The sequence below is a fragment of the Nuphar pumila genome, chromosome 1, assembly GCF_984573655.1.
Source record: "Nuphar pumila chromosome 1, dmNupPumi1.hap1.1, whole genome shotgun sequence".
Classification (NCBI taxonomy): Eukaryota; Viridiplantae; Streptophyta; class Magnoliopsida; order Nymphaeales; family Nymphaeaceae; genus Nuphar; species Nuphar pumila.
Genome location: NC_143249.1, coordinates 87,438,401 through 88,015,116, shown reverse-complemented (window position 1 = coordinate 88,015,116; position 576,716 = coordinate 87,438,401). Strand labels below are relative to the sequence as shown.

The 576,716-nt window shown below is 38.8% G+C and overlaps 1 protein-coding gene across 2 annotated transcripts; it reads right to left on the bottom strand.

Annotated features, from left to right (window-relative positions):
* Positions 1–302,877: 302,877 nt before the first annotated feature.
* LOC149849055 (uncharacterized) lies at positions 302,878–316,531 on the bottom strand. 2 transcript variants are annotated; one of them, XM_090013275.1, is made up of 4 exons: positions 316,235–316,531; positions 305,971–306,159; positions 303,126–303,208; positions 302,878–303,093 (listed from the first exon to the last, which is right to left on the bottom strand). In XM_090013275.1, the coding sequence occupies exons 1-4, from the start codon at positions 316,478–316,480 to the stop codon at positions 303,087–303,089; spliced, it is 525 nt and encodes a 174-aa protein (XP_089869401.1). In that variant the 5' UTR covers positions 316,481–316,531; the 3' UTR covers positions 302,878–303,086. The 2 variants fall into 2 exon arrangements, with proteins under 2 accessions (XP_089869401.1, XP_089869396.1); XM_090013270.1 differs by having other exon boundaries at positions 302,878–303,208.
* Positions 316,532–576,716: the final 260,185 nt, after the last annotated feature.

Here is a 576,716-nt window from a genome sequence, read left to right as displayed (position 1 = left end):
GGTAATTTACCATTTTCAATGGCAGGCTATGTAATTTATTGAACTACAGAAGGACACTCAAGTAATTCTAAATCTCCTATGGCATTTCTGAAAGATGGAATTGAGCCAAGGTTAACTTGGGTATTAAAAAGTAGCAAATTGAATAAAATATATTAATTTATAATATTTTAATCTTAGACCATGGTTTTAGAAAAACCACTGGCCCAAAACCATGGACAGGCCATGGTTTTCCAAAACCATGGGAGGACAAGTGTCACTCCTCAGTGAGGAGGTGACACTAAGCCTCTCTCTCTCTTTGACACTTGTCAGAAGAATGACAAGTGTCATTCAAAAAAATTAATTTTTTATTTACTTTGGTGACAAATGTCACCAAAGTGGGCCCCACAAGGGGGGGCGACCTCCCTTCTCTCTCCTATAAATACCCCTCACCCCTCTCTCTCTACTCAAGTTCAAAATCCTCCCTTCTCTCTCTAAGCTCTCTCTCTCCTACTTTCTCTCTCTACCTTTGATTTTCTCTCTCTAACTTTTAAACCAAAACCTCCGTAGAATCTCAGATTTTTTCTGAGAAACCTCTTCTAGCCCTTTTCCTCTTTCTTTTAGCAAAGTCCGTTCTTCTGCAAGAAGCTCCGTCAGATCAGAAACAGCCTCAGAAGCACTACCTGCAGGAGTTCTGCTAAACTTAGCAGAAAAGTCAGATTTGGATAGCGGAAGCGCTGCTCAAATCAACTAAACAAGGTTAGTATTCAAGAACCATCTTCTGAATTCAAATTCTCCTTCTAAACCCCAATTCTACTTTGTGTGGATTTAAATTTTGACAATTTTGTCAAAATTTAATCCAACCCAGCCTCTACGCAAGGGAAGTTCTGTTCAAATTTTTCTAAATATTTTTAAGTATTCCAAACTACTTTAGCAGTAGTTCTGGCAAAATTTTATAAAAGACTTTTGAAAAAATTAAGTTTTTATAGCAGGAGTTCTGTCAAAATAATTTAAAGATTTTTTGAAAAAAAGTAGAATTAGTATAGCAGTAATTCTGACCAAATTTTTAAATAATTTCTAAAGATTAATTATTTTAATCAGAATTTTGGCAAAAGCTTTTCAGATAGTTTAGAAATTTTTAGTAGAAGATATATCAAAATTTTTATAATTATTTCAGAAAAAAAATTGATTTTTATAAAAGAAATTTTGTTAAAATTTTTCAAAAATCCTTTTAAATATTTAAATCAAAATTTTTGAAAAACCTTTATAAAAATATTTGTGACGCAAAGTCATGTTCGAATTCTTACAACTCGAATTCAAGTTCAAACTTTTTTTCGAACATTTGAGTTATTACAGAGGAAACTCTGTGAAAATTCTTATAAAAGTTTTAAAGTCAATTACAAATAATTTTTTTTAGATTTTCTTTAAATCATAGGGCAAATACTACTCAAAATTTGATATAAAAATATTAACTAATATAATGAATTCTATCAGATTAAATCAAAGCACGAGCGCTTTATCCTATCGAAATCCAAGTAAGTTATTCTATCAAAATCTTATAATTTTATTTTAGACATGCTTTTGATTCATGTTTTTGATTCATGCATGATTATCTAAATTTGATTTATGATCAAATGCATATTTCAATATCTGCATATTTCAATTTCAAATCTTATGATTTTAAATCGAATACTATGGTTAAGACATTGATGATATTGATAAATAGAAGAATTTTGTATAGCATGTTGAATTTTGAAAGATTTTATTGCTGCATGAGTCATGTCTATACAAACTTAATTCTCGCCTTCATAGGCGAATGCTCGTTGTGATAGAGCAAAATTCTGGATGGGCTGGATACATATGAACTGTGTTTATTTGAAAGGAATGATTTGGCTATTGAACCTAGTTTTTGAAAAGATGAAAAGTCCTATAAAAGAATCCTTCAAGCCCATCTAGGTTTAGCCTACCCTGGAAGGGGTAGTGGTACAACCAGGAGTGACATTGTGAAGATGATAATTGTTGGGAGCGATAGATTCCCTGGACCTCCTGTCACTCGGGTTGAGGAGGTCGAGACATCGGGTCTCAAGGCTGCCGCATGCCAGTGGATGCATCCAACTCTCCTTGTTTGCTCGCCATTGCTGAGAATCTTCCCGGTCGTTGACCGCTCGCATGGGAGCCCGTTTCACTCAGGTATCCGGGTAATCCACAATAGAATAATATACCCCCGGAATACTTAGTTTGAGATCGGAGTACTCTCCACCGTACCAGGAGGGCGTTAATATCGAAACAATGACCTCTTTCTTTCACAGAATTTGATCTGAGATTATGCATTATTTTAAATTGTTTTTAATTGCCTTATTTTGCATAATTGTTCTTGAATAAATGCATTTTGATTTGTAAATTATTGAAATCATGCTTAATATTTGAATTGTATGGTTTTGATTAATGACTTACTTGGCTATCATAAGTCTAACCCTGTTTTATGGGGATTTCAGGTTCAAATATGGAATAGGAAATCTTACAATGGATGTTGGACAAGTGTGGCATCGAAGAATCCAGATTCCCAAGATCCTGAGATTAATTTAGGATTTATTTTAAATTTAATCCTAAATGTTTTCATTTTTGAACCTTGTGAAAAGACTATGTATATAATGTTGATATAAATTATTGTTGTTTTTGTTGTTAATTGGAATGTGACGTGCCTGAGGTTTAGGAAACCGAAAATAAAAAAATTATTTCCGCTGTTTAAAAAAAAAAAAAAAAAAATCTGCATTTTAAAGGTTTTAAAACCCCGGGGCGTTACACTAAGCCCGGCATATCTTCATATGTCCATGCGAACACTTCCTCATATTGCTTGAGAAAATTTGTAAGTCTTTCCTTCTCTTCCGGACTCAGACTGGTTCCGATCTGGAGAATTTTGGGATTTTCCTCTGAACCGATATTGACATCTTCAGTCGGATCTTGTACTAGAGGAGATGGTTCATCCTGTTTCTGAACTGCGGCGAACTCTGGTAATTCCTGAAGAGACTGATCATATTCTGCACAATCATCTGACTGCTTTGCACTCTTGCCCTCTTTGGTGCTTGCCTTGACTCTGTGAATTGCTGCCGACTTTTGAAAAGCCTTGGGATTGAGAACGAGCTTCTGATTGTCCAAGAAGTCATTCTGAAATTTTGGGTAGGAAATTTGGTTCAGATAAATCGGCCTATCGTAAGACAAGCAATCATTTGAAGAGAACTTATGCATAAAATGGCATTAAAATTATAAAATAAAGAGATAGACGGAAAGGAGATAGATGGCATCCAGATAGACAAAGAAACTTGGAATTTTATTGATTTTGAATTGATCAAAGACATTGATAAAATGAGACATTTATTTTGAAAAGAATAGAAAGAAAGTAACAAATGTTCTTCAATGTGCCCCTTTGACAAAAACAGTCTTCTTTGACGAGCTTCCTCCGGAGAACCCTAGTCCTGCTCTGTGGGGATGATGCTTCTGGATCACTGGCTCGATGCGGCCATCTTCATTTTTACCCAGTCCCTTGAAGGGTTGATAACCATGCTTCAGGAGTAACTCAAATCCCTTTCTTGCCTTCATGAATTGAGGAAACAACGGGTGATCCTTAATGGTACTGTAGTTGATCCGGCCTCCAACCTTGAAGAATTGAGGGCCTCTCCATCGGGTCATGGCTACCGTGTGCAGGGATAGTTCTGATGATGCCTGGAGTATTTCTCGATTCTCTCCGTGACTAATCTCTTCACTTTCCCTGATGCTGGGAATATCCGCAGTGAATGATGGCCGGGGAATCATGGGTTGTGGGAGCCTTTCTTCTGGGTCTTCTCCCAGTATTGTGGTAATCATTCCACCTTTTGACCACTTCACGCATTGATGGAGGGTGGAAGGCACTGCAATTGCATTATGAATCCACGTCCTTTCGAGCAGCAAGTTGTAGGTGGGTGGCACATTAACCACATGGAAAAGTACTGAATGCACCGAATAGTTGATGAACACTTGCAGAAATATTTTGCCTTTGGCCGTTTGACCATGGTTGTCAAACCCATAGATAGTGATGGGATTTGGAATATATTCTTCATCTTTGATCCCTAATGCCTTCGCTGTCATCTCGGGACAAATATTGAGGCTACTGCCTCTATCGACCAGCACATGCGGTACTGTCATTCCCTTGACTCGAACGACGATGTACAAAGCATTATTATGAAAGGAATGAGGCTTTGGGAGGTCCTCATCCGAGAAAGTGATCGGTGCATTGGTCATGGTGGAGTTCACAATCTGTGTCATGTCTTCAGGAGTGGTACTGGGCTTAACTTTGATTTTCCTGAGTAAATCATCCAGGACTCGCTGGTGCTTGCTAGAATTCTTGGCCAAGTCAAAAATGGAAACATTAGATAGAGCGGTCAGAGGCTTTTGACTTGAATTCTCCAGCCTGGGTTTGATGATTTGCTTGAGGAAGTCAGGAGTTCCCTTTGACTTGGGGTCTGACTTTACAGGCGCTTCCGAAACTTTCATCTTGTCGAATGCTGAGATTAGATCCATCTTCTTAGAATCAAGAGCTGCTTGTCGTAGCACTGACACCTGATGTTGAACTTGTAGATCTTGTGCGGAACACGGCTTGATGTGTTCGTGAGGCAGGAATGGTTGTGCGAACACCACTGCCGTGGTGTGCGAAGGGAACGGGTGATTGAGAATGTCCATTTTCTCTTCTTCTTCTCCTTCCACTAGAAGATTTTTTTCAATAAGATCTTGTATAATGTTTTTTAGAACAAAGCAGTTCTCAGTGTTGTGTCCCACTATCCTGTGGAACTTGCAAAATTGATCTTTCCACTTCCCCATGGGCACGGGGGGATCAGCCAATCTTGGCAACTTAACCATCTCTTTTGACAGCATATACTCGAGCACATCCTCGAGTGTTTGGTCAAGAGGAGTAAATTTTCTGTCGTAACTCCATCCTTCATGTTTAGTCTTCTCACGCAGTTTCGGCCCTTGATCCTGCTGAGGAGGCTTGCTGTATTGAGGAGCAGGCTTTGCTTTCTGATCTCCTTTGTGGTTCGAACTTCCTACGCCATAGCAGTAATCCCTCTTCTGCCCTTTATACTGATTTCTGTTGTTTTTGTTGTTGTTGTTGTTGGCAGAATAGGTGAAGTGAGTTTTCTTCTTCTGCTCACCTTGGGGGTTGTTCTTGGAAAAGGTAAAGCCCTCGTAGACTCCATTTTCCACACTTAGCTCGAGCCATTCGGCTCGTTCAGTCAACTCAATGAAGGTACGGGAGGGTGCGGTGGAGATCAATCCTCTTAAAGGCTGCGAAAAGTTGTTGAGGATTAGGGACAGTGCATGCCTTTCCGAGATAGGATCTCTCATTTTGTTGCAGGCCGATCTCCATCTGTGGATAAAGTCCCGTGCTTTTTCATTCTCATTCTGCCTGAGATTGCAGAGATGACTCAATGTAGGAAGCACTTCTGTGTTGAACAAGAAGCGTTCGATGAATAGGTTTACTACTTTGTCGAACTCCTTGAGTTCGATTGGGTTGATATGCTCAGCATACCACTTGGCTGCAACTCCTTCTAAGCTGCGGGGGAAGCATAGAAGCTGTGCTCAGTTGTCCCTCTTGAACCTCGAGCATTTAGCAAAGAAAGTGGCGAGATGAGCTTTTGGGTCGCCAGAACCGTTGAACTTAATGAATTTTCGGGGGAGATTCTCCAGATCATCATCCCCTTCTAGGCCGTCATAGAAGTCCTCACTGGTGAAGACTTTCTTGCCCTTGTCACGGGCTTGCAGATCTTTGACAACTCGGGCCATTTCCTTGAATTGTGCTTGCAAAGGCTCTTCTGCATCTCGGCTCTTTGATCTGCGGCTTTTTCTCTGTTCTCGACCCCGCTTCTGAAATACCGGAGGCACTTCATATTCTTCATCTGTGTTTTCGGTTGAGTCTGTTCCATCTGAGATTTCTTCCGGTTGGACCTGCTTTCTGGAAGTCCTCTTGTGCCTTGGGCCATGGAACTTTTCTCTGAATGGGTTTCTTTTCAAGCTGGTCCCGGGCTGCTCATTCATCATTTTGTTCATCATCTTTCGAAACATGGCATACATTTGAGGGTCTATGCCATCATCTTCTTGTTGCTGCTCTTGACTCCTCTCGGATCGGGGGGAACCCATCTCTTCTTCCGAGGCTGACGAGTACTGCGGTGCTGTTGTCCTTTTGCCTGATCTTGTTTGAACCATCAAATGTTGTGGATGCTCTCTGCAGGGCAAAGACTTGATTAGATTCTGTAGGAATTGGTTTTTTGGAAGAAATATTTGCTGAAAATATGGTAGACAATTTGGAAAAGATGTCCCATTACTAGGGACTGAGTCGTCGCGAGAATCACGACAATTGTGTTGTCATTCTTTTTGCAAAAGAAATAAACAACGAAAATATGCCTTGTTACCTAGGCGAGGTAGTCAAACCATAATGAAAAGAGAGAAAATTTTATAGAAATGAGAAAATATGATTTTATTGATCTTGACAAAGAGGTGGAGGACAGACAATTTGCCACCATTCATGATAGTCGGCAGATACTCTAGGACCTGGAAAGATTTTAACAGAGACAAAGGAATCTCAGCCGTAGCGGGCAGAATGATATGCCCCGGACCATTGTGCGGAAGTGAGATCGAACTCTGCCATGAGTCCTGATAACAGTCGGGCTTCGACGTACTGCTGCCTTTGGGAGAATTGTCGAACACATCTCTCTGGTTGGTAGTAAGTGCAGAAGAAAGGTCCCAGCAACTTGAACCGCTTGCCATAAGCGTATGTATATCTGGGAGGGGATAATTGCCGATCAAAATAGTCCCAAACTACGTCATCTTCTTGAATGTCGTTGATCATGGATCGATACTGCGCTACTGGAAGGAGTTCTTGACCATTGTATCTAAAAGAGCTTGCTCGGGCTGGAACATGTTGGAAGAACCAGGATTGGAGCGCGTAAATGCAACCTTCAACTAAAATGGATTTTCCAAGTGAGAATCGAGTTAGACCACGATATAGGAAAGCAAGCGCTGTCATGGATATGGAGAGACGATTGGTCTATCGACTTCCCCATCTTCTCATAAGCTGGATTATTCTGATGTCCATGTAGTTTTGTCCATATGGAAAGAGGGATAATCCTACCGTGCACAAAACCATTGCATTCTGAATCCTTTCTTTAGCTGTCCTGGATAGCGAACTGACTTCAACGAAGGTCCCGTACTGGCGGTACAACTCGAGCAGGTCAACATATTCATTTCCGTCCAACTGGATTAGGGGCCAGGATCGGCGGCCTGTCATACGAGCTAATGAATCTCGGGGGTCCAAACCCTTGACATTGATCAAGAATTGATGCTCTAACGGATCTCCTGGTTGACCGGCTGGTTCTGGTAACCCCATGATTTCTGAAAATTCATCCATTAAAACGGTCATCTCTCCCCACGGGAACCATAAGGTACACGCTCGTGGATTCCATCGCTCTACCATCGCGTGGATCAGGTTGTTGTTGATGGTCTGCTTTCCGACTGCTGATGCCAGCTCTAATCCACACTCGCTCAAATGGTCCGGGAACATTCGGGAAAAGCTTTTTAGCCAGGAATAGTACCACCAGGGAATGAAAGTTCTGGTGCTGAGGGCTCGATGTTCGGGACAACCTTGTCGCACCTCATAGGAGATGTGACCCTTAGGAAAGAGATGATCGACTTGACTGGATGCCATCAAACTGAAAATAGAGAAAGACTCAGAATGAGACTTAGGAAAATGTGGAAATTTTGAAAAACTTTGCAGGCAGGATAAAATGCAGCTGAAAATTCGAGATCCAGTAGAAAGGTAGAATGGAAAAACCACCTGGAGTTTTAAAAGAAATGGTATATTTGAGAAAATCATTCAGGGTTTGAGAAAAAGACCTTGTGGAAAATAAGGATATTTTGAAAAAGGCCTAATAAATTGGAAAACATTGGGAAATATAAAGAATTGAGGAGATAACATACAATCACATCCTGCACAAACATTTATGCACATTCAGCATTCCCTAAAAGGCTGACTCTAAATGCATCATTTTGAAAACAGCTGTAGGACCCTAATCCTAACTCTAGGTTCAGATCATCTTTGTCCAATCCGGTTATGCCGATATACCCAAACCGAAATCCGAGGTACGTGGCATAGAATTTCAACTCCGGTTCTAAGGTAAGGTTTTCCAACATCCTTGAGCGCCTACCGATATACTTCGGACTGTGGCCCGCGGTACGTGGTAGGGGGGTGTTAACCCAAATAGTTGGCCCAGTTGTGAGGCTCTGTCCCGAACTAGGGTTCTGGAAGAGAGCCCAGCAACGTGAAGACCGGGTAATGATAGGTAATGGAGATTTTGAAAAATGATCACATGCAAGAAATAGAGGGCTCTAAATCCTAGAGAGATAGATTTTGAAAACTTTGAAGAAGCATACATTGTTTGCATTCAGATCCTAAATTGAGGAGAGTTGTGTTTAGACCTAAGTCTATGTGAACATGAAAATATCTTCTCAATCTGGTCCTACCAATCCATGCCTAGTCTATATGCAATCAATGTCAGCTAGGTCAGAATCTAGGCTCCTAGGTTCGCATGATATCAAAAGTAAAGAGCTGACATTTTGTGAACATAATTTCAACAATTGAACTAAGTCAAGCATAATTCTAATCAGACAAGGACAGGTCCCATCACGGTCGCCAAACCTGTTATCGTCGCAAAATTTTTCCCGTCTTCCCTTCCTTGCGGAAGAGAGAGGGAAACACTTTCGCGCTTCAAACTTGACCGGATTTTGGAAATTGTTTTGAAATACTCGCCTCCGTTTTGAAAATTGCAGGAAAATCCATAGGATGGGGCTCGACCTGTCGGTACGAGGTTCGACCGTTCCTGCCGCCTTTAACAGGGGTAATCAAACCAAGGACCAAAATTGTGCTTGACTTAGTTAAATCATCAAAATCGTGTTTTATCCTATATGCACAGAGAATTCAGGCATGTGCTATGAGATTTTGGAAAATGTAAGTTGGAAAACATGATGTATGCTCAGAAAACCTTTGGAGTGGAAAAACATTTGTCAGGAAAAAGGTCAATTTCTCAGGAAACTCAGATGAAAAAGGGTTTTTGAAATCACGAGAAAGTTCATAAAGGTGTGGGAAAATCATGAATAGTTGAAAATCCTGGGAAAATAGAAGTGATTCTTGAGAAAAAGGTGAACATTTGAAAAGGGAAACACTTCTCAGGAAAACTCGGACTTTGAGAATTTTCTTACGAAAATGATGGAAAATTTATGGGAAAACTCATTGGAGAAGAAAAACTGAACTTGGGAAATTGAAATCCTGGGAATCTTACCCTTGAAATACTTGGAAATCGATTTTGATCTTTGAGAAAGGTGAGAGACTTCTTTTGAAAATCTTGAGAAAATAACCTTTTCCATGGAAAACTATGGAAAAACTTGACTTGGGAAAACCGATTTTGGAAAATCCTCAGAGTTTCTTGAGAAATCGATTTCTTGAGAATGAAATTTTCTTAAGAAAATCACGAGAAAACCAATGATTTCATGATGCAAATGAATGAATGAATGCACTTTGAAAGATTTTCTAAGAAATTTGTTGGAAAAATGTGTATTAAGTCAAGATAAATCCTTCACATATTCTGACTGTGGCCATGAATATGTTCAGAGTTTAATTGATTTAATGCACAATACTTTGAAAATATTAGAAATATGATGTGCATTTTAAGATAGCCTAAGAGTGTAGGCTCAATGTGACTAGTAGAAAGATGATGGATCTGGGTCTCGTCCATATTTCGACTAGGGCCGTAAATATGGATTCCACCGAGTTCATCAACTCCCTAAGAGTTGGTGCACGTGCCATTCGTGTACATCCATAGTGCTTTTGAAATAATATGCATGAATCACATAAACAGGATATTGCAGGAATTCAAACTATATGATATGCATCCTAGTCTAAGCGGGAAATTAAATCTCTTATTCCAAAATTTACATTATTACATCACTAAATAAATGAAATAAAAGGAAATTGCAGACTTCAACTCCTTATTTTGAATGTCCCTGCCAAGCTTGAAATAAGGTTAGCTCAAATATGTGGGTTTTTCCAAGATTTTCCAATAATATTATGAAATTATTGGATTTAATTGGATATAAACCCTATTCTCATGCTTCCTTGATATTTGAAATGATGTAAATGCAGGAAATTTAGTAGAAAATAGTTTGAAATTCGAAATTGTGGTCAAAATGACCAAAATACCCCTAATTATAAAGTTATACCTTTAAAATCAGGATTTTTTTTTAAGGAAAACTTGGTAAAATTGAGATTTCGAAATCCAAATTGAATCAAATGATGATGAAATGCAGTATGAGGCATGATGACATGATGCTAAACACATTAGGACTGTAAAATCAGAATTTGACATTTTGCAATTTATCCAAAATAACGAATTTCGCTTGTTTTTCGCTTGGATCCGGGTTCCGCGGGGCCCTATTTTGATGATATGGCTAAACCGAGCCTCAAATGAATTCCAAATTATACCAAATTCGGTATGAAGCATCTTCCTACTCTGATAAACAGCCTAGAATGCTGAAAATCATGAAATGATATAATTTAAATGCTAAAATTTAAAGAAAGGCCTAAAAAGGGTGGATTTCGCCCATGGACCCGAACCAAATGCAATGCTTAATACAATAATGCAAACTTTACACCATAAAAACTTTTGATATTTTTCAGACTGCTAAAGGACTCGAAATGGAACATTTTTGGTTTTTACAGTTTCGGGATTTGAGCCATGGTGAGTTCGGTAACAGGGATTTGGTTCTGATGGAGGTAAAATCAATCTAATCTAATATAAAATGCTAACAAAATATAAAACAGCCATGGAAATTTCTGATATTTAACAGAGCTACTCATGACATCTACATGGACAACTTTCATGTTCATGACTTTGGCATTTGATCAACAGAAACATGGATAAAAATATAACTTTTCCTTCCTAAATCGACAGAACAGACAAATGTGACCAAACAGGTGACTGACAAGAAAAATCCAAAACGGATATCACAACTGTTTTAAAAATCACAGGCTTTTAGATGCAAACAGAGGCCATCCCGAAAATGACATTCACTTTTTACAGATTCGGATTTGGAGCTATACCCAAGGATAACCCATAGACTTAAGTCGATCCAAAGTCTGAGAGGCCCAAATCAGGCTCTGACACGTGTCCCTCACTCTCAGATTTTTGTCAAATATTAAAAAAAATCATAAAAATCTGAGAAACTCAGGTTAAAACCTAGACATCTCCCCAAGTTCATAACATCTTTTGGATCGAAAATCGGATCTCCCATGAGGGATATCTCGATTTTACAAGTCCAAAAAGACATTTTAAAATGTATCCCGGGTAATAAAACCCGACTCACCCTTTTGAACGTTTACCGCAGTAAACGAATTCAAATCTCTCCGAATTTTTGGCACGTTTCTAGAGACACCTAAGGGCACACTCCATGATTTGTTTGGAATTTTTAATGAAAAATAAATGCATGAAATGACGTGTGGACTGACTGACAAAAACAGAGAGCTACTGAAATTGAGCAGAATTGAAATAAATGCTTAATTAAACCTAATTAACTTATAAAACATGCTAAATTCATGAAATAAAATACAAATTAAATCTAGCTAAATGCATGAATGCTAAAAATCATCAAGGAAGCATAATTATGTATTTTTATATATGTCGTTTTATGAGAATAGCTCAATCCATCCCTCGGATGAGCTCTTTCTTCAAACGACACCTGAATCAAATCATGATATGAAATCAAGAGGAAAAGAGGTGCACCTTGCTTCGTTACGCAGCTTTGAAACTCTTGAAAGGGACTGCTACCAAGGGCTTCGTTCGTCCTTTGATCGGGGCTTCGGATGATTCACCAAGATCGACCCACTCTTGAATCTAATTGGCCACAGCACGGGCAATGTAGGTACTTCACTGCACCTTCTCCACTGAGCCCAAGGGGGCGTGAATTCCAAAGTTCAGAATCGTGTTCTGAAGAAAATCTAGGTTGAATTTCAAAGTCCCAAAAAAAGCTCTCTTAGGCTGGGCGTGGAGCCTTGTTTTTATAGAATTTTTCTGAAAATTTTGAATTTCAAACAGGCTCAATCTGAGCCCTCCATGTGGCGCCATCTAAGGGGGTGCTATTTTGATTTTTTTGAGAAAATAAAATGCGAAAATTTGTGGGTGAGACACCTCAGCAGAATTTGAAAATTTTCAAAATTGGGTTTGCTTGATTTTCTCTGCAGGAGGCTCCCAAATTGCGCCACCTCAGAGGGTGTCATCTGGGAGTTTGAAATTGAAATTTGGCTTTTCTGAAGGCTTCTCAAATGGCGCCACCTCAGGGGGCTAATTTTATAAAAAAAATAAAATAAATAAAAGAAGTGAAGCCAAGTGGGGCTCTGGAATGGCGCCACCTCAAAAGGAGGTTTGAGGTGTAAATTTGGAAACAGTAGGAGCATGCCATGTGGCGCTACCTCTGGAAGCTCTTGACACATGTCAGAAGGACAAGAGTGGAAGAAGCAGACTGTGCCACCTCAGAGGAATTCAAATTCTACTTTTTCTGCAGGAAAGGAGAGGCTGACATGTGGCTTCACCTTAGGGTGGTTCCACACTGCCATGTGGCAGAAGAACAGGACTGGAAGAAGTAGAATGCGCCACCTCCGAGGGGGGGGCTTTTATACTTTTTCTGATGCAGGGAGGTCTGAACATGTGGCAGACAAGTGTCAGCTGTCTGGAGGAGTTTTCTCAAATGGCGCCACCTCAGAAGGAGATTTGAATTTCAAATGGGGGTTGGCTCTGGAGGAATGGAGGATGGACATGTGGCAGTTCCTCAGAGTGTCTCCTACAATGCCATGTGGCAGGAGGGAGGAGCAATTAACATGTGGCGCCCTCATATTCAAAGTAGAAAAAGCAGAATCCAGGATTTGCGCCACCTAGGTCTTGTCTGAAAATTTTTGAATGGTTGCTTTTTCTGAAGAAAGCCAAGAGTGACACGTGTCCTCTACTTTTTCTGAAGGAAGCTAGAAATGACACGTGTCATCTACTTTTCTGAGAAAAAGTAGGGGAAGACATGTGTCATCCTGCTTTTTCTGAAAGAAGCAGAGATTGACACGTGGCAGAGGGAAGAGAAGGAGGTCCAAGCCATGTGGCGCCATCTCAGACAAAATAAAAAAGGTGAAATTCAGGATTTGCGCCACCTCTGGAGGGATTTGAATGTTTGAATTCTAGCTTTTCCTGAAGAGAGCAGGAAATGACATGTGTCATTTGCTTTTTCTGAGAAGAGCAGAGAATGACATGTGTCACCTGCTGCAGGAGAGAATACTTCAGATGGCGCCACCTCAGAAGGAGACAACTCTACTTTTTCTGGAGGAAGCTAGGAGTGACACGTGTCTCCTACTTTTCTGAGAAAAGTAGGGAGAGACATGTGTCAGACTACTTTTCTGAAGGAGGGAGAGGTTGACATGTGTCCTCTGCAGGAAACACACTTCAAATGGCACCACCTCAGAGGAGACAAGTTTTACTTTTTTTGGACAGGACAACATATGACACTTGGCATCTCATGGTGACTTTGAATGACACATGACGCAGGGTGGATACTGGTACATGGCATGGAATGACATGTGGCGGCTTCTTAAGGTAGCCCCACACTGACACTTGGAAGATAAATGGGAGGAGAGAGAAAAGACAAGTGGCGCCAATCCAGGGGACAAGGCTCCTATATTTTTGGGTTTTTCAAAGTTCAGATTTTTCAAAAGAAAAGCCTGTGTGACACCAACTCAGTGTGGATCCCACATTGCTTCTTTATTGAAATAAGGACAAGACAACAACCTTTTTTTTTTTGGAATTTTCATAAAATCTGGACTAATTGGTAAAACAGAAATTTTTGGAAAGAGTTGGCCCCTGTAGGGCGATTTTGTAAAAGAAGGATAGTTGAAATAGCTAACAAAAGGGAAAAATCTGAGGTGAAGTGGCTGAAATCCATATTGAAAACTATCCAGATCGTTTTCTTGAGGAAATATTTTGAAATTCAGAGCCCTGGGGGTAAAATGGGAAGAATTGATAATTTTGAAGACCCAGGGTTTTGAAATTGATTTTAAAAAGAGTTGAAATTCAAATCTGGATTGAAAATTTTGAAATCAAGAGTTCTGGACCTCGAAATGACATGCTGTGCAGTGCAGTGATATGAAATGCTATGCAATGCTATGCAATGACATGTCTTATAAAATGTACTCCTGAACAGGGCTTGGAGATTCCTGTCTCCTGTCAGGGGTAGAATTTTGAACATCTGAGCTAAAAATAGAGAAATTTTGAGAGTTGCAGATGAAGTTTAGACTTTTGCAAGGTCCGGGCTCAGAAAATGACCATTTTGCCCTCCGACGATTTCAGAGGCTGGATGCTGATGCTTGGTGGAAATGTTGGAGAGGTGAATGAAAATTTGGGGTGTTTACAGTCTCATCACTCCTTTCGCTTCCAATGGTCATAAATATTTTCTTGCCGCAACAGAATATTTCACCAAGTGGGTTGAAGCCGTCACTTTGCGTACAGTGGAAGGTCGACACGTGGTCTCGTTCATTCATAAGAATATTCTTTGTCGTTTCGATATACCGCACGACATTGTATCAGATAATGGTACTCATTTCAAGAATGAGAGAATAAAGATCTTTTGTTCGAAATTCAAAATTCATCATCATTTTTTAGCTCCTTATTATCCCCAAGGGAACGGCCAAGCAGAAGCGACGAATAAAAGTTTGATCCGCATCTTGGAAAGAACCGTCGAGATGGGTCATGATTGGCACGAGAAAATCCATGATGCACTCTGGGCATATCGAACCACCATTCGAACCCCGACCAATGCAACCCCTTCAGAACTTGTTTATGGGACCGAGGTGGTGCTAACTCTTCATGTTCAAAAACCCGCTCTTAAATTTGCATCTCTTCTAGAATTACCGCTCGATTAATATCAGCAATAGAGATTAGTACAGCTAGATCTACTCGATGAGAAAAGACTTAACGTCGCAGAACATGCCCAGTCTTATCGTCAGAGGATAGCAAGGAAATATGCCAAGTCAGTCATCGAAAGAAGATTCAAGTTAATGACCTGGTCCTTAGATCAACGGCTCATCTCAAGCACCATCCACGTGGCAAATGGTCACCAAACTAGGAAGGACCCTACGTGGTGAAAGAAGCACTACCACGTAATTCATATCGTCTGATTAATGCAGACAGGGTAGAATTACCCGATCCTATCAATGCCCGACATTTGAAAAAATTCTACACTTAGAAAACTTCTGTTCTATCCTCTGTATTCTTCAATAAATTTTCTCCAATAAATGACCGATTATGTTTTCATCTAAATATTCTTTTTCCCCCCACAATATACTGAGGCATTTTTATTATAAACTCGTCTTCCATTCAAAATACCCTGTATGCGGGCAGGATCAAATAAAATCTTTCATCATTTACTTATTCGCATTCATTCGCATGTATTCACATAATATTTGCATCTATTCATTTTGTGTGCATCTGCATGCATCCATTTTGCATCTGCATCAAATTCCCATTCAGGATAAGGGGTAAATCCTGAGACCCGTGGCATCTGTTTAAGTCATTGTGAGGGCAAAGATTGAAAATCCCCTATTACAATCAACCAGCAATCTTTTAAAACCCAGTGTTCGTACTGGCGAATCTTTTGAAATCCAGCGCTCGTACTGGTACTCTTCCAAAATCTGATGTCTATACTAGTTGAACTAGTCCCAAATGTCTTATCGACTCTTCTTTTTTTCGAATGTCTTGAAATGGTCTAGAAGATCCGAGTTCCGACTCGAATTTTCTTTCAAATTCAATTCAAAATTGGTCTAGAAAATCTGAGTTCCGACTTGAATTTTCTTCTAAATCCAGTTCATTTAATTTTCTTTCCTCCAGATTCTAGAATTGCTTTAGAAGATTTGAGTTCCGACTCGAATTTCCTTTCCTTTTAACCGGTGTAGTTTCCCTTTGGGATTCGAGATCTGACTCGAATTTTCTTTCCTTCTAATTAATCTAGTTTTCCTTCAGGATTCGAGTTCCGACTCGAATTTCCTTTCCTTCCAAATTCATCTACTTTTCCTTCAGGATTCGAGTTCCGACTCGAATTTCTTTTCCTTCCAAAATGATCTATTTTTTTTTCCAGAATTCGAGTTCCGACTCGGGTTTCTTTTCCTTCCAAATTCATCTACTTTTCCTTCAGGATTCAAGTTCCGACTCGAATTTCTTTTCCTTTCACAATGGATCTAGTTTTCCTTCGAAGATTCGAGTTCCGACCCGAGTTTTCTTTTCCTTCTGAATTGGTCTAGAAAATTAGAGTTCCGACTCAAATTTTCTTCCAAATCCAATTCAAATGTCTAGAATCGGTCCAGAAGATTAGAGTTTCGACTTGAGTTTTCTCTCAAATCCGATTTGTTTAGCTTTCCTTTAAAGGTTTGAACTTCTACTCAAACTATCCTGTAAATTGGTCTAGAAAATCCGAGTTCCGACCCGAATTCTCTTTCAAAATCCAATTCATCTAGTTTTTCCTTGAAGATTTGAATTCCGATTCAAAGCTTCCGACCGAACCCAGTCTTACACCGGTCCGGTTAAATCCAATTTTCAAATTGATCCTCTTATGAAATCCAACCTCGCCTAGATTGCTCTACCAAATCTTGTATTTATACTGATAGTCTTTCAAAAATCCAGTGCTCGTACTGATAATCTTTTAAAATCCAGTGCTGGTACTGGTAATCTTTTAAAAACCAGTGCTCGTACTGGTAACCCTTTAAAATTCAGTGCTCGTACTGGTAATCTTTCCAAAAACCAGTGATCGTACTGGTAATCTTTCCAAATCCAGTGCTCGTACTGGTTATCTTTCAAAATTCAGTGCTCGTACTGGTATCCTTTAAAAATCCAGTGCTCGTACTGGTAATTTTTTAAAATCCAGTGCTCGTACTGGTAATTTTTTAAAAAAATCCAGTGCTCGTACTGGTACTTTGTCAAAGTTCGGTCTTCATACTGGTCGCAACATAAATCTCACATTGAGGTTCAAACTCAATCTTCAGATCTGCGAACTAAACAATCTTTATCAGACCTTTGGGTCACTCCATTCTGTTGATCTGACCTTCGGGTCACTCCATTCTGTTGATCTGACCTTCGGGTCACCAGTTTTGTCAGACCTCTGGTCATCCATTTTACCAAGCAAACCTTTGGGTTATCAAATCCTATCAATGTCGATCATATTTGTCTGACCTTTGAGTCGTATCCTGCAATCAGTCTTTCAAGATTCGACCTTTATGTCGAATTCGTCCGCCAATTAGTTCAGAACCAATTATCAATCATTTCTCTTGCAAGGGACCCTTTTTCCAGGGAGAGTTCGAGGGAGCTCGTTCTTTTTGCATGTCTTTATTGTTCGTTCGTTGAACCCCTTTTTCTAGGGAGAGTTTGAAGAGACTCGTGCTTCACGAATAGTTTGCAAAACAATCTTTATTGTCATACAAGGAACCCTTTTTCCAGGGAGAGTTTCGATGGAAGCTCATCCTCCTTGTAATCCTGACTGTCTTTTGTTAGGCCACCCCCGTCGTCGAGGACCCTTTTTCCAGTGAGAGTGTGATGGACTCGTTCCTCTACGATATCCTTCCAACCTTTGTTAGCGGCCCCCTTTCCATAAGAGAAGCCTAGAAGTAGGGAGTTTTGACAAAAACTTTATTTCTCTTTGAAAGTTCGTTTTGCAAACACCTCCTCTTTAGGGAAGAGAGGAGTATCTTTTGTTACTCGTTCAGGTAAGGGTCAAGCCTGAGTCTCTCCTTTGGGGAAAGGAGAGGAGAATTTAGCCACAGATGCGTCATTTAGATCTCAAGCAATTTCTTTCACCAAGGATTTCAAGAATATTTTTCCAACTTGCTATAAAAAATAGTTGTTGATCTAAAAAATCTTTTATTACATAAAAAGAACTACCTCAAGTTACCTTCAGTATTACTTCCAAGAGAGTGAAGCTTTTGCGAAGAAGGATTCAAAATTTAAATTCTTTTTATTGACCAACCAAAGGGATGAAGAATAAATCCTCGATATGGCCAGCAAAGAAAATTCAATGTTGTTGCAAAGCCATAAGTGATTGATATTGATCGAAGCTATGGCACATTTTTAAACATTATTCTTGTAAAGATGAGGCAGTGGAAATATCCTGAGCGATAAAAAAGAGAGTTCATTCAATTCCTATATCTCCTCAGCCACCCAAGCTGCAATTAAATATCTGCAAAAGGGATCGCTCAATTGTCGTCAAGATGAAGACGAATTATGCGAGTTAGACCCCCGGGGCCAAATAAGATTTGGATCATCTCTAAGATGAAAGAGTTTGTGATGGATTCTTCCAGGGAAAGTTCAGAGCACCGTCAAGATGAAGGCGACTGCAATGAGCCTCTCGATAAACCCTAAAAGATATTTAATTTCAGCTATCATCAAGAGATCACCAGCCAATGAACCATTATCGTCAATATAATCCCTGAGGCAAAGGAGGATCCGAACATCTCCAAGATGAAGGAGTTTGTGACGTACCCTTCTAAAAAGAGAGAAAAAGCTAGGACATCTCCAAAATAAAGGATGATGTAATGAATTCCCCAAAAAACCAAGAGAGCTCCAATTCTGTCGGAAAAAAAAAGAGTACATGCAGAAAGACCATTCTGAGAAAAGAATCCCAGGATATCAAACTGCCAAATCTGCCAAGAATCTTCTTTAATTTTGTGAAATTCTTTTATCAATATAATTTCACCAATTGCTTTCACAATGAGAATTCTTTCTTTTCCGTTCATATCAAGGAAATTGATAGCCTCCTTGAAAGAAAGTCAATGGCAAGCAATTTAAATCTGAATCTTGATTCTACAAAGTTAAGTCCAGTTGGAGGTAATACTTCAGGTAGAAAAGAGGGAATATTTTTCATATAATTATACTTACATTTCAATCATTTTTCAATCAACTACACTTTTTATCTTATTGGCAATCTTTTCAAGTTATCCTAACATAAAGTGAGAGCTTGATGTCTATTTTGATGTATTCAGGCGTTGTTGTTATCCCTTTTAGGATCGGATGATGGGAGTTGTTCAAGATCCTTCCCTTCTTGTTTTGATTTGAGTGCCTGGGCTTTCAGATTCGCACACTTCTTTGTGCTCCCCACTATCCCACCATAGACAGTTCCTGTTTAGGTTAAGGGTTAAACCTGAATTTTTCGACAAAAGGTCATTTGTCTTAAAATCCATTCAGTCTCAACGATGAGACGCCCAAGATCAATCCCTTTTCAAGCTTTAGGGAACCCCCTTTCTTCCTTTTGCAAACCCCTCTAGGATTTATTATGCAAAATTCGAAGGTCCCATCATGGTTTCTTCATTTGAGGATTCTGTTTATTGTCCCCTTTCAGGTTAAGGGTTAAGCCTGAACCTCATTTTTCCATGAGGTATTGTCCCCTTTCAGGTTAAGGGTTAAGCCTGAGCCTCGTTTTTCCACGAGGTATCGTCCTCTTTGAGGTTAAGGGTTAAGCCTGAGCCTCGTTTTTCCACGAGGTATCATCCCCTTTCAGGTTAAGGGTTAAGCCTGAACCTCGTTTTTCCATGAGGTATCGTCCCCTTTCAGGTTAAAGGTTAAGCCTGAACCTCATTTTTCCACGAGGTATCGTCCCCTTTCAGGTTAAGGGTTAAGCCTGAACCTCATTTTTCCATGAGGTATCGTCCCCTTTCAGGTTAAGGGTTAAGCCTGAACCTCATTTTTCCATGAGGTATCGTCCCCTTTCAGGTTAAGGGTTAAGCCTGAACCTCGTTTTTCCATGAGGTATCGTCTCCTTTTAGGTTAAGGGTTAAGCCTGAACCTCATTTTTTCATGAGGTATCGCCCCTTTAGGTTAAGGGTTAAGCCTGAGCCTCATTTTTCCACGAGGTATTGTCCCCTTTCAGGTTAAGGGTTAAGCCTGAGCCTTGTTTTTCCATGAGGTATCGTCCCCTTTCAGGTTAAGGGTTAAGCCTGAGCCTCATTTTTTCATGAGGTATCGTCCACATTCAGGTTAAGGGTTAAGCCTGAACCTCATTTTTCCATGAGGTATCGTCCCCGATCAGGTCAAGGGGTTAAACCTGAGCCTCATTCTTATGAGGTATTTTGTTTCCCGTCCCATCCAGGTTAAGGGCTAAGCCTGAGCCTTATTTCGATGAGGTGAATCTTTCTCTTTGTTCTCTATTCCATATCTATCATTATCATCCGAATTAATTCTTTCACACCCAGTCAGATTTTTCTAACTGGGGCATTTTTATAGTCCAAATTTGGTGTGTTTTTCTTTGCCACTAAGCTCGGCTTACAACCGGCTTAGTAGCAAAGAGGGGCATCTGTAAACACCCCAAATTTTCACCCTCATCTAGTGTTTATATATTTCATGTGTCATTGCATATCATTGCATGCATTCGGCATACCATTTCATTGCATTGCATGTCATTACATCTAATTTTCGAGATCCAACCCTCCTGTTTTCAAAATATTTAATCTAGATTTGGGTTTTAAAACTTTTCTTTCAAAAACAATTTTAAAACCTGGGTTTTTAATCAACATTCTGTCATTTGCCAACCCCCAGGACCTTATATTTTGAATTGTTTTTCTCAGAAAATAATCTAGATTCGTTTTAAACCCAATTTTCAACTGATTTCAATTCTCAGATGAGACCCATTTAGGTGGTGTCGCTTCTGGATTATTTCATTTATCAAATTTCTCAAAAATTTCAGAGTCCTAGTTGGATCAGGACTCTATCTTTTTATCTTTTTAAAACATTTTCAAAACTCCATTTTGATTTTAAACCAGTTAAGGTCATATCTCTTGTCCATTTCCTCCGTTCTGGCCAAAATCTTAGAGTCCTAGTTGGATCAGGACTCTTTTTCCAGAGTCCCAGTCGGGTCAGAACTCTACTTTTTAGTACCTTTTCTACCTGTTTTGGAGAAAACCTTTCAAAATCTTCCATTTTGGCTAAAATCCCAGAGTCCTAGTTGGATTAGGACTCTTCTTCAAGAATCCTAGTCAGATTAAGACTCTTCTTCAGAGTTTCAGTCGGACTAGGACTCTGTCTTTTGTCACTATTTTTACCTGTTTTTAACCAAATCTTTCAAAATGAGTCAAAACTCAGAGTTTCAGTCAAAACAAGACTCTGTTCAGAGAGTCCTAGTTGGATCAGGACTCTGATCCATATCTCAATTTTGAGATAATCTTTCAAAAATCTTTCCATCTATCAAAACTGTTACACTTGTATCAAAGAATTTCAAAATTCTGGGATTTTATCCTAGAGTCCTGATAGAATCAGGACTCTGCCCCAGAGTCCTGATCGAATCAGGACTCTATCCAAAATTGGCTTTCATACTTCATTTTCACTGGTTTTCAAAAGCTTTGCCCAAATTTCATCATTTGCTTACCAGAAAAACTAAAAATGCTTAGAGTTCTGATCAAATCAGGACTCTTTTTCAGAGTCCTAATCAGATCAGGACTTTGAACCAAAACTTCAATTTCATCCTGTTTTTAATTGTTTTTCAAAGTTCTCTCATTTGTTTTCTCAGAAAATCCAAAAATCTGAGAGTCCTAGTTCAATTAGGACTCTGTCCCCAGAGTCTCAGCTGAATCAGAACTCTGTTTTATTTCAATATTTGTTATTTTTTTCACTATTTTCACAAGTTTTTTTATCTATTTTTTAGAAAAATACCAAAAAAATCTAGAGTTTTAGTCTGATCAGGACTCTGTCCCGGAGTCCTAATCCAGTCAAGAGTCTGTTTTAAAGTTCATTTTTACTTCCATTTTCATTTATTTTCATTTGTTTTAAAGAATTAGGTCATTTTGTAGAGTCCAGTTAATCCAGGACTCTATTTCAGAGTTCTGATTGAGTAAGGAGTCTAACCCTGACTGTATTTTCCGACTCGTTTCACCATTTTTAATAAAATCTTTTCAAAAACTCCTTCATTTGGCTTTTAAAATCCAAAAGCTCAGAGTCCTAAAATTTCAAGACTCTAACACGGAGTTCCAGTTCGCTTGAGACTCTATTTTTAAAAATTCTGAATTTCAACTATCGATTCTAACCCCTTTTCAAAGTTATTTTCAGTGTTTATTTCAAATTTTTCAAAACCTGATGTGGGCCCACTCAGTTGGCGCCATATCCTGAGGAGTTCTGACCCAGTTAGAACTCTATGCCATTTCAAAACTTTTAATTTCAAGTTTACTTTTGAAGATCTTTTGAAAATTATCTCAATTTCAAGCTTTAAAATCGTTTTTGAAAATTCAAGTGGGGCCCACTCAAGGTGGCACCACATTTGTAAAAGTCAGGGTTAGACTAGGATTAGTCAATGTCCTACCTAGGTTAGATGTCTAGGTGAGTCAAAATTTAATTTTAAAAAACCCCTATCTTCACTCTAGTTTCTAACTTTGATTTTAAAGTTTTAAAAAATTAGGGTTTTGAAAAACCCAAATGGTGCCACATTTGGGGTCTTTAGGTCAATTAGAGGTCTAATTAGCAGTCTTAGGTTAGTTAGAGGCTTAATTAGGAAGGTCAAGAGTCAAATTCAATTAGGAAAAATCACCCCCCACTAATTGTTTGAGATAGGTTTTTAAAAGGGACAAAATTGGAATTAATTAGCCTTTTTTTTAACCTAATTTTTTTTCTATTTAAAGAGACTAGAGGGGAGGTCGACCCCTAAGGCTTTCTCAATAGTTTCTTGGACCTTCTCTATCCTCCCAGCTGCTCCCTCAATTGCTGCACCATCCAAGGTAGGATTCCCTAGTATTTTTTGATAGTTTTTATTATTTTTTTATGATTTTTCAATGGATTTAACCATTGGCACCTACCTTTTCATGGTTTAAACCATGGAATCTCCATCAAGAACCTCAAGTTCAATCCAAGAAGATTATCTAAACCTATTCCATGATGTTTTTCAGGATTCTAATCCGTTAGAATTGATGAAAGGTATGTTTTCTACGTTCTTAACCAAAGAAACGTGAGATTTACCCGTTAAATGGGTTAAATCCATGATTTCAAAGGTGAAAGCAATTTCATCCATGGATTCTCTATGTTTTATTTATTTTTTTACTTATTCATGTTTATTACATGTGTTCCAGCATAGAAATTAATTTTGTTTTACTGTTTGGGTATTATTTTATTTGTTTTCATTGATTAATGCATGCTTTATTAAGTTTTATTAAATTTCTGTGTGTTTTAAGCTTAGATCAATAAAGATCATGTTAGTTTGTATTGAAATACTCACTGTAAATTTTTTATTTTTTTATATGTGATACACGGATATGTCAGTGAACTACTGTAAAAAAATCAGATGTTTTGGGATTCGGAAACCCTGTCAAAAAAATAAAATATTAAACCATAATTTTAAATCATTTAGAATCATTATTGAAATTCATAGGCAACTTGCAGTTGTGTTATTTTTCTCATGTGATATCCGATTTGCGATCCGTAATATGAAGTGGATTCATGTTGATGTGAACTATTTACTATGAAATTTTGATAATTTTTTGCCTCTGTTAAATATTTTTCCTCTGTCAGAAAGTCAGATTTTAAATTTAAAACTCATTAGAGTTTACCAAAACCCTAATCAGACTTGTGATGATCATAAATCTCAAACCGTAGATTCGAATCATGATCTGTAAAAAAGGAAGTTTATTATTTTTGTGTCTAATGTTCACTGATGACATTTAAGCAATTTTTGATAAAGGTTGCTATTTGTTTTTGTATTTTCAACTAGAAGTACCTGTTTTAACCAATGTTAGATTCGTTATATTTTAGTCCAAATTGCCGGAAGGGTTTCTCCCTTATCAAAGATGGTTTTTCTGATCTGTAAAAAAGGAAATTTTTGTTTGTCTGTCTAGTTTACCTCTGTAAAATTTCAAGAATTTTCATGGTGATTTGACCCCTAATTTGGGTCTAACACTGAAACTGGTATGTGACCATGGATAAAAATATCATATTTTAGGGTTTTAATGGAATTTTCGAATAGGAATAATGTCAAAAATATATTTTTATTATTATAATCTGATTTTAGGGTGATAACAAGTGCAGGTATAGATTTTTATCAATTTTGAAATCCATTTGATGCTTGAATGGATCAAATAGCAAAACAGGGTACCTGTAGGATCCTGAAACACTGCCAAAATCATGATATTTGTGATATGTCTTGATTTTCATGTATAAGTTCATATTTTTAGGGTTTGTTCATGTTTAGAATCATATTAGGATGTTTCATGTTTGATTTTATGTTTATTTCAATCATAAATCCCAAGTTTTTACCAAAATCTATTTCAGAAAACCCTGATTTCAAGGCCATAGTCTTGCTATCAGAGGCATTTTGGTCATTTGACCTCAATTTCGAAATTCTAAACCCTAATTTTCTCATTTTATATCATATAACATCATATTTGGTTTGATTTATCTTCATTTGAATTTCAAAAGTTGTATTTTACAAAATATCTTTCTGAAAACCCTGATTTGAAGGCCATAGTCTTGCTATCATGGGTATTTTGGTCATTTTGACCCCAATTTTGAAATTTTTAGATTCCATTTTCATATTTCTTCAATTTTTTTTATATTTAATTAAGTTTATATCAAGGAATCATGGGAAAAGGCTTATATTTAGCAAAATCCAGCAATTTCCATATATTGCTGGATAAACCTAGAAAAGCCAACATATCTTCACTAATCTATTTTTCTAGTTTTGCAGGGACATTGAAGACTTTACTTTTCTGTATTTAAATTCAAATAGTTATGTAAATTGTAATTAAATTTGGAATAAGAATTTCAATTCCTGCATAGAATAGGATTTGCATTGCATATAGTTTTAAACTTTGATATATAAGTGTAATGTATGCCAATTCATGCACATTCTTTGCAAATCCACTGTGGTTTACACGAATGGCATGTGCACTAGCTCTTAGGGAGTTGACAAACTCGGTGGAATTCGTATTTATGACCATAGTCAAAATACGAATGAGACCCAGATTTGTGATCTTCATATTAGCCACATTCAGCCTACACTCTTAGGCTAACTTTAAAATGCACTGCATTTCTCAAAAATACCAAAGGATTTTCTCAATTCCTAAAAATCAAGTCTTTCAAATTCATATTCATTCATTTTATTCATTTGCAAATTCTGATTCCAATTCAGAGAAATCAATTTTCTCAAAATTTCTTAAGTCTTTCTCAGAAATTGATTTTCTCAAAACTCTGAGCTTTCAAATGGTATTTCAAGTATTTATCAAGTTTAAATCATGATTTTCCAAGTTATATATTCAATTTCAAAGTTTAAATTTAGAAAAATCAAGTTTTTCAAAGTTACTTAAAATTCCTCATAAATCCATTTTCACAAAACACTTGGATTCTTCAGAAATCAATTTTCATTTTCCTTAGAAATATTCTCTCAACAAGGCTCACAATTTTCCAAATGATATCTTTTCCAAGAATTTTTCAATTATTTCAAATCTCAGAAGCAAACATCATGTTTTCAAACCTGCATTTTCATAAAATCATAGCACTTGCCTGATTCTTTGTGCATTTAGGAAATAGAACACGATTTAGACAAGTTGAGCAAAGCTAAGCACACTCTTGATCCTTGGTTCAATTACCCCTGGTAAAGGCGCCAGGAACGGTTGAACCTCGTACCGACAGGCGAGTCCCATTCTTCGAAATTATCCCTCATTTTAAAACGGAGATAAGTTATTTTTAAAATCTTTTTCAAAGGTCAGTTTGATTTGTAAAAGTAAAAAATTTTGCGATGGTAACAACTAACCAAGATAGTCAAGGATCTGCAAATCCGAGACAAAGGAAAGAAATCATACACCCGGCAGGATTTTTACCTCGGATTGGAAGGGGATAACAATCTGGAGAACCTCCCTAGGAAGTTCATTAAGTTTGACGGAACTGGCGATCCCAAGGCCCATCTGACAATGTTCTTCGCAGAATGCGCCAGGTTCAACGAGGATAACCGTGCCCTCTTCCTCTGTTTCCCCCGCAGTTTGGAGGGGATAGCTGCCAAATGGTATGCCGAGCATGTCAATCTCATTGAATTGAGGGATTTTGACAAGGTTGTTAATATGTTCATTGAGCGCTTTTTGTTCAATACAGAAGCTCTGCCTACGCTCAATCACCTATATAACCTCAAGCAGGAGCCCAATGAGAGGTCCAGAGATTTCATCTACAAATGGAGAAGTATTTGTAACAAGATGAGAAATCCCATTTCTGAGGAGCATGCCCTCCAAATTATCCTCAATAACTTCTCACAGCCTTTGAAAAGCCTCATTTTTTCATACCCATCCAAATCATTTATTGAGCTGACAGAACGAGCAGAATGGCTCAAAATGGGAGTAGAGAATGGAATATATGAAGGCATCACTCTGGCCAAGAATGCCCAGGATCAGAAGAAGAAGGCACATTTTACTTACTCAGCCGACACTCCCAGGGATAATCAGGGCAGTAGCAACAAGAACGGCAACACCAGTGGCACGAAGCCTGAGCAGAACAGAGGGAGAAAAGGAAAGTTCTTTAAGAACAATGATAAACCTCTTTTAAGCGGTCCTCAACAAAAAGGGGATCTTCAGGAAAAGCCTAAACATATCAATTGGAGTAAGGATCGAAAATTTACTCCTTTGGACCAGCCTCTGGAAAAAGTTCTGGAATATCTATTGTCCTATGGAATGGTTAAACTTCCCAAAGTTGCAGATCCGCCAGTGATCATGGGAAGATTCAAAGAGCAGCATTGTAAATTCCACAGGGCGATGGGGCATGATACAGAGTACTGCTTCGTCCTGAAGCACTTGCTTCAAGACTGCATTGACAAAAGCATCCTCATAGAAGACGAAGAGGAAGGAAAAATGAAAATTCTAGCAGCTCCATTCTCAAATCATTCCGCATCAACCATTTCAGAACACTCATTTCTTCCACAAAGCCATATACATCCATGCTCCGAGAAGGATATAAGTCTCCAGCATCAGGTAATGGTTCTGCATCAGGACCAGCCTACATCCCAGAAAACGAACATCATCTCAGTTTTAAACCAAATGAATTCATCAGTTGAGAGCAGAAGAACTCAAGTTTTCCCAAAAAGATTCATTAAAAAGGAAGTCTTTAAAGAGGAAGCAGAAACCTCTAAGGCGGCCGAAGAGTGGACCAATAGTCTCTAGAAGCCGATCACGGCGCTCTCCAACATTTTCATCCTTGAATGAACTCATGATTCCCCCAAGCATCAAGAAATGCTAGATGATTTGTTAAGGAAAATTAAGGTGAAGCCAGGCACTACGCCAGAAGATATGGCACAGATCGTAAACCAGGCAATGACCAATGCGCCTATCACCTTTTCAGATGAGGACTTGCCAAAGCCTCATTCCTTCCATAACAATGCATTGTACATCATGGTAAGGACCAGGGGCATGACTGTTCTGCATGTACTTGTTGATGGAGGCAGCAGCCTCAACATTTGCTCAGAGATGACAATGAAGGCCTTGGGATTAAAAGAAGAAGAATATATGCCTGATCCTATTACATTCTATGGCTTCGACAATCACCGGCAGACTGCAAAGGGCAAGATCTTTCTGGAAATCTTCATTAATTACTCAGTACATACAGTTCTGTTCCATGTCATCAATGTGCCGCCAACTTACAATCTTTTGTTGGGACGAACATGGATTCACAACTCTAATGTCATTCCGTCAACCCTCCATCAGTGCATAAAATGGTCCAAGGGAGGAATGATTACCACCATTCTGAGAGAAGATCTCGAAGAAAGGCTGCCACAGCCTATGATTCCCCGTCCAACATTTATGACAGACATCCCCAGCATCCAAGAAAGTGATGAAATCAATCTCAGAGAGAGCCTAGAGATGCTGAAGCTGAAGGATGTCCTGGAAGAAGAAAATGTTGTTGCCACGGTCCAATGGCAAGGACCCTGTTTCTTCAAATTGGGAGGATGTATCAACTACACCTCCTTCAAAGATCATCCTTTATTTCCTCAATTTTCCAAAGCCAGAAAGGGATTTGATCTACTGATAAAATATGGATACCAACCATTCTGGGGCATGGGAAGAAATGAAGATGGTATAGTGGAGCCAATCATTCCCATTCAGCAGTCAGACAGTTCAGGGTTGGGGTTCACCGGCTAAACTTCTAGCAAGAAAACAATATTTGTCAGAGGAAACAAATGAGAAGATAATGCCTTAGTTTTCCTGCCTTCTGTCTTTTTTTTTTTCTGTTAATCTTGTAGGGACGACACAGTCCCATCTTTTTATCAATCTTGTAAATATCTCATTTTCAATCAATGAAAGATCAATCTTCTCTTCATATTTTGGGCATCTATCATTCTTTCTTATATTTTGTCTGTGCCATTTGTTCTTTGCTTTGTACAAAAAACTTGTTGTTGGCTTATACTTTCTCTTAAAAACCTTTCTTGACGTTTTCAAGATCATAACTCCTGAATCAATGAAGAAATTCATTATCAATCCCAAATATTCAAAATTGGCAAGGATTCCTAAGATAAAAGTCAGAGCAGAGGTCAGCCAGGTATCAAAGCAGACTGAAGAGCTAGCAGAATTTGATTCAACTATTCAAGAATTGCCAGAATTTGTTAACATTCAGAAGCAGAATGAACCATCATCTTTGGTTCAAGATCCAACTGAGGATATCAACATTGGTTCGGAAGATGATCCGAAAATCCTTAAAATCGGTTCGAGTCTAAATGCAGAAGAAAAGGCAAGACTCATTCAATTTCATAAGCAACATCAAGAAGTATTTGCCTGAACTTATGAAGATATGCCAGGATTAGATCCCAAACTGGTTGAGCATCGACTCAAATTGAAACCAGATTCCAGACCAATCAAGCAGAAACTGAGGAAGTTAGACCCTCGAGTTGAGCAGCAAGTCAAGGAAGGACTTGAAGATTTGTTAAAAGCAGGCTTCATCCGAGCCATCGATTACCCAGACTGGTTGGCTAACATCGTGGCAGTTCCTAAAAAGAACGAAAAAGTTTGGATCTGCATTGATTTCTTGGATCTCAACAAAGCTACCCCAAAAGATGATTATCCACTTCCCAATATTGATCTTCTGATCGATAGCACGATAGGCCATGCCATGTTTTCTTTTATAGATGAATATTCAGGCTATAATCAGATCAAGTTGGCTGTTCGCGATCAGTCAAAGACTTCATTTACTACACCATGGGGAACCTTCTGTTATACAGTCATGCCATTTGGGCTCAAAAATGCTGGGGCAACTTACCAAAGGGCGATGGCCGTTATTTTTCACGATCAGATGCATAAGAATATGGATGCATATGTGGATGACATTTTGGTCAAATCTAAAAAAGAAGAGGATCACCTCGATGCTCTTGGTCCAGTCTTTGAAAGACTCATTCTTTATAAGTTGAGACTTAATCCTCAAAAATGTGTTTTTTTAGTAGAGTCCAGCAAATTGCTTGGTTTCATTATCAGCAAAAAAGGAATAGAGGTGGATCCGGCTAAAGCAAAAGTAATTATCGATATGCCACCTCCAACTAATCTCAGAGAACTGCGAAGCCTTCAAGGGCATATTCAGTCTATTCGCAGATTTATCTCCAATTTGGCTATGAGATATGAACCTTTCAATCATTTGCTTAGAAAAGGAGTAAAATTTGAATGGGGATCGGAATGCCAACTCTCGTTTGAGCGCATCAAGCAGTATCTTCTTAATCCAGCAGTTTTGAAGCTGCCAAAATTGGAAAAGCCTCTCTTACTATATATTTTCGTCAATCAGAATGCATGTGGTGGATTCCTCGCACAGTACGAAGAAGGCAGTTTGATAGAGCACGCCATCTACTATGTGAGCAAGACTTTCATTGATTATGAAAAGAAGTATTCTCAGATGGAGAAGACTTGTCTAACTCTAGTTTGGATGTGCCAGAAATTAAGACATTACTTGTTGGCATATGAAATCAAATTTCTATCAAAGCTTAACCCTCTCAAATATATTCTTGAGCAACCATTTCTCACTAGACGGATTACGAAGTGACAGGTCCTTCTAATGCAATATGACTTAGAGTATGTTTCTCAAAAGTCAATTAAAGGCCAAGCGATCGCCGATCAGTTGGCAAACTTCCCTTTGACAGAAGAAATTAAAGCAGAGGATGATTTTCCTGATGAGCACATCTGTAATGTCCAACAGCCCCCAGTTTGGAACCTTTTCTTCGATGGTTCTAAAAATATGTCTGGCATAGGGATTGGAGTTTTATTAATCACTCCAGAAAAAGAAATGGTCCCTTATTCTCTCAAGTTTGGTTTCCAATGCACTCACAACATGGCCGAGTATGAAGCTCTAATACAAGGCATCAAAATTCTACAAAGTTTCAATGTCAAGAGAGTTGCATGCCTTTGGCGATTCATTACTTGTTGTCAGTCAAGTTAACACTGAATGGCAGGTGAAAGATTCAAAATTGATCCCGTATCAGAAGAGCGTCCTAGCCCTTGTGGACAGCTTCAAAGAATTTCAGCTCAATCACATCAGAAAAGCACAATCAGATAGCCGATGGCTTAGCCAGCCTGGGCTCCATTTTATCTTTCAAGGGTAGTGAATCATGTTGTTCTTTCGAAGTAGGTAGGCTTGAGCAACCTGCTTTTATTTCAACCATGCAAATAAACTAGGTCAATCAAAAGGAAAAGCCTTGGTACCAAAATATCAAAAATTTCATTGAGACTGGTGAATTTCCACCAGAAATGCCAAAAAGGGAGCAACGTGCAATTCAGCGTATGTCTACCCGTTATTTCATTCTTGTCAATGTCCTTTATCGCCATGGTTTCAGTTCTGAATATGCCAGTTGTTTAGACAAAGAAGTTATGAAAATTATCCAAGAGGCACATGAAGGGATTTGTGGTGGCCATGTTGGCTATCAAACTCTTGTCAAGCAGATCATCCGAGCAGGGTACTACTGGAATATCATGCAACAGAATTGTCATCGATTTGTGAAGAAGTGTGTCAAGTGCCAAATGCATGCACCTTCCATTCATGCATCAGTTGCATATCTACAATTAGTTGTTTCTCCTTGGTCGTTTTCTATGTGGGCTTTCGACGTCGTAGGCCTAATTACCCCTTATGCTTCCAACGGACACAAATACTTTCTGGCTGCGACAGAGTATTTCACAAAATGGTTGAAGTTGTTACTCTACGCACAGTAGAAGGTCGTCATGTGGTTTCTTTCATTCACAAGAACATTCTTTGCCGCTTTGGCATACCACATGATATTGTTTCAGACAATGGAAGCCACTTCAAAAATGAGAGAATGAAAACCTTCTATTCTAAATTCAAAATTTGCCATCATTTCTCAGCTCCCTACTATTTTCAAGGGAATGGCCAAGCAGAGGCTACCAATAAAATTCTGATCCGTATTTTGGAAAGGATCGTGAGAACAGGTTGAGATTGGCATGAGAAAATTCATAATGCACTCTGGGCATACCGAACCACCATTCGGACTCCGACCAATGCCACTCCTTCAGAACTTGTTTACAGAACTGAAGTAGTGTTACATGTCCATGTTCAGAAGCCTGCTTTCAAATTTGCCTCCCTTATAGAATTGCCTCTTGATCAATATCAGCAACAGAGATTGGTGCAGCTTGATCTACTGGATGAAAAGAGGCTCAAAGCAACAGAGCATGCTCAAGCTTATCATCAGAGGATAGCTCGACACTATGCCAAGTCCGTCATTGAGAGAAAATTTTGAGTGAACGATTTGGTGCTCAGATCGACAGCTCATATCAAGCATCGACCACGAGGCAAGTGGTCACCCAATTGGGAAGGCCCTTATGTGGTTAAAGGAGCATTACCTCACAATTCATATCGTCTAATCAACACAGATAGACTGGAAATGCCAGATTCTATCAATGCTCTACATTTGAAGAAGTTTTATACCTGAAATGTTTATTCTAAACCTTTTGTACTCTTTAAAAGAAGTCGTTGCAATAAAACAATGATCTTCTATCAATTCTCGCATTCTTCTCCATAATACTGGGGCATTTTGTTTTGATCTATAATTGTCTTCCTTCATCATATGCAAGCAGGATTAGACAAAATTCTTTTCTCAAATTCTACTAATTTTCAATTGATCTGGTGATCTTTATTAATCTCATTCATTGGGTTCATTTCTCAAATTTAATCAAATTTTTATTAAACTATTGGCAATCTTTGTCAAGTTTGAGCAAATTTTTCATCTTACCAATCTTTATTTCAAAAATACCCTTTCAGGATAAGGGATAAACCGATGCCTCCTTTCAATGAGATATTCTTTTTATTATTTTCCCCGTTCAGGATAAGAGGATAAATCTTGAAAGCAGACCACATACAGTTAAAACTATGATGGTCCATTAATTTTCACCAAGGATCTTTGATTTCTAAATCTAGCTCATTTGTAAAACCCGGTCCTCGCACTGGTTATTTCTCAAACTTTTCAATCGTATATTGAGCTCATTGGGAAAATCCGATCCTCGCACTGATAAATTTCTAAATTCAGTCTTCTGGTCAAAGTCTTCCCTTCTACAAAATTCAAGTTCTGACTTAAATTTCCCAAAATTTGATGTATTTTCAAAAGGATCCAGCAACTCGTTGGTCATGTATTTCCAAAAGATCCAACACTCGTTGGTTATGTATTTCAAAAAGATCCAGCAACTCGCTAGTCATGTATTTCGAAAAGGATCCAGCAACTCGTTGGTCATGTATTTTCAAAAGATCCAACACTCGTTGGTTATGTATTTCAAAAGGATCCAGCAACTCGTTGGTCATGTATTTCCAAAAGATCCAACACTCGTTGGTCATGTATTTCAAAAGGATCCAACAACTCGCTGGTCATGTATTTCCAAAAGGATCCAGCAACCCGTTGGTCATGTATTTCCAAATGATCCAACACTCGTTGGTCATGTATTTCAAAAAAGATCCAGCAACTCGCTGGTCATGTATTTCCAAAAAAGATCCAACGCTCGCTGGTCATGTATTTCCAAAAGATCCAACACTCGTTGGTCATGTATTCCAAAAGATCCAGCTCTCACTGGTCGTGTATTCCAAAAAGACCCAGCTCTCGCTGGTCATGTGTTTCAAAGACTCTAGCTCATGCTAGTTGAGCTCTCAAATCAATTTACTTCACAATCAAACCTTCGGATTTCAATTTCCCCATTCTATCATTTTCGAACCTTCGGGTTTCAATTTCTCAAATCTATCATTTTCTCAAACCTCGGGTTATAATCTCCCAAATTCAATCACTTTCAAACCATCAGATTAAATCTTTCATCTAAAATTCAGTATTTCCACTGGTCGGGATTTTCAAAATCTAGTTTCTCATAACTGGTCAGGATTTAAAATCCAGTGTTTAAACTGGTCGGGATTTTCAAAATCCAGTTTCTCATAATTGGTCAGGATTTAAAATCCAGTGTTTAAACTGGTCGGGATTTTCAAAATCTAGTTTTTCATAACTGGTCTGTATTAAATTTCAGTGTTTAAACTGGTCGGGATTTTCAAAATCCAGTTTTTCATAACTGGTCGGGATTTAAAATCCAGTGTTTAAACTGGTCGAGATTTTCAAAATCCAGTTTCTCATAACTGGTCGGGATTTAAAATCCAGTGTTTTCACTGGTCGAGATTTTCAAAATCCAATATTTTCATTGATTGGGATTTCAAAATCCAGTTTCTCATAACCGGTCGGGATTATCAAAATCCAGTTTCTCATAACTGGTCGGGATTTCCAAAATTTAATATCTCTCATCAGTCGAGTTTTCCAAAGTCTGATCTTTACATCATTTCCCTAAAATTACAACTAAAGGTCTCATCAAAATCTATGTTGAGTGATTATTTCACAAAAGAATTTTGGAACATTATGGCAATTTGCTAAAAACATTTGTTGATTCCAATATCCTTACTACACAAAAGAATTACCTCAGATTACCTCTAGTATTCTTTCCAGAAAAGGTGAAACTTTTTGTGAAAAAGGGATAAAATTCAAATCTTTTCCCTGTTGATCAACTAGATTACCTCAGATTACCTCTAGAGGACATTATGGGGATCAATTCCTATTTTGATAGATAGAGCATTCGACTTACAGGTCGGAAAGCCACAGTCAATTTAGGTCGATCTATAACTCCGACGACTTGTAACATAATTGATACATTGTTCTGTAAAACCCGATTTTTAAAGGATAGTAATTTTTATCAGAAAACTCCAGTAAAATACTAGATTTCTCCATGAATCCACTTTTTTTTTACAGATTGTGATTTGGATCTCCCATGAGGGAAATCTCGAATAAACAATCCTGCCTCTAGGGAATCTAGCATTTTCACAGAGTTGAAAGATAGGTCCGGTATTGGGTTTTTAAAATGGGGATACAAACATCAAATGGCTTTGGGTTTTTTGTAGGATTTCACAGACAAATAAACGCATTCACCCTAAAAATATCCAGATTTATTGACAAAAATTTATACATGAAATGACAGTTGGCCTGTACGCCTTAATCAAAACCTATAAACTAATAAGCAAACATTAATGAAACTAAGCAAAATACCTATAAAGCAGTAAAATAAATTAAATGTAATACCTATAACATGAAATCTACATGAAACCAAGAATAAAATCAGCAATGATCAGGGAGATATGATCTTATGCTTAATGTTGGCCATTGAAGTGAGGGATCTGATCCACTAATTGGATAGATCACCTCCTCTATGATGCCTTGATTATGATAAGTCAATGTTGCAAAGTCATATGAAATAGCCCTTTCGGTCATATGAATCCAGTTTCAAAACTAGATTCACAATAGAATCCTAAAGAGATTATGGGAGCAAGAGTTTTTTTTTACCTTGGGAAGGGAGCTTGGATCGGCTGAAGGAGGGCGGCTTCAAGGCTGAAGGAGAGAGCTGCAATGGAGGCTTGTACCCTGCTACTATAGCTTCCACCAAGGAAAGGATGCGCCGGCTGAAGGGGCTGAAGTGTGTGGCTGCAACAACTAGAGGGCCAAATCACCCTGCTGAAGACGACTATGGTGGTTGTCACCAATGGCCGGCTGAAGGAAGGAGGTTACGTGAGAATGAGAGTTGAAGATGGCTGGAAGCTGGAGGTAGTAGGGGAACCAAGAGAGGGAAAGAGGGTGATACGTGAGGGAGAGTTGGAGAGAGCTAGAGGGAAAGTTAAACAAGAGAGGGAGATGGGAGTGCGTCAATGAGAGAGGAGATGTTGCTAGGCGTGAATGAGAGAGAGCTCCAGACGTGTAGGTGCTTGTGTGATTTAGCAAGAGGAAAAGACTTTAAGGAGAAAGGAAGAAAGAAAGAAAGAAAGGGAGGAAGGGAAAGAAGAAGGAAAGAAAAAAGGAAAGAAGAAAAGGTAAGAGGAAAAGGAAAGAGGAAGGGAAGAAAAGAAGGAGAAGGGGCTGGCGACAAGGAGGAAGGAAGAAAGGGAGAAGGAAGAAAAGAATGAAATGAGGAGAAGAAGGAAAGGAAAAAGGTAGGGAAATGGAGAAGAAAGGAAAGAAAGAAAAGGGGAGAAAAGGAAAGTGGAGAGAGAGAGGGGGTCGACCCCCTTGTAGGACCCACTCCCTTCTCTAGGTGGAAATAAGAAATAAAAATAAATAAAAAGAAAAGTAAATAAACAAAGAAAAAGAAAAGACTTATATATATATATATATATATATATATATATATATATATATATATATTTTGAAAACTCAAAATATGGCGCCACCTTGGAAGTGGATCCACACATAATTTTCGATATTCATTTTGAAAACCAAAGGGGTAGAAAGATTTTATAAAAAAAATTCAAAAGAATTTTGGATTAAATGAAAGATTTTTGTATTTTTGAATTGAAATTAAAGATTTGAAGTTTCATCCCCTTTGTGAAGCAGATCCAGTTTAAAATTTTGAGAATCAAGTTTGAAAGAAATACAGATTATTTTCTCAGAAAAATATTTGGAAATTTAGAATCTCGAGGGTAAAAATGTTAATTTTGAAAACCTGGGGTTTGAAATTGAACTTTAAAAAACTTTAAAATTCGAATCTGGATTGAAATTTTTAAAATTGGAGTTCTGGATCTCAAAAATGAAATGAAATGTAATGAAATGATATGAAATGATGAGAAATGATATAGAATGTCATGTGAAATGCAAACCCTGGATGAAGAATTTTAGGTATTGGACCCCGAATGACAATTGTACCAGTTTAAAAAATGATAAATTTGATAAAAATGAACAAAATGGTTCAAGAAATGGTTTTTGTCCCTACAGGGCCAAGAATGACACTGAAAACTAAGGTTTTAACTGGTTTGAACTAGAATAAACTGAGTTCTAGGGTTTCAAAATTTAAATGAACTGACAAGACACTGGCTCAACTAAACTCCTAGACTGAATGGTCGAGAAATGGTGTCATTTTCAGAGAAATGGTCACTGGAGTGAAGTGAGTTACGAACAAGAACTAGGTTTGAGCTGGAACAAAGATCAGTAATACTGAGATGAATTAAAACTGAAGCTCAAACACTAGCTCAACTGACTGGACTTAGCTCAATTTCAGCTAAAATGAGCTGAAATGGGCTAAAATGAACTCCTAGACAATGGGAAATGGATTTGAACTGAAACTGGAGCACTTGAACTCATGGTGAGCTCAAGCTAGACTCAGAGAAATATGATTGACTTGGAATGACTGACTCAGAAACAATTGGCTTGGATTCAAGTTATAAATGAGCTCATTTCTGAGGAAATGAACCTATTTTGGCAGGTAAGATCAGAAATGAACATGATCTGCTCATCGTGAGCTCAGATGAGCTAGAAATGACTGACATTCTAACTGTTCTGAGCTTAAGAATGAGCTTGATTGACTCTGATTGACAGGGATCTAGGATAACCTAGGGGTAACATGTTATTTTTTTTGGTGAAAGGGGGTAAAATGGCTCCTAAACTGAGACAAACTTGGGGTTGGACTTCTATATTGACCTACTAGGGTTGGCATCTGTAAGAGGGGATGTCCGAGAATGGATAATGAAAAAAATTGGGGTGTTTACAAATGCTCCTCTTTGCTACTAAGCCGGTTTAGGGCCGAGCTTAGTGGAAAAGACAAACACACCAAATTTGGGCTATATATAAAAAAAATGTCTTAGTTAGAAGGATCTGACTGGTTATGAAGAAATTAGCCCTGATGAGAATGGTAGGTATGAAATGGAGAATTACGAAGAAAGATTCACTCCATAGAAGTAAAGTTCAGGTTTTGCTCTTAACCTGGATGGGACGAGAAATACCCTGTATAGAAACGAGGCCACAAAGAAGGTGATGAAAATGGTTTTCCCTAAAGCTTTGGAAAAGAGAGTGATTTGGGCGTCCTATGACCGAGACTGAATAGCTTTTGAAAAATGGCCTTTTGCGAAAAATGGTTCACGTTTAACCCTTATCCTGAAAGGAAGGTGAAATACCTCATCAGAATGAGGCTCAGGTTTAACCCTTAACCTGGTCGGGAAATGAAATACCTCATCAGAATGAGGCTCAGGTTTAACCCTTAACCTGATTGGAAAATGAAAAATGATGGAATTCTCAAAAGAGGAACCATGATGGAACCTTTGAATTTCGCATAGTAAATTCGATAGGGGTTTTGCAAAAGGATGAAAATGGGGGTCCCTAAAGCTTTGAAAAGGGATTGATCTTGGGTGCCTCATTGCTGAGACTAAATAGCTTTTGAAATTGATGACCTTTTGCGAGAAAAAGATTGGTGGTTCGACCTCAAACCGAAATTGAACTGGACAGTGGGGAACATAGAGAAGTGTGCGAATCTGAGAGCCCAGGAGCTCAGATTATAAAAAAAAAGGGAAGGAATCTCGAAAACTCTCGTTTATCAAGTCCTAAAAAGGGATGACAAATGACGCCAGGATGTATCAAAGCGGACACCAAGCTCTCACTTCACGCCAGGATAGCTAGAAAATGTTGTCAAAATGTTGAAAATTATTGTTGATTCAAAGTAATTGAAAATAATGCACAGTGGTGTAAAAATATTCTTCTTTTCTACCTAAAATATTACCTCTAATTAGACTTAACTCGGTAGAATCAAGATTCAAATTCAAATTCAAATTGCTTGCAATTGGCTTTCTTCAAAGAAGCTATCAATTTCCTTGATATAAACAGAAAGGAAAGCATTAATAATATGAAAGCAATTGGGGAAAGGATATTGATAAAAGAATTTTACAAAATTAAAGAAGATTCTTGACAGATTTGGCAGTTTGATATCCTGGGACTTTCCCATGATGATCTTTTTGGACTCATTTTGAGACAGAATTTGAGCTCTCTTGGGGTTTGGCGAGAATTTCATCGCATCAACCTTTAACTTGGAGATGCTTTGATTTTCTCTAGAAGGACACGTCACAAACTCTTTCAGATTGAAGATGATCTAAGTCTTCATTGGTCCCAAGGATTATATTGATAAACTAGTCTCTTTCGATTGAAATCTCTTTTGATGATAGCATTGATCGAATATCTGTTAGGAATTGGAGGGAGGTTCATCGCATCAACCTTCAACTTGATGATGATTTGAACTTTCCCTGGAAGGACTCGTCTCAAACTCCTTCAACTCAGAGATGATCTGAGTCTTCTTTGGCCTCGGGGGTCTGACTCGTCCACCGTCTTTAACTTGACGATACTTGAGAGATCCATTTTGCAGATATATAATTGCAGCTTGATACTTATTGAAGAGATGTTAAAATTGAGTGGTTTTCTTTATCGACCAGGATATTTCCACTGCCTTATTACCACAAGAATGGTCTTTTAAAATGTGCCATTGACTGCGATCAATATCAATCACTTATGGCTTTACGACAACATTGAATTTTCTTTGCTGGCCATATTGAGGATTTATTCTTCATCCTTTTGGGTTGGCCAAGGGAAAGATTTTGAATTTTAAATCTCTCTAAGCAAAAGCTTTGCTCTTTCGGAAGGAATGTTGAAGGTATTCTGAGGCAAAGATTTGTGCAATAAAGTTTTTGAAATCAATAATTATTTGACGACAAATTGACAAAATGTTCTTGAAATCCTTGGTAAAAGAAATTGCTTGAGGTCCAATTGACATATCCATGGCTAAATTGATCCCTGAAAAGACTCAGTATTTGATAAAAAATTAACTCGAAAGTTGAGTTTTGAAAAGAAAGTCTGAGTCAGAACTCGGATCTTCGAAGGAGAACTGGAAAGTTCGAGTCAGAACTCGAATTGGTTCAACTAAGAATATCATTGGTTCACTTAAGAACAACATAGGTTCACTTAAAAACAATCATAGGTTTGTTGAAGAACAACATAGGTTCACTTGGAACAACATTGGTTTGACTAAGAACAACATAGGTTCACTTGGAACAACATTGGTTCAATTAAGAACAATATTGGTTCACTAGGAACAACATTGGTTCAATAGGGATTCAACCTAAGAACATCGGTTCAATTAGGAACATCGGTTCATTGGGAACAATATAGTTCAATTAAGAACGACCATCGGTTCACTGAGAACAATATCAGTTCAATTAAGAACGACCATCGGTTCACTGGGAACAATATCAGTTCAATTAAGAACGACCATCGGTTCACTGGGAACAATATCAGTTCAATTACGAAGGACCATCAGTTCACTGAAAACAATATCAGTTCAATTAAGAAAAACCATCGATTCACTGAGAACAATATCAGTTCAATTAAGAACGACGATTGGTTCACTGGGAACAATATCAGTTCAATTAAGAACGACGATCGGTTCACTAGGAACAATATCAGTTTAATTAAGAACGACCATCGGTTCACCAATATTAGTTCAATTAAGAACGACCATTGGTTCACTGGAAACAATATTAGTTCAATTAAGAACGACGATCGGTTCACTAGGAACAATATCAGTTTAATTAAGAACGACCATCGGTTCACCAATATTAGTTCAATTAAGAACGACCATTGGTTCACTGGAAACAATATTAGTTCAATTAAGAACAACCATCAGTTCACTGGGAACAATATCAGTTCAATTAAGAACAGCCATCGGTTCACTGGAAACAATATCAGTTCAATTAAGAATGACTATCGATTCACTGAAAAGAATATCAGTTCAATTAAGAACAGTCATCGGTTCACTGAGAACAATATCAGTTGAATTAAGAACAACCATCGGTTCACTGGGAACAATATCAGTTTAATTAAGAACGACCATCGATTTAGTGGGAACAATATCAGTTCAATTAAGAACGACCATCGGTTCATTGGAAACAACATCGGTTCAATTAAGAACGACCATTGGTTAATTGGGAACAATATCAGTTCAATTAAGAACGACCATCGGATCACTGGGAACAATATCAGTTCAATTAAGAATGACCATCGGTTCACTGAGAATAATATCAGTTCAATTAAGAACAACTATTTTGAAGAAAATAGATCAGTACGAGGACTGACCTCGTGAACTAGGCTTGATCTAAGATTTTTGAGAAATAACCAGTGCGAGGATTGTGTTTTGCAAATGTTTCAACTTGCATGCTGAATAAAAATTCTTGATGAAGATTTTGAATTTCAATAGACTATCATAGCTAACTGTATGTGGCCTGCTTTAAGAATTATCCCCTTATCCTTAATGGGAAATTGATAACCCGGAGGTTGAAATTGGATGACCTTAGGTCAAAATTGCCTGACCCGAAGGTCGAAATTGAGTGACCCGAAGGTTGACATTGAGAAATTGAGTTACCCGAAGGTTGAAATCAAAAATTGAATGACCCGAAGGTCGAAATCAGAAATTGAATGACCCGAAGGTCAAAATTGGAAGATTGAATGACTCGAAGGTCAAAATTGGAAATTGAATGACCCAAAGGTCTATATTGAGAAATTGAGTGACCCGAAGGTCGAAATTGGCTGACCCGAAGGTCGAAATTGGCTGACCCGAAGGTCGACATTGAGAAATTGAGTGACCCGAAGGTCGAAATCAGAAATTGAATGACCCGAAAGTCAAAATTGGAAGATTGAATGACCCAAAGGTCGAAATTCAAAATTGAATGACCCGAAGGTCAATATCAGAAATTGGAAGATTGAATGACCCGAAGGTCAAAATTGGAAGATTGAATGACCTGAAGGTCGATATCAGAAATTGAATGACCCGAAGGTCGAAATTGAGAAATTGAGTGACCTGAAGGTCAAAATTGGTTGCCCCGAAGGTCGATATTGAGAAATTGAGTGACCTGAAGGTCAAAATTGGTTGCCCCGAAGGTCGATATTGAGAAATTGAGTGACCCGAAGGTCGAAATTGGTATTGGGTGATCAGAAGGTCAAAATTGAAAATTGGGTGACCCGAAGGTCAAAATTGAAAATTGGGTGACCCAAAGGTCAAAATTGGTATAGAGCTTGAATTTTGATAAAAGGTCAACACAAAGACTGAACCTAAGAGATCGACTATCGCGACCAATGGGCAAGATACTAACACGAATGCTAGATTTTGAAAGAGTACCAGTACGAGTATCGGATTTTGAAAATGTATCAATATAAACATTGGATTTAGAAAGTATACCAGTTCGAGCATTGGATTATGGAAATATACCAGTACGAGCACTGGATTTTTTGAAATGAACCAGTGTAAAAACTGGATTTTGAAAATGAACCAGTATAAGTACTGGATTTTGAAAAACAGATCAGCATGAGCACTAGATTTTGAAAATGAACCAGTGTAAGAATTGTTGTTTTTTAAAATAAACCAATACGATCATTAGATTTTGAAAAAAAAACCAGCACGAGCACTGGATTTTGAAAATGAACTAGTGTAAGAACTGGTTTTTGAAAATGAACTATCACGAGCACTGGGTTTTAGAAAATGAACCAGTGCATGCACTGGATTTTAAAAATGAACAGTGTAAGAACTGGTTTTTGAAAATGGACTAGTGTAAGAACTGGTTTCTGAAAAATAAACCAGTACGAGCACTAGATTTTAAAAATGTACAAGTACAAGTACTGGATTTTACTTGAGACTCGAATTTCGGAAGGAGACCAGCATTTCAAAGATATTTGGGAATTATGACAGGAATGATTGTCGGGGTCTCAGGATTTGTCCCTTATCCTGAATGGGGTAATGAATTTGATGCAACTGAATGCAAATGAATGTGAATGTAAATATATCCAAATGAATGCGAAATTAAGGTAGATGGGTGCATATGCATGCAAAGTGAGAGATTTGTTTGATCCTGCCTGCATACAGGATGTTTTAAAAACATTTTTTTTTTTAAAATGCCCTAGTATAATGGGAGAAGAAGATTTTGAACAAAAGGATAAATGATTGGCATTTGAAGAACGCTCTCTGAAGGTAAGAAAGCAACTGACTTTTGATTGATTCAGAAGGAACTCTAAAGAGGGTCATTCCTCATGAAAGGATAATTTACAGAGAAGGAGAATAAAAGGTGGCATCAAGTTTATGAGGAAAATTGATAATTTTATTGATGCATTAAAGAAAAAATGATAAATCAAGGAAAGATAAACGGGATCACATCATCCCTTTAAAATAATAAAAGCAAGATGAGAAATGGGAAAGCGTTGGCATTGTCAGCTTCTTGGGAAAACTCGATTAGGACAGTTGGCTGGTGTTTTCCTCATCTTCAACAAGGAGATTTTTGTCGATGCAATCTTGGATGATGTTCTTTAAGACAAAACAATGCTCGGTGTCATGCCCTACTGCTCGATGAAATTTGCAGAACTGCTTTTTGAATCTGCCCATGATTGTTGGGGGATCAGCGGCTTTAGGCAAATGGATCATATCTCTTGCGAGCATGTATTCCAGAACACTCTCGAGTGTCTGGTCCAGAGGGGTGAACTTTCGATCAGTGCTCTAATCCTTGCGCTTTGGTTTTTCCTGATCTTTCTCTTTATGTTGTGGACTAGACTGAAGAGGCTTATCATTGTTGAAGAACTTTCCTTTTTAGACTTTGAATCCCTCCAAATTGTTATCATGATTTTTCTTGTTGCCTTTGTTATCATTGACAGAAAGAGTGAAATGAGCCTTCTTCTTGGCATCTTGGCTGCTTCTTTCGATGGTAATGCCCTCATAGACCCCATTTTTCATCCCCATCTCGAGTCATTCGGCTTGTTCTATTAATTCGACAAAGGATCGTGTCGGGGAGGTAGAGATCAAGCCCCTTAGAGGTTGGGAGAAATTGTTTAGGATTATGTGATCATCGCAAAAAAAATTCTCTCGTAATATTCTCTCTCTTCCTTCTCTTTTCCTTTCCAACCTCTTATTTTCCTCCTTTTTGAAGGAAGAAAAGATAAAAGAACGGAAAGAAAGAGAGAAGAGAAAAGAAGGAAGAGAAGAGAAGAGGAACTCTTTTGCGGGTCTCACTTGACCTTAATTTTGAAAATATTTGAAATAACTCGCCTCCGTTTTTGAAATATTTGCGGAAAAACTGGGAGACGGGATCCGCTCGTCGGTACGAGGTTCGATCGTTCCTGGCGCCTTTACCAGGGGTAATCGAACCAAGGGTCGAATTAATGCCTTTTGCTTTGCTAAGAAATTATCTAAGTTTTTATCCTAAGTCTAAATGCACAATGAATCATGCTTGTGCAAATGCAAAGATGTATGCTCTTTTTGAAAATATTTTGAAGAATTTCCAAGTGAATCTGATAAAGTGAGGAAAATGATTCCTAACTTAGAACCTAAGATTTAAAGTTCTAAGTTTTTTAGAATAATCAAGAGCTTGAAAAAAATAATTCTGGAATTTGGAAATTGATTTTGAAGTTTCAAAGTCACAAATGGATTTTAAATTTAGAATTTTGAACTTGGATGAATATTTGGAATGGAATTGAATTCCAATTTTGAAGTTTTGAATTTAGAAGGAAATGTGGGAAATTTAAGGGAATTGAGGATGGGATTTGTAAAAGTTGGAATTTCAAGATGAAATCTGAATCTAAGATCTGGACTCTGAATAGAGTTCAAAGCTGAATTTCGAACTTAGGATCTGAAACGGAAGCTTAATTTGAAATCTGGAATGAAATGGAATTGGTTTGAGAAGTTGAGAATGGAAGTTGGTTTGAAATCTGGAATTCAGAATGGAATTTAAATTCAAAGTATGGATTTTAAATTAGAGTTGAGTTTTAAAATCGAATTCTGGATTTAGAATCCGAAGTGGGAATTGGATCTGAATTCTGGGATGAAATTGGATTCTGATCTTAAATGGAATTGGATCTGAAGTCTGAGATCCAAAGTAGAATTGGGCTCTGGATCATAAAATGGAATTGGATCTGAAGTCTGAGATCCAAAGTAGAATTGGGTTCTGGATCCTAAGAAGGATTTGGATCTGAAGTCAGAGATCCAAAGTAGAATTGTGTTCTGGATCCTAGAATGGAATTTGGATCTGGATCTGAGATCCAATAGTAGATTGGATTCTGGATCCTAGAAATGGAATTTGGATCTGAATCTGAGATCCAATAGTAGATTGGATTCTGGATCCTAGAAATGGAATTTGGATCTGTAATCTGAGATCCAAAGTGGAATGATGATCTGGATCCTAAATGGAATTTGGATCTGTAATCTGAGATCCAAAGTGGAATGGAGTTTATACTTGGAAATCTGGATCCAAATTGAGACTAGGATTTGTCTTTGAATTTGGGTTTTGAAAAGTCCAAATAGGATTTTTAAAGATGGATCCGGGTTTTGAAAACCCAGATTGAATTTAAAATTTAAGAAGAGTCAAGATTCAAAATCAATCTCAAACTTTGAATTTGAAGATAAGAAGATAAACTTGATTTGAATTTGAAGATGAATCAGAAATTTCAAAGTTAATTTGAACTTTGAAATTGAATTGGAAATTTGAGTTGAAAATTTGAAGTTTGAAAAATGATTTTTGAATTTCAAAGTCAGATTGGACTTTGAAATTGAATTTTTGAATCTTAAAATGAGATAGAATTGGATTTGAATAAGATTTAATCTGAGAAATGAAGAAGAAGAATAACTTGGAATTTTTGAAAAGGAAATTTCAAAAATATGATGCAATTCTATCCTATATGATGAATGAATTTGAATAAGTTTGAAATTGGATTTGAAAATTATATTTCATTCTTCAAATGAATTTAAATAAGATTAATGATATAATACACTCCTGACTATGGTCATTGAATGTATTATATAATAGTCATATCTAGATTCAAATGAAGGATGAAATACCTTTTTGGTGCTTTTATAGAATTCAAAATGAAATTATCCCTCAATATACCCTGACTATGGCCATTGGTATATATTTTGAGTTAATTTTAGGTTAAATTCTGATAAAAGAAGAAAATATTTTAGGAAAATATGATGAATTTTGAAAAATGGATCCAGTGTGGATCCAGTGTTATTTTATAAAAGATAAAAATTCTAAGTTTTGTTTACACCCCGACTATGGCCGTTGATGCAAATCGTCAACTTAGAATTAACTTACCTCTTACGAAATGGTGCACGTGCCATTCGTGTTTCACCATTGTGGGAATTTTGAGAAATAAAGAAAAAAATGCATGAAATAGGCAATTCATGGCATTTTATAATGCTCATTCATTCTACCTAAAGCAGGAAATGTAAATTCTCATTCAAATCTAGCTATTACAAGATGTGATTTTAATTTTGCAACTTCAAATGATAACTTTATCCACATATTTCCTGCAAAAACGGAATTAGCACAAAGCAAACTGTAAAATAGAGAAAACACATAGAAGATGTCGTGCTGGACCCAATATACATATGATTAGGTTTCCACTAATGAAGAGATATACATATAATCATGGAAACTGTCATATACATACCCAAAAAGGCGATGCTTAAGCCTAATGAGAAACATGCTTACATTGATAGATGGGATATGGATAAGATGGAACATTTTTTTTTTGTTTTTTTTTTATATTTGGACATGCACAAATATAGACCAGAATGGATGTATATGGAGATGCTAAAATATATATACAGCAAAGAAGTGCAACAACAGTTGTGAAACAGTGGGCAGCTACCAAAATAGAGTGGATGCTGGTAGTGGGTTGCAAAATTAATGCAACCTTTGGAGTGGATGCTGCAGGGGAAATAACAGGGTGTGCATGTGGTATACATATAGGGAGGGAAAAATGACTGTCAAACACCAATGATGATGAGTCTGTGCATAGTGGGTGTAGGCGTTTAAATAAGCGAAGCATGCAGGGGCTGTATAGCCGTGCGGTTACAGGAGGCATAACCAGCATGAGCCATGGTGATTGAGCGTGAAGATGCTTGCGTGGTGTTTTACCACATTCTCTGTTATTAGCTAAACCTGGACAACTTAGGAAGGTAAGAAGGCCTTATATCAGACCCATGTGGTCACAGGGTTTTTCCACACCACCCCATCAAGGGGAATGCATACTATACAACATGTAGTGTTGTGAACGCCATACTAAGATCAACTGTAACATGATCAAAATAAGACAGGGGGTGATGCCCCACTTGAGGCTGAGTTTCAAAGGACCTGGAATCTTGACCCACCTAATCATCATTTAAGCCGAATCCAGAAACATATGGGAAGATATCCTTTTGACTTGGCGGGAAACATCCTCTGATTCTACTGCTTTGATCATATCAAAGTGCTCATAGCAGGTGCTTTTCAGTGCATAAATGGTTGTATAGGTGAATGTGGATCTATCAGTGTTGTATGGTGGAGACATACAGGAGGTGTAAGTAGCGTGATTCACAGTAGGTAGATGTCACAGGTGATGGAGTAGAAGATATCAACAATAATTTGACATGTATAATAAATAAATAAAAAATGCTACTAGATGAAGGGTACTCACAGGCATATGAAGCAAAAAGGATAATAAGCAAGGTGCCGCTGTATATGAGGGTGGCAAAGGGGTTGAGGCAGCATGTACACAGTGCTTAATACAGGAAATGAAGTGCGTGTGGGCAGATATTAGCAAATGTGATAAGTAGAAGATGGTACAGGTAACAGAAGATATGAATAGGTAATGGCAAAGTGAATGTAATGGGCACAGCAATAATGTATAATGGTGAACATATCAAGTGAAAACGATTACAAAGCAAATTAGCAAAGGATAGATCCTACAGTAAACCGAGGCCTATTCTTGAACTAATGCCTCAATGCATCCTGCTATAAAACCAAAAACCGGATTGGAACCAATGGGCCACACAACAAATGAGGGGCCATCTGGTAAAAAAAAAGAAAGAAATGCAATACAACCCCTATTCTATTGGATTTAGGCATGGTGTTTCATCGGTGGATGGAACCTGGATACATAATTTCTGGATGCCTATTGCCTATATGCCTACAGTAAAATGCATACCTTACAGATGATATATAATGTGAACCATCAGTCTTGTTCCTTGAATTCTAACAGGACAAAGGTGCTAAACATACCTATGCATGAATTTCATATGAAAAATTAATGACTTTTGTTCTTGAAATAACAAAAATGACCATTAATGAGAAGAAAGTTTACAAGGCAGAGCTAAAAAAAAAGAAATCAAGTTTATGTTATGACAAATATTCATGCTTAGTGTCAAAGATGTCAAAAACGTGAAGCTCAAATTCAGCAAACAAAGGGGAACTGCAAATGATGCCTATCCGCTTATCAAACATCATAATTTATCCTTCCTGGATCTTATTCATGAAATCTTTTAAGGAAAATATCCCTTATCATATTTTGCATGCCGGATTTCATCATTCAAGACTTCAAGAAAATACTAAGCAGATATGAAAACATTCCTGAGTCTCAACCACAGATGTAAAAAAAAAATCTTCATCAGAAATTTCCCGGAGACCTATGGGCATCTCTTACTTTCAAATGGATGATTATAAAACCTGACAAAGATACCAGATCTGAATCATGACTTCCAAAAGAACCCCTTCTTTTTCGATGATCACCCTTTCCTTGGATAAAGTGAATGCTAGCCTTTATGCAGAGAGATCGAGCCTACCAAAATATATTACATGATAAGGCTTCCAGTGCTGGTGGCTCACAAGGAATCCAATGGGATCATCAAAAGCATCTTCCTCTTCATAGAGATGAGAAGTTAGTATCTGGAAAATTTTAAAGAGATTGCCAGCAATGGTGTATATTCAGATCTACATCGGGATTCAAACTGTTGCAGGTGTCGGCATGTCCCAAGTGAACACAGAGCCGTAAGATCGTCACCTGTTTTGGAGATATTGTGCCTTGGAGCCCAGTTACAGCTCAAAGTCGCTGGACATTAAGATAGGTGATTTGTGGAATGGCAAAAAAAAAAAAAAAAGAACATCAAACAGGTAGCTGACTTGGTTTCACCAAGTTTGAAAGCCTAAATAAACCCTGTTGTGGATCGATCATGTAGCAACGCAACTATATATTCACAGCAAATGGGAAAGACAGTATACAGGATGACCAAATTCACTCAGAAGGCGCCGTAAAAGTAAATCTGATATTTAAAATAGGGCATCCAGAGCTAAGAATTAACCATGGCAGCCGATCGTGATCATCAAAGAGGAAAGAAAATCAGAGAACCAAATGGCAGCCAAAAGTAAAAAAAAAATAAAAATATAGGAATTGAATACACAATACATTGCAGGGATAAAAAAATGAAGATCAAACAGATCGCATAAGGGTATCAAATCTAAATCGTAAACAGGAGGAAACAGGTAAATTATAAAACGAACAGAAGGGACAAACAAAAAAAAAAAGAGGAAGAAAAAAAAAACTGTTGGAATTTATAAAATTCCTTTGCTGTTGCACAGAGATGGGTTGAGGTTGCTATTGGCAACTTTAACACCATCGATGGTGTGCTAAAGGGTCCGAAACACAAAGAAAAAGAAAATCAAAGGGAAATCAAAAGCTACAGGGGAAAGAGGGGGGTTCTTACCTGTTTTGGAAGAATGACTCAGGATTCCTTTGATCTCTTGCAGAGGAAATACTCTCGGAGAGGAATTGTTCTACAGTGCTCAGCTGAAGAAGAATCTAAGGCAGAGAAGAAAATGAAGCGGTCATGGAAAACTTGATGCCTTCGAAGGGAAACCGTTGGTTGTTAGTCGAAAGATGAATGGCGATCGTGGATGATGTTGGGGAACAATGAATTTTTCAGGAAACTTCGATAATGGGATGGAAAAATGCTGGGAATGAATGAAATTGATCGATATCCCCTTCAGAGGAAATGTCGATCAACAGAAGTTCACAGATTGTAAGCGATGAGATTGATGGATGCGTGAACGCAGATAAAAAAAATGGATGCCCTCCAGAAGCTTGGAGGGCTCTTTTTTAAAGGGGAAATGGAGAATTCCAGAATGGAGGTCGTTTCAGATTGAAGGTTGAGGAGGGAGGAGGCTGTTGGAAGATCAACGGTGGTAAATTAGGAGAGAGCATGCGCGGGAGGATTCCGTTGTAGATTTTCTCATTTTCCAATAAGAGGACTCCTTTTAAAAAATTTTGTAAAAATGGTTTTGAAAATGAGTTTTTCGGCAAAATGGCTTCAGAAGGCTTAAAATCCTTTGTTTTCTTGTAATTTTTCTCATTTTTTTGGTTTTTGTGTTGTTTTTTCATTTTTTTTGTATTTTTAGAATAAAATCCTAAAGCTTTACGAGAAACCAAATATTTAAAACTAATTTTTTTGTGTTTTTGTAAAATATTTACAAAAGGGAATTTTTCAGAGCTATTTTGAGAAAATTTCTTCAGAAAATAGATTTGTGTCCGAATTTTTGAGAAATATTCGAGGTTTACAACCTCGAACTGAGAAATATAGGGCCGAGGATCCAACAGAGTGTCAGATGAGCCGCCCGAGCCTTTCAAAATTATTTTTTTGGTATTTTTGTGATTTTATTTTGGAGATCGGACAACGGGGCTCAGATTTGGATTTAAAATACTGAGTTCAGACCCGGAGCTGAATTTGAATATATCAATGTGGAATTTAATCTAGAAATATGAAGAAAGACTGAGTTTTAGTTTGAAATCACTTTGATTTTCTAAGAAAATAGAGTCAGGGGCAAAAAGGGTCATTTTTACAAAACTTTGAAAAAAATTTGGGGTGTTCACAGATGCCCCTCTTTGCTACTAAGCCGGTTGAGAGCCGAGCTTAGTGGCAAAGACAACACTCCAAATTTTGAAAATGCCCCAGTCAGCAGGTCTGAACTGGGTGTGGAAGAATTATTTTGAAAATATGGTTTTTCAGGCTTTGAAACCTTATCCTGAATGGTTTTGGGGAGACGAAATCCTCGAAGATGATATGATTGAGTAGAAAATGAGAAAATCGTGATGGGACTTTAGATGGAAATTCTGAAATGGTGGGAAATGAAAATTTTGATCAGGTCTCATGGGTGAGACAAGATACTCTTTTCGGAATGATTCAGGTTTAGCCCTTAACCTGGATGGGACGAAGATATATCAAAAATGAATTTGGAAATGAGGAAAGGAATACATGAGTACCTTGATGGGAAGAACCATGGTGGGACTGGAAGAAAACATCTCGTCAAAAACGAGGAATCTCATTGGAATGTGACTCAGGTTTAACCCAAACCTGCAAGGAAGATACCTCGCAAAGCGAGGTTCCGGGTTAACTCTTAATCTGGATAGGAAATCTACCATATGGGTTTCTCAAAAATGGAGAAAGCACGATGGGACCTTCGGAATTTGGACGAACAAATCCGAGAGGGGTTTTTGCGAAAGGAGAAAATATAGAGTCCCTAAAGCTTTGAAAAAAGGGGAAGAAATTGGGCGTCTCATTGCTGAGACTGAAATAGCTTTTGAAATCAAAGAATCTTTCGCAAATGGTTCAGGTTTAACCCTTATCCTGAGTGGGGGAAATCTACCATACAGGTTTCTCAAAAATGAAGAAAGCACTATGGGACCTTCGGAATTTGGACGAACAAATCCGAGAGGGATTTTTGCGAAAGGAGAAAATATAGAGTCCCTAAAGCTTTGAAAAGGGGAAGAAATTGGGCGTCTCATTGTTGAGACTGAAATAGCTTTTGAAATCAAAGAATCTTTCGCAAATGGTTCAGGTTTAACCCTTATCCTGAGTGGGGGAAATCTACCATACAGGTTTCTCAAAAATGGAGAAAGCACGATGGGACCTTCGGAATTTGGACGAACAAATCCGAGAGGGATTTTTTTTTGCGAAAGGAGGAAATATAGAGTCCCTAAAGCTTTGAAAAAAAGGGGAAGAAATTGGGCATCTCATTGCTGAGACTGAAATAGCTTTTGAAATCAAAGAATCTTTCGCAAATGGTTCAGGTTTTACCCTTATCCTAAGTGGGGGAAATCTACCATACAGGTTTCTCAAAAATGGAGAAAGCACGATGGGACCTTCGGAATTTGGACAAACAAATCCGAGAGGGATTTTTTTTGCGAAAGGAGGAAATATAGAGTCCCTAAAGCTTTGAAAAAAAAGGGAAAGAAATTGGGCGTCTCATTGCTGAGACTGAAATAGCTTTTGAAATCAAAGAATCATTCACAAATGGTTCAGGTTTTACCCTTATCCTGAGTGGGGCGTCCATACGGAATTCTCAAATGAGAAAACCGTGGTGGGACAGGAAGAGATACTTCGTTCGGAGGCAACTCTTTTAGAAAATATAAACAACGCTAGGTTGCATCAAAATGGATATTGAATATTTACTTTATTCTTGGAACAACTAGAAAATTTTGCCAATAAGATAAAATCATAGTAGATTCAGATGCTTGAAAATGTGCATGTATGTGCGAAAGATATTCTCTCTTTTACCTAGAGTATTTCCTCCAATGAGGTTAACTCCTCGGTTTTAAGAGTCAAATTCAAAAGATTAGTGCTGATGATTTTCTTCAAGGAAGCTATCCATTTCCCTGATATGAGAATAGAAGAAATATTCTTAATTTCATAAAAGCAGGAAATGAAGAGATATTGATAAAAGAATTTTGCATGAGAAAAATGATTCCTGGCAACTTTGGCAGTTTGATATCTGGGTGTTTTCCCACGATGATCTTTTTGCACTCTTTTTGAGTCATTGGGCTTTCTCGGTTTTTCACATCATCCTTTATTTGGATGTTCTGACTTTTCTCTCTTTTTCAGGGAAGGGTACATCACAAACTCCTTCATCTTGGAGATGCTCCGATCCTTCTTTTTCTCAGGGATTATATATGATGACATTGGCTCAAAAGGTCTTTTTGATGATAGCAGAAATCAAATATCTTTTAGGGTTTGTCGGTAGGTTCATCGCATCTGCCTTCATCTCGACAGTGATCCGAACTTTCCCTGGAAGGATCTGTCACAAACTCCGTCATCTTGGAGATGTTTCAAATCTTCTTTGGCCCTGGGGATCCACTCGCTTAATTCGCCTTCATCTTGACGACAATTGAGAGATCCCTTTTGCAGATATTTGATTGCAACTTTTAAATGAATGTGAAGACATAGATTGAGTGGATTCTTTTTATAGCTCAAGATATTTCCACTGCCTGATTGCCAGAAAGTCATTTTAAAGCATGCGCCATAGCCAAGATCAATATCATTTCGCTTATGGCTTTTCAACGTCATTGAAGATTTCTTTTATTGATCATATCGAGGATATTTCTTACATCCTTTTAGTTGATCAACAGGAAAAGATTTGAATTTTACCTCTTTTTCGCAAAAAGTTTCACCTTTTGGAAGGAAATAGTAGAGGTAATCTGATGAAATTCTTTTTGTGTAGTCAGACTTTTAGAATCAACTAATGCTTTTAGCAAACTGGCAAAGTTTTCACGAATTTCTTGTGAAATAATCACTCAATATAGATTTTGATGAGACATTTAGCTGTAATTTAGAGAAATGGTGCAAGAAATCAGACTTTAGAAAACTGAACTAATGAAATACATTAGGTTTTTGGAAATCCCGACCAGTTTATGAGAATCTGGATTTTTTTTTTTTTTTATAATCCCGACCAGTGAAAACACTGGATTTCAAATCCCGACCAGTGAAAAATACTGGATTTCAAAACCCGACCAGTTATGACAACTGGATTTCAAATCTCGACCAGTTATAAAAACTGGATTTCAAATCCCGACCAGTGAAAACACTGGATTTCAAATCCCGACCAGTTATGAAAACTGGATTTCAAATCCCGACCAGTTATAAAAACTGGATTTTAAATCCCGACCAGTTATGAAAACTGGATTTCAAAAATGAAGTATTTAATCTGATGAGTTGAAAGTGATTGAATTTGGGAGATTATGACCCGAGGGTTGAGAAAATGATAAGATTTTGAGGATATTACAACCAAAGGTTGGGAAACTGATAGAATTGTGAGATTGGAGAACTTGAAGGTTTGGAAATGATAGAGCTGAGGAGTCTCACCCTAAGGTTTTGATATTTTGGAATACACGACCAACGGAAGCTGGATCTTTTGGAAATACATGACCAACGAGTGTTGGATCTTTTTGGAAATACATGACCAGCGAGATGCTGGATCCTTTGGAAATACATGACCAATGGGATGTTGGATCTTTTGGAAATACATGACCAACTGGTGTTGGATCTTTTGGAAATGCATGACCAGCGAGATGCTGAATCTTTTGAAAATACATGAAGTTTTAGGAGATTTAAGTCAGAACTTGAATTTAGAAGGAGAAAGGTCTTTGGTCAGAAGACTGTTTTTAGAAGGTTACCGGTGTGAGAACCGGATTTTCCAAATGAACTCAATATATGACTGAAAAGTTCGAGAAATAACAGTGCGAAAACTGGGTTTTGAAGATGAGCTAGATTTTCAAAATGAGTTTTTTTTTAGAAGATAATTCAGGATTTATCCCCTTATCCTGAACGGGGGAAATAATAAAAAAAGAATACCTCATTGAAAGGAGGCATCAGGTTTATCCCTTAACCTGAAAAGGGTATATTTTAAAGGTAAAGGTAGATAAAAATTTTAATAAGATTGACGGAAATTTGTTTAAAACTTGACATAAATGAGCAATAGCTTAAAGAAGATCTGCTCAAACCAAAAAGTAAATCAAATGTAATGAAAATAAAGATCATAAGATGAGAATTAACAAAATTCGAGGAAAAGAGCTTTTGTCTAATCCTGCCTGCATATGATGAAAGAAGATGATTATAGATCAAAAATAAAAATGCTCCAGTATCATGGAGGAGAATGTAAGAATTGATAGAAGATCCTTATTTTATTGAAATGGCTCTTTGAAGAGTACAAAGGCTTTAGAATGAACATTCTAAGTATAAAATTTCTTCAGATGCAGAGCGTTGATGGGGTCTGGCATTTCTACTCCATCTGCGTTGATTAGACGATATGAATTGCGAGGTAATGCTTCCTTAACCACATAAGGGCCTTCCCTATTGGGTGACCACTTACCCCATGGTCGATGCTTGAGATGAGCTGTCGATCTGAGCACCAAATCGTTAACTCGAAATTTTCTCTCAATGACAGACTTGGCATAGTGTCGAGCTATCCTTTGCCGATAAGCTTGAGCGTGCTCTGCTGCTTTGAGCCTCTTTTCATCTAGCAGATCCAGCTGCACCAGTCTCTGCCGTTGATACTGATTGAGTGGCAATTCTGTGAGAGAAGCGAATTTGAGAGCGGGCTTCTCGATATGGAGAGGTAACACCACTTCAGTTCCGTAAACAAGTTCTGAAGGAGTGGCATTAGTCGGAGTCCGATTGGTGGTCCGATATGCCCAAAGTGCGTCATGAATTTTCTCATGTCAATCTCGACCTGTCTTCACAGTCCTTTCCAGAATACGGATCAAGATTTTATTGGTAGCCTCTGCTTGGCCGTTCCCTTGAGGATAATAAGGTGCTGAGAAGTGATGGGAAATTCTGAATTTAGAACAAAATATTTTCATCCTCTCATTTTTGAAATAGGTTCCATTGTTTGAAACAATGTCATGTGGTATGCCAAAGCGGCAAAGAATGCTCTTGTGAATAAAAGAAACCACATGGCGGCCTTCTACTGTGCGTAGAGTAACAGCTTCAACCCATTTCGTGAAATACTCTGTCGCAGCCAGAAAGTATTTGTGGCCGTTGGAAGCAGATGGAGTGATTGGGCCGACGACGTCGAATGCCCACATAGAAAATGGCCAAGGAGAAACGATTGATTGCAGATACGTGGCCGGAGCATGAATGTAAGGCGCGTGCAGTTGGCATTTGACGCACTTCTTTACAAATCTATGACAGTCCTGCTGCATGGTATTCCAGTAGTACCCTGCTCGAATGATCTGTTTGACGAGAGTTTGATAGCCGACATGACCACCGCAATTCCCTTCATGTGCCTCTTGGATAACTTCCATAGCTTCTTCTTTGTCTAAGCACCTTGAATACTCAGAACTGAACCCACGGCGGTAGAGGACATCGGCAAGAATGAAATAACGGGTAGACATGCGTTGAATTGCACGTTGCTCTCTTTTAGGCATTTCTGGTGGAAATTTGCCAGTTTTGATGAAATTTTTGATATTTTGGTACCAAGGCTTCTCCTTCTGATCGACCTGGTTTACTTGCATAATTGATGCGAAAGCAGGTTGCTCAAGTCTGCCAACTTCAAAAGAACGACATGATTCACCACCTTTAAAGGATAGAATGGAGCCCAGACTGGCTAAACCATCAGCTATCTGATTGTGCTCTCTTCTTATGTGATTGAGCTGAAATTCCTCGAAGCTGTCCACAAGAGCTAGGATGATCTTCTGATATGGAATTAACTTGGAATCTTTCACTTGCCATTCAGTGTTAACTTGACTGACAACAAGTAGTGAATCGCCAAAGACATGTACTCTCTTGATATTGAAACTTTGCAGAATTTTGAGGCCTTGTATTAAAGCTTCATACTCGGCCATATTATGAGTGCATTGGAAATTAAGTTTGAGAGAATAAGGGATCATTTCTTTTTCTGGAGTGATTAACAAGACTCCAATCCCTATGCCAGACATGTTTTTAGAGCCATCGAAGAACATGTTCCAAACTGGGGGCTGTTGGATATTACAGATGTGCTCGTCAGGAAAATCATCCTCTGCTTTAATTTCTTCCATCAAAGGGAAATCTGCCAACTGATCTGCGATCGCTTGACCTTTAATTGACTTTTGAAAAACATACTCTAAGTCATATTGCATCAGAAGGACTTTCCACTTCGCAATCCGTCCAGTGAGAAACGGTTGCTCAAGAATATATCTGAGCGGATTAAGTTTTGACAGAAATTTGATTTCAGAAGCCAATAGGTAATGTCTCAATTTCTGGCACATCCAGACCAGAGCTAGACAAGTTTTCTCCATCTGAGAATACTTCTTTTCATAATCAATGAATGTTTTGCTAACATAGTAGATGGCGTGCTCTATCAGGCTGCCTTCTTCATATTGAGCGAGGAATCCACCACAGGCATTCTGATTGACTGAAATATATAGCAAGAGAGGTTTCCCCAGCTTTGGCGGCTTCAACACTGGTGGATTGAGGAGATACTGCTTGATGCGCTCAAACGAGAGTTGGCATTCTGATCCCCATTCGAATTTAACTCCTTTTCTTAGCAAATGGTTAAAAGGCTCACATCTCATAGCCAAATTGGAGATGAACCTGCGAATAGACTGAATACGCCCTTGAAGGCTTCGCAGTTCCCTGAGATTAGTTGGAGGCGGCATGTCAATAATGGCTTTTGCCTTGGCCGGATCCACCTCGATTCCTTTCTTGCTGATAATAAAACCGAGTAATTTGCCGGACTCCACTCCAAAAACACATTTCTGAGGGTTAAGTCTTAATTTGTAAAGAATGAGTCTTTCAAAAACTTGACTAAGAGCATCAAGGTGATCCTCTTCTTCTTTAGACTTAACCAAAATGTCATCCACATATGCATCCATATTCTTGTGCATTTGATCGTGGAAAATGACGGCCATTGCCCTCTGATAAGTTGCCCCGGCATTTTTTAGCCCAAATGGCATGACTGTATAGCAGAAGGTTTCCCATGGTGTAGTAAATGAAGTCTTGGACTGATCACGAACGGCCAGCTTGATCTGATTATAACCTGAATACCCATCCATGAAAGAAAACATGGCATGACCTGCTGTGCTATCGATCAACAGGTCAATATTAGGAAGTGGATAATCATCTTTCGGGGTAGCCTTATTGAGATCCCTGAAATCGATGCAGATCCGAACTTTTCCGTTCTTTTTAGGGACCGCTACGATATTTGCCAACCAATCTGGATAATCAATGGCCCGGATGAAGCCTGCTTTTAATAAATCTTCAAGTCCTTCCTTGACTTGCTGCTCAATTCGAGGGTCTAACTTCCTCAATTTCTTTTTGATTGGTCTGGCCTCTGGTTTCAATTTGAGTCGATGCTCAACCAGCTTGATATCCAATCCTGGCATATCTTCGTAAGTCCAAGCAAATACTTCCTGATGCTGCTTAAGGAATTGGACGAGTCTTGCTTTCTCTTCTATTTTTAGACTCGAGCCGATTTGGAGAATTTTAGGATCATCTTCCGATCCAATGTTGATATCCTCAGTTGGATCTTGAACTAAAGATGATGGTTCATCCTGCTTCTGAATGTGAGCAAATTCTGGCAATTCCTGAATGGTGGAATCAAATTCGGTCGGCTCTTCGGTCTGCTCCGCTGCCTGACTGACCTCTGCTTTGTCTTTCATCTCAGGAAACCTTGCCAATTTTAGATACTTGGGATTGATAACAAATTTTGCCATTGATTCAGGAGTTAATGGTCCTGAAAATGTAAGAAAGGTTTCATTTAAGAGGAAGTATGAGCCAAATCAAATTTTTGTATAAAGTAAAGAATAATGACATAGACAAAATATAAGAAGGAATGATAGATGCCCGAATATGAGGAAAAGATTGATCTTTCATTGATTGAAGCAAAGTATTTACAAGACACTGACAAAAGATGGGACTGTATTGTCCCTACAAGATTTAAACAAAGAAATGAGAACAGAAAAGCAGGAAAACTGAGGCATCATCTCTTCATTGGCTTTCTCTGACAAAAACTGTCTTGTTGCTGGAATCCTGGCCGGTGAATCCTAACCCTGAACTGTCTGCATGCTGAACTGGAATGATGGGCTCTATCATGCCGTCTTCATCTTTCCCCATGCCTCGGAATGGCTGATATCCATGTTTGATCAGAAGATCAAATCCCTTTTTTGCTTTGGAAAACTGAGGAAATAAGGGATGATCTTTGAAGTAGGTGTAATTAATGCGTCCTCCTAGCTTGAAGAAACAAGGTCCCTGCCATTGGACCGTAGCTGCAACATTTTCCTCTTCCATGACATCTTTCAGTTTCAGCATCTCTAGACTGTCACTGAGATTGATCTCATCCGCTTCTCGGATGCTTGGAATATCAGGTGTGAATGTTGGACGAGGAATCATAGGCTGTGGCAGCCTTTCTTCAGGATCTTCGCCCAAAATGGTAGTGATCATTCCACCCTTGGACCACTTAATGCACTGGTGGAGAGTCGATGGAACGGCATTGGCATTGTGGATCCATGTTCGTCCCAACAACAGATTGTAAGTCGGTGGCACATTGACGACATGGAATAGCACCGTATGCACTGAGTAGTTGATGAAAATCTCTAAAAAGATTTTGCCTTTTGCAGTCTGCCCATGATTATCAAAGCCGTAGATAGTGATGGGATCAGGCACATATTCTTCTTCTTTCAATCCCAACGCTTTCGCTGTCATTTCTGAGCAAATATTCAGGCTGCTGCCCCCATCAACAAGTACATGTGGGACAGTCATGCCCCTGGTCCTGACCACAATATACAGTGCGTTATTGTGGAATGAGTGAGGCTTTGGCAGGTCTTCATCTGAAAAGGTAATGGGCGCATTTGTCATTGCTTGATTTACTATTTGCGCCATATCTTCGGGCGTGGTGCCCGGTTTCACCTTGATCTTCCTCAATAGATCATCTAGTTTTTCCTTGTGCTGGGGAGAGTCGTGAGTCAACTCAAAAATGGAGATGTTGGAGAGCGCTGTGATAGGCTTCTGAAGGCTTTTGGCCCGCTCTTCTGCTGCTTCTGAGGTTTCTGCTTCCTCTGTGCAGGCTTCCTTTCTCAGAAATCTTCTTGGAAAAACTTGTGTTTTCCCACTTTCAACTGACATGTTTCTTAGATTCAAAAATGAGAGGATATCCCCTCTCTAGAATGCAGGTTGGTCCTGACGTAGAACCATTACCTGATGCTGCAAACTTATCTCCTTGCTAGAACAAGGACGTATGTGACTTTGTGGGAGAAAAGAAACTTCCAAAATAGTTGATGCTGAATGCTTTGGGAATGGGGCGGACAGGATGTCCATTTTGCCCTCTTCTTCATCCTCGATGAGGATGCTTTTATCAATGCAGTCCTGGATCAGATGTTTCAGGATGAAGCAGTATTCAGTATCGTGTCCCATAGCCCTGTGGAACTTGCAATACTGTTCCTTAAATCTACCCATGAGCACTGGCGGATCTGCAACCTTGGGAAGTTTCACCATCCCGTGAGACAGCAAGTATTCCAGAATTTTCTTTAGTGGCTGGTCGAGGGGAGTGAATTTTTGATCCCTGCTCCAGTTTATGTGCTTATGTTTTTCTTGAAGGTCCCCCTTTTGTTGAGGACCGGTCGGGAGAGGTTTATCATTGTTCTTGAAGAATTTGCCCTTTCTGCCTCTATTCTGCTCGGGCTTCGTGCCACTGCCCTGCTTGCTGCTACTGCCCTGATCATCCCCGGGAACCTCGGCTGAGTAAGTGAAGTGTGCCTTCTTCTTTGGATCCTGCACATTTTTGGCTAAAGCAACACCCTCATACATCCCGTTTTCCACCCCCATCTCGAGCCATTCCGCTCGCTCTGTTAGTTCGATAAAGGATTTGGAGGGGTAAGGAAAAAGGAGGCTTTTCAGGGGCTGAAAAAAGTTATTGAGAATGACTTGGAGGGCATGCTCCTCGGAAATAGGGTTTCTCATTTTGTTGCAAAGGCTCCTCCACTTGTGAATGAAATCCCTGGCCTTTTTATTAGGCTCTTGCTTTAGGTTGCACAAGTGGTTCAGAGTGGGTAGGGCCTCCGTGTTGAACAGAAAGCGTTCAACAAACATATTGACGACTTTGTCAAAATCCCTTAGCTCAATGGGATTGACGTGCTCGGCGTACCATTTGGCAGCTATCCCCTCCAGACTGCGGGGAAAACAGAGAAATAGGGCACGGTTGTCTTCGCTGAATCGGGCGCATTCCGCAAAGAACATGGCAAGATGGGCCTTGGGATCTCCGGATCCATCGAATTTAATGAATTTCCGGGGGAGGTTCTCCAGATTTATGTCCCCTTCCAAGCCGAGGTAAAAATCTTGTCTGGTGTATGACCTTTTTCCTTTATCCCGGACTTGCAGGTCTTTGACTATCTTGGTCAGTGCCTCGATCGAGTCCTCTGCAGGGACCCCATATTTGGGCTTGTTCACTGACACTGGCTCTTCCACCGGCTTCTTGGATTGTCGCAGATGTTTCGGGATGTAGATCAGCTGCTCTTCTTCCTCGGAGATCTCTTCTGCTGACTCGGAGTCTTCAGAAGTACTGTCACGCTGTACTTTCTGCTTGCTAATCTTGATTGGCTTTTTTATGGGCTTCTTCTTAGCTTTGGTCTTGGAAGCTGCCTTCTTGGGAACCGCCTTAGCCTGCTCGGCCATCATTTTAGTCATTATTTTCTGAAAAACCCGGTACATGGCCGGATCAACATCACTCTCATCTTCGGAGTCATGCTTTTTGGATAATCGGGGAGAATTCATCTCCTCCGGCTCGCTGTCACTGTGTTGTTGAGCAGCCCTCTTATCAGCCCTTGTCTGAACCATTTTCGGATGCCAAAGCTTTCCTGTAGAATATGGGAATGGTTAGAGTATGGAGAAGCTTTTGAAAATCACAATTTCTTTGGGAAAAAGCAAGAAATGAAGGGATTTGGTAGACAATTTCAAGAGATTATCCCATTACCCGGGATTGGGTCATCACATGATTTGTGATAATTGTGTTACCATTTTGATGATAACCGAGGAATATGCCTTATTACCTAGGCGAGGTCGTCAACCATGATAAGATATATTGAAGAAATGCGGAAAGAATATCCCTTTTACCCGGGATTTAGGTCGTCATCCAAAATTTGTGACTATAAACAAAAAATACAGAAAACAACATTTTTTGGCCAAAAAGTAAAATTTTTATTGATATTTTTATCATTCAAAGACAGAGAGAAGGTGGGCAGACAGTTTGCCACCACTCTTGATATTCAGATGATACATTTGGTCCAGGAAATATAGACAGAGAAATAAAGGAGTTCCAAGTATATTTAGCGACATGATATGCCCCAGACCACTGATCCGACTGCAGGTTGAATTCTGGCACATTGCCTGTCGGGAAACGGGTGTTGGCACGAACCTGCCGCTGCGAAAACTGCCTCAGACATCGTTCCGGCTGATAATCAACACAAAAGAAAGGTCCCATCAACTTGTAGCGCTTGTCTCGAGCATAGGTATATCGAGGAACAGTCTCTTTTCTGTCAAAGAAATCCCAGGTAATCTCCTCCTGATGCAGCTTCTCGATCAGAGCTCGGCATTGGATGACTGTCTTTGGCTGCTTACTGTTGAACCTGAAAGAACTGGCCTTCGAGGGAACGTGTCGCAAAAACCATGACTGCAGGGCGTAAGTGCATCCTTCTACCAGAATGGTCTCTTCGAGGGCAAATCGAGCCAAGCCTCTGTAAAGGAAGGCTAATGCGGCCATGGAGACTGAAAGTTGGCGGGTCTGCTTGCTTCCCCATCTCCGAAAGAGCTGAGCAACTCTGATATCTATGAAATTCTGACCGTCTTGGAAGAAAGCTAACCCCACTGTGCACAGGATCATGGCATGCTGAATTCTGTCTTTTGCTGCTCAGGACAAAGTGTCAACCTCCTCGTAGGCCCCATATTTGCGATAGAGTCCGAACAGGTTGATGAATTGATCCCCACTGATCTCAATAAGAGGCCAAGATCTGCTCCTGGTTGCTCTGGCCAAGGCTTCTCGAACATCTACCCCTTTGATGTTGATCAAAAACTGCTGCTCGACAGGATCATCTGGCTGACCAGTTGGTTCGGGCAATCCCATAATATCTATGAACTCGTCCATCAGAAGAGTCATCTCTCCCCAAGGAAACCAAAATGTGCAAGTACGTGGGTTCCACCGTTCTGCCATAGCCTGAATCAGAGCTCCATTGATGGTTCGCTTGCCTGCTGCCGATGCCATCTCCAACCCACAATCATCCAAGTGGTCTGGGAACATATGCGAGAAGGTGGCGAACCAAGAATAATACCACCGAGGGAAGAAAGTACGAGACTGGATGACCCGTTGATCCGGAGATCCATCCTGAATCTGATAGAAGACATGATCTCGGGGAAAGACAGCATCAAGAGAATTGGATGTCATCGAAATGATACTGGGGTAAAGAAGATAAGGAGAATTAGATAAAATGCAGGACTTACGGATAGACTCTTCGAAGAATCAAACCTGAAATATTTTGAAAATGTTGAGGAAATTTTAAAGGAATTTTCCAGGGTTTTGAAGGAAATTTAATCTAAAAGAGAAAAGAAATGTAGGTAGAGAAGAATATACACCTGGGGTTTTCGAAAATAAGGAGAAGTTTTAAATAATACACCCAGGGTTTTAAAAAGGGTTTGCTACATATATATGAAAGAATAAGAAAAATTATCATCCAACTAAAGCTGCACAAACAAAGATGTGCATACAGCACTCCCTAAAGGTTGACTCTAAATGCAATATTTGAAATGGCTTGTAGGACCTTAATCCTAACTCTAGGGTTCAGATCATCTGATTCCAATCAAGATACGCCGATATACCCAAGCCGAAGCTCGAAGTACGTGGCATAGAAATATTTCTCCGGTTCTAAGGTAATGGCTTCCCAGCATCCTTGAGCACCTACCGATATACCTCGGACTATGGCCCTTAGGTACGTGGTAGGGGGGCGCGAACCCAAATAAGTGGTCCAGTTGTGAGGCTCTCTCCCGAACTATGGTTCAGTGAGACAGCCCAGCAACGTGAAGACCGGGACAATATAGGTAGGGGATATTTTTGAAAACATGTTCAACATGCAAAATAAATCAGATGGCTCTAATGCAAGTCCTAAAGAGATAGATTAAAAATGAAGAGAAGCATACACTTGCATACATTGTTTTGCATTCAATCCCTAAAAATTGAGGAGAGTTGTATTTCAGACCTAAGTCTAATGTGAACATGGATATAATCTCCTCAATATGGTCCTACCAAACCATGCTTAAATCCTATATGCAAAGATGTCAGCTTTAGGACAGAGTCTAGGCTCCTAAGGTTTGCATGGAAATGAAGCTGACATTTGAAGAAATAAAGACTTAGATAATATCAAAGCAAAGAAGAAAAGGCATTAAATTCGACCGGACGAAGACGAGTCCCATCTCGGTCGCCAAACCTGTGATCATCGCAAAAATTTTTCTCGCGTAATATTCTCTCTCTTCCTTCTCTTTTCCTTTCCAACCTCTTATTTTCCTCCTTTTTGAAGGGAGAAAAGATAAAAGAACGGAAAGAAAGAGAGAAGAGAAAAGAAGGAAGAGAAGAGAAGAGGAACTCTTTTGCGGGTCTCACTTGACCTTAATTTTGAAAATATTTGAAATAACTCGCCTCCGTTTTTTAAATATTTGCGGAAAAACTGGGAGACGGGATCCGCTCGTCGGTACGAGGTTCGACCGTTCCTGGAGCCTTTACCAGGGGTAATCGAACCAAGGGTCGAATTAATGCCTTTTGCTTTGCTAAGAAATTATCTAAGTTTTTATCCTAAGTCTAAATGCACAATGAATCATGCTTGTGCAAATGCAAAGATGTATGCTCTTTTTGAAAATATTTTGAAGAATTTCCAAGTGAATCTGATAAAGTGAGGAAAATGATTCCTAACTTAGAACCTAAGATTTAAAGTTCTAAGTTTTTTAGAATAATCAAGAGCTTGAAAAAAAGAATTCTGGAATTTGGAAATTGATTTTGAAGTTTCAAAGTCACAAATGGATTTTAAATTTAGAATTTTGAACTTGGATGAATATTTGGAATGGAATTGAATTCCAATTTTGAAGTTTTGAATTTAGAAGGAAATGTGGGAAATCTAAGGGAATTGAGGAATGGGATTTGTAAAAGTTGGAATTTCAAGATGAAATCTGAATCTAAGATCTGGACTCTGAATAGAGTTCAAAGCTGAATTTCGAACTTAGGATCTGAAACGGAAGCTTAATTTGAAATCTGGAATGAAATGGAATTGGTTTGAGAAGTTGAGAATGGAAGTTGGTTTGAAATCTGGAATTCAGAATGGAATTTAAATTCAAAGTATGGATTCTAAATTAGAGTTGAGTTTTAAAATCGAATTCTGGATTTAGAATCCGAAGTGGGAATTGGATCTGAATTCTGGGATGAAATTGGATTCTGATCTTAAATGGAATTGGATCTGAAGTCTGAGATCCAAAGTAGAATTGGGCTCTGGATCATAAAATGGAATTGGATCTGAAGTCTGAGATCCAAAGTAGAATTGGGTTCTGAATCCTAAGAAGGATTTGGATCTGAAGTCAGAGATCCAAAGTAGAATTGTGTTCTGGATCCTAGAATGGAATTTGGATCTGGATCTGAGATCCAATAGTAGATTGGATTCTGGATCCTAGAAATGGAATTTGGATCTGAATCTGATATCCAATAGTAGATTGGATTCTGGATCCTAGAAATGGAATTTGGATCTGTAATCTGAGATCCAAAGTGGAATGATGATCTGGATCCTAAATGGAATTTGGATCTGTAATCTGAGATCCAAAGTGGAATGGAGTTTATACTTGGAAATCTGGATCCAAATTGAGACTAGGATTTGTCTTTGAATTTGGGTTTTGAAAAGTCCAAATAGGATTTTTAAAAATGGATCCGGGTTTTGAAAACCCAGATTGAATTTAAAATTTAAGAAGAGTCAAGATTCAAAATCAATCTCAAACTTTGAATTTGAAGATAAGAAGATAAACTTGATTTGAATTTGAAGATGAATCAGAAATTTCAAAGTTAATTTGAACTTTGAAATTGAATTGGAAATTTGAGTTGAAAATTTGAAGTTTGAAAAATGATTTTTGAATTTCAAAGTCAGATTGGACTTTGAAATTGAATTTTTGAATCTTAAAATGAGATAGAATTGGATTTGAATAAAATTTAATCTGAGAAATGAAGAAGAAGAATAACTTGGAATTTTTGAAAAGGAAATTTTAAAAATATGATGCAATTCTATCCTATATGATGAATGAATTTGAATAAGTTTGAAATTGGATTTGAAAATTATATTTCATTCTTCAAATGAATTTAAATAAGATTAATGATATAATACACTCCTGACTATGGTCATTGAATGTATTATATAATAGTCATATCTAGATTCAAATGAAGGATGAAATACCTTTTTGGTGCTTTTATAGAATTTAAAATGAAATTATCCCTCAATATACCCTGACTATGGCCATTGGTATATATTTTGAGTTAATTTTAGGTTAAATTCTGATAAAAGAAGAAAATATTTTAGTAAAATATGATGAATTTTGAAAAATGGATCCAGTGTTATTTTGTAAAAGATAAAAATTCTAAGTTTTGTTTACACCCCGACTATGGCCGTTGATGCAAATCGTCAACTTAGAATTAACTTACCTCTTACGAAATGGTGCACGTGCCATTCGTGTTTCACCATTGTGGGAATTTTGAGAAATAAAGAAAAAAATGCATGAAATAGGCAATTCATGGCATTTTATAATGCTCATTCATTCTACCTAAAGCAGGAAATGTAAATTCTCATTCAAATCTAGCTATTACAAGATGTGATTTTAATTTTGCAACTTCAAATGATAACTTTATCCACATATTTTCTGCAAAAACGGAATTAGCACAAAGCAAACTGTAAAATAGAGAAAACACATAGAAGATGTCGTGCTGGACCCAATATACATATGATTAGGTTTCCACTAATGAAGAGATATACATATAATCATGGAAACTGTCATATACATACCCAAAAAGGCGATGCTTAAGCCTAATGAGAAACATGCTTACATTGATAGATGGGATATGGATAAGATGGAACATTTTTTTTTTGTTTTTTTTTATATTTGGACATGCACAAATATAGACCAGAATGGATGTATATGGAGAGGCTAAAATATATATACAGCAAAGAAGTGCAACAACAGTTGTGAAACAGTGGGCAGCTACCAAAATAGAGTGGATGCTGGTAGTGGGTTGCAAAATTAATGCAACCTTTGGAGTGGATGCTGCAGGGGAAATAACAGGGTGTGCATGTGGTATACATATAGGGAGGGAAAAATGACTGTCAAACACCAATGATGATGAGTCTGTGCATAGTGGGTGTAGGCGTTTAAATAAGCGAAGCATGCAGGGGCTGTATAGCCGTGCGGTTACAGGAGGCATAACCAGCATGAGACATGGTGATTGAGCGTGAAGATGCTTGCGTGGTGTTTTACCACATTCTCTGTTATTAGCTAAACCTGGACACCTTAGGAAGGTAAGAAGGCCTTATATCAGACCCATGTGGTCACAGGGTTTTTCCACACCACCCCATCAAGGGGAATGCATACTATACAACATGTAGTGTTGTGAACGCCATACTAAGATCAATTGTAACATGATTAAAATAAGACAGGGGGTGATGCCCCACTTGAGGCTGAGTTTCAAAGGACCTGGAATCTTGACCCACCTAATCATCATTTAAGACGAATCCAGAAACATATGGGAAGATATCCTTTTGACTTGTCGGGAAACATCCTCTGATCCTACTGCTTTGATCATATCAAAGTGCTCATAGCAGGTGCTTTTCAGTGCATAAATAGTTGTATAGGTGAATGTGGATCTATCAGTGTTGTATGGTGGAGACATACAGGAGGTGTAAGTAGCGTGATTCACAGTAGGTAGATGTCACAGGTGATGGAGTAGAAGATATCAACAATAATTTGACATGTATAATAAATAAATAAAAAATGCTACTAGATGAAGGGTACTCACAGGCATATGAAGCAAAAAGGATAATAAGCAAGGTGCCGCTGTATATGAGGGTGGCAAAGGGGTTGAGGCAGCATGTACACAGTGCTTAATACAGGAAATGAAGTGCGTGTGGGCAGATATTAGCAAATGTGATAAGTAGAAGATGGTACAGGTAACAGAAGATATGAACAGGTAATGGCAAAGTGAATGTAATGGGCACAGCAATAATGTATAATGGTGAACATATCAAGTGAAAACGATTACAAAGCAAATTAGCAAAGGATAGATCCTACAGTAAACCGAGGCCTATTCTTGAACTAATGCCTCAATGCATCCTGCTATAAAACCAAAAACCGGATTGGAACCAATGGGCCACACAATAAATGAGGGGCCATCTGGTAAAAAAAAAAAAAGAAATGCAATACAACCCCTATTCTATTGGATTTAGGCATGGTGTTTCATCGATGGATGGAACCTGGATACATAATTTCTGGATGCCTATTGCCTATATGCCTACAGTAAAATGCATACCTTACAGATGATATATAATGTGAACCATCAGTCTTGTTCCTTGAATTCTAACAGGACAAAGGTGCTAAACATACCTATGCATGAATTTCATATGAAAAATTAATGACTTTTGTTCTTGAAATAACAAAAATGACCATTAATGAGAAGAAAGTTTACAAGGCAGAGCTAAAAAAAAAGAAATCAAGTTTATGTTATGACAAATATTCATGCTTAGTGTCAAAGATGTCAAAAACGTGAAGCTCAAATTCAGCAAACAAAGGGGAACTGCAAATGATGCCTATCCGCTTATCAAACATCATAATTTATCCTTCCTGGATCTTATTCATGAAATCTTTTAAGGAAAATATCCCTTATCATATTTTGCATGCCGGATTTCATCATTCAAGACTTCAAGAAAATACTAAGCAGATATGAAAACATTCCTGAGTCTCAACCACAGATGTAAAAAAAAAAATCTTCATCAGAAATTTCCCGGAGACCTATGGGCATCTCTTACTTTCAAATGGATGATTATAAAACCTGACAAAGATACCAGATCTGAATCATGACTTCCAAAAGAACCCCTTCTTTTTCGATGATCACCCTTTCCTTGGATAAAGTGAACGCTAGCCTTTATGCAGAGAGATCGAGCCTACCAAAATATATTACATGATAAGGCTTCCAGTGCTGGTGGCTCACAAGGAATCCAATGGGATCATCAAAAGCATCTTCCTCTTCATAGAGATGAGAAGTTAGTATCTGGAAAATTTTAAAGAGATTGCCAGCAATGGTGTATATTCAGATCTACATCGAGATTCAAACTGTTGCAGGTGTCGGCATGTCCCAAGTGAACACAGAGCCGTAAGATCGTCACCTGTTTTGGAGATATTGTGCCTTGGAGCCCAGTTACAGCTCAAAGTCGCTGGACATTAAGATAGGTGATTTGTGGAATGGCAAAAAAAAAAAAAAAAGAACATCAAACAGGTAGCTGACTTGGTTTCACCAAGTTTGAAAGCCTAAATAAACCCTGTTGTGGATCGATCATGAAGCAACGCAACTATATATTCACAGCAAATGGGAAAGACAGTATACAGGATGACCAAATTCACTCAAAAGGCGCCGTAAAAGTAAATCTGATATTTAAAATAGGGCATCCAGAGCTAAGAATTAACCATGGCAGCCGATCGTGATCATCAAAGAGGAAAGAAAATCAGAGAACCAAATGGCAGCCAAAAGTAAAAAATAAATAAAAATATAGGAATTGAATACACAATACATTGCAGGGATAAAAAAATGAAGATCAAACAGATCGCATAAGGGTATCAAATCTAAATCGTAAACAGGAGGAAACAGGTAAATTATAAAACGAACAGAAGGGACAAACAAAAAAAAAAAGAGGAAGAAAAAAAAAAACTGTTGGAATTTATAAAATTCCTTTGCTGTTGCACAGAGATGGGTTGAGGTTGCTATTGGCAACTTTAACACCATCGATGGTGTGCTAAAGGGGCCGAAACACAAAGAAAAAGAAAATCAAAGGGAAATCAAAAGCTACAGGGGAAAGAGGGGGGTTCTTACCTGTTTTGGAAGAATGACTCAGGATTCCTTTGATCTCTTGCAGAGGAAATACTCTCGGAGAGGAATTGTTCTACAGTGCTCAGTTGAAGAAGAATCTAAGGCAGAGAAGAGAATGAAGCGGTCATGGAAAACTTGATGCCTCCGAAGGGAAACCGTTGGTTGTTAGTCGAAAGATGAATGGCGATCGTGGATGATGTTGGGGAACAATGAATTTTTCAGGAAACTTCGATAATGGGATGGAAAAATGCTGGGAATGAATGAAATTGATTGATATCCCCTTCAGAGGAAATGTCGATCAACAGAAGTTCACAGATTGTAAGCGATGAGATTGATGGATGCGTGAACGCAGATAAAAAAAATGGATGCCCTCCAGAAGCTTGGAGGGCTCTTTTTTAACGGGGAAATGGAGAATTCCAGAATGGAGGTCGTTTCGGATTGAAGGTTGAGGAGGGAGGAGGCTGTTGGAAGATCAACGGTGGTAAATTAGGAGAGAGCATGCGTGGGAGGATTCCGTTGTAGATTTCCTCATTTTCCAATAAGAGGACACCTTTTAAAAAAATTTGTAAAAATGGTTTTGAAAATGAGTTTTTCGGCAAAATGGCTTCAGAAGGCTTAAAATCCTTTGTTTTTCTTGTAATTTTTCTCATTTTTTTGGTTTTTGTGTTGTTTTTTCATTTTTTTTGTATTTTTAGAATAAAATCCTAAAGCTTTACGAGAAACCAAATATTTAAAACTAATTTTTTTGTGTTTTTGTAAAATATTTACAAAAGGGAAATTTTCAGAGCTATTTTGAGAAAATTTCTTCAGAAAATAGATTTGTGTCCGAATTTTTGAGAAATATTCGAGGTTTACAACCTCGAACTGAGAAATATAGGGCCGAGGATCCAACAGAGTGTCAGATGAGCCGCCCGAGCCTTTCAAAATTATTTTTTTGGTATTTTTGTGATTTTATTTTGGAGATCGGACAACGGGGCTCAGATTTGGATTTAAAATACTGAGTTCAGACCCGGAGCTGAATTTGAATATATCAATGTGGAATTTAATCCAGAAATCTGAAGAAAGACTGAGTTTTAGCTTTGAAATCACTTTGATTTTCTAAGAAAATAGAGTCAGGGGCAAAAAGGGTCATTTTTACAAAACTTTGAAAAAAATTTAGGGTGTTCACAGATTACTAACAATGCATGCCCTTCTGATATTAGATCTCCCATTCGATTACAAGTGGATCTCCATCTGTGAATGAAGTCTCTAGAATTTTTGTCCTCTTTCTGCTTCAGATTGTAGAGATGATTGAGGGTTGGTAGTGCCTCTGTGTTGAACAAAAATTGCTTAATAAAAAGATTAACCACCTTGTTGAATTCCTTCAACTCAATGGGATTGATGTTCTCTGAATACCATTTGGCCGCCATTCCCTCCAGACTGCGAGGGAAGCAAAGGAATAAGGCTCGATTGTCCCGCTTGAACTTGGCATATTCAGCGAAAAACATGGAGAGATGGTTTTGGGGTCGCCAGAACCATCAAACTTGATAAACTTCCTGAGGAGATTGTCGAGACTGTCATCCCTGTCTAGTTTGTCATAAAAGTCTTCACTCGTGAAGACCTTCTTGCCTTTATCACGAACCTGCAGATGTTTGACTATCTTGGCCACTTCCTTCAGTTGTGATTGAATGGGGTCATCCACAGACTGGCCTTTTAGCTTATTGGCTGACCTCTGCCCCTGAGTCAACTTCTAAAAAGCTTGTTGAGCCTCACACTCTTCATCGGTGTCGCCCCCTGACTTGGCTTCTTCTGAAATATCCTTATGCTGAACTCGTTTCTTTGAAATTTTTACGTGCTTTTTCAAAAATATGGCCCCTAGTCTTCTTGCCGAAACTGGCCCCTGCTTGCTCTGCCACCATCTTACTCATCATTTTCTAAAATAATGAGTACATTTGTGGATCCACATCATCATTGGCTTGTTGGTTCTGGTTCTTGGTAGATCACGGAGAATCCATTTCTTGCTCGCTGCTACTGCTAGGGTATTGAGGCGACGCTGTTTTCTTTCCAGATCTGGTCTGAACCATTCCACAACGCCAAAATTCTCTGTAGGACAAAGGGATGATCAGAGTGATGAAAAAATTCTTGAAGGCAATGACTTTGAGAATAGAAGGAAAACAATGGATGAAGATTTGAAGTTAGGTTGACAATTTGAAGGTTATCTTTTTATCAGGGATTGGGTCATCGCTGGGATCGCGACAATTACATTGTTATTCCGTGAGAGGAAATAAACAACCGAGATATGACTTATTACCTAGGTGAGGTTATCATCCATGAAAAAAAGGCATTTTTTGAAGGAAAGAGATGTCTCTTAACGAAAATAATCTATAAAAGGATTTGGAATGAAAAGAAGCCAAAAAGGAAGATGGATATACAATTTCCACCGTAATAATCAAGGAATGTACAAGGAAAGATAAGGTGAAGAATTTTGCGAATAGACAAAAGGATTGGAAATCCAAAGAAAATAGGAGAAAAATATATGATTTTTTAAAAAAATTACAGGCAGGATCAAAATAAGGCTGGAAATTCGAGATCCAGAGGAAAGGTAGGAAAAGGGAAATCGCTTGGACCTTTTGAGGAAAAATATGAGGTTTTTAAAAATTGTCTAGGGTTTTGATAAAAACTCCTGGAAAAATAGATAAGATTTGGAAAATGATGTAAAAGGCAAATAAAAGGGAAATGAGAAATAAAAGAGAAGCCATTCAATCACATCCTACACAAACAATTATGCACATACAACATTTTCTAAGAAGCTGACTCTAAATGCATCAATTTTGAAATAGTTGTAGGACCCTAATCTTGACTCTAGGCTTAGATCATCTGTGTCCAATCATGCTATACCGATATACTCGAGTCGAAACCTGAAGTACGTGGCATAAAAATTCATCTCTGGTTCTAGGCTTGTGTTTTCCCAACATCCTTGAGCGTCTGCCGATATACTTTGGACTATGGCCCTTGATCAGGCGATGACAGGTCCCATCACGGTCGCCACACCTGTGATCATCACAAAATTTTTCCCTCCCTCTACAAGAGAGAGGAACGATTCTACGAGTCAAACTCAACCAAAGTTTTGAAAATGATTTTTTGAAAATTACTCACCTCCGTTTTTTTTTTTTTGAAATTTGTGGGAAAAATCCGTAGAATGGGACTCGCCTGTCGGTATGAGGTTTGACCATTCTTGGTGCCTTTACTAGGGGTAATTGAACCAAAGATCAAAAGTCTGCTCAGCTAGGCTCAAATATTTAAATCATGCTCTATTTCCTAAATGCATAGAGAATCAGACATGTGCTATGAAGTTTTTGAAGAATGCAAATTTGAAAAGATGATGTTTGCTTCTGATATTTAGAAAATACTTAGAAAATGATGATTCTGGGAAAATCGTGAATTGCATTGAGAAAACATTTCTGAAGAAAAGAAAGGTTGATTTCTGAAGAAATCATGAGATTTTGAAAAATTGATTTCTGATAAAATCCCAATGACTTTGAGAAAATCGATTTCTTGGAGCTTTGAACCTAGAAAATGAGGATGTTAGAACATTGAAAAATCATGATTTAAACTAGGGAAATATTTGAAACATCATTGAAAACTCAGTTTTGATAAAATCAATTTCTGAGAAAGACTTAGAAAATTTTGAGAAAATTGATTTCTCTAAAAGGGAATTGGAAAGTAAGTCAGAAAAAGGGGCATGTGGCCCTGTGAAATGCTTTCATGATGCAAATTAGCCAATATGAATGAATGAATATAAGTTTAAAGAATATTTTCTAATGATTTTGAGAAAATCAATTGAGAAATGCAGTGGATTTCAAAATAGCCTAAGAGTGTAGGTTGTATGTGGCTTATACGAAGATGACAAATTTGGGTCTCATTCGTATTCTGACTATGGCCATAAATACGAATTCTACCAAGTTTGTTAACTCCCTAAAAGCTTGTGCACATGCCATTCGTGTCAACCATAGTGGATTTGGAAAGTTTGCAATGAATTGTCATACATCAGATATCAGAATTTATGAAAGCAAACTATATGCAATGCATCCTATTCTATGCATGAATGTAACTCTTATTCCAATATTACGTCAATGAAATAAAAGAAAAATAAATAAAATCTTCCTTTTGAATATCTCTGTAAAACTAGAAAATGAGTTAGCACAAATATGTAGGTTTTTCTTGATTTATCCGACAATATCGAGAAATTATAAGATTTTATTCAGATATACACCCTGATTCATACCTTCCTGATATAAATATAAGAAATAAATGATGCTAATACATAAAAATTTGAAAATAAAGTTTTGAAAATTCGAAATTGAGATGAAAATGACCAAAATGCCGCTGATAACAAGACTATGGCCTTGAAATTAGGGTTTTTAGAAAGAAAATTTATAAATATGAGAATTTTAAAATTCAAATGAATGCAAATGAAAATAAAATCAAACATAAGATGATATGATATGATTATATGCATGCTAAAACCCTAAAAATGCAAAAATATCACCAAACTATCGAATTTCGCTTGTATTTTGCGTGAATTAAACCTTTCTTTTGATAGTTTGGCTAACACACATGGCAACTGAACTCAAATTCACACCAACTTTGGCATGGACGATTGTATTGACCGTAAAAATGGAATAGAATAATAAAATCAATTTTTTGACATTATTTCAATATGGAAATTAATAAAAAAAACCTTAAATGCATGAATTTGCCTACAAACCTGTACCTACCCTAATGACAGCATGACTTTGGGTACTACCTTACCATAGAAATTCACCACATTTCATAGGGTGATACCAGACAGTTAGGCAATGATTTTTGCCTTTTACATATTTAGGATTCGACCTACGGCTGAAGAATTACAACTCTGGCAATATTGATCGAAATCCGGTGAGTTTAGAATTGATGGCAAACTGACAGGCTTTCATAAAAATTAGGGAAAAAGTAGTAAACAGTAACCAAAATTCTTAAAATTTTAAAGGGGAATTGCAGACAAACAGAGGAGTATATCCTCTTTTTACAGTTTTGCATTTTGATCTACGGTTGCAGAGGACACACTAGATTATCAAGGATCTAAATCCAATAAAATTGCGATAACCGGAAATCAGCAGAAAAACTTTTAAATCTATGAAAAATAGAAACCTAAATACTAAAATTTTGAAATTCTGAGAAATGATAGAGAACATTATGAGGATCAATTCCTATTTTGACAGACAGAGCATTCAACTTACAAGTCAGAAAGCCACAGTCGATTTAGGTCGATCTAGGACTCCGGCGACTTGTAACAGGCTTGATACAATGGTTTGTAAATCCTGATTTTTGAAGGATAGCAATTTTTGTCAGAAAAATCTAGTAAAATCTAGTAAAATACTAGATTTATCCATGAATCCACTGTATTTTACAGATTGTGATTCGGATCTCCCATAAGAGAGATCTCGAATAAACAATCCTGCCTCTAGGGAATCGAGCATTTTCACAGAGTTGAAAGCCTGGTCCGCTATTGGGTTTTTAAAATGGGGATACAGACATCAAATGGCTTTGGGTTTTTTGTAGAATTTCACAGACAAATAGACACATTCACCCTAAAAATATCCAGATCTATTGACAAAAATTTATACATGAAATCACGACTGGACTGTACACTTAAATCAAAACCTATAAACTAATAAGCAAACATTAATGAAACTAAGCAAAATACCTATAAAGCAATAAAATAAATTAAATGTAATGCCTATAACATGAAATCTACATGAAACCAAGGATAAAATCAACAATGATCGGAGAGATTTGATCTTATGCTTAATGTTGGCCATTGAAGTGAGGGATCTGATCCACTCATCGAATAGATCACCTCCTCTATGATGCCTTGATTATGATAAGTCAATGTTGCAAAGTCATATGAAATAGCCCTTTTGGTCATATGAATCCAGTTTGAAAACTGGATTCACAATAGAATCCTAAAGAGATTATGGAAGCAAGAGTTTTTTTTTACCTTGGGAAGGGAGCTTGGATCGGCTGAAGGAGGGCAACTTCAAGGCTGAAGGAGAGAGCTGCAATGGAGGCTTGTACCCTACTACTGTAGCTGCCACCAAGGAGAGGATATGTCGGCTGAAGGGGCTGAAGTGTGTGGCTGCAACAACTGGAGGGCCAAATCACCCTGCTGAAGACGACTATGGTGGTTGTCACCAATGGCCGGCTGAAGGAAGGAGGTTGTGTGAGAATGAGAGTTGAAGATGGCCGAAGGCTGGAGGTAGTAGGGGAATCAAGAGAGGGAAAGAGGGTGATACGTGAGGGAGAGAAAGAGAGAGCTGGAGGGAAAGTTAGCTAAGAGAGGGAGATGGGAGTGTGTCAATGAGAGAGGAGATGTTGCTAGGCATGAATGAGAGAGAGCTCCAGCCGTGTAGGTGCTTGTGTGATTTAGCAAAGGGAAAAGACTTAAAGGAGAAAGGAAGAAAGGAGTGAAAGAAACAAGGAAAGAAAGGAGGGAAGGGAAAGAAGAAGAAGGAAAGAAAAAAGGAAAGAAGAAAAGGAAAGAGGAAAAGGAAAGAGGAAGGGAAGAAAAGAAGGAGAAGGGGCTGGCGACAAGGAGGAAGGAAGAAAGGGAGAAGGAAGAAAAGAAAGAAATGAGGAGAAGAAGGAAAGGAAAAAGAGAGGGAAAAGGAGAAGAAAGGAAGGAAAGAAAAGGAAAGTGGAGAGAGAGAGGGGGTCGACCCCCATGTGGGGCCCACTCCCTTCTCTAGGTGGAAATAAGAAATAAAAAAAACAAAAATAAAAGTAAATAAACAAAGAAAAAGAAAAGACCTTTTTTTTTATTTATATATTTTTTTGAAAACTCAAAATGTGGTGCCACCTTTGAAGTGGGTCCACACATAATTTTCGAAATTCATTTTGAAAACCAAAGGGGTAGAATGATTTTATAAAAAATTTCAAAAGAATTTTGGATTAAATGAAATATTTTTGTATTTTTGAATTGAAATTCAAGATTTAAAGTTTCATCCCCTTTGCAGAGCATATCCAGTTTAAAAATTTGAAAATCAAGTTTAAAAGGAATCTAGATTGTTTTCTCAAGAAAATATTTGGAAATTTAGAGATCCGAGGGTAAAAATGTTAATTTTGAAAACCCGGGGTTTGAAATTGAACTTTGAAAAACTTTAAAATTCGAATCTGGATTGGAATTTTCAAAATTGGAGTTCTGGATCTCGAAATGAAATGAAATGTAATGAAATGATATGAAATGATATGAAATGATAAGAAATGATATAGAATGTCATGTGAAATGCAAACCCTGGATAAAGAATTTTAGGTATTGGACCCTGATTGACAGTTGTACCAGTTTAAAAAATGATAAATTTGATAAAAATGAACAAAATGGTTCAAAAAATGGTTTTTGTCCCTACAGGGCCAGGAATGACATTGAAAACTGAGGTTTTAACTAGTTTGAACTAGAATGAACTGAGTTCTAGGGTTTCAGAATTTAAATGAACTGACAAGACACTCACTCAACTAAACTCCTAGATTGAATGGCTGAGAAATAATGTCATTTTCAGAGAAATGGTCACTGGAGTGAAGTAAGTTACGAACAATAACTGGGTTTGAGCTGGAACAAAGATCAGTAATACTGAGATGAACTAAAACTGAAGCTCAAACACTAGCTCAACTGACTGGACTTAGCTCAATTTCAGCTAAAATGAGCTGAAATGAGCTAAAATGAACTCCTAGACAATGGAAAAAAGATTTAAACTGAAACCGGAGCACTTGAACTCATGGTGAGCTCAAGCTAGACTCAGAGAAATAGGATTGACTGACTCAGAGACAATTGGCTTGGATTCGAGTTAGAAATGAGCTCATTTCTGAGAAAATGAACCCATTTTAGCAAAAAAGATCAGAAATGAACATGATATGCTCATCTTGAGCTCAAGTGAGCTAGAAATGATAGACATTCTAACTGTTCTGAGCTTAAGAATGAGCTCATTCAACTCTGACTGATAGGGATCTAGGATAACCTAGGGGTAAAATGGTAATTTTCCTAGTGAAAGGGAGGTAAAATGGCATCTAAACTGAGACAAACTAGGGGTTGGACTTCTATGATGACCTACCAAGGTTGGCATCTGTAAGAGGGGGATGTCCGAGCATGGATGATGAAAATTTGGGGTGTTTACACATGGCTTCTTCAGGGTCGTGTGGACACCCAACTTGTAACGCCCCAAATATTTAACTTGAAAATTTTGGAATAATTTTTTTTTTTTAAACAGCAGCAGAAAAGTTTTATTAAATCCTTTGTCAAATTATTTGGGCAGGTTACAAGCGATAGCACAGACTCATGGTATTAAGTAAAACAAACTCTTGCATTGAATTACTATAAGTTTTAAATTACAACTTAATGATTTATTACAAGTCATATTCGTCAGGACATCTGAAGAAGATATGGTCACATGGCACTGTCGCAGCGATGACCGCAATTGCTCGTCATTCAGTTTCCTGAAAAATATTAATTCTGAAAAGGTCAGACTACCACGTCTGAGTAAGAAGCTTAATATCCATATGAATGTGCACAATGTCACGTGTACAAGTATATGTGCAACATGTTTAGATAGAACTAATAACCATTTAATAAGTGATAAATGTACAGGTCACTAAAGTCAATCATTTCATGATATATTCCATCAACATCAAAGCATGATCCATCATATGCATAAACCATATTCATATAAGTAATAACAACTTTAAAACTAATGTGGATGTACACCTGACTTAACTAAAGCATTTCATGTAAAGTGTGCATAAAGCACAAACATCAATGTTCAACACATCATTCATAAGTTATCACAATCTCTCTATAAAGGAAAACCAATTTGAATCATGCTCTACAGGAGTCATAGCTTACTCCAACAATTTCAACATCGAGCAGTATGCAACTACTTGAAGATCTTTCTTAATGCACTAACTTTATGTTTCATCTTGTTAATTACCCTGTGGGTACGCACAGGCATTCAACATCGTAGCAGACCAAGACCACTCGGGGGTCTATTATTTTATAACCCGTGTGAATAGCCGTACGGATATCCAAAGGAGACGGTTCACGACCGAGAGAGTACTCCTCAACGGCTAGAACAAGAATTAGGATGCACCTTGTACTTCTGTAGAAGACTTGGATCTACCACTTAGGACGCATTGGTAGTCCTGGCCCCCTAACTCCGTGGACTGAGGACCGGGTGAGACGCCTAGCTCTCACAAAAATAAGAATATCTTTGAAGCTTGTACCACCTACCCTCTCCAATGTAGACCATGGGTCCGGTAACATACATCATTTTTTTTTAGGTGTACCCAGAGCCCTGGGAAACCAGTAACATATACCATTGTCAAGTATACCCAGTATCCCGGGAAATCAGTAACATATACCGTCTTTGAGGTATACCCAGAATCCCGCATTTTATTTTATATGTGTATATTTTTCATTCTTGTTTATTTTAGATCCAGTAACATACACCATCTTTCAGGTGTACCCAGAATCCCTCAGTTAGGTTATATGTGCATATATTACATTTTGTTTATTTCTTTTGTGCGAGTCATTGCACCACAATGGATTTCTAAAATCCCAAACCCACACTTAGGGTGATCAAGTGCATGCACATTACCAAAATAGTGCATATTAGGCACCAACAAAAATTCTCAAAATCATAAGCTCATATATGAGCTGAGCACCTGTGCATGAAACATTCAATTTTATAAATCTGGGTGTACGTATCATACCCCATTGGTCTTTTCGACCGCATGCTCAGTCATGGGTAAAACACACAGGTATATGTATCACATTATAACACATGCATAGCATACCACATATAGAAATCTCATAAGTGCTCAGGTGACACTACAAAGGTTCTGTGAAACCACATGCTTAATTTTGACCTTTAGTATACTCATGACCCTGAATTTTTTTTTTTTTAATACTATGCAAATATCAATTACATGCATTTGACAATGGGCATATACCCTACACATGGTCATGACATTCATATGTGAATCACATACCAAATTTATATGTGAAATAAATAGCATTATCATATCTTCTTTTGCAAGATCTAGTAAATAACATAACATTTTGTTCATGTGCATGCGATAAAATTTGCATTTTCAAAAACATATACCGGCACAACCATTCCAGTTGGGTAAGCAAGACCCTCTATTAAGAAACCAATCCTATAACCCATTTTTTTTTATGCTTAATGAACGGTTTATATCTAGAACCATGGTCATGCCCATCATATGTGGAAGATTCATACTTTCATGCATTCAATGGATCAGAGTCCGTGAGACTCGATCCTGCTTGATAAATTTCTCAAGTAAATGCATTTGAACTAATCTTCAAAATCTTTTTATTTTCATTCAAGAAATTGATTCATTCTCTTGAGCGTAAATTAGTAGATGAAACCAATGTTTGCGAAACTACCCTAATATTTATTATTTAGCATGAAATGATGGCTAAACTATCACTTTTCCACCTTTCTTTATGTCCCTGTCAAGCACAAGCATATCTAATATGTATTTAGTCGAATCTATACTTATTATATCATTAAGCATTTATATTCGACAAACTAACATCATTTTTTTTGTTAATTTGGAACTTGTCGTTTGAGACCTATATATATATATATATATAATTCATTTTAAATATCTATATAAACATCCTATATTCTGTATTTAATTTTCATATCTAGACATATATGTATATATATTTACATGCAAGCCGAGTTTAGGCAGACGCTTACCAGTTATATGTTTATATCGTCATAATTGGAACTTAGGTGGTGTACTAACTGCTGCTACAGACAACCATGCTTGGCACAACCAGTCATAATGACCCTGCTCAGCAGGGTGCCGCACCTGCCTAGCAACAAGGGGAGTGCAACCCGCTGGGATGACTCGCGGCAGCAAAGCCACAGTACCTAACCATAGGTACAGACATCCGACCAGTCACGCTAGACTTGATCCCAAAGTTATTAAGTTGGCTATGTAATGGTTCAATGTCGGCTGTGATGTGCGACTGCTGAGTACGCAGTGATCGGTATACAGGGTCAACCGACCCACATCTCCAGTTGAGCCCAAGCTGCCACGACGATAGATGACATTGGCTGGGATCTAGTCACCCAAAACCTATCCCTAATTTCCCCTACACGTGTATGAACCCAGGGAAAATTCTCATAATAATATGATGATGTCTATACTAAAACACTACCAAAAAAATCTAATCAGGCATTTTTGTTTCAGATTCATAGATCTAAACTTATTCACGTCTTAATAATATGACACCGCCCATATTATAACTCGATGAGATAGGACCATGCATTTCTATATTAACCCATTTCAGAAATTGATTATGCTAGAACACTTAATCGTGTGTTTACATTTTGTTTTTGTATGGCTTCAAGTATAGTGCGCAAGAGAAGCCTCAGCATGGGCTTTAGGTCAACACATACGGTTGTGCAAGAACATTACAACATTGGCTGAAAACCAACTTTTGTTGTTGTGCAAAAGCATCACCGCACTGGTTGTAGACCGAGTAGGATATGCGGGCAGGTCGATAGGCTTGACCACTGTCTTCCGAGGTCAGCGAACAGCCTCGACCCTAACCTATATGCAAACCAGAAATCAAGATGGTGGTTACTGAAGGATACCACCATCATGATTTTGATTCATGCTCAGATTACTGTCTGAAATCTTTTATATCCTACTAACAAGAACTGAAAATCTTTGCAACTTACCACATGAGAAAATCGGCAAACACCGAGTAAATATTTTCTATCAAAAAATGACATGATAGTCCAAAATAAAAATTCCAGAGTTTCACAATAGAGGAAAAATCAACAAACATAAATTTTCACTTTTTTTTTGTATAGGCACATTTCAGAAGGAAAGGAAAAACGCAAAAACGCAAAAAATTCACATGGATACATGAATTTAGAATTACATCTATAGAAATATACATATTCCTTTATTTTTATGGCTACTTACTGGATTATATGTATCACCGTACATATAATCGCATGTCCAAATGCATACATGATAGTCATGACGCTGTGCATACACATAGAGAAGTTATGCTCTTACCTCGTTGAAGATACGAATCCGAAGGTGAACTTGCTTCTCCTTCTTGCGTGCGTCTAATGGCCTCGTATAAGCTCTTTGCCGGAGGTAATGGAGGTGGAGAAAAATGTGAAGGAGAAGGCTGCAACTCGGTTGACAAGGGAACCTTCGCAGAGAAAGCAAAAGAGCCTCTTTTTTTTAGACTCGTTTTTTTGTAAACCCCTTTATGGGTTTCCATTTTTTTTATTTACTTCCTTAAAAAAAAAATCGTCCAGCCTCCCCAATTGAATTCCAAGAGCCCTATTCAATGCTCTTGGTTGGGCTTCCCCTTTGGGAAAAACGCCCAGCCCATCTTACCTTGAAAACGTGTTTTCCTATTAAAGTTACTTTAATGAGGAGTTACTAAAAAAAATCCGTTGGTTATAAAGTATTTCCGGAAAAAATATCCTTGGTGCACCAGGGGATTTGAACTGGGGTCCTCTTCTGCAAGGGGTAACGAGCCCCACCAGTGCACCATATTCAATTTCGTTGAATATCTTTGCAACGAAATTGTATTTGACCTCTCGTAGACGTTTTGGTGGGTCTTTCCCAAAATGACATTTTATGTGTAACCGACCTCCTTAATTGAGGTTTTGAAACTCCCAATACTTCAGAAACGTGGGAGGCATTAATATCTCTTTGAAACCTCCTCCTTCCCATTTCGAAAATCGTGGGAAGGACCCCTTTTCCAAAGACTTGGGTTTTTCTTCTTTTTTTTTAAGAACCTCCTAAATGAGGACTTATGAGCCCTCATAATTTTTCTTGAATCACCACCTTTCTATTTCGAAAATGTGGAAGGGAGTGTTCTTTCCAAAGTGGATGGTTGGGCTTCCATTATGGCCCAACCGTTCAGCCTCCTTCCTATAAAAAAAATTTCGCCCACTCCCCCATTAATGTTTACATTAACTTACATTTCGAATTTCGAATTTCGAATTTCAAATAGAAATTCCCAAAAATGAATTAACTTGTTTTTTTTTTCAAAAAGAATCCGGCGCACAGAGGGATTTGAACATGGGTTCTCTTCCCTAAGGGGTAACGAGCCCCACCAGTGCGCTATTGTTTGTTTCGTTGCAAATCCTTGCAGCCAAATTGTATTTAACCTCGTTATGGCGGAATGACTTTTATTAATAAAACGTTTTCTTTAGCAAAAACGTTCTGGCACTCAAGGGATTTGAACCTAAGTTCTCCTCCCTGCGAGTCAACCATTCAAACCACTGCACCAACTCCTCTTTAGTTGCCTCTTCTTGCAACTAAAATTCTTTTATCCTATTATGACAATCCGTCTAAATCCCTAAAATTGACGTTTTCACTTTTTTTTTTCCGCAAACGGGGGTTTCGAATCTGAGACGTCTCTTCTTGTCTTGCCTCTTGACTTATTATCCTTTGGGCATGGGTTGTGTCTCAGTGGATGGAATTTCTCGTATGGTTACGAGGATTTTTTTTTTTTAAATATATATATATATATATATGTATATATATCTTATTGATGAGCGAGGTCCAAACTCGCGTAAGTAAGATGTACGAAGTGGCAAGAGTACTATTTATGAGAAATCAATTTCCGAGAATCATAAGTCAAATTTACAAAATCTAAGACTAGTTAATCCCCAAATTTGGGACCCAGACGAGGAAAAAAACTCGTTATTTCATGTGAATTATTGGAAAGCGCACCTTCAGCATGCTCACAGCACAGCCGTGTGTTGCTTCATATCTCCACTTATATCAGTCATTTATCTACTGCAAACACCATAGCTACTTCACCCTCATTCACAATATCATCACAAACCCTAGCACCATCATTCACCTGTATGTATTTCCTGCAAATCACACTATTCTTCCTAACAACCTACTTGTCACCATTGTTCCCACTAACTAGCAACAACCACTATTGCATTCATTGTTTAAAGCATTTTCTATTACTGTTGCCATTTTTTTTTTTTTGCACCAACAAGCATCCAAGGAAATTTGCAGGTTTGTTTTGGGGAATTTCATCTTCGCATAATGCTGATATGGTTCAGGCATTAGAGACAATTTGCAGTAGTTGGCATTTAATTTGACTCTACATGAGCTCATTCTTTTTTTCAAGTTGGCAATATTAAATTTTGTATATAAAAATTGGTTTTCTGAATTTAAGTTCGTTGTTTTAAATTTTCTCTTCTTTCTGGTTATGCGGATCGGTGAGTCCCCTTCTTCATCTAACTGTGACCCCTTTATATCATTAGTCATATCATCCACAACACCTACAACCCCCATTTTCACAGCTACTGTTCTTTCTCCCACTTTCTTCACTTTATATATCCACTATATGCACCATGTATTAAATTGTGTTCCACTATCACTATTACCACCATTATGCAATTACCCATTGCTTTACTATGGTTCCATCCCTTGTGCATATACTCCAACAGCTGCATATCTTCAATTGCACCATCTTTCACAGCAACCCATTTGCTACAGGCCCATCTCCTGTCACATTTCTTCATATCCACCTCCACTACCATTGCAACTCCCTCTATCGCTTGTATACTGGTCCCTCATCACCCATCCACCTCACTAAATACGCTAGTTGACATACCTGTAACACCCATAGCCACAGCCTCTATATCATTACTACTGCACTGGCAGTAGTATACATGCATTCCATTTACCTACAAGCATACCCGCATGCTCTCAGCCACCTGCACATTGTCGGTACAGTGTAATGAATTAGGCAGGTTACCTAATTATTACATGCTTATGCACATAAAACCACCTGTATGTCCTTTTATTTTTTTTATTTTGGCACATTCATCAATATATCTTCTATACATTTCCTGCTCTTGTAATGCAAACTCAAGGAAATGGTTCCTTTCAGGTATCTAAGTACCATGTCCAATGCCTTCCAATGAGTGCGATTTGGACAACTTGTGTATCTACTTAATTTTGTCATGAAGAACGCAATATCCGGTCTCGTGCAATTTGCAAGATACATCAAACTTCCAATAATCTGGGAATACCTCAATTGAGACACAGGAACACCAGTCGTATTCTTATAAAGAAGAATAAAAGGGTCATATGGAGTTGCTACAGAGTTTTTCATTGGGTGGCAGCCGGCTAGGAGGGGTGGAGGCCACGCCTCCTCTCTTCTCCCTTTTTTCCTTCCACCACGGTTGCATTCCTATTTTTGGGCTGACAGAGAGGTTCAGACCAAGGTCTGAACCACTTAGTTCAGACCTGGTCTGTCTGCCAAAAAAACTAATTCTTTCAGAATCTAATCAGGTCTTTGCCCTGCAGAGAGTGTCCACAACATTTGATGGTTCGAACAAAATCAGGCAAAAGAACAACAACGTCTCAGTACTCATCAGCTTCAGAAGCAGAAATGGATTCCCTCATATCCGTCAGAAGTCAAGATCAACAACAAGAGGATGATGGCATAGATCCACAAATGTATGCTATGTTCCGGAAGATGATGAACAAGATGATGAATAAGCAGCCCGGAACCAGTTCAGAAAAGAATCCATTTAGACAGAAGTTCCACGGTCACAAGGATAAGAAGACTTCCAAGAAGCAGATTCAATCAGAAGAAATCTCAGATGGAACAGAATCAGCGGAAGACACCGATGAAGAGTATGAGGTGCCTTCGACATTTCAGAAACATGGCCAAGAACAAAGGAGGAGCCGCAAACCAAAGAGTCAGGTCACAGAAGACCCGCTGCAAGCACAGTTCAGGGAAATGGCCAGAGTTGTTAAAGATCTGCAAGCCCGCGACAAGGGCAAGAAAGTCTTCACCAGCAAGGACTTCTATGACGGCCTAGAAGGGGACGAAGATCTGGAGAATCTACCCCACAAGTTCATCAAATTCGACGATTCTGGTGACCCGAAAGCTCATCTCGCCACGTTCTTTGCTGAGTGCTCGAGGTTCAAGAGAGATAACAGAGCACTATTTCTATGTTTCCTCCGTAGCTTAGAAGGAGTTGCAGCCAAATGGTATGCGGAGCATATCAATCCCATCGAGCTCAAGGAGTTCGATAAGGTTGTAAATTTGTTTATCGAACGCTTCTTGTTCAACACGGAGGCACTCCCGACATTAAGCCATCTCTGCAATCTAAGGCAAAATGAAAATGAAAAAGCACGAGACTTTATTCATAGATGGAGATCAGTCTGTAATAAAATGAGGGATCCTATATCAGAAAGACATGCTTTATCGTTGATCCTCAATAATTTTTTGCAACCTCTGAGAGGATTAATCTCCACTACATCATCTCGTACTTTCATTGAACTGACTGAATGAGCCGAATGGCTCAAACTGAGTGTAGAGAATGGAGTCTACGAAGGCTTCACATTTCCCAAAAATAACCCCCAAGGTGAACAGAAGAAGAAAACTCACTTCACCTATTCTGCCAACAACAACAGCAACAACAGTCATTATAAAGGGCAGAAGAAAGACTACTGTTACGGCGCAGGAAATTCAAACAGTAAAAGTGACCAGAAAATGAAGCCCGCTCCTCAATATAACAAGCCTCCTCAGCAAGATCAAAAGCCGAAACTGTGTGAGAAGACCAAACATGAAGGATGGAGCTACGACACGAAATTCACGCCCCTCGATCAATCACTTGAAGATGTGCTCGAGTACATGTTGTCAAAGGAAATGATCAAGTTGCCAAGACTGGTCGATCCCCCTGTGCCTATGGGGAAATGGAAAGACCAATTCTGCAAGTTCCACAGGACAGTGGGACACAACACTGAGAACTGCTTCGTTCTCAAGAATATTGTACATGATCTTATTGACAAGAATCTGTTGGTGGAAGGAGAAGAAGAAGAGAAAATGGATATTCTCAACCAGCCATTTCCTCCACATACTACGGCAGTAATCACTGAACAATCATTCCAACCTCAGGAACACATCGAACCATGTTTCGTTCAAGATCTCTAAGCTCATCATCAGGTATTAGTACTGCGAAAAGCAACACCAACCTCTAAGAAGATGGACATAATTTCAGCATTTGACAAGCTGAAAGTGTCTGAAGAACCCACAAAATCATCCCCCAAGAAATTAAGAGGAATTCCTGATTTCCTTAATCAGTTCATCAAGCCTATGCCGGAAAAGGGGACGCAAAAGCCACTGACTGCTCTGTCCAATGTTTCAATTTTGGACTTAGCCAAGAGTTCTTGCAAGCACCAACAAGTACTGGACGATTTGCTTAGGAAGATTAAAGTTAAGCCCAGTACCACACCTGAAGACATGGTACAAATCGTGAATGCAGCCATGACAAATCCGCCAATCACCTTCTCGGATGAGGACCTTCCAAAGCCTCACTCATTTCATAACAATGCCTTGTACATCGTTGTTCGAGTGAGAGGAATGACAGTACCCCATGTGCTGGTTGATGAAGGCAGCAACCTCAACATATGTCCTGAAATGACAGCGAAGGCATTAGGCATCAAGGAAGAAAAGTATATTCCATATCCTATCACCATATATGGATTTGACAATCATGGTCAAACAGCTAAGGGCAAGATATTTCTGGAAGTGTTCATCAACTATTCAGTACATTCAGTGCTTTTTCATGTGGTCAATATGCCACCCACCTACAATCTGCTGCTCGGAAGGACATGGATCCATAATGCAAATGCAGTACCTTCCACCCTTCATCAATGTGTAAAATGGTCCAAAGGTGGAATGATTACAACAATATTGGGAGAAAACCCAAAAGAAAGGCTCCCGCAGCCCATGATCCCTCGATCGTCATTCACGGCAGATATCCCTAGCATCAGGGAAAGTGAAGAAATCAGTCGCGGAGAAAATCTAGAAATACTCTAGACAACCTCAAAATTATCTCTGCACACTGTAGCCATGACCGATGGAGAGGTCCCAAATTCTTTAAGATTGGAGGTCGGATCAACTACAACACTCTCAAAGATCATCCGTTGTTTTCGCAGTTCATGAGAGCAAGAAAGAGATTTGATTTACTTCTGAAGCATGGTTATCAACCCTTCAAGGGACTGGGCAAAAATGAAGATGGTCGCATCGAGCCAGTGATCCAAAAGCATCGTCCCCACAGAGCAGGATTAGGGTTTTCCGGCGAAGGCTCGCAAAAGAAGACTGTTTTTGTTAAAGGGGCACATTGAGAACCATTTGTTATTTTCTTTCTATTTTTTTCAAAATAAATGTCTCATTTTATCAATGTCTTTGATCAATTCAAAATCAATAAAATTCCAAGTTTCTTTGTCTATCTAGATGCCATCTCTTTTCCCTCTATCTCCTCATTTTATAATTCTAATGTCATTTTATGTATGGTCCTTTGATTGTTTGTCTTATGATGGGCAATTTTCCCTAAATCAAGTTTCTTCTCCAAAATTTTCAGAATGCATTCTCGAGCAATCAAGAAACTCGTTCTCAATCCAAAGGCTTTCCAAAAGTCAACAACAATTCACTGAGTCAAAGCAAGCACAGAAGATGGCAAGATTGCAAAGCAGTCAGATGATTATGCAGAATTTGATTAGTCTCTTCAGAAATTAACAGAGTTTACCTCAGTTCAGAAGCAGGACGAACCATCTACTCTAGTCCAAGATCCGACTGAAGATGTCAATATAGGTTCGGAAGGCAATCCCAAGATTCTAAAGATCGGTACCCGTCTAAGCCCGGAAGAGAAGGAAAGGCTCACTAATTTTCTTAAGTAACATGAAAGAAGTGTTTGCATGGACATATGAAGATATGCCAGGCTTGGACCCTAAATTAGTCGAACACCGTCTCATCTTAAAGCCAGATGCTAAGCCAGTCAAGCAGAAGCTGAGGAAAATGGATCCCAGAATAGAACAACAAGTCAAAGAAGGACTTGAAGATTTGCTCAAAGCAGGATTCATTCGAACTATTGACTACCCAGATTGGTTAGCCAATATTTTTGTTGTTCCAAAAAAAAGTGGCAAAGTGAGGATTTGCATAGACTTCAGCGACCTCAATAAAGCGACTCTGAAAGATGATTATCCACTTCCAAGGATTGATCTCCTAATTGACAGCACAACAGGACATGCCATGTTCTCTTTTATGGATGGATATTCCAGCTATAATCAGATTAAGTTGGTCGCCCGCGACCAATCAAAAACTTTCTTCACTACGCCTTGGGGCACTTTTTGTTATACTGTCATGTCATTTGGGCTCAAGAATGCTGAAGCAACGTATCAACGAGCAATGGCCATTATCTTTCACGATCAGATGCGCAAAATCATGGATGCGTATGTTGATTATATCCTCGTGAAATCCAAAAGGGGAGGAGGAAGCCTCAAAGCCCTTGATCAAGTGTTTAAACGGCTCATTCTTTATAAGTTAAGGCTTAACCATCAAAAGTGTGTTTTTGGAGTCGAATCAGGCAAACTGTTGGGTTTTCTGGTCAGCAAAAAGGGAATTGAAGTTGACCCAACCAAAGCAAAGGCTATCATTGATATGCCACCCCTGACAAATCTCAAAGAATTGCATAGCCTTCAAGGACACATGCAATCAATTCAACGATTTATTTCCAACTTGGTGATGAGATGCGAGCCTTTCAACCACTTACTTAGAAAAGGAGTGAAGTTTGAATGGGGACCAGAATGTCAGCAATCATTTGATCGTATCAAGAAATACCTTCTCAATCCTCCTATCTTAAAGCCGCTAGAACTAAGAAAACCCCTTTTGCTATATATCTTAGTCAATCAAGTCGCATGCGGCGGATTCTTGGTGCAGTATAAAGAAGGCAGCTTGATAGAACATGCCATTTATTATGTGAGTAAGTCTTTCATAGACTACGAAAAGAAATACTCCCAAATAGAGAAAACTTGCCTTGCCCTAGTATGGATGTGTCAGAAGCTAAGACACTACCTGCTGGAATCTGAAGTCAAAATCTTGTCTAAACTTAATCCTCTCAAGTACATCCTAGAGCAACCTTTCCTCAGCGGACGAGTCGCCAAATGACAAGTCTTACTGATGCAGTATGACTTAGAATATGTCTCGCAGCAATCAATCAAAGGTCAAGCAATTGCAGATCAATTGGCAGATTTTTTTCTGGCAGAAGAGGTGAAAGCCGAAGATGATTTCCCGGACGAGCAAATATGCAATATCCAGCAATTTCCAGTCTGGAATTTATTTTTCGATGGTTCCAAGAATATGGCTGGAATAGGCATTGGGATCTTATTAATCACTCCTGAAAAGGAAATTATTCCCTTTTCCCTTAAGTTAAATTTCCCATGCACCCACAATATGGCTGAGTACGAAGCTCTAATTCAAGGTCTAAAGATTCTACTAGACTTCAATGTCAAGAGAGTGCATGCTTACGGCGACTCATTACTCGTTGTCAATCAAGTTCGAGCCGAATGGCAAGTCAAAGATCAAAAGCTATTTCCCTATCAGAAAATCGTTTCAGCTCTTGTCAGCAAGTTTGAAGAATTTCAGCTCTTCCATATCAAGAGAGATTTTAATCAAGTGGCTGATAGCCTAGCCAGCCTAGGCTCCATTATGGCATTCAAGAATAGAGAATCTTGTCGTTCCTTCGAAATTGGCAGACTTGACCAACTTGCCTTCCTTCCAACAGAACAAGTAAACCAAGTTGAGCAAAAGAAGAAACCTTGGTATTACAATATCAAAACTTTTATAGAAACCAGTGGATTTCCTCCAGAACTCTCAAAGAAAGAGCAGCGAGCAATTTAGCGCATGTCTACTCGATATTTCATTCTAGCCAATGTCCTTTATCGTCATGGATTCAGTTCAGAATATTTCAGATGCTTAGACGAAGACGAAGCCAAAGAAGTCGTGCGAGAAGAACACAAAGGCATTTATGGTGGTCACGTCGGCTACCAAACCCTTATCAAACAGATCATCAGAGCAGGTTACTATTGGAAAACTATACAGCAAGATTGTTATCATTTTGTGAAGAAGTGTGTGCAATGCTAGATACATGCACCTTCTATTCATGCTCCAACAACATATTTGTAGTCTGTTGTCTCTCCATGGTCGTTCTCTATGTGGGCCTTTGATGTCGTAGGTCCCATCACTCCTTCTGCTTCAAATGGCCACAAATACTTTCTTGCTGCAACAAAATATTTCACCAAGTGGGTAGAAGCTATCACCCTCTGCACAGTAGAAGGCCGACACGTGGTCTCTTTTATTCACAAGAGCATCCTTTACCGTTTCGGCATCCCACATGACATCGTATCAGATAATGGCAGCCACTTCAAAAATGAAAGAATGAAGACTTTCTGCTCAAAGTTCAAAATCTATCATCATTTTTTTGCTCCCTATTATCCTCAAGGGAATGGTCAGGCAGAAGCTACCAACAAGATTTTAATTCGTATCTTGGAGCGAACTGTAGAAACAGGCCGTGACTGGCATGAGAAGATCCACGATGCACTATGGGCCTACCGGACCACCATTCGCACTCCAACAAATGCTACTCCATCAGAATTGGTCTATGGAACAAAAGTAGTATTACCTCTACATGTTCAGAAGCCCGCTTTGAAATTTGCATCACTCCTACAATTACCTCTCGATAAATACCAGCAACAGCGACTGGTACAGCTAGACTTGCTCGACGAGAGAAGGCTAAAAGCAGCAGAGCATGCTCAATCCTATCGCCAGAGAATAGCCAGACAATATGCGAAGTCAGTCATCGAAAGGAGATTCAAAGTCAATGATTTAGTACTTCGCTCCACAGCTTATCTCAAGCATCACCCCGACGGGAAATGGTCGCCAAATTGGGAAGGTCCCTATGTCATCAAAGAAGCATTACCCCGCAACTCATATCGGCTCATCAATGCCGATGGGGTAGAATTACCAGATCCCATTAATGCTTGACACTTGAAAAAGTTCTATACTTGAAGCATCTATTCTTTCCTTGTAATCCGCTTATTTCCTTCAATAAGGATCAAACTTTCTTTTCCCAGTTACACTGGGGCATTTTAAAAATTTTGTTCTGTATGCAGGCAGGATAAACAAATCTCTCATTTTACACACTCGTGAATCCATGTGCATCAATTTGCATTCATTTGCATCCAACTGCATCAACATCAATATGGTCAGTATCGGGATTTCAACAAACAGTCCCATCACAATTCCTAATTATTGTTCAAAATTGAAAGACGATCACCAGTACTGAACCAAAATCCAGTGCTCGAACTGGTATTATTTTAAAACCCAGTGCTCGAGCTGGTATATTTTCAAAAAAATCCAGTGCTCAAACTGGTATTATTTTAAAACCCAGTGCTCGAGCTGATATATTTTCAAAAAAATCCAGTGCTCGAACTGATACATTTTCAAAATCCAACTTTCAAGTTGGTCTATATTTTCCTTTGAAAAATCGAGTTTCGACTCGGGTTTTCTCTCAAAATTATTTTCCTTTGAAAAACCGAGTTCTGACTCGGGTTTTCCTTTAAATTATTTTTCCTTTGAAAAGCCGAGTTTCGACTCGGGTTCTTCGTTAAAATTATTTTTCCTTTGAAGATCCGAGTTCCGACTCGGGTCTTCCTTTAAATTATTTTTCCTTTGAAGATCCGAGTTTCGACTCGGGTTTTCCTTTAAAGATCCGAGTTCCGACTCGGGTTTTCCTTCAAATCATTTTCCTTTGATGATCCGAGTTCCGACTCATGATCTCTTTACTTTATTCGAGCTCTTCATTTTCCTTTGTTGATCCGAGTTCTGACTCGTGATCTCTCTACCTTATTCGAGCTCTGATTCGAGCTCTTCATTTTCCTTTGTTGATCTGAGTTCCAACTCGTGATCTCTTTACCTTATTCGAGCTCTTCATTATCTTTTGTTGATTCGAGTTCCAACTCGTGATCTATTTACCTTATTCGAGCTCTGATTCGAGCTCTTCATTTTCCTTTGTTGATCCGAGTTCCGACTTGTGATCTCTTTACCTTATTCGAGCTCTTCATTTTCCTTTGTTGATCTGAGTCCTGACTCGTGATCTTTTTACCTTATTCGAGCTCTTCATTCTACTTTGTTGATCCGGGTTCCGACTCGTGATCTCTTTACCTTATTCAAGCTCTGCCCAGAGCCGTTTATTCTCCTATGTTGATCCAAGTCACTTCGATCTTCAGGGTCAGTCAAATTCTCAAATTTGACCTTTTGTCCACCAATTTCCAATTTAAATCTTTGGATCATTCAATTCTCCAATTTCGACCCTCGGGTCATTCAATTCTCCAATTTCGACCTCCAGGTCACCCAATTTCTAATTTTTTAAATTCAATTTTCAATTTTGACCTTCGAGTCACTCAATTCTCAATTTCGACCTCCTGATCACCCAATTTTCATACTCTCAATTTTCAATTCTCAATTTTGACCTCTGGGTCACACAATTTTGACCTTTTGGTCAACCAATTCTCAATTTTGACCGTTAGGTCATCCAATTTCGACCTCCGGGTCACCCAATTTCCAATTTTGACCTTTGGGTCAATCAATCCCAATATCCAATTTCAATCATTTTCTCTTGCGAGAGACCCCTTTTTTAGGGAGAGTTCGAGGGAGCTCGTTCTTTTCGCATGCTATCCAATTCGTTCACTTAGCCCCGTTTCAGGGAGAGTTTGAAGGGACTCGTGTCTTCGTGAACCGTTTGCAAAACAATTTCCAATTTCTCGCGAGGAACCCTTTTATAGGGAGAGGCTCAACGGAGACTCGCTTTTCTTGTGGCCCCCCAATTTTCCTACTAGGCCATTTTCGTCATGGAGGACCCTTTGTTTAGGGAGAGTGTGATGGAATCGTTCCTTCATGACCCAATTTTCCGACCTCACTATTATCGGCCCCCTTTCCATAAGAGAAGCCTAATATTAGGGAGCTTTGACGAAAGCTTAATTTCTCTTCGAAAGTTCGTTTTGCAAACACCTCATCTTCAGGGAAGAGAGGAGTAATTTCCATTTCCCATTCAGGTAAAGGCTAAGCCTGAGCCTCTATTTTTGGGGAAAAAGAGAGGAGAATTTTCGTCACGGATGTGTTGAGCCGGCCATCAAATACTCTCTTTCACCAAGGATTTCAAAAACATGTTGTCAATTTGTCAATCAAATTATTTGTTGATTTTAGGATCTTTATTGCATAAATCTTTACCGCAATTTACCTTCAGCATTACTTTCAAAAGAGTGAAGCTTTTGCGAAGAGAGATTCAAAATTCAAATTCTTCCCATTGGCAAACCAAAAGGATGAAGTAAATCCTCGATATGGCCAGAAAAGAAGATTCAATGTTATTGTAAAGCCACAAATGATTGATATTGATCGCAGTTATGGCACATCTTTAAAGATTATTGTTGTAAAGATGAGGCAGTGGAAATATCCTGAGCGCTAGAAAAAAAGAGAGTTCACCCAAGCCCTGTCTCCTCAAAATCACCTAAGCTGCAATTAAATATCCGCAAAAGGGATCTCTCAATTATCTTCAAGATGAAAGCGAATTAAGCGAGTAGACCCCCTGGGCTAAAGAAGATTTGAAACATCTCCAAGATGACGGAGTTTCTGACGGATTCTTTCAGGGAAAGTCCAAAGCACTGTCAAGATGAAGGCAGATGCGATGAACCTCCCGACAATCCCTAAAAGATATTTAATTTCAGCTATCATCCAAAGATCTCCAACCAATGAGCCAATTTCATCAAGATAACCCTGCAACAAAGAAGGATCGAAACATCTCCAAGTTGAAGGAGTTTGTGATGTACCCTTTCAAAAAAAAAGAGAGAGAGAGAGAGGAAAAAGAAAGAAAAGTCAAGACATCTCCAAAATGAAGGAGAATGTAACCAAAACCCAAGAAAGCAAAAAGAGTGCAGAAAGATTATCATGAGAGAAGCTCCCAGGATATCAAACTACCAAATTTTCCAAGAATCTTCTTTAAATTTGTGAAATCCTATTATCAATATTCTTTCATAATATCAAATTCTCTTTTGTGTTCATATCAAGGAAATTGATAGCTTCCTTGAAGAAGGTCAATCACAAGTGATTTGGATTCCCAATCTTGATTCCACGAAGTGAATCTCGTTTGGAGGTTATGCTTCAGGTAGAAAAGGAGGGATAATTTTGCAACAATGTGCATCAATTTCAAATACTTTGAATCAATAACAGAATTCTTAATATTTTGGCAATATTTTCTAGCTATCCTGACGTGAAGTGAGAGCTGGATGTCCATTTTTAATACATCCTGACACCATTTTCAATCCCTCTTAAGGACTTGATTCCTTCCCTTCTTTGAGAGTGTGAGCCCTCAGATTCACACACTTCCCTGTGTCCCAACTGTCCCACCATAGACAGTCCCATTTCGGTTCGAGGTCGAACCACCAATCATTTCATCGCAAAAGGCAATTTCAAAAGCTATTTAGTCTCAGCAATAAGACGCCCAAAATCAATCCCTTTTCAAGCTTTAGGGACCCCATTTTCCTTCCTTTTGCAAAACCCCTGTCAAATTTATTGTGCAAAATCTGAAGGTTTCATCATGGTCTCTTCCTTCGAGGATTCCATTCATTTTTCGCTCAATCAGGATAAGGGTACAAACCTGAGCCTCATTCAAAGAGGTATTTCATTTTTCTGCCCGATCAGGATAAGGGTACAAACCTGAGCCTCATTCAAAGAGGTATTTCATTTTCCACCCGATCAGGATAAGGGTACAAACCTGAGCCTCATTTTGATGAGGTATTTCATTTTCCGCCCGATCAGGATAAGGGTACAAACCTGAGCCTCATTTGATGAGGTATTTCATTTTTCACCCGATCAGGATAAGGGTATAAACCTGAGCCTCATTTTGATGAGATATTTCATTCCCCAATCAGATTAAGGGTCAAATATGAGCTCTTTCCCGTGTGAAGTATTTTCTGTCCCATCTAGGTTAAGGGCAAAAACCTGAACTTCACTCTCACAGAGTGAATCTTCCTCCTCGTTCTCCATTTTCATATCTACCATCTTCGTCGGGCTAATTTTCTCATACCCAGTCAGATTCTTCTAACTGGGGCATTTTATATATAGCCCAAATTTGGTGTGTTTTTCTTTGTCACTAAGCTCGATCACAAGCCGACTAAGTAGCAAAGAGGGGCATCTGTTAACACCCCAAATTTTCACTCACCTCCCTGACATCTCCACCAATCAGTACATTTTGGTTCTCCGAGATCATTGAAGGGCAAAATGGTCATTTTCTGAGATTGAACCTTGCAGAAAGTCCTAAATTTCATGCCCGAGTCTCAAAATTTCTCTATTCAGACTCAGAAATATCTTCAAACTGTAAATTTTCAAAATCCTATTCTTGACAAAAAGCTAGAATTTCCAATTCCTGATTCAGAGTAGTATTTTCTGAAACATGTCTTTGCATATCATTGCATGAGCATTTCATATCACTACACTGCACAGCATGTCATTTCGAGGTCCAGAACTCTCGATTTCAAAATCCTCAATCTAGATTTGAGTTTTAACCCTTTTCAAAATTGATTTCAAAACCCTGGGTATTCAAAATTGCCAATTCTTCTCATTTTACCCCCAGGACTTCGAATTACAAAAGTTTTCTCAGAAAAACAATCTGGGTAGTTTTGATATTGATTTTCAAATTTCGCCAGTTGGAAAAAGGGGGACGCAACTTCAAATTTAGAAGACTTTATTTCAAGTTTTTGCAAAAGGGCTCTGAACTTCTTTATAAAACCTCTGCATCTTTTATTTTGCCCTAAAAGACCATTTTTTTTTTAAGTTTTTGAAACCAAGCCCACTTTTACTTTATATTTTTTTAACTAGCCTACTATTATAAAATCCCAAAAAGAATTTATTTCTGCTTTTATTTCAAATAAATGATGTGGGACCTGCCTCGAGGTGGCATCACGCTAAAACTCTCAAAGCATTTCTCTTATTTTCAAGCGGGGCCCACACATAGGTGGCGCCTCATTGAAATTCTCTGCAGAGAAAAAGCAAATCTTATTTCAAAGAGTCTTTCTTTATTTTTTTTTATTTTTTTATTTTTATTTATTCAAATCCTGATGAGGTGGCACCACCTTAAAAAAACAAAAGAAAAGGGAAAACAAAATCCGTTTTCAATCATTTTTTTTATTACTTTTCAGCCCCAAATGGAGCCATTGTGAAACCCTACCCAAAACTTTATTTCACCTAAGTTTTTTTTTTTTTTAATTCTTTTGGAGAAAAGGAGTCGTCCCCTCTCAAAATGGCAAACATTTCAAAATTTTGTTTTAAAAGATTATCAAAACCGGTTGAAAAGGGGGAAAAAGATCAGATTTTGTGGAGAAAGGGTAGGCCGTTCATTAAAAGGCCCCAATCTGCGATTTTTTTAAAGGGGGGGAGGCCAGTCTACAATTTCTCTTGAAACTAGCTCTCAATTCCCTTTATCATTTTCCCCCTCTTCTAGCAGGATCGGAAACCCCATCAGCCATTGCCCCTTAATCGCCTCTCTGCCGCTCGGCTAGCAAGAGGCCGACCCCCAACTGCCTTTCCCCCCTCTTATCGCTGGAACCCCTTTTGATCACTCTTCTTCCCTCCTTCCAGCAGGGGAAAACCCATGACTCTCTTTTCCCCCTCATGGCTGTCACCCCATCAACCTAATGACCTAGGAGGGTCTATCGAACTAGAAGCACTTGCTGGAGGTTTACTGCCTTTCTTGAAATCCATCAAGTCTGCTCATCATCAAGCAAGACATCGTCAGGGACCCGTAGTCGGAGAGCATTCGGTCTGGGTGAATAGGTGAGAAACCTCTCCCATATTTGTGTTTCTGTTAATTAGTCATTCTATTCATTTTATGCATACGGTAAATCCATCGTGTTAGAGGATGATATTTACTTTCTGGGTTGTTGCATACGTTAAAGATCGATGATGCTCCCACCATAGCATCACCGATCTCTCTGAAGAATAGATTTTTCTCATATCATCTCTTTTTTTATGAACTGTTTCAGTGTCACTGACCCCGTTTCGGAGGTAATTTTTTTTATTATTCAAGGTTTTTCCTGCTCCCCTATGGGTCATCTTATACTGCATGTTAAATTTCAGGAAGGTTACAAAATCTTTTCTTAAAGGTGTCGTTTTAGTCCGTCCCTGTATGTGCAGGGAATAAAAAAAATTTAAGTGGCACTGTCCTCTGGTCCCAGCATCTTCCAATATTTCTCTGTTTTATTCTTTGGATTTTACCATTAACAAAGACATTTTCTAACTTTATTGCATTTACAGAATTCTCAGATGTAGTAGTTTGACCAGTCTGTTGTAAAATTGCATAATCGATATCCAAGAGGATTTATCATATAGTAAATGATGCCATTAACCAAGGCATAACATCTAAATTCAATGTGAATCTCAATTTTGGTTTCTTATAATATCTTATTCCATATTGCAGCAATAATCGTTAGTGTCTGTGTACTTTAGTATTTCATGGTCTCACATATTTCTCTGTTTTCCAAAAGTTCATATCTGGTGCTCATAAGTTTCACATTTTTTTTATTAATTGTCAAGGATTTGATCATATTATGATCTCGTTTGGCATCATTGATTGTTCCCATCTGTGATATATACTTGAAATACTATAATGACAAATCCGAAATTTCTGATGTTAATGAATAGTAGTGTGAATCTGTTCAAATATCCTTATTCATACTTGATCCCAGTAATACACGTTATCATGCTCCTTGCGTCTTACTGCATCTAGTTGGCTAATGCCATTTAGTTGCACGTTGGCTAGCCTCTTGGTATAATATCATAGATTCATCCCTTTCATTTACTGTATATTCATTGCCTTTGGAAATAACAATATTTCTTTGTCCTGTAATACAATCTATATTTCACCTGTTAACCCTCTGTACACTCATACAATACCCACCTGCTATCCCCAAAGACATCTCTTGTATCATTGCTATACCTATCAAGGTTAATTTTCTGCATCATTACTGCATCTATCCATGCACAACACTTTATTTACTCCATATATTCCCTGATTTTCTGTGTTATATCCAAATTTCTGTAGGCGTTTGCATGCTGACCAAGTTCACATTTTCATCTAATAGTATTCAATCTGATTCTATTCAGCTCTGTAATTCTAAATATTCGGCACCTGTAATCTAGTTTCATCCAGCATGTATGTGCCACCAGCTTGGGTATAATTTCTGCACATTTGGAAGTTCATTTTTCTTTCATTCAGCATATGCTCTGCATTTATTGGCCTGTCACCATTTCATTTTATTTTTTATATTTCATTCATTAGTTCTATTATATAACCTATAAGTTATTACTCATTTATATTCATTCCACTAGTCCCATTGTATATTTTTATTCTCCAATGTCGTCACCCCTTTGCATTTAGGCCTATACACCTATATTTTCTCATATTAGATTAGATATGGCATCTAGGCATTCTCATAGGCATCCCATTCATATTCTAGACATTATATTTTCATTAAACTATACATTTCCATTGTAGTACATGCATAATCATTTGTGTATTGTCATCAACATGTGATTTTCAATCTCACTTTTGTATGTCGTATTTCTTGTGCCAACTCTCATTTGCAAAAAAGATCGGAAGATGTGGTTTCTATTAGCTATATTTTATTTATTTATTTATTTATTTATTTTATTTTGCTTTATGTCAGAAATGTAACAATCAAATGTAAATTTGGAATAATATTTATTTTACTGCTTAGATTAGGATGCATATCATGTAGTTTGATTTTTGCAATATCCTGATTATGCAATTCATGCATTTTATTTCAAAATCATCGTGGATGTACACGAATGGCACATGCACCAACTCTTAGGGAGTTGATGAACTCGATGGAGTCCATATTTACGGCCCTAGTCGGAATATGGACGAGACCCAGATTCAGCATCTTCCTACTAGTCACACTGAGCCTACACTCTTAGGCTAACTTCCAAAATTGCACTGCATACCTTCAATTTTACCAAATATTTTAGATTAGCTAAATAAATTACTTGCATATCCACGACCATAGTCGGAATATGTGGTAATATTACCTTAGTTTAATTCTAAAATTACATATTTTCCTAAAAAGATGTTTTCTCAAAGGACATTCATCCATTCAAATCATCTGCATCAGGGCATCATCTGCTTTTCTCATGATTTTCTCAAGAAAATTTCATTCCATGGAAATCGACTCCTCAAGAAACTCTGAAAATTTTCAAAGTTCGATTTTCCCAATCAAGTTTCCCATGATTTTCCCTGGAAAATATTCTTTTCTTCAGATTCATTTTCAAAAGGAGTTTCTCATCATTCTCAAGTACCAAAATTGATTTTCAAACAATTTCAAGGCTAAAATTCTCAGAATCTCAATTTCCTGAGTTTTGATTTTACTTCTCCAAAGAGTTTTCCAATAAATTTCAATCCTTTTCCAAAGAAAATTCTCAAAGACAGAGTTCCCTGACAAGTATTTTCTTTTTTCAATGCTCATCTTTTCTCAAGAATTCTTTTCATTTTCCCAGGATTCTCATTCCTTCATGATTTTCCCAAATCTTTATAAACTTTCTTGAGATTTCAAATCTTTTCATCAGAGTTTTCTGAGAGACTGATTCCCATCTTTTTCTTGAGGAACATTTTCCAAATTCAAAAGCAATTTTCTGAACTTGCATCATATTTCAAATTGCATTTTACAAAATTACATAGCACATGCCTGAATTCTCTGTGCATTTTGGATAGAACACGATTTTGATAATTTAACTAAGTCAAGCGCATTTTTGGTCCTTGGTTTGATTACCCCTGTTAAAGGCGGCAGGAATGGTCGAACCTCGTACCGACAGGTCGAGCCCCATCCCATGGATTTTCCTGCTATTTTCAAAAATGGAGGCGAATATTTCAAAAACCATTTTCAAAACTCTGGTCAAGTTTGACTCGCGAAAGTATTTTCCTCTCTCTCCTGCAGGGAAGGGAAGATGAAAATTTTTGCGACGATAACACGGGGCCAAAGAATATTTGGATCATCTCCGAGATAAAAGAGTTTGTGATGGATCCTTCCAGGGAACTTTCAGATCACCGCCAAGATGAAGGTGACTGCAATGAATCTCCCGACAAACCCTAAAAGATATTTGATTTCTGCTATCATCTAGAGAGATTTTGACCAATGCACCAATATCATCAAGCATAATTCCTGAGAAAGAAAGGAGGATCGAAGTATCTCCAAGATGAAGGAGTTTGTGATGTACCCTTCCTCGAAAAAGAGAGAAAATCAGGACATCTCCAAAATGAAGGATGATGTAAAAGCCCAAGAAAGCTCCATGATTCAAAAAGAGTGCAAAAGGATCATCATGGGAAAACCCCCAGGATATCAAACTGCCAGGAATCATCTTTATCTATGTGAAATTCTTTTATCAATATCTTTTTACTCAATTGCTTTTATGAAGCTAAGAATATTTCCTCTCTTTTCATATCAAGAAAATTGATGTCTTCCTTGAAGAAGCTCAACAACAACAAATTTGAATTTGACTCTTGATTCTACAGAGTTAGCTCAATTGGAGTTAATACTCTAGGTAGAAAGAGGTGATATTTTCACACATATATGCTGTGATCATCGCAAAATTTTTCCTCTCTTGTGGTTTTCTCTCTCTTTCCTCCTCTTTTCCTTTCCAACCTCTATTTCCTTCTTTTTGAAGGGAGAATATAAAAGACAAAAAAGAAGAGAAAAGAGAAAAGAAAAGAAAAGAAGAGGAACTCTTTTGCGGGGTCTCACTTGACCTTGATTTGAAAATATTTAGAAAATTACTCGCCTCCGTTTTTGAAATATTTGCGAGAAAAATTGGGAGACGGGATTCGCTCGTCGGTACGAGGTTCGACCGTTCCTGACGCCTTTACCAGAGGTAATCGAACCAAGGGTCGAATTCATGCCTTTTTGCTTTGCTAAAAGATTATCTAAGAATTTATTCTAAGTCTAAATGCACAAAGAGTCATGCTTGTGCAATGCAAGGATGTATGCTCTTTTTAGAAATGATTTGGAAATCTCCAAGTGTTTCTGATGAATAGAGTGAAGAAATGGCTTAGAACTTAAGATTTAAAGTTCTAAGTTTTTGGAATAACTAGAGCTTGGGAAAATAAATCTGGACTTCGAAAGGAATGATTTTGAAGTTGAAATAAAATAAGAAGAAAGGAATTTTCAAAGTCATAAAATGGACTCTGAATTAGAGTTTTGAATCAGGATAGAGATGAAATTTGGAAGGAGGTAGTCTCAACATAATTTGGCACAAAATATAACATCTCAGGGAACAAGTGGCTTTATTGGATGTTCTAATTTCTCCTAGGACCACAAATATTAAACCCTCCAGAAGTAGCTTCAAAACACTAACCAAACAGTATAATGGTAAGAATTTGGATCATACCGTTAAGTCCATTTCAAGCCCTGATTTCATTCACAAGATCAACAGGGACAACGTTAACACTTGTCTATGATATTTCAGACAACGACTATCAAGGAATTGGTCAATAGCCACCTGAGCACCCAAGCGAACCTCCTATGGATCGTACAACTTCTTCCTCTTTAAGAACCTGACAAGCTCATAGACACTCATCTTGAAAAGGTCGATGATCAGAAGATGCATATTTTCCATTCCTTCTTACGCTGTGACCAACACCTCTGTTCATCCTCATTCAATCAGAGGGCCGTAGGCAACATAGCTATACCGAAAACAATCAGCAGTGTTCATTTACAAATGCAGAATTACCCAGATGATAAATATACCCATCAACATGAGCGAGATGATAAGGGCCTATAACATTGAGAACGCCAGCCTCACTATTATTTCCACAACATTTTTTTTTTAAAACAAGACTTTCTAACCCATCATCTATGCAGAGATACAAGATGGCATGAAACAATTGGAAGTAAGCACAACTAAGAGCAACACAGATCACATACCTGAATCTGTTTCCATGATAGACCTGTCAATTAGCATACTAAATGATGGAAAAACATATGAGAAAAGCGAGAAAGGGGAAAAACAGAAAAAGAAAAAAAAGAAACACAATGCATTAATTTAAGCAAAATTCTAGGAAAAGAAACTAGCCATTCTTAATTTCCTTATTAGAGATTGTATCTATCAGTGAAACAAATGCAGATTCAGTCAAAGACTCCCTGCACAACCTTTCTGCTCCGAAGTTTCAACTTTGTGTAATGTTTGACTTGATAGGAAACATCTGTGGTGAGATACTAATGCCATGGAGGATGGACACCAATGCTGAATCAGGAGGTGATGACGCAAAACATGATTATTAACTGAAATATACAGAGAAGTTGGACCGATCTAACACAGGGCAAACACGACATTAAGGAGCAAAGCAATAATATGATGATTAAATATGCTCATGCAATGTAATATGCGATCAAAACGAGACCAAAAGTTAGGCATAAACAGGAGAATAGAATAAAAAGCCATGATGAAAACATGATACAGATCAAAATTACAATGCACAGTATGATGATAAACCGAATGAGTATGCAGATGCTGATGATATGGATATCATGCAGTTCGAAATACTAAGATGTAAATGGGAAATCCCTGCTGAATGAAATATAAGGACATACAGAAATCAGATAGAACAAAGACCACAGAAGTGTAACCGAGAAGACGGAATGGAATCTAGTAGATTCAACTCCCTTGATGTATAAATGAAAATTAGTGAGATCTACATATATAATGGGAATAAAAAAAAAAAATCAAAATCAAAATGAAAATGCTTATCGTGACATCAAAATGAAGTTGCAGCATTAAAGAAATAAGAAACAGGGGTAAAAAAAAAAAAACTAGAAGCAAAATTCAAGACAAATTAATATCGGAATGGGAATCAAAGCTAATTGAGAATATAAAACAACTATGAATCAAAGATTAACGTTGATCGAGATCAGAATGAAACAGTAAATAAAAAGGGGTTGCGATATCTATAAGATAATAGAGATATTATAAGAACAAAAAAAAAATGTAACCCGGTGGAGGGTCGAGTTTCTATTGCAGAGATGCAAAACGGGACTGCTATAGGCAGATCGATATTGCAATGCTGCTTTAACAACAAAGAAATGGAAAATCAAAAGGAGATCCTGAAAGACAGAAGGAGGGGAAAAGAAAATTTACAAAAGGAATGAAGGAGAAAAGGCGACTCTTACTGCATAGAGGTTGGGACGGACCTTCCTTCTTGGCGGAACTTCGTAGAGGGATTCTGAAGGAAGAAATTCTCCTTTTCTTCTCTTGTGGAGGTCCCTTCTTGGACCAGAGGGAAGGAGAGTAAGGGTCGAGAATGGAGAGCTCGATCAGGAAAAAGCCAAAGGGGAGAGGGCCGATCAAAGAAGTTGAAAAGGGGGAAAAAGAAAAACCATCGTGAAGGTGGGGTGCAGGGGTGAGAGGCGATCCTTGAACCCTTCTCCTTCGTGCTTCTTTTAAAGAGGAAGAAGAAGCTTCGGCAGGATTTGGAAATCGAAGGTGGAGAGGAAGGGAGGTCCATCGGTGGGCGATGGAGGAGAGAGAGGCAGTGGAAGCTTCGTGAAGAGGCAGTGAGAGGGCGGTCTTCGCCCTTTCCTTTCTTACGTAGGGTTTTCAAACCCTAATTTTTTTTTTGCAGAGGGCCCTTTGATTTTCAAGTTTTACAAAAAGGGGGCTCCCTTAAAACGGTTTTCCTAAAAGTGGTTCTTATATATAAAAAAAATGATTTTCAAAAAGGGTTTTTTTAGAAAAAGGATATTTTTAAGAGGCTTTGAGCTCCACATTTTCTGATTTTTTTTTGGTTTTTGTGTTATTTTTCATTTTTTTTGCATTTTTAGAATAAAATCCTAGGTTTTACTAGAAAATAAAGTTTTAAGACTAATATTTCTGTATTTTTGCAAAATATTTACAAAAGAGAGTTTTTCTGAGAATTCAAGGCTATTTTGGGAAAATTTCTTCAGAAAATGGGTTTATATCTGAATTTTTAGGAAATATTTGAGGTTTAAAACCTCGAATTGAGAAATACAGGGTTGTGGATCCAACAGAATACCAGATGGACTGTCTGAGCTTTTCAAAAATTATTTTTGATATTTTGAAACTTTAATTTGAAAATTTGAATAATGAGGCTCAGATTTGGATTTTAAACACTGGGTCCAGATCCAGAATCGAGTTTAAATATATCAACATGGAATTCAATCCAGAAAATCTGAAGAATAATTGAATTTTAGCTTTAAAATTGCTTTGATTTTCTCATAAAATGGGGTCAGGGGCAAAAAGGACATTTTTACGAAACTTTGAAAAATTTGGGGTGTTCACATATGCACAATTCAATCATTCTGAATCAACTACAAATTTTGGCATCTTATTGCCAATATTTTCTCATTATCCCAACATGAAGTAAGAACTTGATGTTCGTTTTGACGTATCCTGACGTCATCCCTCCTTAGGACTGAAAAGTCCTTTCCTTCCGTCTAATCAGAGCGCTCTCAGATTTCACACGCTTCTCTATGTTCCTCACTGTCCCACCATAGACAGTCGCCGCTCAGGATAAGAGTTAAACCTGAACTTTCTGCAAAAGACCTGTTATTGTCAAAAGTTGTTTTCAGTCTCAGCAATGAGGCGCCCAAGATCAACCCCTTTTCAAGCTTTAGGGACCCTCATTTTCATCCTTTTGCAAACCCCTCTCAGACTTGTTATGCAAAGTCTAGAGGTCCCATCATAGTTTCCTCACTCCTCGAGGATTCTGTTTCCATTCAGACTAAGGATTAAACCTGTTACCTCGCTCCTCGAAGTATCACCCAAACCTTCTGCGAGAGCTCGTCTGTTTTTCAAAAGTTGATTTAGTCTCAGCAATGAGGCACCCAAGATCATCCCTTTTCTAAGCTTTAGGGAACCCCTTGTTTTTCTCTTCTCGCAAACCCCTTCCAGATTTGTTTGTCCAAATTCTGAAGGTCCCATCATGGACTCTTCACCCGAAGATTCCGTATGGTTGCCCCCTTTCAGGTCAAGAGTTAAGCCTGAACCTCGCTCCACGAGGTACTTTCCATTCAGGTTAGGGTTAAACCTGAATCTCGTTTCGAATAGATATCCTTTCTAGTCCCATCACAGCGTCTTCATCCGAGGATCCCGTACGGTCCCCCCACTCAGGTCAAGGGTTAAAACTGAATCTCGTTTCGGCGATGCATTTCTTCCTGTCCCATCACGGTTTCCTTGTTCGAGGATTCCGTATAGTCATCCCTTTCAAAATAAGGGTTAAGCCTGAACCTCGCTTCTCGAGGTATTTTTCCTTTTTCAGGTTTGGGTTAAAACCTGAGCCTCGTTTGACGAGGCAATCCTCCCGGTCCCATCATGGTTTTTCCCCACAAAGAAATCCATGCTCTATATATATCCATCCAGGAAAGGATCATACTTGAGTTCGTCTCACGAGGCATTTCTCTCAAAAATGTCCCATCAAGGTCCACTTATATTCCTTTCCCCATCCAAATTATCTTGATCTATCTTCGTCCCATCCAGGTTAAGGGCTAAACCTGAGTCATTCCAAAAGTTGATTTTGTCTCACCCATGAGACTTGATCAAAATTCTGATTTTCCACCATTTTGAGACCTTTACCCAAAATCCCATCGCGATTTCCTCATTTCTATTATTCAGTCATATCATTTTCGAGGATTTCGTCCCCCCCCCAGAACCATTCAGGATAAGGTTTTAAGCCTGAGAAGCCATATTTTCAAAATAATTCTTCCACACCCAGTTCAGGTTTGCTAACTGGGCATTTTTCAAAATTTGGAGTGTTTTCTTTGCCACTAAGCCCGGCTTTCAAACCGGCTTAGTAGCAAAGAGGGGCATCTGTGAACACCCCAAATTTTTCAAAATGTGGTAAATATTCCCCTTTTGCCCCTGATCCCATTTTTCTGAGAAAACTGAGTCAATTTCAATATAGATTTCAGTTATTCTTTGAATTTCCTGGAATAAGCTTCATCTTTATCCGTCTGATTCAATTTTGGGTCCAGATCGAGTTAAAATCAAAATCTGAGCCTCATTATCCAAGTGTTGATCAAAATTTATAAAAATCCAAAAATAAATTTTTGAAAGGCTCAGACATTTCATCCAGCATTTGTTTGGGTCCAGTGTCTTATATTCCTCGATTCAAAAAACAAAACTCAAATACTTTCTCCAAACCTTGGATCCGAACACGTTGTCAGAGGAAAATTTCAAAAGTTTCTCTCAGAAAGCTCCTCTTCTTGTAAATATTTTTCAAAAAAAAAAATATACAAAAATACTTTTGTTTTGCCTCGATCTTTAGAATTTATTCAAAAATACCAAAAAAAATGGAAAATACAAAGAAAAGGAAAAAATAGTTTTGAAGAACTCCTTTTGAAAAATATCTTTCAAACTAAAACCATTTTTTTGAAAATACTTTTGAAAAGTACCGCCCTTTGGAAAATCTTAAAAAAAAAGAGTCGTCCTTTGATAAAAAGGGTTTTAATGATTTTTTTTAGGGCTTTTTCGGACTCTCTCTCTTTTCTCTCCATGGCATTCTCCCCCTATCGCAGGACCTCTCCTTCTCGAAGCATCTGGAGGTCGTCTCCCTCGCCTCAACCTTCCATCACCAACGACCTCTACCTCTCAAAATCAATCTCCATCGCCTGCCTGACGCCCCTCTTCCGCTCATCGCTAGCCGTCGATCCTCAACAAACTCTCCCCCTTCTCGAGTCTTCCTCTGACTCTACATAAGCAAGGCAACAACAAAGGGATGGAGCATCGACTGTTCTGGCATCGCCTCTCATCTCTCCTTTATCACTGAGCTCAATCCGACCCCCCTCCCCTCGGGATTCCTCTCCTGACATCCGGGTTGCTGAAGGAATCCATCATCCATCATCCGCAAAAGATCGATCTCCTCCCATCTCATTACTCCTTGAGGTCTCCTCTCTAAGGGGCTGAAGGTCGACCCTCTTACAATCCGTTCTGAAGCTTCACTTGGTAGCAATAGCATTCAACAGGGGTACTCTCTTCCTCTCAATCAAAGCAAGGCTGCGGCTCGATCTACCATCCAAGGAAACACCCCTCTCAGAATCTTTGCAATACGTCTAAAAGAAATTTTAGACAAGAAAAGAAGGGAAAGTTCCTTCTGAATCCCTGCAGTAACGAGGTAAGAAGCTCACCTCCCTTCTCTCTTTCATCCTCTGATTTCCTCTTTAATTTTTTTTTTTCTTTTGCCCCATTTGAAGCACCATGGCAGCATTGATTTGCCTATAGCAAAACCAATCTGCCTTTCGTGCAATAGCAACGGGACAATAACATCCCAACATCCCTGATACATTTTTGTTTTGTTCATGTTGCAATCTTACTCTTGTTGGGCTCAGATCATCGGATCCAATAATCCGATGGGATTCATCCAGATCTCAGTCCAGATTTATTTTCTTGTTGTGAATTCTTAAGCTTTGCTTTCACGATGGTTTCCTTGTAAACCTTGGATCTCCTATTCCCACTACGCACCTCTATTGATCATGGTATTTCAATTATTGTTGTTTGGGGTTATGAAGATCTGCTAATCGTTCCAATTTGTTTTAGCACTCTGCATAATTTTTCACGCTTGGGCTCTAAGCCGTGATATACTAATGTTTCAATTCCATCTATGTAACCATACCTGTCTATTTCGTTCTTTTTTTTATGACATCCGATCTGATCCAGTATCAGATCGGGTTCCTTAGACAAAAAAATTCATCAATTTCGTGCTTCTTGTTTATTTCTTGGATTTGGCTCCCTGCCCTGCTTGCGAGCCCTCTTGATGCAGTGTACTCGGCATCGCCAAAGCATTTCCCCATTAAAATTCTACTGCCCTCCTTTTTTTTTTTCTTCCTGTTTGTGCTGAATACCGTGATGTGTAAATGTCAGATGCTATTTTCCCATCGTATGATGCAATCGTTTTGACCTCTTGTTGATACCATGTGTTGCAAAACCTATTGCTAGCAGGAATTATGTATATTGCAGGATTATCTGTCAAAGTATTATGCATCCATGGACACCGAAATCTTGGGACCCAGCCTCATTTTTCTTTTAACTAATATTCAGCATATTATATACGTACTTTTTTTTTCCCTTCTTTCGCCATTTTCGTTAGCATTTGCAACTGGTATATATTTGTGTTTAGTTTCCTGCAGTTATGGTGACTTTCAGTAGTTTCTGCATGTCATTTTATAGTTGAATTCTATCGATCCTTTCTGTGTAATCAGGCTTGCTTATGCCATTTGGATTTAGTCTTAATGTTTATACCTCTGCGCTTGTAGCTATCCCCATAAATATGGTCGATTTCTCCTGTTTATAATCTCAATTGTTTCTGTTGCTTTATTTTCTTGTCTTCTTTATCTTGAACCCTCTGTTTATATTCTCGACCTCTCGCCAGCCGTCCACATTTTAATCCCCAGATTATGTGTCGCATATCCCAAAAAAAAAAAGATAGTTGCATATTGATGTCGGAGAATTCTGGTTTTTGTATTCTACATTGGGTAAAAACATCAGATATGTCTGAGAGAGAATGATATTCTTAGTCTCAAGACTTGGAGATTCGGTACCAACCTTTCTGAATATATCAAGAGATTACTGAAAGTGGTTGAACTTAGATTTTCAAGGCTCAACCCACAGCAGTCCTGTACATCTCAACCCATCCCCTTGGAGGTAGCGTGAGCAAAAGAAGCACCAGCAGCGAGGTCTACTTTTGATTTGTTGATCTACTGTATCACAGTAGAAAGTGAATGGCTATTTGTTGTATGTTATTGGTTTACACCAGTCTACATTATATTTTGACATTTTCTTCCCAGAATTCATTTTTGTTATGGCTCAACATTTGAAATTGCTGTAAAACTTTATTCATCCTGATTTGCTGGAGAGGATGTTGGAATCTGCCGGAGCTACTCTCAACCAAGAAGGTCTGACATTAGCCGCCACAATTTCCCAGGCCTGCACAGCCTGTCCGCTCACTACCAGATTTCCTTTTGGTGCCGCATGTAATCCTCAACAGGCGAATCTGTATAAAGCTCCCTGGCAAAAACCTCTATGGCCTTAGCCAGTTCTCTTCGATCTCTGCTGCACTATTTTTTTTCCCTCTTGTTTCCTGTATGATTGCCACTTCTGATGATACCATCCTTGCTTTTCAGATGAAAGAGCATTTTATTAAGAAATTGCTTACAGATAAGCAGTCTGATGCCCCTGCATCAAACTGAATTGAATCCAATTCCAGAGGGCGTGATCCATCTGCAGAATTGTTGAAGAGTTCCTCTGATATATATGAATCTGAGGAGTCATTCAGAAAGTTCATGAAATAAATGGTTCAGTGCTGGCACATCAGCCTTCTCCACTAGATAAAGAAAAACCTCTTGTTTGCTCCAGTGATTTGGCATCTTCATGTTCTTCTCCACTAAAAAAAAAAAAAATCTCCACTATTGCACACCCATCTTTGCTATCTGATGCATTTTCTGAACATTTCTTAGTTTTGTAGCAATATATTTGCATTTGCTAACCACTAAGTATCTCCCAGTTCGTGTGTTAGCAGTCTTTTTTTTCCTTTTAGTATCTTTAATGTGTATATTAGCAATGTATTTATCTTTACTAACTGAATGTTTTCCAGTTTATATATTTATATTCACTAGTCATTATGCACCCCATGTCCTGCATAGTCACAGTCCCCATCATACCCGTTTCGCCTGTTGCACCCCTGCTACATGCCTGTTTTCACTCATTCCCAGCTGTCCACCTTATAGCCTCTACACTCCATAGCACATATTGCTCATTGTCTGCATATTATCACATCCTGCATTTACCTCATTTTAGTAAGCACCTGGTGTACACTATCACCTTTCACTTGCTGCACTTGTAATCTACAAATACACACCAACATTCAACACCTTCATTTATGCATAGTGTATAGGTGCCATGTGTACATCTTCTCATTGACTTACATAGGTGTCATATTTGCATCCTCCTATCAATTCATGCATAATACTTAGAATATCACATGTACGTTTTCTTAATTAGTTCATGAATGGCATTCCAATACTATATATACATTCTCTATTTAGAGTAGGCATGATCATGTATATCGCTAACCTGTTTTGCAGGTATGCATGGCAAATAATGCTTCCTTTCCAAGTTTAGGAATTTTTAGATTTCAATTCAAACTCCAAGTTGTAATAGCTAGATATAATGAGAATTTATATTTCCTGCCTTAGATTAGAATGTATGAGCATGCATATACCTTGAAAATTGTTTGTTTTCATATCATTTTCTCTTTCATTCCAAAATTCACAATGGGAACACGAATGACACATGCACCATTCTAATAAGAGGTGATTAAACCCTAAGTTGATGATTTGCATCAATGGCCATAGTCAGGATGTGAACAAAACTTACGGTTTTCATCTTTTATGGAATAACATTGGATCCACACTGGATCCCTTTTCAAAAATCATCATATTTTCAAATATTTTTCTTTTCTCAGAGTTTAACTTTAAATTAGTTCAAAATATATATCAATGGCCATAGTCAGGATATATTGAGAGATAATTTCATTTTAAACTCTATAAAAGCACCAGAATATATTTTATTCTTCACATGAATTCAAACATGATTACTATATAATAAATTCAATGACCATAGTCAGAGATGTATTATATTTTCAGTCTTATTTCAATTTATTTAAAGAATGAAATATGCTTTTCAAATCCATTTACAAAATTCTTCAATTCATTCATCATATAGGATAGAATTGCAGCATATTTTCAAAATTCTTTTTCAAAAATCCAAGTAATTTTGAGTATCTTCTTTATTTCTCAAATCCATCCTCAGATTCAAAATCAAACTCTATCTCATTTTTAAGACTCAAAATTCGATTTCCAAGTTCAAATTAACCTTGAAATTTCAAAACCATTTTTTTTTATTCAAAGCTTCAATTTCCAATTCAAATCAAATTTCAAAGATCAAATCAACTTTGAAATTCCAAATTCATTTTCAAGATTCAAATTCATATTCAAATCAATATCTCAAAATCAAATTCAAAGTTCAATCTAGCTTTGAAGTTTCTGATTCATCTTTTGATTTCAAATTCAAAATCAAGTTTATTTCTTTATCTTCAAATTCAAAATCAAAATTTGAGATTGATTCTGAATCTCAAAAATTTGATCCTTTTCTAAAGTTTTAAATTCAATCTAGGGTTTTTCAAAACCCAGACTCATCTTCAAAAGTCCCATTTGGATCCAAAGAACCCAATCCTATCTTGGATCCAGATTTCCAAATGCAATCTCCACTTTTGGATCTTAGACTTCAAATCCAAAATTCCATTTAGGATTCTAGATTTTGAATCCAACTCCATCCTAGATCTCAGACTTTAGATCCGAATTCCATTTTAGGTTCCAGATTTCTAACCTAATCCAATCTTGGATCTCAGACTTCGGATCCAAATCCCATTAGGATTCCAGATTCCAGATTCCAGATCCAACTCCATTCGGGATCTCAGACATCAGATCCAATTCCATATAGGGTCCATAATTCAACTTTATCTTGGATCTTAGACTTTAGATCCAATTCCATTTAGGATCTAGAATTCAACTTTATTCTGGATCTTAGACTTTGGATCCAATTCCCTTTAGGATTCCAGATTTCGGATGCAACTTCATCTTGGATCTCAGACTTCAGATCCAAATTCCATTCCAGATCTCAGATCCAGTTCCATCTTGGATATTAGAATTCAGATCAAAATTTCATTCTCAAATCCAATTTCAGTACTAATTTTCAAAGCCAATTTCAATTTTATTTCTCAAAGTCTAGATTCCAATTCAAGTTCTTATCTAGACATTGAATTTAAAATCAATTCTTGAAAATTCATCCCAATTCAAAGTCCATTATGACTTTGAAAACTCATTCTTATTTAAAAAATGCCAATTCTCTTCATCCACAGACTTATCTCTCCAAATCCTGGTCATTCCAAGACTTGAAAATTCCAGTCTCTTCTTCCAGATCTATTTCAAATCCTGAGTTGGATTCAAAATCTAAAATCAAAATTCAATCCTTTGAATCATTTCTTTATTATCAAGTCCATCTCAGAAACACTTGGAAATTTCCAAATCATTTTTCAAAAAGAGCATACATCTTTGCATTCACACAAGCAGGATTCTTTATGCATCTAGACTTAGGATAAATTCTTAGATGATATTTTAGCAAAGCAAAAAGGTATAAATTTGATCCTTGGTTCGATTACCCTTGGTAAAGACGCCAAGAATGGTCAAACCTCGTATCGACGACCGAATCCCGTCTCTCCATTTTTCCCACAGATTTTCAAAATGGAGGCAAGTAATTTTAAAACATTTTTTCAAAATTTTGGTTAGATGAGACCTTGCAAAAGAGTTCCTCTCTCTTCTCTCTTTTTCTCATTCTCTCTTCTTTTCTATCTTTTATTCCCCTTCAAAAAGGGAATAGAGGCTAGAAAGGCGAAGAGAAGAAAAAGAGAAACGGGAGGAAAAATTTTGCATGATCACAGCGATCCTTTCAAAAATAAGTAGGGTGATCTTTTGACAATGCGAAAGACAAATAAGGCAATCATTTCAAAAAGGAGAAGGCGATTCTCTCGACAATACGAAAGACGAATAAGGCAATCCTTTCAAAAAGGAGAAGGCAATTCTCTCGACAATGTGAAAGACAAATAAGATGATCCTTTCGAAAAGGAGCAAGCGATTCTCTCAACAATGCGAAAGATGAATAAGGCGATCTTTTCAAAAAAAAGAAGGCGATTCTCTTAACAATGCGAAAGACGAATAAGGTGATCCTTTTGAAAAGAAGCAGATGATTCTCTCGACAATGCGAAAGATGAATAAGGCGATCCTTTATAAAAGGAGTAGGGTGATTCTTTCGACAACGCGAAAGACGAACAAGGTGATCCTTTCGAAAAGGAGCAGGTGATTCTTTCGACAATACGAAAGACGAGTAAGGTTATCCTTTCAAAAAGGAGTTGGCGATTCTTTCAACAATGCGAAAGACAAATAAGGCGACTCTATGAAAAAGGGAAAGGCAACTCTTTCGACTCTGCGAAAGAATGAAAAAGGCAACACCAGGATGTATCAAAATGGACATCAAGTTTTTATTTCATATAAGGAAAGCCAGGAAAATTTTGTCAATAAAAAATATAGCTGATTCAAATGTTGAAAATGTGCACGTATGTGCAGAAGATATTCCTTCTTTTTCCTAGAGTATTTCTTCCAATGAGGTTAACTCCATTGATTCAAGGGTCAAATTCAAATTTTGTTGCTATTGGGCTTCTTCAAGGACATTATCCATTTCCTTGATATGAAAAGAGAGGAATTATTCTCAATTTCGTAAAAGCAAATGATGAAAATATATTGATGAAAAAATTTTGCATAAGAAAAGATGACTTATGGCAATTTTGGCAGTTCGATATCTGGGGTTTCCCATGATAATCTTTTTGCACTCTTTTTGAGACATTGAGTTTTTTCGGGGTTTGGTGAAAAGTTCATCACATCATCCTTCATCTCAGAGATGTTTTGATTTTCTCTAGAAGGGTACATCACATGCTCCTTCAACTTGGAGGTGATCTGATTTTTTTTTTGGAAGGGCACGTCACACGCTCCTTCAACTTGGAGGTGTTCTGAGTCTTCTTTGTCTTAATAATTATATTGATGATATTGTCTCTTAGATTGAGATCTCTTGATGATAATCAAATATCTTTTAGGGTTTGTCGAGAGGTTCATCACATCAGTCTTCAACTTAGCGATGATCAGAACTTTTCCTGGAAGGATCCGTCGCACACTCCTTCAACTCGGAGGTGATCCGAATCTTCTTTATCCAGGGGTCTAACTCGCATATTAGTCTTCAACTTGACGATAATTGAGAGATTTCTTTTGCAGATAATCAATTATACTTGCTTTATTAGGAAATTTGAGTGGATTCTTAATTGCTCAGAATATTTTCACTGCCTTATTGCGAGAAGAATTGTCTTTAAATATGCGCCATAGCTATGATCAATATCAATTCACTTTCAGCTTTTCAAAATCTTTGAATGTTCCTTTGCAGTCATATCAAGGATTTTTCCTTCATCCTTTTGATTGACCAACAGGAAAATAATTGAATTTTGCTCTTTTTCTCAACAAGTTTCACTTTTTTTAAAGGAATACTAGAGGTAATTTGAGGCGATCTTTTTATGCAAATGAAATTTTGAAATCAACAAATAGCTTTGGTAGCGAATTGGCAAAATTTCCTAAAATTCTTGGTGGAAGAATTACTTGACATCAAATTGATGGAATCTTTAGCGGGAATTTTGAAGAAAGGTCCAGCATAAAGCTGGAATTGAAAGGAGAGCCCAGCCTAAAGCTGGAATTGGAAAGAAATTCTAGTACAAAGTTGGATTTGGAAGGGAAGTCCAGCACAAAGCCGAATCTAGAAGAAAAGTTTAGCACAAAACTGTTATTGGAAGGGAATTTTAGCACAAAGCTGGATTTGGAAGGAGAGTCCAGCACAAAGCTAGATCTGAAAGGAAAGTCCAACACAAAGCTGGAATTGGAGGGAAAGTCTAAGTCGAAACTCATTTTTTTTAAGGAAATTTGGATAAACTTGAAAGAAGGTCCGAGTCAGATCTTCAAAGGAAAATTAAATTTAACTTGAAAGAAAGTCCGAGTCGAAACTTGGATCTTCAAAGGAGAATTTGATCTTGAAAAAAGGTCTGAGTCAGAACTCAGATTTTCAAAGGAAAATTAGATTTAACTTGAAAGAAAGTTCGAGTTGGAACTCATATCTTTAAAGGAGAAGTAGATTAACTTGGAAGAAGGTCCGAGTCAGAACTTAGATTTTCAAAGGAAAATTAGATTTAACTTGAAAGAAAGTCTGAATCAAAACTCAGATCTTTAAAGGAGAATTTGATCTTGAAAGAAGGCCCGAGTCAGAACTAGGGTCTTCAAAGGAGAGTTAGTCCAACTCAAAAGTTGAAAGAAAATCTGAGTCAAAACGCGGATCTTCAAAGGCAAACTTTTTCAACTTGGAAGTTGGATAACTTGAAAATCAGATTTGAGAATGACTCGTTCAAGGACTGGGTTTAGAAAAATGATTCGATCTATGATCAAAATTTTTTAGAAATAATCAGTGCAATGATTGAGTTTTGCAAAGGATTCAACTTGCAAACTGGATTTGGAAAAATGAAGATTCTTGATGAAATTTTTTTAATTCATGATTTGAATAGACCATCATAGTTAGTTGTATCTGGCCTACTTTCAGGATTACCCCATATCCTGAATGGGTAGAAAGAAGCTGATTAAGTTATAACAAAAATTGATGGTGAAATACCCTCTCAATCTTGTATGTCCACAGGATGTTATGGGCAAAAATAATATTTCAAGATTATACCTTATTCTGAATGAGAAGAAAAGAGGTTGATAAAAATTGGTGGTGAAAAGATCCTCTCAAACTTGTATGTCCACAGGATGTTATATACAAAATTAATGTTTTAGGATTACCCCTTACCCTGAATGGGGAGAAAAGAGGTTGATGAAAATTTGTTGGAAATTGATGAGAAATTGTTGACAAAAGATTTTGCTTGATCCTGACTGCATATGAAAATTTTGAAGTAAGATGAGAATGTTTAGTTTAAAAAGAATTCATTTTTGAGAAGAGGATCAATCAAAAGGTTGATTTGAGAGGATGATCAACACGAGGGTTGATTTTGAAAAATGATCAACACGAGGGTTGATTTTGAAAAATGATCAACACAAGGGCTGATTTTGAAAAATGATCAATACAAGGATTGGTTTTTGAAAAATGATCAACACGAGGGTTGATTTTGAAAAATGATCAACACGAGGGTTAATTTTGAAAAATGATCAACACGGGGGTTGATTTTGAAAAATGATCAAGACGAGGGTTGATTTTGAAAAATGATTAACACGGGGGTTGATTTTGAAAAATGATCGGTTCGAAACCAGTTTTGAAGAAAGAAGATCAACACGAGGGTTGATTTAAAAACGACCAGTTCGAAACCAGTTTTTGAAGAAAGACTCAACCCAGAGATTGATCTCGAAAAAAGATTGGTAAAAATTATCTTTGATGAAAATATTGAACTCAGGATTTTGAAAAAGACCGTTGCTTTGGAAAGCTCTCGGTGATCATGATGGAGATTTTGCAAAAATTTTCAAAATTTTATGATTTTGGACAAATCCCTATGGGTAATCTTATCGCTCTCATGAATGATGTCAGGATTATCCCTTATCCTGAATGAGAAGAAAATAAGAAATTGATGATGAAAAGATTTTGTCTGGTCTTGTGTGTATACAAGACATTGAAAGTGAAAATAGAATTTTAAAATAAAAGATGCCCCAGTATATCAAAGGAAAGAAATATCTAATAGAGATGCAAAGAAACTTAATGCTTTATTACTGAAAATTTAACAAGTAATTGGGGACTGACATGAAATCCTAAAGAGGAAAAAATGAAAGAAAGGTGATGAAGGAGATATTTGAGAATCAGGTTGACAATTTGGAAAAGATATCCCATTACCAAGGATTGGGTCATCACGAAAGTCATGACAATTGCATTATTACTCCTATAAAGGAAAAAAACAACTAAAATATACCTTGTTATCCAGGTAGGGTCGCCAACCGTGATGAAAGAAAAATAGAAGATTTTGGGCTGACAATTTCCCATTGAAATGATCAGGGGATTTATTGGAAAATATAAAGAAAATAAGGTGAAGAGATTTAAAAATAAATAATAGGATTGAAATATAGAGATCAAAAAATCCAGGAGAAAAGGAATATGAAAATAGCAGGCAAGATCAAAATAAGATTGGGAATTCGAGATCCAGAAGAAAAGAAAGAAAATCACTTGGAGTTTTGGAAAAACGAAAGAGAATTTTTAGAAAAGGATTTTCAAGGTTTTTAAGAAAATTGATATGAGGAAAGAAGGAAATATACACCTAGATTTTGAAAATAGAGAGGAAATTTTGAAAGAAATATCTAGGGTTTTGAAAATGTAAAAAAATACCAGAAATAAATGCGAGTTACAAGATAACATCCACCTTAACAAGCAAAATTATATAAGAAATGATGCGCAAAACAACATTCCCTAGAAGCTGACTCTAATATGCAAATTTTGAAAGAGCTTGTAAGACCTTAATCCTAACTCTAAGGTTTAAATCATCTGATTCCAAGATATGTCGATATACTCAAGCCAAAACTCGAAGTAAGTGGCATAGAAATTTCTCCAGTTCTAGGATAATGGTTTTCCAACATCCTTGAGCACCTGCTGATATACTTCGGACTATGGCCCTTAGTACGTGGCAGGGGGGGGGGTATTAGCCCAAATAAGTGGCCCAGTTGTGAGGCTTTTTCTCGAACTATAGTTCAATGAGAAAGCCTAGCAACGTGAAGACCGGGATAATATAGGTGGGGATGTTTTGAAAATATGATTCAAGCATGCAGAAAATCAAATGAAACTAATGCAAAGTCCTAAAGAAATAGAATTTTGAAAATCATAAAGAAGCACAGACTTGCATACATTGTTTGCATTCAATCCTTAGATTAAGGAGAGTTGTATTTTAGACCTAAGTCTAAGTGAGCATGCATAAATCTCCTTAATTTGGTCCTACCAAACCATACTTAATCCTATATGCATTAATGTCAGATGGGTTTGATTCTTGGTTTCTAAGGCTGCATGAAAATGAAGCTCACATTTGAAGAATAATAACTCAGTCAAATTTAGACAAGGCAAAGGCATTAATTCGATCAAATAAAAGATGAGTCCCATCACGGTCGCCAAATCTGTTATCCATGGAAAATTTTTCCTTCAGCAGGATCCTTTCTCATTCCAAACATTTCTCTTTTTTTTTAAAATGAAAATTAACTTGCCTCCATTTTGAAAAAGATGGGAAATAGAGACTCGCTCGTTGGTACGAGGTTCGACCATTCCTGGTGCCTTTACCAGGAGTAATCGAACCAAGGATCGAATCAATGTCTTTTGCTTTGTCTTAATTTGACTAAGAAATTATTTTAAAATCATAAATGCACATTGAATCATGCTTATATCATGAACTTTGAAAAATGATGGTTTAAAATATGATGCATGCTTTAAAATCATTTTGATTTTGAAAATGTTTAGAAAATACATGAAAATTACAATTCCAAATGAATTTCGAAATTGCATTTGAAAATACACTTTGAAAAGTGTTATGAAGTGGCTTTAGGAAATTATTTGAAATAAATTTCGAAGTGAAAATTGAGATTTGAAATTTGAAATGGAAAATGAAAATGGAATTTGAAATAAGAATTGACTTTGGATTTGAAATTAAAATTGATATTGAAATTAAGATTAGAACTTTGAAATGGGAATTGATTTTTGAAAATAAACTAAATTTATTTTGAAAAGTAATTTTGAAAATGAATTTCAAAAATCACTTGGAATATTTTGACATTTTAAATAATTAGAAAATGAAAATGATGAAATGATGTCATTTTATGATGAATGCATTTAATAAAGGAATTCAAAAGATTTTATTTTAAGAGGTGATTTTTATATTTTTATAGAATTTAAAACAAAAATTATTTTTTAATACATTCATGACTATGGCCATAAATGTATCTCAAATTAATTTATTTTAAATTCTGATAAAAGAAAAAAGAAACTAATTTTCAAAAATATTGATATTTTTCAAAAAGGACCCAAAGTGTAGGTCAAATTTTATTCCATAAAAAATAAAAATCCTAAGTATTGTTCGCTTCTGCCTATGGCCATTAATGTGAATCATCTACTTAGGGTTATTTACCGCTTATTAGAATGGTGCACGTGTCATTCGTGCTACACCATAGTGCCCTTTGAAAAATAAAATAAAAATGAAATGCCACAATCAATTACGAGAATTTAAAATGCAACTACATGCTCATTCATTCTAATCTAGACAGAAAATAAAAATTCTCATTAAATGAGATTATTACAATTTTTAAATTTAAAATGAATAATGAAATCTTCTAATCCAAAAGTGAAGCCAATCTTCCGCGTATCCCTATATAACAAGAAACAATACAAAGCAGCAATAATACGAAATACAAGAAATGAAAGATTGTAGTGGAACAGGTAATGTAAGAATGCAATGAATGAAGATATGTAGTGAATGACAATGCAATGAGATGCATATTAATATATGAAAAACAGAGAAGTAGAGATTGAAGAATAAATGGAAATGAGAATGAAATATAATGAAAGTGATGAATGTAAAAGCTAATAAACGACTGATACAAGTATGAGCCTAAGAATAGAGAAGACAATGATATAGAAAAATGAATTATAGTCTGGATCTTATGCAGATGCTACTTACCCTGCTTAATCTTGCATATCTATAGCTTGTTAAAAAAAAGAAATTAGGTGATGTAGATATATGAACATATAGCTATCGAATCTTTAGAAACTGTATCTTGTGATGCCATGAAATCAGTTTATTAATGTATTCTTGCATGCAAATAGGTACATTCTTCATAAGATATGCAGAAAAGGCCAGCACTAAGCCATCAATTTCTGCTCTCATTTGCTCATCCACATAAAAAGCAGTAAATGTGAGCAACAAACCCACTCCATGACCTTCATAAAAGTAGTCCAGCCATTTCCCTGGGCCATGTAACATAACAAATGGATTCCTCTATTCCAAAGAAAACTTGAAATGATATAAAAGCTAATAATTTCAAATATAAAAGAAAAAGACAAAATATACAATCGTCTATCTTGAATTGACAAATTGAGAAAACAAATACTATTTTATATATAAAACTACTTATTATTTAAACGACAATTAAGTTTTGAAAAGACCTTTTATGTATTTAATATACACTCAAGAATGTCGAGTTACTTAAAGTCAACATTCTTTCTGTAAACATTAAATGCCATCTCAAAAAGCATTTGAGAAATGACTATTTATTTAATAATAAAAATTCACACTCAAGAATGTCGACTTACTTAAAGCCCTCATTCTTTTTGTAAACATTAAATGTCATCTCAAAAAGCAATTAAGAAATGACCATTTATAAATAAAGTACTTAACAAAGCATTTATTGTACTTACATGTATTTAACTAAAGAAGTGACGATTTGTAAGAAAAATATTAATATACTACATATCATTAAATTGAGTAAAGACAAAACTAAATGATAGCTTACACTCCAACGTTCAATGTATTATAAATCATTTATTATGAGAAAAGACCTATTACAAATTATATCTTATTTAAAAAGCAACAACGAATAGTGTACCCCAAATGCTACACTTATGAAAAGAAGACTTTTTGAAAAAGCAATATAGTACACTTATCATTTCACACAAAGTTGTTTTTGAAATGACCTGACACCTCATATCCCAAAAGGACAATCATTTCAAAAAGGTAACGACTATTTTCTCAAGACTATATATATACAAACAAAATAGTCTTTCAAAGTGACGTGAGCTTACAAAGAGAAAAACTCCTATTCAATATTTGAAAAAGCGAGCCTTGAAAAAGAAAGAGAAGAAAGAGAAAAAGTCAAGAAAAGCTCTTTGACAAAAGAATCATCTGTGTGAAAAGAAAAGAACATTCTGAGAATCTTCATTCGAGCATTCATATCATTCTCAAGGTTCTTTAGGAAGTATTGTAACTTTCAGTTATTCACTGTATTCCTTCTCTGTTGAGAGAAGTAGGCCTCTGTGAAAGAGGGTGTTCCCTTCTCTGTTGAGAGAAGTAGACCTCTGTGAAAGAGGGTGTTCCCTTCTCTGTTGAGAAAAGTAGACCTCTGTGAAAGAAGGTGTTTCCCTTCTCTGTTGAGAGAAGTAGACCTCTAGGAAAGAGGGTGATTGTACTATTTATCCCGTAACACGGATGTTATAGTGAAAAGCTCAAGTGTTTTACTTGGGGACTGGATGTAGGTCAGTAACTCGACCAAACCAGTATAAATTCTGTATTTTCTGTGTTGTGTCTTACAACAACAACAACAACAACAACTACGCCTTCATCCCAAAACAATTGGGGTCAGCGATATGAACCAAAAAAGAAATTCATTTTGGGTGTTCCACATGAATCCTTTTTCTCCAATCATTTCTATCCAATGTCATGTCCTCGGTGAGGTTCAAAGCATTCATAACCTTTCCTATCATCTCCATCCAAGTCTTCCTAGGCCTACCCTGACCTCTTTTAACTAATATATTTTCCCATTTCTCCAACCTTCTAACTGGAGCATCATTAGGCCTTCGCCGAATATGTCCAAACCACCGTAAACGATTTTCTCGCATCTTATTTTCAATGGGTGCAACACCTACCTTCTTACGTATCTCCTCGTTCCGAATCTTATCTTTTATTGTATTTCCACACATCCATCTAAGCATTCGCATCTCAGCTACACTCATTTTTTGAATATGATGTCTCTTGGCAGCCCAACATTCTGTACCATATAGTAAAGCGGGTCTAATAGTCGTCCTATAAAACTTTCCCTTCAACCGCAATGGCATTCTACGATCGCACAGCACTCCAGTTGCACTTTTCCATTTCATCCACCCAACCTTTATCCTATGATTTACATCTCCATCAATTTCTCCATACTTTGAATAATGGATCCCAAATATTTGAAATAATCATTCACCGGTATTTCTTACTCACCAAGCTTCACTACACTCCCATCACTACTTCGTTGCTTACTAAACCGACATTCCATATATTCAGTCTTACTCTTACTCAACTTAAAACCTCTAGCTTCCAATGTTTGTCTCCATAATTCTAACTTAGCATTAACCCCAGCTCTAGACTCATCAATCAAAACAATATCATCAGCAAACAACATACACCACGGTACATTTTCTTGAATTGATCTCGTAAGCTCATCCATCACTATCGCAAATAGGAAAGGGCTTAAAGCAGATCCTTGATGTAACCCAACCGTTATCGGAAAATTGGTTGTCACCCCTCCACAAGTGCGGACATTGGTTACTACTCCTTCATACATATCTTTAATTATACTAATGTACTTGAGAGAAACACCTTTCTTCATCATTGTCCACCAGAGAACGTCCCTAGGTACTCTATCGTATGCCTTCTCTAAATCAATAAAAACCATATGCAAATCTTTGTTCCTCTCTCTATATCTTTCAATAAGTTGTCTAAGAAGATGTATAGCTTCCATAGTTGATCTTCCAGGCATAAAACAAATTGATTCTCCGATATCATGACAACCTTCCTCAACCTAGACTCAATCACCCTCTCCCAAAGTTTCATAGTATGACTCATGAGTTTTATACCACGATAGTTTGTGCAATCTTGTATATCACCCTTATTCTTATATAAAGGCACCAAAGTACTCTTCCTCCACTCATTAGGCATCTTATTTGTTCGCCAAATCAAGTTAAAAAGATTTGTCAACCATTCTAAACCTTTCTCGCCCAAGCATTTTCAAGCCTCGATAGGTATACCATCTGGGCCAACTGCCCTTCTTGATTTCATTTTCTTCAAAGCCTCTGCAATTTCTTTCTTTTGAATCTTGCACATGAAGTCACGATTTATCTCATGAAAATGAATGAAGAAGTCTCCAAGATCTTGAGCATGACTATCATTAAATAGCTTATCAAAATAATCTTTCCATCTCTCCTTAATCTCCTCATCTTTGACTAAAACCCTTTGCGTTTCATCTTTGATACATCTAACCATACCCAAATCCCTCGATTTCCTATCTCTCATCTTTGCAAGCCTATAAATATCCTTCTCACCTTCTTTGGTATCCAACTTGTCATAAACCTCCTTATATACCTTAGCCCTTGCGTTTCGAACTACTTTTTTAGCTTCCTTCTTTGCTATCATATACTTCTCCAAATTCTCATTATCACGACTCTTACTTAGATTTCTATAACACTCTCTTTTAACCTTAATAGCTAATTTGACATCCTCGTTCCACCATGATGTATCCTTACCTAGTGGTGCACCGCCTTTAGACTCACCCAATACCTCCTTAGCCACTTTTCTCATGCCACCCGCTATCTTATTCCACATCGATTCTGAATCCTCCTCGAGACACCAATCAACTTCCTTAACTACCTGCTCTACAAACATTCCTTGTTTAGCTCCTTTCAGTGTCCACCACTTAATTCTAGGATCTATCCTATGTCTATCCCTTTTGCGGCATTGTCTAATTCTAAGATCTAAAATTAAGACTCTATGTTGTGTAGCTACACTTTCTCCAGGTATAACCTTACAATCGATGCAACAACCCCTATCTCTCTTTCTAAGTAGGAAAAAATCTATCTGACTCGTATTAACCCCACTTTTAAATGTTACTAGGTGAGACTCCCTCTTCCTAAACCAATTGTTTGCTAAGATCATATCATAGGACAAACAAAAATCTAAAATCCTTTCTCCACTTTCATTTCTTTCTCCTATACCATAGCCTCCATGGATACTCTCAAATTCATCCCTACTAATGCCTACATGTAACGCCCCGGATTTTCAAAACAAAGCTAAGTTAAAATTTTCATGGATTTCTTTTTTTTCTTTGCAGCGGAACTTAGAAAAGCTTTTAGCAGCGGAATAAGACGATAATGAGTCGTCGGTTTTAGAAAACTCCGAGCACGTTGCAGGTATGTGGCCAAGCAACTCATTGACCACCAAAGTGTTCCATTTTATCGAAAGCACATGTTTATTACAACACTACTGCTTAGAAAAGCAGTGAAGGTTCAATAAAAAGGAAGCAGTACAACTCTGTCTAGAGAAACCCTGGAACTTGATGCCGCCTTGCTCCGCATATCGCCACGCAGGTTCAACACCTGAAATCCCCATTAAACGGGGTCAGAACCACTGATGGTCTGGTAAGTAGGCAAACACCTATCTATTCAACTCAAGTAAATGCATAGACCACTCAGGGTCGCAGTTCGTAATACGACGCTCAAGCCTCCATGACTTAGCGTATATCGCACAAGCCTCATCAGGGCTATGAGTTGAACATCCACGCAAGTCGTCATGACTTCGCATAAGCCTCTTCAGGGCTGTGAGTTAGAATAACCTCTCAAGTCTCAACGACTTAGCCTTGACTTCCTCAGAGTCACGAATGGATGTCTAGCTCAAGCCTTTATGCTTGGCACATCCGTATCCTACGAATCTAAGGACAGCTCTCTGAGCTTCACTTAGTCGTACGAATATCAATGGGGTTCTTTCCCAATCGGTCCAGTAGTATACCGACTATGACACCTTCACAAAGGTTATGCAGGACTGACTCAACAACGTCATCCACTCATACATTCAAAATAGCATTGTACCTAAGCTAATGCTTTGTTTCGATAATTGCACCTCCCCCTGGGCTTAGGGGACTCATATCTGGGCGACAACGCGACGATCTGGGGGTTGATTATTCTATGTATTTTAGATACCCCAGAGGCCTGTTGACCCCATCCCCCTAGTAGGACGGTACAGCATACCGGAAGAGATCCTTACTAGGTATCCGAATGCATTCTGCTACTGCAGTAGTTGGGTTCAATCCTTAGATATTTAAGGATAACCACGACCTCCATACCTCTGAGTGACGAAGGCCATCAATGAACTCTATCAGGTTCGGGTGAAATATATGTCACTCAAGGCTGCGCCATCACCGTCTTCCTCGGTGAGAAATTCTAAAAGGGGCCTGCCGGTCTTACAATTACTTGACGAACATTGCATGCCTATATGGCAGCCTTTGAGAAGTATGTACCCGACCCCAATCAACCACACGACTTTCACCGTGGAACAAAGGTTTTTATTCATATGCATGCTTAACTCTGCTCTCGGCACTTCGGCCTTGACGAGCACTTCACCTCTTTCGGTGGAAACAGCACACTCCGACTCAGCGGCCCTTACGAGTCTGGCTGTCTGATAATTCTTAATGAGCATGCACATGACTCGATCTCTACGGATCGGCTACTCGGCGTATTTTTACGCAACAAGCTGAGGACCTTGTCAAGGCGCTACCACTACTTTGGCGCAACGGCTCTTACAAGTATGATGCCCTTGCAGGTGTCAGGGAGACGAGTCATTCTGACATCGTTCTCACAAAGGACATCATTGTGCCACTTAACTGGTTTTGGCAGCTCTTCTGCCAACCATTCTGTCAACACCTTCTCTGCTCTACCGGCAGTGGTGCGACGAACCCTTCTACATCGTAGAAGGCGTTCCATAACTGGGTAGCACTTCTGCTACGTTCTTTCTGAGCCATTCTTAGCTCCTTCAGGAATTTCAGCAGCACTTCCTCTCTTTTACGGAGAAAGCGTGCGTTTCTTTTATCTGTTTCAGCGGCATCTCCCCTCTTTGGTGGGAAGTCGCTACGCTTAACTCGGGAAATGGGTGCGCACCGTTGTGCGTACTTTGCATCCATCAAGGTTGCAGGAACCTTGGGCCATAGCCAGGCCATACGTAATTGATTTAGTCTTTACGTAAAGAGCATTTTGCCAAAAGGCGAAGCCTTTCCAATAGGGGCTTCATTCTTCAAGCAGAATCTTGTACGAGGAGCGGTAAGGGAATCGCATGGGCGATTTTGGAGTTGATCTCCGTTTGAACGCTCATTTACGCGCCATATATGTAATATAAGCAGAAGCCTGTGCTTTATACAGCGGCGGCGTAAAGGAAATGCATATACTATTGTTCAGGGTGTGTAACTGAACGAAATATTCTACATATATAACAAAGCAGAAGCCTTGGCATCGTTCGACGCGACGGCGTAAGTAAATACATTGCAGAAAGCAGGAGCCTTGGCATCGTTCGACGCTACGGTGTAAGTAAATGCATAATCGGAAGTGCAGTAATCGGAAGTAGAGAAAGCAGGGAGCCTTGGCATCATACGACGCGACGGCAAAGGTAAATTACATGGCCTGTGCGATATAAGACGCGTCGGCAGTATCAGCAGATATACACCTAGATCTGTATCCAACGATAGTTACGAGGCGAGCGAGTGAACACCGAAGTGTCCTAGAGGGCTCAACCAAGAACTAGGGTGAGATACTATTTTGAAGAACGCATATACTGCGTATTCGAACATATATATTCGACGATAGTTACGAGGCGAGCGCGTGAACACCAAAGTGTCCTAGAGGGCTCAACCAAGAACTAAAGCAAGATACTACTTCAGAAAGTATATGCTATATACAAACAATCAAATACTTGAGAGAGATGGTTTAATGAAGCGAACTTACTTCAATTTGAGGAAGAAACAACTCCGATTGCTTCAAACGCTTCGAACGAGGCTCGACTTCGAAAAAGGATCAACTTCGAACTTCGGACGAAAAAGGACTTGGACTTTGACTTTGAACCAAACCAGGTTCAAGTCAAGTCAACTGGGTTCAGACTTAGGTCAAGTAGGTTCAAACCTAGGTCAGGTGGGTTAGGACCAGGTCAGGCAGGCTCAGACCAGGTCAAGCAGGCTCAGGCTAAGTCAGGCAGGCTCAGACCAGGTCAGGTGGGCTCAGGTGGGCTAGGCTAGGTAGGGGAGGTTTGGAAAAGGAGGAGAGAGAGAGGGGTTGGCGATTTTCTAAAGGAGGGGGGGGGTCCTCTATTTATAGGTTCTGAAACTTGGGCCCCAAGTTTCAGAATCCCCTCTTTACCCTTGGGCTTTTCTGAGAATCCCTTCCATGGAAGGTGCTGGAAGGAGCTGGAAGGCTCTGGAAGGTGCTGGAAGGTGCTGGAATATTCTAGAATCTTCTAGAATATTTTCTGAGAAATATTTCTGTGGGTCCCACCCATATTTCTGTGGGTCCCGCAAGAATTTCGGGTTTTCGGCGATTTTTTTACGAAAAATTCTGAGTACGCCATTATCTTCGTATTGATGCCACTAAGAAAGTTGGCTCACAGGAATCCTTTGATTTTGTTCAGATAGGAAGTTATGGCTTCCAGAGTGTTTGAGCATATATTCGCGATTCGACGAATATCCTAAGTGTAACTGGCTCGCAGGAATTGATTCGTTTCGCATTCTGAGAAAAATGCCGTTTTTACCGGTAAATGCCTCATGAATTTTATTCAGATATTTTCTGAAAAATTGCGGGTCTTACATCATTACCCCCTTAAAGGAATTTCGTCCGCGAAATTCAGCTAAGAGTACAAGGTGAAGAGTTCAGGATATTTATCCCGCATATCCGATTCGGGCTCCCAAGTGCAATCATCGACTCCGTGATGTTGCCATCTTACTTTGACAAGTGGAATGACCTTTGTCCTTAGCACTTGCTCCCGTCGGTCCATGATCTCTACTGGCCTTTCTTCCACCGTCATATCCTCCTGGATGTCAATATCTTCATGTTGGATGACGTGGGAAGGGTCATGAACGTATTTTCTAAGCATTGACACATGAAATACATTGTGTATCTGTGTATACTGCGGTGGCAATGCTACTCTGTAGGCGGTCTCTCCTATCCGGCTCAAAACCTCGAAGGGACCAACGAATCTGGGGCTGAGCTTCCCCTTCTTTCCGAAACGAAACACACTCTTGGTTGGGGAGACCTTGATAAAAACCTTATCTCCAACCGCAAAAGTGAGTTCCCTACGCCGCTGATCAACGTAGCTCTTCTGTCGACTCTTAGCAGTCAGTAGCTTCTTCCTGATCATGTGGACCTGCTCAGTATAATGCTGCAACACTATGGGCGAGTCCAAGGTTCGCTCACCCACTTCACCCCAATGGATTGGTGATCTACAGGGTCGCCCGTACAAGGCTTCATACGGTGCCATCCCAATGCTAGCGTGGTGGCTATTATTATAAGCAAATTCAGCCAACGCTAGGTGGGAATCCCAATCACCTTTCCATTCTAGCATACAGGCTCTTAGCATATCTTCGAGAGTCTGTATGGTTCGTTCTGATTGCCCATCTGTTTGGGGATGGAATGCTGTACTGAACTTGAGTCTCGTCCCCAGGGCTCTTTGAAGCTGCTCCCAAAAGTGAGAGGTAAATTTTGGGTCACGAACGGATATGATCGAAATCGTCACTCCATGGAGTCTAACGATTTCCCGAATGTAGATCTCCGCCAATCGTTCAGTTGAGTATCGAGTGTTGATTGGCAGGAAGTGAGCAGACTTGGTGAGTCTGTCTACGATCACCCATATTGAGTCGTGTTGTCTCTTGGACCGAGGCAATCCAATGATGAAATCCATCGTAATGCCCACCCATTTCCATTCTGGAATCTCGATCCGTTGCATTTTTCCACCAGGTCGTTGATGCTCAATTTTTACTTGCTGGCAGATTAAACACCTTGAGACAAATGTAGCCACATCCCGTTTCATACCCCTACACCAGTACTTTCTCTGTAAGTCCCGAAACATTTTCGTACCTCCAGGGTGAATGGTGTATTTGCTGTTATGAGCCTCCTAGAGTACTTCCTGTCTTAGCTCAGGGTTATTTGGAACCCAAATTCTTTCTTCCATCCATATTCCTCCATCCTCTTTTAAATGGAAGAAAGTGTCATCTTTTGCAGCACGAGCTTTTAATTCCAAGTACTGGGGGTCCTTGAACTGTTCGGCTATAATGCGATCGAGGATCTCGATATGGATTGTCAGGCATGACAATCGAATCTTTCCTGGGTCAGCCAGGAATGGCTTCCAACTGACAAAATCCTCCATCAGCTTCCATTGTCCGGTGAGGCTGGCCAGAGTGCCAACAGTCTTGCGACTAAGGGCATCTGCTACAACATTCGCTTTTCCAGGGTGATAGGAAAACGTGAATTCATAGTCTTTGAGGAATTCCAGCCATCGTCGTTGCCGCATATTGAGTTCTTTTTGAGAAAAGAGGTATTTTAGGCTTTTATGGTCCGACATGACCTCGAATTTCTCTCCATATAGGTAGTGTCGCCAGATTTTAAGCGCGAACACTACCGCGGCAAGCTCAAGATCGTGGGTTGGATAGTTTTTCTCATGAATTCTTAACTGACGGGATGCATAGGCGATTACTTTGCCATGCTGCATCAATACACAACCCAGACCTGTTCCCGAGGCATCGGTATAAGCAATGAAGCCTCCCTGACCAGAAGGTAAGGTAAGGACAGGGGCAGTGGTAAGCCTCTGTTTGAGAACCTCAAAGCATTCCTTACACTGGTCAGTCCATTCAAACTTGACTCCCTTTTTCAGTAATTTCGTCATTGGTACGGCGATTCGGGAGAAGTCCTGTATGAACTTCCGATAATATCCGGCAAGTCCAAGGAAGCTGCGGACCTCAGTGATATTTTCTGGTTGCTTCCAGTCTATCACAGCTTCGACCTTCGCAGGATCTACTGCGATTCCATCTTTTGAGATCACATGGCCAAGGAACATTACTTTGTCTAGCCAGAATTCACATTTTGAAAACTTGGCATATAACTGATTATCTTGAAGGGTTTTCAAGACGATTCTCAAGTGCTCCTTGTGTTGTTCCTCATTCTCTGAATACACGAGAATGTCATCAATGAAGACGATGACAAAAGTGTCTAAGTATGGTTTGAACACTCGGTTCATCAGGTTCATAAAGACAGCAGGCGCATTTGTAAGTCCGAAGGGCATTACTACGAACTCATAATGGCCATATCTCGTTCTGAAGGCAGTCTTAGGTATATCCTCCTCCTTAACTCTGAGCTGATGGTATCCAGACCTGAGGTCGATCTTGGAGAACACTCTCGCTGTTCTGAGCTGATCGAATAAGTCCTCAATCCGAGGCAACGGGTACTTATTTTTAAGGGTTGCCTGGTTAAGCATCCAATAATCGATGCATAACCGAAGGGATCCATCCTTCTTCTTTACAAATAGTACCGGGGCTCCTCATGGTGACATACTTGGTCGGATGAACCCTTGTTCCATCAGTTCTTCCAACTGACACTTCAACTCACTGAGTTCAGCTGGTGCCATACGATAAGGGGCTTTGGATATTGGCGTTGTTCCAGGTAAGGATTGAATTCCAAATTCAACCTCACGAAGTGGCGGAAGTCCTGACAATTCCTCAGGAAACAGATCGGGAAACTCCCGCACTACTTCCAAACTCTCAAGGGGTTGGTCGTTGGATTTTTCCGCCGAGAGACTCAACAGGAAGGCCACACAACCCTTCCTAAGGTATTTTTGTACCTTAAGTGCTGATATGAGCCTTTTTTGTGGAACTGGTTTGGATAACCGGTATTCCATCTTAGGTAATCCGGGTCGAGATAGAATCACTCTGCCCTCGCGGCACAGAATCTTGGCATTATTCTGAGCCAACCAATTCATTCCCAGAATGACATCGTACTGTATCATATCGATCAGGATGGCGTCAGTAGGCAAGTGTTGCCCTGCTATCTCAATATCCAAATTTTTCACACACCGGATACATTTGGTGCGTGAACCCAACGGGTTATATACTTCGATCATTTTATCAATCGGTTGCACCGAGGCGTGGAGTTGTTCGGTGAAATCGTCGGAGATAAACGTATGAGTAGCACCACAATCAAACAAGACGTAAGCTGCATGTCCATTAACAGGTACGGTGCCTTCAATGAGGTCACCGGTTTCGACTTGTTCAGTCGTTATAGCGTATACACGACCTGCAGCAGGCCTTTGTTCTACTCTAGGTGGGGGTCGTTGGACTAGTGTTCGTTGTGGTACTTGTTGAGAGGGTCCAGCAGATCCGGTATTCCTCCTCTGCTCATCAATAAGCTTCTTCCTGCATTGTCTTGCAATGTGGCCCACTTTGCCACAGTAGAAGCATCCACCTGTGTCACGTGGACATGGTCCTCTTGCGTGATTAACATGGCATTTTGGGCAGTTTGGGTTGGACTGCAAGTTGTTTGGAGCCATGTTCTGCCTTGGCCTTACAACTTGTTGAGTGTTGTTCCCACCTTGGAACCTTTTCTTCTGAAAGGGTTGTCGTGAACCCTGGCCACTTGGAAACATTCTCTTCTTGTTCCCACCATCAACTATGGGCCTTTTTGCTATGATCACTTTTGATCGCTCCCAATCCACTTGTATTTTTGAAGCTGCTGCCACAGCCGTTTGAAACGTTTGGGGCATGTTGGTGATAACCCGTGACCTTAGCCCTTCTCGCAATCCATTGATGTACTTGTCGGCCCTTTCTTGGTCGGTCTCAAATAACCGGGAGCAGTACCGTTCAAGATTTTGAAATTTGGTGGTATAGTCAATCAGATTTGTGTCACCCTGCTCCAATTCCAGAAACTCCATCTTCTTCTTGTTTCTGGAGTGTAATGGAAAGTAATTATCCATGAAAGCTCTCCGGAAGTCAGTCCAAGGAATGACTTCAACTTCCGAGAACTGGATAATCTTAGTGGTATCCCACCACTTCCGTGCGTTGTCTTTCAGCCTGTACGTGCCAAAGTTGGTCTTCTTTTCTTCTGGTACTCCCAGCACCAGGAAGGCGCGTTCGGTCTCTTCGACCCAACTTTCTGCCAGTTCAGGATCGGCTCTACCGGCGAAGACTGGTGGATCAAGCTTAAGGAATTTTTCATAGGTTATTCCACCAAGGTTTTCGCTTCGAGGTGCGACTGGTTCTGGCCTTGTTTCTCGAATGGCAGTAACCAAATTGTTGAGTGTTTCCAGCAGAAATCCTTGAGTATGGGACTCCTCGCTTGGTATGGTTCTCCTCGTCGTAGGAGCCATTTATCTACCACATACAAACAACGTGTTTTAGTTTCACAATGTATATATCGAAGCAAAGTTTTATTTACTTAATATACATCACATTTACACAAGCATCGCCTTAAACAAAACGTCATGCTGCACTGGCAGACTTTTAGGCGTTGAGAAACTAGGTACATGAGTCTATTGACTCCAAAACACTACCAGTCTCTTCTAGGAACTGGATTTCTTTCTTGACCCAAAGAACCCGAAGTATCGTTTACTTCCACATTGCCTTGGTGCAGGCACAACTAGCTTTGGCTTGGGCGGCACTTCCGCACTCTCAAGCGACTCTTGTGGATAGATCAGTGATGCCGGTCCACTTGCCCATTCAGTGGCATCATGGCTCGGAGAATCCGAGACCATAACGGGATGATATAGGTTGTATCCCTCTTCCTGGCCATTCAGACTCGGCGTTGGTGTAGCCGCTCTGTTCCCCCATATAATAGTACTTTGATTCGAGGAATCTGAAATCATAATGGGATTATAGAAGGAGTTGTTGCATCCCTCCTCCCAACTGTGCAAGCTAGGCGTACATGATGTCTGTTGATAGCCTTGCGATTGACCAAATCCCTCAAGGAAGTTCAAGTCAAATCCTACCAGAGACGGTAGTTCATCAGAAGTTGCTGGAGTACGGCTACTCCTTCTACTGGAGTAATGTGGCCCACTAACATGCGAGGTCTCATCCCTAAGACCAAGCGATCCCCGCCGACCCATATCGGCGGTATGCTTCATTTGGCATTCGTTGGCGGAATGCCCTTCTTCGCCACAATACTGGCAGTCTTGGACTTCATATGGGCATACCCACTCATCGTGCATGATTCCGCAACGATAGCAGTATCCTTGGGAGTCGTGAGTTGCCATCTATACAAAGATGCACCCAGATCAGAACAAGAAGTACAAAATATACTTACAGTGCGATATGGTGGACAAGACGGATCTCGAACCAGGTTTCTCAGACTCTTGCTCTGATACCAATTCTGTAACGCCCCGGATTTTCAAAACAAAGCTAAGTTAAAATTTTCATGGATTTCTTTTTTTTTTTTTTCTTTGTAGCGGAACTTAGAAAAGCTTTTAGCAGCGGAATAAGACGATAATGAGTCGTCGGTTTTAGAAAACTCCGAGCACGTTGCAGGTATGTGGCCAAGCAACTCATTGACCACCAAAGTGTTCCATTTTATCGAAAGCACATGTTTATTACAACACTACTGCTTAGAAAAGCAGTGAAGGTTCAATAAAAAGGAAGCAGTACAACTCTGTCTAGAGAAACCCTGAAACTTGATGCCGCCTTACTCCGCATATCGCCACGCAGGTTCAACACCTGAAATCCCCATTAAACGGGGTCAGAACCACTAATGGTCTGGTAAGTAGGCAAACACCTATCTATTCAACTCAAGTAAATGCATAGACCACTCAGGGTCGCAGTTCGTAATACGACGCTCAAGCCTCCATGACTTAGCGTATATCGCACAAGCCTCATCAGGGCTATGAGTTGAACATCCACGCAAGTCGTCATGACTTTGCATAAGCCTCTTCAAGGCTGTGAGTTAGAATAACCTCTCAAGTCTCTACGACTTAGCCTTGACTTCCTCAGAGTCACGAATGAATGTCTAGCTCAAGCCTTTATGCTTGGCACATCCGTATCCTACGAATCTAAGGACAGTTCTCCGAGCTTCACTTAGTCGTACGGATATCAATGGGGTTCTTTCCCAATCGGTCCAGTAGTATACCGACTATGACACCTTCACAAAGGTTATGCAGGACTGACTCAACAACATCATCCACTCATACATTCAAAATAGCGTTGTACCTAAGCTAATGCTTTGTTTCGATAATTGCACCTCCCCCTGGGCTTAGGGGACTCATATCTGGGCGACAACGCGACGATCTGGGGGTTGATTATTCTATGTATTTTAGATACCCCAGAGGCCTGTTGACCCCATCCCCCTAGTAGGACGGTACAGCATACCGGAAGAGATCCTTACTAGGTATCCGAATGCATTCTGCTACTGCAGTAGTTGGGTTCAATCCTTAGATATTTAAGGATAACCACGACCTCCATACCTCTGAGTGACGAAGGCCATCAATGAACTCTATCAGGTTCGGGTGAAATATATGTCACTCAAGGCTGCGCCATCACCGTCTTCCTCGGTGAGAAATTCTAAAAGGGGCCTGTCGGTCTTACAATTACTTGACGAACATTGCATGCCTATAGGGCAGCCTTTGAGAAGTATGTACCCGACCCCAATCAACCACACGACTTTCACCGTGGAACAAAGGTTTTTATTCATATGCATGCTTAACTCTGCTCTCGGCACTTCGGCCTTGACGAGCACTTCACCTCTTTCGGTGGAAACAACACACTCCGGCTCAGCGGCCCTTACGAGTCTGGCTGTCTGATAATTCTTAATGAGCATGCACATGACTCGATCTCTACGGATCGGCTACTCGGCGTATTTTTACGCAACAAGCTGAGGACCTTGTCAAGGCGCTACCACTACTTTGGCGCAACGGCTCTTACAAGTATGATGCCCTTGCAGGTGTCAGGGAGACGAGTCATTCTGACATCGTTCCCACAAAGGACATCATTGTGCCACTTAACTGGTTTTGGCAGCTCTTCTGCCAACCATTCTGTCAACACCTTCTCTGCTCTACCGGCAGTGGTGCGACGAACCCTTCTACATCGTAGAAGGCGTTCCATAACTGGGTAGCACTTCTGCTACGTTTTTTCTGAGCCATTCTTAGCTCCTTCAGGAATTTCAGCAGCACTTCCTCTCTTTTACGGAAAAAGCGTGCGTTTCTTTTATCTGTTTCAGCGGCATCTCCCCTCTTTGGTGGGAAGTCGCTACGCTTAACTCGGGAAATGGGTGCGCACCGTTGTGCGTACTTTGCATCCATCAAGGTTGCAGGAACCTTGGGCCATAGCCAGGCCATACGTAATTGATTTAGTCTTTACGTAAAGAGCATTTTGCCAAAAGGCGAAGCCTTTCCAATAGGGGCTTTATTCGTCAAGCAGAATCTTCTACGAGGAGCGGTAAGGGAATCGCATGGGCGATTTTGGAGTTGATCTCCGTTTGAACGCTCATTTACGCGCCATATATGTAATATAAGCAGAAGCCTGTGCTTTATACAGCGGCGGCGTAAAGGAAATGCATATACTATTGTTCAGGGTGTGTAACTGAACGAAATATTCTACATATATAACAAAGCAGAAGCCTTGGCATCGTTCGACGCGACGGCGTAAGTAAATACATTGCAGAAAGCAGGAGCCTTGGCATCGTTCGACGCGACGGCGTAAGTAAATGCATAATCGGAAGTGCAGTAATCGGAAGTACAGAAAGCAGGGAGCCTTGGCATCATACGACGCGACGGCAAAGGTAAATTACATGGCCTGTGCGATATAAGACGCGTCGGCAGTATCAGCAGATATACACCTAGATCTGTATCCAACGATAGTTACGAGGCGAGCGAGTGAACACCGAAGTGTCCTAGAGGGCTCAACCAAGAACTAGGGTGAGATACTATTTTGAAGAACGCATATACTGCGTATTCGAACATATATATCCGACGATAGTTACGAGGCGAGCGCGTGAACACCAAAGTGTCCTAGAGGGCTCAACCAAGAACTAAAGCAAGATACTACTTCAGAAAGTATATGCTATATACAAACAATCAAATACTTGAGAGAGATGGTTTAATGAAGCGAACTTACTTCAATTTGAGGAAGAAACAACTCCGATTGCTTCAAACGCTTCGAACGAGGCTCGACTTCGAAAAAGGATCAACTTCGAACTTCGGACGAAAAAGGACTTGGACTTTGACTTTGAACCAAACCAGGTTCAAGTCAAGTCAACTGGGTTCAGACTTAGGTCAAGTAGGTTCAAACCTAGGTCAGGTGGGTTAGGACCAGGTCAGGCAGGCTCAGACCAGGTCAAGCAGGCTCAGGCTAAGTCAGGCAGGCTCAGACCAGGTCAGGTGGGCTCAGGTGGGCTAGGCTAGGTAGGGGAGGTTTGGAAAAGGAGGAGAGAGAGAGGGGTTGGCGATTTTCTAAAGGAGGGGGGGGGTCCTCTATTTATAGGTTCTGAAACTTGGGCCCCAAGTTTCAGAATCCCCTCTTTACCCTTGGGCTTTTCTGAGAATCCCTTCCATGGAAGGTGCTGGAAGGAGCTGGAAGGCTCTGGAAGGTGCTGGAAGGTGCTGGAATATTCTAGAATCTTCTAGAATATTTTCTGAGAAATATTTCTGTGGGTCCCACCCATATTTCTGTGGGTCCCGCAAGAATTTCGGGTTTTCGGCGATTTTTTTACGAAAAATTCTGAGTACGCCATTATCTTCGTATTGATGCCACTAAGAAAGTTGGCTCACAGGAATCCTTTGATTTTGTTCAGATAGGAAGTTATGGCTTCCAGAGTGTTTGAGCATATATTCGCGATTCGACGAATATCCTAAGTGTAACTGGCTCGCAGGAATTGATTCGTTTCGCATTCTGAGAAAAATGCCATTTTTACCGGTAAATGCCTCATGAATTTTATTCAGATATTTTCTGAAAAATTGCGGGTCTTACATCATTACCCCCTTAAAGGAATTTCGTCCGCGAAATTCAGCTAAGAGTACAAGGTGAAGAGTTCAGGATATTTATCCCGCATATCCGATTCGGGCTCCCAAGTGCAATCATTGACTCCGTGATGTTGCCATCTTACTTTGACAAGTGGAATGACCTTTGTCCTTAGCACTTGCTCCCGTCGGTCCATGATCTCTACTGGCCTTTCTTCCACCGTCATATCCTCCTGGATGTCAATATCTTCATGTTGGATGACGTGGGAAGGGTCATGAACGTATTTTCTAAGCATTGACACATGAAATACATTGTGTATCTGTGTATACTGCGGTGGCAATGCTACTCTGTAGGCGGTCTCTCCTATCCGGCTCAAAACCTCGAAGGGACCAACGAATCTGGGGCTGAGCTTCCCCTTCTTTCCGAAACGAAACACACTCTTGGTTGGGGAGACCTTGATAAAAACCTTATCTCCAACCGCAAAAGTGAGTTCCCTACGCCGCTGATCAACGTAGCTCTTCTGTCGACTCTGAGCAGTCAGTAGCTTCTTCCTGATCATGTGGACCTGCTCAGTATAATGCTGCAACACTATGGGCGAGTCCAAGGTTCGCTCACCCACTTCACCCCAATGGATTGGTGATCTACAGGGTCGCCCGTACAAGGCTTCATACGGTGCCATCCCAATGCTAGCGTGGTGGCTATTATTATAAGCAAATTCAGCCAACGCTAGGTGGGAATCCCAATCACCTTTCCATTCTAGCATACAGGCTCTTAGCATATCTTCGAGAGTCTGTATGGTTCGTTCTGATTGCCCATCTGTTTGGGGATGGAATGCTGTACTGAACTTGAGTCTCGTCCCCAGGGCTCTTTGAAGCTGCTCGGGCTCTTTGAAGCTGCTCCCAAAAGTGAGAGGTAAATTTCGGGTCACGATCGGATATGATCGAAATCGTCACTCCATGGAGTCTAACGATTTCCCGAATGTAGATCTCCGCCAATCGTTCAGTTGAGTATCGAGTGTTGATTGGCAGGAAGTGAGCAGACTTGGTGAGTCTGTCTACGATCACCCATATTGAGTCGTGTTGTCTCTTGGACCGAGGCAATCCAATGATGAAATCCATCGTAATGCCCACCCATTTCCATTCTGGAATCTCGATCCGTTGCATTTTTCCACCAGGTCGTTGATGCTCAATTTTTACTTGCTGGCAGATTAAACACCTTGAGACAAATGTAGCCACATCCCGTTTCATACCCCTACACCAGTACTTTCTCTGTAAGTCCCGAAACATTTTCGTACCTCCAGGGTGAATGGTGTATTTGCTGTTATGAGCCTCCTAGAGTACTTCCTGTCTTAGCTCAGGGTTATTTGGAACCCAAATTCTTTCTTCCATCCATATTCCTCCATCCTCTTTTAAATGGAAGAAAGTGTCATCTTTTGCAGCACGAGCTTTTAATTCCAAGTACTGGGGGTCCTTGAACTGTTCGGCTATAATGCGATCGAGGATCTCGATATGGATTGTCAGGCATGACAATCGAATCTTTCCTGGGTCAGCCAGGAATGGCTTCCAACTGACAAAATCCTCCATCAGCTTCCATTGTCCGGTGAGGCTGGCCAGAGTGCCAACAGTCTTGCGACTAAGGGCATCTGCTACAACATTCGCTTTTCCAGGGTGATAGGAAAACGTGAATTCATAGTCTTTGAGGAATTCCAGCCATCGTCGTTGCCGCATATTGAGTTCTTTTTGAGAAAAGAGGTATTTTAGGCTTTTATGGTCCGACATGACCTCGAATTTCTCTCCATATAGGTAGTGTCGCCAGATTTTAAGCGCGAACACTACCGCGGCAAGCTCAAGATCGTGGGTTGGATAGTTTTTCTCATGAATTCTTAACTGACGGGATGCATAGGCGATTACTTTGCCATGCTGCATCAATACACAACCCAGACCTGTTCCCGAGGCATCGGTATAAGCAATGAAGCCTCCCTGACCAGAAGGTAAGGTAAGGACAGGGGCAGTGGTAAGCCTCTGTTTGAGAACCTCAAAGCATTCCTTACACTGGTCAGTCCATTCAAACTTGACTCCCTTTTTCAGTAATTTCGTCATTGGTACGGCGATTCGGGAGAAGTCCTGTATGAACTTCCGATAATATCCGGCAAGTCCAAGGAAGCTGCGGACCTCAGTGATATTTTCTGGTTGCTTCCAGTCTATCACAGCTTCGACCTTCGCAGGATCTACTGCGATTCCATCTTTTGAGATCACATGGCCAAGGAACATTACTTTGTCTAGCCAGAATTCACATTTTGAAAACTTGGCATATAACTGATTATCTTGAAGGGTTTTCAAGACGATTCTCAAGTGCTCCTTGTGTTGTTCCTCATTCTCTGAATACACGAGAATGTCATCAATGAAGACGATGACAAAAGTGTCTAAGTATGGTTTGAACACTCGGTTCATCAGGTTCATAAAGACAGCAGGCGCATTTGTAAGTCCGAAGGGCATTACTACGAACTCATAATGGCCATATCTCGTTCTGAAGGCAGTCTTAGGTATATCCTCCTCCTTAACTCTGAGCTGATGGTATCCAGACCTGAGGTCGATCTTGGAGAACACTCTCGCTGTTCTGAGCTGATCGAATAAGTCCTCAATCCGAGGCAACGGGTACTTATTTTTAATGGTTGCCTGGTTAAGCATCCAATAATCGATGCATAACCGAAGGGATCCATCCTTCTTCTTTACAAATAGTACCGGGGCTCCCCATGGTGACATACTTGGTCGGATGAACCCTTGTTCCATCAGTTCTTCCAACTGACACTTCAACTCACTGAGTTCAGCTGGTGCCATACGATAAGGGGCTTGGATATTGGCGTTGTTCCAGGTAAGGATTGAATTCCAAATTCAACCTCACGAAGTGGCGGAAGTCCTGACAATTCCTCAGGAAACAGATCGGGAAACTCCCGCACTACTTCCAAACTCTCAAGGGGTTGGTCGTTGGATTTTTCCGCCGAGAGACTCAACAGGAAGGCCACACAACCCTTCCTAAGGTATTTTTGTACCTTAAGTGCTGATATGAGCCTTTTTTGTGGAACTGGTTTGGATAACCGGTATTCCATCTTAGGTAATCCGGGTCGAGATAGAATCACTCTGCCCTCGCGGCACAGAATCTTGGCATTATTCTGAGCCAACCAATTCATTCCCAGAATGACATCGTACTGTATCATATCGATCAGGATGGCGTCAGTAGGCAAGTGTTGCCCTGCTATCTCAATATCCAAATTTTTCACACACCGGATACATTTGGTGCGTGAACCCAACGGGTTATATACTTCGATCATTTTATCAATCGGTTGCACCGAGGCGTGGAGTTGTTCGGTGAAATCGTCGGAGATAAACGTATGAGTAGCACCACAATCAAACAAGACGTAAGCTGCATGTCCATTAACAGGTACGGTGCCTTCAATGAGGTCACTGGTTTCGACTTGTTCAGTCGTTATAGCGTATACACGACCTGCAGCAGGCCTTTGTTCTACTCTAGGTGGGGGTCGTTGGACTAGTGTTCGTTGTGGTACTTGTTGAGAGGGTCCAGCAGATCCGGCATTCCTCCTCTGCTCATCAATAAGCTTCTTCCTGCATTGTCTTGCAATGTGGCCCACTTTGCCACAGTAGAAGCATCCACCTGTGTCACGTGGACATGGTCCTCTTGCGTGATTAACATGGCATTTTGGGCAGTTTGGGTTGGACTGCAAGTTGTTTGGAGCCATGTTCTGCCTTGGCCTTACAACTTGTTGAGTGTTGTTTCCACCTTGGAACCTTTTCTTCTGAAAGGGTTGTCGTGAACCCTGGCCACTTGGAAACATTCTCTTCTTGTTCCCACCATCAACTATGGGCCTTTTTGCTATGATCACTTTTGATCGCTCCCAATCCACTTGTATTTTTGAAGCTGCTGCCACAGCCGTTTGAAACGTTTGGGGCATGCTGGTGATAACCCGTGACCTTAGCCCTTCTCGCAGTCCATTGATGTACTTGTCGGCCCTTTCTTGGTCGGTCTCAAATAACCGGGAGCAGTACCGTTCAAGATTTTGAAATTTGGTGGTATAGTCAATCAGATTCGTGCCACCCTGCTCCAATTCCAGAAACTCCATCTTCTTCTTGTTTTTGGAGTGTAATGGAAAGTAATTATCCATGAAAGCTCTCCGGAAGTCAGTCCAAGGAATGACTTCAACTTCCGAGAACTGGATAATCTTAGTGGTATCCCACCACTTCCGTGCGTTGTCTTTCAGCCTGTACGTGCCAAAGTTGGTCTTCTTTTCTTCTGGTACTCCCAGCACCAGGAAGGCGCGTTCGGTCTCTTCGACCCAACTTTCTGCCAGTTCAGGATCGGCTCTACCGGCGAAGACTGGTGGATCAAGCTTAAGGAATTTTTCATAGGTTATTCCACCAAGGTTTTCGCTTCGAGGTGCGACTGGTTCTGGCCTTGTTTCTCGAATGGCAGTAACCAAATTGTTGAGTGTTTCCAGCAGAAATCCTTGAGTATGGGACTCCTCGCTTGGTATGGTTCTCCTCGTCGTAGGAGCCATTTATCTACCACATACAAACAACGTGTTTTAGTTTCACAATGTATATATCGAAGCAAAGTTTTATTTACTTAATATACATCACATTTACACAAGCATCGCCTTAAACAAAACGTCATGCCGCACTGGCAGACTTTTAGGCGTTGAGAAACTAGGTACATGAGTCTATTGACTCCAAAACACTACCAGTCTCTTCTAGGAACTGGATTTCTTTCTTGACCCAAAGAACCCGAAGTATCGTTTACTTCCACATTGCCTTGGTGCAGGCACAACTAGCTTTGGCTTGGGCGGCACTTCCGCACTCTCAAGCGACTCTTGTGGATAGATCAGTGATGCCGGTCCACTTGCCCATTCAGTGGCATCATGGCTCGGAGAATCCGAGACCATAACGGGATGATATAGGTTGTATCCCTCTTCCTGGCCATTCAGACTCGGCGTTGGTGTAGCCGCTCTGTTCCCCCATATAATAGTACTTTGATTCGAGGAATCTGAAATCATAATGGGATTATAGAAGGAGTTGTTGCATCCCTCCTCCCAACTGTGCAAGCTAGGCGTACATGATGTCTGTTGATAGCCTTGCGATTGACCAAATCCCTCAAGGAAGTTCAAGTCAAATCCTACCAGAGACGGTAGTTCATCAGAAGTTGCTGGAGTACGGCTACTCCTTCTACTGGAGTAATGTGGCCCACTAACATGCGAGGTCTCATCCCTAAGACCAAGCGATCCCCGCCGACCCATATCGGCGGTATGCTTCATTTGGCATTCGTTGGCGGAATGCCCTTCTTCGCCACAATACTGGCAGTCTTGGACTTCATATGGGCATACCCACTCATCGTGCATGATTCCGCAACGATAGCAGTATCCTTGGGAGTCGTGAGTTGCCATCTATACAAAGATGCACCCAGATCAGAACAAGAAGTACAAAATATACTTACAGTGCGATATGGTGGACAAGACGGATCTCGAACCAGGTTTCTCAGACTCTTGCTCTGATACCAATTCTGTAACGCCCCGGATTTTCAAAACAAAGCTAAGTTAAAATTTTCATGGATTTCTTTTTTTTTTTTTTCTTTGCAGCGGAACTTAGAAAAGCTTTTAGCAGCGGAATAAGACGATAATGAGTCGTCGGTTTTAGAAAACTCCGAGCACGTTGCAGGTATGTGGCCAAGCAACTCATTGACCACCAAAGTGTTCCATTTTATCGAAAGCACATGTTTATTACAACACTACTGCTTAGAAAAGCAGTGAAGGTTCAATAAAAAGGAAGCAGTACAACTCTGTCTAGAGAAACCCTGAAACTTGATGCCGCCTTGCTCCGCATATCGCCACGCAGGTTCAACACCTGAAATCCCCATTAAACGGGGTCAGAACCACTGATGGTCTGGTAAGTAGGCAAACACCTATCTATTCAACTCAAGTAAATGCATAGACCACTCAGGGTCGCAGTTCGTAATACGACGCTCAAGCCTCCATGACTTAGCGTATATCGCACAAGCCTCATCAGGGCTATGAGTTGAACATCCATGCAAGTCGTCATGACTTTGCATAAGCCTCTTCAGGGCTGTGAGTTAGAATAACCTCTCAAGTCTCTACGACTTAGCCTTGACTTCCTCAGAGTCACGAATGAATGTCTAGCTCAAGCCTTTATGCTTGGCACATCCGTATCCTACGAATCTAAGGACAGCTCTCCGAGCTTCACTTAGTCGTACGGATATCAATGGGGTTCTTTCCCAATCGGTCCAGTAGTATACCGACTATGACACCTTCACAAAGGTTATGCAGGACTGACTCAACAACATCATCCACTCATACATTCAAAATAGCGCTATACCTAAACTAATGCTTTGTTTCGATAATTGCACCTCCCCCTGGGCTTAGGGGACTCATATCTGGGCGACAACGCGACGATCTGGGGGTTGATTATTCTATGTATTTTAGATACCCCAGAGGCCTGTTGACCCCATCCCCCTAGTAGGACGGTACAGCATACCGGAAGAGATCCTTACTCGGTATCCGAATGCATTCTGCTACTGCAGTAGTTGGGTTCAATCCTTAGATATTTAAGGATAACCACGACCTCCATACCTCTGAGTGACGAAGGCCATCAATGAACTCTATCAGGTTCGGGTGAAATATATGTCACTCAAGGCTGCGCCATCACCGTCTTCCTCGGTGAGAAATTCTGAAAGGGGCCTGCCGGTCTTACAATTACTTGAGGAACATTGCATGCCTATAGGGCAGCCTTTGAGAAGTATGTACCCGACCCCAATCAACCACATGGCTTTCACCGTGGAACAAAGGTTTTTATTCATATGCATGCTTAACTCTGCTCTCGGCACTTCGGCCTTGACGAGCACTTCACCTCTTTCGGTGGAAACAACACACTCCGGCTCAGCGGCCCTTACGAGTCTGGCTGTCTGATAATTCTTAATGAGCATGCACATGACTCGATCTCTACGGATCGGCTACTCGGCGTATTTTTACGCAACAAGCTGAGGACCTTGTCAAGGCGCTACCACTACTTTGGCGCAACGGCTCTTACAAGTATGATGCCCTTGCAGGTGTCAGGGAGACGAGTCATTCTGACATCGTTCTCACAAAGGACATCATTGTGCCACTTAACTGGTTTTGGCAGCTCTTCTGCCAACCATTCTGTCAACACCTTCTCTGCTCTACCGGCAGTGGTGCGACGAACCCTTCTACATCGTAGAAGGCGTTCCATAACTGGGTAGCACTTCTGCTACGTTCTTTCTGAGCCATTCTTAGCTCCTTCAGGAATTTCAGCAGCACTTCCTCTCTTTTACGGAGAAAGCGTGCGTTTCTTTTATCCGTTTCAGCGGCATCTCCCCTCTTTGGTGGGAAGTCGCTATGCTTAACTCGGGAAATGGGTGCGCACCGTTGTGCGTACTTTGCATCCATCAAGGTTGCAGGAACCTTGGGCCATAGCCAGGCCATACGTAATTGATTTAGTCTTTACGTAAAGAGCATTTTGCCAAAAGGCGAAGCCTTTCCAATAGGGGCTTCATTCGTCAAGCAGAATCTTATACGAGGAGCGGTAAGGGAATCGCATGGGCGATTTTGGAGTTGATCTCCGTTTGAATGCTCACTTACGCGCCATATATGTAATATAAGCAGAAGCCTGTGCTTTATACAGCGGCGGCGTAAAGGAAATGCATATACTATTGTTCAGGATGTGTAACTGAACGAAATATTCTACATATATAACAAAGCAGAAGCCTTGGCATCGTTCGACGCGACGGCGTAAGTAAATACATTGCAGAAAGCAGGAGCCTTGGCATCGTTCGACGCGACGGCGTAAGTAAATGCATAATCGGAAGTGCAGTAATCGGAAGTACAGAAAGCAGGGAGCCTTGGCATCATACGACGCGACGGCAAAGGTAAATTACATGGCCTGTGCGATATAAGTCGCGTCGGCAGTATCAGCAGATATACACCTAGATCTGTATCCAACGATAGTTACGAGGCGAGCGAGTGAACACCGAAGTGTCCTAGAGGGCTCAACCAAGAACTAGGGTGAGATACTATTTTGAAGAACGCATATACTGCGTATTCGAACATATATATCTGACGATAGTTACGAGGCGAGCGCGTGAACACCGAAGTGTCCTAGAGGGCTCAACCAAGAACTAAAGCAAGATACTACTTCAGAAAGTATATGCTATATACAAACAATCAAATACTTGAGAGAGATGGTTTAATGAAGCGAACTTACTTCAATTTGAGGAAGAAACAACTCCGATTGCTTCAAACGCTTCGAACGAGGCTCGACTTCGAAAAAGGATCAACTTCGAACTTCGGACGAAAAAGGACTTGGACTTTGACTTTGAACCAAACCAGGTTCAAGTCAAGTCAACTAGGTTCAGACTTAGGTCAAGTAGGTTCAGACCTAGGTCAGGTGGGTTAGGACCAGGTCAGGCAGGCTCAGACCAGGTCAAGCAGGCTCAGGCTAAGTCAGGCAGGCTCAGACCAGGTCAGGTGGGCTCAAGTGGGCTAGGCTAGGTAGGGGAGGTTTGGAAAAGGAGGAGTGAGAGAGGGGTTGGCGATTTTCTAAAGGAGGGGGGGGTCCTCTATTTATAGGTTCTGAAACTTGGGCCCCAAGTTTCAGAATCCCCTCTTTACCCTTGGGCTTTTCTGAGAATCCCTTCCATGGAAGGTGCTGGAAGGTGCTGGAAGGCTCTGGAAGGTGCTGGAAGGTGCTGGAATATTCTAGAATCTTCTAGAATATTTTCTGAGAAATATTTCTGTGGGTCCCACCCATATTTCTGTGGGTCCCGCAAGAATTTCGGGTTTTCGGCGATTTTTTTACGAAAAATTCTGAGTACGCCATTATCTTCGTATTGATGCCACTAAGAAAGTTGGCTCGCAGGAATCCTTTGATTTTGTTCAGATAGGAAGTTATGGCTTCCAGAGTGTTTGAGCATATATTCGCGATTCGACGAATATCCTAAGTGTAACTGGCTCGCAGGAATTGATTGGTTTCGCATTCTGAGAAAAATGCCATTTTTACCGGTAAATGCCTCATGAATTTTATTCAGATATTTTCTGAAAAATTGCGGGTCTTACACTACATGTCCATTAAGGTCACCGCCAATAAAAAGCTTTTCTCCATAAGATATCCCTTGTACTACTCCATCTAAATCTTCCCAAAATTGATGCTTAATGGACTCATCTAAACCTACTTGAGGTGCATAAACACTAATAATATTAATAATATCCGTACCTAATACTAATTTAATAAGTAAAATTCTATCACCCTTCCTACGGACCTCAACTACATTATCTATAAACTGACGACTCATAACAATCCCTACTCCATTCCTATTCCTATTTATTCCTGTATACCAAATCTAATATCCCCAAGGTTCTATCACTTTTGCTTTCTCACCTACCCATTTGGTCTCTTGTAGACATAAAATATCAATCTTTCTCCTACACATAACATCTACTAACTCTACCAACTTACCAGTTAAAGACCCTATGTTCCAAGTGGCTAACCTAATTTTATGGTCTTGGACTAACTTCTTTACCCCCACCCGTCCAACAAAGTGAGGGAACCCTTGCCTATTTGACACCACACCCGGGCGCCGGTGTGACGCGTCGTTTCTGTGTTGTGTCTTATTGCCTTTAATTTTTATTTTATCGATTTTTATCAAATTTCACTATTCACCCCCCCTCTAGTGGAATTTCATTTGGTATCAGAGTAGGTTTGGTTGGTTTCGACCTAACAAGTCTTCCAGCACTAATGGCATCAACTTCTTATGCATGTGACATCGAAGGACAACACGCATCTCGCCCTCCTTTCTTCAACGGCTCCAACTATGGATATTGGAAATGCAGGATGACCATATTTCTCAAATCTATAGACTTTGTTGTATGAAAAATTGTTGAAAGTCCATACACATCTCCATCTTCAGACTATAGCTTATGGTTTGATGAATAAAAGAAGATGGCTAATCTTAATGCAAAGGCCATGAATGCTTTGTACTGTGCCATTGATCAAAATGAATTCAACAGAATATCAATCTACGAATCTGCATATGATATTTGGCACTCTCTGGAGGTTATCCATGAAGGAACCAACAAAGTAAAGGAAGCTAAGATCTCATCTCTGGTTCGAAAATATGAGCTATTCAAAATAAATAAAGATGAACCCATCACAGAGATGTTTACAAGATTCACCAACATCACCAACGATCTTAAATCTCTGGGAGAAACCTATTCCCAGACCGATAAGGTAAAAAAAATCTTGAGATCAATCACAATTGATTGGGAGAAAAAGATAAGAGCTATTGAAGAAGCTCAAGATTTATCCAAGCTTACTCTGAATGACTTAATAGGCAATCTTATAGCCTATGAAGTTCATATGAAGGAAAGAAGGGAAGAGGAACAATAGACGAAGAAAAATCAAGCCTTCCCAGCCATTTCTGAGAATGAGGACTCAGAAAAGGAATCTGAAATTGCGCTGCTTACTCGAAAATTTCAGCGCTTCATGAGAAAGAACAGACTATCAAATAAGCACAAGGAAAAGAAAGATTCTAAGGAAGATACCATGTGCTATCAATGTAATAAGCCAGGTCACATGAGACGTGACTGTCCTCTTCTAAAAAGAAAATCAAAAACCGAGGAACCAAAGAAAAGGTTCTTCAAGAAAAAGGCTCTGCATGCTCAATGAGATGATTCAGAACCATCCACAAGTTTAGAGTCAAGTGATGATGAAGCCGAAACAACTAACATGTGCTTCATGGCAGAAGAAAGCTCTGTAAGTGAATCTTTTGATTTTTCTCTTGAAGAACTTCAAAATGCTTTTTAAGAACTTTTTGAAGAATCGAGAAAAACAATTCTCAAAAACAAAATTTTAAAATCTAAAAATCTAGAGCTTCTCCAGAAAAACGAAGAACTCAGTACTGAAATTTCTGAGTTGAAACAGAAAAATTTTATTCTAACTTATGAAATCAATTCTACTAATTCCAAGACAAAAAATCTTTAGGTAGAAATTTCAGAATTAAAAAGCAAAACTGAAAACCTTATGAAAACAATTTTCAAGTTTACCAAAAGGAAAGAGAACCTGGATAAACTCCTATCCTCTCAAAAATTCTCTTTTTACAAGAATGGTATTGGTTACTCTCATATAAATAAACCTTCTTGTATGAATCAAAGGACTACATTTGTCAAAGGTTCTGCTGAGCCTAAACAGGAGTATTACAACTTCAATGTTAATACCATGTACTCCTCTAAATATGTAGACAAACCCAAATCTAAATGGATATGGGTTCCAAAGTCTAACAAAAAGGGACCCGATCGGGTACCAAAAAGAAGTTTTACTTGATGTTTTGCAGGCTCTAAAGAAGAAGAACAGATGGATACTAGACAGTGGATGTTCAAAACATAAGACAGGACACTTTGAAAAGTGTTATAAAGTGGCTTTAAAATCATTTTGATTTTGAAAATGTTTAGAAAATACATGAAAATTACAATTCCAAATGAATTTCGAAATTGCATTTGAAAATACACTTTGAAAAGTGTTATGAAGTGGCTTTAGGAAATTATTTGAAATAAATTTCGAAGTGAAAATTGAGATTTGAAATTTGAAATGGAAAATGAAAATGGAATTTGAAATAAGAATTGACTTTGGATTTGAAATTAAAATTGATATTGAAATTAAGATTAGAACTTTGAAATGGGAATTGATTTTTGAAAATAAACTAAATTTATTTTGAAAAGTAATTTTGAAAATGAATTTCAAAAATCACTTGGAATATTTTGACATTTTAAATAATTAGAAAATGAAAATGATGAAATGATGTCATTTTATGATGAATGCATTTAATAAAGGAATTCAAAAGATTTTATTTTAAGAGGTGATTTTTATATTTTTACATAATTTAAAACAAAAAATATTTTTTAATACATTCATGACTATGGCCATAAATGTATCTCAAATTAATTTATTTTAAATTCTGATAAAAGAAAAAAGAAACTAATTTTCAAAAATATTGATATTTTTCAAAAAGGACCCAAAGTGTAGGTCAAATTTTATTCCATAAAAAATAAAAATCCTAAGTATTGTTCGCTTCTGCCTATGGCCATTAATGTGAATCATCTACTTAGGGTTATTTACCGCTTATTAGAATGGTGCACGTGTCATTCGTGCTACACCATAGTGCCCTTTGAAAAATAAAATAAAAATGAAATGCCACAATCAATTACGAGAATTTAAAATGCAACTACATGCTCATTCATTCTAATCTAGACAGAAAATAAAAATTCTCATTAAATGAGATTATTACAATTTTTAAATTTAAAATGAATAATGAAATCTTCTAATCCAAAAGTGAAGCCAATCTTCCGCATATCCCTATATAACAAGAAACAATACAAAGCAGCAATAATACGAAATACAAGAAATGAAAGATTGTAGTGGAACAGGTAATGTAAGAATGCAATGAATGAACATATGTAGTGAATGACAATGCAATGAGATGCATATTAATATATGAAAAACAGAGAGGTAGAGATTGAAGAATAAATGGAAATGAGAATGAAATATAATGAAAGTGATGAATGTAAAAGCTAATAAACAACTGATGCAAGTATGAGCCTAAGAATAGAGAAGACAATGACATAGAAAAATAAATTATAGTCTGGATCTTATGCAGATGCTACTTACCCTGCTTAATCTTGCATATCTATAGCTTGTTAAAAAAAAGAAATTAGGTGATGTAGATATATGAACATATAGCTATCGAATCTTTAGAAACTGTATCTTGTGATGCCATGAAATCAGTTTATTAATGTATTCTTGCATGCAAATAGGTACATTCTTCATAAGATATGCAGAAAAGGCCAGCACTAAGCCATCAATTTCTGCTCTCATTTGCTCATCCACATAAAAAACAGTAAATGTGAGCAACAGACCCACTCCATGACCTTCATAAAAGTAGTCCATCCATTTCCCTGGGCCATGTAACATAACAAATGGATTCCTCTATTCCAAAGAAAACTTGAAATGATATAAAAGCTAATAATTTCAAATATGAAAGAAAAAGACAAAATATACAATCGTCTATCTTGAATTGACAAATTGAGAAAACAAATACTATTTTATATATAAAACTACTTATTGTTTAAAAGACAATTAAGTTTTGAAAAGACCTTTTATGTATTTAATATACACTCAAGAATGTCGACTTACTTAAAGTCAACATTCTTTCTGTAAACATTAAATGCCATCTCAAAAAGCATTTGAGAAATGACTATTTATTTAATAATAAAAATTCACACTAAAGAATGTTGACTTACTTAAAGCCCTCATTCTTTTTGTAAACATTAAATGCCATCTCAAAAAGCAATTAAGAAATGACCATTTATAAATAAAGTACTTAACAAAGCATTTGTTGTACTTGCATGTATTTAACTAAAGAAGTGACGATTTGTAAGAAAAATATTAATATACTACATATCATTAAATTGAGTAAAGACAAAACTAAATGATAGCTTACACTCCAACGTTCAATGTACTATAAATCATTTATTATGAGAAAAGACCTATCACAAATTATATCTTATTTAAAAAGCAACAACGAATAGTGTACACCAAATGCTACACTTATGGAAAGAAGACTTTTTGAAAAAGCAATATAGTACACTTATAATTTCACACAAAGTTGTTTTTGAAATGACCTGACACCTCATATCCCAAAAGGACAATCATTTCAAAAAGGCAACGACTATTTTCTCAAGACTATATATATACAAACAAAATAGTCTTTCAAAGTGACGTGAGCTTACAAAGAGAAAAACTCCTATTCAATATTTGAAAAAGAGAGTCTAGAAAAAGAAAGAGAAGAAAGAGAAAAAGTCAAGAAAAGCTCTTTGACAAAAGAATCATCTGTGTGAAAAGAAAAGAACATTCTGAGAATCTTCATTCGAGCATTCATATCATTCTCAAGGTTCTTTAGGAAGTATTGTAACTTTCTGTTATTCACTGTATTCCTTCTCTGTTGAGAGAAGTAGGCCTCTGGGAAAGAGGGTGATTGTACTATTTATCCCGTAACACGGATGTTATAGTGAAAAGCTCATGTGTTTTACTTGGGGACTGGATGTAGGTCAGTAACTCGACCAAACCAGTATAAATTTTGTGTTTTCTGTGTTGTGTCTTATTGCCTTTAATTTTTATTTTATCGATCTTTATCAAATTTCACTATTCACCCCCCCTCTAGTGGAATTTCATTTGGTATCAGAGCAGGTTTTGTTGGTTTTGACCTAACAAGTCTTCCAGCACTAATGGCATCAACTTCTTATGCACGTGACATCGAAGGACAACACGCATCTCGCCCTTTTTTCTTCAACGGCTCCAACTATGGATATTGGAAATGCAGGATGGCCATATTTCTCAAATCTATAGACTTTGCTGTATGGAAAATTATTGAAAGTCCATACACATCTCCATCTTCAGACTATAGCTTATGGTTTGATGAAGAAAAGAAGATGGCTAATCTTAATGCAAAGGCCATGAATGCTTTGTACTGTTCCATTGATCAAAATGAATTCAACAGAATATCAATCTGCGAATCTGCATATGATATTTGGCACTCTCTGGAGGTTATCCATGAAGGAACCAACAAAGTAAATGAAGCTAAGATCTCATCTCTGGTTCAAAAATATGAGCTATTCAAAATAAATAAAGATGAACCCATCACAAAGATGTTTACAAGATTCACCAACATCACCAACGATCTTAAATCTCTGGGAGAAACCTATTCTCAGACCGATAAGGTAAAAAAAATCTTGAGATCTCTCACAATTGATTGGGAGAAAAAGATAATAGCTATTGAAGACGCTCAAGATTTATCCAAGCTTACTCTGAATGACTTAATAGGCAATCTTATGGCCTATGAAGTTCATATAAAGAAAAGAAGAGAAGAGGAACAACATACGAAGAAAAATCTTGCCTTCCCAGCCATTTCTGAGAATGAGGACTCAGAAAAAGAATCTAAAATTGCGCTGCTTACTCGAAAATTTCAGCGCTTCATGAGAAAGAACAGACTATCAAATAAGCACAAGGAAAAGAAAGATTCTAAGGAAGATACCATGTGCTATCAATGTAATAAGCCAGGTCACATGAGACGTGACTGTCCTCTTCTAAAAATTAAATCCAAAACCGAGGAACCAAAGAAAAGGTTCTTCAAGAAAAAGGCTCTGCATGCTCAATGAGATGATTCAGAACCATCCACAAGTGAAGAGTCAAGTGATGATGAAGCCGAAACAACTAACATGTGCTTCATGGCAGAAGAAAGCTCTGTAAGTGAATCTTTTGATTTTTCTCTTGAAGAACTTCAAAATGCTTTTCAAGAACTTTTTGAAGAATCAAGAAAAACAATTCTCAAAAACAAAATTTTAAAATCTGAAAATCTAGAGCTTCTCTAGAAAAATGAAAAACTCAGTATTGAAATTTCTGAGTTGAAAAAGAAAATTTTTATTCTTACTTATGAAATCAGTTCTACTAATTCCAAGACAAAAAATCTTCAGGTAGAAATTTTAGAATTAAAAAGCAAAACTGAAAACCTTATGAAAACGATTTTCAAGTTTACCAAAAGGAAAGAGAACCTGGATAAACTCCTATCCTCTCAAAATTTCTCTTTTTACAAGAATGGTATTGGTTACTCTCATATAAATAAACCTTCTTGTATGAATCAAAGGACTACATTTGTCAAAGGTTCTGCTGAGCCTAAACAGGAGTATTACAACTTCAATTTTAATACCATGTACTCCTCTAAATATGTAGACAAACCCAAATCTAAATGGATATGGGCTCCAAAGTCTAACAAATAGGGACCCAATCGGGTACCAAAAAGAAGTTTTACTTGATGTTTTGCAGGCTCTAAAGAAGAAGAATAGATGGATACTAGACAGTGGATGTTCAAAACATATGACAGGACATCTAGATCTTTTTGCTGTTCTTCATCACAAAGAAGGAGGAACCGTCACCTTTGGAGATAACAACAAAGGGTTGATAATTGGTATTGCCAATATTGGTAATATCGACAAACCTCTTATCAAAGATGTTCTCCTTGTTAAAGGTTTAAAACATAACCTCTTAAGTATAAGTCAAATGTGTGACACAGGTTATAACGTTAGCTTCAAACATGATGCATGCCTCATAGCAGACACCAACGAAAATATTATTTTAAAAGGTATAAGAAAAAATAATATATATGAATTGTACCTAGAGAATATTACTGAACACTGTCTTATAGCTAGTAATGACTCTCAAAATTTATGGCATATGAGAATGGGACATGTTAACTCTAAAAATATGTCTAAATTAGCTAAAAACATATTGGTACGTGGATTGCCTAAAATAGCATTTAAAAAGGACTATTTTTGTGATGCTTGTCAATTAGGAAAATTGTCAAAATCATCTTTCAAATCAAAAAATATTGTTTCAAGTAAAAGACCTTTAGAGCTTCTCCACCTGGATCTTTTTGGTCCTTCTAGGGTAGCTAGTCTTAATCATAATAAATATGATTTTGTCATTGTAGATGATTACTCAAGATTTACTTGGGTAATATTTTTGAAAAACAAAAGTGATACGTTTTATGAATTTGAAATTTTATGTAAAAAGTTACAAAATGAAAAATCTTCTACAATTATCAAAATCCGTAGTGACCATGGAGGAGAATTTGATAATGACCTTTTTGTAAATTTCTGTAACTTGCATGGTATCTCTCATAACTTTGCCTTTCCTAGAGCTGCACCTCAAAATGGTGTAGTAGAAAGAAAGAATAGAACCCTTCAAGAATCTGCTAGAACTATGCTTCAACATAATAATCTTGCTAAATATTTTTGGGTAGAAGCTGTTAATACTGCAAGCTATATATCAAATAGAGTTCTTATCAGGCCCTTATTGAACAAAACTCCCTATGAACTATTCTATGACAGAACTCCAAGAATAGACTACTTCAAAGTCTTTGAGTGTAAATGTTTTATCCTTAACACAAAAGATAGCCTTGATAAATTTGATGCTAAATCTGTTGAAGGCATATTCTTAGGATACTCAAGTCATAGTAAAGCATACAGAGTTTTTAATAAGAGTTCCAATACTATTGAAGAATCGATGCATGTCAGTTTTTATGAATCTATTGATCAATCTGTTCATAAGCAGACTAACGATGATGATCTGGAAAGTACAGATCTTTTCTTAGATAACACAGCTAAACCAAATGAAGATGATCTTCAAAGAACATTTGCTGAAATCAGAGATCATCCTCAACAGCAGATTTTAGGAGACCTGACTAAGGGGGTTCAAACTAGAGCTCAGCTGAAACGGATTGCAAATATGGCATTCATTTCTCAACTTGAACCAAAGAAGATTGATGAAGCCATCATTGACGAGTTCTGGATGCTAGCCATGACTGAAGAACTGAATCAGTTCCAAAGAAATGATGTATGGGATCTTGTACCAAGACCAAAAGATCATCAAATCATTGGGACAAGATGGATCTTCAGAAACAAGCTAGATGAAATAGGTAATGTTATAAGAAACAAGGCAAGGCTAGTGGCTCAAGGATACAATCAAGAGGAAGGTATTGATTTTGATGAAACATTTGCTTCTGTTGCTAGACTTGAATCTATAAGAATGTTTTTAGCATATGCAAGCTATATGGATTTCAAACTATACCAAATGGATGTTAAAAGTACTTTTCTAAATGATTTTATAAATGAAGAAGTTTATGTAAAACAACCTCCAGGTTTTGAAAATAAACAATTTTCGGATCATGTCTTCAAACTAAAATGTGCTTTTTATGGTTTAAAACAAGCACCTCGTGCTTGGTATGACAGGCTTAAAACTTTTTTATTAAAAACCGGATTTTCTGTAGGCAAAGCAGATTCAACCTTATTTATAAAACTAGTGAATGATCATACCTTAATCGTTCAAATATATGTGGACGATATCATCTTTGGATCTACTAACAACAGTCTTTGTGAAGATTTTTCTAAGTCCATGCAGAAAGAATTCGAAATGAGTATGATTGGAGAACTCACCTACTTTCTTGGACTGCATATTAAGCAAACCAAGGATGAAGTCTTCATCAATCAGTCTAAATATGCTCATGAACTTCTGAAGAGGTTCAACATGAACTCAATTGCTTCAAAGAATACTCCTATGAGCACAACTACTGTATTGGACATAGATGAAGATGGTAAGACTGTGGATACAAAGTTATTCAGAGGTATGATAGGATCACTACTTTATTTAACTGCTAGCCGTCCAGATATCATGTTCAGTGTTTGCTTGTGTGCTAGATATCAATCAAATCCAAAGGAATCACATCTTAAAGCTGTAAAAAGAATAATGAGATATCTAAAAGGAACAGTTGATTTTGGGTTATTTTATTCAAAGTCATCTACATTTGATTTAATCTCATACAGTGATACTGACTTCGCTGGAAGTAAATCTGATATAAAAAGCACAAGTGGAACATGTCATATGCTAGGGCACTCACTAGTTTCATGGTTCAGTAAGAAACAAAACTGTGTATCATTGTCAACTATTGAAGCTGAATACATAGCTGCAAGCCTAGCATGTACAAAATTTTAAAAGATTTTGGTTTAAAATTTGAAAATACAACTATTTTATGTGATAATACAAGTGCTATAAATTTGTCTAAAAATCCTATTTTACACTCACGAACTAAACACATTCAAATTAGACACCACTTTTTAAGAGAACAAGTCTTAAACAACATAATTAAACTGGAATTTATACCCACTAATAAACAATTAGCAGATATTTTCACTAAACCTTTAAAAAATGAAGACTTTATAAGAATTAGAAGAGAATTAGGAATCTGTAAATTAAATGATTTATAAATTTAATTCATATGACTAATTGGGATACAGTAAAATCATTCTACACGAGTTCACCTTTTCAAATAATAAAATATAATTTAACTTCAAACTTTACTTGACAAAATTTATCTTTACTAAAGCTTAACATATAAGTATGTTAAAAACTCTTTATGTCAAATCATCTTTTGTCTTCTCACACTTATTTACGAATTACATTTTAGACTATCATTATAATTTATACTCGAGTGTTTATATTTTTTTTTATTTCTTCTCATGTTTTGTTTTCTTTCTCTTCTATCACCTTTTTCCTTTTTCAAAGCCAAAAAGAGTCTTTCATGTATTCATGTACACCACAAGCTTTTTAACTCAAAAACAAATGCTTTATGTCACTCTTCCTTTTAAATATATCATATCTTTTAAAGTAGATTCAACTTTATGTCCAATCACCTCTTTAACACATCTCTGTAAGAATCCATACAAAAACTCATTCTCGACAAACATGTTTCTCCTCTTATATTTTTTTAAGTATTAATTATCCTTTTCATTGGTCCCATCTCTCTCTCTCTTCTACGTAATTTGAATCCACCTTTTTGTCATCTCAAAACCGTGGTTTTGGCCCCTATGACAAGATTTGACAACCTCATTTTTTTTATTTTCCAAAACAATGAACTCTCTCATGTCGAGTTTCTTTAAAAATGACCTTCAACACTCTATGAGCTATAAACATTAATTCAAGACAATCATGACACTTCTTTATGTCTTTCATCTCATGTCAATCATCAATTATTTTTGTCCTCTTCTCCATACATGTCTCATTCGAAAATCCATGTATGTCATCTTTGACTACTCTTGCTCCCTTCTCTCATAAGTCTCTTTTGTCTCTTTCTAAATGCATCCCTTACGAATATAGAATCTATCCTCTTTAAGTAAAATTGTTTTTCAACTTGTTGTTTGTCTTATTAGGCCATTATTCATCTTCCATCTCACATCATATTGCTTTATACAATTCTTACAAAATTTCTTGTCACGATTTTTTTCAAGGCTCTTCACATCTCATCACCTCTTTAATTGATATTTTTTAAAAATCTATGGATCATTATTTACATCGTGTAACCCACCTCTTTGGCTCCATTCATTTCTTCCTTCTTTGGCAATCACACACTATACTTCCAAAGAGCACTCCATACTCAAACCATGACAAATTTCACAATACGATGGACTCTCCTGTATTAAAATTTTCCTTATATAGAAAAATAATTTTTGAAACTATGTTCTTATTGTCATCTATCATAATATAATATGCTCTCATCAACACACTCTTCCAAAGAGTGATTTGATCTATCATTTACAAGTGCCTTAAGTTACAATTCATGAGTTCTCAACTCAACTAAAATCCAAACTTCCTTCACTTCAATTGTCATTCACTTATTATTATAATAAATTTCATCCTCTATTTAATGAAATGACTCACTCCTCACGAATTCATTCGAAAAATTCTATCAACCTACAAGCTCTTATTCTCTCCAAGTTCTCATTCTCTCCAAGCTTTTATTCTTTCAAGTTACTTGCAATGGCATATTCTTCAAGATCTTCTGATGTCAACATGATTGAGGCTACTGATTTGAGATATCTTGATCTCATTCACCATTTCCACTCCATTAACTCTCTGCCGATCCAAACTGGTAAACTAGTCCACTTTGAAGCATTCACCTCCTTAGACCTAGAAACTTCCCTTCAAGACTTTGTTTATATCTTAGGATCGTCCAACTCTATGTTCTATTATCCTCATCTAATCAAAATTTTCTACACCAACCTCTTTGTCAACCATGACCAATCAACTATCACATCCATGGTCCATGGTAAAATGATTTCATTTGACATTCCCTTGTTAGGCTGTATTCTTAACATTTCTTCCTATGGAATCGAACTACCAAACATAGTACCTATAGATCATACTGTGTTTCAAAAGGTCCTCCACTCCACTCGATCCACCCACTTCCCGTGGCATACGAGCAATCTGAAACCTCATGCTCTGCTGTTGTTACAAATTCTCTCCTCCAATGTCTTCCCCAAACAACCATCCAAGAGATTCGTGGCAAACGAAATCTCCCTTCTTATCTATGCGATCTTCTGTAACTTCCCCATAAACTGGTTCAACATCATTTTCAATAACATGATTAATTTTCGTACCTTCCGTTCTCTCCCATTCGGTTATTTTATCACCCACATTCTTAAGTATTTCCTAATGCCACTTCAAAATGATGTCGTCTCTTATTCCATTCATGCATTTGATGACTCCTACTTCCCTGAGGAAGGGTCACCTCAACACCACTCTGACGACGAAGGCCATGGTGAGACAGATCCGGCAACAACTTCTGAACTAGACATATTCTTCGCCCTTGTCGACATCCAGAACTCTTAGGATCTCCTACTGAGGAACCAAGCTTCTCTGCACCAAGCCTTTCAATCATTAAAGATCGGCCAAGATGCTCTACTCTAAAAGTTTAATCACACATCCGATTCTGAATGAACTTTTTTATTGGTCTGTAATAATACTTTTTACACTCTGATCCCATCCTTTTTGTCTATGACAAAGGGGGAGAAAAACTTGTCTCTCCTATGTTGGAGAAATTCTCATTTTCTTAAACTCAAACTTTTACTCTATTTTTACTTTTTATGCATTTTTTATGATATCATTATTATTATGCATATGGCTTTTTGACAGGGGGAGCATATATTGTCATCATAAAAAAGGGGGAGAATGTTGATAAACTATGTTTTGATGATACATAATATGATATGCTGTCATACATGCCTTAATATGATATGATGATATGCCTTCATGAAAATGTTATATTATGACTGGATATGATTTGTCATGCATTTAACGAGTATTTGATGCAAGGTTATTTCCCCTGAGAAGAATGGAGACAACCTGATCAAGTACAACTAGTTGATGGAATCATACTCTCTGAAGAAAAAGGTTGATGGGCCATACATTCATAAAGTCTATCCAAGAAGTTTGGCTACTTCAAGATGAAGACTTTTTTCTTTAGAGTCATATGTAACAGAACCTTCAGAAGCATGCATATTGCATATTTCATATTACATGCTTTAAATATCAAACAAGACATCTAGTTACAAAAAGCAAAGCTTTCATAACAAGAATACGATATTTCAAAAACATCTTTTTGAAACAAATCATTATACTTTCTTACATGCTTTAAATATCAAACAAGACATCTAGTTACAAAAAGCAAAGCTTTCATAAAAAGAATACGATATTTCAAAAACATCTTTTTAAAACAAATCATTGTACTTTCTTACATGCATTTATGAAAAAGAAAACTTGAAATGATATAAAAGCTAATAATTTCAAATATGAAAGAAAAAGACAAAATATACAATCGTCTATCTTGAATTGACAAATTGAGAAAACAAATACTATTTTATATATAAAACTACTTATTGTTTAAAAGACAATTAAGTTTTGAAAAGACCTTTTATATATTTAATATACACTCAAGAATGTCGACTTACTTAAATTCATCATTCTTTCTGTAAACATTAAATGCCATCTCAAAAAGCATTTGAGAAATGACTATTTATTTAATAATAAAAATTCACACTCAAGAATGTCGACTTACTTAAAGCCATCATTCTTTCTGTAAACATTAAATGTCATCTCAAAAAGCAATTAAGAAATGACCATTTATAAATAAAGTACTTAACAAAGTATTTATTGTACTTACATGTATTTAACTAAAGAAGTGACGATTTGTAAGAAAAATATTAATATACTACTTATCATTAAATTGAGTAAAGACAAAACTACATGATAGCTTACACTCCAACGTTCAATGTACTATAAATCATTTATTATGAGAAAAGACCTATTACAAATTATATCTTATTTAAAAAGCAACAACGAATAGTGTACCCCAAATGCTACACTTATAGAAAGAAGACTTTTTGAAAAAGCAATATATTACACTTATCATTTCACACAAAGTTGTTTTTGAAATGACCTGACACCTCATATCCCAAAAGAACAATCATTTCAAAAAGGCAACGACTATTTTCTCAAGACTATATATATACAAACAAATAGTCTTTCAAAGTGACATGAGCTTACAAAGAGAAAAACTTCTATTCAATATTTGAAAGAGAGAGCCTAGAAAAAGAAAGAGAAGAAAGAGAAAAAGTCAAAAAAAGCTTTTTGACAAAAGAATCATCTGTGTGAAAAGAAAAGAACATTCTGAGAATCTTCATTCGAGCATTCATATCATTCTGAAGGTTCTTTAGGAAGTATTGTAACTTTCTGTTATTCACTGTATTCCTTCTCTATTGAGAGAAGTAGACCTCTGTGAAAGAGGGTGTTCCCTTCTCTGTTGAGAGAAGTAGACCTCTGTGAAAGAGGGTGATTGTACTATTTATCCCGTAACATGGATGTTATAGTGAAAAGCTCAAGTATTTTACTTGGGGACTGGATGTAGGTCAGTAACTCGACCGAACCAGTATAAATTATGTGTTTTCTATGTTGTGCCTTATTGTCTTTAATTTTTATTTTATCGATCTTTATCAAATTTCACTATTCACCCCCCCTCTAGTGGAATTTCATGCTTCTCATATCTGAGTTCAAATTATGCTACATCAATGACAGCTTTGTTAAATCTATGTTCTTTCAACTGGCTATCACTCATAGTCATTCAGTGTAACTATTTCATATACCCAGATCATTCTCACAAGGATTAACCATCTTAAAACAAGTTCCCTGTCAGATTACTTGGTCATGGAAACGTAGTTCTTCACAGGTTTGCATTCGTCAGACTTACCTGATATTGGATCAGTACACCCTAATAGAATCATACTAGCCAAGCTACTGGTTTTGGAATATGTATACTCATGCAGAGTTGTTCATCCTCACAGGCTCTCCTTGGCTAGACTATTAAATCTGGAATATATAAAACCTTACATGACTCTTTTCTTGAGAATAGTTCCTTAATGGTTTATTTTATTATGCGAATTTTAGCATTCTAATTACGCAAACTTAATTTTTCACTCATAGGATCGATAGCCACCAATTTTGAGCATAAGCACTTAAAATTCAATTTGACAAGTCTAAGATTACTTTAGAGAATGAAATACATATCGGTTTTGATGATTGTATACAAGGTCATAAGCTACTTGGCTCGAACATTTATTGGATCTTATCTTTCAATTTGCTTTTTACCCAACACAACTCTATCTATCAAGGTATTCAGATTTCTTGATACGGTCATTATCCGTGAGTTGTTCAGTTGACACCGCATAGACATGACCTGCCACAAGTTTTTGCTCTGCCTTAGGTAGTGGCAACCGTTAGGATGGGGGGCATTGTTGTATATGTTGAGAGGGTCATGTAGGTCCCATATTTTTCTGTTGAAGATCTGAGACCTTTTTGCGACAGTCTCTTATATGATACCCTAGTTTTCTGCAATATAGGCAACCTCCCATATCGCGAGGACAAACCCCTCAGGGGTGATCTGAGCTATACCTCAGGCAACAAAAATTGGATTGTTGATAGGGCTGATTGGCTTCTACCATCTGTGATCACCGCTCAGCCGGTGGAGTGAAGTTCTTTACTTGGAAATACCTCTTATGGGAAGGTGGTCATGATTCCTGGCCACCTGGGAACGTCCTCTTGTTATTCTCATTACTTGTTACTGGTCTTTTTCCTATGACCCCTTTGGATTGCTCCCAGTCTGCGTTAATCTTTAAAGTTGCTGCCACAATAGCTTAGAATGTCTGGGGTATACTGGTAATCATACGAGACTGTAGTCCTTCCTGCAATCCATTTATGTATTTATCAGTACTCTCCTGGTTAGTGTCGAATAACTTGGAGCAATATTGCTCAAGGTTTTAAAACTTGGTAGTATAGTCGATGAGACTCATACCACTCTGCTCTAGTTCAAAAAACTCCATCTTTTTCTTACTTCGGGAGTATATCGGGAAGTAGTTATCCAAAAATGCTCTATGAAAATTAATCCAAGGGATGACTTTATCTTGTGATAACTCGATGATCTTTGTGGTATCCCATCACTTCCGTGCATTATCCTTCAACCCATACGTGCCAAAGTTAGCCTTTTTGTCTTTTGGTACTCCCAATACCAGGAATGCATGTTTTGTTTCCTTGATTCAGCTTTCTGTAATCTCTAGATTGGCTCTGCCGGTGAAGACCGATGGGTCAAGTTTGAGAATTTTTTCATAAGTTATTCCTTCTGAACTCTCGTTGCGAGATGGGGCCGGTTTCTGTCTCATTTCACAAATGGCAGACACAAGGTTGTTGAGAGTCTCTAGTAGGAATCTTTGTGTATGGGTGTGATCATTGCAAAATTTTCCCTCTCATTCTCTTTTTCCTCTTTTACTCTCGAGCCTCTATTCACTTTTTGAAGGGAAAATAACAGATAGAAAAGAAGAGAGAATGAGAAAAGGAAAGAAAGAGAGGAACTCTTTTGCAAAGGTCTCACTTGACCTTAATTTTGAAAATATTTTGAAATTACTCACCTTTGTTTTTTGAAATTTGTAGAAAAATAGAGAGACGGGATTCGCTTGTCGGTACGAGGTTCGACCGTTCATGACGCCTTTACTAGGGGTAATTGAACCAAGGATCAAACCTATGCCTTTTGCTTTGCCTAAATATTGTCTAAGAATTTATTCTAAGTCTAAGAATGAACAAAAAATCATGCTTGTGCAATGCAAATGCAGAGATGTATGCTTTTGAGAATAATAATTCTAGAACTTTTGGGATTATCCAAGTGATTTTGAAATAAGTTTGAAAATATTTTGAAGAAAGGGTTTTGAAAATTAATTTGGAAAAGTTAGATTTTGACTCTAACTTAGAACTTGGAATAGATCTGGAATAAGAGACTTGAAATTCTAAGTCTTGGAATAATCAGAGATTAGAAAAGTAGATCTTTGAATTGAAGAAAGGAAAAGAAAAGGAGAATTGAAACTAAGATAGAATTTGAAGTAAAAATGAAACTTCAAAGTCAAAATGAACTTTGAATTTTGATTCTCAAAAGTTGATTTTGAAAAGGAATCTTTGATCTTGAGTTTTAAATACAGAACCTAAAACAAGAATTGAATTTGGAAGTTGAATTTAGACTTGGGGAATAGATTTGAAAAGTGGATTTCAAAAATAGAGTTGGGATTTGAATTTGGAATTGAATACCAAGGTGAGATTTGGAGATGAAATTAGATTTGAGAAATCCAAATGGAATTAGAAAATAGAATTGAATTTGAAAAATCCAGATGAAATTTAGAAATGGAATTGGATCCAAATAGAACTTTGAAAATGGATTTGAGAAATCCAGATTAAATTTGAAAGTGGGATTGGATTTGAGAAATCCAAATGGGATTCGAAAATAGAATTAGATTTGAGAAATCCAGATTGAATTCGAAAGATGGAATTGAGTCTGGAATTGGAATCAAATTGAAAAATGGAATTGGATTCGCAAATCTGGAATCCAAGATGGAATTAGATTTGAGAAATCCAAATAGAATTTGAAGATGTAGTTGGATTTGAGAAATCCAGATGAAAACAAAGGAGTTGGTTTTGGGAACCCAGATCGAATTTGATTTTGGAAGTGGATTTGAGAAATCTTAAATCTATTTTGATTTTGGAAAGGAGGATGGAATTTGGGAAAAATCGATTTTCAGAGAAAATGCCAAGTTTTGATCTTTAAAATCTGATTTAGGTTTTAAGAGATAAGACTTTGGAATTTTGGAATTTTGAGAAAAGAACAAACTTGAATTCTGAAATCAGAAAATGATTTGGAAGATTTTGGAATTTGAAGTGAAGAATAAAGAATAAAACTTGATTTTCAAAATCAGGAGATAAACTTGGAATTCCAAAGTTGAATTGAACTTTGAAATTTGATCTCAAATATTGAATTGAATTTGAAATTTAATCCTGATCATGGAAATGAATTTGGAATTTCAAAGTTTGAATTGAACTTTGAAATTTGATTTGAGTTGGAAATTGAATTTTGAATATAGAAATGAATTTGAAATTTCAAAGTTGAATTGAACTTTGAAACTGAAGTCTGAACTTTGAAAATAAGATAGAATTGGAAATAAAAAGATGGATTTGAATTTACGGATAAGAGTTGAAGATTGATTTGAGAAATGAGGAAAATATTTGAAGATATATCTCAAAATCACTTGGACTTTGAAGATAACTTGAAATAATTTGAAGAATGATGAACTTCTATCCTAAATGATGAATGAATTAAAAAAAAATTGAAATTGAATTTGAAAAAGCATATTTCATTCTTTAGGAGAATTAAAATAAGATTAAAGATATAATACATTCCTGACTATGGTCATAGATGTATTATAAAAATAGTCTGTATTTAAATTCTGATAAAGAATAAAATACATTTTGGTGCCTTTATAGAGTTTGAAATGAAATTAACTTTCAATATATCTTGACTATGGCCATTGATGTATATTTTAAGTTAATTTACAAGTTAAACTCTGATAATGGAAGAAAATTTCAGAAAATATGATGATTTTTGAAGGACACCCAGTGTGGATCCACTGTTATTCCATAAAAGATAAAAATCCTAAGTATTGTTCACATTTTGACTATTGCCATAAATGCAAATCAACTACTTAGGATTAATTACCTCTTATTAGAATGGTGCACGTGCCATTCGTATTTCACCATTGTGGATTTTTGAGAAATAAGATAAAAATGAGATGAAACACATGATTTCTGGGATTTACATGCTCATACATTCTATTCTAGTACTGAAAAGTAGAGAATTCTCATTATCATTTAGCTATTACAAGTTTTGTCTTGAATTGAAATTCAAATTCTTAAATTAAGAAGAAAAATAGTCTTCTCTACCTAATTCCTGTAAAATTCAAGTTAGCACAGAGTAAAAGATGCATATAGAAGGAAATTTACAAAATATAACTTTGAATCTAAAAGATTCATACATATGTTTTGCATTAAAATGAAAATTTCAATGCATCATGTTGATGAGGAAATATACATATTGGATTGATGAAATGCTCATGCAAGAATGATAGTGGATATGTATGCAAAATAGTGAAATGAAATCACTGCTAAAGAATACCATATAGGTGCTATGTAATTTAAATCATCATTCACTGAAATTAAAGTAAATATATACAGGAAATTTAAACATATCAACGAAATGCAAATACTGAGAATCAATGAATCTATGCCAACTGAAATGCACATGTATATCTTGCAGAGAATGCTCAAATACATAAGTAAAGAAAGTAGAAGCTTTGCTAAAGATGCACATTGAAGTGTGCAGGGGCAAAATGGGATGTGAATCCTTGACAATGTATAACATGCTGTAGGGAAAAACTCAGGTACATAGGCAGGGCAATGGAAATTAGAATGTTTGACGCAAAGGTATAGTGATGGAAATGATGCATATACGGTGAATGAATATGTGAATTAAAGTGCTGACATTCCAAAAAAGGTATGACAGCAGTGGGTGTATAGTGTTGGTAAGGTACTTGGTAGGAGAAGATGAGCCGATCATGAAGTGAATGTGGCTAAGAGAAGTGTGCTACTGTAGATTACAACAGAGGTTACAATAAGTGAGGTATGGTGGTGAAGCAATATGGGTAATGCAGGTAATGGTAAAGGGGTAGGGAATTAAATAGGTATGTGAGGATGGATAATGAAATGAGTGATGTGCATATGTTGAAACTATATGTAGGTGTTGAAGGTGAGGAACAGGGCATACTCAGGTTGCTGCAAATGACACTGTAGCAGCAGAATGGAGCAGGCTCATGCCATGGAGTGAAGGAGAGCAGGACCACGACTGTTTGAGCTGGACTACTGTAAGAAAAGGGCCACAAAAGTTAAAAGGGACTGCTATGAAGGGCCCAAAACCGCAGCAATTTGGACATAGAGTGTTGTAAGGGCGAGAATCACGGTGACTCAGGCTGAACCACTATGAAGAGAAGGGTGTTGTATCACTTGCCAAAGAAACCCATCTCCTGGCAAAATCAAGAATTTCAGGAAGGGCTTCGAATGTCAGCATAACAGCTTCATGATATGAGACCTTGCTAACAGGGTAGTCTATTACAGAAATTGGCAACACAATATCGGCTGTCCTAAATGGGGGAGGCGGGGGATCCCTTTGGAGGGTCATCTATAGCTTGGAAATGCTTCACAAGCATACATAATGTAACATTTTTATTAACAAAACTTGGTGACTCATAAGCAAAATTTCAGGATGATTTCGACTCCCAAGGTGCAAATGGGATCTTCCAAGGATTCCATAGGTATAAAAGCAGTGATTGATCTTGCTTTCTACAATATAAACTTCACAAAACTGTAGGACATACTGGTGGGGCTAGAGGTATGAGGTGGGGAGTCATGTGCACAGGTGAACCATCAAAGGTAGCAATGAATATGCTATGAAGTGGAGATGGTGATATAGCAGGGGGTGTGCTGCTGTTAGCAGGTTGCAGGAAGTGAAGGTTGGATGTGAATGCAAGTGTGAATTGCAAAGGGTGCTGTTATGATGAACAATGCCATTTGCAGAAAATGCAGGTAGAATGGTGGTGACAGGTGCTAACAGGTGGTTGCCCATGTGCTGGTGGGGGATTACAGTTGTGTGTTGAAATGAAAAATGTGTGATGCAGTGAAGCTTAGGTGACAATGTGAGGGATATATAAATAGTATACCGATCCAGCCAACGAAAATGAATGTGCAGCTGGGTGACAACACACTCAGATATATATATATATATATATATATATATATATATATATATATATATATATATATATATATATATATATATATATTTTTAACAACTTCCTCCACTATCTTGGAAACTATCAAATATTCAATAGCCTTTGAAGATTAAGCTAAGCTATACTACCTGATAATATATCAGCCAAATCTGATCAATCTTTAAGATTATGTAAAATTTAAATGAACAGATTTGTACCAAGCTAATCCTGTAAAGAAATAGAATAAAAGAAATAAATACCACAACCAGTGCTCTTATAAACTCACCTGCTCTACAGAAGCATCAAGACCTAATACAATGAAATTCATCCTTCTAACTACTTTGGAAGCATTTAGGATTATGGAGATGATCTACAAATACCGAAAGAATCAATAGAGTCTTATTTTGATCACGACAGGGACCATCTACTATCAGCTTCTAATTTATGCTCAACATCAAGAAGCACATGAACATGGCTTAGGCCTCTCAGATTTTAAACCAAAACTGATATTTCGGCCCCCATCAATTATCATGAATCTAGTGACACATATCAATATACGAGCTTCTCTTCTAGCAAAAAAAAATGTATTCTCGGGATCATTAAATGAAATCTTAAGAGCCAAGTTGTATTTGCCCACATCCATACTGTTGGAGATAAAATCGAGGGGATGAAGAGAGCTCTCAGAGTTGATCTTGCTTACAGTTGCTGATGCATCTTTTACAACTAGAATTTTGTGCTCATAGAAAGATTACTGATAGAGGAGGTGCTTCTTACTCAAGCACTCCTCATTATCTTCACCTGGAGTGGGTCATTTGACGTTGATGCAAGCACAATAATTTAAAAGCACAACATCAATGGAACTAACTCACAATGGTCGGGTTGATTTAGATTTGCAGGTACTGAAGTCATGTGAGATTATGATCTACAAAGAAACAAGAGGGCTCCCAAAAGGGTCTAGAGCTTCTAATATTGTAAATGGGTCAAGCTTGATCCAGAAAGTAAATAAAGTGGAAGAACAATTATAAATTAAGATACAGAGCCATGAAAATATACAAGATGTTGCATGGATGAGAAATCTGATATACATGAAATATAGAGGAAATGAGCATGGATTATAGATGATGCCCTGTTGAATTAAAACACAAAGACTAAAACGTATCTACACAATGTAAAGGTGAGTGCAATGGCACAAACATTGATGCTAGATTATAGCAATTCCAACAAACCAGATGCACAAAAATGACATAATATAATTGGAAGTTTACTGAATGGAGATAAAAAAATGAACGTATACACAGAATCAAACAGGGTCTATGGATGAAGTGGAATGCATCAACAAACGACCAATGCACTTGAATATGCTGCAGATGAAAATTTTGAAATGTAATGAGGACAATGGACATGAAGCCTAATGAACGAACAATGCAATAGCTGCTATGAGGGTGCCAATGGAATGAGATGAATGATAGTCGAGAACCAATATAACCATACACTGATGTAAGGCATATAAGACGCTAGTTGATCTCTGCTATTCAAACGAGCAACAAAGCAACCCCTGCTCAATGCTTAGCAGATTGGATCTGCTGAACCCTGAATTTCAGGGAGAAGGGGGGGGGGATTTCAGATCGATGTAGAGAGGGATATGATGCTCTACAAATTTGAATGCAAAACATGTTGGTGAAATACGGATGCTAACACAAAAACAATTGAGGATATGATAAATGAGGTGCCGTGAATGCCATGACTTAGGCAGTAATAATATGAGCTGGAGATCGATATCAAGAGGCAATCACGCACAAGCGGGGAAATCGATAATCGCCAAGGAAATCAGAACGAAAAAGGGAAATCGAAATCAAATAGGAGATAGATTGGAATGTAAAATGAAACAGCAAAATATAAAGAAAAGCAGAGAAAACAAAATATTGGAACGGGATCGTTCCTTTGCTATTGCATGAGAGAGGGGTTGATGTTGCTATAAGCAACCCAACACACTCGATAGTGCGTTAATGGGGCAAAACCAGAAAATCAGAAACAAATTAAAGAAAGTAAATGAGAGAGGCTCTTTGTAAGGTCCATGATTTATTTTGTGGTAATATTATGCAAATTGTGTTGAGATCGAGAGTTTTTTCTGAATTGGCAACTTTCGTGTTTAAGCCTACATAGAGATACGAGTCAAATCGCGTAATTTTACATAAAAAGGCAATTGAGGAAAATCTATAGCGAATTAACCTCCAAAATTTTTAGGGCAAGTTTATAATATGTATATTGTGATTGACCATAAATTTGAGGTCCGAACGATGAAAAACCCCCGTTAGTGCATGTGATTTACGGGAGATCCCTTAGAAACTTAGTGAGGGCCTAAAGGAGACCCATTTCGTTCGTAACAGAGATTTCTTCGCTTGGGTGGATTTGAAATGTTAATTACATTGATAATATAAAATAAAATAATTATACATGATGGAAAAATATTTGAAATCCAATTAAAAATAAAATCAGTATAAATAATAATAGTTCTTTCGTTGGTCAAGGTCGACCAAGGCCATGATCGTCCATTCAGGATGGCCTTGGGACAACCATGGCCATGAAACCAGCTGGTCACGTTGACCAGCTGGATGAGTGGCAGTCTCGTAAGAGACTCAAAAGAAAAACCTAAGGGAGGGCCACGATTGGCCCTACCCAAATCAAAAAAAAAAAAAAAGAGAAGAGAAATGATGAAGTGTAATAATAAGATTAATAAAGTAAAAAAAAGAAAAGGAGAAGATGGCATGGATAGAGGGGTCAACCACTTGAGCTTGCTCTTGGATGGTGGTGGCCATTAGGACCAGCTGGTCAAGGGCTCACCAGGTCTTGACGGTGGCATAGTGGTAATAGCCTCACTTAGGTTGAGGTGCCAGCCATGGGTTGGCCAAGTGGGCGGCAGCCCATGGCACCTTGGTAAATCCTCTTTTGTAGCCTAAAGACTACTCAATGTTTGGCTGGAGTGGGCGGCAGCCTAAGGGCTCCCCACGTAATTCTATTACACTTTGATGGCTAATGTGAAGGCCCTTGAAGGGCGTTTTTGAAAAAAATGATAGAACTTTTGAAAGTAGAACATGCATTGGCCGAATGGGGTGGCCACTCATTAGATTTTCAGAACATGGAGGGGCGTGTTTGACCCCAACCACTCATCTTTGGCAGTCTCAATCCTAGCCATTGGCTTTCAAACATGGTAATATAAAAACTTTTAGTAGAGAGAGAGAGAGCATTCCTTAGGAGTGACGCCTAGGAGCTCCCTCTCTTCCCTCTCATCTCTCTCTCCCATACTCTCTTCTCTTCCTCCTTCTTCCCCAGTCGTGGAGTGCATCTCCACCATTTACGTTGGAGTAGCCTTGCAGCCATGACTTCCACCTCCATTTCCAAACCTCCAAGGTGAAGATTCAACACGTTTTACACATCGTTTTAGTACATCATGAAACCGAGGATCCAATGCATCCATGCATGCATGCTCCATTGGTGGATTTAGTTGGAATATGCTCTTCTTTTGCTTTGTTTTGGCACTGATTCAAGCTTGTTCGCATTGTGGGTTGCAGCATTCATATACATTTTGGTTTCTTTTTTTTCTCATCTTTTCTTTTTCCTTCCAATAGCATTCTTTTTTTTTTTTGGCTCCGTTCTTGTTGTTTCCCTTCCTCCCTTGTTGCTGGGCATGATAGCCTTGCTGGGGTGCACTGGACCAAGCTGGGCTCGTCCAGAATGCACCTAGCCCTCGTCGGCACCTCCTTGGGGTGGAGGCGTGCTACAGGTGGTAAACTGCAACCGCCATATCCTCCCTTGGTGCGTCTGGGTGCTGGGTTCAACCCAGTCTCGATGGCCTGGGTCACGGTGTGACCATGATCCACCTGGGAAAGTGGGGCCTAGGCCCTTTGGTTTTTCTTTTTTTTTTCTTTTGTTGTTTGTTTGTTTCATTCGAACTTTTGGCGTTTTGAGACACTCGGGGCCCTGGGACCCGGATGGTTTAGCAGGTTAGGGCAAGCCTATAACAGGCGCCCAACCCCTTTAGCTCGTCTGTTCGAGCCCATGGGCTCGGGCTCGTGGGTGTGGGAAGTCACAAGGTCTGGTCCAGCAGACCAGACCCTTCTGCTAACCCACGTTTACCCAAGGTTTGGAGATGGGCACCATGCGGGTTGTCCACATGCTCAGCATTGGACGCCCAAATTTTTTTTTTAGCAGGTGTTTTGGGCTGGAGTACTGGTCTGAATCGTGCGTTCAGACCAGTGCTACAGCCGGTTGGACTGACTGGTTCATGGGCCAGGCCCCAGCCAGGCCGTGGCCAGTCCGGTTTCCTTTATTTGGAGTCGGGTGTGAGCCATGAGGTGCTAGGCACCCGGGCCATCCTCCGGCTGAACCCCTTTGGTTCAGGTCTGAACCCCTTTGGTTCAGGTCTGAACCATGGGTTCAGACTTAGGTAAGCCATGTCAGCAAGGTCTGGTCCCATGGACCAGACCCCTGTCCAAACCCCTTTGGTACCCAGAAGTGCGAGGTTACCCACGGTTGCCATTTTGGCAGCCCATTTCGAACCCAACCGAGCTACCTCGGCAGTCTGGTCTGAACTGTGAGTCGGACCAAGACCTTTAGGGGGACTTAGCAGTCTGGTCCGGAGGACCAGACCTACATATCCGTAGGGACCCAATTTTGACAGCAGGCCCGCAACTTCCCTTGCCCCGGATCGCCTGTAGCCTTGGTACCCCTCTAGTCGGCTGTCTCCAGTGATGACCCCCTTTTTGTCCAGCCCGTAACCCTTCTCATAGTTGAACTTTGGTTGGTCCAAACCTGTATTTATTTTGCCCAGTACCATATCGCAAACCAGTTAGGGTGTAGGACAGTGCGGATCGCGGTTGCCACGATTTGGTTGGCGAGCATTTCGGTGCATGTGTACATGTACGAGTGTAGATTGTAAATATATATATATATATATATATATATATATATATATATATATATATATATATATATATATATATATATATATATATATATATATATATATATATATATATATATGTGTGTGTGTGTGTGTGTGTGTGTAGAAAAAAATATGTATAAATATATATATATATATATATATATATATATATATATATATATATATATATATATATATACATATAGTAGAGTTGGGTGTTCAGTGCGACCGAATGGACACGTGGCACTCTTGTGTTTTGTCCAAGTGTTTTCGCAGATATTTTACACTCTGAAATGAGTACGAGTTGCATAGTGTTAAATTTCACGACAGTCCCGTCGGATGTCCCAAAATTCTTGTCGATAGGTCCGTAGTGGGACCTCACACTATCCTTGGTTTCTGCTTTGGGTGACCAGTCGTGTACGATGGGAAGCACTGTTGCTAACCCCATATGTTTGGAGCCTAAGTGGTTTTGAGTCTGAGACATTGTCCAATGTATCATTTCGGGTCTGCGGGTGCGGCACCTCAAACCGTGGAAATTCTAATGTTATTTCCATAAGTTGGGAATATCCTGGATTCCCTCAGTAACACGTAAGTGTGTTGAATCAAGTATGATGGTCTTTCGTGTCGCAATTGCATCTTTTCTCCCGCAAGAGCGACGACCCACCTTGGAATGCGAATGTAATTCCCATACGTATGGGAATATCGTTAAATTCACTTGCAACACATAAGTATGCCAAATCATGAGTCTTCCCTACGAGAACGATCTCATGTTACGTAAAGTTCCAATCTTGATGAGTTAGTTCCAACTACTTGACTGATGAAATTGATGAAATTTCATATGCATGAAACTGTACACTCACATGCACATTATCTTATCTCTCAGAAATGAAATTGTATAATGCCTCTGTTCCTTATGTTTGTGCAAATGATAGAAAGCATGTGATATTTAATTACACTTTGCACGTAGCACATCCTGACACTCGTACTGAGTAGTGCGTACCTCGACTGGTACATTGCTTGAGGCATTGGTGAGTGCACAAGGTGCACTTACTTCATGAAATGAAAAGGCTAAAACTTAAATTTAAACACCATAGGGTATGAATGAATATGATTTATATTTAGACTCGGTTGGAGTCTCTAGGCAAAGGCCCTTCTGTCGTGAATGAACTCACATGTGACTATACTCTAAATTAGAAAAGTAATAATATGGTATTATGATTGTTTCATGAGCGATGTGCTCTTGTTGGCCGCGTGAGGCTGAGCACGTGGATGGGCAAGCTAAGACCTCATTTTGCGTACCCCACAGGAACCACGAGGCATAAAATCCTCGTTAAGAGGAATGACTGAATAATGAGCCTAAGAAAGATAAACCCGCTTTGCCCCATTTACAAAACGGTTCACCTTGGAGAGGGTAGATGGTACAACCCTGAGTGACTTGTCGTTACTACGACACGTGTTTTGACAGGAGCTATAGCGCCCTTTGGCCTCTAGTCACTCAGAGTCAGGGAGGTAGAGGTTGCCTTTTTAGGACCTCACTACTACAGTAGTATGGATTGCAATCCTTGCCTATGCGAGAGTTTCTCTCAGTTGTGTGCTGCTCACATGAGGTTTACTCAATCTGTAGCATCTCCGGTTACCACACTAGAATATGAATAACAGACGTCGGGTGCATGTCTCACAGAATGCGAGGTTCCTTTGTGTACCCGAAGGAGTAACAAGAAGAACTTAAAAACTAACCAATCACAGTTGACATACTATAGATGTTACTTTACTTGTTCAGCAGTTGTTTCAGTTACTTTACTTGTTCAGCAGTTGTTTCAGTTACCTTACTTGTTCAGTAGTGTTTTAGTTTTGTTACTGCTCTTAGTTACTTATCTTACAGTTACTTCAGTTCTGTTACATGTTTCACTTGACTAGCACTTGTCACATACGCACTTACCTGACACATACACATATACTTGTTAGTTCTTGTTTCTGTTTCCTGTTTTTCCTCTTAGAAATGATATATGTCATGGTTGTTTCTTCACCACCTCACAAAAGGACTGACCTCGTTTTATGGGGATGCAGGTGACGAACAGGTACAATGTTGATGCGATGACACACGGTGGAGGCTTGGGGACCCACACTTAGCTGCAGATCCTGTCCCAGTTGGCTTTTGGGTTTTGGTTGGGATACATTCCCTATTTTTGAGATTTTTGTATTATCACATTTTGTAACTTTTAAACTGTCGGGTTATATGCCCCCTTGATACTTGTGGTTGTACCTTTATTTTAAGTTGTTAGTTACTTTTGTTATACTTACTTGTGGCCGTCCAGACTTGCGGCCTTGCCACCTTCTTTACACCTTGTTTCCATTGTTTTCAGTAAAACCTTTCAAAAAAAAATCATAGAAAATCTAAGGTTTTTCCAAGGTCGGGGTTTGGGGCGCCACAGAGCTTGGTATCAGAGCAGCGTTTAAGTGTGGTCCAAGGCTTCATTGTGCATCGTCCATTGCACTGTAAGTTTGATTAAACTTTATTTATTTCTTTGTTTCTTACTTCTTAGTTAGCATTGTGTGCTTGGTTCTGTGTGTGGGTTAGATGGCGACAAACCCAAGTTACGAGAAGATTTTGGAAGCTTTCCAGAATTTGGTCTGATGCTAGGAGTCCTTGGGTGGAGCTGTGCAACACTTAGCTCGTAGTGTGCATATGTTGGCACCTCCTTGTGCCAGGTGTTTAGTGGATCACGCGGGACAAATTGGTCCCCGTGAATTGTCTGATTGCCCTTATTGTAGTCTTCAGGGGCATATCGAGGAAGAATGCCAGACGAAGCAGCGAGATGAGCTCTGGAAGAGCAATGCGGATGATATTGATGATGTGTCTTCGGTCACTGAACCCATGATGGTTGAAGTGGAAAGCCAGGATGGAGACAGGCGTGGAGTGCCGGACTCTCCCCAGTATTCTCCTGAATCATATCCTTATGCGGTTTTATTGAAATACGTGTCGGCACCTCTTGTACCGCCAGTACTGATGGAAGTCCAGGAGATATCTGATATGCCATTAAGAACTTCTGTTTCTCCTCCCCGTATCAGGCCGCGACGCTGTGAAAGTCAGAAGGACTACCGAGATTTTTACACTAGCAAGTCATGAGAATATTGTGTTATGTTGTTAGAAACACTGAGTCAGTGTTTTGTTTTTGAATTTTGCTTAAGTTGTTAGCAGTGCTTGATTAACCCTGTCTGGATGAAGGGTGTTTCTTGTAATGCATGCAATTTTCCTATTAATGCAATGAATTTCCTACATTCGAGTACTTGCCCAGTTGCTTATGTATAATTTTTGCTTATTTAGATGGCGTGGCATACACGATGTGACGATTTTATGGAGACGCTCAACAACCTTACTGAGGTGGTTGGACGCCAGGCCGAGACGATGAGGAACATGGGCGAACACTTACAGCAGACAGCCTAGGGTCAGGGAACTCCTGCCCAAGTTCCTGCCGCAGTAGTTTCGTATAAGCAGTTTATGAGCATGAATCCTCCTTTATTTGACGGAAAGGCGACACTAGAGGCAGCAGAAGATTGGGTACGAGAGATAGAGCTGATCTTTCGTGTCCTACAGGTGGGCGACGATCGTAAGGTTGACTTCGGGATGTATCGTCTCTGAAAGGATGCTGAAAGGTGGTGGGCTACCATATGGGAGATCAAGTTCGACAACCAGCCGATCTAGTGGGAGCAATTTGTAGAGGCTTTCTATGCTGCATATTTCCCGACCCATGAGAGGAGTAGGAAGATGCAGAAATTTCTTGATCTACAGCAAGGAAGTTCGATACTAGCAGAGTACGTCACTCGTTTCCGCAGTCTGGAAAGATACTGCCCTAACTTGTATGCAACCGAAAAGGAGCGAGCACTGAAGTTTGCTCGAGGTCTAAAGCCAGTTTTGCAAACAAAGGTGTATACGCGTGCACCTATGACAGTGGACGAGGCTCTGGAGACAGCCTCCCTTCTAGAGCACGATTGGACAGAATCCCAGAAGGCACCGGCATCCCGAGGACAGCAACAACAAGGCCAAAAGAGTTGGCCTAGAAAGCGTCAGTTTTAGATAAATCAGGGTGGAAAGAAGTTTCATCCCCCTTCAAATAAGAATAGAAGTAACAACAGCAACAACAACAACCAACAACAATACCAAAACCGATGACCCCAGAATCAGCATCAGCAGCGCCAGTACCAGCAACCCCAGAGGCAGATCACCGCGGCGGGTTGTCCGAAGTGCACCGTCGATCATCCAGAACGACCCTGCCCACGTGATACGGGCGGATGTCTTTACTGTGGCAAGATGGGCCACTATATCAAGGACTGCCGGAAGAAGCAAGCAGATGATCAACGAAGAAACACGCCAGGGACATCTCAGCAGGCGCAGCCGAGGCAGCCTCAGCTGTATCAACAGCAACAACAGCATCAGCCAAAGCAGGGCAACCAGAAGGCCATTGCCGGACGTGCTTACGCGACAACTGTGGAGCAAGTGACCAAGGGTGAATTGGTCCAAGGTACTATTTTAGTCATAGGACATGCAACTTTTACGTTATTTGATTATGGTGCTTCGCATTCTTTTATAGCTACTAGATTTGCTAGCACTTTACCTTTGACCGTAGAGTCTTGAATTACCCGTTGGAGGTCCGTACTCCGACAGGTGATCAGTCCTTTTGTGATTCATACATTCCGAGCATCGAGGTGTCAGTGGCAGGGCAAAACCTGCCAGCCGATGTGATCCTGCTAGACATGACTGAGTTTGACATCATTCTAGGCATGGATTGGCTTTTTGAGTATCACGCTCAAGTTTTATGTCGAGAAGGCAAGGTTGTTCTTTTTCAGCCTGATCGTCCTGTCTTGGAGATCAAGCTTCCTCGACCCTTGCATGATAGTCGTATGATTTCTTCTTTTAAGGCCCAGAAGTATCTGCGGAACGGGGGTACTGCGTTTTTGGTCAGTATTACCCCAGTCAAACATGAGATGGTTTTGATCAATGACTTAGACGTGGTTTGAGAATTTTTCGATGTGTTTCCAGAGAAATTGCCTGGTTTACCTCCTAAGCGAGAAATCAAATTTTGCATCGAGTTGTTGTCTGGAACTACTCCTATTTCCAAGGCACCTTACCGTATGGCTCCGACAGAGCTTGAGGAATTGAAGCGGCAGTTGGAAGAATTTTTAGATCAGGGTTCCATTCAACCTAATGCTTCTCTGTGGGGAGCACCAGTGTTGTTCGTGAAGAAGAAGGATGGATCCTTGAGGTTGTTGTGATCATCGCAAATTTTTTTCTCTCTTGTGGTTTCTCTCTCTTCCTTTCTATTTTTCTTTTCTAACCTCTATTTTTCTCCTTTTTGAAAGGAGTAAAATAAAAGACAGAAAAAGAAAAGAGAAGAGAAGAGAAAAGAAAAGAAGAGAGAGGAACTCTTTTGTAGGGTCTCACTTGACCTAATTTGAAAATATTTAGGAAAATAACTCGCCTCCATTTTTGAAATATTTGCGGGAAAAATTGGGAGATGGGGCTCGCTCGTCGGTACGAGGTTCGACTGTTCCTGGCGCCTTTACCAGGGGTAATCGAACCAAGGATCGAATTTATGCCTTTTTGCTTTGCCTAAATATTATCTAAGAATTTATTCTAAGTCTAAAATACACAAAGAGTCATGCTTGTGCAATGCAAGGATGTATGCTCTTTTGAGAAAATGTTTTGAAAATTTCCAAGTTTTTTGAGATGAATTTGATAATGGAGTGAAGAAATGGTTGAATCTAGCTTTAGAACTTGAGATGGATCAGGAAAGATATTTTGAAGTTCTAAGTCTTTGAAATGATCAGAGTTGGGAAAATAAATCTTTGGATTTGAAAAGATTGATTTAAAGAAAAAAGAAATGAAACTTCAAAGTCAGAAATGGACTTTGAATTTGAATTTTAAACTTAGATTTAGGAGAATAAATGAATATTTGAAGTGGAATTGAATTTAGATTTAAGGTTTGAAATCAGGATGGAATTTGGACTTGAGAAATCCAAATGGATTTTTTAAGAATAGAAATGGATTTAAGAAGTTTAGATGGAATTTGAAAGTGGAATTGGATTTGAAATCCGGAAATCAGGATAGAATTTGAATCCACAGTCTGAATCCTAAAATGGAATTTGAATCTGAAATTTGAGATCCAAGATGGAACTGGATTCTGGATCCTAAAATGGAATTGGATCTGAAGTCTGAGATCCGAGATGAAATTGGTTTCTGGATCCTAAAATGGATTTGGATTCTAATTTTAGAATTGGATTTCTAAAGTTTTTTAAATTTAGAAGATGAATCAAAGATTTCAAAGTTTAGATTGAACTTTGAAAGCATTTTCATCATTTCAAATATCAAGGAAGCATGAGAATAAGGTTTATATCCAATTAAATCTAATAATTTCATAATATTATTGGAAAATCTTGGAAAAACCCACATATTTGAGCTAACCTTATTTCAAGTTTGGCAGGGATATTCAAAAGAAGGAGCTGAAGTCTGCAATTTCCATTTCTTTCATTTATTTAGTGATGTAATAATATAAATTTTGGAATAAGATTTTAATTTCCTGCTTAGACTAGGATGCATATCATATAGTTTGTATTTATGCAATATCCTGCTTATATGATTCATGCATTTTATTTCAAAAGCACTATGGATGTACACAAATGGCACGTGCACCAACTCTTAGGGAGTTGATGAACTCGGTGGAATCCATATTTACGGCCCTAGTCGGAATATGGACGAGACCCAGATCCATCATCTTTCTACTAGTCACATTGAGCCTACACTCTTAGGCCATCTTAAAATGCACATCATATTTTCAATGTTTTCAAAGCATTGTGCATTAAATCAATTAAACTCTGAACATATTCATGGCCACAGTCAGGATATGCGAAGGATTTATTTTGACTTAATACACATTTTTCAAACAAATTTCTTAGAAAAGCTTTCAAAGTGCATTCATTCACTCATATCATTTGCATCATGAAATCATTGGTTTTCTCGTGATTTTCCCAAGAAAGTTTCATTCTCAAGAAAATCGATTTCTCAAGAAACTCTGAGTATTTTCCAAAATTGGTTTTCCCAAAGTCAAGTTTTCACAGTTTTCCATGAAAACCAGTCTCTCAAGAAACTTCTAAGTTGGATTTCCAAAATCAAAGCTTTCCCTCGATTTTCCCTGGAAAATGTTATTCTCTTAAGATTTTCAAAAAGAGTTTTCCAATCCTTCTCAAAGATCAAAATCGATTTCCAAGTATTTCAAATTTCTCAAGATTTCAATTTCCCAAGCTTCAACTTTCTTTTTCTAAAGAGTTGTTCAATGAATTTTGCCCATTTTCCTGAGAAACTTTCAAAACTTGAAGCTTTTCCTGACAAGCATTTTCCCTTCTCAAATGTTCACCTTTTTCTCAAGAATCACTTCTATTTTCCCAGGATTTTCAACTATTCATGATTTTCCCACAACTTTATGAACTTTCTCGTGATTTCAAAAACCCTTTTTCATCTGAGTTTCTTGAGAAATTGACTTTCATGTTTTTCCTGAGAGATTCTTTTCAACTCCAAATATTTTCCAAGCATACATCATGTTTTTCCAAGTTGCATTTTACAAAATTCTCATAGCACATGCCTGAATTCTTTGTGCATTTAGGATAGAACATAATTTCGATGATTTAACTAAGTCAAGCACAATTTTGGTCCTTGGTTCGATTACCCCTGTTAAAGGCAGCAGGAACGGTCGAACATCGTACCGACAGGTCGAGCCCCATCCCATGGATTTTCCCGCAATTTTCAAAACGGAGGCGAGTATTTCAAAACATTTTCCAAAATCCGGTCAAGTTTGAAGCGCGAAAGCGTTTCCCCTCTCTCTCTTCCGCAAGGAAGGGAAGACGGGGAAAAATTTTGCGACGATAACAGACGCGCGTGCACACTTCGCACATGTTGAAACTAGTCAACAATACTAAAACGAACATTGGGATATTGGATCCCATGCTGCGAACACACATGCAACCCCATGGGATGCAACCCGGGGGTCTGCTAACTATGCGTAAATGCTGCTAAAAAAAAATCTGGGACCAAGGCATCTAAAAGGCTGGACATGGGTCGGCCAGCTCACTAGCCACCTAGCGCCATGGGGCGCCATGACCCTCACAACGCAAGCCCCGCTTTGGACAACGCTGCAAACTCGACAAGAGGACAACAATTATGCTGTCATACAGCGCCAATGGCCCTGCTGCAATCAAACAACGGGGGTGCAGGCCCACGGCCCGCACCCAGCTACGTCCACTCACTGCAGCCAAGCTGCAGCAACCCCAAACAATTAGCCTTTAGCTGGTCACAACGATGAGCCCTTAACCGAAACTGGGTTCGGTTAGGGGCCTCTAACAGGTCTGGACCCATTCGGTCCAAACCATGTTAGACCAATGCAAATGCACCAGCCACCCGAGTTGGGTGCTGGCATAAAGGCACCAAAACATAAAAGAGAGGAGCGGTGGACGCTCCAACCGAACTCGTTTCGGAACAAACCATGGACAGGTTTGGACCATATTCGGTCCAGACCGTGTCAAGCCAGAGACGAGCCTGACCCACCCCAGCCCAAGCTGGTGGGCTCGACAAGGATCACGCCATCCGGAAAAAAAAAATGGAAAGAGAAGGGCGCCCAGGCTGACCCGTTTATGGTCGGCCTGGGGGTCACCCGAAATGCAAACAGGCGTCCAGAAATTTTCTGGACGCCCAACCAGAATTTAAATGGAAGAAGAAGAAAAGGGCTCAGCCTGCCTTCCCCAATCCAGCAACATCCGAACCCCTAAAGGGTCGTCCCAATTGGGTATGGCTGCTGAGCATGGGGGTCGGCCTAAGGCTTCCTTGCCAACCGGAACTCTGTTTGGAAGAAAGACTTGGCGTACACGAAACAACAATATAACAAGATGCATATCCACAAACGAAAACGCACAATATGGCTTCCAACCATTGTGCAACCAAAACTACCTGCACAACGCATGTTAGTATATACATTAAGATGATAAATCTGAACCTATCTACTAGTAGCTTAGGTAAATGGTGCAACAACTCAAGACAAAACTCAAGAATTATAAGAAAACCCTCAACCGTTGCTGCCACTTGCTTAACAAAGGAAATATAGCTTCGTAAGAGCAATGTTCAATCTCGCAAATCTGAAATAAATGTAAAGGCAGCTCACAAAAAGGAGATGCATGAACATGTTAAGTTTTGTTCAAAACGAAACCCACAAATGGGCGCATGCAAAGAAAGCTCATGAAGATACAAAACGCCTAGGAGTTGCCCAACCGAAAACCACATTTTGGACATGTGTAGGAGTGTCTCACCTCCGAGGCTTTACAATGGAGGAGAAGGAGATGGTGCTGCTCACGATTGGGGCTGGAACTAGGTTCTCTCTCTCACACACTCTCAACTCTCTATCTCACGGTTTTGAGAAGGGAAGGAAGGGGAGAGAGTCTCCATCAAGAAACGCCCAAGACAAAAATGAGCTCATTCTCTCTCTCTCTTGAAATCTTATATAGTTAGGGTTTAAAAATTGAATGGATGAGATTTAATGGGGAGTGATGGACGGCTGGGGTGCTCCCCCCCCCCCCCCCATAGCCAGCCCACACCCAATGCATGTTGAGTTTTTGAAACTTTTAAAAAGGTTTGCAAATATGCCATTAAAAGGAGTTTCAAAAAGCCTTTATAACTTGAAGGAATTACATGGGCTGCCATCCAACCCAACCAATCGGCTTTTGGCATTTGAATTAGTTCAAAAAGCTTGCAAAAATGCCATGGGGCGCCAGCCCCATGCTCCTTTATTGGAAAAACTCACCCTCATAATGCTTCATCATGTGTTTTTGAAAAGAGCCATGGCCAATAGTGGCCTTCTTTTCAAACACCATGCAAAAACTTGCAAAAATGCCACCCAGCTGGTGAAACCTTGACCAGCTGGTCAAACATTGACCAGCTTGTCAACCAAGCTCAAAAATTTCCACTAGAGAGGATGCCCAATGGATTTGGGTCCTCTACTAGTGATCCGGATCCAAAACCAAAAATCGCCTAAAAGCAATACTTCAAGAAAATGCTTATTTAATGCCTTAAAATACTAAATAAATTCCAACAACTCATTTAGTTCTCTTCAACACCTCTATTAACACAGAATGCTTGAAGCCTCTTAAGAAAAGTCTCATCCGTTTGCGAGAATTAAGCGTATTACGATTCGGGTCTAATCGTAGATCAAAACTCATAATTCACATGCACTGACGAGGTCTTTACGTCATATAGGTCCCAAATTTGGGGACAAACTACAAGAGTATATTATAAATTAACCCTTAAAATTTCAAAGATTAATTCATCCAGAATTAAGCACTTCTTACTTACACAGTGTATCTACACGATTTTCGGGTCACGCGTACAAGGCCAAAATACAAAGCATCATCAAATTACATCAAATTACGTGCTAACACCCAAGAGCATACATTTTAATATTAGGTAAGCAATAAATTCTTCAGAAAATTTGTGGGTGTTAGATCGGCGGATTTGATAATGCATCTACATTCTTAGCATTTGGAAATGCCTTCTTATGATTGAGTCGAGTTTTGAATGGCTATTGCATGATTCCTCTTTTTAAATGATGTGTTTGGGGCTGCATGTGTTCGTTTCCCCTATTTGAGATGTTCGACTCCTTCATGAAAACCGAACCACCTTGCATCAAGGGCATGCAAGTGGTATTCAGTGGATTAGATGGTTTTTACTTGAATGCATGGTTGTTTTTCTCGTCTCAACTCATTTTATGCAAGTTATACGCTGGGTTTTCTTGATATTTTTGTTTTTCGTTGGGGTGACTGGTCTGCTTGTTGCAGCCACCAAACGTTGTGGTGGATGGGCAACTATGCTGCCATCTCTCGTGGTGAGGCTAAGGAGCTGGTTCGGGATCGCCCTAGCCGAACCCACCTTTTCCCCCTCCTCCTCTCCTTCTCGGGTTTCAACCTGAACCGAGTTCGGTTCAGGCTGGACGCTGGTTTCCCTAGGTCTGAGCACAAGCCCAGACCAACGAGGAAAGCCACAGGTTGAGCCCATGGCATGCCGAGTGCTGGACAGCACTCGGGTGGCCTGGGTGCGCTGGCGCCATTAGGTGTTGGCCCCTTCTTGGCTGGTGCGGGCTGTAGCGCCCTACAACACCTCTGTTGGTGCATCCTGCACCCCTGGCAGGTCTGGACACCTCTGTCCAGACCATGCCTTTGATCTGCCACGTTGGACTCGGGCCTACGGCAGACCCTAGACATGCCCACTGCACATGAACCGAATTCGGTTTAGGTGTTTTGCTTGTTTTGCGTGAAGCAAGTCTGGACCAGACTTGCTGTCAGCAGTCTTGGACCCCATGGTCCAGCTGTCTGGGGTCTGGACCCTTGTCCAGACCGGTAGGCTGCGTGGCCTGCAGGGCAGCAGCACCTAGTAAGGTGGCTTTGCGGTGACTGTGTTTCGGTTGTTGGAGTAGCCGAACTTGGGCAAGTCTGGAATAAATTTTGAGACTTGCTGCCAAGCGTTTCGGACCCCATGGTCCGGCTGTATGGGTCTGGATTGTTGTCCAGACCAGCGAGCCACGTGGACTCGCATGGCAGCAGCAGCAATATGGTGATGACAGGTAGCTTCGATCCCAAAGTATGTGGCTGCTGTAGTTGACAACAGCATATGTTGTTTTTGAGAGTGTAGCCTGACTGATGATGCATAAATTATATTTTTTCTTAACACATTTTCAATGTATAAATACATCATCTATAGGTTAAAGGCATACACTTAGGTGCATAATGATGTTATAGAGCTATGGTTCGAATTTCATCGAAATCGGACTTAAAATGAAGGAATTATGGCATTTACAGTGTAGCGGGTCAAACTTCGGAGCAGAATTGAAAGATTTGGATCCAAACGCCCATTTGGGTCTTGGATCTGGATCAAAACTGATGTAGATCAATCCCAGCCAACCCAATTCACGTTTTTTATAAATACTTTTCTAAAAAAACCCTCCTACAAGAGGCGCCCAATAAATATTTTCTTTTTAAGCCTGTTTTTGGAAAATGCCTGAAATAGCCAAAATCATGAAAAGGGAGAGGGACGCCCAGCCCATCTTGTCTTTGCTTTGATTTTCATGCCCTAGGGGCACGATTCTTCTCAACTCCACCTTCTACCCAGCCGTCCCTCCCATTCATGTTCTTCCTCATCCACGGTTAGCCATGGAAGTCATGCCAACACCAATGGAGATGCCATCTTCTTCTCCCATTCTTTTCTTTTCAGATCTTGTCCTTCTTATCCCTCTGCTGGAACTAACTTTTGATTTGTTTCTTTGCAGCTGCAGCTGGAGTGTATCCATCATGGTGGAGGTCTCGCTCCTCCATGGTCGGCCGGCCCTGAACCCTGGAGCACCACCACTTGCGAACCCCTACAAAGAAGACAATACAAAGATGATAGACAGCATCACCGAGGTTCCTCGTGGCGCGAATTCAAGCAAAGTCCGCTCTCTTCTTCCCCTCAGTCGTCGGATCGCCCTGGAGGTGGGTCTTCTCATCCCTTTCTTCAAGTTAGAACCTAATCTGTGCGTGAGTTTTGTGTGATGTGTTTTCTATAATTTGTCAGCCTTAGTGTAGAGATTGTTCGTTCATAAACCAACACATAGGTGGGTTTAGGTATTTGTTTTAGTTAAATATTATTTGTCAGTCCAACGTTGGATGTTTTTGGATCTTGTTTGGTGTGTGCGTGTGCTTAAAATGATATTTCTGTGTGACTGCATATTCCTCGTGTTTTCCCAGTATTAGTTAAGTCTGAAGGGGTTGTTATGAGTAGTAGATTATGTAAATCTTATCATAGTTGTTGACGTTTTTTATTTCTAGATCATTTGATTGAGTTTTGTAAATAGCGAGTTATGTAGTTAGATTAATTGAGTAGTTTTCACATAGTTGTAGCGTTTTATGTATAACAGATTAGTTAGATTCATTTTCGTGTTTCTTATATTTTTTTAAGTTCATTCATAAACATGTTAGTGTAATGTAAGTTAGATAATTGGGTAGATTTCGGTTGTTAGTTGTTTCTAGTTTACTTGATAATTTCATATAGATTCCATGTAATATTTTGCTTAATTATGTTTGATTAAAATTCTGTATGTTAGGATATGAAGTTAATGTTAGACGTATTTGATGTTAAATTAGTCATAGGCTAATTAGATTAGTTATAATTCCCAATTTTTGTTTTAGTTAATTTAGCATTGATTTAGTGATTTAATGTTGGATGTAGTATTTAATTTGATAGATTCGTTTTTACTCTTTATGTCCTTGAGCTGGTTATGTTTATATTAGTTTAGTTAGACTAATGTTAGAATAATTTAGTTAGTTGTTTAATGATATACTTTAGATAGAAGGGCACTATGGTCTTTATGGTTGAATAGGCATTTTTGGTATGATGCTAGCCTCTCCAAAATCGTGGATTGCAATTAAGGAAAAACAGCTTTTTCGGATTTTAAAATTTCGGGTCCTGCGATTTCCAAGATTATCCTGATTTTGAAACACTTATATCTGGAGATCCATAATGTATTTTTCAAATTTGTAAAATGTGTCAGATTCTTGAATCTGTCAGTTACAGAACAGAAGTAATTTCGGAAAAATTGGATTTCGTTTGACCCCTCAAAACAGTGATTTGCGAAAAGTTGTCAGAGTCCACTTTTACATTCTTTAGGGACAAAACAGTCATTTAGTGAATTGTTTGTTTTAATGTAGTTTTCGTGTTTTCTAGTGTTGGAGTTAGTGAATTAGAGTTAGTTAGACTAATTAGAGTTGTTTTTCTTAGTTAGTTTAGTTAGAAGTTATAATTTTAGTTTTCTTTAGTTATTTAACTGTAGTTTAATTTCAGAAATAGTTTAGAATTAGTTGTAGTTTGTAATTTAGATTTAAATATTATTTGTGTACTAACTTTGTGCTTTCATTGTGTAGGTTGATAAGTTAGAACAGGTTCACAGGTGTAATTCAATTATGACGTGCAACTGCACTTGTGGTGTAAAGACAATTTTACCCCTGGAGATCTGCAGAAGACTTAGCCTCCTACTTTAGTTTATTTTCATAGTTAGATTGTTATTTAATTTAGATTGTAATATTGACATAGATTGTAAACTTTGTTATATTAATAAAGTATTATTTTAGATTTAATTCAGAAGTATCTTGTTCCCTGTGGATTCGACCCGTACTCGCCACTTTTGTAGAAAATCGGTTTTTATATCTTTGGTTGACAATTTTCCCTTGTTTTCATTGAAAAATATCTTTTAAAAATATGCATTCCAAAAGTATCAACCAAATTTTGGCACCGTTGCCGGAGAACGGTGATATATTTTGATTACTTCTAAGATTTCATTTTATTAATATGTGTTTAGTTTAGTTTAGTTATTTGTTTTAGTTTGTAGGATTAACTTAGTTGAAAATATAGGTTCACTTGTTGTTTTTCCTAAGATTCACTTAATTCCATGCTTCAATAGATCAATTAGATAGGTGAGTCTTAGATAAAATAGTGGTGTTTTTCTGTATTTACTGATTTAGATTAGAATAGTCTTTTTATTTGATAGATTAATTAGATTGTTTTAACATAGTTTAAAATAGTTTAGTTGTTTAACTTTCTGATTTAGAGTAGAATTGTTTTTTTATTTCGTAAAGTAATTAGATTATTCTGACATAGAGTAAAGTAGAGTAGATGTTAAACTTACTGATTTAGAATAGAATAATTCTAACATAGTGTAGTTGCTTTAGGTGTCAGTGTTTTTATTTTTATTAATTGTAAGTTAGGATGTATCATATGTATATTAGAATAAAGTAGTAGTTGTTTATGTGTTTTGTTTTGTTCTGAATTGTGTTTTGATTTCATTTTTTTCATTTTGGATTTCATTGTTGACATGTATGAACATCTGATCCATCAATGTATGAGTTCAAGTTACAAGACATGAAGAAGTCGTCAAAAGTAGAACATTGACCCGATTAGCAGAAAACTATGCATTTGTACATGCACAGTGGTGGTGCAGAAATCCAGTCAATCGACAGCTTCAGAGGCTCGAGCATGCCAGGTTGTATCAATCCTTTCTCCTTATTTATTTTATTGTTCTGTAGTGTGCATCTGCAATGCATGTTTACACATTCTGTATGCCACTAGGGACAGTGTCATTCAAGCATGGGGGGATGGTTTAGATGCACAAATTTTAAATTTTTTCTTTATGTCTGATAGCTTAAAACTCATAAAAGTAGGTCTTTAAGAATAAATTATAGCATTTATGATTGTTTTTCTACATGATCTAACAATTTAGATTGTTTGTAAGCCCCATGTGATTTTTTTTTTCTGATCTGATTTAAATAGTGTAGTTGTTTATGAAATAGTTTAAAGAAAAGATAGTATTTTATTGTTAGAAAGTTTTGAATCACTTTAGTATAAGTATGCACAGTGTGTTTGTTGGAAAAATGAGCAATTGAATGATGTTTTGAAAAATGAGCTTAATAGAATAGAGCTACGCTTAGTTGTTGATGTCTTCGTGAATCCTAGTAGTGGAACTCAGACATAAGATGAAATGTTTGAGTCTCTTACGAAAAGGATAACGAAGGCGATCATCTTCTTGTCTAGTCGATATCTATGGCCTTTGTAGTTTGAGTAAGTAGAGTCTGCAGGGTGTTTTACACCTGGTTCCCTAAAACCATCTGGTTTGGGAGCCACCAATTCGAAAACTTGTTACATGGACTGCATAGAAAGCCTAAGAGATAGAGACATTGCACATGATGAGAGGAAGACTATACGTAAACTATTAGAATAAAAGGTTGAGTGACTCGAGAAATTAAGTCTGAGGAATACTCTTTATCTGGTGCCCTAAGGTTGTCTGACCTGGGAGTCACTGACCCAAAGCTCGCTACAAGGGTCACAAGACTAGATATTCGAAATAGTGCTCAAAGTTAGAAGAATGAAAAAGAGTGAAAAATTGAAAATCAAAAGAAAAAGAATGAGCTGAATGAGAATATTTCATTGCTTAGGAATAATTGTGAATTACTGTGCAAAAAATATACAGGTGAGGATAAATGAGTACTAACATGATAATACTTGACTTTCTGAGAAAATTCATAGATAATTACAAGTTTAGAGAAGTGAAGAAAAAAGATTTTTACTGTGGTGGCATGAAATTTCTGAATTTGCTTTGAGAATGTAGATTACATGAAATATATGTTTACAATGAGTTCTTAATTGCCTAATATTTCAAAAAAATTATTCATGCATGATATTGATGTTTGTGGGTAGCATCTCTGCAAACCCTCACGAGACCTTACTCGTCCACTCGGGTAACCCAGGGGTTTAAAGGGCTTGTTGCATGTGCTAAATGCAACCGTGATTCCTACGAAAGTGAGTTAGTTTTTTTATTTATTTAATAAGAGCTTTCATGTTATTGGGTAGTCCATATCTTCATTGCATGGTAGAGTGTATTGCTAGGGACTAGCAATTATTCTAGCATGGGGGTATTCGATGATACATAAATTATACGTTTTCTTAATACATTTTCAATGCATAAATGCATCATCTATAGGTTAAGGGCATACACTTAGGTGCATAATGATGTTATAGATCTATGGTTTGAATTTCATCGAAATCGGACTTAAAATGAAAGAATTATGGCATTTACAGTGTAGCAGGTCAAACTTCGGAGCAGAATTGAAAGATTTGGATCCAAATGCCCATCTGGGTCTTGGATCCGGATCAAAACTGATGTAGATCAATCCCAGCCAACCCAATTCACGTTTTTCATAAATACTTTTCTAAAAAACCCCTTCTACAAGAGGCGCCCAATAAATATTTTCTTTTTAAGCCTTTTTTTGGAAAATGCCTGAAATAGCCAAAATCGTGAAAAGGGAGAGGGATGCTCAGACCATCTTGTCTTTGCTTTGATTTTCATGCCCTAGGGGCACGATTCTTCTCAACTCCACCTTCTACCCAGCCGCCCGTCCCATTCATGTTCTTCCTCATCCATGGTTGGCCATGGAAGTCATGCCAACACCAATGGAGATGCCATCTTCTTCTCCCATTCTTTTCTTTTCAGATCTTGTCCTTCTTATCCCTCTGCTGGAACTAACTTTTGATTTGTTTCTTTGCAGCTGCAGCTGGAGTGTATCCATCATGGTGGAGGTCTCGCTCCTCCATGGTCGGCCGGCCCTGAACCCTGGAGCACCACCACTTGCGAACCCCTACAAAGAAGACAATACAAAGATGATAGACAGCATTACCGAGGTTCCTCGTGGCGCGAATTCAAGCAAAGTCCGCTCTCTTCTTCCCCTCAGTCGTCGGATCGCCCTGGAGGTGGGTCTTCTCATCCCTTTCTTCGAGTTAGAACCTAATCTGTGCGTGAGTTTTGTGTGATGTGTTTTCTATAATTTGTCAGCCTTAGTGTAGAGATTGTTCGTGCATAAACCAACACATAGGTGGGTTTAGGTATTTGTTTTAGTTAAATATTATTTGTCAGTCCAACGTTGGATGTTTTTGGATCTTGTTTGGTGTGTGCGTGTGCTTAAAATGATATTTCTGTGTGACTGCATATTCCTCGTGTTTTTCCAGTATTAGTTAGGTCTGAAGGGGTTGTTATGAGTAGTAGATTATGTAAATCTTATCATAGTTGTTGACGTTTTTGATTTCTAGATCGTTTGATTGAGTTTTGTAAATAGCGAGTTATGTAGTTAGATTAATTGAGTAGTTTTCACATAGTTGTAGCGTTTTATGTATAACAGATTAGTTAGATTCATTTTCGTGTTTCTTATATTTTTTTAAGTTCATTCATAAACATGTTAGTGTAATGTAAGTTAGATAATTGGGTAGATTTCGGTTGTTAGTTGTTTCTAGTTTACTTGATAATTTCATATAGATTCCATGTAATATTTTGCTTAATTATGTTTGATTAAAATTCTGTATGTTAGGATATGAAGTTAATGTTAGACGTATTTGATGTTAAATTAGTCATAGGCTAATTAGATTAGTTATAATTCCCAATTTTTGTTTTAGTTAATTTAGCATTGATTTAGTGATTTAATGTTGGATGTAGTATTTAATTTGATAGATTCGTTTTTACTCTTTATGTCCTTGAGCTGGTTATGTTTATATTAGTTTAGTTAGACTAATGTTAGAATAATTTAGTTAGTTGTTTAATGATATACTTTAGATAGAAGGGCACTATGGTCTTTATGGTTGAATAGGCATTTTTGGTATGATGCTAGCCTCTCCAAAATCGTGGATTGCAATTAAGGAAGGTGTAATAGATCTTGTCTAGCTAATTTTCCATGAGTTACATTTTCAAAGGTAGACACCTATTTGAATTTCAAAAGAATTTCTCAAAAAGTTGTTCACACGATTTTGGCAAGAGTTGACATTTTGAATTTACTTTTAAGACTAGCCAAAATCGTGTATTATGCTTTGAGAAAGGTTTTCAAGAGGATTTAGTGCTTTGAATTTCAAAAGTCTTTCTAAAATGGTCTACACGAATTGGGAAGGAGATTAATTATGCCATTTATTGTATTCAACCCAAAATCGTGTAAGATACTAGTTGGACGGTTTTTGAAATTGAAAACCTTCCAAATGTGTTAAAAAGGTAAGAAATAATGGAGAGGAAGGCTCTTACCAAATTCGTGATTCTCACCTTTATAGCCCTAATTACTAATTGAGTTATTTGCCTTAGCATTAATTATAGAGTAGCTAACTTAGTAAGTTTTGCAATAGGATTAGGTTTTAGAAATTTGTGTAGGCCCATTTAGGTAGGTAGTGATCTTAGTTAAATTTCATTTATGAGTTAGATTATGTGTACATTATTGTTTAGTAAGGTTTAATTAATCATTAGAATAGATAATTTAGAGGGTGGCATGGACCCACTTGAATTCCATATCATAAAACCGCCACCTAGATAAACCCTAACTCTAGTTAATATTAATTAGCTCCTAACTCTAGGTAACTAATCCTAATTAGTTATTAGTTCTACTTAGCTAACCATCATAACTAACTCTAGTTAGTGTTTAACCATAGGGTCTAACCGTAGTTAGTAGTTCCCCTTAGTTATCCTTATTACCCCAACCGACTTTAGTTAGTTAAAACCTATTAACTCTAGTAAACCTAACCCTGGCTAACCCTTGTTCATCCTAACCGACCCTTGTCAACCATAGTGAACCCTAGTAACCTTAGTTAGTCGACTAACCCTAGGCAATTAGCTAACCCTAGTTAGTTATTAGTTATAGTTAACTCTAGCCTAACTCTATGTACTAACCGTAGGTAGTTAGTTACCATAACTAACCATAGTTAGTAGCTAGTCTAGTTAGTTACCCTAACCATACCCTAGATAGTAAACCTTAGTGAATTAGTAACCATCGTAGGTAATTAAACCCTAGTTACTAGTTAGATCCTAACCCTAGTTAATCTAACCGTAGGTTATTAGTGGTTTTAATTAAGTTTTAGAATTAATACTAGATTAGTTAGTTAGTTGGTTACTTATATTAGTTAGAGTATATTAGATTTAAGTAGATTTAATTCAGTTATTTAGATAGTGTAAGTAGATTAATAACTTAGCTTAGAGTAACTTAGCCTTAGTGTTCATCTAGATTATGTTTACTATTCGTTGTTTAGTTTATTAATTCTATTAATTAGCTTAAGTGTTGTCTTTGATGTAATTTAGAAGTAGATTAGATTAGGTTAGGACTGTTTTTGTTCATGGTTTATTGTTTTAATGTTAATAGTGGGTTTAAATACATGAATAGTGCACTGAAATTCCAAACTGGTTTTTATCGTATTTGGCACTCGTTATCTTATGTGGATTTTCTCGAGTTTTCTGAAAATTATTTTGCTGTTCTCCACATCTGCGTGTTAACTGTCTGCATACCAAATTTCAGCTCGATCCGAGTTGATTTGGTCTGGTTTTTAAGCGTTTTGGAAAAACAACTTTTTCGGATTTTAAAATTTCGGGTCCTGCAATTTCCAAGATTATCCTGATTTTGAAACGCTTATATCTGAAGATCCAAAATGTATTTTTCAAATTTGTAAAATGTGTCAGATTCTTGAATTTGTCAATTACAGAACAGAAGTAATTTCGGAAAAATTGGATTTCGTTTGACCCTCAAAACAGTGATTTGCAAAAAGCTGTCATAGTCCACTTTTACATTCTTTAGGGACAAAACAGTCATTTAGTGAATTTTTTGTTTTAATGTAGTTTTCGTGTTTTACAGTGTTGGAGTTAGTGAATTAGAGTTAGTTAGACTAATTAGAGTTGTTTTTCTTAGTTAGTTTAGTTAGAAGTTATAATTTTAGTTTTCTTTAGTTATTTAACTGTAGTTTAATTTCAGAAATAGTTTAGAATTAGTTGTAGTTTGTAATTTAAATTTAAATATTATTTGTGTACTAACTTTGTGCTTTCATTGTGTAGGTTGATAAGTTAGAACAGGTTCACAGGTGTAATTCAATTATGACGTGCAACTGCACTTGTGGTGAAAAGACAATTTTACCCCTGGAGATCTGCAGAAGACTTAGCCTCCTACTTTAGTTTATGTGATCATCGCAAAATTTTTCCTCTCTTGTGGTTTTCTCTCTCTTCCTTCTCTTTTCCTTTTCTAACCTCTATTTTCCTCCTTTTTTGAAGAGAAAAAAATAAAAGAAAGAAAAGAAAGAGAGAAGAGAAAAGAAAAGAAAGAAAAAAAAGAGAAGAGAAACTCTTTTGCGCGGTCTCACTTGACCTTAATTGGAAAATATTTAGCAAATAACTCGCCTCCGTTTTGAAAATATTTGTTGGAAAATGGAGAGACGGGATTCGCTCGTCGGTACGAGGTTCGACCATTCCTGGCGCCTTTACTAGGGGTAATCGAACCAAGGATTGAATCTATGCCTTTTGCTTTGCCTAAATATTATCTAAGAATTTATCCTAAAGATCTAAATGCACAAAGAATCATACTTGTGCAGTGCAAGGATGTATGCTCTTTTGAAAAAGGTTTTGAAAATTTCCAAGTATTCTGAGATGAACTTGGTAAGGGAGTGAAGAAAATGATTGAATCTAACTTTAGAACTTGAGATAGATCAGGGAAGTTCTAAGTCTTTGAAGTAAACCAGAGTTGGCAGAATAAATCTTGATTGAAAGAATGATTTGAAGCTTTGAAATGAAAGGAAATGAAGTTTCAAAGTCAGAAATGGACTTTGAATTTAATCATGGATTTAGGAAGGAAATGAGTATTTGAAATGGAATTTGAATTTGAATTTTGAAATCAGAATGGTCTTGAGAAATCCAAATGATATTAGAAATAGAAATGACTTTAAGAAGTTCAGATGAGATCTGAAAATGGAATTTGGATCTGAAATCTGAGATCGAAGGTAGAACTGGACTCTAGACCCTAAGATGGATTTTGGATTTGAAGTCTGAGATCCAAAATAGAGTTGAACTCTGGACCCTAAGATGGATTTTGGATCTGAAGTCTGAGATCCAGAAGTGAAATTGGATTCTGGATCCTAAAATGGAATTGGATCTGAAGTCTAAGATCCAAGATGGAAGTTGAGTTCTGGATCCTAAAATGGAATTGGATCTGAAGCCTGAGATCTAAAATAGAATTGGATTCTGGATCCTAAAGGGAAATTGGATCTGAAGTCTGAGATCCGATATGAATGTTGAATCCTGGATCCTAAAATGGATTTGGAGTTGTTAAATTCAGAAGATGAATTAAGAACTTCCAAGTTTGAATTGAACTTGGAAAATGAAATTTAGAATTTGAATCTTGAATATACAAATGAATTTTAAAGTCAAATTGGACTTGAATTTGGAGCCTGAATTTAGAAGATGAAAAGAATCTCAAAGTTAAATTGAACTTTGAATTTGATTGGAGTTTTGAATATAAATTGAATTTGGAATTTCAAGGTCAGATTGAACTTTGAAATCTGATTGGAATTTTTAAATATAAAATGAATTTTTAAATCTCAAAGTTAAATTGGACTTTGAGATTGAAAATGAAAAGATGAATTGGATTATATAAGAATTGAAGATTGATTGAAGAAGATATTTACATCACTTGGAGTTTTGAAAAAAATGAATTTTTGAAAATATGATGCACTTCTACCCTAAGTGATGAATGAATTTAAAGAATTTAAAAGTGGATTTTGAAAAGCTATTTCATTCTTTAAATGAATTAAAATACGATTGAAAATATAATACATCCTTGACTATGGTCATTGAATGTATTATATAATAATCTATATTTAAATTCAAAAGAAGAATAAAATACATTTTTGGTGCTTTTATAGAGTTTAAAATGAAATTAACTCTCAATATACCCTGACTATGGCCATTGGTATATATTTTGAGCCAATTTTAAGTTAAACTCTAATAAAAGAAGGAAATTTTTGAAAATATGATGATTTTTGAAGAGGATCCAGTGTTATTTTATAAAAGATAAAAATCTTAAGTTTTGTTTACATCCTGACTATGGCCATTGATGTAAATCATCAACTTAGGATTAATTTACCTCTTACGAAATGGTGCACGTGCCATTCGTGTGCCCATTTGTGAATTTCTGAAAGTAAAAGAAGCAAATGATATGGAAACAGGTAATTTATGATATTTACAATGCTCATACATTCTAATCTAGTGCTTGAGATGGAGAATTCTCATTATAGCCTAGTTATTACATCATGAAATTGAAATTAAAGCATTCAAGTTCTGATCTAAAAGAGGGAACCAACATCTCAGGTATCCCTGCAAAACAAGGTTAGCCTAAAGTAAAAGTGCGAAATATAGGAGGATACGAAAATTCCATACTTAAGGACCCTATACATATATAATCATGCCTAGGCTAATGAGAAGTCTCTACATGAGGATATCTAGATAATGCATCATGTTGCTAAGACAATGGATGTAAAGATATACATAGGATATATTACGCTAATGAGAAAGAATATATATACAAGGTGTGGAGAATGAAGGGTGAGTTTTGTGATTATCTATGACTTGAGCCATTGCAAATGAAACATGGATAGCTGAAGTGAGTTAATATGATACAACCTATATACCAAAAAAAAAAAATGTACAGATGGACCTCGTAGAAGTGATAAAAAAAATGAAATGTGGATATTAACCTATCTTAGGACACAAGTATTTAACCTAATAAAATGCACATGGGTGAATGTTATTTTGAGGTGGACCGAAGCCAAATGATGAAACTGGAGCAGTAGTGAACGTGTGTGCTATTTTGGAAGTGCATTGATTTGCTGCAACCTAGCAATGAATTCAAAAAAAAATTTGCTGGTATTCAATGTGCAATGGTAACTGACGCTGGGACTGGAGAATATAACAATGGGACATGGCAGTGAATGGGTAGTGATTGAGTGAAGGTCATGAGGTGAAGGCACAGTTTACGTGAAGACAATGGATACAGCAGCTAACGGGTGATAATGGGAGTTAGATGGAGGAAGGAATGTGAACAGATGATGACTGTTATGAAAGATGCAGGCATTTGATGATGAAGGAACAATGGTATTGACAGGTGACTGCTGTGATGGGGTATAGGTACCGGAGGTAATTAGCACCTCTGCAGGTACCAAGATGGAATCACAACAGTGCTTAAGTACTGCTGTGAATGTTAATAGGAGAAAACACAGCGATGCACGGGCACTGTGGTAAGTATGCAAGAGGCTACAGCAGTGCCAAGCACTACTGTAGGGACTGGTGAGGTGTGCTGAATATAGCAGGTGGTTGTAAGAGTGATAAGGTTGATTAGCTGTAGGTGGATGAGGGTGGCGTGTGCACATAGGTGTAAATGGTAGATGATACATTATACGAAACTACAACAAGTTGTCGAAGATGAAGATGCATTAATAAGTGAAATGAAGACAATATGTGTGGTAATGTACTGTAGTGTATTGTAAAAAAAAAAAAAAATGGGGTTAGTGGTATATGATTGTAGCAGGGGCTATGGAAAAATACAGAGGATTGGGTGGACAGTGATATCATTTGTAATATTAACATACAGTTGTGATGCCCTTTTGCTAAACTGTGCTATGTGGTGGCATGCCATATCATGATTGATGCAAAAACCTTACTTTACACAGACTTTTTGTATATATCAGCTATCTTTGAAAACTAGAGTGATACCCATCTATTCAGATACTTGTACAAGTAAGATCAATTTGGCTCGCATCTTAGGCCGACATTTATGGATAATCTTGTCGACTGTACCTGAATTTCCAATTGTTTTGATGGCTATCTCTGAAACTGACATTGAACCACACATTAGATATGAGTAAAAGTGATCAGCAGGAGGCATGGCACAGGTATTCCTTACTAGCTAAATGATAAGGCAATCTCAGCAAATGATATATATATATAGAATCTGGATTGGGGCCTAGTTAGGAGAAGGTTACTCAGACAGTCCATAGAACATCATGTCATATAGCTTGAAGGGATTTTTTTTTTAGTGTAGTTAGTATGACGTGATAATATGGGAAAGCTATGTACTCATACAACGATGAAACAATTTTTCAAAATGTTAATGACCTGCAAAATAAACATAAATAATGTCATGAAAAATGAATTGCCTAGAAAGGATAAAACTCAAATTACAGTAATAAATGCAGAGTGAACTAAACACAGAGAACTTAATCCTAAGAAAAAAAATGATGGGATCAAGCTGGACTAGCATGCCGATTTTTATGGAGTTACAATGAACAGGGCGGGTGGAACTCAGGTCTGATGATCAATAGCACTAATTAACAGAGTATTAAAAAAAAAGCATGATGTGGCAAGTCTACACGCAGATGAGAGGCTGCCGAGATGTTTAAGAAGATGACAGGGTATCTATTCTGCAGGAAATAAGAAACAAGATGGGTGAATAGAACATAGTTGAGAAGTCGATCAAATATAGTTCAAAGCAGAAAATTAAAGATACAAACAAGGAATTGGAGTATAATGGATAACCCACACCATCATACGCAAATATAAAGGATGGGTATAATGCGATGCTCAACTGCTATAAGGCATTATGGCCTAAAATCCTAATAAAACAGGGAAAAATGAATGAAACTTGATGACAGTGCAAACCCTATTACAAGAATCTGAAAAGGAATCAACAGGTAGCTGAATCTCAATGTATACAGAAAAAGGAAACTTAACAACGCCAATCAATTATTCACAAAATAAAACAATACATAGATCAAATATTAACTCAGAAATTACAAACAACGAAAATGGAGAAGGAGCAACATAAGTCATGGACAGAAATATAAAATAGCAAAACATGAAGGAAAATGGAAAGAGAGAAATTGATGTGATGTTGCAACATACAGATCGATGATGCAATAGGCATATCGATATTGTATAACATGCAGTAGCCTGGAGCACAGCGGTTGTAGTTCCTATAATGGACATCAATTTTTGCACAACATTATGACAAGGGTCGCAAATCCACTTTGTTTCCTCAAATTTTTACTGCAACCATTGACAGACATATCCATGACCGAGGAAGCATATCCTCAAGAGGTGTGATGACGCTGGATGTGCTTATAGTAAAATGCAAATGGCAACAGGCCTAATCCTACTGTAATGGGTCACGAGGGATGGCGTTGCAGGGGTATAACAGAAGGTGCTAGGTAATTAGTGACACCATATGGGTATTGAGCAAATAAACACATGCTGGTGAAAATATATATTGATCTCTGCTACCCACTCACGGTCGATCAGCCTTTTTGCTCCATGCATAGACGATTTGATTCAATCGAGCCATGGATTCAGAGGAGGATTTTAGGTCATTGCAGAGAGGGAGACGCCATTACGATGCAGAATTCTATTATGCAGGGTGCGTATGGTATGTATGAGGGGCCAATGACAAACCACGAGGGAGGATTACAACATAATGCCTACTTAAACTCATCTAAACTGAGAAAAATCGAAACGAATTATAGGAAACACAAAGAGAAAACATTATAATCTAAGGATTATAACACAAACAAGAAATCAAAACCTAGGAAAATCAGATCGAAATTCAAAAAGAACTATATAACTTTACTAAATCTGATGGTACGAATAGAATAAAAGCAAAATGAATTACAAAACAAAAGAGAATGTCGGATTCGGTATACTTCCTTTTATTTTTGCACAGGTGTAGTTGATGTTGCACAGGCAACTCAACGTTATCCATAGTGCTTTAATGGGGGCCAAATGAAAAGAAAATGAAAGAAATTACAAGAAAATCCGGAGAAACTGAAAGAGAAAGAGGGGTAGCTACTTACCTGTGGCTACGTAGGAGAAAGGGGGAGTCCTCCTTTACTCTCTCTGGTCGAGCTCCCTGTAGCTGTAGGGATTCTGAAGTAGGAAGGAGAAGAACGGTGCTTTCTTGTGGGTTTTCCTTCAGGATATCAAATGCAGGGAAAAAGGGGAAACTTTATGAGAAAGAAAGAAAAGGCGAAGGAAGGGTGAAGGCCGATGTTCTTAAGATTAAGTGGATGGGAATGGGTGCCTGATGGAAACTCGATCGATGCTCTCCCCGCCCTGAGAAAAACCTTCTGCCTTCTTCTTAAAGAGAGGAGGGAAGCTTCCTGAAGGGGAATTAGTTAAGGATCTGTGGAGGAAAACGAAGGTGGCTGTTTGAAGATGCACGATGGTGGGGAAAGAGGAGAACGCGCGGGAATGATCCGTTGTGGATTTTTCCTTTTTCCAAAAAGAGGTTTCCTTTTTAGGAAAATTTTGAAAAATGGTTAAGAAATGAGGTTTTTGGCAAAATGGTTTTCAAAAAGCTTAAAAATCCTTCATTTTTCTTCATAGTCTTTCCGATTTTTTTTGGTTTTTATGTTTTTTTTTTTGTATTTTTTAAGTAGAAATCTAAGATTTTACAAAAAAAAACTAAGACTAAACATTAATTTTCTTGTAGTTTTCTGAGAAATATTTACAAAAGTGTTTTTCCGAGAATTTCAGGCCATTTTGGGGAAATTTCTTCAGAAGATGGGTTTGGACCCAAGTTTTGAGAAAATATTCGAGTTTTAAACCTTGAATCGAGAAATACAATTTGATGGATCCAAACGGATACCGGACGAAGTGTCTGAGCCTTTTAAAAGGTTATTCTGGAAAAATTGACTTTAAACATTGGACAACGAAGCTCAGATTTGGATCTTTTATCTGGATCCGGATCCAAAATTGAGTCAGATCTATGAAATGAATTTAATTTCAATAAATTTTGAGAAATAAAATGGAATTTAGATTTAAAAACTGACTCAATTACCCAGAAAATGAAGATAAAGGGCAAAAAGGGGGATATTTACAAACTTTTGAAAAATTTGGGGTGTTCACAGATGCCCCTCTTTGCTACTAAGCCGGTTGAAAGCCGAGCTTAGTGGCAAAGAAAACACTCCAAATTTTGAAAAATGCCCTAGTTAGCAGATCTGAACTGGGTGTGGAAGAATTTATTTGAAAGACATGGTTTTCTAGGTTTAAAACTTTATCCTTGAATGGCTTGGGGGAGATGAAATCCTCGGAAATGATATGACTGAATAATAGAGATGAGGAAATCGTAATGGGACTTTGAGCAAAGATCTTGAAATGATGAAAGGTAAGAAGTTTGATCGAGTCTTATGGGTGAGATAAGATCAGCCTTGTGGAATGACTCAGGTTTAGCCCTTAACCTGGATGGGACGAAGATATCTCAAGATAACCTGAATGGGGAAAAGAATATGTGAGGACCTTGATGGGAAATTTTGGAAAATGCCTCGTGAGATGAAGCTCAGGTAGGATCCTATCCTGGATGAATATACAAAGCACAGATTCCTCGATGGGAAGAACCATGACGGGACTGGAGGAAAACACCTCGTCGAAACGAGACTCAGGTTTAACTCAAACCTGAAAAAGGAAGATACCTCAAATGGGCAAGGTTCAGGCTTAACCCTTAACCTGAAGGGGACGGCCAAATGGAATCCTTGAATGAAGAGACCATGATGGGACTTTCGGAGTTGGACGAACAAATCCGAAAGGGGTTCGTGAGGAGGAAATGAGGTTTCCCTAAAGCGTCGAAAAAGGGGTGAACTTGGGAGTCTCATTGCTAAGACTGAATCAACTTTTAAAATTGACGACCTCTCGCAGAAAATACAGGTTTTGACCCTTAACCTGAGTGGGTACAACCATATGGATTTCTCGAAACCGTGATGGGACAGGAGAGATACTTCAGCTGAATGAGGCAACTCTTCTGAGAATGTGAGAGATGGAAAAATGAGGAGATGTGAGACAAAAATGAACGATGAATAAGGTAACAGGAGGCGAATCTTTCGATGGGGTGAAAGATGAATAAGGCGAACCTTTTATCAAGGAGACGAATCTCTTGACAAGGCGAAAGATGGAAGAGGGCAAATCCTTTGGACAAGAGAAGGTGAAAGCGAAATGTGAAGATGGCGATGAAGATGGCAATCCTGTTAGCAAGGAGAAGGTAAAATATGAAGATATGAAGATGGCAATCCTTTTAGCAAGGAGAAGGCAAAAGTGAAATATGAAGAAGGCAATCCTTTTAAAGGAGAAGGCAAAATGTAAAATATGAAGAAGGCAATCCTTTTAACAAGGAGAAGGCAAGTATCTTGACAAAGCGAAAGACGAGGAAGGCAATCCTTTAATCAAGGAGAAAGGCAAATCTATTGACAATGCAAAAGATGGAGAAGGCGATCCTTTAATCAAGGAGAAAGGCAAATCTTTTGACGACGCAAAAGACTGAGAAGGCGATCCTTTTATCAAAGAGAAGGTGAATCTTTCGATCAAAGCGAAAGACGGAGAAGGCGATCCTTTTATCAAGGAGAAGGCGAGTCTCTCGACAAAGCGAAAGACGGGGAAGGCGATCCTTTTAGAAAGGAGAAGGCGAGTCTCTCGACGAAGCGAAAGACGGAGAAGGCAATCCTTTAATCAAGGAGAAGGCGAATCTTTCGACAAAGCGAAAGATGGAGAAGGCAACACCAAGATGTATCAAAACAGATGTCAAGTTCTTATTACTTTATCAGGAAAGTTGGAAAATTTTGCCAAAAATGATAAAATTTATAGTTGATTCAAGGTAATTTTAAGCACTTTCGGAAGATGTTCCCTCTTCCACCTAGAGTATTACCCCCAACTAGGTTAACTCTATAGAATCCAGGATCAAAGTCAAATTTTGTTGTTGGTTTTCTTCAAGGATGCTATCAATTTCCTTGATATGAAAGGAGAGGAAATATTCTTAGTTTCATAAAAGTAATTAAATGAGAAGATATTGATAGAAGAATTTTACATAGATAAAGCAGATTCTTTGCAGTTTGGGCCGTTTGATATCCTGGGCATTTTCCCATGATGATCTTTTTACACTCTTTTGAGTCATGGGGCTTTCTTGGGCTTTTACATCATCCTTCATTTTGGAGATGTCCTGACTTTTCTCTCTTTTTCAGAGAAGGGTACGTCACAAACTCCTTCATCTTGGAGATGCTCCGATCCTCCTTTTTCTTTCTCAAGGATTAGGCTTGATGTTAAAAGGTCTTTAGATGATAGCAGAAATCAAATATCTTTTAGGGTTTGTCGGTAGGCTCGTCACATCCGCCTTCATCTCGACGGTGATCCGAACTTTCCCTGGAAGGATTCGTCGCAAACTTTGTCATCTTGGAGATGTTTCAAATCTTCTTTGGCCCTGGGGGTCTACTCGCTTAATTCGCCTTCATCTTGACGACAATTGAGAGATCCCTTTTGCGGATATTTGATTTGCAGCTTAGCTGACTTGAGGAGACATGAATTGGGTAGGTTCTTTTCTGACTGCCCAGGATATTTCCACTGTCTTACTGCCAAAGAATAATCTTTAAGAATGTGCCATAGCTATGATCAATATCAGCTCATTTATGGCTTTTCAGCATCATTGAATATTTCTTTCGCCGGTCATGTCGAAGATTTTTCTTCATCCTCTTGGTTGACCAACAGAAAATTTGACGTTTGAGCCTTTCTTTACAGAAGTTTCACCCTTTTGGAAGGAATACTAAGGAGTTTTGAGGAAATTCTTTATGTAATAAAAGTTTGAGATCATGTAAACACCCCAAATTTTTCAAAATCTTTTAAATATTCCCTTCTTGCCCCCAAATTCATTTTTTTGAGCAAATGAGTCATTTAAATCTAAATTCTAGTTCATTTCTCAAATTTTACTGAAATTAAATTCATTTTATATGATTAAATAGATTTCGGATCTGGATCCATTGTCCAGATCCAAATCTGAGTCTCATTGTCCAAATTTTAAAATAAAATTATAGAAAATACCAAAAATAGTTTTAAATAGCTCGAACAGTCCATCCGACATCCGTTTGGATCCATCACGTTGTATTTCTCGATTCGAGTTTCAAAAACTCGAACATTTTCTCAAAACTTGGGTCCAAACCCATTCTTCTGAAGAAATTTCCCCAAAATAAACCTGACTTTTCAGAAAAGCTCTGCTTTTGTAAATATTTTTGAAATTTTGTAAAAAAGTAGTCAAAAATCCTTAGTTTCTAGAATTTTGTCTTCAAAAAGTACAAAAAAATATATATTTAAGAAAAGAACAAAAAAAAATAAGAAAATCAAAAATCCAAAAATTTCAGAAACTATGTAATCTACCCTCCTTTTTAAACTTTTTGTTAAAACCCTCTTTTAAAACCTCCTTTTGAAAATAAAAACCATTCTTTAGAAAAATTCTGAAAAGGAGACCCCTCTGTGGAATTTAAAAGAAATTACAACGGCCATCGCCTTCATCACCCTCTCCTCCCGTCCATCTTCAACAAACTCTTCCCTTCCAGAGTTATCTTTTCCATCTTTAAAAAGGGACGAAGACTCTCTTCCTTCCCATCCGTCTTCTGCCTCCCCATGTGCTCTTCTCATTGCCCTCTTCACACGATCGCCTTCTCCCTTCCCCTCCTCCTGGCTTCCTCCCTCTGGCGCCTCCTCTATGCTATTAAAGATCAACCTCCCTCCTTCAGGAATCCATCGATCAAGTAAGTACCCCTCCTCCTTTCATTTTGATTTTTTTTTTTTTTTGCTTTTATACCCTTAAAGCACACTTGATAGCGTCGGATTGCCTATGGCAATATCGATCTATCTCCGTGCTATATCGAGGGAGTCTTAGAACTCCAATATTTTCTACCATTTTTATTTATTACATGATTTTTGGGCTTCCCTTCTCTATTTTGCATTCTTACTTCCTTCCTGTCACTTGCTGATCATTGAATTTTCATTTTAATCGAATGACCAATCAATATGGATGGTCACAGGGATTTTGATTTCTTGCTTTAACCTTTAAGCTCTGGTTTAGTGTTTGGTTTCTGTTTTTCTTTTCTTCTTTTGCACTTTCAATTATCCCCCTACATCTCGTTAGCTCCTTTGATTTTTCTGTTTAACATATTTAGCTCATATTCCAGGCCCCAATTCATATTTGATGCCCATTTTGATAGCAATCTCGTTTCCTCATTTTGAGGATGATTCTGCATATTATTCATAGGTGTCTGAGTGTTGTGTTGTATGTTGTGTATTTTATCCACCCATAAATTCGTCTGCAATTTTCGATGATCGTTCAATATTGTCCTGTGAGTTGGGGATTGATATGCGATCATTGATTTGGCTACTTGAGGTTTCCCCTCAGTACAATCCTTGGTTTCATTGATGGCCAATATGCAACTGGTATTATTTTCTGTATATCTGCAATTTCACATTCTCTGTTTTGCAAGACTTAATGCATTGCCCATCTTCCTTTTGTTTTCCTTATTTCTGCGATTTTGCTATCTAATGTACCTCTGTCATTAGTATTAAAGTAATACACCGTAGTCACCAAAACCACCAGCCATCAGTGATTGATCAATCACCGAGTCTGCAAGCTCTCTAGCTTCAGTTTGGGATTAATCGTTCACCCCCATCCCTTTCGTGCCGCCCGATTCCATTCTCATTCAAGAAAAGTCGGTTGCAACAACACCATTTGCATTCCACGTCATATTCTTCTTCTTCTTCTTCTTTTTTTACTTATACATAATAACAGTTCATGGACACTCAGTAGTACTGGTCCGATTCAGTAATACAGGTTCAAGTTAGCACTGTTCTTTTGTTGTTTGTGTGCTTTCTCCTACATTGGGAAAATATACCAGTGATTCATCATGTGATAAATTGCTGAACAGAGATTAAATGAGGTCCTTCAGCATGCTCTGTTGATACCTTATGCTAACACCGGAGTCTCTGGGGGATATGCGTATAGATGTTGCCTTTATTTTAGAAAATTCCTTACACTGTTGTTGTGAATCTCAGCTGTCATTGAATGCCCCTAACATCGTGATCAATCATTTAGGTTGATGGGTTGGTGGCCACTGTTCACCAAATTTTTTTATTCAAATCTTGCATTTTGAGCCCTGCTGAGTTCTCATAATTAGGCTTCATTATGTCCTTCTGACAGAAATTCACCATGTTTTCTCCCATCACACTACTAAAAATTGTTTTTCATCTGCATCTGTGTGCTGCCTACATATTATTCAACATCAAAGGCGTTCATCTGTATGTAAGTAGGATCCACATTGATCATTTAGTCATTGTCATGTCTGGAGAAGCCAAAAATCACCATGGTAATTTTAAAAGTATCTGGAACAAAAGATGTGGTGAAGAATTTGCCAATGTTTAGATAAGCAATACAATGTGTATGCGTCCCTTGACAGTGAGACCTACCTTACAACAACATTGTTCCAATATATATATATATATATATATATATATATATATATATATATATATATATATATATATATATATATATATATATATATATATATATATATATATATATATGCCCATGTCTAACACTGATATGCATATCTGTGTCCCGGAATGCGAATCCATTCATTTCCATGTATCATATCTTATTTACATTTTTTTTTGAAGCACTATGTTGTTGGCAAGTGTAGTTTCTTTAATCTCGATGATCAGAGCTAATTGGGCATAAGTTGGAGGAGTTGGGAGCAGGTGAGTGATGTATCCCTTAGGGCATTATTACTAATCAAGCTTTGGTGAATCAGTTCTTTACTGTATTTTATCAGTTACATTGCCTCAGAACATTTTTTTTTTACAGTATGAGAGACTATCTTGTGATGAAAATTACTTTTCCTTTCAGTCCTGCCTTGTTCAGAACTCTTGTATTGTTCAAGACTGTCATAACATATAGCTATTGAATCTTACTTAAAAGGTTGATCAACGATTTCATCATTATGAAGTTTTGCTTTGACTAAGCTATTTCTGGTTTTAAATATTAACAGTGTGCATAGTCTACATTGCGTTGGGTTTTAGGTAAGGTTCAGGTTGCTTCGGTATGGAATTCAAGAAGAAAGGCAGATACTTTGTTGGGTATAAGCCCATTGGCTAAAATCTTCCCAGGTTCTGTATAGTTAATACATCTTAGATATTGAAAAGACTTGCAATTTTGTTGTTTATTATGATCTCCTGTGTGTTTAAGCATATTCCATTACCCACTCTAATACACTTCACTTGTGCATTTTCTTTTATTTCTACATATATCCTACGTAGCAACCCACCTGGGCATCCATCTGCATTTTATAGCCATCACCCAGGTACACTTTACCACAACACCATGCTACATCCATATATATTTCAGCATGTTTCCTACATTTACTCTCTAAGTCTGTTTGTTAGCCCATTTATCAAAGTATTTTTTTTTTACCCACTATGTTTGCCCTTATCACCTGCATTTTACTTCATTTTCCTGCATGTCAACATCCACTTTCACTACCATTGCCTTTACTTCTACCCCACGCCACACCAACAACATTCATATAATATAATTCTATGCTACCACATGTTGTATACCAGTAGCTACACTCATCTCACCTTCTCTATTCTACTGCACCTGTCTTCTGAAATTAATTTGCAGGAACCCATCAGCAAGCCAATTTGTCGTACTGCTCCATGGATCCATTATCACATTGACCTATTGAAATCGATATGTTGGCTAAAAGTAAATCACTATTAACCGATGCATCTGCTAAAGGGTTCATAAGTCTGCTCCTGCTGAGAGGAAGAAATTCCCTGGTTTGTCAAAGCAATCTTGATTTGCTATAAAAGTATAAGTTGGGTCATTGATTCAGTCATTGAATTCTCTAGTGCAAGATTGCATGTTTAGCCCTGTAGCCAGATTCATCCACAGTCCACTTCATTACTCTTTTACAATAACACCATCATAGTTACATTGCCTTTTTCACTAACACTTCATCACTTCCAGCCATCGTGTTTTCACAACACTGCCACTGCATGTTTCCCCAGCTACATACTCCCTGCAACTATCACCACACGTTCACTTAGGCATTATTACCATCTTCATTACATTTACAACATCACTTCAACCTTCAGCACCTTCCCTATTCATTACCCATTTAGGTCCTACTCTATGACATCCATGGCCATGCGCATTCTACCATATGCATTATAATATGTGTATCTTCATTAAGGTAGTACGTCATATAGACATTTTAGAATTCATTTCATTATTAGTTATGGATTTAACATCTGCATTCAATATCTACTGTCACCTTTAGCTTAGAATATCATATATATATATGTATTAGCATTCATTCTTCTCAATAGTTTAGTATATTACACATAGTTCAATACATATTTTCTTGTCATCATAATGTATTGTATATATGTTTTTATGTATGTTTTCTCATTTAACATTCAGATATCATCATGAATATTCTAGTTTCAATCTAACCTCTGAATTTCTTTTTATATCTTGTATTTTGTTTTACAGGAAATACGCAGGAATTATTGAATTCCTCTTTTGATTTAGAATTCTATCATTTTGACTTCAATTTCAAACTTGTAATAGCTAGATATAATGAGAATCATTTACATTTCCTGTCTTAGATTAGAATGTATGAGCATGCATATATCTTAGAAATTGCTTATTTTTACATCATTTTCTCCTTTATTGCAAAAATTTCACGAATGGGAACAGAAATGGCACGTGTACCATTCTGATAAGAGGTGATTAAATCCTAAGTTGATGATTTACATCAATGGCCATAGTCAGGATGTAAACAAAACTTAGGATTTTTATCTTTTACAAAATAAACACTGGATCCTTTTCAAAATTCATCATATTTTCTTTAAATATTTTCTTCTATTATCAGAATTTAACTTAAAATTAACTCAAAATATATACCAATGGCCATAGTCAAGGTATATTGAGAATTAATTTCATTTTAAATTCTATAAAAGCACCAAATGTATTTTATTCTTCTCTTGAATTTAAATATAGATTACTATATAATACATTCAATGACCATAGTCAAGGATGTATTATATCTTCAATCTTGTTTTAATTCATTTAAAGAATGGAATAGCTTTTCAAAAACCCAAATTTTAAATTCTTTAAATTCATTCATCATTTAGGATAGAACTGCATCATATTTCCAAAATTTCCTTTTCAAAAACTCCAAGTAATGTAAATATTTTCCTCAATCTATCTTCAATCCTTATCAAATCCAATTCATCCTTTCAATTTTCAAATTCTATTTCATTTTCAAAATCTCAAAGTTTAATTTAACCTTGAGATTTCAAATTCATTTTATATTCAAATTCAAATCAGATTTCAAAGTTCAATTTGACTTTGAAATTCCAAATTCATTTTATATTCAAAACTCCAATCAAATTTCAAAGTTCAATCTAACTTTAAGAGTCTTGATTCATTTTCTAAATTCCAAAATCAAAGCTCCAAAATCAAAGTCCAATTTGACTTTGAAATTCATTTATTCTCAAATCAAGTCTGGAATTCCAACTCCAAAGTTAGATCCAAATTACATCTCGGATTCCAGATCTTGGGATCCAATTTCCATTAAGGATTCTAGAATCCATAATCCAATTTCACATTGGATCTCAGACTTCAGATCCAAATCCATTTTAGGATCTAGAACCCAACTTCCATCTTGGATCTCAGACTTCAGGTCCAAATCAATTTTAGGATCCAGAATCCAATTCTACATTGGGTCTTAGACTTCAGATCCACTCCATTCTAGGATCCAGAATCCAATTACACTTTGGATCTCAAACTTCAGATCCAAAATCCATTTTAGGATCCAGAACCCAACGTCCATCTTGGATCTCAGACTTCAGATCCAAAAATCATCTTAGGATCCAGAATTCAATTCCATTTCCAATTTTAGATTTCAAATCCAATTCCATCTACAGATCACATCTAAATTTCTTAAATTCATCTCTATTTTTAAAATACCATCTGGATTTCTCAGATCCATTCTAAATTTCCAACTTCAAAATCTAAATTCAATTCCATCTCCAGTATTCATTTCCTTTCCTAAATTCAAGTTCAAATTCAAAGTCCATTTCTGACTTTGAAACTTCATTTCCTTTCATTTCAAAGCTTCAAGTCATTCTTTCTCATTTATTTTCCCAACTCTGATTTACTTCGAAGACTTAGAACTTCTCTGATCTATCTCAAATTCTAAAGTCAGATTCAATCATTTCTTCACTCCCTTACCAAGTTCATCTCAGAATACTTGGGGATTTTTCAAAATATCTTTTAAAAAGAGCATACATCCTTGCATTGCACAAGCATGATTCTTTGTGCATTTAGAGTTAGAATGAATTCTTAGATTATATTTAGGCAAAGCAAAAGGCATAGATTCGATCCTTGGTTCGATTACCCCTGGTAAAGGCGCCAGGAACGGTCGAACCTCGTACCGACGAGCGAATCCCGTCTCTCCATTTTTCCCGCAAATTTTCAAAACGGAGGCGAGTTAAATTTCTAAACATTTTCAAATTAAGGTCAAGTGAGACCCCGCAAAAGGGTTCCTCTTCTCTTTTTCTTTCTTTCTTTTCTCTTCTCTCTTTCTTTTCTTTCTTTTATTCTTCTCCCTTCAAAAGGAGGAAAATAGAGGTTGGAAAAGGGAAAGAGAAGGAAGAGAGAGAAAACCATAAAGAGAGGAAATTTTTTTTTGCGATGATCACAGGTTTGGCGACCGAGATGGGACTCGTCTTCGTTCGGTCGAATCTATGCCTTTGCTTTGCTTTAATATCATCTAAGTCTTTATTCTGTAAATGTCAGCTTCATTTTCCATGCAAAACCTTAGGGGCCTAGACTCTGTCCTAAGCTGACATTATTTGCATATAGGATTTAAGTATGGTTTGGTAGGACCATATTGAGGAGATTATTCCATGTTCACATTAGACTTAGGTCTTAAATACAACTCTCCTCAATTTTAGGGATTGAATGCAAAATAATGTATGCAAGTGTATGCTTCTCTTTATTTAAATCTATCTCTTTAGGACTTGCATTAGAGCCTTTTGATTTTATTGCATGTTGATCATATTTTGAAAATATCCCTACCTATATTGTCCCGGTCTTCACGTTGCTGGGCTGTCTCACTGAACCATAGTTCGGGAGCGAGCCTCACAACTGGACCACTTATTTGGGTTCGCGCCCCCCTACCACGTACCTAAGGGCCATAGTCCGAGGTATATCGGTAGGTGCTCAAGGATGTTGGGAAGCCATTACCTTAGAACCAGAGAGATATCTTATATGCCACGTACTTCGGGCTTTGGCTTGAGTATATCGACATACCTTGATTGGAATCAGATGATATAAATCTTAGAGTTAGGATTAAGGTCCTATCAGTCATTTCAAATATTGTATATAGAGTCAGCTTTAGGGAGTGTTGTTTGTGCATCCTTGCTTGTATGTCTGTGATTGAATGATATTATATATATATATATCTTCCTTATATTTTCCAAAACCCTGGGTATATATTTCAAAATTTCCTCTTTGTTTTTAAAACCCAGGTGTATTTTTCTTTCTCTTCTTCTTCTCCTTCTAAAATTTCTTCAAAATTTCTTCTGATCCTGCCTGCAAGTTCTTCAAAATTTAAATCTTTACCATTTATCCTCAAAATTCATTTATTCTCTTATTTTCTTCTGATTTTTCTTGTTTATATTTTCATAAAAATCTCTTTTCGTCAAGAGATATCCTTTTCAAAAAGGTATTTTTCATATATTTAGTTGGTTACTCTCCCTCGTAGAGTAAACAACACAATTGTCACAAATTTTGTGGTGACTCAATCCCTAGTAATGGGATACAATTTTTTAGATTTCAACCTAAATCTTTCCTCTTGTCAAAACTTCTCTAGAAAGTTTCTTTGGTCTAAAAACCTCCTCTTTCCTCTACAGAGAGCACTGATATTCAAAAATGGTTCAGACAAGAGCGGGAAAAGAAACAGTTCCTCAACTCAGCGACAGTGAGGCAGAAGGGATGAGCTCTCCTAAATCAGTCAGGGGATAGGGTCAGAACAAGAAAGATGACATCGACCCTGCTATGTATGATATGTTCCAAAAGATGATGGCGAGGATGATGTCGGAACAAGTCGAGGCCAAGCTGAAAAAGGCAGTTCCTAAAAGCAAGTTGAGGAAGAAGCCTGTAAAAAAGCAAATCAGAATTATCAGGAAGAAGGTACAGCCAGACACTACTTCTGAGGAATCAGAGTCAGTCGAGGAAGAATCAGAAGAAGAAGAGCAAATTGTCTACAAACAGAATCCTCCAAGACAGTTCGTAAAGATAGCTGCGAAAGAGCCTGAATCCGTCAACAAGCCCAAGTCTGGGGCTCCAGTAGAGGACCTAATGAGCAAGCAGATGAAGGAGATGAATCGAGCAATCAAGGACATTCAAGCCAATGGTAAGGGCAAGCAGACCTACACCGGCGAAGATTTTTACGATGGTCTAGATGGGGACGATAACTTGGAGAACCTTCCTCGTAAATTTCTCAAGTTTGATGGAACTGGCAACCCTTAAGCCCACTTAGCCACATTTTATGCAGAGTGCATCCGTTTCAGGAAAGATAACAAGGGCTCTGTTCATCTGTTTTCCTCGCAGTCTGGAGAGCATAGCAGCCAGGTGGTATGCCGACCACGTCAATCCTATCGAACTACGAGAGTTCGATAAGGTAGTAAATCTGTTCATCGAGCGCTTCTTATTCAACACTGAAGCCTCACCTACATTAAATCATCTTTACAACCTGAAGCAAGGAGAGACTGAAAGAGCAGGTGATTTCATTCACAGGTGGAGAAGCACCTGTAATAAGATGAAGGTACCCATTCCAGAGGAGCACGCATTGCAGGTAATCCTCAACAATTTCTCTCAGCCCATAAGGAGCCTCATCGCCACTTCCCCGGTGAAATCCTTCATCAAATTGATTGAGTGAGCCGAATGGCTCAAGGCAGGAATAGAAAGCGGGCTTTACGAGGGCATGCCTCTGGCCAAAAGCATCCAAGACCAGAAGAAGAAAGCGCAGTTCACTCATGCAGCTGATACCTCTAGCAATGATCTTGATAGCAGCAGAAGAAACAGAAATGACAGCAAGAATGGCCAGAACCACGACGCAACTCAAAGGGAGAAGTCTTCCAAGCAGAATAACAAGCCGTCTCAGTCTAACTTTCCGCAGAAAGAAAAGATAAAGCGCGAAGGTTGGAGTAATGATCGTGAGTTCACTCCTCTGAAGCAAACGCTCGAAGAAGCCCTTGAATTCATGCTGGCCAAAGGATTGGTTAAACTCCCAAAAGTTGCGGATCCTCCTACAGTCATGGGAAGGTTCACAAATCAGTTCTGCAAGTTCCATCGAGCAGTGGGGCATGACACCGATCACTGTTTCGTCTTCAAAAATATTGTTCAGGATTGCATCGACAAGAGTCTCTTTGTTGAAGATGAAGAGGAAGATGACCTAGCCGTCATGACCAAGTCTCTCCCCTGCTACTTAGAAGACTGAAGATGTCAGAATTCTCCTACTTTTCTCCCCTTTTACCAGTCACCTTGTAGGGGGCCAGTCAGCCCAGTCCTTTTGTGACCTTTTTGTCAAAATACTTATAAATATTTCAGTTCCTTGTTATCAGTTTTGCCCATCAATGAAATGTCAATTTTCCTTTATATCTCTAATATCACAATACTTTCTTCCTCTGCCACATAGGGGCATTTGCTTTTGAAAATCTATATTTCAAAAATCTCTTCATCAGCTTCTATTAAAATCACATTTAAATTCCTATGCGGGACCAATCCTGACATCACTCATGAGAGAAATGATATTACCTATGAGGGCTTTTTCAAAAACCATGAAATTTTAAAAGGTCTTTGTTATGACCAAAGAGTTCGAATATTCTTTTGTCCAACCTTTGTCAAAAATCAACCCTCGTGTTGATCATGTTTTCAAAAATAGGTTTTCGAACCATTGCATTGAAAAATCAACCCTCGTGTTGATCATGTTTTCCAAAATAGGTTTTTGAACCATTGCATTGAAGGATCAACCCTTGTGTTGGTTTTATCTTCCAAAATAGGTCTCAAATCTTGTGTTGATCATATTTTCCAAAAGTGGTTTTTCAAAATGTTATATTCAGAGATCAATCCTAGCATTGGTCTCATCTTCCAAAAATTGATTTTAAATCATTATAGTCAAAGATCAACCCCTGTGTTGGTCTTGTCTTCCAAGATTGGTTTTTCAAACCGTCATATTCAAAGATCAATCCTTGCATTGGTCTTATCTTCCAAAAATGGGTTTTAAATCATTATATTCAAAGATCAACCCCTGTGTTGGTCTTATCTTCCAAGATTGATTTTTAAACATTATATTCAAAGATCAACCCCTGTGTTGGTCTTATCTTCCAAGATTGGTTTTTAAACATTATCTTCAAAGATCAACCCTTGTATTGATCTTATTATCAATTTTGAACTGTTATTTTTAGAAATCAGATCTATTGTTGATCTTCTTCTTCAAAAATAGGATTTCAAAACCATTGCCTTCAAAAAATTAACCCTCATGATGATCTCTCATGTTTGATTTAAAGGACCAGATCTCGCACTGATCATTCTTCTTACGGTAGATTTTCTTCCCAAAAATAAATTTTCACTTATCTTTTAAATAAACATTTTTCTTTCAAGATCCCATATGCAGGCAGGATCAGAAAAACTTCTTTTCTCAAATCTTATAAATCTTCAGTGAATTTTGATATCTTTATCAGTTTCATTCATTTTTTATCAGGTTTACGTCAATTTTATCAAGTTTTATCAAGATTTATCAAGTTTTATCAAATTTTCCTCAATTCTATTAAATTTTATCAAATCTCTTACCCTTTCAGGTTAAGGGATAAACCTGATGCCTCTTTCCCATGAGGTATTTCCTTTATTCTTGTACCCTTTCAGGTTAAGGGATAAACCTGATGCCTCTTTCCCATGAGGTATTTCCTTTATTCTTTTTCCCCCTCAGGTTAAGGGATAAACCTGACCCTCGTTGTCTGAGGTTTTCCCATTCAGGATAAGGGAAAATTCTGAGACCCCTCATAGGAGCAACAGTGCTACCTGTGAGAATTCTTTTCCAAAATAAATTCTCAAATAAATTTCTTTTCTTCTTCTCCATTTTTATAAATTTTATTCTTTTTTCCCTTTCAGGTTAAGGGGTAAACCTGAATCATTCTTTCTAAATTCTCATCAAATGTATATTCCATTTCCCCTTCAAGATAAGGGAAAATCCTGAAAATGCCGACAATCATTCTTGCTCAAATCTCAAGTATCTTAAAGAATGTCGGTGTCCCTTTTTTCTTCAAATCTCCATCAGAAAACCCAGTACCCACACTGGGGCATTTTTTTGAAAAATCCAGTACTCATATAGGTAAACCTAGAACTCGTGCTAGTGTCGGGCTGACCGATCAGTTAGCCCTCAGGTCACAATCTTTCCTCAATTTTCCTCAAATGCTGTCAATCTTCCATCAATTTCTATCCCTTCTTATCAATTCTCCTTTGAGATTCGAGTTTCGACTTGAACTTCCAACTCTTTCCCTGAGATTCGAGCTTTGACTCGAATTTTTCAGCTTTCCTTGAAGATTTGGGTCTTAACTCAAGTATTCTTTCCTTCAAAAAAACTGAACTTCCAAGTTTTCCTTCCAAATTCGAGCCCTGACTCGAATTTTCCTACTTTTCCTTCGAAAATTTGGGTTTTATCTCAAGTTTTCTTGCCTTCAGTAAACCAACCTTCAAAATTTTGATTCGAGCCCTGACTCAAACTTTCCTGCTTTCCTTCGAAGATTTGAGTTTTATCTCGAGTTTTCTTGCCTTCAATAAATGAATTTTCAAGTTTTCCTTTGAGATTCGAGCCCTGACTCGAACTTTCTTGCTTTTCTTCGAAGATTTGAGTTTTATCTCGAGTTTTTTTGCCATCAATAAATGAATTTTCAAGTTTTCCTTTAAGATTCGAGCCCTGACTCGAACCTTCATGCTGTCCTTCGAAAATTTGAGTTTTATCTCAAATTTTCTTGCCTTCAATAAATGAATTTTCAAGTTTTCCCTTGAGATTCGAGCCCCGACTCGAACCTTCCAGTTTTCCTTTGAAAACTCAAGTTTTAAAATTTTCCTGTTTTCCTTGTAAAAACCTGAGTCCTAATTCGGTTGGTTTTTCAAAACCAACTTCCGAGTTAGGCTTACCTTCAAAATCCAGTTTTATGTCAAGCTTACCTTCAGAACTTTAAATTCACATTTACCTTCAGAACTTTAAATTTACATTTACCTTCAGAATTCAGCCTCATGTTGGATTCTTACCTAGAATCCCACTGATATGTCAAAATTCGATGTTAAGCAAAGGTTTCGTCATCAAGGATTTCAGGAAAATCTTGCCAAATTGCCATAAAATAGTTGTTGATCTCAAACTTTTATTACATAAAGAATTTCCTCAAAATCTCCTTAGTATTCCTTCCAAAAGGGTGAAGCTTCTGTGAAGAAGGGCTCAAACTCCAAGTTTTCTGTTGGTCAACCAAGAGGATGAAGAAAAAATCTTCGACATGACCGGTAAAGGAAATATTCAATGATGCTGAAGAGCCATAAATGAGCTGATATTGATCATAGTTATGGCACATTCTTAAAGATTATTCTTTGGCAGTAAGACAGTGGAAATATCCTGAAAAGAACCTACCCAATTCATGTCTCCTCAAGTCAGCTAAGCTGCAAATCAAATATCCGCAAAAGGGATCTCTCAATTGTCGTCAAGATGAAGGCGAATTAAGCGAGTAGACCCCCGGGGCCAAAGAAGATTTGAAACATCTCCAAGATGACGGAGTTTGTGACGGATCCTTCCAGGGAAAGTTCGGATCACCGTCGAGATGAAGGCGGATGTGATGGACCAACCGAAAAACCCTAAAAGATATTTGATTCCAGCTATCATCTAAATACCTTTGAGCCAATACCATCATATATAATCCCTTAGATAAAAGAAGGATCGAAACATCTTCAAGATGAAGGAGTTTGTGACGTACCCTTCCCTGAAAAGAGAGAAAAGTCAGGACATCTCCAAAATGAAGGATGATGTAAAAGCCCAAGAAAGCCCCATGACTCAAAAGAGTGCAAAAAGATCCTCATGGGAAAAATGCCTAGGATATCAAACTGCCCAAACTGCCGAGAATCTTCTTTATCTATGTGAAATTCTGCTATCAACATCTTCCCATTCAATTGCTTTTATGAAGCTAAGAAAATTTCCTCTCCTTTCATATCAAGGAAATTGATAGCATCCTTGAAGAAAACCAACAACAAAATTTGACTTTGATTCTGGATTCTATAGAGTTAACCTAGTTGGGGGTAATACTCTAGGTGGAAGAGGGAACATCTTCCGAAAGTGCTTACCTTGAAATTACCTTGAAACAACTATAAATTTTATCATTTTGACGAAATCTTCCTGCTTTTCTGATAAGAAATAATAACTTAACATCTGTTTTGATGCATCTTGGTGTTGCCTTTCCTTCTTTCGCATAGTCGAAAGAGTTGCCTTCCCCTCTTTTATAAGAGTTTGCCTTCTTCGTCTTTCACTTTGTCGAGAGACTCGCCTTCTCCTTGATAAAAGGATTGCCTTCTCCGTCTTTCGCTTTGATCGAGAGACTCGCCTTCTCCTTGATTAAAGGATTGCCTTCTCCGTCTTTTGCGTTATCAAAAGATTTGCCTTTCTCCTTGATAAAAGGATTGCCTTCCTCGTCTTTCGCTTTGTCGAGAGACTCGCCTTCTCCTTGATAAAAGGATCGCCTTCCTCGTCTTTCGCTTTGTCGAGAGACTCGCCTTCTCCTTGATAAAAGGATCGCCTTCCTCGTCTTTCGCTTTGTCGAGAGACTCACCTCCTCCTTGATAAAAGGATCGCTTTCCTCGTCTTTCGCTTTGTCGAGAGACTCGCCTTCTCCTTGATAAGAGGATTGCCTTCCTCATCTTTCGCTTTGTCGAGAGACTCGCCTTCTCCTTGATAAAAGGATTGCCGTCCTCGTCTTTCGCTTTGTCGAGAGACTCGCCTTCTCCTTGATAATAGGATCGCCTTCCTCGTCTTTCGCTTTGTCGAGAGACTCGCCTTCTCCTTGATAAAAGGATTGCCTTCCTCGTCTTTCGCTTTGTCGAGAGACTCGCCTCCTCCTTGATAAAAGGATCGCCTTCCTTGTCTTTCGGTTTGTTGAGAGACTCACCTTCTCCTTGATAAAAGGATTGCCTTCCTCGTCTTTCGCTTTGTCGAGAGACTCGCCTTCTCCTTGATAAAAGGATTGCCTTCCTCGTCTTTCGCTTTGTCGAAAGACTCGCCTTCTCCTTGATAAAAGGATTGCCTTCCTCGTCTTTCGCTTCGTCGAGAGACTCGCCTTCTCCTTGATAAAAGGATTGCCTTCCTCGTCTTTCGCTTTGATCGAAAGACTCGCCTTCTCCTTAATAAAAGGTTTTATTCATCTTTTGCCTTGATCAAAAAATTTGCCTTCTCCTTGCCAAAAGGATCGCCTTCTTCATATTTCATATATTGCCTTCCCCTTACCAAAAGGATTGCCTTCTTCATATTTTACACTTCTGCCTTCTCCTTGCTAAAAGGATTGCCATCTTCATATTTACATTTTGCCGTCTCCCTGTTTAAAGAATCACCATTCTTCATATTTCACATCTTGCCTCCTCCTTGCTAAAAAGATTGCCATCTTCATCGCCATCTTCATATTTCGCTTTCACCTTCTCCTGTTGCCTTGTTCCATCTTTCGCCTTGTCAAGAGATTCGTCTCCTTGATAAAGGTTTGCCTTATTCATCTTTCACTCCATCGAAAGATTCGCCTCCTGTTACCTTATTCATCGTTCATTTTGTCTCACATCTCCTCATTTTTCCATTTCTCACATTCCAGAAGCGTTACCCCATTCAGTTGAAGTATCTCTCCTGTCCCATCACGGTTTCGAGAAATCCGTATGGTTGTACCCACTCAGGTTAAGGGTCAAACCTGTATTTTCTGCGAGAGGTCATTAAATTCAAAAGCTGATTTCAGTCTCAGCAATGAGACGCCCAGGTTCATCCCTTTTTCAAGCTTTAGGGAACCCCATTTCCTTCCTCCTTTCGCAAACCCCTTTCGAATTTGTTCGTCCAAAACTCTGAAGGTCCCATCATGGTCTCTTCACTCGAGGATTCCATATGGTCGTCCCCTTCAGGTTAAGGGTTAAGCCTGAACCTTGTGCCTCGAGGTATCTTCCTTTTTCAAGTTTTGGTTAAACCTGAATCTCGTACCAACGAGTTTCCCTCGTTTCGACGAGGTGTTTTCCTCCAGTCCCATCATGGTTCTTCCCATCAAGGAATTCGTGCTTTGTATATCCATCTAGGACAGGATCCTACTTGAGCTTCATCTCGCAAGGCGTTTTCTCAGAAATATCCCACCAAGGTCCTCACCTATTCCTTTCCCCATTCAGATTATCTTGATATATCTCCGTCCCATCCAGGTTAAGGGCTAAACCTGAGTTATTCTGAAAAGCTGATCTTATCTCACCCATGAGACTTGATCAAAACTCTTATCTTTCACCATTGCTGGGATCTTTACCCAAACTCCCATCACAATTTCCTCATCTCTATCATTCAGTCATATCATTGTCGAGGATTTCGTCCCCCCAAGCCATTCCAGACAAGGCTTTAAGCCTGAAAAGCCATAATTCTTCCACACCTAGTTCAGATCTGCTGACTGGGGCATTTTTCAAAATTTGGAGTGTTTTCTTTGCCACTAAGCTCGGCTTTCAACCGGCTTAGTAGCAAAGAGGGGCATCTGTAAACACCCCAAATTTTTCAAAATCTTTTAAATATTCCCTTCTTGCCCCCAAATTCATTTTTTTGACCAAATGAGTCATTTAAATCTAAATTCTAGTTCATTTCTCAAATTTTACTGAAATTAAATTCATTTTATATGATTAAATAGATTTCGGATCTGGATCCATTGTCCAGATCCAAATCTGAGTCTTATTGTCCAAATTTTAAAATAAACTTACAGAAAATATCAAAAATAGTTTTAAATAGCTCGGACAGTCCATCCGACATCCGTTTGGATCCATGACGTTGTATTTGTCGATTTGAGTTTCAAAAACTCGAACATTTTCTCAAAACTTGGGTCCAAACCCATTCTTCTGAAGAAATTTCCCCAAAATAAACCTGACTTTTCAGAAAAGCTCTGCTTTTGTAAATATTTTTGAAATTTTGTAAAAAAGTAGTCAAAAATCCTTAGTTTCTAGAATTTTGTCTTCAAAAAGTACAAAAAAAAATATATATTTAAGAAAAGAACAAAAAAAAATAAGAAAATAAAAAATCCAAAAAATTCAGAAACTATGTAATCTACCCTCCTTTTTAAACTTTTTGTTAAAACCCTCTCTTAAAACCTCCTTTTGAAAATAAAAACCATTCTTTAGAAAAATTCTGAAAAGGAGACCCCTCTGTGGAATTTAAAAGAAATTACAACGGCCATCGCCTTCATCACCCTCTCCTCCCGTCCATCTTCAACAAACTCTTCCCTTCCAGAGTTCTCTTTTCCATCTTTAAAAAGGGACGAAGACTCTCTTCCTTCCCATCTGTCTTCTGCCTCCCCATGTGCTCTTCTCATTTACCTCCTCACACGATCGCCTTCTCCCTTCCCCTCCTCCTGGCTTCCTCCCTCTAGCGCCTCCTCTATGCTATTGAAGATCAACCTCCCTCCTTCAGGAATCCATCGATCAAGTAAGTACCCCTCCTACTTTCATTTTGCTTTTTTTTTTTTTTTTGCTTTTATACCCTTAAAGCACACTTGATAGCGTCGGATTGCCTATGGCAATATCGATCTATCTCCATGCTATATCGAGGGAGTCTTAGAACTCCAATATTTTCTGCCATTTTTATTTATTACATGATTTTTGGGCTTCCCTTTTCTATTTTGCATTCTTACTTCCTTCCTGTCACTTGCTGATCATTGAATTTTCATTTTAATCGAATGACCAATCAATATGGATGGTCACAGGGATTTTGATTTCTTGCTTTAACCTTTAAGCTCTGGTTTAGTGTTTGGTTTCTGTTTTTCTTTTCTTCTTTTGCACTTTTAATTATCCCCCTACATCTCGTTAGCTCCTTTGATTTTTCTGTTTAACATATTTAGCTCATATTCCAGGCCCCAATTCATATTTGATGCCCATTTTAATAGCAATCTCGTTTCCTCATTTTGAGGATGATTCTGCATATTATTCATAGGTGTCTTAGTGTTGTGTTTGTATGTTGTGTATTTTATCCACCCATAAATTCGTCTGCAATTTTCGATGATCGTCCAATATTGTCCTGTGAGTTGGGGATTGATATGCGATCATTGATTTGGCTACTTGAGGTTTCCCCTCAGTACAATCCTTGGTTTCATTGATGGCCAATATGCAACTGGTATTATTTTCTGTATATCTGCAATTTCACATTCTCTGTTTTGCAAGACTTAATGCATTGCCCATCTTCCTTTTGTTTTCCTTATTTCTGCGATTTTGCTATCTGATGTACCTCTGTCATTAGTATTAAAGTAATACACCGTAGTCACCAAAACCACCAGCCATCAGTGATTGATCAATCACCGAGTCTGCAAGCTCTCTAGCTTCAGTTCGGGATTAATCGTTCACCCCCATCCCTTTCGTGCCGCCCGATTCCATTCTCATTCAAGAAAAGTCGGTTGCAACAACACCATTTGCATTCCACGTCATATTCTTCTTCTTCTTCTTCTTCTTCTTCTTCTTCTTCTTTTTTACTTATACATAATAACAGTTCATGGACACTCAGTAGTACTGGTCCGATTCAGTAATACAGGTTCAAGTTAGCACTGTTCTTTTGTTGTTTGTGTGCTTTCTCCTACATTGGGAAAATATACCAGTGATAGATCGTGTGATAAAATGCTGAACAGAGATTAAATGAGGTCCTTCAGCATGCTCTGTTGATACCTTATGCTAACACCGGAGTCTCTGGGGGATATGTGTATAGATGTTGCCTTTATTTCAGAAAATTCCTTACACTGTTGTTGTGAATCTCAGCTGTCACTGAATGCCCCTAACATCGTGATCAATCATTTAGGTTGATGGGTTGGTGGCCACTGTTCACCAAATTTTTTTATTCAAATCTTGCATTTTGAGCCCTGCTGAGTTATCATAATTAAGCTTCATTATGTCCTTCTGACTGAAATTCACCATGTTTTCTCCCATCACATTACTAAAAATTGTTTTTCATCTGCATATGTGTGCTGCCTACATATTATTCAACATCAAAGGCATTCATCTGTATGTAAGTAGGATCCACATTGATCATTTAGTCATTGTCATGTCTGGAGAAGCCAAAAATCACCATGGTAATTTTAAAAGTATCTGGAACAAAAGATGTGGTGAAGAATTTGCCAATGTTTAGATAAGCAATACAATGTGTATGCGTCCCTTGTCAGTGAGACCTACCTTACAACAACATTGTTCCAATATATATATATATATATATATATATATATATATATGCCCATGTCTAACACTGATATGCATATCTGTGTCCCGGAATGCGAATCCATTCATTTCCATGTATCATATCTTATTTACATTTTTTTTTTGAAGCACTACGTTGTTGGCAAGTGTAGTTTCTTTAATCTCGATGATCAGAGCTAATTGGGCATAAGTTGGAGGAGTTGGGAGCAGGTGAGTGATGTATCCCTTAGGGCATTATTACTAATCAAGCTTTGGTGAATCAGTTCTTTACTGTATTTTATCAGTTACATTGCCTCAGAACATTTTTTTTTTACAGTATGAGAGACTATCTTGTGATGAAAATTACTTTTGCTTTCAGTCCTGCCTTTGTTCAGAACTCTTGTATTGTTCAAGACTGTCATAACATATAGCTATTGAATCTTACTTAAAAGGTTGATCAACGATTTCATCATTATGAAGTTTTGCTTTGACTAAGCTATTTCTGGTTTTAAATATTAACAGTGTGCATAGTCTACATTGCGTTGGGTTTTAGGTAAGGTTCAGGTTGCTTCGGTATGGAATTCAAGAAGAAAGGCAGATACTTTGTTGGGTATAAGCCCATTGGCTAAAATCTTCCCAGGTTCTGTATAGTTAATACATCTTAGATATTGAAAAGACTTGCAATTTTGTTGTTTATTATGATCTCCTGTGTGTTTAAGCATATTCCATTACCCACTCTAATACACTTCACTTGTGCATTTTCTTTTATTTCTACATATATCCTACGTAGCAACCCACCTGGGCATCCATCTGCATTTTATAGCCATCACCCAGGTACACTTTACCACAACACCATGCTACATCCATATATATTTCAGCATGTTTCCTACATTTACTCTCTAAGTCTGTTTGTTAGCCCATTTATCAAAGTATTTTTTTTTTACCCACTGTGTTTGCCCTTATCACCTGCATTTTACTTCATTTTCCTGCATGTCAACATCCACTTTCACTACCATTGCCTTTACTTCTACCCCACGCCACACCAACAACATTCATATAATATAATTCTATGCTACCACATGTTGTATACCAGTAGCTACACTCATCTCACCTTCTCTATTCTACTGCACCTGTCTTCTGAAATTAATTTGCAGGAACCCATCAGCAAGCCAATTTGTCGTACTGCTCCATGGATCCATTATCACATTGACCTATTGAAATCGATATGTTGGCTAAAAGTAAATCACTGTTAACCGATGCATCTGCTAAAGGGTTCATAAGTCTGCTCCTGCTGAGAGGAAGAAATTCCCTGGTTTGTCAAAGCAATCTTGATTTGCTATAAAAGTATAAGCTGGGTCATTGATTCAGTCATTGAATTCTCTAGTGCAAGATTGCATGTTTACCCCTGTAGCCAGATTCATCCACAGTCCACTTCGTTACTCTTTTACAATAACACCATCATAGTTACATTGCCTTTTTCACAAACACTTCATCACTTCCAGCCATCGTGTTTTCACAACACTGCCACTGCATGTTTCCCCAGCTACATACTCCCTGCAACTATCACCACACGTTCACTTAGGCATTATTACCATCTTCATTACATTTACAACATCACTTCAACCTTCAGCACCTTCCCTATTCATTACCCATTTAGGTCCTACTCTATGACATCCATGGCCATGCGCATTCTACCATATGCATTATAATATGTGTATCTTCATTAAGGTAGTACGTCATATAGACATTTTAGAATTCATTTTATTATTAGTTATGGATTTAACATCTGCATTCAATATCTACTATCACCTTTAGCTTAGAATATCATATATATATATGTATTAGCATTCATTCTTCTCAATAGTTTAGTATATTACACATAGTTCAATACATATTTTCTTGTCATCATAATGTATTGTATATATGTTTTTATGTGTGTTTTCTCATTTAACATTCAGATATCATCATGAATATTCTAGTTTCAATCTAACCTCTGAATTTCTTTTTATATCTTGTATTTTGTTTTACAGGAAATACGCAGGAATTATTGAATTCCTCTTTTGATTTAGAATTCTATCATTTTGACTTCAATTTCAAACTTGTAATAGCTAGATATAATGAGAATCATTTACATTTCCTGTCTTAGATTAGAATGTATGAGCATGCATATATCTTAGAAATTGCTTATTTTTACATCATTTTCTCCTTTATTGCAAAAATTTTACGAATGGGAACACAAATGGCACGTGCACCATTCTGATAAGAGGTGATTAAATCCTAAGTTGATGATTTACATCAATGGCCATAGTCAGGATGTAAACAAAACTTAGGATTTTTATCTTTTACAAAATAAACACTGGATCCTTTTCAAAATTCATCATATTTTCTTCAAATATTTTCTTCTTTTATCAGAATTTAACTTAAAATTAACTCAAAATATATACCAATGGACATAGTCAGGGTATATTGAGAATTAATTTCATTTTAAATTTTATAAAAGCACCAAATGTATTTTATTCTTCACTTGAATTTAAATATAGATTACTATATAATACATTCAATGACCATAGTCAAGGATGTATTATATCTTCAATCTTATTTTAATTCATTTAAAGAATGGAATAGCTTTTCAAAAACCCAAATTTTAAATTCTTTAAATTCATTCATCATTTAGGATAGAACTGCATCATATTTCCAAAATTTCCTTTTCAAAAACTCCAAGTAATGTAAATATTTTCCTCAATCTATCTTCAATCCTTATCAAATCCAATTCATCCTTTCAATTTTCAAATTCTATTTCATTTTCAAAATCTCAAAGTTCAATTTAACCTTGAGATTTCAAATTCATTTTATATTCAAATTCAAATCAGATTTCAAAGTTCAATTTGACTTTGAAATTCCAAATTCATTTTATATTCAAAACTCCAATCAAATTTCAAAGTTCAATCTAACTTTAAGAGTCTTGATTCATTTTCTAAATTCCAAAATCAAAGCTCCAAAATCAAAGTCCAATTTGACTTTGAAATTCATTTATTCTCAAATCAAGTCTGGAATTCCAACTCCAAAGTTAGATCCGAATTACATCTCGGATTCCAGATCTTGGGATCCAATTTCCATTTAGGATTCTAGAATCCATAATCCAATTTCACATTAGATCTCAGACTTCAGATCCAAACCATTTTAGGATCTAGAACCCAACTTCCATCTTGGATCTCAGACTTCAGATCCAAATCAATTTTAGGATCCAGAATCCAATTCTACATTGGGTCTCAGACTTCAGATCCACTCCATTCTAGGATATCCAGTAGAACGGTAGAATGGAAAATCACCTGGAGTTTTGAAAGAAATTGGATATTTGGGAAAATCATCCAGGGTTTGAGAAAATAAAAGAAAAAGATAAGCATATGGATATTAAAAAATATATATATATTTTGGGGAAAATATGAGAGGAATAAAAGTAACATACAAACAATCACATCCTGCACAAACATTTATGCACATACATCACTCCCTAAAAGGCTGACTCTAAATGCATCATTTTGAAAAACAGCTGTAGGACCTTAATACTAACTCTAGGTTCATATCATCTTTGTCCAATCCAGTTATGCCAATATACCCGAACCGAAATCCGAGGTACGTGGCATATAATTTCAACTTTGGTTCTAAAGTAAGGTTTTCCAACATCCTTGAGCGCCTACCGATATACTTCGGACTGTGGTCCGTGGTACGTGGTAGGGGGGCGTTAACCCAAATAAGTGGCCCAGTTGTGAGGCTCTGTCCCGAACTAGGGTTCTGGAAGAGAGCCTAGCAACATGAAGACCGGGTAAAGATAGGTAAGGGGTGTTTGGAAAAATGATCACATGCAGGAAATAGAGGGCTCTAAGTCCTAGAGAGATAGATTTTGAAAATCTTTGAAGAAGCATACATTGTTTGCATTCATATCCTAAATTGAGGAGAGTTGTATTTAGACCTAAGTCTATGTGAATATGAAAATATCTCCTCAATATAGTCCTTTCCACCTTTTGCAAACCTCTCTTGGATTTGTTGTGCAGAGTCCAGAGGTCCATCACAGTTTTTTCGCTCTTCGAGGATTCTGTACTCGCTTAGGTTAAGGGTCAAACATGTACTTCTTGCGAAAGTCATTTCAAAAGTTGATTTAGTCTCAGCAATGAGGCGCCCAAGATCACCCCTTTTCTCAGCTATAGGGAACCTCATTTTTTTCTCCTTTCGCAAAACCCTTTCGGATTTGTTCATCCAACTTCGAAGGTCTCGTCATGGTTTCTTCATCCGAGGATTCTGTATGGTCGTCCCTTTGAGGTTAAGGGTTAAGCCTAAACCTCGCTCTATGAGGTATTTCTCCATTCAGGTTAGGGTTAAACCTGAATCTCGTTTCGACTAGATATCATTTCTAGTCCCACCAGGGTTTTTCTCATTCGAGAAGAGAAAATATTTCCAAATTTAGAATCCCAGGGGTAAAAATGTCAATTTTGAAAACCCTGGGGTTTAAAATTGATTTCTGAAAGCTTTTAAAACTTGATCTGGATTGAAATTTATAAAACTGGAGTTTTGGACTTCGAAAATGAAATGAAATGTGATGAAATGTTATGAAATGTTATGAAATGCTGAGAAATGATATGAAATGATGAGAAATGACATGCGAAATACAGACCCTGAATGAAGAATTTTGGGATTTTAAACCCTGATTGATAGTTGTACCAGTTTCAAAAGCATTAAAATTGATAAAATTTGCAAAATAGCTCATGAAATGGTTTTCGGGCTCTATCGAGCCAGAGTGACACTTAAAATTAGGGTTTGAGCTGAATGAAACTGAAATGAGCGGAATTGAGCTGAGTTTTAGAGTTTCCGAACTCAAGTGAACTGACCAGACGCTGACTCAATTGACCTTTCCGACTAAATTTTCAAAAAGAAGCTGCCATTTTTAGAGAAATGGTGCGGAATGGTCACTGGATTGAAGTGAATTACGGACCAGAGTTGGGTTTGAGCTAGAACAAAAGTCAGTAATACTGACATGAACTAAAATCAAAGCTTGAACACTAGCTCAATTGACTGAACTCAGCTCAATTTCAGCTGAGAGAGCTGAAATGAGCTAAAATGGGCTCCTAGACACTTGGAAATGGTTTTGAACTGAAACTGGAGCGCTTGAACTCCTGGTGAGCTCAGGCTAGACTCTGGGGAATATGATTGACTGTGAATGACTGACTCGGAGACAATTGGCTTGGATTTGAGTGAGAAATGAGCTCATTTCTGAAGAAATGATCCCATTTTGGCACGAATAATCAGAAATGAAAATGGTTTATTCATTGTGAGCTCAAATGAGCTTGAAATGACTGATATTCTAACTATTCTGAACTGACCAATGAGCTTGGTTGACTCTGACTGACTGGGGTCTGGGATGACCTAGGGGTAAAATGGTAATTTTCTTAATAAAAATGGGTAAAATGGTGATTTTCTGAAACAGACTCGAGGTTTGACTCCTACACTGACCTAACAGGGTTGGCACTGCACGAGGAGGGTTGTTTGAGAATGGATGAGGAAAATTTGGGGTGTTTACAGTTTTATGGAGTTATAAATACTGGCCAGCATGAGTATAGAGTTGATCTACCCCCAAATGGATTAAATCCATTTGTATATAGACCGAGTCTAACATTTCTTACTTCCATTGTGATGTTGTGATGAGTACAATCAAAGTGCTTCCAAGCTTCTGCATCAACAGGATGCGTGATCTTGTCTTCATCATGTCAAACTTTATTTGCATGTCATCTCATGTGTTTAGTTGTCGTTAAAGACATATACAATCGTTACAATCTAGGAGTGATAGGAAAGTAGCAGAGCGACTTGTATGAAACTTCTTTTGATCTCATGCTACCATTGCCTCTTGTCTTTGGCTTGAACCGAGGATGCCCACATGACGGGCATGATATGTTGTTTTCCTGATCCTTGAAATACAACATGTAGTAATTTGGACAAGCATCTATCTTTTTATACCTCATATCTAGAGCGTTGACTATAACCTTCGCACGATAGAAATTTTATAGCAATTTCTCATCTTTGGGCAACATACTCTTCACAATCATGCACAAACGGTCAAAACATGATTGACTCAAATTATACTCGGACTTCAAATTCATTAATTGAAGAACTGCAGACAAGATAGTGTGACTCTCGTAACCATTCCAAAGTGGCTCATCAGCATCTCTAAGTAAATCATAAAATCTACTAGCTGCATCATTTGGTGATTCTTCATCTACTACAGTTATATCATTAGGACCCATAGCAGAACCCAGTTCTGTTTCTATGGCATCAAATATTAAATTTATATATGGATTATCGTGCACCACATTCACCCGTGCATCAAAATCGTTTCTAAATTCTTCACCATGAAACGCTCAATTCTGATAATCGCTCACAAAACCCTTCCTGTATAGGTGATGTCTAACGCCATGAGGTTCTACAAATCGATTGTTCTTACAAATCTTGCAGGGACACCTAATTCGACCTGTAGGATCCACTATACTGACACTTGCCATTGCAAATTCAATAAAACTTTTAACACCATCCATATATTCATGCGATAACTCATTGTCAACTATCCTATGGTACATCTATTCACGGTTTGCAATCATTTTGTTGTATGTTGTTACGAATAGTATCCTAACCAGTGAAAAGAGAATCATCAGTATAATAAAAAATATATCAAATTTATCATGCAATATATAATGTCATACAATCACAAGAATTATGATGCATGCATTGATAACTTAATATTTTCATGTTTAAATTATTCATAATACGATACATTCATTTGAAACATGCTTTCATTATACAATTTCACATGTAAGTCATAATCAAATTGAAAGTAACTACATGCAAGCATGAATACAATCACATCAAACATTGCAATACATTGAAAACATTTATATCAAAAAAATGTCAAACATGTACCTGCAGCAAACACACTCAAATATTCTTCTAACTACTACCATGCCTAGCATGAAATCCGTACTCCAAAAATAAGAACACTTCTATTCTCATAAATTAAAATCATGCTCAGCATGATCTTCAAACTCTAACAAAGCAGTCCTAGATATCAACAACTAAGTGAGTGTGTGAATAGTAATGTGTTGTATCCAATAAATAAAATAACATGTGATGCGCTTGTATCACTTACTCACCACAGGTATTTACCTGATTTGCATTATTTTTGTCACTTACTTACCATAGGTGGCGGGGCACAAGCGGGATCTGTTGAGAAATCTGCAAAAGACACTGTGTTAAAATGAAGTCACCCTCTGTCGAAAGGAAAAAAAATAGAATAAATATCGAAGTCGGATGGGATTCTGGCGAGGCGGAACGCCTCCCGAGCGTTAACCACCTCTCCGTTCGGCCCGACCGCCCTCGAGTTCGGCCAGCCAGTCAGTAGGCCTGTGATATACGACATCAGCACGAGGTCTCCAGAGGCAGTGATCATCCCCCGAAGCGGCAGGCATGGGGTGATGCCGTGGTTCAAGAATTCGGTGATCGTCGGGCGCCACCCGACCTGTCGCACCCCTACTAGAAAAAAAAATGAGGCAGGAGGGGTGACCCCCTGCCAAGAAAAAAATGAGGCAGGGTCGCCCCCCTCCCCCTGCCAAAAAAGCAGGGGGGGCAACCCCCTACCCGAATAAAAAAACGAGGCAAGGGGGCGACCCCCTGCCGAAAAAAACAAATGAGGCAGGGGTCGCCCCCCTTGCTAGAAAAAAAAAAGAGGCACGGGGGCGACCCCTACCCGAATAAAAAAATGAGGCAAGGGGCGACCCCCTGCCGAAAAAAAAATGCGGCAAGGGGTAACCCCCCCCCCCTATCAGAAAAAAAAAGTGGCAGGGGGGCGACCCCTTGCCGGAAAAGCAAGAGGGCGAACCCCTGCCCGAATAAAACAACAAGGCAAGGGGGTCGCTTCCCTGCCGGAAAAAACAACACACGGCAAAGGGTCGCCCCATTGCCGGAAAAAACAAATGAGGCAGGGGGGCGACCCCCTGCCCGAATCAAACAATGAGGCAGGGGGGGTCGCCCCTTGCCGGAAAACACAAAACGTGGCAAGGGGGCGACCCCCTGCCAGAAAAGCAGAGGGCGACCCTTGCCCGAATAAAACAAAGAGGCAGGGGGTCACCCCCTTGCCGGAAAACACAAAATGCGGCAGGGGGTCGCCCCCCCTGCCGAAAAAAACAAACGAGGCAGGGGGGTGACCCCTGCCAGAAAAGCAGAGGGGTGACCCCCTGCCCGAATCAAACAACGAGGCAAGGGGGTCGCCCCCCTGTCGGAAAACACAAAACACGACAGGGGGGCGACCCCTTGCCCGAATAAAACAACAAGGGAGGGGGTCGCCCCCCTACCGGAAAACACAAAACGCGGCAGGGGTCGCCCCCCTGTCGAAAAATACAAACGAGGCAGGGGGCTGACCCCCTGCCAAAAAAATAAAAGGGGCAGGCGCCCCTTTTATCGAAAAAAAACTAAATAGGGATTTACTTGGGAGACGTCGGGTGGTGGGTGGGGGGCGACGGACCGGGGGGCGTCGGACCGGGGAGCGACATGCGGCGGACCGGGGGGCGGCGGGCGGCAGGCGGCGAACCGGGGAGTGCGTCGGGCGGCGGAGGAGTGCGTCGGGCAGGCGGGAGAGACGAAACAAGAAAGAGGAAAAGGGCTCTGATTAGGGATTTACACGAAAATTAGTAACGGATTTGGCGACGAAATATTTCCAGTTAGCGACGAAATATTTCCGTCGCTACGTAGCAACGAAAAAACGTCCGTTGCCAAAATCTGTCGCTACCCATCGCATGTGTTGTGACAAAAATCTTTCGTCGCTAACTAGCAATGGAGGTATCAACGAAAGTATTTCCGTCGCTAGTTTCGTAAATATTACAAATCTTAGCGATGGATTAGTTTCTCTCGTTAATCTGCCGCAACTAGGCGACGGAAAAAATCCATCGCAAATATCCGTCGCTAATTGGCAATTTTCTTGTAGTGTTTCTCTTTTTCTCTTTTCTTCAATTCTTTTGATCCTGCCTGCAATTATTTTAAAATATTCAAGTCTTGTCATCCATCTTCAAATATGTCTTCAAATTCTATTTTCTCATCTAAGATCTCTTTTATCAAGAGATCTATTCTCAAATCTTTTAAATATCTCCTTCATCGTCTCTCTTTTTCCCAAAAACTCCTCAAATCTAAACCCTTCCTTTATTCTACAGAAAACATCAGGCTTTCCATCATGGTTCAAACGAGAGCAGGAAGGAGGGCAGTTCAGCAGCATGATGACAATGAAGTGGAGGAAGTGAACTCTCCCAGATTGTCCCGAAGACATGATTCAAGGGAAGATGATGTTGACCCAGAAATGTACAAGATGTTTAAAAAAATGATGGCAAAAATGATGTCCGAACAAGCTGGGGCAGGTTCAATGAAAACATCCTCTAAAAACAAGATCAAGAGAAAGCCAGTGAAAAAGCATGTCAGGATCAGCAAGAGGAAAATCCAGCAGCACAGCACCTTTCAGAGTACAGAATCGGCAGGAGAGGATTCCGAGGAAGAGCAGTTTTTGTTCATCCCAAGACATCTGCCACAGTCCAAGAAGGGGACAGAAAAGCCCGAATCAGTGAACAAACCTAGAGATGGGGTCCCGATAGAAGATTCAATCCAAACACTGACTAAGATAGTCAAGGATCTACAAATCCGAGATAAGGGGAAGAAAGCATACAACAGGCAAGACTTCTATCTAGGGTTGGATGGGGACAGTAGCTTGGAAGACCTCCTTAGAAAATTCATTAAATTTGATAGATCTCGCAACCCAAAGGCTAATCTTGTGATGTTTTTCGAAGAGTGTGCCAGATTCAGTGAAGACAACCATTCTCTTTTTTTGTACTTTTTGCGCAGTCTCGAAGGCGTAGCAGCAAAGTGGTATGCATAGCACATCAACCCCATTAAGCTGCAAGATTTTGACAAAGTTATTAATTTGTTGGTGGAGCGATTCATATTCAACACTGAGGCACTGCCAACCCTCAATCACTTATATAATATGAAGCAAGAGGACAAAGAAAAGGCCATATATTTCATTCGGAGGTGGAGAGATACATGCAACAAAATGAGAACTTCCATCTCAGAAGAGCATGCACTCCAGGTTATCTTGAACAATTTCTCTCAACCTCTCAGGAGCCTTATTTCTACCTACCTGTCAAAATCATTCATCGAACTCATTGAACGAGTAGAATGGCTTGAGATGGGAATGGACAATGGAATGTATGAGGGCATCACCCTCATCAAGAGCAATCAAGACTCCAAAAAGAAGGTGAACTTTACCTTCTCAGCTAACTCTGGCGGCAGTAGCAGTAAAGATAGCAAGAACAAATAGGCAGGTCAGCGAGAGGAACCCTTCAAGCAGAATGACAAGCCGGTTCTGGCCAAACAAAAGGAAAAGATAAAACGTGACGGTTGGGGTTATGACCACCAATTCACTGCTCTGGAACAATCTCTCGAACAGGACCTCAAATACATGTTGAGCAAAGTGATGGTCAAACTTTCGAGAGTTGTTGATCCCCCGGTCTCCCTGGGAAAATGGAAGGACAAATTCTGCAAGTTCCACCGACCAGTGGGGCACGATATCGAACACTACTTCATACTCAAGAACATCATCCAGGACTGCATCGATAAAAATCTTTTAATAAAGGACGAAGACGAAGAGCAACCCGCTGTCTTGACCAAGTCTTTCCCGGACCACTCAAAGAACTAATGATGCCAAAGTTTCTCTGCTTTTCTCCTTTTCTTTTAGCATTCATCTTGTAGGGGCAAGTCAGCCCCAATCTTTTGTGATCTTTTTATCGCATACTTGTAAATATTCAAGTTTTGTTTTCAGTCTTTACTTATCAATGAAATGTCAATTTTTTTCATATCTTTGGTATTCAATTCTTATTTCTTTCGCCATATTGGGGCATCTTTTATTGTTAAAATTACATTTACACTTCAAAAATCTTCTTTGCCATCAAATTTCTATTCTTTTCAGGATGAGGGACAATCCCGACATCATCCACGAGAGAAATGAAATTACCTCTGAGGGTTTTGCAAAATCATGAAATTTTCTGCAAAATCTTCGTTATGATCACCAAAAGTTCAATATTTTGGTCCAAATCTTTTTCAAGATCAACCATTGCAGTGATCTTCTTTCCCTAAATTGGTTTCAAACCACTGTTTTCAAAAATCAACTCTAGTGTTGATCTTCCTTTCAAAAATAGGTTTCAAACCATTTGTCTTCAAAAATCAACCCTCATGTTGATCTCTCTTCAAAACCAACCCTCGTGTTGATTCTTCTTCAAAGATTAGCTCTCGCGCTGATTATTCTTCAAAATCAACCTTGCGGTTGATCATCTTCCCAAAAATATTTTTTTTCATGAACATTCTTATCTCACTTTAAAGATCTTGTATGTAGGCAGGATCAGACAAACTCTTTTTCCTCAGATTTTATCAATTTTTCATCAATCTTTTGTCCATTTGTATCAGTTTTATCAATCTTTTATCCATCTTTATCAAATTTTATCAATTTTTACTGGTTTCTCATTAATTCTATCAAAGTTTATTAATCTTTATTGATTCTTTATTATCAATTTTCATTAATTTTCATTAATCTTTTGTCAATCGTTGTTAATTTTATCAATTTTTATCTATCTTTATCCATTTTTATCAAATTTTATCAATTTTTTGTCAATCTTTATTATTTCTCACTCAGGTTAAGGGATAAACATAAACCTTATCCCGCGAGGTCCTTATTCCTTCAGGATAAGGGATAATCATGAAGTCTTTCATCATCCTTCAAGTGTCATCAATTTTCTGGCAATTTTTACCAATTTTCATCAGATCTTTGTTAATTCTTTATCAAAATTATATTCTTTATTAATTTTTAACAATTTTATTAATTCTTCATTAATTTTTATCAATTCTTTTGATTTTTCATCAACCTTTTATCAATTTTATTCTTTTCCCTTTCAGGTTAAGAGATAAACCTGAATCATTTTCCATAATTTCCTCAATTCTTATCAATTCTATTCGATTTTTCTTTTTTATCTTTTATTTTAAAAATCCGAGTTTCGACTCAGGTTTTCCCCTTTTATCTTTTGTTTGAAGTTCTGAGTTCTGACTCAGACTTCCTTTTGGATCCGATGCTCGTGTTGGAACCAATCATTGCTTCAAAAATTTGAGTTTTCAAAACTCAGGGTTTTCCTTTTATCTTTTATTTTGAAGATTCGAGTTCCGACTCGGGCTTTCTTCTTTTATCTTTAGTTTGAAGTTCCGAGTTCTGACTCGAACTTTCTTTTGGATCCAATGCTCGTGTTGGAACCAATCATTGCTTCAAAAATTTGAGTTTTCAAAACTTGGGTTTTTCTTTTATCTTTTATTTTGAAGATCCGAGTTTCGACTCGGGTTTTCCTCTTTTATCTTTAGTTTGAAGTTCTGAGTTCTGACTCGAACTTCCTTTTGGATCCAATGTTCATGTTGGACCAATCGTTTCTTTGAAAGTTCGAGTTCCAAACTCGGGTTTTCCTTTTTTTTATCTTTTTCTTTTTAAAGTCCCGGGTTCCGACTTGGAATCCCCTTTTAGATCCAATGCTCGAGTTGGACTATTTTTCTTCCAAAAATCCGGGTTCTGACTCGAGTTTTCATTCTCATTCAGGATAAGGGATAATCCTGAGATCACTCATAGGAGCAGCAATGCTACCTGTGAGAATTCTTTTACAAGACAATTTTCATCAATTTCCTCAATTTTCCCCATTTTTATTAATCTTCCATCAATTTCTATCTCTTTTCATTAGTTCTCAATTTTATTCATCCTCGTTCAGGATAAGGGGTTAATCTTGAAAATCAGACCACATACAATTAACTATGATGGTCTTCTTCATTGCAAGTCAAATAATTCAGTCCTCGAACTGGTCATTCTCAAAACTCCTGATCCTAGATTCGGTCCTCGCGCTGGCAAATTTTCAAAATTCAATCTTCTGATTAAAGCTTCCTTTTAAAAACTCGAGTTCTGACTCTAATTTCCTTCTCTCTTTTTCAAAAACCCAACTCTCAGGTTGGTCCATCTTTCCTTTTAAAATCCAAGTTCCGACTCAGACTCTCTCTTTTTTTTCAAAAACCCAACTCTCAGGTTGGTCCATCTTTCTTTTTAAAATCCGAGTTTCGACTCGGACTCTTTTCTTTTTTAAAAAAAAACAACTCTCAGGTTGGTCCTTCTTTCTTTTTAAAGTATCCGAATTTTGACTCGGACTCTTTTCTTTTTCAAAAACCCAACTGCCAGGTGGGACCTTATTCCAAAATCCAGCCTTCCGGCTGATCCCTTCCAAATTTCAAAGCTTCAGGTTTATTCTCTTCAAAAATTCCTTCTGTTCCCCTTCAGGTTAAGGGATAAACCTGAGTTTCCCGTTCAGGATAAGGGATAATCCTGAAACCATTTATAGAAGCAATGCAGTCTTCTATAATGGTCCTTCCAAATCCAGTTTAACACTGGTCCTTCATCAAATCCAATTCTCATGTTGGTTCTTCCAAATCTAGTCTAACACTGGTCCTTCATCAAATCCAATCCTCACATTGGTCCTTCCAAATCCAGTTTAACATTGGTCCTTCACCAAATCCAATTCTCACATTGGTCCTTCCAAATCCAGTTTAACATTGGTCCTTCTTTAAATCCAATCCTCACATTGGTCCTTCCAAATCCAGTTTAACACTGGTCCTTCATCAAATCCAATTCTCACATTGGTCCTTCATCAAATCCAATTCTCACATTGGTCCTTCCAAATCCAGTCTAACGGATGTCTTCTTTTGAATCGTTGTAATTTTGAAAAGATTTTTATATGTAAACCATGTGAAAACCAGACATCAAATAATAAAAACCGATTCTCACTAGTGAATGAGACCGGGTCGAACTCAGGGAACGGGAATATTTCGTATTCAAGTACTCAAATCTAAACTATTCTTTATTGTCGTATTATGAAATGTAAAATGTACGAGAAAAGTAAAAACAACTAACTATTACAACAAATGAATACCCTTCGCAGAGGGCATAAAAACGATCTTTACAAACCCAATTAAATGCCTAAATTCTAAAATAAAAGAAAAACATCTTCTATTTTCGCACTTCCGTGTCACATATGCGCTTCAGCTCCACTCCTGTGCTATCCCTGCATAAATCAAAAGAACACGAGCAATACACAATAAAAGAATAAAACTGTACTAAAAAAAATTTATAAAATCTAAATGAAACTTCTAATTAAAAATGATTACTAACTACTAATTGACATGAAATAAAATGCTAACCATTATAAAGATGCTAATCAAATCTACTACTAACTAATTGATTAATCTAATTACTAACTATTAATGAACTAACAATTAACTATTGGTATATTAAACTAAACAACTACAATCTAATGAATTAATACTCTTTAAAACGAAACATCAACAATCAATTCTCAGTGAAACTCAAATTTGCTCCAGCTAACACTTAATGAACACATGCAATGAAGCTCATTGAAAATCAACAGTGGAATTGAGTAAAAATCAGTAAGTAACAATCAGTGAAAATATAAAAATCAACAATCAGTGCTGACATTAATCCAATCAGCTGGAAATCACACCAGGAATCCAATTGATTCCGGAAAGTATTAACAACAATAGAGATAGTAGCTTAAGCACTTAAACTGGATCCAGATATCCAGTTATACTGATCAACAACACATTAACCCATAACCGAACTTCTGTTGATTATGTGGTTAACTTTGATCAAGAGACAGGAAAAAAACTTTAGTTAACTCAGTTCTATTAACCAGAAATCAGGTACACGCACTGCCAAAACTCAGCATTCACCGGAATAAGTTGTGATTCCGATTAACATTAATCGGATTCAAACACAAATCGTGACAGAAGATTCACAAAATAAAATCACGATTATACTGAAATAAGAGACCCCAGCTGAAGACATTTTTGCAGAGGAGCTGATCTATCCTCACGGTAAAGAAAGAGGGATTTCATCGTTTCAAATACATGCTGGAGTTCAAACAGATATGCTGGAGCTTTTGTTGCCAGAATTCAGACAGATGCTCAAACATCAGACGATTGAGCAATATCACGGCATTGCTCAGATGCTTCCAGACGCAGCAGTAATGTTAATCAAAGGTGAATCATGACAGAGTTTCACGATCCAGCATAGAGAATTCCGGCAACTAGATGTCTTGACCAGATTTCACGATCTGGAATAGGAAATTTCGGCAACTAGGTGTCGAATCAAATTTTTGCTGCAGCTGATGATCAGAAGTTGAACTCCACTGAATCAAACACGGAGGGGTTAGAAGAGAGGTTGGAATCCTCTCTCTTGCTTCAGCCATTGTAGGAATTTGTCACCGGAAAGAGGATGAAAAAAAGAGGGGAAATAGGGAGAAGGAGAAGAAGAGGTAAGAATAGGTGGAGAAGAAGGGGAAGAAGAGAGGGCTTAGTCAAGAAAGAGAAGACAATTTGAAATTCTCCCTACATATCATATTTATAATTTTGAAGTTTTGTCCATAAGTCCATCTTCTTTTTAAAATTGCATTTCAACTCTCTTCAAAAAGTTATTTGCAAAACAACTCAAAATGACTATGTTTTAGAAATTGTAAAACTAAGTCTATTTTAAATCTAATTTTTTTATGATTTTCAAAAACTAAACTACTACAATTATGTCAAACACTAAAATATGCATTAAAATGTAAAATAATACTATTTTTCATGCATTTTCTATTCTTATATTATTTTAGCACATTTACTCGAAACTAACATAAAAATGGGTTTTTAAATCATTTTCTCATGAAATCATGCATATTTTTATATGAAATATCCCTAAAATATATGCATGATCAAATACCCCCATGCTTATGTTTTGCTAGTCTTCGAGCAAACTAGAAAAATGCACGAAATCAAAAACTATCAACTAACTCACTTTCGTAGGAATCAAGGTTGCATTTAGCTCATGCAACAAGTTCTTTCAACCCCTGGGTTACCCCAGTGGACGAGTAAGGTCTCGTGAGGGTTTGCAGTGATGCTACCCACAAACATCGTTGTCATGTATGAAAATATTACACATCCTCATATGTAGTAGTTAATTAAAGACTTTATTTTCACAAATATTTCATGTTATTTCAAAATCAAAACATAATTAGAGTCCTTTATATACCACCACAGAAAAAGAATTTCTTTCACTTTTCTAAATATCACAATTATTTATGTTTTATTCTTAGAAAAATCCAATAAAAATAAGTTATTATTTATTTATCCTCACTGATATGTTTTCTGCATAGGTTTTCTCAATCACACTTCTAAGCACTAAACTTTTCTTTCTTTTTAAGCTCTTTTCTAGATTTTTTTTTCATTTTTCACGCTTTTTCTTTTTAAGCATTCATTCTTCTCTTATAGCTTGCGTGTGGTCTGCTTTTATGCCTTGTGCAATGTCAATATCTTCTATACTTTTTCAATACATACCAAAAGATATCAACTAATACATAAAAGTGACTTCCTTCATTCACCTTTGCAACGTGAGAGTCAAACATTTCAACTTGTATTTGTTCTCAGCTACTTAGGATCACAAAGTTTTCCACTCTCCTTTTCAAAATGGAATCCAAAAGTTTCAACTTACATCTAAGTCCCATCTACTAAGGATTGTGGAATTATCCAAACAACCTAACGCATGCTCTCTTTTCTCTTTTGAGCTCTTTTTTTTTATGCTTTTGTTCATTTGCTTAGTTTTTCAAAAATACAACTGTGCATATTCATATTTGTGATTCAAAATAAATTCTAACATGTATCTATCATCATTTCTTCAAAATCCGCATAAACAACCATAATTTTTAGATCTATGTCAGAAAACATCTCAGACAACATGGAAAAGGTAGGAGTTCAGGATCTGCGCCACCTATGAGGAGATTTGAATATTTGAATTCTAGCTTTTCTGAAGAGAGCAGGAAATGACACATGGGGCTTAAAAATCCTCTAAAAACATCAGATTTGAAATAACATTCATATAAGTTCAAACTCTTTCTTTAAAAACCTACTTTTCATGAGAGATGTGTAAACATGTGCAAGAACGTGAACAAAAATATCAAGGTGTGCAAACTACACCCTCCCCCATGCTTGAATGACACTGTCCCAGTGACACTCCCCCATGCTTATATGAAACTAAGTGAATGCACATGAGAGGAAATAAATGAGGGAAAAGAGTAGAAACAACTTGACATGAATTAAAAATACACGTTCTATGAATATAATGAATGCAATGTATACATGACATAACATGAAAACCATGAATGAAACAAAAAGAACATGAAAAACTCACGAAAAAGTAAAAACAAAATAAAATCTATAAATTCTAAGCAAATCTAATAATATACAAGATATGGGTTGTCTCCCATAAAGCGCTAAGTTTCATGTCCCCAGCCAGACGGATCCCTGGAAAAACCTTCATCGTCCATGAGATCAATGGATATGAAGTCAGGCTCAATCAGGCTCTCTATGAAAAATAGTGTCATCTGTGACACTACACACTGTGTTCCCATCCTGTCTACCTCTAAATGGCTCAAAGTGCCCGATCCAACTCAAATCACCTATCTGATTTTCAAGTAATCCTCGGTGATCCTCTTCGAGTGATTCATTATCCTCCTTCTGAGGTGGATCACTCAATAACCAAGCATATTCTGCTTCTACGAGGTCTTGAATGACATCAACCTCGAAAGAAGCCTCCTCAACAGCAGGCCCCATAGCAGCACGAAAAATGTTTAGCCGCATCTTCCTATTTCTGAATGACACAACCATCGCACCAGTGCGGCAATTAATGCACACGTTGGCGGTAGCTAGGAATGGGCGACCAAGAATAATAGGGGTCTGTTGTGGGCTATCAACTCCCTCCATATCTAATATCACGAAGTCGACAGGAAAATAACAATCCTCCACCTTGACTAAAACATCTTCAAGTATCCCTCTTGGGACCTTGATCGATCTATCTGCAAGCTGAAGAGTCATAGGTGTAGGTTTCATCTCTTTTAATCCAAATTGGTCATAAAAGAAACCCGGCAAAATGTTAACACTTGCCCCAAGGTCGAGCAATGCACGCCCAATAGTGATGTTTCCTATGACACATGAGATGATAGGAGTCCCTGGGTCTTTGAGCTTAGGTGGGATTTGATGTTGCAATACTGCGCTCACCTGCACAGTCAAATAAATCTTTTTCTGCACATGGGACCTTGACTTCCTTTTCTGCATACAAAGCTCTTTGAGGAACTTTGCATATGCAAGGACTTGCTGGATAGCATCTAGTAAGGGGAGGTTTATCTGAACGTGCTTGAATATCTCAAGCATCTCTTGCATGTTCACTCCAGACTTACCTAATGCTCTCGGCCTCTCTAACGCCTCAGGAAAGGGGGCTTTGGGAGTGTAGGATGGTGAATGCTCAGATGGGAGAACCTTCTTGCTTTCTTGAGGTAAAACATTAGGGACAGACTGCTTCTCACTTATCTTCTCTCTTTCTTCTGCAGCCTCCCTCGCTTGGTACTGCTTCCCACTCCTAAGGGTTACTACTTGAGCTTGCTCTTGATGTGCATCGGTCATATGCAAGCTACGCATGGGTTCCTTTCCCCTAGGGTTGACAATAGGCTGGCTAGGCAGTGTCCCCTCACTTCGCCTGCTAAGCGCTTCAGCGAGCTGCCCCATTTGGGTCTCTAATTTTGCAATAGACTGAGTATGCGAGCTCAAATTCGCCTTAATATCAAAAAATGCTTGTAGCATCTTGTCCTCGAAGGACTGACTAGGCGAAGGCTCATGAGACTGGGGATGAGTATAAATAGGTTGGGCTGGGGGATAACTAGATCTTTGAAATCCAGGCATATAACCGCCTTGACTGGGTTGACTCTGGGAAGGGTTAGGGGGTTGGATCTGTGAGTTGCGCCATGAGAAATTGGGATGGTTTCGCCAGCCCGGGTTATAAGTGTTGGAAAATGGATTGGGTGCAGACCTAGCAAAGTTTTGAGCCATCTGAGCTTGCTCTTGGACAAACTCAGGATACTGTGGCACAACTGGGCACTCGAAGACATGGTGTGCAGGACTCGCACACAACGCGCACACCTGCATGGCAGGAGAGGGACCCAACAACAACTGATCTAATTTCTGGGATAGTTGGTCTACCTTGTTGCTAAACTCATGGTTCATCCCTAACTCGAAAATACCTGCCTTCTTAATGCTATCCTGTATAGGTGCAGCCCTATCGAACCGTGAGGCTGTCGCATGGTGCATCGAATTCTCGCTCAATGTCTCAAAAAGCGACCACGCTTCATCCTCACTTTTGAGCATAAATGTGCCCCCACACGCGACATCGACCATCTGACGGTTCTTCTCAGTAAGATCATCATAGAAATATTGCACCAGTTGCCAGCGAGGCACCTGGTGGTGGGGACACTTGCGGAGAAGATATTTCAATCTCTCCCAAGACTCATGAAACTGTTCTCCCTCAATTTGGGAAAAACTAGTTATCGCTTTACGAAACTGGTTTGTCTTACCAATTGGGAAATATTTCTTTAAGAATTCTCTTTGCATATGTTCCCAAGTGGTAATTCGAACTGTATCTAATGATTTTAACCAACTCTTCGCTTTGTCCTTCAGAGAGAAGGGGAACAGGGTCAACCTCATCGCGTCATCTCCAAAGTTGTTGATTCGCACTATCGAGCAAATCTCTAGAAATTCATCGAGATGACGATATGGGTCTTCATTGCTAAGGCCATAAAATGAAGGTAGCATCTGGATCACACTGGCCTTTATCTCAAAATGGTTTGCTCCTACATCAGGTCTTGTGATGCAGGAGGCGGGAGTGTAAGTGTTGGGCATGAAATACTCCCTAAGAGGACGATTAATCTGCTGATTCTCAGCCATGGTTGCAGATCTCTAGGCTCTCCTAATAAGGGACCCGAGGTCCTCAATCGGCTCTACCAGCTCGGGGTCAAGCGAGCGTCCCCCTTGCATACACCTTAAAGTAGACCGGTGTAGCTCACGTCCTAATTTTGGGTTTTCTACCTAACTAACGCACTAAGCGGCCAAACCACACAAACCACAAAGCGAGTAAAAAAATAACAAAACTAAACAAACACCACGCAGTTGCACACAGCAAAGATTATGCAAAAGAAATATGAAATCTAAGTGTACGGTACCAATCGTACACAGTCACCTCTAAGGGGATTCTAGTAGGTAGGCTGTGCAGAAAAGTAAGCTCATCTCTACGATATGCACATACGTGGTTCTAAACCTAAATGCAAACAAACACTAGGCAATAAAGTGAATACTAATATTACGCCGTTCCCCGGCAACGGCGCCAAAAATTTGATGTCTTCTTTTGAATCGTTGTAATTTTGAAAAGATTTTTATATATAAACCATGTGAAAACCAGACATCAAATAATAAAAACCGGTTCTCACTAGTGGATGAGACCGGGTCGAACTCAGGGAACGGGAATATTTCATATTCAAGCACTCAAATCTAAACTATTCTTTACTGTCGTATTATGAAATGTAAAATGTACGAGAAAAGTAAAAACAACTAACTATTACAACAAATGAATACCCTTCGCAGATGGCGTAAAAACGATCTTTACAAACCCAATTAAATGCCTAAATTCTAAAATAAAAGAAAAACATCTTCTATTCTTGCACTTCCGTGTCACGTATGCGCTTCAGCTCCACTCCTGTGCTATCCTGCACAAATCAAAAGAACACAAGCAATACACAATAAAAGAATAAAACTATACTAAAAAAAATTTATAAAATCTAAATGACACTTCTAATTAAAAATGATTACTAACTACTAATTGACATGGAATAAAATGCTAACTATTATAAAGATGCTAATCAAATCTACTACTAACTAATTGATTAATCTAATTACTAACTATTAATGAACTAACAATTAACTATTGGTATATTAAACTAAACAACTACAAGCTAATGAATTAATACTCTTTAAAACGAAACATCAACAATCAATTCTCAGTGAAACTCAAATTTGCTCCAGCTAACACTTAATGAACACATGCAATGAAGCTCATTGAAAATCAACAGTGGAATTGAGTAAAAATCAGTAAGTAACAATCAGTGAAAATATAAAAATCAACAATCAGTGCTGACATTAATCCAATCAGCTGGAAATCACACCAGGAATTCAATTGATTCCGGAAAGTATTAACAGCAATAGAGATAGTAGGTTAAGCACTTAAACTGGATCCAGATATCTAGTTATACCGATCCACAACACATTAACCCATAACTGAACTTCTGTTGCCAGATTGCAATTTCACGGCAAATATGAGGTGCCGACTAACTTTGATTAACTTTGATCGGATACCTACTGATTATGTGGTTAACTTTGATCAAGAGACAGGAAAAAAACTTTAGTTAACTCAGTTCTATTAACCAGAAATCAGGTACACGCATTGCCAAAACTCAGCATTCACCGGAATAAGTTGTGATTCCGATTAACATTAATCGGATTCAAACACAAATCGTGACAGAAGATTCACAAAATAAAATCACGATTATACTGAAATAAGAGACCCCAGCTGGAGACATTTCTGCAGAGGAGCTGATCTATCCTCACAGTAAAGAAAGAGGGATTTCAGCATTTCAAATACATGCCGGAGTTCAAACAGATACGCTGGAGCTTTTGTTGCCAGAATTTAGACAGATGCTCAAACATCAGACGATTGAGCAATATCACGGCATTGCTCAGATGCTTCCAAACACAGCAGTAATGTTAATCAAAGGTGAATCGTGACAGAGTTTCATGATCCAGCACAAAGAATTCCAGCAACTAGATGTCTTGACCAGATTTCACGATCTGGAATAGGAAATTCCGGCAACTAGGTGTCGAATCAAATTTTTGTTGTAGCCGATGATCAGAAGTTGAACTCCACCGAATCAAACACGGAGGGGTTAGAAGAGAGGTTGGAATCCTCTCTCTTGCTTCAGCCGTTGTAGGAATTCTCCACTGAAAAGAGGATGAGAAAAAGAGGGGAAAATAGGGAGAAGGAGAAGAAGAGGTAAGAATAGGTGGAGAAGAAGGGGGAGAAGAGAGGGCTTAGTCAAGAAAGAAAAGACAATTTGAAATTCCCCCTACGTATCATATTTATAATTTTGAAGTTTTGTCCATAAGTCCATCTTCTTTTTAAAATTGCATTTCAACTCTCTTCAAAAAGTTATTTGCAAAACAACTCAAAATGACTATGTTTTAGAAATTGTAAAACTAAGTCTATTTTAAATCTAATTTTTTTATGATTTTCAAAAACTAAACTACTACAATTATGTCAAACACTAAAATATGCATTAAAATGTAAAATAACACTATTTTTCATGCATTTTCTATTCTTATATTATTTTAGCACATTTACTCGAAACTAACATAAAAATGGGTTTTTAAATCATTTTCTCATGAAATCATGCATATTTTTATATGAAATATCCCTAAAATATATGCATGATTACTAACACTGGTCCTTCACCAAATTCAATTCTCACATTGGTCCTTCCAAATCCAGTTTAACATTGGTCCTTCATCAAATCCAATTCCCACATTGGTCCTTCATCAAATCCAATTCTCGCATTGGTCCTTCCAAATTCAGTCTAACACTGGTCCTTCACCAAATCCAATTCTCACGTTGGTTCTTTCAAATCCCAGTTTTTATAATGGTCTTTCAAAATCCCAGTTTTTACACTGGTCTTTCAAAATCTCAATTTTTACACGTCTTTCAAATCCCAATTTTTACACTGGTCCTTCAAAATTCCAATGTTTACATTGGTCCTTCAAAAATTCCAATTTTCTCAAATTGGTCCTTCAAAATTCCAACATTTACATTGGTCCTTCAAAATTCCAGTTTTCTCAAATTGGTCCTTCGAAATTTCAGTTTTACACTGGTCCTTCAAATTCCAATTGGTCCTTCAAAATTTCAATGTTTATGTTGGTCCTTCAAAATTCCAATTTTCACAAATTGGTCTTTCAAATTCCAGTTTTTACACTGGTCCTTCAAAATTCCGATGTTTACATTGGTCCTTCAAAATTCCAATTTTCACAAATTGGTCCTTTAAATTCCAGATTTTACACTGGTTCTTCAAAATTTCAATGTTTACATTGGTCTTTCAAAATTCCAATTTTCTTAAATTGGTCCTTCAAATTCTAGTTTTTACACTGGTCCTTCAAAATTCCAATGTTTTACATTGGTCCTTGAAAATTCCAATTGTCTTAAATTGGTCCTTCAAAATTCCAATGTTTACATTGGTCCTTCAAAATTCCAATTTTTCAAATTAGTCTTTCAAATTCCAGTTTTACACTGGTCCTTCAAAATTCCAATTCCTAAATTTCTCCTTCAAACTCCAGTTTAACATTGGTCCTCTAACCAAAATCTTTTACCAAAAATCCTTTACCAAAACCCTTTTTACCCAAATCCATTTAGTTGGTCCTGCCAAATCCAGTTTTACTGGTTGAGTGTTTCAAAGTCTAAAAGTCTTACATTATTTTTCGAGTTTTAACCCAAGGTCCTATCAAAATCTATATTGAGTGATTATTTCACAAAGGATTCTCAAAAACTTTGTCAATCTGCTAAAAATGTGTTGATTCCAATATTTTACTGCACAAAAGAATCACCTCAAATTACCTCTAGTATTCCTTTCAAAAGGGTGAAGCTTTTTGCGAAAAAGGATAAAATTTAAATCTTTTCTCTGTTGATCAACCAAAAGGATGTAAGAAATATCCTTGGTATGATTAGCAAAAGAAATATTCAATGATATTGAAAAGCCAGAAGTGAATCGATATTGATCATAGCTATGGCGCATGTTTAAAGGTGACTTTTTGGCAATCAGGCAGTGGAAATATCCTGAGCTATAAAAAGAATCCACTCAATCCATATCTCCTCATTCATTTAAGCTGCAATCAAATATCTGCAAAAGGGATCTCTCAATTGTCGTCAAGTTGAAGACGAATATGCGAGTTCGACCCCCAGGGCCAAAGAAGATTTGGATCATCTTCGAGATGGAGTTTGTGACGAATCCTTCCAGGGAAAGTTCAGATCACCGTCAAGATGAAGGCAACTGCGATGAACCTCCCGACATACTCTAAAAGATATTTGATTTCTGCTATCATCTAAAGATTTTGACCAATGAGCCAATATCATCAGTATAATCCCTGAGAAAAAGAAGGATCGGAGCATCTCCAAGATGAAGGAGTTTGTGACATACCCTTCCCAAAAAAAAAGAAAAGAAAAGTCAGGACATCTCCAAAATGAAGGATGATGTAATAAACTTCTCCTCGAAACCCAAGAAAGCTTAATATATCAAAAAAAGTGCCAGAAAGATCATTATGGAAAAAGCATTAGGATATCAAACTGTCAAAATTGTCAGAAATCATCTTTTCTTATGTGAAATTCTTTCATCAATATCTTTTCACTACTTGCTTTTATGAAATTAAGAGTATTTTTGCTCTATTCATATCAAGGAAATGAATAACTTCCTTAAAGAAACTCAACAGCATAAAAGTTTGAATCTGACTCTGGAATCTGAGAAGTTAACCTCATTTTTGAGGAAATACTCTAGGTAAAAAGAGGGAACATCTTTTGTACATACATGCACACTTTCAAGCATTTGAATCAACTATAATTTCATCTTATTGGCAAAATTTTTTGGTTATCCAAGAATGAAATAAATGCTCAATATCTATTTTATTGCAACCTAGCGTTGTTTATATTTTTTAAAGAAAGTTACCTCATTCTGGTGAAGTATTTCTCCCAATCCCATCATGGCCTTCCCCATCAAGGAATCCATGCTTTGTTTATCCATTCAAATAAGGATTATACCTGAACCTCGTCTCACGAGGTATTTTTCAAAAATATCCTATCGTGGTTTTTCAAATATCTTCGTCTCATCCAGGTTAAGGGCTAAACCTTAATCTTTTAAAAAATTATTATTTTTGTCTCAGCCATGAGACTTCTTCAAAATCTCTCCTTTTTACCATTTCGGGATATTCATCCCAAAGTCCCATCCCAATTTCCTCATTTTTTTCTATCCAAATTATTTTCACTCTTGAGGATTTCGTTTCTTCCCAAAACCTTTCAAGACAAGGTATCAAACCTGAGAAAGATGTTTTACAAAACAAATTCTTCCACACCCAGTTCAGACCTTCTAACTGGGGCATTTTTAGAAAATTTGGGTGTCTTCTTTGCCGCTAAGCTCGGCTTAGCAGCAAAGAGGGGCATCTGTGAACTCCCCAAATTTTTTAAAAAATCTAAAAAATTCTCTTTTTGCCCCTGGGGCCGTTCTCTAAATAAATTGGGTCAATTTTTTATCAAATCTCCATTCATTTCTCGGATTCACTGGAATCCAAATTCAATTTTCATTTTATGACCCAATTTCTAATCCAAATCGAATATCCAGATTCAATTCTGATCCCAGATCTCTTATTCTTCAAAAAATTAAAAAAATCAATTCTTTGAATTTTATCGAATGTTTTATCTGGATCCAATCATAATTTGAGACCCAAACCCAATATTTTCTAAAAATCTTGGATCCAACTCCATTTCGGGGGTCATTTTCAAAAATAAATCATGTATTTTATAAAAAACCCTATTTCAGAAAAACTTATAATTTCAAAGCGAATATTTTATAAAAATCTTTCAAAAAAAAAAACTCATTTGGGTCTCTCTTACTAAAGTCCTCATATTTTCCTTATACTTTCAGATTTTTCTTCCAAAATTCAAAAAAAAGAGTAGTTCATCTACTTTATGAAAATCCGCTTTTTGCTAAAAACCCATTTTCTTGAAAAATCCCTTTTCTAAAAAAAAATCTTATAAATAAACCTTCTTCCAAAAATTTCTTAAAACTAAAAGGACCCGTTTAGAAAAAATTCTAACGGCCTTCTCCTATAAAGCCAACCCGCAGGGGATCGACCTTCTTCATCCACTATTCACCCCTCCACGCTTCTGGAACTTATTCTCCTTTTCCCACTTCTCTTTCTTTCCCTGGTCTTCTTCCCCATCGACTAAAGGAAATCCAACTACAGGTAAGCAAATCATCTTCCTCTTCTTTCCTTTTATTTTCTGTAAACATTATCCTTGTTTTATTTACAGCATTTCTCTGTTACGATTACATTCTTCCTCATTCTTTTTTCTTTTATTTTCATTATAAGGCATAAAGGGTGGAATCGACCTGCATATAGCAAGATCGACCCACCCTATGCAACATCAACGGAACGTTCATGTTCCTACAATTCTTTTTTTATTTCATTATTTTCTTCAACATTTTGCAATTCCTTATTGTTTTGTTTTAATTTAATCATCAATCTGTATATTCCAACTTATATATAACTTCATTTTGATTTCCCTTTTCATTTCTTTTTTCTCTTTCGTATCTTTAATTTTCTATTTGCATTCTTCATTTTTATTGTCTTTCTTTCTTTTACCTATTTGTGTTGTCGATTTTTTGTTTCCATTCCCTCATCTTACGTTACAATCGATCCCCTGTAACATTATCATAGCAGATGTCAACCTCTGATTCATATTTATTTTTTTAATTTTTTTTACCAAATTAATTTTGCTTGCTTCCCTTTTCTACCGTTGTTTTTGGTTGTATTCTCTCTTTTCATTGCTTTGTCTGTTTTAAGAAATAATCGCTACAGTATGAGTCCCTTATTCTAATAGGACATCCTCTTGTGACTGGCCTGTTATCATTTTATCGCATTACAGTATCATATAGCATTAGTTCTTATGTCTTGAATATCGTATCACCCAAATCCCCAAAAAATATCGCCAATTGCTCGGCATCAACGTCCAACACCTGCACCTATAACTGGTTTCATTAACGTCATTGATGTGGTGATTGTAATGGATGTTCATTTTTTGCATTCTCTTTTTGACTTATGTTATTCGTTGCCTTCTTTATCTCTTTTCTAGGCATTTGTATCATATATTTTCCTAGTATTTTGTTCACTAATTAGGTAATCTGATCCATTCGTTGCTTGTTCAATTTAGTCAATTCATCTATTATTGAAATAATGGATCAATAAAATGTACTAAAAGGCATTCTGCTATACTATGGTTTCGATCTTCATGAATGACTGTCTAGGCACAATAGGACACTTTTGTGAAAATCTGTTGTGTATCTCCCTTGAAAGATAAAGTAACAAGTTCAGTACCCTCCTTAGACCCTGGGTTAATCCCCTGTTGTGATACAGTGATCGTAGCTCCTGTTGATTTTCTTAGGGCATTAGTTTTGCAACCTGATTGTAGGTCTGTATTCTCTGCAATTTTTGGAAGGAGGTCTTTATCAAGAAGATTGTTGCTTGCTTTGATGTCACAGTGTACAATACGTGGCTCAAGTTCCTCATGGAGAAAAGTAAGTCCATGGGCAGTGCTAATGCAAATTGCAGCTCTCTTAGACCAGTCAAGTTCAATCTTTTTGTTGTTTGGACCTAGTAAGGCATTTGAGAGGTTGTTGTTATCCAGATATTCATAAACTAGCATCCGGCTACCTCCATGGATATAACATTCAATTAATTAGACAAGGTTCGGTTGTCTAACTTTTGATATCATGTGAATCTCTGTCAAAAACTCATGGTCTCCTTGCTTTGATTCTGTCGAAACTGTTTTGATTGTAACTTGTGTGTCATCCTTTAGGATTCCCTTGTAGAATCTGCCTCCACCTATTCTGTTTGATGGATGGAAGTTATCTGTAGCATGCTCCATTTCAATTTCAGAGTACAGCTGGATAAACTCGTCATCAGAGAATTCATTCGTTTGTTTATCCGCAGTAGGAACTTGAAACAACAAACTCTCATAGTTGTTGTTGAGTCATCTGGAAACCCTTTGAAAGCTCTGTAAACTTTATAAGAAAGAGGTTGTGATCTGTGGAAGATGACCTCAATGATGCAGCCAAACAAGTTGTTGAGAAAATGAACGAGGAAAAACCAGGATTATATGTTGAATCCTGTTATACTAAAACATTATTATGGATCGAGATAATGAGATTCAGGAGGCAACTCTTGGGGAAACGCTTGCATCAAGAGCTATCAGATCTTGTAAACACCCCAAATTTTCACCCGCATCCAGTACTTACATTTCATGTGTCATTGCATATCATTGCATGCATTCGGCATACCATTTCATTGCATTGCATAGCATTGCATGTCATTACATCTCATTTTCGAGATCCAGCACTCCTGTTTTCAAAATATTTAATCCAGATTCGGGTTTTAAAACTTTTCTTTCAAAATCAATTTTTAAAACCTGGGTTTTTAATCAGCATTCTGTCATTTGCCAACCCCCGGGACCTTATATTTTGAAATGTTTTCTCAGAAAACAATCTGGATTTGTTTTAAACTCAATTTTCAACCAATTTCAATTCTCAGATGAGACCCATTTAGGTGGTGTCGCTTCTGGATTCCTTTACTTGTCAAAAATCTCCAAAAATTTCAGAGCCCTGGTTGGATCAGGACTCTTTTTCTAGAGTCCAGTCGGATCAGAACTCTACTTTTCACTACCTTTTTACCTGTTTTTGGAGAAAACCTTTTAAAATCTTCTGTTTTGGCCAAAATCTTAGAGTCCTAGTTGGATCAGGAATCTTCTTCAAGAGTCCAGTTGGATCAGGACTCTTCTTCAGAGTTTTAATTAGATTAGGACTCTAATCTTTTACAGCTATTTTATCTATTTTCAATCAAATCTTTCAAAATCTTTCAAAATGAGTCAGAAACTCAGAGTTTTAGTCAAAACAGGACTCTGTTCAGAGAGTCCTAGTTGGATCAGGACTCTGATCTTGATTTCAATTTTGAAAGAATCTTTCAAAAATCTTTCCATCTATCAAAATTGTTACACTTTTATCAAAGAATTTCAAAATTCTGAGGTTTTATCCCAGAGTCCTGATCAAATCAGGATTCTACCCCAGAGTCCTGATCGAATCAGGACTCTATCCAAAATTGGTTTTCATACTTCATTTTCACTGGTTTTCAAAAGCTTTGCTTAAATTTCATCATTTACTTATCAGAAAACCAAAATTTCTTAGAGTTCTGATCGAATCAGGACTCTTTCTCAGAGTCCTAATCTGATCAGGACTCTGAACCAAAACTTCAATTTTATCCTGTTTTTAACTGTTTTTCAAAATTCTCTCATTTGTTTTCTCAAAAAATCCAAAAAATTGAGAGTCCTAGTTTAATTAGGACTCTGTCCCCAGAGTCTCAGTTGAATCAGAACTCTGTTTTATTTCAATATTTATTATTGTTTTTAACTGTTTTCACAAGTTCTTTCATCTGTTTTTCAGAAAATACCAAAAAATCTATAGTTTTAGTCCGATCAGGACTCTGTCCTGGAGTCCTAGTCCAGTCAGGAGTCTGTTTTGAAGTCTGTTGTTACTTCCATTTTCATTTATTTCATTTGTTTTCAAAAATTAGGTCATTTTGTAGAGTCCAGTTAATTCAGGACTCTATTTCAGAGTTCCGATCGAGTTAGAAGTCTAACCCTGACTGTATTTTCTGAATTGTTTCACTATTTTCGATGAAATCTTTTCAAAAATTCCTTCATTTGGCTTTTAAAACCCAAAATCTCAGAGTCCTAAAAATCCAGGACTCTAACCCAGAGTTCCAGTTCGCCTGAGACTCTATTTTCAAAGATCTTGAATTTCAATTATTGATTTTAACCTCTTTTCAAAGTTATTTTCAGTGTTTATTTCAAATTTCTCAAAACCTGAGGTAGGCCCACTCAGTTGGCGCCATATCCAGAGAAGTTCTGACCCAGTTGGAACTCTATGTCATTTCAAAACTTTGAATTTCAAGTTTACTTTTGAAAATCTTTTGAAAATTCTCTTAATTTCAAGCTTTAAAATCGTTTTTTTTTTTAATTCAAGTGGGGTCCACTCGAGGTGGAGCCACATTTGAGAAAGTCAGGGCTAGACTAGGGTTAGTCAGTGTCTTGGTTAGTTTTAGAAGTTTTAAAAAAAAAAGTCAAAATCCATTTTGAAAAACCCATTTGAAAATTTAGTTTTAAATTGTTGTTTTTAAAAGTTTTAGTTAAAACTTTAAAAACCCAATGTGGGAAAACGCCAAGTGGCGCCACATTTGGGGATTTTTGAGGTTTAGCTAGGGGCTAATTAGGACTTAATTAGGATAATTAGGCTAGGGGTAGATAGGTAACTCCACCCCAAAATCGCCCCCCCCCCCCCCCCCTTTTTAGAAGTCCAAAATTTTTAAAACTCTTAATTTTTAACCTAATTTTTTATTATAAAAAGGAGCATAAGGGGGGTCAATTTTTCCAGATCTTATCTTGAGGATTCTTGGAGCTTCTCCAAGGTAATTATTTCTTTTAATTTCTTTAGTTTATTTAATGCTTTTATTGATTTAAACATCAATTTAGCCATTGGCACCTACCCTTGCATGGATTAAACCATGGATTCAAGTTCAAGAACCTCAAGAACGGTCCAAGAAAGTGATCTAACTTTGTTTCATTGTGTTTACAGGGATTCTAATCCGTTAGAATCGAGTATTGTATCGATTTTCATGTTATTAACCAATAAATCATGAGATTTATCCTTTTAATGGGTTAAATCCATGGTTTTAAAGGTAAAATCGAATTTCAGCCAATGATTCTCTGTGTTTATTTTCTTTGCTTATTTATGTTTATTACACGTTTTACAGCATAGAAATCAATTTTATTTTATTGTTTTGGTATTTTCCTTATTGTTTTCATTAATTAATGCATGGTTTATTAGGTTTCATTAGATTTCTGTGTGTTTTTAAGCATGGATCAGCAAAGAATATGTTATTTTGTATTGAAGCATTCACTGTAAATTTCTGATTTTTTAATATGTGATACATGGATATGTCAGTGAACTACTGTAAAAAATTCGGATGTTTTGGGATTCGGGAACTCTGTCAGAAAAATCAGACATTAAATCATAATTTTCAGTCTTTAAAATCATTGTTAAAATTCAAGAAGTAACTTGCAGTTGTGATATTTCTCTCATCTGATATCCGATTTGAGATCCGTAAAGTGCAGTGGATTCCTATTGATGTGAACTATTTACTGTAAAATTTGGATGATTTTTATTTTCTGTTTATTATTTTTCCTCTGTCAGAGACTCAGATTTAAAATTTAAAACTCGTTAGGGTTTACCAAAACCCTAATCTGACTTGTAATGATCATAGATCTCAAACCACAGATCTGATTCATGATCTGTAAAAAAGGAGTTTTACTATTTTTTTGTCTAATGTTCATTGCTAAAATTTAAGAATTTTTTTATTAAGTTTGCTATTTATTTATGTATTTTCAATCCGAAGTAGCTGTTTTAACCCCTGTTAGATTCGTTATATTTTAGTTCAGATTGTCGGAAGGGTTTCTCCCTAACCAGAGATGGTTTTTATGATCTGTAAAAAAGAAAACCTCTGTTTTTATGTCTAGTTTTCCTCTGTAAAAATTCAGAAATTTTCATGGAGAATTGATTCCTGATTCAGGTCTAACTCGGAAACTAGTTTGTGACCTAGGTTAAAAATAGCATATTTTAGGGTTTTAATGTAATTTTTGGATTAAAATAATGTCAAAAAATTTATTTTTATGATTCCAATATGATTTTAGGGTCATAAAAAGTGCATATACCAATTGTTATGAATTTTGGAATCTATTTGATGTCTGAATTAATCAAATTGCAAAACAGGGCACCCGCAGGATCCCGAAACACTGCCAAAATCACAATTTTTGTGATATTTCTTGATTTTCGTGCATAAGTGTATGCTTTTAGGGTTTATTCATGTCTAGAATCATATTAGGGTGTTTCATGTTTGATTTTATGTTTATTTCAATCATAAATCTCAAGTTTTTATCAAAATCTATTTCAGAAAACCCTGATTTCAAGGCCATAGTCTTGCTATCATGGGTAATTTGGTCATTTGACCTCAATTTCAAAATTCTAAACCCTAATTTTCATGTTTTTAATCATGTCATATCATACTTAGTTCAATTTATCCTTATTTGGATTTTAAAAATTGTATTTTACAAAATATCTTTCTAAAAACCCTGATTTTAAGGCCATAGTCTTGCTATCAGGGGTATTTTCATCATTTTGACCCCAATTTCGAAATTTTAAATTCCATTTTCATATTTATTCCATCCTATTTTATATTTTATTAAGTTTATATAAGGGAATCATATGGAAAATGGCTTATATCTAGCAAAATCTAGTAATTTCTAAATATTACTGGATAAATTTAGAAAAGCCAACATATCTAACAAGTTTTCTAGTTTTTCAGAGACATTGAAGACTTTATTTTCAGTCATTTAAATTCAATTAGTGATGTAAATTGTAATTAAATTTGGAATAAGAATTTCAATTTCTGCTTAGATTAGGATTTGCATTGCATATAGTTTTAAACTTTGATATATAACTGCTATGTATGCCAATTCATGCACATTTTTATAAATTCACCATGGTCTACACGAATGACATGTGCACTAGCTCTTATGGAGTTGACAAACTCGGTGGAATTCGTATTTATGGCCATAGTCAGAATACAAATAAGACCCAGATTTGTGATCTTCGTATTAGCCACATTCAGCCTACACTCTTAGGCTAACTTCAAAAATGCATTGCATTTCTCAAAAATACAAAAAAGGATTTCCTCAATTCCTCAAAATCAAGTCTTTCAAATCCATATTCATTTAATTCATTCATTTGCAAATTCCAATTTCAATTCAGAGAAATCAATTTTCTTAAAATTTCTAAGTCTTATTCTAAAATCGATTTTCTCAAAACTCTAAGTTTTTCAAATGATATTTCAAGTATTTTTCAAAGTTCAAAATTTGATTTTCCAAGTTATAGCTTCAATTTCCAAGTTCTGATTCAAAGAAATCAAGTTTTTCAAAGTTATTTGAAATTCCTCAGAATCGATTTTCACAAAACTTCAAGATTTCTTCAAAAATCGATTTTCACTTTTCTCAGAAATATTCTCTCACTAAGCTCATGATTTTCCAAGTGTTATCTTTTCCAAGAATCTCCAAATATTTTCCAATATTCAAATCAAACATCATGTTTTTAAATATGCATTTTCAGAAATTCATAGCACATGCCTGATTCTTTGTGCATTTAGGAAATAGAACATGATTTAGACAAGTTGAGCAAAGTTAAGCACACAATTGATCCTTGGTTCAATTACCCCTAGTAAAGGCACCAAGAACGGTTGAACCTCGTACCGACAGGCGAGTCCCATTCTTCGGAATTATCCCGCATTTTAAAACGGAGGCAAGTTATTTTCAAAATCTTTTTCAAATGTTAGTTTGACTCGCAAAAGTAAAAATTTTGCGATGATAATAGAGTTGCTCACTGTTACATCCCTCACAAGCCTCCATTACATTTTCACTCTCAGTATTTCTGCACACATTGCCACCATACCCCCTGTAAAACGCACTATTCACTTACCTCATTCACCTGTATTTTCAGCGTCGCAATTCATTCCATTTTGCTATCACTCCTGTATTCATATTCAACACTCTTCATTCTTAGTTCAACACATACACATAACACTCACATACCCCCCCCCTCCTTGTGCTTTTGCACGTTTCACCTTCATAGCTATCTGTTGGAACTATGCACACGCGGTGCTGCCACCACTCCACGAGCACTCCCAGCTCATTCCCCTGTTACATTGCTGCCACGGTCTCATATTGCACATCTCAGCTACATCCTTACTTCCTTGTATATCACAACTGCATATTCACCTACTTGCTACACAGTACCATTACACACACCTTCAACCATTTTCATTCCCTACTACAGTCCCAGCATACCTGCCATACCATCAGAACCTCATTCACTTGCTGTTGTCACTAGTTGCAAAAGTACCTCCACAACACCATTAAAAACCACCCTTGCTGTCAGTCCCTTCCCAATGCTTACACACTCTTTACAACACAACTAATATCTTCACCTGCTGCCTTTTACAACATCATATCCCATGCATTTCCCTGTATATACACAACATCACCCTTGCTGCTAAACTTACAATACACCTGAAACTGTGGCTCTCCGGTTTCCTATTCATTTCCCTTGCATCTCCTAATGTATATCTTCAGTGGATTCTTTGTACTCCTTTACTTGCATATTCAAGCATCTTCTAATATACATATACATTTCAGTTGTTGTATAAAATCATCGATTTTCAGCACTTGCATTTCGTTGTTATGTTTAAATTCCTGGATACATTTTCTTTTGATTAGTTTATACTTGAGTAAATGATGATTTAGTTCAATAACATTTACATAAGTGTTATGTTTTAGTAATGTTTCATTTCACCATCCATTCCCTCATTTGCATACAACATGATGTCTCTTTATATATATATATATATATATATATATATATATATATATATATATATATATATATATATATATATATATATATCTTTCATCTTGAGCTAACTTGGATTTTGCAGGAATTAGGTAAAAAACATTATTTTCCCCTCTTAGTCTAGGAATTTGAATTTGAATTCAATCCAAGTTTATAATAGTTAGATATTAATGAGAACTTTACATTTCCAGCATTAGAATAGAATATATGAACATCATGAATTGTCTGTTTCATATCAATTTGCTTTATTTCAAAAATCCACAAATGGTGAAACACGAATGGCATGTGCACCATTCTAATAAGAGGTAATTAATCTTAAGCAAATGACTCACATTGATGGTCATAGTCAAAATGTGGATAATGCATAGGATTTTTATCTTTTATGGAATAACATTGGATCCACACTGAATCTCTTTCAAAAATCATCATATTTTCTAAATTTTTCTTCCTTTATCAGAGTTTAACTTGAAATTAACTCAAAATATATATCAATGTCCATAGTCAGGATATATTGAGAGTTAATTTCACTTCAAACTCTATAAAGGCACCAAAATGTGTTTTATTCTTCATCAGAATTTAAATATAGATTATTATATAATACATTTTATGACCATAGTCAGGAATGTATTATATCTTCAATCTTATTTCAATTCACTTAAAGAATGAAATATGCTTTTTCAATATCTAATTTTCAAAAAAAAATTAATTCATTCATCATTTAGGATAGAATTACATCATATTTTTCAAACTTTCTTCAAAAATTCAAGTGATTTTGAGATGATTCTTCAAATATCTTCTTCATTTCTCAAATCAATCTTCAATTCTTATTTATAAATGCAAATTCATCTTTTTATTCTCAATTCTATCTTATTTCAAAACTCAAAATTCAATTTCAAAGTCCAATTTGACTTTGAAATTTCGAATTCCCTTCTATATTCAAAATTCAATTTCCAATTCAAATCCAATTTCAAAGTTCAATTAAACTTTGAAAATTCAAATTCAAATTCGTTTTCAGGATTTGAATCAAAATTCAATTCAATATTCCAGATTGAATTTCAAAGTTCAATTTAAACTTTGGAATTTCCAGATTCATCTTCTGATTTCAAAATTCAAGTTTAAAATCAAGTTTATTCTTTATTTTTCAAAATCTCCAAAGTTCTATCTGAAGATTGAGTCTTGATTCTCAATTCAAAATCAAGGTTTTGAGATTGATTCTGAATCTCAAAGTTTTATTTTTCTCTAAAGTCTAAAGCCTAGTTTTAAATTCAAATCTGGATTTCCAAAAATCCAAATCCATCCTCAAAGTCCCATTTGGATTTTTCAAAATCCAATTCCATCTTGGATTCAAGATTTAGAACCCAATTCCACCTTGGATTCAGATTTTCAAGTTCAATCCCACTTAGGATTCCAAATTTTTTGGATTCTATTCCATTTAGGATTCCAAATTTTGGATTCAAATTCCATCTTGGATTCTAGACTTCGGATCCAATTCCATTTAGGATTCCAGATTTTGGATTCAATTCCATCTTGGATTCCAGACTTTGGATCAAATTTCATCTAGGATTCTAGATTTCAAATACAGTTTCAATTTCAAATTCCATTTCCAAATTCACCTCTTAATTCTATTTTTTTAAGTTTAAATCCAATTTCAAAATTCATATTCAATCTCAATTTCAAGTCTCATTCTTATCTTTAAGTTCTATTTAAATTCTTATCTTCAATCTTGAACCTTCCTTCCTCAAGAATAAGCTTAAAGCTATTTTCAAGTCTTTTTTATCTCAGATATGATTCCAACTTCAGGATTTTGAGTTGTCTTTCTCAAAACTCAGGTTTATTTTAAACTTTAAGTTTATATCCAAAATCTCCTCTTCTTTTATTTCTTCAAATTCAAAGTCCATTTTTCAAACTCTGATTATTCCAAGACTTTGAATTTCAAGTCTCTTCTTTCAGATCTATTTCAAATTCTGAGTTAGATTCAAAATCTAACTTTTTCAAATCAATTTCAACCCCTTAAATCATTTCTTTACTCCATTATCAAATTTTTTTCAGAATCACTTGGAAAATCCCAAGATTTCTAAATTATTTTCTTAAAAGCATACATCTTTGCGTTTGCATTTGCACAAGCATGATTCTTTATGCATTTTTAGAATAAATTCTTAGACAATATTTAGGCAAAGCAAAAGGCATAAGTTTGATCCTTTGTTCGATTACCTCTGGTAAAGGCGTCAGAAACGGTCGAACCTCGTACCGACGAGCGAATCCCATCTCTCCATTTTCCTGTAAATTTTCAAAAAATTGGAGGCGAGTAATTTTAAAACATTTTCAAAATTAAGGTCAAGTGAGACATTTGCAAAAGAGTTCATCTTTCTTTCTTTCTTTTTCTCCTCTCTCTGATTTTCTATCTTTTATTCTTCTTCAAAAAGGGAATAGAAGCTAGAAAGGAAAAGAGAGAGAACAAAGAGAAAATTTTTTGCAATGATCACAGCTATCCATTTCCTTGATATGAAAAGAGAGGAAATATTCTTAGTTTCATGAAAGCAATTGGATGAACAGACATTGATAAAAGAATTTTATATAGCTAAAGATGATTCTTGGCAGTTTTGGCAGTTTGACATCTGGGTTTACCCATGATGATCTTTTTGCACTCATTGAGATATAAAATTGAATTTTCTTGGGGTTTGGCAGGAAGTTCATTATATTAGCCTTCAACTTGGAGATGTTTTGATTTTTCCTAGAAGAATCCATCACATACTCCTTCAACTTGTAGATGATTTGAGTCTTCTTTGGCCCCGGAGATTATATTGATAATATTGTCTCTTTGATTGAAATCTCTTGATGATAACAAAAATTAAATATCTTTGAGGGTTTGTCAGGAGTTTCATCGCATCGACCTTCAACTTGGCGATGATTTGAACTTTCCCTGGAAGGACATGTCACAAACTCCTTCAACTTGGAGATGATCTGAGTCTCCTTTAGCCCCGGGGATCTAACTCATCCATTAGTCTTCAACTTGACGATAGTTAAGAGATCCCTTTTGCAGATAGTTAATTGGAGTTTACATGATTGAGGAGATCGAGTGGATTCTTTTATTGCTCAGGATATTTCCACTGCCTTATTACCAGGAGAATGATCTTTAAAATTGTGCCATAGCTATGATCAATATCAATTCACTTATGGCTTTTCAACATCATTGAATTTTTCCTTCATCGGTCATATCGAAGATTTTCTCTTCATTCTCTTGGTTGACCAACAGAAAAAGCTTGAATTTTGTTTTTTCCTCGCAAAAGCTTGGCTCTTTTAGAGGGAATATTGAAGGCAGTTTTTGGTAAAATTTTATGCAATAAAATTTTGAGATCGACAACTGCTTTTGTGACAAATTGGCAAAATACTTTAGAAATATTTGATGAAAAGAATTGCTTGACATCAAATTGACACATCCGCGACTAAATTCTCCTCTCTTTTTCCCCAAAAGAGAGACTCAGGCTTGACCCTTAACCTGAACGGGTATGAAAATAATGTTCTCTTCCCTGAAGAGGTGGTGTTTGCAAAACAGAACTTTCGAAGAGAAATTAAGTTTTCGTCAAAACTCCCTAATCTTAAACTTCTCTTATGGAAAGGCGGCCGGTGGGTAAGATTGATGAATATCACAAAGGAGCGAGTCCATCACACTCTCCCAAAAAAAGGGGTCCTCTGCGACGGGGAGGCCAAAATGAGAAATTGGGAACCATAAAAGAAATGAACTTCCGTCAAAACTCTCCCTGGAAAAAGGGTTCTTTGTGTAAAAAATTGGGTGGTTGTTTTGCAAACAGTTCACGAAGAAACGAGTTCCTTCAAACTCTCCCTGGAAAAGGGGTTCTTGCGAACAAAAATTGATTGTATGCGAAAGGAACGAGCTCCCTCGAACTCTCCTTAGAAAAAGGGTCCTTCACAAGAGAAAATAATTGATTTTAGAAATGTTTGGTATTTGACAAATTGAATTTGGTGACAGAAAGATTGGATCAGAAGGAATTCAACCTACAGACCGTATCTCAAAAGGAAATTGGTTTAAAAGGGACTCAACCTAAGAACCGTGGAGAGGGTGAGACCAGTGCGAAGACAGACTTTTTGATAAAAGAGATCCTTCCTAAAGTTGGGATCTAAAAGAAAATAAGTCTGAGTTGAAACTTGAATCTGAAAAAAAGACTGAGTCAGAACTCAGTTTTGAAAGAAAATCCGAGTCGGAACCCGGTTTTGAAGGAAAATTTAATTAAATTGAGGGAAAACTTGAGTCGGAACTCGGATATTTCAAGGATAAACTTGTCCAACTTGAGCGTTCAGATTTTAAAAGGAAGTCTGAGTCAGAACTCGAATCTTAAAAGAAAATTAATTTGAAGGAAAACTCGAGTCGGAACTCGGATCTTCAAAAGAAAAAATAATTTGAAGAAAAACCCAAGTCGGAACCCGGATCTTAAAAGAAAATTGATCTGGAGGAAAACCTAAGTCGAAACTCGGATTTTCAAAAGGAAAAATAATTTGAAGAAAAACCTGAGTCGGAACCCAGATCTTAAAAGAAAATTAATTTGAAGGAAAACCCGAGTCGGAACTCAGATCTTCAAAAGGAAAAATAATTTGAAGAAAAACCCGAGTCGGAACCCGGATCTTAAAAGAAAATTAATTTAAAGGAAAACTTGAGTCAGAACTCGGATCTTCAAAAGGAAAAATATTTTAAAGAAAAACCCAAGTCGGAACCCGGATCTTAAAAGAAAATTAATTTGAAGGAAAACCCGAGTCGAAACTCGGATCTTCAAAAGGAAAAATAATTTGAAGAAAAACCCGAGTCGGAACTCGGTTCTTTAAAAGAAAATTAATTTGAAGGAAAACCCGAGTCGAAACTCGGATCTTCAAAAAGGGAAAATTTTCCAACCTGGAAGTCAGATTTTGAGAGGGTTCGACAAAAGTTATGAATTGAATTTGAAGATTATGAATCTTCCAAAGATGAGAGATTTATTCAAAAATTTTGATCCAAGATGGTTTATAATTAGAATTGTTCATGATGGTTTCAGGATTATCCCTTATCCTGAAGGGGAAGAAGGAAATACCTCGAAGGATGAGGTGTAGGTTTATCCCTTAACCTAAAAGGAAAACTGATAAAAGGAATTTGAAGAGAGTCAACCTGAGGTTTGAATTTGGAAGAGACCAACCGGAAAGCTGAATTTTGAAGGAAGGCTCAACTCAGAAGTTGGATTTATGAAAGAAAGTTTTGAGTCTGAACTCAATACTTTAAAGAGAAATCAAACCAACTCAAAAGTTGGATTTTTGGAAAGAAAGCTTCAGTCGAAACTCGAAACTTTCAACGAAAATCAGACCAACTTAAGAGTTGGATTTTGGGGATAGAAAGCCCAAGTCAGAACTTGAAACTTTCAAATGAGAATCAGACCAACTTAAAAGTTGGATTTTTGGGATAGAAAGCCCGAGTCGGAACTCAAAACTTTCAATGAGAATTAGACCAACTTAAAAGTTGGATTTTAGGAGATATTTGACAAGATTGTAACTTGAAGGTTAGATTGCAAAAATTGGTTGATCTGAAAGGTCTGTTTGAAAAACTGAGTGACCCGAAGATCTAAAAATGATTGATTGAGCTAGGATCCTTAATGAAAGACTGGATCAAAAGGAATTCAATCCTAAGAACCACAATTTTGAGAGAGACATTGGTTCGAAAAGGGACTCAGCCTAAGGACCACAATTTAAGAAGGAAAAGGGTTCAACTTGTGGGTTGAATTTGGAGAATGGAAATTCTTGCTGAAAGATTCTTAATTCATGATTTGAATGGACCATCATAGTCAGTTGTATGTGGTCTGCTTTCAGGATTATCCCCTTATCCTGAATGGGGAATTGAAGGCATGATGAGAATTTATTGGAAATTAATGAAGAATTGTTGGAAATTGATTATAAATTGTTGACGAAAGATTGATAAAGGTTGATGAAAATTTGGTGAAGATTGATAAAATTGGTGAAAATTGATAATGTTTGAAAGATGATGAAAGATTTCAAGATTATCCTTTATTCTGAATGGGAAGAAGGAATAATGAGAGATTTTATTTGATCCTGCCTGCATATAGGTTTTTTAAAAAATGAATTTTCATAAAATAATAAAAAAAAATGCCCCAGTATAACGAAGAAGGAAGAATAATATTTGAAGAAAGCTCTTTGAGAAGAAACATAACGACAAAAATAAGAAAATTAGAATTGGTAATGAGCATCCCTGTGAATTCAGGAAAATATAAAAAGAATTTTGCAAAAGAAAAAAGGCAAGAAAAAACTTTTAAGGAAAAATTATTCATTACAAGATATATATCGCATGAGAATTTAAAGAGATCATAGAGAAAGTAAAACCTAGAGATAAGAAAAAGTTGATGATTTCATTGATGCATTAAAAGAAATGACAACTTGAAAAGGAAACAACTAGGACTATATCGTCCTGACAAAAAGTAAAAACGACAGAAACGAGAGGGCATTGGCATTTGTCATTCATCTGAGTGATCCGGGAAAGGCTTGGTCAGGACTGTAAGCTGCTCATCTCCTTCTTGTGGGACCAAAAGCTCTTTGTCAATGTAGTCCTATACAATATTCTTGAGGACGAAGCATCGTTTGGTATCGTGCCCCATTGCTTGATGGAACTTGCAGAAATAATCTTTCCATTTCTCCATGGTGACGGGAGGGTCAACAATCCTTGGAAGTTTGATCATATCCTTCGTGAGCAGGTATCCAAGAATTTCCTCAATTGGCTGACCTAAAGGAGTAAACTCGCGATCATAGCCCTAACCATCACGCTTTATCTTCTCTTGATTACTTGATTTCTGTTGAGTACTGACCCTTTTCTGGGAGCTGGACTGATCATGCTTGGTTAGGGCTACCGGATGTTCTTTTTCTTTGTCTTCAACAGAGAGATTCTTATCAATGCAGTTTTGAACAATATTTTTGAAGACAAAACAACGATCAGTGTCATGCCCTACTGCCCAATGGAATCTGCAGAACTGGTTCATGAATCTTCCCATGATGGTGGGAGAATCTGTGGCTTTTGGGAGCCTGACTAATCCTTTGGTCAGCATGTATTCAAGGACTTTGTCGAGAGGCTCATCTAAAAGAGTGAAATCTTGATCATTGCTCCAGTTTTTGTGTTTTGGCTTCCCTTGATTTTTTTCCTTTTACTGAGGGCTGGATTGAAAAGGTCTATCATGGATTTTATAAAACTTTCTCTTCTGGCCCCTAGACTCCTCTAAATTGTTGCTTTGATTACTTTTGTTGTTGTTGTTGCTGTTGCTGGGTTTAGAACTTTCTGCGCTGCTATTGTTGTGGTTGTCAATGATGCTCATAGGGAAGGTGATATGTGCCTCTTCTTCAACAGGAACTTTTCTGAAACTGGCTTCAGCTTGTTCGGATAATATCTCAACCATCATTTTTTTGAACAACTGATATATAGCGGGATCGATCTCATCCTTGCTGGTATGAACCCCCTCTCTGGCAGACTTTAGAGAATCCATTTCTTACTCACTGTTTGTAACTAATGTGTTAGAGTGGCGCGGTCTTTGATCTCGTCTAAACCACACAACAATGCCAATGCTCTCTGTAGGACAAAATGGGTTGTTTAGAAAAACTTTGGAGGAAATTTTGACAAAAGAAAGAATCAAATTGGCAATTTTGAAAAAAATGATATCCCATTACCAGGGATTAAGTCATCAAAAAAATAGTGTTGTTACTCTGTGAGAGGAAACAACTAGAATATGAAGAAAAATGTTACTTTGAAAAGGACATCTCTTGATGAAAGAGACTTTATTGTGAAAAAGGTAAACAAGAATCTTTGAAATAGAATCAAAATATACACTGAAAGAAAGAAAGGTTTGAAAATAGATGTCAGAGATTTAAAATTTAAAAAATTGCAGGCAGGATCAGAAAATTGAAGAAAGAAAAAGAAAATACACCTGGAGTTTTGAAAATCTAAGGAGAGTTTTTTTTTCTTAAAAAAGGATTTCCAAGGTTTTCTGAAATTTATGATAAAGAAATAAAAGAGATATCAAAAGAAGGAAAATATACGCCTGGACTTTGAAAAATAGAAGAAGATTTCAAAACAAATATCTAGGGTTTTTTAGAAAATAATTTTGAAGAAATATGGAGAGAGAAATATATACCTAGACTTTGAGAAATATAGGGAAATCTTAAAAGGAATATCTAGGGTTTAAAAATTATTCTGAAGAAATAAAGGAAATATATATATATATATATATATATAACTAGATTTTGATAAATATAGGGAAATCTTAAAGAAATATCTAGGGTTTTTAGAAAATTATTATGAAGAAATAAAGAAAGAGAAATATACAACCTGGATCTTGAGAAATAAAGAAAATTTAGAAATAAAATATCCAAAGTTTTGAAAAGGTGAATTAAATGAGGATTTACAAGATAATATCCACAAAAGAGGCAAAGCTATACAAGTAATGATGCACAGAACAACATTCTTTAAGAGCTGACTCTAAATGCAATATTTGAAAAGGATTGTAGGACCTTAATCCTAACTCTAGGGTTTAGATCATCTGATTCCGATCAAGATACGCTGATATACTCAAGCCGAAGCTCGAAGTATGTGGCATAAGAATAATTCTTCGGTTCTAGGGTAATGGTTTCCCAATATCCTTTAGAGCCTACCGATATACCTCAGACTATTGCCCTTAGTACATGGCAGGGGGTGTTAACCCAAATAAGTGGTCCAGTTGTGAGGCTCTTTTCTAAACTATGGTTCAGTGAGACAGCCCAACAACATGAAGTCCGGGACAATATAGGTGGGGATGTTTTGAAAATATGATCAACATGCAATAAACCAGATGGCTCTAATGCAAAGTCCTAAAGAGATAGAATTTTGAAAAATCATAAGAAGCACAGACTTGCATACATTGTTTGCATTCAATCCCTAGATTGAGGAGAGTTGTATTTTAGACCTAAGTCTAAGTGAGCATGGAATAAATCTCCTCAACATGGTCCTACCAAACCATACTTAATCCTATATGCATTATGTCAGCTGAGACAGAGTCTAGGCTCCTAAGGTTTGCATGAAAATAAAGCTGACATTTGTAGAATAATGATTTAGACAATTTTAAGAAAGGCAAAGGCATTTAATTCAATCAGACGAAGACGGGTCCCATCACGGTCGCCACTTTTGTGATCGTTGCAAAAAAAATTCCTTTTCCTCTTTTCCTTCTTCATTTTTTTTCAGCCTTCTTCCCTTTTTGAAGTGGAAAAAAAAGAAAGAAAGAAAGAAGGAAACTCTTTGCAAGGTCTCACTTGACCTTTAGTTAATTAGTTTCATAACTTAGTTCATGTTAGTTATAAAATTAGTTATACTATTTTGTCTTGTAGTATAGTGTTATTTCATAGTTTGTTTAGTATTTTTGTGATTTTTCTCAAAACTAACCTGTGATTTTTTCGTAGTCTTCTTTCTCTGTTTTGTGTTTCATCTTTTTATTCTTGCAGGGAAGCAGTTGATTATGTGGTAAGCCCTCAAAAGTACCCTAAAAGTGTCCTTTGAGGTTCCCAAAAGGTCTCCTCAAAAGACCCTTTGAGCTCCTCAAAAAGCTCTTCAAGAAACCAAGCAATCGTCTAAAGAAAAGAAAGATTATAGTAACAACAAGAAGCAAGCAGGAGATGATAAAAAGAGACAAGAAGCTCAAGCATTGAAGACTTTTTCTCTTATTTTTAAATTAGAAATTTATTTATTTATTTGGGTTTGTAATAAGCCACTTTATTTATTTGTTTAAGCCCTCTGCAGAGGCAACACTCTCTTAGTTATTTATTTAATTAATTCTTTTTTGCTTTTTATAATAAATAGTAGTTAAGTGTTTGCTTGAATACAAAGTATTTTTCTGTTCCCTGAGATCGACCCGGACTTCACTACTAGTGTGAACCGGTTTTTATTATTTGATGCACGGTTTGCACAAATGTTTTTATTGAAAATACCTTTTTAAAATGCTCTATTAAAAAAGTCGCATCACATACTTGTGAGCCATTGTTGGTTTATCTTCCCTTAGATTGGATGATTCATACTCGCTTGTATATGGCTTGAGTTTGAAAGTCTATATTGAGAATATTCTAGATCTTATCCTTTGTTTTGATATTTGTTAAATCTGGGGTTGATAGAAATGTATGTGTAATGCCCAAAATTTCACACTTGCGAACCTTTTCAGAAAAACAGGCAAGAGACTAGAAATATCTCTTTCCTTCAGAGTTTGTTTATGAAATCAGTGGAAGATTTTTCTTTTGAATAAGGCAAGCTGAACACTTTGGGCACGTTAGCTAAAAGAACCAAAATTCACAAGATTCAGATATCCTAAGGGAAATTCGATACAAACCCAAGCGTCCAGGACGCGAGCTAAGAGCAGGAAGAAGAAGTCTTGAAGTCATCTTGCAATCGCGCCATCGCTCGTAGTGTACCTAATCATCACCTGTACCCATAGAATGGGTTAGTTTCGCGAAAAACTAGTAGGTGCACAAGAGAGACCACAAGAAACTGAATTAAGTACATTTAATTAAGTAGGTTACGCAGTTTAAAGCAGATATGTAGTTAAACAGGTAAGCAATGCAAGCAGGTAAATAGTGAAAACGCGTAAGTAGTACAAGCAAATAAGTAGTGCGAGCGAGTAAGTAGTGCAAGCGAGTCAGCAGTGCAAATGCGTAAGTAGTGCAAATAGTAAGCAGTTCAAAGCAAGTAAGCAATTCAAAGCAAGTAGGCAGTGCAACTGACAAACATAGCATATGATTCAATTGATCGTAGGATGCGAACCACCACGCAACAAGCTTGTTCTCGTTCCTAGAACAAGGTCTCTGCATCTAATCACCATCAGGACATCGTTTGTCACTCACTACTTCTAATAAACGCTTTGTCCTGAACAACCTTAATATATTCTCATCTCTCAAAACCTTACGCGGCCAACTGCCACCTGTTATGACTCACTAAGGCGTCATACTTTCTCAAAAAAATCTCACCCTTCCATAGAAGGTCCAAAACATAATCACTAACTCAAATCGCTAACGATCTGATTCTCCCACTTGAGTCATGCATGTAATCATGCTAAAACAGAAAGCCGAAACTATGAATTCATAGTTGGCTATCACAAACAAACTCAGAAGATCATCACAGCTCACCATAACTTTTTATGGTAAGCAAAAACACAAGATCCACGTCGGATCGCTCGGTCCGGAAGATATACGACCTGACAAGGAATTACCGCCCTAGAGGGTATACCTGATCTTGGACCATACACTTCCTCACAGGAGTTCACCATCTTTGCGGCTACCCGTTCGTGGACAGTGTACGTCCTCGCAGAGAATCTCCCACTCTAGCCGGGTCACCTGATCTTGATGATACATACCCCCACAGCGAAACCATTGGGAAGCCGATCCCCAACAAATGCCATATCCAATTAAAATCATTGTGATGCATGCATCAACACAAATGACCACTCTCAGGGTCGATAACCACTATTACAATCAACAAGATCAACGTCGGATCACCTGGTCTGGGAAATGTATAACCTTACAAGGAATTCCGCCCTTGATGGTATACCTTGTCTTGGACCATACACTTCCTCACAGGAGTTCACCGTCTTTGCGGCTACCCCTTCATGGACAATGTACATCCTCACAAAGAATCTACCACTCTAGTCAGGTACATAGTCTTGATCATACACGCCTTCGCAGATAATCCTTTGGAGATCAGGCCCTCGACAGACACCCCACTCAGTGACACATGCATCAATAATTGACTGCTCTGAACCATTGACCGCCTCGGGGTCAGTAGCCACAATATGGGCACAAGCATGCATATCAGCAATATGCATCGTATCACTTCACATAGAAGCATATAGCCCTACGCATTGTGTTATTGCCACAAGGAATATTGCAATCCTCAAATAGGACATCAAAGCATGCGTAAACGACACATGAGAACACGCAGATATGGCAATCCAGTTGATTCTATGGGCGAAGAGTAACTAACTCTACCCGTCAGCAAAACAAAACAACTGAATAAGACGAGCACTCATAACAATGCTCGTAAAACATAAAATTACCATCAAATGGTTCAGTCCATCAACAAGTAATTAAATTAATCGTAAGGCATAAACCATTGCATCACAAGTCATTCATAAGGAATCATACGACAACAGTTTTATCACAATATGTAAGCAGCTTATAAGGCAAGCGGCCACAACAATCCTAGTTGCCACCAGTTCGTAGAGTACGAGCTGTATACAATTACATCAATCATAAGAGATGCAAGCCAACAGGTGCTACGCTACAATAAGCACCAAACAGTTCGACCAAGGGATAAAGCAAGTCACATGCTAATATGTAGCAACTGGCATAATGCTATTATTATAAGCATTTAACTAGTATGAGAAGCTCCTCATTACTCCGCAAAAAACTGCGTAAGGAGTTTAACCAACTAGAGTAATGCCTCAACAGGCGTGCACAGCTCAACGAGTAGCATACTGAACTACCGAGCAAGCAAGCGATCGACCAGTGTGAACAGACTTTATGTTTCGATAATTACTGGTCAGCGGGTACGCGCAGGCAAAACGTAGAAACAACTGAGACTAGTTCAGGCATCTGCTATTCTATGTATTTTCAATAACCCGAATAGCTAGTTGAGTCCGCTCCAAAGAGGACGGCTTTAGCCAAGAGAGGATTCCCCAGAGGCTGAAAAGCAGTGCCACGGATGCATCCAACTTCTGCAAAAGTCTTGAGCTAACAATTGTAGCCCCTTTCCCATTAACTCCAATGACTGTGGAGGCTGAATCATTGCCCGTGAGGTGGTTGTTAACAACCTGTCCATTGGAGTTTTGTACTGATATGTCCTCTCCCTTGACAGACAACCAGAAGTGAATGGGTGCGTTAGGGGTTGCTTAACTAACGACCCATTCAATGTTGCGGTCTTTAAACCACTCGAGCATCTTGCCTGTGAAGGCGAATGTGAGGTCATTTATGTGATTACAGCATTTTGCAATTTGCGTTTTTTAAGGTCGCACGACCATCTCATCCGATCATCGCAGTACTAGACGTGTCCTGCACGACTACAAGTACTCTAGGATGAAGGGGGTATAGCTCCTCAATAGAAGCCTCAACAGGAGTGTTTCACAAAGATGTAAAGTTTATCAACTTTACTCTGTCTTTTGAAACAACAGTACCTTGTGGCAACATTATGCATGTGATTATCTCGAATCACATCCGCTATCGGGGTATCTACATGTCTCGCATGACTCGATACCAGCCTCGATAGAAGAGATACGGGTTTCTCAACAGAACACCCGCTAAGAAGTTCGCTTGAACCCACAATTCGAGATCACCCGAGATATGCCAAAAAGGCGAGCAGAACCAGCCAGTCACATCCTTCCAAATGCTTCGATTTGGAGCAGTCTTTGATGTTTTTGCATAGCTCCCTAAAATCTCAAGTCGACTCTGCAGGACTGCGCACACGAAGAGCCAGGATCCTTGCGAGGCATCCCTTTCCTTAGATGAGGATGTGTTGCTCGCTCCCGACTGAACTCTTGTCGCAAGAGGGAGAGTTGTAAATGCCCCTTGCATCCTCCACGTGGATGCCTTTAAGGCATACGCAAAGAGCAAGAACTTGCACGTCATCTGCAATAGCAAGGCAATACCAACACATATGTAAAAGCAAGAGCCTAAGCGCAAAGCGCGACGGCAAAGTAAAGGCTGTGAGTAGAAGTGCAACGCAAACCCTCGAAACAACGTGCAACGGTAGGTAAAGACTGTAAGCAAGAGTGCAACACAGAACCTTTGTGCGATGCGCGACGACAAAGTAAAGGTTGTAAGCAAGAGTGCAGCGCAGAACCTTTATGTGATGCACGATAGCAAAGTGAAGGAACTATAAGCAGGAGTGCAACGCAGAACCTTTGCGTGATGCACGACGGCACAGTAAAGGACAAGGATCGCGAAACCGCGTCCTTGAGTTAAATGCATACTCGTAAAAATATATAAATGATATATATATATATATATATATATATATATATATATATATATTTAATTGTCGTTTTTAGTTAATTGAACTCAATTCAATTGTCCAAGTCCTCTGTGCAATTTTCCCCTACCTTTGAGAGTTGCAAGCTTGCTGGCGTCTGCGAGTGTAAGCAATGGACGGCTCGGGTCGCGGAGCGCGAGTAGGATCCATCGCACGAGCTGCAAAAGTAACAATCTTAGTAAGCTAATACCAAAAATAGAAGGTCAGGGGCACTGTCATCGTCCTCACGTAAAGGAAGCAGAGGCAGGGGCATCGTTCACATGCGCACCTGCTATAGGCGCAAGAAGCAGAGGCATGGCCACGAGTCCCTACTGACATGTTATCACCAAGCAACAGGGAGGCCGAGGCGTTGCCCTGCTTGCCAGATGAGCAAAGAGACAGGGGGTCAAGCCCCCACCCGTTAGCACAAAGGAGGAGGCAGGAGGCTTTGCCCCTAACTGCCGAATACACAAAGAGGCAAAGGCTTGGCCTCTGCCGGTCGAACACGCAAACAAGCAGGGGGCGAAGCCTCTGCCTGACGCCTGAGAAGAGGGAGCAGGGAGGGGCTCAGCCCCCTCCCCTGCCGTAACAAGTAGCAAGGAGGGGCTCGGCCCCCTCCCCTACCGTAACAGTAAGCAGGGAGGGGCTTGGCCCCTCCTGCATGGTACGAAGGCAGGGAGGGTCGAGCCCTCTTCTGCGAAGATCGAAGGCAGGGAGGATTCGAGCCCCTCCCTACGATAGACAGAGGCAGGGAGGGTCGAACCCTCCCCTGCGCACCTAATTAGGGGAACCGAAAAAGGGGCAGGGGCCTTCAGCCCCTGCTGGAACAATAAAAAGGGAGGGGTCGATGGCCCCTGCTAGGAAAATTAGCAGAGAGAAAGAGAGACGCAGGAGCCCCCCTGCAACTTTTGGAAGAGGAGGCAGGGGCCAAAGGCCCATGTCGGCCTGCTTAACAACGAAACAAGACAAGGGCCAAAGGCCCCTGTCGTTTTTTAGAGGAAAAGAAGATGGGGAGAGAGGGACAGGGGTTGGAAACCCCTGTTGACTAGGCAAAAACAGGCGGCAGGGGGGGCGTCGCCCCCTGCCGGCTCTTCAAAAGGCGAGAGGCAGAGGCTTTTGCCCATGCCAACCAGTCGAACACAGGCGACAGGGGGCGTCGCCCTTGCCGACGTGCCGACTAAAAAGGAGAAGAAAATAGGAGGAGAGGAGCGGCATATACCTGAAGGGGGTCGCCTGAGGAAAGGTCGTCGGCGTGCGAGTGTCGCCAGCAAGGTCGCAGAGGGGAGACTCGAGCAGGCTCTCGGCATAATGGTCTTTCGATGAGTCGAGAGATCGTAGCAAGGAGAGGGAAGGGGAGAAAGTGTGGCAAACGAAAGAGGAGAAGAAGAGGGAGAGACGCATACCTGGTGGTCACCGACGGAGGTAGCGTCGGCGTCGGAGGGAGGTCGCAGGTGGCGGCGGGTCGATAGGGGTCTCCAGCAAGAGAGAGTGCAGAACCGAGTCGGGGAGATAGAACGAGAGAGGAAGAAAGGGGGGCGGGGGTTCTCTTTGAAACCCCTGCCTCTCTGTCGTCAAAAGACACGGGAGGCGGTGCCTCCCTTTCGGGTCTGGGTCCGGATCCGACCCGAGTCCAAGCTTAAAATTTTTTTTTCCAGTTTATTACATCCTACCCTCCTTAAAAGAATTTCGTCCGCGAAATTACCTTGGCCTACATTAGTAAAAATACAAGTCAGGGTAATTTTTCCTAATATTTGACCATTCGTCAGCCGAATCTTTGTTCGAGTTCTTTACCATCCTTGATGTAAACAAGGGATACCAAAGATCAAAATCTGAGGAAACTCGAAAAAGAAGCCAAAAACATTTGTACTATTCATGCGTAACATGAGTAGTTTACAAAAAACCCAACAATGCTGGTACATAAGCATAACATGTCAAGCCACTTAGCTTAACAACGCTAAAAACATCTATAAAGCAAGAGGAAAGGTATACTCACAGCGCGATGCGGATGCTCAATGGTCAAGAATCCTTGCTTTCTTAGCTCTGATACCAAGTTGTAACGCCCCAAATTTCAAACTTGCGAACCTTTTCAGAAAAACAGGCAAGAGACTAGAAATATCTCTTTCCTTTAGAGTTTGTTTATGAAATCAGCGGAAGATTTTTCTTTTGAATAAGGCAAGCTGAACACTTTGGGCACGTTAGCTAAAAGAACCAAAATTCACAAGATTCGGATATCCTAAAGGAAATCTGATACAAACCCAAGCATCCAGGACGCGAGCTAAGAGCAGGAAGAAGAAGTCTTGAAGTCATCTTGCAATCGCGCCATCGCCCGTAGTGTAACTAATCATCACCTGTACCCATAGAATGGGTTAGTTTCACGAAAAACTAGTAGGTGCACAAGAGAGACCACAAGAAACTGAATTAAGTACATTCAATTCAGTAGGTTATGCAGTTTAAAGCAGATATGTAGTTAAACAGGTAAGCAATGCAAGCAGGTGAATAGTGCAAACGCGTAAGTAGTACAAGCAAATAAGTAGTGCGAGCGAGTAAGTAGTGCAAGCGAGTAAGTAGTGCAAGCGAGTCAGCAGTGCAAATGCATAAGTAGTGCAAACAGTAAGCAGTTCAAAGCAAGTAAGCAATTCAAAGCAAGTAAGCAGTGCAACTGACAAACGCAGCATACGATTCAATTGATCGTAGGCTGCGAACCACCATGCAACAAGCTTGTTCTCGTTCCTAGAACAAGGTCTCTGCATCTAATCACCATCAGGACATCGTTTGTCACTCACTACTTCTAACAAACGCTTTGTCCTGAACAACCTTAATCTATTATCATCTCTCAAAACTTTACGCGGCCAACTGCCACCTGTTATGACTCACTAAGGCGTCATACTTTCTCAAAAAAAGCTCACCCTTCCGTAGAAGGTCCAAAACATAATCACTAACTCAAATCGCTAACGATCTGATTCTCACACCTGAGTCATGCATGTAATCATGCTAAAACAGAAAGCCAAAACTATGAATTCATAGTTGGCTATCACAAACAATCTCAGAAGATCATCACAGCTCACCATAACTTTTTATGGTAAGCAAAAACACAAGATCCACGTCGGATCGCTCGGTCCGGGAGATATACGACCTGACAAGGATTTACCTCCCTAGAGGGTATACCTGATCTTGGACCATACACTTCCTCACAGGAGTTCACCGTCTTTGCAGCTACTCGTTCATGGACAGTGTACGTCCTCGCAGAGAATCTCCCACACTAGCCGGGTCACCTGATCTTGATAATACATACCCCCACTGCAAAACCTTTGGGAAGCCGGTCCCCAACAAATGCCATATCCAATGAAAATCATTGTGATACACGCATCAACACAAATGACCACTCTCAGGGTCGATAGCCACTATTACAAACAACAAGATCAACGTCGGATCACCTGGTCTGGGAAATGTATAACCTCACAAGGAATTCCACCCTAGATGGTATATCTGGTGTTGGACCATACACTTCCTCACAGGACTTCACCGTCTTTGCGGCTACCCGTTCGTGGACAATGTACATCCTCACAAAGAATCTACCACTCTAGCCGGGTACCTAGTCTTGATCATACACGCCCTCGCAGATAATCCTTTGGAGATCAGGCCCTCGACAGACACCCCACTCAGTGATACATGCATCAATAATCGACTGCTCTAAACCATTGACCGTCTCGGGGTCAGTAGCCACAATATGGGCACAAGCATGCATATCAGCAATATGCATCGTATCATTTCACATATAAGCATATAGTCCTACGCATCATGTTATTGCCATAAGGAATATTGTAATCCTCAAATAGGACCTCAAAGCATGCATAAATGACACATGAGAATAGGCAGATATGGCAATCCAGTTGATTCTATGGGCGAAGAGTAACTAACTCTACCCGTCAGCCAAACAAAACAACTGAATAAGACGAGCACTCATAACAATGCTCATAAAACATACAATTACCTTCAAATGGTTCAGTCCATCAACAAATAATTAAATTAATCGTAAGGCATAAACCATTGCATCGCAAGTCATTCATAAGCAGTCATACGACAACAGTTTTATCACAATATGTAAGCAGCTTATAAGACAAGCGGCCACAACAATCCTAGTTGCCACCAGTTCGTAGAGTACGAGTTGTATACAATCACATCAATCATAAGAGATGCAAGCCAACAGGTGCTACGCTACAATAAGCACCAAACAGTTCGACCAAGGGATAAAGCAAGTCACATGCTAATATGTAGCAACTGACATAATGCTATTATTATAAGCATTTAACTAGTATGAGAAGCTCCTCATTACTCCGCAAAAAACTGCGTAAGGAGTTTAACCAACTAGAGTAATGCCTCAACAGGCGTGCACAGCTCAACGAGTAGCATACTGAACTACCGAGCAAGCAAGCGATCGACCAGTGTGAACAGACTTTATGTTTCGATAATTACTGGTCAGCGGGTACGCGCAGGCAAAACGTAGAAACAACTGAGACTAGTTCAGGCATCTGCTATTCTATGTATTTTCAATAACCCGAATAGCTAGTTGAGTCCGCTCCAAAGAGGACGGCTTTAGCCAAGAGAGGATTCCCCAGAGGCTGAAAAGCAGTGCCACGGATGCATCCAACTTCTGCAAAAGTCTTGAGCTAACTATTGTAGCCCCTTTCCCCTTAACTCCAATGACTGTGGAGGCCTAATCATTGCCCGTGAGGTGGTTGTTAACAACCTATCCATTGGAGTTTTGTATTGATATGTCCTCTCCCTTGACAGACAACCAAAAGTGAATGGGTGCGTTAGGGGTTGCTTAACTAACGACCCATTCTATGTTGCAGTCTTTAAACCACTCGAGCATCTTGCCTGTGAAGGCGAATGTGAGGTCATTTATGTGATTACAGCATTTTGCATTTTGCGTTTTTTGAGGTCGCACGACCATCTCATCCGATCATCGCAGTACTAGACGTGTCTTGCACGACTACAAGTACTCTAGGATGAAGGGGGTATAGCTCCTCAATAGAAGCCTCAACAAGAGTGTTTCACAAAGATGTAAAGTTTATCAACTTTACTCTATCTTTTGAAACAGCAGTACCTTGTGCCAACATTATGCATGTGATTATCTCGAATCACATCCGCTATCGGGGTATCTACATGTCTCGCATGACTCGATACCGGCCTCGATAGACGGGATACGGGTTTCTCAACAGAACACCCGCTAAGAAGTTCGCTTGAACCCCCAATTCGGGATCACCCGAGATATGCCAAAAAGGCGAGCAGAACCAGCCAGTCACATCCTTCCAAATGCTTCGATTTGGAGCAGTCTTTGATGTTTTTGCGTAGCTCCCTAAAATCTCAAGTCGACTCTACAGGACTGCGCACATGAAGAGCCAGGATCCTTGCGAGGTATCCCTTTCCTTAGATAAGGATGTGTTGCTCGCTCCCGACTGAACTCTTGTCGCAAGAGGGAGAGTGGTAAATGCCCCTTGCATCGTCCACGAGGATGCCTTTAAGGCATACGCAAAGAGCAAGAACCTCCACATCATCTGCAATAGCAAGGCAATACCAACACATATGCAAAAGCAAGAGCCTAAGCGCAAAGCGCGACGGCAAAGTAAAGGCGGTAAGTAGAAGTGCAACGCAAACCCTCGGCACAACGCGCAACGGCAGGTAAAAACTGTAAGCAAGAATGCAACACATAACCTTTGTGCGATACGCGATGACAAAGTAATGGCTGTAAGAAAGAGTGCAGCGCAGAACCTTTATGCGATGCACGACAGCAAAGTGAAGGAACTATAAGCAGGAGTGCAACGCAGAACCTTTGCGTGATGCACAACGGCATAGTAAAGGACAAGGATCGCGAAACCACGTCCTTGAGTTAAATGCATACTCGTAAAAATATATATATGATATATATATATATATATATATATATATATATATATATATATATATATTTAATTGTCCTTTTTAGTTAATTGAACTCAATTCAATTGTCCAAGTCCTCTGTGCAATTTTCCCCTACCTTTGAGAGTTGCAAGCTTGCTGGCGTCTGCGAGTGTAAGCGATGGACGGTGTTGAGAAACTATATTTTGATGACACATAATATGATACACTGTCATATTTGATTTTATATGATATGATAATATGTCTTCTTGAAAAATGTTATATTATGACTGGATATGTTTTGTCATAAATCTAACGAGTATTTGATGCAAGGATATCTCACCCAAAAAGGATGGAGACCCCCTGTTCAAGTACAACCGTGGTGCAATTTTACTCCTTGAAGAAAAAGCTTGATGAGCCATGCATTCCTAAAGATCATCTAAAGAGATCGGCTTCCTCAAGATGAAGATTTTTTTTCTTTAGAGTCATATGTAACAGAACCTTCAGAAGCTTGCATATTGCATATTACATAAAAGTCACTCATTCCCAAAAGCTATATTTCATAAAAGTATACGATCGTTTCAAAAAGCTCCTTTTTGAAAACCAATAATTGTACCTTCTTACAACCCTTTATGAAAAAGGTATTTTGACATGATTTCAAAAAGTAATAATTGTACCTTCTATCATGTACAAGACAACTTGAAAAGTAATGATTTTAAATAAGTAAGAAAAAGACAAAACATAGAAATCGGCTAGACAAAGAAAAACAAATATAATATGTTTTGAAAAGACTTTAGTTACCTTTTTACAACTCAAAGATGTCGACTTACTTGAAGTCATCATTATCTTTGTAAAACATTAAATACCTCCTCTAAAGATCTTTTTAAATAACTAGTTTAATCCTACTCAAGAATGTCGACTTGCTTAGAGTCTTCATTCTCTCTGTAGACATTGAAAAACACATCATAAAGAAAACTCTTGATATGACTATGTACAAATAAAGATCTCAAAGCATTTATTGTACTTACACTCATTTAAGTAAAGAAGTGACAATTTCTAAATAAAATACTTTAGTACTACAAATCATTAATTAGTATAAAGACAAAACAACATGATGGCCTACAAATCCAACGTTCAATGTACTATTGTAAGAAATAGACTTTTTACATAAAATATATCATACCTAAAAGGTTACAACGACTAGTGTACCCCAAATATTACTTTTATGGAAAGAAGACTTTTTCGAAAATCCATAAAGATGTTTTTTGAAATGACTTGACATCTCACATCTCAAAAAGACTATCATTTCAAAAAGGGAACGACTATTTTTCTAAAGGCTATATAAACACAAATCAAATAACTTATTCGACATGGACATGTGAGCTTACAACGAGAAAAATTCCTATTCGATATTTGAAAAAGAGCCTAGAAAAAGAAAGAGAAAAGAAAGAGAAAAAGTCAAGAATAGCTCTTTGACAAAGAGTATCTTCTGAGTGAAAAGAACAGAACATTCTGAGAATCCTTCATTCGTGCATTCATATCATTCTGAAGGTTCTATAGGAAGTATTGTAACTTTCTGTTATTCACTGTATTCCTTTTTTGTTGAAAGAAGTAGACCTCTGAGAAAGAGGGTGCTGTCCTTCTCTGTTGAGAGAAGAAGATCTCTGTGAAAGAGGGTGTTCCCCTTCTCTGTTGAGAGAAAAAGACCTCTGTGGAAGATGGTGTGCCCCTTCTCTGTTGAGAGAAGAAGACCTCTGATGAAGAGGGTGTTGTACTATTTATCCGGTAACTCGGATGTTATAGTGGAAAGCCTAAGTGGTTTGCTTGGGGACTGGATGTAGGTCAGGGTTTTGACCGAACCAGTATATATTCTGTGTTTATGTGTTGTGCCTTTATCGCATTATATTTTTAATTTATCGATCTATTTAGTATTTCACTATTCACCCCCCTCTAGTGGAATTTCATTTGGTATCAGAGCAGGTTTGCTGGTTTCGACATAACAAGTCTTTCAACACAAATGGCATCTACCTCTTATGCTCGTGATATTGAAGGTCAACACGCATCTCGTCCTCCTTTCTTCAATGGCTCCAACTATGGATACTGGAAATGCAGAATGACTATATTTCTCAAGTCCATAGATTTTGCTGTATGGAAAATTGTTGAGCATCCATACACATCTCCATCCGCAGACTATAGCTTATGGTCTGATGAAGAAAAGAAAAAGGCAAATCTAAATGCAAAGGCTATGAATGCCTTATATTGTGACATTGATCAGAATGAATTCAATAGAATATCTATATGTGAATCTGCATATGATATTTGGCATTCTCTAGAGGTTATTCATGAAGGAACCAACAAAGTGAAAGAAGCCAAAATCTCATCTCTTGTCAGAAAATATGAGTTGTTCAAAATGAACAAAGATGAACCCATCACAGAGATGTTCACCAGATTCACCAACATCACCAACGATCTGAAATCTCTGGGTGTAACTCATGCCCAGACAGATAAGGTGAAGAAAATCTTGAGATCTCTCACAACTGATTGGGAGAAAAAGACTACTGCTATTGAAGAAGCTCAAGATTTATCCAAGCTGACCCTGGATGACTTAATAGGCAATCTTATGGCCTATGAAGTCCATATGAAGGAAAGAAGGGAAGAGAAACAACCTTTAAAGAAAACTCTAGCCTTTTCAGCTCTTTCTGAGAATGAGGACTCAGAAAAAGAAACTGAAATTGCGCTACTCGCCAGAAAATTCCAGCGCTTCATGAGAAGGAACCGGCTTCTAAATAAGCACAAGGAAAGAAAAGACCCTAAGGAAGATTCCATGTGCTATCAGTGTAATAAGCCAGGTCACTTGAGACGTGACTGTCCTCTTCTCAAAAGAAAATCCAAGACTAAGGAACCAAAGAATAAGTTCTTCAAGAAAAAGGCTCTGCATGCTCAATGGGATGATTCAGAACCATCCACAAGTGAAGAGTCAAGCGATGATGAAGCAGAAATCGCCAACATGTGCTTCATGGCAGAAAGCTTTGTAAGTGAATCCCTTGATTTCTCCTTTGAAGAACTTCAAAATGCTTTTCAGGAATTTTTTGAAGAATCAAGGAAAACGATTCTCAAAAATAGACATTTGAAATCTAAAAATCTAGAGCTTATCCTAAAAAATGAAAAACTCAGTATTGAAAATTTTGAGTTACAAAAGAAAAAATTTCTGATTACTTCTGAAATCTCCTCTACTAGCTCCAAGACTAAAAATCTGCAAGTAGAAATTTCAGAATTGAAAAGTAAAACTGAGAACCTTATGAAAACGGTTTTCAAGTTTACTAAAGGAAAAGAGAACTTGGATAAACTCCTATACTCTCAAAAAGTCTCTTTCTACAAGAATGGTATTGGCTACTCTCATATCAACAAACCTTCTTGTATGAATCAAAAGACCACTTTTGTCAAAGGTTCTTCTGAACCTAAAAAGGAGTATTATATTTTTAATTCCTTGAACTCCTCTAAAGTTATAGACAAACCCAAATCCAAATGGACATGGGTTCCAAAGTCTAACAAAAAGGGACCCGACTGGGTACCAAAAAGAAGTTTTACTTAATGTTTTGCAGGCTCCAAAAAGGAAGAACAGATGGATACTAGACAGTGGATGTTCAAAACACATGACAGGACATCTAGACCTTTTTGTTGTTCTTCATCATAAAGAAGGAGGAACTGTCACCTTTGGAGATAACAACAAAGGTTTGATAATTGGTATTGGTAATATTGGCAACATTGATAAACCTCTTATCAAAGACGTTCTCCTTGTTAAAGGCTTAAAACATAACCTCCTAAGTATTAGTCAAATGTGTGACACAGGTTATAATGTTAGCTTTAATCATGATGCATGCCTCATAGCAGACACCAACTAAAACATCATCTTAAAAGGTATAAGAAGAAATAATATATATGAATTATACCTAGAAAACATTACTGAACATTGCCTTATAGCTAATAATGACACTCAACATTTATGGCACATGAGAATGGGTCATGTCAACTCCAAATACATGTCTAAATTAGCTAAAAACAAGTTAGTACATGGGTTACCCAAAATATCTTTTAAAAAGGATTATTTTTGTGATGCATGTCAACTAGGAAAACTGTCTAAATCATCTTTCAAATCAAAAAATATCATTTCAAGTAAAAGACCTTTAGAGCTTCTCCACCTGGATCTTTTTGGTCCTTCTAGAGTAGCAAGTCTTAATCATAATAAATATGCTTTTGTCATTGTAGATGATTACTCAAGATTTACTTGGGTAATATTTTTGAAAAACAAAAGTGACACGTTTTATCAATTTGAAATTTTATGTAAAAAATTACAAAATGAAAAATCTTGTTCTATTGTGAAAATCCGTAGTGACCATAGAGGAGAATTTGATAATGAACTTTTTGTAAATTTTTGTAACTTGCATGGCATTTCTCATAACTTTGCCTTTCCTAGAGCTGCACCTCAAAATGGTGTAGTGGAAAGAAAGAATAGAACCCTACAGGAATCTGCTAGAACTATGCTCCAACATAATAATCTTGCTAAATCTTTTTTGGCAGAAGCTGTTAATATTGCATGCTATATAACAAATAGAGTTCTTATTAGACCCTTATTAAATAAAACTCCCTATGAATTATTCTATGACAGGACTCCAAGAATAGACTATTTTAAAGTCTTTGGATGTAAATGCTTTATCCTTAACACAAAAGATAGCCTGGATAAATTTGATGCTAAATCTATTGAAGGCATATTCTTAGGATATTCAAGTCATAGTAAAGCATACAGAGTTTTTAATAAGAGTTCATATACTATTGAAGAATCTATGCATGTCAGTTTTTGTGAATCTATTGATCAATCTGTTCTTAAGCAGACTAACGATGATGATGTTGAAAGTACAGATTTATTCCTAGATAACACAGCTAAATCTAATGAAGATGATCATCAAAGAACATTTGTTGAAATCAGAAATCATCCTCAAAAGCAGATTTTGGGAGACCTGACCAAGGGGGTTCAGACTAGAGCTCAGCTAGAACGGATTGCAAATATGGCATTCATTTCTCAACTTGAACCAAAGAAGATTAATGAAGCCATCATCGATGAGTTCTGGATGCTAGCCATGACTGAAGAACTGAATCAATTCCAAAGAAATGATGTTTGGGATCTTGTACCAAGACCAAAGGATCATCAGATCATTGGGATAAGATGGATCTTCAGAAACAAGCTAGATGAAACAGGTAATGTTATAAGAAACAAGGCAAGACTAGTAGCTCAAGGATACAACTAGGAGGAAGGTATTGATTTTGATGAAACATTTGCTCCTGTTGCTAGACTTGAATCTATTAGGGTGTTTTTAGCATATGCTAGCTATATGGATTTTAAACTATATCAAATGGATGTTAAAAGTGTCTTTCTAAATGGTTTTATAAATGAAGAAGTTTATGTAAAACAACCTCCAGGCTTTGAAAATGAACAATATCCAGATCATGTTTTCAAACTAAAACGTGCCTTATATGGATTAAAACAAGCACCTTGTGCTTGGTATGATAGACTCAAAACCTTTTTATTAAAAACGAGTTTTTCTGTAGGCAAAGCAGACTCTACTCTATTTGTGAAAATAGTGAATAATCATACCTTAATTGTTCAAATTTATGTGGACGATATCATCTTTGGATCTACTAACAGCACTCTCTGTGAAGAATTTTCTAAGTCCATGTAGAAATAATTTGAAATGAGTATGATGGGAGAACTCACCTACTTTCTTGGACTGCATATTAAGCAAACCAAGGATGGAGTTTTCATCAATCAATCCAAGTATGCTCATGAACTTCTAAAGAGGTTCAACATGAACTCAACTGCTTCAAAAACCACTCCTATGAGCACAACCACTGTTTTGGACAAAGATGAAGATGGTAAGTCTGTTGATACAAAGATATACCGAGGTATGATAGGATCACTACTCTATTTAACTGCTAGTCGTCCAGATATCATGTTCAGTGTTTGCTTGTGTGCTAGATTTCAGTCAAATCCAAAAGAATCACATCTTAAAGCTGTAAAAAGAATAATGAGATATCTAAAAGACAGTTGATTTTGGATTATTTTATTCAAAATCATCTACATTTGATTTAATCTCATACAGTGATGCTGATTTTGCTGGAAGTAAATCTGACAGAAAAAGCACAAGTGGAACATGTCATATGCTAGGGCACTCACTAGTTTCATGGTTCAGTAAGAAACAAAACTGTGTATCATTGTCAACTACTGAAGCTGAATACATAGCTGCTAGCCTAGCCTGTACACAAGTCATCTGGATGAAACAAACTTTGAAAGATTTTGGTTTAAATTTTGAAAATACAACTATTTTCTGTGATAATACTAGTGCTATAAACCTATCTAAAAATCCTATTTTACACTCACGAACTAAGCATATTCAAATAAGACACCACTTCTTAAGAGAACAAGTCTTAAACAACATAATTAAACTCAAATTCATACCCACTAATCAACAGTTAGCAGACATCTTCACTAAACCATTTAAACATGAAGACTTTACACGAATTAGAAGAGAATTAGGAATATGCAAACTAAGTGACTTATAAATTAATCACACTTATTAAGATTAAAACATCTTATAAGTTATGTTTTAAAAGGTTTCCTTCTTATCGATTTTTTTGTATACATTCTTTGTTTTTGTTCCCACTATTCAAAGTCAAACTATGTTTCAATATTCACGTATACTCTAAACACTTATAAAAACACATTCATCATAACACATTCTTTATGTCTTTCAACTTGTCATCTTTCAAGTACACATTAATAATGATTCCTTGTCCTATTTCCTTTCACTCATATCCATAAGAACTATTTATATTAAGTAAAAGCTATCATGACATTGTTCACATCACTCATCTCATAACACCTTTTATCACTTTTGTCCTCTTGTGAAAATCTCTCTTACAATAAGCTAGCCGAACTTCAACATGATATTGTGTTCGTCACTTATTTTATCATACCTTTAATCATTGTTCTTATTTTCTTATATTCAAGTGATATATCCCTTTTTCAGGACTTCCTTTCCTCAAGACACCTCATTAAACCTTATGTAAATTCAATCTCTCAACTTGCCTATACGTAACTTAAACAAAGAATAGTATGTAATAATGACAAAACCACACTTAACCACTTTATGAGAAATCTTGCTTTTCAAATTTGAGTCATAATCGAGTGTTTATCCTTCTTAGTTTTTCACTACCTTCTTCAAAAGTTAAGTTGTTGTATTTCACGTATAGTTTTACTATATCATCTGTTATATCATATCTTAAGTGCAATCTATTTTTATCTTGCCATCCTTCACACCTTTTTATGAAAAATTATTATAAAAACTCATTTTCAAAAACTTGTCCTTCATTCTTTACTCTCATAAGTACTATTAAGTACCACCCTTTCTTTTTCTCTCTCTCCATCTAATACGAAGTGAGCCTCCATCCGTGACCATTACATATTTTAAGCTTATCTTTTTCAAAAACCATGTACTCCCTCCATTAAAACCATGTCCTCTAAACAAAACATCAATTCATATCAATCATAACTTTACTTTATGTCATACATCAAGTGATTGTTGTCCTTTATGACCTCTATGATCTCTCTCTACAAATTCGTATATTGAATCACCCTTCTTTATGACTATTCACACGCCTTCCACGCATACCTATAAAAATACTTCTTAAATAATAAATTATTGCATCTCACTCATATATCTCTGTTTGTCTTATTCCAAACTCATTCTTCACGAATTTAGAATGCTTCCACATAAAGTAAAATTGTGTAGAAAAAGTTGTTTGTTTTATTAGGCCATTATTTCCTTCACTCCATAACTATTCTTACATCTCTTCACTTCACGAAAATCTTTAGAGTATTCACCTTCTTGACTTTATTCATTCATCACACGTGAAGTCCAATAGGACACTCCATACTCAATACATGACACATCTCACAATTCGATAACTTCTCCCATAGAAAAGTTTTTCTCTTTATAGAAAAGTTATTCAAAACTATGTCCTTCTTGTCATTTACACTAATATAATACACTATCTTCCAAAATTTGATTTGATTTATCATTCACAAGCTTCTCAATCCACAACTCACGAATTTCTTCATTCAACTACAATCTAAAAATCATTCACTTCAAATGTCATTCATTTCTTATCACAATTATTTTCTTCCTTCTATTTAATAGATTGGTTCATCCCTCACCAAATTCCCCACGAATTTCTCTATCTTCTTACAAAATACTACTCCTTCCAAGCTCTTCTTTCTTAGTCTTTTTTTCCTAAAGCTCTTGTAATGGCTTCTTCCTCAAACAATGTGATCACTGCCGCCGATCTAAGGTTTCCAGATCTATTTCATCACTACAACTCACTTTGCTCACGTCCAATTCATGAAGGTGAATTGGTTCACTACGAAGACTTTGCATCATTTGACCTCGAAAGATCTCTCCCCGAATTTAAACACTTACTAGGATCTTCATCCCAAGCTGCCTACTATCCCGAACTTGTCCGACTCTTCTACACAAATCTTTCCACCAATCATAACCAAACTACCATCACCACCAAGGTCCGAGGACGCATGATTTTCTTCAATGCTTCCTCACTAGGCAACATTCTCAACCTTCCTTCCACCGGCACAGATCTAACTAACATAGTACCACTCGACCACTCGGTACTTCAAAAAATTCTTCTTTGTAACCACTTCACACACCTTCCCTGGCACATGAGCAATCTCCAACCTCATGCTCAACTGCTTGCCCAAATTCTTCTCCACAATCTCTATCCCAAGCCTCCTTGCAAGGGATTAGTGCCAAGAAAAATCTCTCTCCTCCTTTATGCAATTTTCTGCTCCACTCCGATAAATTGGTCCAACATCATCTTCGCCCACTTTATTCGCTATCAAAAATTCCAGCATCTTCTTTTCGGGTGTTTTATAACTCCCATTTTAAAATTCTTCAAGGTCCCCCTTCAAAATGAAGTTATCCTCTATCCCAAGCAGATCCTCAATGCTACTTCCTTTAATCCAAGGCCCCTGCACACTGCCAACCACGGCTCTGATGAAGTTGATCCCTCATCCGAATTTGATTACCTTTCTGCAATCATGGATGTACAGCAAACTCAGGACCTTATACTTCGGAATCAAGCCTCGATGCAGCAGACCCTACAAACCCTCGAGCAGGATCATGACGCCCGAACACCTCAATCATCTCCACCTTCGGAGTAAACTTATTATTTTGGAATGAAATAACTTTATATTATTTTGTCCTGTAATAACTCTGCTTACTCTGATCCCCTCCTTTTTGTCCATGACAAAGGGGGAGAAAAATTTGTCTCCATTATTGGAGAAAAATACCCTCTTTGACATTTTTCAATAATTTTATGATATTATGCATAATGTCTTTTTGACAGGGGGAGCATATTTTGTCATCATCAAAAAGAAGGAGAATGTTGAGAAACTATATTTTGATGACACATAATATGATATACTGTCATATTTGATTTTATATGATATGATAATATGTCTTCTTGAAAAATGTTATATTATGACTGGATATGTTTTGCCATAAATCTAACGAGTATTTGTTGCAAGGATATCTCACCCAAAAAGGATGGCGACCCCCTGTTCAAGTACAACCGTGGTGCAATCATACTCCTTGAAGAAAAAGCTTGATGAGCCATGCATTCCTAAAGATCATCTAAAGAGATCGGCTTCCTCAAGATGAAGATTTTTTTTCTTTAGAGTCATATGTAACAGAACCTTCAGAAGCCTGCATATTGCATATTACATAAAAGTCACTCATTCCCAAAAGCTATATTTCATAAAAGTATACGATAGTTTCAAAAAGCTCCTTTTTGAAAACCAATAATTGTACCTTCTTACAACCCTTTATGAAAAAGGTATTTTGACATGATTTCAAAAAGTAATAATTGTACCTTCTATCATGTACAAGACAACTTGAAAAGTAATGATTTTAAATAAGTAAGAAAAAGACAAAACATAGAAATCGGCTAGACAAAGAAAAACAAATATAATATGTTTTGAAAAGACTTTAGTTACCTTTTTACAACTCAAAGATGTCGGCTTACTTGAAGTCATTATTCTCTTTGTAAAACATTAAATACCTCCTTTAAAGATCTTTTTAAATAACTAGTTTAATCCTACTCAAGAATGTCGACTTGCTTAGAGTCTTCATTCTCTCTGTAGACATTGAAAAACACATCATAAAGAAAACTCTTGATATGACTATGTACAAATAAAGATCTCAAAGCGTTTATTGTACTTACACTCATTTAAGTAAAGAAGTGACAATTTCTAAATAAAATACTTTAGTACTACAAATCATTAATTAGTATAAAGACAAAACAACATGATGGCCTACAAATCCAACGTTCAATGTACTATTGTAAGAAATAGACTTTTTACATAAAATATATCATACCTAAAAGGTTACAACAACTAGTGTACCCCAAATATTACTTTTATGGAAAGAAGACTTTTTCGAAAATCCATAAAGATGTTTTTTGAAATGACTTGACATCTCACATCCCAAAATGACTATCATTTCAAAAAGGCAACGACTATTTTTCTAAAGGCTATATAAACACAAATAAATAACTTATTTGACATGGACATGTGAGCTTACAACGAGAAAAATTCCTATTCGATATTTGAAAAAGAGCCTAGAAAAAGAAAGAGAAAAGAAAGAGAAAAAGTCAAGAATAGCTCTTTGACAAAGAGTACCTTCTGAGTGAAAAGAACAGAACATTCTGAGAATCCTTCATTCGTGCATTCATATCATTCTGAAGGTTCTATAGGAAGTATTGTAACTTTCTGTTATTCACTGTATTCCTTTTTTGTTGAAAGAAGTAGACCTCTGAGAAAGAGGGTGTTGTCCTTCTCTGTTGAGAGAAGAAGATCTCTGTGAAAGAGGGTGTTCCCCTTCTCTGTTGAGAGAAGAAGACCTCTGTGGAAGAGGGTGTGCCCCTTCTCTGTTGAGAGAAGAAGACCTCTGATGAAGAGGGTGTTGTACTATTTATCCGGTAACTCGGATGTTATAGTGGAAAGCCTAAGTGGTTTGCTTGGGGACTGGATGTAGGTCAGGGTTTTGACTGAACCAGTATATATTCTGTGTTTATGTGTTGTGCCTTTATCGCATTATATTTTTAATTTATCGATCTATTTAGTATTTCACAATTCACCCCCCCTCTAGTGGAATTTCAGAGGGCTCGGGTCACGGAGCGCGAGTAGGATCCATCGCACGAGCTGCAAAAGTAACAATCTTAGCAAGCTAATACCAAAAATAGAAGGTCAGGGGCATTGTCGTCGTCCTGACGTAAAGGAAGCAGAGGCAGGGGCATCGTGCACATGCGCACCTGCTATAAGCGCAAGAAGCAAAGGCAAGGCCACGAGTCCCTACTGACATATTGTCAGCAAGCAACGGGGAGGCTGAGGCGTTGCCCTGCTTGCCAGATAAGCAAAGAGACAAGGGGTCAAGCCCCCACCCGTTAGCACAAAGGAGGAGGCAGGAGGCTTTGCCTTTGCCTTTGCCTTTGCCTGTCGAATACACAAAGAGGCAAAGGCTTGGCCCCTGCCGGTCGAACATGCAAACAAGCAGGGGGTGAAGCCTCTGCCTGACGCCTGAGAAGAGGGAGCAGGGAGGGGCTCAACCCCCTCCCCTGCCGTAACAAGTAGCAGGGAGGGGCTCGGCCCCCTCCCCTACCGTAACAGTAAGCAGGGAGGGGCTCGGCCCCTCCTGCATGGTACGAAGGCAGGGAGGGTCGAGCCCTCTTCTGCGAAGATCGAAGGCAGGGAGGATTCGAGCCCCTCCCTACGATAGACAGAGGCAGGGAGGGTCGAACCCTCCCCTGCGCACCTAATTAGGGGAACCGGAAAAGGGGCAGGGAACTTCAGCCTCTGCTGGAACAATAAAAAGGGCAGGGGCCGATGGCCCCTGCTAGGAAAATTAACAGAGAGAAAGAGAGACGCAGGAGCCCCCCTGCGACTTTTGGAAGAGGAGGCAGGGGCCAAAAGCCCCTGTCGGCCTGCTTAACAACGAAACAAAACAAGGGCCAAAGGCCCCTGTCGTTTCTGAGAGAAAAAGAAGACGGAGAGAGAGGGACAGGGGTTGGAAACCCCTGTTGACCAGGAAAAAACAAGCGGCAGGAGGGGCGTCGCCCCCTACCGGCTCTTCGAAAGGCGAGAGGCAGAGGCTTTTGCCCCTGCCAACCAGTCGAACACAGGCGGCAGGGGGCGTCGCCCTTGCCGACTTTCCGACTAAAAAGAAGGAGAAGAAAATAGGAGGAGAGGAGCGGCACATACCTAGAGGGGGTCGCCTGAGGAAAGGTCATCGGCGTGCGAGCGTCGCCAGCGAGGTCGCAGAGGGGAGACTCGAGCAGGCTGTCGGCACCATGGTCTTTCGATGAGTCGAGAGATCGTAGCAGGGAGAGGGAAGGAGAGAAAGTGTGGCGAACGAAAGAGGAGAAGAAGAGGGAGAGACGCGTACCTGGTGGTGGCCGACGGCGGCAGCGTCGGCGTCGGAGGGAGGTCGCAGGTGGCGGCGGGTCGATAGGGGTCTCTAGCAAGAGAGAGTGCAGAGCCGAGTCGGGGAGAGAGAATGAAAGAGGAAGAATGGGGGGCAGGGGTTCTCTTCGAAACCCATGCCTCTCTGTCTTCAAAAGACACGGGAGGCGGTGCCTCCCTTTCGGGTCTGGGTCCGGATCCGACCCAAGTCCAAGCTTAAATTTTTTTTTTCAGTTTATTACATCCTACCTTCCTTAAAAGAATTTCGTCCGCGAAATTACCTTGGCCTACATTAGTAAAAATATAAGTCAGGGTAATTTTTCCTAATATTTGACCATTCGTCAGCCGAATCTTTGTTCGAGTTCTTTACCATCCTTGATGTAAACAAGGGATGCCAAAGATCAAAATCTGAGGAAACTCGAAAAAGAAGCCAAAAACATTTGTACTATTCATGCGTAACATGAGTAGTTTACAAAAAACCCAGCAATGTTGGTACATAAGCATAACATGTCAAGTCACTTAGCTTAACAATGCTAAAAACACCTATAAAGCAAGAGGAAAGGTATACTCACAGCGCGATGCGGATGCTCAATGGTCAAGAATCTTTGCTTCCCTTAGCTCTGATACCAAGTTGTAACGCCCCAAATTTCAAACTTGCGAACCTTTTCAGAAAAACAGGCAAGAGACTAGAAATATCTCTTTCCTTCAGAGTTTGTTTATGAAATCAGCAGAAGATTTTTCTTTTGATAAATCATAAGGCAAGCTGAACACTTTTGGAACGTTAGCTAAAAGAACCAAAATTCACAAGATTCGGATATCCTAAAGGAAATTCGATACAAACCCAAGCGTCCAGGACGCGAGCTAAGAGCAGGAAGAAGAAGTCTTGAAGCCATCTTGCAATCGCGCCATCGCCCGTAGTGTACCTAATCATCACCTGTACCCATAGAATGGGTTAGTTTCGCGAAAAACTAGTAGGTGCACAAGTGAGACCACAAGAAACTGAATTAAGTACATTTAATTCAGTAGGTTACGGCAGTTTAAAGCAGATATGCACATAAACAGGTAAGCAATGCAAGCAGGTGAATAGTGCAAATGCGTAAGTAGTACAAGAAAATAAGTAGTGCGAGCGAGTAAGTAGTGCAAGCGAGTCAGCAGTGCAAATGCATAAGTAGTGCAAACAGTAAGCAGTTCAAAGCAAGTAAGCAGTGCAACTGACAAATGCAGCATACGATTGAATTGATCGTAGGCTACGAACCACCATGCAACAAGCTTGTTCTCGTTCCTAGAACAAGGTCTCTGCATCTAATCACCAACAGGACATCATTTGTCACTCACTACTTCTAACAAACGCTTTGTCCTGAACAATCTTAATCTATTATCATCTCTCAAAACCTTACGCAGCCAACTGCCACCTGTTATGACTCACTAAGGCGTCATACTTTCTCAAAAAAAGCTCACCCTTCCGTAGAAGGTCCAAAACATAATCATTAACTCAAATCGCTAACGATCTGATTCTCACACCTGAGTCATGCATGTAATCATGCTAAAACAGAAAGCCAAAACTATGAATTCATAGTTGGCTATCACAAACAATCTCAGAGGATCATCACAACTCACCATAACTTTTTATGGTAAGCAAAAACACAAGATCCACGTTGGATCGCTCGGTTCGGGAGATATACGACCTGACAATGAATTACCTCCCTAGAGGGTATACCTGATCTTGGACCATACACTTCCTCACAGGAGTTCACCGTCTTTGCGGCTACCCGTTCATGGACAGTGTACGTCCTCGCAGAGAATCTCCCACACTAGCCGGGTCACCTGATCTTGATGATACATACCCCCACAGCGAAACCTTTGGAAAGCCGGTCCCCAACAAATGTCATATCCAATGAAAATCATTGTGATACACGCATCAACACAAATGACCACTCTCAGGGTCGATAGCCACTATTACAATCAACAAGATCAACGTCGGATCACCTGGTCTGGGAAATGTATAACCTCACAAGGAATTTCGCCCTAGATGGTATACCTGGTCTTGGACCAAACACTTCCTCACAGGAGTTCACCGTCTTTGCGGCTACCCGTTTGTGGACAGTGTACATCCTCACAAAGAATCTACCACTCTAGTCGGGTACCTAGTCTTGATCATACACACCCTCGTAGATAATCCTTTGGATATCAGGCCCTCGACAGACACCCCACTCAGTGATACATGCATCAATAATCGACTGCTCTGAACCATTGACCGCCTCGGGGTCAGTAGCCACAATATGGGCACAAGCATGCATATCAGCAATATGCATTGTATCACTTCACATATAAGCATATAGTCCTACGCATCATGTTATTGCCACAAGGAATATTGCAATCCTCAAATAGGACCTCAAAGCATGCGTAAACGACACATGAGAACACGCAGATATGGCAATCCAGTTGATTCTATGGGCGAAGAGTAACTAACTTTATCCGTTAGCCAAACAAAACAACTGAATAAGACAAGCACTCATAACAATGCTCGTAAAACATAAAATTACCATCAAATGGTTCAGTCCATCAACAAGTAATTAAATTAATCGTAAGGCATAAACCATTGCATCACAAGTCATTCATAAGCAATCATACGACAGCAGTTTTATCACAATATGTACGCAACTTATAAGACAAGCGGCCACATCACGCCTAGTTGCCACCAGTTCGTAGAGTACGAGTTGTATGCAATCACATCAATCATAAGAGATGCAAGCCAACAAGTGCTACGCTACAATAAGCACCAAACAGTTCGACCAAGGGATAAAGCAAGCCACATGCTAATATGTAGCAACTGGCATAATGTTATTATTATAAGTATTTAACTAGTATGAGAAGCTCCTTATTACTCCGTAAAGAACTGCGTAAGCAGTTTAACCAACTAGAGTAACGCCTCAACAGGCGTGCACAACTCAACGAGTATCATACTGGACTACCGAGCAAGCAAGCAATCGACCAGTGTGAACAGACTTTATGTTTCGATAATTACTGGTCAGCGGGTACGCGCAGGCAAAACGTAGAAACAACTGAGACTAGTTCAGGCATCTGCTATTCTATGTATTTTCAATAACCCGAATAGCTAGTTGAGTCCGCTTCAAAGAGGACGGCTTTAGCCAAGAGAGGATTCCCCGGAGGCTGAAAAGCAGTGCCACGGATGCATCCAACTTCTGCAAAAGTCTTGAGCTAACTATTGTAGCCCCTTTCCCCTTAACTCCAATGACTGTGGAGGCCTAATCATTGCCCGTGAGGTGGTTGTTAACAACCTATCCATTGGAGTTTTATACTGATATGTCCTTTCCCTTGACAGACAACCAAAAGTGAATGGGTGTGTTAGGGGTTGCTTAACTAACGACCCATTCTATGTTGTGGTCTTTAAACCACTCGAGCATCTTGCCTGTAAAGGCGAATGTGAGGCCATTTATGTGATTACAGCATTTTGCATTTTGCGTTTTTCGAGGTCGCACGACCATCTCATCCGATCATCGCAGTACTAGACGTGTCGTGCACGACTACAAATACTCTAGGATGAAGGGGGTATAGCTCCTCAATAGAAGCCTCAATAAGAGTGTTTCACAAAGATGTAAAGTTTATCAACTTTACTTTATCTTTTGAAATAGCAGTATCTTGTGCCAACATTATGCATGTGATTATCTCGAATCACATCCGCTATCGAGGTATCTACATGTCTCGCATGACTTGATACCAGCCTCGATAGACGGGATACAGATTTCTCAACATAACACCTGCTAAAAAGTTCGCTTGAACCCCCAATTCGAGATCACCCAAGATATGCCAAAAAGGCGAGTAGAACCAGCCAGTCACATCCTTCCAAATGCTTCGATTTGGAGCAGTCTTTGATGCTTTTGCGTAGCTCCCTAAAATCTCAAGTCGACTCTGCAGGACTGCGCACACGAAGAGCCAGAATCCTTGCGAGGTATCTTTCTCCTTAGACGAGGATGTGTCGCTCGCTCCCGACTGAACTCTTGTCACAAGAGGGAGAGTGGTAAATGCCCCTTGGATCCTCCACGAGGATGCCTTTAAGGCATACGTAAAGTGCAAGAACCTGCACGTCATCTGCAATAGCAAAGCAATACCAACACATATGCAAAAGCAAGAGCCTAAGCACAAAGCGCGACGACAAAGTAAAGGTGGTAAGTAGAAGTTCAACGCAAACCCTCGGCACAACGCGCAACGGCAAGTAAAAACTGTAAGCAAGAGTGCAACACAGAACCTTTGCGCGATGCGCGACGACAAAGTAAAGGCTATAAGCAAGAGTGCAGCGCAGAACCTTTATGCGATGCACGACAACAAATTGAAGCAACTATAAGCAGCAGTGCAACGCAGAACCTTTGCGTGATGCACGACGGCACAGTAAAGGACAAGGATTGCGAAACCGCGTCCTTGAGTTAAATGCATATATATATATATATATATATATATATATATATATATATATATATATATATATATATATATATATATATATATATATATATATATATATATATATATATATATATATATATATTTATTTATTTATTTATTTATTTATTTATTTATTTAGTTAGTTAATTGTCATTTTTAGTTAATTGAACTCAATTCAATTGTCCAAGTCCTTTGTGCAATTTTCCCCTACCTTTGAGAGTTGTAAGCTTACTAGCGTCTGCGAGTGTAAGCGATGGACGGTTCGGGTCGCAGAGCGCGAGCAGGATCCGTCGCACGAGTTGCAAAAGTAACAATCTTAGCAAGCTAATACCAAAAATAGAAGGTCAGGGGCACTGTCGTCGTCGTGACGTAAAGGAAGCAGAGGCAGGGGCATCGTGCACATGCACACCTACTATAAGCGCAAGAAGTAGGGGCAAGGCCACGAGCCCCTGCTGACATGCTGTCAGCAAGCAACGGGGAGGCCGAGGCATCGCCCTGCTTGCCAGATGAGCAAAGAGACAGGGGGTCAAGCCCCCACCCGTTAGCACAAAGGAGGAGGCAGGAGGCTTTGCCCCTGCCTGCCGAATACACAAAGAGGCAGGGGCTTGGCCCCTGCCGGTCGAACACGCAAACAAGCAGGGGGCGAAGCCCCTGCCTGACACCCGAGAAGAGGGAGCAAGGAAGGGCTCAGCCCCCTCCTCTGCCGTAACAAGTAGCAGGGAGGGGCTCGGCCCCCTCCTTTACCGTAACAGTAAGCAGGGAGGGGCTCGGCCCCTTCTGCATGGTATGAAGGCAGGAAGGGTCGATCCCTCCCCTGCGAAGATCGAAGGCAGGGAGGGTTCGAGCCCGTCCCTACGATAGACAAGGCAGGAAGGGTCGAACCCTCCCCTGCGCACCTAATTAGGGGAACCGAAAAAAAGGCAGGGGCCGATGGCCCCTGCTAGGAAAATTAACAGAGAGAAAGAGAGACGCAGGAGCCCCCCTGCGGCTTTTGGAAGAGGAGGCAGGGGCCAAAGGCCCCTGTCGGCCTGCTTAACAACGAAACAAGACAGGGGCCAAAGGCCCCTGTCGTTTTTGAGAGGAAAAGAAGATGGGGAGGGAGGGACAGGGGTTGGAAACCCCTATTGACCGTGCAAAAACATGCGGCAGGGGGGGCATCGCCCCCTGTCGGCTCTTCGAAAGGCGACAGGCAAGGGCTTTTGCCCCTGCCAACCAATCAAACACAGGCGGCAAGGGGCGTCGCCCTTTTCAACCTGCCGACTGAAAAGAAGGAGAAGAAAATAGGAGGAGAGGAGCGACGCATACCTGGAGGGGGTCGCTTGAGGAAAGGTCATCGGCGTGCGAGCGTCGCCAGCAAGGTCGCAGAGGGGAGACTCGAGCAGGCTGTCGGCACCATAGTCTTTCGATGAGTCGAGAGATCGCAGCAGGGAGAGAGTAGGGGAGAAAGTGTGGCGAACGAAAGAGGAGAAGAAGAGGGAGAGACGCGTACCTGGTGGTCGCCGACAGCGGCAACGGCGGCGTCGGAGGGAGGTCGCAGGTGGCGGTGGGTCGATAGGGGTCTCCAGCGAGAGAGAGAGTAGAGCCGAGTCGGGGAGAGAGAACGAGAGAGGAAGAAAGGGGGGTAGGGGTTCTCTTTGAAACCCCTGCCTCGCTATCTTCAAAAGACACGGGAGGCGGTGCCTCCCTTTCGGGTCCGGGTCGGGTCCGATTCCGGATCCGACCCGAGTCCAAGCTTAAATTTTTTTTTTTTCAGTTTATTACAGTATGAGAGTTGACTCCCAACTTGTGTTGTATAGCCTGTGGGTCAACCCCTGTGTTGGGAGGGTTGACTCCTTTATGTTAGAGTTTGTGGTTTAGAATTGAAGGTCAACTCCTTGGAGTGAAAGGGTCAACTCTTCCAGTGTTAGGATTTGGATTTTGGCCATGATATGATTTTTAATACTAGATGCATGTTATGCTAGTCTTATGATTCGTGTTGAGTGTTGGATCATACTGAGACATGTTGTAGTCTCATCCCACTTTATTTTGATGTTTTCAGGTGCTGTAGTTGGCGAGCAGATGGTATACAACACAATGGACTTGATGGCTTCTACGGCACTAGACCTAGGAGTTAGTTTTGTTTTTTTGTACTATATAGTGTACAAATGTGGTTTGTAAACTCATACATTATAAAAATGAATGAAAAGTATTTTTATATTAAAACCTTGTGTATGAGATTTGAAATGTTTTGGGTGTTTGCCTGGTGACAGAATTGTATGTTTGGTTTGGCTTAAGTTCGGTGTCGAAATGGTACATGTAAACATAGTTATGTTGGCCTATAGCCAGTTCTGTAATAGCATGTAGATAAAATGATGATTTTGTAAAGATGTTCAAAGTGTTTAAATATTTGAAGTTCTGGTTTGGAACCTGTGTTTTAAAAAAAAGGTTTTATAAAAAGAAAAGCCTTCCACTGAGCTTTTGTTTGAAAAAAGAAAATTTAAAATAAGTATTTGAAAAATAAAAAAATTTAGGCATAAATATTTGAAGTCCTGGTTTGGAACCTGTGTTTTAAAAAAAAGGTTTTATAAAAAGAAAAGCCTTCCACTGAGCTTTCTTTTGAAAAAAGAAAATTTAAAATAAGTATTTGAAAAATAAAAAAATTTAGGCATCACATAAACTTAGGGGAAGGCTAATGGTAATCATAATCTATCTATATAACCGTTTTAAGCATTTCGGGCACCCGATGGAGTGCGATTTTGAGTTTTAAAGAAGTCTTGGATGTCCAACCTTCATAAGTCTGATATTATAGAGGGGTCTAGGAGGACCAGAGCTCGTGAGAAAGGAGAGAGAGGATGATTGGAGAGACAGGTGTGAGAAACTTCAATCAATTCATAATGTTGATTGAGCTCCCCTAGACCTCCTTATATAGAGGGGGGTGTGATTGAGTCCTAATGAAACTACACTTCGTCTAATTAAGAAAAGTCAAAATCATACCTAATTAGGACTCCTATTTAATTAAGAATTCTACTTAATTAACTAACCACGAAAAGACACTTAATTAAATTTATCCAATCCATCTTCTAGAAGGGGGGACATCCATGGAGCTTTCTGGATTCATGCCTCCCACTGTGAGCCCTCTTCAGCTAATTGACTTGCTCTCTAATGGTGCCATGCGTCTGGCTTCAACTCTTCTGACTAGAGTTCTAAATCAATTTGTCTTCCTTTAATTAGAGAAGCCTCTTGAATTGCCATATCACTATCTTGGGTCCCACATACTGTTGGTCGACCCCCATGGGTCTCTATAGGAGACGTCTGGATCCTAGGCATTGGATCTTAATTTTCTGTCATACTTTAGACCATAACGGTGATGACCTTCTATTGGTTAGCATGTCGACATTCCATTTGGGTAACTATGAATTAAGCAAGTACCACTTTTTTTGCAAATGTGACCCTTTAACTAAATACTCTCACATTTGTCAATGTCTTCATATATTTGTGAACATCCTCTTAAAAAAATGGTACACGCGGGAGAACATTTACAAATACAATATGATATTTGCAACTCATAGTTGTGAAGATCATACTATATTTGTGAAAGTTCTCATATCTGTGCTATTTTTTTTAATGGATATTTACACATTTGGGGGACATTCGCAAGTAAGAGTTGCAAAGGTCGTACTGTATTTGTGGAGGGGTAAAAATATCTGAAAAAATAGAGCATCAAAATTTTGGATATGCTAGCGATTTTATCAATTTGCTAAGTATTTCGAGAAACATGCCATCTTGCAAGGACGATACAATTATTTTTTATTCTTTTTTTTTAAACCAGCCCTTAACAGTTCATAGCAAAGTTCATTATAATTTAATATAGGCCAAGGAGCATGATTATGATTGAGTCCAAAAGTGTGCATCTAGTAAGCCAAATATGTCCTATGATATATGATACTATTATTAAACAGTTTACAAAGGTTAATATCTGGTCAGGTTGTTGTGACGTCTGAATGAGTCTTTTTCTATTTTTCTTTAATTTTTTCATGAAACTTTTACAAATGTAATGTACATGGTTTGGTTAGCGTAATGGCTCTTACATCCTCTGACTATGGCATATAGATACAGTTTTATGAGACTCAAAAGTCAATGGTTTACCATGCTTCTCTTTGTTTTTTGTCTACATTTAGTTTTGCTCACGTAACCAGCGGGGTGGTTGTGAGGGTACTGCTGAGATCAAAGCACCATATCGAACCCCACTGGTGCATGGGTGTGTCTCTAGCTTTTAGAGGTGGGCCACGTAAGGGTGATTGTGGTGCCCCACCCAGGGTTTTTCTTGCTTCGACAAGGATTTCTTATCATTAAGAAAAAAAAGTCAACATCTTACAATATGTGGCATTTTAGTTTTGCCCGCGTAGCCAGTGGGGTGGTTGTGAGGGTGTTGAGATGGAGGCACCATATCAAACACCATTGGTGCATGGGTGTGTCTGTAACTTTCAGATGATGTGAAGAAGACTCAATTGGAATGCACAATAACAACCAAAAAGGCAGAATTTGATGATAGATGGTGTTCACATTCCTTGCATTCACTACTTTGACTATATACATGCGAGAGATTACATGATAATCAATACTAAAATTACCATGAAAGATAAAAATACAACAACTGAAATAAGATACGAATAGGACATTTGGTTGAGGTTGTTAAGGCCTTTCGGAAGCAACTATGATCCTGAGATCACTATAACGCTGTTATCCACGTGGTTATTCAACCTCTGTTATCCACGCTGTTATTCAACCTTATCACAATGGGTTTGGTTCTTGTGGATCTTTACACTCCCCCTCAATCTGGAGCATGAAGATCACGAAGGCCCAGATTGGAAATTAACTTCACGAAGAGATCATGTCCAAGAGGCTTAGTAAACAAATCAGCTAGCTGATTTGAAGTGTGGACATAGGTAGTGCGAATGAGTCCTTGACACATTTTTTCATGAATGATATGACAATCAATGTCAATATGCTTTATACGTTCATGATAAACGGGTTTGGCAACAATATGAAATTCAGCTTGATTGTTGCAATATAGCATTGTTGGTGGCACATGAGATACCTCTAAGGACAAGAGAAGAAGACGTATCCAGGTAACTTCACAAACCACATTAGCCATGGCTCGATATTCTGCCTCTGTAGAGGATCTAGACACAGTAAGCTGCTTCTTGGTCTTCCATGACACTGGTGTAGATCCCAATAAAATACAATAGCCAATCACTGAACGTCTTGTTTCCGGACAAGCATCCCAATCAGAGTCATAATAGGCATGAATCTGAAGAGTAGAGGAAGAAGACAAGAACAATCCTTGACCTAGGTGACACTTCAAGTATCTGACAACACGAAGTGCCGCATCCATGTGTGGTTGCCATGGAGCATACATGAGCTGACTTAAGATATATACTGAGAACAAAATATCTGGTCAAGTTATAGTCAAATAGATGAGACGCCCAACAGGACGTCGATAGATGGTTGGATCATGCAACAATTTTCCCTCAGTACTTGTGAAATGTTGTTGTTGCTCTATAGGAAAATTAACAGGTTTAGCTCCTAATAAACCAGTTTCATCAAGTAATTCCAAGGCATATTTTCTTTGAAAAAGAAATATACCCTTTTTTGAGAGAGCCACCTCGATGCCCAAAAAATAATTCAAATTACCCAGATCCTTCATATGAAACTGACTATGAAGATATTTCTTGACAGTCTAAATGATAGATGCCTTGTTCCCAGCAAGAATGAGATCATCGACATATACAAGTAATGCAATGAAAGTGTCATCCTATTGAAAAGTAAATAGAGAATAGTCCGCTTGAGATTGACGAAAACCAAAGTTGAGAAGGACAGAGGAGAATTTGGCAAACCAATTTCGAGGTGCTTGTTTAAGTCCATACAAGGACTTGTGAAGTTTGCATACTCGATGCTCCCCTTGTCGTGCAAATCCAGGAGGTATAGACATAAACATCTTCTTCCAGATCACCATGGAGGAAAGCATTATGAACATCCATTTGTTGTAAAATCTAACTTTTGTATGGCTGCCACAGTGAGAAGGCATCGAACGGTAGTCATCTTTGCCACAGGGGCAAATGTTTCATGATAATCTAGACCCTCCTGTTGAGAATACCCTTTAGTGACCAATCGAGCTTTAAAGTGCTCAATAGATCCATCGGATTTATACTTAATCTTGTAGATCCACTTGATCCCAATAGGTTTGACTCTTGGTGGTAATTCAGTAATAGTTCAAGTACGATTTGCTTCCAGATCCCGAATTTCAGCAGTCATTGCCTCTCTCCAACAAGAATGCTTCATAGCTTGGGTGAAGGTTGTGGGTTCAACTTCATTGGATATGTTAGTAAGAAAGGATTTATGAGAGGAAGAAAATTTATCAAAGGAAACAAAATTGGACAAAGGGAAACGTGTACCTCCAACCGATTTTGACGAAGGTTGAGGCAAGGAATGAATCGATGCACAGTAAAAATCCTTTAATCGAGTAGATGGTTGACGTTCTCTAGTGGATCATCGTAAATGGGTTGATAAAATAGGGTCTGAAGTATTCAAAGGCCTGGTTATTGGGTCAGAAGAATGCTCACTTGTTGGGGGTGGATCTTGAGCTAAATGGGTTTGCTCTGGGTTTGAGGAATCAATATGAGAATTGATAGGTGTCATTGGAACAAGGTGAGATGAATCATGTTGGTCTAAAAGAGGTAAAGGCAGCACCGGTTCGGGTGGTATCTCTTTACTCGTATGAAAAGGAAAACTTTGTTCTTGAAAAACAACATCTCGACTAAAAAATAATTTATTTTTTCCAGATCAAAAACTCTATATGCTTTTTGTCCATGAGCATAGCCAAGAAAAATACACTTTGAGGCAAGAGGATCAAATTTCATCTTGGACTCACTGGTGTTGATGGCATAACACAAACATCCAAATACCTTAAGGTGCGTGTAACTGAGGTTTTTTCAGAAAAGTTTTTCAAACGGAGTTTTGCCTCCCAATTTTGAAGAAGGGGTGTGATTGAGAAGATATGTTGTTTTTAGAATGCATTCACCCCAAAATTTTAAAGGAAGGTTGCCTTGAAAATGTAAGGCTCGAGCCACCTTGAGAAGGTGTCGATGCTTCCTTTCAACAATTCTGTTCTGTTGAGGAGTTGCAACACAAGAATGTTGATGAACAACTCCGTGAGAAGAGAAAAATTCTTGCATTTCATTTGAAAAAAATTCAGAACCATTGTCCATTCTGACGATTTTAATTTTGCCTTTATGTTGAGTTTCAATTAAACCAAAATAAGACTTCAATAAACCCTGAGTTTCAGACTTATATCTCATTAAATATACCCAGATGCATCTAGAAAAATCATTAACAATGCTTAAAAAATAGTGAGCATCATTCAAAGTGGCTTGGGAATAAGGCCCCCAAATATCACAATGAATTAAATCAAATGTTTTTTTTTGACAATTTCACTCAAAGAAAATGCAAGTCTTGACTGTTTTGCTCTAGGACAAATTTCACAATGACATAAGTTATTCATCTGAATACTAGAATCATAGTTATTAAAATATTTCATACAAGAAAGAGATAGATGCCCGAGGCGCCAATGCCAGAGATGTATGGCGGTTTGATGTGAAGATAAAGCTGACGGAATAGGTAGAGACCGATTGAAGAAATACAATCCATCTTTTTCCTCATCCGCTCCAATCGTCATCGTAGGTCCTCAATAAAACGAGTTTGAAAAAAATGTCAGCGAACAATTTAACTGAGAGTAAATTGAATCTAAATGAATGAATGCACAAAACATCATGAACATTCATATTGGAATTTAAAGTGCCAGAACCAATGTGAGAAACTGGAGTGAGATTACCATTTGGCAATTTAACTGGAGGAACTAAAATATTTTGAGAAAAATGCGATAAGAATGTTGGAGAAGCAACCATGTGGTCGCTAGCTCCGGAGTCTACAACCTATTTACCTGCATGTAAATCAGAGTTGGAAACAGACAAACTTTCAAGGTTTGCGGTTGGAGCATTCTGTCAAAGAAGAGACATAAGTTGATGATATTCTTCTAAGGTAAATGAAGGAACCGTTGAACTTGGACTAGTAACCGAATCACCGATGAGAGCCTTTCCTTCAGCACCAACGACACTATGGTCTTGTGAAATAGAGTTTGTTGCTCCTGTAGTTCTTTGATTTGCATTATGAAGCTTATGACCAGGAGGGTAACCATGGAGGACATAGCACTTGTCTTTCACATGTCCCACCTTGTTACAATGAGAGCACACGGGTCTGCCTTTCTAATTTTTCTTCAAATTTTGATTATCTGCTCTTTGGAAATTATTTGAAGACAACTGATTTGAATATCCTAAGTTGATGGCACAAGCAGTTCTATCCATTGATTGAATTGGCCCATGTCGAGCTTCTCTTTGTTTCTCCTCTTAGAGCACCAAAGAGTAGGTTTTTGCAATAGAAAATAATGGCTCCATTAACAATATTTATCCTCTCATTGTGTTAAACGAATCATTCAAACCCATTAAGAACTGAATGACACGTTTCCTATGAAGTTGTTCAGTCATGGTTCTAGCAGCCCCACAAGTGCACGTCGGCATGGGAGAATATGAAGACAATTCATCCCAGTACCCTTTCAGTTTAGTGAAGTATGATGCAACCGAAAGAGATTCTTGTTGATGTTTCACAATGGCAGATTGAATTTGGTATATTCTAGGAGCAATACTCTGAGTAAATCTCTCTCTGAGATCATCCCAAACTTCTTTAGCAGAAGTAGCATAAATGACACTATTGGCAAGATCTCTTGAAATAGAGTTTAAAATCCAGGAAAGTATCATATGATTGCAACGTATCCACAACAAAGATTCAGGTGAAGAAGGGTCTGGTTTGGGTAATGTACCGTCTATGAAGTCGATTTTATTCTTTGCACTTAATGCCATTGTCATCGCCCTACTCCAAGTGGGGTAATTGTCCCCGTCCTGCAGTTGTGTGAACAAAATTGAGCCCGGACTATAGGAGTGGTACCTCCAGTACTACCAGCTCCATTAATTAATTTCAGCCATCATCGATCAATACTAGAATAGAAAGAAAAAAATGCAATACAAAAAGTAGCCTTCAACAGGAATCAACAGGCTGTTGTAGGTGTCACTCGGTTGAGCCAAAACACAAGCAGGCTAGAACTAGGCTGCGATGTTCAGCACACTATCATCCAAAAATCAAATATGGATGAGCAAGAAGCAGGCAGAGTAGAGTTGTTGCGGTCTCCACATGAAGAGGAGAATGGAACGATCAGCAGGAGCAATAGAAGGCAAAGGCTGAAAGGATCCTTACTCAGCTTTGATACCATGTGAAGAAGACTCGGTTGGAATGCACAATGACAACCAAAAAGGCAGGATTTGATGATAGATGGTGTTCACATTCCTTGCATTCACTGCTTTGACTATATGCATGCGAGAGATTACATGACGATCAATACTAAAATTACCGTGAAAGATAAAAAATACAACTGAAATAAGATACGAATAAGATATTCGGTTGAGGTTGTTAAGGCCTTCCAGAAGCAACTGTGATCCTGAGATCACGATAACGCTGTTATTCAACCTTATCACAATGGGTTCGGATCTTATGGATCTTAACAGAGGAGGGCCACGTAAGGGTGATCGTGGTGCCCCACCTAGAGTTTTCCTCTCTTCAGCAAGGGTTTCTCATCATCAAAAAAGAAAAAACTCAACGGCTTACAATGTGTGGCATTTTAGTTTTGCCCGCGTAGCCAATGGGGTGGTTTTGAGGGTGCTGAGATGGAGGCACCGTATCAAACCCCACTAGTGCATGGGTGGGGTGTGTCTATTTTCAGAGGTGAGCCACGTAAGGGTGATCGTGGTGCCCCACCTAGAGTTTTCCTCTCTTCAGCAAGGGTTTCTCATCATCAAAAAAGGAAAAACTCAACGGCTTACAATGTGTGGCATTTTAGTTTTGCCCGCGTAGCCAATGGGGTGGTTTTGAGGGTGCTGAGATGGAGGCACCGTATCAGACCCCACTAGTGCATGGGTGGGGTGTGTCTATTTTCAGAGGTGAGCCAGGTAAGGGTGATCGTGGTGCCCCACCCAGAGTTTTCCTCACTTCGGCAAGGGTTTTTCGTCATCAAAAAAGAAAAAGGTCAATGGCTTGTATGGCATTTTCATAGCTCATAAAATTGTATTTTTTAATCCAAAAAAGTCATTTTGTAGCATTTGGACCATGTTGAATGCATCTGTGACGTCTAATTGGGTTAACATGTCTTGCACATAAACGGGGCGCCGATCATTTGGTTGGAGCAGTTGATGCAACTCACTATGTGATGGACGTTGCAAGTTAGGGTGATTGAATTATTGCCTGGTGGTATGAACTGGCCTCTGGCCTGTCTAGGTTGGCTAAATGCTATTTGTAAAAGAGAAGGCCCTGGGACCCTAATTCCCCAAGTTCTGTTAGGAAAAAAAAAAGAGCATGACCTGAACCTATGGTTTCCCATTCAGACGGTCAAGTCGCCATGACCAAATATCGTCCTTTTTGTTAATTGATACATGCATCAGTATAATTTTATATTTGACCTTCCATGAACCTAAACCTTGTCCCCACTAATTCTTTTCTTTAGGGTAACAAAAAATTTTATTTAGAGAAAAGCTATGAGAATTGAGAGAGAGAAAAACCTTGTCCCGACTAATTCTTGCTCGATTGTCTCCAATGCAGCCAACAGTAACCTTGGTAGATACGTGAATCACATAAAACATTCCTTTTTTTTTCAAAGGCCACATAAAACATTCTTCATTAATCAGATAATTGACTAAGCCTTTATTGGGCCCACATCGTTTTAAGCATTATTCATAGTTTTATAACTTAATTTTTGAGAATGATTCACAAGCTCAGAAATTGATTTTTTATGATAAACTGAATATTTTTGTTTTTATGTTAAACAGAAGAAAAAAACCTTTAAAACCTGTAGCCGAGTTTGGTGCAATTTGAGGTAAGAGTTGGCTAGATATGATATGATAATGGAAAACTAAATTATTGATATCATTTGCATTATCAACACATACATGAAAGTTCACCAGCAAGTTTTGTTGACATCACAAATCCTATTGGACAGCGTTTTGAGTCAAAATGTGCAAGTGAATAGAATCGCTACCAGAGTTCTTCCTTTGGTTTCTGGAACCAACATAATCAGGAACAGACTTGCTGTTCCACACACTCTTAGAGTATACATAGAGAGCACCTGTAAAAATACGAGATGAATAATTCAATATATTCTCATTCGCCTTGGTGACACTTCTAATACAGGTAATACGAGTACTTTTGGATATGAGATAATTGCAGGAATTCGGTCCATCTATTGATGAAAACAATAGGACGGTTGGTTGATCAACATCCCATGAATAGGGCACTTACTGCATAAGCGTGCACACACATCCACATCCACATCCACACGCACAGAGAGAGACACAACTTTCATGCACAGTTCAACAGAACGCTTTAAATTCTTTGAATTTCATGAAAACATGGGAAATATTAAAAAGCAATATCAATTGAGGCAGGGGGGATGAATTTAACAAATTCCAGAACCGAAAGAGAAAGGTTCAGTTAAACTTAAATTTCTTTAGCAATCATTCAATCAAACAAAAGCATGCCCCGGGGACATGCTATAGAGAACGTGTTTTCAGCCACCATACTGTAAGCTTAAAAGGAAAGGTCAATGGCAAGATGAGTTCCACCAAAAAATGAACAGACATCATTTTCATTCAGACACAAAAGGGTACATGCATTTCATTAGTTTTTACATGCTCTCTGAATTGCGCCTGTAACACAAACTGTGAGGTATTTCAAGCACACGAAAAGTCATCCCTTCCATTTGTTGTTCATGTTGCATTTCTAACCAGTCTTCTCACAACTTGACAAGCCGGTTGTCCTTCAAACTGAATGCTGTCATTGGAAATTGTCCTTCAAACTGAATGCTGTCATTGGTCCTTCCGGTTATGGCGTATGCTCTCTTCAACTCTTGTAAGTGCATCTGTGAGGACATCGATAGTCCAATCTTTGATGTCTTCCTGCAAAAAATTGCGTGTATCTATTATCAAATTTGCCTCTAAGTTTTGCAAAGAAGGATGGTCGTTCGGGGGAGTTGAGTTGCTTTTATTGATTGAAAACAAGTATGCTAAATAGCATAGATTCATGCCACGATGAAAAATGAATGCTATAATAAAGTCCTGCTCTTTTGTCAGTAACAACAAGAAAACTTAAGGACTAAATAGTAAACATGAAGAATTTAAGGTCTCCAGTTAAATAACCATTGCCACATAATAATTTAGTAACATTCACATCCAAGGCTATTCTCCCTTCTATGAGAACTGGTATGGAGAAGATTGCTTCGAAAGATGTTTGGATACTAAAAGTGCATCAAAGAATTCTAAAGGTATGAATAAAATTTATAGTTGAACTCATTGACCAATACCATGAGTAACTTAAATACTTCAAAATGCAAATCTCTTGATCAAACCCACTTTTTTATTCTAAAAAGTTGGCCCAAACATGAACAGAGTGGGCAGAACAAAGTTCAGGCCAAGGCATCCCTAACTCCTGTGCCAACCGCTTAAAGACGAACTGTTTGACAGTTGACAAGACAGGATCTTACAGTTCTTAGGTCTGAAGCCTTAACAATGATATTGTTGTGGAGAGAGCAAATTTTAGGACACGAGGGTATCATTTGTGCATACAAAAATAGGTGATAAATCCATAACAGGAATCACATACGATACGAGTTGGTCCTAATTTTTAGACTAATATTAAAATACTTGACTCAAAAGTCGATCAATGAACATGGTTTCTGCAAGTTCTATAGAGGATTGACCTCAAGAAAGGCCAAACATCCCACAGAGTAGGTTTTGAAGATAACTGACTAATGGTGGCATTATGTGTGTCGATCTTGCATTATAAACATATTTTTAAATAAAATAAGCAGCTACAAGATACTAGCAACGTATGGATGTGGCCAGTAAACAGTTATTTGTAGTAACTTGCATTTGAGCATTGCATATATGAGAATGTCTCAATATGGATAAAAGCATAGCACAGAGTGGACTGGAAACTAACCATCAATGGTGGCACTGTGCTGGGATTGATCGTAAGGAACTATATTGAAAAAAAAAACTATCTTGGAAAGAAATAGCCACCTACAAGACATTCTTGACATCTGGATGTGAAACAATGTCACTATTTCAAACAAGTTATTGGCAGCATCTTTTATGAGCATCAAGGCGTCTACCTTCTAAGACAACCACTTACCAGATATTTAGATTTTAACTTCATAAAAAGGGTTGATCAGTCAATAAACATTTCAGACTGACGTACGTCAGTCACTATTTGCTCTGCCTGGATGTGCGTGGGAAAGAGTGATTCAACCCAGAGTTGTCAATCGAGGAAGCGGAAGCAGGAAGCGAGGCACTTCTAAAATTTTAGGAAGCAGGAAGCGTGAAACGACTTAGAAGCGAACCGGGAGTCATCTCGGAAGCGAGAAGGGAAGCGAACCAAAAACGAAGAGGGAAGCGACCTAGGGTTCAAGTAAGAAGCGAGAATAGGAATCGAGTTTTCCCGATATTGGGAAAAAATAAATTGTTAAAGGTTCCAAGCCCCTCCCAAAAAAGAAGACTCACTTCCTGATGTTGAGAAGCAAGTGGGAAGCGAGCCCCATTTAAAAGGGACGCTTCCCCTTGCATTTTAGTGAAGTGTACTTCCCCGAATCCTATAGCGTTTCCGATGACCATGATTCAACCTTAAGTAGAGGTTGGGAAAAAGAACGGGAGGCAGAACATAAGTGGTCCAAGTGCAAGCAATGAACATCAATTGAACGTAACCTAGGCACACCAATTTGGACTCATTCGACTCCTAAGAGTTATGAACTTATGATATCATTATAGAATATCGTAACTGTATCGGGTGTATCATACAATACACCCTGTATCGTATCGTACCATACGTATCATTTTTTTTTAATCGTATTTCATAAAATTTGTTATTTTATTTTTGTTTATATAATATGAAAGTATGAGTCTTGTGGCATTGTTCTTGTGAGATATTCATGCAATATTATCTATGATTCTATATTAGTTAATGTTTGATGATGTCTTATGCAGCTCGTAGAGACATAAATGTGATTTTATGGTTGTATTTTGCGCAATTCATCATTGTTTCATGTGTTGTGATTTTTTTACAATTTTTGTTAATTTTTTTTATTTTTTTTATTTTTCTTGATTTTTTTTAAAAAAAATTATTAAAAATTTAGATATGATATAATACGGTGTTACTTTGGGCCCGACCGATATGAGTAACGATACAATACTTACAACCTTGGCTAAAACATTTAAAACTTGAGATCTGAAACATATTTGCAGTTTACAAAAGTTAGGTACTTGGCTCGTTAGGTATTAAAAAATATATGTTAGATATATTTCACATATATTTTACATGTAATTTTTTGTAAACCCTATTTCTTCCAGCTCCAAACCAATGCATATTTTCTATAAACAAGTCAGCTTGAACTCGGGCTCATTATGAGCTAAAACTTGGCTTGGCTCGCCATAAAAATGAGCCAAACTTGAACATTTCATGCTCAGCTCATTGACCAACCCTACTCATCATGTAGACTTGACACCAAATTAAGATACATCGTCAAATCTGGTTACCCATGATAAAAGGTGGGAAGAGTCGTGTATTTCTTTCTCACTACTAGAATAACACATTTCATAAGCTTTTTTCTTAACCCAATTTCAACAGAAAGATTATTCATTAGTTTCATCCAAAGAAGAAAACTCACCAAATGTAATGGCTCTCCAGTTCTTATGCGGGCATTAGGACGAGCAAGCTTGGACTCAAAAGGAGTCCTTGGTCTTAATTCCTGGATTTCCATCCATTCTTCACGTGTAAGCATCCTTACTGTTCCTTGCCCAGCAGGTGCCTTCTGTATTTTACGTTCAAGCCTTTCTTGTGCTTTATTCTCATCATACTATAAAGAAAACCAATAAAGTGAACAAATCAGAAAAATAATGACACTTCCATAAGAAAGCAAACCTTAGAATAGGTTATCTAATAGTAAAACAAACAAATTGTGGAAAATCCAAACTAGTATAACTGAACCAATAATATCCAGCCAAACACCCAGACTACCTAATCGATATTAGATACAAACTTACTCCCTGCAGTATCCAGATCCTTCCTGGAATGTGTCATTTTGTTGAACCTGTCCTTGAATGCTCTTGCATTTAACAGCTCTTAGCAATAATTGATGGTGAAGCATGGGGAAAAATACATTCTTGACAAATATAGTTCTTTTTCTTCTAAAAGATTTAGTTAACTTCTAAACAAAAAATTGCAAGTCATACACTAAGATCTAAAAACTATCAAATAAAAACCAATTTTGGGTGATTATTTTAAACTTTGAAAGATGGGTATCCCATTGCATGAATGTAAACACCCAAATTTTTCCCCATTCATTTTCAAACACCCCCCTTTCAGCAGATGCCCTTAGGTAAGTTTACCCCAGTTTAGGTGTCATTTCACCCCGTTTGTCAGTAAAATTACCATTTTACCCCTAGGTCATCTCAAATCCCTGTCAGTCAGAGTCAACCAAGCTCATTTTAAGTTCAAAACAGCTAGAATGTTTGTCATTTCTAGCTCCCCTGAGCTCACGATGAGCCAATCTTGTTCATTTCTGACCATTTCAGCTCAAATTAGTTCATTTCTTGATAAATGAGCTCATTTCTAGCTCGAATTCCAGTCAATTGTTCTCGAGTCAGCCAATTCCAGTCAATTTTGTTTCCCTGAGTCTAACTTGAGCTCATCAAGAGTTCAAGTGGCTCGATTCCAGTTCAAATCCATTTTCCACAGTTTTGGAGTCCATTTCAACTGAAATTGAGCTAAATCCAATCGGTCTAGCTAGTGTTTGAGCTCCAAATTTAGTTCATCTCAGTATGCCTGACCTTCATTCCAGCTCAAACATAGTGCAGTCTCGTTACCCACTTCACTCCAGTGCTCATTTCTCACCATTTCTCTGAGAATTGGGTCATTTCTCAACCATCCAGTCTAGGAGTTTAGTCGAGTCAGTGTCTTTTTAATTCCTCTGAGTTTAGAAATCTTAAAATCCAGTTCAAACAAGTTTTGTCCAGTTCTAGTTAGTGTAAACCTCACTCCCTGAGTGTCATTTTGCCCTGAGGGGCAAAATCATTTCACGAGCATTTCCCTTCAAAACTTTAGTTATATCAATCTTTCAAGCTGGTATAAGTGCAAACTTGGGCTCGAATCGATTCCTTTTATGGAATTTTAACTATATCCGAGACCCAATTCACATTTGGATCGGATTCAATGTCGGATCTGATCTCCAATTATCAATTCTCATCCTCGGACAAGAATTTTCAATTCTTTGTCTCTGCCAGGGGTCTGTGACTTCAAATCCCGCATCCACGGTTTGCATTTTGCATATCATTTTGTGTCATTTCATATCATTCCATGTCGTTTTATTGCATTTCATGTCATTGCATGTCATTTTCGAGATCCATCACTCTTGTTTTCAAAATATCAAATCCAGATTTGATTTTAAAACTGTTCTTTCAAAAACCTGAGTTTTAAAACCAAGTTTTGCCATTTGGCCAACCCCCAGGGCTTTATATTCCTTTATTCCAAAGTATTTTCCTTATAAAAACAATCTAGATTCGTTTTGAACTCGCTTTTTAAATTAATTTTTCTCAACTTTCTTCTAGCAGGGCCCACCTTGCAGGGGGCGCGAAACCCGAATTTTTCCATCTTCATTCAATTTCATTTTATTTCATGTTTGATTATTTCAAAAATATAAAAAAAATCATAGATCTAGGTGTCTTTTTAAAGTTTCTTGAAAATCTTGTTTTTAACCCCTTTATTTTCACCATTTAAAATCGTTTTTGAAAAATCAAATGGGGCTCACACTAGGTGATACCACATTTGAAGGTGTCTAGATCAGTTTAGGTTTAGTTAGTGTTTTACTTAAGTTAGAAGTTTGAAAAGTCAAAATCTAGTTGATTTTAAACTCCATTTTTTTCAATTAGCATTTTAACCTTGTTTTTAACCTTTAGTTAGGGTTTTAAAAACCAAATGTGGGCCCACATTAGGTGGTGCCACATTTGAGAATTTTCAAAAGTCAATTAGGTTAATTAGTTAGAGTTCATTTAGGTTAAAACTCCCCAAGAAAAATCGCCCCTTTAGGTTTTAGTTGTTTTTTGAAACTCTTTAAAACAAATCCAACTCTTAATTAAGAGTTTTGGAAAAAACTATAAATACCCACCTATAGAGGATCGACCAAAGCATCTGATCTCTCTCTCCCTCTCTCTCCTTCTCCCTCCTTAAGCTCCAAACCCTAGCAGCCTCCATTAATCCCAAGGTGAGCTTCATCTTCTTCTTCTTTTGTTTATTTTTTTAGTTTTTTTTACTATTTTCACCGTTGGCGCCCCTTGTAGTGTAGATTTTTCTTTCTTTTCACATCAAGAAACCATGTGAAATCGTCAAGAAGATGATCAGCTGAGTGCCTAATGTGTTTTATACGTTTTTGATCCATTAGAAACATTAAGATTTCATTTATTTTGTTAAATGCCCAAAAAAGATCGAGATTCAACCCTTCTATGGATCGAATCCCTCTTTTAATGGCTAAATCAAATTCTTGATCATGCTTTCTGCGTTTTTATTTTTATTTCATAATGTTCATGTTTATTTTTATTATTTCATGCATTTAATCATAATTCATAGCCTTAGATGCACATTTTTATGATTTTTACATGCATAAATCAGAATATATCATGATTAGGGTTTTGTCTCTGAGATATACAATTTTGGTCGACTGATAATGATGTTGTTTCGCCTGTTTATATTCGTAATTTAAATCCAAATTTTTATGGTAGAATCATGCATCTGTGTACGGTTTACAATAAAAAAATAGATTTTTTTAACCTTTGTAAACTTGTTTTCAAAAATCAAACCCGAAGCCTGTTTCCTGAACCGTGAAAACGCTGTGTAAATCCAGGGTCATCTTGTCGAAAGCATATCTCTCCAACCGGAGATCGCTTTTCCAATCCGTAAAAGACAGCATCCTCGTATGCATGTCTAGTTTATTCTGTAAAAATTTTATAATTTTTTACGGTCGTTTACCATCCTGTTTTAGCCCAAAACCGAACCCTGTTTTCCTAAATCGTCAGGCATGTGTAAACCATGGGCCATCTTATCGGAGCGATATCTCCCTAACCGAAGATGATTTCTCTGATCCGTAAAAAAGGTTGTTTCCGTATGAATTTCTAGTTCTAGTTTATTCTGTGTGATTTTCATAAACTTCTATGGTAGATTGCTATTTTATTTTAATTAAAAATCGGGGTCTGTGTTTTTGCAACTGTCAGTCATTACCTAGAGTCAAAGTCAACTTGCGCGGGTCATATCTCCCTAACCGGAGATCGTATCGACGATCCGTAAAAGGAGTGTCTTCATTTGCATGTCTACTGTTTTCTGTGTAATTTTCATAATTTTTTATGATGGTTTGCTATTTTTCTTTAAACCGAAATCAAAGTTTATTTTTCCTGCAGCTTTATACGTTGGCCAGAAATTAGTTCAACTTGTCGAAACGATTCCTCCCTAACCGGAGATCGTATTCCCGATCTGTAAAAAGGGTTATCTTCATTGATCTGTCTAGTGTCTCCCTATTAAATTTCATAAATTTTTATTGTTGTTTGATATCAGATTTTGGTCTGACACTGTGATAGGTACAGAATTGCAGGTAAAATAACATATTTTTCATCTTTTTATTTAATATTTATATCAAAATAATTCCAAAATTTTATTTTTCGATTGCATATTATTTTTAGGGTTATCAGAAGTGTCCATGTCGATTTTTATGATTTTTGGAATTCATTTGATGTGTTATTTAGTTATTTCATAAAAACACGATGCCCGCAGAGTTCCGATTCAACCGTAACACAAGCCAATTTCGTTCTTTTGGCATATTTTAGTATTTTCATGCATTGTTTTCATATTTTTAGAGTTTGATCGTGTTCATAATCATATTAGGGTGCTCTCCACCCGATTTGGCATCATTTTGAATCTGTTTGATCTCCGGATTAAGCGTATTACAAAAAATCTTTTCTGAAAAAAAACTTGTTTTTAACCCCATTTTGCAATAAATATCAATTTTCAAGGGTATTTTAGTCATTTTTCTCCAAATTCTGAATTTCCAAGTTTATTTTTATTATTTACTCAGTTATGCATCATCCATTATGTTATTTAATGATTTTTATTTCATGAAAGCATGAAAAAATGCTTATATCCGGATAAATCCCTCAATTTCCAGATATTGTTGGATAAATCCAAAAAAACTGACATATTTCTACTAACAAGTTTGCTAATTTTGCAGGGAAGCTCAAGAATTTACTTTCTTTATTTCTTTTCTTCAATTTATTATTCTTTTATTGATGTAAATTGTAACTCCGCCTGGGTATAATTGTTTAGTTATACACTGCCGGTCCCAAGCCCGGATAAAGGAGGAGGGTTGCGGTAGGCCTGTGACAGCCAGCATAAAAACTTAGTCATACCCTATGAATATGAACCAATATGAGAATTTCGTTGGGGCGTTCCCTACTGAGCGACGCACTGTACTCTATAGGCCCGGAGGCATTGATAAATAGGCAAGGGTTGCTAGGTCGTCGCCCGGAAGCGACGCGTCACACCGGCGCTCGGGTGTGGTGTCAAATAGGCAAGGGTTCCCTCACTTTGTTGGACGGGTGGGGGTAAAGAAGTTAGTCCAAGACCATAAAATTAGGTTAGCCACTTGGAACATAGGATCTTTAATTGGTAAGTTGGTAGAGTTAGTAGATGTTATGTATAGGAGAAAGATTGATATTTTATGTCTACAAGAGACCAAATGGGTAGGTGAGAAAGCAAAAGTGATAGAACCTTGGGGATATAAGATTTGGTATACAGGAATAAATAGGAATAGGAATGGAGTAGGGATTGTTATGAGTCGTGAGTTTATAGATAATGTAGTTGAGGTCCGTAGGAAGGGTGATAGGATTTTACTTATTAAATTAGTATTAGGTTCGGATATTATTAATATTATTAGTGTTTATGCACCTCAAGTAGGTTTAGATGATTCCATTAAACGTCAATTTTGGGAAGATTTAGATGAAGTAGTACAAGGGATATCTTATGGAGAAAGACTTTTCATCGGCGGTGACCTTAATGGGCATGTAGGCATTAGTAGGGATGGATTTGAGAGTATCCATGGAGGCTATGGTATAGGAGAAAGAAACGAAAGTGGAGAAAGGATTTTAGATTTTGGTTTATCCTATGATATGATCTTAGCAAACACTTGGTTTAGGAAGAGGGAGTCTCACCTAGTAACATTTAAAAGTGGGGTTAATACGAGTTAGATAGATTTTTTCCTACTTAAAAAGAGAGATAAGGGTTGTTGCATCGATTGTAAGGTTATACCGGGAGAAAGTGTAGCTACACAACATAGAGTATTAATTTTAGATCTTAGAATTAGACAATGCCGCAAAAGGGATAGACATAGGATAGATCCTAGAATTAAGTGGTGGGCACTGAAAGGAGCTAAGCAAGGAATGTTTGTAGAGCAGGTAGTTAAGGAAGTTGATTGGTGTCTCGAGGAGGATTCAGAATCAATGTGGAATAAGATAGCGGGTGGCATGAGCAAGGTGGCTAAGGAGGTATTGGGTGAGTCTAAAGGCGGTGCACCTCTAGGTAAGGATACATCGTGGTGGAACGAGGATGTCAAATTAGCTATTAAGGTTGAAAGAGAGTGTTATAGAAATCTAAGTAAGAGTCGTGATAATGAGAATTTGGAGAAGTATATGATAGCAAAGAAGGAAGCTAAAAAAATAATTCGGAACGCGAGGGATAAGGTATATAAGGAGGTTTATGACAAGTTGGATACCAAAGAGGGCGAGAAAGATATTTATAGGTTTGCAAAGATGAGAGATAGGAAATCGAGAGATCTTGATATGGTTAGATGTATCAAAGATGAAATGCAAAGGGTTTTAGTCAAAGATGAGGAGATTAAGGAGAGGTGGAAAGATTATTTTGATAAGCTATTTAATGAAAGTCATGCTCAAGATCTTGGAGACTTCTCCATTCCTTTTCATGAGATGAATCGTGACTTCATGCACAAGATTCAAAAGAAAGAAATTGCAGAGGCTTTGAAGAAAATGAAATCAAGAAGGGCAGTTGACCCAGATGGTATACCTATCGAGGCTTGGAAATGCTTGGGAGAGAAAGGTTTAGAATGGTTGACAAATCTTTTTAACAAGATTTGGCGGACAAATAAGATGCCTAATGAGTGGAGGAAGAGTACTTTGGTGCCTCTATATAAGAATAAGGGTGATATACAAGATTGCACAAACTATCGTGGTATAAAACTCATGAGTCATAATATGAAACTTTGGGAGAGGGTGATTGAGTCTAGGTTGAGGAAGGTTGTCATGATATCGGAGAATCAATTTGGTTTTATGCCTGGAAGATCAACTATGGAAGCTATACATCTTCTTAGACAACTTATTGAGAGAAATAGAGAGAGGAACAAAGATTTGCATATGGTTTTTATTGATTTGGAGAAGGCATACGATAGAGTACCTAGGGACGTTCTCTGGTGGACAATGATGAAGAAAGGTGTTTCTCTCAAATACATTAGTATAATTAAGGATATGTATGAAGGAGTAGTAACCAATGTCCGCACTTGTGGAGGGGTGACAACCAATTTTCCTATAATGGTTGGGTTACATCAAGGATCTGCTTTAAGCCCTTTTCTATTTGCTATAGTGATGGATGAGCTTACGAGATCAATTTAAGAAAATGTGTCGTGGTGTATGTTGTTTGCTGATGATATTGTTTTGATTGATGAGTCTAGAGCTGGGGTTAATGCTAAGTTAGAATTATGGAGACAGACATTGGAAACAAGAGGTTTTAAGTTGAGTAAGAGTAAGACGAAATACATGGAATGTCGGTTTAGTAAGCAACGAAGTAGTGATGGGAGTGTAGTGAAGCTTGGTGAGCAAGAAATATCGGTGGATGATTGTTTCAAATATTTGGGATCTATCATTCAAAAGTATGGAGAAATTGATGGAGATGTAAATCATAGGATAAAGGTTGGGTGGATGAAATGGAAAAGTGCAACTGGAGTGTTGTGCGATCGTAGAATGTCATTGCGGTTGAAGGGAAAGTTTTATAGGACGACTATTAGGCCCGCTTTACTATATGGTACGAAATGTTGGGCTGCCAAGAGACATCATATTCAAAAAATGAGTGTAGCTGAGATGCGTATGCTGAGATGGATATGTGGAAATACAATAAAAGATAAGATTCGGAACAAGGAGATACGTAAGAAGGTAGACATTGCACCCATTGAAAATAAGATGAGAGAGAATCGTTTACGGTGGTTTGGACATATTCGGCGAAGGCCTAATGATGCTCCAGTTAGAAGGATGGAGAAATGAGAAAATATATTAGTTAAAAGAGGTCGGGGTAGGCCTAGGAAGACATGGATGGAGGTGATAGGAAAGGATATGAATGCTTTGAACCTCACCGAGGACATGGCATTGGATAGAAATGATTGGAGGAGAAGGATTCATGTGGAAGACCCAGAATGATTTTCTTTTTTGGTTCATATCGCCGACCCCAATTGTTTTGGGATAAAGGCGTAGTTGTTGTTGTATTGATGTAAATTGTAATATTGAAATAAGAAAATTTACTTTCCTGCTTAGCTTAGGATACATTTGCATATAGTTTGATTTTGATATATAACTGTTATGCTTGTCATTCATGCATATTTTAAATTCACCATGGTCAACATGAATGGCACGTGCACTCGCTTCTAAGGAGTTAATAAACTCAGTAGAGTTTGTATTTGTGGTCATAGTCAGAATACGAACGATACTTAGATTTATCATATTTTTTTAAGTTACAAACAACCTACACTCTTAGGCTATCTTTAGAAAATATTACATATTTTCAAAGCTTTTCCAAATATTTTTTCTTTTAGAATCAAATGAGATATATTCAATACATATTTGTAGCCATAGTCAGAAATATGTAGCAAATCCATTTCATCTAAATTCTATGAGGCACATAAATTCTTTTACAAATGATTTTTTCAAATTCTTCAAAAAATGTTTTCACAAATTGCATTCATGCATCATCTAGGTCTAGATTGCATCATAAAAGAAGTTCACAGGGCCACACGCCCATCCCTTTTTCAACTTCATCTCAGAAAAATCAATTTTCTCAAAGTTACTCTAAGTCTTTTTCCTCAAAATCGATTTTCTAAAAAACCCTTAGTTTTCAAGAAATTTTCAATCTTTTCCAAATCCAATTCACGATTTTCCAAGCTTTCTTTTCTTCAAAAATATTTCCCAAGTGTGAAAAACGATTTTCCTAGTATCTCTTTTTCCAAGATTTTCCAAAATATTCCAAGCATGCATCATGTTTTCAATCAAAATTTTTTAAAGTTGATAGCACATGACTAATTCTTTGTGTATTTAGGAATAGAACATCGATTTAGACAGTTGAGTAAAGCAAAGCACACAATTGATCCTTGGTTCGATTACCCCTGGTTATGGCGTCAAGAATGGTTGAACCTCGTACCGACAGGCGAGTCCCATTCTACGAAATTTTCCCACATTTTAAAACGGAGGCGAGTTATTTTCAAAATCTTTTTCAAATGTCAGTTTGACTTGCAAAAGTAAAATTTTACAATGATAACAATGAATACACTTTTTTTTGGAAGAAAATGAAGAGTTAATGAACTGACATGTACAAAAGAAATAAAAAAGTAAATAAGCAAAAAAGGTGGTCACAAAGCAAGTTTCCCTAGCAGGGAACTTCTTAAGTCAGAAAAGACCATAGACATAACTCAAGAAACCATGTTGAATCCATGACAACTTCGTACTGGTTATTCACTCCTCAAACTCGGTTTTGTTATATGTGCTACACTCTTTTAAAAAACATCTTGTGAATTCTTCTGACCTAGAGATAAGAAAATGAGTGTTCAGAGTTCAAAACTGATCAAAGTAGAAAGGAGGATCCAAATTACAAGTGCAGAGAAAGGTCAACTAAATCTAGAGCTGCAGGTGAGTAACTATTAAAAATATTATGTAGGCATCTTTTGTTGTTGAAAACTGGTATGTTTATTTAAATGAATTACTTCTTAATGCATGTTTCTGCTTTTGCTTGTTCGTTCTAAAAGTCATGGACATTTAGATGACATCTAATTTCATAGGCTTGTCGGTTTTACACATAGTTCCGTAAGGTCAACAGAGTGATCATGGGTTGTTGACTTGTTGCCTTTGTGGAGAGAGAGTCATTTTGTCCTAGGTATAATCTATTGGACATGCATTCCCAACTTATTATGAGGAATCTCCAGTTTAATTGTGAGCATGATAGAGTGCAACTGTAAATTGCAGAGTATTTGTAGGAGCAATCCTCAGCTTGATTTTGACATGGTTGGCCCACACAGTGACCTGGGCAAAAACCATTTGGGGTCCAAAGACTCCAAACTATGACTCGTCCTAACTCAATGGGCCAACTCGATTAACTCGGATTATTTGAGAATTTTTTCTTTTTTATATATTTTAAGTTATATCAATATTAGGGTTGTGCCATATTAAAGCTAGCAAAACGATTGAAGCTCGCATAGCGTCATAAAGAAAAAAAAAGAGAAGCACCATATTGACTATCAGAAATTCATAAAGATCATCATAGAAACTAGGGTTTCACATTAAAATCGCTGTGAAATAATGGAATTACGCATTACGCTAAAAATGAACACATACTAAAGAAAATATAAGAATTTAACATACCCATTATCACAAATTCGCATAACAGAGATCAAAATAAAGATTTTTACATGAAAAAATAACAAAAAAATTTGAAGCAGGAATTCTTTTAAGAATTCGATGCGTAATGATCAACGACAACACGAAAACCGACACACCCATCATCAGAAATTCATAGAAAGAAAATGTGCGACATTGAAATTGTGGGTGTACGCGGCAGAAAAGACGCACCATCATCAAAATCTTCGCAAATAGCGCGATGGCGACCGCCGTGAGGATCATGGGCATGGTGGCCGTGTCAAGATAATACTTGGACTCTGGAACGGGGACGAAGAGATCATCCTTCTTCCCCTTCCTCCCTCCTCTCCTCAGCCTATTCGATTCTTCGATCTTCTTCTTTAGACTCGGGCTTGGAGAATCTACCCAAGTGTGCGCGCACCGGCGTTGGAGCAACGCTCGTGAGAGTCTCAGCATCATGTTCTGCAGACCACCTCTTCTCTCGCAGGGAAAAAAAGGGGTGACTCCACCGGCAACACCCCCTTCTTTGGAGAGAGAAAGAGAGAGAGAGACTTAAAAGGCAAAGCAGCAGCTGAAATTTTGGTTTTAAGAACTGGGTATCCGATGTGACATGCCTGATAATTCCTACTTCGGTAGAATTCCGTTTTAATTTATCCAAACAAGGGAATTGACCAAGTTACGTTGGGTCGGTGTAGGCCAGTGGGGGAGCAGATCCAATGATTGCGCTCTTATGAATATTAAGGCAAAACACCCATACTCAGGGATGTAAACGGCTCGGATGTAGTTATTACCAAGTCCGACTTAATCGGATTAGGATTTGGATGAAAAAATATAAAACCAAACTCAGATTCGAACGTGAGCCTTCAGCTTGACAAAGACCCCGCTTACCACATGGGATACCACCTCGGGTACATACCACCAGATATGCTTAGAGGTTTTCTAAAGAAAGTCTCTGTTATGTTTAGCGCTAATTTTGAAATCAATCACTTATCTTCTCCTCGATAATATGAGATCTTCAAAGTAACTAGAGATCTACACCTTTTTAACCCAATGTGTTGAAACTATAAAACCAAGGATCGGATCTTATGCCACTAAAAGATACCCATATCAAAGACACTCATAACGTGTCCACAATTCCTGTAACGCCCCAAATATTTAGCTTTAAAATTTTGGAATAAATTTTTTTTTTCTAAACCGCAACGTAAAAGTTTTATTAAATCCTTAGTCAAATTATTTGGGCGGGTTACAAGTAATAGCATAGACTCCAGGCATTAAGTAAAATAAACTCTTGCATTGATATACCACAAGTTTTAAATTATAACTTAATGATTTATTACAAGTCATATTCCTGAGGACATCTGAAGAAGATATGGTCACATGGCACTGTCCGCAGCAATAACCGCAATTGCTTGCCATACTATTTTTCTGAAAATATTAATTCAGAAGAAGTCAGACTACCACGTCTGAGTAAGAAGCATAATATCATATGAGTGTGCACAGTGTCAAGTGTACAAGTATATGTGCAACATGTTTAGATAGAACTAATAACCATTTAATAAGTCATAAATATACAGGTCACTAAAGTCAAATATTTCATGATTAATTTCCATCAACATCAAAGCATGATATATCATATGCCTGAACCATATTTATATAAGTAATAACAACATTGGAACTTATGTGGATGTATACCTTGTTACGACAATGAAGCCGTACATGATACTTCAAGTACAAGGTTTTGATGATGAGCAAGTGAAATTAACTGCATTTCAGCTAAGGCAATGAAGACATTGAAGAATTCGATGAAGAATCTTTGAACACTAGTGTGCAAATGTTAAATTCATTAAAAGTCTTAGATTCTTGTAAGAGCCTTACTTAGAATGCATATTTAGATTGCATTTCACCTAAAAAGTCTTTAGAAAAACTTTTCTAAAAGAACCCCTCATGAAAATCTTTTTAGAAAACTCTTTTCTTAAATTTTCGTGTTCATTAGTCGATCAATAGACTCACCAGTCGACTAATCCTTTCGCGCCATATTTTCTAAAAAGTCATTTTTGTCAAATTAGTCGACCGATGATTTTATCAGTCGACTGGACAGAACATGTGTTTTCTGAAAATTTAGCAGCAATCGACTAATGCTTTTATCAGTCGACCGGACAGAATGTATGTTTTTCAGAAGATTTTAGCAACAGTCGACTGAAAAGTTTTTCAGTCTACTGATGATATTATCAGTCGACTAATTTTATCTCTAGTCGACTAAGTTTCAAAAGTTCAGATTTTCAAACGGCTCGATAAACAGATCAGTCGACCGACGATAACTGTCAGTCTACTAATGACTAACTATTAGTTGACTAACTACTGTTTCAGTCGACTAAATTTACCGTTTTTCCTGAAACTTTAAAAAGGCGTGTCTTTTCATTTTTCAAACGTTTTGATCGTTCAAAATGGACTGTTTTGACACCCTTTCATACCCTCAATGTATGAAATCTTTCAACTATAAATATGAGTGCATTTTACACTCAAAATAACTTCAATTCAATCAATTTGAATCAATTACTCTTTGTTTTTCACTCATATTCTTTTTCTCACTCACGTGATATTTTTCACTTCAGTTTTTCACTCAAATTCCTTTGAGAGATAGTGAATTCGTGAGTAGAGTATTTCAACAACCTCAAAAGCCAATTGCATCGCATTCAAAAGAAGGGCTCATAGGTTGTATTGTAAGTTGTTACTTATTTCAATTTTCTGTAAAAGAAAGGACTCCTTGGTTTAAAGGAGTTGTTTGCTTTCAGTAGGTGTATTACTGAAAGTGAGACCGGATTTGGTCTGTGTATGATCTTGTAGTTACACAAGGTTGATAGTGGAAATCTCAAGCGGGTTTTGCTTGGGGACTGGATGTAGGTCGGGAAAGACCGAACCAGGATAAATTCTGTGTTCTTTGTGTGTTTGCTTTTCAAATTCCAAAATCCGTCAATATTCCGCAAACAATTTTTAAAAGCACTATTCACCCCCCCTCTAGTGCTCGTTGCCTCGATCCTACTGCACTTTCATTTGGTATCAAAGCAGGTTCGCTATTATTTTGATTTGATTATCATCTAGCATGGCAACTACAACATCTCAGCATAAAGAAGGATGCTCCTTTGTTCGTCCTCCTCTCTTTAACGGAACAAACTATGGATACTGGAAAGTGAGAATGACAATATTTTTGCAATCCATAGATCTCGATATTTGGAGAGTTGTTTCAGATAAATACCAAACTCCATCAATTGATTTCAGCCGATGGACTGATGAAGAAAAGAAGACTGTTTCACTTAATGCCAAGACAATGAATGCATTATATTGTGTCGTTGACAAGGTAGAGTTCAATCGTATCTCTCAATACTCTACAGCAAATGAAATTTGGCATACTCTTCTTGTGACTCACGAAGGTACGTCAAAGGTAAAGAAATCTAAAATTGCTTCTTTAGTTCATAAATTTGAATTGTTTAAAATGAAGCAAAATGAATCTATATCGGACATGGTAACAAGAATGACCGATATAACGAACACTCTGAAATCCCTTAGAAAAGAATATTCACAAGTGGATTTAGTCAGAAAGATCCTAAGGTGTTTAATTCCTGAATGAGAAAGAAAAACCACTGCTATTGAAGAGGCAAATGTTTTAAACACTCTCACTCTGAAGATTTGATTGGTAACCTAATGGCATATGAAGTCCAACTTCAAGACAGATAAGAAGAAGAACCCGAGAAGAAATCTCTTGCTTTTAAGGCTACTTCTGACTCTGAAAATTTAGAAGAAGATGAAGATGAAGATATTGCTCTCATTATAAGGTAATTCAGAAGATTCATCAAAAAGGGAAGATTTCAAAGAAATGTAAAGAAAGCAGATTCTTCCAATCCAAATGAAGTCAAGTGTTTTAATTGCAAAAAGGCTGGACATATCAAGAAAGATTGTCTTCTTCTCAAAATCAAGCCCAAGGACCAATTCAAGAAGAAAAAGGCATTTCAAGCATGTTGGGATGATAGTGACTCCTCTTCCGATGAAGAATCAAATGAAGAAGTCGCCAACATGTGTTTTGTAGCACAAGAAGATTCGGTAAGTCAATTTGACTATGATGATTTATTAGAAGCATTCAATGATTTATATGCTAAATTTAAGAGTCTAAGTTCTAAAAACAAAGAGTTAAAAACTGAAAATTTAACTCTTGACTCTTAAAATAAAGTGTTACTTCAAGAGATAGAAGATCTCAAGAAGGAAAACTCTTGCCAAGCATTTGAGATAAAAGAAATTGGAATTAGAACCAATCTCTTACAAAAAGAAATAACTAGTCTAAAAGAAAAATCAAATGATCTTCTTTCTATAGTGACCAAATTCACAAATGGTCAAGAAAATCTAGAAAGACTTCTTGGTTCTCAAAGATGCTCGGATAATAAAACCGGATTGGGATATAGTTTCTTTGATACTCAAAATAGACCAAACTATGTGGTAAAGAATCAAAGACAATATTCTCAACCATTTATTCATAAAACTAAATTTTTCAGTTCTAATAGAAATGCATCTAATCATGAAACTTATAATGCTTATAAGCCTAGACATGATTATTCTAGAAATGCTAAATCTTTTTATAGAACGAATATTTATTATCAAAGGAAACCAAAATCCAAATGGATATGGGTTCTTAAGACTAACTCTCATGGACCCAAAAATAGAAAGGGGTCAAATGCTTTGTCTTCTAATTTTGTTGTAGGTACACAAAATAAGGAGTAAATGAATATTGGACAGCGGTTGTTCCAAACATATGACTGGAAGGCTGGAGTTATTTTCCACCCTCCAAAATAAGGATGGAGGAACCGTCACCTTTGGTGACAATAACAAGGGAAAAGTAATAGATATTGGTAATATTGGTAATCCAAAATTTTCCTTGATAGAAAATGTTCTTTTAGTAGATGGTTTAATGCATAATTTATTATCTATTAGTCAATTATGTGATAAAGGTTTTCATGTTTCTTTTGAAAATGATTTATGCTTAATTTCTGATTTTCAATCTAAAAAGATTATTTTTAAAGGTAAAAGAAGGAACAATGTGTATGAACTATATCTAGATGAGTTACGCACTTTTAATGAAAAATGTCTTATTGTTTCAAATGAAATTCAATGGTTATGGCACAAGAGACTTGAACATGTTAACTTTAAAATTATTTCAAAGTTATCCAAGAATGATCTTGTTAGAGGCCTACCTAGAATACCATATAAGAAAGATCACTTATGTGATGCTTGCCAAAGGGGTAAACAAATCAAGAGTTCTTTTAAAGCAAAAGATATAGTTTCAACAAAACGTCCTCTTGAACTTTTACATTTAGATCTATTTGGACCATCTAGAATTCAAAGTTTGAATGGTAGCAAGTATGCTTTTGTTATAGTAGATGATTATTCTCGGTTTACATGGGTGATTTTTCTAAAAATAAAAAATGATGCTTTTTCAGAATTTTCTAAACTTTGTAGAAGAATTACAAATGAAAAATCTACATCTATAATTAAAATTCGTAGTGATCATGGTGGTGAATTTGAAAATGAATCTTTTCTAAAGTATTGTGATTTACATGGTATATCTCACAACTTTGCTTTTCCTAGAGCGGCTCCACAAAATTGAGTTGTTGAAAGAAAGAATAGAACTTTGCAAGAATGTGCTAGAACCATGCTTCAAGATAAAAATTTACCAAAATACTTTTGGGCTGAAGCAATAAATACAGCATGTTATGTTTTAAACCGTGTTCTTATTCGACCAATTTTACATAAAACATGTTTTGAAGTGTATTATGATCGTATACCAAAGATCTCATATTTCAAAATTTTTGGTAGTAAATGTTTCTTGTTAAATACCAAAGATAATCTTAATAAGTTTGATTCAAAATCAAATGAATCAATATTTCTTGGATATTCTTCTAGAAGTAAAGCTTATCGTATTTTTAATAAAAGAACATCTTGCATTGAAGAATCTTTACATGTTGCATTTGATGAGAATTGTGAGCAGGTTATACCTCTAAGCGAAGGAGAAGAAGTAATACTTCAAGAAGAACCCTTGATAGAGAGTACTTCTCAAGAAAATATTCCTTTTTAACCGATTTGGAAAGAAGATCCTAATCATCCACATGAACAAGTTATTGGAGAAATAAAGAGTGGTGTCCAAACTAGAAGGCAATTAGAAAAATATATTGCAAATGTTGCTTTCATATCTAAAATAGAACCAAAGAATATCAATGAGGCTTGTGATGATGAATTTTGGTTTTTGGCCGTGTCTGAAGAACTTAACCAATTTACTAGGAATGATGTTTGGGATCTAGTTGATAGACCAAAGGATCATCCAGTAATTAGAACAAGATGGGTCTTCCGAAATAAGCTGAACGAAAATGGCGAAGTCATTCGTAACAAAGCAAGGCTAGTAGCACAAGGCTATAATCAAGAAGAAGGCATAGATTTTGATGAAACCTATGCACCAGTGGCTCGATTGGAGTCAATTCGAATGATGCTTGCTTTTGCTAGTTACATGAACTTCAAGTTATATCAAATTGATGTTAAGAGTGCATTCTTAAATGGACACATCAATGAGAAGTTTATGTAGAGCAACCTCCAGGCTTTGAAAATGAGAAATATCTGGAAAAAGTCTACAAATTAAAAAGAGCTTTGTATGGACTTAAACAAGCACCAAGAGCGTGGTATGAAAGACTACGAAATTTTCTAGAACAATCTGGTTTTTCCATTGGTCGGGTAGACTCCACTTTATTTATTAAAAATCTTAATTCAGATATTCTTATTGTGCAAATTTATGTTGATGACATAATATTTGGTTCTACTAATGATTCTCTTTGTAAAGAATTTGCTAAAGCTATGCAGGAAGAGTTTGAAATGAGCTTGATGGGCGAATTAAACTACTTCCTTGGACTTCAAATAAAGCAAACTGAAGAAGGAATCTTCATCAATCAGGCTAAGTATACAAAAGAACTTCTCAAGAGATTTGGAATGGACTCATCGAAATCAAGAAGGAATCCTATGAGTACAACTACTTCTCTTGATAAAGATGAAAATGGTAAAAGTGTAGATACTAAGCTCTACAGAGGTATGATCGGATCTCTATTATACTTAACTGCTAGTCGACCTGATATAATGTTTAGTGTTTGTATGTGTGCAAGATTTCAAGCTAATCCAAAGGAATCTCATTTAACTGCAGTAAAACAAATTCTTCGTTATTTGAAAGATACTTCAGATTTCGGTTTGTTTTACCCAAAATCATCCTCCTTTGATTTAGTTTCATATAGTGATGCAGATTTTGCAGGAAGTAAATCTGATCGCAAGAGTACTAGCGGAACTTGTCATTTCTTAGGAAATTCCTTAGTCTCTTGGTTTAGTAAAAAGCAAAATTCAGTGTCACTCTCAACAACTGAAGCAGAATATATAGCGGCTAGTTTAGCGTGTTCACAAGTACTATGGATGAAACAAACCTTAAAAGATTTTGGTTTGAATTACTCCACAACAACTATTTATTGTGATAACACTAATGCTATAAATCTTTCGAAAAATCCTGTTCAACACTCAAAAACTAAGCATATTGAAGTTAGACATCATTTCTTAAGAGATCATGTGTTAAAAGGAGATATTTCGTTAAATTTTATTTTCACTAAAGAACAACATGCCGATATCTTCACTAAACCACTTAAAAATGAAGATTTTATGGGAATTAGGAGAGAACTAGGCATTTGCTCATTTTTGGATTTATAAAAATACTGATTTTTAAACAAAATCTCAAAATCGCACTATATTAGTCGACCGATAAAATTTCTAGCCGACTGATGCCTTAAATTTTTTTTAAAATTTTAACTGAAGGGACCCGATACCCCTTGGATTTTTTTAAAAAAAAAACACCCATTTTTTTTTTCATCGTTTCATTTTTGTACCTTTTTGTTTTTTTTAAAAAGGGAACGAAACCCTTAAAACAAAACCCTCACTCTCTCTCTTTCCTCTCTCTCTTCCGAAAAACCCTCGGAGTGTCGTTCAAACCTATCCTCGTCGGGATTTTCTTGCCATGACAGAGAGACGCCAGAATCCTCTGGCCATGACAGGGAACGTCGGGATCCTCTTGCAGTAAATGACGCATCTTCAAATCTCGTCGAAATCCTATTGCCGTGACAGTGTATCTTCAGTTCTCACCAGAATCCTCTTTGTGGCAGCCTCCTCGCATCTATCGTCATCCACCATGGACTCCTCCTCGTCTATTCACTGTTTCTGTTGCATTGGTTCTCCTTCACAATGCCGGACAACATCTTCCTTCTGTCGGACGTCGTTTGGAAGCCGACATTCTTTTTGGTAAATCTGTTTTTAACCATGCCTCGTTCGAAGTCTGCATCTGCAAAAGGTTTAGGTTCTCCTCCTCCTACACCTTCTTTAAGACATGGATTTTCTCTCAGATTACTTCGAAATCCTCTTTTATATGATACTTTTGGATCAATTTCTGCACTACCTATTTTACCAGGCCGAAATGCACTGTTTCATCTGTTTTCTCATTACAAAATAAGAGAATTATTTCCAAGAATTTCACATCTTTTTTATGCCTGTGCAGATACTCTTCACTATCCTTTTCTGATTCACTTGTTTTATACGAATTTACATTTTGAGCATGAAACTGGAGTTCTGTCCTCTCTTGTTCGTGATGTTGAAATCGAGTTTGATTCTAAACTACTTGGAGAAATCCTAGAAATTTCATCTTCAGACACTCTTTTCAATACTGTTGAACTGAATGATGAGAGAATTTTTGAACAAATTCTTCTTTCAGGTGCACCTCATTGCCCTCCTTTCAAAAATACTAATCTTCAAACTCGTGCACGCATTGCTGGACGAATCCTTGCCCACAATGTTCTACCTAAAACTGGTTTTTTTTATTATTATTCCACAGATCTATCTACAGCTCTTTATGTTTTATTTGGAAATATTTCTGTAAATTGGGTCAATGTGTATTTTACAAATTTGTGGAAACAAAAACTATTTCTTCCTTATGGTTATCTTCTAACTCGTATTTTCAGACATTTCAAAGTTCCTTTAACAAATGAAAAATATATTGAGCAAAAGGAGTTCTTTGATCAAACAATTTTTAAAAGAATGAAAATTAAATATCTGCCTCCTTTAAATGTTGATCAAACTGAATCATCTGATCCTACTGAACCATCAATTTCTGAGCCCTCACCATCTTTTGCGACACCTTCATCTCAAGCAAAAAGAAAGAAATTTTCTACAAGTCAAGACAATGATGAAGTTTTGCAGTGACTAGAAGCTTTGGAGTTGCATCAACGCACTTTTCGTGAAGATGTGACACCAACTATCTTCGATTCAGAAAGAGATTACTTCAATCAAGGATTTGCTCAACTCACTTTTCTGATCTTTATGTTCTGTCTTTTCTAAACTTTGATACTTTATGGGTTGTAATATTTTAAACTTGTATCTCCATTTTGCTTATGAAATTTTTGCCCTTATTTTTTTTTATTCTGACAAAGGGGGAGAAAAAGATAAAAATCGAAATTGCAGGAGATCTTTCATGATGAATGGAAATCCAAAACAATCAATATGTGATATATGTGCTTTGAATGTACTAACTTTTAATGTTTTGCAGCATATTGATAGGGGGAGTAAAATCTCCATCTATGCATCTAAATGCTTCATCTTTGATTAAGTTTGTCATCATCAAAAAGGGGGAGATTGTTACAACAATGAAGCCGTACATGATACTTCAAGTACAAGGTTTTGATGATGAGCAAGTGAAATTAACTGCATTTCAGCTAAGGCAATGAAGACATTGAAAAATTCGATGAAGAATCTTTGAAGACTAGTGTGCAAATGTTAAATTCATTAAATGTCTTAGATTCTTGTAAGAGCCTTACTTAGAATGCATATTTAGATTGCATTTCACCTAAAAAGTCTTTAGAAAAACTTTTCTAAAAGAACCCCTCATGAAAATCTTTTTAGAAAACTCTTTTCTTAAATTTTCGTGTTCATTAGTCGACCAATAGACTCACCAGTCGACTAATCCTTTCGCGCCATATTTTCTAAAAAGTCATTTTTGTCAAATTAGTCGACCGATGATTTTATCAGTGGACTGGACATAACATGTGTTTTCTGAAAATTTAGCAGCAGTCGACTAATGCTTTTATTAGTCGACCGGATAGAATGTATGTTTTTCAGAAGATTTTAGCAGCAGTCGACTGAAAGGTTTTTCAGTCTACTGATGATATTATCAATCGACTAATTTTATCTCTAGTCGACTAAGTTTCAAAAGTTCAGATTTTCAAACGGATCAATAAACAGATCAATCGACCGATGATAACTGTCAGTCTACTAATAACTAACTATTAGTCGACTAACTACTGTTTCAGTCGACTAATTTTGCCGTTTTTTCTGAAACTTTAAAAAGGCGTGTCTTTTCATTTTTCAAACATTTTGATCGTTCAAAATGGACTATTTTGACACCCTTTTATACCCTCAATGTATGAAATGTTTCAACTATAAATATGAGTGCATTTTACACTCAAAATAACTTCAATTCAATCAATTTGAATCAATTACTCTTTGCTTTTCACTCATATTCTTTTTCTCACTCACGTGCTATTTTCCGCTTCAGTTTTTCACTCAAATTCCTTTGAGAAATAGTGAATTCGTGAGTAGAGTATTTCAACAACCTCAAAAGCCAATTGCATCTCATTCAAAAGAAGGCTCATAGGTTGTATTGTAAGTTGTTACTTATTTCAATTTTCTGTAAAAGGAAGGACTCCTTGGTTTAAAGGAATTGTTTGCTTTCAGTAGGTGTGTTACTGAAAGTGGGATCGAATTTGGTCTGTGTATTATCTTGTAGTTATACAAGGTTGATAGTGGAAATCTCAAGCGGGTTTTGCTTGGGGACTGGATATAGGTCGGGAAAGACCGAACCAGGATAAATTTTGTGTTCTTTGTGTGTTTGCTTTTCAAATTCCAAAATCCGTCAATATTCTGCAAACAATTTTTAAAAGCACTATTCACCCCCCCCCCCCCTCTAGTGCTCGTTGCCTCGATCCTACTGCACTTTCACACCTGACTTAAGTAAAGCATTCCATATAATGTTTGCATATAGCACAAACCAATGTTCAACATATCATTCAAAAGTTATCACATCTTTCTTGAAAAGGAAAACCGATCTGAGGCATGCACCATAGGAATCACAACTTACTCAATAATTGCAACATCAAGCCATATGCAACTACTTGAAGATTTTTCTTAATGCACTAACTTTATGTTTCATCTTGTTAATTACCCTGTGGGTACGCACAGGCATTCGACATCGTAGCGGACCGAGACCACACGAAGGTCTATTATTTTATAACCTGTGTGACTAGCCATACGAATATCCAAAGGGGACGGTTCACGACCGAGAGAGTACTCCCCAATGGCTAGAACTAGAATTAGGATGCACCCTGTACTTTTGCAGAAGACTTGGATCTACCACCTAAGACGAATTGGTAGTCCTAGCCCCCTAACTCGGAGGACTAGGGACCAGGTGAGACGCCTCGCTCTCACAAAACTAGAATATTCCACGGAGTTTGTACCATCTACCCTCTCCAAGGTAGACCTTGGGTTCGGTAACATACACCATCTTTCAGGTGTACCCAGAGCACTGAGAAACTAGTAACATATACCGTTGTCAGGTATACCCAGTATCCCGGAAAACCAGAAACATATACCGTCATCCAGGTATACCCAGAGTCCCTTATTTATTTTATATGTGCATATTTTTCATTCTTGTTTTATTTGGATCCAGTAACATATGAAATTCCACTAGAAGGGGGGGTGAATAGTGAAATACGATGCAGATTGATCAAATAAAAAATAAGGCAATAAGGCACAATACAATAAACACAAGATTTATACTGGTTCGGCCGAGTTACTGACCTACATCCAGTCTCCAAGTAAAACACTTGAGCCTTTCACTATAAAATTCGTGTTACAGGATAAATAGTACAACACCCTCTTCCTCAGAGGTCTACTTCTCTCAACAGAGAAGGGATACAGCAGAAAACAGAAAGTTACAATACTTTCCTATAGAACCTTCAGAATGATATACGGAGTATGAATGCACGTATGAAGATTCTCAGAATGTTCTCTCTTTTGAAAATAGGCAGAATAATGTTTCAGGAGAACAGAATGTTCTTTTTCTTTTTCTTCACACACTCGATTCTTTTGTCAGAGAGCTTTTCTTGTATTTTTCTAAGCTCTTTTTCAGTGTGTCGGGTAGTAATTTTTCTCTTTGAAAGCTCACTTGTATTGAAATGTTATTTTGTTTGTATATATATAGGTCTTAAAAAAATAGTCGTTGCTTTTTTAAATAATTGTCCTTTTGTGATGTGAGGTGTCAGGTCATCTCAAAACAACTTTCTATGAGAAAAGGTGTAAAATGATATGTGTACTACATGTTGCTTAAAAAATCATCATTTCATAGATTAAAGAATTGTTAAGTAATAAATTTTTGGTGTATTTAAATAATGATACTTTATTCAAGTCATCATTTATAAATTTAAATATTTAAGGTACACTATATGTTGTTGTAATTAAAAAATGAGATTTAATTTGTAATATGTCTTTTCTCAAAATAAACGTTTTGTAGTACATTGAACGTTGAAGTATTTAGAGATGTAATTTATAATGTAATTTGTCTTTACTCAATTAAATGATTTGTAGTACATTAAATATTTTATTACAAATCATCACTTCTTTGTTTAAATGAATGTAACTACAATAAATGCTTGTTAAGTACTTTATTTTACAAATGATCATTTCTTGAGTAAATGCTTTTTAAGTATCATTTAATGCTTACTAAAAGAATGATGAGTTTAAATATAAGTCTTCACTTTTTGAGTGTGTGTTTTTAAATTTATATTTAATGCTTAAATTAAAATAAATAAATGTTCATTTCCTTAATTAATTGTCTTGTTCAACAATAAGTAGTTGTGTATAAAATAATATTTATTTTCTCAAATCGTCAATTCAAAATGAACGATTGTGTATTTTGAACCAATGCATTTTGTCTTTTTCTTTCATAAATGCTTTTGAAATCATGAGCTTTTATATCTTTTCAAGTTATCTTTTTCATAAATGCTTATAGGAAGTACAATGATTTGTTTCAAAAAGTGTTTTTGAATTACTACAATATACATAACGTATCTTTTTATGAAAGCTTGACTATTTGTAAATGAATGGCTTGTATGATTTCAAAGCATATAGTCTAATATGAAATATGCATGCTTCTGAAGGTTTTGTTACTTATGACTCTAAAGAAGAAAAGAATCTTCATCTTGAAGTAGCCGATCTTCTTGGATAATCTTTAATGCATCTCTTTGGCTCATCAAGTTTTTTCTTCATAGTAGTATGATTGCATCAAATAGTTGCACTTGATCAAGTTGTCTTCACTCTTCTTAAGTGAAATAACCTTGCATCAAATACTCGTTAAATACATAGCACATCATATCAAGTCATAATATAACATATTCAGTTTCATATATGAAAGCATATCATATTTATCATATCTCATGAAAGCATATCATGTATTTATGATGTATCATATATATGCATCAAGAAAGCATATCATATTTATCATGTATCATCAAAACATAGTTTCTCAAGATTCTCCCCCTTTTTTATGATGACAATATATGCTCCCCCTTGTCAATAAGCCATATGTATAATGATAATTTAAATATGATATCATACATGAAAAATGCATAAGAAGATAATATTAAAAAACATAATTAATAAAAAGTTTAAGTTCAGGAAATCATTTTTCTCCTACAATAGGAGAGGTAGGTTTTTCTCCCCTTTTATCATTGACAAAAAGGAGGGATCATAGTATGTACGTTAAATATTACAAACGAATGAATAAAGATTCAGTTTGAGGAAGACGAAGAGCGTAGTTTCTTGAGAAGGACTCTTTGTTCAGTCTTGAAGGACTGAAAAGCTGCTTGTAATGATGCTTGATTCTCCAAGATAAGATTCTGTGTTGTTTGGACGTCTGTGAGTGTAGAGAAGATATCAATTTGGGATGTCTGAGTTGGATTGACATCATCGTATGCTTCATCTTGAGGTTGTTGCAGTTGTGATCCTTCTTGCAAGAAAACAAACTCGTTAAAGACGGTGGTAGAGTAGGATATGATGTCATTTTGGATGGGTACATTAAAGTGTTGAAGAATTGAAGTGATGAAACAACCAAAAGGAAGGAGACAGAAGACTCGAAAGTTTATATATTTTGAAAGATAATGGATGACTAGTTGATGGGAAATGACGAAAAAATGGCATATAGTAGGAGCACTATCTCGTTTGGTATGAATCCTTTGGAGGGTTGCTTAGGAAAGACATTATGGGATAGGATTTGAGTGAGAAGTTTGACATGTGATTTTAGATTACAAGTGTGCCAAGGGAAGTGAGTAGACCTAGTCGAGTGAAGGATTTTCTTAAACACAGTATGATCAATGGGTACTATGTTGGGTAGGTCAATGCCATATGAAGGGAGATTCATAATTCGTCATAAGGAGTGAGTCTCAAAGGAAATTATTTTTCCATGAACCATGGTGATGATAGTAGTTTGGTCATGATTTACCGACAGGTTGGTATAGAATAGTTTAATGAGAGTGGGATAATAAGAAGCAATGTTTGATGATCCTGAAATATGAACAAAGTCTTGGAGAGAAGTTTCGAGATCAAAGGAGGAAAAATCTTCAAAGGAGATTAATCTTCCAGATTGAATTGGGAAAGAACTTACAAAGTTGTAATGTTGGATGAGATCAGGGTATCGGAGTTCGAAAGATTCAATTATGTTGAAGTCATCAGAAAAGGATTTGGAAGAGGATGCCATGGAGAGTAACTAAGAAGATAAAGAATAACCTTGAAGAGGATGTAACGGGATAGAAACTTTCGAATGTGTGATGGATACATGATGAATGCATCAGTTCATTAAATAGAAGGATGATGTATATTTTAATAACAACTTGATGTTTTGTGAATGACAATTGAAATGAATAAGATTTGGAATTTAGCTGGGTTCATCATTCGTGAATGTCTATTTATGAAGAGTGAATTGTATATTTTAAGAGACTCGTGAATGAGTGATCAAGTCACTCTTTGGAAGAGTGTGTGGATATGGACATAAGGATTTATCATGTCATGTTAGATATGACACATAAAGAGTGGTTTGAATTCTTGCGTGTGAAAAAAAAACATTGTTTCGAACATCATAAAGGAAACTCGATATAGGAGAATCCATTGTATTGAGAGGGAAGGCATGGTTTGAGAATAATGTGCTATTTGGAACAAGCCTTTCATGTGTAATTGACAAGATAAAAAGAAAGGACAAAGAAATATATATAGCACGATTTCTTTCTTTTTTTTAAATACCACGGATTTTTGAAGAATCCGGTTATAGAGGTGATGAGAAAACAAATTTGAAAAGTCAAAGGACAAGACAATGGAGTGAAAAAGGTTATTTGAATTAAAGATTATTTGAATGTATAAAGGAGATAATGTAAGTAAAGTGAGAAGAGTTCAATAATGGCCTAATAAGACAACTAACAAGTAGGTATTTTAAAATACAAGACATTGGTCAATGTTTTTGATTTGAAGAAACATGAATGAGATAGGTTCCATTTTCGTAAGAAAGGTGTTGAGAAAAAGACAAAAATAGTTTAAGAGAGTTGAATGATATGAAAAGATGATAACTTATTTAATATAAATGGATTTTATTGGTAACTCTGAAAAGAAAAAAAAGAGGTAATCATGTAATGTGTACTTGAAAGATGTCATTTTAGAAAGACATGAATGACATAAAGAATGTCATGATGAATGTGTTTTTATTTTTATAACATATATGAGTATACGAAAATTGGAAGGAGACAACGTACTTGACATTATGTCTTTGAATAATGTGAGAAGTTGACAGGAATGAAAAAATGATGAGACATAAAGTAAAGTATTAGAGAGAGAGAGAGAAAAAGAAAGAGAGAATACCAAAAGTGACGAGAAAAGCAAAAGAAATAATTGTTTTTAAACACAATGCATGAAATGAATCAACGTGAGTGACATAAAGTGTTTTGATATGCTTATGAGTCAAACATAAAAGAAATTTTGTAAAGGGCGGTTTATAGTAAAATTATAGTTTAATATTTGAAAAAGTAAACTTGTTCAGAGTGATTTTATTATATCCCAATTAGTCATATGTTAGATTTGTTGATTTTTACTTAAGTTAGTGATATTTTATAAATCACTTAATTTACAAATTCCTATTTCTCTTCTAATTCGTATGAAGTCTTCATGTTTTAAAGGTTTAGTGAAGATGTCTGTTAATTGTTGATTAGTGGGTATGAATTCAAGTTTAATTATATTGTTTAAAACTTGTTCTCTTAAAAAATGATGTCGAATTTGTATGTGCTTTGTACGTGAATGAAGAATAGGATTTTTAGATAAATTAATTGCACTTGTATTATCACACAAAATAGTTGTATTTTCAAATTTTAAACCAAAATCTTTTAATGTTTGTTTCATCTAGATGACTTGTGTACATTCTAGGCTTGCAGTAATATATTCAGCTTCAGTAGTTGATAATGATACACAATTTTGTTTCTTACTAAACCATGAAACTAGTGAGTGCCCTAGCATATAACATGTTCCACTTGTGCTTTTTCTATCACATTTACTACCAGCAAAATCAGCATCACTGTATGAGATTAAATCAAATATAGATGATTTTGAATAAAATATCCCAAAATCAACGGTTCCTTTTAGATATCTCATTATTCTTTTTATAGCTTTAAGATGTGATTCTTTTGGATTTGATTAAAATCTAGCACACAAGCAAACACTGAACATGATATCTGGATGGCTAGCAGTTAAATATAGTAGTGATCCTATCATACCTCTGAACAATTTTGTATCCACAGTCTTACCATCTTCATCTTTGTCTAATATAGTGGTTGTGCTCATAGGTGTATTCTTTGAAGCTGTTAAGTTCATGTTGAACCTCTTCAGAAGTTCATGAGCATATTTAGACTGATTGATGAAGACTCCATCCTTGGTTTGCTTAATATGCAGTCTAAGAAAGTAGGTGAGTTCTCCCATCATACTCATTTCAAATTCTTTCTGCATGGACTTAGAAAAGTCTTCACAAAGACCATTGTTAGTAGATCTAAAGATGATATCGTCCATATATAGTTGAACGATTAAGGTATGATTATTCACTATTTTTACAAATAAAGTTGAGTCTGCTTTGCCTACAGAAAATCTGGTTTTTAATAAAAAAGTTTTAAGTCTATCGTACCAAGCACGAGGTGCTTATTTTAATCCATATAAAGCACGTTTTAGTTTAAAAACATGATAAGGAAATTGTTCATTTTCAAAACCTGGGGGTTGTTTTACATAAACTTCTTCATTTATAAAACCATTTAGAAAAGCATTTAACATCCATTTGATATAGTTTAAAATCCATATAGCTTGCATATGCCAAAAACATTCTTATGGATTCAAGTCTAGCAACAGGAGCAAATGTTTCATCAAAGTCAATACATTCCTCCTTATTGTATCCTTGAGCCACAAGCCTTGCCTTGTTTCTTACAACATTACCTGATTCATCCAGCTTGTTTATGAAGATCCATATTGTCACAATGATTTGATGATCTTTTTGTTTTGGTATAAGATCTCACACATCATTTCTTTGGAACTGGTTAAGTTCTTCAGTCATTGCTAGCATCCAGAACTCGTCTATGATGGCTTCATCAATCTTTTTAGGTTCAAGTTGAGAAATGGAAGTCATATTTGCAATACGTTCCAACTGAGCTCTTGTTTGAACCCCTTTGGTCAGGTCTCTCAAAATCTGCTTTTGAGGATGATCTCTGATTTCAGCAAATGTTCTTTGATGATCATCTTCATTTGATACAACTGTATTATCTATAGGAAAATATGTACTTTCAAGATCATCATCATTAGAGTTATTTTGTACAGTTTGACCAATAGATTCATCAAATCTAACATGCATAGATTCTTCAATAGTATTGGAATTCTTATTGAATACTCTGTATGCTTTACTATGACTTGAATATCCTAAGAAAATGCCTTCAGCAGATTTAGCATCAAATTTATCAAGACTATCTTTAGTATTCAGGATGAAGCATTTACAACCAAAAACTTTAAAGTAGTCTATTCTTGGAGTTCTATCATAGAATAATTCATAGGGAGTTTTATTCAATAAGGGCCTGATAAAAACTCTATTTGAGATATAGCATGCAGTATTTACAGCTTCAGCCCTGTAAAATTTGCAATTTTATAATGATGGAGCATAGTTTTGGCAGATTCTTGAAGAGTTCGGTTCACCATTTTGGGGTGCAGCTCTAGGAAAAGCAAAGTTATGTGAAATACCATGCAAGTTACAAAAATTTACAAAAAGATCATTATCAAATTCTCCTCCATGGTCACTACGAATTTTAACAATTGTAGAAGATTTTTCATTTTGTAAATTTTTACATAAAATTTCAAATTCACAAAACGTATCACTTTTGTTTTTCAAAAATATTACCCAAGTGAACCTTGAGTAATCATCAACAATGACAAAAGCATATTTATTATGATTAAGACTAGCTACCCTAGAAGGACCAAAAAGATCCACATGGAGAAGCTCTAAAGGTCTTTTACTTGACACAATATTCTTTGATTTGAAAGATGATTTTGACAATTTTCCTAATTGACAAGCATCACAAAAATAGTCCTTTTTAAATGATATTTTAGGTAACCCACGTACCAAGTTATTTTTAGCCAGTTTAGAAATATATTTAAAATTAACATGTCCCATTCTCATATGCCATAAATTTTGAGAGTCATTATTTGCTATAAGGCAATGTTTAGAGATATTTTCTAGGTATAATTCATATACATTATTTTTCCTTATTCCTTTCAAAATAATAAATTTTTTTGTGTCTACTATGAGGCATGCATCATGTTTGAAACTAACATTATATCCTATGTCACACATTTGACTGATACTTAAGAGGTTATGTTTTAAACCTTTAACAAGGAGAACGTCTTTAATAAGGGGTTTATCGATATTACCAATATCGTCAATCCCAATTATTAAACCTTTGTTGTTATCTCCAAAGGTGACAGTTTCTCCCTTTTTATGATGAAGAACAACAAAAAGATCTGGATGTCCTGTCATATGTTTTGAACATCCACTGTCTAGTATCCATCTGTTCTTCTTTTTCAGTGCCTGCAATAGATCAAGTAAAAATTCTTTTTGGTACCCGATCGGGCCCCTTTTTGTTAGACTTTGGAACCCATATCCATTTGGATTTGGGTTTATCTATAATCTTAAAGGAGTACAAGGAATTAAAATTGAAATTATAATACTCTTGTTTAGGTTCAGAAAAACCTTTGACAAAAGTGGTCTTTTGATTCGTACAATAAGGTTTGCTGAAATGAGAGTAACCAATACCATTCTTGTAAAAAGAGAATTTTTGAGAGGATAGGAGTTTATCCAGGTTCTCTTTTCCTTTGGTAAACTTGAAAACCGTTTTCATAAGGTTTTCAGTTTTACTTTTTAATTCTGAAATTTCTACTTGAAGATTTTTAGTCTTGGAGCTAGTAGAAGAGATTTCAGAAGTAAGCATAAAATTTTTCTTTTTCAACTCAAAATTTTCAATATTGAGTTTTTCATTTTTTTGGAAAAGCTCTAAATTTTCGGATTTTAAAACTTTATTTTTGAGAATCATTTTTCTAGATTCTTCAAAAAGTTCTTAAAATGCATTTAGAAGTTCTTCAAAAGAAAAGTCAGAAGTTTTACTTACAGAGCTTTCTTCTGTCATGAAGCACATGTTTGCAGTTTCGGCTTCATCATCACTTGACTCTTCACTGATAGATGGTTCTGAATCATCCCATTGAGCATGTAAAGCCTTTTTCTTGAAGAACCTTTTCTTTGGTTTCTCAATTTTGGATCTTCTTTTTAGGAGAGAACAGTCACGTCTTACGTGATCAAACTTATTGCATTGATAGCACATGGTATCTTCTTTAAAATCTTTCTTTTCTTTGTGCTTATTTGACAGCCTGTTCTTTCTCATGAAGCGCTGAAATCTCTGAGTAAGTAGTGCAATTTCAGATTTTTTTTCTGAGTCCTCATTCTCAGAAATGACTGGGAAGGCTAGATTTTTCTTTAGAGGTTGTTCTTCTTCCCTTCTTTCTTTCATATGGACTTCATAGGCCATAAGATTGCCTATTAAGTCATCCAGAGTGAGCTTGGAAAGATCTTGGGCTTCTTCAATAGTTGTGGTCTTTCTCTTCCAGTCAGTTGTAAGGGATCTCAAGATCTTTTTCACTTTATCGGTCTAAGAATAGGTTTCTTTCAGGGATTTAAGATCATTGGTGATATTGGTGAATCTAGTAAACAACTTTGTGATGGACTCATCTTTATTCATTTTGAATGGATCATATTTTCGAACTAGAGATGATATATTTGCTTCTTTTACTCTATTAGTTCATTCGTGGATAACCTCCAGAGAATGCCAAATATCATATGCAGATTCACAGACCGATATTCTGTTAAACTCATTTTGATCAATGGCACAATATAATGCATTCATAGCTTTTGCATTTTGGTTTTCCATCTTCTTTTCTTCATTAGACCATAAAATATAGTCTGAAGATGGAGATGTGTATGGACATTCTACAATTTTCCATACAGAAAAGTCTATAGACTTTAAGAATATGACCATCCTGCACTTCTAATATCCATAGTTGGTGCCATTAAAAAAAGGAGGGCGAGACGTGTGTTGACCTTCGATGTCACGAGCATAAGAGGTTGATGTCATTTATGCTGGAAGACTTGTTATGTCGAAACCAGCAAAACCTGCTCTGATACCAAATGAAATTCTACTAGAGGGGGGTGAATAGTAAAATACGATGCAAATCGATCAAATAAAAAATAAGGCAATAAGGCACAACACAATAAACACAGGATTTATACTGGTTCGGTCGAGTTACTGACCTACATCCAGTCCCCAAGTAAAACACTTGAGCCTTTCACTATAAAATCCGTGTTACGGGATAAATAGTACAACACCCTCGATACAGTAGAAAACAGAAAGTTACAATACTTTCCTATAGAACCTTCAGAATGATATGCAAAGTATGAATGCACGTATGAAGATTCTCAGAATGTTCTCTCTTTTGAAAATAGGCATAATAATGTTTCAGAAGAACAAAATGTTCTTTTTCTTTTTCTTCACACACTCGATTCTTTTGTCAGATAGTTTTTCTTGTATTTTTTCTTTCTTTTTTCTTTCTTTTTCTAAGCTTTTTTTCAATGTGTTGGGAAGTAATTTTTCTCTTTGAAAGCTCACTTGTATTAAAATGTTATTTTGTTTATATATATACATATATATATAGGTCTTAAAAAAATAGTTGTTGCTTTTTGAAATAATTGTCCTTTTGTGATATGAGGTATCAGGTCATCTCAAAACAACTTTCTATGAGAAAAGGTGTGAAATGATATGTGTACTATATGTTGCTTAAAAAATCATCATTCCATAGATTAAAGAATTGTTAAGTAATAATTTTTTGGTGTATTTAAATAATGATACTTTATTCAAGTCATCATTTATAAATTTAAATATTTGAGGTACACTATACGTTGTTGTAATTAAAGAATGAGATTTAATTTGTAATATGTCTTTTCTTAAAATAAATGTTTTGTAGTACATTGAACGTTGAAGTATTTAGAGATGTAATTTATAATGTAATTTGTCTTTACTCAATTAAATGATTTGTAGTACATTAAATATTTTATTACAAATCATCACTTCTTTGTTTAAATGAATGTAAGTACAATAAATGCTTGTTAAGTACTTTATTTTACAAATGGTCATTTCTTGAGTAAATGCCTTTGAAGTACCATTTAATGCTTACTAAAAGAATGATGAGTTTAAATATAAGTCGTCACTTTTTGAGTGGGTGTTTTTAAATTTATATTTAATGCTTAAATTAAAATAAATAAATGTTCATTTCCTTAATTAATTGTCTTGTTCAACAATAAGTAGTGTATAAAATAATATTTATTTTCTCAAATCGTCAATTCAAAATGAACGATTGTGTATTTTGAACCAATGAATTTTGTCTTTTTCTTTCATAAATGCTTTTGAAATCATGAGCTTTTATATCTTTTCAAGTTGTCTTTTTCATAAATGCTTGTATGAAGTACAATGATTTGTTTCAAAAAGTATTTTTGAATTACTACAATATACATAACGTATCTTTTTATGAAAGCTTGACTATTTGTAAATGAATGGCTTGTATGATTTCAAAGCATATAGTCTAATATGAAATATGCATGCTTTTGAAGGTTCTGTTACATATGACTCTAAAGAAGAAAAGAATATTCATCTTGAAGTAACTGATCTTCTTGGATAATCTTTAATGCATCTCTTTGGCTCATCAAGCTTTTTCTTCAGAGTAGTATGATTGCATCAAATAGTTGCACTTGATCAAGTTGTCTTCACTCTTCTTAAGTGAAATAACCTTGCATCAAATACTTGTTAAATACATAGCACATCATATCCAGTCATAATATAACATATTCAGTTTCATATATGAAAGCATATCATATTTATCATATCTCATGAAAGCATATCATGTATTTATCATGTATCATATATATGCATCATGAAAGCATATCATATTTATAATGTATCATCAAAACATAGTTTTTCAACAACATACACCGTCTTTAAGGTGTATCCAGAACTTTGAGGAAAGTTCAGTAACATATACCATCTTTTAGGTATACCCAGAACCCCAAATAAAAACTGGTAACATATACCGTCTTTCCGATATACCCAGAATATAGATTTTTCATTAATGTCATCATGTATTAATTTAACTTTTGTTTTTGTACTAGGGTATACGTATCGTACCCCACAGGTTATGTTACCCCATGGCATATCCCAACTTTAACATTTCATAAGTGCGCGTATGGCACTACAATGGCCCCGCAAGACCGTAAGCTCGGTTTTGAGCTTTCACATGATCATGACACGACAAATGCCCTGTATTAGGCAAATTTTTGCAGAACAAGCATATATATAAACTAGAACAGAAACATGTCATAACGTTTGTATGCAATCACAATCCACTTTATATGAGAATTAATTTGCATCATAAGTGCTCCTATGGCACCACAAGGGTTCTGCATGTGATTCATGCATTAATAAACATTGGTCACAACGTATCTACGTCAAACACACACAAAACCATGTGCAATATGATTGCGTCAGTGACATCTCATTCATTTACCATAATCACATACATCCCTTTCAACAAAAGATAATCAAAATTTTCTGATGGTAGTGACTATGTGCATTGCAGTGTTTTATTCTATAACCAATATACATCCATATTGGTAAGTTTTCGACCGATTTGAGATATGTGTACTATAGTTCATTGACGATGCTATACATTTATATTCACGATTTGAATTTTTCAGACATAACTACCTTGACAGAGGTGCATATATTGGTGTAGAACAATCACAAGTGCAATGACATGTTTACAATCCTATCAGGTTCGCGCCGTTGTAAGACACTTATTAATACGACGACTAATATATAATCCCCATAAGTTTGCATATGTTGGGGGTATGCCATCTATGAATAAAATTTATGAAATTTCAAATGTAAGTGGGTGGTATATGGGCAGAATGACATGCCAACTTTAGCCCATTGCTATAGTTGGTAGACCCAGTTTACAACACCTCCATAGTTATGCCAACTGCTGCCACCGTTTACTACCACCTTTTGACACTATGGTGTTCAACAGGGCAGCAAAGAATGAAAGCCACATATTACGCATAACTACCACAAAATTCTGACGGTATAACATTTTGCAAATGAAGCACCTTGAGCATAGGACAAATAAGAACAACTACAAACAACAAACTCGAATTGCATATTTGTGCCAGAAAAGGATGTATTGGATAAAGAGGCAAGATTCCACGCTTGCCTAAATCTTGCGATGAACCACTTCAGCCATTAAGGGTGAAAACATTGTGATTTGTGACATAAAGATGCTCCAATTAGGAAATAAGATCTTAAGTGTAAAAAAAAAAACTTCTGTCATGCAAGCTGGGGCTGCGACAGACCCCAATCAAACAACAACGTAGTGTAGCTCAGACCTGCAAAGCCTAGCCAAGATACCTTGCACTGCCAGTGCGTCAGTGGCTTGCAACGTCTAGCCAATGCAAGGTGCACTGCCTGTGCGCCAAGGTCTGATCAGTCCCCTATAAAATTTCTATCTAATATGCCTATCATACAACTTAATAAAAATCCAAGTTCAAAGGGCATAACAAGCATACCTCAATAAAACTTCATGTCAAAGAGAATGCATGTTGTAGCATCCTTAATAACCATACAGGTTTAGTGAACGCGTGTTGTTTGTTTATATTCATATAAAGTGCAGATTCAATGTCAGAACTCATACACAATGCAATAGTGCCCCTAACCCCTTTGTCCCTATAAAGGATTTTAATGTATATTTTAAGGGTGCACGTCTCAAAGTTATCAGAGTAAAAAGCTCTCAAATGTCACTCGAGTAGAACAAACCAGTCGACTATTTAATTCATCAGCATATAAATGATATTTAATTCAATTTTAGTAAATTCTATTGCACCGTATGAAGGGATATAGGCTCAACAATATAGTAAACATAATGAGTTTGTGTATGTCAGATTTATTTCAGTCAGAAAATGCAACCCTGTTCTCTATAAAAAGTAAAGATGGATGATGCTCAGTCGCTATATGGTCCAACATCCATTGTATAACAAGAAAAGTTACTTTTGAGGCACCCATAAATATGAAAGAAAAAAAAACCAGATGCTTCTATTTGTTAATGCCTCAAAATATTCATATTCCAACATTCACTCAACTTATATTGAAAGAACATATCCATTGTTTGAGCCTTGTATCATAAATCAGAGATGGAACAAATCAAAGGCATACACTCATACTATGGTCTCAAATTGAAAATGACTTTTAGATCTGCCAGATGCAATTACTGTATGAACACAATAACTAATGATGTCAAACTTCCTAAAGAGATCCAGGTATAATAAAATGACTTTAACCACAAAATAAGCTTCTTCATCAAAACCTAAATTGACTATCATGCATTAAACGTGATTTTAAGATTTTTCTCAATAATCATATTGAAGCAAGCTCCTCATATTCTTCACGTTTAAAATTTACGCCAGATGCAATGCTATATCTAATACGTGAGTCCAGTTTCATTCTATCTTATGGATATTCAAGTCTTACTACTGGTTATAGGCATGTTATTCTAAGTGCAAAAGAATGGGTAATAGACCTATTACTCATATCTTAAATTTGTCAGGACTTTTCATAATCTATGTTTGTAGATAGTATGTTCTTGCAATGGAACTTTTCCCTTGTCTGAAGTAGTTTCTATAATTAGGATGTAAAGATGGGAAACTCATACATGAAATCAGAGGTTGCTGCACTATATTTGTGTGACAGGGCACTGAACATAGACACATAGATAAAATACCCTTACCTCTTTGAAGTCTCGCGATGGCACGGCTGCACCCCTTCCTTCCTTTGTTGGAGCGGCACACCACTTCGATAATGGAGTCCACACGATCAGCAGGGGAGGTCGACACGTCCAGCAATGATGGTCGACCACCACAGTGGAAGAGAAGGATGGATGCCCAAAAATGTTAAGAGAGAGAGAGAGATAATGGTGTCAATGGCTGGAATAGGAAAATATATGAAAGAGGGAGGATGAAGATGGTCACACGACTGGGATGAAAAAAATGTGAAGAGAAGGGAAGCTTGAGATAAAAACGAACTTGGAGAGGGAGAAGGGGGCGAGCTTCAAGAATTCGTTCTTGTAACACCCACAGTTTTCCATTTTTTTTTCTTTTGGAAAACCGCCCCCCCGCCCCCCCCCCCCCCCCCCAAATATCGAATTAATGGGAGGGGGAGACCTTTCTCTTTCCAAGGGAAGAGACTCTTGAGTTTCCTCTTTGGAAAAGAAAAAACCACTCAGCCGTCCCCTTTTTTTGGTCCAACGGTTTCCTCATTTACACCCTTCTTAAATGTGAGATTTCCCCATTAAAAGGTATACAGACTCATTTTTTTTTTGCAAAAAGGCTCCCTAGCGCACATGGGGATTTGAACCATAGTTCTCCTCCCTGAGAGGCAACCAGCCAACCCACTAGGCCAATTCCTTCTTGGTTGTACTCCTTTGCAACTTAAATCCTTTTACTTCCTTTATATACGATTTTGGTTCTTGACAAATCTCAAATACGAGTTGGATACAAATTGTATTTTAGATCTTCTGAACTTTCTAATTACGTTTCTGGATCTTGATTGTGGTTTGACCTTATTTGGATCCCTTAAGATCCAATTGAATTTTAATTGGGTTTCGGATTTGTCCAGGATCCGAATCCATTCATCGTATCTGAATCTAGATACTGGATCCAGTTGATCCAGTTTGGATTTCAAGATCCATTTGGATCGACTCTATATCATTTTATCGTATTTATTTCAAAGGATTTTATCCTTTATTTAATTTGATAATTATCAAAATTTGTGGGTTTTACAATTCCATTCGACATGATCCGGTCCAAGTTGGAACACCCAGACTGTCTTGAACCGAGCCTTCAGAATGAGGCATGTGCAGTGCGAAGCTCTACTGAGTGAACACACATCAAGTGTAGGAGCGTATGCGCTGGCTTGATCGGTGACGCAGGGTGATAGCGCCACACACGATAAGAAATGATATCGGCATTAGTACATTGCTATGTGGTGGCTCAAACATAGAACCTTTTTTTATTAAGCAGTACCTGCAGATCAGAGGATGTTGCCTTTGAAGATTTGGTTAAGGACTTCTCGACTTGCAAGAGTTTCTTACGCGTAGCGGTTGAATGCATGGAGGTGCGTGTGGGTTAGGGCTAATTTCCCTAGAGATCACATTAGGTGGTTTCAACCGAGTATGGTGACTCAGGGCTAGGCGAGTGAAGGCCTAGGCACCGACGAATGAGTTGGGGTGGTGCTCTTCGCTAAGGTGTTCAATCATCAATTGGTCTTCGGACTGGGGCAGTAAGGTCTTGTTCCTTCAATGGCAAGGTTTTGATGTGTTGTGTGCAAGGACACACAATACGCTTTATGGCACACGCAAGGCTAAGGCAAGTTTGTGCCCCTTTTAGAAGTGATAGCTGGTATGGAACGACTATGCACTAAGCGGCATTGACTAGATGGAATTCTCATTTGAAGATGCGCTTGATTAGTGATGTAAGTTTTATGAAAATAATTTTTAAAAGATATTTTATGTAAAAACAATGTGAAAGCAGACACCCAATAATAAAAACCGGTTCACACGAGTGGTGGAGTCTGGGTCGATCACAAAGAACGAAAAATACTTCGTATTCAAGCACACAATCTAACTACGCTTTATTGCCAAAAAGAAAATCAATTAATTGAGTAAATAAGGAGAGAGTGCAGTCCTCTGTAGAGGACTTTAAACAAATGAATAATGGTCTTATTACAAACCCAATTAAATGAATAAAATAAAATAAACCTTAATCTAAAAATAAAGAAAAAGTCTTTAGTGTTTCGAGTCTTTATTCCCTTTTGATCTCTGATTTCCTCTCTTTTTTCATGCTTTTGAGGGCTTTCTGAGGGGCCTTTTGAGGGAACCTTTTAGGGACCTCAGAGCGCTCTTCAAGAGTACTAAAACAAGCCTCTTGCACGTCTGATCATTTCCTACATAAAACAAAGAAACAAAACACAGCAATAGCGAGGACAACTAAACTGGATCTACACTTAAAAACCAACAAAAACTAAGATTTAAACTAACTTCTAACAAACCACTACAAAATAAATGAGCTAAACAACCTAACAAATTTCTAACAAATTATGAACTAACTAAGTTACCTGTAACGCCCCAAAATCCCAACTTATAAAATCCTTAGATTTTTAGAGATTTTTTTTAAACATTATGCAAGCAGAAACCATAAGGGAAATCAGTTGAAAAATTTGAGCGAGTTACAAAGTGAACAACAAAAAAAACATTTCATTCCATATTTGATTTACAAAATGAGACCAAGGATATACATCAACTTATTTACAAAAAAAGTCTCTCAAAACAAAATTGAGGATTTTCCAAACCAACTGCCAAGACCGCGTAAGTCCAAAGTGTGGGTCCCAAGCCTCTGTCGCGTAGTCATCACGATTGCACCCTAGCAGTCATCACCTGTATCCCCATGAAATGGGGTCAGTACTCTTACGAGTTGATGAGGTGATATCTTCAACCATACATTTAGGAAAATAAAGCAGTAATGACATGAATGCATATATCAATAGGGCTAACTATCATAATGTCATATACAATTTTAGCATGATGAAACATTTAGAAACATTTGAAATAACTAACTAAGAGAACTATAACAAGGAACAATAAGCAAGGCAGTGAATTTAAGTATCTAAACAACTAAGCAGTTGAACAACTAAAATTTAACTATGACATAAGCATTAATTCAGAAATCAGTAGTTACAAAGTTAGTTTAATTATTTTGTCTTGATTACTCCTTCAGGTACACGAAGGAACCTCGCATTCAGTAAAAAATACTGCCGACGTTTATTATTCTATATTATGTGATAACCAGGGTACCTACAGACTGAGTAAGCCTCATGTGGGCGGCTCGTAGTCGAGAAAAACCCTCGTATAGGTGACAGATAGCAATCCACACTACTACAGTAGCTGCGACACCTCAATAGGTCAACTCGACCTCCCTAACTCTGAGTGACTGGAGGTCAAAGGATGCCTTTGCTCCTTAAACATGTCATGAAATCGATCGATCACTCAGAGTTGTACTATTCACCCTCTCCAAGGTGAACCGTTTTGTGAATGGGTAACACGACAGTTTATCTTATTAGGGCTTCAGTTAGTAAACTTTCCCTCATTTTGAGGTACTTAGGCCCATCCAACCTTGTGTTCTCCGCAAGGCAACACAAACAACACTCAAGGTCTTGCCCACCCATTCACGTACTCTAGCCTCACATGGCCTTAAAAGAGCTCATCGCCTGTGAAGGCAACCATCACACATTCATTATTTAGGGGTTTATGACACAACAAGCACAAGTGAGCTCTACTCACGAACAGGGCCCAATGCCCAACACAACTCGCCACGGAGTTTCAAACAAACATTCAAATACACAAAACAAGTGTCATAACCCTACTGTGATGTCTATGTCCCCTCATCATTCAGGATAAACCAAGTGTCAAGTGTGCATCATGTGTCAACTATAAATGCACACAATTCTATTAAACATCTATTGCATGATAGAAACTTTTTGTAGAATAAGACACTTGATATACAAACTAGCTTAATTCAACATGTTTTAGTTCAATGACATGATGTGCCAAAGTGTGTGAAATTTCTAACTTAATCAAACATGTTTTGATAAATTTCGCACACATGCTAAGATATAAATCACATTAACTATGCATGTCACATACATTTCATATCACATTTGTGTCAACATGTGCAAGTGCAAAGTGTAAGTAGGTAACAACATTCAATACGTAAGCCAATTACATATTTTTGTGTATTATTTGTAATTACAACAAAATAAGCATTTATAATTTTACGTTACATCACATGTCTTTTTGCAACGTATTTGGCATCATTAAGTGCAAAGGCGATTCGCATAATTGCAACACTCTCTTTTCACTTTGCCATCACTCTTACGCGTTGTAACGAAGGATTCCCATGCATGTGTCATGATGTGCGAGTGATATGCGATAACTTGTGTAACATATTTGCGAGGATTACAATGGCACACTTTTCTTTGTGAGAATTCGAATAGTGGCGATTGTGCTTCAACATACATATGCTAGTATCAATGCGCAGCCACGGTGGCTGAAAAAATACGCAGCCAAAAATTGGGAGAATCATGCATTCCACAAGTTGGTTCGTCTCGTAACAAGCGCAAAAACGAAAACCCAACGAAAGTGCCTTGCACATGCAACATTTGAGCGTGAAACGAAGGCCACCAAACAGATTGCTAAACTTGGGGAAAATGGGGCAGCATTCAACTGCCACGGAACACAAGCGACATGCTGCCATAATAGCAGCAAATGGGTGCCAAATGCAGTCCGTGTTCGCAGTCCGCAGGGCTGCAGAATGGTGCTGCCCAAGGCTGAACTGCAACGGTAGAGACTGCAGCCTCCCTTGCAAGCCAGAAAGTTGTCGCAATGCTAGGGATCGGGCCTGCTGCAGACCGCAGAATGGCAATCTGACAGGCTGCCAACTGAAAAGTGGAAGGGGCGTAGGTGTAGGGCAGGTGCACTGCGGCCTTGCAGCTCGCAAAGAGGCTGCCCCGGACAGTGTCTGTCTGGGCACCCAAGCTTGAGAGTGGGTGCTGCTAGGTCTAATCCAGGTGGGACCAGATCTACTCTGGTCTGAAAATGACCACACTCTGGTCTGAGCCAGGGTGGCTTGGATCAGGGGTGATGTTGCCAGCTCAGCATGCAGCCTGACACACAGGGTACACAGGCTGGTGTCGTGCTATGTTGGACCACCCTGCCTGCCACGGCTACAGCAGGGTGCCCGGTACACCAGGGCTGCTGTAGTGGCAGGGAGGAGATGGTCCGGGTGCTAGGGACCCGGACACAACACCTGTACAGGGTGCTGGCCAGACCTAAGCACTTGTTTGGCATGCAGCCAGGCGCCGCTGCATCGAAAAGAAAAGAAGAAGGGCGGGAAAAGAAAAGGATAGGGAGAAAGGGGGCCCAAGCTGATCTGAGTGAGGTCAGCCTGGGTCACCCTGCCTATGAGAGCTAAGGCAATCTTCTGATAGGGAATTAACTTTGAATCCTTGACTCGCCATTCAGCATTAACTTGGCTAACAACAAGCAATGAATCGCCAAAGGCATGTACTCTCTTGACATCAAAGTCTTGCAAAATCTTGAGGCCTTGTATTAGAGCTTCATACTCAGCCATGTTGTGAGTACATTGAAAATTGAGCTTGAGGGAATAAGGGAGCATCTCCTTTTCAGGAGTGATCAACAAGATCCCAATCCCTATACCAGACATATTCCTAGCCCCATCAAAGAATAGAGTCCAGACTGGAGATTCTCGGATATTACAGATGTGATCGTCGGGAAAATCGTCTTCCGCCTTGATCTCTTCTGTCAACAGGAAATCTGCCAACTGATCTGCGATGGACTGACCCTTGACTGACTTCTGAGAAACATATTCCAGGTCATACTGCATTAGGAGAACTTGCCATTTCGCAATCCGTCCAGTAAGGAAAGGCTGCTCAAGAATGTATTTGAGAGGATTGAGCCTTGACAGAATTTTGATTTCTGAGGCCATCAGATAATGTCTCAGCTTCTGACACATCCATACCAAGGCTAAACATGTCTTTTCCATCTGAGAGTATCTCTTCTCATAATCGATGAAGGTCTTGCTGATGTAGTAGATGGCATGCTCTATCCGGCTGCCTTCCTCGTACTGTGCAAGAAATCCGCCACAAGCATTGTGGTTGATGGAAATATATAAAAGGAGTGGTTTTCCGAGTTCTGGTGGCTTCAGAACAGGTGGATTGAGAAGATACTGCTTGATGCGCTCAAATGAGAGCTGGCATTCTGGTCCCATTCAAATTTCACTTCTTTTCTTAGCAAGTGATTGAAGGGTTCGCATCTCATGGCCAAATTGGAGATAAAACGCCGAATTGACTGAATACGACCTTGAAGGCTTCGCAGCTCTTTAAGATTGGTGGGAGGCGGCATATCAATGATCGCCTTTGCCTTGGCCGGATCTACCTCTATGCCTTTCTTGCTGATCATGTAGCCAAGTAACTTGCCTGACTCTACTCCGAAGACACATTTCTGCGGATTGAGTCGCAACTTGTAGAGGATAAGTCTTTCAAAGACTTGGCCAAGAGCATCAAGATGATCTTCTCCTTCTTTTGATTTGACCAGGATGTCATCCACATAGGCATCCATGTTTTTGTGCATCTGATCATGAAAGATCACTGCCATTGCTCTCTGATAGGTTGCCCCGGCATTCTTGAGTCCAAACGGCATGACTGTATAGCAAAAGGTACCCCAAGGCGTGGTAAAGGAAGTTTTGGATTGGTCACGAGCGGCCAATTTGATCTGATTATAGCCTGAGTATCCATCCATAAAGGAGAACATGGCGTCGCCCGCCGTGCTATCGATCAAAAGATCGATATTGGGAAGTGGATAGTCATCTTTCGGGGTGGCTTTGTTTAGATCTCTGAAATCGATGCAGATTCGGACCTTGCCATTCTTTTTGGGAACTGCCACAATGTTTGCCAACTAGTCTCGATATTCAATGGTCCGAATGAATCCCGCTTTTAACAACTCTTCAAGTCCTTCTTTGACTTGTGGTGCCACTCGAGGATCCATTTTTCTGAGCTTCTGCTTAATTGGCTTGCAATCCGGCTTCAGCACAAGGCGATGCTCGACCAATTTGGGATCTAAGCCTGGCATATCCTCATAAGTCCAAGCAAAGACTTCCTGATGCTGCTTGAGGAAGTAGACGAGCCTTTCCTACTCATCTGAACTTAAGTTGGATCCAATTTTGAGGATTTTCGGATCATCTTCTGAACCAATATTAACATCCTCTGTTGGATCCTGAACCAATGGTGATGGTTCATCCAAAGGAAAACTAAATCGGTTAGAAGGAAAAGAAATTCGAGTCGGAACTCGAATTCCTGAAGGAAAAATCGATCGATTAAAAGGAAAGGAAATTCGAGTCAGAACTCGAATCCCAAAGGAAAACTAAACCGGTTAGAAGGAAAAGAAATTCGAGTCGGAACTCGAATTCCTAAAGGAAAACTTTGTTAGTGGACACTGAATTTTAAAAGTGTACCAGTGTAAACACCGGATTTTGAAAATGTGCCAATACAAGCATTATGTTTTGAAAAATTACCAGTACGAATACCGGGTTTTGGAAGATTACCAGTACGAGCACTGGATTTTGGAAGATTACCAGTACGAACACTGGATTTTAAAAGATTACCAGTACGAGCACTGGATTTTGAAAATGCACCAGTACGAGCACTGGGTTTTGAAAGAATTACTAATTGATTTTGATGGAAGATTTTCAGTCTTCATCCTTACGACAACTTGGACAACTGTCGGGGCCTCAGGATTTATCCCTTATCCTGAATGGGGAATTCGATGCAAATTGATGTAGATGAATGCAAATGAATGCATGCAAATGCAAATGAATGTAAATGGGTGCACATGCGTGCAAAATGAGAGATTTATTTGATCCTGCCTGCATACAGAAAGTTTTGAAGCCAATTTTCAAAATAATGCCCCAGTATAACTGGGGGAGTAAGATATTGGATGAAAGGATAAATAATTGATATTTGAGGAATGTTCTCTGAAGATAACAGTAGAAAGATTGACGATGTGCTTCTTGATGAATTCGGGAGACACTCTGAAAGAGGTTACTCCTTGTAAAAAGACATTTTGTAAAGAAGGAGAAATACAAAAGATGATGCCAAACTATGAGGAAGATTGATAATTTTATTGATGTATTGAAGGAAAGGTAACAAATAAGGGAAAGACAGACGAGATTACATCATCCCTTTGAAATAATAAAAGCAAGATGAGAAATTGGGAAAGTGCTAGTGTTATCAATTTTTTGAATGATTGGGGAGAAACATGATCAAGATGAATGGTCCTCCTTTTCATCTCCAACGAGGAGATTCTTGTCAATGCCGTCTTGAACAATATTTTTAAGGACAAAACAATGCTCGGTATCGTGACCCATTGCCCGATGAAATTTGCAGAACTGATCTTTAAACCTTTCCATGGTCACAGGAGGATTTGCTATCTTGGGGAGTCTAACCTTCCCTTTGGCTATCATGTATCCCAGAACTTGCTCCAGTGGCTGTTCTAAAGGAGTAAAATTGCGATCGTATCCCCAACCATCATGCTTTGGTTTTCCTTGGAATTTTAATTCGAATTGGACACTTGAGGAAAACTTGTCATCTCGCTTGTCCATTTTATCCTTACGACTCGCGAGGTCATTTCTCTCTGAGTTTGGATTTTCTGAGCCTTCAGTATGATTTTTTTCTACCTCCTCTTTTGTTTTGTCCATTGCTATTTCTGGTGGAGTTGGTAGAAAATGTGGAGTGAGCCTTCAGAGACCCGACTGTATCTTTTGTGTGCATGTATTCCAAGAAACTCTCGAGTATTTGATCTAACGGGGCCATCTTGTGGTCCTGGTTTGGATCATCACGCTGCATCTCTTGTCGAGTACTTGATTTTTGCTGAGACTTGGATAAGACAGTTGACCAGTACTCTTTCTCATTTTCAATGAAGAGATTCTTGTCGATATGATCTTGGACAATGTTTTTGAAGACGAAACAGTGGTCGGTGTCATGCCCTACTGCTCGATGGAATTTGCAGAACTGGCTTGTGAATCTTCCCATGACTGTGGGAGGATTTGAGACTCTTGGAAGCTTTACCAATTCCTTGTCCAACATATATTCAAGGATTTCATCAAGAGGCTGCTCGAGAGGAGTAAACTGGCGATCGCAATCCCAGTCGTCCCGCTTTATCTTTTCTTTGTGTTGACTCAATTTTCCACTCTGCTTTAAAGATTTCTCTTTCTGACTTGTATGATTGTCTTTGCTATCCTTGCACCCCTCGCGGTGGGCCTTGACAGAATTTGTCTTTTTTGAATCTTGATTATTCTTGACGGGAGTGATGCTCTTGTAGAAATCTTTGCTCGTGAAGACCTTCTTGCCCTTGTTGCGGGCTTGCAACTCTTTAATCTTCTTTGTCATTTCCTTCAGCTGTATTTGGACCGGATCGTCCATTGCTTGATTTTTCCATTTATAGGTTGTCCCTTGCCTATGAGGGGATCTTTGAAATGCTTGCCAGACTTCATACTCTTCATCAGTGCCACCTACTGATTCTGATTCATCAGATGTATCCTCGTGTTGGAAAACTTTCTTGGCTGACCGGCTTTTTGCCCTCTGCTTGACCTGGATTTTTTCTGTACTAGCTTCAGCTTGTTCTGTCGATATTTTGGTCATCATCTCTTTGAACATAGCATATATCTGGGGATCAACATCATCCTCTGCTTGCTGACCCTGACTTCTGACTGATCGAGGTGAGTCCATTTCCTCTTCTGAAGCGACTGAGTATGGAAAGCCTTCAACTGATGAGGTTTTCTTTCCGGACCTTGTATGAACCATCGAGTATCACGAGTATTCTTTTAGATGTTGCTGATGCTCTCTGCAAGGTAGAACTGATGGTTAGGCTTTTGAAGGAAATTTGGTTGGAGAAGAATATTTGTTGAGAATTTTGGTAGACAATTGAAATAATATCCCATTACTAGGGATTGAGTCATCGCTGGAGTTACGACAATTGCGCTGTTATTCTTTGCAAAATAAACAACTGGAAATATGCCTTGTTACCTAGGCGAGGTCGTCAAACCAAGATGAAATGAAGATTAAAGGAATATGATTTTAATAATACACTTGACAAAAGGGAGGGGGACAGGCAGTTTTCCACCACTCCGGATAATCAGAAGACACTCGAGGGCCAGGAAAATATTAAGATTGACAAAGGAATCCCAGCCATGTCTGGCAGAATGGTATGCTCCGGACCACTGATCCGATGTGAGATCGAACTCTGGCAAGACCCCTGATAGTGGACGAATCTCTACGCGCTTCTGTCTCTGAGAGAACTGCATGACACACCGCTCTGGATGGCAGTACGCGCAGAAGAAGGGGTCGAGTAGCCTGAACCGCTTGCCATAAGCGTAAGTATATCTGGGAGGTGATTCCTGACGATCAAAGTAGTCCCATACGACTTCTTCCTCCTGAAGGTTGTCGATCAAGAATCGGTATCGTGCAACTGGCAGAAGCTTTTCACCATTGTATCTGAAGGAACTGGCTCGGACTGGCACATGCCGGAGGAACCAAGACTGCAAGGCATAGATGCACCCTTCGACTAGAATTGATTCTCCGAGTGCGAAACGAGTCAACCCTCGGCATAGAAAGGCGAGTGCGGCCATGGCTATGGAGAGGTGGCTGGTCTGTCGACTTCCCCATCTCCTTAGAAGCTGAACTATTCTGATATTCATATAATTCCGTCCGTCGGGAAAGAAAGCTAATCCCACCGTGCAAAGAACCATCGCGTGCTGGATTCTCTCTCGAGCTGTCCTGGACAATGAGCTGACCTCTGCAAATGTTCCATACTGTCTATAGGTTTCGAGCAGGTCCACATATTCGTTTCCATCCTCCTCTATCAATGGCCAAGACTTGCGTCCTGTCATGCGAGCTAAGGCATCCTTAGGGTCCAGACCCTTAACATTAATCAGAAACTGTTTCTCCAATGGATCTCCAGGCTGACCGGCTGGCTCGGGCAATCCCATAATCTCTGAAAATTCATCTATCAGTACTATCATCTCTCCCCATGGGAACCATAAGGTAGAAGTGCTCGGATTCCACCGCTCTGCTAGTGGATGGATCAAATTGCCGTTGACTGTCTACATTCCCACTGCGGACGCCAGTTCCAATCCACAATCGTCCAAATGGTCCGGAAACATACGATAGAAGTTCTTGAGCCATGAATAGTACCACCGGGGAATGAAGGATCCGGTGCTGAGGACTCGATGTTCAGGAAGACTTTGTCGCACCTCGTAGGAGATGTGACCCTCAGGAAAGACTGAATCAAGCTGACTGGATGCCATCAGACTGGAGATCATGGAAAATTGGAATAAGACTTGGGAAAATACAGGAAATTTGAGGAAAATGCAGGCAGGATAAAAATAAAGCAGGAAATTCGAGATCCAGAAGACAGGAAAGATGAGAAATCACCTGAAGTTTTGAGGAAAATGGAGGAATTTTATGAAAATCGTCCAGGGTTTAATGGAATATAAGGAAGTACTTCATAAAATGAAGTATTTTGAAAATCGTCCAGGGTTTAAAACATGGATAGTACATGGACATGGATTGGGGATTTTTGAAAAAAATCGTCCAGTATTTTTAGAAAAATGGAAAAATATGGAAAATAAAAGGAAATGACTATAACATATTCAATCACATTCTGCACAAACAAGTACAACATTCCCTAAAAGGTGACTCTAGATGCATAAATTTTGAAATAGCTGTAGGACCTTAATCCTAACTCTAAGGTTCAGATCAACTGTATCCAATCCAGTTATGCCTATATACTCAAGCCAAGGCTTGATGTACGTGGCATAAAATCAATTTCTCCGGTTCTAGGTTCAAGTTTTCCAACATCCTTGAGCACCTGCCGATATACGTTGGACTATGGCCCTTGGTACGTGGCAGAGGGGTTTTCACCCAAATAGGTGGCCCAGTTGTGAGGCTCTGTCCCGAACTATGGTTCTGGAAGAGAGCCCAGCAACGTGAAGACCGGGACAATATAGGTGGGGTGGTTTTTTGAAAAATATGAGCACATGCAATCAAATCAGAAGGCTCTAAAACCTAAAGAGATAGAATTTTGAAAAATTTGAAGAAGCAAACATTGTTTTCAATCAAACCTAGATTGAGGAGGGTTGTATTAGACCTAAGTCTATGTGAGCATGAAAATTTCCTCCTCAATATGGTCCTACCAAACCATACCTAGTCTACATGCAGTCCATGTCATCTGGGTTCAGGCCTAGGCTCCTAGGTTCACATGATAGCATAAATTAAAAGCTGACATTCCATGGAAATCGATTTTGACAACTTGAACTAAGCAAAGCATTAGATTGATCAGGCAAAGACAGGTCCCATCTCGGTCGCCAAACCTGTTATCATCGCAAAATTTTTACTTTTTGCGAGTAAACTGACCTTTTGAAAAAGTTTTTGAAAATAACTCGCCTCCGTTTTAAAATGCGGGATAATTCCGAAGAATGGGACTCGCCTGTCGGTACGAGGTTCAACCGTTCCTGGCGCCTTTACCAGGGGTAATTGAACCAAGGATCAATCTACTGCTTTGCTCTGTTCAACTTGTCTAAACCATATTCTAATTCCTAAATGCACAAAGAATCAGGCATGTGCTATGGATTTCTGAAAATGCATATTTGAAAACATGATGTTTGCTTCAAAGATTGGAAAATATTTGGAAAATAAACCCTTTGAAAATTGTAAATCATGATTGAGATACTATATTTGAGAAAGTGAAAATCGATTTATGAAGAAATATAAGGACTTTATGAAAATCGATTTTGAGAAATGTGAAATAACTTTGGAAAACTTGATTTCTTTGAATTCAAACTTTGAAATTGAAAATAAAACTTAGAAAAATCGAATTTGGGACTTGGGAAATACTTGAAATATCATTGGCAAATCCATAGTTTGAGAAAATCGATTTTTGAATAAGACTTAGAAAAATTTGAGAAAAATAAACTTCTTTGAGTTGAAATTTGAATTGGAATTGGCAAATGCATGAAATGAATGAATATGGATTTGAGGATTTGAGAAATACTTTTTGTATTTTTGAGAAATGCAGTGCATTTTGAAGTTAGCCTAAGAGTGTAGGCTGAATGTGGCTAATGTGAAGATCATAAATCTAGATATCCTTCATATTCTGACTATGGCCATAAATACGAATTCCACCAAGTTTATAAACTTCATAAAAGCTAGTGCATGTGCCATTCGTGTAGACCATGGTGAGTTTGAATATGCATGAATCATCATCCATCACACATTAACATTATTAAAAAGAAAATAAACTATATGCAATGCAGCCTAAGCTAAGCAGGAAATGTAAATTCTTATTCCAAAGTTTAATTACAAATTACATCACTATTGAAATTTAAATACATGAAATAAAGGAAAATAAAGTCTTCAATGTTCCTGCAAAACTAGAAAGCTTGGTTAGTGAATATATGTTGGCTTTTCTAGGTTTATCCAGTAATATCTAGAAATTACTGGATTTTGCTAGATATAAGCCTTTTTACCATGATTCCATTAAATCAAAATGATAAAGTATGAAATAAAATTGAATAAATAAGGAAGATAAGATATGAAATTTCGAAATTGGGGTCAAAATGACCAAAATACCCCTAATAACAAAACTATGGCCTTGAAATTAGGGTTTTCAGAAAGATATTTGGTAAAATGCAAGTTTTGAAATTTGAATGGAATAAGTTAAGTTAAATATGATGTGACATGCTTAAATATGTGAAAATTAGGGTTAGGGATTTCGAAATTGAGGTCAAATGACCAAATTACCCCTGATAGCAAGACTATGGCCTTGAAATCAGGGTTTTTAGAAAATATTTTGGTAAAACTTAGGTTCTATGCACTAAATGAAATCAAATAAGCATCAAATTAAACCTAAAGCATCCTAATATGATTATAAACATGATTAAACCCTAAAAATATATGCTTATGCACGAAAATCCAACAATATCACAAAAACTGTGATTTTAGCAGTGTTTTTGGATCTTTCAGGAACCCGGTTTTGCAATTTTATTAATTCAGCCATCAAATGGATTCCAAAATCCATAAAAATTAGTACCTGCACTTGTTATAACCCTAAAGTCGAATTGGAATTATAAAAATAATTTTTTGACATTAAATTAATCCAAAAATTGCATTAAACCCTAAAATATGCTATTTTTGACCTAATTCACCAACCAGTCTCAGTCCAAGACCTGAACCAGGGGTCAAATTTCCATGGAAATTTATGAAATTTTACAGAGACTAACTAAGAATAAAAATAGAGATTTCCCAATTTACAGATCGTAAAAATCATCTCCGGTTAGGGAGAAACCCTTCCGGCAATCTGAGCTAAAATATATCACTCTTAACAGGGATTAAAACGGCTATTCTAGATTGAAAATACAAACATAAATAGAAAACCTAAACAAAAATCTCTGAAATTTTAGTGATGAATAGTAGACATAAAAATAACAAAACTCATTTTTTACAGATCTAAAATCGGATCTGTGGTTTGGGATTTATGACTAACACAAGTCTGATTAGGGTTTTGGTAAACCATAACGAGCTTTAAATTTAAAAACAGATTCTCTAAAAGAGGAAAAATATTAAACAGTAATAAAAAATTCCGAAAATTTCACAGCAGACATATCTATTTAATGTGAATCCATAGCATTTTACAGATCTAAAATCGGATATAAGATGAGAGAAATATCATCACAGCAAGTTACCTTCTTGATTTTAACCACGATTTTAAAGCTTTAAAAACCCGATTTGATGTCTGATTTTGTTGACAGGGTTCCCGAGATCCAAAACCTCTGATTTTTCTACAGTAACTCAATAACTCATGCATGCACCACATATAAAAAAATCAGAAATAAACAATGAAAACTTCAATCCGAAATAACATTATCTTTACTGTTCTAAACCTGAAACACACAGAAATTTAAGAAACTTGAAGAACCATGCATTAACTAATGTAAATAAATAAAATAAACCATAAAACAGTAAATAAAAATTATTTCTATGCTATAGAACGTAAAACAAACATAAATAAATCATGAAAATAAAATAAAAACAGGGAATCAATGGCTGGAATTTGATATCACCTTTAAAACATAGATTTAACCCATTAAAAAGGGTAAATCATATATTTTATTGGTTAATAATGTAAAGAATCATATTAAAATTAATTCTAATGGATTAAAATCTCTGTAAATCATCCAAAACAGGGTTAGATCACCTTCTTGGATCGTTCTTGCTGATTCTTGATGGTTCTTGAGGTTGAATCCATGGTTTAATCCATGAAGGGGATGACACCAATGGCTAAAATTGATTTAAAACATGAAAAAGTATTAAATAAAACTAAAAAATATTAAAAATATTACCTTGGTGCTTGCAGCTGCAATGGAGGAAGGTGGAGGTGCTGGAGAGGAGAGAGAGGCCACGAAAATTTGAGAGAAAAAGAGCCCCCTTTGACCTCTTGAAGTTCCCCTTTTATAGGTTTTCAAAACCTCCTTAATTAGGGTTAATTAAGGAGTTTTATTTTTTTAGAACTCTTTCTAATAAATCCAATAAAGAGGACAACGATTTTTTGGAGAATTATAGCCTAGGTGGGACTCTAATTAATCCCTAATTAACACCTAATTAAACCCTAGAAAGTCCAAATGTGGCACCACCTAGTATGGACCCACATTTGGTTTTAAAAACTTGAATTTAAAACCTTTAAAAACCAATGGTTTAAAACTTAAATAAAATAGATTTTCAAAATTGATTTTGACCCCTCTAAACCCCTAACCTAACTAGGACAATGACTAACCCTAGTCTAACCTTGACTTCTTCAAATATGGCTCCACCCCGAGTGGGCCCCACTTGAATTTTCAAAAACGATTTTAAAACTTGAAAATGAGAGGTTTTTCAAAAGAGATTCAAAAGTAGACTTGGAATTAAAAGTTTTTGAAATGGCATAGAGTTCTAACTGGGTCAGAACTCCTCTGGATATGGCGCCAACTGAGTGGGCCCACATCAGGTTTTGAAAATTTTGAAATAAATACTGAAAATGACTTTGAAAAGGGGTTAAAATCAATGATTGAAATTCAGGATTTTTGAAAATAGAGTCTCAAGCGAACTGGAACTCCGGGTTAGAGTCCTGAACTCTTAGGACTCTAAGATTTTGGATTTTAAAAGCCAAATGAAGGAGTTTTTGAAAAGATTTCATCGAAAATGGTAAAACAAGTGAAAAAATACAGTCAGGGTTAGACTCCCAACTCAATCAGAACTCTGAAATAGAGTCCTGAATTAACCGGACTCTACAAAATGACCTAATTTTTGAAAACAAATGGAAATAAATGAAAATGGAATAAAAACAGACTTCAAAACAGACTCCTAAATAGACTAGGACTCCGGGACAGAGTCCTGATCGGACTAAAACTCTAGATTTTTTTGGTATTTTTCTGAAAAACGGATAAAAGAACTTGTGAAAGCAGTGAAAACAATAATAAATATTGGAATAAAACAGAGTTCTGATTCAACTGAGACTCTAAGGACAAAGTCCTGATTGAACTAGGACTCTCAGATTTTTGGATTTTCTGAGAAAACAAATGAGAGAATTTTGAAAAACAGTTAAAAACAGGATGAAATCGAAGTTTTGGTTCAGAGTCATGTTCTGATTAGGACTCTGAGAAAGAGTCCTGATTCGATCAGAACTCTAAGAATTTTGGCTTTCTGATAAGCAAATGATGAAATTTGGGCAAAGCTTTTGAAAACTAGTGAAAATGAAGTATAAAAATCAATTTTGGATAGAGTCCTACTTCGATCAGGACTCTGGGGTAGAGTCCTGATTTGATCAGGATTCTGAGATAAAATCTCAGAATTTTGAAATTCTTTGATAAAAGTGTAATAGTTTTGGTAGATTGAAAGATTTATGAAAGATTCTCTCAAAATTGAAATTAGGATCAGAGTCCTGATCCAACTAGGACTCTCTGAACAGAGTCCTGTTTTGACTGATACTCTGAGTTTCTGACTCATTTTGAAAGATTTTGAAAGATTTGATTGAAAATGGATAAAAATAGCTGTAAAAGATTAGAGTCCCAATCCAATTGAAACTCTGAAGAAGAGTCCTGATCCGACTGGACTCTTGAAGAAGAGTCCTGATCCAACTAGGACTCTGAAATTTTGGCCAAAACAAAAGATTTTGAAAGATTTTCTTCAAAAACAAGTAAAAAGGTGGTGAAAAGTAGAGTTTTGATCCGACTAGGACTCTGGAAAAAGAGTCTTGATCCAACTAGGACTCTAAGATTTTGGCCAAAATAGAGGAAATGGACAAGGGATAGGACCATAACTGGTTCAAAATCAGAATGATATTTTAAAAGGGTTCAAAAAGATTCAAACTGATGAAAATACAGAGTCCTGATCCAACTAGGACTCTAAAATTTTTGAAATTTTTGATAAATGAAAGAATCCAGAAGCGACACCACCTAAATGGGCCTCATCTGAGAATTGAAATCAATTGAAATTGAGTTTGAAATGAATCCAGATTGTTTTCTGATAAAATACTTCAAAATATATGGTCATGGGGGTTGACAAATGACAGAATGCTGATTAAAAACCCAGGTTTTAACAATTGATTTTGAAAGAAAAGTTTTAAAACTCGAATCTGGATTAGATATTTTGAAAACAAGAGTACTAGATCTCAAAAATGAGATGTAATGACATGCAATGCCATGCAATGCAATGAAATGGTATGCCAAATGCATGCAATGATATGCAATGACACATGAAATATAAGTACAGGATAAGAGTGAAAATTTGGGGTGTTTACAAATGCCCCTCTTTGCTGCTAAGCCGGTTGAAAGCCGAGCTTAGTGGCAAAGAAAACATACCAAATTTGAACCATAAAAATGCCCCAGTTAGATAAATCTGACTGGGTATGAAAGAATTAGTTCAAGTGATGATGGTAGATATGAAATAGGAAATAAGGAGAAAATTTTACTTCAAAAGGAAGCGAGATTCAGGTTTTGCCCTTAACCTGGATGGGACAGAAAATACCTCGTGTAGAAACGAAGCTCAGGCCTAACCCTTAACCTGACCGGGTTGAAAATGGAATACCTCATCAAAGGAGGCTCAGGTTTGTACCCTTGACCTGATTGGGTGGAAAATGGAATACCTCATCAAAGGAGGCTCAGGTTTATACCCTTAACCTGATCGGGCAATGAAATACCTCATCAAAGGAGGCTCAGGTTTGTACCCTTAACCTGATCGGGGCAGAAAATGAAATACCTTATCAAAGGAGGCTCAGGTTTGTACCCTTAACCTGATCGGGCAATGAAATACCTCATCAAATGAGGCTCAGGTTTGTACCCTTAACCTGATCGGGCAGAAAAATGAAATACCTCATCAAAGGAGGCCCAGGTTTATACCCTTAACCTGATTGGGCAGAAAATGGAATACCTCATCAAAGGAGGCTCAGGTTTGTACCCTTAACCTGATCGGGCAGAAAATGGACGGAATCCTCGAAAGAAGAGACCGTGATGGAACCTTCGGATTTCCGCACAATGAATCCGATAGGGTTTTTGCAAAAGGAAGTAAATTGGGGTCCCTAAAGTTTGAAAAGGGATTGATTTTGGGCATCTCATTGCTGAGACTAATTAACTTTTGAAATTGCCTTTTGCTGGAATTGGTGGCTTAACCTCAAGTCGAAATTGGACTGTCTATGGTGGGACAGTGGGGACACAGGGAAGTGTGCGAATCTGAGAACCCTGGCGCTCATATTATACCGAAGAAGGGAAGGAATCTTGAAAACTCCCGTTATCAAGTCCTAAAAAAGGATGGTGTCAGGATGCACCAAAGATGAACCTCAAGCTCTCGCTTCATGCCAAGATAACTAGAAAATATTGTCAGAATGTTGAAAATTGTTGTTAATTCAAAATAATTGAAAATGATGCACATTGTTTTGAAAGTATTCCTTCTTTTCTACCTGAAGTATTAACTCCGACTGGGCTTAACTCTGTAGAATCAAGATTCGAATTCAAATTGCTTGCGATTGACTTTCTTTCAAGGAAGCTATCAATTTCCTTGATATGGACGGAAAAGAAAGTATTCTTGATATTGCGAGAGCTATTGGTGAAAGAATATTGATAAAAGAATTTCACAAAATTAAAGAAGATTCTTGATAGATTCGGCAGTCTGATATCCTGGGATTCTTTTCTCATGATGATCTTTCTGCACTCTTTTTTTTTTTAGCAGATTAGAGCTCTCTTGGATTTTTCGGGAATTACATCATCCTTCATTTTGGAGATGTCCTGACTTGTCTCTCTCTCTTTTTTTTTTTTGGAAGGGTACGTCACAAACTCCTTCATCTCAGAGATATGCCGATCCTTCTTTTCTCTCAGGGATTATCATGATGATTATTGGCTCTTTGGTAGGAAATCTTTTGATGATAGCTGGAATTAAATATCTTTTAGGGTTTGTCGGTAGGCTCATCACACTCGCCTTCATCTCGACGGTGATCTGAACTTTCCCTGGAAGGATCCGTCACAAACTCCGTCATCTTGGAGATGATTTAAATCTTCTTTGGCCTCGAGGGTCGACTCGCTTAATTCGCCTTCATCTTGACGACAATTGAGAGATCCCTTTTGCAGATATTTAATTGCAGCTTAGGTGATTGAGGAGATATGGAAATTGAGTGGATTTTTCTGTATCACCCAGGATATTTCGACTGCTTTATTTTTCAAGAATGGTCTTTAAAAATGTGCCATTGACTGCGATCAATATCAATCACTCATGGCTTTGCAACAACATTGAATTCTCTTTGTTGGCCATATCGCGGATTTATTCTTCATCCTTTTGGTTGGCCAATAGAAAGATTTTGAATTTCGAATCCATTTTCGTGAAAGCATTGCCCTTTCGGAAGTAATACTGGGGGTATTCTTGAAGTAATAATTTTGTGCAATAAAGATTTTTGAAATCAACAAATATTTAATGACAAATTGGCAAAATTTTCTTGAAATTCTTTGTGAAAGCGAGCATTTGAAGCACAACGCAACACATCCATGACAGAAATTTTCTTCTCCTTTCCCCAAAGGAGACGATTTAGAATTTGGAATTTGGAATTACTCCTCTCCTTTCCTCAAAGGAGAGACTCAGAAATTGGAAATAGGATATTGGATGACTTGGAGATCGAAATTGAGAATTGGTTTACTGGGAGCGACATGGGTTCCGTAGGGATTCATCCTAAGAACGACATTGGTTCGATTGAGAACGACATTGGTTCGATTGAGAACGGCATTGGTTCACTGGGAATGACATGGGTTCAATAGGGATTCATCCTAAGAACGACATTGGTTCAATTGAGAACGACATTGGTTCACTGGGAACGACATAGGTTCAATAGGGATTCAGCCTAAGAACAACATTGGTTCTATTGAGAACAACATTGGTTCACTGGGAACGACATGGGTTCAATAGGGATTCAGCCTAAGAACGACATTGGTTCAATTGAAAACGACATTAGTTCAATAGGGATTCAGCCTAAGAACGACATTGGTTCAATTGAGAACGACATTGGTTCACTGGGAACGACAAGGGTTCAATAGGGATTTAGCCTAAGAACGACATTGGTTCAATTGAGAACAACATTGGTTCACTGGGAACGACATGGGTTCAATAGGGATTCAGCCTAAGAACGACATTGGTTCAATTGAGAGCGACATTAGTTCAATAGGGATTCAGCCTAAGAACGACATTGGTTCAATTGAGAACGATATTGGTTCACTGGAAACGACATGGGTTCAATAGGGATTTAGCCTAAGAACGACATTGGTTCAATTGAGAACGACATTAGTTTAATAGGGATTCAGCCTAAGAACGACATTGGTTCAATTGAGAACGACATTGGTTCACTGGGAACGACATGCGTTCAATAGGGATTCAGCCTAAGAACGACATTGGTTCAATTGAGAACGGCATTGGTTCACTGGGAACGACATGGGTTCAATAGGGATTCAGCCTAAGAACGACATTGGTTCAATTGAGAACGACATTGGTTCACTGGGAACGACTTGGGTTCAATAGGGATTCAGCCTAAGAACGACGTTGGTTCAATTGAGAACGGCATGGGTTCCGCAGGGGTTCGACCTACGAACTATCAATTCCATAGGAATTCAACCTAAGGATCATAGCTTAAGAAGGAATGATTCCAACTTGTGAGCTTTGAATGGACCAGGTGCTAAACTGGATTTTTGAGGGAACATTCGAATCAGAATTCAACTCTTCAAGGAAAACTAGATGAATTGGATTTTGAAAGAAAATTCGAGTCGGAACTCAGATCTTCTAGACCAACTCGCAGGGTAGTTTGAGTAGAAGTTCAAACTTTGTAAAGGAAAGCTAAGCGAATTGGATTTGAAAGAAAATTCAAGTCGGAACTTGGATTTTCTAGACCAACTCTGAAGGAAAAGAAAACTCGAGTCGGAACCCGAATCTTCGAAGGAAAACCAGGTCCATTATGGAAGGAAAAGAAATCTGAGTCGGAACTCGAATCCTGAAGGAAAGGTAGATCAATTTGGAAGGAGAAGAAATTCGAGTCGGAACCCGAATCCCGAAGGAAACTAGATCAACTAGAAGGAAAGAAGATTCAAGTCGGAACTCGAATCCTGAAGGAAAACTAGACCGGTTGGAAGGAAAAGAAATTTGAGTCGGAACTCGAACTCCTGAAGGAAAACTAGATCGATTAGAAGGAAAGGAAATTCGAGTCGGAACTCGAATCCCAAAGGAAAACTAAACCGGTTAGAAGGAAAAGAAATTCGAGTCGGAACTCGAACTCCTGAAGGAAAACTAAATCGATTAGAAGGAAAGGAAATTCGAGTCGGAACTCGAATCCCAAAGGAAAACTAAACCGGTTAGAAGGAAAAGAAATTCGAGTCGGAACTCGAACTCCTAAAGAAAACTAGATTAATTAGAAGGAAAGGAAATTCGAGTCGGAACTCGAATCCCAAAGGAAAACTAAACCGGTTAGAAGGAAAAGAAATTCGAGTCGGAACTCGAACTCTTGAAGGAAAACTAGATTGATTAGAAGGAAAGGAAATTCGAGTCGGAACTCGAATCCCAAAGGAAAACTAAACCGGTTAGAAGGAAAAGAAATTCGAGTCGGAACTCGAACGTCAAAGGAAAACTAAACCGGTTAGAAGGAAAAGAAATTCGAGTCGAAACTCGAATTCCTGAGGAAAACTAGATTAATTAGAAGGAAAGGAAATTCGAGTCGGAACTCGAACCTCAAAGGAAAACTAAACCGGTTAGAAGGAAAAGAAATTCGAGTCGGAACTCGAATTTCTGAGGAAAACTCGATCGATTAAAAGGAAAGGAAATTCGAGTCGGAACTCGAATCCCAAAGGAAAACTAAATCGGTTAGAAGGAAAAGAAATTCGAGTCGGAACTCGAATTTCTGAAGGAAAAATCGATCGATTAAAAGGAAAGGAAATTCGAGTCAGAACTCGAATCCCAAAGGAAAACTAAACCGGTTAGAAGGAAAAGAAATTCGAGTCGGAACTCGAATTCCTGAAGGAAAACTATGTTAGTGGACACTGAATTTTAAAAGTGTACTAGTGTAAACACCGGATTTTGAAAATGTGTCAATACAAGCATTATGTTTTGAAAAATTACCAGTACGAATACCGGGTTTTGGAAGATTACCAGTACGAACACTGGATTTTGGAAGATTACCAGTACGAACACTGGATTTTAAAAGATTACCAGTACGAGCACTGGATTTTGAAAATGCACCAGTACGAGCACTGGGTTTTGAAAGAATTACTAATTGATTTTGATGGAAGATTTTTAGTCTTCATCCTTACGACAACTTGGACAACTGTCGGGGCCTCAGGATTTATCCCTTATCCTGAATGGGGAATTCGATGCAAATTGATGTAGATGAATGCAGATGAATGCAAATGAATGCATGCAAATGCAAATGAATGTAAATGGGTGCACATGCGTGCAAAATGAGAGATTTGTTTGATCCTGCCTGCATACAGAAAGTTTTGAAGCCAATTTTCAAAATAATGCCCCAGTATAACTGGGGGAGTAAGATATTGGATGAAAGGATAAATAATTGATATTTGAGGAATGTTCTCTGAAGATAACAGTAGAAAGATTGACGATGTGCTTCTTGATGAATTCGGGAGACACTCTGAAAGAGGTTACTCCTTGTAAAAAGACATTTTGTAAAGAAGGAGAAATACAAAAGATGATGCCAAACTATGAGGAAGATTGATAATTTTATTGATGTATTGAAGGAAAGGTAACAAATAAGGGAAAGACAGACGAGATTACATCATCCCTTTGAAATAATAAAAGCAAGATGAGAAATTGGGAAAGCGCTAGTGTTATCAATTTTTTGAATGATTGGGGAGAAACATGATCAAGATGAATGGTCCTCCTTTTCATCTCCAACGAGGAGATTCTTGTCAATGCCGTCTTGAACAATATTTTTAAGGACAAAACAATGCTCGGTATCGTGACCCATTGCCCGATGAAATTTGCAGAACTGATCTTTAAACCTTTCCATGGTCACAGGAGGATTTGCTATCTTGGGGAGTCTAACCTTCCCTTTGGCTATCATGTATCCCAGAACTTGCTCCAGTGGCTGTTCTAAAGGAGTAAAATTGCGATTTTATCCCCAACCATCATGCTTTGGTTTTCCTTGGAATTTTAATTTGAATTGGACACTTGAGGAAAACTTGTCATCTCGCTTGTCCATTTTATCCTTACGACTCGCGAGGTCATTTCTCTCTGAGTTTGGATTTTCTGAGCCTTCAGTATGATTTTTTTCTACCTCCTCTTTAGTTTTGTCCATTGCTATTTCTGGTGGAGTTGGTAGAAAATGTGGAGTGAGCCTTCAGAGACCCGACTGTATCTTTTGTGTGCATGTATTCCAAGAAACTCTCGAGTATTTGATCTAACGGGGCCATCTTGTGGTCCTGGTTTGGATCATCACGCTGCATCTCTTGTCGAGTACTTGATTTTTGCTGAGACTTGGATAAGACAGTTGACCAGTACTCTTTCTCATTTTCAATGAAGAGATTCTTGTCGATATGATCTTGGACAATGTTTTTGAAGACGAAACAGTGGTCGGTGTCATGCCCTACTGCTCGATGGAATTTGCAGAACTGGCTTGTGAATCTTCCCATGACTGTGGGAGGATTTGAGACTCTTGGAAGCTTTACCAATTCCTTGGTCAACATATATTCAAGGATTTCATCAAGAGACTGCTCGAGAGGAGTAAACTGGCGATCGCAATCCCAGTCGTCCCGCTTTATCTTTTCTTTGTGTTGACTCAATTTTCCACTTTGCTTTAAAGATTTCTCTTTCTGACTTGTATGATTGCCTTTGTTATCCTTGCACCCCTCGCGGTGGGCCTTGACAGAATTTGTCTTTTTTGAATCTTGATTATTCCTGACGGGAGTGATGCTCTTGTAGAAATCTTTGCTCGTGAAGACCTTCTTGCCCTTGTTGCGGCCTTGCAAATCTTTAATCTTCTTTGTCATTTCCTTCAGTTGTATTTGGACCGGATCGTCCATTGCTTGATTTTTCCATTTATAGGTTGTCCCTTGCCTATGAGGGGATCTTTGAAATGCTTGCCAGACTTCATACTCTTCATCAGTGCCACCTACTGATTCTGATTCATCAGATGTATCCTCGTGTTGGAAAACTTTCTTGGCTGACCGGCTTTTTGCCCTCTGCTTGACCTGGATTTTTTCTGTACTAGCTTCAGCTTGTTCTGTCGACATTTTGGTCATCATCTCTTTGAACATAGCATATATCTGGGGATCAACATCATCCTCTGCTTGCTGACCCTGACTTCTGACTGATCGAGGTGAGTCCATTTCCTCTTCTGAAGCGACTGAGTATGCAACGCCTTCAACTGATGAGGTTTTCTTTCCGGACCTTGTATGAACCATCGAGTATCACGAGTATTCTTTTAGATGTTGCTGATGCTCTCTGCAAGGTAGAACTGATGGTTAGGCTTTTGAAGGAAATTTGGTTGGAGAAGAATATTTGTTGAGAATTTTGGTAGACAATTGAAATAATATCCCATTACTAGGGATTGAGTCGTCGCTGGAGTTACGACAATTGCGCTGTTATTCTTTGCAAAATAAACAACTGGAAATATGCCTTGTTACCTAGGCGAGGTCGTCAAACCAAGATGAAATGAAGATTAAAGGAATATGATTTTAATAATACACTTGACAAAAGGGAGGGGGACAGACAGTTTTCCACCACTCCGGATAATCAGAAGACACTCGAGGGCCAGGAAAATATTAAGATTGACAAAGGAATCCCAGCCATGTCTGGCAGAATGGTATGCTCCGGACCACTGATCCGATGTGAGATCGAACTCTGGCAAGACCCCTGATAGTGGACGAATCTCTACGTGCTTCTATCTCTGAGAGAACTGCATGACACACCGCTCTGGATGGTAGTACGCGCAGAAGAAGGGGTCGAGTAGCCTGAACCGCTTGCCATAAGCGTAAGTATATCTGGGAGGTGATTCCTGACGATCAAAGTAGTCCCATACGACTTTTTCCTCCTGAAGGTTGTCGATCAAGAATCGGTATCGTGCAACTGGCAGAAGCTTTTCACCATTGTATCTGAAGGAACTGGCTCGGACTGGCACATGCCGGAGGAACCAAGACTGCATGGCATAGGTGCACCCTTCGACTAGAATTGATTCTCCGAGTGCGAAACGAGTCAACCCTCGGCATAGAAAGGCGAGTGCGGCCATGACTATGGAGAGGTGGCTGGTCTGTCGACTTCCCCATCTCCTTAGAAGCTGAACTATTCTGATATTCATATAATTCCGTCCGTCGGGAAAGAAAGCTAATCCCACCGTGCAAAGAACCATCGCGTGCTGGATTCTCTCTCGAGCTGTCCTGGACAATGAGCTGACCTCTGCAAATGTTCCATACTGTCTATAGGTTTCGAGCAGGTCCACATATTCGTTTCCATCCTCCTCTATCAATGGCCAAGACTTGCGTCCTGTCATGCGAGCTAAGGCATCCTTAGGGTCCAGACCCTTAACATTAATCAGAAACTGTTTCTCCAATGGATCTCCAGGCTGACCGGCTGGCTCGGGCAATCCCATAATCTCTGAAAATTCATCTATCAGTACTATCATCTCTCCCCATGGGAACCATAAGGTAGAAGTGCTCGGATTCCACCGCTCTGCTAGTGTATGGATCAAATTGCCGTTGACTGTCTGCTTTCCCACTGCGGACGCCAGTTCCAATCCACAATCGTCCAAATGGTCCGGAAACATACGATAGAAGTTCTTGAGCCATGAATAGTACCACCGGGGAATGAAGGATCCGGTGCTGAGGACTCGATGTTCAGGAAGACTTTGTCGCACCTCGTAGGAGATGTAACCCTCAAGAAAGACTGAATCAAGCTGACTGGATGCCATCAGACTGGAGATCATGGAAAATTGGAATACGACTTGGGAAAATACAGGAAATTTGAGGAAAATGCAGGCAGGATAAAAATAAAGTAGGAAATTTGAGATACAGAAGACAGGAAAGATGAGAAATCACCTGGAGTTTTGAGGAAAATGGAGGAATTTTATGAAAATCGTCCAAGGTTTAATGAAATATAAGGAAGTACTTCATAAAATGAAGTATTTTGAAAATCATCCAGGGTTTAAAACATGGACAGTACATGGACATGGATTGGGGATTTTTGAAAAAAATCGTCCAGTATTTTTAGAAAAATGGGAAAATATGGAAAATAAAAGGAAATGACTATAACATATTCAATCACATTCTGCACAAACAAGTACAACATTCCCTAAAAGCTGACTCTAGATGCATAAATTTTGAAATAGCTGTAGGACCTTAATCCTAACTCTAAGGTTCAGATCAACTGTATCCAATCCAGTTATGCCTATATACTCAAGCCAAGGCTCGATGTACGTGGCATAAAATCAATTTCTCCGGTTCTAGGTTCAAGTTTTCCAACATCCTTGAGCACCTGCCGATATACGTTGGACTATGGCCCTTGGTACGTGGCAGGGGGGTTTTCACCCAAATAGGTGGCCCAGTTGTGAGGCTCTGTCCCGAACTATGGTTCTGGAAGAGAGCCCAGCAACGTGAAGACCGGGACAATATAGGTGGGGTGGTTTTTTGAAAAATATGAGCACATGCAATCAAATCAGAAGGCTCTAAAACCTAAAGAGATAGAATTTTGAAAAATTTGAAGAAGCAAACATTGTTTTCAATCAAACCTAGATTGAGGAGGGTTGTATTAGACCTAAGTCTTTGTGAGCATGAAAATTTCCTCCTCAATATGGTCCTACCAAACCATACCTAGTCTACATGCAGTCCATGTCAGCTGGGTTCAGGCCTAGGCTCCTAGGTTCACATGATAGCATAAATTAAAAGCTGACATTCCATGGAAATCGATTTTGACAACTTGAACTAAGCAGAGCATTAGATTGATCAGGCAAAGACAGGTCCCATCTCGGTCGCCAAACCTGTTATCATCACAAAATTTTTACTTTTTGCGAGTCAAACTGACCTTTTGAAAAAGTTTTTGAAAATAACTCGCCTCCGTTTTAAAATGCGGGATAATTCCGAAGAATGGGACTCGCCTGTCGGTACGAGGTTCAACCGTTCCTGGCGCCTTTACCAGGGGTAATTGAACCAAGGATCAATCTACTGCTTTGCTCTGTTCAACTTGTCTAAACCATATTCTAATTCCTAAATGCACAAAGAATCAGGCATGTGCTATGGATTTCTGAAAATGCATATTTGAAAACATGATGTTTGCTTCAAAGATTGGAAAATATTTGGAAAATAAACCCTTTGAAAATTGTAAATCATGATTGAGATACTATATTTGAGAAAGTGAAAATCGATTTATGAAGAAATATAAGGACTTTGTGAAAATCGATTTTGAGAAATGTGAAATAACTTTGAAAAACTTGATTTCTTTGAATTCAAACTTTGAAATTGAAAATAAAACTTAGAAAAATCGAATTTGGGACTTGGGAAATACTTGAAATATCATTGGCAAATCCATAGTTTGAGAAAATCGATTTTTGAATAAGACTTAGAAAAATTTGAGAAAAATAAACTTCTTTGAGTTGAAATTTGAATTGGAATTGGCAAATGCATGAAATGAATGAATATGGATTTGAGTATTTGAGAAATACTTTTTGTATTTTTGAGAAATGCAGTGCATTTTGAAGTTAGCCTAAGAGTGTAGGCTGAATGTGGCTAATGTGAAGATCATAAATCTAGATATCCTTCATATTCTGACTATGGCCATAAATACGAATTCCACCAAGTTTATAAACTTCATAAAAGCTAGTGCATGTGCCATTCGTGTAGACCATGGTGAGTTTGAATATGCATGAATCATCATCCATCACACAATAACATTATTAAAAAGAAAATAAACTATATGCAATGCAGCCTAAGCTAAGCAGGAAATGTAAATTCTTATTCCAAAGTTTAATTACAAATTACATCACTATTGAAATTTAAATACATGAAATAAAGGAAAATAAAGTCTTCAATGTTCCTGCAAAACTAGAAAGCTTGGTTAGTGAATATATGTTGGCTTTTCTAGGTTTATCCAGTAATATCTAGAAATTACTGGATTTTGCTAGATATAAGCCTTTTTACCATGATTCCATTAAATCAAAATGATAAAGTATGAAATAAAATTGAATAAATAAGGAAGATAAGATATGAAATTTCGAAATTGGGGTCAAAATGACCAAAATACCCCTAATAACAAAACTATGGCCTTGAAATTAGGGTTTTCAGAAAGATATTTGGTAAAATGCAAGTTTTGAAATTTGAATGGAATAAGTTAAGTTAAATATGATGTGACATGCTTAAATATGTGAAAATTAGGGTTAGGGATTTCGAAATTGAGGTCAAATGACCAAATTACCCCTGATAGCAAGACTATGGCCTTGAAATCAGGGTTTTTAGAAAATATTTTGGTAAAACTTAGGTTCTATGCACTAAATGAAATCAAATAAGCATCAAATTAAACCTAAAGCATCCTAATATGATTATAAACATTATTAAACCCTAAAAATATATGCTTATGCACGAAAATCCAACAATATCACAAAAACTGTGATTTTAGCAGTGTTTTTGGATCTTTCAGGAACCCGGTTTTGCAATTTTATTAATTCAGCCATCAAATGGATTCCAAAATCCATAAAAATTGGTACCTGCATTTGTTATAACCCTAATGTCGAATTAGAATTATAAAAATAATTTTTTGACATTAAATTAATCCGAAAATTGCATTAAACCCTAAAATATGCTATTTTTGACCTAATTCACCAACCAGTCTCAGTCCAAGACCTGAACTAGGGGTCAAATCTCCATGAAAATTTATGAAATTTTACAGAGACTAACTAAGTAGAAAAATAGAGATTTACCAATTTACATATCGGAAAAATCATCTCCGGTTAGGGAGAAACCCTTCCGGCAATCTGAGCTAAAATATATCACTCTTAACAGGGATTAAAACGGCTATTCTAGATTGAAAATACAAACATAAATAGAAAACCTAAACAAAAATCTCTGAAATTTTAGTTGTGAATAGTAGACAGAAAAATAACAATACTCACTTTTTACAGATCTAAAATCGGATCTGTGGTTTGGGATTTATGACTAACACAAGTCGGATTAGGGTTTTGGTAAACCCTAACGAGCTTTAAATTTAAAAACAGATTCTCTAAAAGAGGAAAAATATTAAACAGTGATCAAAAAATCCTCAAATTTCGCAGCAGACATATCTATTCAATTTGAATCCATAGCACTTTACAGATCTAAAATCGGATATAAGATGAGAGAAATATCATCACAGCAAGTTACCTTCTTGATTTTAACCACGATTTTAAAGCTTTAAAAACCCGATTTGATGTCTGATTTTTTTGACAGGGTTCCCGAGATCCAAAACCTCTGATTTTTCTACAGTAACTCAATAACTCATTCATGAACCACATATAAAAAAATCAGAAATAAACAATGAGAACTTCAATCCGAAATAACATTATCTTTACTGTTCTAAACCTAAAACACCCAGAAATTTAAGAAACTTGAAGAACCATGCATTAACTAATGTAAATAAATAAAATAAACCATAAAACAGTAAATAAAAATTATTTCTATGCTATAGAACGTAAAACAAACATAAATAAATCATGAAAATAAAATAAAAACAGGGAATCAATGGCTGAAATTTGATATCACATTTAAAACATAGATTTAACCCATTAAAAAGGGTAAATCATATATTTTATTGGTTAATAATGTAAAGAATCATTTTAAAATTAATTCTAATGGATTAAAATCTCTGTAAATCATCCAAAACAGGGTTAGATCACCTTCTTGGATCGTTCTTGCTGATTCTTGATGGTTCTTGAGGTTGAATCCATGGTTTAATCCATGAAGGGGATGACACCAATGGCTAAAATTGATTTAAAACATGAAAAAGTATTAAATAAAACTAAAAAATATTAAAAATATTACCTTGGTGCTTGCAGCTGCAATGAAGGAAGGTGGAGGTGCTGGAGAGGAGAGAGAGGCCACGAAAATTTGAGAGAAAAAGAGCCCCCTTTGACCTCTTGAAGTCCCCCTTTTATAGGTTTTCAAAACCTCCTTAATTAGGGTTAATTAAGGAGTTTTATTTTTTTAGAACTCTTTCTAATAAATCCAATAAAGAGGACAACGATTTTTTGGAGAATTATAGCCTAGGTGGGACTCTAATTAATCCCTAATTAACACCTAATTAAACCCTAGAAAGTCCAAATGTGGCACCACCTAGTATGGACCCACATTTGGTTTTAAAAACTTGAATTTAAAACCTTTAAAAACCAATGGTTTAAAACTTAAATAAAATGGATTTTCAAAATTGATTTTGACCCCTCTAAACCCCTAACCTAACTAGGACAATGACTAACCCTAGTCTAACCTTGACTTCTTCAAATATGGCTCCACCCCGAGTGGGCCCCACTTGAATTTTCAAAAACGATTTTAAAACTTAAAAATGAGAGGTTTTTCAAAAGAGATTCAAAAGTAGACTTGGAATTAAAAGTTTTTGAAATGGCATAGAGTTCTAACTGGGTCAGAACTCCTCTGGATATGGCGCCAACTGAGTGGGCCCACATCAGGTTTTGAAAATTTTGAAATAAATACTGAAAATGACTTTGAAAAGGGGTTAAAATCAATGATTCGAATTCAGGATTTTTGAAAATAGAGTCTCAAGCGAACTGGAACTCCGGGTTAGAGTTCTGAACTTTTAGGACTCTAAGATTTTGGATTTTAAAAGCCAAATGAAGGAGTTTTTGAAAAGATTTCATCGAAAATGGTAAAACAAGTCAAAAAATACAGTCAGGGTTAGACTCCCAACTCAATCAGAACTCTGAAATAGAGTCCTGAATTAACCGGACTCTACAAAATGACCTAATTTTTGAAAACAAATGGAAATAAATGAAAATGGAATAAAAACAGACTCCTAACTAGACTAGGACTCCGGGACAGAGTCCTGATCGGACTAAAACTCTAGATTTTTTTGGTATTTTTCTGAAAAACGGATGAAAGAACTTTTGAAAGCAGTGAAAACAATAATAAATATTGGAATAAAACAGAGTTCTGATTCAACTGAGACTCTAAGGACAGAGTCCTGATTGAACTAGGACTCTCAGATTTTTGGATTTTCTGAGAAAACAAATGAGAGAATTTTGAAAAACAGTTAAAAACAGGATGAAATCGAAGTTTTGGTTCAGAGTCATGTTCTGATTAGGACTCTGAGAAAGAGTCCTGATTCGATCAGAACTCTAAGAATTTTGGCTTTCTGATAAGCAAATGATGAAATTTGGGCAAAGCTTTTGAAAACTAGTGAAAATGAAGTATAAAAATCAATTTTGGATAGAGTCCTACTTCGATCAGGACTCTGGGGTAGAGTCCTGATTTGATCAGGACTCTGAGATAAAATCTCAGAATTTTGAAATTCTTTGATAAAAGTGTAATAGTTTTGGTAGATTGAAAGATTTATGAAAGATTCTCTCAAAATTGAAATCAGGATCAGAGTCCTGATCCAACTAGGACTCTCTGAACAGAGTCCTGTTTTGACTGAAACTCTGAGTTTCTGACTCATTTTGAAAGATTTTGAAAGATTTGATTGAAAATGGATAAAAATAGCTGTAAAAGATTAGAGTCCCAATCCAATTGAAACTCTGAAGAAGAGTCCTGATCCGACTGGACTCTTGAAGAAGAGTCCTGATCCAACTAGGACTCTGAAATTTTGGCCAAAACAGAAGATTTTGAAAGGTTTTCTTCAAAAACAAGTAAAAACGTGGTGAAAAGTAGAGTTTTGATCCGACTAGGACTCTGGAAAAAGAGTCCTGATCCAACTAGGACTCTAAGATTTTGGCCAAAATAGAGGAAATGGACAAGGGATAGGACCATAACTGGTTCAAAATCAGAATGATATTTTAAAAGGGTTCAAAAAGATTCAAACTGATGAAAATACAGAGTCCTGATCCAACTAGGACTCTAAATTTTTTGAAATTTTTGATAAATGAAAGAATCCAGAAGCGACACCACCTAAATGGGCCTCATCTGAGAATTGAAATCAATTGAAATTGAGTTTGAAATGAATCCAGATTGTTTTCTGAGAAAATACTTCAAAATATATGGTCATGGGGGTTGACAAATGACAGAATGCTGATTAAAAACCCAGGTTTTAACAATTGATTTTGAAAGAAAAGTTTTAAAACTCGAATCTGGATTAGATATTTTGAAAACAAGAGTACTGGATCTCAAAAATGAGATGTAATGACATGCAATGCCATGCAATGCAATGAAATGGTATGCCAAATGCATGCAATGATATGCAATGACACATGAAATATAGGTACTGGATAAGAGTGAAAATTTGGGGTGTTTACAGATGCCCCTCTTTGTTGCTAAGCCGGTTGAAAGCCGAGCTTAGTGGCAAAGAAAACTTACCAAATTTGAACAATAAAAATGCCCCAGTTAGATAAATCTGACTAGGCATGAAAGAATTAGTTCAAGTGATGATGGTAGATATGAAATGGGAAACAAGGAGAAAATTTTACTTCAAAAGGAAGCGAGATTCAGGTTTTGCCCTTAACCTGGATGGGACAGAAAATACCTCGTGTAGAAACGAAGCTCAGGCCTAACCCTTAACCTGACCGGGTTGAAAATGGAATACCTCATCAAAGGAGGCTCAGGTTTGTACCCTTGACCTGATTGGGTGGAAAATGGAATACCTCATCAAAGGAGGCTCAGGTTTATACCCTTAACCTGATCGGGCAATGAAATACCTCATCAAAAGAGGCTCAGGTTTGTACCCTTAACCTGATCGGGCAATGAAATACCTCATCAAAGGAGGCTCAGGTTTGTACCCTTAACCTGATCGGGCAGAAAATGAAATACCTTATCAAAGGAGGCTCAGGTTTGTACCCTTAACCTGATCGGGCAATGAAATACCTCATCAAATGAGGCTCAGGTTTGTACCCTTAACCTGATCGGGCAGAAAAATGAAATACCTCATCAAAGGAGGCCCAGGTTTATACCCTTAACCTGATTGGGCAGAAAATGGAATACCTCATCAAAGGAGGCTCAGGTTTGTACCCTTAACCTGATCGGGCAGAAAATGGACGGAATCCTCGAAAGAAGAGACCGTGATGGAACCTTCGGATTTCCGCACAATGAATCCGATAGGGTTTTTGCAAAAGGAAGTAAATTGGGGTCCCTAAAGTTTGAAAAGGGATTGATTTTGGGCGTCTCATTGCTGAGACTAATTAACTTTTGAAATTGCCTTTTGCTGGAATTGGTGGCTTAACCTCAAGTCGAAATTGGACTGTCTATGGTGGGACAGTGGGGACACAGGGAAGTGTGCGAATCTGAGAACCCAGGCACTCATATTATACCGAAGAAGGGAAGGAATCTTGAAAACTCCCGTTATCAAGTCCTAAAAAGGGATGGTGTCAGGATGCGCCAAAGATGAACCTCAAGCTCTCGCTTCATGCCAGGATAACTAGAAAATATTGTCAGAATGTTGAAAATTGTTGTTAATTCAAAATAATTGAAAATGATGCACATTGTTTTGAAAGTATTCCTTCTTTTCTACCTGAAGTATTAACTCCGACTGGGCTTAACTCTGTAGAATCAAGATTCGAATTCAAATTGCTTGCGATTGACTTTCTTTCAAGGAAGCTATCAATTTCCTTGATATGGACGGAAAAGAAAGTATTCTTGATATTGCGAGAGCTATTGGTGAAAGAATATTGATAAAAGAATTTCACAAAATTAAAGAAGATTCTTGATAGATTCGGCAGTCTGATATCCTGGGATTCTTTTCTCATGATGATCTTTCTGCACTCGTTTTTTTTTTTAGCAGATTAGAGCTCTCTTGGATTTTTCGGGAATTACATCATCCTTCATTTTGGAGATGTCCTGACTTGTCTCTCTCTTTTTTTTTTTTTGGAAGGGTACGTCACAAACTCCTTCATCTCAAAGATATTCCGATCCTTCTTTTCTCTCAGGGATTATCATGATGATTATTGGCTCTTTGGTAGGAAATCTTTTGATGATAGCTGGAATTAAATATCTTTTAGGGTTTGTCGGTAGGCTCATCACACTCGCCTTCATCTCGACGGTGATCTGAACTTTCCCTGGAAGGATCCGTCACAAACTCCGTCATCTTGGAGATGATTCAAATCTTCTTTGGCCTCGAGGGTCGACTCGCTTAATTCGCCTTCATCTTGACGACAATTGAGAGATCCCTTTTGCAGATATTTAACTGCAGCTTAGGTGATTGAGGAGATATGGAAATTGAGTGGATTTTTCTGTATCACTCAGGATATTTCGACTGCTTTATTTTTCAAGAATGGTCTTTAAAAATGTGCCATTGACTGCGATCAATATCAATCACTCATGGCTTTGCAACAACATTGAATTCTCTTTGTTGGCCATATCGCGGATTTATTCTTCATCCTTTTGGTTGGCCAATAGAAAGATTTTGAATTTTGAATCCTTTTTCGTGAAAGCATTGCCCTTTCGGAAGTAATACTCGGGGTATTCTTGAAGTAATAATTTTGTGCAATAAAGATTTTTGAAATCAACAAATATTTAATGACAAATTGGCAAAATTTTCTTGAAATCCTTTGTGAAAGCGAGCATTTGAAGCACAACGCAACACATCCATGACAGAAATTCTCTTCTCCTTTCCCCAAAGGAGACGATTTAGAATTTGGAATTTGGAATTACTCCTCTCCTTTCCTCAAAGGAGAGACTCAGAAATTGGAAATAGGATATTGGATGACCTGGAGATCGAAATTGAGAATTGGTTTACTGGGAGCGACATGGGTTCCGTAGGGATTCATCCTAAGAACGACATTGGTTCGATTGAGAACGGCATTGGTTCACTGGGAATGACATGGGTTCAATAGGGATTCATCCTAAGAACGACATTGGTTCAATTGAGAATGACATTGGTTCACTGGGAACGACATAGGTTCAATAGGGATTCAGCCTAAGAACAACATTGGTTCTATTGAGAACAACCTTGGTTCACTGGGAACAACATGGGTTCAATAGGGATTCAGCCTAAGAACGACATTGGTTCAATTGAAAACGACATTAGTTCAATAGGGATTCAGCCTAAGAACGACATTGGTTCAATTGAGAACGACATTGGTTCACTGGGAACGACAAGGGTTCAATAGGGATTCAGCCTAAGAACGACATTGGTTCAATTGAGAACGGCATTGGTTCACTGGGAACGACATGGGTTCAATAGGGATTCAGCCTAAGAACGACATTGGTTCAATTGAGAGCGACATTAGTTCAATAGGGATTCAGCCTAAGAATGACATTGGTTCAATTGAGAACGATATTGGTTCACTGGAAACGACATGGGTTCAATAGGGATTTAGCCTAAGAACGACATTGGTTGAATTGAGAACGACATTAGTTCAATAGGGATTCAGCCTAAGAACGACATTGGTTCAATTGAGAACGACATTGGTTCACTGGGAACGACATGCGTTCAATAGGGATTCAGCCTAAGAACGACATTGGTTCAATTGAGAACGGCATTGGTTCACTGGGAACGACATGGGTTCAATAGGGATTCAGCCTAAGAACGACATTGGTTCAATTGAGAACGACATTAGTTCAATAGGGATTCAGCCTAAGAACGACATTGGTTCAATTGAGAACGACATTGGTTCACTGGGAACGACATGGGTTCAATAGGGATTCAGCCTAAGAACGACGTTGGTTCAATTGAGAACGGCATGGGTTCCGCAGGGGTTCGACCTACGAACTATCAATTCCATAGGAATTCAACCTAAGGATCATAACTTAAGAAGGAATGATTCCAACTTGTGAGCTTTGAATGGACCAGGTGCTAAACTGGATTTTCGAGGGAACATTCGAATCGAAATTCAACTCTTCAAGGAAAACTAGATGAATTGGATTTTGAAAGAAAATTCGAGTCGGAACTCGGATCTTCTAGACCAACTCGCAGAGTAGTTTGAGTAGAAGTTCAAACTTTGTAAAGGAAAGCTAAGCGAATTGGATTTGAAAGAAAATTCAAGTCGGAACTTGGATTTTCTAGACCAACTCTGAAGGAAAAGAAAACTCGAGTCGGAACCCGAATCTTCGAAGGAAAACCAGGTCCATTATGGAAGGGAAAGAAATCCGAGTCGGAACTCGAATCCTGAAGGAAAGGTAGATCAATTTGGAAGGAGAAGAAATTCGAGTCGGAACCCGAATCCCGAAGGAAACTAGATCAACTAGAAGGAAAGAAGATTCGAGTCGGAACTCGAATCCTGAAGGAAAACTAGACCGGTTGGAAGGAAAAGAAATTTGAGTCGGAACTCGAACTCCTGAAGGAAACCTAGACCGATTAGAAGGAAAGGAAATTCGAGTCGGAACTCAAATCCCAAAGGAAAACTAAACCGGTTAGAAGGAAAAGAAATTCGAGTCGGAACTCGAACTCCTGAAGGAAAACTAAATCGATTAGAAGGAAAGGAAATTCGAGTCGGAACTCGAATCCCAAAGGAAAACTAAACCGGTTAGAAGGAAAAGAAATTCGAGTCGAAACTCGAATTCCTGAGGAAAACTAGATTAATTAGAAGGAAAGGAAATTCGAGTCGGAACTCGAACCTCAAAGGAAAACTAAACCGGTTAGAAGGAAAAGAAATTCGAGTCGGAACTCGAATTCCTGAGGAAAACTCGATCGATTAAAAGGAAAGGAAATTCGAGTCGGAACTCGAATCCCAAAGGAAAACTAAATCGGTTAGAAGGAAAAGAAATTCGAGTCAGAACTCGAATTCCTGAAGGAAAAATCGATCGATTAAAAGAAAAGGAAATTCGAGTTAGAACTCGAATCCCAAAGGAAAACTAAACCGGTTAGAAGGAAAAGAAATTCGAGTCGGAACTCGAATTCCTGAAGGAAAACTATGTTAGTGGACACTGAATTTTAAAAGTGTACCAGTGTAAACACCGGATTTTGAAAATGAGCCAATACAAGCATTATGTTTTGAAAAATTACCAATACGAATACCGGGTTTTGGAAGATTACCAGTACGAGCACTGGATTTTGGAAGATTACCAGTACGAACACTGGATTTTAAAAGATTACCAGTACGAGCACTGGATTTTGAAAATGCACCAGTACGAGCACTGGGTTTTGAAAGAATTACTAATTGATTTTGATGGAAGATTTTCAGTCTTCATCCTTACGACAACTTGGACAACTGTCGGGGCCTCAGGATTTATCCCTTATCCTGAATGGGGAATTCGATGCAAATTGATGTAGATGAATGCAAATGAATGCATGCAAATGCAAATGAATGTAAATGGGTGCACATGCGTGCAAAATGAGAGATTTGTTTGATCCTGCCTGCATACAGAAAGTTTTGAAGCCAATTTTCAAAATAATGCCCTAGTATAACTGGGGGAGTAAGATATTGGATGAAAGGATAAATAATTGATATTTGAGGAATGTTCTCTGAAGATAACAGTGGAAAGATTGACGATGTGCTTCTTGATGAATTCGGGAGACACTCTGAAAGAGGTTACTCCTTGTAAAAAGACATTTTGTAAAGAAGGAGAAATACAAAAGATGATGCCAAACTATGAGGAAGATTGATAATTTTATTGATGTATTGAAGGAAAGGTAACAAATAAGGGAAAGACAGACGAGATTACATCATCCCTTTGAAATAATAAAAGCAAGATGAGAAATTGGGAAAGCGCTAGTGTTATCAATTTTTTGAATGATTGGGGAGAAACATGATCAAGATGAATGGTCCTCCTTTTCATCTCCAACGAGGAGATTCTTGTCAATGCCGTCTTGAACAATATTTTTAAGGACAAAACAATGCTCGGTATCGTGACCCATTGCCCGATGAAATTTGCAGAACTGATCTTTAAACCTTTCCATGGTCACAGGAGGATTTGCTATCTTGGGGAGTCTAACCTTCCCTTTGGCTATCATGTATCCCAGAACTTGCTCCAGTGGCTGTTCTAAAGGAGTAAAATTGCGATCGTATCCCCAACCATCATGCTTTGGTTTTCCTTGGAATTTTAATTCGAATTGGACACTTGAGGAAAACTTGTCATCTCGCTTGTCCATTTTATCCTTACGACTCACGAGGTCATTTCTCTCTGAGTTTGGATTTTCTGAGCCTTCAGTATGATTTTTTTCTACCTCCTCTTTTGTTTTGTCCATTGCTATTTCTAGTGGAGTTGGTAGAAAATGTGGAGTGAGCCTTCAGAGACCCGACTGTATCTTTTGTGTGCATGTATTCCAAGAAACTCTCGAGTATTTGATCTAACGGGGCCATCTTGTGGTCCTGGTTTGGATCATCACGCTGCATCTCTTGTCGAGTACTTGATTTTTGCTGAGACTTGGATAAGACAGTTGACCAGTACTCTTTCTCATTTTCAATGAAGAGATTCTTGTCGATATGATCTTGGACAATGTTTTTGAAGACGAAACAGTGGTCGGTGTCATGCCCTACTGCTCGATGGAATTTGCAGAACTGGCTTGTGAATCTTCCCATGACTGTGGGAGGATTTGAGACTCTTGGAAGCTTTACCAATTCCTTGGCCAACATATATTCAAGGATTTCATCAAGAGACTGCTCGAGAGGAGTAAACTGGCGATCGCAATCTCAGTCGTCTCGCTTTATCTTTTCTTTGTGTTGACTCAATTTTCCACTCTGCTTTAAAGATTTCTCTTTCTGACTTGTATGATTGCCTTTGTTATCCTTGCACCCCTCGCGGTGGGCCTTGACAGAATTTGTCTTTTTTGAATCTTGATTATTCCTGACGGGAGTGATGCTCTTGTAGAAATCTTTGCTCGTGAAGACCTTCTTGCCCTTGTCGCGGGCTTGCAAATCTTTAATCTTCTTTGTCATTTCCTTCAGCTGTATTTGGACCGGATCGTCCATTGCTTGATTTTTCCATTTATATGTTGTCCCTTGCCTATGAGGGGATCTTTGAAATGCTTGCCAGACTTCATACTCTTCATCAGTGCCACCTACTGATTCTGATTCATCAGATGTATCCTCGTGTTGGAAAACTTTCTTGGCTGACCGGCTTTTTGCCCTCTGCTTGACCTGGATTTTTTCTGTACTAGCTTCAGCTTGTTCTGTCGACATTTTGGTCATCATCTCTTTGAACATAGCATATATCTGGGGATCAACATCATCCTCTGCTTGCTGACCCTGACTTCTGACTGATCGAGGTGAGTCCATTTCCTCTTCTGAAGCGACTGAGTATGCAACGCCTTCAACTGATGAGGTTTTCTTTCCGGACCTTGTATGAACCATCGAGTATCACGAGTATTCTTTTAGATGTTGCTGATGCTCTCTGCAAGGTAGAACTGATGGTTAGGCTTTTGAAGGAAATTTGGTTGGAGAAGAATATTTGTTGAGAATTTTGGTAGACAATTGAAATAATATCCCATTACTAGGGATTGAGTCGTCGCTGGAGTTACGACAATTGCGCTGTTATTCTTTGCAAAATAAACAACTGGAAATATGCCTTGTTACCTAGGCGAGGTCGTCAAACCAAGATGAAATGAAGATTAAAGGAATATGATTTTAATAATACACTTGACAAAAGGGAGGGGGACAGACAGTTTTCCACCACTCCGGATAATCAGAAGACACTCGAGGGCCAGGAAAATATTAAGATTGACAAAGGAATCCCAGCCATGTCTGGCAGAATGGTATGCTCCGGACCACTGATCCGATGTGAGATCGAACTCTGGCAAGACCCCTGATAGTGGACAAATCTCTACGCGCTTCTGTCTCTGAGAGAACTGCATGACACACTGCTCTGGATGGTAGTACGCGCAGAAGAAGGGGTCGAGTAGCCTGAACCGCTTGCCATAAGCGTAAGTATATCTGGGAGGTGATTCCTGACGATCAAAGTAGTCCCATACGACTTCTTCCTCCTGAAGGTTGTCGATCAAGAATCGGTATCGTGCAACTGGCAGAAGCTTTTCACCATTGTATCTGAAGGAACTGGCTCGGACTGGCACATGCCGGAGGAACCAAGACTGCAAGGCATAGGTGCACCCTTCGACTAGAATTGATTCTCCGAGTGCGAAACGAGTCAACCCTCGGCATAGAAAGGCGAGTGCGGCCATGGCTATGGAGAGGTGGCTGGTCTGTCGACTTCCCCATCTCCTTAGAAGCTGAACTATTCTGATATTCATATAATTCCGTCCGTCGGGAAAGAAAGCTAATCCCACCGTGCAAAGAACCATCGCGTGCTGGATTCTCTCTCGAGCTGTCCTGGACAATGAGCTGACCTCTGCAAATGTTCCATACTGTCTATAGGTTTCTAGCAGGTCCACATATTCGTTTCCATCCTCCTCTATCAATGGCCAAGACTTGCGTCCTGTCATGCGAGCTAAGGTATCCTTAGGGTCCAGACCCTTAACATTAATCAGAAACTGTTTCTCCAATGGATCTCAAGGCTGACCGGCTGGCTCGGGCAATCCCATAATCTCTGAAAATTCATTTATCAGTACTGTCATCTCTCCCCATGGGAACCATAAGGTAGAAGTGCTCGGATTCCACCGCTCTGCTAGTGCATGGATCAAATTGCCGTTGACTGTCTGCTTTCCCACTGCGGATGCCAGTTCCAATCCACAATCGTCCAAATGGTCCGGAAACATACGATAGAAGTTCTTGAGCCATGAATAGTACCATCGGGGAATGAAGGATCCGGTGCTGAGGACTCGATGTTCAGGAAGACTTTGTCGCACCTCGTAGGAGATGTGACCCTCAGGAAAGACTGAATCAAGCTGACTGGATGCCATCAGACTGAAGATCATGGAAAATTGGAATAAGACTTGGAAAAATACAGGAAATTTGAGGAAAATGCAGGCAGGATAAAAATAAAGCAGGAAATTCGAGATCCAGAAGACAGGAAAGATGAGAAATCACCTGGAGTTTTGAGGAAAATGGAGGAATTTTATGAAAATCGTCCAGGGTTTAATGAAATATAAGGAAGTACTTCATAAAATGAAGTATTTTGAAAATCATCCAGGGTTTAAAACATGGACAATACATGGACATGGATTGGGGATTTTTGAAAAAAATCGTCCAGTATTTTTAGAAAAATGGGAAAATATGGAAAATAAAAGGAAATGACTATAACATATTCAATCACATTCTGCACAAACAAGTACAACATTCCCTAAAAGCTGACTCTAGATGCATAAATTTTGAAATAGCTGTAGGATCTTAATCCTAACTCTAAGGTTCAGATCAACTGTATCCAATCCAGTTATGCCTATATACTCAAGCCAAGGCTTGATGTACGTGGCATAAAATCAATTTCTCCGGTTCTAGGTCCAAGTTTTCCAACATCCTTGAGCACCTGCCGATATACGTTGGACTATGGCCCTTGGTACGTGGCAGGGGGGTTTTCACCCAAATAGGTGGCCCAGTTGTGAGGCTCTGTCCCGAACTATGGTTCTGGAAGAGAGCCCAGCAACGTGAAGACCGGGACAATATAGGTGGGGTGGTTTTTTGAAAAATATGAGCACATGCAATCAAATCAGAAGGCTCTAAAACCTAAAGAGATAGAATTTTGAAAAATTTGAAGAAGCAAACATTGTTTTAAATCAAACCTAGATTGAGTAGGGTTGTATTAGACCTAAGTCTATGTGAGCATGAAAATTTCCTCCTCAATATGGTCCTACCAAACCATACCTAGTCTATATGCAGTCCATGTCAGCTGGGTTCAGGCCTAGGCTCCTAGGTTCACATGATAGCATAAATTAAAAGCTGACATTCCATGGAAATCGATTTTGACAACTTGAACTAAGCAGAGCATTAGATTGATCAGGCAAAGACAGGTCCCATCTCGGTCGCCAAACCTGTTATCATCGCAAAATTTTTACTTTTTGCGAGTCGAACTGACCTTTTGAAAAAGTTTTTGAAAATAACTCGCCTCCGTTTTAAAATGCGGGATAATTCCGAAGAATGGGACTCGCCTGTCGGTACGAGGTTCAACCGTTCCTGGCGCCTTTACCAGGGGTAATTGAACTAAGGATCAATCTACTGCTTTGCTCTGTTCAACTTGTCTAAACCATATTCTAATTCCTAAATGCACAAAGAATCAGGCATATGCTATGGATTTCTGAAAATGCATATTTGAAAACATGATGTTTGCTTCAAATATTGGAAAATATTTGGAAAATAAACCCTTTGAAAATTGTAAATCATGATTGAGATACTATATTTGAGAAAGTGAAAATCGATTTATGAAGAAATATAAGGACTTTGTGAAAATCGATTTTGAGAAATGTGAAATAACTTTGGAAAACTTGATTTCTTTGAATTCAAACTTTGAAATTGAAAATAAAACTTAGAAAAATCGAATTTGGGACTTGGGAAATACTTGAAATATCATTGGCAAATCCATAGTTTGAGAAAATCGATTTTTGAATAAGACTTAGAAAAATTTGAGAAAAATAAACTTCTTTGAGTTGAAATTTGAATTGGAATTGGCAAATGCATGAAATGAATGAATATGGATTTGAGGATTTGAGAAATACTTTTTGTATTTTTGAGAAATGCAGTGCATTTTGAAGTTAGCCTAAGAGTGTAGGCTGAATGTGGCTAATGTGAAGATCATAAATCTAGATATCCTTCATATTCTGACTATGGCCATAAATACGAATTCCACCAAGTTTATAAACTTCATAAAAGCTAGTGCATGTGCCATTCGTGTAGACCATGGTGAGTTTGAATATGCATGAATCATCATCCATCACACAATAACATTATTAAAAAGAAAATAAACTATATGCAATGCAGCCTAAGCTAAGCAGGAAATGTAAATTCTTATTCCAAAGTTTAATTACAAATTACATCACTATTGAAATTTAAATACATGAAATAAAGGAAAATAAAGTCTTCAATGTTCCTGCAAAACTAGAAAGCTTGGTTAGTGAATATATGTTGGCTTTTCTAGGTTTATCCAGTAATATCTAGAAATTACTGGATTTTGCTAGATATAAGCCTTTTTACCATGATTCCATTAAATCAAAATGATAAAGTATGAAATAAAATTGAATAAATAAGGAAGATAAGATATGAAATTTCGAAATTGGGGTCAAAATGACCAAAATACCCCTAATAACAAAACTATGGCCTTGAAATTAGGGTTTTCAGAAAGATATTTGGTAAAATGCAAGTTTTGAAATTTGAATGGAATAAGTTAAGTTAAATATGATGTGACATGCTTAAATATGTGAAAATTAGGGTTAGGGATTTCGAAATTGAGGTCAAATGACCAAATTACCCCTGATAGCAAGACTATGGCCTTGAAATCAGGGTTTTTAGAAAATATTTTGGTAAAACTTAGGTTCTATGCACTAAATGAAATCAAATAAGCATCAAATTAAACCTAAAGCATCCTAATATGATTATAAACATTATTAAACCCTAAAAATATATGCTTATGCACGAAAATCCAACAATATCACAAAAACTGTGATTTTAGCAGTGTTTTTGGATCTTTCAGGAACCCGGTTTTGCAATTTTATTAATTCAGCCATCAAATGGATTCCAAAATCCATAAAAATTGGTACCTGCACTTGTTATAACCCTAATGTCGAATTAGAATTATAAAAATAATTTTTTGACATTAAATTAATCCGAAAATTGCATTAAACCCTAAAATATGCTATTTTTGACCTAATTCACCAACCAGTCTCAGTCCAAGACCTGAACCAGGGGTCAAATCTCCATGGAAATTTATGAAATTTTACAGAGACTAATTAAGAAGAAAAATAGAGATTTCTCAATTTACAGATCGGAAAAATCATCTCTGGTTAGGGAGAAAGCCTTCCGGCAATCTGAGCTAAAATATATCACTCTTAACAGGGATTAAAACGGCTATTCTAGATCGAAAATACAAACATAAATATAAAACCTAAACAAAAATCTCTGAAATTTTAGTTGTGAATAGTAGACAAAAAAATAATAATACTCACTTTTTATAGATCTAAAATCGGATCTGTGGTTTGGGATTTATGACTAACACAAGTCTGATTACGGTTTTGGTAAACCCTAACGAGCTTTAAATTTAAAAACAGATTCTCTAAAAGAGGACAAATATTAAACAGTGATCAAAAAATCCGAAAATTTCACAGCAGACATATCTATTCAATGTGAATCCATATCACTTTACAGATCTAAAATCGGATATAAGATGAGAGAAATATCATCACAGCAAGTTACCTTCTTGATTTTAACCACGATTTTAAAGCTTTAAAAACCTGATTTGATGTCTGATTTTTTTGACAGGGTTCCCGAGATCCAAAACCTCTGATTTTTCTACAGTAACTCAATAACTCATGTATGCACTACATATAAAAAAATCAGAAATAAACAATGCGAACTTCAATCCGAAATAACATTATCTTTACTGTTCTAAACCTAAAACACACAGAAATTTAAGAAACTTGAAGAACCATGCATTAACTAATGTAAATAAATAAAATAAACCATAAAACAGTAAATAAAAATTATTTCTATGCTATAGAACGTAAAACAAACATAAATAAATCATGAAAATAAAATAAAAACAGGGAATCAATGGCTGGAATTTGATATCATCTTTAAAACATAGATTTAACCCATTAAAAAGGGTAAATCATATATTTTATTGGTTAATAATGTAAAGAATCATATTAAAATTAATTCTAATGGATTAAAATCTCTGTAAATCATCCAAAACAGGGTTAGATCACCTTCTTGGATCGTTCTTGCTGATTCTTGATGGTTCTTGAGGTTGAATCCATGGTTTAATCCATGAAGGGGATGACACCAATGGCTAAAATTGATTTAAAACATGAAAAAGTATTAAATAAAACTAAAAAATATTAAAAATATTACCTTGGTGCTTGCCGCTGCAATGGAGGAAGGTGGAGGTGCTGGAGAGGAGAGAGAGGCCACGAAAATTTGAGAGAAAAAGAGCCCCCTTTGACCTCTTGAAGTCCCCCTTTTATAGGTTTTCAAAACCTCCTTAATTAGGGTTAATTAAGGAGTTTTATTTTTTTAGAACTCTTTCTAATAAATCCAATAAAGAGGACAACGATTTTTTGGAGAATTATAGCCTAGGTGGGACTCTAATTAATCCCTAATTAACACCTAATTAAACCCTAGAAAGTCCAAATGTGGCACCACCTAGTATGGACCCACATTTGGTTTTAAAAACTTGAATTTAAAACCTTTAAAAACCAATGGTTTAAAACTTAAATAAAATGGATTTTCAAAATTGATTTTGACCCCTCTAAACCCCTAACCTAACTAGGACAATGACTAACCCTAGTCTAACCTTGACTTCTTCAAATATGGCTCCACCCCGAGTGGGCCCCACTTGAATTTTCAAAAACGATTTTAAAACTTAAAAATGAGAGGTTTTTCAAAAGAGATTCAAAAGTAGACTTGGAATTAAAAGTTTTTGAAATGGCATAGAGTTCTAACTGGGTCAGAACTCCTCTGGATATGGCGCCAACTGAGTGGGCCCACATCAGGTTTTGAAAATTTTGAAATAAATACTGAAAATGACTTTGAAAAGGGGTTAAAATCAATGATTGAAATTCAGGATTTTTGAAAATAGAGTCTCAAGCGAACTGGAACTCCGGGTTAGAGTCCTGAACTCTTAGGACTCTAAGATTTTGGATTTTAAAAGCCAAATGAAGGAGTTTTTGAAAAGATTTCATCGAAAATGGTAAAACAAGTCAAAAAATACAGTCAGGGTTAGACTCCCAACTCAATCAGAACTCTGAAATAGAGTCCTGAATTAACCGGACTCTACAAAATGACCTAATTTTTGAAAACAAATGGAAATAAATGAAAATGGAATCAAAACAGACTCCTAACTAGACTAGGACTCCGGGACAGAGTCCTGATCGGACTAAAACTCTAGATTTTTTTGGTATTTTTCTGAAAAACGGATGAAAGAACTTGTGAAAGCAGTGAAAACAATAATAAATATTGGAATAAAATAGAGTTTTGATTCAACTGAGACTCTAAGGACAGAGTCCTGATTGAACTAGGACTCTCAGATTTTTGGATTTTCTGAGAAAACAAATAAGAGAATTTTGAAAAACAGTTAAAAACAGGATGAAATCGAAGTTTTGGTTCAGAGTCATGTTCTGATTAGGACTCTGAGAAAGAGTCCTGATTCGATCAGAACTCTAAGAATTTTGGCTTTCTGATAAGCAAATGATGAAATTTGGGCAAAGCTTTTGAAAACTAGTGAAAATGAAGTATAAAAATCAATTTTGGATAGAGTCCTACTTCGATCAGGACTCTGGGGTAGAGTCCTGATTTGATCAGGACTCTGAGATAAAATCTCAGAATTTTGAAATTCTTTGATAAAAGTGTAATAGTTTTGGTAGATTGAAAGATTTATAAAAGATTCTCTCAAAATTGAAATCAGGATCAGAGTCCTGATCCAACTAGGACTCTCTGAACAGAGTCCTGTTTTGACTGAAACTCTGAGTTTCTGACTCATTTTGAAAGATTTTGAAAGATTTGATTGAAAATGGATAAAAATAGCTGTAAAAGATTAGAGTCCCAATCCAATTGAAACTCTGAAGAAGAGTCCTGATCCGACTGGACTCTTGAAGAAGAGTCCTGATCCAACTAGGACTCTGAAATTTTGGCCAAAACAAAAGATTTTGAAAAGTTTTCTTCAAAAACAAGTAAAAAGGTGGTGAAAAGTAGAGTTTTGATCCGACTAGGACTCTGGAAAAAGAGTCCTGATCCAACTAAGACTCTAAGATTTTGGCCAAAATAGAGGAAATGGACAAGGGATAGGACCATAACTGGTTCAAAATCAGAATGATATTTTAAAAGGGTTTAAAAAGATTCAAACTGATGAAAATACAGAGTCCTGATCCAACTAGGACTCTAAAATTTTTGAAATTTTTGATAAATGAAAGAATCCAGAAGCGACACCACCTAAATGGGCCTCATCTGAGAATTGAAATCAATTGAAATTGAGTTTGAAATGAATCCAGATTGTTTTCTGAGAAAATACTTCAAAATATATGGTCATGGGGGTTGACAAATGACAGAATGCTGATTAAAAACCCAGGTTTTAACAATTGATTTTGAAAGAAAAGTTTTAAAACTCGAATCTGGATTAGATATTTTGAAAACAAGAGTATTGGATCTCAAAAATGAGATGTAATGACATGCAATGCCATGCAATGCAATGAAATGGTATGCCAAATGCATGCAATGATATGCAATGACACATGAAATATAGGTACTGGATAAGAGTGAAAATTTGGGGTGTTTACAGGGAGAGAGCCTCACAACTGGACCACTTATTTGGGTTCGCGCCCCCTACCACGTACCTAAGGGCCATAGTCCGAGGTATATCGGTAGGTGCTCAAGGATGTTGGGAAGCCTTACCTTAGAACCGGAGAAATATCTTATATGCCACGTACTTCGAGCTTCGGCTTGAGTATATCGGCGTACCTTGATTGGAATCAGATGATCTGAACCATAGAGTTAGGATTAAGGTCCTACAAGCTATTTCAAATATTGCATATAGAGTCAGCCTTTAGGGAGTGCTGTGTGCGCATCCTTGTTTGTGCAGCTATGATTATGCGATGTTTTCCTTGTGTCCTCCTATGTATATCAACCTCTTTCAAACCCTGGGTGTACTATTCAAAAATTTTTCTATTTTCCAAAAAAACACCAGGTGTATACTTTTCCTTTTACCTACATTCTTTTCTCTTTTGTGTCAGAATTTTCCTTAAAAACCCTGGAAAGTCTTTTCCTGAGCCCCTTGATCTTTCAAAAATTTCCAGGATTTGTGTCTATCCTTTTTTTTCCATCATCAAAAGTCTATCTGTAAGTCCTGCATTCTATCTGACTCTTGTCCTTTTTGCCTCAGTATCACTCCGATGGCATCCGAATCTCCCGATGCTATCTTTCCTTGGGATCATGTCTTCTATCAAATAAGGGATGGAACCCCAGATCATTGGGTCATCCAGTCTAGTACCTTCTTCCCTCGGTGGTACTATTCTTGGTTCACCACCTTCTCGCGTATGTTCCCAGACCACTTGGACGATTATGGATTGGAGATGGCATCGGCAGTTGGCAAGCGAACCATCAACGGCAGTCTGATTCAAGCTATGGCAGAACGTTGGAATCCGCGTACCTGCACGTTTTGGTTTCCATGGGGAGAAATGACTTTGCTAATGGATGAGTTCAATGATATCATGGGATTGCCAGAACCAGCTGGTCAGCCAGATGACCCGGTCGAGCAGCAATTCTTGATCAATGTCAAAGGAGTAGATGTTCGAGAAGCATTGGCCAGAGCTACAGGGAGCAGATCCTGGCCTCTCACAGAGATCAGCGGAAGTCAGTTCATCAATCTGTTCGAACTCTACAACAAATATGGGGCCTACGAAGAAATCGATACCCTATCTCGAGCAACGAAAGAAAGAATCCAGCATGCCATGGTCCTATGCACAGTGGGGCTGGCATTCTTTCAGGATGGTCAGAATTTCATCGATATCAGAGTCGCCCAACTCTTTCGAAGATGGGGAAGCAAACAGACCCGTCAGCTTTCAGTATCCATGGCAGCTCTAGCTTTTCTCTACAGAGGTTTGGCTCGATTTGCCCTCGGAGAGACCATTTTGGTAGAAGGATGCACATACGCCTTGCAGTCGTGGTTCCTGCGACATGTACCGTCAAAAGCCAGTTCTTTCAAATTCAGCAACAAGCAGCCGAAGTCCGCCATTCAGTATCGAGCTTCGATTGAGAGTCTACATCAGGAGGAGATCCTTTGGGACTACTTCAACAGGCAAGAGTCAGTACCTCGCTACACTTATGCTCGTAACAGACGCTACAGATTGCTTGGTCCTTTCTTTTGTGTCGACTATCAGCCAGAGAGATGTCTCAGACAGTTCTCGCAGCGGCAGGTTCGAGCCAACACTCGCTTCCCGACAAACCGCATGCCAGAGTTCGATCTACGGTCAAATAAGTGGTCTGGAGCATACCACGTCGCCAAATACACTTGGGACTCCTTTATTCCTTTGTCTATATTTCCTGGTCCTAATGTATCATCAGAGTATCGAGAATGGTGGCAAACTGTCTGCCCACCTTCTCTTTGTATTTAAATTTTGTCATCAATGAAAATGCAAGCTTTTGTCCTGATAAAAAGCTTTTATGGCCAAATCTTATTTTGTTTCATATAGTTACGGATTCATCCCCAGTGATGAGACCCATTTTGTCTATTCTTTTATCCCTCGTCATGACAGATGACCTCGCCTAGGTCATAAGGCACATTTTGTCATCATAAAAGGATGACGCGATCATTGCAAAAATTTGTCAATTCCTTCCCTCATGTCTTTTCCTAAAAGAAATCACATTTCCAAAAATTTCCTCCGAACCCTAACCATTCCTTTCACCTTCACTGGAAATCACTGGCATTGGCAAAATGGTTGTAACGAGGGCAGGAAAAGAAACAGTTCCTCAGCACAGCGACAGTGAGGCCGGAGGGATGGATTCTCCCAAATCGGTTAGAGGACAGAATCAAGCAGATGATATAGATCCAGCCATGTATAATCTGTTCAAAAGAATGATGACCAAAATGATGGCTGAGCAGGCCGAAGCCAGTCAGAAAGAAGCTGTTCCAAAAAGCAAGCCAAAGAAGAAGGCTGTAAAGAAGTCAGTCAGGATTGTTAGAAAGAAAGTACAGCCTGACACCACTTCTGAAGAAACAGAGTCAGTAGAAGAGGAGTCAGAAGAGGAAGAGCAGTATGTTTATCATCAGAATCCTCCACCGCAGTTTGCAAAGACCGCTGCAGAGCCCGAATCAATCAACAAGCCCGTTCCGGTTAATGATCCGATGCAAGAGCAGATGAAAGAAATGAATCGGGCTATCAAGGATATTCAGGCCAAAAGCAAGGGCAAGCAGACCTACTCCAGTGAAGATTTTTACCATGGCCTGAACGGGGATGACAATCTCGAGAATCTCCCTCGGAAGTTCCTTAAATTCGATGGAACCAGCAACCCCAAGGCTCATTTGGCCACCTTTTATGCCGAATGCGGCCGTTTCAGGAAAGACAATCGGTCGTTATTCATCTGTTTTCCTCGCAGCCTTGAAGGGGTAGCAGCCAGGTGGTATGCAGACCACATTAATCCTATCGAACTACGAGAGTTCGATAAGGTCGTGAACTTGTTCATTGAGCGCTTCATGTTTAATGTCGAAGCCTCACCAACCCTCAATCATCTGTACAATTTAAAACAGGTGGAGAATGAGAAAGCCAGTGAGTTCATCCACAGGTGGAGGAGCACCTGTAACAGAATGAAGGTTCCCATCCCAGAGGAGCATGCCCTGCAGATTATTCTGAATAATTTTGCTCAGCCTCTGAGGAACCTCATTTCTACATCACCTGCTAAATCATTCATCAAACTGATTGAGAGAGCCGAGTGGCTCGAGACCGGCCTGGATAATGGTCTATATGAGGGTTACCCTTTCGTCCGAGGAAACCTTGAGCAGAAGAAAAAGGCTCATGTTGCTTATTCCACGGACTTTCCCGACAACAGCGGTAGTTCTGGCAGAAAGAAGAGCAAGAAAAATCGCAAAAAAAACACAGGTCACTCCAAGGTCGAAAGGACAAACTCGGCAGCTTAAAAAGGAAAATTTGTTAAGCCACAACCTGTTCAGTCAGTGCCCCAGCCGGAAGCAAGGCAGCCAGAAAAGCCGAAGCACGAAGGTTGGAGTTATGATCGGGAATTTTCAGCTTTAGAGCAATCCCGCGAAGACATCTTGGAATATATGATGTCTAAAGGAATGATCAAGCTCCCCAAAGTAGCGGACCCTCCCGTCGCTATGGGTAAATGGACTGACAAGTTCTGCAAGTTTCACCGGACTGTGGGACATGACACCGAGCACTGCTTTGTCCTCAAGAACATCATTCAGGATTGTATTGACAAGAACATGCTGATTGAGGACGAGGATGAACAGCAGCCAGAAGTCTTGTCAAAACCTTTTCCTAAACATTCAGCTTCAGTCGTTACAGAGCAAGCATTCTCTCTGCAAGGCAGTATCCAACCATGTTCTAGGCAAGACATTCAGGATCAGCATCAGGTCCTAGTCCTTCGCCAAGCACAGTCCCCCGCCAAGAGGGCGGATGTCACCCCATTTTCCAGTAAAACAATAAAGGCAACAACAGAAATTACCAAAGTGGTCCCCAGGATCCCGAAGCACTTTATCAAGGCAGCTTCGAAGAAAGAAGAGGCTTCAGGGTCAGTTCAGAAGCCGATTACTGCATTATCCAACATCTCTATCTTGGATCTGACTCACGCTTCATCTGAACACCAGCAAGTGCTAGAAGATCTTCTCAGAAAGATCAAGGTCAAGCCTAGCACGACTCCGCAAGATATGACTCAGATCGTCAATCAGGCCATGACGAATGCACCGATCACCTTTTCTGATGAGGATTTGCCAAAGCCTCATTCATTTCATAACAATGCCCTATACATAGTAGTGCAGACCAGGGGCATGACAGTCCCTCACGTACTAGTTGATGGGGGCAGCAGCCTAAATATCTGTCCAGAAATGACAGCCAAGGCGTTGGGTTTAAAAGAAGAGGAATACACCCCAGATCCGATCACGATCTATGGTTTCGACAACCACGGGCAGACAGCCAAGGGGAAGATATTTCTCAAAATTTTTATCAACTATTCGGTGCATACGGTCCTGTTTCATGTAGTAAATGTGCCACCTACGTACAATCTACTACTTGGGCGCACTTGGATTCACAATGCCAATGCGGTCCCATCAACCCTGCACCAGTGTATCAAATGGTCGAAGGGGGGCATGATCACTACGGTCCTAGGAGAGGATCCAGAAGAGCGACTCCCGCAGCCGATGATTCCCCGTCCCACTTTCACTGCCGACATCCCGAGCATCCGGGAAGCCGAAGAGATTGATCTGAGTGAAAGTCTGGATATGCTAAATTTGAAAGAAATCCAGCCAACAGAAAATGTCACCGCAGTTGTTCAGTGGCAGGGACCTCGCTTCTTCAAGCTAGGAGGACGCCTCGATTGCACCTCATTTAAAAATCACCCTTTGTTTCCTCGATTCTCAAAATCAAGGAAAGGATTTGATTTCCTAATGAAGCACGGGTATCAGCCCTTCAGGGGCCTGGGCAAAGATGAGGACAGCATCCTGGAGCCCTTCAGGGGCCTGGGCAAAGATGAGGACAGCATCATGGCTCCTAAATCGTTCAAAAAGCTCGTCATTGTAAACACCCCAAATTTTCACTCACCTACCCGACATTTCCACCAAACATCATCATCCAGCCTTTTTGAAATCGCCGAAGGGCAAAATGATCATTTTCTGAGCCCGGACCTTGCAAAAGTCTAAATTTCATCTGCAACTCTCAAAATTCCTCTATTTTTAGCTCAGATGTTCAAAATTTTGTTCCTGACAGAAGACAGGAATCTCCAAGTCTTGGTTCAAGATTATATTGCATAAGACATGACATTGCATATCATTGCATGAGCATTTCATATCACTGCACTGCACAGCATGTCATTTCGAGGTCCAGAACTCTTGATTTCAAAATTTTCAATCCAGATTAGAATTTTAACTCTTTTCAAAATTGATTTCAAAACCATGGGTCTTCAAAATTATCAATTCTTCAGATTTTACCCCCAGGGCTCTGAATTTCAAAATATTTCCTCAAGAAAACAATCTGGATAATTTTTAATACAATTCAACTCAGATTTTGCCTTTTTGTCAAAAAAATTCAAATATCTTCCTTTTACAAAATCGCCCTATAGGGGCCAACTCTTTTCAAAATTTCCTGTTTTACCAATTAGTCCAGATTTTATGAAAATTTCAAAAAGAGGCTTATTGTCTTGTCTTTATTTCAAATAAAGAAGCAATGTGGGACCCACACTGAGGTGGTGTCACACAGGCTTTTCTTTTGAAAATTTGAATTTTGAAAAACCCAAAAATATAGGAGCCTTGTCCGCTGGATTGGCGCCACTTGTCCTTTCTCTCTCCCCCCATTTACCTGCCATGTGTCATTCCAAGGTCACCATGAGATGCCACGTGTCATGTGTTGTCCTGTTCAGAAAAAAGTAGAACTTGTCTCCCCTGAGGTGGCACCATTTGAATTATGTCTCCTGCAGGTGACACATGTCACTCTCTCCTTTCCTCAGGAAAAGCAAGCGACACGTGTCAATCTCTGCTCCTTTCAGAAAAAGCAGAGGACACATGTCTCCCTCCTATTTTTCTCAGAAAAGTAGATGACACATGTCATCTCCAGCTTCCTTTAGAAAAAGTAGAAGACACATGTCACTCCCTGCTTTTCTCAGAAAAAGCAAGTGACACATGTCACCCTCTGCTCTTCTCAGAAAAAGCAAGGGACACGTGTCTCTCTCTGCTTTCTTCAGAAAAAGCAAGTGACACATGTCACTTTCTGCCTCCTTCAGAGAAAGCTAGAATTCAAATATTCAAACTCCAGGCTGAGGTGGCGCAAATCCTGAACTTCACCTTTTCTATTTTGTGTGAGATGGTGCCACGTGTCCCTTTCCCTCCTTTTCCTCCCTCTTGCCACATGGCATTGTAGGAGCCACCCTGAGGTGGCGCCACATGTCCATCCTTCATTCCTCCAGAGCCAACCTCCATTTGAAATTCAAATTCTCCTCTGAGGTGGCGCCATTTGAGAAGGCCTCTCCAGACAGCTGACACTTGTCCGCCACATGTCCAGATCTCCTTTCATCAGAAAAAGTAGAATTCAAACTCCTCTGAGGTGGCACCTTCTGAGCCCACTGCTCTGTTCTTCTGACATGTGTCAAACACTTTTGAGGTGGCGCCAGAGCCCCACTTGGCTTCCTCTCTTTTATTTAATATATTTTTTTAATAAAAATAGCCCCATGAGGTGGAGCCACCTGAGGGCTCCCTGCAAAAGCCAAATTCGAATTTCAAACCCCCAGATAGCACCCCCTGAGATGGTGCCACATGGAGGGCTCAGATTGAGCCTGTTTGAAATTCAAATTTTTTCAGAAAATCTATAAAAACAAGGCTCCACGCCCAGGAGAAGGGAGCATCTTTGGAGACCATTTTTTTTTAGCTCTTGTGAACTTGGAAATTCGACCTAGCCTTCCTGAAAATCCGATTTTTGCACTTTGGAATTCATGCCCCCTTTGGCTCAGTGAAGAAGGCACGGTGGATCGATCTTGGTGAATCATTCGAAGCCCGAAGCGAAGGATGAACGAAGCTCGTGATAGCTGTCCCTTTCAAGAGCTTCAACGCTGCCTAACGAAGCAGGTGCACCCATTTTCCTCTTGATTTGATTTCATAACTCGATTCGGGAGTCGTTTGAAGAAAGAGCTCATCCGAGGGATGGATTGAGCTATTCTTATGAAACGACATATATAAAAATATTCAATCATGCCCCCTTGATGATTTTTAGCATTCATGCATTTAGCTAGGTTTAATTTGCATTTTATTTTATTAATTTAGCACGTTTCATGAATTAATTAGGACTAATTTAGCATTTATTTCAATTCTGCTCATTTTCAGTAGTTCTTTGTTTTTGTCAGTCAGTCCACACGTCATTTAATGCATTTATTTTTTTATTAAAAATCCCAAAAACATCACGGAATTTGCCCTTAGGTGTCCCTAGAATTGTGCCAAAAATTCGGAAGCATTTGAATTTTTTTACTACGGTAAACATTCAAAATGGCAAGTCAGGTTTTGTTACCCGGGATGCGTTTTAAAAATATTTGTCCGACTTGTAAAATCTAGATCTCCCTCATGAGAGATCCGCTTTTCGATCCGAAAGACGTTCTGAACTCGGGAGAATGTCTAGTTTTTAACCTGATTTTATCAGATTTTTCCGATTTTTTTTATGTCTGAAAAAAATCTGAGAGTTCGAGATACGTGTCAGAGCCTGATTTAGGCCTCTGAGATTTTGGATCGACTTAGGGCTATGGGTTCTCTTTGTGTGTTGCTCCAAATCCAAAACTGTAAAAAGTAAAAGTCATGTCCGTGATGTCCTCTGTTTGTATCTAAAAGATTGTGATTTTTAGAATAGCTGTGATACCTGTTTCGGATTTTGCTTGTCAGTCCTCTGTTTTGTCACATTTGTTCGTCCTGTTGATTTAGGCAGAAAAAGTTATATTTTTATCTGTGTTTCTGTTGATCAAATGCCAAAGTCATGAACATGAAAGTTGTCCATGTAGGTGTCTTGCGTAGCTCTGATTAATATCATAAATTTCCATGGCTGTTTTCTATTTTTTTGGCATTTTACATCCGATTAGGGTGATTTTTACTTCTGTCAGAACTAAATCCCTGTTATTGAACTCACCATGGCTCAAATCCCGAGGCTGTAAAAACCAAAAATGTTCCATTTTGGGTCCTTTAGTAGTCTGCAAAATATCAGAAGTTTTCATGGTGTAAATCTTGCATTATCATGTTAAGCATTGCATTTGGTTCAGATCCATGGGCGAAATCCACCATTTTAGGATTTTCTTCAAATTTTAGCATTTAAATCATATCATTTCGTGATTTTTAGCATTCTAGGCTGTTTATCAGAGTAAGTAGATGCTTCATACCGAATTTGATGTAATTTGGAATCCATTTGAGGTTCGGATTAGCCATAATACCAAAACAGGGTCCCGCAGGACCCGGATCCAAGCGAAAAACAAGCGAAATTCGTTATTTTGGATAAATTGCAAAATGTCAAATTCTGATTTTACAGTCTTAATGTGTTTATCATCATGTCATCATGTCTCTTACTTCATTTTATCATCATTTGATTTAATTTGAATTTCAAAATCTCAATTTTATCAAAATTCCCTTCAAAAACCCTGATTTTAAAGGTATAACTTTGATTTTAGGGGTATTTTGGTCATTTTAACCCCAATTCCGAATTTCAAACTATTTTCCACTAAATTTCTTGCATTTTCATCATTTCAAATATCAAGGAAGCATGAGAATAGGGTTTATATCCAATTAAATCCAATAATTTCAGAGTATTATTAGAAAATCTTGGAAAAACCCACATATTTGAGCTAACCTTATTTCAAGTTTGGCAGGGACATTCAAAAGAAGGAGTTGAAGTCTGCAATTTTCTTTATTTCATTTATTTAGTGATGTAATAATGTAAACCTTGGAATAAGATTTTAATTTCCTGCTTAGACTAGGATGCATATCATATAGTTTGAATTTATGCAATATCCTGTTTCTATGATTCATGCATTTTATTTCAAAAGCACTATGGATGTACACGAATGGCACGTGCACCAACTCTTAGGGAGTTGATGAACTCAATGGAATCCATATTTACGGCCCTAGTCGGAATATGGACGAGACCCAGATCCATCATCTTTCTACTAGTCACATTGAGCCTACACTCTTAGGCTATCTTAAAATGCACATCATATTTCTAATATTTTCAAAGTATTGTGCATTAAATCAATTAAACTCTAAACATATTCATGGCCACAGTCAGAATATGTGAAGGATTTATTTTGACTTAATACACATTTTTCCAACAAATTTCTTAGAAAATCTTTCAAAGTGCATTCATTCACTCATATCATTTGCATCATGAAACCATTGGTTTTCCCATGATTTTCTTAAGAAAACTTCATTCTCAAGAAATTGATTTCTCAAGAAACTCTGAGGATTTTCCAAAATCGGTTTTCCCAAGTCAAGTTTTCACAGTTTTCCATGGAAACCAATCTCTCAAGAAACTTCTAAGTTGGATTTCCAAGATCAAAGTTTCCCTTGATTTTCCCTGGAGAATGTCATTTTCTTAAGATTTTCAAAAAGAGTTTTCCAATCTTTCTCAAGAATCAAATTTTCAAGGGTTTTAAGGCTAAGATTCCCAGGATTTCAATTTCCCAAGTTTTGAATTTCCTTCTCCAATGAGCTTTCCTATAAATTTTCCACCATTTTCCTAAGAAAATTCCCAAAGTTCAAGTTTTTTCCTGAGAAGTGTTTCCCTTTCCAAATGTTCACCTTTTTCTAAAGAATCACTTCTATTTTCCCAGGATTTTAAACCATTCATGATTTTCCCAAGTCTTTATAAACTTTCTCAAGATTTCAAGTCTTTTCATCATGAGTTTCCTGAGAAATTGACTTTCATCTTTTTCCTGAGAGATTCTTTTCAACTCCAAATATTTTCCAAGCATACATCATGTTTTCCCAAGCTGCATTTTCCAAAATTTCATAGCACATGCCTGAATTCTTTGTGCATATAGGATAGAACACGATTTTGATGATTTAAGTAAGTCAAGCACAATTTTGGTCCTTGGTTCGATTACCCCTGTTAAAGGCGGCAGGAACGGTCGAACCTCGTACCGACAGGTCGAGCCCCATCCCATGGATTTTCCCGCAATTTTCAAAACGGAGGCGAGTATTTCAAAACCATTTTCCAAAATCCGGTCAAGTTTGAAGCGCGAAAGCGTTCCCTCTCTCTCTTCCGCAAGGAAGGGAAGGCGGGGAAAATTTCGCGACGAAAACAGTCATCAATACCAACCTTTTCCAAAATAAACCAGCCAGAGCATGCAAAGCGAAGGCAGGGGCAGAAGTCAGCAAAATGACAGAGCAGATTGAAGAGTTGGCAGAATTCGACTCGACAATTCAAAGTTTGCCAGAATTTGCCAGCATTCAGAAGCAGGATGAACCATCACCGTTAGTTCAAGATCCAACAGAGGATGTCAATATTGGTTCGGAAGACGATCCAAGAATCCTCAAAATTGGTTCCAGTCTAAGTTTTGATGAGAAGGAAAAGCTCATCTACTTCCTCAAACAGCATCAGGAAGTCTTCGCTTGGACTTATGAGGATATGCCCGGCTTAGACTCCAAGTTAGTCGAGCACCGCCTTGTGTTGAAGCCGGATTGCAAGCCAATCAAACAAAAACTCAGAAAAATGGATCCTCGAGTGGCACCGCAAGTTAAAGAAGGGCTTGAAGAGTTATTAAAAGCAGGGTTCATTCGGACCATCGAATACCCTGATTGGTTGGCGAACATTGTGGCAGTCCCCAAAAAGAATGGCAAAGTTCGAATTTGTATTGATTTCAGAGATCTGAACAAAGCCACCCCAAAGGATGATTATCCACTCCCCAACATCGATCTTCTGATCGATAGCACGGCAGGCCATGCCATGTTCTCCTTCATGGATGGATACTCAGGCTACAATCAAATCAAATTGGCCGCTCGTGACCAATCAAAAACTTCTTTTACCACACCTTGGGGCACCTTTTGCTATACAGTCATGCCGTTTGGACTCAAGAACGCTGGGGCAACCTATCAGAGAGCGATGGCAGTTATCTTCCATGACCAAATGCATAAGAACATGGATGCCTACGTGGATGACATCCTGGTCAAATCTAAAGAAGGCGAGGATCATCTTGATGCTCTCAGCCAAGTCTTTGAAAGACTTATCCTCTACAAGTTGAGACTCAATCCACAGAAATGTGTCTTCGGGGTAGAGTCAGGCAAGCTGCTTGGCTATATGATCAGCAAGAAAGGCATAGAGGTGGATCCTGCCAAGGCAAAGGCGATCATTAATATGCCGCCTCCTACCAATCTCAAAGAACTGCGAAGCCTTCAAGGTCGCATTCAGTCTATACGGCGCTTCATCTCCAATTTGGCCATGAGATGCGAGCCCTTCAATCACTTATTAAGAAAAGAAGTGAAATTCGAGTGGGGACCAGAATGTCAGCTCTCATTTGAGCGCATCAAGCAGTACCTCCTCAATCCACCTGTTCTGAAGCCACCAGAACTCGGAAAGCCGCTGCTTCTGTATATTTCTATCAACCACAATGCTTGTGGCGGGTTTCTTGCACAGTATGAGGAAGGCAACCGGATAGAGCATGCCATCTACTACGTCAGCAAGACTTTCATCGAATATGAGAAGAGATACTCTCAGATGGAGAAAACATGTCTAGCCTTAGTATGGATGTGTCAGAAGCTGAGACATTATCTCCTGGCATCAGAAATCAAAATTTTGTCAAGGCTCAATCCTCTCAAGTACATCCTTGAGCAGCCTTTTCTTACTGGACGGATTGCGAAATGACAAGTCCTCCTAATGCAGTATGACTTGGAATACGTTTCTCAGAAGTCAGTCAAGGGTCAGTCCATCGCAGATCAGTTGGCAGACTTCCCATTGACAGAAGAAATCAAGGCGGAAGATGATTTTCCTGACGATCGAATTTGCAGTATTCAGGAATCTCCAGTCTGGACTCTATTCTTTGATGGAGCCAGAAATATGTCCGGTATAGGGATTGGGATCTTGTTGATCACTCCTGAAAAGGAGATGCTCCCTTATTCCCTCAAACTCGATTTTCAATGTACTCACAACATGGCCGAGTATGAAGCTCTAATACAAGGCCTCAAGATTCTGCAAGACTTTGATGTCAAGAGAGTACATGCCTTTGGCGATTCCTTGCTTGTTGCTAACCAAGTTAATGTAGAATGGCAAGTAAAAGACTCGAAGTTAATTCCCTATCAGAAGATCGCCTTGGCTCTCATAGGCAACTTTGAAGAATTTCAGCTCAATCATGTCAAGAGGGAATACAATCACATAGCCGATGGCCTGGCCTGTCTGGGTTCTATTTTGTCATTTAAAGATAGTGAGTCCTGTCGTTCTTTCGAGATCGGCAAACTTGATCAGCCTGCCTACATTCCAGTTGAGCGAGTAAACCAGGCCGCTCAGAAGGAGAAGCCTTGGTACCAAGACATCAAAAGCTTTATCGAAACTGGTGAATTCCCACCAGACATGCCGAGAAGGGAGCAACGCGCGATTCAACGCATGTCAGTCCGCTATTTTATCCTTGCCAATACTCTCTACCGTCGTGGGTTCAGTTCTGAGTATGCCAGATGCTTAGACAAAGACGAAGCCATGGAAGTTGTCCAAGAGGCGCACAAAGGAATTTGTGGTGGCCACGTCGGCTACCAAACACTCGTCAAGCAGATTATCCGCGCAGGATATTACTGGAAAACCATGCAGCAAGATTGCCATCGATTTGTAAGGAAGTGCGTCAAATGTCAGATGCACGCGCCTTCCATTCATGCGCCAGCGACATACTTGCAATCCGTGGTCTCTGCCTGGCCCTTTTCGATGTGGGCCTTCGACGTGGTGGGTCCAATCACTCCTTCTGCATCTAATGGCCACAAATACTTCCTCGCAGCCACAGAATACTTCACCAAATGGGTCGAAGTTGTCACTCTGTGAACGGTAGAGGGCCGACACGTGGTTTCGTTTATTCATAAGAATCTTCTTTGCCGCTTCGGCGTCCCACACGATATTGTGTCGGACAATGGCAGTCATTTCAAGAATGAGAAGATGAAGTCCTTCTGCTCGAAGTTCAGGATTCATCACCATTTCTCAGCTCCCTACTATCCCCAAGGGAATGGCCAGGCTGAGGCCACCAACAAGATTTTGATCCGCATTCTGGAAAGAACTGTGGAAACAGGCCGTGATTGGCACGAGAAGATGCACGACGCACTCTGGGCGTACCGAACCACCATTCGGACCCCAACAAATGCTACTCCTTCAGAGCTCGTCTATGGAACAGAGGTAGTGTTACCTCTCCACGTTCAGAAGCCCGCACTCAAGTTTGCATCGCTCATTGAACTTCCGCTTGATCAGTATCAGCAGCAGAGATTGGTACAGCTTGATCTATTAGATGAAAAAAGGCTTAAGGCGGCAGAGTACGCTCAAGCCTATCGTCAAAGGATAGCTCGACACTACGCCAAATCGGTCATTGAGAGAAGATTTCGAGTCAATGATCTTGTGCTCAGATCGACGGCTCATCTCAAGCATCGGCCGAAGGGCAAGTGGTCACCCAATTGGGAAGGCCCTTATGTGGTTAAGGAAGCATTGCCCCGTAATTCCTATCGTCTGATCAATGCAGATGGAGCGGAATTGCCAGATCCTATTAATGCTTTACATTTGAAGAGACTTTACACTTAAATTCCTAGCCTTTTGTACTCTTCAAAAATCTCTCTCAATAAAGCGACGATTTTCTATTAAATTCTCACATCTTCTCCCAGATACTGGGGCATTTTATTTTGATCTATACATGTCTTCCTTCGTCATATGCAGGCAGGATTAGACGAACTCTTTTTCTGAAAAACTTATCAATTTTTCAGTTGATCTATTTTATTTAAATTGCATCTATTTCATTTTCCGATTTAATTGAATATTCATCGATTTGTTATCCATTTTTATCATTTTGTCAAGCTTTATCAAGTTTTTATCAAACTTTTAAATTTTATCGATCTTTTATTTTACATCCATTTCAAGTTAAGGGATAAAACCTGAACTACTTCCCATAAACTCTTCAATTCATATCAACCTTTATTCATTCTTCCTCAGGATAAGGGAAAATCCTGAAGTAATCAAAGTTCAGACCATCTTGGGTCAAGAATCTTGAATAAATCTCTGTAATCGTCGGAATCTATTCATGCATTTTGTCAATTCTTCTAAAATTCGACTCTTGGGTAGTAATTATTTCCTTCCTGTCTGAGTTCCGACTCAGGTTTTTCGTTTTGTTTTTGTTTTCATTTTGGTTTTCAAGATCCGGGTTCCGACTCGAGTTATTTTTCCTTTTATATATCGTTTGAAGTTTCGAGTTCCGACTCGGACTTCCTATCGGATTCAACGCTCGTGTTGGAACCGATCGTACCCTTGAAGATTCGAGTTTTTCAAAAACTCGGGTTCTTCCATTTTATCATTATTTTAAAGAATCCGGGTTCCAACTCGGGTTTTTCCCTTTTATATATCGTTTGAAGTATCAAGTTCCGACTTGAACTTCCTTTTGAATCCAATGCTCGTGTTGGACAATTCATTGTTTTGAGAATTCGAGTTTTCGAACCCGATTCTCACTTTCTTTCTTGTATTTAAAAAAAAAAAAAAAAACGGGTTCCGACTCGGATTTTCCTTTTTGTATATTCTTATTTTTGAAGTCTCAAGTTCCGACTTGAACTTCCTTTTGAATCCAATGCTCGTGTTGGACAATTCATTGTTTTGAGAATTCGAGTTTTCGAACCCGATTCTCACTTTCTTTCTTGTATTTAAAAAACCGGGTTCCGACTCGGATTTTCCTTTTTGTATATTCTTATTTTTGAAGTCTCAAGTTCCGACTTGAACTTCCTTTTGAATCCAATGCTCGTGTTGGACAATTCATTGTTTTGAGAATTCGAGTTTTCGAACCCGATTCTCACTTTCTTTCTTGTATTTAAAAACTGGGTTCCGACTCGGATTTTCCTTTTTGTATATTCTTGTTTTTGAAATCTCAAGTTCCGACTTGAACTTCCTTTTGAATCCAATGCTCGTGTTGGACAAATCATTGTTTTGAGAATTCGAGTTTTTCCAAACTCAATTCTCACTCATTTAAAAACCGGGTTCCGACTCGGATTTTCCTTTTTGTATATTCTCATTTTTGAAGTCTCAAGTTCCGACTTGAACTTTCTTTTGAATCCAATGCTCGTATTGGATGAATTGTCGTGTGGAGAATTCGAGTTTTTCAAGCTCATGTTCTCACCCATTTTCTTATAATTGAAAAACTGAGTCCCGACTCGGATTTTCACCTTTGTACAACCCCATTTTTCTCAAAATTCTGACTTGAATCTCCTTGCCAATTTAATGCTCACTTGTGGAGCGGAGTTCCCCTTGAACTTCCCCTTCAGGATAAGGGATAATCCTGAAACACCAGCAATCATTCTCGCTTAATTCTCAAGTATCTTTGAATGTCGGTCTCATTTTCAAATTCTCCTATTGAACCATCCAGTGCTCGTGCTGGTGTACATTTCGAAAACCCAGTGCTCGTACTGGTGTGCATTTTTCAAAAAAAACCCAACGCTCGTACTGGGGCTTTCTCTTTGAAATCTAGTACTCGTGCTGGTGCATCTGGCGCTTGCGCTAGTGTTTGGCTGACTAATCAGTTAGCCCTCCAGGTTCAGTCTTTGTGCTAACCAAACATCATCATTTCAAGTTCTAAATCCTCAATTTCGACCTTCAGGTCACCATTTTATCAAGAATCAATCTTTTTCTCTTACAAAGGACCCTCTTCAGGGAGAGTTCGAGGGAGCTCGTTATTTTCGCATGCAACCATCTTTCGTTCGCAAGGACCCTCTTCCAGGGAGAGTTTGAAGAGACTCGTTTTCTTCGCGAACGGTTTGCAAAACAACAACCAACTTTACACAAGAGAACCCTTTTTCCAGGGAGAGCTTCGACGGAAGCTCGTTTCTTTTGTGGCCCCTGTTTTATTATCTTTGGCCAACCCCTTCACAGAGGACCCTCTTTTAGGGAGAGTGTGATGGACTCGTTCCTCTGTGATACTTTCTCAACTTTGTTTTTTCGGCCACCTTTCCATAAGAGAAGCCTAGAGATAGAGAGTTTTGACGAAAACTTAATTTCTCTTCGAAAGTTCCGTTTTGCAAACACCTCCTCTTTGGGGAAGAGAGGAGTATTTCCAACTTCCCATTCAGGTAAGGGTTTAAGCCTGAGTCTCTCTTTTGGGGAAAAAGAGAGGAGAATTTTGTCATGGACGTGTCTGTTCGATATCAAGCAATCTCTTTCATCAAGGACTTCTAGAATACGTTGCCAATTTGCTATCAAAAGTCAATGTTGATCTCAAAAGTTTTCATCAAACAAAAAATTATCTCAAACTACATTCAGTATCATTTTCAAAAGAGCGAGACTCTTGCGAAGTAAGAGCTAAATTCAAGCTTTTTCTGTTGGTCAACTAAGAGGTTGAAGAAAAATCTTTGATATGACCGGCAAAGGAAAATTCAATGATGTTGAAAAGCCATAAGTGAACTGATATTAATCATAGCAGTGGCACATTCTTAAAGATTATTCTTTTGGCAATAAGACAGTGGAAATATCCTGGGCAGTAAAAAGAACCTACCCAATCCATATATCCTCAGTCATCCAAACTAAGCTGCAATCAAATATCCGCAAAAGGGATCTCTCAATTGTCGTCAAGATGAAGGCGAATTAAGCGAGTGGACCCCCGGGGCCAAAGAAGATTTGAAAAATCTCCAAGATGACGGAGTTTGTGACGGATCCTTCCAGGGAAAGTTCGGATCACCGTCGAGATGAAGGCGGATGCGACGAATCTACCGACAAACCCTAAAAGATATTTGATTTCTGCTATCATTTAGAGATTTCAACCCAAGAACCAATGTCATAATTCCCGAGAAAGAAAAAGAAGGATCGGAGCATCTCCGAGATGAAGGAGTTTGTGACGTACCCTTCCTCGAAAAGAGAGAAAAGTCAGGACATCTCCAAAATGAAGGAGGATGTAAAAGAACCCAGAAAAGATCCATGGTTCAAAAGAGTGCAAACAGATCATCGTGGGAAATGCCCAGGATATCAAACTGCCCGAAACTGTCGAGAATCATCTTTATCTATGTGAAATTCTTTATCAATGTCTTTTCACTTAATTGCTTTTATGAAGCTAAGAATGTTTCCCTCTCTTTTCATGTCAAGGAAATTGATATCTTCCTTAAAGAAACTCAACAGCAACAAATTTGAATTTTAGATCTCAAAAAGAGTTAGCCCTGTTGGAATTAATACTCTAAGTAGAAAGAGGTGATATCTTCACACATGAGCACAATTCAATCATTCTGAATCAACTACAATTTTTGGCATCTTATTGACAATATTTTCTAGTCATCCCAACACGAAGTGTGAACTTGAGGTCGTTTTGACATATCCTGACGTCATCCCTCCTAAGGACTGAAAAGTCCTTTCCTTCCGTCTGATCTGAGCGCTCTCAGATTCGCACACTTCCCTGTGCTCCCCACTGTCCCGCCATAGACAGTTCCCGCTCAGGATAAGGGTTAAACCTGAATTCTTTGCAAAAGATCTGTTATTGTCAAAAGCTATTTTCAGTCTCAGCAATGAGGCGCCCAAGAACAATCCCTTTTCAAGCTTTAGGGACCCCCATTTTCATCCTTTTGCAAAAACCCCTCGAGGACTTGTGCAAAGTCTAGAGGCCCATCGCAGTTTTCCTCACTCCTCAAGGATTCTGTATCCATTCAGGCTAAGGATTAAACCTGTTACCTCGCTCCTCGAGGTATCACCCAAACCTTCTGCGAGAGGTCGTCTGTTTTTAGAAAACTGATTTAGTCTCAGCAATGAGACGCCCCAGATCATCCCCTTTTCAAGCTTTAGGGAATCTCTTGTTTTTCTCTTCTCGCAAACCCCTTCTGGATTTGTTCGTCCAAATTTCGAAGGTCCCACCACGGTTTCTCCATTCGAAGATTCCGCATCATCTCCCACTCAGGTCAAGGGTTAAACCTGAATCTCGCTTCGGCGATGCATTTGTTGTCCCATCACGGTTTCTTCACTCAAAGATTCCGTATGGTCGTCCCTCTCAGGATAAGGGTGAAGCCTGAACCTCGCTCCGCGAGTTACCTTCCTTTCAGGTTTGGGTCAAAATCTGAGCCTCGTTCAGACGAGGTAATCCTTCCCGTCCCATCATGGTTTTCCCCACAAAGGAATCCGTGCTCTTTGTGCATCCATCCAGGAAAGGATCGTCCTTGAGTTTCATCTCATGAGGCATTTCTCTCAAAATGTCCCATCGAGGTCCGCTTATGTTTCCTTTCCCCATCCAAATTATCTTGATCTATCTTTGTCCCATCCAGGTTAAGGGCTAAACCTGAGTCATTCCAAAGGGCTGATCTTGTCTCACCCATGAAACTTGATCAAAATTCTTATCTTTCACCATCCCTGGGATTTTCACCCAAAGTCCCATCACGATTCCCTCATTCCTATCATTCAATCGTATAATTGTCAAGGATTTCGTCCCCCCGGGGCCATTCAGGATGAGGATTTTAAGCCCAAAGAGCCATAATTCTTCCACACCCAGCTCGGATCAGCTGACTGGGGCATTTTTCAAAATTTGGAGTGTTTCTTTGCCACTAAGCTCGGCTTTCAACCGGCTTAGTAGCAAATAGGGCATTTGTGAACACCCCAAATTTTTCAAAATGTTGTAAATATCCTTTTTTTTTTTTGCCCCTAACCCCGTTTTTTTTTTAGAAAACCAAAGCGATGTCAAAACCAAATTTCAGTCATTCTTCAGATTTTCTGAATTAAATTTCATATTGATGTATTCAAATTCAATTCCGGATTCGAATCCAGTGTTTTAAATCCAAAACCCGGATCCTAACCCATTCTTCTGAAGAAATTTCCCCAAAATGGTCTGAAATCCTCAGAAAAATACTCTTGTAAATATTTCTCAGAAAAATTTTCTTTTGCAAAAACACAAAAAAAAATATAGTTTTAAATCTTTGCTTTCTCACAAACTTTAGGATTTTACTCTAAAAATACAAAAAAATGGAAAAATAAAAAAAATATATAAAAAAATCAGGAACTATGTTGTTCAAAATTCTTTTGAAACTGGTTTTTGCTAGAACTCTTTAAAACCACTTTTTTGAAAATCTTTAAAAAGAGGACCGGCCTCTTGGAAACTTTTTATAAGAAGCCCCCTTAACAAAAGTCTGGTTTAGGGTTACGAAAACCCTCTCTTCCGCCGCCCTCCTTCCAGCTTCCGAGCCATCCATCGCCCCCTTCCCCTCCACGAGCCTCTCCATGGCCTCCGTCCATCTGCAACGGAAATCTCCACTCTCCTCCTCCTTCACGAGGCTTCCACCGAACACCCCCATGTGCAATCTTCCTCCAAAACCCTTCCTCAACCCTAGATCCCCGATGATCTCCAGAAGCTTCCAAGGCCAACGGCCTCGCACGCCTTCCTTCCTCCACCCTCCGATCCATGGCCCCAGACCATCCGCCCTCCATCACCAACGAACTCCTTTCTCGAGCTTTCCTTCACTTCCTATATAAACAACCTTGGGGATGAGAGGAAAGGGAGGGTCCACCTTCTTTGAGTAACACGACATCTGTAATCTTCAGCCTCACGCATCCACCATCAAGTTTTCCCATCCTTCATCAAAAGGAAGCCCTTCGGGATAAAACACGAAGCATTAGCTGCCTCATTGAGAGCTCCTGTAAACCACAGCTAAAGGGGCAATCCTCTGAAGCTCCACCAAGGGTATACAAAAAGAAGCCTCCCTTATCACCTCCTCAAGTCCACGGCATATCCGAAGCCCGGGAGGCATCGGTTTCTCGCCTCCCCATCTGGAATCATCCGACCTCCCTTTTATCCTTCTTATCCTCTCCTGTTGATTTTCCCTCTGGAACGGAAGGAGTTTCAATCCCGAAACATCAAGGCCGTCTGGTAAGTCTTCCTTCTTCCCTCTGAATTTTCTTTTCTTTCTGATTTCCTCTGAACTTTCTTGATTTATTGCTCCATCAATGCATCATGGATGATGTTGAGTTGCCTGTAGCAACGTCAACTCCTCCTTTCGTGCAATATCAATGGAATAGCCCCATTCCACTACATTTTTTTTTTCTTTCTTCTTTCTTTCTTCTCTTTTCTTCTTCTTTCTCTCATTTCCTTTGTTGTTCACACTGCGTTTTAATCCATAATTGACTGTATTTTAAATTTTTACTCTGTTATGTCAATGCCCTATTTGTATGAGGAATTCTAGTTTTTTTTTTTTTTGTTATTCTCTTTTACTTTTCTTTCTGTTAGCCGTGATTGTCAATATGCGTTTTGATTTCTTGTCTTAGTGCCAGATTCATTGTATTATTCTTATTTTTCTTCCTTGCCATACTCTTGTTTTGAAATATTATTTCTGTTTCGAATTTCCATGGGTTCCTGGAGATTTGTCCTTCTATTACATCTGTATTTATGTTATTTTAAGTCTTTTAGATGCTATCATGCGCGGTTGATGTCCTTCCTGATCCATTGATTTCTGTTTGATATGAATCTTCTGTTATTTATCTGTATTACCATGCTTCAATAGCCATTAAGCCATTAAGATAATATTCATTTGAATCCAATTCCTGGTAAGATCCACTCTACGGTGTTCACTGTAAACCCATCTATCGGATTTACCATGGAGACCATCCTTGTATCTGTCGTGAAAGTCACGATGCAAAGTTCGCCCTCTTCAGTGGTCCCTGTAATCACGCCGGCTCATGGTGAAGAGAGGAGAATCGTGAATTCTCAGAAATATAGGCTGCTACGGATGAACCACAAGCCGTAATATCTTGCCAAGATTAGTGCAAGAATTGGTATTCCCGCTGGGGTATTAAGGGAATTTGAGGTGGATGGAGGATTTCGTTCTCAGTGAATACTTTAATTGTGTCTCTTGTATGACTGTTGTTGATGATCTATCATCCCCATCTCTTGAGATTTTATTTCTGCAGTTGGTAAGTTATTATATCTGCACATTGATACTTTGAAGTATTGGGAAGAATTACCTCATTTCCTACATAACACATCTCGATAATGTTGTATCCTCATCTTTCCAACATGTTCTGTGCTAGAACCTGTAGTTCTGTTGATCTTTCAAAAAGTGCCAGTGGGTTGTTTGATATCCACTTGCAAGGATGGGCGTGTTTCAGGTGAGATTATCTGTCAGTTGTAATTGATTCTCTATTCTAAGGTGATGCCTTCATAGTTACCATGCTAGAGCTCTGATAGAAGATAATATGTCATGTTAGCCTTTTATTCTAGCATAACAGTAGCATCAATGTTTGATAGAATTGCCTCTGGTTCAAATTTGAACCCAGTCATGTATTACGCCTAGTGCGGTGACTTCCACTGCATCAAGCCACCAGTGGGCGAAAAAAAAAATGTGTGTGTCATGTCAATGTATCATGGTTCGTTGATGATCTAAAGGTTGATATACCTGGGCTGAAATTCCTGGGAAACGTCAGTGCAAGATTTCTATGATGAAATTGTGCTTTTTCCCTGCATTCTAAGTCTGTCATATATGAGCCTAGCATCTCATAAAACCTGTAAGGTCAAACCCTTGGTCTCTCCCTACCCTATTCTATCACATCCAGGAATGTTTAAACTTACAGTTAGATAGTAAGTCCTTGGTTCTGAGAGTAAATAACTGAAGATTTGGGAAAATCTTCTTACGCAAATGGTCCTGCGTCTTGATGCCACCAACCTGATTGATAGACCTTCTTTATCTTCGATGCCTATGATGTGTGGTTAATATCTCAGATTTAGAGAAGATTACAAAAGATAACAAATTAAAAGGTTGTCATGATCTTGCTAATTTTTTTTTTTTTTTGAGGTGAACCAGAGATTTTTCTTTTTATTGTTGTTACTGGGTTAAAAGAATTCTATCCTTCTTTGTATCTCATTTTCCTTTTTGTTTTATATTCTATATTGTGTGCCATGCTTCCCTGTTTGTGTACCACTTGCATCACCTTCATATCTACCAAATAGTGCCCTGCATGACATCAATAGCATTTAGATCCTCATACCCCTCCACATTGGTAACATATCCAACTCTCACCCGCCTATTTGCTGTATGCTACAGCCCGACATGTTCATGCACTAACCATGCGAGCCACAACATTTGCCCTGCTTTCCCTCATTCAACATCCCCTATTCGCTGCAAACCCGGCAGCTTCCACCACATGGCATTATGCTGCTGGTTCACGGTAAGTCCACACTTGCCTCCATACCCGACCCCTGTCAAACTATCTTCATGCAGTTGTATCTTCATGCTGATATCTGCTTAGGTGCATAGTAAAAACCTACTGCTGCTTCACAATTACCACTCAATCATACAACAGCATCTTGCTAAGTGATTTTCTTGAGGTTTATCACAGTCATATCACTACACTAAGTTTGTACACTGCCCCTGCATAGCCATCCTCATTTTAACTATGTATATCACCTACATTTCCATGCTTAGCTTAGACATAATGTTTAGGTCATATATACATATGTATATATATATATACATATATATATATGTTCTTTAGCTAGCATAAGTATCATTCCCAGCTAAATATATATGTCTTCTTTAGATATAAAAACCCTTTCTACTTCATATAGGCATTATAAGATGCATTATACACATTCACTCTAGGTATCCATATTCTTATTTAACATAACCCTATGCATGCTAGTTCTAATATGATGCTTCCTTTTTGCATGCTTGCCTTCCTATTGTCTTGTACTAACTCACATTTTTGCAGGAAATACATGAAAAGTGTTATTTTTCTTCTTAGATTAGGATTTTAATTTCCAGTCTACAATGTAATAGCTAGATATTAATGAAAATTTTAAATTTCAAACATTAGATTAGAATGTATGAGCATGTACATACCTTAGAAATTACTTATTTCATCTCATTTTCCCCTTTATTTTCTAAAACTCACAATGGTGAAACACGAATGGCACGTGCACCATTTCATAAGAGGTAAACTAGTCCTAAGTTGATGATTTACATCAACGGCCATAGTCGGGATGTGAACAAGACTTAGGATTTTCACCTTTTATAAAATAACATTGGATCCATACTGGATCCTCTTCAAAATCATCATATTTTCAAATATTTCCCCCTTTTATTAGAGTTTAACTTAGAATTAATTCAATATATATACCAATGGCCATAGTCAGGGTATATTGAGAGTTAATTTCATTTTAAACTCTATAAAAGCACCAAAATGTATTTTATTCTTCACCTGAATTTAAATATAGATTATTATATAATACATCCAATGACCATAGTCAAGGATGCATTATATCTTCAATCTTATTTTAATTCATTTAAAGAATGGAATAGCTTTTCAAAATCCAATTTCAAAAATCTAGATTCATTCATCATTTAGGATAGAATTACGTCATATTTTCAAAAAATTCATTTTTCAAAAACTCCAAGTAAATATCTTTCTTCAAATCTATCTTCAATCCTTATCAAATCTGATTCATTCTTTCAATTTTCAAGATTCAATTTCATTGTTAAATCTCAAAATTCAATCTAACTCTGAGATTTCAAGTTCAATTTTTATTCAAATCAGATTTCAAAGTTCAATTTGACTTTGAAACTCCGAATTCATTTATATTCAAATCAAATCCAAAGTTTAATTTAACTTTGAGATTCTCTTCCTCTTCTACATTTCAAAATTCAAACTTCAAATTCAAGGTCTAAATCAACTTTGAAATTCATTTATTCAAGATTCAATTCCTGAATTTTAAATCCAATCTGGGTTTTCAAAAACCAGATCCATTTTCAAAAGTCTCATTTGGACTTTCAAAAACCCAAAATCCATGTTAGGATCCAGAATCCAACTCATATTGGATCTCAGACTTCAGATCCAATTCCCCTTTAGGATCCAGACTCCGATTTCACTTTGGATCTTAGACTTCAGATCCAAATCCATGCTAGGATCCAAAATCCAACTTCACCTTGGATCTCAGACTTCAGATCCCAATCCATCTTAGGATCCAGAACCCAATTCTACATTTGGATCTCAGACTTCCGATCCAAATCCCTCTTAGGATCCAGAACCCAAATTTACATCGGATCTCAGATTTCAAATTTTAAATCCATTTTAAAATCCAATTCCATTTCTAGATTTCAAATCCAACCCCCTTTTCAGATCTCGTCTGAATCCATTTCTACTTTCTATATATCATTTGGACCTCTCAAAGCCTGTCCTGATTTCAAATCTTAAGATTACATTTTCAGGTTTCATTTTCTTCTCCTAAATCCATGATTAAAATCAAAGTCCATTTCTGACTTTGAAATTCCATTTTCTTTCATTTCAAAGCTTCAAATCTTTCTCTTCAAAAACAATATTTATTTCCCAACTCTGAAAACTTAGAATTTCTCTGATCTATCTCAAGTTCTAAGTTAAATTCAAACATTTCTTCATTTCTTTATCAAGTTCATCTCAGAATACTTGGAAATTTTCAAAACATTTTTTTCAAAGGGAGCATACATTCTTGCATTGCACAAAGCATGATTCTTTGTGCATTTAGACCTTTAGGATAAATTCTTAGATTATATCTAGGCAAAGCAAAAGGCATAGATTCGATCCTTGGTTCGATTACCCCTGGTAAAGGCGCCAGGAACGGTCGAACCTCGTACCGACGAGCGAATCCCGTCTCTCCATTTTTTCCCGCAATATTTTCAAAACGGAGGCGAGTAATTTTCTAAATATTTTTCAAATCAAGGTCAAGTGAGACCGCGCAAAATAGTTCCTCTTCTCTCTCTCTTTCTTTCTTTTCTCTTCTCTCTTTCTTTTCTTTCCTTTATTTTTCTTCCCTTCAAAAAGGAGGAAAAATAGAGGTTGGAAAAGGAAAAGAGAAGGAAGAGAGAGAAACCACAAGAGAGGAAAAATTTTGCGATGATCACATGTTCTCCTGTGATTCAGGCTCTCCTTCTATCTCCCATTATTTTATTATTGGAGCTCTGTTGATTTCGTGGTAATTTACATACAATTAAGTTGGAGTTTTGCCTATGGTGTATTGCGATATTTTGTTTCTTCTCGATCCATTAGCCTTATCATCTTATATAGTTGCTCTGTAGTATACATTCACGATTTGGGGAAGATTAATCTCCTGTTGGTGTGGCCTACCAGGAATCCATCACACCGATCGAGAGGGTTTGCATTCACAACAACAACACCAGCCGGTAATCTGTGATGTCCGGCGATGATATCCCCGGTTCACCTGGATCGTGAAAATCATGATCATTAGATCCACAACATTCTCTTTGACAATTGGCAGCTTCGAATGTATGTTCATATTGGGTCTGATGACCCCTCTTTGGCGTCATCACCATGACTGTGAAGCCGCATTATCTGTCCATCCAATCTTCTTTTATTATCTCCAGTATAACTTAGTTTCAGATTCCATGTAATATAGTGTTGATTTATTGCTTCCTGTGTTAGACTCTGGTCTGCTCTGTGTTATGTTTCACAGTATTCACCCATTTTTTTTTTTTTAGAATCCCTGAGTTTGGCACTACCACCGCATGTATTCATCACCTAATATCCCTACCATGCCCCATTCTGTGGGTTTTATTTATTGCATAAAGTCAAGTGCTAGGTTGGATCGCTGATTAGAGTACCATCATAGAGCTCAATGGATGATTTGGTATGCTCACTTACCTGAGTAGTAATCGAAGTAAGCTGAGGGAGAGTAACTCAGGTTACATCGTTGTTTTCTTGCTCATTTCTTTTTCTCCTAATAAATGATTGCAACGTAACATCTATCGGCAAGATGAAGATCAACATTCTTTCAGCTGTTTATGGGTAACATGATTTTTGGTGAAATCCTTGCAGGTGATAAGTCGTGATACAGGGGTGAGTGATGTTATTTTTAAACTATGATATAATTAGTAAAGATTTGTTCATTGTAATACATATTCCTGCAATACCATGATTTTTTTTTCTCTCTCCTCTGTAAACTATGGAATTGTTTCCTGTAAAAACCTATACTGTTAAGAATCCATCCCCTGTTAAAATCCATAATCTTATGTGCTTCCCATTCCAATTAATTAGGATCCCAGAAATTTGGATCTGATAAAGATAGAAAAGAAGTTGGGTTTGTTTATTCTGGACCTATTTCTTCAACCATCAAGAAATTGAAACTCTTCTCCCTCTCCACATGCTACTTGTCAGTATCACTGGGCCCTGTGAAAACTTTCTTAACTACACCAGGGATAAACGTGATTCCAGAGGGAGATGTCGCTTCCACCACTGCCGCACTCCACTGGTTTGTGAACCCTTAGTAGATGCCTGGTTCAGGTACATTGGAGGTTGAGAGGATGTCGTGATTGGCAACCGACGATCCTAGGATAATAAGGTTTATTGATGTCAAACCACCAGATACCAAACGGCTCTTTGTGACTTTCAAGGTCAATGGTAAGTATTACTTCATCAATGAAGAGCACTGTCGAAGCAAGGCTCTCTTAGCAGGGTTGACACTCAAGGGACCAATGCACGAATCAGCTTTCAAGAAACTTGTGATTAAATACTATGCGTGCATTACCCTCCTTGTTGCATGCAACAAGAGTTGGTCTTCCATGAACAAGTTTGAGATACGAATGATTGAGGTAGATCGATTTTTTTTTTACAAGGTAAAATCATTTTGTCACACTTCCATTTATAAATAGTTTGTTTGGTTTAATCCTTGCTCTGCTGCCAGATTGTTTTTATATAAACTATGCCATACCCACTTCCCCAGCCTGTATTTACAGGCCATCAGTCTAGCTGCTGTAGCCATTTTTTTTACCTTCATAACAGTAGCTATCATAAGCCATGCTCATATCATTACCTGTTACCCCTGGCTGTGGCGTTACCTGTGCATATGTTCATCACTTGCTGAATTCTCCACCATTACACCCCTTTATCACTAAAGACATCATTAGCTATACCCTACCTGTGTACCATGTAGGATATCCCCTGTATTACAACTTATAACAGTTAAGAACCCATTTCCTATGTGAATTTTCTACCAGCATCATCTCCTAACCACCATCTCTGCTACAATACTCTCACTGTTATCCCACTTGTGGAAGCTCAACACACACAATACACACCCATACCTCCATGCTTTCATTTCCTATAGCCCTGTGTTATATCCAGCTTCTCGCTTCACAGCATAGCTCCTATTACTACAACACTATTTAATGCTCGCATATCTCTTTCCAGCATACCCATGTTGTTATCAATTCCAGCTACAAAACAATATCTCTGTCATGTCTCGCTTGAATCCCCTACAATTCCTCTTCTCGACCGATTATTCTGTCATTCAGGATCCTGGAGCCATCTCGGAGCAATCAGTTATGTCCTTGCAAGCTTCGTAAGTTATCTTACAGCTAATCTGCTTCTGACTTCAATCTCATCATCTGTACATCCTAAAAAAAAAAAAAACCTCTACTTCAAGAATAACAAATCAGTTGACTGAATTCAAGAAAGATCTGATAATCGTTGGCATCTGTTGACAATCTTTTGGTAATATTGTCTGATATTCAATCTGTTCCTTCTTCAGATTACACACTTCTTCTTCCTATGTGTTAGCAATTGGATGTGCAAACTCTCGGGCCTTCACTATGATTAGGATTATCTGGCTGGTGCTTGAGGAATTTATCCTTGAAAAGCTTCAACATATCCTTTCAACTTCATTCTCATATCCAACCCCCCTCCCAGCATCACTATTTCACACGTTATATTCCTTGTATATACATCATAATATCTGCTGTCAGCCCATTTAGCAGTATCCAGCAGTCTCCTAGATGGCTCCTTTGCATCTCCATGGAACCATATCATGTATTCATGACAGTCCATAGCTTACCTTCTCAATACTGCTGTAGTCCTCCAAGCATACATGGAGCCTCTCCCATTAAACATTTACACCTTCCCATAGGCGTTTAAGGTCCTCCAAAACCTTCTCATTTCATACAAATAGTATCATATGCATCACAAAAGCTTAGTTTCTCGTGCATCTTAGTATCCATTCCACCATTTGTATATAACATGATGTCTCTTTACACATGAATCTTTCAGCTAACTTGGATTTTGCAGGGAATGTGTGGAGGATGTCATTACTTGGAGTTGAAAATGCAATTTTATATGTTGTAATAAGATAGGACTTAATGAGAATTTACATTTTCTTGTTTTAGGTAGAATGAATGAGCATTATAAAATCACAAATTGCCTGTTTTCATGCATCTTTTCCTTTATTTCTCAAATTCTCACAAATGGTGAAACGCGAATGGCACGTGCACCATTTCGTAAAAGGTAATTGATCCTAAGTCGATGATCCACATCAATGGCCATAGTTAGGGTGTGGACAAAACTTATGATTTTTATCTTTTACGAAATAACACTAGATCCACACTGGATCCGTTTTCAAAATTCATCATAATTTCCTTAAATATTTTTTTCTTTTATCAGAATTTAACTTAAAATTAATTCAAAATATATACCAATGGCCATAGTCAGGGTATATTGAGAGTTAATTTCATTTTAAATTCTATAAAAGCACCAAATGTGTTTCATTCTTCACCTGAATTTAAATGTAGATTATTATATAATACATTCAATGACCATAGTCAAGGATGTATTATATCTTCAATCTTATTTTAATTCATTTAAAGAATGGAATAGCTTTTCAAAATCCAATTTCAAAAATTTAAATTCATTCATCATTTAGGATAGAATTGCATCATATTTTTAAAATTCTTTTTCATAAATCCAAGTGATTCTTTCCTTCATTTCTCAGATCAAATCCTATTCATAAATTCAAATTCAACTCTATTTCTCAAAAGGATTCAAGAATTCAATTTCAAGGTCCCATTTGACTTTGAAACTTCAGAATCAACTTATATCCAAAATTCAAAATTCTAAATTCAAAGTCCAAATTGACTTTGGAATTCACTTGTATATCCAGAATTCCAAAATCTAAATGAAATTTCAAAGTTTAAATTAACTTTGAAACTTCTGATTCATCTTCAAACTCAAAACCAAGTTTGTTTTCAAAAATTCAAAATCAAAGTTTGAGATTGATTATGAATCTCAAAAGCTTGACCCTTCCTGAATTTTTTCAATCTGGGTTTTCAAAACCCAGATCCATTTTCAAAAAGTCTCATTTGGACTTTCAAAAACCCAAAATCCATTCTAGGATCCAGAATCCAAATTTCACCTTGGATCTCAGACTTCAGATCCAAAATTTCCTTTAGGATCCAGAATCCAATTTCACTTTGGATCTTAGACTTCAGATCCAAATCCACTTAGGATCCAGAGTCCAGCTCTACATTGGATCTCAGACTTCAGATCCAAATCCATCTTAGGATCCAGAACCCAATTCTACATTTGGATCTCAGACTTCAGATCCACTCCATTTTAGGATCCAGAACCCAAGTCCATCTTGATTTCTAAATCTCGGATCCCATTCTGTCTAGGATCCGGAATCCAATTCCAATTCTAGATTTCAATTCCATTTTCGGATCTAATCTGAACTCCCTAAATCCATTTCTATTCTTAAATACCATTTGATTTTCTCAGATCCATTCTAAGATTCAAATTCAATATCACTTCAAAACTTCATCTTCTTCTCCTAAATCCATGATTAAATTCAAAGTCCATTTCTGACTTTGAAACTTCATTTTCAAAGCTTCAAATCATTCTTTCTCAAAAATCAAGATCTATTCTTCCAACTCTGATTTACTTCAAAGACTTAGAACTTCTCTGATCTATCTCAAAGTTCTAAAGTTAGATTCAATCATTACTTCACTCTATTACTAAGTTCATCTCAGAATACTTGGAAATTTCCAAATCATTCTTTTCAAAAGAGCATACATCCTTGCATTGCACAAGCATGATTCTTTGTGCATTTAGATCTTTAGGATAAATTCTTAGATAATATTTAGGCAAAGAAAAAGGCATAGATTCGATCCTTGGTTCGATTACCCCTGGTAAAGGCGCCAGGAACGGTCGAACCTCGTACCGACGAGCGAATCCCGTCTCTCCATTTTCCCGCAATGATTTTCAAAACGGAGGCGAGTTAAATTTCTAAATATTTTTCAAATCAAGGTCAAGTGAGACCGCGCAAAAGAGTTCATCTTCTCTCTTTCTTTCTTTTCTCTTCTCTCTTTCTTTTTCTTTCTTTTTCTCCCTTCAAAAAGGAGGAAAATAGAGGTTAGAAAAGGAAAAGAGAAGGAAGGGAGAGAAACCACAAGAGAGGAAAAATTTTGCGATGATCACAGTTTTGGCGACAGTGATGGGACCCGTCTTCGCTCGGTCGAATTATACCTTTGCTTTGCCTTAATATTTTCTAAGTCTTTATTCTTCTATGTCAGCTTCATTTCCATGCAAACCTTAGGAGCTTAGATTCTGTCCTAAGCTGACATTATTTGCATATAGGATCTAAGTATGGTTTGGTAGGACCATATTGAGGAGATTATTCCATGTTCACATTAGACTTAGGTCTTAAATACAACTCTCCTCAATTCTAGGGATTGAATATAAACAATGTATGCAAGTGTATGCTTCTATTCATTTAAATTCTATCTCTTTAGGACTTGCATTAGAGCCTTCTAGATTTATTGCATGTTGAGCATATTTTGAAAACCTCCCTACCTATATTGTCCCGGTCTTCACGTTGCTGGGCTGTCTCACTGAACCATAGTTCGGGAGAGAGCCTCACAACTGGACCACTTATTTGGGTTTGCGCCCCCCTACCACGTACCTAAGGGCCATAGTCCGAGGTATATCGGTAGGTGCTCAAGGATGTTGGGAAGCCTTTACCTTAGAACCAGAGAAATATCTTATATGCCACGTACTTCGAGCCTCGGCTTGAGTATATCGGCGTACCTTGATTGGAATCAGATGATCTGAACCATAGAGTTAGGGTTAAGGTCCTACAAGCTATTTCAAATATTGCATTTAGAGTCAGCCTTTAGGGAGTGTTGTGTGCGCATCGTTGTTTGTGCAGCTCTGATTGTACGATGTTTTCCTTGTATTCTCCTATATATATCGAACCTTTTTCAAAACCTTGGGTGTACTATTCTAAATTTCCCTCTATTTTCAACAACCCCAGGTGCATATTTTTTCTTTACCTACATTCTTTTCTCTTTTGTATGTCAAAAATTTTCTTAAAAACCCTGGAAAGTCTTTTTCTAAGTCCCTTGATCTTTCAAAAATTTCCAGGATTTATGTCTATCCTCTGCTTTCATCAAAAGTCTATCTGTAAGTCCTGCAGTCTATCTAATTCTCTCCTTCTCTTGCCTCAGTATCATTCCGATGGCATCCGAATCTCCCGATGCTATCTTTCCCAGGGATCATATCTTCTGTCAAATAAGGGATGGAACCCCAGATCATCGGGTTATCCAGTCTCGTTCCTTCTTCCCTCGGTGGTATTATTCCTGGTTCGCCACCTTCTCGCGTATGTTCCCGGACCACTTAGATGATTGTGGATTGGAGATGGCATCGGCAGTTGGCAAGCAAACCATCAAGGGCAGTCTGATTCAAGCTATGGCAGAATGGTGGAATCCGCGTACCTGCACATTTTGGTTTCCATGGGGAGAGATGACTTTGCTAATGGATGAGTTCAGTGACATCATGGGGTTGCCAGAGCCAGCTGGTCAGCCAGATGACCCGGTCGAGCAGCAATTCTTGATCAATGTCAAAGGGATAGATGTTCGAGAAGCATTGGCCAGAGCTATAGGGAGTAGATCTTGGCCTCTCACGGAGATCAACGGAAGTCAGTTCATCGATCTGTTCGGACTCTATCACAAGTATGGGGCCTATGAAGAAGTCGATACCTTGTCTCGAGCAGCGAAAGAAAGAATTCAGCATGCCATGGTCCTATGCACAATGGGACTAGCGTTCTTTTAGGATGGTCAGAATTTCATCGATGTCAGAGTCGCCTGTAAACACCCCAAATTTTTCAAAATTTTGTAAAAATGACCCTTTTGCCCCTAACCCCGTTTTCTGAGAAAGTCAAAGCAATTTTAAAGCTAAATTTCAGTCATTCTTCAGATTTTCTGAATTGAATTCCATATTGGTATATTCAAAATTAATTCTGGATCCGAATCCAGTATTTTAAATCCATATTTCTTCAAAATCCGGATCCAAAACCCATTTCTGAAGAAATTTTCTCAAAATAGCTTTTAAATTCTCAGAAAAATTCCCTTTTGTAAATATTTTTGCAAAAACACAAAAAAAATAGTTTTAATCTTTGTTTTCTCACAAACCTTAGGATTTTATTCTAAAAATACAAAAAAATTGAAAGATAATGCAAAAATCAAAAAAATCACGAAAATTATGAGAAAAACGAATGAGTTTAAAACTTTTTAAGTCAATTTTGCTAAAAAAATTCATTTAAAAAAAAAAAGCACTTTTTTGAAAAATCTGGTAAAAGAGCCTTCTTTTTGGAAATTACGTGAAAAATCTGAGGGACCGAACATTTTTTTAGGGTTTTCTCGCAAGAGGTCGGAGGCCGAACATTTTCTCCCCTCCTCCAGAAGCTTTTCCCTCTCTCACTCTCGAAGCCCTCAGCCGCACTCCTCCATGGCCCTCTTTCTCTCCTCCTTCGTCCATCGCGGAAAAATCTCCATTCTCAGCATCTCCAGCCACCCATCACCAACCACATCCTCCTTCTTCCTCCTTAAAAGGGGACTCAAGAAACCCTAAACGGCATCCATCTTCTGCCTCTCCACCTTCTTCTTCTTCACTACCGCTTCTTCACCTCCCCATTTCTTCTTCTCGATTTTCTTCCTCCCTCCTTCTTCTCTTCGATTTCCTCTTTCAAGCCCTAAAAATTCTGCAAATAAGAGATGCCGACAGCAGCACCAGTTTCCTCTTTTCCCTTCTTCGGATCCTCTCCTTCGAGCAATCAAAGGATCTTCGGCTCCCAGCAAAAGAAGCAAGAGGTAAATGCCTCATCTCCCTCTTTCCCTTTTCCATTTCAAGTTTCCTTATGATTCCTTTCTTTTGTTTTTATTTTGTTTTACCTTTTTTTTTTGTTTTTTTCCCATTCTTCTTGCGTTTTTCTCCACGAAAGCATCAGTGGTAAAAACAGGTTTACTTGTGGTAAATCAATCCATCACGCTGCTACATTAACGGAATTCTTATGATTCCGACATTTTTTTCTTATTTTATTTTATCTTTTTCATTATTCACCGATCTCCTGTTTCCAGATAATCACCCATTGTATGTGATTTCTTACTAATATCATTGAATTCCTGCGTTTAGTCTTTTGTTTTTTTTTCCTCCTCTAGCTTTATGTTGTGCATTACATTACCTGTATTTGATAAGCAATGGTTTCTTTTTCTAAAATCTGTTGGATGGAAATGATTGGGTACTTTTCCTATTCGATTTTATTATAGTATCCTCACCCATTTAATTTCTTTTCTTTTCTTCTTTTTTTCTTCATATATACTTTTAGTTTATGTTCATGCATTTACATCTTTTTGATCTGAGAAACAAGCATTAATGAATCGGGAATGAGAAAGTATACTTTCAGTTCGGTACATGTGAACTTCTGAAGAAGGGTTTGATTGCAGAGGAATGGGTATTCAAGAATCAGCAATAAGAAAGTTTGCTTTCAGTTGTTTGCATGTGAAGTTCTGAAGAAGGGTTTGACAAATTCGATGGCTAGCGTGTATTGAGATTTTGGTCGATGTGTTTAATGTGTTATGTCTCTTCAAGGAGAGTCCAGGAGGGAGTACTCGTCCACTATGAGCATCCTAATGTAACTTTAGATTTTCTATGGATGGTTATGCATGTGCTTGATTGTTGTCTAGGCTCCTGTAAGTGAAGTTTGCACTAAAAGCATCTTTCTGGTCTGATATCACTGTTGATCTAGCTGTTGCTTTGTATATGATCCTCATGTGCAATGTCTATAGATGCTTGCATTACATTTTCTAAATATTATGCCTGATCTGCACCAGTTAAATCAGATTCAGACTCCTGCCATTGGCTACTCATTTCTAATAATATCATCTTCAGTGGAAATGGTTTTTCTTTTTATGTAGAGATTATAGGCATAAGGAAATATCTTATTATCATCAGAAGCAATCTACTGCTTGAGTTATAGAGATTGAGCATCAATAGCTCTTTCACGATTTTCGGTGGCCATTTGCTTGAGGTTCTCATCAAAATATCCATTGTTATGATGAGGAATCTGCTCAGTTGATACTTGTACCTGCTGAAATTGTATCGGAACAAGAGGGCCTCTTTGGTGCACTTCCTAGTTCTAATCAGTACCAACACCCTGGCATAAAAGCAAGAAATGACTCAGCATTCTGGTGTTCCCAGAGTTCTCTCATGAATCCGGACTCCTAATTCCGGAGGGTGAAACCTCAAAGTAAATCCTGTATTTCAGGTGGGTATGTTCAAAGAATCAAGGTGACTCAGCAGGTAATCCCAGACTCAGTAAGTTAAACTCATGCCACATCTTCTCCATTTGCCTACCACACATTTTTTTTTTCTTTCTTCTGTTGACATTCCCATCAACATTTTTTTAGGCATATATCAGTGACCTTGCTGTTCCATCCCCTGTGTAATGTAGATTTTTGTTCCTAGCAGCATCAATATTTTGCAATAAAAGATCACCTCATATAACTCTCAAATCGATGATGTCATTTCTATTAAGATATCCTTATAAAAAAAAAAGTCTTATTGCATGCTTTAAAATCATATTTGCTTGATATATGATATCCTGATCATTTGATTCATTGAGGTTTCAAAACCAGGTTTTGAGTTTTGCTGAAAATCCATTGAAGTGTTAGTTGCAAACTAGATTTTAGTGCATCTTAAGACATGCTTTACTGATTAAAGTTTTGAGTTGTGATTTCCTGCATATTCATTGTACATTGTATATGAGCCCTAAACCAATTCACAATGAAAATTCTGTAATATAGTGATCTTGACAGTTTTGAGTTATAAGATGGAAGGCCTGAAAGTGTGAATGATCTTACTATTCAACTCTATGGCACAGGATGCCACTTGTCGCGGTAAGTCTGGAGTTTTATGCCCATCTTTGTTTTCGGTCTTACCTTGCAGCACCCTGCGATATAACAGGTTTTTGGAACTTTTGCATAATACTGTATGTCATTTTGTGGACTTCTGAGAGTTAGCAGGATACATTTGATGCTAATCATGATTCAGAATAATGGTGACAATGATGTTGCTGTTTACTGCCTGGCAGTCCTCAGATTTTAGTAATCTAGTAACTCTGATTTGATTATGTTACAATCAACAGATTTTTCTGGTTCGAGCTGCTATTTTCATCCTTTTCCAGTCTCCATTTATTGTAAGTTTTTCCTACAATATTCTTCATGGATCTGAATGAAAGCATATCAGGTTTTGGTTTGTTAATACTCCAACTTTTTCTCTTCTCGTGGGCTAGGAGGGTTCTTGGATCCATCATGGTAGCATGTGTGGTAGCAATTATGACTATACCTTTGCTTGCAAGTTATTCATTGATGGCAATATTCTCAGGGTTCATCCTTTCGTTCACAATCAATTTTGCATTATTGTTGAAGAATGTCCCCTATGTAACAATTAATATTGGACTATTTATTCTGCAGAAGAATTTTGTGCCTCAATGCCAAAGAGGAGCTGCAAAGGGAATCTCACTGATAGGAATGTCACTTGCAAGAGCAATTGGCCCTGTAGGAGGAGGTTCACTTTTTGCTTGGGCATAAGCATGCCAACGTTCCTCCTTCTTACCAGTTTGCTGGATAGTGGTATTGATATAAGCATTAATGGAGTCCCAGGGGTATGTACCTAGAGAACTTAATGTCACATAATCGGGTACATTTTCTTATTTTCATCATATATATGTCCATTATTTTGCTGCAATAATTCTCTCTCATGCTGCATGCTGTAATAGAATGAGTCACGGAAATGTTAGCAGTTCAAGGTTAACTCTCCAGCTTTGACTTGATAATAATTTGGGCTGCTTCTGCAATTTATCCAGAATGTGTGTGTGTTCGGCAGCTTGAATACAAATTTCCTGTGCTCTGTAATTTTGGTCTTTATCGTCCATGTTATAGGTCCCTTTCTATAATAATCCATCATACTTGCCATTCAATCACCCAATCTCAGCACAACATCAACCATGCATGCTTCTGCACCGGTTATATAAGCCACGTGCATTCACCATCTACAGCAGTGTTTGGTATTGCTGTAGTCACCTGCACGTCTATAGTAGTGCCCATGTGCTGCTATGACCCTCTTTTGCTACCCATTTCATATATACAACATTTCCTGTATACATCATGCCTGTTACACTTGTCACTTTCACAGCGACATTTGCACTTACATTTTCACATATAGTTCCATTATTCCATCGCAGCCCACACTGTCATACCCCACACTCACCTTCAGCTATAGCAGTGCTTGGCACTGCTGTAGCTTTTCATAGATTTACAGCAACGCCAAGGCACTGCTGCAATACCTCCCTTTGCACCTACAGCAGTGACAATGCCCTGTTGTGGTTTTTCCTCCAAAACTCTACAGTAATGGCCAAACGTTACTGCAATCCCACACCACCCTGCAAAAACCTACACAACACCTACCCACTCTCAGCACTTTATCTAAATACATGGCACCACTTCTTATTTTTTCCAGCACCCATACCACAGTCACTATCCCTGCACTTCACTTATACCTTCATTCATCTTTAATGCCAATCTTCAAATCTGCTGTGAGCTCCTCACAGTGGATCATAGTTTCTGTAGTTCACAACTGCCGCCTATGTTAGCATTTCCTTTGTACCAGCTGCTACAACAATTTGCAGCAACAAATTACCATCATCAATCACCTATTCTACATTCACATTATATGTATATATACATATATATATATATATGTAAGAATATATGTATATGTATATATATAGGTATATATATATACATACGTATATATATACAAATACACTGAATGGCTACCCTTCCATGTCTTGGATCACCTACATTATTTTGAGGTATTAAGTGCAAAGTAAGTATATAAATGTCTCATAATTCGTATCTTTGAAATCAACATGATATATGTAAATTTTGCTTTGTTTGATTGTACTAACTATGTGTTTTGCAGGGAATATGTGAAAGATATCATCATTGGGAGTTGTAAATTCAATTTTGGTATATTGTAATGGTTAGATCTTAATGAAAATTTACATTACCTGTTTTAGATAGAATGAATGAGCATTGTATACATCATGAATTGCTTGTTCTCATGCATTTTTTCCTTTATCTCTCAAAATTCTCACAAATGGCAACACGAATGGCACGTGCACCATTTCGTAAGAGGTAACTAAATCCTAAGTTGATGATTTACATCAATGGCCATAGTCAGGATGTAAACAAGACTTAGGATTTTTATCTTTTACGAAATAACACTAGATCCACATTGGATCCATTTTCAAAATTCATCATATTTTCCTTAAATATTTTCTTCTTTTATCAGAATTTAACTTAAAATTAATTCAAAATATATACCAAATGGCCATAGTCAGGGTATATTGAGAGTTCATTTCATTTTAAATTCTATAAAAGCACCAAATGTGTTTCATTCTTCTCTTAAATCTAAATACAGATTATTATATAATACATTCAATGACCATAGTCAAGGATGTATTATATCTTCAATCTTGTTTCAATTCATGCAAAGAATGAAATATGATTTTCAAAATCCAATTTCAAAATTCTTTAAATTCATTCATCATTTAGGATAGAATTGCATCATATTTTCAAAATTCTTCTTCATAAATTCAAGTGATTCTTTCCCTCATTTCTCAGATCAAATCCTATTCATAAATTCAAATTCAACTCTATTTTCTCAAAAGGATTCAAGAATTCAATTTCAAGGTCCCATTTGACTTTGAAACTTCAGAATCATCTTATATTTCAAATTCCAAATTCTATCTCAAATTCAAAGTCCAATTTGACTTTGAAATTCCAAAATCATTTTTGTATTCAAACTTTAAATTTCCAATTTAAATTCAAAATTCAATTCAAAGGTCAATTTAAACTTTGAAATTTCTGATTCATCTTCTGGTTCCAAATTCAAACTTCAAATTCAAAGTCTAAATTGACTTTAAAATTCATTTGTATATTCAAGATTCAAATTCTAAATTTCATTTTTCAAGTTCGATTCAAAACTTGGAAGTTCTTAATTCAACAACTCCAAATCCATTCTAGGATCCTGGATTCAACATTCATATCGAATCTCAGACTTCAGATCCAATTCCCCCTCATGTAGAATATTTCGTTCAGTTACACACCTTGAACAATAGTATATGCATTTCCTTTACGCCGCCGCTGTATAAAGCACAGGCTTCTGCTTATATTACATATATGGCGCGTAAGTGAGCGTTCAAACGGAGATCAACTCCAAAATCGCCCATGCGATTCCCTTACCGCTCCTCGTACAAGATTCTGCTTGACGAATGAAGCCCCTATTGGAAAGGCTTCGCCTTTTGGCAAAATGCTCTTTACGTAAAGACTAAATCAATTACGTATGGCCTGGCTATGTATGGCCCAAGGTTCCTGCAACCTTGATGGATGCAAAGTACGCACAACGGTGCGCATCCATTTCCCGAGTTAAGCGTAGCGATTTCCCACCAAAGAGGGGAGATGCCACTGAAACGGATAAAAGAAACGCATGCTTTCTCCGTAAAAGAGAGGAAGTGTTGCTGAAATTCCTGAAGGAGCTAAGAATGGCTCAGAAAGAACGTAGCAGAAGTGCTACCCAGTTATGGAACGCCTTCTACGATGTAGAAGGGTTCGTCGCACCACTGCCGGTAGAGCAGAGAAGGTGTTGACAGAATGGTTGGCAGAAGAGCTGCCAAAACCAGTTAAGTGGCACAATGATGTCCTTTGTTGGAACGATGTCAGAATGACTTGTCTCCCTGACACCTGCAAGGGCATCATACTTGTAAGAGCCGTTGCGCCAAAGTAGTGGTAGCGCCTTGACAAGGTCCTGAGCTCGTTGCGTAAAAATACGCCGAGTAGCCGATCCGTAGAGATCGAGTCATGTGCATGCTCATTAAGAATTATCAGACAGCCAGACTCGTAAGGGCCGCTGAGCCGGAGTGTGTTGTTTCCACCGAAAGAGGTGAAGTGCTCGTCAAGGCCGAAGTGCCGAGAGCAGAGTTAAGTATGCATATGAATAAAAACCTTTGTTTCACGGTGAAAGCCGTGTGGTTGATTTGGGTCGGGTACATACTTCTCAAAGGCTGCCCTATAGGCATGCAATGTTCGTCAAGTAATTGTAAGACCGGCAGGCCCCTTTCAGAATTTCTCACCGAGGAAGACGGTGATGGCGCAGCCTTGAGTGACATATATTTCACCCGAACCTGATAGAGTTCATTGATGGCCTTCGTCACTCAGAGGTATGGAGGTCGTGGTTATCCTTAAATATCTAAGGATTGAACCCAACTACTGCAGTAGCAGAATGCATTCGGATACCTAGTAAGGATCTCTTCCGGTATGCTGTATCGTCCTACTAGGGGGATGGGGTCAACAGGCCTCTGGGGTATCTAAAATACATAGAATAATCAACACCCAGATCGTCGCGTTGTCGCCCAGATATGAGTCCCCTAAGCCCAGGGGGAGGTGCAATTATCGAAACAAAGCATTAGCTTAGGTACAGCGCTACTTTGAATGTATGAGTGGATGACGTTGTTGAGTCAGTCCTGCATAACCTTTGTGAAGGTGTCATGGTCGATATACTACTGGACCGATTGGGAAAGAACCCCATTGATATCCGTACGACTAAGTGAAGCTCGGAGAGCTGTCCTTAGATTCGTAGGATACGGATGTGCCAAGCATAAAGGCTTGAGCTAGACATCCATTCGTGACTCTGAGGAAGTCAAGGCTAAGTCGTAGAGACTTGAGAGGTTATTCTAACTCACAACCCTGAAGAGGCTTATGCGAAGTCATGACGACTTGCGTGGATGTTCAACTCATAGCCCTGATGAGGCTTGTGCGATGTACGCTAAGTCATGGAGGCTTGAGCGTCGTATTACGAACTGCGACCCTGAGTGGTCTATGCATTTACTTGAGTTGAATAGATAGGTGTTTGCCTACTTACCAGACCATCAGTGGTTCTGACCCCGTTTAATGGGGATTTCAGGTGTTGAACCTGCGTGGCGATATGCGGAGCAAGGCGGCATCAAGTTCCAGGGTTTCTCTAGACAGAGTTGTACTGCTTCCTTTTTATTGAACCTTCACTGCTTTTCTAAGCAGTAGTGTTGTAATAAACATGTGCTTTCGATAAAATGAAACGCTTTGGTGGTCAATGAGTTGCTTGGCCACATACCTGCAACGTGCTCGGAGTTTTCTAAAACCGACGACTCATTATCGTCTAATTCCGCTGCTAAAAGCTTTTCTAAGTTCCGCTGCAAAGAAAAAAAAAAAGAAATCCATGAAAATTTTAACTTAGCTTTGTTTTGAAAATCCGGGGCGTTACATTTGAAGTCTCAAGTTCCGACTTGAACTTCCTTTTGAATCCAATGCTCGTATTGGACAATTCATTGTTTTGAGAATTCGAGTTTTCGAACCCGATTCTCACTTTCTTTCTTGTATTTAAAAACCGGGTTCCGACTCGGATTTTCCTTTTTGTATATTCTTGTTTTTGAAATCTCAAGTTCCGACTTGAACTTCCTTTTGAATCCAATGCTCGTGTTGGACAAATCATTGTTTTGAGAATTCGAGTTTTTCCAAACTCAATTCTCACTCATTTAAAAACCGGGTTCCGACTCGGATTTTCCTTTTTGTATATTCTCATTTTTGAAGTCTCAAGTTCCGACTTGAACTTCCTTTTGAATCCAATGCTTGTATTGGATGAATTGTCGTGTGGAGAATTCGAGTTTTTCAAGCTCATGTTCTCACCCATTTTCTTATAATTGAAAAACTGAGTCCCGACTCGGATTTTCACCTTTGTACAACCCCATTTTTATTCTGACTTGAATCTCCTTGCCAATTTAATGCTCACTTGTGGAGCGGAGTTCCCCTTGAACTTCCCCTTCAGGATAAGGGATAATCCTGAAACACCGGCAATCATTCTCGCTTAGTTCTCAAGTATCTTTGAATGTCGGTCTCATTTTCAAATTCTCCTATTGAACCATCCAGTGCTCGTGCTGGTGTACATTTCGAAAACCCAGTGCTCGTACTGGTGTGCATTTTTCAAAAAAAAACCAGCGCTCGTACTGGGGCTTTCTCTTTGAAATCCAGTACTCGTGCTGGTGCATCTGGCGCCTGCGCTAGTGTTTGGCTGACTAATCAGTTAGCCCTCCAGGTTCAGTCTTTGTGCTAACCAAACATCATCATTTCAAGTTCTAAATCCTCAATTTCGACCTTCAGGTCACCATTTTATCAAGAATCAATCTTTTTCTCTTGCAAAGGACCCTCTTCAGGGAGAGTTCGAGGGAGCTCGTTCTTTTCGCATGTAACCATCTTTCGTTCGCAAGGACCCTCTTCCAGGGAGAGTTTGAAGGGACTCGTTTTCTTCGCGAACGGTTTGCAAAACAACAACCAACTTTACACAAGAGAACCCATTTTCCAGGGAGAGCTTCGACGGAAGCTCGTTTCTTTTGTGGCCCCTGTTTTATCATCTTTGGCCAACCCCTTCACAGAGGACCCTCTTCTAGGGAGAGTGTGATGGACTCGTTCCTCTGTGATACTTTCTCAACTTTGTTTTTTCGGCCACCTTTCCATAAGAGAAGCCTAGAGATAGGGAGTTTTGACGAAAACTTAATTTCTCTTCGAAAGTTCCGTTTTGCAAACACCTCCTCTTTGGGGAAGAGAGGAGTATTTCCAACTTCCCATTCAGGTAAGGGTTTAAGCCTGAGTCTCTCTTTTGGGGAAAAAGAGAGGAGAATTTTGTCACGGACGTGTACTCGATATCAAGCGACTTTCGTCAAGGATTTTCTAGAATATGTTGCCAATTTGCTATCAAAAGTCAGTGTTGATCTCGAAAGTTTTCATCATACAAAAAATTATCTCAAACTACATTCAGTATCATTTTCAAAAGAGCGAGACTCTTGCGAAGTAAGAGCTAAATTCAAGCTTTTTCTGTTGGTCAACTAAGAGGTTGAAGAAAAATCTTTGATATGACCGGCAAAGGAAAATTCAATGATGTTGAAAAGCCATAAGTGAACTGATATTAATCATAGCAGTGGCACATTCTTAAAGATTATTCTTTTGGCAATAAGACAGTGGAAATATCCTGGGCAGTAAAAAGAACCTACCCAATCCATATATCCTCAGTCATCCAAGCTAAGCTGCAATCAAATATTCGCAAAAGGGATCTCTCAATTGTCGTCAAGATGAAGGCAAATTAAGCGAGTGGACCCCCGGGGCCAAAGAAGATTTGAAACATCTCCAAGATGACGGAGTTTGTGACGGATCCTTCCAGGGAAAGTTCGGATCACCGTGGAGATGAAGGCGGATGCAACGAATCTACCGACAAACCCTAAAAGATATTTGATTTCTGCTATCATTTAGAGATTTCAACCCAAGAACCAATGTCATAATTCCCGAGAAAGAAAAAGAAGGATCAGAGCATCTCCAAGATGAAGGAGTTTGTGACGTACCCTTCCTCGAAAAGAGAGAAAAGTCAGGACATCTCCAAAATGAAGGAGGATGTAAAAGAACCCAGAAAAGATCCATGGTTCAAAAGAGTGCAAACAGATCATCGTGGGAAATGCCCAGGATATCAAACTGCCCGAAACTGTCAAGAATCATCTTTATCTATGTGAAATTCTTCATCAATATCTTTTCACTTAGTTGCTTTTATGAAGCTAAGAATGTTTTCTCTCTTTCATATCAAGGAAATTGATATCTTCCTTGAAGAAACTCAACAGCAACAAGTTTGAATTTAATTCTCAAATTCTACAGAGTTACCCCTGTTGGAATTAATACTCTAAGTAGAAAGAGGTGATATCTTCACACATGAGCACAATTCAATCATTCTGAATCAACTACAATTTTTGGCATCTTATTGACAATATTTTCTAGTCATCCCAACACGAAGTGTGAACTTGAGGTCGTTTTGACATATCCTGACGTCATCCCTCCTAAGGACTGAAAAGTCCTTTCCTTCCGTCTAATCTGAGCGCTCTCAGATTCGCACACTTCCCTGTGCTCCCCACTGTCCCGCCATAGACAGTTCCCGCTCAGGATAAGGGTTAAACCTGAATTCTTTGCAAAAGATCTGTTATTGTCAAAATCTATTTTCAGTCTCAGCAATGAGGCGCCCAAGAACAATCCCTTTTCAAGCTTTAGGGACCCCCATTTTCATCCTTTTGCAAAAACCCCTCGAGGACTTGTTGTGCAAAGTCTAGAGGCCCATCGCAGTTTTCCTCGCTCCTCGAGGATTCTGTATCCATTCAGGCTAAGGATTAAACCTGTTACCTCGCTCCTCGAGGTATCACCCAAACCTTCTGCGAGAGGTCGTCTGTTTTTAAAAAACTGATTTAGTCTCAGCAATGAGACGCCCCAGATCATCCCCTTTTCAAGCTTTAGGGAATCTCTTGTTTTTCTCTTCTCGCAAACCCCTTCTGGATTTGTTCGTCCAAATTTCGAAGGTCCCACCACGGTTTCTCCATTCGAAGATTCCGCATCATCTCCCACTCAGGTCAAGGGTTAAACCTGAATCTCGCTTCGGCGATGCATTTGTTGTCCCATCACGGTTTCTTCACTCAAAGATTCCGTATGGTCGTCCCTCTCAGGATAAGGGTGAAGCCTGAACCTCGCTCCGCGAGTTACCTTCCTTTCAGGTTTGGGTCAAAATCTGAGCCTCGTTCAGACGAGGTAATCCTTCCCGTCCCATCATGGTTTTCCCCACAAAGGAATCCGTGCTCTTTGTGTATCCATCCAGGAAAGGATCGTCCTTGAGTTTCATCTCATGAGGCATTTCTCTCAAAATGTCCCATCGAGGTCCGCTTATGTTTCCTTTCCCCATCCAAATTATCTTGATCTATCTTCGTCCCATCCAGGTTAAGGGCTAAACCTGAGTCATTCCAAAGGGCTGATCTTGTCTCACCCATGAAACTTGATCAAAATTCTTATCTTTCACCATCCCTGGGATTTTCACCCAAAGTCCCATCATGATTCCCTCATTCCTATCATTCAATCGTATAATTGTCGAGGATTTCGTCCCCCCGGGGCCATTCAGGATGAGGATTTTAAGCCCAAAGAGCCATAATTCTTCCACACCTAGCTCGGATCAGCTGACTGGGGCATTTTTCAAAATTTGGAGTGTTTCTTTGCCACTAAGCTCGGCTTTCAACCGGCTTAGTAGTAAAGAGGGGCATCTGTGAACACCCCAAATTTTTCAAAATGTTGTAAATATCCTTTTTTTTTTTTTTGCCCCTAACCCCGTTTTTTTTTTAGAAAACCAAAGCGATGTCAAAACCAAATTTCAGTCATTCTTCAGATTTTCTGAATTAAATTTCATATTGATGTATTCAAATTCAATTCCGGATTCGAATCCAGTGTTTTCAATCCAAAACCCGGATCCTAACCCATTCTTCTGAAGAAATTTCCCCAAAATGGTCTGAAATCCTCAGAAAAATACTCTTGTAAATATTTCTCAGAAAAATTTTCTTTTGCAAAAACACAAAAAAAAATATATAGTTTTAAATCTTTGCTTTCTCACAAACTTTAGGATTTTACTCTAAAAATACAAAAAAATGGAAAAATATAAAAAAAATATAAAAAAATCAGGAACTATGTTGTTCAAAATTCTTTTGAAACTGGTTTTTGCTAGAACTCTTTAAAACCACTTTTTTGAAAATCTTTAAAAAGAGGACCGGCCTCTTGGAAACTTTTTATAAGAAGCCCCCTTAACAAAAGTCTGGTTTAGGGTTACGAAAACCCTCTCTTCCGCCGCCCTCCTTCCAGCTTCCGAGCCATCCATCACCCCCTTCCCCTCCACGAGCCTCTCCATGGCCTCCGTCCATCTGCAACGGAAATCTCCACTCTCCTCCTCCTTCACGAGGCTTCCACCGAACACCCCCATGTGCAATCTTCCTCCAAAACCCTTCCTCAACCCTAGATCCCCGATGATCTCCAAAAGCTTCCAAGGCCAACGGCCTCGCACGCCTTCCTTCCTCCACCCTCCGATCCATGGCCCCAGACCATCCGCCCTCCATCACCAACGAACTCCTTTCTCGAGCTTTTCTTCACTTCCTATATAAACAACCTTGGGGATGAGAGGAAAGGGGGGGATCCACCTTCTTTGAGTAACACGACATCTGTAATCTTCAGCCTCACGCATCCACCATCAAGTTTTCCCATCCTTCATCAAAAGGAAGCCCTTCGGGATAAAACACGAAGCATTAGCTTCCTCATTGAGAGCACCTGTAAACCACAGCTAAAGGGGCAATCCTCTGAAGCTCCACCAAGGGTATACAATAAGAAGCCTCCCTTATCACCTCCTCAAGTCCACGGCATATCCGAAGCCCGGGAGGCATCGGTTTCTCGCCTCCCCATCTGGAATCATCCGACCTCCCTTTTATCCTTCTTATCCTCTCCTGTTGATTTTCCCTCTGGAACGGAAGGAGTTTCAATCCCGAAACATCAAGGCCGTCTGGTAAGTCTTCCTTCTTCCCTCTGAATTTTCTTTTCTTTCTGATTTCCTCTGAACTTTCTTGATTTATTGCTCCATCAATGCATCATGGACGATGTTGAGTTGCTTGTAGCAACGTCAACTCCTCCTTTCGTGCAATATCAATGGAATAGCCCCATTCCACTACATTTTTTTTTTCTTTCTTCTCTTTTCTTCTTCTTTCTCTCACTTCCTTTGTTGTTCACACTGCGTTTTAATCCATAATTGACTGTATTTTAAATTTTTACTCTGTTATGTCAATGCCCTATTTGTATGAGGAATTCTAGTTTTTTTTTTGTTATTCTCTTTTACTTTTCTTTCTGTTAGCCGTGATTGTCAATATGCGTTTTGATTTCTTGTCTTAGTGCCAGATTCATTGTATTATTCTTATTTTTCTTCCTTGCCATACTCTTGTTTTGAAATATTATTTATGTTTCGAATTTCCATGGGTTCCTGGAGATTTGTCCTTCTATTACATCTGTATTTATGTTATTTTAAGTCTCTTAGATGCTATCATGCGCGGTTGATGTCCTTCCTGATCCATTGATTTCTGTTTGATATGAATCTTCTGTTATTTATCTGTATTACCATGCTTCAATAGCCATTAAGCCATTAAGATAATATTCATTTGAATCCAATTCCTGGTAAGATCCACTCTACGGTGTTCACTGTAAACCCATCTATCGGATTTACCATGGAGACCATCCTTGTATCTGTCGTGAAAGTCACGATGCAAAGTTCGCCCTCTTCAGTGGCCCCTGTAATCACGCCGGCTCATGGTGAAGAGAGGAGAATCGTGAATTCTCATAAATATAGGCTGCTACGGATGAACCACAAGCCGTAATATCTTGCCAAGATTAGTGCAAGAATTGGTATTCCCGCTGGGGTATTAAGGGAATTTGAGGTGGATGGAGGATTTCGTTCTCAGTGAATACTTTAATTGTGTCTCTTGTATGACTGTTGCTGATGATCTATCATCCCCATCTCTTGAGATTTTATTTCTGCAGTTGGTAAGTTATTATATCTGCACATTGATACTTTGAAGTATTGGGAAGAATTACCTCATTTCCTACATAACACATCTCGATAATGTTGTATCCTCATCTTTCCAACATGTTCTGTGCTAGAACCTGTAGTTCTGTTGATCTTTCAAAAAGTGCCAGTGGGTTGTTTGATATCCACTTGCAAGGATGGGCGTGTTTCAGGTGAGATTATCTGTCAGTTGTAATTGATTCTCTATTCTAAGGTGATGCCTTCATAGTTACCATGCTAGAGCTCTGATAGAAGATAATATGTCATGTTAGCCTTTTATTCCAGCATAACAGTAGCATCAATGTTTGATAGAATTGCCTCTGGTTCAAATTTGAACCCAGTCATGTATTACGCCTAGTGCGGTGACTTCCACTGCATCAAGCCACCAGTGGGCGAAAAAAAAAATGTGTGTGTCATGTCAATGTATCATGGTTCGTTGATGATCTGAAGGTTGATATACCTGGGCTGAAGTTCCTGGGAAACGTCAGTGCAAGATTTCTATGATGAAATTGTGCTTTTTCCCTGCATTCTAAGTCTGTCATATATGAGCCTAGCATCTCATAAAACCTGTAAGGTCAAACCCTTGGTCTCTCCCTACCCTATTCTATCACATCCAGGAATGTTTAAACTTACAGTTAGATAGTAAGTCCTTGGTTCTGAGAGTAAATAACTGAAGATTTGGGAAAATCTTCTTACGCAAATGGTCCTGCGTCTTGATGCCACCAACCTGATTGATAGACCTTCTTTATCTTCGATGCCTATGATGTGTGGTTAATATCTCAGATTTAGAGAAGATTACAAAAGATAACAAATTAAAAGGTTGTCATGATCTTGCTAATTTTTTTTTTTTTGAGGTGAACCAGAGATTTTTCTTTTTATTGTTGTTACTGGGTTAAAAGAATTCTATCCTTCTTTGTATCTCATTTTCCTTTTTGTTTTATATTCTATATTGCGTGCCATGCTTCCCTGTTTGTGTACCACTTGCGTCACCTTCATATCTACCAAATAGTGCCCTGCATGACATCAATAGCATTTAGATCCTCATACCCCTCCACATTGGTAACATATCCAACTCTCACCCGCCTATTTGCTGTATGCTACAGCCCGACATGTTCATGCACTAACCATGCGGGCCACAACATTTGCCCTGCTTTCCCTCATTCAACATCCCCTATTCGCTGCAAACCCGGCAGCTTCCACCACATGGCATTATGCTGCTGGTTCACGGTAAGTCCACACTTGCCTCCATACCCGACCCCTGTCAAACTATCTTCATGCAGCTGTATCTTCATGCTGATATTTGCTTAGGTGCATAGTAATAACCTACTGCTGCTTCATAATCACCACTCAATCATACAACAGCATCTTGCTAAGTGATTTTCTTGAGGTTTATCACAGTCATATCACTGCACTAAGTCTGTACACTGCCCCTGCATAGCCATCCTCATTTTAACTATGTATATCACCTACATTTCCATGCTTAGCTTAGACATAATGTTTAGGTCATATATACATATATATATATATATATATATATATATATATATATATATATATATATATATATATATAGATATATATATATATACATATATATGTTCTTTAGCTAGCATAAGTATCATTCCCAGCTAAATATATATGTCTTCTTTAGATATAAAAACCCTTTCTACTTCATATAGGCATTATAAGATGCATTATACACATTCACTCTAGGTATCCATATTCTTATTTAACGTAACCCTATGCATGCTAGTTCTAATATGATGCTTCCTTTTTGCATGCTTGCCTTCCTATTGTCTTGTACTAACTCACATTTTTGCAGGAAATACATGAAAAGTGTTATTTTTCTTCTTAGATTAGGATTTTAATTTCCAGTCTACAATGTAATAGCTAGATATTAATGAAAATTTTAAATTTCAAACATTAGATTAGAATGTATGAGCATGTACATACCTTAGAAATTACTTATTTCATCTCATTTTCCCCTTTATTTTCTAAAACTCACAATGGTGAAACACGAATGGTACGTGCACCATTTCATAAGAGGTAAACTAGTCCTAAGTTGATGATTTACATCAACGGCCATAGTCGGGATGTGAACAAGACTTAGGATTTTCACCTTTTATAAAATAACATTGGATCCATACTGGATCCTCTTCAAAATCATCATATTTTCAAATATTTCCCCCTTTTATTAGAGTTTAACTTAGAATTAATTCAATATATATACCAATGGCCATAGTCAGGGTATATTGAGAGTTAATTTCATTTTAAACTCTATAAAAGCACCAAAATGTATTTTATTCTTCACCTGAATTTAAATATAGATTATTATATAATACATCCAATGACCATAGTCAAGGATGCATTATATCTTCAATCTTATTTTAATTCATTTAAAGAATGGAATAGCTTTTCAAAATCCAATTTCAAAAATCTAGATTCATTCATCATTTAGGATAGAATTACGTCATATTTTCAAAAAATTCATTTTTCAAAAACTCCAAGTAAATATCTTTCTTCAAATCTATCTTCAATCCTTATCAAATCTGATTCATTCTTTCAATTTTCAAGATTCAATTTCATTGTTAAATCTCAAAATTCAATCTAACTCTGAGATTTCAAGTTCAATTTTTATTCAAATCAGATTTCAAAGTTCAATTTGACTTTGAAACTCCGAATTCATTTATATTCAAATCAAATCCAAAGTTTAATTTAACTTTGAGATTCTCTTCCTCTTCTACATTTCAAAATTCAAACTTCAAATTCAAGGTCTAAATCAACTTTGAAATTCATTTATTAAAGATTCAATTCCTGAATTTTAAATCCAATCTGGGTTTTCAAAAACCAGATCCATTTTCAAAAGTCTCATTTGGACTTTCAAAAACCCAAAATCCATGTTAGGATCCAGAATCCAACTCATATTGGATCTCAGACTTCAGATCCAAATCCATGCTAGGATCCAGAATCCAACTTCACCTTGGATCTCAGACTTCAGATCCCAATCCATCTTAGGATCCAGAATCCAATTCTACATTTGGATCTCAGACTTCAGATCCAAATCCCTCTTAGGATCCAGAACCCAAATTTACATTGGATCTCAGATTTCAAATTTTAAATCCATTTTAAAATCCAATTCCATTTCTAGATTTCAAATCCAACCCCCTTTTCAGATCTCGTCTGAATCCATTTCTACTTTCTATATATCATTTGGACCTCTCAAAGCCTGTCCTGATTTCAAATCTTAAGATTACATTTTCAGGTTTCAATTTCTTCTCCTAAATCCATGATTAAAATCAAAGTCCATTTCTGACTTTGAAATTCCATTTTCTTTCATTTCAAAGCTTCAAATCTTTCTCTTCAAAAACAATATTTATTTCCCAACTCTGAAAACTTAGAATTTCTCTGATCTATCTCAAGTTCTAAGTTAAATTCAAACATTTCTTCATTTCTTTACCAAGTTCATCTCAGAATACTTGGAAATTTTCAAAACATTCTTTTCAAAGGGAGCATACATTCTTGCATTGCACAAGCATGATTCTCTGTGCATTTAGACCTTTAGGATAAATTCTTAGATTATATCTAGGCAAAGCAAAAGGCATAGATTCGATCCTTGGTTCGATTACCCCTGGTAAAGGCGCCAGGAACGGTCGAACCTCGTACCGACGAGCGAATCCCATCTCTCCATTTTTTCTCGCAATATTTTCAAAACGGAGGCGAGTAATTTTCTAAATATTTTTCAAATCAAGGTCAAGTGAGACCGCGCAAAATAGTTCCTCTTCTCTCTCTCTTTCTTTCTATTCTCTTCTCTCTTTCTTTTCTTTCCTTTATTTTTCTTCCCTTCAAAAAGGAGAAAAAATAGAGGTTGAAAAAGGAAAAGAGAAGGAAGAGAGAGAAACCACAAGAGAGGAAAAATTTTGCAATAATCACATCCTCTTGATTCAAGGGGAGTGGTTGGCCTTGACCTCTCTATTTTTTTTTTTATTACTATATTTTTTTTTGAAATTGGTAGGGGCTACCCCCCCTAAGGGCCGCCTAGCCTACCTCCACAAATCGTGGGCTGAGCCCACCTACTTTACAAAATGCCTTTTTAAGGCCCTTAAGCTTGCATTTTGCAAGCTTTTCAAAATCTTCTTTTGAAAAGAGGTTTTTTTGTAAAAATTATTTTCGTAAAGCCTCAAAATGACATGGGCTGAGGTGGAGCCCATGCCAAACATTGTCTAAATACCCAAAACCAACTCTATTTAAAATATATTTCAAAAACCTACTGCAAGGTTTTATCGATTTTACATTTTACTTTATAAAAATCCAATTCAATGGTCATTTAAATAGACACGATTAAATTAATTTAAAAACTAAATTTTTAAATTACATTTTATAGATTAAAGTTTAAATTATAATAAAGTATATTTAATTCCCCAATTTCAACGAAATTGGGCCCCACTATGACTCATTATTACCAATATACCCTTTTTCGGCAAAATGCATGAAATAACAAGACATTTTCCTCGTTTAGGCTCCAAATTTGAAGCGAACCCATATGAATATGATATAATCTACAAGTATCGAGATTTGATTCGCCGCGGTTTGCCCCGAATCGCCTCGTAGAGCAAATCTACGCGATTCAGAACCTCAGAAGGCGATAATTTGCCAGATTTATGAGCAATGCTCGTGCCGAACAAGGAATTTCCCAACAATAAGGTATATATATAATTTAAAATTCCTCAGAAAAATAGTGGGGCTTACAGTCTTACATCATTACCCCCTTAAAAGAATTTCGTCCACGAAATTCAGCTAAGAGTACAAAGTGAAGAGTTCAGGATATTTATCCCGCATATCTGATTCGGGCTCCCAAGTGCAATCATCGTTTCCATGATGCTGCCACCTCACTTTAACAAGTGGAATGACCTTCGTCCTTAGCACTTGCTCCCGGTGGTCCATGATCTCTACTGGCCTTTCTTCCACCATCATATCTTCTCGAATGTCAATGTCTTCATGTTGAATGATGTGAGAAGGATCATGAGCATACTTTCTAAGCGTTAACACGTGAAATACATCATGTATTTGCGCGTATTGTGGTGGCAATGCTATTCGGTATGCAGTCTCTCCGATTCGGTTCAAAATTTTGAAGGGACCAACGAATCTGGGGCTGAGATTCCCCTTCTTTTCAAAACGAAACACACTCTTGGTTGGAGAGACCTTGATAAAAACCTTATCTCCAACCACAAAAGTGAGCTCCTTACGCCGTTGATCTGCGTATCTCTTCTGTCGGCTCTGAGCAGTCAGTAGCTTCTTTTTTATCATGTGGACCTGCTCAGTGTAGTGCTGCAACACAATGAGCGAGTCTATGGTTCGCTCACCCACTTCACCCCAATGGATTAGTGATCGACAGGGTCGCTCGTACAAGGCTTCATACGGTACCATCCCAATGCTAGCGTGGTGGCTATAATTATAAGCAAATTCATCCAACGCTAGGTGGGAATCCCAATCACCTTTCCATTCCAGCGTACAGGCTCTTAGCATATGTTCAAGAGTCTGTATGGTTCGTTCTGATTGCCCATCTGTTTTGGGATGGAATGCTGTACTGAACTTGAGTTTCATCCCTAGGGCTCTCTGAAGCTGCTCCCAAAAGTGAGAGGTGAACTTCGAGTCACGATCAGATATGATCGAAATCGACACTCCATGGAGTCTAACGATTTCCCAAATGTAGATTTCTGCCAATCGTTCTGTTGAATACCGAGTGTTGATTGGCAGAAAGTGAGCAGATTTGGTGAGTTTGTGCACAATCACCCATATTGAATCATGTTGTCTCTTGGATCAAGGCAATCCAACGATGAAATCCATCGTAATGCCTTCCCATTTCCATTCTGGAATCTCGATCCGTTGCATTTTTCCACCAGGTCGTTGATGCTCAATCTTTACTTGCTGGCAGATCAAACATTTTGAGACAAACGTAGCCACATTACGTTTCATACCCCTCCACCAATACTTTCTCTGCAAGTCTCGAAACATTTTTGTACCCCCAGGGTGGATAGTGTATTTGCTACTATGAGCCTCCTGGAGTACTTCCTGCCTTAGCTCAGGGTTATTTGGAACCTAAATCCTTTCTTCCATCCATATTCCTCCATCTTCTTTCAAATGGAAGAAAGTATCGTCCTTTTCAGCACGAGCATTCAATTCCAAGTACTGGGGATCCTTGAACTGTTCGGCTACGATGCGATCGAGGATCTCGATGTGGATCGTCAAGCATGACAATTGGATCTTTCCTGGATCAGCTAAGAATGGCTTTCAGTTGACGAAATCCTCCATCAGCTTCCATTGTCCGGTGAGGCTGGCCAGAGTGCCAACAGTCTTGCGACTAAGGGCATCTGCTACGACATTCGCCTTTCCAGGGTGATAGGAAAGCGTGAATTCATAGTCTTTGAGGAATTCCAGTCATCGCCATTGCTGCATATTGAGTTCTTTTAAAGAAAAGAGGTATTTTAGGTATTTATGGTCCGACATGACCTCAAATTTCTCTCCATATAGGTAGTGTCTCCAAATTTTAAGTGCGAGCACTACCGCGGCAAGCTCAAGATCATGGGTTGGATAGTTTTTCTCATGGACTCTCAACTGTCGTGACGCATAGGCGATTACTTTGCCATGCTGCATCAACACACAACCCAGACCTGTTCCCGAAGCATCAGTATAAGCCACGAAGCCTCTCTGACCAGAAGGTAAGGTAAGGACAGGGGCAGTGGTAAACCTCTATTTGAGAACCTCAAAGCACTCCTTACACTGGTCAGTCCATTCGAACTTGACTCCCTTTTTTAACAGTTTCGTCATGGGTACGGCGATTCGGGAGAAGTCTTCTATGAACTTCCAATAATATCTGGCAAGTCCAAGGAAGCTACGGACCTCAGTGATATTTTTTGGCTGCTTCCAGTCCATCACAGCTTCCACCTTTGCAGGATCCACTGCGATTCCATCTTTCGAGATCACATGGCCAAGGAACATCATTTTATCTAGCCAGAATTCACATTTTGAAAACTTAGCATAGAGTTGGTTATCCTGAAGGGTTTTCAGGACGATCCTCAAGTGCTCCACGTGTTGTTCCTTGTTCTCTGAATATACGAGAATGTCGTTGATGAAGACAATGACAAAGCTATCCAAATATGGTCTAAATATCCGGTTCATTAGATCCATAAAGGCAGCAGGCACATTAGTTAGTCTGAAGGGCATTACTACGAACTCATAATGGCCATATCTCGTCTTGAAGGCAGTCTTAGGTATATCTTCTTCCTTAACTCTGAGCTGATGATACTCGGACTTGAGGTCAATCTTGGAGAACACTCTTGCTGTTCTGAGCTGATCAAACAAGTTCTCAATCTGAAGCAACGAGTACTTATTTTTAACAGTTGCCTGGTTAAGCATCCGATAATCGATGCATAACCGAAGGGATCTGTAACGCCCCGGATTTCCAAAACAAAGCTAAGTTAAAATTTTCATGAATTTCCTTTTTTTTTTTTTCTTTGCAGCGGAACTTAGAAAAGCTTTTAGCAGCGGAATAAGACGATAATGAGTCGTCGGTTTTAGAAAACTCCGAGCACGTTGCAGGTATGTGGCCAAGCAACTCATTGACCACCAAGGGGTTCCATTTTATCGAAAACCACATGTTTATTACAACACTACTGCTTAGAAAAGCAGTGTAGGTTTAATAAAAGGAAGCAGTACAACTTTGTCTAGAGAAACCCTGGAACTCGATGCCGCCATGATCCGCATATCGCCACGCAGGTCCAACACCTGAAATCCCCATAAAACGGGGTCAGAACCACTGAGGGCTTGGTAAGCATGCAGTCATACACCCATTCAACTCAAGTACAATAATGACCACTCAGGGTCGCAATGCGCAATAACGACGCTCAAGCCTCCAAGACTTAGCGTATATCGCAGGAGCCTCCTCAGAGCTATGAGTTGAACATCCGCTCAAGTCTTCATGACTTAGAGCAAGCCTTTTCAGGGCTGTGATTTGAATAACCGCTTAAGTCTCCATGACTTAGCCATGACCTCTTTCGGGTCTCAAAGTGATGTTTAGCTCAAGTCTTCATACTTAGCACATCTGTATCCCACGCATCTAAGGACAACTCCTCGAGCTTCGCTTAGTCCTGCGGATACAACACGGGTCTTTGCCCAGTCGGTCCAGTAGTATACCGAACATGACACCTTCACAAAGGTTATGCAGGACTGACTCAACAACGGCCATCCACGCATACATTCAAGCATCACTGAACCTAAGCTAATGCATTGTTTCGATAATTAACCGCACCCGCCTTTGGTACGCGGGTAGAGCTATTGTCCGAGCATCAACGCGACGTTCTGGGGGTTGATTATTCTATGTATTTTAGATACCCCAGAGGCCTGTTGACCCTATCCATAGTAGGGCAGTGTGTTTCAACTGGGAGAACCCTACTAGGCCCATATTCGGATGCATCCTCTACTTGCAGTAGTTGGGTTCAATCCTTAGGTCTTAAGGATAACCACGACCCCAAAACCCATGAGTGACTGAGGCCATCGTGGACTCTATCAGGTCCAAAGTAAAATACGTGTCACTCAAGGCTGTACCATCACTGTCATTCCACAGTGAGCATAATTCCTGAAGGGGTCTGCCAGTCTTACAATTACTTGGACAGAATCTGCATGCCATTTAGGCAGCCCATGCTTTTAGCACTACGGGAGTATGTACCCGACCCCATTCAGTCCGCCCCAACACAGTCATTACTGAGGGGGTACCCCTAACACGATTTTCAATCGCGGGGTATGTGCGACCTTAAGTCTTATTCATATGCATGCAGAACACCGCTCTTTGGCACTTCGGCCACCACGAGGATCACACCTCTTTGGGTGGAAACAACACACTCTGGCTCTTCGGCCCTTACGAGTCTGGTTGCGTAACCGTTCTCAATGAGCATGCATATGACTCGATCTAAATAGATCGGTTACTCGGCGTATTTTTACGCAACGAGTCCAAACCTAGACAAGGCGCAACTTCTACTCCGACTCAGCGGCCCTTACGAGCAAGGTGCCCTTGCAGGTACAAGGATACGAGCCGATCTGGCATCGTTCCATCAACGGACATCATTATGTCGTTCCATTGGTTCCGGCAGCTCTTCTGCCAACCATTTCGTCAGCACCTCCCCTGCTCTACCGGCAGTGGTGTGACGAACCCTTCTACGTTTGTAGAAGGCAATCCATGAACTGGGTAGCACTCTGCTATATGTTAGAGTATCCTGCTACGTTCTTTCTGAGCTATTCTTAGCTTCTTCAGAAATTTCTGCAGCACTTCTTCTCTTTTACGGAGAAAGCGTGCGTTTCTTTTATCCATTTCAGCAGCATCTCCCCTCTTTGGTAGGAAATCGCCACACTTAATTCGGGGAAATGGATGCGCACCATTCTGCCTACTTTGCATCCATCAAGGTTGCAGGAACCCTGGGCCATAGCCAGGCCATACATAATTGACTTAGTCTTTACATAAAGAGCATTGTAACGCCTCAGATTTCCAAAACAAAGCTAAGTTAAAATTTTCATGAATTTCTTTTTTTTTTCTTTGCAGCGGAACTTTAGAAAGCTTTTAGCAGCGGAATCAGACGATAATGAGTCGTCAGTTTTAGAAAACTCCGAGCACATTACAGGTATGTGGCCAAGCAACTCATCGACCACCAAAGTGTTCCATTTTATCGAAAACCTCTTGTTTATTACAACACCACTGTTTAGAAAAGCAGTGTGGGTTCAATAAAAGCAGTACAACTCTGTCTAGAGAAACCCTGGAACTCGATGCGGCCTTGCTCCGCATATCGCCACGCAGGTCCAACACCTGAAATCCCCATTAAACGGGGTCAGAACCACTAATGGTCTGGTAAGCATGCAGTCATACATCCATTCAACTCAAATACAATAATGACCACTCAGGGTCGCAATGCGCAATAACGACGCTCAAGCCTCCAAGACTTAGCGTATATCGCAAGAGCCTCCTCCGGGCTATGAGTTGAGCATCCGCTCAAGTCCTCATGACTTAGAGCAAGCCTTTTCAGGGCTGTGATTTGAATAACCGCTTAAGTCTTCACGAGTTAGCCATGACCTCTTCCGGGTCTCAAAGTGATGTCTAGCTCAAGTCTTCATACTTGGCACATCCATATCCCACGCATCTAAGGACAGCTCCTCGAGCTTCACTTAGTCGTGCGGATACAACACGGGTCTTTGCTCAGTCGGTCCAGTCGTATACCGAATATGACACCTTCACAAAGGTTATGCAGGACTGACTCAACACGTCATCCACTCATACATTCAAAGCATCGCTGTACCAAGAACTAATGCATTGTTTTGATAATTAACCGCTCCCGCCTTTGGTACGCAGGTAGAGCTATTGTCCGGGCATCAACGCGACGTTCTGGGGGTTGATTATTCTATGTATTTTAGATACCCCAGAGGCCTGTTGACCCTATCCATAGTAGGGAAGTGTGTTTCAACTGGGAGAACCCTACTAGGCCCATATTCGGATGCATCCTCTACTTGCAGTAGTTGGGTTCAATCCTTAGATCTTAAGGATAACCACGACCCCAAAACCCATGAGTGACTGAGGCCATCGTGGACTCTATCAGGTCCAAAGTAAAACACGTGTCACTCAAGGTTGTACCATCACTGTCATTCCACAGTGAGCATAATTCCTGAAGGGGTCTGTCAGTCTTATAAATACTTGGACAGAATCTGCATGCCATTTAGGCAGCCCGTGCTTTTAGCACTACGGGAGTATGTACCCGACCCCATTCAGTCCGCCCCAACACAGTCATTACTGAGGGGGTACCCCTAACACGATTTTCAGCCGCGGGGTATGTGCGACCTTAAGTCTTATTCATATGCATGCAGAACACCACTCTTGGCACTTCGGCCACCACGAGCATCACACCTCTTTGGGTGGAAACAACACACTCTGGCTCATCAGCCCTTACGAGTCTGGTTGCGTAACCGTTCTCAATGAGCATGCATATGACTCGATCTAAATAGACCGGCTACTCGGCGTATTTTTACGCAACGAGTCCAAACCTAGTCAAGGCGCAACCTCTACTCCGGCTCAGCGGCCCTTACGAGTAAGGTGCCCTCGTAGGCACAGGGATACGAGCCGTTCTGGCATCGTTCCATCAACGGACATCATTATGCCGTTCAACTGGTTCCGGCAGCTCTTCTGCCAACCATTTCGTCAGCGCCTCCCCTGCTCTATCGGCAGCGGTGTGACAAACCCTTCTACGATGTAGAAGGCATTCCATGAACTGGGTAGCACTCTACTATATGTCAGAGTATCCTGCTACGTTCTTTCTGAGCTATTCTTAGCTTCTTCAGAGATTTCAGCAGCACTTCCTCTCTTTTACGGAGAAAGCGTGCGTTTCTTTTATCCATTTCAGCGGCATCTCCCCTCTTTGGCGGGAAATCGCTATGCTTAATTCGGGAAATGGATGCGCACCGTTGTGCGTACTTTGCATCCATCGAGGTTGCAGGAACCCTAGGCCATAGCCAGGCCATACGTAATTGACTTAGTCTTTACGTAAAGAACATTTTGCCAAAAACCGAAGGCTTTCCAATAGGGGCTTCATTCGTCAAGCAAAATCTTGAACGAGGAGCGGTCAGGGAATCGCATTGGCGATTTGGAGTTTGATCTCCATTTGAACGCTCACTTATGCGCTATATATGTAGTATAAGCAGAAGCCTGTGCTTTATACAGCGGCGGCGTAAAGAAATGCATATACTATTGTTCAGGGTGTGTAACTGAACGAAATATTCTATATATATAACAAAACAGGAGCCTTGGCATCGTTTGACGCAACGGCGTAAGTAAATACATTGCAGAAAGCAGAAGCCTTGGCATCGTTCGACGTGATGGCGTAAGTAAATACATTGCAGAAAGCAGGAGCCTTGGCATCGTTCGACGCGACGGCGTAAGTAAATGCATAATTGAAAATTGCGGAAAGCAGGGAGCCTTGGCATCATACGACGCGACCGCAAAGGTAAATTACATGGCCTGTGCGATATAAGACGCGTCGGCAGTATCAGCAGATATACACCTAGATCTGTATCCAACGATAGTTACGAGGCGAGCGAGTGAACACCGAAGTGTCCTAGTGGACTCAACCAAGAACTAGGGTGAGATACTATTTTGAAGAACGCATATACTGCGTATTCGAACATATATATCCGACGATAGTTATAAGGCGAGCGCGTGAACACCGAAGCGTCCTAGAGGGCTCAACCAAGAACTAAAGCAAGATACTACTTCAGAAAGTATATGCTATATACAAACAATCAAATACTTGAGAGAGATGGTTTAATGAAGCGAACTTACTTCAAATCGTGGAAGAAACGGCTCCGATTGCTTCAAACGCTTCGAACGAGGCTCAACTTCGAAAAAGGATCAACTTCAAACTTCGAACGAAAAAGGACTTGGACTTTGACTTTGAACCAAACCAGGTTCAAGTCAAGTCAACTGGGTTCAGACTTAGGTCAAGTAGGTTCAGACCTAGGTCAGGTGGGTTAGGACCAGGTCAGGTAGGCTCAGACCAGGTCAGGCAGGCTCAGGTTAAGTCAGGCAGGCTCAGACCAGGTCAGGTGGGCTCAGGTGGGCTAGGCTAGGTAGAGGAGGTTTGGGAAAAGGAGGAGAGAGAGAGAGGGGTTGGCGATTTTCTATAGGAGGGGGGGTCCTCTATTTATAGGAAGTGAAACTTGGGCCCCAAGTTTCACTTTTACCCTTATACCCCTTGGCTTTTCAGAAATCCCTTCCATGGAAGGTGCTGGAAGGAGCTGGAAGGCTCTGGAAGGTGCTGGAATATTCTAAAATCTTCTAGAATATTTTCTGAGAAATATTTCTGTGGGTCCCACCCATATTTCCGTGGGCCTCGCAAAAAATTCGGGTTTTCGGCGATTTTTTTCCGAAAAATTCTGAGTACGCCATTCTCTTCGTATTGATGCAACTAAGAAAGTTGGCTCGCAGGAATCCTTTGATTTCGTTCAAGTAGGAAGTTATGGCTTCCAGAGTGTTTGAGCATATATTCGTGAATCGACGAATATCCTAAGTATAACTGGCTCGCAGGAATTGATTCGTTTCGCATTCTGAGAAAAATGTTTTTTTTACCGGTAAATGCCTCATGAATTTTATTCAGATTTTTCTGAAAAATTGCGGGTCTTCCAAGCATTTTGCCAAAAACCGAAGCCTTTCCAATAGGGGCTTCATTCGTCAAGCAGAATCTTGAACGAGGAGCGGTCAGGGAATCGCATTGGCGATTTGAGGTTTGATCTCCATTTGAACGCTCATTTATGCGCTATATATATAGTATAAGCAGAATCCTGTGCTTTATACAGCGGCGGCGTAAAGAAATGCATATACTATTGTTCAGGGTGTGTAACTGAACGAAATATTCTACATATATAACAAAACAGAAGCCATGGCATCGTTCGACGCGACGGCGTAAGTAAATACATTGCATAATCGGAAGTGCAATAATCGGAAATACAGAAAACAGGGAGCCTTGGCATCATACGACGCGACGGCAAAGGTAAATTACATAGCCTGTGCGATATAAGACGCGTCGGCAAAATCAGCAGATATACACCTAGATCTGTATCCAACGATAGTTACGAGGCGAGCGAGTGAACACCGAAGTGTCCTAGAGGGCTCAACCAAGAACTAGGGCGAGATACTATTTTTGAAGAATGCATATACTGCGCATTCGAACATATATATCCGACGATAGTTACGAGGCGAGCGCGTGAACACCGAAGCGTCCTAGAGGGCTCAACCAAGAACTAAAGCAAGATACTACTTCAGAAAGTATATGCTATATACAAACAATCAAATACTTGAGAGAGATGGTTTAATGAAGCAAACTTACTTCAATTTGAGGAAGAAACGACTCTGATTGCTTCAAACGCTTCGAACGAGGCTCGACTTCGAAAAAGGATCAACTTCGAACTTCGGACGAAAAAGGACTTGGACTTTGACTTTGAATCAAACCAGGTTCAAGTCAAGTCAATTGGGTTCAGACTTAGGTCAAGTAGGTTCAGACCTAGGTCAAGTGGGTTAGGACCAGGTCAGGCAGGCTCAGACCTGGTCAAGCAGGCTCAGGCTAAGTCAGGCAGGCTCACACCAGGTCAGGTGGGCTCAGGTGGGCTAGGCTAGGTAGGGGAGGTTTGGAAAAGGAGGAGAGAGAGAGGGGTTGGCGATTTTTAAAGAAAGGGGGGCTCCTCTATTTATAGGTTCTGAAACTTGGGCCCCAAGTTTCAGAATCTCCTCTTTACCCTTGGGCTTTTCTGAGAATCCCTTCCATGGAAGGTGCTGGAAGGAGCTGGAAGGTCCTGGAAGATGCTGGAAGGTGCTAGAATATTCTAGAACATTTTATGAGAAATATTTCTGTGGGTCCCACCAATATTTCCGTGGGTCCCGCAAGAATTTCGGGTTTTCGGTGATTTTTTTCCGAAAAATTCTGAGTTCGCCATTCCCTTCGTATTGACGTAACTAAGAAATTTGGCTCGCAGGAATCCTTTGATTTCGTTCAGATAGGAAGTTATGGCTTCCAGAGTGTTTGAGCATATATTCGCGAATCGACGAATATCCTAAGTATAACTGGCTCGCAGGAATTGATTTGTTTCCCATTTTGAGAGAAAATGCTATTTTTACCATTAAATGCCTCATGAATTTTATTCAGATATTTTCTAAAAAATTGCGGGTCTTACATCATTACCCCCTTAAAGGAATTTCGTCTGCGAAATTCAGTTAAGAGTACAAAGCGAAGAGTTCAGGATATTTATCCTGCATATCCGATTCGGGCTCCCAAGTGCAATCCTCTATTCCATGATGCTGCCACCTCACTTTAACAAGTGGAATGACCTTCGTTCTTAGCACTTGCTCCCGTCGGTCCATGATCTCCACTGGCCTTTCTTCTACCGTCATATCTTCTCGAATGTCAATGTCTTCATGTTGAATGATGTGAGAAGGATCATGAACATACTTTCGAAGCATTGATACGTGAAATACATCATGTATTTGCGCGTATTGTGGTGGCAATACTATACGGTAGGCAGTCTCTCCGATTCGGTTCAAAACTTCGAAGGGACCGACGAATCTGGAGCTGAGTTTCCCCTTCTTTCCAAAACGAAACACACTCTTGGTTGGAGAGACCTTGACGAAAACCTTATCTCCAACCGCAAAAGTGAGTTCCCTACGTCGCTGATCGGCGTAGCTTTTCTGTCGACTCTGAGCAGTAAGTAGCTTCTTTCTGATCATGTGGACCTGCTCAGTGTAATGCTGCAACACAATGGGCGAGTCCAGGATTCGCTCACCTACTTCACCCCAATGGATTGGTGATCGACAGGGTCGCCCGTACAAGGCTTCATACGGTGCCATCCCAATGCTAGCGTGGTGGCTATTATTATAAGCAAATTCAGCCAACGCTAGGTGGGAATCCCAATCACCCTTCCATTCCAGCATACAGGCTCTTAACATATCTTCAAGAGTCTGTATGGTTCGTTCCGATTGCCCATCTGTTTGGGGATGGAATGCTGTACTGAACTTGAATTTCGTCCCCAGGGCTCTCTGAAGCTGTTCCCAAAAGTGAGAGGTGAACTTCGGGTCACGATCAGATATGATCGAAATCGGCACTCCATGGAGTCTAACGATTTCCCAAAGGTAGATCTCTGCCAATCGTTCAGTTGAGTATCGAGTGTTGATTGGCAGAAAGTGAGCAGACTTGGTGAGTCTGTCCACGATCACCCATATAGAGTCATGTTGTCTCTTGGATCGAGGCAATCCAACGATGAAATCCATCGTAATGCCCTCCCATTTCCATTCCAGAATCTCGATCCGTTGCATCTTTCCACCAGGTCGCTGATGTTCGATCTTAACTTGCTGGCAGATCAAACACTTTGAGACAAATGTAGCCACATCACGCTTCATACCCCTCCACCAGTACTTTCTCTGCAAGTCCCGGAACATCTTCGTACCCCCAGGATGGATAGTATACTTGCTACTATGGGCCTCCTGGAGTACTTCCTGTCTTAGCTCAGGGTTATTTGGAACCCAAATCCTTTCTTCCATCCATATTCCTCCATCTTCTTTTAAATGGAAGAAAGTATCATCTTTTTCGGCACGAGCCTTTAATTCCAAGTACTGGGGATCCTTGAACTGTTCGGCTATGATGCGATCGAGGATCTCGATATGGATCGTCAGGCATGACAATCGAATCTTTCCTGGGTCGGCCAGGAATGGCTTCCAACTGACGAAATCCTCCATCAGCTTCCATTGTCCGGTTAGGCTGGCCAGAGTGCCAGCAGTCTTGCGACTAAGGGCATCTGCTACAACATTCGCCTTTCCAGGGTGATAGGAAAGCGTGAATTCATAGTCTTTGAGAAATTCCAGCCATCGCCGTTGCCGCATATTAAGTTCTTTTTGAGAAAAGAGGTATTTTAGGCTCTTATGGTCCGACATGACCTCAAATTTCTCTCCATATAGGTAGTGTCGCCAAATTTTAAGTGCGAACACCACCGCGGCAAGCTCAAGATCGTGGGTTGGATAATTTTTCTCATGGACTCTCAACTGTCGTGACGCATAGGCGATTACTTTGCCATGCTGCATCAACACACAACCCAGACCTGTTCCTGAGGCATCGGTATATGCCACGAAGCCTCCCTGACCAGAAGGTAAGGTAAGGACAGGGGCAGTGGTAAGCCTCTATTTGAGAACCTCAAAGCACTCCTTACATTGGTCAGTCCATTCAAACTTGACTCCCTTTTTAAGTAATTTCGTCATCGGTACGGCGATTCGGGAGAAGTCTTGTATGAACTTCCGATAATATCCGGCAAGTCCAAGGAAGCTACGGACCTCAGTGATATTTTCTGGCTGGTTCCAGTCCATCACAGCTTCCACCTTCGCAGGATCCACTGCGATTCCATCTTTTGAGATCACATGACCAAGGAACATCACTTTATCTAGCCAGAATTCACATTTTGAAAACTTAGCATAGAGTTGGTTATCTTGAATGGTTTTCAATACGATTTTCAAGTGCTCCACGTGTTGTTCCTTGTTCTCAGAATATACGAGAATGTCATCAATAAAGACGATGACAAAGCTATCAAAATATGGTCTGAATATCCGGTTCATTAGATCCATAAAGGCAGCAGGCGCATTAGTGAGTCCGAAGGGCATTACTACGAACTCATAATAGCCATATCTCGTTCTGAAGGCAGTCTTAGGTATATCCTCTTCCTTTACTCTGAGTTGATGGTACTCTGACCTGAGGTCGATCTTGGAGAACACTCTCGTTGTTCTGAGCTGATCGAATAAGTCCTCAATCTGAGGCAACGGGTACTTATTTTTAACAGTTGCCTGGTTAAGCATCCGATAATCGATGCATAACCGAAGGGATCCATCCTTCTTCTTTACAAACAGTACCGGGGCTCCCCATGGTGATACGCTCGGTCGGATGAACCCTTGTTCCATCAGTTCTTCCAACTGACACTTCAACTCACTGAGTTCAGCTGGCGCCATTCGATACGGGGCTTTGGATATCGGCGCTGTTCCAGGTAAGGATTGAATTCCAAATTCAACCTCACGAAGTGGAGGAAGTCCTGGCAATTCCTCAGGAAATACATCGGGAAACTCCCGCACCACTTCCAAACTCTCAAGAGGCTGGTCGTTGGATTTTTCCACCGAGAGACTCAACAGGAAGGCCACACAACCCTTCCTAAGGTATTTTTGTACCTTAAGTGCTGATATGAGCCTTTTCTGTGGAACTGGTTTGGATAACCGGTATTCCATCTTAGGCAATCCGGGTCGGGATAGGATCACTCCGCCCTCGCGGCACAAAATCTTGGCATTATTCTGAGCCAACCAATTCATTCCTAGAATGACATCGTACTGTATCATATCGATCAGGATGGCGTCAGTAGGCAAGTGTTGCCCTGTTATCTCAATATCCAAATTTTTCACACACCAGATACATTTGGTGCGTGAACCCAACGGGTTATATACTTCGATTATTTTATCAATCGGTTGCACCGAGGCGTGGAGTTGTTCGGTGAAATTGTCAGAGATAAACGTATGAGTAGCACCACAATCAAACAAGACGTAAGCTGCATGTCTATTAACAGGTACGGTGCCTTCAATCAGGTCACCATCTTCGACTTGTTCAGTCGTTACAACATATACACGACCTGCAGCAAGCCTTTGTTCGATCCTAGGGGGCGGTCGTTGGAACTGCGAACGCTGTGGTGCTGGTCGAGAGGGTCCGACAGATCCGGCATTACTCCTCTGTTCATCTGCAGCCTTCTTGGCGCAATCCCTTATAAAGTGGCCCATCTTGCCACAATACAAGCAACCACCCATGTCACGAGGACATGGCTTTCAGGGGTGGTTCACACGACACCTTGGGCAGCTGAAGTTGGATTGTTGACCATTCGGAGTTGTGTTCTGTCTTGACCTCACGACTTGTTGAGTGTTGTTCCTTCCTTGGAACTTCTTCTTTTGAAAGGGTTGTCGTGAACCCTGGCCACTTGGGAACGTCCTTTTTCGATTCCCACTATTCACTATGGGCTTCTTTGCTACGATCACTTTAGATCGCGCCCAATCCTCTTGGACTTTCGAAGCCGCTGCTACCGCAGCCTGAAAAGTCGAAGGCATGCTTGTTACCACTCTCGATCGCAGCCCTTCGCGCAGACCATTCACATATTTGTCGGCTCTTTCTTGGTCTGTTTCGAACAATCGAGAGCAGTAGCGCTCTAGATTCTGAAATTTGGTGGTATAGTCCATTAGACTCATACCGCCCTGTTCCAACTCCAGAAACTCCATCTTTTTCTTGTTTCTGGAATGCAACGAGAAGTAGTTATTCATAAAAGTCCTCTGAAAGTCAGTCCAAGGAATGACCTCGACTTGTGAGAACTGGATAAGTTTAGTGGTATCCCACCACTTTCGTGCATTGTCCTTTAATCGATACGTGCCAAAGTTGGTCTTCTTCTCTTCTGGTACTCTCAGTACCAGGAAGGCACGTTCTGTCTCTTCGACCTAACTTTCTGTCAGTTCAGGATCGGCTCTTCCGGCGAAGACTGGCGGATCAAGCTTGAGGAATTTTTCATAGGTTATTTGTAAACACCCCAAATTTTCACCCTCATCCAGTACTTACATTTCATGTGTCATTGCATATCATTGCATGCATTCGGCATACCATTTCATTGCATGTCATCCCATCTCATTTTCGAGATCCAGCACTCTTGTTTTTAAAATATTCAATCCAGATTCGGTTTTTTAAAACTTTTCTTTCAAAAACAATTTTAAAACCTGGGTTTTTATTCAACATTCTGTCATTTTCCAACCCTCGGGACCTTATATTTTGAAATACTTTCTTAGAAAAACGATCTGGATTCATTTCAAACTCAATTTCAATTGATTTCAATTCTCAGATGAGGCACATTTAGGTGGTGTCGCTTCTGGATTCCTTCATTTATCAAAAATCTCAAAAATTTTAGAGTCCTAGTTGGATCAGGACTCTTTTTCTGGAGTCTTAGTCGGATCAAAACTCTACTTTTCACTACCTTTTTACCTATCTTTGAAGAAAACCTTTCAAGATCTTCTGTTTTGGCCAAAATTTTAGAGTCCTAGTTGGATCAGGACTCTTCTTCAAAGAGTCCAGTCGGATTAGGACTCTTTTTCAGAGTTTCAATTGGATTGGGACTCTAATATTTTACAGCTATTTTTATTCATTTTCAATCAAATCTTTCAAAATGAGTCAGAAACTCAGAGTTTCAGTCAAAGCAGGACTCTGTTCAGAGAATCGTAGTTGGATCAGGACTCTGATCCTGATTTCAATTTTGAGAGAATCTTTTAGAAATCTTTCAATCTACCAAAACCATTACACTTTTATCAAATAATTTCAAATTTCTGAGATTTTATCTCAGAGTCCTGATCAAATCAGGACTCTACCCCAGAGTCCTGATCGAAGAAGGACTCTATCCAAAATTGATGCTCTCGCTTCATTTTCACTGGTTTTCAAAAGCTTTGCCCAAATTTCATCATTTGCTCATCAGAAAACCAAAATTCTTAGAGTTCTGATCGAATCAGGACTCTTTCTTAGAGTCCTAATCAGATCAGGACTCTGAACCAAAATTCAATTTCATCCTGTTTTCACTTGTTTTTCAAAATTCTCTCATTTGTTTTCTCAGAAAATCCAAAAATCTGAGAGTCCTAGTTCAATCAGGACTCTGTCCTTAGAGTCTCAGTTGAATCAGAACTCTATTTTATTTCAATATTTGTTATTGTTTTCACTGTTTTGACAAGTTCTTTGAACTGTTTTTCAGAAAATATCAAAAAAAATCTAGAGTTTCAGTCCGATTAGGACTCTGTCCCAGAGTCCTAATCCAGTCAGGAGTCTGTTTTGAAGTTCGTTGTCATTTCCATTTTTTATTTATTTCCATTTGTTTTCAAAATTTAGGTCATTTTAAAGAGTCCAGTTAATTCAGGACTCTATTTCAGAGTTCTGATTGAGTTAGGAGTCTAACCCTGACAGTATTTTCTGACTTATTTCATCATTTTCGATTAAATCTTTTCAAAAACTCCTTCATTTGGCTTTTAAAACCCAAAATCTTAGAGACCTATAAATCTAGGACTCTAGCCCAGAGTTCCAGTTCGCTTAGAACTCTATTTTCAAAACTTTGAATTTCAACTCTTGATTTTAACCCTTTTTTAAAGCCATTTTTAGTATTTATTTCAAGTTTTTCAAAACTTCGATATGGGGGCCACCCCGTTGGCACTGTTTTAGAGGAGTTCTGACTCAGTCAAGACTCTGTACCATTTCAAAACTTTCAATCTCAAAGTCTACTTTTGAATCTCTTTTGAAAAACTTCTCATTTTCAAGTTTTAAAATCATTTTTGAAAATTCAAGTGGGGCCCACTCGGGGTGGCGCCACATTTGAAGAAGTCAAGGTTAGACTAGGGTTAGTCATTGTCCTAATTAGGTTAGGGGTTTAGAGGAGTCAAAATTAATTTTAAAATTCCATTTTATTTAAGTTTTAAACCATTGGTTTTTAAAGGTTTTAAATTCAAGTTTTAAAAACCAAATGTGGGTCCATATTAGGTGGTGTCACATTTGGACTTTTTAGGGTTTAATTAGGTATTAATTAGAGTTTAATTAGAGTTCATTTAAGGTTAGGAAACAACAAAAAATCATTTCCCTTAGTGGATTTATTAGAAAGAGTCCTGAAAAAATGAAAAACCTCTTAATTAACCCTAATTAAGTGACTTTTTGAAAAACTATAAAAAGGGACCTAAGGGGGGTCAAAAAAGGGCTCTTTTTCTCTCAAATTTTCGTGGCCTCTCTCTTCTCTCCATCACCTTTACCTTCCTCCATTGCAGCTGCAGCCCCAAGGTGAGTTTATTTAATATTATTTTATTATTATTTTATTATTATTTTATTAGTTTTTTATGATTGTTCAATAGATTTCACCATGGAAACTCTTGTGTTCATGGATTTAACCATGGATTTCATCAAAGAACCCCAAAATCGACCCAAGAAGATGATCTAACTCAGTTTGAGAGTGATTTCAAGGATTCTAATCCATTAGAATCGATGAGAGGTACGTTTTTCATATTCTTAACGGACGAAACGTGAGATTTACCCGTTAAATGGGTTAAATCCATGATTTCAAAGGTGAAAGCAAATTCCAGCCATTGATTCCCTGTATTTTATTTATTTATTTGTTTATTCATGTTTATTACACGTTTTCAAGCATAGAAATAATTTTTATTTTACTGTTTTATGGTTTATTTTATTGTTTTTCATTAGTTAATGCATGTTTTCTCAAGTTTATTAGATTTCTGTGTGTTTTTAGTTTAGAACATAAACAAGCATGCTGTTTCGGATTGAAATATGTGTTGTTAATTTCTGATTTTTTTATATGTGATGCATGCATATGTGATTGAACTACGGTAAAAAAATCAGAGATTTTGAACTTCGGGAACCCTATCAGAAAAATCAGACATCAAATCGGGTTTTTAAAACTTTAAAATCATTGTTAAAATCAAGAGGGTAACTTGCTATGGTGATATTTTTCTCATCCTATATCTGATTTTAGATCTGTAAATTGATATGGATTCATGTTGATTAAATCTATCTACTGTTAAATTTTCAGAATTTTTGATTACTGTTTACTATTTTTCCTCTGTCAGAAACTCTGATTTTCAATTTAAAACTCGTTAGGGTTTATCAAAACTCTAATCAGACTTGTGTGGTTTATAAATCCCGAACTACAGATCCGATTCATGATCTGTAAAAAATGAGTATTGTTATTTTTCTGTTAGATGTTCACTGTTAAAATCTCAGATATTTTGAATGAGTTCTGCTATTTATCCCGGAATTTTCAATTGAAAGTATCAGTTAGGACCAAAGTTAAAATCAATATATTCAAGTCCGGATTGTCGGATGGGGATCTCCTTGATCCTAAGTGCTTTTTCAGATATGTAAAAAAGAAAAGTTCTGTTTTCTTGTCTATTTATTCTTTGTAAAATTTCATAGATTTCCATGGAGGTTTGATCCCTGGTTCGGGTCTTGGACTGAGACTGGTTGGTGAACTAGGTCAAAAATAGCATATTTTTAGGGTTTGATGCTATTTTCGGATTAATTCAATGCCAAAAAAATATTTTTATAATTCTAATTTGATATTAGGGTTATAACAAGTGCAGGTACCAATTTTGAGGACTTTTAGAATCCGTTTGATGCTTGAATGGTTTGAATTGCAAAATAGGGCACCCGAAGAATTCCAAAACACTGCAAAAATCACAAAATTTGTGATATTCTTGGATTTTCGTGTATAGGCATATATTTTTAGGGCTTAATCATATTCATAATCATATTAGGATACTTTAGGTTAAATTTGATGTTCATTTGATTTCATTTATTGCATAAAACCTAAGTTTTTACCAAAATCTATTTCAGAAAACCCTGATTTCAAGGCCATAGTCTTGCTATCGGGGGCAATTTGGTCATTTGACCTAAATTTCGAAATTCTAAACCCTAATTTCCATATTTTTAATCATGTCACATCATATTTAGTTTGATTTATCATTATTTGTATTTCAAAACTTGCATTTTACCAAATATCTTTCTGAAAACCCTAATTTCAAGGCCACGGTCTTGTTATTAGGGGTATTTTGGTCATTTTGACCCCAATTTCGAAATTTCATATCTTATCTTCCTTATTTATTCAATTTTATTTCATATTTTATCAATTTTGATTTAAGGGAATCATGGAAAAGGCTTATATCTAACAAAATCCAGTAATTTCTAGATATTACTGGATAAACCTAGAAAAGCCCACATATATTCACTAACCTAACTTTCTAGTTTTGCAGGTACATTGAAGACTTTATTTTTCATGTATTTAAATTTCAATAGTGATGTAAATTAAATTGAATTTGGAATAAGAATTTACATTTCCTGCTTAGCTTAGGCTGCATTGCATATAGCTTATTTTCTTTTTAATAATGTTAATGTGTGATGGATGATGATTCATGCATATTCAAACTCACCATGGTCTACACGAATGGCACATGCACTAGCTTTTATGAAGTTTATAAACTTGGTGGAATTCGTATTTATGGCCATAGTCAGAATATGAATGATACCCAGATTTATGATCTTCACATTAGCCACATTCAGCCTACACTCTTAGGCTAACTTCAAAATGCACTGCATTTCTCAAAAATACAAAAAGTATTTCTCAATTCCTCAAATCCATATTCATTCATTTCATGCATTTGCCAATTCCAATTCAAATTTCAATTCAAAGAAGTTCATTTTCTCAGATTTTCCTAAGTCTTATTCAAAAATCGATTTTCTCAAAATATGGATTTGCCAATGATATTTCAAGCATTTACTAAGTTCCAAATTTGATTTTCTAAGTTATATTTTCAATTTCAAAGTTTGAATTCAAAGAAATCAAGTTTTCCAAAGTTATTTCACATTTCTCAGAATCGATTTTCACAAAATCCTTATATTTCTTCAGAAATCGATTTTCACTATCTCAAATACAGTATCTCAATCATGATTCATGATTTTCAAAGAGTTTATTTCCCAAATATTTTCCAATCTTTGAAGTAAACATCATGTTTTCAAATATGCATTTTCAGAAAATTCATAGCACATGCCTGATTCTATGTGCATTTAGAAATTAGAATATGATTTAGACAAGTTGAATAGAGCAGAGCAGTAGATTGATCCTTGGTTCGATTACCCCTGTTAAAGGTGGCAGGAACGGTCGAACCTCGTACCGACAAGCGAGTCCCATTCTACGGAATTTTTCCGCATTTTAAAATGGAGGCGAGTTATTTTCAAAAACTTTTTCAAAGGTCAGTTTGACTCGCAAAAAGTAAAAATTTTGTGATGATAACAGGTTTGGCGACCGTGATGGGACCTGTCTTCGCCTGATCAATCTAATGCTCTACTTAGTTCAAATTGTCAAAATCGATTTCCATGGAATGTCAGCTTTACTTTATGATATCATGTGAACCTAGGAGCCTAGACCTGAACCCAGCTGACATGGAATGCATATAGACTAGGTATGGTTTGGTAGGACCATATTGAGGAGAATTATTCATGCTCACATAGACTTAGGTATAATACAACACTCCTCAATTTAGGAATTGTATGAAAACAATGTTTGCTTCTTCAAATATTTCAAAATTCTATCTCTTTAGGACTTAGAGCCTTTTGTTTGATTGCATGTGCTCATGTTTTCAAAAACCACCCCCACCTATATTGTCCCGGTCTTCACGTTGCTGGGCTCTCTTCCAGAACCATAGTTCGGGACAGAGCCTCACAACTGGGCCACTTATTTGGGTGAAAACCCCCCTGCCACGTACCAAGGGCCATAGTCCAACGTATATCGGCAGGTGCTCAAGGATGTTGGAAAACTTGAACCTAGAACCGGAGAAATTGATATTATGCCACGTACATCGAGCCTTGGCTTGAGTATATAGGCATAGCATGATTGGACACAGTTGATCTGAACCTTAGAGTTAGAATTAAGGTCCTACAGCCATTTCAAAATTTGTGCATCTAGAGTCAGCTTTTAGGGAATGCTGTATGTGCATACTGGTTTGTGCAGAATGTGTTATAATCATGTCCCTTTTATTTTCCATATTTTCCCAAATTTCTAAAAATACTGGACGATTTTCTCAAAGTTCCCCAATCTATGTCCATGTACTGTCCATGTTTTAAATCATGAATGATTTTCAAATACTTTATTTTCTGAAGTACTTCTTTATATTTCAATAAACCCTGGACGATTTTCCAAATTTCCCTCCATTTTCTTCAAAACTCCAGGTTATTTTCCATCCTTTCTTCCTTCTGGATCTCGAATTTCCTACTTTATTTTTATCCTGCCTGCATTTTCCTCAAATTCCTTGCATTTTCCCAAGTCTTATTCCAATTTTCCATCTTTTCCAGTCTGATGGCATCCAGTCAGCTTGATTCAGTCTTCTCTGAGGGTCACATCTCCTACGAGGTGCGACAAAGTCTTCCCGAGCATCGAGTCCTCAGCACCGGATCCTTCTTTCCCCGGTGGTACTATTCATGGTTCAAGAACTTCTCTCGTATGTTTCCGGACCACTTGAATGATTGTGGGTTAGAACTGGCGTCCGCAGTGGGAAAGCAGACAGTCAACGGCAACTTGATCCATGCACTAGCAGAACGGTGGAATTCGAGCACTTCTACCTTCTGGTTCCCGTGGGGCGAGATGACAGTATTGATAGATGAATTTTCAGAGCTTATGGGATTGCCCGAGCCAGCCGGTCAGCCTGGAGATCCATTGGAGAAACAGTTTTGATCAATGTCAAGGGTCTGGATCCCCAGAGACGCTTTAGCTCGCATGACAGGACGGAAGTCTTGGCCATTGATCGAGGAGGATGGAAACGAATATGTGGACCTGCTCGAAATCTACAGACAGTATGGGGTATTTGCGGAAGTCAGCTCGTTGTCTCGAACAGCTCGAGAAAGAATTCAGCATGCGATGGTTCTGTGCACGGTGGGATTAGCTTTCTTTCCTGATGGACGGAATTATATGGATATCAGAATAGTTCAGCTTCTAAGGAGGTGGGGAAGTCGATAGACCAGCCGCCTCTCCATAGCCATGGCCGCAGTCGCCTTTCTGTACCGGGGGTTGACCCGCTTCACACTTGGAGAATCGATTCTAGTCGAAGGGTGCACCTACGCGTTGCAGTCTTGGTTCCTCCGGCATGTGCCAGCCCGAGCCAGTTCCTTCAGATACAATGGTAAAAAGCTTCTGCCAGTTGCGCGATACCGATTCCTGATTGACAACCTTCAGGAGGAAGAAGTCGTATGGGACTACTTTGATCATCAGGAATCACCTCCCAGATATACTTATGCATATGGCAAGCGGTTCAGGCTACTTGGCCCCTTCTTCTGCGCCTACTATCATCCAGAGCGGTGTGTCAGGCAGTTCTCTCAGAGGTAGAAGCGCGTAGAGATTCGTCCACTAGCAGGGGTCTTGCCAGAGTTCGATCTCACATCAGATCAGTGGTCCGGAGCATACCATTCTGTCAGACATGGCTGGGATTCCTTTGTCAATCTTACTATTTTTCCTGGCCCTCGTGTGTCTTCTGATTATCCGGAGTGGTGGAAAAGTGTCTGCCCCCCTCCCCTCTGTCAAGTGTATTATTGATAAAATCATGTTTTTCCCCTGAATAAAATTCCTTTATTCTACATCTCATCTTGGTTTGACGACCTCGCCTAGGTAACAAGGCATATTTCCAGTTGTTTATTTTGCAAAGAATAGCAATGCAATTGTCGTAATTCCAGCGACGACTCAATCCCTAGTAATGGGATATTATTTCAATTGTCTATCAAAATTCTCAACAAATATTTTCCTCCAACCGAATTTCCTTCAAAAGCCTAACCATCAGTTCTACCTTGCAGAGAGCATCAGCAACATCTAAAAGAATACTCGTGATACTCGATGGTTCATACAAGGTCCGGAAAGAAAACCTCATCAGTTGAAGGCGTTGCATACTCAGTCGCTTCAGAAGAGGAAATGGACTCACCTCGATCAGTCAGAAGTCAGGGTCAGCAAGCAGAGGATGATGTTGATCCCCAGATATATGCTATGTTCAAAGAGATGATGACCAAAATGTCGACAGAACAAGCTGAAGCTAGTACAGAAAAAATCCAGATCAAGCAGAGGGCAAAAAGCCGGTCAGCCAAGAAAGTTTTCCAACACGAGGATACATCTGATGAATCAGAATTAGTAGGTGGCACTGATGAAGAGTATGAAGTCTCGCAAGCATTTCAAAGATCCCCTCATAGGCAAGGGACAACCTATAAATGGAAAAATCAAGCAATGGACGATCCGGTCCAAATACAGCTGAAGGAAATGGCAAAGAAGATTAAAGATTTGCAAGCCCGCGACAAGGGCAAGAAGGTCTTCACGAGCAAAGATTTCTACAAGAGCATCACTCCCGTCAGGAATAATCAAGATTCAAAAAAGACAAATTCTGTCAAGGCCCATCGCGAGGGGTGAAAGGATAACAAAGGCAATCATACAAGTCAGAAAGAGAAATCTTTAAAGCAGAGTGGAAAATTGAGTCAACACAAAGAAAAGATAAAGCGGGACGGCTGGGATTGCGATCGCCAGTTTACTCCTCTCGAGCAGTCTCTTGATGAAATCCTTGAATATATGTTGGCCAAGGAATTGGTAAAGCTTCCAAGAGTCTCAAATCCTCCCACAATCATGGGAAGATTCACAGACCAGTTCTGCAAATTCCATCGGGCAGTGGGGCATGACACCGACCACTGTTTCGTCTTCAAAAACATTGTCCAAGATCATATCGACAAGAATCTCTTCATTGAAAATGAGAAAGAGTACTGGTCAACTGTCTTATCCAAGTCTCAGCAAAAATCAAGTACTCGACAAGAGATGCAGCGTGATGATCCAAACCAGGACCACAAGATGGCCCCGTTAGATCAAATACTCGAGAGTTTCTTGGAATACATGCACACAAAAGATACAGTCGGGTCTCTGAAGGCTCACTCCACATTTTCTACCAACTCCACCAGAAATAGCAATGGACAAAACAAAAGAGGAGGTAGAAAAAAATCATACTGGAGGCTCAGGAAATCCAAACTCAGAGAGAAATGACCTCGCAAGTCGGAAGGATAAAATGGACAAGCGAGATGACAAGTTTTCCTCAAGTGTCCAATTCGAATTAAAATTTCAAGGAAAACCAAAGCATGATGGTTGGGGATACGATCGCAATTTTACTCCTTTAGAACAGCCACTGGAGCAAGTTCTGGGATACATGATAGCCAAAGGGAAGGTTAGACTCCCCAAGATAGCAAATCCTCCTATGACCATGGGAAGGTTTAAAGATCAGTTCTGCAAATTTCATCGGGCAATGGGTCACGATACCGAGCATTGTTTTGTCCTTAAAAATATTGTTCAAGACGGCATTGACAAGAATCTCCTCGTTGGAGATGAAAAGGAGGACCATTCATCTTGATCATGTTTCTCCCCAATCATTCAAAAAATTGATAACACTAGCGCTTTCCCAATTTCTCATCTTGCTTTTATTATTTCAAAGGGATGATGTAATCTTGTTTGTCTCTCCTTTATTTGTTACCTTTCCTTCAATACCTCAATAAAGTTGTCAATTTTTCTCGCAAGACGTTCTTTTATGAGGAATGACCTCTTCCGAGTCTCTTCTGAATCAATCAAAAGCCAGTTGTCGTGTCACCTTCAGAGTGCGCTCTTCAAATATCAATTATTTATCCTTTCATCCAATATCTTACTCCCCCATTACACTGGGGCATTATTTTAAAAATTGTCTTCAAAACATCCTGTATGCAGGCAGGATCAAGCAAATCTCTCATTTTGCACACATGTGTACTCATTCACATCATTTTGCATTTGCATGCATTCATTTGCATTTTTTCATACATCAACTTGCATCAATCCAATACCCATTCAGGATAAGGGATAAATCTTGAGACCCCGACAGTTGTCCAAGTCGTCGTGAGGGTGAAGACTGAAAATTTTTCATCAAAATCAATTAGTAATTCTTCAAAATTCAGTGTTCGTGCTGGTAATTTTTTTAAAAAATCCAGTGTTCGTGCTGGTAAACTTTCAAACCCCAGTGCTCGTACTGGTAACCATTTAAAACCCAGTGCTCGTACTGGTAACCATTTAAAATCCAGTGCTCGTACTGGTAATCTTTCAACATCCAGTGCTCATACTGGTAATTTTCCAAAATCCAGCACTCGTACTGGTAATCTTCCAAAACCCGGTATTCGTACTGGTAATTTTTTAAAACATAATGCTTGTATTGGCACATTTTCAAAATCCGGTGTTTGCACTGGTACACTTTAAAATTCAGTGTCTACTAATTTAGTTTTCCTCCGAGATTCGAGTTCCGACTCGAATTTTCTTTCCTTTTAACCGGCTTAGTTTTCCTTTGGGATTCGAGTTCCGACTCGAATTTCCTTTCCTTTTAATCGATCGAGTTTTCCTTCAGGAATTCGAGTTCCGACTCGAATTTCTTTTCCTTCTAACCGGTTTAGTTTTCCTTTGGGATTCGAGTTCCGACTCAAATTTCCTTTCCCTTTAATCGATCGAGTTTTCCTTCAGGAATTCGAGTTCCGACTCGAATTTCTTTTCCTTCTAACCGGTTTAGTTTTCCTTTGGGATTCGAGTTCCGACTCGAATTTCCTTTCCTTCTAATTAATCTAGTTTTCCTCAGGAATTCGAGTTCCGACTCAAATTTCTTTTCCTTCTAACCAGTTTAGTTTTCCTTTGAGGTTCGAGTTCCGACTTGAATTTCCTTTCCTTTTAATCGATCGAGTTTTCCTTCAGGAATTCGAGTTCCGACTCGAATTTCTTTTCCTTCTAACCGGTTTAGTTTCCCTTTGAGGTTCGAGTTTTGACTCGAATTTCCTTTCCTTATAATTAATCTAGTTTTCCTCAGGAATTCGAGTTCCGAATCGAATTTCTTTTCCTTCTAACCGGTTTAGTTTCCCTTTGAGGTTCGAGTTCCGACTCAAATTTTGTTTCCTTCTAACCGGTCTAGTTTTCCTTTGGGATTCGAGTTCCGACTCGAATCTTCTTTCCTTCTAGTTAATCTAGTTTCCTTCGGAATTCGAGTTCCGACTCGAATTTCTTTTCCTTCCGACCGGTCTAGTTTTCATTCAGGATTCGAGTTCCGACACGAATCTTCTTTCCTTCCAGTTGATCTAGTTTCCTTCGGGATTCGGGTTCCGACTCGAATTTATTCTCCTTCCAAATTGATCTACCTTTCCTTCAGGATTCGAGTTCCGACTCGGATTTCTTTTCCTTCCATAATGGACCTGGTTTTCCTTCGAAGATTCGGGTTTTGACTCGAGTTTTCTTTTCCTTCAGAGTTGGTCTAGAAAATCCAAGTTCCGACTTGAATTTTCTTTCAAATCCAATTCGCTTAGCTTTCCTTTACAAGTTTGAACTTCTACTCAAACTATCCTGCGAGTTGGTCTAGAAGATCCGAGTTCCGACTCGAATTGTCTTTCAAAATCCAATTCATCTAGTTTTCCTTGAAGAATTGAATTCCGATTCGAATCTTCCCTCAAAAACCCAGTTTAGCACCTGGTCCATTCAAAGCTCACAAGTTGGAACCCTTCCTTCTTAAACTGTGATCTTTAGGTTAAATCCCTATGAAATTGATAGTTCGTAGGTCGAACCCCTGCAGAACCAATGTGATCCTTAGGTTAAATCCCTATGGAATTGGTAGTTCGTAGGTCGAACCCCTGCAGAGTCAATGTGATTTGTAGGTTGAACGCCTGTCAAACCAATACGGCTCATAGGTTGAACCCCTTTCGAACCAATCTCGTTCTCAAAATTTCGATCTGTAGGTTGAAGTCTTACTAATCCCCGGTTCTTAGGTTGAACTCCTTCGGAACTAATCCCATTTGCCAAAAATTTCGATCTGTAGGTTGAAGTCCTCCTTATCCGATATTCTTTACAGTCCTTAGGTCGAACTCCTTTTGGATTGGTATTTTTTAGATATATGATTTGTAGGTTGAAGTCCTCCTGATCCACGTTCTTAGGCTGAATCCCTATTGAACCCATGTCGTTCCCAGTGAACCAATGCCGTTCTCAATTGAACCAATGTCGTTCTTAGGCTGAATCCCTATTGAAACCATGTCGTTCCCAGTGAACCAATGCCGTTCTCAATTGAACCAATGTCGTTCTTAGGCTAAATCCCTATTGAACCCATGTCATTCTCAGTGAACCAATGCCGTTCTCAATTGAACCAATGTCGTTCTTAGGCTGAATCCCTATTGAACCCATGTCGTTCCCAGTGAACCAATGCCGTTCTCAATTGAACCAATGTCGTTCTTAGGCTGAATCCCTATTGAACAAATGTCGTTCTCAATTGAACCAATGTCGTTCTTAGGCTGAATCCCTATTGAACCCATGTCGTTCCCAGTGAACCAATGTCGTTCTCAATAGAACCAATGTCGTTCTTAGGCTGAATCCCTATTGAACCCATGTTGTTCCCAGTGAACCAATGCCGTTCTCAATTGAACCAATGTCGTTCTTAGGCTGAATCCCTATTGAACTAATGTCGTTCTCAATCGAACCAATGTCGTTCTCAATCGAACCAATGTCGTACTTAGGATGAATCCCTACGGAACCCATGTCGCTCCCAGTAAACCAATTCTCAATTTCGATCTCCGGGTCATCCAATATCCTATTTCCAATTTTTGAGTCTCTCCTTTGGGGAAAGGAGAGGAGTAATTCCTAATTCCAAATTCTAAATCGTCTCCTTTGGGGAAAGGAGAAGAGAATTTCTGTCATGGATGTGTTGCGTTGTGCTTCGAATGCTCGCTTTCACAAAGGATTTCAAGAAAATTTTGCCAATTTGTCATTAAATATTTGTTGATTTCAAAAATCTTTATTGCACAAAATTATTACTTCAGAATACCTCCAGTATTACTTCCGAAAGGACAATGCTTTCGCGAAAAATGATTCAAAATTCAAAATCTTTCTATTGGCCAACCAAAAGGATGGAGAATAAATCCTCGATATGGCCAGCAAAGAATACTCAATGTTGTTGCAAAGCCATAAGTGATTGATATTGATCGCAGTCAATGGCACATTTTTAAAGACCATTCTTGAAAAATAAAGCAGTCAAAATATCCTGGGTGATACAGAAAAATCCACTCAATTTCCATATCTCCTCAATCACCTAAGCTGCAATTAAATATCTGCAAAAGGGATCTCTCAATTGTCGTCAAGATGAAGGCAAATTAAGCGAGTTGACCCCCGGGGCCAAAGAAGATTTGGATCATCTCCAAGATGACGGAGTTTGTGACGGATCCTTCCAGGGAAAGTTCAGATCACCGTCGAGATGAAGGCGAGTGTGATGAGCCTACCGACAAACCCTAAAAGATATTTAATTTCTGCTATCATCAAGAGATTCCCAACCAATGAGCCAATAATCGTCAAGATAATCCCTGAGAGAAAAGAAGGATCGGAACATCTCTGAGATGAAGGAGTTTGTGACGTACCCTTCCCCCAAAAAAAAAAGAGAGAGAAAAGTCAGGACATCTCCAAAATGAAGGATGATGTAATTCCCAAAAATCCAAGAGAGCTCCAATCTGCTAAAAAAAAAAAAAAAAGAGTGCAGAAAGATCATCATGAGAAAAGAATCCCAGGATATCAGACTGCCAAATCTATCAAGAATCTTCTTTAATTTTGTGAAATTCTTTTATCAATATTCTTTCACCAATAGCTCTCGCAATATCAAGAATACTTTCTTTTCCTTCCATATCAAGGAAATTGATGGCTTCCTTGAAAGAAAGCCAATCGCAAGCAATTTGAATTCGAATCTTGATTCTACAGAGTTAAGCCCAGTTGGAGGTAATACTTCAGGTAGAAAAGAAGGAATACTTTCAAAACAATGTGCATCATTTTCAATTATTTTGAATCAACAACAATTTCCAACATTCTGATAATATTTTTTAGTTATCCTGGCATGAAGCGAGAGCTTGAGGTTCATCTTTGGCGCATCCTGACACCATCCCTTTTTAGGACTTGATAACGGGAGTTTTCAAGATTCCTTCCCTTCTTCGGTATAATTTGAGCGCCTGGGTTCTCAGATTCGCACACTTCCCTGTGTCCCAACTGTCCCACCATAGACAGTCCAATTTCGGCTTGAGGCTAAGCCACCAATTTCAGCAAAAGGCAATTTCAAAAGTTAATTAGTCTCAGCAATGAGGCGCCCAAAATCAATCCCTTTTCAAACTTTAGGGACCCCAATTTCCTTCCTTTTGCAAAAACCCTATCGGATTCATTGTGCGGAAATTTGAAGGTTCCATCACGGTCTCTTCCTTCGAGGATTCCGTTCATTTTCAGCCCGATAAGGGTAAGGGTACAAACCTGAGCCTCATTTGATGAGGTATTTCATTTTCTGCCCAATCAGGTTAAGGGTATAAACCTGGGCCTCCTTTGATGAGGTATTCCATTTTCTGCCCAATCAGGTTAAGGGTATAAACCTGGGCCTCCTTTGATGAGGTATTCCATTTTCTGCCCAATCAGGTTAAGGGTATAAACCTGAGCCTCCTTTGATGAGGTATTCCATTTTCCGCCCAATCAGGTTAAGGGTATAAACCTGAGCCTCCTTTGATGAGGTATTCCATTTTCCGCCCAATCAGGTTAAGGGTATAAACCTAGGCCTCCTTTGATGAGGTATTCCATTTTCTGCCCAATCAGGTTAAGGGTATAAACCTGAGCCTCCTTTGATGAGGTATTCCATTTTCTGCCCAATCTGGTTAAGGGTATAAACCTGAGCCTCCTTTGATGAGGTATTTCATTTTCCACCCAATCAGGTTAAGGGTATAAACCTAAGCCTCCTTTGATAAGGTATTCCATTTTCCACCCAATCAGGACAAGGGTACAAACCTGAGCCTCCTTTGATGAGGTATTCCATTTTCAACCCGGTTAGGTTAAGGGTTAAGCCTGAGCTTCGTTCCATACGAGGTAGTTCTCGTCCCATCCAGGTTAAGGGCAAAACCTGAATCTCACTTCTTTTGAAATAAAATTCTCCATTTTATAACTACCATCATCATTTTGAATTAATTCTTTCATACCCAGTCAGATTTATCTAACTGGGGCATTTTTATGGTTCAAATTTGGTATGTTTTCTTTGCCACTAAGCTCGGCTTTCAGCAGGCTTAGCAGCAAAGAGGGGCATCTGTAAACACCCCAAATTTTCACCCTCATCCAGTACTTACATTTCATGTGTCATTGCATATCATTGCATGCATTCGGCATACCATTTCATTGCATTGCATAGCATTGCATGTCATCCCATCTCATTTTCGAGATCCAGCACTCTTGTTTTTAAAATATTCAATCCAGATTCTGTTTTTTAAAACTTTTCTTTCAAAAACAATTTTAAAACCTGGGTTTTTATTCAACATTCTGTCATTTTCCAACCCTCGGGACCTTATATTTTGAAATACTTTCTTAGAAAAACGATCTGGATTCATTTCAAACTCAATTTCAATTGATTTCAATTCTCAGATGAGGCACATTTAGGTGGTGTCGCTTCTGGATTCCTTCATTTATCAAAAATCTCAAAAATTTTAGAGTCCTAGTTGGATCAGGACTCTTTTTTTGGAGTCTTAGTCGGATCAAAACTCTACTTTTCACTACCTTTTTACCTATCTTTGAAGAAAACCTTTCAAGATCTTCTGTTTTGGCCAAAATTTTAGAGTCCTAGTTGGATCAGGACTCTTCTTCAAAGAGTCCAGTCGGATTAGGACTCTTTTTCAGAGTTTCAATTGGATTGGAACTCTAATATTTTACAGCTATTTTTATCCATTTTCAATCAAATCTTTCAAAATGAGTCAGAAACTCAGAGTTTCAGTCAAAGCAGGACTCTGTTCAGAGAATCCTAGTTGGATCAGGACTCTGATCCTGATTTCAATTTTGAGAGAATCTTTCAGAAATCTTTCAATCTACCAAAACCATTACACTTTTATCAAAGAATTTCAAAATTCTGAGATTTTATCTCAGAGTCCTGATCAAATCAGGACTCTACCCCAGAGTCCTGATCGAAGAAGGACTCTATCCAAAATTGATGCTCTCACTTTATTTTCACTGGTTTTCAAAAGCTTTGCCCAAATTTCATCATTTGCTCATCAGAAAACCAAAATTCTTAGAGTTCTGATCGAATCAGGACTCTTCTTAGAGTCCTAATCAGATCAGGACTCTGAACCAAAATTCAATTTCATCCTGTTTTCACTTGTTTTTCAAAATTCTCTCATTTGTTTTCTCAGAAACTCCAAAAATCTGAGAGTCCTAGTTCAATCAGGACTCTGTCCTTAGAGTCTCAGTTGAATCAGAACTCTGTTTTATTTCAATATTTGTTATTGTTTTCACTGTTTTGACAAGTTCTTTGAACTGTTTTTCAGAAAATACCAAAAAAAATCTAGAGTTTCAGTCCGATTAGGACTCTGTCCCAGAGTCCTAATCCAGTCAGGAGTCTGTTTTAAAGTCCGTTGTCATTTCCATTTTTTATTTATTTCCATTTGTTTTCAAAATTTAGGTCATTTTAAAGAGTCCAGTTAATTCAGGACTCTATTTCAGAGTTCTGATTGAGTTAGGAGTCTAACCCTGACAGTATTTTCTGACTTATTTCATCATTTTCGATTAAATCTTTTCAAAAACTCCTTCATTTGGCTTTTAAAACCCAAAATCTCAGAGACCTATAAATCCAGGACTCTAGCCCAGAGTTCCAGTTCGCTTAGAACTCTATTTTCAAAACTTTGAATTTCAACTCTTGATTTTAACCCTTTTTTAAAGCCATTTTTAGTATTTATTTCAAGTTTTTCAAAACTTCGATATGGGGCCCACCCCGTTGGCACTGTTTTAGAGGAGTTCTGACTCAGTCAAGACTCTGTACCATTTCAAAACTTTCAATCTCAAAGTCTACTTTTGAATCTCTTTTGAAAAACCTCTCATTTTCAAGTTTTAAAATCGTTTTTGAAAATTCAAGTGGGGCCCACTCGGGGTGGCGCCACATTTGAAGAAGTCAAGGTTAGACTAGGGTTAGTCATTGTCCTAGTTAGGTTAGGGGTTTAGAGGAGTCAAAATTAATTTTAAAATTCCATTTTATTTAAGTTTTAAACCATTGGTTTTTAAAGGTTTTAAATTCAAGTTTTAAAAACCAAATGTGGGTCCATACTAGGTGGTGTCACATTTGGACTTTTTAGGGTTTAATTAGGTATTAATTAGAGTTTAATTAGAGTTCATTTAGGGTTAGGAAACCACAAAAAATCGTTGCCCTTAGTGGATTTATTAGAAAGAGTCCTGAAAAAATGAAAAACCTCTTAATTAACCCTAATTAAGTGACTTTTTGAAAAAACTATAAAAAGGGACCTAAGGGGGGTAAAAAAAGGGCTCTTTTTCTCTCAAATTTTCGTGGCCTCTCTCTCCTCTCCAGCACCTCTACCTTCCTCCATTGCAGCTACAGCCCCAAGGTGAGTTTATTTAATATTATTTTATTAGTTTTTTATGATTTTTCAATAGATTTCACCATAGAAACTCTTGTGTTCATGGATTTAACCATGGATTTCATCAAAGAACCCCAAAATCGACCCAAGAAGATGATATAACTCAGTTTGAGAGTGATTTCAAGGATTCTAATCCATTAGAATCAATGAGAGGTACGTTTTTCATATTCTTAACCGACGAAACGTGAGATTTACCCGTTAAATGAGTTAAATCCATGATTTCAAAGGTGAAAGCAAATTCCAGCCATTGATTCCCTGTATTTTATTTATTTATTTGTTTATTCATGTTTATTACACATTTTCCAGGATAGAAATAATTTTTATTTTACTGTTTTATGGTTTATTTTATTGTTTTTCATTAGTTAATGCATGTTTTCTCAAGTTTATTAGATTTCTGTGTGTTTTTAGTTTAGAACAGAAACGAGCATGCTGTTTTGGATTGAAATATGTGTTGTTAATTTCTGATTTTTTTATATGTGATGCATGCATATGTGATTGAACTACGGTAAAAAAATCAAAGATTTTGGACTTCGGGAACCCTGTCAGAAAAATCAGACATCAAATCGGGTTTTTAAAACTTTAAAATCGTTGTTAAAATCAAGAGGGTAACTTGCTGTGGTGATATTTTTCTCATCCTATATCCGATTTTAGATCTGTAAATTGCTATGGATTCATGTTGATTAAATCTCTCTACTGTGAAATTTTCATAATTTTTTATTACTGTTTAGTATTTTTCCTCTGTCAGAAACTCCGATTTTCAATTTAAAACTCGTTAGGGTTTATCAAAACCCTAATCAGACTTGTGTTGTTTATAAATCCTGAACTACAGATCCGATTCATGATCTGTAAAAAGTGAGTATTGTTATTTTTCTGTCAGATGTTCACTGTTAAAATCTCAGATATTTTGAATGAGTTCTGCTATTTATCCCGGAATTTTCAATTGAAAGTATCAATTAGGACCAAAGTTAAAATCAATATATTCAAGTCCGGATTGTCGGATAGGGATGTCCTTGATCCTAAGTGATTTTTCAGATATGTAAAAAAGAAAAGTTTTGTTTTCCTGTCTATTTGTTCTTTGTAAAATTTCATAGATTTCCATGGAGGTTTGACCCCTGGTTCGGGTCTTGGACTGAGACTGGTTGGTGAACTAGGTCAAAAATAGCATATTTTTAGGGTTTGATGCTATTTTCGGATTAATTCAATGCCAAAAAAATATTTTTATAATTCTAATTTGATATTAGGGTTATAACAAGTTCAGGTACCAATTTTGAGGATTTTTAGAATCCGTTTGATGCTTGAATGGTTTGAATTGCAAAACAGGGCACCCGAAGAATTCCAAAACACTGCAAAAATCACAAAATTTGTGATATTCTTGGATTTTCGTGTATAAGCATATATTTTTAGGGCTTAATCATATTCATAATCATATTAGGATACTTTAGGTTAAATTTGATGTTCATTTGATTTCATTTAGTGCATAAAACCTAAGTTTTTACCAAAATCTATTTCAGAAAACCCTAATTTCAAGGCCATAGTCTTGCTATCGGGGGCAATTTGGTCATTTGACCTAAATTTCGAAATTCTAAACCCTAATTTCTATATTTTTAATCATGTCACATCATATTTAGTTTGATTTATCATTATTTGTATTTCAAAACTTGCATTTTACCAAATATCTTTCTGAAAACCCTAATTTCAAGGCCATGGTCTTGTTATTAGGGGTATTTTGGTCATTTTGACCCCAATTTCGAAATTTCATATCCTATCTTCCTTATTTATTCAATTTTATTTCATATTTTATCAATTTTGATTTAAGGGAATCATGGAAAAGGCTTATATCTAGCAAAATCCAGTAATTTCTAGATATTACTGGATAAACCTAGAAAAGCCCACATATATTCACTAACCTAACTTTCTAGTTTTGCAGGTACATTGAAAACTTTATTTTTCATGTATTTAAATTTCAATAGTGATGTAAATTAAATTGAATTTGGAATAAGAATTTACATTTCCTGCTTAGCTTAGGCTGCATTGCATATAGTTTATTTTCTTTTTAATAATGTTAATGTGTGATGGATGATGATTCATGCATATTCAAACTCACCATGGTCTACACGAATGGCACATGCACTAGCTTTTATGAAGTTTATAAACTTGGTGGAATTCGTATTTATCGCCATAGTCAGAATATGAATGATACCCAGATTTATGATCTTCATATTAGCCACATTCAGCCTACACTCTTAGGCTAACTTCAAAATGCACTGCATTTCTCAAAAATACAAAAAGTATTTCTCAATTCCTCAAATCCATATTCATTCATTTCATGCATTTGCCAATTCCAATTCAAATTTCAATTCAAAGAAGTTCATTTTCTCAAATTTTCCTAAGTCTTATTCAAAAATCGATTTTCTCAAAATATGGATTTGCCAATGATATTTCAAGCATTTACTAAGTTCCAAATTCGATTTTCTAAGTTATATTTTCAATTTCAAAGTTTGAATTCAAAGAAATCAAGTTTTCCAAAGTTATTTCACATTTCTCAGAATCGATTTTCACAAAATCCTTATATTTCTTCAGAAATCGATTTTCACTTTCTCAAATACAGTATCTCAATCATGATTCATGATTTTCAAAGAGTTTATTTCCCAAATATTTTCCAATCTTTGAAGTAAACATCATGTTTTCAAATATGCATTTTCAGAAAATTCATAGCACATGCCTGATTCTATGTGCATTTAGAAATTAGAATATGATTTAGACAAGTTGAATAGAGCAGAGCAGTAGATTGATCCTTGGTTCGATTACCCCTGTTAAAGGTGGCAGGAACGGTCGAACCTCGTACCGACAAGCGAGTCCCATTCTACGGAATTTTCCCGCATTTTAAAACGGAGGTGAGTTATTTTCAAAAACTTTTTCAAAGGTCAGTTTGACTCGCAAAAAGTAAAAATTTTGCGATGATAACATTATTCCCCCAAGGTTTTCGTTTCGAGGTGTGACTGGTTCCGGCCTTGTTTCTTGAATGGCAGTAACCATATTGTTGAGCGTTTTCAGCAGGAATCCTTGAGTATGGGACTCCTCGCTCGGCATGGTTCTCCTCGTCGTAGGAGCCAATTATCTATCACATACAAGTAACATGTTTTAGTTTCTCAATGTATATATCGAAGCAAAAGTTTCATTTACTTAATATACATCACATTTACACAAACATCGCCTTAAACAAAACGTCATGCCGCACTGGCAGACTTTTAGGCGTTGAGAAACTATGTACATGAGTCTATTGACTCCAAAACACTACCAGTCTCTTCTAGGAACTGGATTTCTTTCTCGACCCAAAGAACCCGAAGTATCGTTTACTTCCACATTGTCTTGGTGCAGGCACTACTAGTTTTGGCTTGGGCGGCACTTCCGCGCTCTCAAGCGAATCTTGTGGGTAGATCAGTGATGCCGGTCCACTTGCCCATTCAGTGGCATCATGGCTCGGGGAATCTGATACCATAACGGGATGATAGGGGTTGTATCCCTCTTCCTGGCCATTCAGACTCGGCGTTGGTGAAGCCGCTCTGTTCCCCCATATAATAGTACTTTGATTCGAGGAATCTGAAATCATAATGGGATTATAGAAGGAGTTGTTGCATCCCTCCTCCCAACTGTGCAAGCTAGGCGTACATGATGCCTGTTGATAGCCTTGCGATTGACCAAATCCCTCAAGGAAGTTCAAGTCAAATCCTACCAGAGGTGGTAGTTCATCAAAAGTTGCTGGGGTACGGCTACTCCCTCTACTGGAGTAATGTGGCCCACTAACACGCGAAGTCTCATCCCTAAGACCAAGCAATCCCCGCCGACCCATATCGGCGGTATGTTTCATTTGGCATTCGTTGGCGGAATGCCCTTCCTCGCCACAATACTGGCAGTCTTGGACTTCATATGGGCATACCCACTCATCGTGCATGACCTTGCAACGATAGCAGTATCCACGCGAGTCATGAGTTGCCATCTATACAAAGATGCACCCAGATCAAAACAAAAAGTATAAAAACATATACTTACAGTGCGATATCGTGACATGACGGATCTTGAACCAGGTTTCTCAGACACATGCTCTAATACCAATTCTGTAACGCCCCGGATTTCCAAAACAAAGCTAAGTTAAAATTTTCATGAATTTCCTTTTTTTTTTCTTTGTAGCGGAACTTAGAAAAGCTTTTAGCAGCGGAATAAGACGATAATGAGTCGTCGGTTTTAGAAAACTCCGAGCACGTTGCAGGTATGTGGACAAGCAACTCATTGACCACCAAGGGGTTCCATTTTATCGAAAACCACACGTTTATTACAACACTACTGCTTAGAAAAGCAGTGTAGGTTCAATAAAAGGAAGCAGTACAACTCTGTCTAGAGAAACCCTGGAACTCGATGCCGCCATGCTCCGCATATCGCCGCGCAGGTCCAACACCTGAAATTCCCATAAAACGGGGTCAGAACCACTGAGGGTCTGGTAAGCATGCAGTCATACACCCATTCAACTCAAGTACAATAATGACCACTCAGGGTCGCAATGCGCAATAACGACGCTCAAGCCTCCAAGACTTAGCGTATATCGCAGGAGCCTCCTCAGGGCTATGAGTTGAACAGCCGCTCAAGTCTTCATGACTTAGAGCAAGCCTTTTCAGGGCTGTGATTTGAATAACCGCTTAAGTCTCCACGACTTAGCCATGACCTCTTTCGGGTCTCAAAGTGATGTTTAGCTCAAGTCTTCATACTTGGCACATCCGTATCCCATGTATCTAAGGACAACTCCTCGAGCTTCGCTTAGTCGTGCGGATACAACACGGGTCTTTGCCCAGTCGGTCCAGTAGTATACCGAACATGACACCTTCATAAAGGTTATGCAGGACTGACTCAACAACGGCCATCCACGCATACATTCAAGCATCGCTGAACCTAAGCCAATGCATTGTTTCGATAATTAACCGCTCCCGCCTTTGGTACGCAGGTAGAGCTATTGTCCGGGCATCAACGCGACCGTTCTGGGGGTTGATTATTCTATGTATTTTAGATACCCCAGAGGCCTGTTGACCCTATCCAGAGTAGGGCAGTGTGTTTCAACTGGGAGAACCCTACTAGGCCCATATTCGGATGCATCCTCTACTTGCAGTAGTTAGGTTCAATCCTTAGGTCTTAAGGATAACCACGACCCCAAAACCCATGAGTGACTGAGGCCATCGTGGACTCTATCAGGTCCAAAGTAAAATACGTGTCACTCAAGGCTGTACCATCACTGTCATTCCACAGTGAGCATAATTCCTGAAGGGGTCTGCCAGTCTTACAATTACTTGGACAGAATTTGCATGCCATTTAGGCAGCCCGTGCTTTTAGCACTACGGGAGTATGTACCCGACCCCATTCAGTCTGCCCCAACACAGTCACTACTGAGGGGGTACCCCTAACACGATTTTCAATCGCGGGGTATGTGCGACCTTAAGTCTTATTCATATGTATGCAGAACACCGCTCTTTGGCACTTCGGCCACCACGAGCATCACACCTCTTTGGGTGGAAACAACACACTTTGGCTCTTCGGCCCTTACGAGTCTGGTAGCGTAACCGTTCTCAATGAGCATGCATATGACTCGATCTAAATAGATTGGTTACTCGGCGTATTTTTACGCAACGAGTCCAAACCTAGACAATGTACAACTTCTACTCCGACTCAGCGGCCCTTACGAGCAAGGTGCCCTTGCAGGTACAAGGATACGAGCCGATCTGGCATCGTTCCATCAACGGACATCATTATGCCGTTCCATTGGTTCCGGCAGCTCTTCTGCCAACCATTTCGTCAGCACCTCCACTGCTCTACCGGCAGTGGTGCGACGAACCCTTCTACGTTTGTAGAAGGCAATCCATGAACTGGGTAGCACTCTACTATATGTCAGAGTATCCTGCTACGTTCTTTCTGAGCTATTCTTAGCTTCTTCAGAAATTTCTGCAGCACTTCCTCTCTTTTACGGAGAAAGCATGCGTTTCTTTTATCCATTTCAGCGGCATCTCCCCTCTTTGGTAGGAAATCGCCACACTTAATTCGGGGAAATGGATGCGCACTGTTGTGCGTACTTTGCATCCATCAAGGTTGCAGGAACCCTGGGCCATAGCCAGGCCATACGTAATTGACTTAGTCTTTACGTAAAGAGCATTTTGCCAAAAACTGAAGCCTTTCCAATAGGGGCTTCATTCGTCAAGCAGAATCTTGAACGAGGAGCGGTCAAGAAATCGCATTGGCGATTTGGAGTTTGATCTCCATTTGAACGCTCATTTATGCGCTATATATGTAGTATAAGCAAAAGCCTGTGCTTTATACAGCGGCGGCGTAAAGAAATGCATATACTATTGTTCAGGGTGTGTAACTGAACGAAATATTCTACATATATAACAAAACAGAAGCCTTGGCATCGTTCGACGCGACGGCGTAAGTAAATGCATTGCATAATCGGAAGTGCAATAATTGGAAATGCAGAAAACAGGGAGCCTTGGCATCATACGACGCGACGGCAAAGGTAAATTACATAGCCTGTGCGATATAAGACGCATCGGCAGAATCAGCAGATATACACCTAGATCTGTATCCAACGATAGTTACGAGGCGAGCGAGTGAACACCGAAGTGTCCTAGAGGGCTCAACCAAGAACTAGGGCGAGATACTATTTTTGAAGAACGCATATACTGCGCATTCAAACATATATATCCGACGATAGTTACGAGGCGAGCGCGTGAACACCGAAGCGTCCTAGAGGGCTCAACCAAGAACTAAAGCAAGATACTACTTCAGAAAGTATATGCTATATACAAACAATCAAATACTTGAGAGAGATGGTTTAATGAAGCGAACTTACTTCAATTTGAGGAAGAAACGACTCCGATTGCTTCAAACGCTTCGAACGAGGCTCGACTTCGAAAAAGGATCAACTTCGAACTTCGGACAAAAAAGGACTTGGACTTTGACTTTGAACCAAACCAGGTTCAAGTCAAGTCAACTGGGTTCAGACTTAGGTCAAGTAGGTTCAGACCTAGGTCAGGTGGGTTAGGACCAGGTCAGGCAGGCTCAGACCAGGTCAAGCAGTGTAACGCCCCGGATTTCCAAAACGAAGCTAAGTTAAAATTTTCATGAATTTCTTTTTTTTTTTTTTTCATTGCAGCGGAACTTAGAAAAGCTTTTAGCAGCGGAATAAGACGATAATGAGTCGTCAGTTTTAGAAGACCCCGAGCACGTTGCAGGTATGTGGCCAAGCAACTCATTGACCACCAAAGTGTTCCATTTTATCGAAAACCACTTGTTTATTACAACATCACTGCTTAGAAAAGCAGTATAGGTTCAATAAAAGGAAGCAGTACAACTCTGTCTAGAGAAACCCTGGAACTCGATGCCGCCTTGCTCCGCATATCGCACCGCAGGTACAACACCTGCAAACCCCATGAAACGGGGTCAGAACCACTGATGGTCTGGTAAGCATGCAGTCATACATCCATTCAACTCAAGTACGATAATGACCACTCAGGGTCGCAATACGCAATAACGACGCTCAAGCCTCCAAGACTTAGTGTATATCGCAAGAGCCTTCGTAGGGCTATGAGTTGAACATCCGCTTGAGTCCTCATGACTTAGAGCAAGCCTTTTCAGGGCTGTGATTTGAATAGCCGCTTAAGTCTCCACGACTTAGCCATGACCTCTTTCGGGTCTCAAAGTGATGTCTAGCTCAAGTCTTCATACTTGGCACATCCGTATCCCACGCATCTAAGGACAACTCCTCGAGCTTCGCTTAGTCGTGCGGATACAACACGGGTCTTTGCCCAGTCGGTCCAATAGTATACCGAACATGACACCTTCACAAAGGTTATGCAGGACTGACTCAACACGTCATCCACTCATACATTCAAAGCATTGCTGTACCTAGAACTAATGCATTGTTTGATAATTAACCGCTCCCGCCTTTGGTACGCAGGTAGAGCTATTGTCCGGGCATCAACGCAACATTTTGGGGGTTGATTATTTTATGTATTTTAGATACCCCAGAGGCCTGTTGACCCTATCCATAGTAGGGCAGTGTGTTTCAACTGGGAGAATCCTACTAGGCCCATATTCGGATGCATCCTCTACTTGCAGTAGTTGGGTTCAATCCTTAGATCTTAAGGATAACCACGACCCCAAAACCCATGAGTGACTGAGGCCATCGCGGACTCTATCAGGTCCAAAGTAAAATACATGTCACTCAAGGCTGTACCATCACTGTGATTCCACAGTGAGCATAATTCCTGAAGGGGTCTGCCAGTCTTACAATTACTTGGACAGAATCTGCATGCCATTTAGGCAGCCCGTGCTTTCAGCACTACGGGAGTATGTACCCGACCCCATTCAGTCTTCCCCAACACAGTCATTACTGAGGGGGTACCCCTAACACGATCTTCAACCGCGGGGTATGTGCGACCTTAAGTCTTATTCATATGCATGCAGAACACCGCTCTTTGGCACTTCGGCCACCACGAGCATCACACCTCTTTGGGTGGAAACAAAACACTCTGGCTCTTCGGCCCTTACGAGTCTGGTTGTGTAACCGTTCTCAATGAGCATGCATATGACTCGATCTAAATAGATCGGCTACTCGGCGTATTTTTACGCAACGAGTCCAAACCTAGCCAAGGCGCAACCTCTACTCCGGCTCAGCGGCCCTTACGAGCAAGGTGCCCTTGCAGGCACAAGGATACGAGCCGATCTGGCATTGTTTCATCAACGGACATCATTATGCCGTTCCATTGGTTCCGGCAGCTCTTCTGCCGACCATTTCGTCAGCACCTCCCCTGCTCTACCGGCAGTGGTGCGACGAACCCTTCTACGTTGTAGAGGGCAAACCATGAACTGGGTAGCACTCTGCTATATGTCACAGTATCCTGCTACGTTCTTTCTGAGCTATTCTTAGCTTCTTCAGAAATTTCTGCAGCACTTCCTCTCTTTTACGGAGAAAGCGTGCGTTTCTTTTATCCATTTCAGCGGCATCTCCCCTCTTTGGTAGGAAATCGCCACGCTTAATTCGGGGAAATGGATGCGCACCGTTGAGCGTACTTTGCATCCATCAAGGTTGCAGGAACCCTTGGCCATAGCCAGGCCATACGTAATTAACTTAGTCTTTACGTAAAGAGCATTTTGCCAAAAAGCGAAGCCTTTCCAATAGGGGCTTCATTCGTCAAGCAGAATCTTGAACGAGGAGCGGTCAAGGAATCGCATGGGCGATTTGGAGTTGATCTCCATTTGAACGCTCATTTATGCGCTATATATGTAGTATAAGCAGAAGCCTGTGCTTTATACAGCGGCGGCGTAAAGAAATGCATATACTATTGTTCATGGTGTGTAACTGAACGAAATATTCTACATATATAACAAAGCAGAAGCCTTGGCATCGTTCGACGCGACAGCGTAAGTAAATACATTGCAGAAAGCAGGAGCCTTGGCATCGTTCGACGCGATGGCGTAAGTAAATGCATAATCGGAAGTGCAGTAATCGGAAGTGCAGAAAACAGGGAGCCTTGGCATCATACGACGCGACGGCAAAGGTAAATTACATAGCCTGTGCGATATAAGACGCGTCGGCAGAATCAGCAGATATACACCTAGATCTGTATCCAACGATAGTTACGAGGCGAGCGAGTGAACACCGAAGTGTCCTAGAGGGCTCAACCAAGAACTAGGGTGAGATACTATTTTTGAAGAACGCATATACTGCGCATTCGAACATATATATCCGACGATAGTTACGAGGCGAGCGCGTGAACACCGAAGCGTCCTAGAGGGCTCAACCAAGAACTAAAGCAAGATACTACTTCAGAAAGTATATTCCATATACAAACAATCAAATACTTGAGAGAGATGGATCAACGAAGTGAACTTACTTCAAATCGTGGAAGAAACGGCTCCGGGTTGCTTCTTTGGCTTCGAGCCTTCCTTCGAGAGGTCAGACTAAGTCAGATGAAGCTGACTTAGTTGAGAAAGAGGTAGAGCAGGTCAAGCTACTCAACCTAAGTGGTTTGAACCAAACAGGGTTCGATCCAAGTCAACTGGGTTCAGCAGGTTCGAACTCAGCTCAAGTAGGCTAAGTCTCGGTTCAAAAACCCAAACCGGAATCTGGACCAAAAAGGAATTTGACTTTGACTTTAAACCCAACTAGGTTCAAGTCAAGTCAACTGGATTTGGACCAGGTCAAGTGGGTTCAGACCCAGGTCAGGTGGGTTAGGACCAGGTCAGGCAGGCTCAGGCTAAGTCAGGCAGGCTCAGACAAGGTCAGGTGGGCTCAGGTGGGCTAGGCTAGGTAGGGGAGGTTTAGGAGAGAGAGAGAAGGCAAGAGAGAGAGGTGGGGTCGAAATTATGAGAAGAGAGAGAGTGGGGAGGGCTATTTATAGCCCAAGCCCACCTCCTCTTGGGTTTTTCCATGCCCCTTTTACCCCTTGGCTTCTTTTAAATTCCTGGAGGTTCCTTTTGAGGTGGGGCCCACAAGATATTTCCATAGGATATTTTGTGGGTCCCACAAGATATTTTCTGAGGAATATTTCTGTGGGTCCCACCAATATTTCTGTGGGTCCCGCAAGAATTTCGGGTTTCCAGCAATTTTTTCCGAAAAATTCTAAGTACGTCATTTTCTTCGTATTGACGTAACTAAGAAAGTTGGCTCGTACGAATCTATTGATTTCGTTTAGTTAGGAAGTTATGGCTTCCAGAGTGTTTGAGCATATATTCGCAATTCGACGAATATCCTAAGTATAACTGGCTAGCAGGAATTGATTCGTTTCGCATTCTGAGAAGAAATGCTATTTTTACCGGTAAATGCCTCATGATTTTTATTCAGATTTTTCTGAAAACTTGCGGGTCTTACATCATTACCCCCTTAAAGGAATTTCGTCCGCGAAATTCAGCTAAGAGTACAAGGTGAAGAGTTCAGGATATTTATCCCGCATATCCGATTTGGGCTCCCAAGTGCAATCATCGATTCCATGATGCTGCCACCTCACTTTAACAAGTGGAATGACCTTCGTTCTTAGCACTTGCTCCCGTCGGTCCATGATCTCCACTGGCCTTTCTTCTACCGTCATATCTTCTTGGATGTCAATGTCTTCATGTTGAATGACGTGAGAAGGATCATGAACGTACTTTCTAAGCATTGATACGTGAAATACATCATGTATTTGCGCGTATTGTGGTGGCAATGCTACTCGGTAGGCAGTCTCTCCAATCCGGCTCAAAACTTCGAAGGGACCAACGAATCTGGGGCTGAGTTTCCCCTTCTTTCCAAAACGAAACACACTCTTGGTTGGAGAGACCTTGATAAAAACCTTATCTCCAACCGCAAAAATGAGTTCCCTACGCCGCTGATCGGCGTAGCTCTTCTGTCGACTCTGAGCAGTCAGTAGCTTCTTTCTGACCATGTGGACTTGCTCAGTATAATGCTGCAACACAATGGGCGAGTCCAAGGTTCGCTCACCCACTTCACCCCAATGGATTGGTGATCTACAGGGTCGTCCATACAAGGCTTCATACGGCGCCATCCCAATGCTAGCGTGGTGGCTATTATTATAAGCAAATTCAGCCAACGCTAGGTGGGAATCCCAATCACCTTTCCATTCCAGCATACAGGCTCTTAGCATATCTTCAAGAGTCTGTATGGTTCGTTCTGATTGCCCATCTGTTTGGGGATGGAATGCGGTACTGAACTTGAGTTTCGTCCCCAGGGCTTTCTGAAGCTGCTCCCAAAAGTGAGAGGTGAACTTCGGGTCACGATCAGATATGATCGAAATCGGCACTCCATGGAGTCTAACGATTTCCCGAATATAGATCCCTGCCAATCGTTCAGTTGAGTATCGAGTGTTGATTGGCAGAAAATGAGCAGACTTGGTGAGTCTGTCCACGATCACCCATATTGAGTCATGTTGTCTCTTGGATCGAGGCAATCCAACGATGAAATCCATCGTAATGCCTTCCCATTTCCATTCTGGAATCTCGATCCGTTGCATCTTTCCACCAGGTCGCTGATGTTCGATCTTAACTTGCTGGCAGATCAAACACTTCGAGACAAACGTAGCCACATCACGTTTCATACCCCTCCACCAGTACTTTCTCTGTAAATCTCGGAACATCTTCGTACCTCCAGGGTGAATGGTGTACTTGCTATTATGAGCCTCCTGGAGTACTTCCTGTCTTAGCTCAGGGTTATTTGGAACCCAAATCCTTTCTTCCATCCATATTCCTCCATCTCCTTTCAAATGGAAGAAAGTATCATCTTTTTCAGCACGAGCTTTCAATTCCAAGTACTGGGGATCCTTGAACTGTTCGGCTACGATGCGATCGAGGAACTCAATGTGGATCGTCAAACATGACATTTGGATTCTGCCAGAATCAGCCAAAAATGGCTTCCACTTGACGAAATCCTCCATCAACTTCCATTGTCCGGTTAGGCTGGCCAGAGTGCCAACAGTCTTGCGACTAAGGGCATCTGCTACAACATTCGCCTTTCCAGGGTGATAGGAAAGCGTGAATTCATAGTCTTTGAGGAATTCCAGCCATCGCCGTTGCCGCATATCGAGTTCTTTTTGAGAAAAGAGGTATTTTAGGCTTTTATGGTCCGACATGACCTCAAATTTCTCTCCATAAAGGTAGTGTCGCCAAATTTTAAGTGCGAAGACTACCGCGGCAAGCTCAAGATCGTGGGTTGGATAATTTTTCTCATGGACTCTCAACTGTCGTGACGCATAGGCGATTACTTTGCCATGCTGCATCAACACACAACCCAGACCTGTTCCTGAGGCATCGGTATATGCCACGAAGCCTCCCTGACCAGAAGGTAAGGTAAGGACAGGGGCAGTGGTAAGCCTCTGTTTGAGAACCTCAAAGCACTCCTTACACTGGTCAGTCCATTCAAACTTGACTCCCTTTTTCAGCAATTTCGTCATCGGTACGGCGATTCGGGAGAAGTCTGGTATGAACTTCCGATAATATCCGGCAAGTCCAAGGAAGCTACGAACCTCAGTGATATTTTCTGGCTGCTTCCAGTCCATCACTGCTTCCACCTTCGCAGGATCCACTGCGATTCCATCTTTTGAGATCACATGACCAAGGAACATCACTTTGTCTAGCCAGAATTCACATTTTGAAAACTTAGCATAGAGTTGGTTATCTTGAAGGGTTTTCAAGACGATTTTCAAGTGCTCCATGTGTTGTTCCTTGTTCTCAGAATATACGAGAATGTCATCAATAAAGACGATGACAAAGCTATCCAAATATGGTCTGAATATCCGGTTCATTAGATCCATAAAGGCAGCAGGCGCATTAGTGAGTCCGAAGGGCATTACTACGAACTCATAATGCCCATATCTCGTTCTGAAGGCGGTCTTAGGTATATCCTCTTCCTTTACTCTGAGTTGATGGTATCCTGACCTGAGGTCGATCTTGGAGAACACCCTCGCTGTTCTGAGCTGATCGAATAAGTCCTCAATCCGAGGCAACGGGTACTTATTTTTAACAGTTGCCTGGTTAAGCATCCGATAATCGATGCATAACCGAAGGGATCCATCCTTCTTCTTTACAAACAGCACTGGGGCTCCCCACGGTGACACACTAGGACGGATGAACCCTTGTTCCATCAGTTCTTCCAACTGACACTTCAACTCACTGAGTTCAGCTGGCGCCATTCAATACTGGGCTTTGGATATCGGTGCTGTTCCAGGTAAGGATTGAATTCCAAATTCAACCTCACGAAGTGGCGGAAGTTCTGGCAATTCCTCAGGAAATACATTGGGAAACTCCCGTACCACTTCCAAACTCTCAAGGGGTTGGTCGTTGGATTTTTCCACCGAGAGACTCAACAGGAAGGCCACACAACCCTTCCTAAGGTATTTTTGTACCTTAAGTGCTGATATGAGCCTTTTCTGCGGAACAGGTTTGGATAACCGGTATTCCATCTTAGGCAATCCGGGTCGAGATAGAATTACTTTGCCCTCGCGGCACAGAATCTTGGCATTATTCTGAGCCAACCAATTCATTCCCAGAATGACATCGTACTGTATCATATCGATCAGGACGGCGTCAGTAGGCAAGTGTTGCCCTGCTATCTCAATATCCAAATTTTTCACACACCGGATACATTTGGTGCGTGAACCCAACGGGTTATATACTTCGATCATTTTATCAATCGGTTGCACCGAAGCGTGGAGTTGTTCGGTGAAATCGTCAGAGATAAACGTATGAGTAGCACCACAATCAAACAAGACGTAAGCTGCATGTCCATTAACAAGTACGGTGCCTTCAATCAGATCACCATTTTCGACTTGTTCAGTCGTTACAGCATATACACGACCTACAGCAGGCCTTTGTTCTATTCTAGGTGGAGGTCGTTGAAACTGAGAACGTTGTGGTGCTGGTCGAGAGGGTTCGGCAGATCCGGCATTACTCCTCTGTTCATCTGCAGCCTTCTTGGCGCAATCCCTTATAAAGTGGCCCATCTTGCCACAATACAAGCACCCACCAATGTCACGAGGACATGGCTTTCCAGGGTGGTTCATACGACACCTTGGGCAGCTGAAGTTGGACTGCTGACCATTCGGAGTTGGGTTCTGTCTTTGCCTCACGACTTGCTGAGTGTTGTTCCCTCCTTGGAACTTCTTCTTTTGAAAGGGTTGTTGTGAACCCTGGCCACTTGGGAACGTCCTTTTACGATTCCCACCATTCACTATGGGCTTCTTTGCTACAATCACTTTAGATCGTGCTCAGTCCTCTTGGATTTTTGAAGTTGCTGCTACCGCAGCCTGAAAAGTCGAAGGCATGCTTGTTATCACTCGAGATCGCAGCCCTTCGCGCAGACCATTCACATATTTGTCGGCCCTTTCTTGGTCTATTTCGAACAATCGAGAGCAGTAGCGCTCTAGATTCTGAAATTTGGTGGTATAGTCCATTAGACTCATACCGCCCTGTTCCAACTCCAGAAACTCCATCTTTTTCTTGTTTCTGGAATGCAATGGGAAGTAGTTATCCATAAAAGTCCTCCGAAAGTCAGTCCAAAGAATGACTTCGACTTGTGAGAACTGGATAAGTTTAGTGGTATCCCACCACTTCCGTGCATTGTCTTTCAACCGATACGTGCCAAAATTGGTCTTCTTTTCCTCTGGTACTCCCAGTACTAAGAAGGCACGTTCCGTCTCTTTGATCCAACTCTCCGCGAGCTCAGGATCGGCTCTGCCAATGAAAACTGGCGGGTCAAGCTTGAGGAACTTCTCATAAGTCACTCATCCCAGGTGATCATTTCGTGGTGCGACTGGTTCTGGCCTCGTTTCACGGATGGCTGTAACCAGGTTGTTGAGTGTCTCCAACAGGAATCCCTGCGTATGGGACTCCTCGTTTGGTATGGTTCTCCTCGTCGTAGGAGCCATTTATCTATGCACACACAAGCACTTGTTTTTAGTTTCTCAATGTATATATGGAAGTAAAAGCTTTATTTACTTAATATACATCACATTTACACAAGCATCGCCTTAAACAAAACGTCATGCCGCACTGGCAGACTTTAGGCATTGAGAAACTATATACATGAGTCTACTGACTCCAAAGCATCACCAGTCTCTTTAAGACTTGGATTTCTTTGATGATGACGAACTCCAAAAGGTCCATCTATTGCCACATGACCTTGGAGCAGGCACTACTAGCTTTGGCTTGGGCGGCACTTTCGCACTAGCAAGCGAATATTGGGGATATATGAGGGACTCCAGTCCACTTTCCCAGTCAGCAAGATCAAGACTCTGGGAGTCTGGAATAATGATCGAAGAACAGAAAGAATCCCCTCTTTTGTTCCTACCATTTAAGCTCGGCATATGTGATGCCGGATGGTAGCTTGGCGAGTGATAGACCTCCGCAGGGAAGTTCAAATCAAAATCCCTCAGCCTTGGTAATTCATCAAAAGATGTTGGGGTATAATTGCTCCCAACACTAGAGTGATGCGGTCCACTGACACGCGAAGTCTCATCCCTGAGACCCTTTGAAGCCCGCCGACCCATATCGGCGGTACATTTTCTTTGGCATTCGTTGGCGGAATGCCCATCTTCGCCACAGTATTGGCAGTCTTGGACTTCATACGGGCATATCCACTCATCGTGCATGACCTTGCAGCGATAGCAGTATCCACGCGAGTCATGAGTTGCCATCTATACAAAGATGCACCAAGATCAGAACAAAAGTATAAAAACATATACTTACAATGCGATATCGGGACTATGATGGATCTTGAACCAGGTTTCTCAGACTCATGCTCTGATACCAATTCTGTAACGCCCCGGATTTCCAAAACGAAGCTAAGTTAAAATTTTCATGAATTTCTTTTTTTTTTTTTTTCATTGCAGCGGAACTTAGAAAAGCTTTTAGCAGCGGAATAAGACGATAATGAGTCGTCAGTTTTAGAAGACCCCGAGCACGTTGCAGGTATGTGGCCAAGCAACTCATTGACCACCAAAGTGTTCCATTTTATCGAAAACCACTTGTTTATTACAACATCACTGCTTAGAAAAGCAGTATAGGTTCAATAAAAGGAAGCAGTACAACTCTGTCTAGAGAAACCCTGGAACTCGATGCCGCCTTGCTCCGCATATCGCACCGCAGGTACAACACCTGCAAACCCCATGAAACGGGGTCAGAACCACTGATGGTCTGGTAAGCATGCAGTCATACATCCATTCAACTCAAGTACGATAATGACCACTCAGGGTCGCAATACGCAATAACGACGCTCAAGCCTCCAAGACTTAGCGTATATCGCAAGAGCCTCCGTAGGGCTATGAGTTGAACATCCGCTCGAGTCCTCATGACTTAAAGCAAGCCTTTTCAGGGCTGTGATTTGAATAGCCGCTTAAGTCTCCACGACTTAGCCATGACCTCTTCCGGGTCTCAAAGTGATGTCTAGCTCAAGTCTTCATACTTGGCACATCCGTATCCCACGCATCTAAGGACAACTCCTCGAGCTTCGCTTAGTCGTGCGGATACAACACGGGTCTTTGCCCAGTCGGTCCAGTAGTATACCGAACATGACACCTTCACAAAGGTTATGCAGGACTGACTCAACACGTCATCCACTCATACATTCAAAGCATCGCTGTACCTAGAACTAATGCATTGTTTGATAATTAACCGCTCTCGCCTTTGGTACGCAGGTAGAGCTATTGTCCGGGCATCAACGCGACGTTCTGGGGGTTGATTATTCTATGTATTTTAGATACCTCAGAGGCCTGTTGACCCTATCCATAGTAGGGCAGTGTGTTTCAACTGGGAGAATCCTACTAGGCCCATATTCGGATGCATCCTCTACTTGCAGTAGTTGGGTTCAATCCTTAGATCTTAAGGATAACCACGACCCCAAAACCCATGAGTGACTGAGGCCATCGTGGACTCTATCAGGTCCAAAGTAAAATACATGTCACTCAAGGCTGTACCAACACTGTCATTCCACAGTGAGCATAATTCCTGAAGGGGTCTGCCAGTCTTACAATTACTTGGACAGAATCTGCATGCCATTTAGGCAGCCCGTGCTTTCAGCACTACGGGAGTATGTACCCGACCCCATTCAGTCTTCCCCAACACAGTCATTACTGAGGGGGTACCCCTAACACGATCTTCAACCGCGGGGTATGTGCGACCTTAAGTCTTATTCATATGCATGCAGAACACCGCTCTTTGGCACTTCGGCCACCACGAGCATCACACCTCTTTGGGTGGAAACAACACACTCTGGCTCTTCGGCCCTTACGAGTCTGGTTGTGTAACCGTTCTCAATGAGCATGCATATGACTCGATCTAAATAGATCGGCTACTCGGCGTATTTTTACGCAACGAGTCCAAACCTAGCCAAGGCGCAACCTCTACTCCGGCTCAGCGGCCCTTACGAGCAAGGTGCCCTTGCAGGAACAAGGATACGAACCGATCTGGCATTGTTCCATCAACGGACATCATTATGCTGTTCCATTGGTTCCGGCAGCTCTTCTGCCGACCATTTCGTCAGCACCTCCCCTGCTCTACCGGCAGTGGTGCGACGAACCCTTCTACGTTGTAGAGGGCAAACCATGAACTGGGTAGCACTCTGCTATATGTCACAGTATCCTGCTACGTTCTTTCTGAGCTATTCTTAGCTTCTTCAGAAATTTCAGCAGCACTTCCTCTCTTTTACGGAGAAAGCGAGTGTTTCTTTTATCCATTTCAGCGGCATCTCCCCTCTTTGGTAGGAAATCGCCACGCTTAATTCAGGGAAATGGATGCGCACCGTTGTGCGTACTTTGCATCCATCAAGGTTGTAGGAACCCTTGGCCATAGCCAGGCCATACGTAATTAACTTAGTCTTTACGTAAAGAGCATTTTGCCAAAAAGCGAAGCCTTTCCAATAGGGGCTTCATTCGTCAAGCAGAATCTTGAACGAGGAGCGGTAAAGGAATCGCATGGGCGATTTGGAGTTGATCTCCATTTGAACGCTCATTTATGCGCTATATATGTAGTATAAGCAGAAGCCTGTGCTTTATACAGCGGCGGCGTAAAGAAATGCATATACTATTGTTCAGGGTGTGTAACTGAACGAAATATTCTACATATATAACAAAGCAGAAGCCTTGGCATCGTTCAACGCGACGGCGTAAGTAAATACATTGCAGAAAGCAGGAGCCTTGGCATCGTTCGATGCGACGGCATAAGTAAATGCATAATCGGAAGTGCAGTAATCGGAAGTGCAGAAAACAGGGAGCCTTGGCATCATACGACGCGACGACAAAGGTAAATTACATAGCCTGTTCGATATAAGACGCGTCGGCAGAATCAGCAGATATACACCTAGATCTGTATCCAACGATAGTTACGAGGCGAGCGAGTGGACACCGAAGTGTCCTAGAGGGCTCAACCAAGAACTAGGGTGAGATACTATTTTTGAAGAACGCATATACTGCGCATTCGAACATATATATCCGACGATAGTTACGAGGCGAGCGCGTGAACACCGAAGCGTCCTAGAGGGCTCAACCAAGAACTAAAGCAAGATACTACTTCAGAAAGTATATTCTATATACAAACAATCAAATACTTGAGAGAGATGGATCAACGAAGCGAACTTACTTCAAATCGTGGAAGAAACGGCTCCGGGTTGCTTCTTTGGCTTCGAGCCTTCCTTCGAGAGGTCAGACTAAGTCAGATGAAGCTGACTTAGTTGAGAAAGACGTAGAGCAGGTCAAGCTACTCAACCTAAGTGGTTTGAACCAAACAGGGTTCGATCCAAGTCAACTGGGTTCAGCAGGTTCGAACTCAGCTCAAATAGGCTAAGTCTGGGTTCAGAAACCCAAACCAGAATCTGGACCAAAAAAGACTTTGACTTTGACTTTAAACCCAACTAGGTTCAAGTCAAGTCAACTGGGTTTGGACCAGGTCAAGTGGGTTCAGACCCAGGTCAGGTGGGTTAGGACTAGGTCAGGCAGGCTCAGGCTAAGTCAGGCAGGCTCAGACCAGGTCAGGTGGGCTAGGCTAGGTAGGGGAGGTTTAGGAGAGAGAGAGAAGGCAAGAGAGAGAGGGGGGGTCGAAATTATGAGAAGAGAGAGAGTGGGGAGGGCTATTTATAGCCCAAGCCCACCTCCTCTTGGGTTTTTCCATGCCCCTTTTACCCCTTGGCTTCTTTTAAATTCCTGGAGGTTCCTTTTGAGGTGGGGCCCACAAGATATTTCCATAGGATATTTTGTGGGTCCCACAAGATATTTTCTGAGGAATATTTCTGTGGGTCCCGCAAGAATTTCGGGTTTTCGGCAATTTTTTCCGAAAAATTCTAAGTACGCCATTTTCTTCGTATTGACGTAACTAAGAAAGTTGGCTCGTACGAATCTATTGATTTCGTTTAGTTAGAAAGTTATGGCTTCCAGAGTGTTTGAGCATATAATCGCAATTCGACGAATATCCTAAGTATAACTGGCTCGCAGGAATTGATTCGTTTCGCATTCTGAGAAGAAATGCTATTTTTACCGGTAAATGCCTCATGAATTTTATTCAGATTTTTTTGAAAAATTGCGGGTCTTACAAGCAGGCTCAGGCTAAGTCAGGCAGGCTCAGACCAGGTTAAGCAGGCTCAGACTAAGTCAGGCAGGCTCAGACCAGGTCAGGTGGGCTCAGGTGGGCTAGGCTAGGTAGGGGAGGTTTGGAAAAGGAGGAGAGAGAGATGGGTTGGCGATTTTTAAAGAGAGGGGGGCTCCTCTATTTATAGGTTCTGAAACTTGGGCCCCAAGTTTCAGAATCCCCTCTTTACCCTTGGGCTTTTCTGAGAATCCCTTCCATGGAAGGTGCTGGAAGGAGCTGGAAGGTCCTGGAAGATGCTGGAAGGTGCTAGAATATTCTAGAACATTTTCTGAGAAATATTTCTGTGGGTCCCACCAATATTTCCGTGGGTCCCGCAAGAATTTCGGGTTTTCGGTGATTTTTTTCCGAAAAATTCTGAGTACGCCATTCCCTTCGTATTGACGTAACTAAGAAAGTTGGCTCGCAGGAATCCTTTGATTTCGTTCAGATAGGAAGTTATGGCTTCCAGAGTGTTTGAGCATATATTCGCGAATTGACGAATATCCAAAGTATAACTGGCTCGCAGGAATTGATTCGTTTCGCATTTTGAGAGAAAATGTTATTTTTACCAGTAAATGCCTCATGAATTTTTATTCAGATATTTTCTAAAAAATTGCGGGTCTTACACCAACTTTCTTAGTTACATCAATACGAAGATAATGGCCTACTTAGAAATTTTTGAAAAAAAATGCCGAAAACTCAACTTTTTTGCGGGACCTGCAAAAATATTGGTGGGACCCACAAAAATATTTGTTATAAAATATTCTAGAATATTCTAGAATATTCCAGGACCTTCGAGGGAATATTCTATAAAATATTCCTTCTGGATAAGATCAAACAGTCAGATGGATAAGATCAAGTTGGATTTCTGAAAAAGCCAAAGGGCAAAAGGGTCAAATGGGTTGCTTAGCCCCTAAGCAACCTCCCCTATAAATTGAGGAGCCCCCCCTTTAGAAAAAATCGCCAACCCCCCTTTGCCTTCTCTCTCTCCTCCTTTTTCCAAACCTCCCCTACCTAGCCCACTTGGTCTGAGCCTGCCTGACCTGGTCCTAACCCACCTGACCTAGGTCTGAACCTACCTGACCTAAGTCTGAACCCAGTTGACTTGACTTGAACCTGGTTTGGTTCAAAGTCAAAGTCCAAGTCCTTTTTCGTCCAAAGTTCAAAGTTGATCCTTTTTGAAGTCGAGCCTCGTTCGAAGCATCAAAGCGTTTCAGAGTCGTTTCTTCCACGAATTGAAGTAAGTTCGCTTCATTAATCCATCTCTCTCAAGTATTTGATTGTTTGTATATAGCATAAACTTTCTGAAGTAGTATCTTGCTTTAGTTCTTCGTTGAGCCCTCTAGGACGCTTTGGTGTTCACGCGCTCGCATCGTAACTATTGTCAGATATATATGTTCGAATGCACAGTATATGCGTTCTTCAAAATAGTATCTCACCCTAGTTCTTGGTTGAGCCCTCTAGAACACTTCGGTGTTCACTCGCTCGCCTCGTAACTATCATTGGATACAAATCTAGGTGTATATCTGTTGATTCTGCCGACGCATCCTATATCGCACAGGCTATGTAATTTACCTTTGCCGTCGCGTCGTATGATGCCAAGGCTCCTTGCTTTCTGAAATTTTCAATTACTGCACTTCCGATTATGCATTTACTTACGCCGTCGTGTTGAATGACACCAAGGCTCCTGCTTTCTGCAAATATATATGTAGAATATTTCGTTCAGTTACACACAATGAACAATAGTATATGCATTTCTTTACGCCGCCGCTCTATAAAGCACAAGCTTTTGCTTATACTAAATATATGGCGCGTAAATGAGCGTTCAAATGGAGATCCACTCCAAATCGTCAATGCGATCCCCTTACCGCTCCTCGTTTAAGATTCTGCTTGACGAATGAAGCCCCTATTGGAAAGGCTTCACTTTTTGGCAAAATGCTCTTTACGTAAAGACTAAGTCAATTACGTATGGCCTGGCTATGGCCCAGGGTTACTGCAACCTTGATGGATGCAAAGTACGCACAACAGTGCACATCCATTTCCCAAGTTAAGCGTAGCGATTTCCCACCAAAGAGAGGAGATGCTGCTGAAATGGATAAAAGAAACACATGTTTTTTCCGTTAAAGAGAGGAAGTGCTGCTGAAATTCCTGAAGGAGCTAAGAATAGTTCAGAAAGAACGTAGCAGAAGTGCTACCCAGTTCATGAAACGCCTTCTACAATGTAGAAAGGTTCGTTACACCACTGCCGATAGAGCAAAGGAGGTGCTGACAGAATGGTTGGCAAAGGAGCTGCCAGAACCAGTTAAGTGGCACAACGATGCCGTTTGTTGGAACGATGTCAGAATGACTCGTCTCCCTGACACCTGCAAGGGCACCATACTTGTAAGAGTCGTTGCGCCAAAGTAGTGGTAGCGCCTTGACGAGGTCCTGAGCTCGTTGCGTAAAAATACGTCGAGTAGCCGATCCATAGAGATCGAGTCATGTGCATGCTCATTGAGAATTATTAGACAACCAGACTCGTAAGGGCCACTGAGCCAGAGTGTGTTGTTTCCATCGAAAGAGGTGAAGTGCTCGTCAAGGCCGAAGTGCCAAGAGCAGAGTTAAGCATGCATATGAATAAAACCTTTGTTCCACGGAGAAAGCCGTGTGGTTTATTGGGGTCAGGTACATACTTCTCAAAGGCTGCCCTATAGGCATGCAATGTTCGTCAAGTAATTGTAAGACCAGCAGGCCCCTTTCAGAGTTTCTCATCGAGGAAGACGGTGATGGCGCAGCCTTGAGTGACATATATTTCACCCGAACCTGAAAGAGTTCATTGATGGCCTCCGTCACTCAGAGGTATAGAGGTCGTGGTTATCCTTAAATATCTAAGGATTGAACCCAACTACTGCAGTCGCAGAATGCATTCGAATACCTAGTAAGGATCTCTTCTCGTATGTTGTACCATCCTACAAGGGGGATGGGGTCAACAGGCCTCTGGGGTATCTAAAATACATAGAATAATCAACTCCCAGATCATCGCATTGTTGCCCAGATATGAGTCTTCTAAGCCCAGGGGGAAGTGCAATTATCGAAACAAAGCATTAGCTTAGGTACAATGATACTTTGAATGTATGCATGTATGGACGTTGTTGAGTCAGTCCAGCATAACCTTTGTGAAGGTGTCATGGTCGGTATACTACTGGACCGATTGGGAAAGAACCCAAATGATATCCGTACGACTAAGCGAAGCTCGGAGAGTTGTCCTTAGATTCGTAGGATACAGATGTGCCAAGCATAAAGGCTTGAGCTAGACATCCATTCGTGACTCTGAAGAGGTCAAAGCTAAGTCGTGAAGACTTAAGCGGTTATTCTAAATCACAGCCCTGGAGAGGCTTATGCGAAGTCATAAAGACTCGCGTGGACGTTCAACTCATAGCCCTGAGGAGGCTCTTGCGATATACGCTAAGTCTTGGAGGCTTGAGCGTCGTTATTACGAATTGCGACCCTAAGTGGTCATCGTATATACTTGAGTTGAATGGACATATGATTGCTTGCTTACCAAACCATCAGTGGTTCTGACCCCGTTTAATGGGGATTTCAGGTGTTGTACCTGCGTGGTGATATGCGGAGCAAGGCGGCATCAAGTTCCAGGGTTTCTCTAGACAAAGTTGTACTACTTCCTTTTATTGAACCTATGCTGCTTTTCCAAGCAGTGATGTTGTAATAAACATGTGGTTTTCGATAAAATGGAACATCTTGGTGGTCAATGAGTTGCTTGGTCACATACCTGCAACGTGCCCGGAGTTTTCTAAAACTGACGACTCATTATTGTCTGATTCCGCTGCTAAAAGCTTTTATAAGTTCCGCTGCAAAGAAAAAAAAAAGAAATTCATGAAAATTTTTAACTTAGCTTTGTTTTGGAAATCCGGGGCGTTACAATATTGGTATCAGAGCGAGAGTCTAAGAAACCTGGTTCGAGATCCGTCTTGTCCACCATATCGCACTGTAAGTATATCTTCTTGTAAAGAGTTATTAATTCGAGTGCATCTTTGTATAGATGGCAACTCACGACTCACGAGGCTACTGCTATCGTTGCGGGATTATGCACGATGAGTGGGTGTGCCCATATGAGGTACAAGACTGCCAGTTTTGTGGCAAAGAGGGGCATTCCGCCAACGAATGCCAAATGAAACATACCGCCGATATGGGTCGACGGGGATCACTTGGTCTTAGAGACGAGACCTCGCGTGTTAGTGGACCACATTACTCCAGTAGGGGTAGTAGCCGTACCCCAGCAACTTCAGATGAACTACCATCTCTGGTAGAGTTTGACCTGAACTTCCTTGAGGGATTCGGTCAATCGCAAGGCTATCAACAAGCATCATGTACGCCTAGCTTGCACAGTCGGGATGAGGGATGCAACAACTCCTTCTATAATCCCATTATGATTTCGGATTCCTCGAATCATAGTGCTATTATATGGGGGAACAGAGCGGCTTCATAAACGCCGAGCCTAAATGGCCAGGAAGAGGGATACAACTCTTATTATCCCGTTATGATCTCGAACTCCCCGAGTCATAATGATACTGAATGGGCAAGTGGACCGGCATCACTGATCTACCCACAAGATTCGCTTGAGAGTGCGGAAGTGCTGCCCAAGCCAAAACTAGTTGTGCCTGCACCAAGGCAATGTGGAAGCAAACGATATTTCAGGTTGTTTCGGTCAAGAAAGAAATCCAGTTCTTAGGAGAGACTGGTAATGTTTTGGAGTCAATAGACTCATGTATATAGTTTCTCAACGCCTAAAGTCTGCCAGTGCGGCATGACGTTTTGTTTAAGGCGATGCTTGTGTAAATATGATGTATATTAAGTAAATAAAGCTTTGCTTAAGTATATACATTGAGAAACTAAAACACGTTGCTTGTATGTGATAGATAAATGGCTCCTACGACGAGGAGAACCATGCCGAGCGAGGAGTCCCATACTCAAGGATTTTTGCTAGAAACGCTCAACAATCTGGTTACCGCCATCCGTGAAACAAGGCCAGAACCAGTCGCACCTCGAAACGAAAACCTTGGAGGAATAACCTATGAAAAATTCCTCAAGTACGATCCACCAGTCTTCGTCGGTAGAGTCGATCCTGAACTGGTAGAGAGTTGGGTCGAAGAGACAGAACGTGCCTTCCTGGTAATGGGAGTACCAGAAGAAAAGAAGACCAACTTTGGCACGTACAGGCTGAAAGACAACACACGAAAGTGGTGGGATACCACTAAGATTATCCAGTTCTCGGAAGTTGAAGTCATTCCTTGGACTGACTTCCGGAGAGCTTTCATGGATAATTACTTCCCGTTACACTCCAAAAACAAGAAGAAAATGGAGTTTATGGAATTGGAGCAGGGTGGCATGAGTCTGATCGACTATACCACCAAATTTCAAAATCTTGGGCGGTACTGCTCCCGGTTATTTGAGACCGACCAAGAAAGGGCCGACAAGTACATCAACAGACTGCGAGAAGGGCTAAGGTCACGGGTTATCACCAGCATGCCCCAAACTTTTCAAACTGCTGTGGCAGCAGCTTCGAAAATACAAGTGGATTGGGAGCGATCAAAAGTGATCATAGCAAAGAGGCCCGTAGTTGATGGTGGGAACAAGAAGAGAATGTTCCCAAGTGGTCAGGGTTCACGACAACCCTTTCAAAAGAAAAGGTTCCAAGGTGGGAATGTTACTCAACAGGTCGTGAGGCCAAGGCAAAACATGGCTCCAAACAATCTGCAGTCCAACCCAAACTGCCCAAAATGCCATGTAAATCACGTTAGAGGACCATGTCCACGTGACACAGGTGGTTGCTTCTACTGTGGCAAAGTGGGCCACATTGCAAGACAGTGCAGAAAGAAGCTTGCTGATGAGCAAAGGAGGAATGCCGGATCTGCCGGACCCTCTCAACAAATACCACAGCGAACGCAAGTCCAACGACCCCCACTTAGAGTAGAACAAAGGCCTGCTGCAGATCGTGTATACGCTATAACGACTGAACAAGTTGAAACCGGTGACCTCATTGAAGGCACCGTACCTGTTAATGGACATGCAACTTACGTCTTGTTTGATTATGGTGCTACTCATACCTTTATCTCCAATGATTTTACCGAACAACTCCACGCTTCGGTACAACCGGTGGATAAAATGATCGAAGTATACAACCTGTTGGGTTCACGCACCAAATGTATCCATTGCATCAAGAATTTGGATATAGAGATAGCTGAGCAACACTTGCCTACCGATGCCATCCTTATCGATATGGTACAGTATGATGTCATTCTGGGAATGAATTGGTTAGCCCAGAACCATGCCAGGATCTTATGCTGAGAGGGCAGGGTGATTCTATCACGACCGGGAATGCCTAAGATAGAATACTGGATATCCAAGCCAGTTCCACAAAAACGGCTTATATTAGCTCTCAAAGTGCAGAAATACCTTAGGAAGGGTTGTGTAGCCTTCCTACTTAGCCTTTAAGTTGAGGGCTCAAATATCCCATCCCTTGAGAGTTTGGAAGTGGTCTGGGAGTTTCCCGAAGTGTTTTCTGAGGAATTGCCAGAACTTCCACCACTTCGTGAGGTTGAATTTGGAATTCAATCCTTACCTGGGACTGCACCAATATCCAAAGCCGATAACTGAACTCAGTGAGTTGAAGTGTCAGTTGGAAGAACTGATGAAACAAGGGTTCATCCGACCAAGTATGTCACCTTGGGGAGCCCCGGTGCTGTTTGTAAAGAAGAAGGATGGATCCCTTCGGTTATGCATCAATTATCGGATGCTTAACCAGGCAACAGTTAAAAATAAGTACCTGTTGCCACGGATAGAGGACCTGTTCGATTAACTAAAAACAACGAGGGTATTCTCCAAGATTGACCTCAGGTCTGGGTATCATCAGCTCAGAGTAAAAGAGGAGGATATACCTAAAACTGCCTTTAGAACGAGATATGGCCATTATGAGTTCGTAGTAATGCCCTTCGGACTTACTAATGCGCCTGCTATCTTTATGGACCTGATGAACCAGGTGTTCAAGCCATACTTAGACACTTTTTTCATCGTCTTTATCGATGACATTCTCGTGTATTCAGAGAATGAGGAACAACATAAGGAGCTGTAAACACCCCAAATTTTCACTCACCTCCTCGACATTTTCACCAAACATCATCATTCAGCCTTTGAAATCGCCGGAGGGCAAAATGGTCATTTTCTGAGTTCGAATCTTGTAAAAGTCTAAATTTCATCTGAAACTCTCAAAATTTTTCTAATTTTAACTCAGATATTCAAAAAATTATTCCTGATAGGAGACAGACAGCTCCAAGTCTTGGTTCAAGATTATATTGCATAAGACATGTCATTGTATAGCATTGCATGAGCATTTCATATCACTGCACTGCACAGCATGTCATTTCGAGGTCCAGAACTCTCGATTTCAAAATTTTCAATACAGATTAGAATTTCAACTCTTTTCAAAATTGATTTCAAAACCCTGGGTCTTCAAAATTATCAGTTCTTCCCATTTTACCCCCAGGGCTCTGAATTTTAAAATATTTCCTCAAGAAAATGATCTGGATAGTTTTAATATGGATTTCAGCCACCTTATCTCAGATTTTGCCCTTTTGACAATTTCAAATATCTTCCTTTTACAAAATTGCCCTATAGGGGCCAACTCTTTCCAAAAATTTCTGTTTTACCAATTAGTCCAAATTTTTATGAAAATTCCAAAAAGAGGTTGTTGTCTTGTTCTTATTTCAATAAAGAAGCAATGTGGGACCCACACTGAGGTGGTGTCACATAGACTTTTCTTTTGAAAAACCTGAACTTTGAAAAACCCAAAAAAATAGGAACCTTGTCCCCTAGATTGGTGCCACTTGTCCTTTCTCTCTCCTCCCATTTACCTGCCATGTGTCAGCATAGGGTTCACCTAGAAGTGCCACATGTCACCTTCTCTCTTCTGCCATCCTTTGACACGTGTCAGTGTGGGGCCACCTTAAGGTGCCGCCACATGTCATTAGTCATCCTCTTAATTTTATGCCACGTGTCACCTTCTCTCCTCTGCCATCCTTTGACACGTGTCAGTGTGGGGCCACCTTAAGATGCCGTCACATGTCATTAGTCATCCTCTTCATTTTATGCCACGTGTCATGTGTTGTCCTGTTCAGAAAAAGTAAAACTTGTCTCCCCTGAGGTGGCACCATTTGAATTATGTCTCCTGCAAGTGACACATGTCACTCTCTCCTTTCCTCAGGAAAAGCAAGCAACACGTGTCAATCTCTCCTCCTTTCAGAAAAAGCAGAGGACAAATGTCTCCCTCCTATTTTTCTCAGAAAAGTAGATGACACATGTCATCTCCAGCTTCCTTTAGAAAAAGTAGAAGACGCATGTCACTCCCTGCTTTTCTCAGAAAAAGCAAGTGACACATGTCACCCTCTGCTCTTCTCAGAAAAAGCAAGGGACACGTGTCTCTCTCTGCTTTCTTCAGAAAAAGCAAGTGACACATGTCACTTTCTGCCTCCTTCAGAGAAAGCTAGAATTCAAATGTTCAAACTCCAGTCTGAGGTGGCGCAAATCCTGAACTTCACCTTTTCTATTTTGTGTGAGATGGTGCCACGTGTCCCTTTTCCTCCCTCTTGCCACATGTCATTGTAGGAGCCACCCTGAGGTGGTGCCACATGGCAGTCTCTCCTTTCCTCTAGAAAAAAGCAAAAATTTAAATTTCAAACTCTCTCTGAGGTGGCACCATCTGAATCCTCTGCCTTTCCTTCTGACACATGTCAATGAAGATGCTCTGAGGTGGTGCCACATGTCAGTCTCTCCTTTCATCAGAAAAAGTAGAATTTAAACCCCTCTGAGGTGGCGTCTTCTGCTTCCTCTGCTCCTACCTTCTGACACATGGCAATGTGGATGCTCTGAGATGGCGCCACATGGAAGTCTCTCCTCCTTCCAGAATAAAGCAGAATTTGAATTTCAAACTCCAAGACAACACCCTCTGAGATGGCGCCACATGGAGGGCTCAGATTAAGCTTCTTTGAATTTCAAAATTTTCCAAAAATCTCTATAAATACAAGGCCCCATGCCCAGCCTAAGGGAGCTTCTTTTAGATTTAGCATTTTCACTCTGAGAGCCCTGTTTGAGAATTGAACTTCAGAATTCCATTTTCATTCTTTCTTGGTTTCCTCTGGATTCACGCCCCTCTGGAGCCCATTATCAAGGTAGCCACTCATTTTGGGAGTTCCAAAACCGCTGCAGAACACAAGGTAAGCTTCCATTCCTATTGATTTCACTATGATAATTCTTTTGGTTTGATTCGTGTTGTCGTTTGAAGAAAGAGCTCATCCGAGGGATGGATTGAGTTATTCTCATAAAATGACATATAAAAATACATAATTATACTTCCTTGATGATTTTTAACATGCATGTAGTTAGATAGGTTTAATTTGCATTTTATTTCATTCATTTAGCATATTTCATGAATTAATTAGGATTAATTTAGCCTTTATTTCAATTCTGCTTATTTTCAGTAGGTCTCTGTTTTTGTCAGTCAGTCCACACGTCATTTCATGCATTTATGTTTTATTAAAAATCCCAAAAAAATCACGAAATGCGCCCTTATGTGTCCCTGAAATTTTGCCAAAAATTCGGAGGCATTTGAATTTGTTTACTGCGGTAAACATTCAAAATGGCAAGTCGGGTTTTGTCACCCGGGATGCTTTTTGAAAATCATTTGCCGACTTGTAAAATCGAGATATCCATCAGGAAAGATCCGATTTTCGATTAAAAAAATGTTATGAATTCGGGAGAATGTCTAGTTTTTAATATGATTTTTTCAGATTTTTCTGATGTTTTTTATATCTGAAAAACATCCGAGAGTTTGGGACATGTGTCAGAGCCTAATTTGGGCCTCTGAGATCTTGGATCGACTAAGGGCTATGGTTTCTCTTTTTGTGTTGCTCCAAATCCGAAACTGTAAAAAGTGAAAGTGGTGTCCGAGATGTCCTCTATTTGAATCTGAACGCCTGTAATTTTTAGAACAGCGTTGACCTCTGCTTCGGATTTTTCTTGACAGCCCCCTGTTTTGCTGCATTTGTCTATTCTGTTAGTTTAGGCAGAAATAGTTATATTTTTATCTGTGTTTCCGTTGATCAAATGCCAAAGTTGTAAACATGAAAGTTGTTCATGTAGGTGTCTTTCATAACTCTGATTAATTTCATAAATTTCCATGGCCGTTTTGTATTTCTTTAGTATTTTTCATCAGATTAGTGTGATTTTTACCTCTGTCAGAACTAAATCTCTGTTATTGAACTCACCATGGCTCAAATCCCGTAGCTATAAAAACCAAAAATGTTCCATTTCGGGTCTTTTAGCAGTCTGCAAAATATCAGAAGTTTTCATGGTGTAAATCTTGCATTATCATGTTAAGCATTGCATTTGGTTCGGATCCATAGGCAAAATCCATCATTTTAGGACTTCCTTTAAATTTTAGCATTTAAATCATATCATTTCGTGATTTTTAGCATTCTAGGTTGTTTATCAGAGTGTTTAGATGCTTCATACCGAATTTGGTGCAATTTGGAATCCATTTGAGGTTCGGATCATCCATAATACCAAAACAGGGTCCCGCAGGACCCGGATCCAAGCGAAAAACAAGCGAAAATCGTTATTTCTGATAAATTGCAAAATACCAAGTTCTGATTTTACAGTATTAATGTGTCTAGCAGCATGTCATCATATCTCTTACTGCATTTTATCATCATTTGATTCAATTTGAACTTCAAAATCTCAATTTTACCAAGTTTTCCTTCAAAAAACCCTGATTTTAAAGGTATCACTTTGATTTTAGGGGTATTTTGGTCATTTTGACCACCATTCCGAATTTCAAACTATTTTCTACTGAATTTCTAGCATTTTCATCATTTCAAAATATCAAGGAAGCATGAGAATAGGGTTTATATCCAATTAAATCCAATAATTTCATAATATTATTGGAAAATCTTGGAAAACCCCACATATTTGAGCTAACTTTATTCCAAGTTTGGCAGAGACATTCAAAAGAAGGAGCTGAAGTCTGCAAATTTCTTTTATTTCCTTTATTTAGTGATGTAATAATGTAAATTTTGGAATAAGAGAGTTAATTTCCTGCTTAGACTAGGATGCATATCATATAGTTTGAATTTATGCAATATCCTGCTTATATGATTCATGCATTCTATTTCAAAAGCACTATGGATGTTCATGAATGGCACGTGCACCAACTCTTAGGGAGTTGATGAACTCGGTGGAATCCATATTTACGGCCCTAGTCGGAATATGGACGAGACCGAGATCCATCATCTTTCTACTAGTCACATTGAGCCTACACTCTTAGGCTATCTTGAAAATGCACATCATATTTCCAATGTTTTCAAAATTTTGTGCATTAAATCAATTAAACTCGGAACATATTCATGGCCACAGTCAGGATATGTGAAGGATTTACATTGACTTAATACACATTTTTCCAACAAAGTTCTTGGAAAATCTTCCAAAATGCTCTCATTCACTCATATCATTTGCATCATGAAATCATTGGTTTTCCCATGACTTTCTTAAGAAAACTTCATTCTCAAGAAATCGATTTCTCAAGAAACTCTAAGGATTTTTCAAAATCGGTTTTCCAAAGACAAGTTTCTCCACAGTTTTCCCTGGAAAATGATATTTTCTTAAGAGATTCAAAAGAGTTTCCCAATCTTTCTCCAAGATCCAAAATCGATTTCCAAGTATTTCAAAAGGTAAAATTCCCAGGATTTCGATTCCCCAAGTTTTGAATTTCCTTCTCCAATGAATTTTCCTATAAATCTTCCATCATCTTCCTAAGAAAACTCTCAAAGTTTAAGTTTTCCTAAGAAGTGTTTCCCTTTTCAAAAGGTTCATCTTTTCTCAAGAATCACTTCCATTTTCCCAGGATTTTCAACCATTCATGATTTTCCCACAACTTCATGAACTTTCCCATGACTTCAAAAACCCTTTTTTTCACATTAGTTTTCATGAGAAATTGACTTTCATCTTTTTCCTAAGAGAATCTTTTCAACTCCAAATATTTTCCAAGCATACATCATGTTTTTCCAAGCTGCATTTTCCAAAATCTCACAGCACATGCCTGAATTCTCTGTGCATTTAGGATAGAACATAACTTTGATAATTTCGCTAAGTCAAGCATAATTTTGGTCCTTGGTTCGATTACCCCTGTTAAAGGCGGCAGGAACGGTCGAACCTCATACCGACAGGTCGAGCCCCATCCCATGGATTTTCCCGCAATTTTCAAAAACGGAGGCGAGTATTTCAAAACCATTTTCAAAATCCGGTCAAGTTTGAAGCGCGAAAGCATTTCATTCTCTCTCTTCCGCAAGGAAGGGGAAGACGGGAAAAATTTTGCGACGATAACAGGTTTGGCGACCGTGATGGGACCTGTCCTTGTCTGACCTAAATTATGCTTGACTTAGTTAAATTATCAAAATTATGTTCACAAAATGTCAGCTCTTTTACTTTCAATATCATGTGAGCCTAGGAGCCTAGATTCTGACCTAGCTGACATTGATTGCATATAACTTAGGCATGGTTTGGTAGGACCAGATTGAGGAGATATTTTCATGCTCACATAGACTTAGGTCTAAATACAACTCTCCTCAATTTAGGATCTGAATGCAAACAATGTATGCTTCTTCAAAGATTTTCAAAATCTATCTCTCTAGGATTTAGAGCCATCTATTTCTTGCATGTGATCATTTTTTCAAAACTCCATTACCTATCATTACCCGGTCTTCACGTTGTTGGGCTCTCTTCCAGAACCCTAGTTCGAGACAGAGCCTCACAACTGGGCCACCTATTTGGGTTAACACCCCCCTACTACGTACCGCGGGCCACAGTCCGAAGTATATCGGTAGGCGCTCAAGGATGTTGGAAAACCTTACCTTAGAACCAGAGTGGAAATTCTATGCCACGTACCTCGGATTTCGATTCGGGTATATCGGCATAACTGAATTGGACAAAGATGATCTGAACTTAGAGTTAGGATTAAGGTCCTACAGCTGTTTTCAAAATGATGCATCTAGAGTCAGCTTCTTAGGGAGTGCTGAATGTGCATAAATGTCTATGCAGGATGTGAGTTTGTATGCTACTTTTATTTCTCTCATATTTTTTTCAAAAATATCTTTCCAAATATCCATATTCTCATCTTTTCCTTTATTTTCTAAAACCCTGGATGGTTTTTCCCAAATATTCAATTTCTTTCAAAACTCCAGGTGATTTTTCATTCTCCCGTTCTACTGGATCTCGAATTTCCAGCTGCATTTGTATCCTGCCTGCAATTTTTCAAAATCATATGTTTTCTTTCCTTGGATTTCAATCATTTTGTCTATTTGCCAAATTCTCCATCTTATTTTCTTCTTGAATACCTTGATTTATTGCGGTGAAAATTGTTTACACACCTGCCTTCTCCTTATTCTAAATTCATTTGCGGATTGTTTTTTTAAGAGATATCTCTTTCCTTCGAAAATGGTGTTTTACTCGTGGTTGACGACCTCGCCTAGGTAACAAGGCACATTTTCTGTTGTTTATTTCTCTTATAAAGAATGACAACACAATTGTCATAATCCTTATGACGACTCACTCCCTAGTAATGGGATAATCTTCCAATGGTCTACCATATTTTCTTCAATATTTCCTTCCAAAATTCCAAAAAAAAAAAATTCCTCAAAATTTGATCCTATCTTTGCCCTGCAGAGTCCTGTAGAGAAAGAGAAAGAGAGAGAATATAAGAAAGCCTTCACAACATTTGATGGTTCAGACAAGGTCAGGGAAGAAGACCGCACCAATTCAGCGTATCAGCTACTCATCAACATCAGAAGGAGAGATGAATTCGCCAAGGTCAGACAAAGACCAAGAGCAGCCAGAAGATGACGGTATCGACCCTCAGATGTATGCAATGTTTCAAAAAATGATGAAGAGGATGATGAGTGAGCAGGCTGGCACCAGCTGAGACAAAAATCCATTCAGTCAGAGAATTAGAGATCGTGTGGCCAAGAGGTCAACCAAGTCCTCTGAGGAGAATGTTCAAGATACTTTAGACGAAGATGATACCGATGAAGAATATGAGGTGCCTCCGGCATTTTAGAAATGTGGCCAAAGGAGGAGTCACAAATCAAAAAGTCAGGTCGCAGAAGAGCCCCTGCAAGCACAATTTAGGGAAATGGCCAGAGTGGTCAAGGATCTGCAAGCCCGCAACAAGGGCAAGAAAGTCTTCACCAGCGAGGACTTCTACGACGGTTTAGAAGGGGATGATGATCTGGAGAATCTTCCCCAAAAATTCATCAAGTTCGATGGTTCTGGCGACCCAAAAGCCCATCTCGCCATGTTCTTCGCTGAATGCTCTAGGTTCAAGAGAGACAACAGAGCATTGTTCTTATGCTTTCCCCGCAGCCTGGAAGGAGTCGCGGCCAAATGGTACGCGGAACATGTCAATCCTATAGAACTGAAAGAGTTCGACAAAGTCGTGAATTTGTTCGTTGAACGATTCTTGTTCAATACTGAAGCTCTCCCAACATTGAGCCATCTCTGCAATCTAAGGCAGAATGAAAATGAAAAGGCAAGGGACTTCATTCGCAGATGGAGAGAGACCTGCAACAAAATGATGGATCCTATATCAGAAAGACATGCTTTATCATTGATCCTCAATAATTTTTTGCAACCTCTGAGAGGATTAATTTCTACCTCACCATCCAAATCTTTCGTTGAACTTATTGAACGAGCAGAATAGCTCGAGTTGAGTGTGGAGAATGGAGTCTATGAAGGCTTCACATTTTCCAAGAACAACCCTCAAGGTGAACAAAAGAAGAAGGCTCACTTCACTTTTGCGGCTAAATCTTTCAATAATAGCAAAGGCAACAAGAATGATCATAGTTTGGAGAGAATCAAAAAGCAAAGAGGAAAGGACATCAACAGTGATAAACCTCTCCAATCCAGCCCTCATCATCAAAAGAAAGATCAGGAAAAATCAAAGCGCAAGGACTGGAGAACTGATCGAGAATTCACCCCTCTGGATCAGACACTCGAGAGTATCCTCAAGTATATGCTTGAGAAAGACCTTGTCCGGTTGCCTAAAGCTGCTGATCCTCCAGCAATTATGGGCAGATTCAAAGAACAATTTTGCAAGTTTCATCGAGCAGTAGGGCATGATACAGAAAACTGCTTCGTCCTTAAGAACATTGTTCAAGACTGCATTGACAAGAAGCTCCTCGTTGAAGATGAAAAGGAGGACTAGTCATCCTGACAAAGATTTTTTCTACAATCATTCAAGAAGATGACAGTGTCAACAATTTCCCATTTCCCATCTTGCTTTTTCAAAAGAATAATATAATCCCATTCTCTTTCCTTGATTTTAAAGCATCAATAAAGTCATCGAATTTTTCAATAACTTGGTGTCGTCTTATTTACTTCCTCTTCCTTTTCATAATGTCTCTCTTGTGAAGAATATCTTGAGGACATCTATCAGTCAAGAAGTTTGTCGCCTTATTCATCAATTATCCTTCTTTTATTCAAAATTTTCTCCCTAGTTACACTAGGGCATTTTTTTGGAAAATTTATCTTTACCTCAAAACATCCTGTATGCAGGCAGGATAAACCATTCTCTCATTTTGCATATATATGCACTCATTTGCATTCATTTGCACTTCATTTGCATTTCATGTGCATGTGCATTGCATTTGCATTGACTATGCACCCAATTTCATTTCCCCTTCAGGTTAAGGGATAAACCTGAATCATTTTCCATAATTCTTCAATTTCGACCCTCGGGTCATCCAATTCTTTAATTTCGACCTCCGGGTCACCCAATTCCCAATTTTAAAATCACCAAAATTCTCAATTTCGATCGCCAGGTCATCCAATTTTCAGTCCCCGTTCAGGATAAGGGGATAATCCTGAAACCATTCATAGAAGCGATTCAACTCTCTATAATGGTCCTTGTTCTTCATTGAACTGATAGTGTTCCAAACGAACTGATAGTCGTTCTTCATTGAACTGATAGTGTTCCTAACGAACTGATAGTCGTTCTTCACTAAACTGATAGTGTTCTAAACGAACTGATAGTCGTTCTTCATTGAACTGATAGTATTCCAAGTGAACTGATAGTCGTTCTTCATCGAACTGATAGTGTTCCAAGTGAACTGATAGTTGTTCTTCATCGAACTGATAGTGTTCTAACCAAACTGATAGTGTTCCAAGTGAACTGATAGTCGTTCTTCATTGAACTGATAGTGTTCAAGTGAACTGATAGTCGTTCTTCATTGAACTGATAGTGTTCCAAGTGAATTGATATTGTTCCAAGTGAACTGATAGTCGTTCTTCATTGAACTGATAGTGTTCCAAGTGAACTGATAGTCGTTCTTCATTGAACTGATATTGTTTCAAGTGAACTGATAGTCGTTCTTCATCGAACTGATAGTGTTCCAAGTGAACTGATAGTCGTTCTTCATCGAACTGATAGTGTTCCCAGTGAACTGATAGTCGTTCTTCATCGAACTGATAGTGTTCCAAGTGAACTGATAGTCGTTCTTCATCGAACTGATAGTGTTCCAAGTGAACTGATAGTCGTTCTTCGTCGAACTGATAGTGTTCCAAGTGAACTGATAGTCGTTCTTCATTGAACTGATAGTATTCCAAGCAAACTGATAGTCGTTCTTCATTGAACTGATATTGTTCCCAGTGAACTGATAGTCGTTCTTCATTGAACTGATAGTGTTCCAATGAATTCATAATCGTTCTTCATTGAACTGATAGTGTTCCAAGTGAACTGATAGTTGTTCTTCATCGAACTGATAGTGTTCCAAGTGAACTGATAATCGTTCTTCATCGAACTGATTTTGTTCCCCGTGAACTGATAGTCGTTCTTCAGCGAACTGATAGTCGTTCCTCATCGAATTGATAGTGTTCCAAGTGAACTGATAGTCGTTCTTAATTGAACTGATATTATTCTCACCGATGGTTGTTCTTAATTGAACTGATATTGTTCCCAGTGAACTGATAGTCACCTCCTTTGAGGAAAAGAGAGGAGAATTTTCGTCACAGATGCGTTAAGCTGGACCTCATGTGCTCTCTTTCATCAAGGATTTTAAGAAAATTTTGTCAATTTGTCAATCAATTGTTGATTTCAAAATTTTATTGCATAAATCTTTACCTCAGTTTACCTTCAGCATTACTTTCAAAAGAGTGAAGCTTTTGCGAAAAGAGATTCAATCTTCAAATTCTTTCTATTTGACCAACCAAAAGGATGAAGGATAAATCCTCGATATGGCCAGAAAAGAAGATTCAATGTTATTGAAAAGCCGTAGATGATCGATATTGATCACAGTCAATGGCGCATCTTTAAGGTTTATTCTTGTAAAGACAAGGCAGTGGAAATATCCTGAGCGCTAGAAAAGAGAGCGTTTACCCAAGCCCCGTTTCCTCAAAATCACCTAAGCTGCAATTAAATATCCGCAAAAGAGAGCTCTCACCTGTCGTCAAGATGAAGGCGAATTAGGCGAGTAGACCCCTGGGGCCAAAGAAGATTCGAAACATCTCCAAGATGACGGAGTTTGTGACGGGTCCTTCCAGGGAAAGTCCAAAGCACTGTCGAGATGAAGGCAGATGTGATGAACCTCTCGACAATCCCTAAAAGATATTTAATTTCAGCTATCATCCAAAGATCTCCAAACCCATCGTCCAAGAAGGATCGAAACATCTCCAAGATGAAGGAGTTTGTGACGTACCCTTCCAAAAGAGAGCAAGAGAGGAAAAAGAAAGAGAGAAAAAAAAAGTCAAAATATCTCCAAAATGAAGGAGAGTGTAGCAAAAACCCAGAGAGCCAAAAGAGTGCAGAAAGATTATCAAGAGAGAAGCTCTCAGGATATCAAGCTGCCAGATTTATCAAGAACCCTCTTTAATCTTGTGAAGTTCTATTATCAATACTCTTTCATCAATTGCTTTCATAATATCAAATTCTCTTTCCTGCTCATATCAAGGAAATTGATAACTTCCTTGAAGAAGGTCAATTGCGAGCAATTTGGATTTCAAGTCTCGATTCTACGAAGTGAACCTTATTTGGAGGTAATACTTTGGGTAGAAGAGAAAGAATATCTTTGCAACAATATGCAACATTTTCAAAAAAAATTTTGAATCAACAGCAAGATTTCCAACATTTTGACAATATTTTCTAACTATCTTGTCGTGAAGTGAAAGCTTGATATCCGTCTTTGATACATCCAGACACCAATTTTAAATCCCTCTTAAGGACTTGATTCCTTCCCTTCTTTGAGAGCATGAACTCTCAGATTTGCACACTTCCCTGTGTCCCCACTGTCCAACCATAGACAGTCCCATTTCGGTTCGAGGTCAAACCACCAATCATTTCCCGCAAAAGGCAATTTCAAAAGCTGATTTTAGTCTCAACAATGAGACGCCCAAGATCAATCCCTTTTCAAGCTTTAGGGACCCCATTTTCCTTCCTTTTGCAAAAAACCCTGTCGGATTTACTGTGCAAAATCCAAAGGTTCCATCATGGTCTCTTCCTTCGAGGATTCCATTCATTTTCCGCCCGATCAGGATAAGGGTACAAACCTGAGCCTCTTTGATGAGGTATTCCATTTTACACCCAATCAGGATAAGGGTATAAACCTGAGCCTCAATCAAAGAGGTATTTCATTTTCCGCCCGATCAGGATAAGGGTACAAACCTGAGCCTCCTTTGAAAAGGTATTTCATCTTCCGCCCAATCAGGTTAAGGGTACAAACCTGAGTCTCATTTCGATGAGATATTCCATTCCCCAATCAGGTCAAGGGTCAAAACCTGAGCTTCGTTCCATGCGAGGTATTTCTGTCCCATCCAGGTTAAGGGCAAAAACCTGAACTTCGCTCTCATAGAGCAAATCTTTCCTCTTTATTCTTCGCTTCATATCTACCATCTTCCTCGGGCTAATTTCTTCACACCCAGTTAGATCCTTCTAACTGAGGCATTTTTTTTATGTATAGCCCAAATTTGGTGTGTTTTTCTTTGCCACTAAGCTCGGCCATGAGCCGGCTTAGCAGCAAAGAGGGGCATCTGTAAACACCCCGAATTTTCACTCACCTCCTCGACATTTTCACCAAACATCATCATTCAGCCTTTGAAATCGCCGGAGGGCAAAATGGTCATTTTCTGAGTTCGAATCTTGTAAAAGTCTAAATTTCATCTGAAACTCTCAAAATTTTTCTAATTTTAACTCAGATGTTCAAAAATTTATTCCTGATAGGAGACAGACAGCTCCAAGTCTTGGTTCAAGATTATATTGCATAAGACATGTCATTGTATAGCATTGCATGAGCATTTCATATCACTGCACTGCACAGCATGTCATTTCGAGGTTCAGAACACTCGATTTCAAAATTTTCAATCCAGATTAGAATTTCAACTCTTTTCAAAATTGATTTCAAAACCCTGGGTCTTCAAAATTATCAGTTCTTCCCATTTTACCCCCAAGGCTCTGAATTTTAAAATATTTCCACAAGAAAATGATCTGGATAGTTTTAATATGGATTTCAGCCACCTTATCTCAGATTTTGCCCTTTTGACAATTTTAAATATCTTCCTTTTACAAAATTGCCCTACAGGGGCCAACTCTTTCCAAAAATTTCTGTTTTACCAATTAGTCCAAATTTTTATGAAAATTCCAAAAAGAGGTTGTTGTCTTGTTCTTATTTCAATAAAGAAGCAATGTGGGACCCACACTGAGGTGGTGTCACATAGACTTTTCTTTTGAAAAACCTGAACTTTGAAAAACCCAAAAAAATAGGAACCTTGTCCCCTAGATTGGTGCCACTTGTCCTTTCTCTCTCCTCCCATTTACCTGCCATGTGTCAGCATAGGGTTCACCTAGAAGTGCCACATGTCACCTTCTCTCTTCTGCCATCCTTTGACACGTGTCAGCGTGGGGCCACCTTAAGATGCCGCCACATGTCATTAGTCATCCTCTTCATTTTATGCCACGTGTCACCTTCTCTCTTCTGCCATCCTTTGACACGTGTCAGTGTGGGGCCACCTTAAGATGCCGCCACATGTCATTAGTCATCCTCTTCATTTTATGCCACGTGTCAATGTCTACCATCTTCATCCTGTGCCATGTGTCATTCCAAGGTCACCATGAGATGCCACGTGTCATGTGTTGTCCTGTTCAGAAAAAGTAAAACTTGTCTCCCCTGAGGTGGCACCATTTGAATTATGTCTCCTGCAAGTGACACATGTCACTCTCTCCTTTCCTCAGGAAAAGCAAGCGACACGTGTCAATCTCTGCTCCTTTCAGAAAAAGCAGAGGACACATGTCTCCCTCCTATTTTTCTCAGAAAAGTAGATGACACATGTCATCTCCAGCTTCCTTTAGAAAAAGTAGAAGACACATGTCACTCCCTGCTTTTCTCAGAAAAAGCAAGTGACACATGTCACCCTCTGCTCTTCTCAGAAAAAGCAAGGGACACGTGTCTCTCTCTGCTTTCTTCAGAAAAAGCAAGTGACACATGTCACTTTCTGCCTCCTTCAGAGAAAGCTAGAATTCAAATGTTCAAACTTCAGTCTGAGGTGGCGCAAATCCTGAACTTCACCTTTTCTATTTTGTGTGAGATGGTGCCACGTGTCCCTTTTCCTCCCTCTTGCCACATGTCATTGTAGGTGCCACCCTGAGGTGGTGCCACATGGCAGTCTCTCCTTTCCTCTAGAAAAAAGTAGAAATTTAAATTTCAAACTCTCTCTGAGGTGGCACCATCTGAATCCTCTGCCTTTCCTTCTGACACATGTCAATGAAGATGCTCTGAGGTGGTGCCACATGTCAGTCTCTCCTTTCATCAGAAAAAGTAGAATTCAAACCCCTCTGAGGTGGCGTCTTCTGCTTCCTCTGCTCCTACCTTCTGACACATGGCAATGTGGATGCTCTGAGATGGCGCCACATGGAAGTCTCTCCTCCTTCCAGAATAAAGCAGAATTTGAATTTCAAACTCCAAGACAACACCCTCTGAGATGGCGCCACATGGAGGGCTCAGATTAAGCTTCTTGGAATTTCAAAATTTTCCAAAAATCTCTATAAATACAAGGCCCCATGCCCAGCCTAAGGGAGCTTCTTTTAGATTTAGCATTTTCACTCTGAGAGCCCTGTTTGAGAATTGAACTTCAGAATTCCATTTTCATTCTTTCTTGGTTTCCTCTGGATTCACGCCCCTCTGGAGCCCATTATCAAGGTAGCCACTCATTTTGGGAGTTCCAAAACCGCTGCAGAACACAAGGTAAGCTTCCATTCCTATTGATTTCACTATGATAATTCTTTTGGTTTGATTCGTGTTGTCGTTTGAAGAAAGAGCTCATCCGAGGGATGGATTGAGTTATTCTCATAAAATGACATATAAAAATACATAATTATACTTCCTTGATGATTTTTAACATGCATGTAGTTAGATAGGTTTAATTTGCATTTTATTTCATTCATTTAGCATATTTCATGAATTAATTAGGATTAATTTAGCCTTTATTTCAATTCTGCTTATTTTCAGTAGGTCTCTGTTTTTGTCAGTCAGTCCACACGTCATTTCATGCATTTATGTTTTATTAAAAATCCCAAAAAAATCACGAAATGCGCCCTTATGTGTCCCTGAAATTTTGCCAAAAATTCGGAGGCATTTGAATTTGTTTACTGCGGTAAACATTCAAAATGGCAAGTCGGGTTTTGTCACCCGGGATGCTTTTTGAAAATCATTTGCCGACTTATAAAATCGAGATATCCATCAGGGAAGATCCGATTTTCGATTTAAAAAATGTTATGAATTCGGGAGAATGGCTAGTTTTTAATATGATGTTTTCAGATTTTTCTGATTTTTTTTATATCTGACAAAAATCCGAGAGTTCGGGACACGTGTCAGAGCCTAATTTGGGCCTCTGAGATCTTGGATCGACTAAGGGCTATGGTTTCTATTTTTGTGTTGCTCCAATTCCGAAACTGTAAAAAGTGAAAGTGGTGTCCGAGATGTCCTCTGTTTGAATCTGAAAGCCTGTAATTTTTAGAACAGTGTTGACCCCTGCTTCGGATTTTTCTTGACAGCCCCCTGTTTTGCTGCATTTGTCTGTTCTGTTAGTTTAGGCAGAAATAGTTATATTTTTATCTGTGTTTCCGTTGATCAAATGCCAAAGTCGTAAACATTAAAGTTGTTCATGTAGGTGTCTTTCATAACTCTGATTAATTTCATAAATTTCCATGGCCGTTTTGTATTTCTTTAGTATTTTTCATCAGATTAGTGTGATTTTTACCTCTGTCAGAACTAAATCTCTGTTATTGAACTCACCATGGCTCAAATCCCGTAACTATAAAAACCAAAAATGTTCCATTTCGGGTCTTTTAGCAGTCTGCAAAATATCAGAAGTTTCCATGGTGTAAATCTTGCATTATCATGTTAAGCATCGCATTTGGTTCGGATCCATAGGCAAAATCCATCATTTTAGGACTTCCTTTAAATTTTAGCATTTAAATCATATCATTTCGTGATTTTTAGCATTCTAGGTTGTTTATCAGAGTGTTTAGATGCTTCATACCGAATTTGGTGCAATTTGGAATCCATTTGAGGTTCGGATCATCCATAATACCAAAATAGGGTCCCGCAGGACCCGGATCCAAGCGAAAAACAAGCGAAAATCGTTATTTCTGATAAATTGCAAAATACCAAATTCTGATTTTACAGTATTAATGTGTCTAGCAGCATGTCATCATATCTCTTACTGCATTTTATCATCATTTGATTCAATTTGAACTTCAAAATCTCAATTTTACCAAGTTTTCCTTCAAAAAACCCTGATTTTAAAGGTATCACTTTGATTTTAGGGGTATTTTGGTCATTTTGACCACCATTCCGAATTTCAAACTATTTTCTACTGAATTTCTAGCATTTTCATCATTTCAAAATATCAAGGAAGCATGAGAATAGGGTTTATATCCAATTAAATCCAATAATTTTATAATATTATTGGAAAATCTTGGAAAACCCCACATATTTGAGCTAACTTTATTCCAAGTTTGGCAGAGACATTCAAAAGAAGGAGCTGAAGTCTGCAAATTTCTTTTATTTCCTTTATTTAGTGATGTAATAATGTAAATTTTGGAATAAGAGAGTTAATTTCCTGCTTAGACTAGGATGCATATCATATAGTTTGAATTTATGCAATATCCTGCTTATATGATTCATGCATTCTATTTCAAAAGCACTATGGATGTTCATGAATGGCACGTGCACCAACTCTTAGGGAGTTGATGAACTCGGTGGAATCCATATTTACGGCCCTAGTCGGAATATGGACGAGACCGAGATCCATCATCTTTCTACTAGTCACATTGAGCCTACACTCTTAGGCTATCTTGAAAATGCACATCATATTTCCAATGTTTTCAAAATTTTGTGCATTAAATCAATTAAACTCGGAACATATTCATGGCCACAGTCAGGATATGTGAAGGATTTACATTGACTTAATACACATTTTTCCAACAAAGTTCTTGGAAAATCTTCCAAAATGCTCTCATTCACTCATATCATTTGCATCATGAAATCATTGGCTTTCCCATAACTTTCTTAAGAAAACTTCATTCTCAAGAAATCGATTTCTCAAGAAACTCTAAGGATTTTTCAAAATCGGTTTTCCAAAGACAAGTTTCTCCACAGTTTTCCCTGGAAAATGATATTTTCTTAAGAGATTCAAAAGAGTTTCCCAATCTTTCTCCAAGATCCAAAATCGATTTCCAAGTATTTCAAAAGGTAAAATTCCCAGGATTTCGATTCCCCAAGTTTTGAATTTCCTTCTCCAATGAATTTTCCTATAAATCTTCCATCATCTTCCTAAGAAAACTCTCAAAGTTTAAGTTTTCCTAAGAAGTGTTTCCCTTTTCAAAAGGTTCATCTTTTCTCAAGAATCACTTCCATTTTCCCAGGATTTTCAACCATTCATGATTTTCCCACAACTTCATGAACTTTCCCGTGACTTCAAAAACCCTTTTTTTCACATGAGTTTTCCTGAGAAATTGACTTTCATCTTTTTCCTAAGAGAATCTTTTCAACTCCAAATATTTTCCAAGCATACATCATGTTTTTCCAAGCTGCATTTTCCAAAATCTCACAGCACATGCCTGAATTCTCTGTGCATTTAGGATAGAACATAACTTTGATAATTTCGCTAAGTCAAGCATAATTTTGGTCCTTGGTTCGATTACCCCTGTTCAAGGCGGCTGGAACGGTCGAACCTCGTACCGACAGGTCGAGCCCCATCCCATGGATTTTCCCGCAATTTTCAAAAACGGAGGCGAGTATTTCAAAATAATTTCCAAAATCCGGTCAAGTTTGAAGCGCGAAAGCGTTTCTCTCTTTTTCTCTTCCGCAAGGAAGGGAAGACGGGAAAAAAATTTCGCGACGATAACAGGAGCACTTGAGAATCGTCTTGAAAACCCTTCATGATAATCAACTTTATACCAAAGTTTTCAAAATGTGAATTCTGGCTAGACAAAGTGATGTTCCTTGGTCATGTAATCTCAAAGGATGGAATCACAGTAGATCCTGCGAAGGTCGAAGTTGTGATAGACTGGAAGCAGCCAGAAAATATCATTGAGGTTCACAGCTTCCTTGGACTTGCCGGATATTATCGGAAGTTCATACAAGACTTCTCCCGAATCGCCGTACCAATGACGAAATTGTTGAAAAAGGGAGTCAAGTTCGAATGGACTGACCAGTGTGAGGAGTGCTTTGAGGTTCTTAAACAAAGGCTTACCACTGCCTCTGTTCTTACCTTACCTTCTGGTCAGAGAGGCTTCGTTGCTTATATCGATGCCTCGAGAACAGGTCTGGGTTGCGTGTTGATGCAGCATGGCAAAGTAATCGCCTATGCATCCCGTCAGTTGAGAATTCATGAGAAAAACTATCCAACTCACGATCTTGAGCTTGCCGCGGTAGTGTTCGCACTTAAAATCTGGCGACACTACCTTTATAGAGAGAAATTTGAGGTCATGTCGGACCATAAAATCTTAAAATACCTCTTTTCTCAAAAAGAACTTAATATGCGGCAACGACGATGGCTGGAATTCCTCAAGGACTATGAATTCACACTTTCCTATCACCCTGGAAAGGCGAATGTCGTAGCAGATGCCCTTAGTCGCAAGACTGTTGGCACTCTGGCCAGCCTAACCGAACAATGGAAGTTGATGGAGGATTTCGTCAACTGGAAGGCATTCCTGGCTGATACAGGCATAATACGATTGTCAAGCCTGACAATACAGCTTGAAATCATGGATCGGATTGTAGCCGAACAATTGAGAGATCCCCAGTACGTGGAGCTAAAGGCTCGAGCTAAAAAAGATGATACTTTCTTCCATCTAAAAGAAAATGGAGGAATATGGATGGAAGAAAGGATCTGGATTCCAAATAACCCTGAGCTAAGAGAAGAAGTACTCCAGGAAGCTCATAGTAGCAAGTACACTATCCACCCTGGAGGTACCAAAATGTTCAGAGACTTGCAGAGAAAGTACTGGTGGAGGGGAATGAAAAGAGACGTGGCTACATTGGTCTCGAAGTGTTTGATCTGCCAGCAAGTTAAGATCGAACATCAACGACCTGGCGGAAAGATGCAACGGATCGAGATTCCGGAATGGAAATGGGAGGGTATTACGATGGATTTCATCGTTGGATTACCTCGATCCAAGAGACAACACGATTCCATATGGGTGATTGTGGACAAACTCACCAAGTCTGCTCACTTCCTGCCAATCAACACCAGATATTCAACAGAAAGGTTGGCATAAATCTATATTCGGGAAATCGTCAGACTCCACGGAGTGCCGACCATGATCATATCTGATCCTGACCCAAAGTTCACCTCCCACTTCTGGGAGCAGCTACAGAGAGCCCTGGGGACAAAACTCAAGTTTAGTACAGCATTCCATCCCCAAACAGATGGGCAATCTGAGCGGACCATACAGACTCTCGAAGATATGTTGAGGGCCTGTATACTGGAATGGAAAGGTGATTGGGACTCCCATCTAGCGTTGGCTAAATTTGCTTATAATAATAGCCACCACGCTAGTATTGGGATGGCACCATATGAAGCCCTGTATGGACGACCCTGCCGATCACCAATCCATTTGGGTGAAGTGGGTGAGCGAACCTTGGATTCGCCCATTGTCTTGCAGCATTACACTGAGCAGGTCCACATGATCAGAAAGAAGCTACTGACTGCTCAGAGCTCAGAGCCGACAGAAGAGCTACGCCGATCAGCGGCATAGGGAACTCACTTTTGTGGTTGGAGACAAGGTCTTCGTCAAAGTCTCTCCAACCAAGAGTGTTTTCCGTTTTGGAAAGAAGGGGAAACTCAGTCCCAGATTCGTTGGTCCCTTCAAAGTTTTGAGCCCGATAGGAGAGACCGCCTATAGAGTAGCATTGCCACCGCAGTATACACAAATACATAACGTATTCCACGTGTCAATGCTTAGAAAATACGTTCACGACCCTTCCCACGTCATTCAACATAAAGACATCGACATCCGGGAATATATGACTGTGGAAGAAAGACCAGTTGAGATCGTGGACCGACGGGAGCAAGTGCTTAGGTTGAAGGTCATTCCACTTGTTAAAGTGAGATGGCAACATCACGGAGTTGATGACTGCACTTGGGAGCCCGAATCCAATATGCGGGATAAGTATCCTGAGCTATTCACTTAGTACTCTCAACTGAATTTCGCGGCCGAAATTCCTTTAAGGGGGTAATGATGTAAGACCCGCAATTTTTCAGTTCAACTCTGAATAAATTTTTGAGGCATTTCCAGTGAAAAATAGTGTTTTTACCGTAAAGCGAATTGAACCGATTCCTGTGACCCAAATATACTTAGGATATTCGTATCTTCATGAATATATGCTCAAACACTCTGGAGGTCATAACTTCCTACCTGATCAAAATCAAAAGATTTCTACGAGCCAACTTTCTTAGTTACATCAATACGAAGATAATGGCCTACTTAGAAATTTTCGGAAAAAAATGCTGAAAACTCAACTTTTTTGCGGGACCTGCGAAAATATTGGTGGGACCCACAGAAATATTTCTCAGAAAATATTCTAGAATATTCTAGAATATTCCAGGACCTTCTAGGGAATATTCTATGGAATATTCCTTCTGGATAAGATCAAACAGTCAGATGGATAAGATCAAGTTGGATTTCTGAAAAAGCCAAAGGGCAAAAGGGTCAAATGGGTTGCTTAGCCCCTAAGCAACCTCCCCTATAAATTGAGGAGCCCCCCCTTTAGAAAAAATCGCCAACCCCCCTTTGCCTTCTCTCTCTCCTCCTTTTTCCAAACCTCCCCTACCTAGCCCACTTGGTCTGAGCTTGCCTGACCATGTCTGAGCCTGCCTGACTTAGCCTGAGCCTGCCTGACCTGGTCCTAACCCACCTGACCTAGGTCTGAACCTACCTGACCTAAGTCTGAACCCAGTTGACTTGACTTGAATCTGGTTTGGTTCAAAGTCAAAGTCCAAGTCCTTTTTTGTCCAAAGTTCAAAGTTGATCCTTTTCGAAGTCGAGCCTCGTTCGAAGCATCAAAGCGTTTCAGAGTCGTTTCTTCCACGAATTGAAGTAAGTTCGCTTCATTAATCCATCTCTCTCAAGTATTTGATTGTGTGTCTATAGCATAAACTTTCTGAAGTAGTATCTTGCTTTAGTTCTTCGTTGAGCCCTCTAGGACGCTTCGGTGTTCACGCGCTCTCCTAGTAACTATTGTCAGATATATATGTTCGAATGCACAGTATATGCGTTCTTCAAAATAGTATCTCACCCTAGTTCTTGGTTAAGCCCTCTAGGACACTTCGGTGTTCACTCGCTCGCCTCATAACTATCGTTGGATACAGATCTAGGTGTATATCTGTTGATTCTGCCGACACGTCCTATATCGTACAGGCTATGTAATTTACCTTTGTCGTCGCGTCGTATGATGCCAAGGCTCCTTGCTTTCTGCAATTTCCAATTACTGCACTTTCGATTATGCATTTACTTACGCCGTCGTGTTGAATGACACCAAAGGCTCCTGCTTTCTACAAAAATATATGTAGAATATTTCGTTAAGTTACACACCCTGAACAATAGTATATGCATTTCTTTATGCCGCCGCTGTATAAAGCACAGGCTTCTGCTTATACTAAATATATGGCACGTAAATGAGCGTTCAAATGGAGATCCACTCCAAATCGCCAATGCGATCCCCTTACCGCTCCTTGTTCAAGATTCTGCTTGATGAATGAAGCCCTTATTGGAAAGGCTTCACTTTTTTGCAAAATGCTCTTTACGTAAACACTAAGTCAATTACGTATGGCCTGGCTATGGCCCAGGGTTACTGCAACCTTGATGGATGCAAAGTACGCACAACGATGCACATCCATTTCCCGAGTTAAGTGTAGCGATTTCCCACCAAAGAGGGGAGATGCCGCTGAAATGGATAAAAGAAATGCACGCTTTCTCCGTTAAAGAGAGGAAGTGCTGCTGAAATTCCTGAAGGAGCTAAGAATAGCTCAGAAAGAACGTAGCAGGAGTGCTTCTCAGTTCATGGAACGCCTTCTACAATGTAGAAACGTTCGTCACACCACTGCCGGTAGAGCAAAAGAGGTGCTGACAGAATGGTTGGCAAAAGAGCTGCCAGAACCAGTTAAGTGGCACAACGATGCCGTTTGTTGGAACGATGTCAGAATGACTCGTGTCCCTGACACCTGCAAGGGCACCATACTTGTAAGAGTCGTTGCGCCAAAGTAGTGGTAGCGCCTTGACGAGGTCCTGAGCTCGTTGCGTAAAAATACGTCGAGTAGCCGATCCATAGAGATCGAGTCATGTGCATGCTCATTGAGAATTATCAGACAACCAGACTCATAAGGGCCACTGAGCCGGAGTGTGTTGTTTCCATCGAAAGAGGTGAAGTGCTCGTCAAGGCCGAAGTGCCAAGAGCAGAGTTAAGCATGCATATGAATAAAACCTTTGTTCCACGGAGAAAGCCGTGTGGTTTATTGGGGTCAGGTACATACTTCTCAAAGGCTGCCCTATAGGCATGCAATGTTCGTCAAGTAATTGTAAGACCAGCAGGCCCCTTTCAGAGTTTCTCATCGAGGAAGACGGTGATGGCGCAGCCTTGAGTGACATATATTTCACCCGAACCTGAAAGAGTTCATTGATGGCCTCCGTCACTCAGAGGTATGGAGGTCGTGGTTATCCTTAAATATCTAAGGATTGAACCCAACTACTGCAGTCGCAGAATGCATTCGAATACCTAGTGAGGATCTCTTCTGGTATGCTGTACCGTTTTACTAGGGGGATGGGGTCAACAGGCCTCTGAGGTATCTAAAATACATAGAATAATCAACCCCCAGATTGTCGCATTGTCGCCCAGATATGAGTCCCCTAAGCCCAGGGGGAGGTGCAATTATCGAAACAAAGCATTAGCTTAGGTACAGTGATACTTTGAATGTATGTGTGTATGACGTTGTTGAGTCAGTCCTGCATAACCTTTGTGAAGGTGTCATGGTCGGTATACTACTGGACCGATTGGAAAAGAACCCAAATGATATCCGTACGACTAAGCGAAGCTCGGAGAGTTGTCCTTAGATTCGTAGGATACGGATGTTCCAAGCATAAAGGCTTGAGCTAGACATCCATTCGTGACTCTGAAGAGGTTAAAGCTAAGTCGTGAAGACTTAAGCGGTTATTCTAAATCACAACCCTGGAGAGGCTTATGCGAAGTCATGAAGACTCGCGTGGACGTTCAACTCATAGCCTTAAGGAGGCTCTTGCGATATACGTTAAGTCTTGGAGGCTTGAGCGTCGTTATTACGAATTGCGACCCTGAGTGGTCATCGTATATACTTGAGTTGAATGGACGTATGATTGCTTGCTTATCAGACCATCAGTGGTTCTGACCCCGTTTAATGGGGATTTCAGGTGTTGTACCTGCGTGGCGATATGCGGAGCAAAGCAGCATCAAGTTCCAGGGTTTCTCTAGATAGAGTTGTACTGCTTCCTTTTATTGAACCTATGCTGCTTTTCCAAGCAGTGATGTTGTAATAAACATGTGGTTTTTGATAATATGGAACATCTTGGTGGTCAATGAGTTGCTTGGCCACATACCTGCAACGTGCCCAGAGTTTTCTAAAACTGACGACTCATTATCGTCTGATTCCGCTGCTAAAAGCTTTTATAAGTTTCGCTGCAAAGAAAAAAAAAAAGAAATTCATGAAAATTTTTAACTTAGTTTTGTTTTGGAAATCCGGGGCGTTACAGACAATCTGCAACTTAATATCTTAAGAATCATTGTTATTAACAAGCACTCGGTTATTGACCAGGTAGATCACAGTAATAACGAAATTGGAAGACACAATTCTCCAGCCGCAACTCAGCATACCAGGGAGCATAGACACCTAATGGTGGTTATTCTTCAGGAAATGGTTTATCTAAAAAAAAAAGAAAAGACAAGAGAAACAATATTGCTGAATTCATTAAATCATATAAAAGCCCATCCTTATTTAAAATATGGCGACCAATCGAACCTAATGTTTAAGGTGACCATACATAAATCTGGTAAAAAGAAAAACAGAAAAAAAATGCATAGGAGATTTATCACTATAGAAATGCATGATGAAAGGAGTTAACAATCAATTCTAAATTAGCTTTATAATGGATAGCCTCATTGCTTCTGGACTAGTGGTTGAAATGGAAGGGTATGGGAAATGGCATTGGGAATTTGGTTGCCCAAAATACACGGACAGGGGAGATGCAATCAAATGTAAAAAGACAGAATCTAAGGGAAATGTAGGCAGCAAAATCTCGACCAGTGATGTAATTCATGACCTTATTAGACACAATGGTATTTGATGATTCTCTTGTTGAAGAGTGCACCATTCAGAATGATAAAACCAGAAATATATGGGGGAAATGCAGGAGATGCAATATACAGATAAGGCAAAATATCATAAATGCAATGCTACATTAATTAAAAAAGTGAAAGCCAAACCTACAGATATACTAAAATGCAAGTAGCCCAACTAACTTAATGCCATGCAAGATATTATATGAGCGTGCAATATGGGATACACAGGTATACAACCGTGTGCCATGAATCTAGATACAGGAATATGTACAGCCATGAAACGGTGTGGGAGCTGTGATGATGCAACAACAGTGGATGAGCAAAGATGTAAGATGATGGAATGCTATTGAGTTCCAAGCAGGCACCGAATGGTGTTTGCGGGATCTTAGACTAAAACATCACCCTCCAATTGACTATGATTGGTTCTGACATTTGTAATATTGATTCCATTCCAGTGATGATGAAGTAAGAACAATGTAGACCCAATATGACTGTTAATACACGACATCTATGAAGGCTGGATGGATGAAATGTTAAAGGGCAATATGACAGAGAATGATGTGTGCGTAAAAGGCTATCATATGGGGTTAAATTCACCTTATCGAAGACACCCCTTCACACTTGAAAAGGGATGTGCTATTCTGTGGTGAATACCTCAAAAGAGAAAATGATGAAAATGAGCCATGATGCAGAAAAGCACAGGAAAATGCAAAAAAAAAGAAAAAAATGCTAAGTCAATCAATAATCAAATTGCTTAAACAGGAAGAAATATTGAAAGAAAAGAACAAAACAAATGTTGGAGTCAGATTGCTCCATTGATATAGTCACAGGTGGGTCGATCCTGCTACATGTAGGTCGATCCCATCCTTGATGCATCACGATAAAATAAGAAGATGAAGGAGGGTGACCACTAAAATATAGAAGTTCTATGAAAGGGAAGCAAAGAATCGGCAAAAAAAAGGGACAATTACTCACCTGCAACTGTAGGGGTGTTGATTTCCTTCGGCTTACGGTGGCTAAACTTGGGTCAAAAGGAAAGAGATCTTCCCCTTTTTTTTTTTTTGCTGCAGGGTCGATCAAATTCTATGGCCGTGCTTTGCAGGGGAATCGAAGTTGTCTTCTATATGCTACTACAGAGGAATGCTCCTTCGTGGGGGAAAACCAGGGAAATGTAGAGGAGGAGAAGGGGGAATGCAAGAAAAAGAGAAAGAGAGGAAGTGATGTGCCCATGAAGGTCGATGGATGATGATCGATAGATAATGGATGGAAAAGGGGAAGGTTGAAGATGGATTAGAAGGAAACTTCATGCCCTCAGAGTCGATGGAATCCCCTTCTTAAAAGGGAAAGTGGAGGGTTGTGATCATCGCAAAATTTTTCCTCTCTTGTGGTTTCTCTCTCTTCCTTCTCTTTTCCTTTTTTAACCCCTATTTTCCTCCTTTTTAAAGGAAGAAAGAAAAATAAAAGACAGAAAAGAAAGAGAGAAGAGAAAAGAAGGGAAGAAAAGAAGAGGAACTCTTTTGCGGGGTTGTGCACACCCCAAATTTTTCAAAATCTTTTAAATATTCCCTTTTTGCCCCTAAATTTATTTTTGAGCAAATGAGTCATTTTAAATCTAAATTTCAGTTCATTTCTCAAGCTTTATTGAAATTAAATTCATTTTATATGTTTAAATTAATTTCGGATCTGGATTCATTGTCCAGATCCAAATATGAGTCTCATTGTCCAATTTTTAAATTAAAATTACAGAAAATACCAAAAAGAGTTTTAAATAGCTCGGACAGTCCATCCGACATCCGTTTGGATCCATCACGTTGTATTTCTCGATTCGAGTTTCAAAAACTCGAACATTTTCTCAAAACTTGGGTCCAAACCCATTCTTCTGAAGAAATTTCCCCAAAATAAACCTCACTTTTCAGAAAAGCTCTGCTTTTCTAAATATTTTTGAAATTTTGTAAAAAAGTAGTCAAAATCCTTAGTTTTTAGAATTTTGTCTTCAAAAAATACAAAAAATATATATATTTAAGAAAAGAACAAAAAAATAAGAAAATCAAAAATCCAAAAAATTCAGAAACTATGCAGTTTACCCTCCTTTTTAAAACTTCTTGTTAAAAACCCTCTCTTAAAACCACTTTTGAAAATACAAAAACCATTTTTTTAGAAAAGTTCTGAAAAGGAGACCCCTCTTGGGAATTTGAGAAAAACTGCAACGGCCACCCCCGTTCACACCCTTCATCTTCAACAGTTTCTTCTTCTCTCGGCCTTCCATCTTCAACCAACGAGCCAGCGATTCTCTTTAAAGAAGAGGCATCCAAGCCTCTGGAAAGGGGGGGAAGAAGCATCGATCGAGCATTCATCCATTTCATCACCATTTTCATCCAAGATCCGTCTTCACCAATAGATCGGCTTCTTCTTGCTCGAAATCCATTGTTTTTATCGTCTCCTAGAGTTTTTCACCATCCAGTTTCATCCGTTTCTCACCCTTCCCCTTCTCTCTTTCCTTCAGAAGCATCCATTCTTTCTATCGCATCCATCCATTATCTTTTGCATCCACCATCGAGCATCCGATCTCCTCCCTCTTCTTCCTTTTTCCTTCAGTTCGACAGCATAATCAGGATCAAAGGAAGCTCAGCCTCGGCAGCGATAATCAAAAGCTAATCCCTGCTTCGGTTCGGTCAGCCATAGCAGATCAATTCATCTTGATCTGGTTGTGTTACCAGACCTGAACGTCATTGTCATTTGTACCATGATCCCCATATGAGACAGCAATAGTGGTGTTCCCTTATGCTAATATCCATCTGGAGAGGGGGGAACGAGGCATTGCAGAATCCCATAAGGAACCTGTCAAGGTATTTTCCTCTGTGTATTTTAATTCCTTTTTTTTTTTTGTTACTGAAGATTAATCTTAAGGTTTTGATCCTGTTTTTCCGTCAAAAAGCACCGCAGGTGAGATTGATCTGCATATAGCAAGATCAATCCACCTGCTGCTACAGTAAAAAAGGGATGGCTATATTCCAATATAACATCGATGAAATCATCATTTTATTCCTCTGTTTTGCTGTAAATTCTTCATTTGAATCTCCTCGATTTAGGGAAGTTTTAATATCTGTTTGCGTTGTCTCGATTAGATATTTTCTTTGTAGCTTATCATGAGCTAATCGTCATATTTTCTGTTTTGTCTCATGTTAAACATTTACTGTTTTCTCTCAATTTCATTGGCTTGTTTAGTGTTATCAATTTGCATTATGTCAGAGATCGTGCGTGTGATTTTATTTCCTGTGTATCTGTATTTCAGCATTCCAGAGTTATTTTGTTATTTCACTAGTTGTGGCATTCATTACCACGCACCTCCATTTTCAGTATTTACAAAAAAAAAAAGAGAGAAAGGGGAGTGTTGTATACCTTGTTAAGCATTAGATTATGTCAATCCCAGCATAACGACTACAATAGCTCTTGATATTCAGTTCAATCCATGTATATGGTAAAATTTCATTCCACTATATGTCTTGCATTTTCCATTTTCACCCAACAGCAATGTGTGTAATTTTTTTTTTTCTATCTCATTGCAGGTGCATCGCACATCAGTTTTGTGGTTGTGTGCCTAAATTGTTTTCCCTGTGCAGCAACGTAGCGTTATTTTGTGCTCTTCTTTCTTTTCTTTTCTTTTTTTTTTACCTTCATTCTGTTCTAATTCAACTATCCCAATGGCATCATGAAGATGATGATGACAATGACATGTTCAATGTTAGATATTATCAGACTATCTATGTTGGCTCGAATATATATCATCTCAATAATATTGCATTATGCTCTAATCTCATACATAGATGCTTATGTTATCTCTGTAAGATAACCCTGGTAAGTGAGTGATTCAATCGGAAGTTTGTGCTCCCGTATGTATATACCTGTCATGCATATATATATCCAACAAAGCCTTGCTTTATGTTTGCCAACACTCATGCTCGAAAGCAGCTCCCATCACCTGAATTATCACACTCATTTTCTAACAATTCCTACCACCACTTTGTTCTTATCACTGATAACCTTCCTGCGGCTTCTGTTGTCATTTACTCAACTGTCAGAGTATCCCTAAAGCCTGAAAAGATTGTCTTCTATCCAAAAAAAAAAAACAGAGAACAACTCTCAAAGTTTTTAGCATTTATTAGTCCCTTCCCTCAAATGTTGCCCAAATCTACTTTTCCAATTCCAATTAATCCCCTCAATCCCAAGGTTTGTTGTTTTCTAAAATCATAGCTCCCTTAAGAGATTTTCAAAAGTCACAGCATAAGATGTTATATTTACTCTTGCTTAAATCTGATCTTTATATATCCAGTCAGGCCACAAATGAATGTGTATGATTTTCTTTGAAAATCAGTTCAGGTAAGGGGATCTGAAGCCCCTTTCGTGATGAAAATAATAAATTGACGCATCAGTTTGTGCTCCAGACTATTTTATTTTCTTGAAATGGAATGTGACTCCTATAGAATATATCTAAATGAATCAATTAGATTCTGGATGTGCTGTAAATGGCTTAAATTTGTGGAAGTTTGATGAAGTACACAGGAAAATCCTGATTTATTCAGCCCTGGATGTGATATACAAGGCTTTGTTTCGAGGAATTACTCCTTCCTCTACGCAATACTTGACAGGGATATCCGAAAAATTGAAGATGGCCCAGACAGATCAATTTCATTGAGCAAATTCGATGAGACTCCTGATCAAAGCAAGAGAGTGAAAATTTGCAGATTCTGAATGCAAAAGATTCCATAGAATATTAGCTGGGTAAAGTGAATAATTTTTTTTTAGTTTCATTCCCCTCCATGAAAGCTACTGTGGCACAAACATTCGCAACTCCTTCCCATCTGTCTGTCACCCGTGGTGGTCGCTGCTGCAATCTCATTAATTCCTCCACTGGTTGTAACCTCCCATATGCTCACAGCAGTGTCTAGCATTGTTGTAGCCATTTACAGATCTACAGCACTGCTGTAGCTGTTTGCATACCTATAGCAGTGCCCCTGCACTACTAGGATTAGCTTGTCATCCCCACTCACATAGTCTTTACAGTAGCCTTGGTTGGATTAGTCTTGGTTGTATATATATATATATGAATATATATATATATATATATATTCATATATATATATACACATATGTATAGATCTATATATATATACATGCATAGATATATATATATTATTTTCAGGCTTTTAGATTTTAAACATCTTGGCATATGAGCATTTTTTGTCCTTTCATTAGCATCTTTGAAATCCATGTAATGTATGTAAATTCTCTTTCTCTTTTCATACTAACCGAGTGTTTTGCAGGAAATATGTGGAAAATATCATTACTTGGGATTTGTATCTTCGATTTCAAGTGTATTGTAATAGTTAGATCTTAATGAAAACTTACATTTCCAGTTCTAGATAGAATAAATGAGCATTGTAAATATCATAAATTGTTTATTTTCATGGTTTTTGCCTTTATTTCTCAAAAATCTCACAAATGGGACAACGAATGGCACGTGCACCATTTCGTAAGAGGTAATTAATCCTAAGTTGATGATTTACATCAATGGCCATAGTCAGGATGTAAACAAAACTTAGGATTTTTATCTTTTAAAAAATAACACTGGGTCCACACTGGATCCTTTTCAGAAATCATCATATTTTCAAATATTTCATCTTTTATCAGAGTTTAACTTAAAATTAATTCAATATATATACCAATGGCCATAGTCAGGGTATATTGAGAATTAATTTTATTTTAAAACTCTATAAAAGCACAAAATGTGTTTCATTCTTCACCTAAATTTAAATATAGATTATTATATAATACATTCAATGACCATAGTCAAGGATGTATTATATCTTCAATCTTATTTTAATTCATCTAAAGAATGGAATAGCTTTTCAAAATCCAATTTCAAATTCTTCAAATTCATTCATCATTTAGGATAGAACTGCATCATGTCTTCAAAAATTCCTTTTTCAAAACTCCAAGTGATGTAAATATTTTCTTCAATCAATCTTCAATTCAATTCATCTTTTTCAAATTCTATTTCATTTCCAATCTCAAAGTTCAATTTAACTTTGAGATTTCAAATTCATTTTATATTCAAAAACTCCGATCAAATTCAAAGTTCAATCTAACTTTGAGATTCTTAATTCATTTTCTAAATTCCAAAATTCAAAGCTCCAAAATCAAAGTCCAATTTGACTTTGAAATTCATTTATTCTCAAATCAAGTCTGGAATTCCAGCTCCAAAGTTAGATCCAAATTACATCTCGGATTCCAGATTTTTGATCCAATTTCCATTTAGGATTCTAGAATCCATAATCCAATTTCGCTTTGGATCTCAGACTTCAGATCCAAATCCATTCTAGGATCCAGAACCCAATTCTACATTGGATCTCAGACTTCAGATCCAAATCCATTTCAGGGTCCAGAATCCAATTTCACTTTGGATCTCAGACTTCAGATCCAAAATCCATTCTAAGATCCAGAACCCAATTCTACTTTGGATCTCAGACTTCAGATCCAATTCAATTTTAGGATCCAGAACTCAACTTCCATCTTGGATCTCAGACTTCAGATCCAAATCCATTTAGGGTCCAGAATCCAATTTGGATCTCAGATTTCAGATCCTAAGTCCATTTTAAGATCCAATTCCATTCCCAATTCTAGATTTCAAATCCAAGTCCATTTCTAGATCTCATTTGAACTCCCTAAATCCATTTCTATTCTTAAATACCATTTGATTTTCTCAGATCCATTCTCAGATTCAAAATCAACATCACTTCAAAACTTCATCTTCTTCTCCTAAATCCATGATTAAATTCAAAGTCCATTTCCGACTTTGAAACTTCATTTTCAAAGCTTCAAATCATTCTTTGTCAAAATCAAGATCTATTCTTCCAACTCTGATTATCTTAAAAGACTTAGAACTTCTCTGATCTATCTCAAGTTCTAAGTTAGATTCTACCATTCAAAAAACATTTCTTCACTCCATTATCAAGTTCTTCTCAGAAAACTTGGAGATTTCCAAATCATTTTTCAAAAGAAGCATACATCTTCTGCATTGCACAAGCATGATTCTTTGTGCATCTTTTAGAGTTAGAATAAATTCTTAGATAATATTTAGGCAAAGCAAAAGGCATAGATTCGATCCTTGGTTCGATTACCCCTGGTAAAGGCGCCAGGAACGGTCGAACCTCGTACCGACGAGCGAATCCCGTCTCTCCATTTTTCCCGCAATATTTCAAAACGGAGGCGAGTTATTTGCTAAATATTTTTCAAATCAAGGTCAAGTGAAACCGCGCAAAAGAGTTCCTCTTCTCTCTTTCTTTCTTTCTTTTCTCTTCTCTCTTTCTTTTCTTTCTTTTATTTTTCTCCCTTCAAAAAGGAGGAAAATAGAAGTTAGAAAGGAAAAGAGAAGGAAGAGAGAGAAAACCATAAAGAGAGGAAAAATTTTGCGTTGATCACAGGGGTCTCACTTGACCTTGATTTGAAAATATTTAGAAAATTACTCGCCTCCATTTTGAAAATATGTTGCGGGAAAATGGAGAGACGGGATCCGCTCGTCGGTACGATGTTCGACCGTTCCTGGCGCCTTTACCAAGGGTAATCGAACCAAGAATCGAATTTATGCCTTTTGCTTTGCCTAAATATCATCTAAGAATTTATTCTAAGTCTAAAAATGCACAGAGAATCATGCTTGTGCGATGCAAGAATATATGCTCTTTTGGGAAAATGTTTTGTAAATCTCCAAGTTTTTCTGAGATAAACTTGATAATAGAATGAAGAAATGATTTCTCAATGATTGAATCTAACTTAGAACTTTGAGATAGATCAGAAAAGATATATGAAGTTCTAAGTCTTTGAAATAATGAGAGTTGGAAAAATAAATCTTGATTTCGAGAAAGAATGACTTAAAGCTGAGGTAAAGGAAAAGGAATGAATCTTCGAAGTCAGAAATTGACTTTGAATTTGAATTTTGAACTTAGTTTTAAGAGAAGAAGATGAAATTTGAAGTGATATTGAATTCTAGATTTAAAGTTTGAAACCAGGATGGATTTGAGAAATCCAAATGGTATTAAAAAATTGAAATGGATTTAGGAAGTTCAGATGAGATCTAAAAATGGAATTGGTTTTGAAATCTAGAATTGGGAATGGAATTGGATTCTGGATCCTGAATAAAATTGGATCCAAGATCTGGAATCCAAGATGGAATTGGATTCTGAATCCTAAAATGGGTTTTGTATCTTAAAATGGATTTAGGATTTGAAACCTGAGATCCAAAAATAGAGTTGGTCTCTGGACCCTAAGATGAATTTTGGATCCGAAGTCTGAGATTCAAAGTGGAACTAGGTTCTGGATCCTAAACTGAGTTTGGATCTGAAGTCTGAGATCCAAAATGGCATTGGATTCTGGATCCTAAAATGGAATTGGATCTGGAGTCTGAGATCCAAAGTAGAGTTGGATTCTGGATCCTAAAAATGGATTTGGATCTGAAGTCTGAGATCCAAGGTGAAGATGGATTCTGGATCCAGAATCCTAAATGGGAATTGGATCCAAAATCCTAAATGGGAATTGGATCCAAAATCTGGAATCCAAGATGTAATTTGGATCTAACTTTGGATTTGGAATTTCAAAATTGTTTTGAAAATGAATTTCAAAGTCAAATTGGACCTAAATTTGGAGCTTGAATTCGGAATTTAGAAAATGAATCAAGAATCTCAAAGTTTAAATTGAACTTTGAATTTGATTGGAGTTTTGAATATAAAATGAATTTGGAATTTCAAAGTCAAATTGAACTTTGAAATCTGATTTGAATTAGAAATTTTGACTATAAAATGAATTTGAAATCTCAAAGTTAAATTGGACTTTGAGATTGAAAAATGAAATAGAATTGAAAATGAAAAGATGAATTGGATTTTACAAGAATTGAAGATTGATTGAAGAAGATATTAACATCACTTGGAGTTTTGAAAAAGAAATTTTGAAAATATGATATAGTTCTATCCTAAATGATGAATGAATTTAAAGAATTTAAAATTTGGATTTTGAAAAGCTATTCCATTCTTTAAATGAATTAAAATAAGATTGAAGATATAATACATCCCTGACTATGGTCATTGAATGTATTATATAATAATCTGTATTTAGATTCGTATGAAGAATGAAACACATTTTGGTGCTTTTACAGAGTTTAAAATGAAATTAACCCTCAATATACCCTGACTATGGCCATTGGTATATATATTGAGTTAATTTTTAAATTAAACCCTGATAAAAGAGGAAAATATTTTAAGAAAATATGATGAGTTTTAAAAAGGATTCAGTATGGATCCAATGTTATTTTGTAAAAGATAAAAATCCTAAGTTTTGTTTACATTCTGACTATGGTCATTGATGTAAATCATCAACTTAGGATTTAATTACCTCTTACGAAATGGTGCACGTGCCATTCGTGTTTCACCATTGTGAAATTTTGGGAAATAAAGGGGAAAAGCATGAAAATAAGCAATTTATGATTTTACAATGCTCATTCATTCTATCTAAATCAAGAAATGTAAATTCTCATTTAAGATCTAACTATTATACATGAAATTGAATTTACAACTCCAAATAATGATATATTTTTTTTTGCATATTCCCTGCAAAACAACTGGATTAACATGAAGGTAGAAGAAAGATGGTATACATTATATGGATATCTAAGAAAATGCTCATATACCAAGATATAAATGATGGAAAGATGAAAACAAAATGATATATATGCTTATATAGAAGTATATATACATACATGTGTATATGTATATGTATAAGTACACGTATATATACACACATATATATATATATATATGGCATGAGAGAGGAGATGAGATAAAGGGGCTGTAGCAGGGATGTCTGTTGGGTATAATGAACACTAGTAATGAAATGGAAGTATTTTTTTGTGGATGTAATGAAATGCACTATCATCAGCTAAACCGATGTTAGGAGTGGAGGCTGTAAGTGATCACGTGAATGCTGTGTGGTGAAGGTGGATCTAATAGACAAAGTGGGTGTTGTTACTAGTAGTGGTGATGTGCAACAGTGGACTGTTTATGAAGATTACTATGGACGAAACAATGTTCATACAGAGCCCAACCTACCAGCGACTATTGCAATGGGGCCTTAGTTGATTGGCAATTGTTAGCCAGGGCCCTGACCAAACCTGATAAAGTAAGCTTCAAAACCTACTTTGATGTTTGAGCTATGCAGGAGAAAACTGCAGCAAATGGAATCGCTACGTTCCAGCTTTTCTATCATGGCTGAGATTGAAGACAGGGTCTGTCTGTCATTGGAGACTTGGGAAGATCGAACACAAATGCTAAGGAGAAACCTGATTGATATCTTTGAAGTTAACCTTCACCGGTGTAGAGGTTGTAGCTGGGCAACACACAGTTGCTAGAAACTATAGGGTTACTATAGGCTATATGGTGTTAATGACAGCATAGGTGAGGGACTTAAGGGCATTCCATAACAGAGAAATCAACATGGGCTATGCGTGGAGATGAAGGTGAGCCATCAGCAGTGATGGAAATCCATATGAAAGTGAAATGCATATACCAATCCTAGTACTAGATACAGGCGCAGAGTCATAATGAAATGCAGTAATCCTGGAGCGGCGATGTATGAAACCAAATATGTACAAGATAGGAAACAGGTGATGAAACAAGAGAGGAATTTAAACACCATCATGACATATCAAAGACATAAATTATAAACTGAAAAAGGAAATGAGTATATAAACAGAGAAAATGTTTGTGCTGGCAGCAACTAACATTGCACTCCCATTTTTAAGGGAATTAAGAAACAGACTTTGGATGGGTGCATCCATGCATCACATTACCAATGTGAGGAGAAAGAAAGAAAAAAAAATACATGTACACTTATCATTACAGATTGCTGATGACATTAAAAAAAAGAAAAAAAGAAAAGAAGAAAAAAAAATGAAAAACCTGTAAGCTGAGAAACTGTAGGCAAGAGTGCAAGTGACCGACTGGGCTAAGACAGAGGACAATGCCTACCCAAGAGACGCCACGCTGTGAAGTCATAGCATGCATGTCAGTATCCTATCAGAGAAAGAACAAAACAAGAAAAAAAATGGCAATATTAGGCTTAGCAATAATTGGAACCAGAAATGGTCACTGCTCCTTGTGATTCAATGATGGACAGGTCGCTGCTCCAGATAGAGGAATCAACCTGCTAATGAATCCTTCAACTAACACCTGAAGCTTCATGGCAATAATGGGTTTTATAACATCATTCAGTGATATTTACATGACAAAATCAGACCACCTGATGTCACGTAGGAAGTGCTCCTTATGAGGAGTGTATATCTACATTCAGATGTGCAACCTAAGCTCTCTTTTTTTTTTTATTTATCAACAGATGATGGAGCCACATGATGGCAATGTGGGAGAGAATGCTGACAGGCAATGTGACACACCAATACTGTGAGTGTGTGATACTGCTAAAGTTCTGCAGTAGTGTGATGCTACATATAGAATCTTCCAAAAGACCCTGCAACAACGATTGATCTTGCCTTTATAACTCTTCCTTTTCAACCCATGCTCACCGAAGCTATAGGGTGATATAGCAGCATTATCGTGTTTGGACTTGAGGCTCTTAAAAGGATAGATCAAGTTTTAAACCGTAAACAAAGCTTTCCTATTCTATGGATGTTGCCACATTCTTCACGTAGAGCCATACAACATAGCTTTTCGGTGGGGCCAGTTTCAAGATAAAATAACCATTCCCTAACCAAGAAATTTTGAATCAGATCCACACCATCCGTAATGAAAACATGGCCATGTGATCGTACTGGAAATTTTTGCAAATTCTAAATGCCTAAAGCTGGAAATACAAACACAGATGAGCCAAATAGGCAAATGCACATCAGGATGACTATTATCACAGCGGAGAAGACAATTAAAGGGATGAAACATGAAATCTAAAGGAATGTGCAGGGTATTCCATCAGAACCATAGGGGTTAATGATGGGACTTCAGAAATTTAAAACATTAACATAGTAATGAACGCAGTAAAAAAAAAAAACTGAATCGAGTAAGAGGAAGACGTCTATTAACAACCACAGCTAATGAACAGTAAATCCGATCAGCAACATTGCCGATTGATTCATCATGAAGGATTCAGACTCCCCTATATTTCAGGGTAACACGATGAAAATCAGGAATCGATCACGATGAAGCTTGGCAAGCAATGTAGTCAAAGAGAAAAAAAGAAACAAAAAAAAGAGAAAAAAAAACAAAATGTCGGAATGTTTTATTCCTTTACTGTTGCACTATGTAATCCAATTTACTATGCATGAACCGGTTTTTACAAAGCGTGCATCCCCTGGACAAAGCAAATAAAAAACATTAATGGGAAAATGAACTATGAGTAGAAGACTGTAATAAGATGTTGATCGATCCTGTTATGACCAGGTCGATCATACCTCCCAATGCTTTTATGATGATAAAAGAGATACAGGCAAGCAAAATTGTAGAGGCATTTTAGGAAAATTAAAATAAGGAGGAAAGGAAAAGAAAAGGAAAAAGAAGATGAGCTACTTACCCTTTTGTATCGCCACAGATCTTGGTTCCCGAAACGGATTGTTAAAGGGGTGATTGATCTTCAACTACTTAAAGTGGCTGTCTCAGAGAGCCTGGAGATGGAAAATGAGGAAGGGAGCTTTGCAAACAACCAAGGGAACAAAGGTAGAGGGGAAGGAAATGGGTGTTCTGAAGGAGGCGGCTGAAGAATGAAGATGACCGATATGACTGGTTGTTCCATGATCCCCCTTCCCCTTTCTCTGTTGCTTTCTTTTATAGATAAAGGAAGAAGAATCGAGAAGGAGGGTTTGTTAGAAATCAACGGGGGGAGGTGATGCGACGGATGTCTGAGAGAAGCGGGCGAGGCTGGGCCGTTAAAGATGAGGGGCTTTGGGAAAGCCATGGATGATCGGAGGGTCATGAAGAGGCTGATGGCTTCTGGAGGGTTCGGGCGAGAGAGAGGGTTTCGGTGAAAGAGAGGGTTTCAGTGAAAGAGAGTGAGTTCGAGAGAACGAAGGGAGAAAGAGAGAGAAAACAGTCCTCTTTTACGAAAAAAAAAACCCTAAAAACTGATTTGCGATGTGCCCCCTTTACTTTCAAAATTTTACAAAGAGGGGTTTTTAACGCAGTTTGCTAAAACTTGATTTTCAAAAAGTGTTTTCAAAAAAGGCTATTTTTATGTTTTTTTTTCTTTTTCTTATTTTTTGGTTTTTCTCTTGACATTTTCTATATATATATATATATATATATATATATATATATATGTTTTTTTGTATTTTTAGAATAAGACCCTAAAATCAAAGATTTAAAACTATTTTTTTTGTATTTTTGGAAAATATTTACAAAAGAAAGTTTTCAAGGGTATTTTGAGAGAATTTCTTCAGAAAATGGGTTTGGACCCAAGTTTTTGAGAAAATGTCTGAGTTTTGAAACTCGAATCGAGAAATACAACATGATGGATCCAAACGGATACCGGATGAATTGTCTGAGCTTTTCAAAAAGTTATTTTGGTAATTTTGAGAATTTGATTCAAAAAAATAAGACAACAAAGCTTAGCTTTGGATCTTTTATATGGATCCGGATCCGAAGTTGAGTCAAATATATAAAATGAATTTAATTTTAGTAAAATCTGAGAAATAACTGGAATTTAGATTCAAAACTGACTCGATCTGTAACGCCCCGGATTTCCAAAACAAAGCTAAGTTAAAATTTTCATGAATTTCTTTTTTTTTTCATTGCAGCGGAACTTAGAAAAGCTTTTAGCAGCGGAATAAGACGATAATGAGTCGTCAGTTTTAGAAAACTCCGAGCACGTTGCAGGTATGTGGCCAAGCAACTCATTGACCACCAAAGTGTTCCATTTTATCGAAAACATATGTTTATTACAACACTACTGCTTAGGAAAGCAGTGTAGGTTCAATAAAAAGGAAGCAGTACAACTCTGTCTAGAGAAACCCTAGAACTTGATGCCGCCTTGCTCCGCATATCGCCACGCAGGTTCAACACCTGAAATCCCCATTAAACGGGGTCAGAACCACTGATGGTCTGGTAAGTAGGCAAACGCCTATCTATTCAACTCAAGTAAATGCATAGACCACTCAGGGTCGCAGTTCGTAATACGACGCTCAAGCCTCCATGACTTAGCGTATATCGCACAAGCCTCATCAGGGCTATGAGTTGAACATCCATGCAAGTCGTCATGACTTCACATAAGCCTCTTCAGGGCTGTGAGTTAGAATAACCTCTTAAGTCTCTACGACTTAGCCTTGACTTCCTCAGAGTCACGAATGGATGTCTAGCTCAAGCCTTTATGCTTGGCACATCCGTATCCTACGAATCTAAGGACAGCTCTCCGAGCTTCACTTAGTCGTACGGATATCAATGGGGTTCTTTCCCAATCGGTCCAGTAGTATACCGACCATGACACCTTCACAAAGGTTATGCAGGACTGACTCAACAACGTCATCCACTCATACATTCAAAGTAGCGCTGTACCTAAGCTAATGCTTTGTTTCGATAATTGCACCTCCCCCTGGGCTTAGGGGACTCATATCTGGGCGACAACGCGACGATCTGGGGGTTGATTATTCTATGTATTTTAGATACCCCAGAGGCCTGTTGACCCCATCCCCCTAGTAGGACGGTACAGCATACCGGAAGAGATCCTTACTAGGTATCCGAATGCATTCTGCTACTGCAGTAGTTGGGTTCAATCCTTAGATATTTAAGGATAACCACGACCTCCATACCTCTGAGTGACGAAGGCCATCAATGAACTCTATCAGGTTCGGGTGAAATATATGTCACTCAAGGCTGCGCCATCACCGTCTTCCTCGGTGAGAAATTCTGAAAGGGGCCTGCCGGTCTTACAATTACTTGACGAACATTGCATGCCTATAGGGCAGCCTTTGAGAAGTATGTACCCGACCCCAATCAACCACACGGTTTTCACCGTGGAACAAAGGTTTTATTCATATGCATGCTTAACTCTGCTCTCGGCACTTCGGCCTTGACGAGCACTTCACCTCTTTCGGTGGAAACAACACACTCCGGCTCAGCGGCCCTTACGAGTCTGGTTGTCTGATAATTCTCAATGAGCATGCACATGACTCGATCTCTACGGATCGGCTACTCGGCGTATTTTTACGCAACGAGCTCAGGACCTCGTCAAGGCGCTACCACTACTTTGGCGCAACGGCTCTTACAAGTATGATGCCCTTGCAGGTGTCAGGGAGACGAGTCATTCTGACATCGTTCCAACAAAGGACATCATTGTGCCACTTAACTGGTTTTGGCAGCTCTTCTGCCAACCATTCTGTCAACACCTTCTCTGCTCTACCGGCAGTGGTGCGACGAACCTTTCTACATTGTAGAAGGCGTTTCATAACTGGGTAGCACTTCTGCTACGTTCTTTCTGAGCCATTCTTAGCTCCTTCAGGAATTTCAGCAGCACTTCCTCTCTTTTACGGAGAAAGCGTGCGTTTCTTTTATCCATTTCAGCGGCATCTCCCCTCTTTAGTGGGAAATCGCTACGCTTAACTCGGGAAATGGATGCGCACCGTTGTGCGTACTTTGCATCCATCAAGGTTGCAGGAACCTTGGGCCATAGCTAGGCCATACGTAATTGATTTAGTCTTTACGTAAAGAGCATTTTGCCAAAAGGCGAAGCCTTTCCAATAGGGGCTTCATTCGTCAAGCAGAATCTTGTACGAGGAGCGGTAAGGGAATCGCATGGGCGATTTTGGAGTTGATCTCCGTTTGAACGCTCACTTACGCGCCATATATGTAATATAAGCAGAAGCCTGTGCTTTATACAGCGGCGGCGTAAAGAAATGCATATACTATTGTTCAGGGTGTGTAACTGAACGAAATATTCTACATATATAACAAAGCAGAAGCCTTGGCATCGTTCGACGCGACGGCGTAAGTAAAGACATTGCAGAAAGCAGGAGCCTTGGCATCGTTCGACGCGACGGCGTAAGTAAATGCATAATCGGAAGTGCAGTAATCGGAAGTACAGAAAGCAGGGAGCCTTGGCATCATACGACGCGACGGCAAAGGTAAATTACATGGCCTGTGCGATATAAGACGCGTCGGCAGTATCAGCAGATATACACCTAGATCTGTATCCAACGATAGTTACGAGGCGAGCGAGTGAACACCGAAGTGTCCTAGAGGGCTCAACCAAGAACTAGGGTGAGATACTATTTTGAAGAACGCATATACTGCGTATTCGAACATATATATCCGACGATAGTTACGAGGCGAGCGCGTGAACACCGAAGTGTCCTAGAGGGCTCAACCAAGAACTAAAGCAAGATACTACTTCAGAAAGTATATTCTATATACAAACAGTCAAATACTTGAGAGAGATGGATCAACGAAGCGAACTTACTTCAAATCGTGGAAGAAACGGCTCCGGGTTGCTTCTTTGGCTTCGAGCCTTCCTTCGAGAGGTCAGACTAAGTCAGATGAAGCTGACTTAGTTGAGAAAGAGGTAGAGCAGGTCAAGCTACTCAACCTAAGTGGTTTGAACCTAACAGGGTTCAATCCAAGTCAACTGGGTTCAGCAGGTTCGAACTCAGCTCAAGTAGGCTAAGTCTGGGTTCAGAAATCCAAACCGGAATCTGGACCAAAAAGGACTTTGACTTTGACTTTAAACCCAACTAGGTTCAAGTCAAGTCAACTGGGTTTGGACCAGGTCAAGTGGGTTCAGACCCAGGTCAGGTGGGTTAGGACAAGGTCAGGCAGGCTCAGGCTAAGTCAGGCAGGCTCAGACCAGGTCAGGTGAGCTCAGGTGGGCTAGGCTAGGTAGGGGAGGTTTAGGAGAGAGAGAGAAGGCAAGAGAGAGAGGGGGGGTCGAAATTATGAGAAGAGAGAGAGTGGGGAGGGCTATTTATAGCCCAAGCCCACCTCCTCTTGGGTTTTTCCATGCCCAAACTACCCCCTTGGCTTCTTTTTAATTCCAAGAGGTTCCTTGGTGTGGGGCCCACTTGGATATTCCATGGGATATTTTTGTGGGTCCCACCAGATATTTTCTGAGGAATATTTCTGTGGGTCCCACCAATATTTCCGTGGGTCCCGCAAGAATTTCGGGTTTCCGGCGATTTTTTCCGAAAAATTCTGAGTACGCCATTTTCTTCGTATTGACGTAACTAAGAAAGTTGGCTCGTACGAATCTATTGATTTCGTTTAGTTAGGAAGTTATGGCTTCCCGAGTATTTGAGCATATATTCGCAATTCGACGAATACCCTAAGTATAACTGGCTCGCAGGAATTGATTCGTTTCGCATTCTGAGAAGAAATGCTATTTTTACCGGTAAATGCCTCATGAATTTTATTCAGATATTTTCTGAAAAATTGCGGGTCTTACATCATTACCCCCTTAAAGGAATTTCGTCCGCGAAATTCAGTTAAGATTACAAAGTGAAGAGTTCAGGATATTTATCCCGCATATCTGATTCGGGCTCCCAAGTGCAATCATCGACTCCGTGATGTTGCCATCTTACTTTGACAAGTGGAATGACCTTTGTCCTTAGCACTTGCTCCCGTCGGTCCATGATCTCTACTGGCCTTTCTTCCACCGTCATATCCTCCTGGATGTCAATATCTTCATGTTGGATGACGTGGGAAGGGTCGTGAACGTATTTTCTAAGCATTGACACATGAAATACATCATGTATTTGCGCGTATTGTGGTGGCAATGCTACTTGGTAGGCAGTCTCTCCGATTCGGCTCAAAACTTCGAAGGGACCAACGAATCTAGGGCTGAGCTTCCCCTTCTTTCCAAAACGAAACACACTCTTGGTTGGAGAGACCTTGATAAAAACCTTATCTCCAACCGCAAAAGTGAGTTCCCTACGCCGCTGATCGGCGTAGCTCTTCTGTCGACTCTGAGCGGTCAGTAGCTTCTTTCTGATCATGTGGACCTGCTCAGTGTAATGCTGCAACACAATGGGCGAGTCCAAGGTTCGCTCACCCACTTCACCCCAATGGATTGGTGATCTACAGGGTCGTCCATACAAGGCTTCATACGGCGCCATCCCAATGCTAGCGTGGTGGCTATTATTATAAGCAAATTCAGCCAACGCTAGGTGGGAATCCCAATCACCTTTCCATTCCAGCATACAGGCTCTTAGCATATCTTCAAGAGTCTGTATGGTTCGTTCTGATTGCCCATCTGTTTGGGGATGGAATGCTGTACTGAACTTGAGTTTCGTCCCCAGGGCTTTCTGAAGTTGCTCCCAAAAGTGAGAGGTGAACTTCGGGTCACGATCAGATATGATCGAAATCGGCACTCCATGGAGTCTAACGATTTCCCGAATGTAGATCTCTGCCAATCGTTCAGTTGAGTATCGAGTGTTGATTGGCAGGAAGTGAGCCGACTTGGTGAGTCTGTCCACGATCACCCATATTGAATCGTGTTGTTTCTTGGATCGAGGCAATCCAACGATGAAATCCATCGTAATGCCTTCCCATTTCCATTCTGGAATCTCGATCCGTTGCATCTTTCCACCAGGTCGCTGATGTTCGATCTTAACTTGCTGGCAGATCAAACACTTCGAGACAAACGTAGCCACATCACGCTTCATACCCTTCCACCAGTACTTTCTCTGCAAATCTCGGAACATCTTTGTACCCCCAGGGTGGATAGTATATTTGCTACTATGGGCCTCCTGGAGTACTTCCTGTCTTAGCTCAGGGTTATTTGGAACCCAAATTCTTTCTTCCATCCATATTCCTCCATCTTCTTTCAAATGGAAGAAAGTGTTATCTTTTTCAGCACGAGCTTTCAATTCCAAGTACTGGGGATCCTTGAACTGTTCGGCTACGATGCGATCGAGGAACTCAATGTGGATCGTCAAACATGACATTTTGATTCTACCTGAATCAGCCAAAAATGGCTTCCACTTGACGAAATCCTCCATCAACTTCCATTGTCCGGTTAGGCTGGCCAGAGTGCCAACAGCCTTGCGACTAAGGGCATCTGCTACAACATTCGCCTTTCCAGGGTGATAGGAAAGCGTGAATTCATAGTCTTTGAGGAATTCCAGCCATCGCCGTTGCCGCATATTGAGTTCTTTTTGAGAAAAGAGGTATTTTAGGCTTTTATGGTCCGACATGACCTCAAATTTTTCTCCATACAGGTAGTGTCGCCAGATTTTAAGCGCGAACACTACCGCGGCAAGCTCCAAGTCGTGGGTTGGATAGTTTTTCTCATGGACCCTCAACTGTCGTGATGCATAGGCGATTACTTTGCCATGCTGCATCAACACACAACCCAGACCTGTTCCTGAGGCATCGGTATATGCCACGAAGCCTCCCTGACCAGAAGGTAAGGTAAGGACAGGGGCAGTGGTAAGCCTCTGTTTGAGAACCTCAAAGCACTCCTTACACTGGTCAGTCCATTCAAACTTGACTCCCTTTTTAAGTAATTTCGTCATCGGTACGGCGATTCGGGAGAAGTCTTGTATGAACTTCCGATAATATCCGGCAAGTCCAAGGAAGCTACGAACCTCAGTGATATTTTCTGGCTGCTTCCAGTCCATCACAGCTTCCACCTTCGCAGGATCTACTGCGATTCCATCTTTCGAGATCACATGACCAAGGAACATCACTTTATCTAGCCAGAATTCACATTTTGAAAACTTAGCATAGAGTTGGTTATCTTGAAGGGTTTTCAAGACGATTTTGAAGTGCTCCACGTGTTGTTCCTTGTTCTCAGAATATACGAGAATGTCATCAATAAAGACGATGACAAAGCTATCCAAATATGGTCTGAATATCCGGTTCATTAGATCCATAAAGGCAGCAGGCGCATTAGTGAGTCCGAAGGGCATTACTACGAACTCATAATGGCCGTATCTCGTTCTGAAGGCTGTCTTGGGTATATCCTCTTCCTTTACTCTGAGCTGATGGTATCCAGACCTGAGGTCGATCTTGGAGAACACTCTCGCTGTTCTGAGCTGATCGAATAAGTCCTCAATCCGAGGCAATGGGTACTTATTTTTAATGGTTGCCTGGTTAAGCATCCGATAATCGATGCATAACCGAAGGGATCCATCCTTCTTCTTTACAAATAGTACCGGGGCTCCCCATGGTGACATACTTGGTCGGATGAACCCTTGTTCCATCAGTTCTTCCAACTGACACTTCAACTCACTGAGTTCAGCTGGCGCCATTCGATACGGGGCTTTGGATATCGGCGCTGTTCCAGGTAAGGATTGAATTCCAAATTCAACCTCACGAAGTGGCGGAAGTCCTGGCAATTCCTCAGGAAACACATCGGAAAACTCCCGCACTACTTCCAAACTCTCAAGGGGTTGGTCGTTGGATTTTTCCACCGAGAGACTCAACAGGAAGGCCACACAACCCTTCCTAAGGTATTTTTGTACCTTAAGTGCTGATATGAGCCTTTTCTGTGGAACTGGTTTGGATAACCGGTATTCCATCTTAGGTAATCCGGGTCGAGATAGAATCACTCTGCCCTCGCGGCACAGAATCTTGGCATTATTCTGAGCCAACCAATTCATTCCCAGAATGACATCGTACTGTATCATATCGATCAGGATGGCATCAGTAGGCAAGTGTTGCCCTGCTATCTCAATATCCAAATTTTTCACACACCGTATACATTTGGTGCGTGAACCCAACGGGTTATATACTTCGATCATTTTATCAATCGGTTGCACCGAAGCGTGGAGTTGTTTGGTGAAATCGTCAGAGATAAACGTATGAGTAGCACCACAATCAAACAAGACGTAAGCTGCATGTCCATTAACAGGTACGGTGCCTTCAATGAGGTCACCGGTTTCGACTTGTTCAGTCGTTACAGCGTATACACGACCTGCAGCAGGCCTTTGTTCTACTCTAGGTGGGGGTCGTTGGACTAGTGTTCGTTGTGGTATTTGTTGAGAGGGTCCGGCAGATCCGGCATTCCTCCTCTGCTCATCAATAAGCTTCTTCCTGCATTGTCTTGCAATGTGACCCACTTTGCCACAGTAGAAGCATCCACCTGTGTCACGTGGACATGGTCCTCTTGCGTGATTAACATGGCATTTTGGGCAGTTTGGGTTGGACTGCAGGTTGTTTGGAGCCATGTTCTGCCTTGGCCTTACAACTTGTTGAGTGTTGTTCCCACCTTGGAACCTTTTCTTCTGAAAGGGTTGTCGTGAACCCTGGCCACTTGGAAACATTCTCTTCTTGTTCTCACCATCAACTATGGGCCTTTTTGCTATGATCACTTTTGATCGCTCCCAATCCACTTGTATTTTTGAAGCTGCTGCCACAGCCATTTGAAACGTTTGGGGCATGCTGGTGATAACCCGTGACCTTAGCCCTTCTCGCAGTCCATTGATGTACTTGTCGGCCCTTTTGTTGGTCGGTCTCAAATAACCGGGAGCAGTACCGTTCAAGATTTTGAAATTTGGTGGTATAGTCAATCAGATTCATGCCACCCTGCTCCAATTCCAGAAACTCCATCTTCTTCTTGTTTCTGGAGTGTAATGGAAAGTAATTATCCATGAAAGCTCTCCGGAAGTCAGTCCAAGGAATGACTTCAACTTCCGAGAACTGGATAATCTTAGTGGTATCCCACCACTTCCGTGCGTTGTCTTTCAGCCTGTACGTGCCAAAGTTGGTCTTCTTTTCTTCTGGTACTCCCAGCACCAGGAAGGCACGTTCGGTTTCTTCGACCCAACTTTCTGCGAGCTCAGGATCGGCTCTGCCAATGAAAACTGACGGGTCAAGCTTGAGGAACTTCTCATAAGTCACTCCTCCCAGGTGCTCGTTTCGTGATGCGACTGGTTCTGGCCTCGTTTCACGGATGGCGGTAACCAGGTTGTTGAGTGTCTCCAACAGGAATCCTTGCGTATGGGACTCCTCGCTTGGTATGGTTCTCCTCGTCGTAGGAGCCATTTATCTATGCACACACAAGCACTTGTTTTTAGTTTCTCGATGTATATGAGGAAGTAAAAGCTTTATTTACTTAATATACATCACATTTACACAAGCATTGCTTTAAACAAAACGTCATGCCGCACTGGCAGACTTTAGGCAATGAGAAACTATATACATGAGTCTACTGACTCCAAAACATCACCAGTCTCTTTAAGACTTGGATTTCTTTGATGAAGACGAACTCCAAAAGGTCCATCTATTGCCACATGGCCTTGGTGCAGGCACTACTAGCTTCGGCTTGGGCGGCACTTCCGCACTAGCAAGCGAATACTGGGGATATATGAGAGACTCCAGTCCACTTTCCCAGTCAGCAAGATCAAGACTCTGGGAGTCTAGAATAATGATTGGCGAACAGAAAGAATCTCCTCTTTTGTTCCTGCCATTTAAGCTCGGCATATGTGATGCCGGATGGTAGCTTGGCGAGTGATAGACTTCTGCAGGGAAGTTCAAATCAAAATCCCTCAGCCTTGGTAATTCATCAAAGGATGTTGGGGTATGGTTGCTCCCAACACTAGAGTGATGCGGTCCACTGACACGCGAAGTCTCATCCCTGAGACCCTTTGAAGCCCGCCGACCCATATCGGCGGTATATTTCCTTTGGCATTCGTTGGCGGAATGCCCATCTTCGCCACAGTATTGGCAGTCTTGGACTTCATACGGGCATATCCACTCATCGTGCATGACCTTGCAGCGATAGCAATATCCACGCGAGTCATGAGTTGCCATCTATACAAAGATGCACCCAGATCAGAACAAAAGTATAAAAACATATACTTACAGTGCGATATCGGTACCATGACGGATCTTGAACCAGGTTTCTCAGACTCATGCTCTGATACCAATTCTGTAACGCCCCGGATTTCCAAAACAAAGCTAAGTTAAAATTTTCATGAATTTCTTTTTTTTTTCATTGCAGCGGAACTTAGAAAAGCTTTTAGCAGCGGAATAAGACGATAATGAGTCGTCAGTTTTAGAAAACTCCGAGCACGTTGCAGGTATGTGGCCAAGCAACTCATTGACCACCAAAGTGTTCCATTTTATCGAAAACATATGTTTATTACAACACTACTGCTTAGGAAAGCAGTGTAGGTTCAATAAAAAGGAAGCAGTACAACTCTGTCTAGAGAAACCCTGGAACTTGATGCCGCCTTGCTCCGCATATCGCCACGCAGGTTCAACACCTGAAATCCCCATTAAACGGGGTCAGAACCACTGATGGTCTGGTAAGTAGGCAAACGCCTATCTATTCAACTCAAGTAAATGCATAGACCACTCAGGGTCGCAGTTCGTAATACGACGCTCAAGCCTCCATGACTTAGCGTATATCGCACAAGCCTCATCAGGGCTATGAGTTGAACATCCATGCAAGTCGTCATGACTTCACATAAGCCTCTTCAGGGCTGTGAGTTAGAATAACCTCTTAAGTCTCTACGACTTAGCCTTGACTTCCTCAGAGTCACGAATGGATGTCTAGCTCAAGCCTTTATGCTTGGCACATCCGTATCCTACGAATCTAAGGACAGCTCTCCGAGCTTCACTTAGTCGTACGGATATCAATGGGGTTCTTTCCCAATCGGTCCAGTAGTATACCGACCATGACACCTTCACAAAGGTTATGCAGGACTGACTCAACAACGTCATCCACTCATACATTCAAAGTAGCGCTGTACCTAAGCTAATGCTTTGTTTCGATAATTGCACCTCCCCCTGGGCTTAGGGGACTCATATCTGGGCGACAACGCGACGATCTGGGGGTTGATTATTCTATGTATTTTAGATACCCCAGAGGCCTGTTGACCCCATCCCCCTAGTAGGACGGTACAGCATACCGGAAGAGATCCTTACTAGGTATCCGAATGCATTCTGCTACTGCAGTAGTTGGGTTCAATCCTTAGATATTTAAGGATAACCACGACCTCCATACCTCTGAGTGACGAAGGCCATCAATGAACTCTATCAGGTTCGGGTGAAATATATGTCACTCAAGGCTGCGCCATCACCGTCTTCCTCGGTGAGAAATTCTGAAAGGGGCCTGCCGGTCTTACAATTACTTGACGAACATTGCATGCCTATAGGGCAGCCTTTGAGAAGTATGTACCCGACCCCAATCAACCACACGGTTTTCACCGTGGAACAAAGGTTTTATTCATATGCATGCTTAACTCTGCTCTCGGCACTTCGGCCTTGACGAGCACTTCACCTCTTTCGGTGGAAACAACACACTCCGGCTCAGCGGCCCTTACGAGTCTGGTTGTCTGATAATTCTCAATGAGCATGCACATGACTCGATCTCTACGGATCGGCTACTCGGCGTATTTTTACGCAACGAGCTCAGGACCTCGTCAAGGCGCTACCACTACTTTGGCGCAACGGCTCTTACAAGTATGATGCCCTTGCAGGTGTCAGGGAGACGAGTCATTCTGACATCGTTCCAACAAAGGACATCATTGTGCCACTTAACTGGTTTTGGCAGCTCTTCTGCCAACCATTCTGTCAACACCTTCTCTGCTCTACCGGCAGTGGTGCGACGAACCTTTCTACATTGTAGAAGGCGTTTCATAACTGGGTAGCACTTCTGCTACGTTCTTTCTGAGCCATTCTTAGCTCCTTCAGGAATTTCAGCAGCACTTCCTCTCTTTTACGGAGAAAGCGTGCGTTTCTTTTATCCATTTCAGCGGCATCTCCCCTCTTTAGTGGGAAATCGCTACGCTTAACTCGGGAAATGGATGCGCACCGTTGTGCGTACTTTGCATCCATCAAGGTTGCAGGAACCTTGGGCCATAGCTAGGCCATACGTAATTGATTTAGTCTTTACGTAAAGAGCATTTTGCCAAAAGGCGAAGCCTTTCCAATAGGGGCTTCATTCGTCAAGCAGAATCTTGTACGAGGAGCGGTAAGGGAATCGCATGGGCGATTTTGGAGTTGATCTCCGTTTGAACGCTCACTTACGCGCCATATATGTAATATAAGCAGAAGCCTGTGCTTTATACAGCGGCGGCGTAAAGAAATGCATATACTATTGTTCAGGGTGTGTAACTGAACGAAATATTCTACATATATAACAAAGCAGAAGCCTTGGCATCGTTCGACGCGACGGCGTAAGTAAAGACATTGCAGAAAGCAGGAGCCTTGGCATCGTTCGACGCGACGGCGTAAGTAAATGCATAATCGGAAGTGCAGTAATCGGAAGTACAGAAAGCAGGGAGCCTTGGCATCATACGACGCGACGGCAAAGGTAAATTACATGGCCTGTGCGATATAAGACGCGTCGGCAGTATCAGCAGATATACACCTAGATCTGTATCCAACGATAGTTACGAGGCGAGCGAGTGAACACCGAAGTGTCCTAGAGGGCTCAACCAAGAACTAGGGTGAGATACTATTTTGAAGAACGCATATACTGCGTATTCGAACATATATATCCGACGATAGTTACGAGGCGAGCGCGTGAACACCGAAGTGTCCTAGAGGGCTCAACCAAGAACTAAAGCAAGATACTACTTCAGAAAGTATATTCTATATACAAACAGTCAAATACTTGAGAGAGATGGATCAACGAAGCGAACTTACTTCAAATCGTGGAAGAAACGGCTCCGGGTTGCTTCTTTGGCTTCGAGCCTTCCTTCGAGAGGTCAGACTAAGTCAGATGAAGCTGACTTAGTTGAGAAAGAGGTAGAGCAGGTCAAGCTACTCAACCTAAGTGGTTTGAACCTAACAGGGTTCAATCCAAGTCAACTGGGTTCAGCAGGTTCGAACTCAGCTCAAGTAGGCTAAGTCTGGGTTCAGAAATCCAAACCGGAATCTGGACCAAAAAGGACTTTGACTTTGACTTTAAACCCAACTAGGTTCAAGTCAAGTCAACTGGGTTTGGACCAGGTCAAGTGGGTTCAGACCCAGGTCAGGTGGGTTAGGACCAGGTCAGGCAGGCTCAGGCTAAGTCAGGCAGGCTCAGACCAGGTCAGGTGAGCTCAGGTGGGCTAGGCTAGGTAGGGGAGGTTTAGGAGAGAGAGAGAAGGCAAGAGAGAGAGGGGGGGTCGAAATTATGAGAAGAGAGAGAGTGGGGAGGGCTATTTATAGCCCAAGCCCACCTCCTCTTGGGTTTTTCCATGCCCAAACTACCCCCTTGGCTTCTTTTTAATTCCAAGAGGTTCCTTGGTGTGGGGCCCACTTGGATATTCCATGGGATATTTTTGTGGGTCCCACCAGATATTTTCTGAGGAATATTTCTGTGGGTCCCACCAATATTTCCGTGGGTCCCGCAAGAATTTCGGGTTTCCGGCGATTTTTTCCGAAAAATTCTGAGTACGCCATTTTCTTCGTATTGACGTAACTAAGAAAGTTGGCTCGTACGAATCTATTGATTTCGTTTAGTTAGGAAGTTATGGCTTCCCGAGTATTTGAGCATATATTCGCAATTCGACGAATACCCTAAGTATAACTGGCTCGCAGGAATTGATTCGTTTCGCATTCTGAGAAGAAATGCTATTTTTACCGGTAAATGCCTCATGAATTTTATTCAGATATTTTCTGAAAAATTGCGGGTCTTACATCATTACCCCCTTAAAGGAATTTCGTCCGCGAAATTCAGTTAAGATTACAAAGTGAAGAGTTCAGGATATTTATCCCGCATATCTGATTCGGGCTCCCAAGTGCAATCATCGACTCCGTGATGTTGCCATCTTACTTTGACAAGTGGAATGACCTTTGTCCTTAGCACTTGCTCCCGTCGGTCCATGATCTCTACTGGCCTTTCTTCCACCGTCATATCCTCCTGGATGTCAATATCTTCATGTTGGATGACGTGGGAAGGGTCGTGAACGTATTTTCTAAGCATTGACACATGAAATACATCATGTATTTGTGCGTATTGTGGTGGCAATGCTACTTGGTAGGCAGTCTCTCCGATTCGGCTCAAAACTTCGAAGGGACCAACGAATCTAGGGCTGAGCTTCCCCTTCTTTCCAAAACGAAACACACTCTTGGTTGGAGAGACCTTGATAAAAACCTTATCTCCAACCGCAAAAGTGAGTTCCCTACGCCGCTGATCGGCGTAGCTCTTCTGTCGACTCTGAGCGGTCAGTAGCTTCTTTCTGATCATGTGGACCTGCTCAGTGTAATGCTGCAACACAATGGGCGAGTCCAAGGTTCGCTCACCCACTTCACCCCAATGGATTGGTGATCTACAGGGTCGTCCATACAAGGCTTCATACGGCGCCATCCCAATGCTAGCGTGGTGGCTATTATTATAAGCAAATTCAGCCAACGCTAGGTGGGAATCCCAATCACCTTTCCATTCCAGCATACAGGCTCTTAGCATATCTTCAAGAGTCTGTATGGTTCGTTCTGATTGCCCATCTGTTTGGGGATGGAATGCTGTACTGAACTTGAGTTTCGTCCCCAGGGCTTTCTGAAGTTGCTCCCAAAAGTGAGAGGTGAACTTCGGGTCACGATCAGATATGATCGAAATCGGCACTCCATGGAGTCTAACGATTTCCCGAATGTAGATCTCTGCCAATCGTTCAGTTGAGTATCGAGTGTTGATTGGCAGGAAGTGAGCCGACTTGGTGAGTCTGTCCACGATCACCCATATTGAATCGTGTTGTTTCTTGGATCGAGGCAATCCAACGATGAAATCCATCGTAATGCCTTCCCATTTCCATTCTGGAATCTCGATCCGTTGCATCTTTCCACCAGGTCGCTGATGTTCGATCTTAACTTGCTGGCAGATCAAACACTTCGAGACAAACGTAGCCACATCACGCTTCATACCCTTCCACCAGTACTTTCTCTGCAAATCTCGGAACATCTTTGTACCCCCAGGGTGGATAGTATATTTGCTACTATGGGCCTCCTGGAGTACTTCCTGTCTTAGCTCAGGGTTATTTGGAACCCAAATTCTTTCTTCCATCCATATTCCTCCATCTTCTTTCAAATGGAAGAAAGTGTTATCTTTTTCAGCACGAGCTTTCAATTCCAAGTACTGGGGATCCTTGAACTGTTCGGCTACGATGCGATCGAGGAACTCAATGTGGATCGTCAAACATGACATTTTGATTCTACCTGAATCAGCCAAAAATGGCTTCCACTTGACGAAATCCTCCATCAACTTCCATTGTCCGGTTAGGCTGGCCAGAGTGCCAACAGCCTTGCGACTAAGGGCATCTGCTACAACATTCGCCTTTCCAGGGTGATAGGAAAGCGTGAATTCATAGTCTTTGAGGAATTCCAGCCATCGCCGTTGCCGCATATTGAGTTCTTTTTGAGAAAAGAGGTATTTTAGGCTTTTATGGTCCGACATGACCTCAAATTTTTCTCCATACAGGTAGTGTCGCCAGATTTTAAGCGCGAACACTACCGCGGCAAGCTCCAAGTCGTGGGTTGGATAGTTTTTCTCATGGACCCTCAACTGTCGTGATGCATAGGCGATTACTTTGCCATGCTGCATCAACACACAACCCAGACCTGTTCCTGAGGCATCGGTATATGCCACGAAGCCTCCCTGACCAGAAGGTAAGGTAAGGACAGGGGCAGTGGTAAGCCTCTGTTTGAGAACCTCAAAGCACTCCTTACACTGGTCAGTCCATTCAAACTTGACTCCCTTTTTAAGTAATTTCGTCATCGGTACGGCGATTCGGGAGAAGTCTTGTATGAACTTCCGATAATATCCGGCAAGTCCAAGGAAGCTACGAACCTCAGTGATATTTTCTGGCTGCTTCCAGTCCATCACAGCTTCCACCTTCGCAGGATCTACTGCGATTCCATCTTTCGAGATCACATGACCAAGGAACATCACTTTATCTAGCCAGAATTCACATTTTGAAAACTTAGCATAGAGTTGGTTATCTTGAAGGGTTTTCAAGACGATTTTCAAGTGCTCCACGTGTTGTTCCTTGTTCTCAGAATATACGAGAATGTCATCAATAAAGACGATGACAAAGCTATCCAAATATGGTCTGAATATCCGGTTCATTAGATCCATAAAGGCAGCAGGCGCATTAGTGAGTCCGAAGGGCATTACTACGAACTCATAATGGCCGTATCTCGTTCTGAAGGCTGTCTTGGGTATATCCTCTTCCTTTACTCTGAGCTGATGGTATCCAGACCTGAGGTCGATCTTGGAGAACACTCTCGCTGTTCTGAGCTGATCGAATAAGTCCTCAATCCGAGGCAATGGGTACTTATTTTTAATGGTTGCCTGGTTAAGCATCCGATAATCGATGCATAACCGAAGGGATCCATCCTTCTTCTTTACAAATAGTACCGGGGCTCCCCATGGTGACATACTTGGTCGGATGAACCCTTGTTCCATCAGTTCTTCCAACTGACACTTCAACTCACTGAGTTCAGCTGGCGCCATTCGATACGGGGCTTTGGATATCGGCGCTGTTCCAGGTAAGGATTGAATTCCAAATTCAACCTCACGAAGTGGCGGAAGTCCTGGCAATTCCTCAGGAAACACATCGGAAAACTCCCGCACTACTTCCAAACTCTCAAGGGGTTGGTCGTTGGATTTTTCCACCGAGAGACTCAACAGGAAGGCCACACAACCCTTCCTAAGGTATTTTTGTACCTTAAGTGCTGATATGAGCCTTTTCTGTGGAACTGGTTTGGATAACCGGTATTCCATCTTAGGTAATCCGGGTCGAGATAGAATCACTCTGCCCTCGCGGCACAGAATCTTGGCATTATTCTGAGCCAACCAATTCATTCCCAGAATGACATCGTACTGTATCATATCGATCAGGATGGCATCAGTAGGCAAGTGTTGCCCTGCTATCTCAATATCCAAATTTTTCACACACCGTATACATTTGGTGCGTGAACCCAACGGGTTATATACTTCGATCATTTTATCAATCGGTTGCACCGAAGCGTGGAGTTGTTTGGTGAAATCGTCAGAGATAAACGTATGAGTAGCACCACAATCAAACAAGACGTAAGCTGCATGTCCATTAACAGGTACGGTGCCTTCAATGAGGTCACCGGTTTCGACTTGTTCAGTCGTTACAGCGTATACACGACCTGCAGCAGGCCTTTGTTCTACTCTAGGTGGGGGTCGTTGGACTAGTGTTCGTTGTGGTATTTGTTGAGAGGGTCCGGCAGATCCGGCATTCCTCCTCTGCTCATCAATAAGCTTCTTCCTGCATTGTCTTGCAATGTGACCCACTTTGCCACAGTAGAAGCATCCACCTGTGTCACGTGGACATGGTCCTCTTGCGTGATTAACATGGCATTTTGGGCAGTTTGGGTTGGACTGCAGGTTGTTTGGAGCCATGTTCTGCCTTGGCCTTACAACTTGTTGAGTGTTGTTCCCACCTTGGAACCTTTTCTTCTGAAAGGGTTGTCGTGAACCCTGGCCACTTGGAAACATTCTCTTCTTGTTCTCACCATCAACTATGGGCCTTTTTGCTATGATCACTTTTGATCGCTCCCAATCCACTTGTATTTTTGAAGCTGCTGCCACAGCCATTTGAAACGTTTGGGGCATGCTGGTGATAACCCGTGACCTTAGCCCTTCTCGCAGTCCATTGATGTACTTGTCGGCCCTTTTGTTGGTCGGTCTCAAATAACCGGGAGCAGTACCGTTCAAGATTTTGAAATTTGGTGGTATAGTCAATCAGATTCATGCCACCCTGCTCCAATTCCAGAAACTCCATCTTCTTCTTGTTTCTGGAGTGTAATGGAAAGTAATTATCCATGAAAGCTCTCCGGAAGTCAGTCCAAGGAATGACTTCAACTTCCGAGAACTGGATAATCTTAGTGGTATCCCACCACTTCCGTGCGTTGTCTTTCAGCCTGTACGTGCCAAAGTTGGTCTTCTTTTCTTCTGGTACTCCCAGCACCAGGAAGGCACGTTCGGTTTCTTCGACCCAACTTTCTGCGAGCTCAGGATCGGCTCTGCCAATGAAAACTGGCGGGTCAAGCTTGAGGAACTTCTCATAAGTCACTCCTCCCAGGTGCTCGTTTCGTGGTGCGACTGGTTCTGGCCTCGTTTCACGGATGGCGGTAACCAGGTTGTTGAGTGTCTCCAACAGGAATCCTTGCGTATGGGACTCCTCGCTTGGTATGGTTCTCCTCGTCGTAGGAGCCATTTATCTATGCACACACAAGCACTTGTTTTTAGTTTCTCGATGTATATGAGGAAGTAAAAGCTTTATTTACTTAATATACATCACATTTACACAAGCATTGCTTTAAACAAAACGTCATGCCGCACTGGCAGACTTTAGGCAATGAGAAACTATATACATGAGTCTACTGACTCCAAAACATCACCAGTCTCTTTAAGACTTGGATTTCTTTGATGAAGACGAACTCCAAAAGGTCCATCTATTGCCACATGGCCTTGGTGCAGGCACTACTAGCTTCGGCTTGGGCGGCACTTCCGCACTAGCAAGCGAATACTGGGGATATATGAGAGACTCCAGTCCACTTTCCCAGTCAGCAAGATCAAGACTCTGGGAGTCTGGAATAATGATTGGCGAACAGAAAGAATCTCCTCTTTTGTTCCTGCCATTTAAGCTCGGCATATGTGATGCCGGATGGTAGCTTGGCGAGTGATAGACTTCTGCAGGGAAGTTCAAATCAAAATCCCTCAGCCTTGGTAATTCATCAAAGGATGTTGGGGTATGGTTGCTCCCAACACTAGAGTGATGCGGTCCACTGACACGCGAAGTCTCATCCCTGAGACCCTTTGAAGCCCGCCGACCCATATCGGCGGTATATTTCCTTTGGCATTCGTTGGCGGAATGCCCATCTTCGCCACAGTATTGGCAGTCTTGGACTTCATACGGGCATATCCACTCATCGTGCATGACCTTGCAGCGATAGCAATATCCACGCGAGTCATGAGTTGCCATCTATACAAAGATGCACCCAGATCAGAACAAAAGTATAAAAACATATACTTAAAGTGCGATATCGGTACCATGACGGATCTTGAACCAGGTTTCTCAGACTCATGCTCTGATACCAATTCTGTAACGCCCCGGATTTCCAAAACAAAGCTAAGTTAAAATTTTCATGAATTTCTTTTTTTTTTCATTGCAGCGGAACTTAGAAAAGCTTTTAGCAGCGGAATAAGACGATAATGAGTCGTCAGTTTTAGAAAACTCCGAGCACGTTGCAGGTATGTGGCCAAGCAACTCATTGACCACCAAAGTGTTCCATTTTATCGAAAACATATGTTTATTACAACACTACTGCTTAGGAAAGCAGTGTAGGTTCAATAAAAAGGAAGCAGTACAACTCTGTCTAGAGAAACCCTGGAACTTGATGCCGCCTTGCTCCGCATATCGCCACGCAGGTTCAACACCTGAAATCCCCATTAAACGGGGTCAGAACCACTGATGGTCTGGTAAGTAGGCAAACGCCTATCTATTCAACTCAAGTAAATGCATAGACCACTCAGGGTCGCAGTTCGTAATACGACGCTCAAGCCTCCATGACTTAGCGTATATCGCACAAGCCTCATCAGGGCTATGAGTTGAACATCCATGCAAGTCGTCATGACTTCACATAAGCCTCTTCAGGGCTGTGAGTTAGAATAACCTCTTAAGTCTCTACGACTTAGCCTTGACTTCCTCAGAGTCACGAATGGATGTCTAGCTCAAGCCTTTATGCTTGGCACATCCGTATCCTACGAATCTAAGGACAGCTCTCCGAGCTTCACTTAGTCGTACGGATATCAATGGGGTTCTTTCCCAATCGGTCCAGTAGTATACCGACCATGACACCTTCACAAAGGTTATGCAGGACTGACTCAACAACGTCATCCACTCATACATTCAAAGTAGCGCTGTACCTAAGCTAATGCTTTGTTTCGATAATTGCACCTCCCCCTGGGCTTAGGGGACTCATATCTGGGCGACAACGCGACGATCTGGGGGTTGATTATTCTATGTATTTTAGATACCCCAGAGGCCTGTTGACCCCATCCCCCTAGTAGGACGGTACAGCATACCGGAAGAGATCCTTACTAGGTATCCGAATGCATTCTGCTACTGCAGTAGTTGGGTTCAATCCTTAGATATTTAAGGATAACCACGACCTCCATACCTCTGAGTGACGAAGGCCATCAATGAACTCTATCAGGTTCGGGTGAAATATATGTCACTCAAGGCTGCGCCATCACCGTCTTCCTCGGTGAGAAATTCTGAAAGGGGCCTGCCGGTCTTACAATTACTTGACGAACATTGCATGCCTATAGGGCAGCCTTTGAGAAGTATGTACCCGACCCCAATCAACCACACGGTTTTCACCGTGGAACAAAGGTTTTATTCATATGCATGCTTAACTCTGCTCTCGGCACTTCGGCCTTGACGAGCACTTCACCTCTTTCGGTGGAAACAACACACTCCGGCTCAGCGGCCCTTACGAGTCTGGTTGTCTGATAATTCTCAATGAGCATGCACATGACTCGATCTCTACGGATCGGCTACTCGGCGTATTTTTACGCAACGAGCTCAGGACCTCGTCAAGGCGCTACCACTACTTTGGCGCAACGGCTCTTACAAGTATGATGCCCTTGCAGGTGTCAGGGAGACGAGTCATTCTGACATCGTTCCAACAAAGGACATCATTGTGCCACTTAACTGGTTTTGGCAGCTCTTCTGCCAACCATTCTGTCAACACCTTCTCTGCTCTACCGGCAGTGGTGCGACGAACCTTTCTACATTGTAGAAGGCGTTTCATAACTGGGTAGCACTTCTGCTACGTTCTTTCTGAGCCATTCTTAGCTCCTTCAGGAATTTCAGCAGCACTTCCTCTCTTTTACGGAGAAAGCGTGCGTTTCTTTTATCCATTTCAGCGGCATCTCCCCTCTTTAGTGGGAAATCGCTACGCTTAACTCGGGAAATGGATGCGCACCGTTGTGCGTACTTTGCATCCATCAAGGTTGCAGGAACCTTGGGCCATAGCTAGGCCATACGTAATTGATTTAGTCTTTACGTAAAGAGCATTTTGCCAAAAGGCGAAGCCTTTCCAATAGGGGCTTCATTCGTCAAGCAGAATCTTGTACGAGGAGCGGTAAGGGAATCGCATGGGCGATTTTGGAGTTGATCTCCATTTGAACGCTCACTTACGCGCCATATATGTAATATAAGCAGAAGCCTGTGCTTTATACAGCGGCGGCGTAAAGAAATGCATATACTATTGTTCAGGGTGTGTAACTGAACGAAATATTCTACATATATAACAAAGCAGAAGCCTTGGCATCGTTCGACGCGACGGCGTAAGTAAAGACATTGCAGAAAGCAGGAGCCTTGGCATCGTTCGACGCGACGGCGTAAGTAAATGCATAATCGGAAGTGCAGTAATCGGAAGTACAGAAAGCAGGGAGCCTTGGCATCATACGACGCGACGGCAAAGGTAAATTACATGGCCTGTGCGATATAAGACGCGTCGGCAGTATCAGCAGATATACACCTAGATCTGTATCCAACGATAGTTACGAGGCGAGCGAGTGAACACCGAAGTGTCCTAGAGGGCTCAACCAAGAACTAGGGTGAGATACTATTTTGAAGAACGCATATACTGCGTATTCGAACATATATATCCGACGATAGTTACGAGGCGAGCGCGTGAACACCGAAGTGTCCTAGAGGGCTCAACCAAGAACTAAAGCAAGATACTACTTCAGAAAGTATATTCTATATACAAACAGTCAAATACTTGAGAGAGATGGATCAACGAAGCGAACTTACTTCAAATCGTGGAAGAAACGGCTCCGGGTTGCTTCTTTGGCTTCGAGCCTTCCTTCGAGAGGTCAGACTAAGTCAGATGAAGCTGACTTAGTTGAGAAAGAGGTAGAGCAGGTCAAGCTACTCAACCTAAGTGGTTTGAACCTAACAGGGTTCAATCCAAGTCAACTGGGTTCAGCAGGTTCGAACTCAGCTCAAGTAAGCTAAGTCTGGGTTCAGAAATCCAAACCGGAATCTGGACCAAAAAGGACTTTGACTTTGACTTTAAACCCAACTAGGTTCAAGTCAAGTCAACTGGGTTTGGACCAGGTCAAGTGGGTTCAGACCCAGGTCAGGTGGGTTAGGACCAGGTCAGGCAGGCTCAGGCTAAGTCAGGCAGGCTCAGACCAGGTCAGGTGAGCTCAGGTGGGCTAGGCTAGGTAGGGGAGGTTTAGGAGAGAGAGAGAAGGCAAGAGAGAGAGGGGGGGTCGAAATTATGAGAAGAGAGAGAGTGGGGAGGGCTATTTATAGCCCAAGCCCACCTCCTCTTGGGTTTTTCCATGCCCAAACTACCCCCTTGGCTTCTTTTTAATTCCAAGAGGTTCCTTGGTGTGGGGCCCACTTGGATATTCCATGGGATATTTTTGTGGGTCCCACCAGATATTTTCTGAGGAATATTTCTGTGGGTCCCACCAATATTTCCGTGGGTCCCGCAAGAATTTCGGGTTTCCGGCGATTTTTTCCGAAAAATTCTGAGTACGCCATTTTCTTCGTATTGACGTAACTAAGAAAGTTGGCTCGTACGAATCTATTGATTTCGTTTAGTTAGGAAGTTATGGCTTCCCGAGTATTTGAGCATATATTCGCAATTCGACGAATACCCTAAGTATAACTGGCTCGCAGGAATTGATTCGTTTCGCATTCTGAGAAGAAATGCTATTTTTACCGGTAAATGCCTCATGAATTTTATTCAGATATTTTCTGAAAAATTGCGGGTCTTACACGATCGCTCAAAAATGGGGTCAAAAAGGGCAAAAAGGGAATATTTACAACATTTTGAAAAATTTGGGGTGTTCACAGATGCCCCTCTTTGCTACTAAGCCGGTTGGGAGCCGAGCTTAGTGGCAAAGAAACACTCCAAATTTTGAAAAATGCCACAGTCAGTAAACCTGAGTTGGGTGTGGAAGAATCATTTTGAACGTGGCCTTTCAGGCTTAAGACCTTATCCTGAATGGCTTGGGGGAGACGAAATCCTCGACAATAATATGACTGGATAATAGAAATGAGGAAATCATGACGGGACTTTGGATGAAGATCCCGAAATGGTGAAAGATAAGAATTTCGCTCAAGTCTCATGGGTGAGAAAAGATCAACCTTTTGGAATGAGTCAGGTTTAGCCCTTAACCTGGATAGGACGAAGATATATCAAGATAATTGGATGGGGAAAGGAATATAAGCGGACCTCGATGGGACATTTTGAGAGAAATGCCTCGTGAGATGAAATTCAAGCATTGATCCTTTCCTGGATGGATATACAAAGAGCATGGATTCCTTTGTGGGGAAAACCATGATGGGACTGGAAAGATTACCTCGTCGAGACGAGGTTCAAGTTTAACCAAAACCTGAAAAAAAGGAAGATATCTCGCGGAACGAGATTCAGGCTTAACCCTTATCCTGAAAAGGACGACCATACAGGATCCTCAAACGAAGGAAACCGTGATGGGACAACAAATGCATCGCAAAAACGAGATTCAGATTTAACCCTTAACCTGAGTGGAGGGAATCGCACAAAGTCCTCAAATAAAGAAAACGTGGTGGGACTAGAAAGGATATCTAGTCGAACGGGATTCAGATTTAACCCTAACCTGAACGGAGGATACCTCGCATAGCGAGGTTCACGCTTTACCCTTATCCCGAAAGGGACGACCATACAGGATCCTCGAACGAGGAAGCCATGATGGGACTTTCGGAGATTGGACGAACAAATCCGAAAGGGGTTTGCGAGAAGAGAAAAAAAACAAGGGATTCCCTAAAGCTTGGAAAAGGGATGATCTGGGGCGTCTCATTGCTGAGACTAAATCAGCTTTCTAAAAACAGACGACCTCTCGCAGAAGGTTTGGGTGATACCTTGAGGAGCGAGGTAACAGTTTTAATCCTTAGCCTGAATGGATACAGAATCCTCGAAGAGCGGGGAAACTATGATGGGACCTCTAAACTTTGCACAACGAGTCCGAGAGGGGTTTGCAAAAGGATGAAAATGGGGGTCCCTAAAGCTTGAAAAGAGGTTGTTCTTGGGCGCCTCATTGCTGAGACTGAAGATAGCTTTTGACAATAACAAACCTTTTGCAAAAAGTTCAGGTTTAACCCTTATCCTGAGAGGGAACTGTCTATGGCGAGACAGTGGGGAACGCAGGGAAGCGTGCGAATCTGAGAGCGCTCAGATTAGACGGAAGGAAAGGACTTTTCAGTCCTAAGGAGGGATGACGTCAGGATACGTCAAAACGAATGTCAAGTCCTTGCTTTTTGTTGGGATAACGAGAAAATATTGCCAATAAGATGCCAAAAATTTGTAGTTGATCTAAAATGATTGAATTGTGCTTATGTGTGAAAATATCACCTCTTTCTACCTAGAGTATTAACTCCAATGGGACTAGCTCTGTAGAATCGAGAATCAAATTCAAAATTTGTTGTTGTTGAGTTTCTTCAAGGAAGATATCAATTTCCCTGATATGAAAAGAGATGAAACATTCTTAGCTTCATAAAAGCATTTGAGTGAGAAGATATGGATAAAAGAATTTCACATAGATAGGGATGATTCCTGGTAATTTCGGGCAGTTTGATATCCTGGGCATTTCTCATTATGATCTTTTTGCGCTCTTTTGAGTCATGGAGCTTTCTTGGGCTTTTACATCATCCTTCATTTTGGAGATGTCCTGACTTTTCTCTCTTTTTCGGGGAAGGGTACGTCACAAACTCCTTCATTTTGGAGATGCTTCGATCCTTCTTTTTCTTTCTCAGGAATTAGGCTTGAAGATATTGGTTCATTGGTCAAAAATTGTTTTAGATAGTAGAAATCAAATATCTTTTAGGGTTTGTCCGTAGGTCCATCACACTCGCCTTCATCTCAATGGTGATCTGAACTTTTCCTGGAAGGATTCTTCACGAACTCCTTCATCTCAGAGATGATCCAAATCTTCTTTGGCCCCGGAGATCTAGCTCGCATAATTCGTCTTCATCTTGACGACAATTGAGAGATCCCTTTTGCGGATATTTGATTGCAACTTTGAAGAACTGAGGATATATATGGATTGGGTAGGTTCTCTTTTTACTGCCCAGGATATTTCCACTGTCTTACTGCCAAAAGAACGATCTTTAAGAATGTGCCATAGCTATGATCAATATCAATTCACTTATGGCTTTTCAACATCATTGAATTTTTTCTTTGCTGGTCATATCGAAGATTTTTCTTCATCCTTTTGGGTGACCAACATAAAAAGCTTGAATTTAGTTCTTATTTCGCAAAAGTCTTGCTCTTTTGGAAATAATACTAAAAGTAGTTTCAGGTAATTCTTTATGCGATGAAAGTTTTGAGATCAACAATGATTTTTTATAGCAAATTGGCAAAGTAATCTAGAAATCCTTGATGAAAAAAGATTACTCGATATCGAATCGACACGTCCATGACAAAATTCTCCTCTCTTTTTCCCCAAAAAGAGAGACTCAGACTTAGCCCTTACCTGAATGGGAATTTGGAAATACTCCTCTATTCCCCAAAAGAGGAGGTGTTTGCAAAACGGAACTTTCGAAGAGAAATTAAGTTTTCGTCAAAACTCCCTATCTCTAGGCTTCTCTTATGGAAAGGCGGCCAAAAAAAACAAAGTTGAGAAAGTATCACACAGGAACGATCCCATCACACTCTCCCTAGAAGAGGGTCCTCTGCGAAGGGGTTGGCCGAAGATGAGAAAACAAGGACCACAAAAAGAAACAAGCTTTCGTCAAAGCTCTCCCTAAAAAAAAGAGGGTTCCTTTGTGTAAAGTTGGTTGTTGTTTTGCAAACTGATCGCGAAGAAAATGAGTCCCTTCAAATTCTCCCTGAAAGAGGGTTCTTGCGAACGAAAGATGGTTGCATGCGAAAGGAACAAGCTCCCTCGAATTCTCCTTGAAGAGGGTCTTTCGCAAGAGAACAAGATTTGAATTTTGGCAAGATGATAACCCGAAGGTTGAAATTGAGAATTTAGAGCTTAAATGATGATGATTGGTTAGTACAAAGACTGAACCTGGAGGGCTAACTGATTAGTCAGCCAAACACTAGCACGAGCACTAAATGTACCAGCACGAGCACGGGATTTGGAAAGGTACCAGCACGAGCACTGGATTTCGAAAAATGTCCCAGTACGAGCGCTGGGTTTCGAAGATGCACACCAGTTCGAACACTGGGTTTTCGAAGAATGCACACCAGTACGAGCACTGAATTTCGAAAATGCACACCAGCACGAGTACTGAATTTTCGAAGATGCATACCGGTACGAGCACTGGATTTTTCAATGGAGAGCTGAGAAAGAGATCGACATTCGAAGATACTTGAGAATTAAGAGAGAATGATTGTCGGTGTTTCAGGATTTTCCCTTATCCTGAAGGGGAAGTTCAGGTTTTGTCCCTTTACCTGAAAGGGACAGCAAGAAGAATCTTGGTCCAACACGAGCATTGGATCAATAGAGAAATTTGAGTCGGAACTCGAGAAAATAAGAATATAAAAAAAAAGGGAAATCCGAGTCAGAACTCGGTTTTTCAAAAAGAAAGATAAAAAAGATAAATGAGAATCGAGTTTGAGAACTCGAATTCTCGATATGATAATTGGTTCCAATACGAGCATCAGATCCAAAAAGGGAAGTCCGAGTCGGGACCCGGAAAATAAGAATATACAAATGCGAAAATCCGAGTCGGAACCCGGTTTTTCAAAATAAAAGAATGAGTGAGAATCGAGTTTGAGAACTCGAATTCTCGATGCAATGATTGGTTCCAATACGAGCATCCGATCCAAAAGGAAGTCCGAGTCGGAATCCGATTTTTCAAAAAGAAGAATACATAAAAAAGGGAAAAATCTGAGTCGGAACTCGGTCTTTCAAAAATAAAGATAAAAGGGATGAATGAGAATCGAGTTTGAGAACTCGAATTCTCGACATGACAAATGGTTCCAATATGAGCATCGGATCCAAAAGGAAATTCGAGTCGGAACCCGGAACTTCAAAAATAAGAAAAAAAAAGGGAAATCTGAGTCGGAACTCGATTTTTCAAAAATAAAGATAAAAGAAGATGAATGAGAATCAAGTTTGAGAACTCGAATTCTCGACATGACAATTGGTTCCAATATAAGCATCGAATCCAAAAGGAAATCCGAGTCGGAACCCGAAACTTCAAAAATAAGAAAAAAAAGGGAAATCTGAGTCAGAACTCGGTTTTTCAAAAATAAAGATAAAAGAAGATGAATGAGAATCGAGTTTGAGAACTTGAATTCTCGACATGACAATTGGTTTCAATACGAGCATTGGATCCAAAAGGCAGTCCGAGTCGGAACCCGGAACTTCCGAAATAAGAATATACCAAAGAGAAAATCCGAGTCGGAACCCAGTTTTTCAAAAATAAAAGAATGAAATGAGAATCGAGTTTTTGAGAACTCGAATTCTCGATGTAATAATTGGTCTAATGCGAACATCGGGACCAAAAGGAAGTCTGAGTCAGAACTCGCGACTCCAGAAATATGAATATATACGAGACCCGAGTCGGAACCCGGAACCTTTTACGAAAATAAAAAGGAAGCAAAAACCTGAGTCGGAACTCAGATGGGAAGGAAATGATTCCAACCCAAGAGTCGATTTTTTTTTTAGAACGATTGGACAAAATGTATGAATAGATTCAGACAATGAGGATGAGAAACTTTATTCAAGGTCCTTGACCCAAGGTGGCCTAAGACACAAATGTTATTTGAGATGGTTTTCAGGATTGTCCCTGATCCTGAAGAGAAATTGACATCGGAAAAGATTGATAGAGATTGATAAGGATAAAGAATTGATAAAAAGGGAACAATCGATAAGGTTAACAAAAAAAAAAGGATTAGTAGAAATTTTGAGGGAAAATCGATGATAAAAGAATTTAGGATCATCCCTTGTCTTGAAAGATAGGGATCTCGCTGGACGAGACTCAGGTTTATCCCTTAACCTGAAAGGGTTTAAAAGCATACCTCATTGAAAAGAGGCATCAGGTTTATCCCTTAACCTGAAAGGGTTTAAATGAAGATTTGATAAAATTTAATGAAATTGATAAAACTTGACAAAATTGACAATAATTTGATAAAAACTTGATTAAATTGGAAAATAAAATGAATGTAATTTAATAAAGATAACAAGATTAACCGAAAAATTGAGAAGATTTTTAGAAAAAGATTCGTCTGATCCGGCCTGCATATGATGAAGAAAGTATGGATCAAAATAAAATGCCCCAGTATCATGGAGAAGAATGTGAGAATTCAATAGAAGATTATTGTTTTATTGAAAGAGACCTTTGAAGAGTACAAAAGGCTTAGGATGAACAATTTAAGTGTAAAATCTCTTCAAATGTAAAGCATTAATAGGATCTGGCAGTTCCACCCCATCTGCGTTGATCAGACGATAGGAATTGCGAGGCAGCACTTCTTTAACCACATAAGGGCCTTCCCAATTGGGTGACCACTTGCCCTTCGGTCGATGTTTGAGATGAGTTGTCGATCTGAGCACAAGATCATTGACTCAGAATCTTCTCTCAATAACTGATTTGACGTAGTGCCGAGCTATCCTCTGACGATAGGCCTGAGCGTGCTCTGCTGCCTTGAGCCTTTTCTCATCTAACAGATCAAGTTGTACCAACCTCTGCTGCTGATACTGATCAAGCGAAAGTTCGATGAGTGATGCAAACTTGAGTGTGGGCTTCTGAACGTGGAGAGGTAACACTACCTCGGTCCCGTAGACAAGTTCCGAAGGAGTAGCATTGGTTGGGGTTCGAATGGTGGTTCGGTACGCCCAAAGTGCATCAGACATCTTCTCGTGCCAATCACGGCCCGTTTCCACAGTTCTTTCTAGAATGCGGATCAAAATTTTGTTGGTGGCCTCTGCCTGGCCATTCCCTTGAGGATAGTAAGGAGCTGAGAAATGGTGATGAATCCTGAACTTCGAGCAGAAGGTCTTTATCCTTTCATTCTTGAAGTGGCTGCCATTGTCTGACACAATATCATGTGGGACGCCAAAGCGACAAAGAAGATTCTTATGAATAAACGAAACCACATGTCGGCCTTCTACTGTTCGCAGGGTTACAACTTCGACCCATTTGGTGAAGTATTCTGTAGCCGCGAGGAAGTATCTGTGACCATTAGAAGCCGAAGGAGTGATCGGGCCAATCACGTCGAAGGCCCACATCGAAAAGGGCCAAGGAGAAACCACGGACTGCAAGTATGCGGCTGGTGCATGAATAGAAGGTGTGTGCATCTGACATTTGACGCACTTTCTCACAAATTGATGGCAATCCTGCTGCATGGTTTTCCAATAATACCCTGCCCGGATAATCTGCTTGACGAGCGTTTGGTAGCCGATGTGACCACCACAAATTCCTTCGTGTGCCTCTCGGACAACTTCCATGGCTTCATCCTTGTCTAAGCATCTAGCGTACTCAGAACTGAATCCACGACAGTAAAAAGTATTGGCAAGGATGAAATAACGGGCCGACATGCGTTGGATTGCATGTTGCTCCTTTCTTGGCATTCCTGATGGAAATTCACCAGTTTCGATAAAGCTTTTAATGTCTTGGTACCAAGGCTTCTCTTTCTGAGCGGCTTGGTTCACTTGCTTAACTGGAATATAGGCAGGTTGATCAAGTCTACCAATCTCGAAGGAATGACAGGACTTATTGTCTTTAAAAGACAAAATAGAGCCTAAACAGGCTAGGCCATCGGCTATATGATTGAATTCCCTCTTGACATGATTAAGCTGAAATTCTTCAAAGTTGCCTATGAGGGCTAAGGCAATCTTCTGATAGGGAATCAATTTTGAATCCTTGACCTGCCATTCAGCGTTAACTTGACTGACAACAAGCAATGAGTCGCCGAAGGCATGTACTCTTCTGACATTGAAATCTTGCAAAATTTTGAGGCCTTGTATTAGGGCTTCATACTCGGCCATATTGTGAGTACATTGAAAGCTGAGCTTGAGAGAATAAGGGATCATCTCCTTTTCAGGAGTGATCAACAAGATCCCAATCCCTATACCCGACATGTTCCGAGCACCATCAAAGAATAAGGTCCACACCGGAGATTCTTGAATATTACAGATGCGATCATCGGGAAAGTCGTCTTCCGCCTTGATCTCTTCTGTCAATGGGAAATCTGCCAATTGATCTGCGATGGACTGACCCTTATTTGACTTCTAAGAAACATACTCCAAGTCATACTGCATCAGGAGGACCTGCCATTTCGCAATTCGTCCAGTAAGGAAAGGCTGTTCAACGATGTACTTGAGAGGATTGAGCCTTGATAAAATTTTGATTTCTGATGCTAACAGATAATGTCTAAGCTTTTGACACATCCATACTAAGGCTAGACATGTCTTCTCCATCTGAGAGTATCTTTTCTCATAATCGATGAAGGTCTTGCTGATGTAGTAGATGGCATGCTCTATTCGGCTGCCTTCCTCGTACTGTGCAAGGAATCCGCCACAAGCATTATGGTTGACGAAAATATATAAAAGGAGTGGCCTTCCGAGTTCTGGTGGCTTTAGAACAGGTGAATTAAGAAGATACTGCTTGATGCACTCAAATGAGAGCTGACATTCTGGTCCCCACTCAAATTTTACTTCTTTTCTCAACAAGTGATTGAAGGGCTCGCATCTCATGGCCAAATTTGAGATGAAGCGACGAATTGACTGAATGCGACCTTGAAAACTTCGCAGTTCTTTGAGATTGGTGGGAGGCGGCATATCAATGATCGCCTTTGCCTTGGCAGTATCCACCTCTATGCCTTTCTTGCTAATCATGTAGCCTAACAGCTTGCCTGACTCTACTCCGAAGACACATTTCTGCGGATTGAGTCTCAACTTGTAGAGGATAAGTCTTTCAAAGACTTGGTCGAGAGCATCAAGATGATCCTCTCCCTCTTTTGACTTAACCAAGATGTCATCCACATAGGCATTCATGCTCTTCTGCATCTGGTCGTGGAAAATAACTGTCATTGCTCTCTGATAGGTTGTCCCAGCATTCTTGAGCCCGAACGGCATGACCGTATAGCAAAATGTACCCCAAGGTGTAGTAAAAGAAGTTTTGGATTGGTCACGAGCGACCAATTTAATTTGATTGTAGCCTGAGTATCCATCCATAAAGGAAAACAAGGCATGGCCTGCCGTGCTATCGATCAAAAGATCGATGTTGGGGAGTGGATAATCATCTTTTGGGGTTGCCTTGTTCAGATCTCTGAAATCAATACAAATCCAGACTTTGCCATTCTTTTTGGGAACTGCCACGATGTTCGCCAACCAATCTAGGTATTCGATAGTCCAGATGAATCCTACTTTTAACAACTCTTTAAGTCCTTCCTTAACTTGTGGTGCCACTCGGAGATCCATTTTTCTTAATTTCTGCTTGATTGGTTTGCAATCTGGCTTCAGTACAAGGCGATGTTTGACCAGCTTGGGATCTAAGCCTGGCATATCCTCATAAGTCCAAGCGAAGACTTCTTGGTGCTGTTTGAGAAAATAGACGAGCCTTTCCTTCTCATCTGGACTTAAGCTGGAGCCAATCTTGAGAATTTTTGGATCATCTTCTGAACCGATGTTGACATCCTCTGTTGGATCTTGAACCAACGACGATAGTTCATCCTGCTTCTGAATACTGGCAAATCCTGAATCGCTGAGTCGAACTCTGCTAACTCTTCGATCTGCCCCGTTATCTTGCTGACTTCTGCCTCTGCTTTTGCCTTGCAGATTCTGGCCGGTTTGGATTTATTTTGAGAAAAGTTGGTATTGATAACGAGTTTTTTGAGCGATTTAGGAGCCATGATTCCGGCAATCCTGAAAGCGCAGAGAAGGTTTTTGAGAAAAGGATAAAAGGTTTTGAAAATAGTCTTTTGTACAGAAATAAAGAATGACAATCATAGCAAAGGATATAAACAAAGAATTTGTGTACACCAAGATGAGTAGAGTAAACAAAATTTTCATTGATTAAGTAATTTTGATATTTACAGATAATTGTTGGAGGAAAGAAAGAAATCGGGGCGGATCTTTCCCATTTACAAGATGACATTGAAAAAGAAAAGAGAAAGCAGAAAACACTGACATTGTCTTCTTCACTGGGCTCCTTTGACGAAGGTGGTCTTCCTGCCGGATGACTGACCGGTGAATCCCAAACCTATATTATCAATATGCCGAGCGAGGATGATCGGCTCCAGAATGCCGTCTTCATTTCTGCCCAGGCCCCTGAAGGGCTGATAATCGTGTTTCATCAGAAGATCAAACCCTCTCTTAGTTTTTGAGAACTGAGGGAAAAGAGGGTGATCTTTGAGTGAAGTGCAATCAAGGCGCCCGCCTAACTTGAAGAAGCGAGGCCCCTGCCACTGGGTTACTGCTGCCACATTTTCTGTCGGCTGGATTTCTTTTAACTTTAACAAGTCCAGACTTTCACTGAGATTGATTTCATCGACTTCCCTGATGCTCGGGATGTCGGCAGTGAAAGTAGGACGGAGAATCATTGGCTGTGGGAGTCGCTCTTCCGAATCCTCTCCTAGGACCATGGTGATCATGCCTCCTTTCGACCATTTGATACATTAGTGAAAGGTTGAAGGGACAACATTGGCGTTGTGGATCCAAGTGCGCCCAAGCAACAGATTGTACGTAGGTGGCACATTCACTACGTGGAAAAGGACAGTATGCACTGAATAATTGATGAATTTTTCAAGAAATATCTTCCCCTTGGTTGTCTGCCCATGGTTGTCGAAACCGTAGATCGTGATCGGATCTGGGGTATATTCCTCTTCTTTCAGACCCAATGCCTTAGCCCTCATTTCTGGACAGATATTTAGGTTGCTGCCCCCGTCTACTAGCACATGAGGGACTGTCATGCCCCTGGTTCGCACCACTATGTATAAGGCGTTGTTGTGAAATGAATGAGGCTTTGGCAAATCCTCATCAGAAAAAGTGATTGGTGCATTTGTCATAACCTGATTGACGATTTGAGCCATGTCCTGTGGTGTCGTGCTAGGCTTGACCTTGATCTTTCTGAGCAGATCTTCTAGCACTTGCTGATTGTGATCATCGCAAAATTTTTCCTCTCTTGTGATTTCTCTCTCTTCCTTCTCTTTTCCTTTTCTAACCTCTATTTCCTCCTTTTTGAATGGAAAAAAATAAAAGACAGAAAGAAAGAGAGAAGAGAAAAGAAAAGAAAAGAAGAGAAAGAGGAACTCTTTTGCGGGGTCTCACTTGACCTTAATTTGAAAATATTTGAGAAAAATAACTCGCCTCCGTTTTGAAATATTTGCGGGAAGAATAGAGAGACGGGATTCGCTCGTCGGTACAAGGTTCGACCGTTCCTCGCACCTTTACTAGAAGTAATCGAACGAAGGATCGAATTTATGCCTTTTGCTTTGCCTAAATATCATCTAAGAATTTATCCTAAGTCTAAATGCACAAAGAATCATGCTTGGGCAATGCAAAGATGTATGCTCTTTTCAAAAAAATGGTTTTGGAAATCTCCAAGTGTCCTGAGATGGACTTGATAATGGAGTGAAGAAATGATTGAATCTAACTTTAGAACTTGAGATAGATCAGAGGAGTTCTAAGTTTTTAAAGTAAATCAGAGTTGGGAGAATAAATATTTGATTTTGAAAAAGAATGATTTGAAGGTGAGGTAAAAGGAAAAAGAAAGGAAATTTCAAAGTCTGAAATGGACTTTGAATTTTGGACTTAGATTTAAGAGGGATAAATCTGTGGAAAGAGGAATTTAGAATTGAGACTTTCAAAGTCATAATGGAGTTTTGAATTAGAATCGATTTTTAAGGGTCGATTTTGAATTCAATATAGGAATTTGAATTTGAACTTAGACTTGAGAAATAATATTGGCTTTTGAGAAAAGAAGATGAATTTAGTTTTGAAATGGAATCTTGATCTAATATCTGAGATGAAACTGGATCTGGGATTTGAAATAGAATTTGGATGTAAAATCTGAGATCCAAGATAGAGTTGGACTCTTGGTCCTAAAAAGAATTTGGATCTGAAGTCTGAGATCCAAAGTGGAACCGGGTTCTGGATTCTAAGATGGGTTTGGATCTGAAGTCTGAGATCCAAGGTGAAATCGGATTCTGGATCCTAAAATGGAGTGGATCTGAAGTTTGAGATCCAGGATGAAATTGGATTCTGGATCCTAAGACGGATTTAAATCTGAAATCTGAGATCCATTGTAGAGTTGGACTCTGTATCCTAAGATGGGTTTTGGATCTGAAATCTGAGATCCAATGTAGAGTTGGATTCTGGGTCCTAAAATGGAGTGGATCTGAAATTTGAGATTCAGAGTAGAATCGGGTTCGGGATCCTAGAATGGATTTTGGATCTATAATCTGAGATCCAAACAATGGAGATTTATACTTGGAAATCTGGATCCAAGTTGAGATTAGGATCTATCTTTGGAATTTTATTTTGATTTCTGAATATATAAATGAATTTCAAAGTCAAATTGGACTTTGAATTTGAAAACTTGAATTTTGGAATTTAGAAGATGAATCAAGAATCTCAAAGTAAAATTGAACTTTGAATTTGATTGGAGTTTTTGAATAAAAAATGAATTTGGAATTTTTGAATTTGAATATAAAGTGAGTTTGAAATCTCAAAGTTAATTTGAACTTTGAGATTGGAAAAAATGAAATAGAATTTGAAAATGAAAGGATGAATTGGATTTTATAAGAATTGAGGATTGATTGAAGAAGATATTTACATCACTTGGAGTTTTGAAAAAAAAGAATTTTTGAAAATATGATGCAGTTCTATCCTAAATGATGAATTTAAAGAATTTAAAATTGGATTTTTGAAAAGCTATTCCATTCTTTAAATGAATTAAAATAAGATTGAAAATATAATACATCCTTGACTATGGTCATTGAATGTATTATATAATAATCTATATTTAAATTCAAGAGAAGAAGAAAATACATTTGGTGCTTTTATAGAATTTAAAATGAAATTAACTCTCTGTATACCCTGACTATGGCCATTGGTATATATATTGAATTAATTTTAAATTAAATTCTGATAAAAGAGAAAAAATATTTTAAGGAAAATATGATGATCTTTGAAAAGGATCCAGTGTGGATCCAGTGTTATTTCATAAAAGATAAAAATCCTAAGTCTTGTTTACATCCTGACTATGGCCATTGATGTAAATCATCAACTTAGGACTAATTACCTCTTACGAAATGGTGCACGTACCATTCGTGTTGTTCTATTGTGAGATTTTGGAAAATAAAGGGAAAAACATGAAAACAAGCAATTTATGATTTTTACAATGCTCATTCATTTTATCTAAGACAGGAAATGTAAAGAATTCTCATTAATAGCTATCTATTACAATTTGAACTGAATTTGAAATCCTAATCTAAGAGAGACATCAAAATTTCTACAGATTCCTGCAAGAAAAGAGTTAGTACTAAGCCAAGATAAAAGGAAGTAGAAGAATTTAGTTTAAAAAAAAATGTAAACGTAGATGATTATGCTAATTCTATAATAAGATGCTATACTCATGCTAAGAAGAGATATATGGCATATTCTGCATTTATGAGAGAATGTGTATATAAATATGTACATGTAGATATATACACGTATACATACATGTATTTATATATATATATATGTATATATATAGGTATATATATATGTGTATATATATACAAGCCATGCCATAGGTAAACAAAATCCATATATAAAAGGACACACACAAGACTTTTAGACCGATGAGGGATATGCAAGATGGATGGTGGATTGTGCATTTTGCACAGAATTTCAATGAAAAGGTGATTTTTGGTCACAACCGCCACTCAGAATATTACTTGGTATGGACAGAATGAGCAATAAGGTAGAAGCCAGAAGATGTGCAGTGCATGGGGCAGCTGTGCACGGTGAAGGTAGGGTTATGATTTCTATATTGCAGCAACAACTGGTTGGATTTGGGTTATGAAAACTGTCCCACTTAGAAGGAATCTGCTGTATTGCAGAAGTAGAAACCGATGGGATCTAAGATTGAGAAGCTGGTAATTGACCATTCAAACCAACTAGATGTTTGTGATGGCAGCTTTGGACCAAATGATTACTGGCTCAAAAGGTTTTTGCAGCTGTGGGTTGAAGGGCACATGCAAATGGGGGATTGGCTGACAGTGAATATGCAAAGGCTACAGGTAAGTGCAATACATAGGACAAAAGACATATTGCTATTGTGGAAGCAATAAGCCTAGCCCATGCTGGAGGGTGGGGATAGTGGTATGGTAGTGCTGGTAGGTGTAGAAGACAGACTTGACAGTGAGGATGTGTAACTATATGGTGCCGTTGTGATATGTGATACAGAAGAGGTATGGTGATGAAGATCATAATGTAGTAGAAAGACTGGAAGCATAAAAGGTGTTGTAGTGGACATTGCAGGATGTGGTAGCATAGGAATATGTTACACTAAGAAATATTGCGGATAGCATTATGATTGCGTAGAGGCCATAACAAATGTGCAAAATGTTATTGATATGCAAAAGCAGGGGATTAGACATTCTGTACATGAGGATTCTCCCTATATAAAACATCAGTCAGCACAAAGCATTACCGTAGAAAATGTGAAACATTCAACTATTGCAGCTGACAGCAATAGTTGCCATTACTGCAAATAAGAGTAGTACTTGACTGCAACTGTTACCTGAATTTCAGCACTCATCTTAGCCACAACCACTATTATGGACACATCAACTGCTATTGCAGCAGGCGCATCAAAAGAAAATCTGTTTTGTTTTGAATTAGAAAATCTCTCAGCCATTTGATTTTCAATCTTTACACCTTTCATTACAGTGAGTCTGTAATGATGATCCTGTCTTTCACAACCAAGGTTGAACATGATGAAAATATCACAAACTAATATAATAACAATCAGCCTGATGACCACTTCATCCGTCTTCCACCAAGTACATGCAAGAGGTACCACTTGTAACGAACAGAAGTGACGTGAGAGATAATATTATGGCTGCTATGTAAGTCGTGGATGACTTGATGGGATGTGTAGCAAACAAGATATTGCTGCTGAATTCTCCTTTAGTGAAATAAACCAATTCATTGTTCCCATAATAGATATGCTTTTCTTTGCTTACCAGAATAATGAAACCAACCATCAATCCATTATAAGCAATTCAAAAACTTGCCTATGATCCTGTATAGACACATACATATATATATATATATATATATATATATATATATATATATATATATATATATATATATATATATATATATATATATATATATATATATATATATATATATATATATATATATATATATATATTTGTTTGCAGGCACAGCAATCCTTATTGTAAACCTGATCCATATGGCTGTGGCCCGATCATGGGCATAAGGGATCAGTTGTTTTTTACAGCAATATAAACACTGGTATATACCCATGCCACAGGGGTGAATTCAGCATATGTGCGTGTGCCCATTAAGGGGTGTGAGAGACAAGAAAGATATTCCTACAGATAATGAAAACAGATTCAGAAATATCACTAAATGGAAACAAGAAAAAAAAAAAGTGAGAATATACAACAACCAGACGAAAGTCATGAGTGCAATTAGGTATGATATGCAGGAAATATCACACAAGTGATATGCAAATGGTTATGAGATAAGCAAAACTCTACACCTGAAGAATATAACAAGGATATAAAATAAATAAATAAATAAATAAAAAAAGTAAAAGATACTATTACAGGAATGGTAAGATTTTTCCCTTTTTGGATTTTTTACTAGACTCGTGTCCCCTTTTAAGAAGTTTCTGCTAGTGAGAAACAAAAAAAAAACAGCGACCCCCCCCCCCCTTTTTCATTGATGGCCTCGTGTGACATATATGTCACGCAGCCCTGTAATTTTCACAACTTGGAGGGGATATCGATTAGGTGATCTCTAGCTCTGATGGCCTTACAAAGCATAACTGGTAACCTGGGCATACACGAGATTAAGTTGCTGCGATTTCATACACAATCTTGCAGAAATCTTCAATCGGTCCTAAAAAAAATTTGTTGAATCATTGAATCTGGATATGCCATGTCAGTTCTCATTTTTTTTTTGTCCATCAACCACGCATGATGGCCTCTAAGAGGCTCAGAATAACAGGAATCTTATGGGATAACTCTAGCATAAATACAGATGCCATTAAATGACAAAGCTCCAGGAACCGATGGGAAATAGAAATGATATTTCAAAACTAGAGTGCGGCAAGGGAAAAAAAAAAGATAAAACAGTCAATCTGACACTAAAACCAGAAATCGAAATGCATATTGACAATCACGGCTAACAGAAAAAATGAAAAAGAAAAAAAAAACTAGAGTTCTTATTATAAACAGGGCGTCGAGATAATAGAGTAAAATTGAAAATACAATCAACTCTGGATCAAAAGGCAATGTGAACAACGAAAGAAAAAAAAAATTATAAAGAAAAATAGATGCCAGAATGTCAATATTCTGTTAATGTTGCACTATGCATGTAGATCAGTGTTTTGCCATAGGCAAAACGATGCTACAGCGGGTGCGTAAATGGAAGTGAGGCAGGGAAAATCAGAAAATCAAGATAAAGAGGGAAGAAGGAATTCATATATGTTAGCTGATGAAAGTTTCAGAAATGAAAACTCAATCGAAATACTGAGACAAAACAGAGAGAGTAAGATACGGGAAACATAAATTGCTACTAACGGAACAAATATATTCTAACAATATGTCCAGAATTAAAAAAAATGGAAATAATGTGTGTGTGATTTATTATAGCAAGGTGTATCATCGAGGCTGCGATGAGCAGAGCGATGATACAATGCTGCCTTCAATGAATCAACAGAAAATAAAAAAAAAGAGAAAGACAATGAAGAACTATAGAAATAAAGAAGTAAGAGAAGGATAGGCTGCTTACCTCTAGATGCAGTCGACCTTTATTCTCTTGGGGCCGGGAGCACCCAAAGAAGTGGAATTAAAGAGGTAAGAGAGAAAGGTGAGGGATGGATCGAGAGGAAACTTCCCCTTTTTTTTTTTTTTGAATTTCTTTCTGCTGAAGAAGAGAAACAGGGGAGCGAGAGGAAAGAGGCTCAAAAGGCCAATGGGGAGGTGAATGGCGGATCCCTTCGTAGAGGCTTGGAGGTCTCTTCTTAAAGAGAGACTCGAATCCTCCAGAAGATGAAGCAGTTGGCGATGGAAGGCCATTGATCGGGAGAGGGGCGATGGAGGGTGCGAACGGGAGTGGCCGTTGCAATTTTTCTGAAATTCCCAAGAGAGGTCTCCTTTTCAGATTTTTTTTTTTTTTTTTTTAAAATGGTTTTTATTTTCAAGAGTAGGTTTTAAGAGGGGGTTTTAACAAAACGGTTTTCAAAAGGAGTTTTAATTGCATATTTTTTTGAATTTTTGGAATCTTTCTATTTTTTTTTTCGATTTTCTTATTTTTTTGTTCTTTACATTTTTATATTTTTTTTTGTTATTTTTTGGAAATAAGATTCTAAAACCTAAGCAGTATGAGAGATGAAACTATTTTTTTTGCATTTTCTTGATAAAAATTTACAAAAAGAGAAGCTTTTGAAAGTTTGGGTTTGATTTCTTCAGAAAATGGGTTTGGACCCAGATTTTGAGAAAATATTCGAGTTTTAAACCTTGAATCGAGAAATACAATTTGATGGATCCAAACGGATACCGGACGATGTGTCTGAGCCTTTAAAAGGTTATTTTGGTAATTTTGAGAATTTGATTTAAAAATGGGACAATGAAGCTCAGATTTGGATCTTTTATCTGAATCCGGATCCGAAATTGAG

What these genes read in the sequence shown, in the direction of transcription:
- LOC149849055 (XM_090013270.1), bottom strand. Translation starts at nt 316,480, where the DNA reads ATGATGCTGAGACTCTCACGAGCGTTGCTCCAACGCCGGTGCGCGCAC. An exon ending in TTGCGAAGATTTTGATGATG is followed by an intron (nt 306,160 to 316,234) that starts GTGCGTCTTTTC and finishes TTTTCTTTATAG; the next exon opens with TATGATGAGAATAAAGCACA. An exon ending in CTGGAGAGCCATTACATTTG is followed by an intron (nt 303,209 to 305,970) that starts GTGAGTTTTCTT and finishes AATTTTTTGCAG; the next exon opens with GAAGACATCAAAGATTGGAC.